General features: G+C 44.6%; 5 protein-coding genes across 10 annotated transcripts in view; 2 read left to right on the top strand and 3 right to left on the bottom strand.

Moving 5' to 3' along the window:
- Nucleotides 1-30,024: 30,024 nt before the first annotated feature.
- SSTR1 (somatostatin receptor 1) lies at nucleotides 30,025-31,839 on the bottom strand. Its single transcript, XM_066605841.1, has one exon. The coding sequence runs from the start codon at nucleotides 31,606-31,608 to the stop codon at nucleotides 30,457-30,459; it is 1,152 nt and encodes a 383-aa protein (XP_066461938.1). The 5' UTR covers nucleotides 31,609-31,839; the 3' UTR covers nucleotides 30,025-30,456.
- A 95,492-nt stretch (nucleotides 31,840-127,331) lies between these two features.
- On the bottom strand, nucleotides 127,332-379,335 carry TTC6 (tetratricopeptide repeat domain 6). 5 transcript variants are annotated; one of them, XR_010793217.1, is made up of 34 exons: nucleotides 379,270-379,335; nucleotides 375,155-376,204; nucleotides 373,632-373,730; nucleotides 372,108-372,305; nucleotides 364,174-364,289; nucleotides 341,447-341,656; nucleotides 331,259-331,418; nucleotides 329,856-329,960; nucleotides 302,135-302,239; nucleotides 301,784-301,858; nucleotides 298,832-299,205; nucleotides 291,348-291,822; nucleotides 289,382-289,511; nucleotides 285,919-286,094; nucleotides 269,861-269,997; nucleotides 266,624-266,793; nucleotides 261,821-261,941; nucleotides 250,070-250,220; nucleotides 247,251-247,333; nucleotides 234,118-234,194; nucleotides 223,952-224,103; nucleotides 221,727-221,858; nucleotides 219,526-219,675; nucleotides 217,636-217,776; nucleotides 206,980-207,093; nucleotides 205,604-205,723; nucleotides 204,353-204,426; nucleotides 201,959-202,169; nucleotides 194,338-194,490; nucleotides 160,758-160,928; nucleotides 158,722-158,947; nucleotides 157,250-157,395; nucleotides 128,368-128,415; nucleotides 127,332-128,110 (listed from the first exon to the last, which is right to left on the bottom strand). XR_010793217.1 is itself a non-coding variant. In XM_066608455.1 (33 exons), exons 2-32 carry the CDS (start codon nucleotides 376,187-376,189, stop codon nucleotides 157,256-157,258), a joined length of 5,781 nt encoding a protein of 1,926 aa, XP_066464552.1. In that variant the 5' UTR covers nucleotides 376,190-376,204; nucleotides 379,270-379,335; the 3' UTR covers nucleotides 151,706-152,045; nucleotides 157,250-157,255. The 5 variants fall into 5 exon arrangements, 4 of the variants coding, with proteins under 4 accessions (XP_066464552.1, XP_066464553.1, XP_066464551.1 ...); XM_066608455.1 differs by lacking the exons at nucleotides 127,332-128,110; nucleotides 128,368-128,415 and adding an exon at nucleotides 151,706-152,045; XM_066608456.1 differs by lacking the exons at nucleotides 127,332-128,110; nucleotides 128,368-128,415 and adding an exon at nucleotides 152,347-152,881.
- On the top strand, nucleotides 148,927-150,445 carry LOC136633042 (speedy protein 1-B-like). The gene is made up of 5 exons (XM_066608458.1): nucleotides 148,927-149,029; nucleotides 149,512-149,570; nucleotides 149,772-149,854; nucleotides 150,078-150,246; nucleotides 150,330-150,445. Exons 1-5 carry the CDS (start codon nucleotides 149,005-149,007, stop codon nucleotides 150,441-150,443), a joined length of 450 nt encoding a protein of 149 aa, XP_066464555.1. The 5' UTR covers nucleotides 148,927-149,004; the 3' UTR covers nucleotides 150,444-150,445.
- A 16,840-nt stretch (nucleotides 379,336-396,175) lies between the features above and the next one.
- Nucleotides 396,176-400,460, top strand: FOXA1 (forkhead box A1). Its single transcript, XM_066608453.1, has 2 exons — nucleotides 396,176-396,578; nucleotides 398,310-400,460. The coding sequence occupies exons 1-2, from the start codon at nucleotides 396,507-396,509 to the stop codon at nucleotides 399,516-399,518; spliced, it is 1,281 nt and encodes a 426-aa protein (XP_066464550.1). The 5' UTR covers nucleotides 396,176-396,506; the 3' UTR covers nucleotides 399,519-400,460.
- Nucleotides 400,461-471,581: 71,121 nt separating this feature from the next.
- Nucleotides 471,582-576,716, bottom strand: part of MIPOL1 (mirror-image polydactyly 1) — a 314,859-nt gene continuing 209,724 nt past the window's right edge. For both annotated transcript variants that reach the window (XM_066608446.1, XM_066608447.1), the window contains 3 exons: nucleotides 553,459-553,553; nucleotides 500,022-500,252; nucleotides 471,582-476,000 (listed from right to left, as the gene is read on the bottom strand). In XM_066608446.1, the coding sequence (XP_066464543.1) occupies nucleotides 475,934-476,000; nucleotides 500,022-500,252; nucleotides 553,459-553,553 (393 nt within the window). In that variant the 3' untranslated portion in view covers nucleotides 471,582-475,933. The remainder of the gene's footprint in view (nucleotides 476,001-500,021; nucleotides 500,253-553,458; nucleotides 553,554-576,716) is intronic.

Raw genomic sequence — 576,716 nt, 5'->3', positions numbered from 1 at the left:
CTATGTCTGCCATATAACTCAGCCTATTAGACTCAACCACTCGTGATGTGCTGTCCTAGCTAAAGAGTGATTGCATCTAAAAGTCGCTTTGAGAGGCTAACAAATAGCATTAAAAGTTTAATGCAGTTTAATTTAAGGAATAAAAATTCAGTTTAAAAAAAATACAATTTTTTCCCCCACGAAACCTCCTTTTTAGAAGGTTAAAATCCAATTTTTTTTAAAAAGCAGCACATAATAGGTGCTATGCTCATCACGATACAGGCTCTGACATATTTTATATATCTTTCATGGTCAACAGCATAAAAATAATTTTATAAAGGGATGCCAGAATAGCTATTATTCTTTTGTTTACCTCCCATAAAACGCAATAAAAAGCAATTCAAAAGTTATATATAACTCAAAATGGTACCAAGAAAAACTACAACTCTTCCTACAAAAAACAAGACCTCATAGAGGTCTGTTGCTGGAAAAATAAAAATGTTATGGGTCTTTACATGCTGCAAAGCAGATTTAATTTTATTCTTTAAAAACTTGTTTTTATTATGCAAAAGTAGTAAAAAGTAAAAAAAATCTATATAAACCTGGTATCGCAGTGATCATACTAATCCAGATAAGAAAATCATCATAGTATTTTTACAGAATGGTGAATGTTGTAAAAACAAAACCCCAAAACAATGGCGGAATTTCTGTATTATTTTCCCACCCTTCCACAAAAAAATAAATAAAAGATGTTTAGGGGTTGGACTTGGGTTAAAATAAAAAAATAATATTTGCTGACATGTGTTCGGCTCAGTGGGGCACCGCTAAGGCTCTATTAATATTTGCGCCAGAGTCTCTATTCCCTAGCACAGATGTGAATTCATCCTAACCGTCTCCACTGCTCTATCCCTGTCCTCCACTACAAGTCAGACAGTATACTTAGATGCCCCCTTTTGGACTGAACCGCTGGTGGTGGTGCACTTAAGGCACTACAGAGATTTTTGAGGTGGGTGGAGGCTTGAAATATAAGCCCCATCCCAAAAATAAACCCTAGCTACACTATGAAAAAAAAAGCAATACTTACCTAGCAGACGCTGTCCAGGTCCTTTCCGCTGCTCTCCGGCATTCCGGCAAGCTTGCTTGCAGTTCTCAGCGCCGACAGAACATTGTTTGCTGGTAACAGGGTTTGTAAACCCCACCTGCAGCACCTGCTCAGATTGGTTCTCGAGTGCCACAGCTCAGCCAATCAGAGCCAGCGTTTGATGAACCAATCACAGCCATTCATTTACAAACCCTGTGTTACGTCTGTGTGGCACAAAAGCATCACACTTAGCATGGACACAGGGCGACGTTCACAACCACTGCAGTTGAACAAACCATGCACTGTAGAACCATGTGCACCACACTATGCTGAACAGTAGCACCACTCCAGGGAGAAGGAAACCTGGCCCTAACCTAATGGGGAGGTGAAGGGTCGCTGCCTATAAGCGGATTAATCGCCTCGATAGAGGCAGCCCCACGGTATTCTTCCTGAGCCCTGACTGTCCCCAGAGAGACCCCTGGAGAGACTAACCGAACAGCTAAGCAAAACAGAAAAGAAAACAGAAATACAACTGAAAGGTAAACCGCAGCAACTTATCTGGACGTAGCAGTACACCCAACACAGAGGAACTCCAAACTCCAATACTCCTCTATGGAGCTGAATAAACAGCACTGAGCACAAGGAGGGGGAAAAATATAAAGCTACTTCACACCTGAGGACTAGCACAGCAATTAGAGAAGGACACCTCCAACCTTCTCCCAGGCATGACTAATCCAGCATACATCATGCAGCAAAGAGAGACAGCCCCAGCAGTCTCTGCACATGGAGCATTAACCCTTGTCCTGCATAACAAGCAGACAAGTCTTAGCCTGCGTCAAAGCCACCATGCCATGATGCTGTCATGACCGACAAGCCGCAACACCCTGTTACCAGCAAGTGATGTTCTGTCAGAGCTGAGAACTGCAAGCAAGCCTGCTGGAACGCTGGTCAGCAGCCAGAGGGACCTGGACGGCGCCTTCTAGATAAGTATAAGACCTCCCCGAAAATAAGACACTGTGTCTTTGGGGCAAAAATTAATATAAGACAGGTTCTTATTTTCGAGGAAACACGGTACTACCACCAGTTCTCCACACCTGCAGCTAGTTCACCACACCTTGCGGTTATACACAACCACACATCTTCTGTCCATTGTTTAATACTGTGGTGCTGCTGATGCAGCTAATTCTACCACCCATGCTACTGCTACTACTAAACCAACACAACCGCAGATCAAGCAGATAATCTCAAAAAAAGGCTAATTTGTTTTGGCTTTTCATTTGCAAAAAAAGCTATTTCTTCTTCACTTTCCAGCATGCCAATCCTGTTGCTATTGCCCAAAATGGGATATTTTTTTTAACAGTTTGCAAGAAGCCATTGTTACATTTTCACTTTGTAGGTGCAAAATATGTTTCTACTCCCAAAAAGGGATAATTTTTGGATCACTTAAAAAAAGCTATTGTTTCTTCCATTACCCCTGTGCATGTATAAACACCGGCAGGCTGCAAAAAAATTGTTAATTTTGTACCTTACCCACAGCCATACATGATGCCGCAACTTTGACATTAACTTTGCCTTAAAAAACAGCTCAAAAGTACTTTGATACACTCCTAGGTGACCCAAGAGTGTTATATAGGCCATTTACTGCTCTTAGACAGTGCTATACACCAGTTTAAGGGTGACTGCCCACTACATTTTTTTTTCACAGCGAAATTCAGTGTTTTTTTTCTGCAGGTGTCTAGGGGGCTTGTAATGCTAAACTTGCGATTTTGCGCTATCGCGATTTTAACATTACAAGTCCCATAGCCACCTGCAGAAAAAAAAAACGCTGTGAATTTCGCAGTGAAAAAAAAACTGTAGTGGGTAGTCACCCTTAGGGGTATTGGTGACTTTCCAGCTCAGTTCGAAGTAATTCGGACTGAGTCAAACTTTTTCCCAAAATTTTGTGAAGCAAATGAACTGAACTTTTGTAAAGTTTGCTCAGAGTCATCACCATTTACACACATAAACTGTCAGGAGAGCACACTGGTCTTCTTTTATGCTATATTTAGGCATCATGTCCACGGGGAAAATCAGGCCCGCTACGGATTCTCCATGGAGAATCCGTAGCGGGTCTCTCCTGCCCCGCGGACATGAGGCATAAAAATAAGAATGAACTCACCTCTCGCCTGCTCCGGATCTTCCCTTTGCCCGGCTTCATCTTCTCTCCGTCGCGACCGGATCTTCTTTCTTCGGCCCGGCGGATGCGTAGGGCACGTCGGTTGCGTGCTCCGTGCATGCGCCGTCCCGAAGAAAAAAGATCCGGCCGCGACGGAGAGAAGATCCGGAGCAGGTGAGTAAATTCCGATTTTGGTCCCCCGTGGATCCGGACGGCTTCCATAGGCTTCAATAGAAGCCTGCGGGAGCCGTCCGCGTGGGAGACCCGCACGAAAATGGAGCATGGTCCAGATTTTTTCATGCTCCATTTTTTTTAAATCACTTTTATTGACCATCCGCGGGTATTTAGCTACCTGCGGGTGGTCAATGCATCCCTATGGGATGCGGATCCGCGGGCAGGAGAAGAGTTAAAATCCGCTGCGGATTTTAATTCTTCTTTTGCCCATGGACATGAGGCCTTAATGTTCATTGAAGAATGTTTCCACTTCTTCTACTCTACTCCAGTGGTGGCAAACCTATGGCACGCGTGCCAGAGGCGGCACACAGAGCCCTCCCTACTGGCACGTGCCGCCATTGGCCGCTCACCACTTGTGAATGCCGGCAGGGGCTGCGGCTCCCGTGCCAGGCATATTAACTTTTTCCACACCACTTCTGCCCTATTCATCAATTCCAGCAACCTGATTGGTTGTTTGGTGAATCAGTCAACCCAAACAACCAATCAGGTTGTTGGAATTGCTGAATAGGGCAGAAGTGGTGTGGAAAAAGTTACTATGCCCTCGGTATTGATGTGCTATGTCGCCACCGGAAGTAAGGGGTGGCGACATAATACACCTGTCACCCAACTGATTCACGCCCCCAGCTTCTGATTGGCTGGGGGTGGAGGAGCGGCGGCAAAGGTACCGGAGAGCCTGCTTAGCAGCCCTGGTATGCAGGACAGCGGCGAGGCTGGGAGTGCTGGGACAGAGGACAGCGCCTACCCTGGGAGCTGTGGCGGCAGAGGCACAGGAGGACCACAACTGGGTTTCGCTATTACACTGGGGGCTGCTGTAGGGTGTCACTATTACACTGGGGGCCGCTGTGGGATGGCAGGGCTGTTTCAAAGTAGACAGGGTGCAGATTTTGACAGCTTTTTGGATGCGGAAATGCTGCAGAATTTTCCACAGAAATTTCTGCTGAACACACGCTGTCAAAAGCTGCACGCTGTCTATTTTTAAGCAGCCCTGTCCTTTTTAGAATGACGGGGGGAAAGTCATACGTCGTGATAAGCCCCGCCCCCTGACATGTTGGCACTTTGATATAAATAAGTGGGTTTTGGGTTGCAGTTTGGGCACTCGGTCTCTAAAAGGTTCGCCATCACTGTCCTATCCTACTCTGTTAAAAACATGAATATTTGGCTTTTATTTACAAGATTTTTGCAAAGCTTTTGGAATGTTGATGATACAAGAAGTAATTTACAGACTCTGGAAGGCGCAGTTCAGTGCCTCTATGATACTTGCCAGGTATGAGCTCATAATATACTGTCTGCTTTATCCTTCTGGGCACATCAGCAGGGAAGTTCAGTATTATCTAAAATCTATGAATAGTTTGATTAAGACAAGAATAAAAATAAACGTTTTCTCCATTCTCATGATATTCAACATCAAATCTATTTCAGATTGAGTCACTATTCTCATTGCAATGCTGAACAGTTGCTGGGCAACTAACAAATGTATGATCTGCTTCACAAGTAAGTGAGAAGAAAGCAATATGTAAATGCTGTCTCTTGCCAAGACTTTTCATTTAACACCGATGTGTGAAGTATGCTATTAGATCCCAAATACTGCACAACCTTTCATTTCTTACATAAAATCTAGCAAATGAAAAAGTCACCCTAGAATTAGGTACATTATTGTAATCATGTATGAAGCCTCTAGATTACAGTTGCCAGAAACTGTAAGTGATCTCTTTGGAATTACCTGTTTTTCACACTTAATAGAAATAAAATGTGCTCTGATTGTCATCTAAGTCACAATAATAGCAAAACATCATATAACTATACTAATAACACACAAATAATCATCCACAGTGCAGTAAGAGAATGCAAGTGAACCTCTGTATTAATGACTTCTCCTTAAGCCAATTGGCAAAATGCATTTGAATTAAGGAGACGGGGAGTCTTCACTTGACAGGTGCTTAACTCATTAAATAAAGGTACACAAACTCTGGTTACTGACAAATTTGTGCTTCCCAAGAAAGATTGGTTAGTGTGAACCATGCTTCAATGCAAACAACTTTCAAAAGATGTATTTTAGAGACACATGAGGCTGGAAAAGGTTACAAAAGCATTACTAAAGACCTAGGTGCAAATTGATCCACAGTTAGACAAATTATCTTCATATGAAGAAATTTCCGGTCTGTTGGTACTTTCCTTAGGAGTAAGCATCCTGTTCAGATTACCCCAAGAGTACAACGACCAATCTTTAAAAAGGTGAGAAAGGACCCAACAGCAAAAGACTTACAGAAGACTCTACAATAATAATCTTCATTAGTATAGCGCCAACATATTCCACAGCGCTTTCATAGACAGGGGATATACAGAAAGACAAAAGTACAAAAATTACAGAACCCCGGTTACATAGTAATCAGTTGATGGAAACAGTAGGGGTGAGGGTCCTGCTCCAACGAGCTTACATACTACAAGTAATAGGGTGATACAGAAGGTAAAGGGGCTAGAGATGTGCACAGTATGGCGAGGTGGAGAGTGAGGGATGCTATATACACACAGAGGTCAGATATTTAGCCGCGTGACGGCAAAATCGTTATGGCTGCAGGGGCAGTTTATGACGGCTAGCAGAGATTGCAGTCCATAACTCAGGGAGCATGCTATCAGGCGGCAGACAGAGGAGTTTGTTTAGGGAATGTGGTATGCCTCCCTGAAGAGGTGCGTTTTTAGAGCACGCCTGAAGTTTTTTGAGTCCTGGATTACCCGGGTAGCCTTTGGTAGTGCGTTCCAGAGGACCGGTGCTGCTCTGGAGAAGTCTTGGAGGCGGGAATAAGAAGTTCGAGTTAGAGGGGCGCGTAGTCTAGTTTCGTTAGCAGAGCGGAAAGCCTGGGCTGGTCTCTGCAAACTAAAAACACCTCTGTTCATGTGTGCACTATTAGAAAAACACTGAGCAAAAATGGTGTTCACGGAATGAAAACATAAATGAAGTTGTTGCTGTCCAAAAAAAAATAAAAAATTTAGGCCTGTCACAAGTTTTCCCAAAATGACATGGGTATTCAGCAAGGCTTCTGGGAAAATGTTCTATAGACAGATGAGACAAAAGTAGATATTTTTATCATTAATGCACAATGCTATGGAGGAAAAAGAACATTGCACACCAACACCAAACTCTAATGCCAACTGTGGAGTAAAGTAGAGGAATTATCATGGTTTGGGGCTGCTATGCTCCTGGATGCCTTGCAATCATTGAGAGGACAATTCATTCTATTATTGAAAAAGACTGTGTGTGATTTTCGAATGGCCAAGTCAGAGCCCTGACCTTAACCCTATAGACATGTTGTGGCACAACCTGAAGAGAGTTGTGTGCGCAAGGCATCCCAGAAATATTGATGAACTGAAACACATTTGCAAGGGGGAATGGTTCAAAATTCCTCCTCAACATTGTGCTAATCTTATTTCATTCTACAAAAACATATTGGTGGAGATAATTGCTGATTAAGAGTTAATCTGCAGGTGATTAAACTCACTTATGCCCCGTTTGCACGGAACGATTATCGTAAAAAATTTGTTTGCTTCTTGTTCGTTGTTCATTTTATGCAGGCATTAAATTATAGTTTGTGTAAACCGCGGTTGTTTACTCATTCACGTTTGCTGTAACGAATACGATTAAACAAGCAAAATCTAAAAGATTCCTCTGCCTATATAAATTGCTTGAACAAGCGAACTCTCCATGTTTGCTCATTCACTAGTGAAATGATCGCTCAAAGTAAAAGGAGACTTAATTTTCCTCTCTGCACTGTTGCTGTTTACACAATGCTCTCAATAAAAGACAAACAAGGGAGATAGAACAATACCTCCACAGTGCCACCTATTGGAAGGCAGCATTCCTTCAAGCCAAAGGTAGACTCATTATACAAGCCTTGCAACAATGACTGGGAATTAAAAGGAAAGACAGACTCCATGCACAGACAGCTGTTTCAGGGTATTTGCCCTTCATCAGTGTACAGTTGGAGTCTGGCTTTGCTAGTGAGAGGCCTGGGACGGGGGTCAGAAATGCTATCTTTTCTCCTAAGGGAGAGTACCTAAAGGGTAAGTGAGGATACTCAAAAGACCATTCATGCTCCCCTGGGTAATATCCAAATAAGGGAGATGGAACAATACCTACACAGTAGCAATCTATTGGAAGGCAACATTACTTTAAGCCAAAGTTAGACTCTTTTTGCAAGCCTTGTAACAATGACTGGGAATTAAAAGCAAAGCCAGACTCCATGCACGGATAGCTGTTTCACGGTATTTGTCCTTTATCAGTGTACAGTAGGAGTCTGGCTTTGCTAGTAAGAGACCAGGGTTTCTGATCCCACTAAAAGACATGCACAGTACAAATGTTTTTGTGTTATTAGCTTAATTAGATTATATTTGTCTATAATTGCATTTAGGTAATCTGAAAAATTTTATTCCAAACGGTTGACTTTTTATTGCAACTGTATTCTACATGATACTTTCCAGAAAATGTAAAATTTTTGGTGTCAGACAGGATTTGCTATCTAGGAGATAAGGGCATGATCTTTGTTTTTCCAACCCATTTACATAACCCTTGAGCCACTTAGTAACAAAGGGAATGGGACCAACCAAGGATAGGCTCTCTCTTTTCAAGGGCCCCATATCATTTATAGAAGTGACAGCTGGGTTGGTTCTTAATACTATTTGGGGCACCACACTGCAAATTACAAGAAAGACGAATGTAACAAAGAAAAGCTGGTGACATTTATAAATCTGCCTGGAGATAATATAGTTAAAGTAAGTTTTCAAAGCTAAACATTGATATACATATTGGAGATGGACATCACACATCTGGATTGATGCCATAATTATTCCAGTCTCCAAGGAAACAGAATTGCCATGCTAATTATTGGTGACATCTGCAATTACATTTTCTCTTCTACAGTGAGTTTACTACTACCTTGTTTTACCCTTATAGCATTTTGTTATATATTAAACTTTCAGAGTATATTCACACCAGGCAGTTTTGCTGCAGAAAATCCACACCATTTTGGTACAGATCCACTTGCGAATTTGTTGCTGCAAATTGGGACAAGGAAGGAAAAAAAAAACATACTTATCTTCTCCCCACTCCTGGCCTCCAGAGATGACAACTTGACCCATGTGAACGCTGCAGCAATCAGGCGTCTAGACAACACCTCATCGCTATCATTTATATAGCTCTCCATAGTTCTATACCAACATGTTGGTACTCCCTCATCTCTGTCTACCACCCTACTTGTGCTTGCTGCTCTGTTTATGATCACAGACTAAAGTTCCTTCACCATCCTATTCTTCCTACTCCCTTCTCTAAGATTTGCCCTGAGCTGCACCAGTTCTCTGGACTGTGCTACCCCGACAATCAGGTTAATTACAAATATCTAGCTTTAAGCGTACCCCGAAAACACATCTGCTTAGGGAGGTCTATCACATTCCTTAAGGGTGCATTTAGAACGATAATATCATTTAAAAAATTGTCCAAACGAACAAAATTGAACGATAATCGTTTGGTCTAAATGTGCGCCAACGACAAACGAGAATCCTTAGTTTTTCGTTTGTTGTTCATTGTATGCAGGCATAAAAACCTTTGTTTGCTCATTCACTTATTGCTCAGTTTAAACAGCAATCATTCAGTCCTTCTCATTTTCTTATACAGGAACTGAATGATTCCAAACGATTCTCATTTGAACGAACGAAAGATGATCTGCCTGCCTAAACAGGCTGCACGAGCATGAATGAGTTAGCGGTGACGTCACTCACTCGTTCAAACAAAAATCAGCTTGTCTAAAAGGAACCCAAGTCTTCTCTGTTAAGACCGCTTTTACATTCTCCTTTTAAAAGCCATTTCAATCATCCATCAGTATCCTCCCGACACTCCATGCACTTCATATCTGTCCATACACATATACTGACCTATGACCAGCTCATGCAGTTTCATGTATGTTAGGGGACGACGGACAGAACGGTATTAAACAAGGAAAAAATGCAGAGGCTAAGCAGCAGCACATGTGAAAAAGACTTGGGTATACTAATAGATCATAGACTGAAAATGAGTCCACAGTGTGATGCAGCAGCCAAAAAGGCAAACACAATTCTGGGATGTATTAAGAGAAGTATAGAGTCTAGATTATGTGAGGCAATTATCCCCCGCTACTCTTCCTTAGTCAGACCTCATCTGGAATACTGTGTCCAGTTCTGGACACCCCACTTTCAAAAAGACAGAGACAAACTGGAGCAAGTTCAGAGAAGAGTTACCAAGATGGTGAGCGGTCTGCAAATCATGTCCTATGAGGAATGGTTAAAGGATTTGGAAATGTTTAGCTTGCAAAAAAGAAGGCTGAGAGGAGACTTAATAGCTGTCTACAAGTATCTGAAGGGTTGTCACAGTGCAGAGGGATCAGCCCTATTCTCATTTGTACAAGAAAAGACTAGAAGCAATGGGGTGAAGCTGAAAGGGAGGAGACATCAATTAAATATTAGAAAAAAACTTTCTGACAGTGAGGTGATCAATGAGTGGAACAGGTTGCCACGGGAGGTGGTGAGTTCTCCTTCAATTTAAGTGTTCAAACAAAGGCTGGACAAATACCTGTCTGGGATTATTTTGTGATCCTGCATTGAGCAGGGGGTTGGACCAGATGACCCTTCTAACTCTACCATTCTATGTATAGTATCATGTTTAATATTTAAAAAATGGCTGGACCATTGTATAGAGCAAGCACTGGTACCTTTTGTGTCTCCCTCATTTACTAATAGATCATATTTGCGCAATGGGCGTTGTGTATTTGTGCGCGCATCTGTGTCTTTTACTATATTATTTGCACTTGCAAATTTTGTGCGCAAATGTGCAGGAAAATAGAGCATGCTGTTTATTTTCTTGCGTGAACGAAATGCATGTGCAAAATACACCTATGTGAAGGAACGCGTTGAAATCAATGTATTCTATTCACTGCAAAACACTTCCTAAATACATTTGTGTGACATGCGCCTACATTTGGTGTTTTTATATTTATATTGACCTGCAGAATTAAAGGTAATTGAAACCCAAAAAACAGCAGATTTGCTGTTTTATAATACTCCCCTATCCCTGAGGGCTTATTCACACGTCGTATATCGGATGGGTTTTCACGCCCAGTCGATATACAGTGTCCCTTTCTGCAGGGGGAGGAGGTGGACCTGGCCAGGAGCAGTGCACTGAGCTCCAACCCCTTCTCCGCCCCTTGCCACTGTTTGCAATAGGGGAGGGCGGGAAGATATACGGACGTGTGAATAAGACCTTAAAATTTTTTTTAGCACACAGCTATTCAGACAACTGTATTATACAACAAGGGCTCAGAGTTCACTAGACCATTACAGAGCAGCCCTCCAGTCCACCTTGTAGAGAAGGGTTCTGAGTGAGGGACTTTGCCTTATGATATTCTTTTACCCACTAGCGTTTATTTGACGCTGTGATATCACTGCGGTTTTTTTAACATCGCACAAAAATCACAAGTTTGCACTTCTGCGATTTTCGTGCTATGCAATTTTAACATTAGAAAGTCCCATTGACATTTGCAGTAAAAAAAAATACAGCGATATAGCAGCGTAAAAAAATGCTAGTGGGTAAATGCCTTAACCCTTTCCAATCCACTGTCTGATGTCTGAAGACATTCTGATTAAAGGCTGTACAGCTCCGATGTCGGAAGACATCCGGCAGGGTATTCTCACCGAATATTGCCGGCCGCTCTGTTGTCGGGGGCCTCTCCAGCATGTCCCATAGCGCAGTACTAGCTCTAGCCAGCAGATGGTGCCATTATATAATGGCAGAAAGAGAAAGCCCCTTAGGAAAACCCTGAATCCAAAATTGGATTGCAAAGGGTTAATAGTGAATAGTGAGTTGTGTTCTTTACACAACCGCTTTAAGTTAAATTACATTAATTAGGGAAATGGCAAATGGAATTAAAGAGGTCGTCCAGGATTAGAAAATACATTTCAATGTATCTGAGCTACAATATCAGACACAATCAATGGACAGGAGTGGTGCAGCCATGTTTTTCTAATCCTGGCCAACCCCTTTAAGTGTTCATCTTCATATGGGTGTGTGCTTTGAACATGTGTGTGTACATAAATTATGCTACGTTCATATTTGGCATAAAGTCCCAGGTGAAACAGCACAGCCTGTTATGCTATTTTGTGTACGAAAGCACCAGAGGGTAGGACAAAAGTCAGACAGATGCCGCTTTAGTCAGCTGGGTCTGTCCCGCGCTGCTTGTTTCTATTATTGAATGGACCCAGCATTCCATTTTCTTGCTTGCAGGATGAAGCAGGAAAACAGAACGCATAATGGTGATGTGAATTGAGGCTTATGCCCAGTTGGTCGAGGTAAATCGCATTAGAAAGTTTAGTATAGAGCTACAGATATTTGTAATTCCCTGAAGAGAAGCCTGCACAAAGGCTAATGCCTCGGTCAGACAAGAATTTTTTTTTTGCGCACCAATAGGCGCGCAAAAGAAGCGCTTATAAAAGAGCCAGTGGGTTCCTTTAGAAGCACTCACATGAGAGAACGTTAGTTGTGCGGAACGGTGCGCTCCTAACAAAGATAGGATCTGACCTATCTCTGGTGGTGCGTGATGTGCTGGAGTTTCCATTGACTCCTATGGGAGCAGGAGTTTATGGAAACTCCTGCGCAGGGAATAGATTCCCTGCTGCTTACAGCAGAACATTTAAAACATGCTGCCCAAAAGCACATTTTAAATGTCCCGCTATAAACTCCTGTTAGTCCCCGTGTGGATAAGGGGACTCCCTGGGGTTCCCTTAATCCCTGCGAGGACTAACAGAAATTTACAGCAGGACATTTAAAATGTACTTCTGGGCAGCAGCTTTTAAATGCCCTGCTGGAAGCAGCAGGGTATTTCTCCTGCCTCCCCAGCAGCAGGGGGCAGTAGGGGACTCGCTCCCTCTCTCTCCACAAGGGATTTCCCTATAGCAGGGAGAGAGAGGGGAGGTGGGGTTACAAGGCTTTCTCTGAGGGCTTCCCTGAGGATCCATTTTCCCTCTATATTTGCTATAGGAATTCTCTGTGAGAACTATAGCCCCGCCCACTCTCTCTGAGCAATGTGGATATACTATAGCCCCGCCCACTCTCTCTGAGCAATGTGGATATACCTCAGGCATCCCCATAGGGAAAGAGAGCTGAGCTTTGGGAGGATTTCCCCATAGTAGGGAAAGAGAGCGGAGCTATGGGGGATTTCCCCATAGCAGGGAGAGAGTGGAGCAATGGGGGATTAACCCGTAGCCCTGCTCCATCTCTCCCTGCTATGGGGAAATCCTGAAGCTCAGTGAGGCTTCAGCGCTCTCGCCTCCTAAAGCAGCTGCGCTTTTTAAAGCACAGCTGCTTCAGTGAATGGACGATTTTCATGCGCATGAAGCTCGGGTCTTCTGTGCATGAAACATTGCCCGTTCACGCGATTTTGACACGTGAGCAACAATTTTTTTGCACGCCTATTGGTGCACAGAAAAACCCTCGTCTGACTGAAGCCTTAAAGTACCTGGTAGTTTTATAGCAATAAAATGTGTTTTTAATAAACTCTATGTTATACGCAGAACATTTTACAAATTGGACCATTTCCTTTTACAACATAATAAAATCGGACTTCCATCCAAGTCTGTCCAGTGCAAACAGTAGGCTAGTAATTGAAGAACCTTTCCTACAAACTGTGTAAAATAATTGTGCCACATTTATTGGTGGCCTCGTGCCAAATGAACTTTTCTGTTCTACTAATAAGCCACTGGAAGGCAATTTTTCATTTGGATAAAATATTAAGTCATCAGTGGGTGTCCGGTATTAGAGAGAAACTAAAATGAGTGCCTAATTACACATCATGGGGTACCGAGTGGTAAATACCATAACTAATGCTCAATCAAAGCAATTTTGTGTCTGGGTAGTGAGGGCAGTGAAATCAATGAACTAGCTTATCATACAGCATTGAATTTACAGTAAGTCATGTGAAAACTTTATACATGTTTATGGAAAATAGGTCTAAAAGTAAATGGTTCTAGATCACAGCAATAGTTGGGGTTAAGTTTCAGGGGTTCATTGAGAATGGCACACAGTTTAGAGGCACTGTTAGGCTGGGTTGCCACAGGGCGGAATCCCGCCAGAAATCTTGCAGTTTGGCTGCAACAAAAAAATTTCTGCCGGGAAAATGCTGCTTCAAAACCCGCGGCTAAGTTGGAGCGTATTGGCCGCATGCTTGCATTTCCGTTGTGGCTGGCGCTCCCATAGAGGAGAACACGGACGCAACGGGAAAAAAATTGACATGCTGTGGCCAGGATTGTTCGTCCCGTGTGGACCAGATTTTTGACAAATCTCATCCACATGGCTGGCTAACCCCTGAGATATGCCACAGCAAAATTCCGGACGGAATTTCTGCGGCAAATCCACTCTGTGTGAACCCAGCCTTAACATGCAGGCCAGCAGATATATTGTCATCTCCCTCACTGCTGGAACTTTTATGCCTCTCATGACACACCAATGCTCCTTTTACCTTCCTTATGGAACATATGGATGTCATATAGGAGGGGCCTGCACTATACATTAGATGGGGGGCTTTACAGAGCTTTATTTTCATTTATTATGTAGGTAGATCCCCACTAATATATATATATATATATATATATATATATATATATATATATATATATAATCGGCTAGTATTACCTTATTTAGTTATGCCTTTCTATCTGAAGCATCCTGGAGTCATTCTACTCAGGCGTGTTATGTTATCTCCTTCTGACCAGCTGAAAATTACTTGCTTTATGTTCTTTCAATAGGTCAGTTTTTCAGTCAGCATAATTCCTGTGCGATGGACCCAAACATACGAGCTTATTAGAGGGAGGCTCTTGTCACACAGTCATAATGAAATACATGATAGTTCATCCTCCTAAATGTATACTGATAGTCTGTTGCTTATTTAGGTGAATAAAGAAGGTAATGATAAATGGTGTCCTTGCAGCAGGCAGAGATGGTACAGGCTCTATGTGCTCATGTGATGTTATTATGCATCATGGGATTGATGGCACAGATTATTATAAAAGAAATTAGAGAGAAATAGAGTGCAATGAGAGTTGTAATGGTCACTGAACTAATCCTGGCTTTGAATTCACTGGGTAGTGTGGGATGTCACTGTTACTACTGGACTGCTGTGGGGTGTCACTATTACTACTGGGGGACGCTGTGGTACGTCACTATTACTACTGGGGGACGCTGTGGTACGTCACTATTACTACTGGGGGACGCTGTGGTGTGTCACTATTATACTGAGAGCCGCTGTGGGGGGTCACTATTACTACTGGGGGCTACTGTGGGATGTCACTATCACTACTGGGGCACACTGTGGGATGTCACTGTACCTACTAAGGGCCGCTGTGGGGAGTCACTATTATTACTGGCGGCCACTGTGGGATGTCACTATTACTGCAGGGGCCGCTGTGGGGGGTCACGGGTCTCTGTAACTGCTGGGGCCGCCTTGAGGGGTCACTGTTACGTCTGGGACCGCTGTGGGAGGGTCACTGTTACCACTGGGGCCACCATGGGGGGTCACTTACCGCTGGGGTCATCGTTGGGGGGGGGCATCGTTACCGCTGGGGCCACCAGGGGGTCACTGTTACGCCTGGGGCCACCGTGGGGGAGGGGGGGGTCACTGTTACCCCTGGGGCCACCGTGGGGGGGGGGGGGCACTATTACAGCTAGGGTATGTTTACATGTGGTATAAATGATGCAGAATGCCCTCAGCGGAAATTTCCGTGGCAAATTCTGCAGCATTTCCACATCCAAAAAGCAGTCAAAATCTGCATGTTGTCTATTTTGAAAAGGCCCTGTCCTTTTTATAATGACGGAGGTAAAAATCATATGGCGTGATAAGTCCCGCCCCCTGATGGGTTGGCACTTTGCATTAAATAAGTGGGTTTTGGGTTGCAGTTTGGGCACTCGGTCTCTAAAAGGTTCGCAATCACTGTTATAGTACCTCTGCACAGTGATCTCGACCTGGTCTCTCCGCTCTCATGCTCTCTCTCTTCCGCGGTTACTAGCATATAGATCCTCAGAAACCGCTCCTCCTCTTCCATTTTTCACCACATGAGGGTTGAAGGTGGCTAGCACTCTCTCTCAGGAACCCAAAAGAAATGGAACTCTCTTTCTAAGGCCACCTGCACACGGGCGGAAATCTCACGGTGGGATTTCCCGCGGGATTTCTGCCGCTGAAAGCCTGCATAGAAGTGCATTACAATACGCACTCCTATGCAGACGGCCGCGGTTTGGCCGCGCAGCAAACAAACCACGGCATGTCCTATTTCTGTGCGGGGCTCGCCGCCGGATCCGACCCGGCCATCTGCAGGCGGCCTAAGGCCGCCTGCACACGAGCGTTCCGGATTACGCCAGTGGATTTTCACGCACGGGAGACCTGCGTATGGAATAAATGTGCTTGCGGATAGGTGCGGATGTGCTGCGGAAAAAAACGCGCGGAAAACCCAGCAGCCTCCTACCATACCTACTTCCTCTAATGTCAAAGCAACCAGTGCCTTCATCTGCAGCTGCACCGCGGATGTACTGCGTAAAAAAATGCATCCATTCACTTGCATTGGAGTCTCCACGCACAGAATCCGACCCAAATTAGGACATGCCGCGTTTTTTTTCTAGCGAGTGAAAATCTGCGATGTAAATCCGTCCGTCTGGGGACAACTGCGGATCCCCATAGAAGTATATTGGCTGTGGTCAGGGGCGGACAATGTGCTTAAAATACCGCAGCACAAATTCCACCCATGTGCAGACACCCTAACCCAAATCACTCATACTTATAATCTCTCTCACTCTCCCCCCCGAATCTGCTCGGACCAGTATGCAGTTACTCGAGAAGAGCGGTGGAATTCCGCAGCATGTACATTAAGCTATTAGGTTCAATAGAACCTAATAACTGCAGTGATATGCAGTGGAAATCCGGCCATGGGCATTAGGCCTTATATAGTCCTTATCTGTGGTGTTTCTGTTCCTCCTCTGTTTGGAATGGTTACCATGTTACAGGAAATCAGATGTAACCTGACATTTTTGCAGAGTATGGTGCTAGTGAATAAGCATGGAAATAAGTAATGGTTTATAAAACTGCTGAGATATGGCATGCGCAGGCATTGAGCGCGGCAGACTGCTTATTAGGCTCTTGTAGAAGTGACTTTTCTATAATTATCTGGACTCTGTAGATGTAAATGTTGTAATGTTAGAGTACTACTTTTCTGTGTGACATTTATATATTTAACATTTGTTTATATTACTTGGAGTTCAATAAAGAGCTGCTGTTTCCAATGCTGCAGTGTTCTGTGTGTATTTGCATTAGGCTGCCTGCCCATGGGCGTTTTAGCATTGCGTTTCCCGCGGCAATAATTCGGCCGCGCGGAACGCAATGCACGCTTTCCATAACGTTGCAATGGATAGTGCAGCCCCCCTGTCCACGAGCAGAGAATCAAAGCTATTCTCCGCTCGCGGACGGTAATTCGCAGCATGGCTGACTGCGGAGATCCATCTGCAGGCTCCTGCTCCTGGGTGGCGGCTCCCGCCGCAAGGATACCGCAATGCCCGTGGACAGGCAGCCTTAGACAGGTACTAACAAATATCTCCAGTAATAAGGTCTATGTACTATAACAGATTCAGGGTAGAATACGGCACATCATGTCTGCAGTGCCACCTACATGAATAAACCACAAGTTACAAAAATTTGATTCAAACTCATCTTAAATGGGTATTCCCATCTTAGAAACTTTCACAGCTATGCTATAAATATCCGATAGATGCGAGTCTATCTTCTTGGACGCGCATCTGTCTCCAGAACAGAGGCCCTTTGCTACTCTGTTTCACCTCGTGAGGCAGCCACTGTCTGCCGCATCCAGGCTGTGGATTGAGTACAGAGGTGGGCGGAATTATGGAAATGGCCAGGCTTGTTGTACTACACCACAGGTGTCAAACACAAGGCCCGCGAGTCGAATCCAGCACGCCACCTCATTTTCTGTGGCACGCCAGCTGTGCACACAGTTCCCTCACCTCCGTGCTGCTGTCAGTAGGCGATCTTTTATCGGCTAGTTCTGTCTAGTGCAGACAGTAATAGAGGAGTGCCGATAGCACACTGACAACGGCCGCGGAGGAGGGAAGAAGACTGCAGAGAACATGATCGTGTGTGTGTGTGTGTGTATATATATATTAAATGTGCACCTGTGAGTTTATGTATAATATATATATATATATATATATATATATAGATATATATATGCGTCTGTGTGCATGCATGTGTTTAATAGTGTGCGTCTGTGTGCATGCATGTGTTTAATAGTGTGCGTCTGTGTGCATGCATGTGTTTAATAGTGTGCGTCTGTGCGCATGCATGTGTTTAATAGTGTGCGTCTGTGCGCATGCATGTGTTTAATAGTGTGCGTCTGTGCGCATGCATGTGTTTAATAGTGTGCGTCTGTGCGCATGCATGTGTTTAATAGTGTGCGTCTGTGCGCATGCATGTGTTTAATAGTGTGCGTCTGTGCGCATGCATGTGTATAATAGTGTGCGTCTGTGCGCATGCATGTGTATAATAGTGTGCGTCTGTGCGCATGCATGTGTATAATAGTGTGCGTCTGTGCGCATGCATGTGTATAATAGTGTGCGTCTGTGCGCATGCATGTGTATAATAGTGTGCGTCTGTGCGCATGCATGTGTATAATAGTGTGCGTCTGTGCGCATGCATGTGTATAATAGTGTGCGTCTGTGCGCGTGTGTATAATAGTGTGCGTCTGTGCGCGTGTGTATAATAGTGTGCGTCTGTGCGCGTGTGTATAATAGTGTGCGTCTGTGCGCGTGTGTATAATAGTGTGCGTCTGTGCGCGTGTGTATAATAGTGTGCGTCTGTGCGCGTGTGTATAATAGTGTGCGTCTGTGCGCGTGTGTATAATAGTGTGCGTCTGTGCGCGTGTGTATAATAGTGTGCGTCTGTGCGCGTGTGTATAATAGTGTGCGTCTGTGCGCGTGTGTATAATAGTGTGCGTCTGTGCGCGTGTGTATAATAGTGTGCGTCTGTGCGCGTGTGTATAATAGTGTGCGTCTGTGCGCGTGTGTATAATAGTGTGTGCGTGTGTATAATAGTGTGCGCCTATGTGTATAATAGTGTGCGTCTGTGCGCCTATGTGTATAATAGTGTGCGTCTGTGCGCCTATGTGTATAATAGTGTGCGTCTGTGCGCCTATGTGTATAATAGTGTGCGTCTGTGCGCCTATGTGTATAATAGTGTGCGTCTGTGCGCCTATGTGTATAATAGTGTGCGTCTGTGCGCCTATGTGTATAATAGTGTGCGTCTGTGCGCCTATGTGTATAATAGTGTGCGTCTGTGCGCCTATGTGTATAATAGTGTGCGTCTGTGCATGTATGTGTATAATAGTGTGCGTCTGTGCATGTATGTGTATAATAGTGTGCGTCTGTGCGCATGTATGTGTATAATAGTGTGCGTCTGTGTGCATGTATGTGTATGATAGTATGCGTCTGTGTGCATGTATGTGTATGATAGTATGCGTCTGTGTGCATGTATGTGTATGATAGTGTGCGTCTGTTTGCATGAATGTATATAATAGTGTGCATGTATGTGTATAATAGTGTGCGTCTGTGTGCATGTATGTGTATAATAGAGTGCATCTGTGTGCATGTATGTGTATAATAGTGTGCGTCTGTGTGCATGTATGTGTATAATAGTGTGCGTGTATGTGTATAATAGTGTGCGTCTGTGCGCCTATGTGTATAATAGTGTGCGTCTGTGCGCCTATGTGTATAATAGTGTGCGTCTGTGCGCCTATGTGTATAATAGTGTGCGTCTGTGCGCCTGTGTATAATAGTGTGCGTCTGTGCGCCTATGTGTATAATAGTGTGCGTCTGTGCGCCTATGTGTATAATAGTGTGCGTCTGTGCGCCTATGTGTATAATAGTGTGCGTCTGTGCGCCTATGTGTATAATAGTGTGCGTCTGTGCGCCTATGTGTATAATAGTGTGCGTCTGTGCGCCTATGTGTATAATAGTGTGCGTCTGTGCGCCTATGTGTATAATAGTGTGCGTCTGTGCGCCTATGTGTATAATAGTGTGCGTCTGTGCGCCTATGTGTATAATAGTGTGCGTCTGTGCGCCTATGTGTATAATAGTGTGCGTCTGTGCGCCTATGTGTATAATAGTGTGCGTCTGTGCGCCTATGTGTATAATAGTGTGCGTCTGTGCGCCTATGTGTATAATAGTGTGCGTCTGTGCGCCTATGTGTATAATAGTGTGCGTCTGTGCGCCTATGTGTATAATAGTGTGCGTCTGTGCGCCTATGTGTATAATAGTGTGCGTCTGTGCGCCTATGTGTATAATAGTGTGCGTCTGTGCGCCTATGTGTATAATAGTGTGCGTCTGTGCGCCTATGTGTATAATAGTGTGCGTCTGTGCGCCTATGTGTATAATAGTGTGCGTCTGTGCGCCTATGTGTATAATAGTGTGCGTCTGTGCGCCTATGTGTATAATAGTGTGCGTCTGTGCGCCTATGTGTATAATAGTGTGCGTCTGTGCATGTATGTGTATAATAGTGTGCGTCTGTGCATGTATGTGTATAATAGTGTGCGTCTGTGCATGTATGTGTATAATAGTGTGCGTCTGTGTGCATGTATGTGTATAATGTGCATCTGTGCATGTATGTGTATGATAGTATGCGTCTGTGTGCATGTATGTGTATAATAGTGTGCGTCTGTTTGCATGAATGTATATAATAGTGTGCATGTATGTGTATAATAGTGTGCGTCTGTGTGCATGTATGTGTATAATAGAGTGCATCTGTGTGCATGTATGTGTATAATAGTGTGCGTCTGTGTGCATGTATGTGTATAATAGTGTGCGTGTATGTGTATAATAGTGTGCGTCTGTGCGCCTATGTGTATAATAGTGTGCGTCTGTGCGCCTATGTGTATAATAGTGTGCGTCTGTGCGCCTATGTGTATAATAGTGTGCGTCTGTGCGCCTGTGTGTATAATAGTGTGCGTCTGTGCGCCTGTGTATAATAGTGTGCGTCTGTGCGCCTGTGTATAATAGTGTGCGTCTGTGCGCCTGTGTATAATAGTGTGCGTCTGTGCGCCTATGTGTATAATAGTGTGCGTCTGTGCGCCTATGTGTATAATAGTGTGCGTCTGTGCGCCTATGTGTATAATAGTGTGCGTCTGTGCGCCTATGTGTATAATAGTGTGCGTCTGTGCGCCTATGTGTATAATAGTGTGCGTCTGTGCGCCTATGTGTATTATAGTGTGCGTCTGTGCGCCTATGTGTATAATAGTGTGCGTCTGTGCATGTATGTGTATAATAGTGTGCGTCTGTGCATGTATGTGTATAATAGTGTGCGTCTGTGTGCATGTATGTGTATAATAGTGTGCGTGTATGTGTATAATAGTGTGCATCTGTGCGCCTATGTGTATAATAGTGTGCGTCTGTGCATGTATGTGTATAATAGTGTGCGTCTGTGCATGTATGTGTATAATAGTGTGCGTCTGTGTGCATGTATGTGTATAATAGTGTGCGTCTGTGTGCATGTATGTGTATAATAGTGTGCGTCTGTGTGCATGTATGTGTATAATGTGCATCTGTGCATGTATGTGTATGATAGTATGCGTCTGTGTGCATGTATGTGTATAATAGTGTGCGTCTGTTTGCATGAATGTATATAATAGTTTGCATGTATGTGTATAATAGTGTGCGTCTGTGCGCATGTATGTGTATAATAGTGTGCGTCTGTGCATGTATGTGTATAATAGTGTGCGTCTGTGCATGTATGTGTATAATAGTGTGCGTCTGTGCATGTATGTGTATAATAGTGTGCGTCTGTGCGCATGTATGTGTATAATAGTGTGCGTCTGTGCGCATGTATGTGTATAATAGTGTGCGTCTGTGCGCATGTATGTGTATAATGTGCATCTGTGCGCATGTATGTGTATAATGTGCATCTGTGCATGTATGTGTATGATAGTATGCGTCTGTGCGCATGTATGTGTATAATAGTGTGCGTCTGTGCGCCTATGTGTATAATAGTGTGCGTCTGTGCGCCTATGTGTATAATAGTGTGCGTCTGTGCGCCTATGTGTATAATAGTGTGCGTCTGTGCGCCTATGTGTATAATAGTGTGCGTCTGTTTGCATGAATGTATATAATAGTGTGCATGTATGTGTATAATAGTGTGCGTCTGTGCGCATGTATGTGTATAATAGTGTGCGTCTGTGCATGTATGTGTATAATAGTGTGCGTCTGTGCATGTATGTGTATAATAGTGTGCGTCTGTGCGCATGTATGTGTATAATAGTGTGCGTCTGTGCGCATGTATGTGTATAATGTGCATCTGTGCGCATGTATGTGTATAATGTGCATCTGTGCATGTATGTGTATGATAGTATGCGTCTGTGTGCATGTATGTGTATAATAGTGTGCGTCTGTGTGCATGTATGTGTATAATAGTGTGCATGTATGTGTATAATAGTGTGTATCTGTGTGCATGTATGTGTATAATAGTGCGCGTCTGTGCGCATGTATGTGTATAATAGTGCGCGTCTGTGCGCATGTATGTGTATAATAGTGCGCGTCTGTGCGCATGTATGTGTATAATAGTGCGCGTCTGTGCGCATGTATGTGTATAATAGTGCGCGTCTGTGCGCATGTATGTGTACAATAGTGTGCGTCTGTGCGCCTATGTGTACAATAGTGTGCGTCTGTGCGCCTATGTGTATAATAGTGTGCGTCTGTGCGCCTATGTGTATAATAGTGTGCGTCTGTGCGCCTATGTGTATAATAGTGTGCGTCTGTGCGCCTATGTGTATAATAGTGTGCGTCTGTGCGCCTATGTGTATAATAGTGTGCGTCTGTGCGCCTATGTGTATAATAGTGTGCGTCTGTGCGCCTATGTGTATAATAGTGTGCGTCTGTGCGCCTATGTGTATAATAGTGTGCGTCTGTGCGCCTATGTGTATAATAGTGTGCGTCTGTGCGCCTATGTGTATAATAGTGTGCGTCTGTGCGCCTATGTGTATAATAGTGTGCGTCTGTGCGCCTATGTGTATAATAGTGTGCGTCTGTGCGCCTATGTGTATAATAGTGTGCGTCTGTGCGCCTATGTGTATAATAGTGTGCGTCTGTGCGCCTATGTGTATAATAGTGTGCGTCTGTGCGCCTATGTGTATAATAGTGTGCGTCTGTGCGCCTATGTGTATAATAGTGTGCGTCTGTGCGCCTATGTGTATAATAGTGTGCGTCTGTGCGCCTATGTGTATAATAGTGTGCGTCTGTGCGCCTATGTGTATAATAGTGTGCGTCTGTGCGCCTATGTGTATAATAGTGTGCGTCTGTGCGCCTATGTGTATAATAGTGTGCGTCTGTGCGCCTATGTGTATAATAGTGTGCGTCTGTGCATGTATGTGTATAATAGTGTGCGTCTGTGCATGTATGTGTATAATAGTGTGCGTCTGTGCATGTATGTGTATAATAGTGTGCGTCTGTGCATGTATGTGTATAATGTGCATCTGTGCATGTATGTGTATAATGTGCATCTGTGCATATATGTGTATGATAGTATGCGTCTGTGTGCATGTATGTGTATAATAGTGTGCGTCTGTTTGCATGAATGTATATAATAGTGTGCATGTATGTGTATAATAGAGTGCATCTGTGTGCATGTATGTGTATAATAGTGTGCGTCTGTGTGCATGTATGTGTATAACAGTGTGCGTCTGTGTATAATAGTGTGCGTCTGTGTGCATGTATGTGTATAATAGTGTGCGTCTGTGCGCATGTATGTGTATAATAGTGTGCGTCTGTGCGCATGTATGTGTTTAATAGTGCGCGTCTGTGCGCATGTATGTGTATAATAGTGCGCGTCTGTGCGCATGTATGTGTATAATAGTGTGCGTCTGTGCGCATGTATGTGTATAATAGTGTGCGTCTGTGCGCATGTAGGTGTATAATAGTGTGCGTCTGTGCGCATGTATGTGTATAATAGTGTGCGTCTGTGCATGTATGTGTATAATAGTGTGCGTCTGTGCATGTATGTGTATAATAGTGTGCGTCTGTGCATGTATGTGTATAATAGTGTGCATCTGTGTGCATGTATGTGTATAATAGTGTGCGTCTGTGCATGTATGTGTATAATAGTGTGCATTGTGCGCATGTATGTGTATAATAGTGTGCGTCTGAGTGCACGTATGTGTATAATAGTGCGCGTCTGTGTGCACGTATGTGTATAATAGTGTGCGTCTGTGTGCACGTATGTGTATAATAGTGTGCGTCTGTGTGCACGTATGTGTATAATAGTGTGCGTCTGTGTGCACGTATGTGTTTAATAGTGTGCGTGTATGTGTATAATAGTGTGCGTCTGTGTGCATGTATGTGCATAATAGTGCGTCTGTGCGCGTATGTGTATAATAGTGTGCGTCTGTGCACGTATGTGTATAATAGTGTGCGTCTGTGCACGTATGTGTATAATAGTGTGCGTCTGTGCACGTATGTGTATAATAGTGTGCGTCTGTGCACGTATGTGTATAATAGTGTGCGTCTGTGCACGTATGTGTATAATAGTGTGCGTCTGTGCACGTATGTGTATAATAGTGTGCGTCTGTGCACGTATGTGTATAATAGTGTGCGTCTGTGCGCCTATGTGTATAATAGTGTGCGTCTGTGCGCCTATGTGTATAATAGTGTGCATCTGTGCATGTATGTGTATAATAGTGTGCGTCTGTGTGCATGTATGTGTATAATAGTGTGCGTCTGTGTGCATGTATAATAGTGTGCGTCTGTGCATGTATGTGTATAATAGTGTGCGTCTGTGTGCATGTATGTGTTTAATAGTGTGCGTCTGTGTGCATGTATGTGTTTAATAGTGTGCATTGTGCGCATGTATGTGTATAATAGTGTGCATTGTGCGCATGTATGTGTATAATAGTGTGCGTCTATGCGCATGTATGTGTATAATAGTGTGCGTCTGTGCGCATGTATGTGTATAATAGTGTGCGTCTGTGCGCATGTATGTGTATAATAGTGTGCGTCTGTGCGCATGTATGTGTATAATAGTGTGCGTCTGTGTGCATGTATGTGTATAATAGTGTGCGTCTGTGTGCATGTATGTGTATAATAGTGTGCATCTGTGTGCATGTATGTGTATAATAGTGTGCGTCAGTGTGCATGTATGTGTATAATAGTGTGCGTCAGTGTGCATGTATGTGTATAATAGTGTGCGTCTGTGCGCCTATGTGTATAATAGTGTGCATCTGTGCATGTCTGTGTATAATAGTGTGCGTCTGTGTGCATGTATGTGTATAATAGTGTGCGTCTGTGCACGTATGCGTATAATAGTGTGCGTCTGTGCACGTATGCGTATAATAGTGTGCGTCTGTGCACGTATGCGTATAATAGTGTGCATCTGTGCATGTATGTGTATAATAGTGTGCGTCTGTGTGCATGCATGTGTATAATAGTGTGCGTCTGTGTGCATGTATGTGTATAATAGTGTGTGTCTGTGTGCATGTATGCGTATAGTAGTGTGCGTCTGTGTGCACACTACTATAGCACACTGACAACGGCCGTGGAGGAGGGAAGAAGACTGCAGAGAACATGATCTCTGCAGCCAGCGAGGAGAGCGACGCTGAGGATAAGCAGCTGCAGAGTGAGAGCCTGGTCAGCGCTGAACCCCTCCCACCGGCCCTAACTCTGTTCATGGCTGCAGGCCTAGGGAGACATCAGGGGCCCAAGTATGCAGGAGGGCCCCAAGAAGAGAGCAGCCAGTATACTTGCCAATGGGACCACATTGGATGCAGGTAAGTTAAAAAATGTGTATACAGAAGTGTCCATGTGTGCATATGTATGTATGTGTGTGTGTATATATATATATTAAATGTGCACCTGTGAATATATATATATAGATAGATAGATATAAATATATATATAAATATAATGTGTCTGTGTGCATGTATAATAGTGTGCGTCTGTGTGCATGCATGTGTATAATAGTGTGCGTCTGTGTGCATGTAGGTGTATAATAGTGTGTGTCTGTGTGCATGTATGTGTATAGTAGTGTGCGTCTGTGTGCATGTATGTGTATAGTAGTGTGTGTCTGTGCGTATATGTGTATAGTAGTGTGTCTGTGTGTATATGTATAATAGTGTGTGTCTGTGCGTATATGTGTATTATACTGTGTGCCTGTGCGTATATGTGTATAATAGAGTGTCTGTGCATATATGTGTATAGTAGCGTGTGTGTCTGTGCGTATATGTGTATAATACTGTGCGTCTGTGCGTATATGTGTATAATAGTGTGCGCCTGTCTATATAAATAAAAATAATAGTGTCCGCCTTTGAAAATGTGTATATATAGATATAGATATATTTATAATAGTGTGCGCCACTGGCCGCTATGGGGGACCTTATTACCAATCGGGCAACTTTTACTATACTGTCTTACAATTAACAATTAGAATCGGCTCTTTGAAGGCAACCATATGGCTGATGTGGCCCTCGGTGAAAATGAGTTTGACACCCCTGTACTACACTGTTTCCTTAGCTCCCAAGCTACTCTGACTTCTTTAAGAGTTTCGGAAAAAGTATAACAGAGCAAGCTCAGCTGCTACGTAATACCAGCCACCACTGCATTCAATTGTGGACTGGATAAGGCAACCACAAAGCACCTCACCAGCAGCCCTCCCAACCATCCTAGATATGGCAGGGCAGTCCCAGGACACACATTGAGGGTCCTGATGTTTTCTTTCTCTGCTCCTGTGACTAGGTCCACCATCTGGTCCAACAGCAAAAGCCAGCCTCCTTCTCCTTTCTGCTCCAAATGCAGGAAACAGGGAGAGGAGGAAATTATTGTAGCGTGCAGCAGTAGTAACATAGTATGTTAGGCTGAATGAAGACAATTTCCATCCAGTTCAGCCTGCTTCAACCCCCCACCCCTCTTGTTGGTCCAGAGGAAGGCAAAAAAAAACAAAACGAAGCAGCCATTTGGCTCATTTGGAGAAAAAAAATCCTTCCTTAGGCCCCCTGCAGACGGGCGGAAATTCCGCAGCAGGTTTTTCCACAGAATTTCTGCCCGTGGAAGCTGCCATAGGCTTGTGTTAGAAAATGCAATCCTAGGCAGACAGCCGCAATTTGTCGGCGCGAAAGCACGCGCAGAAAACAAATCGCGGCATGCTCCATTTCTGTGCGGGGCTCGCAGAGCTCCACACAGAAATGTCACTCCTCGGCCGTCGGCTCTGCTCTGTACATGCGCCGGCTGGAGAGGTGAGTGCCTCGCTGGTCCCTGCAGGGGCTCGGGTCGGGTCCCGCTGCGAGAATTCTCGCAGTGGGAGGGATCTGACCCAGCCGTCTGCAGGCGGCCTAGCTACATGTTGGTTTTATAGGATACAACTTGCTAAATGGATAAAAAGGCAGTTATAAACATAATAATAATTTAGTTATAAACATAATAATGAAACTTTAAATGGTCACTGTGGTCACTGTACTTTGAAAATACCTTCTAAAGTGCTGGCCACTAGGGGTCTCCCTTCCTTTTTAGTTGCTGCCCACTGCTTGTTGTCAAGGGAAGTCTGTCTGTAGTAACTGAGATGAAGAATTGAAGGACAGTGATGACTAATGCTGCCCATAGAAGTCTCTAGAGAGGTGAGGTAAGGGAGGAGGAAGCTGCTGATAGGAGAGAGACTCTGTGCACAGACATGTTTCTGCTAATGCATACCTCCAAACTTTTGATTAATCAAAGGAGACAAGTCTTGTACAGCAAAATGTAGCGATTGTTTTCCGCTAGGCTACGCCCCCTTATACTAAGCCACACCCTCACAAAAACAGTGCCTGTTAGTGACCCTCTCACAGTAATATTGCCCCCACTCAGCAATACCAGTGCCACGTGCCCCTTGTATGGTGAATATAAAAACAATCTTTACTCACCTCTTTTGCTCCCCACTCACTTAAGGGGAGTGTGATCACATGATCCCAAACCTTAGCATTGGTACAGCTGAGGCGAGTAATTGGCTGTAGCAATCACATGTTAGTGCTACCTAAAAGTGAGCAGCAGGAGGATTGTAGTAGTGTGGAAGCAAAAGAGGTGTATGTAGGTGCTTTTTTAAATACATTCTTGGTGCCCCTGTGGGACATGTCTCCTGTCTTCTGTGATAGCAGGACAGACCCAAAATACAGGAGTGTCTCACCAAATCCAGAAGAGTTGGAAAACATACAGCTACAACTCTCAACATGCTCTGATTGTTGCAGACCGATGGCATGTTGGTAATTGTAATAATGGGCTAAACCTGAGTGAGGTAGGGGCAAATAAAGAAGGCATACAGGAGCATGGCACTGGTGCATCCAAATTAATCTACCACATTTGTTGCCATGCCAGTAGTGTCCAGCTAGTGCAGTTGCAACAAATGTTGCAGTGTTATTTGGATAAACCAGCCCTGTCACATCGTCATCTCCACAAAAAGACCCTTTATCAATAAACTTTTATTTTTAATGTCCCTCCCAGTCCTTCTACATCAAGGGTGTCAAACTCATTTTCACCGAGGGCCAAATCAGCCTTATGGCTGCCTTCAAAGGGACAATTAAAGGCTGTGTAGTAACAGTGCCCCCATAGTAGCCCCAGTAGTACTACTGTTCCCCATAGTGATCCCAGTAGTAATAGTGGCCCCCATAGTGACCCCAGTAAAAATAGTGACTCCCACTGTGTCCCCAGTAGTGAATAATCCCTATTGTGGCCCCAGTAGTAATAGTGACACCCATAGTGGCCCCAATAGTGATCCCCCACAGTGGCCTCAGTAACAAGTGACCCCCAAAGTAGCTCCAGTAATCACAATGACACCCCCCCCCATAGATGCCCCAGTATTAAGTGTCCCCTATATTGGTGGCTTCAGTAGTAATATTGGCCCCTATATTGGCCCCAGTAGTAATAAGTGACTCTCATAGTAGTACAAATAGTAATAGCAACCCCCCTATTGGCCTCTGGCCGAGCAGTGTCCCTACAGGCACTCTATTCACCCAGCCTGAAGCTCCAGTACGGCAGCAACCGCTACAGAATCTGTGACTGCTGACTTCTCTCCTTGGCATCTGTGCTGTTTACAGGACAGCACACACAGACACCGCGGAGGAGACATCACAAACTCTGCACTGCTGCCACCGGATTGGAGCTGTAGGCTGGATGAGTGGAATGCCTGTTAGTTTGCTGCATGGCCAGTGGGCAACATAAAATGAGGTGGTGGTCCAAATTTGGCCCACGGGCCTTGTGTTTGACATGTGTGCTCTGCAGGTTTTAATTTTAACATATGTAGAGTAAGACAGACTCACTTTGACAGGCGCAGTGCTGGCAGTCCAGATGGAGATGGAGCCGAGCGGAGGTGGCGCTGCCCCAGGAGAAGAGGGACTGTGGGCAGACTGTGATACTCAGGAGGAATCCAGCAGAATTTTGACACTCTGTGTGGGAAGGAGTCAGTACTGCCATCTGTTATAGCATTGTTGAATGTGGAAAGTTGATCACGCTGAGCACAAGCAGCTGCGGCATTGATGCAGGAAGCTAGGAGCATGGTCACAGAGGTGGATCAGGAGCCAAGATAGAGGGACTGTCTTGCCAGATCTGGAACTGTGGTGGCATATTCCAATGGTGAACAATTTACTGTCAATCAGGTACTGAAATCATATCTACACTGCTCAGTACTTCTGCATAATGTCCTACAAGATGTGGTTATTTATGTGTGTATTACAGAGAGCAAAATCTGCCATTTTCTCCATGGTGCATAATGTATAGAAGACACTACAGCAGATAGTCTCCTCCCACCGCCTCAGAGAGAACTGAGAATTATAGGTACAGCCTGCACAAGGGAAAACAATGTGTAAAATACAGAATGCAGGTGTAGTGTTATTTTTCATGTACGCACACAGAAGCGTATTCTAAAAAAGTCATCTTAAAGTGCAAGTAAACTTTTACAGAAAAATCCAACAGAATAAAGCTTCCAAGAAACATCTTAAAAAGGATGTGTTTTATTAATCTGTAGTTCCTGAAGAATTTGCAATACAATCCAGTGATAAAACTTTTAGCAGGATGTTTGCATAATTAGATATTTCTGGTTTAGACAAAAACACTTGTGGAACAGTTGGTACAGACAGAGGTCAAAACAACCACTGGAGAGAGGGAAACATTGTTTGGCACATTGTAAGAGGCACAATAAAGCACCTACAGTAACTTTACAGACAGAAATACATATTCTCCACGGTCTATAACTAAAGCACCAAAATTAAGCAAATTGCAAAAATTTGCTAAAATAGCAGCAGATTTCAAAGATTGCAGAAGTGTGCGTTTCTAGGTCCCAGTTTTATAAAACAAGCTCATATTATCTTGATAAATAAGGCAAAAACAAGAAACTAAGAACAAAGGACATCCATTGTAGGCTCCAATGAAAATTGTTTAAATTGCAGAAATGTTCAGTATCTGCTCTGACACATAAACAATAGCAATACTGAGGTGCTAAAAATACACAGCAGATGTAACCACGGAGAAAACAAAAGTGGAGAAAAAAGTAACAATGTACTGTAAGTACTACTATGGATGAGGATTTCATTATCTAGATATAATGCAATATAATAGAAACATATGGCTGACCAATGATAAGGCAATACATTCGGTTGAAGTCAATTGGATACTGTCCGTATACAGTGTAACTAAAGGTACAATCAAGCTGAATCTTGCAGGTCAAAGGAACGGGGCTTAGGATAAATGTGTTGACAGAATCGGTCATTATTATCATATCAGACTAGGATACCATACATATAAAAGCTACAGTTATGGGATTTTTCATCCTTTTCAATATCAGTGCATTGTATTAACCACTTTGTAAAATATTTGCATTTTCCCCTCCTTAACCAACGTATACAATTGTCAGTTTCCCACCTGTGTCCATTGTAGGAATCCTGGAAATGCAGTTATTTAGTAGTGAGATGTTTTACTGATAACAGTTTTAGATTTGTCACCGTATAATGTGATTCTAGAGCTGCAGGTTCCATTGAGATAGGTGCTGCCTGCGGTCAATATGCCATTCTGTAGATCTTCAGCACTGTATGCCCTACTTTTTAATGCAGTGGCATAATAGTCCACTGGTTCTTCTGTGGCATTTTCCATCCAGCTGAGACATAAAACTTTCTGGAAAGACCGTCTAAAATTGTCTGAAAGAACACCATACAAGAAGGGGTTGGCACAACTATTGGCATAGCCAAGGGCAACAGAAAGTTGGCTGACTGTCGTGTCCCCCTTTCTGGCAAAGACTCCCACTAGCTGTACAACATAGAATGGCATCCAACAGACCACAAAAACTGTTACCACAACAGTCACCATAAGTGTGAGTTTACGCTCAGACCGGCGGCGTTGCTGCCAGCCAGCTTTGAGTGCTACAACTCTCATTTTTGTGATGATGAGAATATAGCATAAGCAGATGGCAGCCATTGGTAGGAGAAAGCCCATCAGAAAGGTGTAGAGGACAAAGACCACAACCCACCGCTGTGACGGCTCTGGCATATGTACATTGCAAGCCACTGTGCCATCGCTATTCGGTGCAGTGCTGGAGAAAATTACAATAGGTAGGATGATAAGTATGGAGAAGAGCCAGACACCAAGATTCACCATTTTTGCCACACTTGGTCGTCGGTAGCGGGCAGCGCTGATGGGATGTACCACTGCCACATAGCGATCCAGACTGAGAACAGCCAAGCAATAGACACTGGTAAACATGTTCATGGCATCTAAGCTAAGAACCAGCCTACAAAGAAGTGAGCCAAATGGCCAGTGACGAAGAAGAGTAGATGTCACCAGAAAAGGCACACTCAGCATAAGAAGTTCATCAGCAATGGCGAGGTTCAAAATGTAAATATTAGTGGCGGTCTTCATCTTGGCATAACGCAAAATAACATAGATGACCATAGAGTTACCGCACAATCCTACAATGCAAACTAAAGAGTACACAAAGGAAATGAAGATGGCAATGCCAGGGGAGTCAGTAGAAGTGTTATTCCTCGAGTTGTTCACCCAGGTTGGCTCTGCTGTACTCTCAAGGAAGCCCATCTCAGATGTGTCATTTTGCCACATTTTGGCAATTAGCTTGAAGACTTTGGCTCGTCCCAAAAATCCTAGTTTTGTTTCAAAGCCGTAATAAAGTTGCAGATCAACATATTCTGTGCGACCATAAAAGCTGGCATTGCTCCAGATCAGTCACTTACAGCAGAGGAGGGTTAAATCCTGTGAGCAGAGATGTTTAGCTTGGCATCCTGTCATCTCCTTAGACTTTGGTCACCAAGGTGGAAGTGGCCTCAGAGGTTGACACTTGTGTTCCAGCAGGTTCCCTCAGGAATGCATAAGAATGAAGGAGGTCTGCTGCCAGATGCTCACAATCTATTCTCCATCCAGCAGGAAATGTGTGGAGCTGCAATATTTGTTCCAGTCAGTAGCTAGGAAGCAAGTGCTGAAGGAGGAGCGCTGTCTGAGTAATTCACTCATCTAAAAGCAGCTATTACACAGTAGCAAAAACTGAAGGGACAGCATTCAGGACTCCAGCACTGCAGACTGGGAGGATGCAGGGGTGCAACATGCTGGAGGACAAAACAGGGAGGTTCTAGTCCTGTGGAGTTGAGGGGAGAGGGATGAATAGGTTGACATGTTCACTTGGGACTGCCGTCTGCCCTCTCTATCTTTATAGAACCCTTGTCTTGCCTGACATCGACCCAGAGCAATCTGTCACCCAGAAGTTCAGTGACCTGTCCTGCTTGCCTGGTGCTCACTCTTCCTCTGCGTGACTTACAAAATCTTTTCCTCATTAACATTTTCATCTGTGGTCCAGATACCAAGAGGTGCAGATGCCACACAGGCTATCGGTGGATGTCAGAGCATGAACTGCTGGCTCCATTCATAATCAGAGCTGTTTTATATGGAAAATTGGCACACAGCTCAATCTTATTTGTATCGGTTCATGATACAGTGTTTCCTTAGAAATTAGGTTAACCCTTTCTTGTTATCTTTGGATGTGCACAGAGAATAATTGTCTCTTTTTTCAGAAAACCAAAAGTAGTTCTATAAAACTCTAGGATTTGATCAGTGATATTTCTGCATATGCACTGTATAAATGGTGGTTTGCATTGTTTTTCAGCACATTTTTTAATGCTGAAAAAGCCCCACTCGGCTTATACTCGAGTGAGGTAAAAAAAAAAAAAAAAAGCAACAAAAAAAACCTCGCAATACTCACCTCCCAACCGGCATCTTTGTCCTCGGTGCGATGGTCTCCCCGGCGGTGCGGCAAACTGTTTGAGAATTCTCCCCACTGCACTGTGGGCCAGAATTCCTATAACAGTGGTCAAAAGTCCAAAAAATCAAGTTTCATAAATGGCGCTCCTAACTGTGTGTTAATAAAGATGAGGGAACAGTCTGTTACGATGGGTAGAGTCAGGTTTTTTCCGATCACCACTCGTCTGATGCAATCGTTTCAAGTCGCATCTTGTTCTTATATTTCGGATTGTGAATTTGCTGTTTTTATTCTTCGTTTTGCACGATCTCTGTGTAATATGGTTATTTATGTTTTATATAAGAAGTGATTACTGAAAATAGTTAATTAAGGTTTGTATTTCAGAATTCTATTAGTTTGCTATAAAAATTATCCGTTTTTAAAAAATAGGGGTTAAGTGGACCTAAAAATAAAAGCTCTTTTAATATGGATACTTGTTTTTCCACTAGACCTACAAAATTAGTCTGGACCGATCCGGCGTTATATTTTTTATTAAATAACCATTCATATGTATAGAAAAAAATACTGTAATTTATTTTTGCTGATGCTTGCATAATACCGAGTTATAATATACTTTCTCCGATAATGACGAGTGCTCAAATGTACCAAATAATGTACCAAACGCGTATTTGTCTATGCCGGGCAGTACTGAACATTAACATTGTATAATTTTCGTAATATATTTCCATAAGATTATAACATAACTAGATCTGTAAGATTATTTAGTTAATAAGGCATTAACGCTCCAAATCAATTAAAATCCATAAAAAGTTTTAAATACCGTATACACTTGAGTATAAGTCAAGATTTTCAGCCCCAAAAAATGGGCTAAAAATCTCCCCTCGACTTATACTCAAGTCAGTCAGATCTGCCATTGAAATCAATAGCAGCTGTGACGGGAGCCGCGGCTGCATGAATAACAGCAGGTTAACAGGTTAACCTGCTGCTATCTGCTGAGTGCATCCAGCAAGCTGTCATGACTGACAGCTTGCTGGATGCCGAGGGGGACACAGACACACACAGACATACTTACTATAGCATAAAACTTGGCATGCTAGAGGAGCCGACAAACCAAAACTTGAAAAAAGGAAGAGAGATCCAGGATAAATTTAGGAACTCTATTGGCTTGTTGATCGGCAAAGTAAAACCTGGAGGGAGCGGAACAAGCAACGATGGGAACTCTGTCCGTTGATTTTTTTAATGATCCAAAAATGGCAGCAGAAATAACGGGTATCAAAGATGACCTTATTCGACGATGTGGGAATATACTGAAAGCCCTGTCATCTGGCTATTCAATAAATATATAGCCTTTCCGTGAATATACAGAAGAAACGGCGAGGCTTCTCATTGCTGTGTATCCCTGGTTTTATATGTCGGCAAGTGTCCACAAGATACTCCTTCATGGTCCGAAAGTAGTAGCTGCAGCCATCTTGCCTATTGGAGCTTTGTCTGAAGAGCCCCAAGAGACAAGAAACAAGGATTTGAAATCATATAGAGAACGCCATTCACAAAAGATGTCACGCATTAAAACAAATGAAGATTTACTTCATCACCTTTTAATTTCTGTGACCTCTTCCTCAAACAAAAAACTTTCTTCGTTTTCAAGTGATGTTCTGAAATTATTAGCTCCTGAAATGCCTCCACCAGAAGCAGCAGAATTAGAAATAGAAAGAGAGCTCAGATGATGATTAGGCTATATTCATAACGTTCTATATTACATTATTACAGCTATGAACAATACAGAAATTAATTATTACTTGAAATAAAATGCTTATTAAGTTAATTTTGACAATATTTGTTTTTTCACTAAAAGATTATATAGGCTAATAACAAATTAATTATTTTGACCCCGTTTATATAGGAATTCTGTCCGGCCATATTGCCGATTATCGTAACAAACTAATTGGATTCTTATTCGGCATCCCTGAATTAGTAAAACTACCAATTTTCACCATTAAATTCATAAATTTCACTTTTGTTCAACTTTTAAGGTATGCTGGCCCACTGTGCACTGTCAGCTCCCTGCTCAGCTTTGAAATCTCCCACTGTCAGCGCTGTGTAAGTAAGCGCTGTAATTGGATCGAGTGCCAGCCAATCACAGCCGGCGCTCGATCCAATTACAGCGCTTACTTACACAGTGCTGACAGCGGGGGAATTTAAAGCCGAGCAGGGAGATGACAGCGAGGAGTAGTCTGAAGCAGCTTACTGCACCGCCGGCGAGATCATCGCGCCGGGGATACAGACGCCGGCTGGGAGGTGAGTATTGTATTTTTTTACCTAGTACATACTCGAGTATAACTAGGCTTATACTCGAGTCAATAAGTTTTACCATTTTTTTGTGGTAAAACTTATTGACTTAGCTTATACTCGGGTTGGCTAATACTCGAGTATATACGGTATATGCATTTGGTTTAAACTCCCTCCCACTTCCCTCCCCTTCCCTTTTGCCGGCAGCTCCCATAGGCTTCTATGGGAGCTTCTATTGACGCAATTGGCCAGCAAAGGGAGGGAAATGGAGGGAGAGAGAGTTTACTATCGCCAAGCTCTCCCACCCTGGCCAATGGAATTCCTAGCTGCAGCGTACAAATTTGAATGGATGAGGAAACGCAAGATTTAGCCGTGACCTCAAGTTCATGCACGAGGTGGGCGGCTGAAAATCACAACGCCCATGTGAAAGAAGCCTTAGGCTTACCTACACATGGGCGAGCTCGATATCATGCTTGCCAATGTGCGTTTTCACTGCAATGCAAGGCATTTTTATGTCAAAAACACCTCCCATCACTTCTGGGAAGTGGTGTTTCTCCTAGTGGCTTATCTCCCGGAGAAGGGAAAGGATGAAACGTTGAAATACAATCTTTCTTTTCCCTGACATCATCTATTGGGGTAAATTATTTAATACATAAAAGTCTGAATAATAAATCACTGAGTGTGTTAGGATATTAGTTTCTCCTGTACCTGGTATCATCGGCCTTACCAAAGTAATTTGCTGAGACATATACAAGTTGTGTCAGGCAACAGAGTTCGTTAACGGGATATGTGGGTGCACGTTCAACTAGCACTGATCTTCTCCAACCTGAGCAAGGGTAGCCATACCTGAAATATTACACACTAATAAGCATTTGTACACCAGATGTATTAATTTACTTGTGGATCTAATAAAAACATTCCAGCAAATGCAATTTCGGTGCACAGTTCAACCTCTCCTCATCTGCAACTGCTAGGACAAGATACTAGTGAATGGCATGCTGATACATATGTGATCATTCCCTATTGCCAGCTTTTACTACAGGCACAATAGTGTGCATACAATCAATTATGGAGGCATAAACTCAGTCACTTCTAGTATACAGTATATATATTCCTGAAAATCAGACAAGTTTACAGGCCGGATAACATTGTGCTAAATGTCCACAAATGGATATCACTGAAGGTGAACATGAAGACACCTACGGTAGATGTATGACCCTGGCTGTGACTGGAACGTTGGCAAGTGCAGTGTGTGAATTGGAGCAGAACTAATGAGATTTCAGCCTATAATTTAATTAGCCGCAAGTCACATGACTTACCACAGTGACACAATGTAGCTTCACTGATTGTGGGGAATGAACAGCACTCATGTACAGAACATAAAGCATAGGTTTTCCTTATTTAAAAGGAACATAAAATGTATTATAGTAGGGCCGCATTCACATGGCAACATTTTGTTACTTGTGTTTTTTTTTTTTGAGCAACAGGAAGACTTAGTGCATTTTTCTAGTTTTAAGGGCTCCTGCTCACTGGAGAGGGCGATATCACCCTCGAAGTCCTTCCGAAAACCCCTGGATGTTAGGCGTTTTCAAAAGGAATTCCCCATAGTGAGGAAGGAGAGGGAGGTGGACCTACAGGGGATTTCCTAGAAATCTCCACATATTTGGAGAGATAGGCGGCAGGGCTAGAGGGCTCCCTGAGAGCGGGGGCTAGAGGGGCCGGGCTAGAGAGGGTTCTCACAGTGATTCCTCGCAAACCAAGAGAGAGGGCGGGGCTAAAGGGATATCCCCACCCACTCTCTCGGCTAGAGCGGAATCACTATGAGAACCCCCTCTAGCCCCGCTGCTGTCGCCGACCCTATTGAGAATAATGGGGGATATCGCTAAAAGAAAGAACATGCTGCAATTTTTTCTCTGCATAGCATTGCAACGCAGTGCAATGCAGGAAAATATCACAAATGTGAATGAACCCATTAAAAAGAATGGGTTTCATATTTGTGCAAGATTTGTGTCTTGCAACACACAAATCGCGCACATTTCTTTCGCCAGTGTGAAGGAGCCCTTAGTATTGAGCTACAGCTGAAGTTCAAGGCAACTATCTGTATTCTTGCACATTATTACTACGTACAAGAAAGATAAGGCAGACCTATATTCCCGCTTTTTTCGCAAACTACTGTGGAGTTTGAATAGTGCGACAAAAATCCTGATTCATGCGTTAATACACTCTGTAGCGGTGAGCGTATTAGCGCACGCCCCATATGTTTTTGTCCAAAGATGCAAAAAATTCTGCAACAAAATCTGCATGTATGCATTGCAGGCTCTGGAGCAGAAATCTGCAGCAGATTAAGGCCTGTTTCACACAGGCTACAAAATCGCGAGATTTTGTAGAGATGCGACATCACTACAAAACGCATGCATGTGAAGCCCATGGTCACCAATGGGTTCTTTCAGGCTACAAAACATCTCATGTGAAAGAACCCATTGGAAACCATAACGATTTCACTATGTTTGGCCCATGCCCCAGTTCAATGTATTTGTGCTATGAACAGGGCTTTTTTTGTGTAGATTTTGGTGCATTTTACTCATTTTGCACATGCATGGCAAGTTGATTTTTTGTGTGGCAGATAAATATGCCCCGAATTAAATAGCTATTTAGCCTAATGAGCGCCAGACATGGTCTTTTTCATGGCATTGCACAGTGTATTGTGCATCAGTGCACACATTTGCGCATCTCTCATACACTTCTATGGGACCTTTGGTGTGCAAATACGCACAAAAATAGAGAATGTCCTATTTTTTTGCAAATACATTACCGCATGTTCAGTCTTGGAGCATGTTACACGTGCTTTTGTGCCAAGATAGTGTATAAGAATTGGTGTCATGCATGTTATTGTGTACTTGCTGCGTGCTTGCATGAGGCCCGCAGGTAAACACGGTCAGCGAGCTGCTGGCCACCATTTTCAAAGCTTTCACTTTATGGCCCTGATTGGAGATGCTGTGGAACCACATAATACAGTATATTAATGTGCTTCAATGTGCATGCAGCAGAAACTCAACAACAGAATCTCTGAATTAGTGCACATGCCACCTTTCATTTTATTCCAAAATGTTTTTGTGGAAACTCATTACAATGCACACTATGCATTTGTGTGTGTAATCGTGAGGTGCTGCCCTGTGCTCCTCCTTATAGATTGTATCAGCTCAGCTACTCAGAACAGCAACCGCAAGCTCAGACCCCAGGAGAACAAGCCCAAAGGCTCGGGAACTTTCTCAGCACCTCAGGTGCCTGATATAAAAGGCTGTGAGCTGCGTCACAGCTGGGTATAATGCAACTTAACAAGTGGTAGCAGCCTTTAAGTGGTGGAGGTCCTGATACCCGGGGGCTGAAGATGGAGGACTAACAGAATGGAGCCAGAGAGCTTCAGGAACATCTGCAGGAGATAGCTGGACCAGGACTGCAATATGGATCAGCGCACACAGTCGAGGATTATGGTTCCTGGCTGGAGCTTGTTGAGATCATAACTCTTGCTAATGAGATGCAAGTGGGGCCCCGATGTTTAGGTGTACACACTGTATGGTGACCGAGACCCGAGGCAAACGCCGACGAGATGGTGGGGATAAAGCTGGCACTTGTCACGGTGGCTTTACCAAACTCCTCCACAGAGGGGCATGTGCAACCTCAGCAGGGCACCGCTAGGCCTCTTCCAGGCAATGCTGTGACAGCGGTTACCTGAATAAATGCTGTGGTGGGCTTCAATCAAGATGTCACCATTCCATGCTTCGCAGGATATCCGATGGGAAAAGTAAGAAAATCCACACACAGATAGTTAACTTCAGTCACTGGGAACGGTCAGAGACTGGAACTTTACTTTAAGAGGTTATAACTTCACACATCAGTACAGGAGGAACAGGTCAAAGATGTCAGGGAGGAAAACACAAGATGACACCAGGCCTACAGTCTAAGTTATCTGTACGACTTGGCTCCTGGATGCGCACACCAGAGGAGGACACAGCACTCCACTGACACTCACTTTCAGACATTGCATGGTGGGCTCCTTTTCTCTCTCCCCTAGGATAGGGGTCCTGGGGTTAAGTCATTCGGGAACCTCTTTTCCTCTTCCATTCTTCACCACATGTGGCTGGAGCCCTCAATCCACACACTACTGTTGAAGAAAATGGAACCCTTGCAACTACACCTTACACTCCTATTTATACCTTCCATACCCTCATGACAAGACGATTGCTTACAATTTAGAGACATATCCCAGACATTCACAGCCATTAACCTCTTACATGCTGCAGCTATGCAATACACAACTAAAGACAAGACAATCTGCACAGAGCATCTACACTGAAGACATGACATGTATGACAATTATAGAGGGTCTAGATATATGTACTTCAGGCCACTACAACTGATTAAGGACTCATTAGTCACCAGGCCTGCTGTTAGTGTAGGAAGGATGTGAACACAACTTATGCAGACAGTAATAATCTGGGACTCGAACAGTAACGGACTATTGTTGGGATAAAAACTGGAAGAAAGGCTAGACATTTATGGGCAGTGTTGAAAGAGTTTATGCAAACTGGGTTCAGTAAGGTTTATAGCAGTAGTCAAGGGACTGTGATATTTAAGGAGACCTCCTGTCACATTAGACTGAGTGATTAGACTAAGTTACAAACCCAGTGTTATTTTGAGTTATGACATTTAACACAATGTAGTCAGTTATGTAATATATAGGAAGAAAATAGGGTTGTTGATTAATAATGTATGTCTGTAACGGTGTAACAAGGCCTTTGCCGAAGAGACAAAATAATGTAACAGGTTAGGCAGTATTTGCATTTTCATTGTTCGTCCTGGTGTAAGGACGTGGCTCCTACAGGGCATTTATGGTCTAGGTATAGATTGTGAAACAGGTGTTGGGTGCATTTAACCCCTTCCCGCTCCAGGTGTAAGTTTACGTCCTGGCAGCGGGGTACTTCCTGTAAAAGGGCGTAAACTTACTTTCTAGGGATAGAGCGAGATCATAAGCAATCTCGCGCTATCCGGCTTTGGGAGCCGGCTGTCACTGATAGTCGGCCTCCTGCTGCAACAGCAGGGGTGCATCGGAGATGCGCCACCCGCTGTTAACCACTTCCCTGCCGCGATCTATGTAGATCGCAGCATGGGAAGTGTTCACAGGGGGAGTGCGCTTTCTCTGTGACGTTGGTGGGCTCTCGTGATATAATTGCAGAGAGCCTGGCTGAATGACATGGCAACAGAATGCCAGATACCGGTGTCCTGTATTGCCATTGTCTATGATCATTGTAATAAGCGATAAGGCATTGCAGGAGAAAAGTCCTGCAGTGCCTTATCACAGCGATCGTTGGTGGTATGGTGTAAGTCCCCCAGAAGGACACAGATGATGTAAAAAAAAAGATAAAAATAATGTACAAAAAATAAAAATTAAAAAAAGTAAAAAAGCCCCTTTTTAGGTGCTTTTTCTCATATTAGCATAAAAAAAATTAAATTCCACATATATGGTATCGTCACGTCCATAAGAACGTGTACACTAAGTTGCACATAGCCTGCAGGGCAAAAAGTTTTTTTTAAAAAAACGCAAAAAAAATTATGCAAAATGCTATTTCTTACCATTTTGCCTCCCAAAAAAAACGCAATAAAAGTGATCAAAAAAGCCGTATGTACCCCAAAATGATACCAATAAAAACTAAAGCTCGTCTCGCAAAAAATAGTCTATGTCTTTAAGGGGTTAGGGAAAACCTGAGTTGCAGTGGGATGTTTTGCTGCTGTCAAATTTCTTAAGTACTGTAAAGGAGAGTGTTACACCTATTGTGTTATAAAGCTGTGAGATGTTAAAGTGTAACGTTTCAGTACAGCGGCCCTCCTATGGAGTCAAATCATCTATTGATTTTGTCCAATAAAGTTGTTTTTTGAAAAATTGTGCTGCTTCTGCCTCCATCTATCAGCGCTACCCAATAACACACCAGCCACCTGCCTCATAGGAGGCAAACTGCTAGCTGCAAAGTGAATTAGTTTGCAGTCATTGAAACATTGGTGAGTTTTCAACTTCAGATGCCCAAGTGTTATACAGTACTAGACAAAGTAGCTCTCCTTAAATAACACCAAGCATGATGATTATATAATACAGTACTTCTACCTAGTATTTGCATAGCACCCACATATTAACACCATTGCACCAGTTGCAGTGTATATTGTAGATAATACCAGCCCGTTACCATATATTACTACCTACGTCACCCCGTTTCCATAAAATAACACCCTAGTACCATATAATAGCAGCAGCAGTAATACACACATAGTACATAAGTTATAGTAACAGCTGTATTACATAATAGCACCAACCATACCAACTACAGAAACACGCGATGTACAGCCAGCACTTCATAGAAAATTTATTACACCACCCAGGAAAAAAAAACTACCATTAAAACGAACCAGCAGGACGGTATTTTGGATGAAAAGCAGAGCCCTAGCCCAGTCAACAGTTCTATACTTATCAGCGCCACAAGCGAATGGAATACAGTGAATTTGCAATCCTGTCAAAATAGATTAGAAGAGAATTGTCTGGAGAGATGAAAGTGAAAGGTGTTGATTTAACAAGTCATCTGAAAATGAAACGCACCATGTCGGGAACGTGATGGATTAATTAATCCTTCTAACATTTGTCTACAACCCGAGACTTCTCTAACCTGTGATTTAATGTATCATTAGAAACACATTATATTCCATCATCTGAAGCAACATTGTAACCAGAGCTATTAACAGAGACATGAGCTGGAGACAACCGGACCCCACCATCATGCACATACTGTACTTCAGCCGCCAACGCAGCAAGTTGGATGAAAGCACTTGTTTCTGCACTTCACTACACAGGGATCTATTTAACTATATGGTTAAATCACGTTTATTGAGCAACCAAATATAAGATATGACCGTTGCAATTTAAAAAAAAAATACATGTTTCCCCACAAAAAAAACTTTTAAATGGATAATATACCAAAAAAAGGCAACACCCAGTAGATATTACTTCTTTTGTAACAGCCCGGACAATTAAACGGACAAAAGGTTTCAATAATGACTTATGAAAAACCCTATGAACCCTCCATGTAGCTGGCAAATCAAGTTCAAAAGCAAGCGGGTTTACTACCCACGTGATGACAAAGGGACACACGTAACGCGGCACCAGTTTCAAAGACGGAACCTTCAATTTGTGATTTCTAGAAGACAAATATACCTTGTATCCCATCCTGTAAGGTTCAGATACTGACAGACTCCTCCCACTACGCAACTGCATACAAGCCCCCGTTGCTTCCAGGTTCTTATGTACTTCTTTCCATACCCCATTCAGCACATCTGTGGCGACATCAGCTGCAGGACAGGCAGACGGCGCAGAAATAGCTGTAAGGAAGTGAGGATGCTGATCATATACGCACAGGAATGGAGATACCCCAGTGGAAGAACAAGTTGGTTATTTAGTGCAAACTCTGCCAACGGAAGGAATTCTGCCCACTGATGAGCCTTTTCGCTAGCAAACAACCGTAAATATTGAACTAAATCCTGGTTCTTCCACTCCGTCTGACCATTAGTTTGCGGGTGGAATGCTGACAAGAAGGAAAGCAACATTCCCAGGTTTCTACAGAAGGCTGGCCAAACTTGTGCAACAAACTGAACACCGCGATCAGATATGATGTTCTCGGGAACCCCATGTAGACTAATGATTTCTTTTACAAAAATATTGGAAAATTCTATCGCAGAAGGTAGCTTCTTTAACGCCACGAAATGTGCCATCTTTGAGAAACGGTCTACAACAACTAGGATAGTAGTGATGGTGAACCTTCTCAGGTAGATCGATGATAAAATCTACCAATAAATGCGACCACGGACGAAACGGCACCGGTAACAGTCTCAGAGGCCCCTACGGACGACGACGCCATCTTTTACCGCGTGCACAGACATCCCGTAACAAAGTCGCGGCTCTCCCGAAATATGCCTGGTCACCAGTAGTGTATAGTACAAAGATCCAGAGTCTCCTGAGCCCTGGATGGCCTGCGAGAACAGATGAGTGAGACTCTTCAATGACTCTGAGACACAAGGTGTCTGGCACAAACCATCTGCCCTTCGGCACCCCCGAGGGAGCGTCCTGCTGACAATTTTGTAGATGAAGCAAATTAGTAAAGTACAGAAAATTAACCAGCGCTCCAGTGTTTGGAAAGTAACAGGCAAAGGATATAACGATGTATTGTGAGATCTGATTGTGCTATATATGACACTTATTGAAAAGCACCCCTGGGTCCAGGAAAGCAGGTAGAATTCAAAACGATGTAATCGGAAATCTTTATTTGCGACGCGTTTCGGCCGAGCTGTCGGCCTTTCTCAAGCATAAAACACATAGCGCATGCTAGCAATTTATAGTACATACATCTTTGAAGTTAAGAACAATAGGTCATGGCCCCCTTAGATGACGCTGTAGCGTGTGGGCTGGAATACATGGGAAGGATCGTATGCCAGAAATAGAGCTAGGTAGTTTACCAATGTGTGCATTAAATCCGCTACGTGATTTATAGGGTAGCGTTCAGGGAATCCTATAGGGGGGGGGGCGTTGTAATTCGGCATAGTTGCCGTCGCGCCACCAGTGATGCGGCGCAATGGGCATAACTTAACTAAGTAATGCCCTCACATAATTGCGGACGTCAAAGTTGGTAGGCGTGTCTAAAGACGTCAGTTCAGTCAACTTTTCAATAATAGTTTTAATAAACACCAGTTTTATATTGATGGTTATATATATATATATATATATATATATATATATATATATATATATATTGTGAGGGATTAGCGTTTAGGATCAGTAGCAACCTGGGCATAAGCAGTCAGAGACAGTGACACTTGCGATAAAGTCTTTAGTTCAGGCTTTGCCTGGGTTTATTTCCAAGCAAACAACACAAAATACAGGCCTTAACATCAGGCAAACAAAGGAAATCCTGCTCGTCTGAGCACTTACTAAACATGTAGCGTTCCTGTCTACACACTGGTAATCAAAATGGCTCCTGCACACAGCCAGCCAGGACTCTCAGACCTGCAAAGGTCTCAGCTCTCCCTTAGGCCCTGTAGGCCCAGGCTTTATATGGCCTGGTACCAGCCCCACCTGGTACGTGGGAGTGACCATCCCACCCTTCGCTTTGGTCACTCCAGGAAAAGCCGGCCCGGATTATGCGGCTTGGAGCCACCTACTTGCTACAACGTGTCAGTAACTAAATGTTACTGACACTATACTGCCGGCTTCCTCCACCAAGCCCAGGCTGCTCGGTGGCACGTATCTGCCCAAGCGCTCCCCAAGGCAGCATAGGAGAGCATCCTAGGTGACACATACCTGCCCTCCAGCACCTTGCCGGTCACCGTCTCACATACCCTCCCCCTCTGTTCGAGCCGGTGGGGTCGGACACCTTTAGCCGCCATGCAATGCGCCCTTGATAAGGCATCGGCATTGCCCACTAGCTTTCCGGCCCTGTGTTCTACCGAAAAGCTGAAGTTTTGTAGTGTCAGGAACCACCTGGTGACTCTGGCGTTTCTCTCTTTTGCCTGTGACATCCAGGTTAAGGGGGAGTGGTCTGTGATCAGCCTGAAGTGCCGACCTAGCAGGTAGTATTTTAGGGATTCCAGGGCCCACTTGATGGCTAGGCACTCCCGCTCAACGATACTATAATTTTTTCCGGTGCCGTGAGCTTCCTGCTCAGATATATCACGGGATGTTCCTCTCCCTCTACTTCCTGGGACAGAACTGCTCCCAGTCCCACATCGGACGCGTCTGTTTGGACAATAAATTCTCTTTTGAAATTGGGTGTGACTAACACTGGACGTCTACAGAGGGCCCGTTTTAACTCTTGGAACGCCTTTTCTGCGTCAGAGTTCCACTTGACCTTGACTGACTTACTGTTCTTGGTCAAGTCTGTTAGGGGCACTGCTATGCTAGCAAAGTTTTGCACGAACCGCCTATAGTACCCTACAATGCCTAAAAAAGCCCTCACCTGCTTTTTAGTAGTGGGTTGTGGCCAGTCCTGAATGGCTTCAATTTTATTGATCTGGGGTTATAATACCCCTGCCTATTACATACCCCAGGTATCGTGCTTCTTCGAGGCCTATGGCGCACTTCTTTGGTTTGGTGTGAGCCCTGCTTTCCTAAGGGAGTTCAGTACTGCCTGTACCTTGGGTAGATGGCTGTCCCAGTCTTCGCTAAAGATGATGATATCATCTAAATATGCTGACGCATATTGACGATGGGGTTTGAGAATGATATCCATCAATCTTTCGAAGGTTGCTGGGGCTCCATGCAAACCGAAGGGTAGGCAGATGTACTGAAACAACCCTTCTGGTGTGGCAAACGCAGTCTTTTCTTTCGCGCTCTCTGTAAGGGGAACCTGCCAGTAGCCTTTAGTAAGGTCGAGAGTGGAAAAGTACCTGGCATGACCCAGTCTCTCAATTAACTCGTCCACTCTCGGCATCTGGTATGCGTCAAATTTTGACACGTCATTTAGCTTCCGGAAGTCGTTACAGAAGCGCAGAGAGCCATCAGGTTTTGGTATCAGCACGATAGGGCTGGACCATTCGCTTTTCAACTCCTCAATTACTCCGAGGTCTAGCATTTTCTTGACCTCCTCTGAGATGGCTCGTCTGCGGGCTTCTGGAACCCTGTACGGTTTCAACTGAACCTTTACCCCTGGTTCAGTTATAATGTCGTGTTTTATGACACCAGTACGCCCTGGTATATCAGAGAACACATCTGAATTACGTTGTATAAATTCCCTCGACTCTTGTTGTTGGGATTTGGACAGGGACCCTGATACACACACCTCTGGGACCCCACCATGGGGGGTGCTCACTGCAGTCAGGGCTTCTCTGTCCTTCCATGGCTTAATTAGGTTTACATGGTACAACTGTTCTGGTTTCCGCCTACCTGGCTGGTATACCTTATAATTTACCTCTCCGACTTTCTCAATTATTTCATAGGGCCCTTGCCATTTTGCTAGGAATTTAATTTCTAGGGTGGGCACCAACACTAGTACCCAATCCCCAGGGTTGAAGGTTCTCACCTTGGCGGACCGGTTATATACCCGGCTTTGGGCTTCTTGAGCCTGCTGTAAATGTTCTCTAACAATGGGCATGACCGCCGCAATTCGATCTTGCATGAGGGAAATGTGTTCAATAACACTCCTGTAGGGGGTGGACTCGTGCTCCCAGGTCTCCTTAGCTACATCAAGGAGCCCTCGGGGATGTCTACCATAAACTAATTCAAAGGGAGAGAACCCAGTGGAGGATTGTGGGACTTCACGGATTGAGAACATTAAAGATGGCAGCAGACAGTCCCAGTCCTTCCCATCCTTATTGACTACCTTTTTTAGCATGCTTTTTAGGGTCTTATTAAATCTCTCAACCAGACCATCCGTCTGTGGGTGGTACACAGACGTCCGTAAGTGCTTAATATTCAGCAGCTTACACAATTCCTTCATGACCTTTGACATAAAGGGGGTTCCTTGGTCCGTCAGGATCTCTTTTGGTATGCCCGTGCGGGAGAACATGGGAAGTAGTTCCTTTGCAATACCCTTGGATGACGTATTGCGTAAAGGAACGGCTTCGGGGTAACGGGTGGCATAGTCTACAACCACTAATATATGTTGGTGACCCCGGGCAGACTTTACCAAGGGCCCAACTAGGTCCATAGCGATCCGCTCAAACGGCACCTCTATGATGGGCAAGGGCACTAAGGCGCTCCGGTAATGGGGCATAGGAGCTGTTATTTGACACTCCGGGCACGACTCACAGTAACGTTTTACATCACCATGTACCCCCGGCCAGAAAAAACGCTGAAGGATGCGTTCCCTAGTCTTTTCGCTCCCGAGATGACCTCCCAGCACATGCTTGTGCGCCAGGTCTAAGACCATCCTGCAATAAGACTGAGGTTCCACCAGCTGTTCCACAACCTCCCCATGGACCTTGTCAACCTGATACAATAATTCTTGGTTGACTGCAAGGTGTGGAAACACAGTATCAGCCCCTGGAAATTGAGGCTCCCCATTCAGTACTTTAACATTTTCCCTGGCCTTTACTAAGGTGGGGTCTCGGAGCTGCTCAGTTCCGAAATTGGCACGTGAGACCTCTAAGTCAGGCATAGCAACCACTTCGTCCTGTACCTCCGTCTCACCCGCTAGTACTGTTAAGGGAAAGTTATCCCCATTCTCTTGGGTCACCCCTACTGCTGGAACCGTACCCTCAGGGTCAAACGGTTCTGGACACACATCATACACATTTGCATTATCATGAACCTTATTTGCAGACGACCCTCGGTGTCGCCACAAGTCCCAAAATAGGGGAAAGTCTCTCCCGAGGATCACGGTGTGCATTAGGGATTTTACGACGCCCACCTCATGGGTGGCAAGTCCACACGGAGTATCAAGTCGTACAAGGGCAATAGGATACTCCTTGGTGTCCCCATGCACACAAACAACCCCCATGCGACGGCTGGTGAAGGTTGTGGGATCGACCAGGCTGGAGTGCACCAGCGTAACCAAGCTCCCTGAGTCCAGTAGAGCTGTCACCGCAAAGTCATTCACCTTTAGGTGACATAATGGTCGATCAGTCTCTGACGCAGTCTCTGCAGAACATACTGGCCGTGCGAACATGGACCTCCGCCGGGCAGAGTCACAGTCCATGGGTTCCACAGTGAGGGGACAGTTGGCAGCAAGATGCCCGGGCTCATGACAGCGCCAACATCGTATGGGGGCCCGGTCTCCTTGGGGTTCTACCCGGGACCCGAATGTCCATTTGGGGCTCCTCCTCTGCCCCAAACGATCCCCCTCTGAGCCGCCTCCCCTGGGGACACTTTTGACACCCCTTACATATGGAACAGTCTTACCAGGTGCTCCGGCCGACTTGCTGTTCCCGGGGTTGGAACGTCGAGGAGGCACGGCTTGCAGTAAGTCCTCCGTGGCTTTATACCTCTCGACGAGGCTCACGAGTTGGCCCACATCCTGGGGACCCCCTTGTCCCACCCAGCGCTGAATTGCAGGGGGCAACGGGCGGATGAACTTGTCCAGAACCACTTTTTGTACGATCTCCGCCGGGGACGCCTCCTCCGGCTGCAGCCACTTTCTCACCAGGTGGAGCAGGTCGTACATCTGGGAGCGAGCTGGTAGGTCGTCTGCGAAAGTCCAGGCGTGTACTCGTCGGGCCCGCACATGGGTGTCCACGCCCAAGCGTGCCAGGATCTCCCCTTTGAGCTTGATATAGTCCTTGGCATCCTGCTCACCGAGGTCAAAGTAGGCCTTTTGGGGTTCTCCTGTCAGGAAAGCCGCTACTACCTCCGCCCACTGAGGCGCTGGTAATTTCTCCCTCTCGGCCACTCTCTCAAAGACCGCGAGATAGGCCTCGATGTCATCGGTGGCCGTCATCTTTTGTAGGGCCGCCTGTACCACGGTACGGGTGGTCGGGAGCGAACCAGACGACCTCTGCACACTTTGCGCCAGGAGAGCATTAGTCTCGGCCTGAGCTCTCATGGCCTCCTCATGGATCTTTTGCTGGGTCGCCGCCACTTGTTGCTGCTGGGCCAACGCTTGCTGTTGCTGCACGTTCATTTGTACTAGCTGCGTTATCAGTTCCTCCATCTTGGTAGTATCTGATGGCTGTGCCGCTGCAGCTTTCACCCAGGACCTGGGGGTTACAGCACTCTCCAGTCAATCTCTCTTGGGCGGTTGCCCTTAGCAACGGTTCACCAGCTGCTGCAGCAAAATGTCCATTAATTGGTGTATGTCTCTTCAAGACCGCTGCCCGCATCCTCCACCATATGTGAGGGATTAGCGTTTAGGATCAGTAGCAACCTGGGCATAAGCAGTCAGAGACAGTGACACTTGCGATAAAGTCTTTAGTCCAGGCTTTGCCTGGGTTTATTTCCAAGCAAACAACACAAAATACAGGCCTTAACATCAAGCAAACATAAAGGAAATCCTGCTTGTCTGAGCACTTACTAAACATGTAGCGTTCCTGTCTACACACTAGTAATCAAAATGGCTCCTGCACACAGCCAGCCAGGACTCTCAGACCTGCAAAGGTCTCAGCTCTCCCTTAGGCCCTGTAGGCCCAGGCTTTATATGGCCTGGTACCAGCCCCACCTGGTACGTGGGAGTGACCATCCCACCCTTCGCTTTGGTCACTCCAGGAAAAGCCGGCCCGGATTATGCGGCTTGGAGCCACCTACTTGCTACAACGTGTCAGTAACTTAATGTTACTGACACCATACTGCCGGCTTCCTCCACCGAGCCCAGGCTGCTCGGTGGCACGTATCTGCCCAAGCGCTCCCCAAGGCAGCATAGGAGAGCATCCTAGGCGACACATACCTGCCCTCCAGCACCTTGCCGGTCACCGTCTCACAATATATATATGCGCTTTTAGATACAATAGGATATGCAGATTAGGAATATGAAATTATATATATTTGTTTATTTATATGCATATATTTGCTCATGCCTATATATATATATATATATATCTTTTATACGTTATTTATATATATCACATAATTCTTAATGTGTGTTTTATTAGACAGTTATTCATATATAACCATAGTTACAATGAACAATCATGTAGTATACATCTATCTTTTCTGTACTTTACTTATTTGCTTTGTCTATCCCGTGGTGTATATTTTTTCGCCTCTGGGATTAACCATGACGCTCTCTTCGAGATGACTCCTATGACCAGTGCATGGAAGCTTTTCCATATTGTGGGTTGATGCGCAATTCCGGATCTTGACGTACTGGAGCCCATCACATGGGCCCGGCGTCACGGGGTGAGTCTTCTCTCCACAGCTTTCTATACCTTTTATTTAATACCATACTCTCTATCCATTTCTTGGAGCGCTACCCATTTTATCCTTTCTCTAATTTTGTAGATGAGGAACAAGATCAGATTCTACAGCTGCCACCAGCACCCCAGGGGCCAAGATATTCTCAAGAGCCACTGTCTCACTTTCCAGCGAAACTCCGTGAGAGGGAGTCTGCCTTCACGTTCTTCTCCCCTGGAACATATGTAACGACGAGGTTAAACCTGGCAAAAAACAAAGCCCACCTTGCCTGACGAGCCATAAGTCTCTTAGCATTAGTGAGATATACCAAGTTTTTATGATCAGTATACATGGTAATGGGATGCCTTACCCCCTCAAGATGGTGATGCCACTCTTCTAGAGACCACTTAAATTGCCAATAACTCACAATTACCCATGTCGTAGTTATGTACCACTGAACTTCCGCGAGAAGAACACACATGGACTATACCCAGGTCTCCCGCTGACTTCCTGAGACAATACAGCCCCCGCTCCCACCTCAGACGCATTGACTTCAATGAAGAACGGTCGCCGCACGTCCGGTTGTACTAGCACTGGGGCAGCAGTAAACGTCCTTTTGAGATGACCAAAAGCCTCTAGGGCCTCAGGCGACAATCTTACCAAGTCAGCACCCTTCTTGGTAAGATCGGTCAGGGGTTGAGCAATGACAAAATGATTCTTAATGAACCTACAGTAGAAATTTGCGAAACGTAAAAACCGCTGGAGAGCTTTCAGTTTATCTGGTGTGACCTATTGGGAGATTGCTGCCACTTTATCAGACTCCATTTGAATCTCCGTGGGTGAAATCACATAACCAAGGAAAGACACTTGTTTAGTACCAAAAATGCATTCCTCCAACTTGACAAAAAGTTGGTACTCACACAAACGGGTCAGAACCAGCCTCAGGTGCTGCACATGTGAGTCCCAGTCTGGTGAGTACACCAGAATGTGATCGAGATATATGACCAAAAATACCCCCGGGAAGTCGTGGAAGACCGTGTTCATAAATCCCTGGAACACAGTGAGGGGCATTACAAAGTCCGAAGAGCATGACTAGACATTCAAAATGTCGAACGAGGTGTTGAACGCGGTCTTCCACTCATCTCCCTTTCGGATGCGAATTAAATTGTAAGCCCCCCTCAAGTCCAATTTGGAAAACCAGTGGGCCCCTACCACCTGATTCATTAAGTCAGGAATCAGGGCCAAGGAGCACTGGCTTTTCACTGTAATTGTCATAGTAATCTACCCTGGATATGCCAGCCCAGGTTGCCCTGGGTCTTACCCGCACCCCCTGTTCCTGCCTATTTGCCTCCACTCCTGGCTAACCCCAGGCGGGCAACTGGATGGTGGACCCTACGCTATCTAGAGAACAAGTCAGAGTGCTGGCGTACCTAGATGAACTTGGTAGACTACTGACAGGACAGGCAGATGTAAAAGAATCAAACACGAACAAATACTGATAGTACCGAGGCAGATGGTAACAAAATAGCAGACAAGCTGACAGAGCAGGAGACCTACAGATGCAGACTAGCTAGCAACCTGAGGGAAACCGAATGGATAAAAGGTTTCAATAAAGACTTATGAAAGACCCTGTGCACCCTCCATGTAGCTGGCAAGTCCAGTTCATAGGCGAGAGGACTACTACGCAACTGCATACTAGCCCCCGTTGCTTCCAAGTTTTCCTGTTCTTCTTTCCATACTCCTTGCAGCGTATCTGTGGCGACATCAGCTGCAGGGCAGACAGACGGTGTAGGAATCACTGTAAGAAAGCGAGAATGCTGCCCGTATACACAAAAAAATGGAGACACCCCAGTGCAAGAACAAGTGCAGTTGTTCAGCGCAAACTCTGCCAACAGCAGGAACTCTGCCCACTGATGAGCCCTCTCGCTAGCAAACAACCTAGATATTGCACCAAATCTTGGTTCTTCCTCTTAGTCTGACCATTGGTTTGCGGGTGGAATGCTAACGAGAAGGAAAGCGACGTTACTAAGTTTCTGCAGAAGGCTCGCCAAAATTGCGCAACAAACTGAACCCCGTGATCAGATACAATGTAGTTTCTTTAACGCCACAAAATGTGCTATCTTCGAGAACCGATCGACAACCACTAAAATAGTGGTTAACTTCTGAGATTCCAGTAGGTCAGTGATAAAATCTACCGATACCTGCCACCATGGGTGCGAAGGTACCGGTAACGATCGCAGAGGTCCCTCTGGAGGACGCCGACGACTTTTATTGCGTGAACATACAGAGCATCTCTTAACAAAGTCGCGGATCTCCATGGGGAATGAAGTTGGTTTCTACAGCTGCCACTACCACCCAGATATTCTCAGAAGCAGCTCTCTTACTTTCCGGCGACCCGAAACTCCGTCACATTTTTTTCTCCCGGAATATAAGTCATGATGAAATTAAACCTGGCAAAAAACAACGCTCACCTGGCTTGACGAGCGGTGAGTCGTTTAGCATTGGCAAAATATACCATGTTTTTGTGATCGGTATACACGATAATTGGGTGTCTAGCTCCCTCAAGATGATGCCGCCACTCTTCAAGGACCCATTTGATCGCCAGTAACTCACGGTTACCCACGTCATAGTTACGCTCTGCCGAGCTAAACTTCCGTGAAAAGAACGCACATGGGCAATACCCGAATCTCCCACTGACTTCCCAAGACAACACAGCTCCTGCTCCCACCTCAGACGCATCTACCTCTACGAAAAATGGCCGCCGCGCATCTGGCTGTACTAACACCAGGGCAGTAGTAAATGCTCTTTTCAGATGACTAAAAGCCTCTAGGGCCTCAGGCGACCATCTCACCAAGTCAGCCCCTTTCTTAGTAAGATCGGTCAAGGATTGAGCAATAACTGAGTAATTCTTAATGAACTTTCGGTAAAAATTTGTAAAACCCAAAAACCACTGGAGAGCCTTAAAGGGGTTGTCCCGTGAAAGCAAGTGGGGTTATACACTTCTGTATGGCCATATTAATGCACTTTGTAATATACATCGTGCATTAAATATATGAGCCATACAGAAGTTATACACTTACCTGCTCCGGTGCTGGCGTCTTCGTCTCCATGGCACCGACTAACGCTGTCTTCTCCTTCCTTTAGACGTGCTTGCGCTGTGCGGTCTTCTGCTTTGTTCAATGGAGCCGCTCTGGTGTTCTCGCGCCGGAGAGCTGGTCTGCGCATGCGCTGAAGACATGTGCGGCGCGAGCACGCTGGAGCGGCTCCATTGAACAAAGCAGAAGACCGCACAGCCCAAGCACGTCTAAAGGAAGGAGAAGACAGCGTTAGTCGGCGCCATGGAGACGAGGACGCCAGCACCGGAGCAGGTAAGTGTATAACTTCTGTATGGCTCATATTTAATGCACGATGTATATCACAAAGTGCATTAATATGGCCATACAGAAGTGTATAACCCCACTTGCTTTCACGGGACAACCCCTTTAAGGTTATCTGGTCTGATCCATTGAGAGATTGTAGCTACTTTATCAGACTCCATCTAAATCTCCGGGAAATCACATAGCCCAGGAAAGATACTTGTTTTGTACCAAATATACATTTCTCTAGCTTGACAAACAGTTGGTACTCGCGCAAACGGGTCAAAAGCAACCTCGAGTGCCGCACATGTGAATCCCAGTCTGGGGAATACACCAGAATGTCATCAGGATATATGACCAGAAACACCCCGAAGAAGTCATGGAAGACCGCGTTTATAAAACCCTGAAACACAGCGGGGGCGTTACAGAGTCCGAAGGGCATAACCAGACATTCAAAATGTCCTAATGAGGTGTTGAACAAGGTCTTCCATTCATCTCCTTCTCGAATGCGAATTAAATTGTAAGCCCCCCCTTAAGTCTAGTTTGGAAAACCAGTGGGCCCCCACCACCTGACCCAGCAAGTCCGGAATCAGAGGTAAGGAGCACTGGTTCTTCACTGTAATTTTATCCAGAGCCCGATAATCCACACAAGGCCTCAATGTCCCATCCTTCTTCTCCACAAAGAAGAGACCTGCCCCGGCACGGGAACAGGATGGCCTGATATGTCATTTGGGCAGAGACTCTGAGATATAGGACTTAAGGGCTTCGTGCGCACGCCCAGACAAATTGAAAATGGCTCCCTTAGGGATGGGACTGTCGGGAATCAAATCAATACCACAGTCCCACTCCCTATGGGGAGGCAGGGTCTCAGACAGTTTCTTGGAAAATACATCATGAAAATGGGACAAATACTCAGGAATAAATATGGTATCTGCTAAACACATGGATATAGTAGCTAAGTGACTATGACAGGAGAACCCCCAATGTGTCAATTCCTGGGTGGATCAATCAAATCGGGGATTGTGCAGTGCCAACCAGGGCATACCAAGCACTACATCAACAGACATCCTTTCCATTACCAAGAACGACAGATTCTCGGAATGGAGAATACCCAAACGGATGTTTGTCTGACTATGTGAAGCACTATTTAATAAAAGCAAAGAATACATTCTTCATGTGTCCACATTCCCGTATGTCTACATTCATGAAAATATACAATTCATCCCAAAAAAACAAGCCCTCATATGGATATTTCAACAAGTTATGGCTCTCACAATGCACCAATATAAATCACTTCGCTCTTGAGGCACAAAATAGGATCGTCATTAAAAAAAAGAGTTAACAATGTAAAATAAATTTGGGCAAAAGGAGGGCATGTCTTGAAGACGGTATACTGACAAGATACACTCTTCTCAAAACTAAGCATTTTCCTCCCAAGAGATACTCTTCTTCTGATACTTACCATAATCAGAAATCATATCCTTCAATCTTAACATGTCAATTTCTGTGTTTAAAAAACAAAGGTTTAATACTTTTCTCGAGGCGATCAAGACGTTTCATGGCAAACATTTAAGGTTCTGCTGCATTTGATGGATTCTGATTACGTCTACTCAGCCATGATTTGTCCAGCAGTTAAAAACCAATTTCCTGTCAGTGCAATGCAATAGAGCGTAGTGTACGGCAATGAATAATGGGGAGATTGTTCTACTCTAGTGAAGGTCTTTTATTCCATGAAATTATTATAGATAATGTACTTTATCTACCTTCACCTTTACTATCAGGGGGCCGAGGATCAGAAGCACTCAGTAATTAAACAATCGAGAATGTAATTTGTGTCTGCAAGAATATGAGGTTAAAGGGAACCTGTCATCAAGGTTTTACAATGCAATCCACCATAAATCTTTAACAGCACTGCTAATGAGATTTCCTTATCGCTCTTTGGTTTTGTAATCCTTGCCCCGCTACCGTTATAATCTGCTTTTGAAGTTTTCCCGCTCTGTATTCTAATAAACTGAAAAGAATCTAATTTTGCAAAAAAGAGTCAGATTTTTCCCTCAGTGCAGCATAGGCACACCCCTGTTTTTGATGGCCATGCATGCGGATTTCTCCTGTAATTCCGCACAGGCACCGTAGCAATCCCTACCCATATCTGCGCACCTGGACTCTTCTTTACTTGCTGTGACTTTAGCGGCGCGCATGCTTCTTTAGGATCGCTACTCCCACTTTGTTCGAGGTCAGGTGACCATGGGAGTGAAGATCCTCAAGGCGCATGCGCAGTATGCCGCTAGAGTTTCAGCAAGTAAGGGAGAGCCGAGGTGCACAGGCATGGGCAGGGTTTGCTATGGCGCCTGCACAGGATTACAGCAAAGAGAGATCAGTATGCATGCCAATCAAGATCAAGGCCGAGCCTGATGCTACACTGAGGGAAAAACCTAACTCTTTTCAACACATATTAATACAGCATGGGAAAACTTCAGAAACAGATTGTAAAGGTACCGGGGAACGTATTACAAAACCAAATAGCGATAAGGAAATCTCATTAGCAGCGCTGTTATAGATTTATTGTAGATTGCATTGTAAAACCTTGACGACAGGTTCCCTTTAAATATGCAATGATGTAGGCCAGCTTTACACAACCGGATTTTTACTGTGGAATCCATGGCTGGTGGTATGTAAAATTGCTTTTTCCTTCACACTGGTGAAAACGAATTGCGTATTCCACAAGCACAGGAAAAATCGCAGCATGCGCTATTTTGCTGAGGATTCCACATGGACAGCCTTCATTGAAGTCAATGGAAGCTGCCCAATGCACGGGCCATCCGTAATTAATACTGCATTTCGGCTGCGGGTACCGGTGGCATTGACTGGAGATTGTGCATGAAATATAAACATTTTAAAAAATTAATCTGTACTGCTCATGACCAGCGGCAAGCATCTGCGGTCATCCACAATGCAGAGTTTGCAGTTTTGTGGGGTCACCAGCCAGATTCCGCTGCGGGTTGTCTTTAGCAACAAATCCAGGTTTAGTTTGGACACTGATGACAGCCATGTTCGTGTCTGGAGACCTAGGGTTGAGCGCCTAAATCCTGCCTTTGCTGTGAAGCGACACACTGCTCCCACTGCTGGTGTGATGGTTTGGGGGGGCATGGCAGTCTGTCACCGCAGGTAGTGGTACGAGGGACAATGACAGCTCAGCGATATGTTCAGGACATCCTGCAACCACATGTGTTCCTCTCATGGTGGCTTCCAAGAGACATTTTCCAGCAGGATAATGCTTGGTCGCAGACAGCAAAGGTGTGACAGTAATGTTACCACAACATTATCACACTTTCATGGCCTGCCCGGTCACCAGATTTATCGCCAATGGAACATGTATAGAACCATCTGGGACACCAACTTCAACAGCCTACTAGAGTCTCCATGCACCACGTATCACAACTTGTATCCATACTAGAGGCGGCCCAACAGGGTACTAGAGCCTGCATGCCTGCCTGTATCATATCATATATCTAAGCTAGAGGCGGTACAACAGGGTGCTAGAGCCTCCTTGCCTACCCATATCACATCTTGTACCCAAGCTAGAGGCTGACCAACAGGGTACTTGAGCCTCTTTGCTGTCCCATATCACATCTTGTATTTAAGCTAGAGGCGGTACAACAGGGCACTAAAGCCTCCATGCCCGCCTGTATCACATCTTGTATTTAAGCTAGAGGTGATACAACAGGGTACTAGAGCCACCATGCCTGCCTGTATTACATCTTGTATCCAAGCTAGAGGCAGTACAACAGAGTACTAGAGCCTCCATGGCTGCCCGTATCACACCTTGTATCCAAGCTAAAGGCAGCACAACAGAGTACTAGAGCCTCCCTTCAAGGGCTTGCTGCAATAAGTTCTCCTTTTGCTCTGATATGTAATCACTTACTTACATCAACGTTACCATCACACAGAGAAAGTTTCTTTCAATTCTGACAACTCCTGCTAGGTTCTTGATTTCTTTTTAAGAGTGCATTTTATAAAATGCTGACATACTAACTGTTGTTTACAGGTCTTACTATGATACCTCTGGCATTATATCCCCATATTGGGGCTACATGGTGCCTATAAATAATGCTCATGTAGAGAATATTACAGTATTATACAGTACATTATACCCTATACAGGATTACTCAAGACCATATTCAATTGTCTGTGTGAAATGCAACAATTCCCTATTCCAAACACCCACACTTTCTCCCTTTGAAAGCATTCAGAATTTTATAGTAATTGTTAAGAAAAATTCAAGCACCTAGAAGGAGTTGTTGGAATCGAATTAAACTTTACATGTATGATTCTAACTTTGATATAAGTTAGTGTTTGTAGATGTTATATTTCTGCTATGCTTGTTTGTACAGTACGGTTGTCTGCAAACAGCAGAGGCGGATTCTGCATATGTCTGATGTTTATAATGAGGCAACAAGCAGTCTGACGTAGGGCAGCGGTGCAGTTCTGAAAATATGTGTGTCAGTTGAAAATGATGTCTAAGCCATTGAGCGTTCTTTATGGAAAAGATGCAGCTCCTACAGAGTGACAGGGATTAGTCTGGAAATAGTGAAACAGGTGTCGGACACAATTAGAGAAGACCCATGGTTTGTATGCCTTTCTGCTGCCAATTCAGGGGCAATTTACTGTACAATGGTAACCTATCCTCAGGATAGGTCATCAATAGTTAATCACTGATGTGCTGATTGCCCAGCCCACTGTCAATGCAGCAAGCTGGACAAGCATCACAGGGGACAACACAGGACGTATAGTAGCCGCTTAGACTCACATTGATTTCTAGAGAACTTCTGCTGCTGTCCTGTGACATGTCCAGCCTGCTGCACTGCCAACTCATCGCCAGGGATGCCAAGCAGCAGGTTCACGACAATTACCTCTTGAGGACGTATCCTGAGGATAGGTCATCAATAGTCTTTGCCTGGTAAACCCCTTTAAAGGGGTTGTCCCGCGAAAGCAAGTGGGGGTATACACTTCTGTATGGCCATATTAATGCACTTTGTAATGTACATTGTGCATTAATTATGAGCCATACAGAAGTTATTCACTTACCTGTTCCGTTGCTAGCGTCCTCGTCTCCATGGTGCCGTCTAATTTTCAGCGTCTAATCGCCGGATTAGACGCGCTTGTGCAGTCCGGTCTTCTTCTTTTCTGAATGGGGCCGCTCGTGCCGGAGAGCGGCTCCTCGTAGCTCCGCCCCGTCACGTGCCGATTCCAGCCAATCAGGAGGCTGGAATCTGCAATGGACCGCACAGAAGACCTGCGGTCCACCGAGGGTGAAGATCCCGGCGGCCATCTTCACCAGGTAAGTAAGAAGTCACCGGAGCGCGGGGATTCAGATAAGCACTATCCGGTTTTCTTTTTTAACCCCTGCATCGGGTGTGTCTCGCGCCGAACGGGGGGGCTATTGAAAAAAAAAAAAAAAACCGTTTCGGCGCGGGACAACCCCTTTAAATATGAGCCATACAGAAGTTATTCACTTACCTGCTCCGTTGCTGGCGTCCCCGTCTCCATGGCTCCGTCTAATTTCGGTGTCTTCTTGCTTTTTTAGACGCGCTTGCGCAGATGGGTCTTCTCCCTTCGGCTCGGCTCGGCAGCAGCAGCGTTTTGGCTCCGCCCCTTGAATGCGTCATCGCGTAGCTCCGCCCCGTCACATGTGCCGATTCCAGCCAATCAGGAGGCTGGAATCGGCACATGTGATGGGGCGGAGCTACGCGATGAAGCGTTCAAGGGGCGGAGCCAAAACGCTGCTGCTGCCGAGCCGAAGGGAGAAGACCCATCTGCGCAAGCGCATCTAAAAAAGCGAGAAGACACTGAAATTAGACAGAGCCATGGAGACGGGGACGCCAGCAACGGAGCAGGTAAGTGAATAACTTCTGTATGGCTCATATTTAATGCACGATGTATATTACAAAGTGCATTAATATGGCCATACAGAAGTACTTAACCCCACACTTGCTTTCGCGAGACAACCCCTTTAAGTACAAGAATCCTCCTATGGAGCGAAATTATGTTTATACTGTTGTTGCTCAGTAAATTTATTTTTTGTTTTAATAAAAACAGTGCTGTGGTTATAACACCATCCCTCCCTTCTTCAGCAACAGCATAGCTTCTGCTACTTATACTTGAGGTCACAAAATTAGGATTCTGTATTGAAAGTTCTTGTTCACTTTATGAGCAGGTCCATACTGAAAAGTCTACCCAAATTTGTCAAAGACGCCTAGATGACCAAGTCAGAGATTCTCCAAAATGCAGGTTTTGTTGGGTGTTCTTGGTATATAGTGGTAAATATACACCAAAATTGATCCCAAGAAGGACAACCAGTGAACCAGCACAAGGGTCATGGGCCGCCAAAGATCATTGATACGTGTGGAAAGCGAAAGTTAGCCTGTCTGGTCTAATCCGACAGAAGAATTACTAAAGGACAAAGTGTCAAAATACACAGTGCAAAAAATGTTCAGAAATGGTGTGAGAAATATGTCGAGTTCAAGGTGATCTCAGTCCCATTCAGTATCTGTAAGATGCACCAGACAAAAAAGTCCAATCTTTGGAAGCCGTACCTCACCACTTATAACACTGAGGGCCTGTGCTAAGATCTTGGTGGCAGACATCACCGGACACCTTCAGGTGTCTTCTGGAGTCCATGCCTTAGTAGGTAAAAGTTGTTTTGATGGCACAAAGGGAACCTACTGTACACAGCATTAAGCAGATGGTTTTACTGTTATGACTACTAATTATGATTAATTTATGCCCAAATCTATTTATCAAAATTAAAGAAAGTAAATATGAGATACATTCAGACAAGGTATTTCAACACAAGAAGCTCCCAAGGAGATAAAGTGTAATATAAGCAAAAGTAGGAGTGTAGATGTGTGTGCTAGCAGTCTGAACCAATGTCTTCTATATAGCTTCTTCCTAAGGCTGCATGCACACAGCAGATCCGGATTCTGCATGCGGAATCTGGCCCTGGCAGCAGCAGCTTCTGTGTGTACCTGCTAGCTTGAATCTTCCTCTGTACTGCAGATGGTCTGCAAGGCTCGCCGTCAGACATGCATAGTACATTTAGTTTGTTTTTTTAACTCCTGCTTTACCCACAGAATCCGCGGCCCATCCGCAGTGACGGGCCGCAGGTTGGACGACTTCCATTGACTTCAATGGAAGCTGTCCTTGTGGAGACCGCAGCAAAATGGAGCATGCTGCGATTTTTCATCCGTGAGCGGGAACCGCAATTGGTTTCCATTCGTGTGCATGTAAAATCACTTTTCCATAGCATGCTCTATTGTTCTCTATGGATGCGTAATATACACAACATTGTTAAGTGTCTGAGCGGGAAATTTAAAAAAAAATAAACAAGTCAGACTGCGCATGACAGCGTGCGTGAGATACACTGTCATTCGCAGTTAAAATCACTGCCATATGCGGCAATAGGCTGGCTCAAACAGCAGTAAAACGCTGCATTATACAATCACAACTGCAGTCTCTCAGTGGGAGGAATCCGCGCCTGGGAGTCTGCAGCCTGCTCCCCTGGTAATGGCCCTCCCCGTATAGAGTGTAGGCCCACGTGCCACGGCGGTCAGACTGTGGCTGATAGGTGGCCCACCGGCCGCAGCAGTGAAGCAGCACCTGGCAGGGGGCCCATGGGCCCCAATTTGCTGAGGGGCCCAGTTGCCATTGCAACCTCTCATGGTACGCCAGTGTTGGCCGCACACACAAGGGGTTCACAGGAATACCTCCAGAACATTGTCACACTTCCGTGGCTGCCCGGTCACCAGATTCATCACCAATAGAACATATATATGACCATTTGGGACGGCTACTCCCACAGCCTACGAGTTTGCATGACCTAGAGGCTCAGTTACAGCAAATGTGGACACATAATAGCATATGGAACCTGTATGCCTCGATCGCCCCCAATATCACATCTTGTATACAATCCAGAGGCGGTACAACAGGGTACTAGAGCCTCCATGCCTCTGCATCATATATTGTATCCAAGCTAGAGGCGGTACAACAGGATAGTAGAGCCTCCATGCCCATCCGTATTACACATCTTGTATCCAAGCTAGAGGTGGTACAACAGGTTACTAGAGCCTCCATATCACATCTTGTACCCAAGCTAGAGGTGGTACAACAGGATACTAGAGCCTCCATTACCATCCATATTACACATCTTGCATCTAAGCTAGCGGCGGTACAACAGGATACTAGAGCCTCCATGCCTGCCCGTATCACATCTTGTATTCAAGCTAGAGGCGGTACAACAGGGTACTAGAGCCTCCATGCCTGCCCGTATCAAATCTTGTATTCAAGCTAGAGGCGGTACAACAGGGTACTAGAGCCTCCATGCCTGCCCGTATCACATCTTGTACCGAAGCTAGAGGCGGTACAACCGGGTACTAGAGCCTCCATTACCATCCATATTACACATCTTGTATCCAAGCTAGAGGCGGTACAACAGGATACTAGAGCCTCTATTACCATCCATATTACACATCTTGTATCCAAGCTAGAGGCGATACAACAGGGTACTAGAGCCTCCATTTTCATCTCCATTTTTCAAAATCTATAACTATTTTTCCTTGACGCGGCCGTATAAGCGCATTTTTTTTTGCGTAGCAAACTGTATTTTTTAACAGTGCAATTTCTGTGTGCATAGATTTTTTATGATCGCAGGGAGAGAAAACGCATCAATTCTGCCATAGATTTTTTTTTTGTTTGTTTTTTTAAAGCGTTAATTATGCAGCATAAACGACAATACATTTTTTTCTGCGGGACGATATAATTACAACGATACCAAAATTCTTATATTTTTTTTAGGTTTTTCTACAATAAAAAACCCTTTTTTGGAAATTATTTTTTTTTCTAAAATTGCTGCATTCAAGGTCCTATAACTTTTTAATTTTTCCATGGACGGAGCTCTATGAGGGCTTTTTTGTGAGACGAGCTGTGGTTTTTATTGGTACCATTTTGGGGTACATACGTTTTTTTTAATCACTTTTATTGCATTTTTTGGGAGGCAAAATGCTACAAATTAGCATTTGGTCTCAGTTTTTTAGTGTTTTTTTTAACGCTTTTTGCTGTGTCGGATACAAAGCGTGTTTGATTTATTGTATGGGTCTTTACGGACACAATGATACCAAATATGTGGTATTTTTTTATGCTAATATGAGAAAAAGCATTAAAAAAGTGTTTCTTTAACATTTTTTTTAGATTTTTATTTTTTGTACATTATAGTTATTTATTTATTTTTTTACACCATCTGTGTCCCTCTGAGAGACTTACACTGCAGCACTGATGATTGCTACGATAAGGTATTGCAGGACTTCTCTCCTGCCATGCCTTATCGCTTATTACAGTGATCTTTAGGCAATGGCAATACAGGACGCTGGTATCTGGTGTCCTGTTGCTATAGCAACCAGATGGTCTCTGTGATAACATTGCGAGAGTCGGCTGAAGTCACAGAGGGAGCGCGCTCCCTCTGTGAACCCTTTCCCTGCTGCGATCTATCACCGTTGCACCCCCACTGTTGCAGCGGGAGGCCGGCTACTAGTGACAGTATACATGCAACATTTTACAACACGCTCATGTGAGCCAGCCTTTCTGGGAAGCAACTCAGTTAGGGTGAATGCACACAAGCAGATCTGAATTGTGGAATCTGTCACAGAAGGGGAAATATACAAACAATCACAGAAAATGGCCCTATACTTACTGACTAAGGCGGGCAGATAGCTGCATCCTCTCATCATGCAGGTGGCAGACTACCAAATGAGAGAGCTAATTACACCTGTGAGGGACACCGATGAGACAACCACTCACACTGCCTCTTGATATAGAGGGGCGTAGCTGCTTGGTGTATACTCCCACACAGAATACATGCAGTGTGGCAGACCATTTTGATACATGTGGTGCATCATGCATATCAACAAGCTATTAATGATATCATAATAGTTCCGCGGGTTGCCCTGCACCTCAAAAAGTGAACCACTTTGGTATTGCCACCCTGGGCTTCCCCTGGTGTTTTAAAGCCACACTGTATGTGAATAATAGATAATAAATGCAAGGCATTGGTTTTAATTATCTCCCTCATTTGGTAGTTTGCTACCTGCATGTTGAGGGGATGCAGTTATCTTCCCTCCTTAGAGCTCCCACACACATGCGTTTGCGTGTTTTATTAACGTGATTGTCAATGGGACTTTCTAATGTTAAAAACACAACGCAACGCAGCATAACTTGCATTTTTGGTGCACTGCGTTGCGTTTTTAACATTAGAAAGTCCCATTGACAATCACGTGAAAAAAAATGCAGCGATAAAAAAAGGCTAGTGGAAAGGCACCCTTAGGGCTCCTTTCCACTGGCGAGGTAATCACACATTTTCAGTGCGTTGCGAGAGTGTGAGCTCTCGCAAGAATGTCCCGCACATGTTGTTCTAGGACAAACTTTCCACTAGCGATGTTTAAGGGCAAGCTGCGATGCGAGGATTAAAAATCGCAGCAGGAGGATTGTTTCAGCGTTTTGCATTTTTCTGCCGCCCATAACGTGCAATGGCAATACAGATTGTCGCATCGCAATGCGAAAGCTTGCGATTTTGCAGCGTTGCGATGCGATTTTAACATTACAATTTTCTCGCAGCGATATCGCTATCGCCAGTGGAAAGGAGCCCTAAGTTAGTAAGTATATGGCCATTTTCTGTGATTGAATTGTGGAATCCGGAGCAAGCGACTGCCTTCAGATTCCACAGCAAATACCACCATAGCATGCACTGCAAAAGTGATTCTTTATGCACACGAGCAGAAACCAATTGCGGTTTCCGCACGCGGAAGAACAAAATCTCAGAATGCTCCATTTTCCTGTGGCAGTCAATGGAAGCTGTCCAAGCCATGACCCGTCCGCAGAAGTTTAAAAAAATATATGTACTGCGCATTTCCGACGGCTAGCTATGTGGACCATCTGCAGTGCAGAGACAAAAAAAGCAAGCAGGTACGTGTGAATGCCACTGCTGCCAGGGCCGGATTCTGCTGTGGAATTCTGACTCACCCGTGTGCATTCGGCCTTACTGACAGGTACATTACCCAGTGAGAGGAGGGCTTTCTCTTTAGTAACAAAAGCACTAAATCCTTTGCATAGATGGAGACCTACTGGTTTAACAATTGTAGTCCCAGAAAACTCCCCCAGCTCACATGAGTGCCTGGTCTCAGCATATTATGCACGCGCAAACCTCCCGTAGGCTACTATGTGGCATTTCACATGAATTGCACAAACTATGTGCACAAGAAAAATTGCAGCATGTATTACACTATCTTGGCATGTATTACACGCACATACACGCCAAAATAGTGCATGGCAATTGGCGGCACACAACAAGTACACAATGTCCTGGCATACTTACTGCATGGAGGGCTCGTGACTCTTACGCGTGGCACTTCCTAGCCTTTAGCAGACCATGCAAACAGCAGTGCCTGCAGGGTCTGTGAAATACTCAAGAGGTTGATGTACAATGAGTATTCAGTGGATTGTAATATCACCAGAATCCTATAGAGCTACATCACATGAGGATATGTGGTAGTAAATTGAAGGCATATCTTCTGTCAGGACTAAACATAAGCAAACAACCTTTAACATAAAATGATACACAGAAAAATTCTGCCCATCTGATATTTCTCCACAGGCAATGGACCAGGCACTGCAGTCTTATATACCAAAGTATGAAAAACCATGCTTTCCAAGTCAAAGGACCCACTGCCAGCCTCAGGTCACATGGCAACCTGTGTGCAATATGTTTTTTGTGCACACATATATATCAATGATAGGTAGTGTTCCGTCAATATCCTGTGAGGCTCCAAATCATAGGTGGTTATGGCGGCCACCGTGAGAAAGCAGTGACACAGACAGGTCTATGTGCAAAGCAATCAACTTATATTACATATGTCACAACTTATATAGTAACATGACGCAGCACAGGCTTTATGCCCGATGAACTTGTTTCTACAAAAGCATACATTGTCGGTTAGAGATGTTATTTTAGATTGAACAGTAACTTGTGCTTTCACATTCCAATGTTACTTTACGTTGTTGCTTCCAGCTAAACAGGATATGCGATTAGTAAATTTAGCTGAGTTGTACTGCTAGCAGTATTCCCAGAAAATCCTGTTAAGCTGTGTCAAGAAGTGGTAGACAAGACAAAATCATAATTAGGCCTGAGACCTTCACATAGGCCACCTGCAGATGGGCAGAAATTCCGTGGCGGGATTTCTCGCGGAATTTCCACCCCTGGAAGCTGCCATAGGATTGCGTTAACAAACGCAATCATATACAGATGGCCGCGATTTGGCCGTGTGAAATCTCGCGTGGCAAACAAATCGCGGCATGCTCTATTTCGAGCCCCGCACAGAAACGTCATTTACCGGACGCCAGCCCCGCTCTGCGCATGCGTCGGCTGCTGGCACATGAAAGAGCCAGGGCCGCGGAAGAGGTGAGTGCCCACGCTGCTCTCTGCAGACGCTCAGGTCGGGTCCCGCTGCGAGAATTCTCGTAGCTGGATCCGACCTTGCTGTCTGCAGGCAGCCATAGACAAGACAAAATCATATTCAGGCCTGAGACCTTCACAGTAGTCTGACTGTAATCTGCCTGTGCAGAGAGCAGCAAGATAGCAGCATACCCAGACAAGAACAGCTCAGGGAATAAATGCCGTACCAGAACTAAGCTCATAACATTAATACAGCACCAGAACCAAGGCAATAATGAATAGAGCACCAGAACCAAACTCATAACATAAATACAGCACAAACCAATCTCAGTATACAGACACAATGCCAGAACCAAGTTAATAACCTAAATACAGTGGCAGAAATAAAAGACTGTGTTGTGGGGGCACTGATGGGCTGACTACCAGAATACTAGAGGAAAGGAGACAGAGCCAGGAGGAGGATGATTCATATGGCTCCACAACACACTGATGCACAGATTATATCTGCCTGGTGACTGACAACTGCACAGGTTACCTATAGTTAAGGTTGGCTACACTCCCTGTCCCAGCAGGGCACCCACCCCAACAGGTCGCCTTTTCCTTTATAACCCTAGCTTTACAACAGATGACAAAATAAATAATATAGTTACTACTTCCCTTGCAACAATCGGACAATAAAGTCACCCAAGTATTTCTAAGTGCCAAACACATTTCCCCTAATAGTCCAGTTATTGTGCATCAGGGGATCTAAAATTAAACGACACCATGGGCTCTCAGTTAGTCTTAGAGCATAAAGCTTAGAAATATTAAGTCAGCAGGGGCCATAAACCAAGGAACGCTAACAGTGAATACAGAAGCTAAAGAGCAGGCAAGGAAAGCTTACTCAGCAGTAAGAGACAGATCACATCATGATCTACTAAACATAGGAGCACATTACAGATTTACTGCCATCGATAAGCTTAACCTGCTTGTACATTTCATCTAAAACTGCAGCTCCCTCACCTTATCAATCATAAAAGATCTGATTTTATTATTTGTTATCCTCTATCTGGGATCTTCATTTCCTAACACACAAGCAGCAATTTCCTCCACCAAAATAAATTATTCACTCAGTATTAATCTAATGCTTGGTTACACATTTTAAGAACACATATTTGTTTAGCTTGTATTGACATTGTGTGGACTACATTCGGCAGGAAGAGTAGGGAGCGAGGATATCAGTCTCTGGGACATGGAAGTGGCCATTAGCTAGTGTTTTTGCTTTTCCTGTTCTCATTTAAGCCACACACCCATTTCTTTACATGTAATGAGCTTATACTCTACCTGGTAAAAGTAAAGTCTCTTAGTACAAGCACAAAGCCATGACTGACTCCTAGGGTGACGTGACATCGTGACGTTTTCTTGGCAGCCTGTTTTTGCGGGTGGCTTTGCCATTGCCTTTCCCAGTCATCTTTTACCACCACCAAACTGCGTACTCCTTCTACCGACCTCCGAAGGATGGAAGGCTGAGTCAACCTTGAACCGGCTACCTGGGCCAACTGGCAACCTTCAGGTCGCGAGTGAGAGTTTAGGACTGTATTTCTGCTGCACTAACACTTGTACCCTTCTACCTGCTTAGACCTCAATAAATGTCCTAATTTGACCAAACTCTGCCTAATTGACCTCCTCCAAACTATTGCCCACTATCAGCTCGCCCTACATGAACACTCTCTCGACTAAGCATATTATTGCCTAATGACTTGACACCACATTAGATTAGATGCAACACCAATCCACAACTACAGCATGTTCTATTGCAGCCCAGCTTGCTTGTCTGTAAAAAAAAAAGCCTCCCGCGTCCTCATAACAGACCGTTAAGAGCTTTTACTTAAACTATTCTAAGCCACCACCTCAGAACATCACAGTTCCTGCTTTCCCAAAACTTTTATGTTTGTAGGTCTAGACGAAATTGGAAAAACATGAACCTTAAAAGATAAGTCCTTGATTCATTAAACTATGCAGATTTTGGCTTTGATTATTATAATACCAGGTTTTTGTCTCTTTTAACCTAGTGTAGTCTTCCTTAACACATTATACGTCATACACCATTACTGGCAAAGTCTTAGGAAGTTTTAGCAATCCTACACTACTACTTACCATATACTGCGCCTCAAAATCCAAGTGATCACGCATTTTTTTCCACACCCAAATTCAAATTATTATTAATATCCACACCCAAATGTGTCCTTCACCGTTCAACAGTTCTACTCCCAGCTTCACAGTCAGATGCCTTAAAGGGGTTTTCTAGGAACATGCTATTAATGACCTATCCTCAGGGGAGGTCATCAATAGCAGAGTTCCAGATTTCTTCCACAGCTATTTACTTGTATGGCTGCAGTTCTGCATGAGGATTTAGCCATTTTCAATAGAAAAATCCATGTGCAGATTTCCCAATGCAGTTCCACGCACAATTGTCATCAAGAAATGACATTTTACTTCTTTTTTTCCCTCACCCATGAAAAAAATCCAAATCTGCCCCATATATACTGTGTGGCCTTGAATTTATTCAGTTGTGCTCTAAAAGCAAATGGGTGTTTCCTCCATTACAGGCCTAGCCATGTGTCCTGTAAGCAGATTGGGGGTATTACTGAACACAAAATTTGTGCTATAAAATTTAGGGTGCATCTCCCCAGTTTTACCTGCTTGAAAGAAAAAACGGCCATGAAAGTGACATATTTGTGAAACAAAATAATTTTATTTTCCACCTGTTTTATAATAATTTTTACAAAAAAATGTGAAACCAGGATGCTCAGTACAAACCTAGATAAATGGGCTTAGGGGGCTAGATTTCAAAATGGGGTCATTTGTTGGCGGAATTCTATCGTTTTAGCAGCTTGATGGCTCTATAAGTAAGCAGTGGTGGCTGCAATTTATTCACTTGCGCCCTCAAAGCCAAAGGGTGTTCCCTACACTGCAGGCCTAGCCATTAGAGATGAGCGAGCATACTCGCTAAGGCTAACTACTGAAGCGAGTAGTGCCTTAGTCGAGTATCTCCCTGCTCGTCTCTAAAGGTTCGGCTGCCGGTGCGGGTGACAGGTGAGTTGCGGCAGTGAGCAGGCGGAGAGAGGGAGATAGAGATCTCCCCTCCGTTCCTCCCCGCTCTCCCCCGCCGCTCCCCGGCCGCCGCATCTTCGCTCCCGAGCTGGCAGGTACTCGCTAAGGGCAATGCTCGATCGAGCAATTGCCCTTAGTGAGCATGCTCGCTCATCTCTACTAGCCATGTGTCCAGTATGTATGTTTCTGAACAGAAGACAAAGAGGGCTATCCATTTTGTTGTGCAAATCTTCATGCATATGTGTGCTGGACAAAAAAAGCACTGTTTTTAAAATGACACAATTTCCAAAACAATTTAAAATCTAACTTTTTTCTTGTGCTTTGCTTAAAGATAAAGTCCCCTGGTGCAAGCACCGAATCATGACTGACTTCTAGGGTGATGTGAAATTGTGACATTTTCTTGGCAGACTGTTTTTGCAGGGTGGTTTGCCATTGCCTTCCCCAGTCATCTTTTACTCACCAGCAAGCTGGGTACTCGTTCACCGGCCTCTGAAGTAGGGGCGTACCTAAAGGTTCAGGGGCCCGGGTGCAATATTTACCACCTCCTCCGGTCTCCTACGCTCCCCGACACTGTCAGTGCACTACTATCTGTACCAATTCTGTGTCCACCAGATTCATCACCAATAGAACATATATATGACCATTTGGGACGGCTACTCCCACAGCCTACGAGTTTGCATGATCTAGAGGCTCAGTTACAGCAAATGTGGACACATAATACCATATGGAACCTGTATGCCTCCATTGCCCCCCATATCACATCTTGTATACAATCTAGAGGCGGTACAACAGGATACTAGAGCCTCCATGCCCACCCCTACCACATCTTGTATCCAAGCTAGAGGTGGTACAACAGGATACTAGAGCCTCCATGCCCATCCATATTACACATCTTGAATACAAGCTAGATGCGGTACAACAGGGTACTGGAGCCTCCATGCCCACTGTATCATATCCTGGATCCCAGCTAGAGGCAGCACAAAAGGATACTAGAGCCTCCATGCCCACTGTATCACATCCTGGATCCCAGCTAGAGGCGGTACAACAGGGTACTAGAGCCTCCATGCCCACTGTATCACATCCTGGATCCCAGCTAGAGGCAGTACAACAGGGTACTAGAGCCTCCATGCCCATCTGTATTACATCTTGTATTCAAGCTGGAGGTGGTACAACAGGATACTAGAGTTCATCCCGCAAAAAAACAAAAAAAACAAAAAAGAAAAACAAGCACTAAGAGGATCAATTGATGGAAAAATAAAAACCATAATGTCTCCTGGAATGCAGCGACTGAAGAGCAAATCTATAAAAAATACAAATTTTAAAAAATGGGTGTTTAGTGTATTAAAAAAAAAGTGAAAACATAAAAAAAAAGAAATACTGTATAAACTTAACCCCTTAAGGACATGGCCTATTTTGGGCATAGTCCTTTTGGGCAACGATTTTTGGCAGATTTTCATCTCCATTTTTCAAAACCTATACCTTTATTTTTCCGTTGATGCGGCCGTATAAGGGCCTTTTTTTTGCGTAGCGAACTGTATTTTTTAACAGTGCAATTTTTGGGTACATAGACTATATTGTAAAACTTTCAGTATTTTTTTATGATCACAGGGAGAGAAAACGCATTCTGCCATAGAATTTTTTTTTATTTTTTTAAAGCATTAATTATGCAGCATAAATCACATAATACATTTTTTTCTGCGGGCCAGTACGATTACAACGATACCAAAATTCTTATATTTTTTTTAGGTTTTTCCACTTTTCCATAATAAAAACCCTTTTTCTGGAAATTATTTTTTTTCTAAAATCGCTGCATTCAAAGTGCTATAACTTTTTTATTTTTCCATGAACTGAGCTCTATGAGGGCTTATTTTTTGCGAGACGAGCTGTAGTTTTTATTGGTAACATTTTGGGGTACATATGTTTTTTTATCACTTTTATTGCGTTTTTTGGTAGGCAAAATGCTAAAAATTAGCATTTTGTCTCAGTTTTTTAGCGTTTTTTTTAAACGCTTTTTGCCGTGCAGGATACAAAGCATGTTTGATTTATTGTACGGGTCTTTATGGACACGATACCAAATATGTGGGATTTTTTATGCTTATATGAGAAAAAGCATAAAAAAAGGGTTTAACATTTTTTTTACATTTTTATTTTTTGTTCATTATTAGAGATGAGCGAGTGTACTCGTCCGAGCTTGATACTCGTTCGAGTATTAGGCTGTTCGAGATGCTCGTTACTCGAAACGAGTACCACGCGATGTTCGAGTTACTTTCACTTTCATCTCTGAGACGTTAGCGCGCTTTTCTAGCCAATAGAAAGACAGGGAAGGCATTACAACTTCCCCCTGCGACGTTCAAGCCCTATACCACTCCCCTGCAGTGAGTGGCTGGCGAGATCAGGTGTCACCCAAGTATTAAAATCTGCCCGACCGCAGCTCGCCACAGATGCATTCTGACATAGATCAGGGAAAGTGCTGTTGATGCCGTAGCTGCTATAGGGAGAGTGTTAGGAGTGATTTTAGGCTTCAAGAACCCCAACGGTCCTTCTTAGGCCATAGAAATCGCAGATCGCACCTATCTGCGATCTGCGATTCCTGTTCTCTTCTCTATATGCGCTCAATGGGGCCGGCGGTAGCAGCGCCGACCCCATTGAGAACATATAGAAGACAAATCATTCTTCTCTGCCACAGCTGTAACAGCTGTGGCAGAGAAGAACGATGTTTGCCTATTGAATTCAATGGAGCCGGCAATACAGCAGGTTCCACTGAAAGCAATGGGATGCCGGCGAGCGCAGGATGAATTGTCGGGAAGGGCTTAAATATATAAGCCCTTCCCTGCAATTCATCCAGAAATGTGTTAAAATAAAAATATACATATATATATATATACTATTACTTACCTTGTCCCGGCAGACGGAGTTCAGCCGCGGCGGCCGGCAGTGGGTGTGAAGGGGGTGTGAGTCAGACTCAGCGCTGAGCCAATCAGGGGGCAGGTCTGACTCACACCCCCTTCACACCCACTGTAGGCCGGCCGCGCTGAACTCCGTCTGCCGGGACAAGGTAAGTATATACCGTATATACTGGCGTATAAGACGACTTTTGAACCCCGAAAAATCTGCTCTGAAGTCGGGGGTCGTCTTATACGCCGGTAATACAAAAAATGTCAAAAAAAAAATTCATTACTCACATCCCCCGGCGTTCTGCGGCGCTGCTGCAGGCTGTCGCTCCCTCCTGGTCCCTGGCAGAGCATTGCTTTCTGGACGCAGGGCTTGAAATCCCCGCCTCCAGAAAGCTACTGTGATTAGCTAACACACGCCGTCAACCAATCACAGCCATTCAATGACATCATTGTCATTGGCTGTGATTGGCTGAAGGCACGTGTGTTTTCTGGAGGCGGGGATTTCAAGCCCTGCGTCCAGAAAGCAATGCTCTGCCGGGGACCAGGAGGGAGCGATATCCTGCAGCAGCGCCGCAGAACGTCGGGGGAAGTGAGTAATGATTTTTATTTTTTGCTCCTCTGTATTCCCGGCGTATAAGGTGACAGTTGGGGGGGTCGTCTTATACGCCCCGTCGCCTTATACGCCGGTATATACGGTATATTTTTTTTATTTTTACACATTTCTGGATGAATTGCAGGGAAGGGCTTCTATATTTAAGCCCTTCCCGACAATTCATCCCGCGCACGCCGGCAGCCCATTGCTTTCAGTGGAACCTGCTGTATTGCCGGCTCCATTGAATTCAATGGGCTAACATCGTTCTTCTCTGCCACAGCTGTTACTGCTGTGGCAGAGGAGAACGATCTTTATGCTGACAGTGCGGGGGGGGGGGCACTCTTGCCGCTATTGTGGCTTAATAGTGGGACCTGGGAACTTGAGATGCAGCCCAACATGTAGCCCCTCGCCTGCCCTATCCGTTGCTGTGTCGTTCCCATCACTTTCTTGAATTGCCCCGATTTTCACAAATGAAAACCTTAGCGAGCATCGGCGATATACAAAAATGCTCGGGTCGCCCATTGACTTCAATGGGGTTCGTTACTCGAAACGAACCCTCGAGCATCACGAAAATTTCGTCCCGAGTAATGAGCACCCGAGCATTTTGGTGCTCGCTCATCTCTATTCATTATTTTTATTTTTTTTACACCATCTGTGTCCCTCTGAGGGACTTACACTGCAGCACTGATGATTGCTATGATAACGCATTGCAGGACTTCTCTCCTGCCATGCCTTATCGCTTATTACAGCGATCTTTAGGCAATGGCAATACTAGACCCTGGTATCTGGTGTCCTGTTGCCATGGCAACCAGCCGGTCTCAGTGATAACATCGCAAGTCACAGAGGGAGCGCGCTCCCTTCGTGAACCCTTTCCCTGTCGCGATCTATCACTGTTGCACCCCCGCAGTTGCAGCGGGAGGCCGGCTACTAGTGACAGCCGGCTCCCGCTGCGGGACAGTGCGAGATCAAGTTGCGGGACGTACACCACTTCCATGACATACCCTTATGTCATGGGGAGGGAAGGGGTTAAATAAACAACTTGTCAAGCAAAAACAAGTCCTCAAAGCAAACATGTCAATGAGAAAAAAAAAGTTCTGACCCTAGGAATGCACAAAAACAAAGACTCAAAAATTGGTTGCTCATTAGTTCTTAAAACAGGGCAGTCATGAAGGAGTTAACTGCGGGCATTCACTGCTGGTCAGTGAGGTTAGACCTAGAGGGTTATTGGATGAACTCCATGTAAATCTGCTCACCTCAGTAACTTCACTAGTTTGTGTGTGACTCCCAGCAGACTCTCAGCAGACGGAGGCGTTTTCCTCCCGGGAGCCGGCAGCACATGGTTAACTACCTAAGCCCGGTGGGTCTGCTGTCTCTGTCAAGGACGTCTAATGATTTTACACTCATGTGGCCAGTCATGTGACCAGCCGGTGGGAGGAGCCAATCACAAGTTTACTACAGCAAAGAATGTTTATGGAACCAGAGACGTCTCACTGGTGGCTGCCCACATGCTGCTTTGGGAAGGGAAGGAGCCACAGCTGCAGTGTTCTCTGCGTGGGTATGTCAGCATCACCTCCCCTCTGGCAGCCACACACCCCAGCCACACCAATCATGCAGCTGCCAGTGTAATGCCAGTCGCACTGCTCCACTTTCTACAGAATGCACAAGTGTGCATTTTGAATATGGCGGGGCTTCTGGGCCCCCGCAGAGCAAGGGCCGGGTCGCAACAGCGACCCCTACCCCTCACGATACGCCTATGCTCTGAAGGATGGAAGGCAACCTTAAGCCGGCTACGTGAACCATGCGGGGATTGAGCCCACAGCCTTCAGGTCATAAGCAAGAGCTTAGGACTGCATTTCTGCTGCCTTAACATTCTGCACCACACAAGGCTCATCTGCTTCACTTAGATTCATTCAGAAACTGTGGGGTGAAAATACACAGTACACCATAGATGAATTCGTTAAGGGGTCTAACTTTCAAAATAGTGTCATTTGTGTCGTTTTGGCCGCTCAAGGGGTTTACAAGTGAGAAATGGGGCCTAAAACACCTTTAAGTAAAATGTCTGCCCTGAAAACCACTGGCTGCTCCTTTCGGTTTGGACCCCATTGTGCATACAGACAGAAGATTAGGGCCTAGCTCTAATAACATTGCAGGCCTAGCCATGTGTCCAGTAAGACGATTGGGGCTACAATGGGTGTGTTTCTGAATACAGGACAAACAGGAAAATCCATTTTGGGGTGTAAATCCTCATTTTTATGTGCACTATAGAAAAAAACTTGCTTTAAAATGACATAATTGCAAATATATGAAATTTTATTTTTTCTTCTCTAAATTGCATTAGCTCCTGAAAAAAAAACTGTGGGGTCAAAATACTCAGGACCCCCTCAGTGAATATATTAAGGGGTATATTTTTTTACAATGGGGTGATTTGTGGAGGTATCTATCATTCTGACACCTATGAGCCTTTGCAATTTTGGTCAGCGTGGGAAAACTACATTTTCCTCAAAATGGTTAAAAATGGTTAAAAAAAACTAGTCTTTCAAATGTGTTTCCAGAACAACATAAACAGGTGGAAATATGTCTCATCAAAAATTTGTACAGTATGTTTGCACATATTTGTCATATTGCAGTTAAAGTGAAAAAAGACAATGTTTTCAAAATATTCCCAATTTTAGGTCTTAATAAATATACACAAATTCTATCATTTGTCTGTTTTTACTACCTAAGGCCGCCTGCACACGGGCGGAAATCCCGCGGCGGTATTTCCCACGGGATTTCTGCCACTGAAAGTTTGCATAGGAGTGCATTACAATACGCACTCCTATGCAGACGGCCGCGGTTTGGCCGCGCGAAATCTCACGCGGCAAACTAACCGCGGCATGTCCTATTTTTGTGCGGGGCTCGCACTCACCCGGCCGCCGGCTCCGGTCTGCGCATGCACCGGCTGCGCCGCAGCCGGCACATGAAAGAGCCGGGGCCACCAGGCGCGGGTGAGTAAGCGCTTGTCTCTGCAGGCTCTCGGGTCGGGTCCCGCGGCGAGAATTCTCGCTGCCGGATCCGATCCGCTCGTCTGCAGGCGGCCTAAATGAAGTACAACATGTGTCAAAAAGACAATGTCAGAATCACTTGGATATGCAAAACCTTTACAGAGTTATTCTATGTTAAAGTGTCAGATTTCCAACATTTGGCCTGGTCATTAAGGCGCAAACAGGTTCGTTCACTAAGAGGTTAAAGAGGATATTTAGACAGCTTTAGCAAACTTAATCCAGCTAAGCAAACATTTAGAAGATTTTTGCAGCTGGTCACCATCCAAGATGAAAGGTAACATAAAGGGCTTCAATTGCTTCAGCTCATTTACAGTATGATCCCAGGAGAAACATAGCACGAGCACCTTCCAGTTTGTACAGGTATAAACTGCTTATTATAATCAAGTATTCTTAAACTTGTGCATCCCAACCCTGGATTTCTCTTTTATGGCTTTTTCCTGAAATTTACAATATTGTAAAACATGGTGAAGCAGTGGTATAGATAGGCCTTGATCAAAGTGACCCATAGAATGTTCTCAGCACTTATCTAATCACCAGATGGGAATTCGAAGAATTTTCTGAACTTTCCAATCAGTCTCCTCAATGTTTTCATGTCATGTGATCATACACATAAGATACCTGCTAGTCTATTAACCACCCCATGAGCATGAGCACTTGTATTGGCCAAGCATGCATGCTTACTCTGAGTTCGTTTGAGGAGCGTAGTGCAGCGTTCCTACAAATGGTGTGGGCTGCATGTTTGCCCAACATCAGCCTAATAAAGCATTTATGGGATGTGCTAGAGAGGCCTATTTGAACCTGACCTCCTGCATCTACAAATACCATGGAGCTGTGGGTGGCTATCCAAACAGCACAGCTCAACATCCCTCCGGACATCATCTGTCCACTTGTAGAATTGATGCTACATCAAGTTGCTGAACTTCACTGGACTAGAGGCATCCTACATTTTTATTCTTGTTCCATGATTTTTTGAATGTTAGTGCATAGTTTATATTTAGACATAATAGAGAGCATTTACTAAGTTCGGCATTTGCGACTCTGGGATTCGTATGATTACTCCTGGCACACCAAATATATGAAGAGGCGCGGGTCTCTCTTCATCCTGGCAGCTCCACGCGCCTTTTCAGAAATGTATGCCAGGTCCGACCTGTTGTACATTTCTAGTATAATTTACGCCACATTCTGGCATAATACATAAATCTGTTGGCTCGTGCAGGCCCCCCCCCCCCCCCCCCCAAGCTTTACACAGTTTTTGAAAAAAGTTTCTGGACCAGTGCAAAAAGGGGGATTTGTGACTTTATGCAAAAAAAAGCTTAAAACCTTTTGTAAATGACCCCAATATGTATAAAAATCTGCTATATAAGTAGACTGATAGTATAGTTGCTCTGTAGACCATTGGGTAGTAGTGCGCTGCAGGAGTGTGATTGGCCATTGATCTCCTTATTACCCAAGAATGGTTACTATTGTCACCGCCAGTATTCTTTCTCCATTGACCTATTTTCTACTGCTTTGTGTCAAGCTGGTCAGATTCGTTTTATATGCTCTAATCTGTCTCTCTTGATTTCCCTTGCTGCGTAGCGCATGCGGGGGCAGCGGTGAACTGAGTAAACACAGAGCACAGTACATCTTATCAGGTTTGTTGAGAGCAAAATTGTGCTAATGACTAATGATTTCCCATTCTAGGTGCTGGTACTTTGTGGTCTCTCACATAACACCTGTAATTGCAGGGACAGTTCAACTACCCTAATATATTATAATGGCCGTTCCATCATCATTTTGCTTATTTTCATTCTGAACCAGTGCAAAACACTTTGTACCCACTGCACCTGTTGATTCAGATGGAAAGGGAACAGTGCTATTCAAGCCATATACATACTGCGACCCCATCACTACCAAAAGCTCTATGTATACAGTGTGGAATCAGTACTGTTCTTTGCACCACCAGATCTGTGAGCAATACAAGATAAATCAACTTTTATGCCAAGGTGCAGATAGGTTTTACCACAACATGGTACTGAAAGACCACCTGTACTTTCACTTTGGAGCGCTCCTGCTCTGTCAGTTGCAGCTCCTTCTGACAGCTGAAGAGATCCGATATAGCACTGTATGGAGCAATCTGTAGCTGCCGGAAGGAGCCGAAAAGAGCCAATGGAACAGGAGCGCTCCAAAGTGATAGTGCAGTTACTCTTTCAATGCACAAAAGTAGTTCATCCAAAAATATCCAGTCTATATCACTCTAACGTATGTTTTAGGTATCTCCATACCCATTCTTTGCCCTCAATGCAATGTCAATTCTGCCTTGTGTTAAACACTAAAGTAATCAGACTGGTTTCTTTAGATGCACTCTTGGGATATAACTGTAGCAAAATCTCCACTTTCTGACTAATGATTTTCCTCTTTTGTCATGGGAGCTGGAAAATGGAACACCGGATCAATCCAATGACAAAAACAAGCAGTGCCGGACAGATCCCATTGGCATTTTCCCTCTGCTGTTTTTTTTCTGCATTTTATGTCAGAACTACAATGGAGGCTCCAAACCTAATCTTAGCTCTACAGTGTTTTTTTTTTTACTGTTTGGATTTAGACTAGAACGGGGAAAATTTAGTAAGCTAAATGATACCAACCTGCAAGGGTGTGAGCCTTTCTGTCTGCAGTATACCAAGAGACTATTGACTACTGTAGGGCCACCATCAGAAATATTTGGGCCACAAATATGCAAATAGTCATTTTCCCTGATCCCCCTATTATGTCCGTAAATATCCAGCATATTCCCTATTGGGGACATGAGGAAGACGGATATATTTCTATAAGAGAACAGTTATCCAAAAATTCTAAAATTAAAAAACATATGATCCTTATGTAGCCTCCCGTGGAAGGTATCAAATGAAGAAAGAAAACCATGCTAGTGTAAGGGGTTAAATACCCATGCATATATAGCTATGTATATTATTGCTGGACTTTATATATGTTACTTTTAGAACCTTCAGAAAGGTCACATGACTGTTTTTTAAATCTAACTTGGCTAGTATAGATTAACAGGACACTAGCTACCCGTTGGTATAAGCGGCAGGTTTTGGGTGGGGACTCAGCAGAGAGCTTTGTGGAGTGAGATGTCAAAGTACTATGATAGAGCTGGGTTCTCTATCGTACCTTCATTAAAGCACTGTTTGTTCACCTGAACTCATATAATGGCTTTCCAGAGCAAAGTTTCAATTCGGTGCCCCTTCATTTGAAGTTTAATTCCACTTGCTGTGTCCTCTACCTCCTATAAGAAAGCTTAATAAAATGTGCATAAATCTAAAAATTAAAAAAAAACAACGAATAAATGCTTAAAACAAAACCCTTTTCCCATTTATTATGTAAGAAAGTATAAGCAATGAGAAAAACAAAAACATAATTGGTAATGCCATGTCTGTAACAACCCAAACTATTAAAATATCATGTTATCAAACAGGTGAGCTCCATTAAAAAATTGCTGGAAAATGGAATTTAAAAAAAAAGTTGTTATGGTGGTCAAAGATGGAGACAGAAAGCATTTCTTTTTAAAGGCTTTTTTTTTTATTTTAGGTTGTACTTCATTAGAAAAAATTATATAAATGTGGTATTACTGTAATCCAACTAACCCACAGAATAAAGATAACATGTCATTATAACTGCATCATGATTGCCATAAAAGCAAATGCTTGCCAAAAATTGCCCCATTGCATTTCTTCCCATTTCTCGATTCACTGAGTGATTATCGCTGGGACAACTGTTGGGCACGAAGCATTAGGGGTTCAGTCATAATTCGATTACTTTTTGGAGCAGAGCAACAGATTTAAAAATGGAACACGTTCACCCCTTCCCCTCTATTTATTTCAATAGGTTTTTTTTTTAAATGGAAAGAAAATAAAAAGCATTCTGTTTGCTCCCATCCAGTTTTTTTAAACAAATAGCTCTGCAGGATACATTATTTGTTCCGGCAAACTGAAAGGTTTATGTTTTTGAAAACCCCATTGAAATCAATGGTGGGGAAAAAAATGATCCTTTTATTGGACAAACTTCCCTGGCCATCAAATAACATAGGTTATCTCGCACTAGCTATATCAGAACTAGTACCTCAAACTCAAACTTCATCACTTTTGTTACCCTATCATCATCCTAGGGGCCATCAACCCCTGTCATGATTGTGACTTCAAGCCACCATTAGCTTGTCTCACAGGTATCTCCCTGGGACCTCACAGCAACCTGTCCCAGGTAGTAGTCTCTCTCAGAGACTCCAACTCTTTTATCACAGGTCCTAACCCTCTGGGGTTAAAGCTCCACTCTCGGGGATCTCTACATGTCAGGCTAGCTCTACAACTTTCTTCATGTTCTACGAAACTGAGCACCCCCTCACTAACTTGCACTACTCAATGGTCTTCATAACATTTTCTTCAGTGTATACATTACACACAGTAGGAACTTCTTCAATATGTTCCTTGCTCATTTTCTGGTTTAGTGCTTCCTGTTCTACAGATAAAGTTCTCACTCTTGGGTTGCTCTCAGCGAAGAGATTTTCCATTTCTTGCAGTCATCCAATATACTTTTCCTTCAGCTTTCTCATTTTGGTTAACAACTCCCTTTCCTTTTGGCTGAACTCGTCTTTTTGGCCTATTTCTTCCAGCTCTTTCTGCTTCAGACATTCTTTGGCTTGGTCCACAAGCCATTTGTAATTTCCAGCTTGCAAAATGGCATCTCTTATCTACTTTAGAGTGGCAGCCACTTTCTTCTCGCCCTCTGTAAAATTACTCATGTCATTTCTGCATGCCTTCAAGGCCATTTACACAGGACGATTATCACGCAAATTTGTTCAAATTAACTAAAATGCGTGATAATCATTACATCTAAATGTGAAAATATTGTTTACTGTTCATTTACTTTACATTATAACTCACTTTCAACCAGTATGAAAATTGTCACTGCATCGATGACTTCTCGCTGTGTTTAAATGCTCTCCTCTCAGAGCTTCACACTTCAGGACCTGGGTTCAGGCCTCTCGGGGGGAGTTATGGAAAAAGGCGTACGTCATGACACATAAGATGAATATATCCAGCAGGATGCAGGAACTTACCTATAAAATCTTGACACGATGGTATAGGACGCCCGAACGAATGGTATCCGGATCTGTGCTGGAGGTGCCTTAGAGAGAGAGGGACTTTAGTACAGTTGTGGTGGTTCTGCGCACTAATATCGCCACTCAGGCAGGAGGTAGGAGCACTGTACACAGCGGTCTGCAAACAGGTGATCAATAGAGATGAGCGAGCACCAAAATGCTCGGGTGCTCGTTACTCGAGACGAACTTTTCGCGATGCTCGAGGGTTCGTTTCGAGTAACGAACCCCATTGAAGTCAATGGGCGACCCGACCATTTTTGTATATCGCCGATGCTCGCTAAGGCTTTCATTTGTGAAAATCTGGGAAATTCAAGAAAGTGATGGGAACGACACAGAAACGGATAGGGCAGGCGAGGGGCTACATGTTGGGCTGCATCTCAAGTTCCCAGGTCCCACTATTAAGCCACAATAGCGGCAAGAGCGCCGACCCCCACAACAATTTTTACTTCTGAAAAACCCTCATTAGCAATGCATACCTTAGCTAAGCACCACACTACCTCCAACAAAGCACAACCACTGCCTGCATGACACTCCGCTGCCACTTCTCCTGGGTTACATGCTGCTCAACCCCCCCCCCCCCCCCCGTACCACCCAGTGTCCACAGCGCACACCAAAGTGTCCCTGCGCAGCCTTCAGCTGCCCTCATGCCACACACTGGCCTCATAGCCACACCACCCTCATGTCTATTTATAAGTGTGTCTGCCATGAGGAGGAACCGGAGGCACACACTGCAGAGGGTTGGCAGGGCCAGGCAGCGACCCTCTTTCAAAGGGGCGGGGCGATAGCCCACAATGCTGTACAGAAGCAATGAGAAATCCAATCCTGTGCCACCTCCATCAGGAGCTGCACATGTGGGCATAGCAATGGGGAACCCATGTGCCACACACCATTCTGTCAAGGTGTCTACATGCCCCAGTTAGACCGGAGTTTTTTATAAATAGTCACAGGCAGGTACAACTCCGCAATGGGAATTCCGTGTGCACCCACAGCATGGGTGGCTCCCTGGAACCCACCGGCTGTACATAAATGTATCCCATTGCAGTGCCCTGGACAACAGAGCTAACATCAGATTTAATGCAGGTGGGCTGCGGCCCACACTGCATGCCCCAGTCACACTGGGGTTTTTTATAAGTAGACACAGGCAGGTACAACTCCTTATTGTGAAGTCCCTGTGGACCCACAGCATGGGTGGCTCCCTGGAACCCACCGGCGGTACATAAATAAATCCCATTGCAGTGACCAGCACAGCTGAGGTAACGTCAGGTTTAATGCAGGTGGGCTTCGGCCCACACTGCATGCCCCAGTCAGACTGGGGTTTTTTAGAAGTGGACACATGCAGTTACAACTCCGTGTGTACCGACAGCATGGGTGGGTCCCAGGAAGCCACCGGCGGTGCATAAATATATCCCATTGCAGTGCCCTGGACAGCAAATCTAATGTCAGATTACATGCAGGTGGGCCCCGGCCCACACTGCATGCCCCAACCTGACCGGGGTTTTTAATTCATAGACACAGGCAGGTACAACTCCCTATTGTGAAGTCTGTGTGGACCCACAGCATGGGTGGCTCCCTGGAACCCACCGGCGGTACATAAATAAATCCTATTGCAGTGCCCAGCACAGCTGAGGTAACGTCAGGTTTAATGCAGGTGGGCTTCGGCCCACAGTGCGTGCCCCAGTCAGACTGGGGTTCTTTATAAGTAGACACATGCAGTTACAACTCCGTGTGGACCGACAGCATGGGTGGGTCCCAGGAAGCCACCGGCGGTACATAAATATATCCCATTGCATTGCCCATCACACTGCATGCCCCAGTCTGATCGGGGTTTTTAATACATAGACACTGGCAGGTACAAATCCCTAATGTGAAGTCCCTGTGGACCCACAGCATGGGTGGCTCCCTGGAACCCATCGGCGGTACATAAATGTATCCCATTGCAGTGCCCTGCTCAGCAGAGCTAACGTCACATACAATACAGGTGTGCTTCGGCCCACAGTGCATGCCCCGGTCAGACTGGTAATATGTACCTCAACAGTAACCGCGTTGGTGGGAATGTGGTGGCGACTGCGGACCTAGTAGCCCGGTTTTATTTAGTTGGTTTTCCGAATGTGGGCAGGATTAAGTGGGCCGTGGCGGGGGGATGGTGGGGGGCTCTCTTGTTGTGTCGGTAAAGGTGAAATTCTTGGACTGCCACCAGACGGACCAATGCAAAGGTATTTGCCAAGAATGTTTTCATTGTTGGAGGAGGCGGGGGATGTTTTTGAGGCACTACGTGTCTTCTCCACGTGTCCGTGGTTATATGCACCTTAACAGTAACCGCGTTGGTGGGAAATGGCCTCGCCACCATCATGTCTTTGGGAAGCCTCCGTTTCCACACCCCAGTGACATAGCATTAGCAGCGGTATAGGTAGAGCCCAGAATTAGTAACATTTCAGCGGTAGCATTAGGGACAGGCCCCAGTAACATATCACTAGCAGCATTATAGGGGGAGCACAGTCTTAGTTCCATTTCAGTAAAAGTAGCGTCAGTGGTGCAAAACGGAGGCGGTGAACGGCCTTCGTCCCACCTTGTGGGGTGCTTGGCCATCATATGCCTGCGCATGCTGGTGGTGGTGGCTCCCCGGCTGATCTTGGCGCGACAAACCTTGCACACCACAGTTCGTCGGTCATCTGCACTCTCAGTGAAAAACTGCCACACCTTTGACCACCTTGGCCTCTGCAGGGTGGCATGGCGCGAGGGGGCGCTTTGGGAAACAGTTGGTGGATTATTCGGTCTGGCCCTGCCTCTACCCCTGGCCAGCGCACTGCCTCTTTCAACCTGCCCTGCTGCTGCACTTGCCTCCCCCTCTGAAGACCTGTCCTCAGTAGGCTTAGCAAACCAGTTGGGGTCAGTCACCTCATCGTCCAGCTGCTCTTCCTCCAAATCCTCTGTGCGCTCCTCCCTCGGACTTGACTGCCCTTATTACTACCTCACTGATAGACAACTGTGTCTCATCGTCATCATCCTCCTCACCCACTGAAAGGTCTTGAGACAGTTGCCGGAAGTCCCCAGCCTCATCCCTGGGACCCTGGGAACTTTCCAAAGGTTGGGCATCGATCACGATAAATTCCTCTGGTGGGAGAGGAACCATTGCTGCCCAATCTGGGCAGGGGCCCGGGAACAGTTTCTGGGAGTCTGCCTGCTCCTCAGAATGTGTCATTTTCATGGAGTGAGGAGGCTGGGAGGAAGGAGGAGCAGCAGCTAGAGGATTCAGAGTTGCAGCTGTGGACGGCGTAGAAGACTGGGTGGTCGATAGATTGCTGGATGCACTTTCTGCCACCCACGACAGGACCTGCTCACACTGCTTATTTTCTAATAAAGGTCTACCGCGTGGACCCATTAATTGTGAGATGAATGTGGGGACCCCTGAAACTTGCCTCTCTCCTAATCCCGCAGCAGTCGGCTGCGATACACCTGGATCAGGAGCTCGGCCTGTGCCCACACTCTGACTTGGGCCTCCGCGTCCTCGCCCGTGTCCCCATCCTCTAGGCCTACCCCTACCCCTCAGCATGGTGTATTACGAGTAGAGCAGAAACAGAACGCTGTAATTAAATGTGCCGCTTATTGGCCTGTGGTTGGAGGCTGACTTCGCTTACGGAACGCACAGCAGAGCCAGGAAACAATTTTGCGCACGCCTGTAGTGAGACGTAGGTGCGTATGACTGACCTAGTGGAATTCACAGCGCAGAAGCAGTCAAGTGGCCAAAGGGCAGTGGTAGGCCTTAAGTATTTTGCTTCAATTTGTTTAAATGGTGAGCTGAAACACCAGACAGATACTGTATGCAGCGTATATTATGTATACTGTTTCCCTCTGGCGCTATGACGGCGGTGATGTAACGGGCATAGCAGAGCCAGGAAACAATTTTGCGCACGCCTGTAGTGAGACATAGGTGCGTATGACTGACCTAGTGGAATTCACAGCGCAGAAGCAGTCAAGTGGCCAAAGGGCAGTGGTAGGCCTTAAGTATTTTGCTTCAATTTGTTTAAATGGTGAGCTGAAACACCAGACAGATACTGTATGCAGCGTATATTATGTATACGCTTTCCCTCTGGCGCTATGACGGTGGTGATGTAACGGAGACAGCAGAGCCAGGAAACAATTTTGCGCAAGCCTGCTGTAACGCTTAGCTGCGTATTAATTAGGACTACCACCCCCAGCAGACACGCAGTACACTGAAGACTGTCAAGGGCAGCCCAAATATAGTATTTTTCCCCAATTTTTTTTTTAAAAAGCCCACTGCCTATATAGACAGTATATCTCTTTCACCTTTCCCACTGTCCCTGCCTCACCAGTACTGCCCCTATACTCTGTACAATGACTGCAGACTGAGGACGCAATGGTCTGCATGCCCGATATACAAAAAAAAAAAATTGTGCAACACTGCTAAAAGCAGCCTCAACAGTACTGCACACGGTCAGATGTGGCCCTAAGAAGGACCGATGGGGTTCTTCAAGACGAATATAACACCTAACACTGTCCCTATAGCAGCAGCAGCAGCATCACCAGCACTTTCCCTGATCTATGTCAGAATGCATCTGTGGCGAGCCGCGGGCGGGGCAGATTTTAATACTCGGGTGTCACCTGATCTCCCCAGCCACTCACTGCAGGGGGGTGTTATAGGGCTGGAATGTCACAGAAGGAAGTTGTAATGCCTTCCATGTCTTTCTATTGGCTAGAAAAGCACGCAAATGTCTCAGAGATGAAAGTGAAAGTAACTCGAACATCGCGTGGTGCTCGTCTCGAGTAACGAGCATCTCAAACACCCTAATACTCGAACGAGCATCAGGCTCAGATGAGTACGCTCGCTCATCTCTAGTGATCAACCTTACCCCTAAAATCGCCATGTTATCCATGATCCTGGGTCGATATCCCACATAAAAGGCTCCTTGTTGCAATTTTTCTTGCTAGCCATGATACAAATCATTCCTAGGAAATGGAAGTCTACGACTCCCCCCACGAGATTGATGTGGTTAGAGTCCCTAGACAATCTAAAATACATGAAGGAGCTGTGTGCCAAGGATGAGATGCGTTTCACCAAATTTTACTCAGTATGGGCGGTGTGGCTTCAGTTCCGTTCCTCCCCAGAACTGAACACCTGGTCAGATAATGGTGCAGTTATTCCCTGATTGGCTTGAGATACCCCTTGCTAAATGTACTAGACAATAAATAGACACAGTACAAACTGGAACCATGGTCAATGTGGACAGATTATCCCTATCCCCTTCCCTTACCCCACCCTACCCTACCCTACCCTACGTTTTTCCCTTCCTTCTCTTTCTTTCCTGTCTCTGTCTATTGTTTTTGTCGTTTTTACTTTTCTCTTTATTTTCCCAAGGCGGTTGGTTCTTTAGGAGGAAGTTGTACTGGAGAACTATATTATAAATGCTGCCTAAAATGAAGGGGGGGTAGCTGAATAGCAAAACAGAATGGGAATTGTGTTGATATTTCTTTATTGTTATCATATTTTCATTCTGTGTGCTTCGATATTAATGTGGCAGTGAAAAAAATATTTTTGAACCACAAATATAGCCCCCAGGTTATCTTCTAAGCACAATTTGGCGTACTTTGTTGACTGTAACTCATTTTTAAGATCCTCCTATGGGGTCTTAATTTCTTTTACTGGCTGTTTCGACACACTCTTGGAATCTTCCAATTCCAAAACTCTCTGTTTAGCATCCTTCTTGGGGCTAACCAAGTCTTGCATTTCTGTGCACAATCGCTTGCTGATCTTTTCTTATTCAGCCTTAATTTCAGTGGCCTCTTCCCGGGTGCATGCCAAGGAAAGCACTTTGTTTTTTTTCACGAGCCTGTATTTCATTATGGTCACGTTTGTTGGTATATTTAGCAGAAATGGTTTTCTCCTCCCCAAGCAACTAATCAAACATCTTCTGCTTCTTCTCCAAGTTGGACAGAATCTGACATTGATGATCAAGATCCACACTAATATCTTCTAATTCCAGCTGAAGTCTAGCTTTAGTCTTCTCTAGTTTGTCATAAGCAGCTGCTTTTTCTCCATACTATAGATTTGTAGCTTCTAATTCCTTTTTTAATTCTTCTCTTTTGCTCTTCAATAGAGTTCAATGATGCAATATTCTCCTCCATTTTCTTTTTCATATCTGCCACCTGAGCCTGAAGTATTGAAATCTGCTTTGATATTTTTTTTTCATTTCTTCCATTGCCTTCATCCTCCACCCCAAGCTATAACCCCGCTTTCATTTAGTAAATGAATCTTTGCAAGTCCCCTGCAATGAGTTGTATGTAGTGGGTGGATGGCAGCTCACAAATGAGCGTGGGCCCCTCTCAGCATTACCACTTGTAGTGCCCTGATGTCAACTGTAAGCTGCTATAAACAGCAGTCTTTATTCGGCTAATGTCTCTTTCAAGGCTTAAGAAAGATTGAATTTTCCTGCAACCCATGAGTTCCGCTTTTTTGTGCAACCAAAATACAGAAATGCGAACAAACCCATTGAAATCAATGGGCTCTATTCTCTGTGTATTACGCATGAGAATTTTATGCACGCAAATATGCTCCATATGAGGTCATCCTAAATGTGATATATTAAATGGCTCTAACTTGTAGCTGTCCAGAACCCTACCGCTCACCTTGTATAATATGATTCCTGCATAACGTAATATTCCAGCCTAATACCTTCCGCAGCATTTTTGAGGTGATGTGCAATATACTAATAATAGACTACAGAACATTTTGCTGGATGGAAATGTCTTCATAACTGTATATCACCTCGGTAAATTAATTTGCTGGAATTATCTGCTGTTTATTAATAAATAATTTCTCATGATAGCATCTTGCTGCCAGCTCAGGTTATTTTCTTTGACATATTAATAAAATGCAGGCACAAATATTAAACATGAGTGAGAAGGTTATTACTGTGTGCAACAGATTCACAAACCTGGGATGTGCCTAAGGCGGCATAGAACTATTATATTTTTGGTAGATTGATCGGAAATGACGGGTGCATTATGGAAGAAGTAGTTTTCTCTTATATCATTTTGTGACTATACCATCTCCACTTTAGAATAAACAGAGCATGGAGAATGACAAAAGTAAAACATAAACGCTTATTTAGAGTTTATGGTGAGAATGGAAAATTGTGGTAAAAAAGTAGCAATTTTTGGCACAAGCTTGACATGCGCAAAATCTTGCAACTTTTTGAATTTCCACCACTTTAGAAAAAAAAATTAATGTGGTCTCCCTGGCACGATAGATTTAAGTATAATTTACACCAGAATGTGGCAAAAATACTAGAAATTTACTCCAGCTCATAGCTGGGGTAAATTTCTGTGTAGGCGCAAGGACAATCTGAGATGCATCTAATGTGTTGGGAGGCTTGCACCTCTTCTTATAGTAGTCACATCTTAGGCCAGCAGGGTTTATATTAAGATAGGTATATGAATTCCCCTCTATGTTCACCTTGTAGCTAGGTGCACTCAAAACAGAAAGGAATAGGATATGTCATGGCCTTTTTCCAGTGGACCATTGCTCCATGTGAAAAATCATCCATGTGTGTAGACAAAGTCTGTGTGCTCTCTGATATACACGGACACCGTACATTCACATGCATTGGCATCTCCAATGTCTTGTTCATGAAATGGATATGCCATGAGTTTTTTCATGTGGATCATGGGTCCATGTAAAAAAACATCCATGTGTGTAGCCCATAGGCTATAATAGGGCCATGTGCTATCTGTGGAAGTACATGGATAGCACACCTCCTCAAAATACACTAGTGTGCACTAAATAACATTTTATAGTTTGCATATGGAGTAACTGTACAAATGCGCTGCTTTACACATCGTGAAAAATAAGTAAATCTCTGGTCTGGAAAGGATTCAATTTTTAGCATGCCCTTGCTGTAATCAGCTGATCAGAGTAGGTCAAGATCCAGGAACCTCTGGCGAAAGATGTTGCTAACTATTTTTGTATTCTGACCATGACAATGAGTCAACTATGTAATATTTGTGTCCCTCAACAAGGATGTCTGCATGCCTGTATAAAGCCTTAGGACTGTGTCTGTCTATACGAGACAACACTTTTCATAATTAACAAAATTTGCCGGAAATACAGTCACCCAGCTCTACTGCCGAGATCTACCAAAATAACAACAAGCTCCCTCTAAATATATGTTTTCTCTAAATAATGTAGTAAGAAACTAAAACACTAGAACAAGGGGGCACAATAAAGATTAATTGGGGAAAAAGCAGAAACAGTGTCAGAAAATACTTCACTGAAAGAGCAGTAGATGCTTAGAACAAACTTCCAGCAGACGCAGTTGGAGCACCAACGATAAAAGAAGTGAAGCTGCCTGGGATGAGCATAGATCTATCCTAAGAGAGAGAGAAAAAGGAAATAATATAAGGGCAGACTAAATGGACTGCGTGCTTTTTTTCTGCCGTCTAACCATTTTCTATTCCTATCTAATGTTGTTATCTGGGTTATGATATAAAAGGTAATACAGTCTACCTGTTGCTAAGTTGTTATGCCAGCTGGCTAAATGATTAACCCTTTCACTTTTGGCTGTGTTTGCACAAGCTGTGCAAGCTTACATTCTACATGTCAGATATCTGGCTGCCATGGTGATCGGACATTAGGTGCTGACATCACCTTGATGCTCCAACCCATTAAACAAATACAACACAAATTAAATTTACAGATTTATCGTGCAATTACATAATATTTCTTTACTTATCTCTTATTTTATCTGTAGAAGCCCTGTACAGTTAAGCCTACTTTCACATCTGCATTGGAGGCTCCGTTTGAATCTATTTATTCGAGGAAAATTATGTCAAGCCGGAAGGTTGAGAGACCCAGATATAGTAAATGGTGTCCATCTGGTGCTGCTCATTAGCCAGATCCAGCCGGTGTTGTATGGCTCAAGGGGAAGAAGACAAACAAGAGAAATGGGCCAGAAATCATAGGCGTAAGTGTGGATGTGCCATAAAGCAGCTACATTTTTAATATCATTTAGCCATGGGAATTCCCCTTTCCTGCTCCCCGAATAGAGGAGGAAAGCAGAATCCCCAATGTAGATGTGAAACCACCCTTAATCTATTTCTTTTATCCGAAAGACATAATCTATAACAAGGGCATAACATAAAACGCTCCCCTTATCAAGTCAACAGTGTATATAGCAGGGCCAGTGTGTGTGAATATGGGTGGTTTCACATTTGTACTCGAGGTTCCGCTATCCTGCTCTGTGCCAAATTGCACCAACGATTTTGCCAACATTTTAGCGCAATTTTTGGCATAAACTAATTAGGTGCCAACTATCAGGTGGTATAAAGTTAGACTAGAGAGTCTTAGAATTTGACGAATTCAGCAGAGTTACTGCGATAAATTAGGTGCACTAATAGATTGTCTAGTCTATGTTTGCACTGTCTATTAGACAGTATTAGTAAATCTGCCCCAATGCCTTTGTTACCCTTCTTTTGAGAGAAAATTTATAAAACACACTGGGACAGATTTACTAATCCTGTTTAATAGTTGGACAGTCTAAACGTATACCAGACTGTCTAAAAATTACCCAAACGTATCACAGTGGTTAATGCTGGTTAATAAATTTAGTGCATCTTTAGATAACCCTTTTCCAATAAGTCATACACACTTGTTAAGCGAGCCTCATAAGTGTCAATAACACAAAAGAATATGGTGCATGGTATGCAATCCAGTTTTTTGCCCAAATTGACTCATAATTTTTAAGCAAATTTCTTGTTTTTATATTATAGAAATCTCCTATATTATGCTAGCCCAAACAACCACATACCGGCTGCTATAATGTCTATTCAGAAGCTGTAACATTTAATGAACATGCCTCCTCATATTAAAAAAGGGTACTAAACTTTTAAAAATACATCTTGCTGTATGAACGAACCAATAATAGATCTATGGAAAATAATGATCGAACATTCCCATACAGCTAATCATTTGCTATGTGTGAAGATTAGTGAATGAGCAGCACCAATGGACACGCTTTGTTGATCAGCGCTCATCACAGTGGCCCAATGCGCGATCTGTGTAAATAGACGCTTAGTTCTAGTACCTTGAACTGTACACCTGTAGATAGAGATAGTTGGAACGTTTCTGCTCGCCTAACCATGTCATGCACTGTGCGAAAATGCGGTCTGTATATATAATCAAGGCAGCAGTACATCTCGACTGACCTCTGCTCACACACAGACAAAACCTTTGTACAGCGATGGAACAGGCTCAGGAGGCTTTGGAGGACTACAGTAATGTTCAGGATTGCAGTAAATTCTGATGCTGGTCACTAAGCCCACTAGAAGACAAAATTAATGGCAACTGTGGCAATGGAGGGTATAAAAAAAGGAAGTTGTTGCGATTGTGGGTTGCAAATTGTTTTCTTGGCTCAACGGCTGCTGTTATTTAGTTCCTATAAAGCATCATCGTTTACAAGTAAAAATATTTAAAGGGACACTCCGGCAATAACACATTTTTTCATACCTCACCTGATTGTCTGTCACACTTTGGATGTCTCCTATGCATATTACATTCACTTCCATACAGTGCAGCCTCTTGTCTCATGCTTATCAAGCACCATCTTGACGTTGAGATTTCTCTCTGCTCTGCTAACAATCCCATGGTACATCAGTGCAGTATTACATCACTAGCTAGAGCCAGTATCATCTCTGCCTGCTGAAAGGACACTGCCATTACCTTCTGTATTCTATAATCACCCACATAAATTATAGACCATACGTATATAGTCAGGAGAATAAGCTGTGATTCTCTCTATTATAACTGTGTGACAGGAGCAAAAAAATCACTTTGGGCAGCGGGACAACCCCTTTTATATAAGACAGTGTCTTTTTTGGGGAGAAACACGGTAATTAGCTACTTAAGAGTTAAATGCAGGCAGAGCAAGACACCACTGATAACTCAGAGAACAGTAGCTGCTTTGTATATGCAAATAGCTGCTTTTTTCTTGGAGCTGTCAACTGGTATCCCACTGAGCTGTTAGCGCCAAGAAGAGCAGGAGCTACTTTGTTCTCTGAGCTATCGCTGAAAGCTCTAGTGGGATACCAGCTGAAAGAATGCTATCAGCTTATATCCCGCAGAGAACTCAGTGCACGGTGCTGATAAAGCTTATCACTGATTTTTAGCTTGCTAAAAATCAGCGATGAACGAACAGTGCACGAAAAGTGCACAATGGCCGCACATTTAGGCACAACAATTATTGCTCAAAAAATGGCTTTTGAGCAAAGTTTGAGTGATAATCATTATGTCTACATGGACCTTTACTAGAGATGAGCGAACGTATTCGTCCGAGCTTGATATTCGTGCGAATATTAGGGTGTTCGGGATGTTCGTTATTCGTAACGAACACCATGCGGTGTTCCGGTTACTTTCACTTCCTTCCCTGAGACGTTAGCGCGCTTTTCTGGCCAATTGAAAGACAGGGAAGGCATTACAACTTCCCCCTGTGACGTTCAAGCCCTATACCACCCCCCTGCTGTGAGTGGCTGGGAAGATCAGATGTCACCCGAATATAAAAGTCGGCCTCTCCCGCGGCTCGCCTCAGATGCCTTGTGAGTTAGATGAGGGACAGTGCTGCTGGTACCGGAGCTGCTGTAGGGAGAGAAATAGCAGTTAGTGTAGGCTTCAAGAACCCCAAAGGTCCTTATTAGGGCCAGTAATACCTGTGTGTTGGCTGCTGTTAGCAGTGCCTTTTTTTTTTTTTTCTCAAAATCGCCTCTGCAGAGCGTTGCACCCGGCATTAGGGACAGAAGTGTTGGATAGGCAGGGAGAGTGTTAGGAGTGAGTGTAGCCTTCAAGAACCTCAACGGTCCTTTCTAGGGCCATATTTAACCGTGTGCAGTACTGTGCTGGCTGCTGTTAGCTGTGCTGCATATTTTTTTTTCTCTCAAAATCGCCTCTGCAGAGCATTGCACCCTCCATTGATACTACAGGGAAAGAATTGTGTAGGCAGGGCCACAACACAGTTATTATTCATTGAATATACGCAGTGGGTCCTTTTGGTGTAAAAAAAGGGAAACGAAATCTATTTGTCCTGCCTCTGTCCGTCCTAAGGGCTGTGGCCACGTGTGAGCTGCGTGTACAACATTAAAAAATCAGACGCACCCAGCTACGGTTTACTGCTGGCTTCGCCATTTGCTTTCCTTAATTGGGAAAAAAATACCTGCTCTGCCAGAGTTAATAACTCTGCTACCCTCAAGTTCTGTGACACATTAGCAGGGACACAGCACAGTTATTAAACTTAGATTATTCATTGAATATACGCAGTGGGTCCTTTTGGTGTAAAAAAAGGGAAAGGAAATCTATTTGTCCTGCCTCTGTCCGTCCTAAGGGCTGTGGACACGTGTGAGCTGCGTGTACAACGTTAAAAAATCAGACGCACCCAGCTACGGTTTACTGTTGGCTTCGCCATTTGCCTTCCTTAATTGGGAAAAAAATACCTGCTCTGCCAGAGTTAATAACTCTGCTACCCTCAAGTTCTGTGACACATTAGCAGGGACACAGCACAGTTATTAAACTTAGATTATTCATTCACTAGAGGCAGTGGGGCGTTTCGTTTTCAAAAAAGGGAAAAAATTATATTTGGCCTGCAGTCTTGCGCCAATTTATTTCCTGCCTGTGAAATCAAATCACTGGTAATACAGCATGCTGAGGGGTAGGGGTAGGCCTAGAGGACGTGAACGCGGCCGAGGACGCGGAGGGCCAAGTCAGGGTGTGGGCACAGGCCGAGCTCCTGATCCAGGTGTGTCGCAGCCGACTGCTGCGCGATTAGGAGAGAGGCACGTTTCTGGCGTCCCCACATTCATCGCCCAATTAATGGGTCCACGCGGGAGACGGTTATTAGAAAATGAGCAGTGTGAGCAGGTCCTGTCCTGGATGGCAGAAAGTGCTTCGAGCAACCTATCGTCCACCCGCAGTTCTGCGCCGTCCACTGCTGCAAATCAGAATCCTCTGTCTGCTGCTCCTCCTTCCTCCCAGCCTCCTCACTCCACTACAATGACACCTGCTCAGGAGCGGGAACACTCCCAGGAACTGTTCTCGGGCCCCTGCTTAGATTGGGCAGGAGTGGTTCCTCTCCCACCAGAGGAGTTTATCGTCACTGATGCCCAACCATTCGAAAGTTCCCGGGGTCCGGGGGAAGAGGCTGGGGACTTCCGCCAACTGTCTCAAGAACTTTCTGTGTGTGAGGAGGACGATGACGATGAGACACAGTTGTCTTGCAGTGAGGTAGTAGTAAGGGCAGTAAGTCTGAGGGAGCAGCGCACAGAGGATTCGGAGGAAGAGCAGCAGGACGATGAGGTGACTGACCCCACCTGGTGTGCAACGCCTACACAGGACAGGTCTTCAGAGGGGGAGGCACGGGCAGCAGCAGGGCAGGTTGCAAGAGGCAGTGCGGTGGCCAGGGGTAGAGGCAGGGCCAGACCGAATAATCCACCAACTGTTTCCCAAAGCGCACCCTAGCGCCATGCCACCCTGCAGAGGCCGAGGTGCTCTAAGGTCTGGCAGTTTTTCACAGAGACGCCTGACGACCGACGAACAGTGGTGTGCAACCTTTGTCGCGCAAAGCTCAGCCGGGGAGCCAACACCAACAGCCTCACCACCACCAGCATGCGCAGACATATGATGGCCTAGCACCCCACAAGGTGGGACGAAGGCCGTTCACCGCCTCCGGTTTGCACCCCTGCCTCTCCCCCTGTGCCCCAACCTGCCACTGAGATGCAACCCCCCTCTCAGGACACGGGCACTACCGCCTCATGGCCTGCACCCACACCCTCACCTCCGCTGTCCTCGGCCCCATCCACCAGTGTAGTTCAGCGCACCGTCCAGCCGTCGCTTGCGCAACTGTTGGAGCGCAAGCGCAAGTACGCCGCCACGCACCCGCACGCTCAAACGTTAACCGTCCGCATAGCAAAATTCATCAGCCTTGAGATGCTGCCGTATAGGGTTGTGGAAACGGAGTCCTTCAAAAGTATCATGGAGGCGGCGGCCCCGCGCTACTCAGTTCCCAGTCGCCACTACTTTTCCCGATGTGCCGTCCCAGCCCTGCACGACCACGTCTCCCGCAACATTGTGTTAAGAAAATTGTAGATCAATGTATCAGTTAATTATTCTATATTGCCTTGTAGAGCATGATACTGGTATGAGTAGTGAAAGGGTTAAAATATAACCCTTCTTTAGGCCTCCATGTCTTCTCAGGAAAGATGATAGTCTACTAGACCCCCCATGTATGCATATCTATAGACAGGAAGCTACACACTACAGGGGGTAAGTCTGTAAAGTATTACATGCATTCCTTTCTCCTGAATTCATAGTGGTCTCATTGTATGTAATAGATACACCCTAGAAGGTGTAACTTATGTTAATCACTTTTATTTTAAGCCTATCATATATCCTTATTCACCTTGGAGGTATAAACTTTTGCTGTGATGTCATTTATAATATATAATCTTTGACCACCTTAAAATTAAAGCAGAAATCATCTGATATAGCTCAGGCTAGTGTGATGTGTTTCTCCTGGGCCCAGACTTCTGCACGGGATCTGGGACCGTCTTCTCTTTGATAAACACATAAATTCTCCTTACACATTGTACGCGCCCTCACCAACGCGGTTACTGCCACGGTCCACTTAACAACGGACACGTGGACAAGCACAGGCGGGCAGGGCCACTACATCTCCCTGACGGCACATTGGGTGAATTTAGTGGAGGCTGGGACAGAGTCAGAGCCTGGGACCGCTCACGTCCTACCCACCCCCAGAATTGCGGGCCCCAGCTCGGTGGTGGTATCTGCGGAGGTGTATGCTTCCTCCCCTAAAGCACCCTCCTCCTCCTCCGCAACCTCTGTCTCGCAATCAAGATGTGTTAGCAGCAGCATGTCGCCAGCAGTCGGTGTCGCGCGGTGTGGCAGCACAGCGGTGGGCAAGCGTCAGCAGGCCATGCTGAAACTACTCAGCTTAGGAGATAAGAGGCACACGGCCCACGAACTGCTGCAGGGTCTGACACAGCAGACCGACCGCTGGCTTGCGCCGCTGAGCCTCCAACCGGGCATGGTCGTGTGTGACAACGGCCGTAACCTGGTGGCGGCTCTGCAGCTCGGCAGCCTCACGCACGTGCCATGCCTGGCCCACGTCTTTAATTTGGTGGTTCAGCGCTTTCTGAAAAGCTACCCACGCTTGTCAGACCTGCTCGTAAAGGCGCGCCGCCTCTGCGCACATTTCCGCAAGTCCCACACGGACGCTGCCACCCTGCGCACCCTGCAACATCGCTTTAAGCTGCCAGTGCACCGACTGCTGTGCGACGTGCCCACACGGTGGAACTCTACGCTCCACATGTTGGCCAGGCTCTATGAACAGCGTAGAGCTATAGTCGAATTCCAACTCCAACATGGGCGGCGCAGTGGGAGTCAGCCTCCTCAATTCTTTTCAGAAGAGTGGGCCTGGTTGGCAGACATCTGCCATGTCCTTGGTAATTCTGAGGAGTCTACCCAGGTGGTGAGCGGCGATGCTGCAATCATTAGCGTCACCATTCCTCTGCTATGCATCTTGAGAAATTCCCTGCAAAGCATAAAGGCAGCTGCTTTGCGCTCGGAAACGGGGGCGGTGGAAGACAGTATGTCGCTGGATAGTCAGAGCACCCTCCTGTCTATTTCTCAGCGCGTACAGGAGGAGGAGGAGGAGCATGAGGAGGATGAGGAGGAGGGGGAAGAGACAGCTTGGCCCGCTGCTGACGGTACACCGGCTGATTGCCTGTCATCCTTTCAGCGTGTATGGCCTGAGGAGGAGGAGGAGGAGGAGGATCCTGAAAGTGATCTTCCTAGTGAAGACAGCCATGTGTTGCGTACAGGTACCCTGGCACATATGGCTGACTTCATGTTAGGATGCCTTTCTCGTGACCCTCGCGTTGCACGCATTCTGGGCACAACGGATTACTGGGTGTACACACTGCTCGACCCACGCTATAAGGAGAACCTGCCCACTCTCATTCCCGAAGAGGAAAGGGGTTCGAGAGTGTTGCTATACCACAGGACCCTTGCGGACAAGCTGATGGTAAAATTCCCAGCCGACAGCGCTAGTGGCAGAAGGCGCAGTACCGAGGGCAAGGTAGCAGGGGAGGTGCGGAGATCGAGCAGCATGTACATCCCAGGCAGTGCAACAGTCTTTAAGGGCCTGGACAGTTTTATGGCTCCCCACCAAGACTGTGTCACCGCTCCCCAGTCAAGGCTGAGTCGGCGGGAGCACTGTAAAAGGATGGTGAGGGAGTACGTAGCCGATAGCACGACCGTCCTCCGTGACGCCTCTGCCACCTACAACTACTGGGTGTCGAAGCTGGACACGTGGCCTGAACTCGCGCTGTATGACCTGGAGGTGCTTGCTTGTCCTGCGGCTAGCGTCTTGTCGGAGAGGGTGTTTAGTGCAGCTGGGGGAATCATCACAGATAAGCGTAGCCGCTTGTCAACCGACAGTGCCGACAGGCTAACACTCATCAAGATGAACAAAGCCTGGATTTCGCCAGACTTCTCTTCTCCACCAGCGGACAGCAAGGATACGTAAGCAATACGTAGGCTGCACCCGCGGATGGAAGCTACGTTCTCTCTCACCATCCAAAACGGGGACATTTCTGCTTCATCAATCTGTGTCTAATATTCCTCCTCCTCCTGCTGCTCCTCCTCCTGAAACCTCACGTAATCACGCTGAACGGGCAATTTTTCTTAGGGCCACAAGGTTCACTCAAATAATTTTTCTGAACAATTTTTAAAAGTTTCAATGCGCTTAAAAGCGTTGGAACTTTAACTTGAACCAATTTTTCGTTACACTGGGCTGCCTCCAGGCCTAGTTACCACTTAAGCCACATTAACCAAAGCGATTAATGGGTTTCACCTGCCCTCTTGGCTGGCCATGGCCAATTTTTTGGATGTACATTAGTACTGTTGATACAGCACTTTTTGTGGGCCCTCGCCTACAGTGTAATCAAATGAATTTTTAGCCCACCTGCATTACAGCTGACGTTACCTCAGCTGTGTTGGGCAATGCAATGGGATATTTCTATGTACCGCCGGTGGCTTCCTGGCACCCACCCATGCTGTAGGTGCACACGGAGTTTTTACTACATCTGTACACTTGAAAAGAACCCCAGTCTGACTGGGGCATGCAGTGTGGGCCGAAGCCCACCTGCATTAAGCACGACATTACTACCTCAGCTGTGTTGGGCAATGCAATGGGATATTTTTGTGTACCGCCGGTGGGTTCCAGGGAGCCACCCATGCTGTAGGTGCACACAGAGTTTTTACTACATCTGTACACTTGAAAAGAACCCCAGTCTGACTGGGGCATGCAGTGTGGGTCGAAGCCCACCTGCATTAAGCACGACATTACTACCTCAGCTGTGTTGGGCAATGCAATGGGATATTTCTATGTACCGCCGGTGGCTTCCTGGCACCCACCCATGCTGTAGGTGCACACAGAGTTTTTACTACATCTGTACACTTGAAAAGAACCCCAGTCAGACTGGGGCATGCAGTGTGGGCCGAAGCCCACCTGCATTAAGCACGACATTACTACCTCAGCTGTGTTGGGCAATGCAATGGGATATTTCTGTGTACCGCCGGTGGCTTCCTGGCACCCACCCATGCTGTGGGTCCACAGGGAATTATAAATGCATCTGTTTCCACTTGTAAAGAACCCCAGTCTGACTGGGGCATACAGTGTGGGCCGAAGCCCACCTGTATTATGCACGACATTACTACCTCAGCTGTGTTGGGCAATGCAATGGGATATTTTTGTGTACCGCCGGTGGGTTCCAGGGAGCCACCCATGCTGTGGGTCCACAGGGACTTCACAATAGGGAGTTGTACCTGCCTGTGTCTATGAATTAAAAACCGCGGTCTGACTGGGGCATGCAGACACCTTGACAGAATGAATAGTGTGTGGCACATAGGTTCCCCATTGCTATGCCCACGTGTGCAGCTCCTGATGGCGGTGGCACAGGATTCTATTTCTCATTGCTTCTGTACAGCATTGTGGGCTATCGCCCCGCCACTTTTAAAGAGGGTCGCTGCCTAGCCGTGCCAACCTCTGCAGTGTGTGCCTGCGGTCCCTCGTCATGGCAGACGCAATTCTAAATAGACATGAGCGTGGTGTGGCATGAGGGCAGCTGAAGGCTGCGCAGGGACACTTTGGTGTGCGCTGTGGGGGTGGAGGGGGGGCGGTTGGGCAGCATGTAACCCAGGAGAAGTGTCAGTGGAGTGTCATGCAGGCAGTGATTGTGCTTTGTTGGAGGTAGTGTGGTGCTTAGCAAAGGTATGCCATGCTAATGAGGGCTTTTCAGAAGTAAAAGTTGTTGGGAGGGGGGGGGGGCCACTCTTGCCGGTATTGTGGCTTAATAGTGGGACCTGTGAACTTGAGATGCAGCCCAACATGTAGCCCCTCGCCTGCCCTATCCGTTGCTGTGTCGTTCCCATCACTTTCTTGAATTGCCCAGATTTTCACACATGAAAACCTTAGCGAGCATCGGCGAAATAGAAAAATGCTCCGGTCGCCCATTGACTTCAATGGGGTTCGTTATTCGAAACGAACCCTCGAACATCGCGGGAAGTTCGTTTCGAATAACGAACACCCGAGCATTTTGTTGTTCGCTCATCTCTAACCTTTACTTATTCTGCACAGTCAATAGCTTCAAAAGATACAAGTAGAACTGCTTTTTTCATTTTATGAGTTAAATGCTAAATTCTATGCATTGAATTTTAGAAATTGTGTCCTTAAAAGGTTATATTTTACAGTTCATTTCATGAGCTGCTTACCTAGACAGTAGCTCAGGAAATTTCCACTAGAACTGGTAATATGTTGGACAAATAAATCAGCAGAGACACCGAGCACTTCAGTATTTTATTACTTTGAATATTGAAATGCCAACTGTAAGTAAAGAAGATGAACTCAAGGGGAGCAAGGAAGAGAGGGCAAGACATTAAAGGTTAGGAAGCGTCTACTCAAAGATATGAGTAATATATTCAACTTCTCGAAAAGGGAGAGTTTTCTTATATATAAAAGGTGTGGACACGTGACTATTAGTTTTTAAACTTTAGCAGGGGTTTTGCTAAGAAATTATTTAGAATTGCCTTATGGAACATTTACACGTAACGATTACCGCTCAAAATTTGTGCAAATGTGAAAAAAAAAATCGCTCATTATTCATTCGCGGTTGATTAAAAGTCAGTAAAAAAAACATTTCTGGCTCCTCATTGCGTGTAAACTCTTCTTCTCTGAACTTCACATAGTAGGTGAAGCACTGAGCGAGAAGCCAGTGATGTCTCTCAGTCTAAACGCTCTGCATGAGCGCTGACGACCTTAGTGGGGATGTCAGTGCTCATATAGTTGTTTATTTACACAGGCAGAGAGTCGTTTAAACAGTCTTGTGCCATTGCCAACTTATATTAATAGATGACTGTGGAGATGACATGGAGACAGCATTATCTTTATCTATTTGCTCTTGCCTAGAGTGAGGCAAAGAGTTCCACTGTGCTAAAAACCTATCCATACCCAAACTTTCCATCTGTTATGCTGTCCTGGTTCCAGAATGCAGGGGAAATGCAAATATAATATAGAAATTAGCTGTAACATCTGGTTACCCTCTCCTGATATCCTGGCATTTAAGCCACTGTCTCATTTCATTTTGAACATGGTGAATTTCCCTACAACGTTCTTAAAACTAATTTGCGTTTGATAATTATCCTCTGCAATTGGAAACAGACTCAAGCAAATTAGTCCGCTTTATATAAAAGTGTCCTTCGTTTGGTTCGGTTACTTAGGAGATGTCATGTAGTTTGCAGTGAAAGAGATGATTTTACCCATGCATCCTGAGTGAAGTCAAAAGGTGATCAGTGGTGATTAACATGTACCCAGGTGGCCGCAGAAGACATGGTCCCAGCTGCAATTTCTATATTGTCATTCTCTGAAATGGTCGTATTCTATATAGAACATTTTGTTCTGTCTTTATGAAGACGTCCTTCACCACAATATATGCAAGAACACTCTGAAATCTCTGTGTGCCGCAGGAGTTCAGTCACGTATTCCCCCATGTCCTTACTGCCCTGTGTATGTCTGTTAGACAGCTGACTGCAGCAGGAGCCTCCCCATCTGTCCTGTCTGCAGTAAGACAAAAAGATGGTAAAGCTCCACCCCATGACTAAGTCCCACCCCTTCAGTCTCCAACACAAAATCAAATTGGCAAAAAAGAAATCAGCACAAGACAAAGGCCCCCTGCACACGGGCAGAAATTCTGCAGCGGGATTTCCCGCAGAATTTCCGCCCGTGCCTGCCTTCATAGGATTGCATTGCAAAACGCAATCTTGTGCACACAGCCGTGATTTGTCCGCATGAAAACACACACGGAAAACAAATTGCGGCATGTTCTATTTTGCAGAAGTGTCAGTAGCGACGGGCCGGCTCCTCTCTGCGCATGCGCCGGCTGGGCGGCAGCCGGCGCATAGCAGACACGAAGAACACCGGTAGCAGGTGAGCGGCAGGCCTCTGCAAGGGGAAGAGGTCCGCATCCCGCTGCGAGACTTTTCCCAGCGGGATCCGACCCGGACGTCTGCAGGCGGCCTAAACCTTATGTTTTGTGCAGAATTTCTTCAAGACTCTGTTTCAGCAACATGCAGAAAAATCTGCAGGCTGTCAACCAATGATGTATCTCAAATCTACTGCTATCACTTATTTCTAGATTTTGTGTTCCTTTAACTGCTTCAGGCAAAAGGACACATATGTACTCCTTCTGGTGGCAGAGGACATATAGGGTGGACTCGAGAACCGAGCCGACTCCATATGCGATGGGTGTCAGGTGTCTGGCAGCGGATGTGATCAGACATAACTCAGATTGCAGCTATAAGCATTTAGATGCTATGGTCAATACTTACAGCAGCATTTAAATGTCCCTACAGAGGGAGCAAGCTCCTCTGTCTCCTGTAAAGAAAAGTAATAATGGGTAAGGGTTAGAGATGAGCGAGCACTAGAGATGAGCGAGCACCAAAATGCTCGGGTGCTCGTTACTCGGGACAAAATTATTGCGATGCGCGAGGGTTCGTTTCGAGTAACGAACCCCATTGAAGTCAATGGGCGACCCGAGCATTTTTGTATTTCGCCGATGCTCGCTAAGGTTTTCATGTGTGAAAATCTGGGCAATTCAAGAAAGTGATGGGAACGACACAGCAACGGATAGGGCAGGCGAGGGGCTACATGTTGGGCTGCATCTCAAGTTCACAGGTCCCACTATTAAGCCACAATACCGGCAAGAGTGCCCCCCCCCCTCCCAACAACTTTTACTTCTGAAAAGCCCTCATTAGCAATGCATACCTTAGCTAAGCACCACACTACCTCCAACAAAGCACAATCACTGCCTGCATGACACTCCGCTGCCACTTCTCCTGGGTTAGATGCTGCCCAACCCCCCCGCACGACGCAGTGTCCACAGCGCACACCAAAGTGTCCCTGCGAGGCCTTCAGCTGCCCTCATACCACACCACCCTCATGTCTATTTATAAGTGCGTCTGCCATGAGGAGGAACCGCAGGCACACACTGCAGAGGGTTGGCACGGCTAGGCAGCGACCCTCTTTAAAAGGGGCGGGGTGATAGCCCACAATGCTGTACAGAAGCAATGAGAAGTATAAACCTGTGCCACCGCCATCAGGAGCTGCACACGTGGGCATAGCAATGGGGAACCTATGTGCCACACACTATTCATTCTGTCAAGGTGTCTGCATGCCCCAGTCAGACCGCGGTTTTTTATAAATAGTCACAGGCAGGTACAACTCCGCAATGGGAATTCCGTGTGCACCCACAGCATGGGTGGCTCCCTGGAACCCACCGGTTGTACATAAATGTATCCCATTGCAGTGCCCTGGACAGCAGAGCTAACGTCAGATTAAATGCAGGTGGGCTTCGGCCCACACTGCATGCCCCAACCTGACCGGGGTTTTTAATTCATAGACACAGGCAGTTACAACTCCCTATTGTGAAGTCCGTATGGACCGACAGCATGGGAGGGTCCCAGGAAGCCACAGGCGGTACATAAATAAATCCCATTGCATTGCCCAGCACAGCTGAGGTAATGTCATGTTTAATGCAGGTGGGCTTCGGTCCACACTGCATGCCCAAGTCAGACTGGGGTTCTTTAGAAGTGGACACATGCAGTTACAACTCCGTGTGGACCGACAGCATGGGTGGCTCCCTGGAAACCAACGGCGGTACATAAATATATCCCATTGCATTGCCCATCACAGCTGAGGTAATGTCATGTTTAATGCAGGTGGGCTTCGGCCCACACTGCATGCCCCAGTCAGACTGGGGTTCTTTAGAAGTGGACACATGCAGTTACAACTCCATGTGGACCGACAGCATGGGTGGCTCCCTGGAACCCACCGGCGGTACATTAATATATATCACATTGCATTGCCCATCACAGCTGAGGTAATGTCATGTTTAATGCAGGTGGGCTTCGGCCCACACTGCATGCCCCAGTCAGACTGGGGTTCTTTAGAAGTGGACACATGCAGTTACAACTCCCTGTGGACCGACAGCATGGGTGGCTCCCTGGAACCCACCGACGGTACATAAATATATCCCATTGCAGTGCCCATCACAGCTGAGGTAATGTCATGTTTAATGCAGGTGGGCTTCGGCCCACACTGCATGCCCCAGTCAGACTGGGGTTCTTTAGAAGTGGACACATGCAGTTACAACTCCCTGTGGACCGACAGCATGGGTGGCTCCCTGGAACCCACCAACGGTACATAAATATATCCCATTGCATTGCCCATCATAGCTGAGGTAATGTCCTGTTTAATGCAGGGGGGCTTCGGCCCACACTGCATGCCCCAGTCAGACTGGGGTTCTTTAGAAATGGACACATGCAGTTACAACTCCCTGTGGACCGACAGCATGGGTGGCTCCCTGGAACCCACCGACGGTACATAAATATATCCCATTGCAGTGCCCAGCACAGCTGAGGTAATGTCATGTTTAATGCTGGTGGGCTTCGGCCCACACTGCATGCCCCAGTCAGACTGGGGTTCTTTAGAAGTGGACACATGCAGTTACAACTCTGTGTGGACCGACAGCATGGGTGGGTGCCAGGAAGCCACCAGCGGTACATAAATATATCCCATTGCATTGCCCAGCACAGCTGATGTAACGTCAGCTTTAATTGCAAGTGGGCAAAAAATTAATTGGATTACACTGTAGGCGAGGGCCCCAAAAAATTGGTGTACCAACAGTACTAATGTACGTCAGAAAAATTGCCCATGCCCAACCAAGAGGGCAGGTGAAACCCATTAATCGCTTTGATTAATGTGGCTTAATTTGTAACTAGGCCTGGAGGCAGCCCAGTGAAAATAAAAATTGGTTCAGGTGCAAGTTTCAACCCTTTAACCCCTTCCCACTCCTGGACGTACCTGGTACGTCATGGTAGCGGGATACTTCCCGCAACATGACGTACCTGGTACGTCATGTCATTAAAGTGTCGCCGCGGTGACAATCGCGGCGACACAGCAGTTATGTCTGCTGACATAGTCAGCAGACAAGTGCTGCGTCCGGGCTGGGGACCAATCAGAGCGGTCCCTCCCCCACGATCGCTGTGATTGGTCAGGGAAAAACTCCCTGACCAATCACAGCGCAGCAGCGGACTTCGCGCTGTTTACAGTAGGGGCTCCATGTGCAAGCACCGCAGTGTGTTTCCGGTGCTTGTAGAGAGAGCCCCTACTGTGTATTCTGTGAATATAAAGTGCGATTAGAGTGTAGATTAGGCAGGGAGTGAGTGTAGTGTAGTGTAGTGTAGTGGAGTGGAGTTAGTCATCAGTGTGGTGTAGAGGAGTTAGTCATCAGTGTGGTGTAGTGGAGTGAGTGTTAGTGATCAGTGTGGTGTAGTGTAGTGAGTGTAGTGAGTGATTGATCAGGCAGTGTAGTGTAGTGAGTGATTGATCAGGCAGTGTAGTGTAGCAGAGTGGAGTGAGTGATCAGAAGTGCAGTGTAGTGTAGTGAGTGAGGGATCTGTAGTGTGTGATCAGAAGTGTAGTGAGTGAGCTGTAGCGTGCGATCAGCAGTGTAGTGTAGCGCAGCGTTTTTTGTAAAAAAAAAAAAGTTCCTGTTGTTCCCATTTCGTTACCTGTCCCGTCACCCGTTATTAGTTAGTGTAGCATTTAGTTAGTCCGTCTAGTGTGTAGCGTGTCGTTAGTCCGTGTACTGTCAGTGTATTCGTCTGTATAAAAAAAAAAAAAAAAAAAAAGTTCCTGTTGTTCCCATTTCGTTACCTGTCCCGTCACCCGTTATTAGTTAGTGTAGCGTTTAGTTAGTCCGTCTAGTGTGTAGCGTGTCGTTAGTCCGTGTACTGTCAGTGTATTCGTCTGTGTAAAAAAAAAACCAAAAAACAAAAAAAGTTCCTGTTGTTCCCATTTCGTTACCTGTCCCGTCACCCGTCATTAGTTAGGGTAGCGTGTCGTTAGTCCGTCTAGTGTGTAGTGTGTTGTTAGTCCGTGTTGTGTCAGTGTATTCGTCTGTGTAAAAAAAAAAAAAAAAAAACACTTACGTGAATACACCACATAAGTTTTCGCGTTCTTTCCGACCCCCGTCCCGTGGTCACCCCATCCCGCAGTGTCCCATCTAATAAAACTTTTTCCCCGTGTGCCCCATTTTATATAAATATGGCCCGCAGGAGGTACACTTCAGAGGAACTGTATGCAATCATTGCATCAGACTCGGACTCAGGTAGTGGTGATGACGACCCCACTTTTTTGGCATTCTCCGACTCCTCATCCTCATCCTCATCCAGCGAGTCTGAGCTCCCTGCACCCCCGAGAAGGCGTCCAAGGACCGCCACTGACCCCAATGCATCAGATGCTCACTGGAGTACCCCGGAAGATTACAGACCCCAGATCCCTGATTTTATTGGGAACCCAGGGATTCAATTTGACACGGAAGGGCTCAGAGGGAAGGACTTCTTCAAGTTTTTTTTTTCTGAAGAGTTCATTGCCCATATTGTTACCCAGACGAATTTGTACGCCCAGAATTTTATAGAAGAAAATCCCACCTCCAGCTATGCCAGACCCGATAAGTGGACCCCTGTGGATGCACCAGAGATAAAAAAAATTTGGGGGGCTTATACTAACCATGGGGCTAATAAAGAAGCCAACAATCAGGGCGTACTGATCTACCGATATTTTGTACCACACCCCAATGTTCCGCATGGCGATGTCGAGGACGCGCTTTGAGTGTATTTTAAAATTTCTGCACTACAATGACAACCAGCTGTGCCCCCCCAGCGATCACTCCAATTACGATCGGTTGTATAAGATCAGGCCCGTAATAGACCATTTTAACGCCAAGTTTGCCCAGGCGTATGCCCCACAGATAAACATTGCAGTAGATGAGTCCCTGGTACACTTCAAGGGGAGGCTAAAATTCCGCCAGTACCTGCCCAGTAAGCGGGCACGGTATGGTGTGAAGTTGTACAAGCTGTGCGAAAGTACATCAGGGTACACCCACAAGTTCCGTATTTACGAGGGGAAGGACACTAAAATTGACCCCCCAGAATGCCCCCCCGTGCTGGGAGTAACAGGGAAAATAGTGTGGGAACTGGTGCACCCACTATTAGACCAGGGTTACCATCTGTACCTGGATAACTTTTATACCAGTGTCCCCCTGTTTCAGTGCCTCGCTTCCAGAGGAACAGTGGCATGTGGCACTGTTCGGAAAAATCAAAAAAGCCTCCCTAAGACGCTGCTTGGGCAACTGCTCAGAAGGGGTGAGAGCCGGGCCCAATGCAGCGACAATGTATTGTGCGTTAAATATAAGGACAAGAGGGATGTCCTTATGTTGACGACAATACACGGCCACAGCAGTACCCCCTGCCCAGTACGAGGTACCAGTGCAGAGACCCCCAAACCAGACTGCGTCCTCGACTATAATAAGTACATGGGAGGGGTCGATCTATCAGACCAGGTACTGGAGCCCTATAGAGCCATGCGGAAAACACGGGTGTGGTACAAAAAACTGGCCGTGCACCTCGTACAGATGGCACTGTATAATGCCTACGTGCTGTTCCGAGGTGCAGGCCACAGGGGGACATTCCTTGAATTTCAAGAGGAAGTTATCAAGGACCTAATATTTGGGGACCAGGAGGTGGGGGAGAGGCCCAGTACTTCTGGAAGCGAGGCCACAAGAATTGTACCAGGGCAGCATTTTCTCAGTGAAATTCCCTCCACTGCGACGAAGGGAAGGACCCAAAAGAGGTGCAGAGTGTGCTACAAACAGGGGATAAGAAAAGACACCATATACCAGTGTGAAACGTGCCCCACACAACCCGGCCTCTGTATAAATGAGTGTTTTAAGATCTACCACACGTCCCTGAAATTTAAATTTTTTTATTGCCCTGACGTTTTACCCTGATGTACTTCGCACAGCTTGTACATAAAGCCACATGCTAAGTCCTTCCCTTCTGAGCCCTGCGCCCTAAAAACAGTTTAGATTCACATATGGGGCATTTCCCTGTTGGGTAACATCATGGGTTACGTTTTCTCCTTCTGCCCCTGGTAAAAAATAAAAATCTGGGCTTAAACTGAGCATTATTGGAAAAATGTGAATTTTTCGTTCTCAACTCAAATTGTTAAAAAAAATTCCTCAAATACCTGTGGGTTCAAACCGCTCACTACACCCCTTAAAAAATTCCCTGAGGGGTGTAGTTTCCAAAATGGGGTCAGTTGTTGGGGGTCTCAAATGCACTGGTACCTCAGGGGCACTGCAAACATTACACGGTGTCTGAAAATTATTCCAGCAAAATCTGCATTCAAAAAAAGCGCTCCTTTCTTTCTGAGCCCTGCCATGTGCCCAAACAACAGTTTACATCCACATATGGGGCATTTCCGTGCTCGAGAGTAATTGGGTAATGCATTATGGACTATGTTTTCTCCTTCTGCCCCTGGTGAAAAATGAAAATCTGGGCCTAAAGCTGAACATTATTGGAAAAATGTGAATTTTTCGTTCTCAACTCAAATTGTTAAAAAAAATTCCTCAAATACCTGTGGGTTCAAACCGCTCACTACACCCCTTAAAAAATTCCCTGAGGGGTGTAGTTTCCAAAATGGGGTCAGTTGTTGGGGGTTTCAAATGCACTGGTACCTCAGGGGCACTGCAAACACTACACGGTGTCTGAAAATTATTCCAGCAAAATCTGCATTCAAAAAAAGCGCTCCTTTCTTTCTGAGCCCTGCCATGTGCCCAAACAACAGTTTACATCCACATATGGGGCATTTCCGTGCTCGAGAGTAATTGGGTAATGCATTATGGACTATGTTTTCTCCTTCTGCCCCTGGTGAAAAATGAAAATCTGGGCCTAAAGCTGAACATTATTGGAAAAATGTGAATTTTTCGTTCTCAACTCAAATTGTTAAAAAAAATTCCTCAAATACCTGTGGGTTCAAACCGCTCACTACACCCCTTAAAAAATTCCCTGAGGGGTGTAGTTTCCAAAATGGGGTCAGTTGTTGGGGGTCTCAAATGCACTGGTACCTCAGGGGCACTGCAAACACTACACGATGTCTGAAAATTATTCCAGCAAAATCTGCATTCAAAAAAAGCGCTCCTTTCTTTCTGAGCCCTGCCATGTGCCCAAACAACAGTTTACATCCACATATGGGGCATTTCCGTGCTCGAGAGTAATTGGGTAATGCATTATGGACTATGTTTTCTCCTTCTGCCCCTGGTGAAAAATGAAAATCTGGGCCTAAAGCTGAACATTATTGGAAAAATGTGAATTTTTCGTTCTCAACTCAAATTGTTAAAAAAAATTCCTCAAATACCTGTGGGTTCAAACCGCTCACTACACCCCTTAAAAAATTCCCTGAGGGGTGTAGTTTCCAAAATGGGGTCAGTTGTTGGGGGTTTCAAATGCACTGGTACCTCAGGGGCACTGTAAACAGTACATGGGGTCTGAAAATTATTCCAGCAAAATCTGCATTCAAAAAGCCAAGAAGCGCTCCTATCCTTCTGAGTCCTGCCATGTGCCCATACAACAGGCTACGTCCACAAATGGGGCATTTCCGTGTTCGAGAGCAACTGGGTAACGCATCATGGGGTATGTTTTTTCCTTCTGCCACTGGTAAAAAATATAAATCTGGGCCTAAAGCTGAACATTATGTGAAAAATGTGATTTTTTTGTATTGAACTCAAACTGTTAAAAAAATTCCTCAAATACCTGTGGGTTCAAACCGCTCACTACACCCCTTAATAAATTCCCTGAGGGGTGTAGTTTCCAAAATGGGGTCAGTTGTTGGGGGTTTCAAATGCACTGGTACCTCAGGGGCACTGTAAACACTACATGGGGTCTGAAAATTATTCTAGCAAAATCTGCATTCAAAAAGCCAAGAAGCGCTCCTATCCTTCTGAGTCCTGCCATGTGCCCATACAACAGGCTACGTCCACATATGGGGCATTTCTAAAAACTGCGGAATCTGGGTAACACATTCCAAGTTTTGTTTCTTTGCTAACTCCTACTGTTTTATATAAAAAAAAGGTTTTATATTGAAAATCAGTAGAAAAAAGGAACTGTTCTAATTTTTGATGCACTTTCCTTTAATTCCTGTAAAACATCTAAAGGGTTAATAAACTTTCTAAATGCCATTTTGAATACTTTGAAGGGTGCTGATTTTAAAATGGGGCAATTCATGGGGGATTCTGATATACAGGCTCGGCAAAACTATGTCTGAACTGCATTGGTCCTTTAGATTTTGAAATTTGCTAGTAAATGTGAAAAATTACTGCTAAATTTATATACTTTGTGGAGTCTGCAAAAAGTACAATAACACTTAAAAAATGATTGCTGTGTAAAGTAGGCCTATGGGAAATGTTAATTAATAACTATGTTGTGGTGTTTGACTTTCTATCTTACAAAGAAAACAATTCAAAGTTTGAAAATTGTGAATTTTTCCAAATTTTCAGTAAATTTGGATTTTTTTTCCTAATAAGGACAAAATTTATTGATGAAATTTTTACACTAACATAAAGTACAATATGTCACGAAAAAACAATCTCAGAATCACCTTGATAAGTAAAAGCATTCAAAAGTTATTAGCACAGAAAGTGACAGATGTCAGATTTGAAAAATAAGGCTTGGTCCTTAAGCTCAAAATAGGCCATGTCATTAAGGGGTTAATGAACATTGAAACGTATAAAAATTGTTTGCAAAAATTATATGACTGAGCCTTGTGGGCCTAAGAAAAATTGCCCGTTCGGCGTGATTACGTCAGGTTTCAGGAGGAGGAGCAGGAAGAGGAGGATGAATATTATACACATATTGATGAAGCTAAAAGGTCCACGTTTTTGATGGTGATAGAGAACAATGCTTCCATCCGCGGGTGCAGCCTACATATTGTTTAGATATCGCTGCTGTCCGCTGGTGGAGAAGAGAAGTCTGGAGAAATCCAGGCTTTGTTCATCTTGATGAGTGTAAGCCTGTCGGCACTGTCGGTTGACAGGCGGGTACGCTTATCTGTGATGATTCCCCCAGCCGCACTAAACACCCTCTCTGACAAGACGCTAGCCGCAGGACAAGCAAGCACCTCCAGGGCATACAGCGTGAGTTCAGGCCACGTGTCCAGCTTCGACACCCAGTAGTTGTAGGTGGCAGAGGTGTCACGGAGGACGGTCGTGCGATCGGCTACGTACTCCCTCACCATCCTTTTACAGTGCTCCCGCCGACTCAGCCTTGACTGGGGAGCGGTGACACAGTCTTGGTGGGGAGCCATAAAGCTGTCAAAGGCCTTAGAGAGTGTTCCCCTGCCTGTGCTGTACATGCTGCCTGATCTCCGCGCCTCCCCTGCTACCTGGCCCTCGGAACTGCGCCTTCGGCCACTAGCGCTGTCGGATGGGAATTTTACCATCAGTTTGTCCGCCAGGGTCCTGTGGCATAGCATCACTCTCGAACTCCTTTCCTCTTTGGGTATGAGAGTGGAAAGGTTCTCCTTATACCGTGGGTCGAGCAGTGTGTACACCCAGTAATCCGTAGTGGCCAGAATGCGTGTAACGCGAGGGTCACGAGAAAGGCATCCTAACATGAAGTCAGCCATGTGTGCCAGGGTACCTGTACGCAACACATGGCTGTCCTCACTAGGAAGATCACTTTCAGAATCCTCCTCCTCCTCAGGCCATACACGCTGAAAGGATGACAGGCAAGCAGCATGGGTACCCTCAGCAGTGGGCCAAGCTGTCTCTTCCCCCTCCTCCTCCTCAACGCGCTGAGATATAGACAGGAGGGTGCTCTGACTATCCAGCAACATACTGTCTTCCCCTGCCTCTGTTTCCGAGCGCAAAGCGTCTGCCTTTGTGCTTTGCAGGGAACTTTTCAAGAGGCATAGCAGAGGAATGGTGACGCTAATGATTGCAGCATCGCCGCTCACCATCTGGGTAGACTCCTCAAAGTTTCCAAGGACCTGGCAGATGTCTGCCAACCAGGCCCACTCTTCTGTAAAGAATTGAGGAGGCTGACTCCCACTGCGCCACCCATGTTGGAGTTGGTATTCCACTATAGCTCTACGCTGCTCATAGAGCCTGGCCAACATGTGGAGCATAGAGTTCCACCGTGTGGGCACGTCGCACAGCAGTCGGTGCACTGGCAGATGAAACCGATGTTGCAGGGTGCGCAGGGTGGCAGCGTCCGTGTGGGACTTGCGGAAATGTGCGCAGAGCCGGCACACCTTTCCGAGCAGGTCTGACAAGCGTGGGTAGCTTTTCAGAAAGCACTGAACCACCAAATTAAAGACGTGGGCCAGGCATGGCACATGTGTGAGGCTGCCGAGCTGCAGAGCCGCCACCAGGTTACGGCCGTTGTCACTCACGACCATGCCCGGTTGGAGGCTCAGCGGCGCAAGCCAGCGGTCGGTCTGCTCTGTCAGACCCTGCAGCAGTTCGTGGGCCGTGTGCCTCTTCTCTCCTAAGCTGAGTAGTTTCAGCACGGCCTGCTAACGCTTGCCCACCGCTGTGCTGCCACGACGCGCGACACCGACTGCTAGCGACGTGCTGCTGCTGACACATCTTGATTGCGAGGTTGCGTAGGAGGAGGAGGAGGAGGGTGGTTGAGTGGAGGAAACATACACCGCCGCAGATACCACCACCGAGCTGGGGCCCGCAATTCTGGGGGTGGGTAGGACGTGAGCGGTCCCAGGCTCTGACTCTGTCCCAGCCTCCACTAAATTCACCCAATGTGCCGTCAGGGAGATATAGTGGCCCTGCCCGCCTATGCTTGTCCACGTGTCCGTTGTTAAGTGGACCTTGGCAGTAACCGCATTGGTGAGGGCGCGTACAATGTTGCGGGAGACGTGGTCGTGCAGGGCTGGGAAAAGTAGTGGCGACTGGGAACTGAGTAGCGCGGGGCCGCCGCCGCCATCATACCTTTGAAAGCCTCCGTTTCCACAACCCTATATGGCAGCATCTCCAGGCTGATAAATTTGGCTATGTGCACGTTTAACGCTTGAGCGTGCGGGTGCGTGGCGGCGTACTTGCGCTTGCGCTCCAACACTTGCGCTAGCAACGGCTGGACGGTGCGCTGAGAGACATTGGTGGATGGGGCCGAGGTCAGCGGAGTTGAGGGTGTGGGTGCAGGCCAGGAGACGGTAGTGCCTGTGTCCTGAGAGGGGGGTTGGATCTCAGTGGCAGGTTGGGGCACAGCGGGAGAGGCAGCGGTGCAAACCGGAGGCGGTGAACGGCCTTCGTCCCACCTTGTGGGGTGCTTGGCCATCATGTGTCTGCGCATGCTGGTGGTGGTGAGGCTGGTGGTGGTGGCTCCCCGGCTGATCTTGCCGCGACAAAGGTTGCACACCACTGTTCGTCGGTCGTCTGCACTCTCAGTGAAAAACTGCCAGACCTTTGAGCACCTCGGCTTCTGCAGGGTGGCATGGTGCGAGGGGGCGCTTTGGGAAACAGTTGGTGGATTATTCGGTCTGGCCCTGCCTCTACCACTGGCCACCGCACTGCCTCTTCCAACCTGCCCTGCTGCTGCCCTTGCCTCCCCCTCTGAAGACCCGTCCTCAGTAGGCGTAGCAAACCAGGTGGGGTCAGTCACCTCATCGTCCTGCTGCTCTTCCTCCGAATCCTCTGTGCGCTCCTCCCTCGGACTTACTCCAATTACTACTACCTGAGTGATAGACAACTGTGTCTCATCGTCATCGTCCTCCTCACCCACTGAAAGCTCTTGAGACAGTTGCCGGAAGTCCCCAGCCTCATCCCCCGGACCCCGGGAACTTTCCAAAGGTTGGGCATCGGTCACGACAAACTCCTCCAGTGGGAGAGGATTCAGAACCATTGCTGCCCATTCTGGGCAGGGGCCCGAGAACAGTTCCTGGGAGTCTGCCTGCTCCTCAGAATGTGTCATTGTAATGGAGTGAGGAGGCTGGGAGGAAGGAGGAGCAGCAGCCAGAGGATTCAGAGTTGCAGCAGTGGACGGCGCAGAACTCTGGGTGGTCGATAGATTGCTGGATGCACTTTCTGCCATCCACGACAGGACCTGCTCCCACTGCTCATTTTCTAATAAAGGTCTACCGCGTGGACCCATTAATTGTGAGATGAATGTGGGGACGCCAGAAACGTGCCTCTTTCCTAATCCCGCAGCAGTCGGCTGCGATACACCTGGATCAGGAGCTCGGCCTGTGCCCACACCCTGACTTGGGCCTCCGCGTCCTCGTCCGCGTCCACGACTTCTAGGCCTACCCCTACCCCTCAGCATGCTGTATTACCAGTAGTGCAGAAACAGAACGCTGTAATTAAATGTGCCGCTTATTGGCCTGTGGTTGGAGGCTGACTTCGCTTACGGAATGCACAACAGAGGCAGGAAAGAATTTTGCGCAAGCCTGCTGTAACACTTAGCTGGCTGCGTATGAATTAGGACAACTACCCCCAGCAGAGACGCAGTACAGTCAGGAAGGTCACAGGCAGCCCAAATAGATTTTTTTTCCCAAATTTTTTTGGAAAAACCCACTGCCTATATAGACTGGATATGTCTTTCACTGTCCCTGCCTCACCACCACTACTGGCCGTGGACTATGTAAAATTACTGCAGACTGTTTCACTCTGGACAGGATGACAGCGGTGATGTAAGAGGCAACGCAGAGCCAGGAAAGAATTTTTCGCAAGCCTGCTGTAACACTTAGCTGGCTGCGTATGAATTAGGACAACTACCCCAGCAGAGACGCAGTACAGTCAGGACGGTCACAGGCAGCCCGAATAGATTTTTTTTCCCAAATTTTTTTGGAAAAGTCCACTGCCTATATAGACTGGATATGTCTTTCACTGTCCCTGCCTCACCACCACTACTGGCCGTGGACTATGTAAAATTACTGCAGGACGCAATGCTCTGCACGGCCGATATACGAAAAAAAATAAATAAAGTGCAACACTGCAAAAAGCAGCCTCAACAGTACTGCACACGGTCAGATGTGTCCCTAAGAAGGACCGTTGGGGTTCTTGAAGCCTAAAATCAATCCTAACACTCTCCCTATAGCAGCTCCGGCATCAGCAGCACTTTCCCTGATCTCTGTCAGAATGCATCTGTGGCGAGCCGCGGGAGGGGCCGATTTATATACTCGGGTGACACCTGATCTCACCAGCCACTCACTGCAGGGGGGTGGTATAGGGCTTGAACGTCACAGGGGGAAGTTGTAATGCCTTCCCTGTCTTTCTATTGGCCAGAAAAGCGCGCTAACGTCTCAGAGATAAAAGTGAAAGTAACTCGAACATCGCCTGGTGCTCGCCTCTAGTAACGAGCATCTCGAACACGCTAATACTTGAACGAGTATCAAGCTCGGACGAGTACGTTCGCTCATCTCTAGTAAGGGTTTTTTATTACAAAAATAAAAAAATTTAAAAGTTTGAAATCCCCCCTTCACATTTTTAACTTAAAAAAAAAAAAAAAAACATATTTGTTATCACAAGTATGTAGAATTCACATCTATTAAAATAACGTATTTATCCTGCTTTGTGAACGCCGTCAGAAACACCTATAAAAGTTGGCTATCGCCGTAATTATACTGATCGACAGAATAAAGTTCACATTGACACACCATATATGCTGTAAAGACCCCATTAAATGGCAAATTACTCGGTGGGGTCAAATGTGGTCAAAAAAGCAAAGTTTTTCAGTACATTCAATGATACAGTAAATGTTAACATTGAAAAATACAACTCTTCCAGCATTAAACGCGACTCCCGTTTTCTGTGAATGGTGGCCGGAATAATCCCTGGCTGCTCTGCCTCCAGTCACTTGAAGGTATATAGCTCTTGTATAGTGATGACTGTCGGGGATTTATGTGCCTGACAGTCGTCCTGTGGAGAGTTACCCTAACTCTACATCTCCCAATGAGTAGATTTTTTAAAAGTAGTGCATGCAAAATATGTGTTCCCATTTGTGAGATTACAGTTCTCATTTTTCTAAAGAAGATTAGAAATTAAAGTGGTGACCTGACAGGTTATCATGAACGCCTCCAAAACTAAAATTTACAATAATTCTCTAGTGATTGATTTCTTTTGTTAAAAGTAGACATAATAGCATTTCAGAACTACTGCAGTGCTTATCTGTACTGAAATCTGACATCGTAGAGTCCCCTTTTGTGGTCTTACTTCCCAGATGTCAGATGAACAGTAATGAAAAAGCTATTAAAAATCTCTGTAGGTCTAACGATCTTTTCAGTCAGGCAGATGCTACAGTCTTATTAACTTCAATCAAATAGAAAACCTTTCCTGTGGCAAGCAGTGTTCCAAAAAATGCCCCCAGGTATAAAGCATTTCCAAATATATATTTATATAGTAATTTTTCTTATGTCTTGAAATATGAAACTATTATCCATAAAAAGTTTTAAAGTTAGTTTAACACAGACGTAACCAATAGCGAAATAATTTCTTACTTCTCTAATTTCCAAATAATGAACCCAAGATATTTACTATACACTGCAGCACTGAGGTCACAGCACAATAGAATAGTATACAGCTTATATATTCATTAGTAGTGATGAGCGAACGTACTCGTCCGAGCTTGATGCTCGGGCGAATATTAGGGTGTTCGGGATGCTCGTTACTCTTAACGAGCACCACGCGGTGTTCGGGTTACTTTCACTTTCCTCTGTGAGACGTTAGCGAGCTTTTCTGGCCAATTGAAAGACAGGGAAGGCATTACAACTTCCCCCTGTGACGTTCAAGCCCTATACCACCCCCCTGCTGTGAGTGGCTGGGGAGATCAGATGTCACCCGAGTATAAAAGTCGGCCCCTCCCGCGGCTCGCCTCAGATGCCTTGTGAGTTAGCTGAGGGAAAGTGCTGCTGCTGCTGGTGCTGCTGTAGGGAGAGTGTTAGGAGTGAGTGTAGGCTTCAAGAACCCCAACGGTCCTTCTCAGGGCCACATCTATCCGTGTGCAGTACTGTGGAGGGTGCTGTTAGCAGTGTTGCACATTTTTTTTTTTTCAAAATCGGCTGTCTGCAGAGCATTGCGCCCTGCAGTAATACTACAGGGAGAGAATTGTGTAGGCAGGGCCAGAAGACATATATTATTGATTGAATATAGTCAGTGGGCCTTCCCTTTAAAAAAAAAGGGAAAAATTCTATTTGGCCTGCCTCTGTCAGTCCTCAGCATTCTGTGTACGTGTGTGGTGGGTGGAGATAGTAAAAAAATCATACGCAGCCAGCTACGTTTAACAGCAGTCTTGCGCCGATTTATTTCCTGCCTGCCTGGGAAAAATCACCGCTCTGCTGCACTTCATATAATTGCATTTCTGTGGAACAGATTTCTTATCTGATTGAATATAGTCAGTGGGCCTTCCCTTTAAAAAAAAAGGGAAAAATTCTATTTGGCCTGCCTCTGTCAGTCCTCAGCGTTCTGTGTACGTGTGTGGTGGGTGGAGATAGTAAAAAAATCATACGCAGCCAGCTACGTTTAACAGCAGTCTTGCGCCAATTTATTTCCTGCCTGCCTGGGAAAAATCACCGCTCTGCTGCACTTCATATAACTGCATTTCTGTGGAACAGATTTCTTATCTGATTGAATATAGTCAGTGGGCCTTCCCTTTAAAAAAAAAGGGAAAAATTCTATTTGGCCTGCCTCTGTCAGTCCTCAGCGTTCTGTGTACGTGTGTGGTGGGTGGAGATATTAAAAAAATCATACGCAGCCAGCTACGTTTAACAGCAGTCTTGCGCCAATTTATTTCCTGCCTGCCTGGGAAAAATCACCGCTCTGCTGCACTTCATATAACTGCATTTCTGTGAAACAGATTTCTTATCTGATTGAATATAGTCAGTGGGCCTTCCCTTTAAAAAAAAGGGAAAAATTCTATTTGGCCTGCCTCTGTCAGTCCTCAGCGTTCTGTGTACATGTGTGGTGGGTGGAGATAGTAAAAAAATCATACGCAGCCAGCTACGTTTAACAGCAGTCTTGCGCCAATGTATTTCCTGCCTGGGAAAAATCACCGCTCTGCTGCACTTCATATAACTGCATTTCTGTGAAACACATTTCTTATCTGATTGAATATAGTCAGTGGGCCTTCCCTTTAAAAAAAAGGGAAAAATTCTATTTGTCCTGCAGGCTTGCGCCAATTTATTTCCTGCCTGGGAAATCACTGGTAATACAGCAGGCTGAGGGGTAGGGGTAGGCCTAGAGGACGTGGACGTGGCCGAGGACGCGTAGGCCCAAGTGAGGGTGTGGGCACAGGCCGAGCTCCTGATCCAGGTGTATCGCAGCCGACTGCTGCGCGATTAGGAGAGAGGCACGTTTCTGGCGTCCCCACATTCATCGCCCAATTAATGGGTCCACGCGGGAGACCTTTATTAGAAAATGAGCAGTGTGAGCAGGTCCTGTCGTGGATGGCAGAAAGTGCTTCGAGCAAGCTATCATCCACCCACAGTTCTGCGCCGTCCAGTGCTGCAAATCCGAATCCTCTGGCTGCTGCTCCTCCTTCCTCCCAGCCTCCTCACTCCACTACAATGACACATGCTCAGGAGCGGGAAGACTCCCAGGAACTGTTCTCGGGCCCCTGCTCAGATTGGGCAGCAGTGGTTCCTCTCCCACCAGAGGAGTTTATCGTGACTGATGCCCAACCATTCGAAAGTTCCCGGGGTCCGGGGGATGAGGCTGGGGACTTCCGGCAACTGTCTCAAGACCTTTCAGTGGGTGAGGAGGACGATGACGATGAGACACAGTTGTCTTGCAGTGAGGTAGTAGTAAGGGCAGTAAGTGCGATGGAAGAGCGCACAGAGGATTCGGAGGAAGAGCAGCAGGACGATGAGGTGACTGACCCCACCTGGTGTGCAACGCCTACTCAGGACAGGTCTTCAGAGGGGGAGGCAAGGGCAGCAGCAGGGCAGGTTGCAAGAGGCAGTGCGGTGTCCAGGGGTAGAGGCAGGGCCAGACCGAATAATCCACCAAGTGTTTCCCAAAGCGCACCCTCGCGCCATGCCACCCTGCAGAGGTCGAGGTGCTCTAAGGTCTGGCAGTTTTCCACTGAGACGCCTGACGACCGACAAACAGTGGTGTGCAACGTTTGTCGCGCCAAGATCAGCCGGGGAGCCACCACCACCAGCCTCACCACCACCAGCATGCGCAGACATATGATGGCCAAGCACCCCACAAGGTGGGACGAAGGCCGTTCACCGTCTCCGGTTTGCACCGCTGCCTCTCCCGCTGTGCCCCAACCTGCCACTGAGATCCAACCCCCCTCTCAGGACACAGGCACTACCGTCTCCTGGCCTGCACCCACACCCTCACCTCCGGTGTCCTCGGCCCCATCCAGCAATGTCTCGCACCGCACCGTCCAGCCGTCGCTAGCGCAAGTCTTTGAGCGGAAGCGCAAGTACGCCGCCACGCACCCGCACGCTCAAGCGTTAACCGTCCACATAGTGAAATTTATCAACCTTGAGATGCTGCCGTATAGGGTTGTGGAAACGGAGTCCTTCAAAAGTATGATGGCGGCGGCGGCCCCGCGCTACTCAGTTCCCAGTCGCCACTACTTTTCCCGATGTGCCATCCCAGCCCTGCACGACCACGTCTCCCGCAACATTGTACGCGCCCTCACCAAGGCGGTTAGTGGCAAGGTCCACTTAACAACGGACACGTGGACAAGCACAGGCGGGCAGGGCCACTACATCTCCCTGACGGCACATTGGGTGAATTTAGTGGAGGCTGGGACAGAGTCAGAGCCTGGGACCGCTCACGTCCTACCCACCCCCAGAATTGCGGGCCCCAGCTCGGTGGTGGTATGTTCGGCGGTGTATGCTTCCTCCACTAAAGCACCCTCCTCCTCCTCCTCCTCCTCAACCTCTGTCTTGCAATCTAGATGTGTCAGCAGCAGCAGGACGTCGCCAGCAGTCGGTGTCGCGCGGCGTGGCAGCACAGCGGTGGGCAAGCGTCAGCAGGCCGTGCTGAAACTACTCAGCTTAGGAGAGAAGAGGCACACGGCCCACGAACTGCTGCGGGGTCTAACAGAGCAGACCGACCGTTGGCTTGCGCCGCTGAGCCTCCAACCGGGCATGGTCGTGTGTGACAACGGCCGTAACCTGGTGGCGGCTCTGCAGCTCGGCAGCCTCACGCACGTGCCATGCCTGGCCCACGTCTTTAATTTGGTGGTTCAGCGCTTTCTGAAAAGCTACCCACACTTGTCAGACCTGCTCGTAAAGGTGCGCCGGCTCTGCGCACATTTCCGCAAGTCCCACACGGACGCTGCCACCCTGCGGACCCTGCAACATCGGTTTAATCTGCCAGTGCACCGACTGCTGTGCGACGTGCCCACACGGTGGAACTCTACGCTCCACATGTTGGCCAGGCTCTATGAGCAGCATAGAGCTATAGTGGAATACCAACTCCAACATGGGCGGCGCAGTGGGAGTCAGCCTCCTCAATTATTTTCAGAAGAGTGGGCCTGGTTGGCAGACATCTGCCAGGTCCTTGGAAAGTTTGAGGAGTCTACCCAGGTGGTGAGCGGCGATGCTGAAATCATTAGCGTCACCATTCCTCTGCTATGTCTCTTGAGAAGTTCCCTGCAAAGCATAAAGGCAAATGCTTTGCGCTCGGAAACGGAGGCGGGGGAAGACAGTATGTCGCTGGATAGTCAGAGCACCCTCCTGTCTATATCTCAGCGCTTTGAGGAGGAGGAGGAGGAGTAGCATGAGCAGGATGAGGAGGAGGGGGAAGAGACAGCTTGGCCCACTGCTGAGGGTACCCATGCTGCTTGCCTGTCATCGTTTCAGCGTGTATGGCCTGAGGAGGAGGAGGCGGAGGAGGAGGAGGAGGAGGATCCTGAAAGTGATCTTCCTAGTGAAGACAGCCATGTGTTGCGTACAGGTACCCTGGCACACATGGCTGACTTCATGTTAGGATGCCTTTCTCGTGACCCTCGTGTTGCACGCATTCTGGCCACTACGGATTACTGGGTGTACACACTGCTCGACCCACGGTATAAGGAGAACCTTTCCACTCTCATTCCCGAAGAGGAAAGGGGTTCGAGAGTGTTGCTATACCACAGGACCCTGGCGGACAAGCTGATGGTAAAATTCCTCTCCAACAGCGCTAGTGGTAGAAGGCGCAGTTCCGAGGGCCAGGTAGCAGGGGAGGTGCGGAGATCGAGCAGCATGTTCAGCACAGGCAGTGCAACACTCTTTAAGGCCCTGGACAGCTTTATGGCTCCCCACCAAGACTGTGTCACCGGTCCCCAGTCAAGGCTGAGTCGGCGGGAGCACTGTAAAAGGATGGTGAGGGAGTACATAGCCGATCGCACGACCGTCCTCCGTGACGCCTCTGCCCCCTACAACTACTGGGTGTCGAAGCTGGACACGTGGCCTGAACTCGCACTGTATGCCCTGGAGGTGCTTGCTTGTCCTGCGGCTAGCGTCTTGTCAGAGAGGGTGTTTAGTGCAGCTGGGGGAATCATCACGGATAAGCGTACCCGCCTGTAAACTGACAGTGCCGACAGGCTTACACTCATCAAGATGAACAAAGCCTGGATTTCCCCAGACTTCTCTTCTCCACCAGCGGACAGCAGCGATACTTAAGCAATACGTAGGCTGCACCCGCGGATGGAAGCATCGTTCTGTATCACCATCCAAAACGGTGACATTTCTGCTTCAGCAATCTGTGTCTAATATTCCTCCTCCTGCTCCTCCTCCTGAAACCTCACGTAATCACGCCGAACGGGCAATCTTTCTTTGGGCCACAAGGCTCACTCATATAATTTTTCCAAACAATTTTTATACATTTCAATGCTCTTACAAGCGATGAAACTTTAGCTTGAACCAATTTTTCGTTAAACTGGGCTGCCTCCAGGCCTAGTTACCACTTAAGCCACATTAACCAAAGCGATTAATGGGTTTCACCTGCCATCTTGGTTGGGCATGGCCAATTTTTTATGAGGTACATTAGTACTGTTGCTACACAAATTTTTTTGGGCCCTCACCTACAGTGTAATCATTGTAATTTCTATGTTCTTCGCCTGGACTCATGGTACAGAAAGGTGTGTGGGGTTGGCCTACACTTTTGCTACATAAATGTAACTGGGGCATTGTCTATACTGCAGCTACTGAAATGTGAAAGAGACTGTTATCTCCCTAAACTGCTGCTTCGGAATTGTTACTGGGGCTTGTCTTGAGTGCTACTATTACTGAAATGGAACTAAGACTGCGCTCCCCCTATACTGCTGCTAGTGATATGTTAGTGGGGCCTGTCCCTAATACTACCGCTAAAATGTGAATAATTCTGGGCTCTGCCTATACCGCAGCTAATGGTATGTCACTGGGGTGTGGAAACAGAGGCTTCACAAAGACATGATGGCGGCGATTCCATTTCCCACCAACGCTGTTACTGTTAAGGTGCATATAACCACGGACACGTGGAGAGGACACATAGTGCCTCCAAAACATCCCCCTCCTCCTCCAACAATGAAAACATTCTTGGCAAATACCTTTGCATTGGTCCGTCTGGTGGCAGTCCAAGAATTTCACCTTTAACGACACTACAAGAGAGCACCACCACCATCCCCCCGCCACGGCCCACTTAATCATGGCCACATTCTGAAAACCAACTACATAAAACCGCGCTACTAGGTCCGCAGTCACCACCACATTACCACCAACGAGGTTACTGTTAAGGTACATATTACCAGTCTGACTGGGGCATGCAGTGTGGGCCAAAGCCCACCTGTATTGTATCTGACGTTAGCTCTGCTGAGTAGGGACCTGCAATGGGATATATTTATGTACCACCAGTGGGTTCCAGGGAGCCACCCATGCTGTAGGTGCACACTGAGTTTAACCTACATCTGTCCACTTCTAAAGAACCCCAGTCTGACTGGGGCATGCAGTGTGGGCCGAAGCCCACCTGCATTAAGCACGACATTACTACCTCAGCTGTGTTGGGCAATGCAATGGGATATTTTTATGTACCGCCGGTGGGTTCCAGGGAGCCACCCATGCTGTGGGTGCACATGGAATTCCCATTGCGGAGTTGTACCTGCCTGTGACTATTTATAAAAAACCGCGGTCTGACTGGGGCGTGCAGACACCTTGACAGAATGAATAGTGTGTGGCACATAGGTTCCCCATTGCTATGCGCACGTGTGCAGCTCCAGATGGAGGTGGCACAGGATTGGATTTCTGATTGCTTCTGTACAGCATTGTGGACTATCGGCCCGCCCCTTTTATGGGGGGGTCGCTGCCTAGCCATGCCAACCCTCTGCAGTGTGTGCCTGCTTTTCCTGTGGCAGACGCACTTATAAATAGACATGAGGGTGGCGTGGCATGAGGGCAGCTGAAGGCTGGGCAGGGACAATTTGGTGTACGCTGTGGACACTGTCGTGCGAGGGGGGGGGGGTTGGGCAGCATGTAACCCAGGAGAAGTGGCAGCGGAGTGTCATGCAGGCAGTGATTGTGCTTTGTTGGAGGTAGTGTGGTGCTTAGCTAAGGTATGCCATGCTAATGAGGGCTTTTCAGAAGTAAAAGTTGTTGGGAGGGGGGGGCCCCACTCTTGCCGGTATTGTGGCTTAATAGTGGGACCTGTGAACTTGAGATGCATCCCAACATGTAGCCCCTCGCCTGCCCTATCCGTTGCTGTGTCGTTCCCATCACTTTCTTGAATTGCCCAGATTTTCACACATGAAAACCTTAGCGAGCATCGGCGAAATACAAAAATGCTCGGGTCGCCCATTGACTTCAATGGGGTTCGTTATTCGAAACGAACCCTCGAGCATCGCGAAAAGTTCGTCCCGAGTAACGAGCACCCGAGCATTTTGGTGCTCGCTCATCTCTATTCATTAGTTAGCACATTGTGCCAGGATCATACTTTTTAATCTTTAGAAAAAAGAATAGCAACAAGGGGCCCTTTTCTCGCATCCAGCTAGAATCTGAGCGATATAGTTCAATGTAAATGCATTCCTCGACTGAGTGACAAACGAGTATTCATTTGCTTCTTGTTCGTGCCTACAGAAATTGAATGACGGATTGGTCCATTTAAACGACTGCCTGTTTACTGTGAATTGAGACAGGCGGGCTGGAATGATCCCTGACCTGCTTCGCCTCCATTCACTGAGAAATTATCGTTTCTGTGTAAAAGGGCCCTAAGAGTACAAAAGAAATAAAGAGAAGTATACACAATGAGGTTATTAGACTGAAAGTTTGAAGACGGAAGGGGTTGGAAGCAAGACGTCTGGTCTATGAGACCCTAGGTATTTCACACCATCTAGTATAGCTTGGAGGACAGGTTCTGACCGGCTAAATCTATGAGAATCCGCCTTTTTCTCACCATGGACACGCTAAAAATGCTCACTGTTGCCCTCATCCACTCTGGGCTTGATTACTGCAACTCGCTTCTGATCAGTCTTCCCCGCACCCAACTCTCCCCTCTCCAATCCAGCCTGAATGCTGCTCATCTTCCTGTCCGGCCGCTACTTGGGTGCCTCTTCCCTGTGCCTGTCACTGCACTGGCTGCCCGTCAAATACAGAATACAATTTAAACTCGCCACCCTCATCGACAAAGCTCTCAACAGCACCGCGCTGCCCTACATTGCTTCCCTCATTCCAATTCACTGCCCAGCCCACGCCCTCCGCTAATGAAATCAGATTAGGTGCCCCTTTAATTTGAACCTCTTATTCCCACCTCCAAGACTTCTCCAGAGCAGCACCAGTCCTCTAGAAAGCACTACCAAAAGCTATCCAGGCAATCACTGACACTAAACTTCAGACGTGCTCTAAAAGCACCTCTTCAGGGAGGCATACCAAATCCCCTAAACCACAGGTGTCAAACACAAGGCTCTCTGCGTCATTTTATGTGGCCCACGGTGTGCCGACGGCCACTCACCACTGTAGCTCCCCGCTGGTAATCACGCCTGCAGCGCTGATCCCGGCGCACACTGTGACTTCAGTATGCAGCCGGGATCCTCCTCCCCTGAGTCTCCTGCTCCTCAGTTCCGCAGCAGAGGACTCAGGGAGGAAGCATGCTGGGCGCACACACTGATGTCAGTGTGCATCCGGGCTCAGTGCGAACAGAGGGTAAGCGGTGCTGACAGTAAGGAGGAGGTAAGTATATGGGTTGGGGGGGGAACAATTATTACTGAGGAGGGTTAAAATAACTATTGAGGGTTAATATTACTGAGGGGTGGTTAATATTACTGAAGGGGGTTAATATTACTTTGGAGGTTAATATTACTGTGGGGGGTTAATACTACAGAGGGTGGTTAATATTACTGATGGGGTTAATATTACTGTGGAGGTTAATATTACTGAGGGGGTTAATATTGCTATGGGAGTATTACTACTGACGGGGATATTATTACTGAGGGGAGGTTAATATTACTATGGGGGGTTACTACTACTGAGGGGGTTAATAGTATTACTGTGGGGGTTGCTATTACTACTGGGGCCACTGTGGGGGTTGCTATTACTAATTTGGCCACTGTGGGGATCACTATTACCAATTTGGCCACTGTGGGGGTAGCTATTACTAATTTGGCCACTGTGGGGATTGCTATTACTAATTTGGCCACTGTGGGGATTGCTATTACTAATTTGGCCACTGTGTGGTACCCTGTTACTACTGGGACCACTGTGGGGCTCGTGGTTACTACTGTGACCACTGTGGTGCTCGCTGTTACTACTGGGGCCACTGTGGGGGTCGCTGTTACTAATTGGCCTACTACAGGGGGTCAATATTATTACTGGGGCCACTATGAGGATCACTGTTTTCCTGGGGCCACTATGAGAGTCACTATTTTTACTGGCGCCACTATCACTGTCACTATTTTTACTGGGGTCTCTATGAGAGTCACTATGACTACTGCGACCACTATAGGGGTCACTATTACTACTGTGACCACTATAGGGGTCACTATTAGGGCTCGTTCACATGGGCGTAATCGTATTTCGGTCGCACAAATACGCTGCGTATTTGCGCAATCGAAAAAAATCGCTTATGCCTACATGTTTGGGCACGAAAAAAAGGGAACGCAGATGGGCCCACTGAAATGGTACGCAAATATGCAGTAAATACACAGGTTTCCTGTGCATTCATCACGTATTTGCGTGGTCCATTCACTTCAATGTCCTATCGGGGTGCGTAGTACGCAACAAAATAGGTCATGCTGTGTGAAAATATACATCATGTGAATGAACTCATTGAAATCAATGGCTTCTATTTACTGCATATTATGTACGCAAATACACTTGTATGAACAGGCCCTTACTGTACTGTCTTACAATCGGCCCTTTGAAGGTGACCATAAGGCTGATGTGGCCCTCGGTGAAAATGAGTTTGACACTGCTGCCTTAAACCCATCAAGGTTTTACTCAGTCATTGCTATGCTCCTTTGTGATCTCCTCTATTATAATTGTGTCACACGAGCTTTGTGATGATCATCAGTAATTGTGATAGGAGTGTCTGTGTCACTCTATAGCCAGTTTCTGTGGTAGATCCATGTAACTGTAGCTGTTTCAGGCACTGGGTTGGAGTCTCGGGTGTAATAGCCGCAAGTCTGGAGAGTAGTCAGGGAAAAGCCAAGAGTCAGCAATGAGAGGTCTCAGTTTGCAGTACAGATGGATGAGGCGAGTAGCATAGTCAGAGGGCAAGTCACAGTACTATGGGGGGCGATCACAGAGGGCCACAAATACTATACGGAGGGGACACTAGTACTAGGGTAGTGGCAGAGTGGTAAGAGTGTGCAAAGATGAGTCCTGACTGGAGGAAATCTTCATGGTCATCTAGGCCCAGATAAAGAACAAAAATGGGCTTTAACAATCAAAAAAATTTCACTTGTGATCACCGGAGGTAACAGCACTGTAATCACTATCAATGTGTAGAAGTGGTTTCTGACGGTGACTGCATTATTTAGACATATTCTAGAGCTAAGCCATTGTTCTCTATGTATGCCCTGCGTTGCAATATTCAGAAATCCCATCATTTTATAACGCACTACTCTACCAAAAATGTAACTGTTGTAAACAAGAAAAATGGATTGCTGTGCAATTTATCTCAACTCTATGTTCTCTAAAAGGGAGTTACTATTTCCCAGTACTATCCACTGACATTTACTACCAAGATAGGACAGGGTAATTTTGATAATAACATTATATTAGATAATTGCTGTGGCAGAAGTCCGCGATATACTCCCTATGTTTTCAATGGAGTTAGCGCTGCTACAGCTGGCCCCATTGCACACACTGAGCGATATCGCAGATGATTTCTTCTCTGTGATGAGAAGCTCTACTGAAACATCACAAATGAGTATGAAACCATTGAAAATCATTGGTTTCATAGTCATCGTTGTCTCATCGCAGGGAAAAAACAATCGCAAGTGAGTGTCCAACCTAAGGTTCATTCTCCGTCACGTTGTAAGTGAAAGCATCTTTTGTACTGGACAAACATAAGATTTTTGGAGAACCAAATACTATAATTTATTTTTTAATATTAACTCTCTCCAATCCATTAATTTTTTTCTCATCCTTTCTCCCCAGTTCCAAATAAATTGGAGCTGGGAAGAATGGATGAGAAAAAAATACATTTTCCCTGCACCCTCCTGAACTGACAGAGTTCAGGAGGGTGCAGGTGCTCACTGCACCATGGTGGGACCTGTTTACCTGTCCAGCGTCTTCTGCATTCTCCCTTCTGCCTCCCGGCTCAACGATCATGTGACCGCTGGGGTCAGGTGGCACTTGGCGGTCACGCCGGACAGGTAAGCAGGTCCCACCACGGTGCAGGCTCCCAGCTCGGCGTGCATGTGACCGCTAGGGGTCAGGTAACACCGGCGGTCACATGATTGCCGGCCGGAATCTCTGTGCATTACATAGCGCTAGTTGAGCGCTATGTAATGTGTAACGGAGAAGGCAGAATGGATTAAAAACCTTTTCTGCCTTCTCCTCGGGGGTCCTTGATGAGGATCAGTGCAGGAGTGTATCTGCACCCGATGTGTCTGATGATCGGGTGCAGATGCACTCCTGCACTGCAGTGTCGGGCCTGCCCCGACTTCGGAGCTGTGGAGGAAAATGATGATGGCCCGACATTGGATTGGAAAGGGTTAAAGTGCTATTGAGAGTGGAGCCAAGTAGTCCATTGAGGTATGCTGCTACATTGCAAGTAGGTAGATTGCTGTGTGTGTATCCCATAGCCATGGAGAACTTGGAGGTCACGTAAAGCAGACCTTCCTCTCTACAATGTAACACAAAGTTAAAGCAAATCCGTCTTCAAATCCTAAGTGTCACAAGTGAATCAAAGGTCTATTCTTGGTAAGTACAACAGGCATGAAACATGAGTGCAAACTGGTTGCAAAAAGTGTAAATTTTAATATGTACAGCACAGACTTCGAAAACACCAAGAGATACCATTGTACAGTAGCTGCAGTTTTTAAACCGTATCAATCGCCACATTGGTTTACTTGTGTGACTGAGGCTGCCTATCCACGGGCGGGTGTTCATTGCGTTCTCTGCGGCAAACTAGCATTGCTATGGAGAGCGCTTCCCCCCTGTCGACGAGCGGAGAATCATTGCGATTTTTCGCTTGCAGCCGGCAAATTGCAGCATGCTGCGATTTGCCGTGATCCTCTGCGGTCCTCCGCGGTCAGTCTTTCTGTCAGCCTATCTGACCGGCAGAGATCCGTCTGCAGGCTCCTGCTCTCGAGCGGCGTCTCCCGTGGCGGAGATCCGCCGTGGGATACCGCAACTCCCATGGACAGGCAGCCTAAATACTAGGGTGATGATCTCTAAGAGTTTAATAGCTAAAAAATTACTATTAATGGGGAAAAAGAATGAAATAAAATCACATTGTCTACACAAAAGTCCAGATCTTCCATGTGTCTGAGGGCTGTGGAATTATGGAAAACTTTGCAGGAATCTGGGGCTGCAACATTCTGTTCCTTACCGCTTTAGTGGCCCTACTGACAGATTTAATGGCGCCATATGTTTTTTTTTTCTTAATTAAACCAATGTGCTTTATTTCACAGGACCAATTTTCTTTGCTTCTGTTTCATATATTAGTAGCCTTCACATTTTTACTATGAATGCTTCTGCTTCTTCATCCAGCACCTGTGGGACAGAAAAAAGGACTTATGTCAAGCTTAAAATGAAAAAAATTAACATATAGCATATTCGGATTTTAGCATTTATATGAAGAGCCTGCCAGAAAGGGTCATACGAAAATACGAGGCTATAAATTGGCTTCTGTATTTCTCTACCACTGTGGCCACTTATTTCTAATGTCATTCTACTGTCATGCTATATTAAATACTCTAACAGCCCTGCAAAAATGAATGAACATATGCTTGGGGCATGATAAAACTCACCATGGCACCATCATCTAAAATGCTTTGAAGTTAACTGTGAGCCATAACCTAGCATGGGGAAGAAAAAAAAGACATTAGTTATTTGAGGTATATTATTCACTCACCCATTTGACTTGTCTCATTTAAATGTCGATTTAGTCCTTTAGGTATGAACACAGACTGCAAGGTTTTGCTGTGTTTCTGCATCAAAATCTGCATGCGATTTAAGCAGATTTACAGCAGAATCTACTAGGGATTTTCACCTTGCTCACTGAATAAGGCCTCCTTCCCACAGACGGATTTCCGTTGCGTAATACGCGGCGAAAATCCGCCGCGTTGCCCGCAGCTATTAGGTTCTATTGAACCTAATAGCTCAATGCTCACGGTGCGGAACTCCATCGCGGAGTGAAATCACCCGTCCTCACCCACGGCATGCTCTATTTGCCGCGGGTGTACACGCGGACGGCTTCCATTGCAGTCAATGGAAGCTGTTCGTCACGCTATCTTCCGCTGAAGCACAGCGGAAGATAGCGTGAAACCGCTTCCCCGCCCACCGCCAGCCGCGTCATGTGACGCTGTGGGCGTGTCATATGACGAGGCCGGCGCATCACATGGCGCTGCGGCGCGTCACACGCTCTATTGCGCATACACGCCGAAGCGTCATGCGGGATGGAAGACGCTGCATCCGGAGGTAAGTATTGGGGTCTCTGGGGGGCGCCGTGACGGGCTCCGCCGCGGAATTCCGCGGCGGAGCCCGTCACGGCCGTCGGAAGCCGGCCTAAGGGGAAGTCCACATCACAGGCTGAAATGCTGCACATCTTCTAACCAATGTGTGGTTGAGATTGGGTAACGTCTCACACAATTTGCAGATACGGTTGTAAGCGGTATCTGTGGTGGGTGCATTGTGGTCATAGTCCAAGCTAAATTTGGGGGGCAGAGGGGGGGCGGGTGGTTACAGGGGTTATCCGGGAATGGGAGATAAAGGTATTAAATTATGAAAAAACGCAGTACATAGTACTATAAGTAGATACCTAAATACATTTAGTCATTTCAAACTGCTCATTTTATCTAAGGGGCAATCAGTGGAGAATGAAGATGGCCAGCATCAGATAAACACTTACTCCTGAAGGAGGATGGCTTGCATCAAGACAGGGAGCTGAAAACCTGTAAGCTGTCCTCCCAGCTCTGCTGATTACTAAATCCTTTCCTGTACAAACCAGCATGACAGAGAACAACATCTTAGCTGTGTGAACCTGTGAGGAACGGAGCTTCCACACTCACAGATGACGGGGCAGGGAGCACAGACGAGATGCAGGCTGTTGTGGGGCATGCGGTTTTCTAAGACTGCACAGGAACAGCATCACTGGCATGCTCTGTTAGAAGTGTGCATCCTCCAAAACAGTGTGTGCCTCCATCAGTACTCCTGCACCCCTTCAAGGCTCCAACTTCAATGAAAACTGTGCTCAATAATATTCACTACTACTTTATAGGACATGATATGATTGGCAAATCAGCTGTTAGCGATGTACAAAAAAAAGGCTGCATTAGGCAAAACGTTCTCCAACTCGCTACATTCCAACCTCCATATTATAGTTAAAGGGGTTCTGTCATTAAAATATTCAATAGTTACCTTTTCCTATTACCGATTACACCGGATTAAACACACTATTTATTCTGCACAGCAAAAACCGTAAAAAAGAAACAAAACTTTAAAATTGGGGCAAAATGTTTACTTTGTTAACTTTACCTCCCAAAAAAATGCTGTGAGGTCTTTTAGCGTATGAATAGGCGTGCTTAAAAAGTGACTCAATTAGAACCAATACTTTCCAATGGAAGCGTTCACATGTCCTTTTTTTAGCGGTCCTAAATAATCGCACCAGCAAAAGATAGGACATGCAAGTGCAAATTTACCCGTTCACACGATTTTTCTACAAACGATGTGTGATTTTTTTTTTAGCGCGGGTATTCATGCACTAAAAAAATTGCTTGTCTGACCGAGGCCTAAAAGTGATCAAAAAAGCAGTATGTACCTTAAAATGTTAAAAATACAGATCATCACACAAAAAAGCCCTTGCAGAGCTACGTCCATGACAAATAAGGTTAAGGGACTTTGAATGCAACGCTGTAAAAGAAATTCCCAAAAAAGTGTTTTTATTGAGCATAATTAGAAAAACCTAAGTAAAAAGTAATAATTTTGGTATTGCAATAACTGTACCTGCCTGATTAACGCTGTAAAAAAAGACAATGTTAGAATTGATGTATTTTCTCACCCAGCCCACCAAAAAATGATAAAACTCTTACAATACATTATATGTACCTAGAAATGGTACCAATAAAAACTACAGTTTGCCATGTAAAAAACAAGCCCTCATACGGCCACGCCGACGGAAAAAAATTAAACAAAAATATGGCTTTTGAAAAGTGGAGATGAAAATCCAAAAACAATTATCAAGTCCTTTTGGCTAAAATAGGCGGTGCCCTGAAGGGGTTAAAGCTCTCTGGGTCATATTGTCAGTCCTTCAGACCTGCTATATATAAATCAGAAGGTGAAATCTGCAACAAAACTGAGAAAAAAGCCAAAAAAACCAGATTAATAGAAAACACAAAGGTTAAAAAACTTGTTTTCTTCATTCACTGAAACATCTGGAAGCTGCAGGAAAAACGCACTAAAGATAAAATATGTGAATAAGATTGTTTTATACCCAAGTTCAGGAATATTCAGTATTACAGATTGTATCTCCGACAAGAGAACAACATGGCGGCTTCCAGAAAGGCCCCTACATAGGAAAAGGATGACAGATAGAAGGCAGGCAAAGGTCTAAGCAGCCTCTGTAAACCATAATATCCGAGCGTGGAAGGTAATATGGTGAGCGGCGGCTTCCCTTTACATCTACTGCTGTGTGAACCATTGTGACAGGTGGCACCAGCAGCAACCAATAGGATCGCAGGATTTGCTTTCAAGCCGAGCAGGAAAACGGCAGTTGGTGCCAGTCAGCGATTGCTCTGCTAGAGTTCAGATTGGCTCCTTATTGCTCTTATTAAAGCAAATTCACAAACTTTCTTCTGTGACTGAAACCCAAATCTACATCACCTACATCATCGTGATGGAGAAATCACCGCCCGCCGTCCGTGAGGAGGGGTAAGAACTAGAGATGAGCGAACGTACTCGTCCGAGCTTGATACTCGTTCGAGTATTAGCATGTTCGAGATGCTCGTTACTCGAGACGAGTACCACGCGATGTTCGGGTTACTTTCACTTTCATCTCTGAGACGTTAGCGCGCTTTTCTGGCCAATAGAAAGACAGGGAAAGCATTACAACTTCCCCCTGCGACGTTCAAGCCCTATACCACCCCCCTGCAGTGAGTGGCTGGCGAGATCAGGTGTCACCCGAGTATATAAATCGGCCCCTCCCGCGGCTCGCCACAGATGCATTCTGACAGAGATCAGGGAAAGTGCTGTTGGTGCCGGAGCTGCTATAGGGAGAGCGTTAGGAGTTATTTTAGGCTTCAAGAACCCCAACGGTCCTTCTTACAGCCACATCTGACCGTGTGCGGTACTGTTGAGGCTGCTTTTAGCAGTGTTCCACAATTTTTTTTTTGTATATCGGGCGTGCAGAGCATTGCATCCGCAGTCTGCAGTCATTGTACAGAGTATAGGGCCACTACTGGTGAGGCAGGGAAAGAGATATTCAGGCTATATAGGCAGTGGGCTTTTTCCAAAAAATTGGGGAAAAATACTATATTTGGGCTGCCTGTGACCGTCGTCAGTTTATTGCGTGTCTGCTGGGGGTAGTAGTCCTAATTAATACGCAGCTAAGCGTTACAGCAGGCTTGCGCAAAATTGTTTCCTGGATCTGCTGTCTCTGTTACATCAGCGCCGTCATCCCTCCAGAGGGAAAGAGTATACATAATATTATACGCTGCCTACAGTATCTATCTGCTGGGGGTAGTAGTCCTAATTAATACGCAGCTAAGCGTTACAGCAGGCTTGCGCAAAATTGTTTCCTGGATCTGCTGTCTCTGTTACATCAGCGCCGTCATCCCGCCAGAGGGAAAGAGTATACATAATATTATACGCTTCCTACAGTATCTATCTGCTGGGGGTAGTAGTCCTAATTAATACGCAGCTAAGCGTTACAGCAGGCTTGCGCAAAATTGTTTCCTGGATCTGCTGTCTCTGTTACATCAGCGCCGTCATCCCGCCAGAGGGAAAGAGTATACATAATATTATACGCTGCCTACAGTATCTATCTGCTGGGGGTAGTAGTCCTAATTAATACGCAGCTAAGCGTTACAGCAGGCTTGCGCAAAATTGTTTCCTGGATCTGCTGTCTCTGTTACATGATCGCCGTCATCCCGCCAGAGGGAAAGAGTATACATAATATTATACGCTGCCTACAGTATCTATCTGCTGGGGGTAGTAGTCCTAATTAATACGCAGCTAAGCGTTACAGCAGGCTTGCGCAAAATTGTTTCCTGGATCTGCTGTCTCTGTTACATGATCGCCGTCATCCCACCAGAGGGAAAGAGTATACATAATATTATACGCTGCCTACAGTATCTATCTGCTGGGGGGTAGTAGTCCTAATTAATACGCAGCTAAGCGTTACAGCAGGCTTGCGCAAAATTGTTTCCTGGATCTGCTGTCTCTGTTACATGATCGCCGTCATCCCGCCAGAGGGAAAGAGTATACATAATATTATACGCTGCCTACAGTATCTATCTGCTGGGGGTAGTAGTCCTAATTAATACGCAGCTAAGCGTTACAGCAGGCTTGCGCAAAATTGTTTCCTGGATCTGCTGTCTCTGTTACATCAGCGCCGTCATCCCGCCAGAGGGAAAGAGTATACATAATATTATACGCTGCCTACAGTATCTATCTGCTGGGGGGTAGTAGTCCTAATTAATACGCAGCTAAGCGTTACAGCAGGCTTGCGCAAAATTGTTTCCTGGATCTGCTGTCTCTGTTACATCAGAGCCGTCATTCCGCCAGAGGGAAAGAGTATACATAATATTATACGCTGCCTACAGTATCTATCTGCTGGGGGTAGTAGTCCTAATTAATACGCAGCAAAGCGTTACAGCAGGCTTGCGCAAAATTGTTTCCTGGATCTGCTGTCTCTGTTACATCAGCGCCGTCATCCCGCCAGAGGGAAAGAGTATACATAATATTATACGCTGCCTACAGTATCTATCTGCTGGGAGTAGTAGTCCTAATTAATACGCAGCTAAGCGTTACAGCAGGCTTGCGCAAAATTGTTTCCTGGATCTGCTATCTCTGTTACTTCAGCGCTGTCATCCCGCCAGAGGGAAACAGTATACATAATATTATACGCTGCCTACAGTATCTATCTGCTGGGAGTAGTAGTCCTAATTAATATGCAGCTAAGCGTTACAGCAGGCTTGCGCAAAATTGTTTCCTGGATCTGCTGTCTCTGTTACATGATCGCCGTCATCCCGCCAGAGGAAAAGAGTATACATAATATTATATGCTGCCTACAGTATTTATCTGCTGGGGGGTAGTAGTCCTAATTAATACGCAGCTAAGCGTTACAGCAGGCTTGCGCAAAATTGTTTCCTGGATCTGCTATCTCTGTTACTTCAGCGCTGTCATCCCGCCAGAGGGAAACAGTATACATAATATTATACGCTGCCTACAGTATCTATCTGCTGGGAGTAGTAGTCCTAATTAATATGCAGCTAAGCGTTACAGCAGGCTTGCGCAAAATTGTTTCCTGGAGGCCCAAGTCAGGGTGTGGGCACAGGCCGAGCTCCTGATCCAGGTGTATCGCAGCCGACTGCTGCGGGATTAGGAGAGAGGCACGTTTCTGGCGTCCCCACATTCATCTCACAATTAATAGGTCCACGCGGTAGACCTTTATTAGAAAATGAGCAGTGTGAGCAGGTCCTGTCGTGGATGGCAGAAAGTGCATCCAGCAATCTATCGACCACCCAGAATTCTGCGCAGTCCACTGCTGCAACTCTGAATCCTCTGGCTGCTGCTCCTCCTTCCTCCCAGCCTCCTCACTCCATTACAATGACACATTCTGAGGAGCAGACAGACTCCCAGGAACTGTTCTCGGGCCCCTGCCCAGAATTGGCAGCAATGGTTCTGAATCCTCTCCCACTGGAGGAGTTTGTCCTGACCGATGCCCAACCTTTGGAAAGTTCCCGGGTTCCGGGAGATGAGGCTGGGGACTTCCGGCAACTGTCTCAAGAGCTTTCAGTGGGTGAGGAGGACAATGACAATGAGACACAGTTGTCTATCACTCAGGTAGTAGTAATTGGAGTAAGTCCGAGGAAGGAGCGCACAGAGGATTCGGAGGAAGAGCAGCAGGACGATGAGGTGACTGACCCCACCTGGTTTGCTATGCCTACTGAGGGCAGGTCTTCAGAGGGGGAGGCAAGTGCAGCAGCAGGGCAGGTTGGAAGAGACAGTGCGGTGGCCAGGGGTAGAGGCAGGGCCAGACCAAATAATCCACCAACTGTTTCCCAAAGCGCCCCCTCGCGCCATGCCACCCTGCAGAGGCCGAGGTGCTCAATGGTCTGGCAGTTTTTCACTGAGAGTGCAGACGACCGACGAACAGTGGTGTGCAACCTTTGTCGCGCCAAGATCAACCGGGGAGCCACCACCACCAGCCTCACCACCACCAGCATGCGCAGACATATGATGGCCAAGCACCCCACAAGGTGGGACGAAGGCCGTTCACCGCCTCCGGTTTGCACCGCTGCCTCTCCTCCTGTGCCCCAACCTGCCACTGAGATCCAACCCCCCTCTCAGGACACAGGCACTACCGTCTCCTGGCCTGCACCCACACCCTCACCTCCGCTGTGCTCGGCCCCATCCACCAATGTCTCTCAGCGCACCGTACAGCCGTCGCTAGCGCAAGTGTTGGAGCGCAAGCGCAAGTACGCCGCCACGCACCCGCACACTGAAGCGTTAAACGTGCACATAACCAAATTTATCAGCTTGGAGATGCTGCCGTATAGGGTTGTGGAAACTGAGTCTTTCAAAGCATGATGGCGGCGGCGGCCCCACGCTACTTAGTTCCCAGTCGCCACTACTTTTCCCGATGTGCCGTCCCAGCCCTGCACGACCACGTCTCCCGCAACATTGTACGCGCCCTCACCAACACGGTTACTGCCAAGGTCCACTTAACAACGGACACGTGGACAAGCACAGGCGGGCAGGGCCACCATATCTCCCTGACGGCACATTGGGTGAATTTAGTGGAGGCTGGGACAGAGTCAGAGCCTGGGACCGCTCACGTCCTACCCACCCCCAGAATTGCGGGCCCCAGCTCGGTGGTGGTATCTGCGGCGGTGTATGCTTCCTCCACTCAACCACCCTCCTACGCAACCTCTGTCTCGCAATCAAGATGTGTCAGCAGCAGCACGTTGCCAGCAGTCGGTGTCGCGCATCGTGGCAGCACAGCGGTGGGCAAGCGTCAGCAGGCCGTGCTGAAACTACTCAGCTTAGGAGAGAAGAGGCACACGGCCCACGAACTGCTGCAGGGTCTGACAGAGCAGACCGACCGCTGGCTTGCGCCGCTGAGCCTCCAACCGGGCATGGTCGTGTGTGACAACGGCCGTAACCTGGTGGCGGCTCTGCAGGTCGGCAGCCTCACGTACGTGCCATGCCTGGCCCATGTCTTTAATTTGGTGGTTCAGCGCTTTCTGAAAAGCTACCCACGCTTGTCAGACCTGCTCGGAAAGGTACGCCGGCTCTGCGCACATTTCCGCAAGTCCCACACGGACGCTGCCACCCTGCGCACCCTGCAACATCGGTTTCATCTGCCAGTGCACCGACTGCTGTGCGACGTGCCCACACGGTGGAACTCTGCGCTCCACATGTTGGCCAGGCTCTATGAGCAGCATAGAGCTATAGTGGAATACCAACTCCAACATGGGCGGCGCAGTGGGAGTCAGCCTCCTCAATTCTTTACAGAAGAGTGGGCCTGGTTGGCAGACATCTGCCAGGTCCTTGGAAACTTTGAGGAGTCTACCCAGATGGTGAGCGGCGATGCTGCAATCATTAGCGTCACCATTCCTCTGCTATGCCTCTTGAGAAGTTCCCTGCAAAGCATAAGGGCAGACGCTTTGCGCTCGGAAACAGAGGCGGGGGAAGACAGTATGTCGCTGGATAGTCAGAGCACCCTCCTGTCTATATCTCAGCGCGTTGAGGAGGAGAAGGAGGAGCATGAGGAGGATGAGGAGGAGGGGGAAGAGACAGCTTGGCCCACTGCTGAGGGTACCCATGCTGCTTGCCTGTCATCCTTTCAGCATGTATGGCCGGAGGAGGAGGAGGAGGAGGATCCTGAAAGTGATCTTCCTAGTGAGGACAGCCATGTGTTGCGTACAGGTACCCTGGCACACATGGCTGACTTCATGTTAGGATGCCTTTCTCGTGACCCTCGCGTTACACGCATTCTGGCCACTACGGATTACTGGGTGTACACACTGCTCGACCCACGGTATAAGGAGAACCTTTCCACTCTCATACCCGAAGAGGAAAGGGGTTCGAGAGTGATGCTGTACCACAGGACCATGGCGGACAAACTGATGGTAAAATTCCCATCCGACAGCGCTAGTGGCCGAAGGCGCAGTTCCAAGGGCCAGGTAGCAAGGGAGGCGCAGAGATCAGGCAGCATGTACAGCACAGGCAGGGGAACACTCTCTAAGGCCTTTGACAGCTTTCTGGCTCCCCAGCCAGACTGTGTCACCGCTCCCCAGTAAAGGCTGAGTCGGCGGGAGCACTGTAAAAGGATGGTGAGGGAGTACGTAGCCGATCGCACGATCGTCCTCCGTGATGCCTCTGCCCCCTACAACTACTGGGTGTCGAAGCTGGACACGTGGCCTGAACTCGCGCTGTATGCCCTGGAGGTGCTTGCTTGTCCTGCGGCTAGCGTCTTGTCAGAGAGGGTGTTTAGTGCGGCTGGGGGAATCATCACAGATAAGCGTACCCGCCTGTCAACCGACAGTGCCGACAGGCTTACACTCATCAAGATGAACAAAGCCTGACTTCCCAGACTTCTCTTCTCCACCAGCGAACAGCAGCGATACCTAAACCATACGTAGGCTGCACCCGCGGATTGAAGCATTGTTCTCTATCACCATCAAAAACGTGGACCTTTTAGCTTCATCAATCTGTGTATAATATTCCTCCTCCTCCTCCTGCTCCTCCTCCTGAAACCTGACGTAATCACACCGAACGGGCAATTTTTCTTAGGCCCACAAGGCTCAGTCATATAATTTTTGTAAACAATTTTTATACGTTTCAATGCTCATTAAAGCGTTGAAACTTGCACCTGAACCAATTTTTATTTTAACTGGGCTGCCTCCAGGCCTAGTTACAAATTAAGCCACATCAACCAAAGCGATTAATGGGTTTCACCTGCCCTTTTGGTTGGGCATGGGCAATTTTTCTGACGTACATTAGTACTGTTGGTACACCAATTTTTTGGGGCCCTCGCCTACAGTGTAATGCAATTAATTTTTTGCCCACCTGCATTAAAGCTGACGTTACATCACCTGTGCTGGGCACTGCAATGGGATATATTTATGTACCGCCGGTGGGTTCCAGGGAGCCATACATGCTGTGGGTCCACAGGGAGTTGTAACTGCATGTGTCCACTTCTAAAGAACCCCAGTCTGACTGGCGCATGCAGCGTGGGCCGAAGCCCACCTGCATTTAATCGGACGTTACCTCAGCTGTGATGGGCACTGCAATGGGATACATTTATGTACCGTCGGTGGGTTCCAGGGAGCCACCCATGCTGTGGGTCCACAGGGAGTTGTAACAGCATGTGTCCACTTCTAAAGAACCCCAGTCTGACTGGGGCATGCAGTGTGGGCCGAAGCCCACCTGCATTTAATCGGACGTTACCTCAGCTGTGATGGGCACTGCAATGGGATACATTTATGTACAGCCGGTGGGTTCCAGGGAGCCACCCATGCTGTGGGTGCACACGAAATTCCTATTGCGGAGTTGTACCTGCCTGTGACTATTTATAAAAAACCGCGGTCTGACTGGGGCATGCAGACACCTTGACAGCATGAATAGTGTGTGGCACATAGGTTCCCCATTGCTATGCCCAGGTTTGCAGCTCCTGATGGCGGTGGCACAGGATTATATTTCTCATTGCTTCTGTACAGCATTGTGGGCTATCGCCCCGCCCCTTTTAAAGAGGGTCGCTGCCTAGCTGTGCCAACCCTCTGCAGTGTGTGCCTGCGGTTCCTCCTCATGGCAGACGCACTTATAAATAGACAGGAGGGTGGTGTGGCATGAGTGTAGCTGAAGGCTGTGCAGGGACACTTTGGTGTGCGCTGTGGACACTGCGTCGTGCGGGGGGGGGGGGTGTTGGGCAGCATGTAACCCAGGAGAAGTGGCAGCGGAGTGTCATGCAGGCAGTAGAGATGAGCGAACGTACTCGTCCGAGCTTGATACTCGTTCGAGTATTAGCGTGTTCGAGATGCTCGTTACTCGTAACGAGTACCACGCGATGTTCGGGTTACTTTCAATTTCATCTCTGAGACGTTATCGCGCTTTTCTGGCCAATTGAAAGACAGGGAAGGCATTACAACTCCCCCCTGCGACGTTCAAGCCCTATACCACCCCCCTGCAGTGAGTGGCTGGCGACATCTGGTGTCACCCGAGTATAAAAATCGGCCCCTCCCGCGGCTCGACTCAGATGCGTTGTGACATAGCTGAGGGACAGTGCTATCGTGTTGGAGCTGCTGTAGGGAGAGTGTTAGGAGTTAGTGTAGGCTTCAAGAACCCCAACGGTCCTTCTTAGGGCCACATCTAACCGTGTGCAGTACTGTGGAGGCTGCTTTTTGCAGTGTTGCACTTTTTTTTTTTTTTGGTATATCGGCCGTGCAGAGCATTGCGCCCTGCAGTAATACTACAGGGACAGAAGTGGTGATTAGGCAGGGAGAGTGTTAGGAGTGATTGTAGGCTTCAAGAACCCCAACGGTCCTTCTTAGGGCCACATCTAACCGTGTGCAGTACTGTGGAGGCTGCTTTTTGCAGTGTTGCACATTTTTTATTTTTTGGTATATCGGCCGTGCAGAGCATTGCGCCCTGCAGTAATACTACAGGGACAGAATTGTGTAGGCAGGGCCAGAAGACATATATTATTGATTGAATATACGCAGTTGGCCTTTTCCAAAAAATATTGGGCAAAAAATCTATTTGGCCTGCCTGTCACTGTGCTCAGTGTTCTGGGTCCGTGTGTGCTGGGGGTAGTAGTTCTACAAATAAATACACAGGCAGCTAAGTGTTACAGCAGGCGTGCGCCAAATTATTTCCTGGCTCAGAAATCACCGCTCTGTTGCAGTTAATAACAGTGCGACACTCTGCAGTTCTGTGACGCACTCCAGGGACAGAATTGTGGAGGCAGGGACAGAAGACATATATTATTCCTTGAATATACGCAGTGGTCCTTTTCTAAAAAATATTGGGCAAAAAATCTATTTGGCCTGCCTCTCACTGTGCTGCTCAGTGTTCTGTGTCCGTGTGTGCTGGGTGTAGTAGTTCTACAAATAAATACGCAGGCAGCTAAGTGTTACAGCAGGCGTGCGCCAAATTATTTCCTGGCGTTCCGTAAACGAAGTCAGCCTCCAAGCACAGGCCAATAAGCGGCACATTTAATTACAGCGTTCTGTTTCTGCACTACTGCTAATACACCATGCTGAGGGGTAGGGGTAGGCCTATGGCACGTGGACGCGGGCGAGGACGCGGAGGCCCAAGTCAGGGTGTGGGCCCAGGCCGATCCAGTGCGGTGGCCAGGGGTAGAGGCAGGGCCAGACTGAATAATCCACCAACTGTTTCCCAAAGCGCCCCTTCGCGCCATGCCACCCTGCAGAGGTCAAGGTGCTCTACGGTGTGGCAGTTTTTCACAGAGACGCCTGACGACCGACGAACAGTGGTGTGCAACCTATGTCGCGCCAAGATCAGCTGGGGAGGCACCACCACCAGCATGCGCAGGCATATGATGGCCAAGCACCCCACAAGGTGGGACGATGCCCGTTCACCGCCTCCGGTTTGCACCACTGCCTCTCCCCCTGTGCCCCAACCTGCCACTGAGATCCAACCCCCCTCTGAGGACACAGGCAGTACCGTCTCCTGGCCTGCACCCACACCCTCACCTCCGCTGTCCTCGGCCCCATCCAGCAATGTCTCTCAGCGCAGCGTCCAGACGTCGCTAGCGCCACTGTTTGAGCGCAAGCGCAAGTACGACGCCACGCACCCACACGCTCAAGCGTTAAACGTGCACATTGCAAAATTGATCAGCCTAGAGATGCTGCCGTATAGGCTTGTGGAAACGGAGGCTTTCAAAAGCATGATGGCGGCGGCGGCCCCGCGCTACTCGGTTCCCAGTCGGCACTACTTTTCCCGATGTGCCGTCCCAGGCCTGCACGACCACGTCTCCCGCAACATTGTACGCGCACTCACCAACGCGGTTACTGCCAAGGTCCACTTAACAACAGACACGTGGACAAGCACAGGCGGGCAGGGCCACTATATCTCCCTGACGGCACATTGGGTGAATTTAGTGGAGGCTGGGACAGAGTCAGAGCCTGGGACCGCTCACGTCCTACCCACCCCCAGAATTGTGTGCCCCAGCTCGGTGGTGGTATCTGCGGGGGTGTATGCTTCCTCCACTAAACCACCCTCCTCCTCCTCCTACGCAACCTCTGTCTCGCAATCAAGATGTGTCAGCAGCAGCACATCGCCAGCAGTCGGTGTCACGCGGCGTGGCAGCACAGCGGTGGGCAAGCGTCAGCAGGCCATGCTGAAACTACTCAGCTTAGGAGAGAAGAGCCACACGGCCCACGAACTGCTGCAGGGTCTGACAGAGCAGACGGACCGCTGGCTTGCGCCGCTGAGCCTCCAACCGGGCATGGTCGTGTGTGACAACGGCCGTAACCTGGTGGCGGCTCTGCAGCTCGGCAGCCTCACGCACGTGCCATGCCTGGCCCATGTCTTTAATTTGGTGGTTCAGCGCTTTCTGAAAAGCTACCCCCACTTGTCATACCTGCTCGGAAAGGTGCGCCAGCTCTGCGCACATTTCCGCAAATCCCACACGCACGCTGCCACCCTGCGGACACTGCAACATCGGTTTAATCTGCCAGTGCACCGACTGCTGTGCGACGTGCCCACACAGTGGAACTCTACGCTCCACATGTTGGCCAGACTCTATGAGCAGCGTAGAGCTATAGTGGAATACCAACTCCAACATGGGCGGCGCAGTGGGAGTCAGCCTCCTCAATTATTTACAGAAGAGTGGGCCTGGTTGGCAGCCATCTGCCAGGTCCTTGGAAACTTTGAGGAGTCTACCCAGATGGTGAGCAGGGATGCTGCAATCATTAGCGTCACCATTCCTCTGCTATGCCTCTTGAGAAGTTCCCTGAAAAGCATAAGGGCAGACGCTTTGGAATCAGAAACGGAGGCGGGGGAAGACAGTATGTCGCTGGATAGTCAGAGCAACCTCATGTCTATATCTCAGCGCGTTGAGGAGGAGGGGGAGGAGCATGAGGAGGAGGGGGAAGAGACAGCTTGGCCCACTGCTGAGGGGACAGATGCTGCTTGCCTGTCATCCTTTCAGCGTGTATGGCCAGAGGAGGGGGAGGAGCATGAGGAGGAGGGGGAAGAGACAGCTTGGCCCACTGCTGAGGGTACAGACGCAGCTTGCCTGTCAACCTTTCAGCGTGTATGGCCGGAGGAGGAGGATCCTGAAAGTGATCTTCCTAGTGAGGACAGCCATGTGTTGCATACAGGTACCCTGGCACACATGTCTGACTTCATGTTAGGATGCCTTTCTCGTGACCCTCGCGTTACACGCATTCTGGCCACTACGGATTACTGGGTGTACACACTGCTCGACCCACGGTATAAGGAGAGCCTTTCCACTCTCATTCCCAAAGAGGAAAGGGGTTCGAGAGTGATGCTATACCACAGGGCGCTGGTGGACAAACTGATGGTAAACTTCCCATCCGACAGCGCTAGTGGCCGAAGGCGCATTTCCGCGGCCCAGGTAGCAGGGGAGGCGCAGAGATCAGGCAGCATGTACAGCGCAGGCAGGGGAACACTCTCTAAGGCCTTTGACAGCTTTATGGCTCCCCAGCAAGACTGTGTCACCGGTCCCCAGTCAAGGCTGAGTTGGCGGGAGCACTGTAAAAGGATGGTGAGGGAGTACGTAGCCGATTGCACGACCGTCCTCGGTGACGCCTCTGCCCCCTACAACTACTGGGTCTTGAAGCTGGACACGTGGCCTGAACTCGCGCTGTATGCCCTGGAGGTGCTTGCTTGTCCTGCGGCTAGCGTCTTCTCAGAGAGTGTGTTTAGTGTGGCTGGGGGAATCATCACGGATAAGCGTACCCGCCTGTCAACCGACTGTGCCGACAGGCTTACACTCATCAAGATGAACAAAGCCTGGATTTCCCCAGACCTCTCTTCTCCACCAGCGGACAGCAGCGATACATAAACAATACGTAGGCTGCACCCGCGGATGGAAGCATCGTTCTCTATCACCATCCAAAACGAGGGCCCTTTTTGCTTCATCTATCTGTGTATAATATTCCTCCTCCTCCTCCTGCTCCTCCTCCTGAAACCTCACATAATCACGCCGAACTGGCAATTTTTCTTAGGCCCACAAGGCTCAGTCATATAATTTTTGTAAACAATTTTTATACGTTTCAATGCTCATTAAAGCGTTGAAACTTTCACCTCAACCAATTTTTATTTTAACTGGGCTGCCTCCTGGCCTAGTTACCAATTAAGCCACATTAACCAAAGCGATTGATGGGTTTCACCTGCCCTCTTGGTTGGGCATGGGCAATTTTTCAGAGGTACATTAGTACTGTTGATACACCAATTTTTGGGGGCCCTCGCCTACAGTGTAATCAAATTAATTTTTAGCCCACCTGCATTACAGCTGACGTTACATCAGCTGTGTTGGGCACTGCAATGGGATATATTTATGTACCGCCGGTGGGTTCCAGGGAGCCACCCATGCTGTGGGTCCACAGGGAGTTGTAAATGCATCTGTTTCCACTTCTAAAGAACCCCAGTCTGACTGGGGCATGCAGTGTGGGCCGAAGCCCACCTGCATTAAACATGACATTACTACCTCAGCTGTGTTGGGCAATGCAATGGGATATATTTATGTACCACCGGTGGCTTCCTGGCACCCACCCATGCTGTGGGTCCACAGGGAGTTGTAAATGCATCTGTTTCCACTTCTAAAGAACCCCAGTCTGACTGGGGCATGCAGTGTGGGCCAAAGCCCACCTGCATTAAACATGACATTACTACCTCAGCTGTGTTGGGCAATGCAATGGGATATATTTATGTACCACCGGTGGCTTCCTGGCACCCACCCATGCTGTGGGTCCACAGGGAGTTGTAAATGCATCTGTTTCCACTTCTAAAGAACCCCAGTTTGACTGGGGCATGCAGTGTGGGCCGAAGCCCATCTGCATTAAACATGACATTACTACCTCAGCTGTGTTGGGCAATGCAATGGGATATATTTATGTACCGCCGGTGGCTTCCTGGCACCCACCCATGCTGTGGGTCCACAGGGAGTTGTAAATGCATCTGTTTCCACTTCTAAAGAACCCCAGTCTGACTAGGGCATGCAGTATGGGCCGAAGCCCACCTGCATTAAGCACGACATTACATCAGCTGTGATGGGCACTGCAATGGGATATATTTATGTACCGCCGGTGGGTTCCAGGGAGCCACCCATGCTGTGGGTGCACACGGAATTTCTATTGCGGAGTTGTACCTGCCTGTGACTATATATAAAAAAACGCGGTCTGACTGGGGCATGCAGACACCTTGACAGAATGAATAGTGTGTGGCACATAGGTTCCCCATTGCTATGCCCACGTGTGCAGCTCCAGATGGAGGTGGCACAGGATTGGATTTCTCATTGCTTCTGTACAGCATTGTGGGCTATCGCCCGCCCCTTTTAAAGAGGGTCGCTGCCTAGCCGTGCCAACCCTCTGCAGTGTGTGCCTGCTTTTCCTGTGGCAGACGCACTTATAAATAGACATGAGGGTGGCGTGGCATGAGGGCAGCTGAAGGCTGGGCAGGGACAGTTTGGTGTGCGCTGTGGACACTGGGTCGTGGGGGGGGGGATTTGGCAGCATGTAACCCAGGAGAAGTGGCAGCGGAGTGTCATGCAGGCAGTGATTGTGCTTTGTTGGAGGTAGTGTGGTGCTTAGCTAAGGTATGCATTGCTAATGAGGGCTTTTCAGATGTTAAAGTTGTTGGGGGGGGGCCCACTCTTGCTGCTATTGTGGCTTAATAGTGGGACCTGGGAACTTGAGATGCAGCCCAACATGTAGCCCCTCGCCTGCCCTATCCGTTTCTGTGTTGTTCCCATCACTTTCTTGAATTGCCCCGATTTTCACAAATGAAAACCTTAGCGAGCATCGGCGATATACAAAAATGCTCGAGTCGCCCATTGACTTCAATGGGGTTCGTTACTCGAAACGAACCCTCGAGCATCGTGAAAATTTGTCTCGAGTAACGAGCACCCGAGCATTTTGGTGCTTGCTCGCTCATCTCTAGCAGGCAGTGATTGTGCTTTGTTGGAGGTTGTGTGGTGCTTAGCTAAGGTATGCATTGCTAATGAGAGCTTTTCAGAAGTAAAAGTTGTTGGGAGGGGGGGGGCACTCTTGCCGCTATTGTGGCTTAATAGTGGGACCTGGGAACTTGAGATGCAGCCCAACATGTAGCCACTCGCCTGCCCTATCCGTTGCTGTGTCGTTCCCATCACTTTCTTGAATTGCCCAGATTTTCACAAATGGAAACCTTAGCGAGCATCGGCGATCTACAAAAATGCTCGAGTCGCCCATTGACTTCAATGGGGTTCGTTACTCGAAACGAACCCTCGAGCATCGTGAAAATTTCGTCCCGAGTAACGAGCACCCGAGCATTTTGGTGCTTGCTCATCTCTAGTAAGAACCAAATCTAATATAGGGAATTGCTGGTTTATGTTATCCCATATAGTCATAATAGGTCAATGCATATTAGTAGCTAATTATGTCCGTGGGTTTAATCAGAATTTGGATTATTAATAAGTATAGATGGTTTTAATTAATGAGAAGATATTTGGGTTAGTGAATATATGAGAAGATATAATGGGGATTCTGAATTAACTTGGGGATGTTGATGATGAGGAATAAATATGGCCGTGAGTTTGTATTTATCAGGTTTTTCTATGCAATGTATTCTATATGTACAGTTTATTTGTATTATATGTATATAATTATGATTAAAAATAGAATGTATATTATAATAATTGAATTATGCAATGTGATCTATGTGATCAATATATGCAATGTGATCTATGTGATGGATATATACAATGTGATCTATGTGATGGATATATGCAATGTGATCTATGTGATCAATATATGCAATGTGATCTATGTGATGGATATATGCAATGTGATCTATGTGATGGATATATGCAATGTGATCTATGTGATGGATATATGCAATGTGATCTACGTGATGAATATATACAATGTGATCTATGTGATGGATATATGCAATGTGATCTATGTGATGGATATATGCAATGTGATCTATGTGATGGATATATGCAATGTGATCTATGTGATGGATATATACAATGTGATCTATGTGATGGATATATACAATGTGATCTATGTGATGGATATATGCGATGTGATCTATGTGATGAATATATGCAGTGTGATCTATGTGATGGACATATGCAATGTGTTCTATGTGATGAATATATGCAATGTGATCTATGTGATGGATATATGCCATGTTATCTATGTGATGGATATATGCAGTGTGATCTATGTGATGGATATATGCAATGTGATCTATGTGATGGATATATGCAATGTGATCTATGTGATGGATATATGCAGTGTGATCTATGTGATCAATATATGATGTGATCTATGTGATGGATATATACAATGTGATCTATGTGATGGATATATGCAATGTGATCTATGTTATGAATATATACAATGTGATCTATATGATGGATATATGCAATGTGATCTATATGATGGATATATGCAATGTGATCTATGTGATGGATATATGCAATGTGATCTATGTGATGGATGCATACAATGTGATCTATGTGATGGATATATGCAGTGTGATCTATGTGATGGATATATACAATGTGATCTATGTGATGAATATATACAATGTGATCTATATGATGGATATATGCAATGTGATCTATATGATGGATATATGCAATGTGATCTATGTGATGGATATATGCAATGTGATCTATGTGATGGATGTATACAATGTGATCTATGTGATGGATATATGCAGTGTGATCTATGTGATGGATATATACAATGTGATCTATGTGATGGATATATGCAATGTGATCTATGTGATGAATATATACAATGTGATCTATATGATGGATATATGCAATGTGATCTATATGATGGATATATGCAATGTGATCTATGTGATGGATATATGCAATGTGATCTATGTGATGGATGTATACAATGTGATCTATGTGATGGATATATGCAGTGTGATCTATGTGATGGATATATACAATGTGATCTATGTGATGGATATATGCAATGTCATCTGTGTGATGGATATATACAATGTGATCTATGTGATGGATATATACAATGTGATGAATATATACAATGTGATCTATGTGATGTAAATAAATAAATATACTTTACTACTATGATGAATTATTTATATGGCTTAACTTTTATTAATGTTAATTAAATGAATTGTTCAAGTTAAAACTTTTATGTGAAAAGGGGTCCCAAGTGTGGAAAATATAATAAACAGTTCTCACTCCCTTCTCCCCACTAATCACCGGCGGCTCGGGGTCTCCTCGCTGACATAATATGTACAGGCTGAGCTCTGCCATTGGCTGCAGCAGCGGGTTTACGGGTCGTCACTGCAGCTTGTAAACGTTATGTGAGTGAGGAGACTTGGAGCCGCTGGGAGTGGGGAGACACGAGTATGAGCTCTTTACTAGGTTTTTCACATGGGGACTCCTTTTTGCATAAAAGTTTAACCTTGTACAACCCCTTTAAGCGATTTACTGAAACTTTTTTAAGTATTTAGTATCAGCGCTGATTCATTATTTGCCAAAAGTGCCTCTAAGAGGAAAGAAATGTAACTTTTTGGGCAAATAATCACCATTGCACCTGATCTATTTGGGAATACTGCATATTTTTCAAGATTATATATTGTATGTATGAATAAATATGGAGATATTTGGGTGACGAGGAATAAATATGGCGCTGTGTTAATTTTTTTTATTGTATTTAGATAAATCTTTATTGGCATTTTTTTTATTTCTTCTTTTCTGTATAAAAGAGCTGATGTGACCTCCAGGTAAGCTATGAAATTATAGTGTTCAGTTACTATACAGGGAGGGACGGGACATATACACATAATGTAAAGATAGATCTATAGGGACATATACACATAATGTAATAACAGGTCTATAGGGACATTTACACATATGTACTGATACATCTATGGGGACATATACACATAATGTAAAGACAGGTCTATAGGGACATATACACATAATGTAATGACAGGTCTATAGGGACATTTACACATAATGTACTGACAGGTCTATAGGGACATTTACACATAATGTACTGACAGGTCTATAGGGACATATACACATAATGTACTGAAAGATCTATAGGGACATATACACATAATGTAGAGACAGGTCTTTAGGGGCATATACACATAATGTAGAGACATGTCTATAGGGACATATACACATAATGTACTGACAGGTCTATAGGGACATTTACACAGAATGTACTGACTGGTCTATAGGGACATATACACATAATGTACTGACTGGTCTATAGGGACATATACACATAATGTAGAGACAGGTCTATAGGGACATATACACATAATGTACTGACAGGTCTATAGGGGCATTTACACATAATGTAGAAACAGGTCTATAGGGACATATACACATAATGTACTGACAGGTCTATAGGGACATATACACATAATGTAATGAGAGGTCTATAGGGACATATACACATAATGTAATGAGAGGTCTATAGGGACATATACACATAATGTACTGACAGGTCTATAGGGACATTTACACATAATGTACTGACAGGTCTATAGGGACATTTACACATAATGTACTGACTGGTCTATAGGGACATATACACATAATATACTGACAGGTCTATAGGGACATATACACATAATGTACTGACAGGTCTATAGGGACATATACACATAATGTAATAAGAGGTCTATAGGGACATATACACATAATGTACTGACAGGTCTATAGGGACATATACACATAATGTAATGACAGGTCTATAGGGACATTTACACATAATGTACTGACTGGTCTATAGGGACTGCACTGGGATCTACATGTTTAATGCAGCTACCATGGAAGTGTTTGTCCTAATAATAATCCCTTTTTATTTCCCCTGTTAAGGATCATGGACGCCGTAGTTGGCATATTACAAACCTTGTTCAGAAGAGGCGACAGAGGACGGAAGAGGAAGAGGGATCCCAGTCCATGTGAGGAAGACCCTCAGAAAAGGAGGAGGGATGACCAGTCCCAACCACAGGAGGAGATGGCAGCGTTCTTCCGTGTCCTTGGTAAGACACATTGGGCCTTTCCAATGGTTGTAGTGTTGAACCAGGTACACATTATCCAATATGAAGCTGTCAGACTGCATTATGTCACTGATATTTTTTATATATTACAACAACTTTTGGTTTTTTGGCTTCAGTTTACACACAGTAGATTTCCTGCAGAATTGGTTGGGGATGCAAATTGCTGTTTTGCAGCAATGTACAGTACAATGTAAGTGAATGAGGTTTTCACGAACCCCATTCACTTGGTGCAGAAGAAATCATCCGTGGAGGAAAGTCGTGCTACAGATCTTCAAATCCACAGCTGCTCTATTTATTGCTGAAATGCTGCAGATTTCATCCCAGAATTAATTCACTGCAATGTAACAATTCCACCGCTGCTGCTTATTTCAGTGTTATGTGCCAGAGGAAGTCATGTAACTTTACTGGATTCACTACACAAATTGATACATTTATTGATGAAATCTTGATTTATTTTTTTCTAGAGGAAAAATACTTCTGGATGTTCCTCGCCTGTGATGGCTGCATGAAGATATCAGACAAGGTAATATCACAGAATATGCACCATACATACATATAGGGACTTAGGCTAATGTTATAGGCCTAGAGATACACCGCACTGTATAACCTGGTGACATAATAGTCATTATTAGATGTAACTATGAGATTTAACCATCCAGAGTAGGTATTATATTCTTTACTTGTTAGCAGTCGTAGCCTCTAACCGTCTTTCTTCTCCCACCAGTACCTCCTGGTGATGGTCCTCGTGTACTTCAGAAGAGCCGGACTAAGTACCGAGGAATATCGAAAGAACTTCTTCCCAGCTCTGTGAGTTTTTATTATAACATATATTTATATACATGCTGATGTATAAATATAAGTCATAAAGAAGGAAAGTGATATACTGAGAAGATTCCAGGATCCGGCAACATTACTTCTACTAGTGTTCATTAGCTCTCCCCTTTTCTCCAGGTCTTTCCTTCTTATATAGGAAATCCGCTCTACACTGTTCTGACTCGTTCTATCATCTTGTTTAATTTTTTTCTACCAGGTTCTTAGCCAACCAGATGGAAGAAGAACTCCCCTTTCGGTGGCAGATATACCCCTGGGCCTTAGGAGACACCTGGATGGAGAACACAGACCTTCTCTTCCAGCAACGGGACCAGCTGCTCTGCCGAATGGGATTTAGAGCTTGGGTGGACCGAACCACATGTGATCTGGTTAGTAGAAATAATATAAATTACTCCAGTCTTTGATGAAGAGTCAGTGGTGCTAATGATATTCATACACTGTTTAATTCTAGGTCATGGCAGAAGCCCCTTCCCATTGGGCATGGACAAGAGAGCGGCAGATGGATCACAGCTTGGCTATCCCCCTATTCAGGATGGACGAGGAAGACTTCATCATCAGGCCTTAGTCAGACGGGCGCTTTTTCGCGCGATTTGCGGATCGCATGACCGGTGCGCGCAAGTCGCCCGCAAATCGCCCGAAAATCTGCTCCTAGCCGCGTTTCATTAGAAACGGGCCGGAGCTGTCCAGCGCATTGCATTCAATGGAGACGGCAATACAGCCGTCTCCATTGAAAGCAATGCGCTGCGGGCGAGCCCGGGATGAATTGTCGGTAAGGGCTTAAATATATAAGCCCTTACCTGCAATTCATCCTAAAATGTGTAAAAATAAAAAAAAATTGTATACTCACCTGCCGGCAGCCGGAGCTCCGAGCGGCCGTCCTGCAGTGGGTGTGAAGGGGGTGTGAGTCAGACCTGCCCCCTGATTGGCTCAGCGCTGAGCCAATCAGAGGCATGCCTCACTCACACCCATTCATGAATGGATGTGAGTCAGACCTGCCCCTGATTGGCTCAGCGCTGAGAGGCAGCAGTCACTCACCCATTCATGAATTCATGAATGGGTGTGTGAGTGAAACCGGCCTCTGATTGGTCAGGCTGTGACCAATCAGAGGCAGATCATTCAGCAGGCGGGGATTTTAAAGCCCCGCCGGCTGAATAGTGCCGAGAAGCAGTTCAGGAGAACTGACAGCGGCCGCGGCTGGACTCCGGCTGCGGCGGAAAGGTGAGTATACAATTTTTTTTTATTTTAACACATTTTAGGATGAATTGCAGGGAAGGGTTTATATATTTAACCCCTTCCCGACAATTCACCCCGCGCACGCCGGCAGCCCATTGCTTTCAATGGAGCGGCTGTATTGCCGCTCCATTGAATTCAATGGGCAAACATCGTTCTTCTCTGCCACAGCTGTTACAGCTGTGGCAGAGAAGAATGATTTGTCTTCTATATGTTCTCAATGGGGTTGGCGCTGCTGCCGCCGGCCCCATTGAACGCATATAGAGAAAAGAACAGGAATCACAGATCGCAGATAGGTGCGATCTGCGATTTTTTGTTCTATAATTTATCGGACGAGCGCATAAAAAGCGCTCATGTGTCCGATACCATTGCAAAGCAATGGTTTTAAAAAATCGCCGGACGCATGCGCAAATCGCGGCTAAAAACGCCCGTCTGACTGAGCCCTCAGCGAGAAACGATTCAAGCATCCGTACTGCCTGCTCTGCAAGACCCTCCGCCGGTATCCATCGTTGAAGAAATTCTGCCAAGCAGAGGAGGATCCCGACACCAGCCTCGTCTGATGAAGACCGGTATCATTTTTATAATCACACACATACAAACACGGCTTATACTCATACATGTTCACACACACACATACACACACCGTACAGCCATAAACACATTCAATAAACACACCACAGATAGTCACATGCAGTCACCGTAGATAGTCACATGCAGTCACCGTAGATAGTCCCATGCAGTCACCGTAGATAGTCACACGCAGTCACCGTAGATAGTCACACGCAGTCACCGTAGATAGTCACACACCTTCACATTGCACACATTTTATAGTGTTACCTCCCTTAGTATGCCTGGAGGAAGGGCAGTACAGCAGCCATGGTTTCCCTGCAGGTTTCCTCCACTGGGGTTTTTCCTGTCCTGCGTGTTGCTGTACGCTCTTCGTGAGTGATGGGAGGCAACAACCAAAACATAAAAAATAAAAATAAATTTTACATTATTTAACTTACTATACTTGGTCTGAGTCATTTTTTTCTTTGTCTGTGTGTGTTAGTAGTAAAATCTAGTTTACAGGGGTCTGGTGTAATAATACTCCTATAGCCGGCTCAAGGTTGACTCATCCTTCCGAGGTTGGTAAAAGGAGTACCCAGCTTGGTGGGGGGGTAATAAATTACCTGAAAGCGCTGCGGAATAAGTTGATGCTATACAAAGAACAAGATTTATTTGATTTATTTCGACATGCTGAGGATTCGTTTTTCTAATTTCTAGCATTTGTACAGCTGAAAAAATTTCGCTACATATGAAGGAGATTTGCTAAATCTTATTCACTTGGCTTGTACTGTAAACGCTGTGGTATTTCCATAAGGACTACTGCAAGCCGAAATTCCGCAGCCGATTCTGCATGTGTGAAGGCAGCCTAATACTTTTGTATTTTTAGACCAAAAACATTGTAATAGAAGATTGATCCTCATTACATAACTACTCTCAAAGATTGACAAAATTAATAAGATAAGGCCGGTGTCACTCCTGCGTTAGAACCTCCTGGTCCCGTTGTAGATCCAGCTCAAAATACCAGAAGAAAAAGCTCTGCATACAGCACTTTTCCTCCATTCAGCAGCCGGGCAGCTTGGCGGAAACTAACGGGCTCCATTATAGTTAATGGGGACCATTCTGCGTTGTTCGGTTCCATCCCAAGATAACCGCTTGGCTGTGAGGATTCCCCTTTCCTGCTCAGTGCTGGCAAGCAGAACCCCCGAGTGCAGATGCCAATCCACCCTTACAGATACAAACATGACATGTATGTTAGTGCCGTGTATGATTGCAGTCTTGTTATGTAAGGAGGTAGTTAAAGTTAGGGCAGTAACTAGGATCAAACAGTTAGACATTAAATATAGTCAAAATCTTGTACTTAAAGGGGTTGTCCCGAGGCAGCAAGTGGGTCTATACACTTCTGTATGGCCATAATAATGCACTTTGTAATGTACATTGTGCATTAATTATGAGCCATACAGAAGTTATAAAAAGTTTTTTACTTACCTGCTCCGTTGCTAGCGTCCTCGTTCCCATGGAGCCGACTAATTTTTGGCCTCCGATGGCCAAATTAGCCGCGCTTGCGCAGTCCGGGTCTTCAGCAGTCTTCTATGGAGCCGCTCGTGCCAGAGAGCGGCTCCGTGTAGCTCCGCCCCGTCACGTGCCGATTCCAGCCAATCAGGAGGCTGGAATCGGCAGTGGACCGCACAGAAGAGCTGCGGTCCACGAAGACGGAGGATCCCGGCGGCCATCTTCAGCGGTAAGTATTGAAGTCACCGGACCGCCGGGATTCAGGTAAGCGCTGTGCGGGTGGTTTTTTTAACCCCTGCATCGGGGTTGTCTCGCGCCGAACGGGGGGGGGGTTTAAAAAAAAAAAAACCCGTTTCGGCGCGGGACATCTCCTTTAAAGCTATGCAAAACTTTTTTAAACAGTGCATTTTTTGCTATGAAAGCATGTTTATTTATGACTTTATTCATTTAGTTGCCTTTTTTTAATATTAGATTATTCGGATTTTTTGCATGCCTTAAACCACAGGTGTCAAACACAAGACCCGTGGGCCAAATCCGGCCCGCTGCTTCATTTTACATGGCTGTAGCAATTACCAGCTGGGGTGCCACAGCTTCCCGCTGGTAATCATGCCGGCAGCGCTGCTCCTCCTTCCGAGTCCCCTGCTCCTCAGTTCCACAGGAGAGGACTCAGGGAGGAAGCTTGCCGGGTGCACATACTGATGTCATTGTGCATCTGGGCTCAGCGCAAGCAGAGGGGGAGCGGCGCTGACAGCAAGGAGGTGGTAAGTATATGGGTTGGGGAGGGAACTATTATTACTGAGGGAGGTTAATATTACTGAGGGAGGTTAATATTACTGAAGGGGGTTAACATTACTGAAGGGGGTTAACATTACTGAAGGGGGTTAACATTACTGAAGGGGGTTAACATTACTGAGGAGTGTTAACATTACTGAGGAGTGTTAATATTACTGAGGGGGTTAATATTACTGAGGGGGTTAATATTACTGAGGGGGTTAATATTACTGAGGGGGGTTAATATTACTGACCGGGGTTAATATTACTGACCGGGATAATTTTATAACCGAGGGGGGCTAATATTGCTGAGGGAGATAATATTGCTGAGGGGGATAATATTACTGTGGGGTTATTAGTACTGAGGGGGGCTAATATTATTACTGTGGGGGTCGCTATTACTACTGGCACCACTGTGGGGTACCCTGTTACTACTGAGGCCACTGTTGGGCTCACTATTACTACTGGGGCCACTGTGGGGCTCGCTATTACTACTGGGGCCACTGTGGGGCTCGCTATTACTACTGGGGCCACTGTGGGGGTAGTTATTACTAATCTGGCCACTGTGGGGGTCACTATTACTAATTGGGCCACGGTTGGGTCGCTATTACTAATTGGGACATTATGGGGGTCAATATTATTACTGGGGCCACTATGAGAATCACTATTTTTACTGGGGCCACTATCAGAGTCACTATTTTTACTGGGCAATATATAGAATAGGTATCTAGCAGCACAAAATGAAACAAAATCCACACCTGTAGTTGGATCTCTTGTTGATGCAGCAGCCACAAACGGATCAGACCATTTCCGTGAAGATTAGCAATAAACGATGAGATATGGCGGCATCCAGGTATATTGAAAAACACAATCCTTTATTCTCCCATGATAAAAACAGCAACGTTTCGGTCCCGAACCAGGACCTTTGTCAAGCTTGCTGTTTTTATCATGGGAGAATAAAGGATTGTGTTTTTCAATATACCTGGATGCCGTCATATCTCATCGTTTATCACTATTTTTACTGGGGTCACTATCACTGTCACTTTGACTACTGCGACCACTATAAGGGTCACTATTAGGGCTCGTTCACACAGACGTAATCGTATTTCGGTCGTTCAAATACGCTGCGTATTTGCGCAATTGAAAATTGCTTATGCCTGCATATTTGGGCACGCAAGAAAGAACGCAGATGGGCCCACTGAAATGGTGTGCAAATATGCAGTGTATACACAGGTTTACTGCGCATTCACCACTTATTTGCGTGGTCCATTCACTTCAATGTCCTATCGGGGTGCGTAGTAACAAAATAGGTCATGCTGTATGAAAATATACATCATGTGAATAAACTCATTGAAATCAATGGCTTCTATTTACTGCATATTATGCATGCAAATACGCTTGTGTGAACAGGCCCTCACTATACTGTCTTACAATCGGCCCTTTGAAGGTGACCATAAGGCTGATGTGGCCCTCGGTGAAAAGGAGTTTGACACCCCTGCCCTAAACCAAACCCTCTTTACTCCACCTGATAACATGGTCCCTGTCCTCGCTGACTGCAGTTCCTGCTAGCCGTAATCAACTGGCAGCTGCAGTCATCCCGATTCAGCGACCACATGACCATTGTCAATGTGTATAGCATCCCTCACTCTCCACCTCGCTATACCGTGCACATCTCCAGCCCCTTTACCTTCTGTATCACCCCATTACTTGTAGTATGTAAGCTCGTTGGAGCAGGACCCTCACCGCTACTGTTTCCATCAATGGATTACTTCATGTAACTGTGGTTTTGTTTTTATTCCCCCTGTCCTGTAAGCGCTGCGGAATATGTTGGCGCTATAGAAATAAAGATTATTATTATTAAGTAGATTGTAACATATTGTGTTTTTCCATTGACGTATTGGAGATGGATATTTTCCACATGTACATACGTCTGCTTTATGACTGATTGTATAAATATGAATGCTCGGTTTATGTTTCTGTTCTGTGTGTATTGTATCATTGGTGGTGTCTATTGGTATTTGATGAAGACTTGGAACTTGCAAGAAATTTAAATAGCAAGAAACAAAAGCCATGTAATGTTACAATTCTTGTTCATTCCCTTGCACTCCAGTGCAATGACAAGGATGCCACAACATTTGACTACAATGACTGGTTATGGAAAGAGCAAAACTGGCTCTTCTATGTTTGGACCACAGTGTCAAAGTCCTGCGGCAGCCACTGGACAAAGTACAGTGTACCATCACTATGGATGCAATGTGACTGCAATCTGAATGCAGCGGCCAGGTTATGGAAAGAGCAAAACTGTCTGTTCTATGTTTCCATAACACACAGCGCTGTGGAATATGTTGGCGCTATACAAATAACAAGATATATTTTATTTATAACACTCGTAAAAGAAAATGGGAATTAAGGAAACAGTGTAACACAGCAATCTATGCTGTTTCCATGACTTCTGAGATGCGCAAACTGTGTAGATTACTGTGACATGCTTTTTACACAACTCCTGTTCACTTTAATGGGGCCTTATGGAAGCTGTGTAAAATAACCAGTTTGGCTGTTTTTGTAATCCCAGTCACCTCAGACATATCCTGTGGATATGCCATAAATGTCTGAGATGGAAATATCCATCCGAGCCAAATTGTACGAGTATACACGACATGCCAAAAGTCATGGGACAGGAACGAATATTGTGTAGGACTCCCTCTAGCTCTGTGGTATTTATAGGGATCTGACTGCAAATATGCGGCTTTACAACATCCCAAAAATGCTTGATTGAGCTCATATTGGGTGAACATGCAGACAACGCCATTTGTAGAAACTCTCCAGAATGCTTGTCAAACTAATTCTGGATAACTTGGACCCCATACAATAGAGCATTATCTTGCTGGAACATTCCATCATTCTGGGGGTACGTGAAATCCATGAAGGGCTGCAAATTGTCACCAAGCAGTGAATTGAAGCGGGCACTTCTAGACATGTTTAAGCAGACCAGTAGAACTCATCCCATTCAATGAGAACACACCCCACACCAGTATAAAACCATGGCTTAATAGCGTCTGTGCCACACACGAACTCTAACAGCAGCAAAATAATTGATAGTGTGACACATCGGATCACACACCGATTTGGTGTTAAAGGCACTCTGGTGGGTCTTCTGCTCTTATACCCATGGATCCCGTCACTTCATCATCAATTTACATATGGCTATCCCATGCCTTTTTGACATGTGAGTGCACAAAGAACAGTTCAAGACAAGTGTACTGAAATGCCGCCACCAATACATTGTCAATGATGTCACTGATGCCTTCTCACTTGAAGTCACTGAATCTGGGAAGACTGCTGCAGTATTGCTATAGCTAGTTCATAGTCCTCAATGGCTTCTTTAGCGAGTCCCATTTTTCCTCTTATGTCCGCTCTTAGCTTGTACATCAAGGGATCTCCAGGTTGAAGAATCAAAGCTGTAAAAAAACAAAGCATGGTGAGGTCCCCATTAACCCTGTACTACTGTTGGTTGGCACCAACGTATACCAATTTCGTATATAGGTGCCTTCCTTTTGTTACATGAGCTATCCACTCATATGGGGCTTTTTTTCCTAGCATCTTTTATTACTAGCTCAATATAGAGCTGCCCTTGTATGTGTATGTTTGTCTATGTTACGTCGTGTCTTTAAGGCACCCTGAGGTTTTAAAATACTATTTAATAAAAGTTACGTTTTAGGAATACATTCAGTGAATATTTCCAAAAAAGTCTTTCTCGGTATTCCACTGCCTCTGTGAGTTCTACCATGATGACCAAAGAGTCTATTTACTAAATTTCCCTAGCAGGTATAGTCTCATTTCTACATTAAGCATGAATTAAAGTGAAAGACATCTTAAGCAAATCCATAATATAATTTAGTATTTCTAGCTGTCTGTTTAGTTTGTATGGAGCAGAAAACCAGTTTTGGAAGACATCCTATGCATGCAGACAGGGAAGATGGAGGAATGTGAATTAGGGAATTGTTCAGCCTTTCTTTGTTATATCTTTGATAGTTGATGGAATGTAAATCCACACTTCAGTTTAAGCTAGTAGTATAGGATTATAGTTAGAGGGCTATTCCATTTTATAAAGTGATGGCATATCCCTAGGATATCCCTACCTCTGGGACCTCCACCGATCATGACAATGAAGAGGTCATAGAGCTAGTGTAGTGCTGTCTCCCATTCCCTTTTTTCCTGCCTTGCCGGGTGGCTGGTAAAGCTGCTATGCAAGAAAAACTTAGTAAGACACACAGCACTAAATCGAAGTTACTGCCTATCATTCTCTGAATTGGTGGGAGTCCAAGAAGTCAGACACTCACAGACCATACAGTGATGGCACTTCCTAAAGATATGGCATTATGGCTTGATCGGATAAGATAGAAATAACCCTACGGATACCACAAAATGTATGGTCTCAAAATAAATTCCATATCTGAAAGTCACTTCAAGGGCTCAGTCACACAGGCGCATCCGGGCGCCAGTGTTACTGCACGAAGAAGACGGCTGCACTGCAGGTGCTAACGACTCTCCGCACCGCTGGAAGAAAGAACACATGACCGGCAATGGAGCCGGTTACATGTTCTTTCTTCCGGCAGTGCAGAGAGTCGTCTGCACCTGCAGTGCGGCCCTCTTATCCTGCAGGAATACGGGTGCATCGGCGCCTGGATGCGCCCGTGTGCCGGAGCCCTAAAATAAAGACATTACTTGAAATCTTGAAAAATGTGCTTTTTCTTAATTAGGGTAGAAGAGATGAGTTCTGTTACCTTGAGATATGTCACTTTCAGCTTGCTGGTATTCACACACAGTGTTATGCAAAGTAGCACGATTGAAATATGCAGCAGAAGATACTGGACAGAGGTCTATGACCTTCTGAAAATCCTCCAGTGCTCCTTGCACATGTTTTAAAAGCATATTTGTGATCCCACGGTTCAAGACAGCTGATTCATTCTCAGGATCCAATTCTATGGCTTGAGAGTAGTAGTGTTTAGCCTGAAAAGTATACAAATTAGTTTGTGAAGTGCATTAATGATGTGTGATCAGCATCTTCAGCTGAAACAAGGTAATGATTAAAATGACTCCGTGAAGCTGAACAAAGCAGATGTGGGAAAAGTCACAATTACATAATAAATGTATGACACAATATGAAAATATTTGGGGGAATTGTGCCTGCAAATGCAATGCATAACAGCAGAAATGTATTGTAGGGATGGGCTGTGTACCAGGAAAGCTTCATCTTACTCATTTTACCCATTTCAGGTAAAAACAAAAAGGTCCAGTATCCAGAGGTAGAAAAAGAAAAACGTCTGGTTTATTGAAAAATTAAAAATAAAAAAAACACACGATGAACGTCATAAGAAAGGAAAGGTGTACAAGCTTCTTTCTTGCCATTTCAGGTAAGGAGCTCCCCTCAAGGTTCTCAAGCCCAGGTTCTCAGATGGCCTTGTTATGGACAGCTGCTACATTACATTGTTACCATATTTCTAGCATAACAAACAGGACAGATTAGTTATCATTCGAGAAATATAAAGTAGTAAGAAGAGGTTTTTATTTTGGTCTAAGTAGCTAAAGGTAAGAAGAGGAAGATCTAGAATTTGCACTTCATAATTAGAGTCTTGGAAGTGCGCAATAAGGGGAAGCTCAGGCAATGCCATTGGGGTGAGCTTCATAGTAGGCAGGGCACAGGATCTTGTCAAAAAGAGCAGTGGACATGTGCATTTGTTAATATATTATGAAGTGGCCTGAGTGTGTCTTGTTTCTACGGTGTACAGGCAGTAACACAAATGATATGATAACTTCATTCTATGGGTCAGTACGATTACTAACACAAACAGATGGTTTTTTTGCTGCACAACTGTTATTCTTTTTCAAAGAAATTTCATTTTGTTAAATTATTTTCTGCCACCGTATTCTGACCACAATAACATTTTTATTTTTCCATCGACGTAGTAGCGCGAGGGCTGATTGTGTGCAGGACATCCTGTAGTTTCTGTTATTATTATTTTTGAATACATGTGACTTTTTGGTCGCTTTTTATTACCCTTTTTTTTAGAGACCGGGTGACTAAAAAAGCACGATTCTGGCTTCTTTCTGTATTTTTTTTCTGATGACATTCACCGTGTGAAGTAAATGATGAATTACTAGGATAGATCAGAGTTTTACAGACACAGCGATACCAAATATGTATTTTTGTTTTATTTTTTAGATTATTTAATTATGAATATGGCAAAAGGTTGTTTTTTTAACTTTTATGACTTTTTAAAAAAAAAAAAAAATCTATATTTATAACGATTACTTATTCTGCAGCGCTATACAATCTACTAATTAGTAAAAATGTTCAAACTTAGCTTTAAATTTTTTTAACACCCCTGCGGTCTGACAGGCATTCTATCAATGACAGGAACTCTGCAATGACAGTCCTGGCGCCTTTCAGAAGGCCCCTGGCTGCCATGACACCCACATGGCAACTCACGATCTCATCGCAGAGGGGATGTACAGGAACCCCAGACATCGGTCAGGGCATTTAAATGCCACTCTCAGAATTCAGAGCGGCATGTAAAGATTTAACAGCGCCAATGAACGGCGCGGCTTATAAGAGCTGTTGTGGGCGAGTGCCAGCTGTAAGAAACCATGTTGCATGGAGCTGTACGTCCTGTAGTGTTAAGGGGTTACAGAACAATGCATTTGTGCCTGCGGACTCCTGAGACGTATAACCTGTACTGAATGATTATAATAAGTGTCCTTCCTATCTGATACCTGCTGGCAGACATTGGGTACAGAATTTTAGCATTTTATGAATTACCTGTAAGAACTGACGGTTATGGAGATATAGGTTTGCTGCATTGAAGTAAGCGAGTGAATACTTGGGATTGGCTGCAATTGCTGACTGGTAATCCCGCATTGCATTGTGTAACTTCCCCATGAACTGGTGGATGACTCCTCTATTTGTCAGAAGTTGTGCTGTAACACCAAGCTGTGCGGAAAAGTAAAGGATAATGGCATAAAATAACATATCATTGTCTGAAGAACAAGCACTTCATGGCTTTGAAATGGTTAGGATGTCATGCCCAATTTGCATTGTGAGCAATCCCCTACATTGTGAGAAATTCTATACCTAGAGTACATCCATGTATCATTCAGTATAGAGCACTAGGGTGTGTATGGCAACGTCCTACATTCCCCTCTTTTGTCACTGTGGGCTCACTGCACCCACCTGCAGAGACATCAGATTGAATGAAGCGGCGATCGCTCATCAGCAATGCCAATGTCCATTCATTTCAGAGGGGTTGATGGGAATAGTTGAGTACAAGTGATCGTCTATCTCTACTAGTCCCGTGGAAAATGAATAAAGTGCCGTGTGTGCCCAGTGACTACTCTGTTCAATCTCCTCCTCTCTGAGAAGGGTGCAACGAGCCCACAGAAAGGAGGAAGGGGGACCCAGGACCCCAGTTCTTGGGATCAGTGGGGGTCTCACATCCACCAATCAGATTTTTTATCACTTATCCACAGGATGAATGAGTTCTCTCCTCTCTTTCAACAGTGCCACACCAATCCACAGGCCATGTCAGATATTTTTGCTCAGTCCCATTCACTTTAAAAGGAGCTGAGCTGCAATAATAGACACAACCCATGAATTGGTGTGTGCCGTTTTTGCAAGAAAGACGACATGTTTTTGTAATCCTGGACAATCCTTTATGTGTCCTACATAATACACTGACAGTAAAATGCATTTTATTTCATCTCACCTGAGTAAATGTAGCAATTCTAATCAGTGAATTTAATAAAAATACATCATATTTGACCCTTCCAGTCTATACTAAGCAAAAACTGTAATTTATGCAGTTCAACCGTTTTCCAACTTATGTGAAAGGAAAAAGTAATTTCCATGTCATAGTTTGCTCTGCATAAATCTTAAATGCGCTTAGAGGATTATTATTTCATTCATGCGCCTTTTGGCTCTCCCTCAGGTAGTTCACCTTGAACAAAAATAATATTTTCACTTACAAATTAGATTACCAAGAGGTTATTATAATTCATGCCCATAACACGTTCGTCACACACTCCTCTGCAAGGGTAATCAAATGTGAAGGCAAATATGCTTTATAAGGAACGCATATGTGAAGGAAAAGCTGAAGATATAGTAGAGCAAGATATTTGAATTATGTCTTTAAGATGTTTAAAAGAGGCCGTTCAGCAGTTAATCAAGCAAAACAAGTAGTCTTTTGGCAAACTGCAATAAAAGAAGGGCTTGTAAATGGGTATTCCCATCATTAAATGTTATATATTGATAGTATATGCCATAATATTCTGATTTCTGGGGTCCAACATCAAGGTACTCCACTGATCCTGAGAACAAAGATCTAGGCGTTCTCTACTGGAGATCGTACGTGGCTCCTGGGCACCTGTTGCACAGAATATTGCCCCTACGTGGCTGTGTTGCAGTTTCCTATACAGCGGCTGACCAGGAACATCAGCACATGCAGTGAAATGCTAAAAAGGAGGAATGTTAGCAGTATGTCCCCGCCATTCTAAAGACTAGCGAAGGCCAAGACAGTTGTACCCATTGATCAATTTATGATGACCTATCCTGGTAATATGCCGTCACTCAATATGATGGGAATGGGAAGATGGAACAATGACTCTACAGTGCCACCTATTTGAAGGCAGCATGCCTAGAAATCAATGTCAAACCATTAAAAAAGCCTTGTAACATAGTGTCCTGGAGTGGTACATTACATAGTCTATGTGGTTACTTCCTGAATGTAGGTATATGCCTTTAAATATTCATGTTTGATATGTTTAGCACTCATATTCTATTTGACAATCCACCACTGTGCCCTATTTGCTGACTGGTCCCCCATTATCATTGGGTCTTTCATCACCTAGCAACAGCTTGGGGAGTGGCTAGCCAGTTGTGGGGTGGAGTTGAAGTTGTTACAGTTGGAAAGAAGCTTGCAGAAGCAGGAGCTAGGGAGAAAATCCAGTGCGGTGGGGAGGAGAAAGTGTGAGTACAAAAGCCAGAAAGTGTGGAGAAGAGAGAGAGCGTAAGAGAGAATTCATGTAGACAGAAAGTTAGATAATGAAAAGATGAACTGACAGTCAGAAACAGAAGAAAGAGAGAACACGTGTAACCGGATCTATACAGATTAAAGATAAATAAAAGACAAAGCATAGTGTATAAAAGCGGGTCCTTCATTTACCCCCTCGTTTTCCTGAGCGGGAGTAGCGGAGCTCCCACTGCCGCCATTATTGCCACCTACCCCTCCGCGGTTTGGCACGCTAAAGTAACCGTGACTGGGAATTAGTCTAGGACAGCTGTTTCAGGGTGATTGCCCCTCATCAGTGAGCAGTAGGTTTCTGGCTTTGCTAGTGAGAGGCCGATAGACGTAGGTCGGGAAGGGTATTGTATCACCTTAAGGAGAGCACCTAGAAGGTATGTGAAGAAACTTATAATACCATCCATGCTCTTCTGGGAAATATAAAAATAAAAGATGTAACAATGCCTCTGCAGTAGGGCAAACAGTCTATCTGTACATGGTTATTCTTTCCTCCTGAAGATTATTATGGCTTTGGCTCAAATTTCCTGTCATTGGTAAAAGGCTTGTTAAAAGGTCTGACATTGATTTGCAGGAATGCTGCCTTCCAATAGGTGGTGCTGTAGATGCATTGCTCCATCTTGCCATTGCATATTTCTTAGAAGAGCATCGATGGTCTTATAAGTCTCCTCACAGCTTCTAGGTGCTCTTCCCCAATGAGAAGCTCAATATGATGGGAAAATCCAATTTAAGTAAAAATATATTAGAGCTTATTTACTATTGAAAATTATCGAACATAGTTTGCGCCACTTTTACTGTGTATTTTAGGCACACTTGGATAGTTTTTACACAATTTTTGGAATAAACTATGCCGACTAACAGGTGGTATAAAGTTAGACCAGACAGCATAAAGATTTAACATTTTATCAATCAGCAGAGCCACTGGGATACATCTGGTGCATTTTAAGACCGACTAGCACTATTAGATAGAATTAGTAAATCTGGCAGAGATTGGCAACAGGGCAACTGATAGTTGTGCAGTTATCCCATGCTCCTGTACGAGGGGATCGTTACTCCTAGCCAGGAACTATAAAACGTGATTGTCAATATGTTTGTGTCTGCAAAAAAGATATTTTACAATCCTGATGGATGTCTGCAAACATACAATCCACATGTACACACAATAGACAGATGACTATCAAGATGTCTTTGTCCATGAACAATCATGAATGTTTCTTACTAGAGATGAGCGAGTATACTCGCTAAAGGCAATTGCTCGAGCGAGCATTGCCTTTAGCGAGTATCTCCCCCGCTCAAGACTGCAGGTTCGGGTGCCGGCGCGAGGGAGCGGTGAGTAGCGGCTGTCAGCGGGGGAGCGGTGAGTAGCGGCTGTCAGCAGGAGGGAGCAGGGGGAGAGAGGAAGAGAGAGATCTCCCCTCCGTTCCGCCCCGCTCTCCCTCGCAGCTCCGTGCCCGCTGCTGGCACCCGAACCTGCAGTCTCAAGCGGGGGAGATACTCGCTAAAGGCAATGCTCGCTCGAGCAATTGCCTTTAGCGAGTATACTCGCTCATCTATATTTCTCACATATCAGAAAACAATATTGTTTATATCTATTGAAGCAACAACATGGAGCAGTTGTAGTGAAGATCAGGAACACAATGTGTGTAATTAGGTTTTCTTTTACCTTTATGACTTATGTTTATTAACCCTTTAGGGACACATTTTAGGAATTTTACCCATGTGGTGGTTTTTCTGCCCTTTTTTTTCTCTTCCGTTACCAAAATTATCTTTGCTGCGTTTTTTTTCCTGGAGACTTATAGGGCTATTTTATAAACCTTTTTTCCCCAGTTCTTAGTTTTATTAAGGGTAAAAAGCTTTAAAAAATGACATTTTTTAAAAACTTATAGAAGCTCTGTTTATTTTTAAAATTTGTATATTTACCCTAAAATAAAGTATGGGAATAGGTCTCTCATTTTGTTTTGGACATTATTTTTCAAATATTTTTATTTAATTCTGAATTATTATTTTTTACTTATTTTGTGACTATCTTTTTTAACATCTATGTCCTCCATTGATGTCATATGAAACCTTATGGGGGTCATTTACATTTTTTTTTTAATCCCATACTTTTCCACTATAGCTGGGGCATTCACAGAATAGTGTCATTAGTCACTAACAGAGCTGAGCAGGGTCTGCTAGGACCCTGCAGCTCTGCCATAACACAAAGCACCTGGTGGTCATGTGATCGCCGGGTTGCATAGCGGAAGTAACACTTACTTTTCAGTACATAGTGCTCATTGAGCGTTATGTCAACTTGAAAAGGAGAAGGCAGAGGAAGTTATAAAACACTTCTTCCTTCTTTTTTGTGTCCTCGGCTGTGTCTGGCTTAATTGCACGAGCAAAGGCTTCAATCCTGTGTCATTGTTTTGTTATTGGTCAGGATTAAAGCCCAGGACCAAGTGCGATAAATTTACAGTGCTTGGTCCTTAAGGGGTTAAACTTTTCCCCCTAAAGCCCAGAGAACACCTTTATACGCTTTATGGATGTATGAGAAATAGCATGCATTATTTTCAATGGTACATTCTGAATGCATACATTTATTACTGTATTTTTCGCTCTATAAGGGCGCCTACCCACTTGCGTTGCCGATTTTCGCGCGTGAAAAACGCGGCGTTTTCATGCGTTTTTTGCACGTTTTTCACTGCGTTTTTTGCAGCCCTCCATTGACAATCATGGGTGCATTAAGAGAAAAATAAGGAGACATATGCAACTGACAGTTCCTATGTGAAAAAACCCCACGAAACGGAAAAAAAACCCAGATGGACAAGAACACATTCTATACTAATTGCTCTTGAGAAAAAACGCAAAACATCACAGGAAAAAAAAATCGCAAGTGGGTAGGCACCCTTAGACGCACTTTTTTTCTCTTCAAAGTTGGGTGAAAAAGTCAGTGCGTCTTATAGAGCGAACGTGCCGAGATCAGACCCGTCCATTTGCATACAAAGCAGCCACAGCAGTAGAGCAGAGCGGCCGCACAACAGCTGATTGCTGGGGGTGGGGGGAGGAGCAGGGAACAGAGCGGCCCATACAACAGCTGATTGCTGGGGGCGGGGGAGGAGCAGGGAGCAGAGCGGCCCGTACAACAGCTGATTGCTGGGGGTGGGGGAGGAGCAGGGAGCAGAGCGGCCCTTACAACAGCTGATTGCTGGGGGCGGGGGAGGAGCAGGGAGCAGAGCGGCCCTTACAACAGCTGATTGCTGGGGGCGGGGGAGGAGCAGGGAGCAGAGCGGCCTGGCCCATACAGCAGCTGATTTCTGGTGGCAGGGGAGGAGCAGGAAGCTATTGTACAGACAGGCGGCTCCTGCTATATTGCTGACAGTGTGATAAAGATAGCAGGTCCGCTCCACACCAGCACCCATACAACAGCTGATTAGTGAGAGGGAGCTGCTGCTCCCCCCTGCCTCAGCAGTCAGCTGTATGTACAGACACTCTCACATCTGCAAGCTACATAGGAGAGGGAGGGGCAGAGGGAGAAAGGCCTGGGGGCATCAGCCTGACTGACGCTCCCTTAACCATATAACAAAAACTTACCCAACGACTTCTTGTTGTGTCAATGTGGGGTAGGCCACAGCTTTATTAAAAGATTTAACCTCTACTACCTCTTAACTATTTCTAACTCCATAACCCTTCCCATGCTACAACCCGCTTAACTTTAACTGATTTTAACTTTAACAGTTCCACTGGACGTTTGTAAGCCCACTTTCCTTGGGCTTGTACACCTTCCTCCTAGCCAGCATGGAAAGTTCAGGCCACGCGGCATGCGCCGTATTGCCTACGGCGCATTCCGCCCCACCCCACGGACCCGAGCTAAAGCAGCTTCAACGCCATCCTGCAGTCCTGACAAGAAAGTGTCCAATCCGACGTCATTCAGGTGTACCCCGTCATCCCTCAGTGCACCTCTCTCTCTGTCCTCCAACTCCCAATGGCGTATAGCAATCCCTCCCAGGGAATGTACGAACTTCGAAATCCTCTGGTTGACCACCTTTCGCACATTCTCGATCGCTTTGGGGTTTTTAGCCCCCCTCCAACATCTCCTGGCGATAATATCCGACCACACCAGCACGGATTCTCGAAAGCACTCCCTAAAACGGAGCATGTCCTGTTTTATTAGGACGAGTAAATCGCCCATCTTCACTTTTCCTAGGTCGTTCCCCCCGGCGTGCACGACCAAAATGACTCTCCGGGGGGTCCACCTGCTGATTTCCGTAACGATCTGCAGCAACCTAGGCCACTGCAGGCCTCGAATTCCATGCCAGTTTACCACCGTGTCCGTCATTCCTAAGCTCCTTCCTAATGGCCGAGTTGCTGCCCTCTTTTCCGCCCAATACACGAAGGAATGGCCGATAATCCACACTTTCCACGGTTCCGCAGCTGAAACATAGAAACAAAGAAAACAGAACCCGTACCAGCCAACCGAAAAACGCCATTAACCAAACCATACTAATCACACCTTCACGTTCTTATAATACTAAATCCGGTCTAATGTATGATTTATAGGCCTGCGACTTCCATCTACCCAACCGTTTTAAATCCTCTTCCTGCATACCATGTGCGTCTGCCATGGTTGCCGCACCTATTCTGAACGAATGCGTACCAAACTTGGACGCATTCAGACCTGCTGCGCGAAAGACCGCCGAAAACTGGAACCGAGTGAGGGGGGCGCCCGCCGAATGTACAAAGAATTGGTCACAGATATTACGCGAGCTCATATATTCCCGAACTGTGCTTACTGGGCACCACTTGGAGCCAAGGCTCGCCTCTGCCATACATGTCCGTTTGGACTTTCTGATACATACCCGTAACGACTCTCCTGAGCAAATTACGTCGTTGTGTAGCAGGCCGCCAGGCTTATTTTTACTTGTTGGAACCAGCTCACCAATCCGCAATGCCGCGAAAAAAGCCACCAAAAAGGCCGCTTTGAATAGCAACGCTTCTGAACTATTAACCCAAACGCTTTCCAACAGCTCTAATAGCTTAATTAACAGGGAAAACGTAATCGGCCGTCGTCTATCAATGCGCGTCTTCTCTTTTTTCCAGCCGCGTATTATCTGACGAAAAATAAACTCCTTCGTGACGTCCGCCTTGCCATGTAATTTTAACAAAAAGGCTACTCCCGCTAAATGTTTTTTAGCTGCTCCGACCGACCGACGCTTGACCCGCAACGCTAACAACATATCTAGCGTGGCCGCCCGCGCCTTTTCGCCGTTGACGACGCAACCGCCTGCCAATGATAGCCAATGTAACCAAATGGAATTGTAACTCTTCCAAGTCGCGCACGTGACCGATGCCTCCACCAGCTTCAGCAATTCTGCTCTGCCAGATTCCATAAGTGAGGAGGGCATCGTGCCCCCTCGGCCTCTGCCTGAGGGTGCCGCTCTCTGAACGCCTCCATCTGTGAACGAGAGAGTGCGTCAGCCGCTCCATTGTCACAACCCGGAACATGCCTGGCTCGCAAGTAAATATTGTTTTGCAGGCATTTCAAAACCACATGTCTCAACAACGCCAATACGGGTGGAGAAGCCGAGGTCTGCTTATTGATCACATGAACCACCGCCACATTATCTGACCAGAAACAAACCTTGCGGTCCTGAAGCTCTGCGGTCCATAATTCCAACGCTACCACCAAAGGAAAGAATTCCAACAGTGTAACATTTTTGGTCCATTTTCTATCCAACCAACTCTGAGGCCAGGGCTCCCGGCACCAATGGTTATTAAAGATGACACCAAAACCTCCTGATCCCGCCACATCCGCGAACAGGCATATGTCGCTACCCGTCACCTCCTCCTTTGGGCACATCACTTGCCCGTTGAAGGATTGCAAAAACACCTTCCAGATATGTAAGTCTGCTCTCATCCCTTGTGTCACCCACACGAAATGATGGGGTTCCCGTACCCCCGCCATGGCTAAAGTCAGTCTTCTCGAGAAGACCCGCCCCATGGGGATAACTTTACACGCGAAATTAAGCAGGCCTGCCAGCCTCTGAATCTGACGCAGGATGACCTTCCTGCAGCTGGCCACCTCATTGACCACCTGATGTAGCCTCGCCACTTTTTCAACTGGTAGCCTAAACATCATATCCTCATAGTCGATCTCGATCCCGAGGAAGGTGATCCGGGTTAAGGGGCCCACAGTTTTCTCTTCTGATAACGGGACCCCCACCCGTCGCATGAGGGACTGGAAAGTTTTAAGCAAAAATACGCAATCGCCCGAGTTCACCGAGCCCACGAACAAAAAATCATCTAGATAATGTATCACTGATGAAATGCCCGTCTCATACTTGAGTAACCACTCCAGAAAAGAACTAAACAATTAGAAATAATAGCATGAAATTGAGCATCCCATCGGCAGACACATGTCTATAAAAAATTGATTGTCAACCCGGCACCCCAGGAGGTGGAAACAATCGGGGTGCACTGGTAACAAGCGAAAGGCGGAGTCAATGTCCGTCTTTGCCAGCTGAGCTCTCTTACCCGCCGCCCTGACCAAACGAACCGCGCAATCAAACGACATGTTCTTTTGATATTCCGTCGTTAACTGAATCTCCGGCTGGGAAAGAAAGGTGATGAATTAAACGGAATTTTCCGGTTTCCTTCTTGGGTACTAAACCCAAGGGGGACACCCGCAAATTCGTAAAAGGCGGTACTTCAAAAGGGCCGGCCATGCGGCCCAGCTCCAATTCCTTAATCAATTTTTCTTTAACTAACTGGATGTTATCTAACGCCGATTTTAAGTTAGGGGCAAACATAGACGTGGGGGAAAAAGCGAACGGAATAACGAAACCTTCCGAAAAACCATCCTTAAGAATTTTTGCCGCCTGCTTCATGTGGTATCTGTCTAACCACCGATCCAGGACCCGGCTTTCCACTGGGGTTCGGTGCTCCACCGGCACCACCCACTGTGGCAAACGCTCTTTGTTTCTTGAAGCAGCGAACTGCTGCATGCTGGCCCCCGCAAACTGAGCATCCATGTCGGAATTTGCAGGTGGCATAAAACCTGCAATGGCCCTCGTTGTAGAGCCAACATGAGCCATTGGGTCTCTGAGCTGCCGCGGGGGGCTGTTGCCCGCCTCCCGCGGCTCCCGTAGGAAAGGACGCTCTGGTGGGCCGTTGTGCCAGGATCAGCTGGATCCACACATCAGTTGCTTTTGTGGCCCAGCTTATGTGGCTCATTCCCGATACCCGCCATCGGAAGTCTTCATCATAGCGCCACCAAGCTGACCCACCGTGCAGCTTGTAGGCACTGTAGATGGTATTTAAATAAACCATCAACTCCGGTCCTTTACTCGGCTGATGCTGACACACTATATGACCCAAAACCAAATAAGCTTGAAGCCAATTGCCGAACGTCTTAGTGATCTTTGGCTTCTTCTCCGCTCTACGTTCGGACAAACGTTCTTTGTCTACCATAATGTGGTCCACCGACAGTAAGGACCAAATATCCACATATAGACCTTTTTTGATCCTTTCCGTAACATCATCAGCCAAACCTACCCCTAGAGGGGCAACACCGCAAAACATCGAATCGGCATATCTTAAACCTTCCGTTGGGTCACCATCTGTACACAACGTTGAGCTTCCAGACACATTACTCACAGGCGGGCCTCTGCCCCCTGGTGAACCACAGGACACTAAAAGCCCTTCTTGCGGATCCACCTTGCTCAACAATGACTAACACCGTGACCAAATCCTGTTTATCCGCGCCCTTTGCGGGATCCATCACATTACACCAAGCATTATGCAATGATAACTCACCAGCTCGACCGACTTCCGGCAATGCCAAGGGCGATGTCCTAGCTGTCTCCCTCCTCTGGATCCTGTGCTCGGGCGTGGGCTGCCGACTGACCCTTCCCGTAGCCTCCTGCGCCTTTTGCTGTTGAGCCAAACCAGGCTGGTGTCTGCTTGACCGTCCCTGCGAATGGCCTTGACTCCTGTTGCTCCTGTTGTTTTTTTGCATGTTGCATAGCTTGTGAGTTGAGCGGCTGACGCTGGTCTTCTGCACACCGTGTCTCTTCTTCTGAGCTGCTCCTATCTGCCCTGCTGGCTCCTCACTCCCTGCAGCTACTGCTACTCGAAGTTCTGCTTGCCTGCTCTAACTGCCTGGAACGCCTGGCCTCCTGTCTTAGCGCTCTGGTTCTATCCTTCTGCCTGCGCCTGGCGCCCTGACCTTGGCGGTGATAAGGGCCAATGGGGGCTGTAAAGAAATTAATAAATGTCGCTTATCAAAAATAGTATATATGCTTATCAATCTATTTTAGCAAAAAGAATATTTTAGCAATATATTGTATGTGTAACAGAAGTCATGACTGTTTTTAAGGAAGTACGTCTGATCTAAGTGGAATCAGGAAGTTCACCATAGCAGATGGCTTGACCACAGAGAGTCATCAGTTCTTTAAAAATTAATATGTTGTCTGAAAGTCATGTGAAATCAGCTATTTCTTAAAAGTCATATATCAAGCCTAAATGTCATAAGTTTATTGTCAGATATGGAAATCATGAGGTTATTCCTTGTATTACCAGAGGTCGCATCCCTGCGTGGGCGATCTTCTATATAAACTGAGACTATGCCAATAAAGACTTAGAGTTCATTGTTTCACCATATACATTGTGTACTTTGACTCTCAAGGAGCGCTCCTCCTGCTTAGGTCAATTTGGAACCGACAACATAACTGACCAGTCTGTTTGAACAAATTAACCCTCGACAGTTCTTGGCGTCCAACTAGGGGGCGGGGCTTACCTTTACGGGACATCGCAACCAGTAGACTGAAACAAACTCCTGGCCCGTTGACGTGGATACTGGATTCGGAGACTCCAGACTAAAACACCGGTGTACAGGTAAGAGCTTATCTTACTATTATACAGTCTGGATTCTTTTGATCTGTGTGTCTCTAACGGACTAGAGGTATGTTGTTGCCTGTTTCCTATATTTTCTGCCCCGTCCATATTTTAGAGTGAATAAGTTCATTTAACTGTCCTAGACGGAAGAACTCACTCATTGGGACTTAAAGAGTCATGTTGTCTGTATTGGAGATTGAAATAATTGTTATTGTTATAGTCTCATTTCTGGCAGTCATATTGTTACTCTGGATCTGTTATAATATTACTAAAAGTTCCCTAAGAGGCGAAGTCTGGTCTCCCCTGAATCCTAGTGTTTGAAGTTGACCACGTTTTAGTTCTGTAAATCTATTCCGGGACAGGGAACTGTGTGTTCCCAGATAGTCTCAGTGATTATCTTAGTTTACTGTGTGAAATATACGTCCTGTATACTTAGTGAAGAATAGTCGGAAGTGGTCAAGATGGGGTCTGAACAATCTAAGATATATCAGACTCCTATTGAGATAATTAAAGATAGAGAAGGGGAGGACATTTGCAGACAAGCCTATAAAGTTTACAAACGTATAGGCCTTAAGAAGGCGGGAACATTCAATTATGAATTTTGGTCACAATATGAGGATAAGCATAGAAAGGAAATAAGAAATAAGGGTTTGGAAAAAGGCATGAAGGCTATTCTGGACTGCTCTAAAACAGCAGAAGACGAACACTGGGACTCCGAGTCCCGAGGCGAGGGCATTTTAGTTTATTGTCCTATGCCCCGGCCACCAATAGACGTTCCCATGGAAACCCCTACGGTTCCATTAGTCTCTCCTGTCGTCCCGGCCGCTCCACCAATGTCTCCTAATAATCCCTTTAATTCTCTGTATCCCAATTTGCCACCCTTGCCTCCTACGTATCCACAGGCTACTGCCCAGATGGATACACCTCCCTACAGCCCTCAATCAGGATCCCCGGGCCCTGAAGTAAATAGAGGTCCGGCTTGGGATTGTCCACGTTGTGGTCAACAGAATGCCTGTTTTAAAGAACTCTGTACAGTATGTGGGACTCCACGTCCCAGGGATCAGTGTAGACAACCGATTCCCTTATTCCCAGTTACAACCTCCACTACCCATTATAGAGAACCAAACAGACCAAGTCCACCATTGGGCACGGTCAGACAAGAGGACACTGACAGACCATCGTCTTCTAATGACAGACCTACGGACGCACATAGACCAACTCCCGGGTCTACAGTCACTACATGGCGACCCTGGAGCGCCACAGACCAGATGGCACTGTGTCAGCAACTGCCCGATCCCCAGACAGAGCCAGCAGCTTTCCATAGAAAGTTGGAAGTCATACAGAAAAACTATTCTGCCACTTGGACAGATATGGAATGTCTTGAATGTAAAATGTCCTCTGGGCCTTTACAATAGTATTGCTCAATTTTGTGGTCTTGAAGATCGCCCAGATGACCCCCAGACATTACTTAGTGGTACTCAATATGTTGACAAGGTTAAAGCCTGGTTTAAGGACAAAGCCCAAGAGAGACGTACAGCCCTAACCCAGTGTAGACAGAACAAGGGCGAGTCTATTGAATGTTACTTTGGCCGTTTAGAGGAAGTTGGCAGAGATCTGGGTTTATATGATTGTCCAAAAGCAATATGTAATGCTGCTTTTTGTGAAGCCTTTATGCAAGGAATAGATAAGCGCCTGTCTGAACGCGTTAAAGCATGTACCCCCGATTGGCGACAGGCCAGACCGCGTGATCTATATAAGAAAGCTGTAGGATTTGTCATGGATACAGAAGACCACACAAAGGGTGTTATGGTTAAACATTACACCATGGAGGGGGACACAGTCCGACTTAACGACCCCAGGCGGGAGACCCGTAAGTGTTATAACTGCGGGAAGACTGGACACTTGGCCCGTAATTGTAGAGCCCCTAAACGCCCTAGACAGAACATGTCAGACGAAAGGGGGCAACAGGGAAGTACGGCCAATACCACATCATCCCGCCCACAGGGAAACAACGGGTATACCAATTACCAATGAAGGTCTGGCACTCCTTCCCCCGTGTCCCTTATAGTTACTGACGCACGTGGGCCACAAATTTTTCAGCCTCTAAAAATCCAGGGGAAGGAGGTGCCCTTTTTAATTGACACAGGGGCTACTAAATCATGTGTCAGTACCTCACAAGTCAATGACCTTAGTATTCCCCTCTCAGACTCCATAGCCATAGCCGTTGGAGTGTCCGGTGAACCAACACCCATGCGTGAGACCGAGCCCATAGAAGTCTCTTTTCAAGGGTCACGAGTCCTCACTCGCTTCCTGGTGTCACCCGCTGGGGATTGCATCATGGGAACCGATGTGATGGGACCCCTGGGGTGCTGTATTCAGCTCCATCCTTCCGGTGAGGCTCATGTCAGTACCTCTGCGGCCGACCACCAAGTATTCTGTCTCATGGCAGCAGACTTGGTCACTCCGCCTCCTTCTTGTACTGTATATGTGTTGACCCCAGAAGATACACAGGTTCTCTCAGCAGTGCCAGAGACCCTTTGGGCAAAAGGGAAGACAGACTTGGGCCATCTCCACGTACCCCCAGTCATGGTATATCTCAAAGATGGGGAAAAAGCCCCCATGATTCGCCAGTATCCCCTAGCCATGGCACAGGAAGACGCAATAGCCTCCACTATTACAGAGTTATGTGCCCTGAATGCTTTAAAACCTTGCGTCTCACCCGCTAACACGCCACTCTTCCCGGTTAAAAAGAAAGGGAAGAAAGGTGAACCTGATACCTACCGGATGGTTCACGATCTAAGAGAAATCAATAAGGTGACCATCCTAGAAACACCTTTGGTCCCCAACCCTTACACTCTGTTGTCCACCATACCTTCCGGAACCTGTTGGTACACTCTGATCGATTTAGCCAATGCATTTATGTCCGTCCCGATCCACCCCGATTGCCAGTACCTGTTCGCCTTCACGTTCCGAGGAAAACAGTACTGCTGGACTGTCCTACCACAAGGGGCACAAAACAGCCCAAATCAATTCACCCGATGTATGAGGCTTGTACTTGATGCATGGACGGTCCCACCAGGTGTGGCCCTGCTTCAGTATGTTGATGATCTCCTACTCTGTGCACCGGACAGACCTACCTGTGTTGCGGCCTCACTCAGCCTCCTTTGTTTTCTTGCAGACAGTGGGTGTAAAGCCAGTAAAGACAAATTACAGTTTTGCAAATCTCATGTTGTGTTTCTTGGTCACTGCCTAGGTCCTGGTACAAAACACCTCACGCCAGAACGTACCAAGGTGGTGGAGGACATGCCACTCCCTACCTCCCATGCTCAGTTGCGGACATTTCTGGGGTTAGTTTCATATTGTCGGCCGTGGATTCGCTCTGCCTCCATGACCATGCAGCCTCTGTACGACTGCCTGAGTTCCAAGCCATTTGCTTTGTCTCCGGAAGCCGAGTCAGCTTTTCACCAGCTGAAAATACAGATTACCAGTGCTCCAGCACTGGGTCTGCCAGACTATGATAAACCCTTCCAGATGTTCGTGACTGAGATGGCGGGACATGCTACTGCCGTCCTCACACAAGAGCATGGTGACAAAAAGCGCCCTGTAGCATACTACAGTGCACATCTTGATGCAGTAGCCAGGGGTTCACCCTCCTGTGTAAGAGCAGTTCTGGCTGTACAAGCACTACTTGAGAAAGCTTCTGAGGTGGTCCTAGACTACCCTCTTGTGGTCCTCACGCCCCATGACGTACATGGAATTCTGACACAGGTGAGCCGTAGACATCTTTCTCTTGCTAGACAGGTCAAAATGGAACTTGCAGTACACTCTTCATCCAATGTCTCATTTCAACGTTGCACAACTTTGAATCCGGCCACCTTATTACCATTAGGTGACACTGATTCAAAAGGGGGAGTAAGCACAGGGGATCAACTTTTTGTCAATTCCCTAGGCGAAGAGGAAGCTTTTGACGCCGAGCACCAGCATGACTGTGCTGCTCTGATGGAGCAGGAGACAGCTGGATTTGCTCATGTCACAGATAAGCCTCTCCTGAACCCCCACCTTGAAATGTTTGTGGATGGATCACGATACCAGAATGAGATGGGCAGATTTGTGACAGGGTTTGCTGTAGTATCAATGAATGAAGTACTGATAGGCCGCGCCATGCCCCCACATATGTCAGCACAGGAAGCGGAGCTGTGCGCTCTGACCGAGGCCTGCAAGTTAGCCCGGGGAGTCACTGCTAATATCTACACGGACTCCAGGTACGCGTTTGGCGTTGCGCATGACTATGGGCCGATTTGGCGCGCGCGGAGCTTCCTAACAGCTCAAGGCAGACCGATAAAGAATGGTGAGGCAGTAAGTAGTTTAATGTCAGCTATCATGCTCCCGAAGCAGGTAGCCATAATAAAGGTAAAGGCACACACCCAAGGGGACTCCTTGGAAAGCAGAGGCAACGAGAAGGCAGACGGAGCAGGTAAGGCTGCAGCCCTGCTGGACTGGAGGGCACCCGTGTGCAGAGTTCAGACCAGGTCCTGCCCAGCGGAGGAGGATCCTGATCCCCCTGCCAAGGACCAGACCCTCTCTGTCCCACCACAGAAGGAGGTGGACCTACTCCCCTCAGGGCAAGAGCAGGAGCGCTGGGCAAGTGCAGGGGCAGTAAAAGGAAATGAAGGTTGGATGATGGGTTTCCGTATGTGTTTACCTGCGGCTGCCTATCCTAGTATGGCCCTTTTGGCTCATGGAAAGGTGCACGCTTCTCGTAATGCCATGGTAGCCCTGGTGGAGAAAATGTGGTACGCTCCGGGATTTGACAGGATGGCAAAGGCATACGTCAAGGCTTGTGAAATCTGTGCACTACACAACCCCGGTCGAGTAGTAAAGACCCCTCGGAAGTGCACTCCGCGACCTTTGTACCCCTTCCAGAGACTACAGATAGATTACATCCAGCTGCCCAGGTCAGGAAGGTATGAGTATGTCCTGGTATGCATTGACCTCTTTTCTGGGTGGGCTGAGGCCTACCCGGTCACGAAGGCCACTGCCCAGGCCACTGCAAAGAAACTTGTGTCAGAGTTAGTGTGCAGATTTGGGGTACCAGAGACCATTGAGAGCGACCGTGGTACTCACTTCACTGGTGAGGTAATGAAGGAAGTCATGTCCGCCTTAGGAGTAGAACAGGCCTTTCACACCCCCTATCATCCGCAGAGCTCCGGAAAAGTAGAAAGGCTCAATGGCACCCTCAAACTTAAGATACAGAAAGCCATGGTTGAAACAGGAAAACCTTGGCCCGAGTGCCTACCTCTGGCACTCTACTCAGTACGAACCACGCCAAATAGGAAAACAGGACTGTCTCCTTATGAGATTCTCTTTGGCTCCGTGCCCAGGTTAGGACTGTATCACCCCCAAGCTCTATCCCTGGGTCATGATAAAGTTACTTCCTTTGTGCAGGATTTATGCCAAAAGCTAAAAATAACACACGACCTAGTCTTCTCTTCTATTCCAGACCCTGATAGTTTGGAAGGATCCCACTCTCTGAATCCCGGAGATTGGGTGGTGGTAAAGAGACACGTCAGAAAGACTTTGGAACCTCGCTTTGACGGACCATACCAAGTGCTGTTAACCACTCCCACCTCGGTCAAGCTAGAAGGCAAACCCACTTGGATCCATGCCTCACACTGCAAGAAAGTTCCAACGCCTCAGCACCACGAGGGGGGTGGAGAGTAAGCCCAACCCAGGGTGGGAGAGGGGGATGGCAACCTGGACACCAGCATTGATAGTCTGGATAGGTGTATTATTTACCCTTTGTTTTCTTGGACTACTCTCTTTTCGGGACAATTCTTCATCAACTGTCGATGTAAGAAGAAGATGGACTGTTTGGGTGGAAGGACACCCCAACATGTGGGAATACTTTGCAAAAGACGTACTGAATATTTCCCATATGTGCATGCCCAACCTTCGGAGTGGGGAAGATATTTTACGGACTTGCTTACTGTCTATCCCCACTCCAATAAAGACACTTCGCGATATATATTCAATAGTGCATAACGATAGTGATGTGGAGGAGAGCAATGTTATTCAGGAAAATACCTTTCTTAATGTATATGAATATTGTTCCATTGTGATGCGGTCAAACATACACTTTATGTTCCACATAAATGATAAGAGATTTCTTTAGATTCATGAAAACAATAATGCATTTTAAAAAGTCAGATGTCGGCTGTGATCTTGGGACTTGTTCCGATCGCCATATTTGGGGTCAGGAAGGAATTTTTCCCTTTTTATACAAGGATAATTGGCTTTTTCCTAAAAGGGTTTTCGCCTTCCTCTGGATCAACTCAGCCTCAAAATTCCCCATAATTGTCATTCCTGTGTGTGACTTCCTGATGTCCAAAATGGGGGAATGATAAGGGCCAATGGGGGCTGTAAAGAAATTAATAAATGTCGCTTATCAAAAAATAGTATATATGCTTATCAATCTATTTTAGCAAAAAGAATATTTTAGCAATATATTGTATGTGTAACAGAAGTCATGACTGTTTTTAAGGAAGTACGTCTGATCTAAGTGGAATCAGGAAGTTCACCATAGCAGATGGCTTGACCACAGAGAGTCATCAGTTCTTTAAAAATTAATATGTTGTCTGAAAGTCATGTGAAATCAGCTATTTCTTAAAAGTCATATATCAAGCCTAAATGTCATAAGTTTATTGTCAGATATGGAAATCATGAGGTTATTCCTTGTATTACCAGAGGTCGCATCCCTGCGTGGGCGATCTTCTATATAAACTGAGACTATGCCAATAAAGACTTAGAGTTCATTGTTTCACCATATACATTGTGTACTTTGACTCTCAAGGAGCGCTCCTCCTGCTTAGGTCAATTTGGAACCGACAACATAACTGACCAGTCTGTTTGAACAAATTAACCCTCGACAGTGGCTACTGCTAGCGTGATTGTCAGACGTTTGGGACGAATAACCCAGTGTTTCTTGCAGCAGTGAGTCAAGGTATCATGGGTTAACGAAACACCAGCGCTGCATGACCGCAGTGGGTGGCGGCAATTGTGACACGTGTCCGCTTGGCATTTGGGTGGGGTATACCGCCTCCTGCTGCCCCCGGTACAGGGAAGCCTCAGCTCTATTCCCGTAATGGTAAGCTGCTCTGTTGTGCCTATGGCCCGTGTGGCTAGATGCGTGGCGCTCAGGGGTCGGGCTACGTGACCCCGAAAATGAGCTACCCCCCCTTCGTTGTCCCCTCCATGCGGGTAAAGTGGCGGGGCCTGGGCTGCTTGCTGCGCTGCTGGTGGGGGTGCTAAGGGGGGCCGCTGCCTGTGGAATGTTCCCCCCTTTACTTGTACCCCCCCCCCCGTCGCCTAGCCTGTGCTGCGTTCTGGTTGTGGTGCTCTGCCATCTTGGTGGGGTACGCGCCCTCCCCGCGTGCCCCCCTCTCTTCTGCCTCTCTCCTCGGTTCACCTCTCCCTCTCTGCGATGTCCTGCGCCGAGACGCGCGCTGCTCTGTCGCTGCGGAGCTCACTGCTGCTGCTGATGCCTGCCGCATGTCTTCTCTTCTGCTCCCGCTTGCCGGCGGTGAGCGCTGCCTCGTGGCGGGCCGCTTTCCCGCCACCCGATTTGGGCGCCATCTTGCTTCCGGTGCTCGCGGCTCCTGACGCTCTTTCTTCTCCCCGGCTATTTCGCCGTCCGCGGCGTTTGTTCGCTGGGCTTGGGCTGAGCCTCGCTGGCGGCTGCTTCCTTCGTTGCGGTCTTCCCCGCAACTGCTCTTCTGCTTCCGGCGGTGCTTCGCTGGCTCCACTCTGCTGCATCCCGGATCCCTCCGGCTCCGCCGCTCCCGCGGCCGTCCTGCAGCTCGACAGCAGCTCTTCCAGCCAGCCGGTGCCATCCTGCATGACCGCCGCCTGGATCCACGCCCTCTGGTCCTCCATCTTGCCTTTCTTCTTCGCTTTCCCGCCGTCTCCCTTCTTCTTATCTTCTCCCGACGTCTCCCGACCTCCGCTGTTCAGTCGCCTGCTTCTCTCTTCTCCTCCACTCTGCTTTCTCTGCTTTCAGTTTTAGTCTTCTGTCTCTTCTTGCGTCTTGCCCGGCTCTGTCTTCTCTCTTCCACGCTTCTTCTCTTTCTGCTCTTCTTCCTGTCTTCTTCCTTCTCCTTCCGTTCTTAACTCCCCCCCCCCATCTAGCTCGCTATTACCATTTTAAGCTCCGCCCCCAGTCCCATGCCGCTGCGTTACGCACTGTGCTGCATAAGAAGCTGCCTGTATTGTGTATATATTTGTGCCTAGTTATGCATAACCATAATGATACATGCCATGCAGGGTTCCTGGAAAGTTGGGTGACAACTAATGGAATCATTACATTGTCACTCAGCTCTTCCAGGATCCTGAATGCCAACTGCAGAGTTATGCAAGCATGCATACCACATGCATTGTCATAACTATTCAACGTGGGATTTAGGGCTCCTGGAAAGCTGGATGACAAGTAATGAGATCACCATTACATTTATACTCAGCTTTCCTGGATCCTGAATGACAGGTTGACCTAGTGGTATATACTTCATTCCAAGGCGGTACTACTGCTGTTTATTTCTCCTGTAATACCTCCCTCACTGCCTAGTCTGGGGAGTTCAAAATATTTTTCTCCTATTTTCCTCCTCTAAAACCCAGGTGCGTCTTATCATCCGATGCGTCTTATAAAGCGAAAAATACGGTATATGCTCTCTATTTCCCAGCATAGTACATAGTGACATAGCTGTCACCCAACTTTGAAATAGCTGTAGATTTAAAGGGGTTGTCCAAAATGAAATATTTTTCTAAAAATGGATCCCCCATGGCAAAAGAGCAAAGGAATTTACACTCGCCTTTCCCTTTTTCCTGCATGAACCCTGCTGGGAACTATGGGTGTCTGCTCTGATGTATTGTTTACAGCTGCTGCAGGTAATCACAGGGCTGCTGCAACCTGTAAACAATACATCAGAGAAGAGATCTGGAGTTGCCAGTAGGGAAGGTAGGGGAGCGAGGAGAGGCAAGTATGAGTTCCTTTGTGATTTTTTTGCCAACCCCTTTAAGGAATGCCTGAATAGAAGTACAGCTCAAGGCCTTATATTTACTGGTGATCAGAGGTCACTATCATGCCAGTACAGGCATTGTAGACACCTGTAGGCAAATTTAGGAATAGCATTATGCTTACTTATACACAAGGAACTGACACACAGCAGGGGTGTAGCTGCTGCAACAAGGCTCACATCTGGGGATGGGGAGTGGGGCTGCCCAGCTTTCCTGAGAATGTGATTATAAGTAGGGGAAGGCAAAGAAAGAAAGAGAGAGAGAGAAAGAGAGAATTCTACCTATACACTTACCTCTTAGAATCCTTCTGGTTAGGGGGCATGGCCTAGGGCATGAAGAGATAGGAGGAACAGGCTGAGGGCTCCTGCTGAACCCCGGCTAAACATCAGCATCCCCGGCACTCACGGACACCAAAAGCACACCATGGGACGTCTGAAGAAGGCAGGAGACAAGGGGGAGCCCGCAGGAGAAGAAACGGGGCCCCTGGATGCTTTCCTAGACCATATACCGCGGCAGCCGGCGACCCAGGAGAAATCCAAGATGGCGCCGCCGCTCCGGAAAGGGGGCGGAGCTACACCACTGCACGGCACCGGAGCCACAGGAACCACCGCTCAGCAACCCAGGACATTCCAGACTGCAGGAGGCTATCAGGCAGACCCCAAGGACCAAAGGTACCTGGCCCCACAGCCACAAAGGCAGCCCAAACAGACAAAAGAGGCGCCGAGGCAAGCCCCGCCCACCGCTACCGGCGCCATGCTAAAGAACAAGCTCCCTTCCAGGAGCTTGAGAGGTACCTCCCCAGATCCCCCAGGGCGAAAAACGGCCCGCAGCCCAACTGACACAGGGCCAGGGATGGCAACCAGGCTGCAAGGGGCACTACTGCAGGCAGCAGGCACAAACGCAGAGAGAGAAGACAGGCGCTTAAACAGTAAGGAGGGAGAGGGGTTAGAGCATGATCCCCATGACCTGCAGGACTCAAAAGAAGAGGCTCCCCCCTCCCCCCACACAAGCGAGCCGTGGTAGCGAGACCCCACATGAAACCGCACTAAACTACAGGGACACCCCATGAGAGAGCCCAAGTAATACTCTGAACCAAGCCGCAACTAAACTCAAAAAGGGGCATACTCTACAAACACATGCACACCATGCTCCTGCCCCAGACCCAGAGGAAGATGAAGAGGAAGACGACGATGCATGGGATTGGAAAGTCCACCTAAAAAGCATTCCCACCAGAAGTGAAATAGACGCCTTACTGACAAAAGCGACGAGCTCACAAATGCAAGCCATAGAAGCATTGCAAACTGAAATAAAGCATATTGGTCACAGAGTTGCCGATTCTGAAGAAGCTCAGACCGAGTTACAGGCGCAGATCACCGAACATCATAACATCCTGCTAGACCACTCCTCGCAGATCACGAGCATACTTACCCATCTGGACAACATTGAAAATCGTAACAGAAGGAACAACATACGCATACGCGGCTTAAGCGAGGAAGTGGAACCGGCACGCTTAGAAAAGTGGGCAACTAAAAGCTTTGGCGAAAAACTCAATAGGCAAGAAGACAACCCGATCGAGTTAGATAGGATCCACAGAGTCTTGGGCCCTAAAAGCACAGATCCGGCCAGGCCACGTGACGTCATCTGTAGGATTCACTTCTATAGAGAAAAAGAGGAACTCCTTCGGAAACTCAGAGAGACAGGTCTGATCACCTACAAGGGCAGCTCACTCTTGGTACTACAAGACCTATCAAGACGAACACTTCAACTAAGGAGGGCCCTACGACCAGTAACAAACGCACTCAAGGAAAAAAACATCCCATATCGCTGGGGATATCCCTTCCAGTTACAAGCCGGAAAAGAAGGAAGCACAGCTATCTTCAGGGGCCTCGGGGACCTCCCGAGGTTTCTAGCCAAATTTGAACTCCCCATGACAGCACTTCCAGACTGGCCAAAAGTCGGAGCCCCGGACCCGATACCCCCCCAAAGAAGCCTGGCACCGAGTCGGCCCTTCAGGGAAACATTGACCAAAGAATAGATGACATCCAATATCGCGTGGGCACTTCCCCACATGCCAAATACTTAGCCGTCACTGACGGAACTACCTTTGCCACTGTCCGTGGTTGCCAAATTGAAACAAAACCCAAGAAAGGGTTCAGATATTGAAGTCAGGGTTTGGGGGACCCTGCAAGCCATGCCCTGGTTCAGGCTTCCCCAACCTAGGCCAGCAGCACAAGTTGCTGCACTAAAATTATTATATCAGTAGCCTTATTTGCTACGTGAAATTACACAGGAGGCGGGGCCTTCTTGGCCTAAGACCCCACCTCAACATGTTATTTGTGTTTTGCTTAACTTTTCTTCTCTTTTTCTTCCTTTTTTCTTCTCCTCTTCTCTTTACCCCGGATGCCTCGCATCTCACCCTTACCTCCCCATCCATCACCCCCCCAAGGTCTCCTTCTACCAACACCAGGGGTCTACCACCCGTGGATCCCGGCGATGTCCCCCCTAATTCTGTAAGATGGCATCATTGACCGTGAGTTCATATAACGTCAGAGGCTTGAACAACCCTAGTAAGAGAAACCAAATCCTATACAGCCTTCACAAAAAGAGAGTAATGATAAATTTTTTTCAGAAAACTCACTTCACTACTGCAAACACCCCCAGCTGCCACAACCGATACTACCCGTATTGGTATCATGCCCCGCACCCAGACCGCAAAATAGGAGGGGTCTCCATAGCATTTCACAGGCTCTTAAAGCTGCAAGTCCTGGAAATAGAGAGCGACGACAAAGGGAGATATATATTCCTGAAATTAAAACTGCTAAATGACACGTATACGCTAGCTATTTTTTATTTTCCCAACCAGGGACAGGCGGCTTTCGGCTCCAGAGCTCTTCGGAGACTATCGGACTTCGCAGAAAACTCAATGATCGTAGCAGGAGGGGACTTCAATATTCCCCTGGATCCGCTCCTGGACACCACCTCGGGGTGTTCCTCGGTCTCCCACTCGGCCGTACGCAGACTCAAGAGGATGTTGGTGAGTTTACACCTAGTCGATCTGTGGAGAACCCTCCATCCGGCCGACAGGGATTACAGCTGCCATTCGCGGGTACACAATACATACAGCAGGATCGACTATATCTTTGTATCACACAGACTGCTAGATGGCTTCCCTAAGTGCTCCATAGGTCAATACGTCTGGTCAGATCATGCAACTATACTAGGGGAACTCAAACCCTCCCGACAAGATTACAAAGGGTTCAATTGGAAACTTAATGACAACCTCCTTAAGGACCCCAATTGCTTAACCGACATAAAAAAGACAAGAGGTTTTCTTAGAGGCCCATAAAACCGACTCGACCTCCGCACCAATTAAGTGGGAGGCCCTGAAGTGCACCCTGAGAGGGGTGTTTATGGCCCACGGAGCGAGACTTAAAAAAGCAAGATCCCATAACCTCAAGCAGCTATTCCGGGAATTAGAAACCCGCGAGACGGCCAACAAAGCTCAGAAATCAGAGACTCTCCTGACAGAAATCATAGACATCAAACACAAAATTCTCACCATATTGGAACAGAACTCCCTGCACATTAGAGACAGATTTAGAGCAGGATGCTATGAGTACGGCAACAAGAGCGGGAGATGGCTCGCAAGGGCCCTGAGACCTCGGGCCCCTCAGACGAATATCATGTCCATCTGGAACTCCTCCGGGAGCGAGGTACATGCACCAAGTGAGATTCTAGAAGTCCTTAGGACTTACTACTCAGACCTTTACAATATCCCTAGCCCCGTAGATACGGAGGGGCCCACGCAAAAAGAACGAATAGCACACTATCTCCAACAAAACACCCATAGAACTATCTCCCACACAGAGGCTGAGGCCCTAGAGGCGGACCTCTCTCCCGGGGAACTAGGTCGGGTCATACGAGATCTAAAAGTAGGGAAGAGCCCCGGCCCTGACGGCTTCACACCGAGATTTTATAAAACCTTCGGGGACCAGCTAGCAGAAAGCATGCTGGCCGCGTTTAACGTGGTATCACGGGGATATCCATTCCCTCCTCAGGCGCTACAGGCCAACATTGCGGTAATACTGAAGCCAGGAAAGGATCCTCGGTCATGCAAAAGCTACAGACCCATCTCCCTCATAAATAGTGACCTGAAAATTTTCTCGAAAATCCTGGCAAATAGACTTAACCCCCTTATACCGGCCCTCATACACGTGGATCAAGTGGGGTTCGACCCTGGCAGGGAAGCCAGTGACAATACCATTAAAACTATTTCCTTGATTAATAAAGCTCGAAATACCAATACACCAATGTGCCTTCTAGCGCTGGACGCGGAGAAGGCCTTTGACAGGGTGAAATGGACCTTCCTAGAGTCGGTATTGAGGGAGGTGGGTCTCGGTCAGAGGGCCCTTTCCTGGATCATGTCCCTCTACAGTACTCCTTCAGCTAGAATCAGGGTCAATGGCCTTTTATCAACTCCCCTCATGATACGGAATGGCACCAGGCAGGGCTGCCCCCTCTCCCCTCTCTTATACGTCCTAGCGATGGAACCCCTGGCGGAGGCCCTGAGAAGGAACCCTGAAATTAAAGGGATAGTGGGTGGAGGCAGAGAACACAAATTATCCATTTTTGCGGATGATCTACTGTTATACGTGTCGAGCCCTAGCACATCGATCCCTGAGATCGAAAAGGAACTCGCTAGATATGGGAGCCTCAGCAACCTCAAAATCAATTCCCAAAAATCTGAAATATTAAATATCTCCTTACCAATCAGATGAGCAGGTCCCTCCCATATACCTGGAGAAACGACGCTATAAAATACCTGGGCATACACATTCCTGCCAACCCACAAGAAATCTTCAATCTGAATTACAGGCCGCTCCTCTCGGTATTTGAATCCGAGACGGATGGCTGGTCTAAGTTGAATCTGTTGTGGTTCGGCAGGATTAATTCTCTTAAAATGAATCTGTTACCCAGGATTTTGTACGTCTTCCAGACCGCACCATACGACATACCTAGGAGCTTCTTCTGCACATTACAAAAGGCACTAGTAAAATTTGTGTGGAAAAAACAAAAATCTAGAATCAGCCACAAGACCTTAACTCGATCTAGGGCATCCGGGGGAGCACGTCTGCCAGACCTCGAACTCTATCACAAGGCAGCGATAGGAAAATGCATATCAGACATATTTCACCACTCAGATAGAAAAACGTGGGTAAAGTTGGAATTAGAACAAAACGACCTGAACCTGGGGGGAGCCTTCTGGATCCCAGGAAGGGTGGACTGGAAGGGCCAGAGGACATCCCCATTGGCGGTACACCTAATAAGAGCGTGGAGGCGAGTAACTAGTCACAGTAAGATAGCGAACATACCTGGCCCCCTCACACCTCTAATCGGAAATCCTCAACTTACAGCTACACTAACGGCTAAAACACTACACATCCTCCCAGACAACACTAAATATATTACACGAGAGGTATGGGGAATGGGGGGCATGCGCCCTCTAAATGACATCTTAGGGAACCATAGAGCCAAACCGGGAGCCTGGATGCAATACTTGCAAATCAGGAACTACCTGGGCTCGCTGAGGGCTCCAAGACAGTTAAACTCAAATCTAACTCCATTTGAGGAAATCTGCATGGCCTCTAACGCCCCGACACACACGATATCCCTGCTGTATGGGTTGTTGCTCAATAGTAGGCAGAAGGAGTCACGGCCGCAGTGGGAGGCAAGATGGGAGGAAACAATCGGGAAGCAGTTCTCCGAGGAGCTCTGGGGCAGAGCATACAAGCTCTCACACAAGATGTCCATCTCCACTAAAGTCCAGGAACTCAACTATAAGATCATCTCGCAATGGTACAGGACCCCAGAGAGACTCCATAGAATCTTTCCCGATGTACCAGAGAATTGCTGGAGATGCGGTCTGGAGGTAGGCTCCATGATACACATATGGTGGCTGTGCCCATTGGTCGCCCCATTATGGGGGGACATCACCGGGTTATATAACAAAATAAGTAGGTCTAATATAGCCTTAACCACAGAAATTGCCCTTCTATCCATGATACCTGGCACCATATCAAGAATCAAAAAAGGTCTCTTAAGACATTTTATAGTGGCTATGCGCCTCATTATATCTCAGCATTGGAGACAAAGAGGCAAACTCCGTAGATCGGCCTGGATAGAGGCAATGGAACACACCAAGCACATAGAAGTACTCAGGAGCTCAGATTCAGTATCTGGAACCACGCTAGAGAGTGCAGTTGATGTTTGGACTGCCTGGATAGACTTTAAAGAGTCACCCATTTATCAGGCGTGGCTTCTCAATGGCTCACTATGAGCATAAAAGTACTAGAGGACTTGAGACAACAAGAAGAATCTGATCCGGACATTGCCCGCTCTAGGTCATGCCCTATTCGTTGGGCATACATGTGTAATGTTGTTAAGCGGTGGTAGAGGACCTAACCCCCCCCCCCTTCTCTTCCCCATCTCCCCTTCCTCCCCTTCCCTCCCCCCCCCCCCACATTTCTGTTTTGTTTATCTCTTCTATCCGCCACCTATCACCCCTGCCCTACCCTACCGTGTTCGTCCTGGCACCCTCGCTAGGACTATAGCTTTAGTTAAAACTTGTATTTGTTAGTAAAATCGTATATTCTGCATTGCTATCTTTGCTTGGCTTGGCTTGAAGCATGTAAAAGGCTTCACCAGAGGCCGGGGGGCGGGGGACGCCGGGAGCCCCCAGTAACAATTAACAGCACCGGTAGAAAAGGGGGAACCCTCTAAGCACTGGTGGGAGGAACCAGGATGGGCGACTGAATCAGGAAATTGGAAACTCTCACTTAGATCAAACGGCACATACCCTCTGAACAACACCCCTAACTGGACGTGTTCTTGGTGTCCCCCCCGTGCCTCCATTGGAAGCCAAGACTGTTAAGTTAATTCATTTTCCTTGAGACATTCATCAATGCAATGTTGCATATGTGTGTGTAAACCAATAAACATATTTTGAAAGAATCCTTCTGGTTAGCATGATCATGTGCTAGATAGCATGTGTCCACACTATGCAGAAAGGAGGAAGGACTGAAGCAGTGGGGAAACAGATATTTTTGGTATAACTTACCGTAAAATCTCTTTCTCGTCGCGTTCATTGGGGGCCACAGCCTAGACCATGGGATATAGCCACTGCCCTAGGAGGCGACACTAAGCAAAAAAGTGTTAGCTCCTCCCCACCTGGCTATATCCCCCCTGCAGGCACTCAGCTAATTAGTCTGTCTGCAAGCAGTAGGAAGCCAGTGGGAGTAAAATTATACATACTATGTTTTATACATACCAAAACAAACCTTTTGGCACAATTTTCTGCCGAACCATGATCGAAGAACAGAAAGTTCCAGCAACCGCCTAAATAAATAAGGGGTGGGTGCTGTGGCCCCCAATGAACGCGACGAGAAAGAGATTTTACGGTAAGTTATACCAAAAATATCTGTTTCTCGTCCGTATCATTGGGGGCCACAGCCTAGACCATGGGACGTCCACAAGCAGTCCCGAAACAATATATTGGGTGGGCATTCAAAGTTCGGCTGTGCGGTCAACGACCGCCGCCTGCAAGATCTTCCGGCCAAGAGCGGCGTCAGATGATGCAGCTGTGTGGACCTTATAAAATTTTGAGAACGTATGTAAGGAAGTCCAGGTGGCTGCCTTACACACCTGAAGGGCTGAGGCTCCGTCCCGGACTGCCCCGGAAGCCCCTACCGCCCGTGTGGAGTGGGCCGTAACCCGAAATGGCGGCGAGCGCCCTGAGGTACGCTACGTCTCTGTTATCAGGGACCTTATCCATTTGGATAGGGTGACTTTTGAGGCTGCCACTTTGTCCTGGTGGAAGGTCATATATGGCACCTGTATAGACAAAAGCCGCCAGCTCCGAGACCCTACGGATTGACGTAATGGCGACGGGGAATACCACATTCCAGGTCAGTAGTCGCATAGAAAACTCCTTCAGCGGCTCAAACGGCTGGCCCGTCATAGAGTCCAAACACGAGATTAAGGTCCCAAGTTTGGCCCGGGGGTTTAACGGGGGTGTCGTATGGGCGACTCCTCGCAGGAATGTACGTACTGCCATCCTATTTGCGATTGGCTTTTGGAACAGTACCGTTAATGCCGACACCTGTCCCCTTAACGAACCTACCCTAAATCCTACTTCGAGGCCTGATTGTAGGAATGCAAGAATTCTGGCCACCGAAAATTGCATCGGTTGTACCCGTCTCTCCTCACACCAGGTGAAGAAGCGCTTCCAGACTCTATAATAAATTGCAGATGAGGCTGGTCTTCTGGCCCGTATCATAGTCTGGATAACCTTCTCCGAATAACCTTTTCTCTTCAACACCTCGGTCTCAACGGCCAAGCCGTCAAATGTAGAGACTTGGAATTCGGGTGTAGAAAAGGCCCCTGGGATAGCAGGTCTCTTTGCTCTGGAAGATGCCACGGTGTGTCGAACAGCATTTCTATGATGGTCAGCTTCTTCTCGGCCAGTCTGGTGCTGTTAATATCGCTGGTCGCCCTTCCTGCTTGACTTTCCCTAGGATCCTCGGTATGAGAGGGATTGGTGGAAATACGTATAGGAGCTTGTACTCCCCCCACGAAATGGTCAGCGCATCTGTTGCCGCTGCTTGTGGATCCCGCTCGGGACACAGACGGGCGTAGTTTGTAATTTAGTTGGGACGCCATGAGGTCCACGTCTAGCGTGCCCCACTTCCGGCGTATCATCCGAAATACTTCTGGGTGCAGCCCCCATTCGCCGGGATCCACTGTTTCCCGGCTTGGGTAATCCGCCACCCAGTTTTCTATTCCGGGAATGTAGACTGCGGAAATCGAGCTCAGATGCTTCTCCGCCCACGTTAGTATGCCTGCTACCTCGCTCATTACCGACACGCTCTGTGTTCCTCCTTGTCGGTTGACATAGGCCACCGCTGTGATGTTGTCCGTCTGAACGCGTACATTTTTTCTCTTGAGATTGGGCCCGAAGTGTCGGAGAGTCAGGTAGATGGCCCGCAACTCTAGGATGTTTATATGTAGCCTTGTCTCTTTTTGAGACCACACTCCTTGAACAGACCGGTCCCCTAGTGTTCCGCCCCAACCTGAAAGGCTGGCGTACGTCGTCACTACTGTCCAGCGACTTGGGCCCAAAGGCCGTCCCGCCTGAAGCCTCCCAGGTTCCAGCCACCACTTCAGTGACCTTTAGACTTGAGGGGTTATCTGGATTCGCTGTTCCAGGGTCATCCGGGACCCCTTCCAGCGTGACAATATCAAGTGTTGTAGTTTCCTTGACCGGAACTGGGCGAACGGAACCGCCTCGAATGCTGCCACCATCTGGCCCAGGATAGCCATGCAGTGTCTGAGGGTTAACGGTTTCCCCTGTATTAGGGACCGAACCCCCTGCCGGAGCTTGTCTACCTTTGCTTGGGGTAGCAGGACCCGGTGCTGGCTGGTATCGAATATCATGCCCAAAAACTCCAAGCGTGTCGGTATTAGGCATGATTTTTCGCGGTTCACTATCCAGCCGAATTCTTCTAGAATCTTCATCGTGACGTGTAGGCTTTTGATGTTGCCGTCCCACGACGGTGCCCTTATTAGTATATCGTCCAGGTATGGAATGGCTGATATACCTTCCGTGTGGAGTAGCGCCATCCCTGCTGCTAGTACCTTCGTAAAGACCCTTGGAGAGGTAGACAGGTTGAATGGCAGCGCCGTAAACTGAAAATGCCTTCCCTGTGTTTCGAAACGAAGGAATTTTTGATGTGTTTCCCGAGTCGGGATATGGAGATAAGCGTCCTTGATATCTATTGAGGACAGAAATTCGCCCGGTTGCATAGAGGTTATCACGGACTTGATTGACTCCATCCGGAAATGTTTTGTTCTGATGAATTGGTTCAACCTCCTTAAATCCAGCACCGGCCTCACTCTGTCGTCCTTTTTGGGTACAAGACAGAGATTCGAATAGAACCCTTGCCTCTCTTGTGCCCCCGGTACCGGTTTCACAACCACCTGTGCCAGAAGGTTCCGCACTGCCTGCTGTAGGTTGGCTATTCCTTCCGGGGTGGTAGGCACTCTGGACCTGCGGAATGAATTCCGTGGGAGTCGTGAATTCGATTGCGTAACCGGATGTCACAATTTCCTGCACCCACTTGTCGCTCACGTGCCTCCCCCATGTCTCCCGAAATTGGGAGAGCCTGCCCCCCACCCTGGTGACACTGGATGGGGGCAGCATCTCATGCCGCGCTCTTTGATCCCGCCGTTTTAGATGTTCCGGGTCGGGATCGCTATGTCTGCCTTGTTTTGAAAGAGGGGCCCCTCTTTGCGTCCGTCGGGGTTCCTGTAGACTGGAACCACTGCCCTGACCCTGGACGGGAAAAAACCGCCGAAAGGATCTAAAAAACGGTTTCCTTTTTAGTGGAACCTTCTCCTTTCTTGCCGGCATTTGTGGTAACGACGTGCTCTTGCCGCCTGTAGCGTCCTTTATCATGTCATCCAGTTTAGGTCCAAACAGCCTGTTTCCTTCGAATGGCAATTTTGTTAGGGCCATCTTGGATGCTGTATCTGCTGACCAGCTTTTCAGCCAGAGTGTTCTCCTTGCCGCAACCGGTGCAGCGGATGCCCGGGCAACGAACTTGGCTGCGTCTAGTTCTGCTGCGCATACAAATTTGTTTGTCTGTATGACGCTGTCTGTCAGTTTGAGCAACTCACTTGGTGGAGCGCCTGCTACAATGTCTCTCCGTAGCTGCTTGGCCCAGGCTATGGATGCCTTGCTGACCATGCGGCCGCAAAAATCGGCTGTAAGGCGGTGCCTGTGGCTTGAAACACGGTTTTTGCCAACGTATCCAGCTTCCTGTCTTGAGGATTAGCCAGCATTGCTACCTCGGCTGTTGGCCGTGCTGTGCTTCTAGACAGTCGCGACACTGGCGGGTCAACTACCGGAGGTACCGCCCAACCCTTTTTCAGGCCCCCAGGGAATGGATATGTAATTTCCCAAGTCTTCCCGGGTTGCCTAAATTTCTTATCCGGGTTCTGCCATTCCTTGTTAAGGACCTCCGAAACATCCGGCTGGTCTGGGAAGACCGGTCGTGATCTCTTCTGCCGTCTAAATGACACCGCGGAAGAAGGCGTCTCCACTGGTTCCTCCATTACTTGGAGGGTTTCTCTTATGGATACTACCAGGCCGTCCATTAGGCTGGCTAGATGCGACACCTGTTCCTCGTCTAGTTCCGAAACTGACGAGCCTGCAGAGTGGTCGTAGTCTTCAGACCCACTGCCCTCGCCTGCCGTTTGGGCCGTGTCCTGGGACGCCCATGAGCAAGATGCTCGAGGGGACTCATGGCGAGCCCGGGCTGTTCTCGCAGAATACCGGGACCGTGAAGAGTGCCTTAATCTATGGTAAGTATGCACGGACTCCCTGGACCCATGAGAGTCCCTGGATCGTCTGGACTTTGAGGGTCTAGACGACCTCCCGGTGTGGCGCGATCTATGGGGAGTGTCCTCGCTGCTACGGGACCTCCTCCTCTTGTGTGCCCTCCCTCGTGCATATTCCGAGGCGGACGCGACTGAGCTGGGCTCTAACCGGCGTAAAATCGCCGCAGAGGATGTGGCCAAGCCAGAAACGGCAGCGGCCGGGGACCTCGCCCATTGGGGTTCGGGCCCTGGCTCCACAGGGGCGGCGGGGGGCACCGGGGTCCCTGGAGCTGCGTGCACCGCGGCACATCTAGCGCAGCGGGGGTCGACTTGACCGCAAGCGAACTTAACGCTGCAGGTAGTGCAAGCGTAATGCTTCACCCTCCCCTTGGCCGGGCTGGAACCCTCTGATCTAGGGTCAGACATGGCAACAGAAAACAATTCCCAGGTAGCGGGTAAGCTACGTACCGTTACAGGAATGCCTGCAGGGGGGACGGGGAGGGCGAGGGGAGAACACCGCAAAGTGCTGCCTTGGGCAGGGCTTACCCGGTCTAGCAGCTGTTTCTGCGGTTCCCCCGGTCCAGCTGGAGCCTCTGGTCCTGACGCTTGGATGCTGTCGGAAGTCGACGCTGGTGTACCACACGATCTCGCGGCGTTGGTGACCCGGCAGGTGCTGTGGCAGGGACTGCTGCGGAGTTGTTACTGCTGCTGGTGCCCGAGACAGGAGGTGCTGCTGCTGTCCGGGTGCTTTCTCCGTAGCAGAAGGAAACTGCAGAAGGAAACTGCAGGACTGCAGGGCTGAACGGCTGGAAGGCTGCTGTGTGCTCAAAGAGCTGCAGGTGCTGGGCTCAGAGGTGCAGACAAACGCAAGTGTCCCAGAGAGCGGCCATTGCTCTGTCCGGCGGTCCCTTTTAAACTCGCCGCGGTCGGAGGGGGCGTGGCCTGCCCCGGAAGCGTCCCTGCGACCCGGAGTGACGCTTTCCGGCCGTGACGACGGCGCTCCGCCCCCCGGAGCGCCGTGCCCGGAAGTGGCCTGCCGGCCGGCACCCCGGCGTCCTGCAACACGCAAGCTTCTATCCCTGGCCGGGAGAGCCGCCGCTGCCGCCGCCGCTGCCTTCGCCGCTGCCATCACCGCTGCCGCCGTCCTGATGCTCCTTAAGGTATGCGCCGTCCGTGTGGCGCCGGAATGTTTGCCGCGCTGTCCATAGTCCCAAGCAGGGTGTCTTTTGTCCTGGGAGCCACAGCCTGCCCCGTGCGTCGACTGCTCCAGCAGTGCTGCCCCTTACGCGTCACCGTCAGACAGTGCGCTACTCCAGGGAGGGGGAGCCCTATGGCTGGCGGGTAACCGACTCAGATGCGCATTGCATGGTCGGGCCCCTTTTTCTTCTCTGGGTGAGACGCCGCAGTAGTGGTGGAGACACCCCCTGCCTGCGTCTCCCCTGGGAGGCCAGTAGAGCCAGGGAAAAGCCCCGACTCCCCGGATTCCCGTGAATAGCTCTTTCCACGTCTGCCTCCTAGCAGACACTAAGCTAAAGACTAATTAGCTGAGTGCCTGCAGGGGGGATATAGCCAGGTGGGGAGGAGCTAACACTTTTTTGCTTAGTGTCGCCTCCTAGGGCAGTGGCTATATCCCATGGTCTAGGCTGTGGCCCCCAATGATACGGACGAGAAAGTAAGAGAGATGAGTATATTGTGTTCTTGTGGCATAAAGGGGCATTTTTACTAATAGGGTTGAAAAGGGGGGCATTATTACTCTAGGCAAAAAGGGGGAAATGACAGATTTACACAATTAGAAAAATTTTATTTAGAAACTTTTGAATCTTTCCATTCCCAGTGTGTTAGACTCATTTAAAATTATAGGGTCATAAAAGTACTATGGTCAGTGGATAAACCTTACATGACTAATATATGCTTATAATACACAGACTTGTGATGTGCCATTAACAAGATCACCTTCAATGCAGCATTCATGTCCTGCAGAGCAGCAAATGTATCTCCCATCTGCAAATTTACAATAGCACGACCCTCAAATCCTAACATGCTTCTTGCATCGATATCCAGGGTCACAGTAAACTGATTCCAAGCTTGCTGAAGTCGTCCTTGGGCCTGCAAAATGTAGAAAGAGCAGCTGAGTACATAGTATACGCTGCATATGCGCCAATCAACTATAACATCAAAACCACTGATAAGTGAAGCAATACTGATTATCTCGGGACAATGGCTAGGTAAGACCACGAGTGAACAATGGGTTCTTGAAGTTGATGTGTTGGAAGCAGAAAATATGGACAAGTGTAAAGATAGAAGGCACCACTGTTCACTGCTAAAGTGCCTACAATGATGGTGTTAGCTTCAGAACTGGAACATGGAGCAATGAAAGGTAGTGGTCTGATGTACCACTTTCTTTTACATCATGTGGAAGTCTGTGTATGTGCAGCTTGCCTAGGGAACAGCTAGGAGCAAGATGCATTACGGGAAGAAGTTGGCGGAGGCAGGTTGATGTCCTGGGCAATGTTCTGCTGGGAAAACCTTGGGTCTTGGCATTCACGTGGATGTTATTCTACCTGAACATTGTCATAGTACTAAGTATTCCCCTTCATGGCACCGGTATTCACTAATGACAGTGGTCTTTTTCTGTGGGATAATTCCTCCTACCACAGTACAAAAGTTGTTCAGGAATGATTTGAGGGACATGACTGAGTTCAAGGGGATGATTTGACCTCTAATTTCCCAGATCTGAGTCCAACTGAATATCTGTAGGATGTGCTGGAAACACAAGTCTAATCCATGGAGGCCCCAACAGACAACTTACAGGATTTAAAGGATCTGCTGCGAACACCTTTAGGCCTCATGTCCATGGGGAAAAAAGAATTAAAATCCGCAGCGTTTTTCCCGCACACGGATCCGCGCCCCATAGGAATGCATTGACCACCCGCGGGTAGATAAATACCTGTGGATGGTATTTAAAAGTGAATTACAAAGTTTCTGGAGCATGAAAAAAAATGGACATGCTCCATTTTAGTGTGGATCACACGTGCGGGAGCTCATAGAGCACATAGCTCAATTCATCTCCCGCATGAAAAATAAAAGACAATTACATTGCATCCGCAGCCCAAATCCGCGTTACAAATCCGCAGCAGATCTGATTTTCCCCGTGGACATGAGGCCTTAGAGAGCTTTTAAAATCCATGTCTTAGGGTGACTAGCGTTTTTTTTTTCTGCTGCAAATTTGCTCCAATTGTCAATGTGACTTCCTAATGTTAAAACCGCAACGCAATGCATCGCAACTTTGCGTTTTTAACATTAGAAAGTCCCATTGACAATTGGAAGAAAAAATAGGAGCAAATTCACAGCAGAAAAAAACGCTAGTGGGTAGTCACCCTTAATGGGTCAGAGCTGTTTTTATAATATTAGGCAGGGGATTTTAATGCTATGGCTGTTAGGTGTATTTGTACTCTATAGTGATGATTAAACATTTGAAAAATTTGGTGCAGCCGGTTTGACGAATTTTGCAAAAAGTTCGGTTCTAATTCATTTGAACCAAAACCCTAAGGCCTCATGTCCACGGGGAAAATCAGGCCCGCTACGGATTCTCCATGGAGAATCTGTAGCGGGTCCCTCCTGCCCCGCGGACATGAGCGCTTAAAATAGGAATTTAACAGAATTAACTCACCCGCAGCGGGCCGGGAGGGTCTTCTCTTCCTCACGGCCGGATCTTTTTTTTCGGTCGGCAGATGAACTCGGCACGCCGCGCGCATGTGCCGGACACATCCGCCGAGCCGAAGCAAGAAAGACCCGGCCGTGAGGAAGAGAAGACCCTCCTGGCCCGCTGCGGGTGAGTTAATTCTTATTGAAGCCTATGGAAGCCGTCCAGATCCGCGGGAGACCCGCACGAAAATGGAGCATGGTCCAGATTTTTTCATGCTCCATTTTTTTTAAAATCACTTTTATTGACCCTATGGGGTGCGGATCTGCGGGCAGGAGAAGAGTTAAAATCCGCAGCGGATTTTAATTCTTCTTTTGCCCGTGGACATGAGGCCTTAAAATCCGCAGCGTTTTTCCCGCACACGGATCTGCGCCCCATAGGGATGCATTGACCACCCGCGGGTAGATAAATACCCGCAGATGGTATTTAAAAGTGAATTTAAAAATTTCTGGAGCATGAAAAAAAATGGACATGCTTCATTTTAGTGCGGATCACGCGTGCGGGAGCTCATACAGCACATAGCTCAATTCATCTCCCGCATGAAAAATAAAAGACAATTACAGTGCATCCGCAGCCCAAATCCGCAGCGGATCTGATTTTCCCCATGGACATGAGGCCTTAAACTGGTGTATTGCACTCTCTAAGAGCCATAAAAGCTCTGTATAACACTAGGCTATTTTGGCTCTTAGACAGTGTTATACACCAGTGTGCAGTACTAGTGTTGAGCGAATTGAACCAGTAGAACTCCGTTTCGGGTAGAACTTTGCCAAAAACCCGGTTTGGTTTTGTGCCAAACCGAATTTTTAGTAAAGTTCAACCCCAAACAGGGTTCTACTGCTTCGGTTCACTCAACACCAGTACTGTATATACAGTGAAGATATGTAAACTGTAAAGTATCCACGACCAACAAGCTTCAAACCATAATGTTTAACCCTTGTGTGGTAAAAGTTTAATAGTGTAGGACAGCAATGAATAAGGCTAGAGTCAACTAGACCCCATGGTACCACATGAGAGACCCCCATGGTACCACAACAAAATCAATTAGCACTTTTATGTTCACATGAGTGGTGTTTTACAGACTGAAATTGACAATGATATAGGTAGTTTCTGTATAGCGTATCTTATCATAGTTGATGATCCGCTAGTAGATTTTTGTGGCATAAAGCATCATCATGGAGGAAGAGACCAAATCTTTAGTAGAGTGCTACTGTATAACATTGTTCATGGATGGCATAGATATAACATACACTCCAGTGTTCCACCTTACAATGATATATTACAGTTGGATAGTAGTCTCAATCACACTATATGAAACTGAAAATGTTCTACATTTCCCTGGCAGGTCAGTACAATCTACATTTCAGGATGAAGAGAAGATTGCTTTAATGTTCTTCCATGGGATTACTGACAAAAACTGTCCATTAGCATCAGTGTAATATGATAGGAATGAAAGGAAAATTAGGGAACATTTACTTTAAATCGAGGGATATTTTTCTAAATAAATTACTTTACATGCACTGATGGAAAATACATTATCCCTGGCTAGTGAAGGGCTTTTAAAGACATTCATAGTCAATTTATGAAACATTAACATCAGTAATATTGTGTACTATGCAGAGAAGGCGAGGAAATGGTGCTTATCTAAAGTCATTCAGATTCTATGAAAAGCTTGTCAACAATCGCTATGTAATGTAATGAAATCTATGAAGCAAAAGGTGGTTTAAATGATGTGGAAATATAAACCTGTTAAGGGAACAATACCCTGGAGCTATTCATCACCACAAATGCAAGTTTGTGCGGTACTCTTCATACTGAATTTTAAAATGATACACTGGTACATGTGTTTATAACGAATCTACTGCATTTGCTTTGACTTATCACGATGGAGTAGGCATCCTCCTCTTGCCGAACAGTAGCTTCCAGGTCATTTCCTCAGCTCCCTCGCTCACCTTCCAGACATTCGAAGTCCCCACCCTACGACTCTTCCGCCCACTGTCCCTGTGTGTCACAGTTATCTAGCGGCCCCCAGGTCCCACCCACCTGTTCCTAGACCACTTTGCTGCCTGGCTCCCCCACTTCCTTTTCTGTGAAATCCTAACCATCATCCTTGCTGATTTCAACATCCCTACTAACGACCCCAGCATCTCATCTGCCTCCCGGCTTTTAACACGTACCTCCTTCCTCGGCCTACCACATATCTCAGACTCCCCCACTCACAGAGACGGCAAAACTCTTGATTTAATCTTCCTCCATCTCTGTTCTGCCTATCACTTTACTAACTCCCCCTTCCACTATCAGATTACAACCTCCTCTCTTTCTCCATCAGGCACCCTAGCATCTCCCGTGACCCTTCTATCTATTGCACCTCTAGGAACCTCCAGTCCGTCCGCACTCAACTGTTCACCGAGACCATCCAGTCCTCCGTGTCCCCTATCTCTCTTCTCCTCTGCCCTAACCTAGCAGCCAAACACTACCACACCACCCTCAGACCTGCCCTGGACAAAGCGGCCCCACCCATGACCCAAGCAGTCAACCGCAGACCACGGCAACCTCGGCTTACGTCCCAAACGCGCTTCATCCGGCGGTGCTCTAGGTGCGCCGAGCGACTGTGGAGAAAATCAAAGCTGCCCACAGACTTCCTCCACTTCAAATTCATAAAACTTATTACCTAACCCTTCACCACGCCAAACAGGTTTATTTCACCTCTCTTGTCTCCTCACTATCCCACAACCCCAAACGACTCTTGAACACCTTCCACTCCCTCCTCAGCCCTAAAGAATAGGCCCCCATGACGGATTTCAGTGCTGGAGAACTAGCTGCCTATTTCAAAGAAAAAATTTACAACATCCAAAAAGAAATCTTCAAAAACTGCATGGCTAACCCCAATCCCAGTCTCCTCAGCACTGCATCCAGCACCCACTCACTTTCTATGTTAGAACCAACGACAGAGGAAGAAGCATCCAGGCTGCTTTCCACTGCTTGCCCCACCACCTGCGCTAGCGACCCTCTCACCTCCTCCAGTCCCTTTCCCGAGCTCTCATTGCGCACATCACCACCATCTGCAACCTCTCCCTAACTTCTGGCACCTTTCCCTCATTTAAACACTCCATCATATCCCCTCTGCTTAAAAAACTAACCCTTGACCTGACTGATGCCACCAACTATAGACCCGTCTCAAACCTCCCCTTCATCTCCAAATTACTAGAACACCTGGTTTACTCCACCTCACATGCTTTCTCTCTGACAACCCTCTCCTCGACACCCTGCAGTTTGGTTTCCGCTCTCTACACTCAACTGAAACCACCCTCACAAAATTATCAAATGACCTGATGACGGCGAAGTCGAAAGGCGACTACTCCCTACTAATCCTCCTTGACCTCTCTGCTGCATATGACACCATTGACCATGACCTTCTTCTCACTATGCTCCGCTCTATCGGCCTAAAGGACACTGCTCACTCCTGGTTCTCCTCCTACCTCTCTGACTGTTCTTTCAGCATCTCCTTCATTGGCTCTATCTCCTCTCCACTTCCTCTCACTGTTGAGGTACCCCAGGGCTCGGCCCTCCGTCCCCTTCTCTATATATACAGCCTCAATTGGAGAAACTATCCTCACGTTCGGCTTCCAATACCATCTTTATGCTGATGACACCCAACTGTACACCTCTTCCCATGAGATCTCCGAACCATTCCTCCAAAATATCACTGACTGTCTGTCCGCTGTCTCCTGTACTATGTCCTCCCTTCTTCTCAAACTTAACCTCTTTAAAACTTACCTTCTCATCTTTCTGCTTTCCAACCGGCACCATCATAACCCCCAGACAGCATGCCCGCTGCCTTGGGATCACGCTGGACTCTGACCTCTCCTTTACCCCCCCCACATCCAATCTCTGGCCAAACATGCCACATGCACCTCTGAAATATTGCTAAAATCTGGCTGTTCCTCACCACGGACATGCTAAAGACACTCGTTGTCGCCCTCATCCACTCTCGACTCGACGACTGCCACTCGCTATTCATTGGCACCAGACTCGCTCCACTCCAATCCATACTAAATTCGGCAACTAGGCTCATTTTTCTATCCAACCGTTATTCAGATGCCTATCCACTGCAGAACTAAAGTTAAACTCCTCAGCCACAAAGCTCTCCATGGCGCCGTGCCACCATACATCGCCTCCCTCCTGTCCGTACACCACCCAGCCCGCACACTCTGATCAACTAACACACTCAGACTAAACACCCCTCTAGCAAGACCCTCTTATGCTTGCCTACAGAACTTCACCAGAGCAGCACCCATCCACTGGAACGCTCTACCCCAAGGCATCTGGACAAGTCCCGATGCACAAAATTTCAGATGCGCCTTAAAAACTCACCTCTTCAGGGAGGCATACCAAATCTCCTGACCTAGTCCCCCTGCCCCTCCCTATGCCTCCCCACACCTTCCAACCTGCTTATCGCATTTGACTTCTACCCCTTCACCTCCATACTGCCACCACGTTTACTTTCTAATATCCGATTTCCACATGTAATTCCCATACTTCCTGTGTTCCTCCATGCTTCATCCCTCCCATTGTAACTCCTGTACCACCCCTACCCTGTTTATTTCAAACTGATTGTATATCACATGTAATTGTTGTATTGTCTGTGTTTCTCCTATGTTTGAAAGCGCTGCGGAATACGTTGGCGCTATACAATGATTATTATTATTATTACCCTGATCCAGTCATTTAAAACAAAAAGTTTTGGTCAAGTTAAGGATAAATGAACAAACAGTCCAGCATGCTTGCAGTGGATTCATGCAGACAGAGCAGGTACTCACGCATTTTAGACCTAGTGTAGGGTTTTAGTCATAGAACAAAACCTTCTTGAGACTTGAAACACGTGAATAATTTACTTAACCTGTCTGTATGGATTCTTCTTCACAACATGAATAAAGCCTTTATTCCACTGCAAGACTGTTTGTTCTGCTTTTTACGTTCCATGGTGTGGCTCTACACCCCATTGCATCTTATGGTTGGCCTATAAGAGTGTAACTAGGGCTTATATTGCAAGCCTCCCTGAAAATCGCCCAAAAATCAGGTTATGGCATGGGTTATTTTAGGTAGGTCTTATTTTTGGAGAAACACAGTATGCACTTCTGTCTTGTTGCACTTATGTCGTGATGCACTCGCAAGTAGTATACTCACATCCTGCTTGTCAGAAGAGGTGATTGGATCCTCTTTAAGCTGTTTATGACATGCATCATACCTGTATAATTATAACAGCAGTATTTAAATAACACTGCAGACTGCTAAAAAAAAATGACTGACTGGAAGCAAAAGGGAAGCCTTTCTGTTTGCTTCCCAAATGTTTTAAACCTCACTGAAATCAATGGGGAAAAAACTGATCCTTTTCTTTTCAGTTTCTCTCCTCTAAAAACAAAGCAGAGAGACGGAAACCCTAAATTGAGCCCTAACATAGGTGTGAAAGCAGCAGAAAATACAGAATATTTGGGGAATAGATTATAATAATGACATAAAACTATGAAAATAAAATATTATACATTTACAACCCTCTCCCGTCAATTTTTGCTATAAAACTATCCCTGAAGCAATTCCTATATAAAAAGTAACCATTATTCTATGCTGTAGAGCGTCTAGGACTACAAGAAAAATAGACTATAATTTTAAAAAGTACAATTTTTTTAATGTCTTATATCTAGAAAAGCAAACTCTAGATGCATTAACATGATAAATAGCTATACTCGTGAAAAAAAACACATTTATAGAAACATCAAGTGATTAGAGCTAGTTAATGAATGCATATATCAGTTTTATATTACATGTAGCTACAGACTAATACAATATAGTCCATTAAAAACAGATATTTCCCACCTGTAAATTATATCCTAGGCAGATTCTGGCATCAATACATGAGGGTTTCAGGTGAAGGGCCTTCACGAAGTCCTCCTGGGCACATTTAATGCCCTCTACATGCCCATATTCCATGTATGCATTTCCACGGCCAATGTAGCCCTCAGGAATCAGAGGATTTATTTGCAACACTTGGCTAAATGCCCGCACTGCTTCTGCATACTGCTGTAACCTGACAAAGGGAAAGTGTATGGATCTCTACACCTTAACACATAGAAGGAAATATAATAGTTCTTCAACATACAATATTAATTGGTTCTGGCACGACCGTTGTATGTTGAAATTATTATATGTTGAAACCATAACTATATGGAAAAGTAGTAATTTGTTCTGAAGACACCAAAACGTCACCCAGAAGTATTATAAAATGGGGTGTAAAGAAAAGTACAGGGGTTTTCCAGGCTATTTCTATTGATGACCTATGCTCAGGATTAGAGATGAGCGAGCGTACTCGCTAAGGCAAACTACTCGAGCGAGTAGTGCCTTATGCGAGTACCTGCCCGCTCGTCTCAAAAGATTCGGGTGCTGGCGGGGGTCGGGGAGTGGGGAGGAACGGGGAGGGGTGGGGGATATCTCTCTCTCACTCTCTCCCCTCCGCCACTCACCGCTCTCCCCTGCAGGCACCCGAATCTTTTGAGATGACCGGGCAGGTACTCGCGTAAGGCACTACTCGCTCGAGTAGCTTGCCTTAGCGAGTACGCTCGCTCATCTCTACTCAGGATATGTCATCAATAGTTGATTGGCTGGGGTCCTTCACTTGCGATACCGATCTATCAGCTGTTTAGCGCCAAAGCAATGTAATGAGCGGAAGTAGATCACACTAGCCCCTGTATAGTGGGCGGTGCTGGTAAGTTATGTCAAAGCACCCCTTAAAATCAACACACAGTTCATCTGAAAAATATAATGTATCCTTTCCTGCTATCCAGTGGAGCAACTCATCCTGGAACAGCTAAAGAGCAGTATGGCTCATGTACTACCACACTGTACTGTAGAGAGGTGCTATTAGACAGCCAGTCAGTGCATGCACTTCAGTAATATGGGAATTTGATCAGTCAATTCCCATTCTGATGGGTTGGAGTTTCAAATAAAGTGCTGGTGTGGCAGATTCGGACTCTCTGAGGCATTCTATGTTGAGTCTGGATTCATGGAACAATGGCTCAGGAAAAACCATTGTATCTTGAAAATATTGTATCATGAGGCCGTTGTAACTCGCAGTACAATTAAAATGAATTAACCTTTTTTCTGCCAATGTTCCAATATTGGAACAGTGGATTCACACAGTTGCTGCCTTGCTTTGGATTTGACAGGGAAAAGGTTAATATGTTCTTCTACACTTTTTTTCTAAGTACTTTCGCAGCAAATACTCACTTTTTTTTCTGTCAATATTTGCTCAATAAACATAGAGTAGCATTAATATTACTATACAATTCTCTTTCTCTTCAAGTCTTTAAAAAATTGAGTCTGTCCAGCAAGGACGTAGACATGGAACCTTGTAAGTCAGCAATTGACACAGAATTTTTGGACTATCTGATAACACTTGGGATTGTTGATTTTCTGTCTTTTGTAGAAGTATTACTGGTGTTAGGGCATGATTTATATTCAGCAATAGAAGCAACTTAGCAAAGAGAGCAGCAAAGGTATACTACTGCATAAAAAAATCAATTATGTATATAACAGCGCCTTAAGAAATCCACAATACTGACAGGCTAAAAAAACATCAAACTAACCAGTTAAATAATATTCAATATATCCAGGTATACACAAAATTTAAAAATGCTAGCAGATGCCTATGTTATTTGATATTAAAATGACAGACACTGAGCATCTGAGGGTCATTTATATGCAGAATGGGAAATTACCAATTAACCGGGAAAAAAAAGGCATAACAGGGCCGAAAATGGTAGAGGATTACATTACCTTTAATTCAATATTCAAGTTCACCTAATGTCAGTGCTCAGGCACTAGGCACAATTGGATATCCCCACCAGACCTCCTTCTTAGGTTAACCTTCTACCCTCAGTTAACCCAGCCAGGCTTTGCAATTGACATAGTCAGTTTAAGCAAGTGCATCCAACAGAAAGTCAAGGCAGTATCTCAGCCCCCAAGCCTGGCATTACTATGCCTACATTTCCCTCTATTCCAAAACCCAATCCCAACGTTGCACAGCAATGCCCTGTATAAAATCAATGTCTGTGCAACAATCCTAGTGAATTCAGAAACAAGATGTATTATAGGCAGCGACATGCAATTGTAGCGACATATGTAAATTAGACTAGCTAACCATTACTAGAAAACAATTTACAATGCTATAACTTTCTAACTCTCATCATCCAACTTGTAGCATTGAATAAGTACCTGTGATGACAGTTCCCTATAACCTGATGGATCTTCACATCGCCCGGAGTTTTCATAGCCACAGCTTTAAAATCCTGTTAAAATATCACCCATGTAATAAATACCAGTTTAAAGAGCCTCAAATACATAGGCAAACCTAAAGTGTGTCAATATTAAAGTTTTTAGTTGTTAAAAATGGCACAGAATTTACCAGATATGCACTAAATCGGCTCAACCATATATATGGCAATTTGGTAGCAGTCCTATATGTTGGAGCATGCTCACTTAAAAACTTGAAAATGTTGGAAAATTCATCAAATACTGTTACACTACATGTGTAATAGCATTGACTGCATAGTGACTTCTGGGTTGTGATGCATATGCAGGTTTCATTCGGCCCTTGGCAGCCAAGGGCTTCCCTTCTGCTATTTAGCTGCTGGACTGGCTGAAATGATTGATAACTTAGACAGTCAGTAACTTTATTAATTTGATTTGCCTACTGGGCTGCCTGGGATGATTGTCAGCTCAGCCAATTAGGTACTTTCTAGTGTTATTAATGCCACCTCCTCTGAACACAGTATTTGCTATGCTGTACCAGAGATCTCCGACTGAAGTTCCTAGTAGATTAGAGCTTTTTTTCTTAGGGTTTTAGTCAGCTTTGTATCTTAGATTAGTCAGCTTATTAGATTCAGTGTACTTGATGCAGTAATCTCAGTCTCCGGTCTCTCTTCCGCCGTGGGGGTCGCCATTTTTGAGGCAGGTGCTCCGCTTGAAGAACTGGTCTGGTTTGAGTGGTTCTGGCCATTTAGGCTGTGAAATGCTTCATATTTTTGTATACTTAGTTCTGCTATATTACTTTGTCTTGTAGACCCATATTACCACTCACTGGTTACACGTCATCTTTGAATCCTACATTTGTGCAAACTAGTAGTGTCAGACGTGACAGTAGGTCTGGTCTTACTCAGCATTGATTGCACATACTTGTTACACCTCCAAAATGAAATATATAACTTTGACGCTCCTGCTAACTCCATTTCTCCCTCTGTATCTACTAGTAGCCTATCATTTCTACTATTTTTTTTTATATTTTATAAAATATTTACTAGTAATTAGTACTATAGTTACACTCTTATTATCAGTGAAGATGTCTGGCACACTCATGTGTATAACAAGTATCTAGAGAGCAATGTACATCTGACCAAAAAAGCAGACTATATGTGACTAGACTAATAAATTTCTTGCATGTTTAATGGACGATGTATGATTTGATACCTCTAGTGCATTGGCGTAGTCATGCAGTTCAAGGTACAGTAATCCACGATTCACAAGAACCTTAACATCTACTTCCTTCCACCCTCCAAGGATCAGAACAATACCATAATCCTTCAGTGCCTGCAAAATTATACAGAAAGTGTAAAACACATTACAGTATTCCATACTGTACCTCATCAAAAAACATAAAATAAGCTCATTTATTGAAGTATTCAAAACATTTTTGGAGCTTTAGTGGATAATGGGCTTACTGAAAGGGGTTTTATAATTACTATAAACATTTTTCCAACAGCTAGGCCCATTATAAAATTAAAAAAAATAGAAAATGCTCAACCCTTCTCGAAACCCTGAAGCGGAGTCGAATGGCTCACACTGTCCCAGCGTCGGTTTCCAAGTAGAAGCACGTGACCGCTGCGGCCAATCAAAGGCCACATCATCACAGTCGGCGCTCCTTGCATCAGCGCTCATATCCTAGGCACCATGATGCCAGAAGTTCAGGGACATGACGCTGTGGCCTCTAATTGGCCGCAGTGGTTACTTGCTTCTGCCCGGCAATCTGCCCATAAGCCAGCGCCGGAACAGTGTTAGTCCTCCACTTCCTTTGTTCCGTCTTGGCGTTCCAGAGACAAACCTCACTTGACAACAGGCAGTGGTCAGCAAATAAAAGGGAGACTTCTAGTGACCGGCACTTTAGAGGGTTTTTTCAGCACAAAAGCATGATTTTAGGTAAAAAAAAAAAAAAAAAAGGATTTAGATTTTTGGTGGTTATGACATTGGCTATAATATTAACACAAGTAGTCTCAAAGTGCAGTGATCATTAAAAGGAAAATTCCAATGAGGGACGTTTATGGCATAATTATGCAGTTGTCTATATCTACCACTAATTCCCATTGCGAATGTATACCAACATATGCAGGTCAAATGTATGCCAAAAGGAAATTATATTGGTGGATATTTGGTGTCTATGGGGATATAAACACAGTAGATGTTAAGAAGTGCTTCTCGAATAAATACACATGAAAGACATTATAGCCTACCAACCAAATGAGTGAGCGTTTCGTGGACAATCTAGAAAGTTCTAAATATGGGCAGAGGATATTAAGTCATTGAGGAAAACTGTGGTTGTAAGGCACTCCAGCGAACCAGCTAAAATGGCTTTATCTTCTCAAGCTAGCCAAAGCCACATCATGTGAAGCTTTATATCTGCTTCCTATACTGTTATTGTAGCTCCTATATCATTGTAAATGAGTGTCTTCATACTTCCTGCAGCTGCTGCTCAAACACCTATTTTAGTCCTCCTGAGGCTGCTTCCCATCAAATATGCCTTTGCTTGCTTAACAGCTCTATAATCCAGGCCCTTATTCATCATTTCCCACCTCTTCATAAATCTTCATCTGATGGTAGCACACTCCTCTGTTGTAATACACAAGAGAGCAAGACGGATCCAACTCTGTGGCTTTCGTTAAATCTTGAATTGCCAATTTATACGCCTGGAATGAACAAAATATCGATTATATCTTGTATAATGATAGTCTACACAGTTGTACCTCTGGTGAAATAGGTCACTGTACTCTAAAGGATTTTTTGAATGAAAAACAATTGTATATGTAAATACTGGATACGGAGTTAATAGATTCTGTGCAGAACGACTGATTGCACAATTTTATTTTTTTTGGGGGGGGGGGGGGGTGAAAATAGTCCAAATGGCATCCCATTTAGCAGTTACCAAGCCAGCCAGCTATAAGCCTGGAGTAAATATGACACCATTTCAAATATGGGCTAAAAAAATGAAAAGTCAGGGGCGTGGCTAGACATGGGAGAGTGAGGACGCACACCTCAGAGTTCCGCTGCCACTTACCCATCAGTCGACCGGGAAAACTGCCGAGAGACACAGCCACAGATGATGACAACGGTGGGGAAACGCTGGACAGAACAGCCACAGACCCTTGGCTCCCCGCTGAGCAGATTCCTGCAGGGGACGGGAACTGGAGGCACAGGCAGGAGACTCTCCAACATGGCGCAGAGCGCGCACAAGACCCCAGCGGCGCGCTCCTCCGCAGACTCTTCACCCCTACCTCCGGACAGAGAGGAGTCTCCACTAGTAGAAGGAGCCGTAAAACAAAAGGGGAAGCCAGCGGAGCGCCGCAACAGAGAAGTGGGCGCCCCACACCAGCGATCTAGGAGTGCAGGGAAGAGCACCTACAGCATGGCGCCGGAACCAGGTGCAGAGCCCGCGCAGGGACCACGTGCAGAGCCAGCAGCTCACAGTCGGCACCCCAATGAACCAGAAGACACCCCTGCCAACAAGACGCCGACAAGGAACAAGCGGCTCACTTCCCCGCAGCCCTACAATACCGAAGCTCAAGCTACAGGGAGACAACTTGCCGGTTCAGAGCTGGAGAACAGAGAGATGCTGGGACAGCTGCTGACCGAGACCGCAGACAGTCCACCTCGGAGGGGACCTCACGCACAGGACATGGTCAGTAAAAGGACAGTAACAAACAACCGAGGGTCCCCCATGACACCCCCTGCCCACTTAACCCCTTCCCTAAAGGACAAAGAGCCACAAAAAAACCCAGACAGAGCCATGTCCCTAACAACACAGTCAGTCAGGAGGCAAACCATGACACATACTGGGAGGACATGGCAAACACGGAGGAAGTGAGGCTGGAGGGTACAATAACCCCACTTATACTCTCTGCAACCCCTAAAGGTGCACACTCAGAGACCAACCATGCGGTCCCAAACACCCGCGCCACACAACATCCCGACACGACGGCAGCAGCCTATCTAACAGCACCACCAGCAGATGACTCCCAAACGTTACAGGCACTATGGATCATGATCCGTGCTCTACCTACTAAAGCAGACCTAGAGACGCATCTGCAGCGCATGGAAGAAAAACATGATAGGGCTATCGCCACAGTTAGTCAGTACAGGCCCTCACAGAACGGGTTACGGCCCTAGAAGAGAAACCTGAGACCTTATCTACGGACTTTCAACAGCTCTCAACTATCGTCAAATTCAACGGAACAGAGATCTCCATTCTACCTGACATCTCAAGACTGACCCTCAACTGTAGGAGGCAGATCCGCCCGCTATTAAAGGCCGCACGTCAAGCAGAAGCGACCTACAAGTGAGGCCACCCATTCCATCTGATCCTCAGAAAGCGGGGTCTCCTATACACAGTCAGAACACTGGCGGACCTTGAGGGAGCATTTAAGTTTCTTGAAGTCCCGGCAGTCCCAGTCCCGGACTGGACAGAATCCATGGACACCACCTCAACAAGCCTTTAAACCACAATCCCTCCCAGAACGAGCCCCTCTAAGTACAAGGAAAAAGAATGCGGTCTCCTATCTCCTGACCAGGGCCTTACGAGAAGGATAAGGGGGAAAAAAATGTTCCCCCCCACTAGACTCGCTCTACAAGAAGGTCGCACACGACCCATCCATCCCCCCCCCCCCCCCCCCCCTCAGCTTGCTGGACAGAGCCGATCCATCTCACCCTCGGCAAGTTTCCCACAATACGAACTGCAATACAAGCAGTATACCGGAGTGACACACTGAAGAGCTACATAAAACCGCGAAAGGACCTAAAAACAGACTCTCTCCGATTTCCACGATCTAGCAACCAGCGGAGCCCGACCGCGGACCCTCCGACCCGGTGCACTTCCGCACACCCCACTTTAGGGTATCAGGGAATCGAGTTCCACCAACCCCCCCCCCCAGCGTCGGGGGAACAGGCGCCCTGATTAATAGTATAGCATAGCAGCTAGCCTAACAAGTAGCCTTAAGTTCTGACTGTTATTGTTTTTGCCCCCCCCCCCCCTAGTGTGTTATTTGTCTATCTCCAAAACCCCCTCCCTCCCAAATTTTTTTTTCTTTCTTCCCTCCTTCTCCCTCTATATCCCCTCTCCCCCCCCCCCAGCTCCCATCCACTCACGCCTCGCCCTTGCTCTCCTCCCCCATACCCACTTACATATTCCAACTTTCCAACCCTCAGCTCCGTGACTCACGATGTCGGCAGACCTAGCTAACCTCTCTATAACCTCAAATCAACGCACAGGGCCTGAACATCCCGGAGAAACGGTCCTCCATCCTCCATCTTCTATGGAAAAGGAAAGCACAAGTGGCCTTCGTCCAGGAGACCCACTTCCACACAAACGCATGTCCCAGATTCTCGGATGCCAGATATCCAAACGCCTACCACAGCACGAACGCAGACTCCAAATCCAAGGAGGTCTCGACCCCGGAGGTAGATACCTGTTCCTCAAAGGTAAGCTCGCTTGCACAGCGGTCACACTCACAGCAGTATACGCCCCCAACTCCAATCAGGTGACCTTCATTGAGGGAATCCTGGAGGAGCTGGAGGAATTCAAGGAGGGCACTCTGATACTCGGAGGAGACTTCAACACCACCCTAGACCCAAGGATAGATACATCCAGAGGGAGCGATAGCCTCTCCACAGCAGCACACCGTAGGATTAGAAGAACACTTTACAAATACCAAATGGTCGACGCCTGGAGAATCCTGCACCCCATGACTAAGGACTACACATTTTACTCCCAACCATACAACACATACTCCAGAATCGACTATTTCCTCCTCCAGCATTCGTCACTGCAGACGCTAGCCGAGGCATCCATAGACAATATCACACTCTCAGGCCACGCCCTGATCGCAATAAAACTAAAACTTCCCACCCTGCACAGAAGAGAGTGGCATTGGAGGCTTAATGAATCACTAGTCCAGGACCCGATAACATCAGAAGAACTACACAAAGCGCTAAAAGAATACTTTGAACAAAACGACACTCCTGAGGTAGACCCACTAACTGTCTGGGAGGCCCATAAATGCGTAATCCGAGGACGGTGTGTGGAGCTTGGCTCCCGCATCAAAAAAGAACGGGGCACACACCTAAAAGGGCTGCTAGACCAAATCCAAGCGCTAGAAGCAACACACAAAACCACCCAAGACAATACAAGAGGAGCTGAACTGCTCCAACTAAGAGAGAAAGTACGCGCATACTGTCTGGGACAAGCCAAGGGAAATATTGTAAAGTGCAGGCGACACTTTTATGAATTCGGCGACAAACCTAGCCGCGCGTTGGCTCGGGCACTACGCACCACAAGAGCCAAAACCTATGTCCCACACATCTACGCCCTCAATGGCCAGACGCTACACCTACCGCAACAAATAACAGAGGCATTCCGAGAGTACTATAAAACCCTCTACAACCTTACCTCACCACAGACAGAACAGGAAAAGACACGTAGGAGAGCCCTAATCAGAGATTACTTACATCAAGCCAATTCCAGCAAATTTACCCAAGAAGCGATTGACTCAATGGAAGAGCCAATATCCCCGACGGAATTAGCAAACGCGCTAACAGACTCTCAGACAGGGGAAGCGCCAGGCCCGGACGGTCTCACCTTAACCTATTACAAGAAATATGCAAAGACCCTCTCCCCCATATTCATAAAAGCCTTTAACTCCATAACATAAGGGAAAAAAATACCAAGGGACACGTTAACAGCACATATAACAGTCATCCATAAAGAGGAGAAAGACCCAGCGCAATGCCAGAGCTACCGCCCAATCTCCCTATTAAACACAGACCTGAAACGGTTTGCCAAAATCCTCGCGAACAGAATTTCCCCCTACTTGCAAACTACAATTCACAAAGATCAAGTAGGATTTGTCCCGCTAACAGAAGCGAGAGACAATACAACAAAAGCCATCAACTTAATGCATCTAGCAAGAAAAATGTCCTTACCGACATGCCTCTTATCTACAGACGCGAACAAGGCATTTGATAGAGTAGAGTGGGACTTCCTGTTCGCGACTATGGAACACATGGGAATAGGAACTAACATGTCACAATGGACCACAAGTCTGTACTCAGACCCAACGGCATCAGTCAGGGCAAACGGCCAGTTCTCAACACGATTTAGGATTTCAAACGGTACAAGACAAGGTTGCCCCCTATCCCCCTTGATATTAATTCTATGCCTAGAGCCCCTGCTAACACAGATTAGATCCAATCCAAACATCCAAACATCCAGGAGATACAGAACACAAGATCGCGGCATAAGCGGATGATCTTCTATTCTTTATCGCTAAGCCACGAATCTCACTACCAAACCTAATGATGAAAATAAATAAATACACTACTCTATCCAACTTCAAGATACTCTACCACAAATCAGCGGCATTGAACATCTCCCTTCCACAACACATGGTAGAGGAGCTAAAAGACCACTTTTCGTACTCATGGGCAAGAGACCACATACAATACCTGGGGATCCATTTAACACCAAATGTGGAAGATCTGTATGCAGCCAACTACCCAATATTACTAAGCAAGATCAGACAGGACCTTAATACATGGACGAAGAGTACTTTCTCCTGGTTTGGCAGAGGAGCAATCATTAAAATGAATGTCCTTCCCAGACTCATATACGTACTCCAGGCCCTTCCTATCCACATACTGAAACAATTTTTCAGGACGCTACAATCACAGATAACAACCTTTATCTGGGCGGGTAGGGCCCCGCGGATAGCTAGGAGCACTTTGTCCAGACCAAAAAGCGAGGGGGGAATAGGACTACCAGATTTCGGGAAATACCACAAGGCAGTCCACCTAGTGAGGATCATCGACTGGCGCAGTCACTCAGAGCTTAAACAGTGGATCACTATAGAACAGACTACATCTTCCATACCACTAATAGTCCTCCCCTGGATAGACAATCCAACCGCCACAGACCTCACACAACACCCTACTATCGGACCTACTCTGAAGGTATACACCAAAGTATCAAACAGAGCAGACATATTCCCCAGACCCTCACCTATGTTACCAATACTGAACAACCCAAGATTCCCACTGGGTTGTGAAAACAAGGTATTCCGGACCTGGTTCATTGTAGGCAAATATAGGGCAGAGCACTTCATACAAGACGGACAATGGCCCCCAATGGAAACGCTAAGAGGAAATGGGGACTCAGCTCCATTACCAATATGGCAGACACTACAGCTAAGACATTTCCTCCGTTCACTACCACACCCTAGTGAATTTAGGAAACACAAAACACAATTCGAACTCACATGTAGCGCAGTAGGCCCTTCCAGACATACACTATCTAGAATGTACAACATCCTCAACACACAGGCGGAGACATCAATACCAAAATACATAGTGAAATGGGAGGAGGAGCTAAGAATCCAACTAACCCCAGAAGACAGAAACAGAATATTCATCATGACACACTCCTCCTCAATCTCGACCAGAATACAAGAATCGGGATACAAGATACTCACCAGATGGTACAGAGTGCCCTCACACCTGCACAAACTATTCCCATCAGTCTCCCCAACATGCTGGAGATGCGGAATAGACCAAGGGACTATGCTGCACATATTCTGGGACTGCCCTGTGCTGGCGAGCTTCTGGTCAGAGGTTTGGCGGATCACCTCGAAATTCACCCAATACTCTCTACCAAAAACGCCATCCTTCTTCCTCCTACACCACTGCGATATACCACTAACGGTTTATAAAAAAATCGATGGTATGCTTCCTGGTGGGCGCGGCGAGATCATGCATTGCCAAGCTTTGGAGAAAACCAAACCCGCCTTCAATGGCGATGTGGTTTAACAAAATAGGATGGATTATGGAGATGGAGGACCTTTCCGCAACACTAAAGGGCACACAGGAAAAGTTTAGGAAAAAATGGTACCACTGGATAGAATTCCAAGACGCAGAAGAATACCGTTCGCTACTCAGTTCCCAACCTACCTGAACTAACTACAAGTTAACCAGCACATCTCACCCCCCTGCCCCCCTCTCACAATAACCTTTTTTTTTTTCTCTCTTTCTTCTCTACCACGCTTTCTTCTTCTCCTCCCCTCCCCCCCCCCCCGCATACATACCCCAAGTGTCTAACCCATATGTGTCCTGTAAGTCTATTAGTTAACGCAGTTAAAATAGTTCAATACAAAACAACACAATGGTACCTACATAGAGACGCCACAGATGACCACCCAAGAAGACTATAAGCCTGGTCTCATGTGCTCCAGATTTGACATATTTCGAAAAAGTAGCTTGACATATTCAGAATGTTGAAAATGACAAAATGATTGTTGATGTATATGTCTATGCAATAAAGAAAGAATTTATAAAAAATGAAAAGTCTCAGTATCAAAATTTTACATACTGGTAATTTTTTTTTAATGCAAAACCAGTGAGTCTTTATGAATGTGCCTCCTAACCTTCGCCCCTCCACCATGGATGGCAAAATTGCCTTGAGAAAAAATATACACGTATATAATGTTATTTTTATACTCCAAATATAATGGAAAGGGAGCGTTCTCAGTGTTTTGTTTTTTTTACTACTCACTGGATTTCCATCTGGGGAGTTCCATCACTGCTAAAGGCCCATTTAGACGCAACGATTATCGCTCAAAATTCGCTCAAAAGCCGTCCTTTCAGCGATAATCGTTGTGTGTAACTGCACTGACATCATGCAGTTTTCGTTAAGCCGTCGCTCATCATTGTCTTTCAGAGTGCGGAAAGACGAAGATGAGCCTTATCAGGGATTCACAGCGGGATACAGCTGATACTATTGTTTCAGCTGTATCCTGTCCCTGATGACAGGCGGAGTATGAAGAACAGAGCGGTCCAGCCCTGTTCTCCATACCCGGCATGGAGCGCTCGGCTGCATAACAGCTGGGCGCTCTGTGCAGAAAACATCTGGAAGCAGAAGGCAAGCGGGGACACCCCGCTTGTCTTCTGCATCCTCCGCTCCGAGTGCACGGCTGTATAACAGCTGGGCACTCGGAGCGGGGAACAGCTGGATGCAGATGACAAGTAGGGACACCCAGCTTGTCTTCTGCATCCTCTGCTCCGAGTGCTCAGCTGTATAACAGCTGGGCACTCGGAGCGGGGAACAGCTGGATGCAGAAGACAAGCAGGGACTTCCCGCTTGTCTTCTGCAATCTCCGCTGGCAGTGCAAGGTGATCGCTCATCTTGAGCGATCATCTTGCGCTGTGAACGACACAACGATTATCGCTCAAAAGTCGCTTGAGCAACATCTTTTGAGCGATAATCGTTGTGATGGACACCTCAGACAAATTCCTACAGCATAGTAAAAAATGCTGCGAGTATGCTCTGTGCCTCTGCAGTGTTTGTGTGGGCTGAGCTCACTTACACAGATGTCTGCTGCTAGTAACACTGCCTCCATGCTCCTGCTGTACTCAAACTCACTGGGTCGACTCCACACAACCTGGCCCGTGTGCTTGGCTTAGACTGGAGTTCCTTGCCTTCCTCTCTCCAACAGACCAATTGTGCCACCGAGACTCCTCAAGTCTTTGCCTCCACCTGATGCTTGGTAGCATGAGTGTTCGGGGGAGGACAGGAAGGTCTAGGGGACACATCTGCGGTGAGCCGGTCAACCCTTTCCCCCACTCCTTCATGCTGTGGCCTGGGCACAGAGAATCATCCTGTGCAGTGGAGTGCATGACGGGGGAGTGTGGAAAGGTCATTGATGACATGCCTGCCTAGGACTGGGCTGTGAGCCTTGTAGCAGCTGCTATGGTGGTAGTTTTGCCCCTGTTCAACATGTTAAGATAAGTTTTGGTGTCAATGTTTGTTTTCTCTTTCAATAGCTTTTGTGGTGAGACGATAACAGTGTTTTTTTCAATGGCCTAAAATTATTTGTCACTGAAAGATATCACAGTCAAGAAAAAGCCATGCAATATAACAAAACGTTTCCGGCTGTGCAACATAACTTACCACTTAGGGAGTTGTCTGCTTTACACAACATATTTGTTATATAGGCATATAGAGGTAAAAAGTTATTTTTTAAAAGACTTTATTTAACATTATCTTTGTCATGGAGCTATCACATGTGACCTTGCAGGGAGGCACTTCAGTAGATATATGTCCTTGCTACAAATGCTCTCAGGCTGTATGGCAGTTAAGAGTTGCAATCTTGACCTTGGCTTTAAAACAAAACAGTCGCATCTCTAGCTGCAATACAGAACACTCTTGAGATAGAGCCAGTTGAAGTGGGAACTCCAAACACCTGAAGCTTTCTCTGCCTCCTGTGTTTCTAAAGGCTCCGTCTTAGGCTAAATTGCAGGCGGAGTTGCAATCTTGGTCTTGTTTTAAAGCCAGCCCAGGCGAAGATCACAGTTCTAGCTATAACCTAGCCTGATGGAAAGCAAGTTGAAGTTTCCCCTATTCAGCCAGCGTGAAGGATGGAGCAGCAGGGGGATAGGCTGTAGGGAGAGGAATATATCTTACTGTCTCCCTGTTTAACAATAGAGAACCACAGTGGAAGGGTTAACATGGACCTTTGCTCTCAGTCACATATGGATGTCTTTTTTTCCAGAAAGGTGATGAAAAAATGAGCACCTCTGCTCCTAATTAGGCTATTTATTGACTCCATGACCCAGAGTGTTAGCAGCTTCCAGATTGCAGTGTGAAATAAGTCACACAAACACTCACACTACACACAAATATTAAAGTTTAAATGTATTATATTATCCATTCAGTCCATAACCAATTTCTAGTGTGAAATATGCTTACCACTTCTCTAGCTATACTCGTCACTACAGAGGAATGTCGAATGCATTTTTGACAGGTGAAAAAGATTTTCGCCATTCAGAAAAATACATTATTTATGGTGACAGTCAGTGGACGACAATCGCTTTTAACTAGCTCCACAAAAATTGATCAGTGCTTGGCCACTTTCAGATTAGCATAAATATGGGTCTTTTTTGTACTTGGATTACAGGCAACACCAGATCCTCTCACGGTTCATCAGAACCAAAGTTCTGGTGCTGTAATTTTCTCTAAATTTTATGCCAGTCTGAAAACATCTTAGTTAAGATATTACATTAGGTTTATAATTAGGCTATATAATACCCAATTTTATTTTCATGTGAAAATTGGTTGATGCATTTCTGTGGTTTTGGCATTTCTTTTACAAACGTGTATGTATGAACATCTTAGTTTGTTCACATGGAGAGCTGTGAAGCCAACCAGCAAGCATTTTTATACTTGCAGAAAATCAACAATCAGTCGAACAATTATCGGCTAATTCCTTTTACACAGCCCAATGATTAGGCATACATTTGTGTCCAGTAATCAGGCTGAGTAAGGTGGGTTCACACAGGGCGGAATTCCTGTGGAATTTCCGTGCGGAATGTCCGTATGGCAATTCGCCCGCAGCTCCTTCTCCTGGGATTAGCCAGCAAAGTGGAAGAGATTTTGTAAAAATCTTGTCCACATGCTGCAGCCAATCCATTGTGGCCAAGCCGCATGAAAACTGACATGGGGCACAGAATTCAATTCTGCAGCATGTAAATTCTTTTCTCGTTTCCACAAGTGCCTCTCTACTCTCTATGGGGAGAGAAAGCCACAGCGAAATGCCGCGGCCGCGCTTATTCTGCGGAAATCTCATGTTTCTTTGGTGTGGTCATTCCGCAAGAATTACGTCTCGTGTGACCCCAGCCTAAAAGGGCCTTAAGCCTTAGTATGATTAGGTCCCAACAATGCTTACATACTTATTTACATTATGATGATATCATAGTAATAACCGTATACGGCTTGTGGTTTTGGTTTTAGCAATTGTTGTAGAGATTTCCAAAAACAAAAAAAATTACAAAAGGTCTGTGCCGGAGAGAATTTTGGATAATACATTTGTATCAGTGCACTTGAGGGGGATTAGTTTGTAAATCATGCAGTAGCTTTGAGTAACAAAGTTTATGGTTTTGTAGATATTATCAGCAATATTATGGGGTCTTGTTTTCCTGTAATTTATGACATCACTGCTATTGAAAGTATGTAAATTTCACTTCATTAGAATAGAATCAGTAGATTGATCGTGGTACACAAGCCAGATTCATAAAATCATTTCTTAAAGAGGAGAGTCCATGGAATGAAAATCCCTTTTGAGTGATAATTACAGAGACAAGCTACAAGGCTTTTAGAGTAGTTAAAAGGATGTTCCGGCGTTCTGGCATCTCACCTTAATGTAGTACTTCAGTGCTCCTCTGTAAAGATAAGCTCTTACGCTGCGTGGTTGTACTTTGATTGCAGCATTGCAATTCATGATGGCTTTGGAATATCTCTTTCTAAATCCATAGAAAGCTGCTCGGCACAAGTAGGCCTGCATAAAAAACAAATCATTAGGGTAGGAAGTACAGGCTGAACAGGAACAGATGAGTCATCACATATTAGCAGGTGAACACAATGTATAGTAACCATTTAGAGAAATCAGTGGATAAACCCCACACACAACATATAGATACAAGATAAATACAGCCTGTCTGATACCAAAGAGGATGTGCTCCATTCCTATAACTGAATTGTGAGAAGAGCTCTTCACAAATGGACATTTCTAAAGCAAGAAAACATTCATCTTATATTTCTGACAAAGTCATCGGATAATACAATAGGAATAGTCGTGTGCATTTTAAATGTATCTTCTAAAGTAGATTATTATAGGGGTAATCTGAGGCATCTGAGACCCAATGCAAAATCTACAGAGCCAAGACAGGTGTCGTTTCTAGTTAAGGAGAGCACCCAAAAAGTTTGTGGAGACACCTAGAGGGTGAGCAGGTCAGGGTATGGCATTGTGTCTTACCAAGGAGAGCACCCACAAGGGGGTGTGAGAAGACAACTCTGAGGTGTATGAGGAGTCTTATATGGCCATGCATGCTCCTCTGGGTAATTTATGCAAATAAGAAATATGAAACAATACCTCTGTAGCACCACCTATTGGATTACAGCATTCCTTCAAATCAATGTCAGACCCTTTATACAGGTCCCAATCATTGTTATAAAGACCTGTATAAAGGGTCAAGCATTGATTTGAAGGAATGCTGCCATCCAATAGGTGGCGCTGCAAAGGTATTGCTTCATATTTCTACAGAACATTACTGCAGCCTTCAGCTGTAGCTGGTGGGTGGGATTTCATACACATGCAGTTACTGCAATGTGGAAAACCAGCATAAGGCTGCCTTCACAAATTGCAGCATGTCCTATCTATCTGTGAGATAGCCTATTGTTTTCAATGGGGCTGGCGGCAGCAGTGCCAGCCCCATTGAAAGCAATGGGAGAACTTTGTGATCCTGTGCCACGGCTGTGACAGCCGCGGCAGAGATTCCCTTCCTCTTCGAAGTGATATGAGGTTGTATTTACATAAAAACGCCTCGCATCCACGGTGAGTGTGATATCTGGCCGTTATTCACGAGCCGAGGTCGCACTTGCCATTGTGATGGAGCCCTAAGGATATATTCACATGGGCAGGGTTTTTTACAGTCCTGAAAAATGCATGATGGGCCAAATGATATCATTAAAGTGTCTGCACAATTATTTTATGGCTACTATGGTTATATGTAAAAACAAATTGATCGCAATCACATCAGACGAGTGCTATCCTTTTTTACTTTAATCACACCCATAGACTTGAATGGACGATTTTCACCTGAAAATCGCAACAACATAGGACATGCTGAGATTTTTATTGTTGCTCTAACTGTTCATCCAATTGAAAGGAAAAAAAAAAATCACATTTGAATAAAACCATTTCAGATATATGCTTTGTTTCCATCCTATTTCGGTCTAATTTTCTTGGTCGACAAGTCAGACATAAAAAGTGTTCGTGTGAATACTCTAATAGGGCGCATATTTATCTTTTGCTTTACACAACTAGACTCTTTATATAGGGCACAGAGCTTTTTGCACCTCCTGAGACTCCTAATATATGCACACATACATGAGATCATATATTATCACATATTGATCATTGTAGTTCTGTCCTATGCAGTTTAGAAGACGTTAACCTTGAAAAGAACCAGTAAACATGAAATGAAGGAACCTAAGATATTCTTAGCTTAAATCTATAGATTTTCACCTGGAGATGTTTTGGATTTATCTGCAGGGCTTTGTTGAAATCCTGCACACACTTTGATTGCTGGAGACGCATGCGGCACAGTCCACGCTGATAGTAAGCATCACCATAACCAGAACGATTCTTCACTGCACTGGTCAGAGCCTCAAAAGCCTGGAAAATATATATATACCGTATTCATTGCAACTGATCCCCTCATGGAGAAAATGTACATAAGTCTCTTTTACAACATACACATTAGGTGCACTAATGAACCAACAGTCATAACATGCGTTATGTGATAATATGAAAATAAGAGGGTACCACGTGCAATATATCACATGAACAAAAGCACGCAGTAAGAAACATTTACATATTCTGTGCAACTCATGAAGTTCTACAGCTTGCAGTTCCTCACATAACCTGATGGGTGGCTCAATTCTGCCACAGGTTACACAGCTCTGAGAATCACAATCACTAATGGCAAAAATGATTTCCATTTGCATTTCACTCTGCCATCATTCTGGCATCCCCATTATGGATGTTTCAGAGGCACTCTAGAAGCACTAGGCGTGCTCTCCGGCTGATGCTGTTTATAGAAGAACTCTGCCAGTGTGCCCGCATATACCGTACCATTCAGTCACCTGCAACACCATTTTGCATATATCATTCCAACAGACTAACGAAGCTACCATCATCATGTGTAATGCACTGCAGGAAAATACAATTAGTAAATTAATATACTAATTTTAAAATTAAAAAGCACTTTTTTGCTTATCAATAGGGCAAGTTATTTGGAGGGTTAAATTTTACTTATTTTTTTAGATCTATTTTAAAAATGTATTAAAAAAATGTTTTTTGATGCCAGGAATTCAAATCTGCTGTTATTTTCTGTATTACAAAACATTTAGCTCAGTAAATCAACACTTGAACAAAAGGAATAGTCGGTACTGGTGTATCTTGTCTCCACCATAAGTATGGGTGGAGACCTAGTGATGGGCTGTAGTCGCCCAGTGTACGCCCAGAAGTGACTGATTGGCTGGTTGTAGCAAGGTCCTAGTAGCCTGGGGACTGAGGTTTGCCTTTGCAGGGTTAGGGTTAGTTTATGTGTTAGGCGTACATTATTAGCGGTTTACACCTAATAATGTAAGGCTAACATTTAAACTAACCCTAACCCTGCATCCAAGGCAACCTGTCCCCAGCAGCCTACCATCATCTCGGCCGACAGCTCTTGTCCTGTCTGCTGCAGCGGCGGCAGAGGTAACCACAGCGTACATGCCTGTGCGGTGTGGAGAGGAGCGTGGACCATACTGACAGCGGTCCCGGCCGCAGGGGGACCAGTCACAGAGATGACAGTCTGGCGGGGAGAGGAGCAAGGAACCCCAATGACAGCGCTCTAGGCTGCAGCCGGCACAGGGGGAACGGGAGGCCACATTTGCAGCAGGCGACCGGGGGGACGGGAGTGGAGGTGGCAGTCTGCTGAAGAGAGCAGCAGGGAGCTGAGTGACAGCAGTCCCAGCTTGAGCAGTGGCTGCAGGCTGCACAGGAGCAGAGATGTCGGCCAAAGGTATGAGTTCGGCATCAGGGGGGAAACAAGCTGACAAGTTGACCCCACTGTCAGTGTTCCCTGCTGTCGCTACAACACCTCAGCTCTCAGTGTCCTCCCTGCTGCAGTACTACCCAACCGGAAGCTAGGGGTCTGACAGGGGCATTCCCTCCTGCTAAGTGCTGTCACACCCCTAGCTTCTGGTGTCGACAAAGACCACTTGTGTCAAAACGTTGCATTTTTTTGGAGTTACAATAAACCTGATGGGTTCTTCTTTTTAAACTTTCTGCTATCAGCCATAGTCGTCAACTTCTGTATGACCGCAGTGTTTATTCTGCTATCGAACTCTTGCCTATTAAATCAGTTTGATAGTATTAGTACTATATGTACCACCTAACTGGGACTGCTGGTATGTTAGCCAAAATAGTCCGCAGTGAAGCAGCATGTGAGCATAACTGGCTACCTGGTCTTTATAGTCCATTACACTCATACCATGTTTACACACATAAACCCACACCCAATAATCTACCTAAAAACCAACAATCAAAAGATTAAAAGTGTCAAATTAGTTTTTAACAACTGTGCACTGTTGATGTGTTATACTTCACAGTAGAAGTGTGATTTAAGCAGCTATACAAGTTCAGTGCAAGCAGAATACACAAAGTGTTTTATAACTCACCGGTAAAAACTTAAACTGCTCCATATAGCACAAGCCCAGCAAATAGAAAACTTCAGCTTTGTCAGAGGTGGATGACCTCTCCTCTAATTGGCTCAGTAGGTCAAGTGCCATTCTGAAGCTTTCGCTTGCTTCCTATTAGAAATATGCAAATATTGTTTTATTAAAAACAGAAAAAAAGACAAAATCTTATTTTAGTGGCTGAGATTTTGATTCTCCCTGAGGTACGAATCTCTACAACAATGTGCAGACCATTATTATCCCTGTCAACACGGCTTGTAAGAATTCCAATAGGAAAAATGCATAGTAATAATTTAGGCATAATTAAAGGGGATGCACATCTTCACATGAAAAACAAAGCTTATGCTTTTCAATAAAAATCTCCTACCATTGTGTATCTACCATTACTATGCAGTGTGTCCACAGTTACAGACTACAAACAACTCTTGTATAGTATGTTCCTGCAGTCACACTCCTATTCATCTGTGTCATGCTTCTTGTTAACCTGAACTCAGTAGGTTCAAAGTAGCGTACAAACACAGGATCAGACTACATAGTTTGTTTGTAGTCTGGAGACACTCATGCCTGTATAGAAAATGGTGTGAAATGTACAAACAAAGACCTGATGCTAATTCTAAACATTTTCTACCAGAACACAATATATCACACTGATAAACACAAGACAAAAATATGCAAAAAACAACCATCTCCTACTCTCTCCCCCCAAAAGTGTTAGAACAATCACATATGCAAAATTTTCTAAAATTGTGGAACAGTCTAAAAAAACAAAATCAAGAATTTCAAAATGCTACTACACGTAAAAGCACCAATCTTCTCAGCAAACCTAATAAGATTTACTTTATTCATAAATATACCCAAACCTAAATAAGTTCTCTAATTCTGGGCTAGACACACCCTGGTCACTGCCAGGAGATGCTGCAAAAGCCTGTGCAAAAAAGGGGTACATTTATTTTTGTAACCAAAAAGTTAAAAGGGGTTATCTCAGCAGCACCTGCTGGGAAACATCGGGGTCAGAGCGGAAGCGCTGCTCCGACCCCTGTGTAGTGGCCGGTGCTCCTAATTGCAGGCACAGCTCACTTGCAATTATGAGCGCCATCCCCTACACAGGGGTTGGAGCAGCGCTTCTGCTATGACCCCAGTGTATCTCGACAGGCACTGCCTGGATAACACCTTTACAAAAGGTGTTCCCAGAATCAATATGTTTTACCTATCCACAGGATAAGTGATAACTATCTGACCGGTGGAGGTCCAACCACTTGAACACCTACAGTAAAAAGTAGCTGTAATAAGGCAGTGGCCAAGCATGTGCTCTGCCACTACATTCAACTCTATGGGGCTTCCAGAGATAGCCAAGCACCTGTACTCCTCTATTTCCCACAATCCAACTGAAACGCATGCTGCTCTTCCAGCTACTCGTTGTGGGAAAGAGTTCAGCAAATGGAAAGGGGTAAAACGGGGCTCACTTCTTGTGGTAGGTGGGGATCGGGATCTCAACAATAGATAGGTGGTAAATGTGGATTCTGGGAATACCCCAATTAAAAGGTGAGAATACATATCATCTTCCATATGCATGAAAATTTAGATTATCGATATTACACCTAAATCTTTCTATCAACCCACATTTTCACTACATGTGCACCATCATCCCATCACATAAACTGAAAGACTTCATATTTGAATTTTAAAAAATTTAATTTCAATAGAGATTTTGCAATTGGAGACTCCTTTAAATGTTACATAAGTCTATAAAGACATTGTTGGTATTGCAGCTCAGCCCATTCACCAGAATAGTGCTAAAATGTAATAGGAGATCCAGCCTGCAGACGAGTGGTGCTGTTTCTAGAAGAAAAAAGGTAGTATTTTCCTAATCTCTGACCACCCCATTAAATTCACAGATACTACTAGAAGATTTCCAAGCAGCATCAAAGCTACCTAAAAACAGTAAAAAAAAAAATAGAGAATGTTAAAATTCTAATTTTTGAAACTAAACTAGTTACCTGTTTTATTCCGTTCAGTGCATTTATTACTTTACCATTGGAAGGATCACAGCTTTCTCATGTTGGGTTTTATTTTTTAGCATTCTTTACATAAATGTGGCATGACATATCTTTGTAAAATATTATCTGATGCTCTATAAATAATTTGACAGATGCTTTCATGAAGTTCTTTGAACTTTGTGGAATGTGATTTTACTTTAAGCCCGTTACCTTGTTCTTCTTGGCCTTCATTTGAATTTTGCCTAAAAGTATTATCAGAGCTGGCACTGGCTTATTGTTGATGGCAGAAACCAAGCAGTCTATAGCACTGCTGTTTTGCTGGAGGAAGGACTGGACAAGAGCTTGCTGCACTGGTGAGGAACCTGGTGAGAACACAGTCATTAGAAAGCATTAGGAAAGGAAAATTCATCAATAAGCATGGGTTGACTTGTTTTTCACTCTTCTAAAGAGCCACGATATAGGCAGTACAAAAGGGTCAATTACTCGGGAGCCCTCACATCCGAATTTCGGCAAATACTTCTAAGATAGTCAGTGCAGCAAGACGTAGCATTTTGAAGTGGGTTTTTATTTTCACTCAGAGCATCAATGGCTTATCTTTCTACAATGACATCTAGAATCAGTACAATAGCTGAGAACTGACATTTATTGCTACTGTGACATATCCGGCTCTATTTCTGGGAAAATTAAGGATTGGGTATGTGTCATGGCTTGTCAGAAAGTGTCGGATCAGATCCGGGGTGACGTCATGGTGTCAGCCCAAGCCCACATCATCCATATGTCGGCCTATGTCTGCGTAATTGTGGTGCTGAATGCTGACATTAACACTTCTCTGCAGGTGTATGGATGGACTAGTTGACTGGGAGGCGTGTGTCCCGGCCAGCCAATCGGTGCCTGTCTGTACACATTCATCCCAGCTCATCCTCATGGAGGATGCCAGCTATACTTCCACTTGATGGTGTGTCTTGTCATATCAGCGGCTCTAATGTCACATAAGTCAGCTTAGTGTAAAGGGTATTCTGGAGTGCTTTGTCATCTAATTCCTGACTATACTGCTATGTCATCTGGTTCCTTGTGTGCTAGCCTCTATCTAAATGGCATTGATTGTTGCTCTCTGCAGCTTATATATTCCCATATTCCAACTAGGGAAAGTCATGGTTGCCTTCATCAGGGTAAGTGTTCTGCTTTTAGGTAAGGTCTCATTGCACTGGTAGTTTGGGTCAGAGTTCCCAGTCCACTATTTTTTCTTGTCATTCACATTTTGTGTTCTTCACCTATATATATAATATATATATATATATATATATATATATATATATCCATCCTTTTTGGACAACTAATTACGTCTGATCCAGGCAAAGTGTTTAATGTTCAACTCGAAAGTAACAGTATGTTAAGACAAAACACATGCCCAATCCTTCTCCCAAACAGCAGACATTGGGGACTCTTGGGGTGACTCATACATATCAGATTGTTGAAGATCCTGTAAACATCTGCTGACAATTATCTAACATGTTTTCTTTTTAGCAGGACATAATCTAAAACTATATGGCAAGGCTTGATATGCCACTTTGGATCAATTACAGTTAAAATCTTGTTGCATTGTTGGTAAGTAAACTGTACTTGAGTACTCAGGTCCAAGTCAACTGGTTTGGGCTTTGTATACATCTGTATTGCTGCCTCTGGGGAAGATCCGATACAAAATGCTGGACAAAATAGCACAGCATGCTGAGATATTTTGTCCGGTACAATGTCAGGGGCATGATGGTAACCTAACGAACACCTTAATGGTCAATGGAATCTGTTAGGTGTCATTAGTGTCCATGACATGCTGGCTTCAAAACGTCACTTTTTTTTGTTGCTCGGCTCCTACAACAAAATTCCTAATTCATGTGTATACAAAGAGGTTTTTTTGTTGTTGTTTCTTTATGTGCTGGTAAGCACAGAAAATTGACAGCAGAATACGACCACGTGGTGAACCGAGTCTGTCCTTCTATTATTTTGTTTTTATTTCTCTTAGGGTACATAGATGTTTATCCTAGGCATGCTTGAATTCATTTACTATCGATTTTCCTACCTAGTCTGCTGGAAGTTTGTTCCAAGCATCTACTACTCTTTTATTAAGAAATCATTTCCCGATATTGCTTCTAATTTTTTCCCAAATTATCTCAGACTGGCATAAATAAAGTTGGCAAAAGCCATTTCTTAAATTGGGGTCACATATATCTATTACCGGTTCTAACTGTATTGGCTTTCATAAAGTGTGCTAGAAGACAAGAAATGTACCATACAATGATAAATTAGATAGAGGGCTGCTGTGGACACATACACATTGCAAGCCTTGGAGATTCAGGCCTTTGTATTTAAGGAGATGCTGACTACATAATGACTCAGCTAAACAAAAAACAGCCCTAGTTTTTTTTTAGCTTAATTATAGAGTTTATTTTCTTATTTGCTCTCATCTGAAATGCTGACAGCAAGGACGCCAAATGCGCCAATCATATACTTTGTGGGAAATACAATTTAGCAAACATTGTTTATACAAAGCCAATTGTAAAATGCAAGGCAAGCATCTTTGATTCATTCTTAATTTTGGCTGGAAATAAAACAGAAAAAGCACACTCCATAAAGTTGTAAAAAAGTATTTGCCCCCACTTCCTTTCTTTTTGCATATTTTCCGCTTTAGTTTCACATCGTCTCATGAAATGTTTTACATACAAACTGAATTTAAACAAAGAAAAAAAGTTCCAGCACTCTAGAGGTTACATAGATGTCATACGTGTATCCAAAAAAAGGCGGTATGCAAAGAAAGGCAATGACACTTACATTTTGGGGGGGGTTCAAAGATCAAGAACCCCTTTAAATCCCAGATGCACTTTTAAACTGGTCACTAGAAGGATGAAGTCTACGATCCCAATTTCTGATTTAACACTACTTTTATTGCTAGAGTATACATACAGGAATACAAATTGTGCAATGCGTTTCAAAGGAAGTTCCCTCTTTATCAAGAACAGAAGGAGAGAAAAAAAAACACTAATTATAAGATACAATGTCTACTGATTAGTGAATATATGGGGAGTGGTTATAGTCTCCTGTCAAAACACTTGATTGGGCGAGCAATAGCCAGCCAATTTGGGCATAGGTAGACGCCGGCAATAGTGATGCTTAATTACATCGCAGAGGTGCATGAAAATATGTGCTTCATTGCCTGGAAGTTCGAAAGATCGTCCGAATTCTTCTGCCAAAGCAGCGCATGGTTTTTCCACCATCTCTGTGTTGCTAACACCAGAAAGGTTGACACTAAAGATGAGCGAACACCAAAATGTTCGGGTTCGCGTTATTCGAAACGAACTTCCCGCGATGTTCGGGTGTTCGTTTCGAATAACGAACCCCATTGAAGTCAATGGGCGACCGGAACATTTTTGTATTTCGCCGATGCTCGCTAAGGTTTTCATGTGTGAAAATCTTGGCAATTCAAGAAAATGATGGGAACGACACAGCAAGTTCTCCTCTGCCACAGCTGTAACAGCTGTGGCAGAGAAGAACGATGTTAGCCCATTGAATTCAATGGAGCCGTCAATACAGCCGACTCCACTGAATGCAATGGGTGTGAGTGAGGGCTGGCCTCTGATTGGTCAGGCTGTGACCAATCAGAGGCCTCTCATTCAGCAGGCGGGGATTTTAAATCCCCGGCTGCTGAATACTACTCACAGCTGTTCAGAGCAGTTCAGGAGAACTGCAGCCTGCCGCGCTGAACTCCGTCTGCCGGCACCAGGTGAGTATATATATATTTTTTATTTTTACACATTTCTGGATGAATTGCAGGAAAGGGCTTATATATTTAACCCCTTTCCGACAATTCATCCCGCGATCGCCGGCAGCCCATTGCATTCAGTGGAGTCGGCTGTATTGCCGGTTCCATTGAATTCAATGGGCAAACATCGTTCTTCTCTGTCACAGCTGTTACAGCTGTGGCAGAGAAGAAGGATTTGTCTTCTATATGTTCTCAATGGGGTTGGCGCTGCTGCCGCCGGCCCCATTGAGCGCATATAGAAAAGATTTCTCAGGGAAGAAAGTTAAAGTAACCCGAACATCCGAACATCGTGTGGTGTTCGTTACGAATAACGAACATCCCGAACACCCTAATATTCGCCCGAGCATCAAGCTCGGACGAGTACGTTCGCTCATCTCTAGTTGACACCCATCTGCATCGCTCTAGTGACCAAAAATGGTTGGCAGATCAATAATATTATGCTGCCCAGAAAGGTTTTTTATATATAATGCACTGTTAAGTTTAAAAACTAAATTAGAAAAAAAAAAGTATGTTTGAAAGCATTGGTCCAAATTCAACATAGGTGGACAATACATAAAGAGGAAAAAAGGAGACATTTATGTATTGTCCACCTATGTTGGATTTAGTCCAATTCTTCCAAACATATTATGTCACATGCTGTCCATTCACACTGAACTACTGAGGACAGTGATTGGCTGCACCAGTTATATGAATGATAGAAGGAACGTGACAACTGCAAGTGCTTCTGGGAACGGAGCAGTGGGGCATTTAAGGGGCAAATCGTGCTTTTTCTTTGCCTCACAGATATCTGCCCTCTCATCCTTTTTCTTTAATCTTGGGTAAAAAAAAATTCAGTCAATGAAAGCAGAGTTCTTCTTGGCTGCTCTGGGAAACATGGCTAGATTTTCTATAAGACAGTTTTGATAAATGAGAATTACTAGGGATTTTAACGGGGCGATTGTAAAACATCATGTCTTAATAAAAATTAAAAGATACATTTTGTCTAACTGCATTTTTCCACATTACCAATTTGCACGTTGAATGTTTATGTTTAGAGATGAGTGAGCACGCTCGGATAAGGCAGTTACTCGAGCGAGCATCACTCTTCTCGAGTAACTGCATTCTCGTCCAAGCAGGCTCGGGGGGTGGCAGGGGGTAGCGTGAGAGAGATCTCTCTCTCTCCTCCCCCCCGCTACTCCCCACCGCCCCCCGCAGCCCCCGCGCCCCCAGCCTGCTCGGATGAGAATGCAGTTCCTAAAGCGATGCTCGCTCGAGTAACTGCCTTATCCAAGCGTGCTCGCTCATCTCTATTTATGTTGATTGGCCTTTATGATTAGCAGATCAATAGCTATAAGCTACTATGCTATTCTCAATTGTCAATAAGGTCCCAGAATTTAACCCTGGAAATATCCCCCATTACCCACCACTGACAAGCTGAAAGAATACAGTTCCAATTTTACTATAGATTGAATGCTATTCTTTCTGTTATCCTCCTGGCTTCATACATTAATCATTAAAGAGAAGCATGAACAATATAGTCAAAAAGTGACACAATGAGGACTGTAACACTCCAATGCCAACCGATACATTATGACATGTGGCATGATTAGAAGGACCATCTCAGCACCAAAGTGTCCCAAGGGATTATGTTACAGTTTTGATTGTCTTCCCACAAAAGATGCTCCATAATGGCAGCGGACTCTCCCCTCATTACTAGCATTACGCTTTCCTACTCTGAGTATATAGAGTGCACTTAGGTCCAGTCCTGTATACTTCTAAAGAAAAGCAGCAAAACTGAACAAATGGTCACATTGTGTATTTGAATTACTTTTGCCTAGATGGGTTCAGATGAAACAGATTGGAAATGTAATTCAACCAGCATCAAGGTGGTAAAATTGCAGATTCTTTGTGAAACGGTAATTCAGGAGCACGTTGTGTATCCTAAATCTGCATTTTGTTTGTGGCACTGAGAGCCAGACATTGAAACACACTGGCAGGTTGAATGCAGCAGTAGAGTACAAGATAAATGCTACAGGTTTCTAGCCAGATAATGGAAAAAACAGAATATAAAAGAGCCAAGGGAGGAATCACAACAAAAACATACAAGTCTAGAGCCAGCTTAACTGCTATGTGTATAGACTCAATCTTATGACGCATTCCGGTTGTACAGTGTTGATTACATTGTAACATTTGTAGTGGATTTTAGGGCACTCTTTGGTACATAAAGCCCTCCTAAGCAATGCACTTTACCTCCAGCTGACAGAGAAATGCAGATTTGCCATTAGATAACATACTGGAAATATTCCCAAATTGCCATGCCTTTCGAATTTCAATTATTTGTTCACTTGACGCTTATATGTATATATAGCACTAACAAGTGGGAAAGACGGAACAATGCCTCTATAGCGCCACCTATTAAAAGACAGGATTCCTGCAAGTCAAAGTCAGACATTTTAACAAGCCTTGTAACATTGACTGGAAATAGAAGCCAAAGCCAGAATCTTTTCCAAAAAGAAGAAGTAACCATCTACAGACAGACTATCTGGGGATTTTTGCCCCTCATCAGTGTAGAGTTGGTTGCTGGCTTGGCTGGGTGAATGGCCTATAATGTGGGTCAGGAAGGGTATATATATATATATATATATATATATATATATATATATATATATATATATATATAGATATTTAGTTAGTTAGTTTCTATTCCCAGTCATTGTTACAAGGCTTGCTAAAAGGTCTAACATTCACTTGCAGGAATGCTGTCTTCCAGAGGAGTAGTTTTTTTTAATCAAGCTATACCCACTCTGAGTGATTGGGTCAATCATGTATCGACCATCACTCTCGGCTATTATATCTGGCAGAGCTTTGATCAATCTCTGCACTGATACTGACAGTTCCAATCAGACCCTCTCATATACTCATAATGGACATCACTCCTATTTAAAAACTGTTCACCTCATGCGCTTGGACGAATTATATCTGAAATCGGTCCAAGACTCCTTGAGATATCAATTTAACCATTGGGGAATGAGAGATTTCTTTTCTTCTTTGTGTGATATATGTGAGTCTGTTTGTGTAGGCCCATAAGATTTTAACCATTATTAATAAAGTATTGCAGTTTTAGTTTGTCTATTACTGTGAAGGGCTGCCTTCCAATAGGTGGCGCTGTTGAGGCATTGCTCCATCTTTGCATTTGCATATTTCCCAGAATGGCTTCATAATTCTCCTCACACCTTCTAGGTTCTCTCCCTAAAAAACTATACCCTTCGTGACCTATAGCACTCACATATTTAGTAGTGAAGTACGTTCCCTAGTTTCAACATGCCTACACAGACACCACTGACAGTTTACCTATTTTGCTATGTAGAGTGAAGCCAAAATACCTGGAGAAAACCCACATATATATATGGGCAGAGTATAGAAACTTTATGTAGATGTTCTCCTTCAAAGCCAGGATTCCAGTGCTGAAAAGCACCCACTCCAAAAAGTAAGGTAGGTTATGTACATTAGATGTAGATCAACCAATATGTATGAGGACCTCAAAACTCCTTCCTAATGGCAGATATTGGGAAAGATAAGTATAAGGTAGATGGTCAATAGCTCTCACTGCATACAAGATGCAGGCACGCTCAGCTGAAGTGCATGTTTATCGGGGCATTGGGCGACATACTGTATTGGTGGTTGAACGAAGACTTGTCTCATGTATAGTGGCCTAACTACCTGGGACACCCGATATCTACATACTGTAGAAATACATATCAGCTAAAGCAAATAGAAAATAGAAATATGAGTTGTGTTTCACTGAGGGCTCATCTTGTGCCTCTGTGATAATCCCAGCCGTCCCAGTGCCATAGCAGTATGAGATACAAAGATTAACTGTACTTGGGTTCCAGGCTTGCAACAAAAGAAAACAGAGGAACTTTAAATGGTCACTGCACTTTGAATAAACTTGCGCTTATGTGACAGCCAATGTAATAACTAGAAAACATGCAAATCTTTTACCCAAAATGACATTTTTGTGCTGCAAGGTCCCTATAAAATGCTGACCACTAGGGGGGAAAAAATTTCGTTCAAATTTGGTATCCACTGCTTGTTATCATGTAAAGACCATCTCTGGTAACAGATATAAGATTAATTACAGATAGGGGTAGGTGAAGGGTCTTTGATTGCTGTTCATAGAAGTCTATGAAGAGGAGAATAAGGAGGAAGCTGCTGGAAAGAGGCAGAAGTAAAGACTTAAACAGACATGTTGCTAATAATAAGTGTTTGCTATGTCACAGCTACTGAAATCACATCTGCACTGCTGTACAAGATTCTCCATAATGCTGTTAATTGTGAAGGTGTGCTACAAACAGATAGAGAAGACGATATACTGTTCTCCTTTGTGTGCAGTGTATGGAGTCACCATAGCAGCTGGTCTCCATCCACCAGCTCTAGGGAAACCAAGAATTAAAGACACAGTCTGCAGAGGCAAAAGTTGGTGAAAAATACTATATACGAGGAGCTGCTTATAAGTCTTTGGCTTTCAGTTCTTTTTTTGTTTCTATGGTGACGAATGTTACATCACATGAAAGCCTTATGTGTCTAATATATGTTTTCAAAATGTTGTGTTTGTAGCTTATGGCAACAGTGATCTAGGCATGCGGGAAAACAAAATGGTGGAGTAAATGAGAGCTGAGGAATGATAAAATTGTTGTCTCAGCAAGGAAAGTCGGAGAAGGATATTCATGGTGATATATTGCAGACATTGGGGGATCAATGCCCTTCATATTCTACAGTTAAGAATTGGGTTGCCAAATTTAAAACGGGCCACTTCAGCACCAATGATGAGGAACGTCCTGGACGACCGAGAGAGGTTGTTGTTCCGGAGATCATCGATGCTGTGCACAACCTCATACTGGAGAATCGGCCAACTTCAGCTAAAGGAATAGTGGACATCATGGGGATTTCTCGTGAACGTGTTTGCAGATAGCTTCTTCATGTTCAAATATTAATGGAGAATGACACAAAGTGGGTCCCCAAATGTTTGGCAACAGATTAGAAAACCATGCGAGTGAAAACTTCCCAGTCCATTTGTCACCGTTTCCGGACTGATAAGAACTTCCTGGATCGACTGGTCACTATGGATGAGACCTGGATTTATTTGTATGACTCTGAAACCAAGGAGCAGTCAAAAGAGTGGAGGCACAATGGTTCTCCTCGTCCAAAGAAGTTCAGGGTGCAAAAATCAGCCATCAAGGTGGTGGCGTCTGTGTTCTGGGATAAGGAGGGCATGCTGCTAGTGGACTACTTTCAAAATGGTTCCACCATCAATGTAAGGTACTACATTGAACTTTTGGACCAATTGAAGGCAGCTCTGAAGGCCAAAAGGCGCGACAAGCTGTACAAAGGAATCTTGTTCCTGCGAGACAACACCTCCGCTCACACTGCATAAGCGACCACGGCAAAACTGGTGGAACTAGGCTTCCAGCTGGTTGACCACCCACCTTATTCACCAGATCTCGCTCCCTCCGACTATCATCTGTTTACAAACCTGAAAAAACACCTCAAGGGTACCAAATTTCACACCATTTCTGATGCCATGGCTGCTACGTATGACTGGTTTGAGGCACAACCGAAATCCTTCTTTTTGCAAGGCTTAAAGAACTTGGAATACTGATGTAAAAAGTAAAATGAAAGCAAAGATCTGGTACCATGTTAGCCAGTAGAGCAAAATGTGATTGTTCCCAGCAAGAGAAACCACGTAATCTTGTAGATATGATACCTTTTAATGGCTTAAGAGAAAAAAGGAGGACCAGCAGCACTGTGCAAAATACTTAATGTAAGGAGGAGATCCACCACAGAGTAGAAAAGTAGAAAAAAGGCGCACCTTTATTAAATATCCCAGACCAAAAAAATGGACAGCAACGTTTCAGCTATATTAAGTATTTTGCACAGTGCTGCTGCTCCTCCTTTTTTCTCTTATACCTATATTTGTTGAGCCCATTGAAAGGTCTGGGCTCAGACGCAGCGTGCACGACACTATTGCTTTTTGCATTCCCACCCCTGACCACGGGTTTTAAGGGGTGCTGTTGCAAACTTTGACCTTTTAATGGCTAACAAAAATACATGATGTAACAATAGCGAGCTTCCGAACCAACGTAGGGTTCTTCTTCAGGCTTAAATGGATTGGGTCTGAAGAGTCATGGATATTTATACACACTTATAATGTAAAATGTAAAAAGTGTGTTGGCATCAGTGGAGAGTATGTGGAATTAATGTAAAGTTTCATCTTCTTATCTCGTTTCTTTCTGGGTAAAGCCAAAGACTTATCAGCAGCCCCTTGTACTAGTCATATAATATCCAGAAATGGTATTATTGCTCAAATACACACACACACGAACGACAGCTTGTTCTGAAAAGTTACCTGAAGGTATGGGTACACTTGAAAATAAAGACACAATGACTTATTGTATAATTCTCATTCTAAGCCATTCTGTGACTTATTTTTGGTGTTTAACTTTAGATTCCTGAAGTAATTGAAGTTTTTTGCATTATCAATCTTTGAGTCTATTACATGATTGACTACTGAAGACATGCTGCTTACCTTCAGTCATCTCAGCTGTATAGTGAATGCAGAAGCTAGCAAGGTCATACTTCTTCATCTCATAGAGATACTGTCCCCTGCAGGAGACAGACAATGTAAATCACTAATGACCAACATGACCTTTATCAGTGAACAACAACACAGTCATTATGAAGTGTGACCTTTAAGAACCTATTATATTGGCTGAACCCTGTGGCTCTCATTATAAGGAAATATATGTATGCAGCAGCTTATAATGATGTTTTACACATTCTGCAGCATATCTATGTTATTCCAGTTCTCAATTCAGCTTAGTGTCTATGAGAAGATTTCAATCTTGAACCAATATTTTAAAATATGTAATTAATAGTGCATCCTCAGCTTTCATCATTGCATATCAAGATGGGCCCCAGAGTGAGACTAAGTGTGCCCAACCCACCCCACAGACTTTTAATGGAGGTTCCAAAGAGGCCTCCAATGTATATGTGAACAGAGCCTTACAGGAAGGAAGAGCTGCATATAAGAGGCACGTCCAGTAGGCCCATTTAGACACAACGATTATCGCTCAAAATTTGCTCAAAGGCCGTCTTTGTCTAAACACACGGTTCATCACTCACTTCTAGCAAGCTAGAAATGAGGGATGACCTCTTATCAGCGCCCCACGCTGATATCTCAGCGGGCAGGGCTGATAGTATTCTCTCAGCTGGTATCTCACTGGCAAAAATTCTACTTTTAATGACTACAACAGTCTCAGAATTATTCTACTCCTTCATGACAAGTGTCTAGTACTTAGCAGGTAAATGAATGCTGCAAATGAATATGCATAGCCAGACACCAGCTTGACAGCGTTCCTGAGGAATTTTAGCCCGTTCCCCAGGGGCAGTTCACTAATATTTTCTATGGGATTCAATTCAGGTGACTGTGACAACCACATCAAAATCCTCCAGAACTACTTCTGAAACCAAATGCTGTAGGGACCCCCAATCACAGGGTTTCCTGCAGCATGGGATAAGTCTGACCTGAACCCACTAGCACAGAAGCGCTGCTTCCTCATTCAGGAGGTTGCTAGGGAATCCCTGTGACATGTGGGAAGTAAAAAAATAAAAAGCCATCTACATAAGCGTGCACCTCTCCAATCTCATATACTAATAATATTTCTGTATGATTATTATACCACATCCATAAGCTGTGACTAATGTTAAGGGAGGAAGCTATATGTATGTGGTGTAGTTATACACAAGAGAACTAGAGCATTCATTTTTGGGATAGATAATTTACCAAAAATAACCTTTCAGTACATACGGTTCTTCATTCTTCCTCCTCTAGGCACAGGCCTGAAAAGCCACCATATTTTGCTGCAGGTCTTTTGCGGTCACTCGAGGGTTTTTACTTTCCAATGATTTTTATTGGTATTTTCAATAACATAACATACAGGTATAATTATGGTTGTGGACATCAGTATTAATTACAAAGGATAGATTATACATTCTTGTAAAGCAAAGGGTCCGGGTATGCCGATTTTTTACATAAGTTTTACAGTCGCCTGTAATATTCTGATTATTTTAATAAAAACATTGTTAACATTTGAAACAAGAAATAACACTTAACCAGTGTGTACCATTTTGATAGTTATTGAGCCTAGGGGTATTGATGGCTGGGGGTAAAAGGGGAGCGGTTGAGTTTTTAGATTAACGGAGGATAATGGTTAAACCATATATTCCATTTGTCCTTGAAAGTGTCTAGCTTCCCACCCTGGACTGCTAGCATTTTCAAGAGTTTTTGACCACCTGTCTCCTTATGAATCTGGTGTCAGCCAGTGATAACTTCCCCTTTCTGCCACGCCTGTTCCAACTGTTTATCTAAGAACATTCTCCGCCTTTGTTATATTTTTGACAGCCATATTTTTAACATGCAATCAAATATCACAGTCCACAAAGCGCTAGCTAGTCAAAGTATTTGATGTGTTTTATCTCGAACACACCTGATACAACTAATGAAGCCCATGAATAGTTGCATCAGGTGTGCTTAAGACAATACCTGATCTGCAAATGTGTGATTTTATGAAGCATTGTGGGTTGAGTGGGTTGAATAATTCTGAGACTATTGGCCCTTTAAAAAAATAATTTAGGTAAAATTTTAGAGGGTGAGGAGGAGAAAGCAAATCTATTATATAGCTTTATCTTCGGTGTATCCAAAAGGAAAATGAAATGTCAGATGAGATGTAGAATGATAATTTAAACTCTCCACTAAATGTCACCAGTTTAATCCAAGAAGAAGTGGAGAGCCATCTTAAAAAGATTAGAATAGACAAATCGTCGAGACCTGATAGCATACAACTCCAGGTTCTAATCACAATGTGATTGACAGACCTTCGTTTCTTATATGTAAGGACTCTATAGTGATGGAGTCTGTTCCACTGGATTGGCACATAGCCAATGTGGTGCCGATACAAAACGGGATCAAAATGTGAACCTAGAAACTATAGGCTAGTAAGTCTTATTTCCATTGTGGGTAAAATGTTGAAGGGTTTCTAAGAGATGCTATCCTGGAGTACCTCAAGCAAAATAGCTATATAACTCCATATCAGCATGGGTTTATGAGAGATCACCCCTGTCAAACCAACCTGATCAGCTTCTACGTGGAGATAAGTTCTAGACTGGACTGGGAATCATTAGATATTGTGTATTTGGACTTTTCCAAAGCCATTGATACTGTGCCACATAAAACGTTGGTATATAAAATGAGAATGCTTGGTCTGGGCGAGAATGTGAGTAAGAGGGTAAGTAACTGGCTCAGGGATAAATGTAAGGTTCTGCACATGGGCAGAGGAAATACATGTCGCCATTACACACTAAATGGAAAAGGACTTGGGTATTTTAGTTAACTGTAAACATAACTGCAGCAATCAGTGTCAGGCAGCTGCTACCAAGGTAAATAGGATTATGAGGTGCATCAAAAGAGGTCCATGGGCACATGACAAGAACATTATTCTTCCTCCTTACAAGTCACTGGTCAGAACACACATGGAATATTGTGTACAGGCTTGGGCGGCGATACTCAAGAAGGACATATCAGAGCTTGGGCGGGTTCAAAGGTGAGCAACTAAAGTAATAAATGGAATGGATGGACTACAATACCCAGAGAGGTTACCAAAATTAAGATTATATAGTTTAGAATAAAATTGGCTGAGGGGTGACCTAATAAATATGCATAACATATCAGGGGACGTAACAGAGATCTCTCCCATAATCTACTTCTACCCGGATTTGCGACTATAAGAAGGGGGCATCCTCTAGTCTAGAGGAAAGAAGGTTTTCCCACCATCATAGAAGGGGGTTCTTTACTGTAAGAGCAGCAAGACTATGGAACTCTCTGCCTGAGGACGTGGCGATGGCGAACTCAGTAAAAGGACACCTTTCTTGAGCGATACTTTATATCTTATAATCACTTATGACTTCAGAAGGGTTGTTGATCCAGGGATTATTCCGATTGCCAGATTGGAGTCGGGAAGGGGCATCAGACAGAAAGGGAGAGAAACCCTGTAATGGCAAACAAAATAAATGTATGGCCGCTCGAGACCAACAGGCGAATAATCCAGGTAGCAGGCCTGCACCATGACTTCATGAAAACCCTGATACGAACCGCCTCTTTCACCACCCCGACAGTCTGAAACTCAGAAGAGTCACAAAATTCGTTCTATATTGACCAGGCGCGTCTGCTCGAGCTCACAACACCAGAGCCCTCATCCCCCAACTCCTCCATATACATTACTATGTTAGTATGTTATTATGCAGTAGTCATTAAAAGTGTCCTATTGTGGTGCATTTGGAGAAACCACATGTTATATTAGTTGTGTGGAACTATTTAAATTATTTTTAGTTGATTGTTTTTTTGCAAACAGCTGAAAGTTTGTAACTTTGTAAAGAAACCTAATTTACAATGGGGGCTGAATAGTTTTGATTGCAAAACAGAAGAAGCAGCCTTTACCCTTCCTACAAAAGAGAGCGAGCCCTGGTAAACTAAATTACTTACAACTTCCAATATAATGGTCATGCACAAAGATTATTGCAGACAATTATAAAATGAGACGCTGAACAAGCACAACTAGTGGATGGCAGATATATAGCCGCTCAGATGATGTAAGCCTCTCAGTTGTGTTACAGCTCTTGTGGCTGCACTCCAGGCCATGAGCACCGCCAAGTGGGTTCAATTGTAGACAAAAGCTGGATACAGCTAACAGCGCTCTGCTCACAGCCAAGACCAGAATACAGCGGACACCTAGTGCTGCTCACAGCCTGATAGGGTCCCAGAGGCCCAAGCTCAATTATGAGACACAATCGGGGAGATTTATTAAAGCAATTGTGCTAGAATTCTGGCCCCAATTGTACCAAACATTGGAGATTTATTATGTGTTTTAGAAACCTTTTACACCGCACTAGACACTTTTAAAAGTCTTAAAATGCACCAGATTTATTAATGGAATTTGCCAGCATTTTTGCGCAAAATACGCATAACTGGCATAAAGTAAGCCAAGCAGAGGTGGCATAAGGAAAAGTATCAAACATGTCTAGCCAAATGTGCCAAATCTATGTGCCTCAGTGATACATTTGGTGCAGCTTCTGTCCACCTGGTATTAGTTTAAGATGTCTAAATTTAAGACTGTATGAATAAATCCCTCATTGCGTTTACCCACCAACCCCATTTTAGCAACCTAGTTTTAAATGACTCGCGCTTATGACATGATTACTAGAGATGAGCGAGCACCAAAATGCTCGGGTGCCCGTTACTCGGGACGAAATTTTGGCGGTGCTCGAGGGTTCGTTTCGAATAACGAACCCCATTGAAGTCAATGGGTGACTCGAGCATTTTTGTATTTCGCCGATGCTCGCTAAGGTTTCCATTTGTGAAAATCTGGGCAATTCAAGAAAGTGATAGGAACGACACAGCAACGAATAGGGCAGGCGAGGGGCTACATGTTGGGCTGCATCTCAAGTTCCCAGGTCCCACTATTAAGCCACAATAGTGGCAAGAGTGCCCCCCCAACAATTTTTACTTCTAAAAAGCCCTCATTAGCAATGCATACCTTAGCTAAGCACCACACTACCTCCAACAAAGCACAATCACTGCCTGCATGACACTCCGCTGCAACTTCTCCTGGGTTACATGCTGCCCAACCCCCCACTGCACGACCCAGTGTCCACAGCGCACACCAAATTGTCCCTGCGCAGCCTTCAGCTGCCCTCATGCCACACCACCCTCATGTCTATTTATAAGTGCGTCTGCCATGAGGAGGAACCACAGGCACACACTGCAGAGGGTTGGCACAGCCAGACAATGACCCTCTTTAAAAGGGGCGGGGCGATAGCCCACAATGCTGTACAGAAGCAATGAGAAATTTAATCCTGTGCCACCTCCATCAGGAGCTGCACACGTGGGCATAGCAATGGGGAACCTATGTGCCACACACTATTCATTCTGTCAAGGTGTCTGCATGCCCCAGTCAGACCGCGGTTTTTTATAAATAGTCACAGGCAGCTACAACTCCGCAATCGGAATTCCGTGTGCACCCACAGCATGGGTGGCTCCCTGGAATCCACCGGCTGTACATAAATGTATCCCATTGCAGTGCCCTGGACAGCAGAGCTAACGTCAGATTAAATGCAGGTGGGCTTCGGCCCACACTGCATGCCCCAACCTGACCGGGGTTTTTAATTCATAGACACAGGCAGGTACAACTCCCTATTGTGAAGTCCCTGTGGACCGACAGCATGGGTGGGTGCCAGTAAGCCACCGGCGGTACATAAATATATCCCATTGCAGTGCCCAGCACAGCTGAGGTAATGTCATGTTTAATGCAGGTGGGCTTCGGCCCACACTGCTTGCCCCAGTCAGACTGGGGTTCTTTAGAAGTGGACACATGCAGTTACAACTCCGTGTGGACCGACAGCATGGGTGGGTGCCAGGAAGCCACCGGTGGTACATAAATATATCCCATTGCAGTGCCCAGCACAGTTGAGGTAATGTCATGTTTAATGCAGGTGGGGTTCGGCCCACACTGCATGCCCCAGTCAGACTGGGGTTCTTTAGAAGTGGACACATGCAGTTACAACTCCGTGTGGACCGACAGCATGGGTGGGTGCCAGGAAGCCACCAGCGGTACATAAATATATCCCATTGCATTGCCCTGCACAGCTGAGGTAACGTCAGATAAAATACAGGTGGGCTTTGGCCCACACTGCATGCCCCAGTCAGACCGGGGTTTTTAATACATAGACACAGGCAGGTACAACTCCCTAATGTAAAGTCCGTGTGGACCGATACCATGGGTGGCTCCCTGGAACCCACGGGCGGTACAAAAATATATCCCATTGCAGTGCCCTGGACAGCAGAGCTAACGTCTGATTAAATACAGGTGGGCTTCGGCCCAAACTGCATGCCCCAGTCAGACTCGAGTTTACACAGGCAGGTACATCTCCCTAATGGGAAGTCCATGTGGACCGACAGCATGGGTGGGTGCCAGGAAGCCACCGGCGGTACATAAATATATCCCATTGCAGTGCCCAGCACAGCTGATGTAGCGTCAGCTTTAATGCAGGTGGGCAAAAAATTAATTGGATTACACTGTAGGCGAGGGCCCCAAAAAATTGGTGTACCAGCAGTACTAATGTACCTCAGAAAAATTGCCCATGCCCAACCAAGAGGGCAGGTGAAACCCATTAATCGCTTTGGCTAATGTGGCTTAATTTGTAACTAGGCCTGGAGGCAGCCCAGTTAAAATAAAAATTGGTTCAGGTGCAAGTTTCAACGCTTTAATGAGCATTGAAACGTCTAAAAATTGTTTACAAAAATTATATGACTGAGCCTTGTGGGCCTAAGAAAAATTGCCCGTTCGGCATGATTACGTGAGGTTTCAGGAGGAGGATGAATATAATACACAGATTGATGAAGCTAAAAGGTCCCCGTTTTTTATGGTGATAGAGAACGATGCTTCCATCCGCGGGTGCAGCCTACGTATTGTTTAGGTATCGCTGCTGTCCGCTGGTGGAGAAGAAAAGTCTGGGGAAATCCAGGCTTTGTTCATCTTTATGAGTGTAAGCCTGTCGGCACTGTTGGTTGACAGGCGGGTACGCTTATCCGTGATGATTCCCCCAGCTAGCCGCAGGACAAGCAAGCACCTCCAGGGCATACAGCACGAGTTCAGGCCACGTGTCCAGCTTCGACACCCAGTAGTTGTAGGGGGCAGAGGCGTCACGGAGGACGGTCGTGCGATCGGCTACGTACTCCCTCACCATCCTTTTACAGTGCTCCCGCCGACTCAGCCTTCACTGGGGAGCGGTGACACAGTCTTGCTGGGGAGCCAGAAAGCTGTCAAAGGCCTTAGAGAGTCTTCCCCTGCCTGTGCTGTGCATGCTGCCTGATCTCCGCACCTCCCCTGCTACCTGGCCCTCGGAACTGCGCCTTCTGCCACTAGCGCTGTCGGATGGGAATTTTACCATCAGCTTGTCCGCCAGGGTCCTGTGGTATAGCATCACTCTCGAACCCCTTTCCTCTTCGGGTATGAGAGTGGAAAGGTTCTCCTTATACCGTGGGTCGAGCAGTGTGTACACCCAGTAATCCGTAGTGGCCAGAATGCGTGTAACGCGAGGGTCACGAGAAAGGCATCCTAACATGAAGTCAGCCATGTGTGCCAGGGTACCTGTACGCAACACATGGCTGTCCTCACTAGGAAGATCACTTTCAGGATCCTCCTCCTCCTCCTCCTCCTCAGGCCATACACGCTGAAAGGATGACAGGCAAGCAGCATGGGTACCCTCAGCAGTGGGCCAAGCTGTCTCTTCCCCCTCCTCCTCATGCTCCTCCACCTCCTCCTCCTCAACGCGCTGAGATATAGACAGGAGGGTGCTCTGACTATCCAGCGACATACTGTCTTCCCCCGCCTCCGTATCCGAGCATAAAGCGTCTGCCTTTATGCTTTGCAGGGAACTTCTCAAGAGGCATAGCAGAGGAATGGTGACGCTAATGATTGCAGCATTGCCGCTCACCATCTGGGTAGACTCCTCAAAGTTTCCAAGGACCTGGCAGATGTCTGCCAACCAGGCCCACTCTTCTGTAAAGAATTGAGGAGGCTGACTCCCACTGCGCCGCCCATGTTAGAGTTGGTATTACACTATAGCTCTACGCTGCTCATAGAGTCTGGCCAACATGTGGAGCGTAGAGTTCCACCGTGTGGGCACGTCGCACAGCCGTCGGTGCACTGGCAGATTAAACCGATGTTGCAGGGTCCGCAGGGTGGCAGCGTCCGTCTTGGAGTTGCGGAAATGTGCGCTGACCCGGCGCACCTTTCCAAGCAGGTCTGACAAGTGTGGGTAGCTTTTCAGAAAGCACTGAACCACCAAATTAAAGACGTGGGCCAGGCATGGCACGTGCGTGAGGCTGCCGAGCTGCAGAGCCGCCACCAGGTTACGGCCGTTGTCACACACGACCATGCCCGGTTGGAGGCTCAGCGGCAAAAGCCAGCGGTCGGTCTGCTCTGTCAGACCCTGCAGCAGTTCGTGGGCCATGTGCCTCTTCTCTCCTAAGCTGAGTAGTTTCAGCACGGCCTGCTGACGCTTGCCCACCGCTGTGCTGCCGCACCGCGCGACAGCGACTGCTGGCGACGTGCTGCTGCTGCTGACACATCTTGATTGCGAGACAGAGGTTGCGTTGGAGGAGGAGGAGGGTGGTTTAGTGGAGGAAGCATACACCGCCGCAGATACCAGCACCGAGCTGGGGCCCGCAATTCTGGGGGTGGGTAGGACGTGAGCGGTCCCAGGCTCTGACTCGGTCCCAGCCTCCACTAAATTCACCCAATGTGCCGTCAGGGAGATATAGTGGCCCTGCCCGCCTGTGCTTGTCCACGTGTCCGTTGTTAAGTGGACCTTGGCAGTAACCGCGTTGATGAGGGCGCGTACAATGTTGCGGGAGACGTGGTCGTGCAGGGCTGGGACGGCACATCGGGAAAAGTAGTGGCAACTGGGAACTGAGTAGCGCGGGGCCGCCACCGCCATCATGCTTTTGAAAGCCTCCGTTTCCACAAGCCTATACGGCAGCATCTCCAGGCTGATCAATTTGGCAATGTGCACGTTTAACGCTTGAGCGTGCGGGTGCGTGGCGGCGTACTTGCGCTTGCGCTCAAACAGTGGCGCTAGCGATGTCTGGGCGCTGCGCTGAGAGACATTGCTGGATGGGGCCGAGGACAGCGGAGGTGAGGGTGTGGGTGCAGGCCAGGAGACGGTAGTGCCTGTGTCCTCAGAGGGGGGTTGGATCTCAGTGGCAGGTTGGGGCACAGGGGGAGAGGCAGTGGTGCAAACCGGAGGCGGTGAACGGCCTTCGTCCCACCTTGTGGGGTGCTTGGCCATCATATGCCTGCGCATGCTGGTGGTGGTGGCTCCCCAGCTGATCTTGGCGCGACAAAGGTTGCACACCACTGTTCGTCGGTCGTCAGGCGTCTCTGTGAAAAACTGCCACACCGTAGAGCACATTGACCTCTGCAGGGTGGCATGGCGCGAGGGGGCACTTTGGGAAACAGTTGGTGGATTATTCGGTCTGGCCCTGCCTCTACCCCTGGCCACCGCACTGGCTCGGCCTGTGCCCACACCCCGACTTGGGCCTCCGCGTCCTCGCCCGCGTCCACGTCCTCTAGGCCTACCCCTACCCCTCAGCATGGTGTATTACCAGTAGTGCAGAAACAGAACGCTGTAATTAAATGTGCCGCTTATTGGCCTGTGGTTGGAGGCTGACTTCACTTACGGAACGCACAGCAGAGCCAGGAAATAATTTTGCGCAAGCCTGCTGTAACACTTAGCTGGCTGCGTATGAATTAGGACAACTACCCCCAGCACAGACCCAGTACACTGAGGACAGTCATAGGCAGCCCAAATAGATTTTTTTTGCCAAATGTTTTTGGAAAGGCCCACTGCCTATATACACTGTATATGTCTTCTCTCTCTGCGTCACCACTACTGGCCCTGGAGTATGTAAAATAACTGCAGACTGTTGCACTGTGGACTGGAATACAGCGGTGATGTAACAGCCAACACAGAGCCAGGAAATAATTTTGCGCAAGCCTGCTCTAACACTTAGCTGGCTACGTATGAATTAGGACAACTACCCCCAGCACAGACCCAGTACACTGAGGACAGTCACAGGCAGCCCAAATAGATTTTTTTCCCCAAATGTTTTTGGAAAGGCCCACTGCCTATATTCAATAAATATGTCTTCTGTCCCTGCCTCACCACCACTACTGGCCCTGGACTATGTATAATTACTGCAGGGCGCAATGCTCTGCACGGCCGATATACAAAAAAAAAAAAAAGTGCAACACTGCAAAAAGCAGCCTCCACACTACTGCACACGGTTAGATGTGGCCCTAAGAAGGACCGTTGGGGTTCTTGAAGCCTAAAATACTCCTAACACTCTCCCTATAGCAACTCCAGCAAGACAGCACTTTCCCTGATCTCTGTCAGAACGCATCTGTGGCGAGCCGCGGGAGGGGCCGATTTATATACTTGGGTGACACCTGATCTCGCCAGCCACTCACTGCAGGGGGGTGGTATAGGGCTTGAACGTCGGAGGGGGAAGTTGTAACGCCTTCCCTGTCTTTCTATTGGCCAGAAAAGCGCGCTAACGTCTCAGAGATGAAAGTGAAAGTAACTCGAACATCGCATGGTGCTCGTTTTGAATAACGAGCATCTCGAACACGCTAATACTCGAACGAGTATCAAGCTCGGACGAGTACATTCGCTCATCTCTAATAAGGACTATTACCCCAAGCAGAGACGCAGTACACTGAGGACGGTCATAGGCAGCCGAAATAGATTTTTTTCCCCAAATTTTTTGGAAAAAGCCCACTGCCTATATAGACAGTATATCTCTTTCACCTTTTTCACTGTCCCTGCCTCAGCACTACTGGCCCTATACTATGTAAAATTACTGCAGACTGTTTCCCTCTGGACAGGATGACAGCGGTGATGTAATGGGCAATGCAGAGCCAGGAAAGAATTTTGCGCAAGCCTGCTGTAATACTTAGCTGGCTGCGTATTAATTAGGACTACTACCCCCAGCAGAGACGCAGTACACTGAGGACGGTCACAGGCAGCCCAAATAGATTTTTTTTCCCAAATTTTTTGGAAAAAGCCCACTGCCTATATAGACAGTATATCTCACCTTTTTCACTGTCCCTGCCTCACCACTACTGGCCCTACACTATGTAAAATTACTGCAGACTGAGGACGCAATGCTTTGCACGGCCGATATACAAAAAAAAAAAAAAATGTGCAACACTGCTAAAAGCAGCCTCAACAGTACTGCACACGGTCAGATGTGGCCCTAAGAAGGACCGTTGGGGTTCTTGAAGCCTAAAATCACTCCTAACACTCTCCCTATAGCAGCTCCGGCATCAGCAGCACTTTCCCTGATCTCTGTCAGAATGCATCTGTGGCGAGCCGCGGGAGGGGCCGATTTTTATACTCGGGTGACACCTGATCTCGCCAGCCACTCACTGCAGGGGGGTGGTATAGGGCTTGAACGTCGCAGGGGGAAGTTGTATTGCCTTCCCTGTCTTTCTATTGGCCAGAAAAGCGCGCTAACGTCTCAGAGATGAAAGTGAAAGTAACTCGAACATCGCGTGGTACTCGTCTCTAGTAACGAGCATCTCGAACACACTAATACTCGAACGAGTATCAAGCTCGGACGAGTACGTTCGCTCATCTCTAATGATTACCTTAACAGCTACACGTTGGTTTGGAAAATACTCCAAATTTTGAGCCTTCTTGAGATAACATGACAATACCCTGACAGAGGATTTAGAAATCTATAATGCATTTCTATTCTGCCCAGCATTTAGTGTAGAAATGGTTTATCCTGTGGCTAAAATCTCCAATAATCTGTAAATATATTCTAGATTATCACTGAACACCAGCTCCATCCTGAGCTGGACTGCAGATAATGGACTTGTGTCATTTCTATGTATATCTAAATGGTTATGTGTATACAAAGCTTTCAGCGCTTTCACCTTCTATAAAGCTAATGTATTTGCTTTACCTAAAATTTCAATAAGACAATTATACTTCAGTAAAAATAAAAGCTTGGTAGCCAGTACACAAGAAAAAGTGTTATTTCTCTCAATACGTAGCCATTACAAGGTATCCTATCTATAAGAATACTTTGATTTTCTTTCTGAGAGCAACACGATCATCACATTTCAGGATAGCTTTTTGTCACCACCTAGTGGTTATTTTCCATAACTTCTAACATAGTCAAACTACACACGATCTTTCCCACGCATTCTATACTTTGTTTGCGAGATTTGTAATTAAAATATCAGAACGATGGCTTAGGTGTCTGCAAAATCATACATGGATCTTCCATTTTAGATGAGGACTGTCTTATCATACCACATTCACCATCATATACGATATGATTAGAGTTGAGCAAACATACTTTGCCGAGCTTGAGTATTAGCGTACTCGATGGTGCTCGTTGCCTGAACGAGTATCACGCCATGTTCGACCCCGCCCCAGTTTTTGGCTCCTCCCTGCTGTGACATGTTTGTTTTGGCCCCTCCCCACCGCAGCGTGCGTCATTGGAAAAATTTTTGTCTGGCAGGAGAGAGAGAGAGAGAGAAACGAACCTAGCAAAAAAAAGCTCGGCACCCGGCATCCCACATACAAAAATGCTCCAGTCTCCCATTGTAGTCAATGGGGTTCGTTACTCGATTAGAGCTCTTGAATTTTACGAAAAGCTCGACTCAAATAACGCGGACCCAAGCATTTGGGTGCTCGCTCATCTCTATATATGTCATCATATCATATACATCATATCGTATAATCCTAATATCCCACTGTCTTCCCTGCCTAGGTGGCAACTCTTCTAAGCTGTAATAGCCAACAGACATCTAATACACTTATCATAAAGGAACACAATGAGCAGCCATGTAGTACAAAGTTATGGTCCCATTTTTATGGTGCTCCACCACAGATTGGGTGGTCACTAAGGGGCTAACAAACTGCTGAACAGAGTGTTTAACAACTTGAAAGATGACAAGAAGAGAACATGATGTTAAAGGGAAAAGGCTCAATGAATTTATATCCAGTATTTGTTTAAAAGTTACCCACCGGATTATATAAGGTTCAGGCGAGTCTGGGCGCAGATGAATGGCACACGTTATATCCTTCAGGGCACTGGACAAGTCCTTCATCTGTGAGATGTGGAACACAAAAGCTTATAAATACAATTATTTCACTTGGTAACAGGGAGTTTACAGGCTTTAATAGGCCTACAGCAATGGCAGGGTATAGGATTTTCTTAGATCGCCCACCAGCAGTACCATATATTACATTTAGGGCATTGTGCGGGCACTACTATCCTCCTGCACTGAAAATTGATGGCACATTAGGGAATGAGGTTAACGAACATTTCACCTAAAATCACCATTATATACAATATAAGCCCTTTAGTTGTCTCCTCTATCGAGCAGTTTCATAGTTACATCTAATATTCCCTCTAAGCATTTGTAGCTAGTGAACAGGGCAGTTAGGGCATTGCTCCTTCTAAACTGAGCGATCCAAAAGTAATGTTGCTGTTCTAGTGTCAAATACATTGACATAAGCTAGGTCTTACATTCATGTAGGATGCAAGTACGGCGCACCTCACAGATGTTACTAACACGTCGGTCCATGGCACAATTAATGTGTCTCTGTCCTGGGCCCAGTGTTGTTCAACATTTTTATAAATGATCTGGAGGAAATTGAGGGGAAACTGATAAAATTTGCCAACGACACAAAATCAGGAGGGATAGCTAACACTAGGGAAGAGAGAGTATTCAAAAAGATCTAGAAAAGCTTGAACAGAATGGTATTTAACAAGGAGAAATGCAAAGTCCTACATCTGGGCAAGAAAAATTAAAAGAGCACATACAGAATGGGGGGAATTGGGCTAAGCAGCACATGTGAAAAAGACTTGTGTATACTAATAGATCACAGACAGACTGAACCCGAGTCAACAATGTGATGCAGAAGCAAATAATGCTTCTAACACGTTTTCTAATGGCGCGATTGAGCTCATGACTGCTGGCCCCATTGAATTCAATAGGAGTGTTATACAGCGGCATTCAAATCGCCGTGGTAAAAAGCGCATGTGTGAGAGTGGCCTACGACTGATCTAGGGGGTGCTACGGCTGGTAATGGGCATGTTTTAACATGATGTAATGGTTCTCTTTCCGAAAGACAAATCGCAGGCAATTCTCAAAATAATCAGATGGGTGAGAATTTTCTACTTTTTCAGTCATGCATTATTCTGTTGTAGCCCATTTTCTAAGTAGTCAGCTTTAGCATATAATTCTGATAGGGACCAATTATGACGTTGAACATGTCTTTGCAGTGGGGACACCTTTTCCTCCCGATCACTAATGCATCCTACTGCTATACGTTCAAAGACTTTTTGCATCCCCTGTTTCAGAAAGTTATCATCCTTACACATCCTCACTTGCACAGATAGAGAGGAAATAGCAGATATACACCGTTTTACAGCGACCAGTACAACTTTAAGTGTGAGTTGTTTGGTCAGGTGTAAGAGGCTCACTATTAGAGATTGGTGCCATATGGCGTGACAGAGGTGAGGTGGCAGATGGGGAGGCAGCCATCTGAGTTGGGCTATCACACGAGGTCTAGCCTGTAGCTTAACCGCACTCCCCCCTCCAGCAGTATATCCTCCGCAATGTAACTTCCCTCCTTCCCACCAACCTGCACTACAGTGTTGCGACTGCTCTCAGAGTCCATGCGAGTAGCCTTTGCAAACTGCTCCAGGCAGGAAGTGAAATCCCATCCTTTCTGCTGACTGCATATGCTGTACAGCATCAGCATGAGTTCCAGTGCAATGCTGTCTACACCATCGGCAGGGTTCTTCTTCTAGGTCATGATGCGAGAAAGACTACACAATCCTCAGGATCGCCCCATATAGTGAGTACAGCAAGGAGGAAGTCAGCTTCCTGTTTCCTCAATACACCGTTCGTAAAGAGCAGTTCAGGGAGAGGCTATAAGGGAATGTGCTGCTGTAAATGTAAAGCTGCAGGGTTCTCACTATGATCAGGCAGAGCAATTTAGCAGCACTCTGCCCAATCATTAACAGCATTGCTTACACTCATAGGCTCAAAACCTGTTCAGACTCATGCTGCAGTTAGACTGAACAATTACCGTTTAGAAACTCGCTCAAGAGAGTGAAACTGAACGATGATCATTCAGTTTAACCCTTTCTAATCCACTGTCTGACCTCTAAAGACATTATAATTTAAGGGCTGTATAGCTCCGATGTTAGAAGATGTCCATCGGGGTTCTCTTACTGTATATTGCCAGCCTCTCTGCTGTTGGAGCCTATCCAACGTGTCACCTCATGCAGTACTGGCTTTAGCCAGCAGATAGCACCATTGTAGAACGGCAGAAAAAGAGTAAGTCCCCTAGGAAAACGAGGATACAAATTGGATTGGAAAGGGTTAAAAGCGATTCAACAACTGAAACGCAAATGACAATCATGTGGTTCTCGTTCATCGTTCAGTTTCAGCCATCATAAAAATTAGCGCTGGCTAATAGAAATGTGAAACACTAATTGATCAGTGAACAAGAACTACACAATTCGCAATGAGAATTGTGCAATTTAAACAGGCGGACTGAACACCAACAAGCTGGTGATGACGTCACCGGCTCGTTTGTATGAGCAAACAAGACTTGTGAGATTCTCGGCCTCTGTAAAAGGGCCATTGGTCCTGCTCATACAGCTGAGATTTTCTTTTAATTGTATCCAGTCTAGACATACCTGTATGTCAGCAGCACATATCTCCCTCCTGACCTTAGCTTCTAATTAAAATAATTTATCTCAGCTTTCTGACGTCGTTTTTTTTAGGTTACATTAGATCCACAGACGTATGGTAAAGACAATATACCTGTCTGTAGGCCTGTGCCCTGCAGAGATATGCTCGAATACAGAGGGGATCGACTTTTATTGCTGCAGAGAAGTGGCGCACCGCTTGAGAATACTGATCTCGATGAAGCAGGCAAATCAGGCCCAAATTCACATGCGCTGTGGGCATAGCTCTGTAAAAAAATAGGAGATAAAACAGTATAAATGATATAATCTCTAACAGGTTATGTGTAGGAGTTTGACATATTGATTGCACTTTTAAGGAAATTCGTTCAGAATACAGAAAGAAATTTAAAAGGGTAAGTTCCATCACTTTGAGCACAATTTTGCAATTTGGGCACAAAATGAATCTACATAAAATGAGGAGTAACTTTGTGAATACATTGTATCACTTATGTTGTTCTACAGCTACAGCCTGTATTATTGCCCAAAACTGCATTCACAATCCCAGGGCCGGCTCCAGGTTTATTTGGGCCCTTGGGATGTGGTGTGTGACACATGGCATTAAACTGCATATATTGTTGCTATGGCTGAAGATTTTAACTAGTTATTAAATAAGTGAAAACCACTGAAAATCAGACAGAGCATGCTACAGGGTGAATTTATGTAAAACAACATTTATGACAGCCATAACTTTTTTATTTTTCTGTCAATATAGTTTTGTGAGGGTTCATTTTTTTGCGGGACGTCCTGTAGTTTCTATTGTTACAATTTTGAAGAACATATGGCTTTTTGATAGCTTTTTATTACATTTTTTTCTTGGTGACAGGGTGACCAAAAAAGTGCAATTTCGGCTATGTTTTTTTTCCCGACAATGTTCACCGTGCGGGATAAATAATGTGTTAATTTGATAGAGATTGTACTTTTATGGACACCATGGCAACCGACAGCACCCGACAATCTTATCGCGGGGGGCCGTTCGGGACCAACAAACATCGATTGGGCCTTTAAATGCCAATGTCAGAATTGACGGCGCTATTTAGTGAGTTAACAGTTATTTGGGTTCTGTGCTGTAAAAAAAAAAATTAATTTCTCCCTTCATGTGCCCTTTCAGAGTAAGATTGGAGGAGGGAGCTTTAACACAGCATACACATACACTTGAGTTAAATTAATTAGCTTTTAAAAAGGTGTAGTCTGGGTTTGTTTTGATTGATGATTTCTCTTCGGGACCACCGTCCATCAGCTGATCGTCCAGCCTGCTGTCCAGGGTAGTGGGTGGGAAGTTGCAATCAGTGGACAGGGAAGGAAGTGCAAATATAGCGAACAGTTTGTCAGCTGCACTCACCAGTCTTCCACACGCGGATAGAGTGAAATGGATGGATGATTTCAAAAAGGCACAGGACATTTCCAATCTGAATTTCTTTTTTCTTTTTCTTCCATGGTCATAACAACAACAACATTTCAATCCGGCATATGGGTCTTTTTCAGCTTGGGGATTCCAAGGCTATTTTGTGATCTTCTTCCATTGATTTCAAAGGGGCCCCGGGCCCATTGAAAATATTGGGCGATATCACAGATTTTTTCTTATCGCAGCGAGGCTTGAGTGAACACATTGGAAATGAGAATGAAACCATTAAAAAGCATTGGTTTCGTAATCCTGCTTTCTCTCACTCTCGCATCGCAAAAAAAACCTATCGCCAGGGCGTGGCTTAGCAGCCAAAAAAGGGGGTCCAGAGCTCCATCGGTCCTACGATTTATGCCAAGAAACGGACTTTCTTATACATCTGCTGACCCTGGGAGACCTCATTGCAGATTGTTGCATCCCTGTTCCAATCGGTGAGCAATTGTGCTGCTTTGCCTCCTACCGTCCGGTGTCTTCAGCCTGCGACTTCGTCCGGCCCGCCGCTCCCCTGGAGCCCTTGGCCGGAATCTACCACTCTCCTCCGTCAGCCGACATATCTCTGCCCCGTCGGGGGCTCCTGCTCCCCTGCACCGCTGACACCGACAGGGAGGCCCCCCCACGCTGCTCTCCGCTACTGAATGCGCCCGCCGGACACAGGACCGCGCTCGACGGTCCCCAAGACCTGCTCCCACATACCATCCCCGTGGAGCGCTGCTCCTTCCCATCTCGGTGTTGTGTTCCCCAGCATCGCCTGAGGACTCAGCTACATCCGTGTCTGCGGCCCGCGACACCGCTGATTGAGGCTGTGCTGAAGAGAAGGCTCCCTACCATCAAAAGCATCCTTGGGGACGCCGGGGTCCGCGGTCACAAACTACAGATTTATACCCACCCCGTATACTAGTGGCCTAGGCTCTGCAGCCCCCTGAAACTGCTACAGACGACATTTGGCCACATGGGTGACAACGTAACCCCAATGTAGCTTAACTCGCGCCTGGTGCCTAGCGGAGCCTACCTCACTCCTACTATCTATTTGCCTCCTCGTGAGATTTCACTAAAACTATGCGTCCTACCGCTACGAAACAAGGGAGGAACAGCCAACCCCAGGCCATGGCCAAGCGATCTTGCAAACCGCCGCCGCCTATCGCCACTTCAGACGTATCCTCTCATTCGTCAATAGACGACACCTCAACCGCCCAGATTTCCACACCTATGGGCCCAACTAACCTAGAAGCTCTCACATCCTCTATATTAGATTCTCTTCTGCCTCAAATACACCTTATACTAAAAAATGAGCTTGCACAGATTTCAGATGACATTACGTCCAAGCTCACTAAGGAGATCCGGGACCTCGGTTGTCGAACGGCAGCATTGGAAGAATGCATGGACAATGCAACGACAGTCCTCGAGTCCCATGAAAAGGAGGTGGAGCAGCTGCACGAGGAAATCCTGACCCTCCATGACAAACTAGAAGACTCCGAAAATAGAGCCCGAAGGGACAAACTACGGATGAATCCATCCAGGACCTCCAGTCAACCACAACGGCCCTGTTCCAGGAACTCTGCCCTAACATCCCTATAGAGAGACTGGAGATGGACAGAGTCCCCAGGGCACTGCGAGCCCGTAAACCAGGACGTCCCCCGAGGGACATAGTCCTCAAAATGCACTTTCATCGCTCCAAAGAACAACTTCTGCGGGCGGCTCGTTCCACCTCAAAATGAATTTTCCAAGAACACGAATACCAAATCTTTCCTGATCTAGCACCCTCTACGCTAGCAAAAAGAAGAGCCCTCAAGCCTTATCTAGAAATTTTACAGCAGAAGAGAATGCAATATAGGTGGGGATTCCCATTCCGACTAACATTCTCCTACCATGACAGATCTCACACCATTTTATCCACGAAAGGAGTGAGACGCTGCTTTGAAGACCTGCCGTTTCAACAACCTGCCCAAGCATCGGACTCTCCAACTAATTCACAGTCCTCTAGATCGCCCAGGAGACTCAATGGGAACGACAAGGAGCCATGAATATACCCACAAAAATACCACAATTAAGGACGCGCTATCCATTATCCCAAACCACTTCCCTTCTGAATCCAGCTCCCCGATAAGCTCTCGCCTAAAAGCAAGAAATGCCTAATCTCTCTTCTTTTACAGAGATTCTTAGCAGGATGTTGGCATTAAATACATCCTTTCTTTAGTTAGGGACAGTAGTCTCTACTTGAGACATAACGACTTTAATAAAAATCACCCATTGACCTGCAGAGCTCCTCTGCTCAACTATGAGCCGCGAATAAAAACATGAATTTACTCTTACTCAGGACGTACTACACCTTCTCCCTTACAACTCTCCTGAAACTCCCCTCGTGAAAACGGTGGCAGTCTTAGGTTTTCTAACAACTCATTGGGAGAATGTATGTAATGCTTAATCTTCCTTTCTTTACAGAGACACGTAGCGGGACTAGGACATTAAACATGTATGGGGTCTTCCCATTAGCCCGTCATAACGCCACACTGGGAGTGGTACATGACGTCTCTTCTTTTTTCAGGACAATCACCATTACGAGGATCAAATCGACTTTTGGGAAATTTATCTACTGTCCTGCAAGTATATTCTGTTACAGTTTTTATTCTTTCATTTTCTGTATTTGACCTATTTAAGGTTCGATAATGGATTTTATGTGACAGAAGTTTATTTTTCAACCTTAGTTACAAGTCTACGTTGCAGAGAGTTGGATGTTATCTCCATTAATTGTTAATTATCATATGTTTAACACTACTGAGACAGTAAATTTTTCTCCCTCCTCCTTTTTTTTTTTTTTTCTTCTCTCTCTTCTCTTTTTTTTCTCTCAACTTGTCTTTCCCTTTTAATACCTTCTTTCCTTTCTCTTGTGCCTTCCACCTAAAAGTAGGGGTCTCCTTACCTCAACCTTCCTATCAGAATTCTCAGTTACTCTGTGGCACCTTCGCAGTGTGCCGTGACTGTTAGCAGTTGCTGCCATGTTTACTACGGCAGCCTCTCTTGTACAAGTTATTTGTCTTATTGACAATACTATCTTACTTGGTTGGCCATCCCTTTTACCCCACCCTACCCTCCGCCCCCCTTCCTTCCCTCTCTCTCAGGACTGGAGTTCCAGAAGATTCTTCAATTTCCATAATTTTTCTAACACGCCCCCATGGATTTAAAAATCGCTTCACACAACGTGCAGGCCTTTAACTCCCCCAATAAACGATCCAAAGCCTTCCGCTATTATAAAAGTATCCACGCAGATATCATATGCTTACAGGAGACCCACTTCTCTGACCACTCCTCCCCACGTTATCTCTCTCCTCATTACCCCACCTTCTTCTCGGCAACGGGACCATCTAAAACAAAAGGAGTAACTATTTGTTTTGGTCGCTCTGTTCCTTTTACCCACACATCAACTATTACAGATCCTGAAGGTCGCTTCCTAATTCTCACAGGTGTAATTCAAGACATCCCGGTTACCCTTGTAGCATACTACGCCCCAAATTCCAGACAAATTAATTTCCTTACAAAGCTACTTGAAACTGTAGAAGCTAATAGAAGTGGTACAGTCTCTAACAAACCCTTTCTCGTTTTGTAATGTGGAAAATATTTCTGTGTTTTAAATAAAACGAATTAAAAAAAAGAAGTGGTACAGTTATCCTGTGTGGAGATTCTAACTGCATCTTAGACCCGAGCCTGGACAGAAACGCGATTTCCCTCCCAACCCCCCCATATACAACCACAACATTCACACAACTTTAAAAGACTTCTCTCACAATACCATCTTGTTGATTCCTGGCAGGAGGTTAATCCCACTGTCAAGGACTTCACACACTTCTCTGCTCCACACTGATTATACCGGAGAATAGACCACATACTAGTACCGGCTGCATTTCTGCCACAAATTTCATGTTCGAAAATCCTCTCTGTTCCCTGGTCCGACCATAGTCCAGTATCCATAATTTGTGACTCTTTAATGTCAAAACCTACCAATACTTCTTGGACCATTAACGATTCTTTACTAGCGCTCCCTGATATAGTGTCTTCATTAACACCTCAAATTGAAGAATATTTTGCTATCAACAGCCCTTCTGCCTCATCCCCTATCTCCTTATGGGAAGCCCACAAAGTGGTACTTCGTGGTATCCTGATCCAAACATCTTCTAGGAAAAAAAGGGAACGCTTGCAAAGACAATTAGATTTAGAGCAGAAAGTTCTACAGTTAGAAGAAGCTGCTAAAAATGCCCATCTCGTGAAAATATAAAGGTGCTTACACAAGCTAAGACGGAGCTAGATTTATATATTACAGATACAGTCGAAAGAAAATTACGTTGGTCCGGCCAGCGATATTACATACTGAATAATAAACTGACAATGCCACTAGCTCGCAGACTCCTTCTTTAGGCTCCGTACAAAGCACAGCACAATCACAGCAAACCCATTGACTATAACAGCCTAATTCAGACAGTTCTTAGTCAAATTATATTCCCAACCACAAAACACACCAACAGACTTACAGAATGCATACCTCCGAGACACCACACTCCCCGAGGCATTCCTGGAACAATTGGCAGCAAAAATGACTCCAGATGAGGTTAAAGAAGCAATAAAAACACTGAAAGTGAATAAGCGCCCGAGGCCGGATGGCTTTTCTGCCACTTATTATAAAAAAATTGTCCCCATTACTTCATACCCACCTTGCTAATTACTATAACGCGATGCGGGATGGTCAGCAAGTAGGACAAACATCGCTTACGGCAGCCATTTCCATGATCCCCAAGCCTGAGAGAGATCAACTAGACAAACAAAGTTACCGGCCCATCTCTCTAATCAATATCGATATGAAACTCCTCACTAAAATTGTAGCCTCGCGGTTAAATGTATCCTTAACATCTATAATTTGAAAGGACCAAGTAGAATTTGTCCCAGGCCGCCAAGCTCCAGATAGCATCCGTCAGATAACACACCTCACACATATCTGTCAAACTAGGGGCATCCCTGCAATGCTGCTCTCCCTGGACGTCTATAAAGCCTTTGAAACCTTGAGCTGGTCATACCTGTTCTCGGTGTTAGAGCATTGAAAGTTTCCTACCGAGTTCCTAACTTGGTTGCGAATTTTATATAATTTCCCTAAAGCCTTTGTTCGGTACAAGGGTTTTTGCTTTGATAACTTCACGATCCGGCGGGGCACAAGGCAGGGCTGCCCACTCTCTCCACTCCTCTTCATTTTGGCCTTAGAACCCCTAGCTATAAAAATCCGTAATAATCCTGACATCAGAGGAATTGAAATTGCTGGGGTTCACCACAAAATCAGCATGTTCGCAGACGACATACTTGCTATAATTTCATCCCCCCACACTACAATCCCAAATCTCATGGCGGAGCTGTCCAGGTTCGGGTCAATCTCTGGCCTGAAAATTAACGAAACAAAATCAAAAGCTTTTAATCTTACCCTGCCCTCTCACATACTTTCTTTGCTACAATCCAACTTCCCGTTTCAATGGTTGACAGGGTCACTTGGCTACCTGGGGATGAGTCTGACAAACTCCTATGATACATTATACACACAAAACTATATACCACTCCTCTGTAAATTCCGCCTACTGTTAGAAAGTTGGGACCGATACCACATATCGTGGATTGGGAGAGTAAACTCCTTAAAGATGTCATTCCTCCCTAAACTTCTCTACTTTTTCAGAGCTCTTCCAGTTCAGGTTCCTGGGCATTTTTTGAACACCCTTTAACAGATGACGCTCCGTTTTATCTGGAATAACTCTATCCCTAGTGTATCTCGTTCCACTCTGTAGATACAGGCGGCAAGGAGGGTTTGGAACCCAACAGCTTACAAAATACTACCAGGCGGCCCAGATTGCCCAGCTGGCCTCCCTGCATTCAACCATAAACGCCCCCTTTGGCTTTCGATAGAGGCCATGGAAATCCACCCCCTCACAGTAGATTCACTACTGTGGATCCCCCCGACTCGTAGGCCTGCAATATCTAACCCAATCATAAAACATTCCCTTAGAGTCTGGGACTCCATAAAATACTCCAGGAACTTGCTCTCCCCTCATCTACCCCTACTACCACTCTTACATAATCCGTTATTTCCACCAGGTCATGACTCCCCTTTAGTAATGCCTCTTTTTGTCCAGACTTGAAATGTTAAAGTTCACCACTTACTCTCTCGGGAAGGTGTGATTGCATTCCCTATCTTACAGAAAAATAAGGACATATCATCCTCGGAATATTCCGCTATTTACAAATAAAAAACTGGCTGTCATCCCTATTGAAAAATACAGATTCTCCACACACCCTCACCCTCTTTGAATCCTTTTGCCTTGCCACAGGCAAGGGGCCTCATCTCCCAAGTATACTCCAACCTTGTTCACACTACTTACCGCACACAGCTATCATATGTAACCAGGTGGGAGCGGGACTTGGGGGACGTTCTAAGTGAGGAGGAGTGGTCTCATATTTGAAGTTCTACCAATCAAGGGGTCCGTAACATACTAATGTTGGAGACTTCATATAAAATCCTTCTTCATTGGTATTTGGTCCCCATTAGAATTGCACACGTGGTTCCTGGCTATCCTAAAGAATGTTTCAGAGGTTGTTCCTCCCCTGGAGACATGCTCCACATATGGTGGTCCTGCCCCAGAGTCAAAAGACTTTGGATAAGAACATACTCCCTAATTTACTCAGTAACATACCACAACCTGCTCAAAGATCCATGGGAAGCTTTGTTGAACAGAAAGATCAAGGACAAATCCCCAAATTCTAGAAAATTTCTTTCCTCTTCTTAGCCACAATACAAACTATTGCCCATTCCTGGCGTAAAGCTTCTCTGGACTTCTCTGAAGTTAAATGCCGCATGAACTGGTATCTGATAAATGAAAGGCTAACCTCTATAGCAGAAGATAGAAATGATACATTTCTTAGTATATGGACCCCATGGATAAATTATGCCCTTCCTACAACAGGGGATGATTAACCTAAACATAATTACCTGATGCCTCTGCCCTTAGGGGCAGCGGTCCTGAGAGAGAGGGAATACCCCACCCCCACCCCCACCCCATCCCAACCCACCATTCAACCCTGTTTTCCCCCCTTTGAAATACTAATTGGCCCTGGCCAGGCCATTGTTGTTCATTTTATAATGTTTTTCCTGAAAATAGCACTGAAAGCTGTGAATTAAAATAACAATGGAATGCTATTATTTCGTTTATATTCCCTTTCAGAAGATACAAGGCTTGTGACTACATTCTTGTATTAGAACCGGAAACCTTTCCATACTGCTGTGCCTTTATATGTATAAATGAAAACTCAATAAAAATTATTGTTAAAAAAAAAACTAATCGCCAGTGTGTAAGAGCCCTAAACAAAAGAATTAAAGGATTGATTTTTGGGTTAAATATTACTGATTGAATCAACTACTTTAGAAAAGAACATGAAAATAATGAGGAAAAAGGCGCCCCCCCCGATTGTGCCCATTTATCACTACATAAGACCTATCAAAGAAGATGAAGTCACTCCAATTTGTTAGAATTAGAAAGCTCTATAAAAAACCCACAACTATTTGGGAGCACCATGGAACAATATTAAGGATTCCCTTTAAAATTCAGCAATCCGGTATGTGAAATTCTGCTCTGGTCGTCAAGATACAAACCCTCCTGATGGTGAAAGGGTTAATATCAGAACACTTGTTCTTCAACATGTACTCTAGCATAAGACAGCTTTCATCATGAAAACATAGCTAGTTAACAATCATACCTTTGTTGTGGTGACAATCATAAAATGACTAAGAAGCAAGAAGGTAGTATATGAAAAGAAAGATCATCATCTTCCTCCTACACATTTACGAGACATAATGTATGTAAGTGGCAGCTTAATTCAGCACAGACAGGTGAATGATCTGTCTATAGTAGTGTTCTCCAACCAGTGACTGCGGAGGGTCACAAGTAGTTCGTGTGACCCCCCTTGCTTGTGGCTTCCCAATAGCTGGCAGCTGCAAGTACGTTTATAGCATTACTGAAACGTGGTACCAGGGTTAGAGCTATGTAACGGACACCATCTATATTTTCTATTTTGCTTTCTAGTAAAATACGGTATTGTAAATTGGTACTAAATGTAACATTTATTTGATATATTAGATTTGGCTGGTTTGCTTTGACTGTAAAAACTGAACAGAGTGTAATCCATTGGAGGTCATAGGCCCTTGACCAATCAAGTATAAGTTCTGTAAATTATTATGTATTGCAGAAAGGGAAATATAAAAACAATCACTGAAAACAGTCATATACTTACTGATACAGGAGGGCAAATATGTGCAGCACTTCAGCATGCAGGCAGCCAAATGAGGGAGCCAGTTACACCTGTGGAGGACACCGATGAGACAGCCACTCACACAGTTTCTTAATATAGAGGGGGTGGCTGCTTGGTGTATAATCCCACACAGAGTAGATACAAAGTGTCAGACCATTCTGATACATGTTGTGCACCATGCAGACTAGCAACCTATTAATGATGCAATTATAGTTCGGCGGGTTGCCCTGCACCTCAAAAAGTGAACATTGGTACTGTCACCCTAGGCTTCCCCGGCGTTTAAAAACCACATATGTGCCCTCATGTATCTGTAAATTATTATAAAGCGACTCTGTCATCATTTTTTTGCATCCCTATAGGAGGGCAGCACACGGCAGCAATAGGTATACAGATTACAGTGATATGTCTGCTGTACGTATCTGTGCAGTAGTTTGGGAGAAACTCACATTTTATCACTATCAGCACATGCATAAAAGGACTACTTTAAGCTGTCCTGGCTATTCATGAGCAGCAAACTAGTCCTACCCAATCCAACCTCCATTTACTGATTGACCACTGTCTGCCTATTATGTTGCAAAGAGAGATAGCTGTGAATCATTGGCTGGATGACAAGTGGGCATGGCCAGTCTGCAACTCATGAATATGGAAAAGTTCTCTGCTTCTGGCTTCTACTAACAAAATACAAGTTTTCTATACTTAATTTTAAAAAAAAACACGCACAGTGAACATCGCCCAGAGCTTTTTTTGGCCACCCCGCCTCCAAGAAAAAAAGTCAAATAAAAAGCAATCAATATGTATTCCAATAGAAACTACAGGACATACACAAAAAATGAACCCTCACACAACTATGTCAACAGAAAAATAAAAAAGTTGTGGCTGTCAGGAGATGGTGGCAGAAAATGAAATATCTTTGGAAATACATAAAATAATTTTTTTAAGTAGTACAGATACAGATAAATTTGGTAATGTCCCTCAGAATAAAGTTGTCATGTCATTTTTGTCGCAGTCTGTGGACCCTAAAAACAAGAATCACCGCTTTTCTGGTTGAATCTGTTTTTTTTTTCATTTCACTTTTTAAAAAATTTTAAAAAGTTTTTCAGTACATTATATTCTACGTGAAATAGTATTTGTGAAAAAAATACAACTCACCCCACAAAAAAAGCTCTCTGACAGGTACATCAAAAGATAAATTAAAGAGAGTTATAAGTTTTTGAAAATGGGGAGAAAAAAAAAACGAAAATTTAAAAAAAATGGCTCTGTACTTAAAGTAGTAGAGATTCTGCCATCAAAAAAAAAAAATTATATACTTTACTTACCTATTCCTCCCCAGTCAGTCTTCTTACCAAATCTTCACCTCACCGATCTTCTCTTGGCTCCATCAGTCCCCCGAGTCACCTCACCTCCAGCTGGCCGGATCGTCTTCTTCCTGTGATGAAGCATACATTGCTGGCATTCTGCTTCCTTCAGGTTAATGTACGCTACATCACTGGTGACGTAGGGTTCACTGCCTAGCAGGGAATGAAGAAGCACTAGTGGCGAGATATCGTCCATGCGTGTGAAAGCAGGCTGACGATGTTTCAGCATTCCCTGCTAGGCAGTGAACACTACGTTACTAGTAGCATACATTACCCTGCAGGAAGTGAACTGTAGCTAATGTACGCTTCGTCATAGGAGGATTCGGCTGGCTGGTGGTGACGTGACCAGGGGACTGCAAGAGCCATGAGAAGATGCGCTAAGGAGACTGCCTGGGGTGGAATAGGTAAGTATTGATTTTTTTTCTAATGCCAAAACCCCTTTAAGGAGTTAAAGCATAATATCCGTAAGTGTTGCATAGAAATACCTTCAGTCTATATACTATCAGTGTTTGATATAATATGACCAATGCATATGTCCCTAAAACAATACTTTTTGTACTTTAGAAGTTCTGCTCTGTGAAAATTGTACTGTGTAGATCTAAGTTTCCATTCACATCAATGCTTAGAGTCTAGTCATATAAGTTGTGAATATGGATGCGGATGGGGATTTGGTGACGCACTGCACTTTGTAAAATTGTTCGGGAAGTCTTAAGTGTATGTCAGCTTTACAGCTCCACTTGCTACATACTTATCTAAGGCAAGGACGTGTTCAAAATCAAATGCAGCCTCAGACCACAAGCCCAGGTCTGTATAGAGAACTCCACGATTAATGAAGGTATTGAGGTTCTCAAATTCATCATAAAGCAGCACTGCAGCAGAGTAAAAGGAATAGAATTACAAGCGAATATATTCTGTATATGCATGAAAAATATTTATAAACAAAAACGAAACACTGTTGCCATTCTTCAAAAGTATTGACCAAAATTTGATTAATATCCATAATCATCTTTACAATGTATGCATCTTACCAATTTTGCACCTATCCTGTCCTGCCTGTCTGCTCAGCCTCCACAGGCAGAGGGTGACAGGGGACCGAGATGGGAAAGATGCAAAATCAGTAATGTCAGGACTTTGAAAGTAGGAAGTCATCAGCTGGGACCAACACAAACGTATGCTGGGTGACTGAGGGGAGAGATGGCTCAACAAATTGTATTTTATAAAAGTTTTGAACCCGATCGTTAGTTTCAAAAGAGGTTCATTTTGTACATAAAAGATACAGTAAACAAAAGTAATTATATGCCAAAAAAATCATTGAGTTTTATAAAAAAACAATAAGGAACATAGAGACAACACACTGATGTGTACTATACTGAATATTTGGAAAACAAAAGAGGAAAAATTAAAAAATCTTAATAAGGTGACAACAGAAATAGCAAAATGTATTGAGAAAAATACAGGGCTAGAAAGCTAAGAAATGAAGAGATCCCTATGGGAGCCATTCTGCCTTCTCATTCCAGGCTATATACTGCTCAATGAACGTTATGAACTAAAAAGTGAAAGCGGAATTGTTAGTTCCGCTATGCTTCCTAGCGATCAGGTGACCGCCGGGTGCCCGCTGTCATGGCAGAGCCTGATCAGCTGTAAAACTGTCAGTGACTGATGTCACCACGGGGGAATGTATTCCCTGTAGCTGGGGTTCCTATGAATGCCCTGGCTATAGTGGAAAAGTGTGAAATGTAAAGAAAAGAAAAAAAAGACCATGTGAATGACTCCCAAAGGTCTTATTTGACATCATGGAAAACATAGATGCGGAAAAAAAAAAATAGTTGTGACTAGAGATGAGCGAGTATACTCGCTAAGGCACTTTACTCGAGCGAGTAGTGCCTTAGCCGAGCATCTCCCCGCTCGCCTCTAAAGATTCGGGGGCCGGCAATGGCTTGATAAAGACCGGATTTTCTCCGGTTGAAACGTTGCCTTGGTTTTATGCAAGATGAAATAAAAGTTGGAGTTTTATAACCTTAGAAGATGTTGTTCTGATTTACACCCCTGATGCTGCTGCTCTGGTACGTTCTGCAGTTTGAAACATATATACTGCTTCATCAGGATGAATCAAGCATCAAGAATAAAGAAGGGAGCGGCCGTGATATCTGGCGGCATCCCGTTAGTTTAGTGACACGGCATGCAGTTAGTTTAGTGATACCATCTGTCGGGTAGCTACAGCGATGCCGATCTAGCCAGCTATGAATCACAGCGGTTAGAGGCAGCAGGGTTTTTCACACAATCAGCTTGATATACCCTAAAAGAGGTCAATGCTTGGTCACTGCTCTTTTACAGTACACAGTGAGCATTAACTGTAGGCGCGCCGGCCCCCTGCAGCTGATACTGTGCGATTGTCATAAACACTTGGTCTCTGGACTATGAAAACATAAATAATGGAGCCTTAAATGGGGTATTTATGTGTGTGCTCAGCGGTCCATTACTACACAATTAACCCCTTCCTCTTTCCCTCTGTTTTTTTATTATTTTGGTGAAAAAGGGGGGAATTTTTGACCAGTTTCTTCGGGAACCAGCGCTTTTCATCAATATCGCTGGTCTTCAATTTTCCTGAACGCATGGGGAATCTTTAACCCCTTATGCACTGGGCTTTATTACCTCTGATTGCACAACTATCAGATTGACAGTGTGGGGACATATAGAATCTACAGTATTTTTCGCTTTATAAGATGCACTTTCCTTCCCCCCAAAGTGGGGGAGAAAAGTCAGTGCGCCTTATAGAGCGAACGCACCGCTTGTTCGCGCGACCGTGAGTTTATCGCGCAAACATGCGAACATTCGGCCAAAGAATCAGTTCTCTCTCCTTTGCACTGCTGCCCGCTGATTGGTGGTGAGCACCGGCGGGAACAACTGTTGCTCCCCTTCCTCCACCAATCAGCTTGACCTGTTCCTCCTATGAGGAAGTGCTTACAGTTCTTTCATTATTGCATGACAAAGCTACCTTAGTCTCCTGCTGCATCCATCCAATTTTAGAAAGATGTCAAAGCAGAAACGACTACCATATAAAATCCCTTTTAAACTTGAGGTAGTGAAATACGCCAAAGAACATGGGAACAGAGCAGCTGAGAGACATTTTGGGCCGCCTCCAACAGAAAAAATGATACGTGAATGGAGGAAACAGGAGGACGAGCTGCAAAAAGCAGATAAAAGTAAGCACACTTTGTGTGGGCGTACTGCAAAATGGCCACAGATAGACGTGGAAATGAAAGAGTGGATAATACGTCACAGGAACAACGGATTTTCAGTTTCTACAAAAATGATCATCTTTGAAGCCAAGCGTCTTGCTGCAGAGAAAGACATTAAGGACTTCACTGGATCCGCATCGTGGTGCTACAGGTTCATGAGGAGATGTGGCCTTGCTATGCGCACCAAAACTAGGATTGCGCAAAAAATGCCTAAAGAATATGAAGCCAAGATTGTGTCTTTTCATAAATTTGTAATTGATGCAAGAAAGAAAAATGGCTTTGAAATAGGCCAGATTGGAAATATGGATGAAGTCCAGGTAACTTTTGACGTTCCATCAAACAGGACTGTTGACTTGAAAGGTGCAAAATCCATAACTGTGAAAACCTCAGGACATGAGAAAACGCATTACACGGTTGTGTTGTCCTGCTGTGCAGATGGCACCCAACTTCCACCAATGCTAATCTTCAAAAGAAAAAGCATGCCAAAAGAGGCGATCCCACGAGGGGTTATTGTCCATGTTCATGAGAAAGGATGGATGGATGAAGGTGGAATGAAAATATGGATCGAAAAAGTGTGGCCCCAACACCCTGGAGGGCTTCTGAAGAAACCTGCCCTGCTACTACTTGACCAGTTTAGGGCACATATTAGTGAAAACACAAAAAAAATATTTAAAGAAGCAAAGACCCATCTAGCTGTAATTCCTGGGGGGCTTACCAGCCAGTTGCAGCCTCTGGATGTTTCTATTAACAAGCCATTTAAAGTTTTCATGCGAGAGGAGTGGAACAAGTGGATGGCTGCTGGGAGTCATGACCTGACACCCACTGGACACATGAAAAGGCCCACTATCACTCAGGTTTGTGAGTGGGTGAAAACATTGTGGCTGGCTGTGAAGGAGGAAATTGTCGTAGGATCCTTCAAAAAATGTGGCATCAGTAATGTCTTGGACAGTTCTGAGGGTGGAATCCTTTATGAAGATGCTGACACCAGTGATAGTGAGTCACTGAGCTTGATAAGTTCGGACAGCAGTGAGGAGTTTTGGGGGTTTCCTGATGACTAGAGGTGTATTGTTCTAAAATAAAAATCTCTGCTCATCTGTTAATTACAGTAATAATAGTTCTTAATGCGGCTGTTGACTGACTGCTGTTCATGTTTACATATTATTCTGTTATTTTATTAAATATTTAAGCCCACTTTTTGGTTCAAAACATTTTTTTCCTACTTTCCTCTCTCTAAAACCTAGGTGCGTCTTATCATCAGGTGCGTCACATAAAGCGAAAAATACGGTATATCCCTTAAGTGTTGAATTCTGCACTAACACTTGCAGTCTCGACCATGTATTAAACCCCCCCCCCCTCCCCCCTCTCCATTATGTTTTTCTCAGGATTGGGGATTGCTTATGGCATTTGATATAAGCCAAGGGTGCTCATCTGTTTTTTTTTTGTAATGAATATAATAAATTTAAAGTGCTAACACAGCGTACCCGGTCCCCCATATTAAAATCATGAATGGGGAACAATAAATATTACAAGGGGACTTAAATATGTGCAATTGAAGCACATGCAGTATACTATCCTCTGACCCTTTGAACAAAGTGTATGTACTTTGGGGCCCTCTTACTAGGGGGACCCATTAGTGAAATTAAAAAGGCACTTGCCTTCCCGCTTTAGTGGCCGTGTCTGATCAGCGGTTGTAGGACATCATGCCACACACTGTATGAACATCTACTTAGTGGATAGTATGCACAGTATCCGTTGGATGCCATGGTCATTATTAAACGGGTTTTACTCTGTTAAACTAAAGGATATCCTCCTCATAAATTAAATCTCAAAAGGCTCTTTTTTGTTACATATGTTTTGTTCTGTCCACCCAAGATTTTAATTAATTTTTCTCAATAAAGTTAGTAAGTTTTAATTTATTCCTCTTCGGTGATTGATCTGTAATCCCAAACTATACAAATTATATAACAAAACGTCCGAAACAAAATGAGGAACCCATTCCCATACTGTATTTTAGTACAAAGATACTAATTTTAAAAATAAATACAACTCTAAATTAAAAAATATCCTTTTTTAGCTTTTTAGCCCTCATAAAAAAGTTTAAAAAAAAACAAACATCTGTGAAAAAAATGTATAAAGATATAACCTTATAGATCACAGGATAAAAAATTTTTTTAGCTGAAGAAAAAAAATGCATTAGTAAAACCACCACATGGGTAAAATTCCTAAAAAGTATCTGGTCCTTTAGGACTAAAACACCCTGGCCCTTAAGGGGTTAAAAGATCAAAATGCTTGAAAAATCTCAGTTACGTTACCAGAGATGCTGAAGTCTTGGAGTGCGAGTTTTGGATAGCATTTACGCAGCAGGCATCCCCGATAATAAAAAGCCATCCAATTTCGTGGATCCAAATGAATGACAGCTGAAAAATCTTCTGCTGCCTCACTGTAGCGGGCAAGGCGAGTGTAAGCTCTTCCACGATACATTCTGCTTCACAAGTAAATTAAAATCAGGTTATCTAATTTTACCTAATTTCTATGATCAAGGATGTACTTACTATATATTGGGGGGTGCACAACCTTTTATAGTGCGAGGGCTGCATTACCATATTGTTTTACTTTAGGGGCCACAATAGTTTTAAGCTGCCCGGAACATAAGGCAATCCCCTGCCTCACAGATCAACATCCTCCCTCACAGCATAATATCCACGACACAAATCCACATCTCCCCTCACATCACAGTCTCCCCCACAGAACCACATCTCCCCTCACATCACAGTCTCCTCCACAGAACCACATCTCCCCTCACATCACAGTCTCCCCCAGAGAACCACATCTCCCCTCATATCACAGTCTCCCCCACAGAACCACATCTCCCCTCACATCACAGTCTACCCCACATAACCACGTCTCCCCTCACAGCAAACTATCTACCCCACAATATCTCTTCTTATATCACAAATCCCTTCAGCGTAAAAACATCCCCACCTCACATCAGTCTCCCCTCACATCAGCGTCTCCCCTCACGTCAGCGTCTCCCCTCATGTCACCGTCTCCCCTCACAGAACCACATCTCCCCACACAGAACCACGTCACCCCCTCAAATCACTGTCTCTCCCACAGAACCACATCTCCCCTCACATCACCGTCTCTCCCACAGAACCACATCTCCACCTCAAACAGCAGCAGGTCTCCTTTGTTGGAGGGATTATATCACAAATCCCTCCAACGAAAAAACATTCCCTCCTCACATCACAACTCTCCACTCAAACAGAATGTTTCTATTCACAATAAATCCCCCCTAGGAAGCATGTCTTGTCTCACAGTACAATCACCCAGGATGCATTTACATGTGGCAGATTTGGGTGTTTCTATTCAGCAGGGTAATGGCAGCTACCTGGGGTGTGCACCCCTGCAACAAAGTCAGCCCATTTGGTTGCTACAGGGCCCTTGGAGAGAGATGTACTGCCCTAATACTGACTGGTTCTCTCCCCTTTGTTACTCGGGGTGAAAACCTATGCAGATTCCCCTCTGGGCTAGGAAATATGAACTGGGCTAGGAAATATGAAAATGGGGGAGAGGGAAACAAACACCAGGCCTTTTGCTATAAGCCTCCTTCTTCTATGGATTTCTCTGCCGTTACCGAAGCATGGGCAGCATGAGATACAGACAAGCTCTCTCATTACAAAGAACTAAATTATACCCTCAAGCATCATGGCATATCACAGAAACCAGTCTTAGGTCGGTTTCATATGAGTGCATAGTTACAAGTTCATAATATGGAAAGGTTACATTTGACCATACAACCATATGTCATCAGTATTTTATCCTTTAACCCCTTCCCGACCCATGACGTAAGGATACGTCATGGGAGCGGGGTACTTCCCGCAAAATGACGTACCCCTTATGTCATAGGGATAGCGCGAGATCATAGCAGATCTCGCGCTATCCCGCAGCGGGAGCCGGCTGTCACTAGTAGCCGGCGTCCCGCTGCGACAGAGGGGGGCATCGGAGATGTGCCCCCCCCCCCGCTGTTAACCCCTTCCCTGCTGCGATCTAAGTAGATCGCAGCAGGGAAAGGGTTCACAGAGGGAGCGCGCTCTCTCTGTGACTCGCGATAACATCGCGAGAGCCGGCTGGTTGCTATGGCAACAGGACACCAGATTCCATTTTTAACCCTTTTTTTATGCTTTTTCTCATATTAGCATAAAAATTTTTTTTAAAAATTAAAAATCCCACATATTTCAAATCGACACGTCCTTAACGACGTGTACAATAAATTGAATGTGCTTTTTATCCTGCACGGCAAAAAGCGTTAAAAAAAATGCTAAAAAACTGAGGAAAAATCCTAATTTTTAGCATTTTGCCTCCCAAAAAACGCAATAAAAGTGATAAAAAAAAGTGTGTACCCCAAAATGGTACCAATAAAAACTACAGCTCGTCTTGCAAAAAATAAGCCCTCAGAGAGCTCAGTCCATGGAAAAATAATAAAGTTATAGGACTTTGTATGCAGTGAGTTTAGAAAAAAATAATAATTTCCAAAAAAAGGGGTTTTAATGTGGAAAAGTGGAAAAACCTAAAAAAATATAAGACTTTTGGTATCGTTGTAACCGTACCGACCCGCAGAAAAAGATAGAGTGTGTCGTTTATGCTGCATAATTAACGCTTTTAAAAAAAAATAAAAAATCTATGGCAGAATTGATGTGTTTTCTCTCCCTATAAATCATAAAAAAAAATAATAAAAGTTTTACAATATAGTCTATGTAACCAAAAATGGTACCAATAAAAACTACAGTTCGCCACGCAAAAAACAAGCCCTTATACGGCCGCGCCGACGGAAAAATAAAAAAGTTATGGCTTTTGAAAAATGGAGATGAAAAACTAACAAAAATCGTTTGGTCCTCAACGCCAAAATAGGCCATGTCATTAAGGGATTAATCAGTATTTGTCTCCATAGTCACTGTTTTTGGTTTTACTATCTACTGGGTAAATACTGATTGCATTTGCCCAATTGAAAAGAATACGATTACGGAGGCTAAAACTAAAATAATAAGTCATGCTGTGTTTAGTTTTGTTTTTTTTTAAATCTGTGTGAAAAATACGACAAGTGAATAGATACATAGATTTACATTAGCTCCCCAAAACACCGACCAAATATAGAGTTAAAATACACTCATCTGAAAGAGATCTTAGGAAGATCCTGACACAAAGAGGAGTGTCTGCTGGGCAGCTCCCCTCCGCCATCATTGACACAGCTCTGCTTGATGGGTCTCTCCATACATGTAAATAGGGAGAAACCGGTTTCCCCTTTGTAATGTGGGAACCTGTCAGAATCTCCTGTTTCCCCAATTATGGCAGCATGATTTACTGTCAGGTTCCCTTTAACTACACAAAGGGTGAAGCTCACTGTAGAAGATACTGTGCAAGTTAGAAATACATTAATGGAGTAGCACCATCAAACTTGATTGGAAACTAGTATTTCTATGTATAGATGACTATAGATAAAATATAAAAAGTATAGGAGTAAATGAAGTACTAAAAGCACAGTATGTGACCTGGCCTCTACGTTGTCAAAGTCCTGTGTGATGACTGCAGTGAAGTCCTGCACAGAGACATTCCAGTTGCTGTGTTCGAAATAGTACAATCCATGCTTCATGAGGGCATCGGTGCGGCTGGGGTTATGGTAGAAGCACTTTAAGAGAAGAAAAGTCAATTACAGAAGTTCAAATGACAGGCAGGCAAGATTGTATTTACAGATGTAGCAAAGTTTAACTGAATGTGGATAACTTGCGTCAGACAGACAGATGTGGATCTGCCTTGCCACGCACTGGTTCGACTTTGTGGTATCTGGGGAGGCAGCACCTGGGGTAACCCGGTTTACAACCTTGGCCCCTCTAAGTGGGATATGGCCTTTGCTATGGGGTCTCCAAGCGGTTACTTGCACAGATAGTCCCGGTACTTTGCGGCTTTTGATGCTAGACAGGGTCGAGGCATGCCACCCGAAGGTCTGAACAGGAGTCTTGTAGGAATACAGGCTATGGCCAGGGCTGGTGGCACAGGTGCATTACCGAAGTCAGCGCAGGCAGCAAGCAATAACGAAGTCCAGGAATCACAGAAGTCAGGATAGTTAAAGTCATGGGATCTTGCGCTTTATTCAAACCTTACCAAACTCATTATAAATAACCAACACAGACACCAATATTGGATAAAGAAGGCCACAGTGTTTATTAACGGGGTTACAAACATTTGGGGAGAAATGTAACCAATAATAACCATAACACTTTCTGTAAACTTCGTTTTACAGGCCCAAGTTTATTAACCAATCAATAACCATAACAGTTCATGTAAACTCTGTCTAAGGCCGCCTGCACACGAGCAGAAATTCCGCCGCTGGAAGCCTGCATAGGATTGCGTTAACAAACGCAATCCTACACAGACGGCCGCGATTTGGCCGCGCGAAATCTCGTGCGGCAAACAAATCGTGGCATGCTCTATTTCTGTGCGGGGCTTGCAGAGCCCCGCACAGAAACATCACTGCCCCGCCGCCGGCTCCGGTCTGCGCATGCGCCGGCTGACCGGCAAGCCGGCACATCAAACATCCAGAACCGCGAGCGCGGGCGAGTACGCGCTGCTCTCTGCAGGCGCTCGGGTCGGGTCCCGCGGCGAGAATCCTCACCGCCGGATCCGACCCGTCCGTCTGCAGGCGGCCTTACAGTCACGAGTTTACCACCACCAAACTCTCCCCAAGTTTACCTGCCCACCCGCCTAATGCGGGCGACAATCCCCCACCAGGCCATGGCATCCACTAATGACATGGCCCCCCCAACACCCGCAGCATCCTCAATCATCTACACAAATCCATATTAAAAATATCCAACGCAATCTCTGACAAGTATACTATAACATTCCTATGGAAGCCTGGAACAAAACCTTCCAAAGCAGCATATCTAAAAAGAAAGAATCCACTCCTGGCATGAGCTCTACCACCGGGTTAACCCTTCTCCAAATTCTCACGCTATATACAGACCTCGGCAATGACCATATTAATCGAGGAACAATATCTGAAAAAACCATCACTGTATCTGGAACCTTGTTTAATGTTACACATCTCCCTTTCAATGTCCCATGACACATCAATGTGTTCTCTTCTGTGTCATTAACCCCCAAGTGTAAAATTAAAACATCTGAATAGGGCCCACGTGACTCTATATGCCCACGTGACTCTCTAAGACTCTTTATACATCAGTTCAGCCATTAATCCACTCCCCCTCATACATCTATTACCGCACCAAAAAATTTCAAACTGTGATCTGTACAATCCCACATTTTCGGAATAACAGCGCTCTGCTGTCGTTCTCCAAGCCCAGTACACGAAGGAGTGTCCAACAAACCACACAATACTTTTCTTAATTCCTAAAATGAAAAAAGAATTAGTACACCATATTATTTGGGCGCATGTACAACTTAAACCGAGATGAACCCCATCGGTCTACTTTTCTTCAATAAAACCACACCTGTAAACAGTTTTAAGCACCATTATACATTAAAAGCAAGATAATGACTGTCCATCATCCCTGTCTCCCAAAAACAAGACAGGGTCTTCAACTAATTGCTCCATAAGATCTTACCTTTGCCATGTATAGCTGCCTGGACACTATTTACATTGACTTTCTTTTATTAACTGCAACTAGGGCTTATTTTTGGAATAGGGCTTAAAGTTCAAGCATCCTGAAAAATCCTGCTAGGCTTTATTTCCGGGGTAGGTTTTATCTCCAGGGAAACAGGGTACATGGATCAACAAAGAACCTAGTGCTTGCGGGCATAGACACATAAACGCCTGCAAATTCCTAACCAGGCACATATTCTCATGAAAATGAGCAAACAAGCGAATCCACGCCCCTTTACCCATTTTGTCTTTAATTATTATAAAGCTCCCATGGTTTGACACATCCGTAAGGCCCCAAAGTCACATCTAAACAGCTGTACCTCATATGCTGATCTAATTCCACCAGAAAGTAGATGACAGCAGCACACGCCAAACCTCAGTATAGAGAGGGAGGAAGTCGCTGGGCAAGATAATGCGCGCTCCTTTGCCAGTCCTGGATCCACTAGAACCGGAAGTAGCAAGAACCAATGTAACGGAAGAGAAGCAGCATCCACGGAGAATACTCGCATTCCCTTTGTATCTACGTTCGATACATACAGCAAGCGCATTAAACGCATCATCTGTAAACATTGGCACATGTTGTCAGCGTGTCACCCGGACATTAGCGAGTTCACTCTTCCACCACTAATGTCTTATAGACGAGGCCGCAACCTGAAAGACCAACTGGTGCGAACTAGAGAGCAGGCAAACAAGGTGGGCCAGCAGCAAACATTAATGCCGGTGAAGAATGGCAACTTTCCCTGTCTTGGCTGTGCGGCTTGTGGCAATGTAGTCAAGGGCAGCCATTTCACCCATCCTCGAACAGGCAAACGCTATCCAATCAAAGGATGGTTTAGCTGCTGGTCCACCTATGTAGTCTATATCATCACTTGCCCTTGCGGTCTGGTATATGTGGGAGAAACAATTAATGAAATACGTAAGCGGATAGCCAGCCACAAGAGCACTATACAAACTAGGAAATTAGATCTTCCACTCCCGAGACACTTTGATGAGTTTGGACACGCGGTGAACCAACTACGATATAGGGTTATTGATACAGTGAGCCTAAACAGTAAGGGGGGTGATCGGGAACGACAGCTGAAACTTTTGGAGGCTAGGTGGATACACGAGCTTAACTCATTGACCCCTGATGGGTTAAATATAGAATATAACCCTCTGTTGTACACTCTGGGATAAAATATTGTCACATTAAAATACTGTCATATTATAATGGAATGTTGCTTGGTCTCTATATGCATTGGAATTTGCGTTAGTAGTGATAATGATTTTAACAGATATCTTTTTTGTATATATTAGATGTTGGACCCAAGGACGGACCGTGGAATTGGATGATGGATGTGTCATTTTCAGCTCCTTCAAGTTTCATCGATTCTTTGTCCTCTCCCTTCATGCATTTATTTTTATGGCTATTTTTTTTATTGGAAATCGATGCAAAAAGAAAGAACTCTTTTCAAAAAAAATTTTTTTTTAAATTTTTTTTCAAAAAATTGTTTCTCAAAAAAATTTTTTCATTGATTGAACAAGTCATTATAGTTCAATAATAGTAAACAGTTAAATATAATAAAGCATGTAAAAAATACATTTATTTGGGTATGGCTCATTATATTTTATTTCCATCTAAAGTTTTTATGGGCCATGGACACATGATGGGAGTTTCTATTTGATAACATGGGATTAATTGAGGATAATTTCTGGGTAAATGTGACATGGTTTGACATATAAGCACCCTAGAAACATTTGGTATTGGCCGATGGATAGGTGACAGTACTTGTCACCCCAGATGATGTGAAGTAGATAACACAATTTTGGGGCAAACGAAAAGTGGGTTGAGGTATAAATATTCTATAAAGGTTCTATTGCCCAACATCAATGTGCCCTTCAATATTTCCTCCATGTAGTCATAATATTAATGCTGGCGCAAGATGAGGGGTTGTCATAAGGTTATCAATATTATAACGTACAGGCATGAACCTTTGAGACATAGCAGGTATGCCTGTGAGCTGCATGCATAGTATATAGCGACAAGCGTCGTCAGTCACCTAGGCAACGTACGGAGCGTCCGAGTTGGAGCCCGGAGATTCGCACTATATGCGCATGCGTGAAGCACACGCCTCCGGCCGGTCGACCCTTGCCTTCCAGCCTCGCGTTGTTTTGTTCAGAGCGGAGCGTGGATCCCTGCGCTGACGTGTGGAGGAGTGGGGAGATGGCCCCGCCCCCCTCCGCATAGCGGGGACAACTAGAGAGAGCGGAGCACACCTCCACAGTGACGCAATCCAAAGGGGACGACGCAGCGCTGAATCAGGACATGATGAGAAGCGGCTGACATTTCAATCTACCCTATCCGGTCCATCCATTCAGTGGGTCTGTTTTATGTGTATTTGTATATTCACTTTTAAGTCGGGTGTCTGTATTGGTCAAGGGGAGTGGCTTGTTTTTATATATAAGTATGTGTCTGTGCATTGTGTCATTTGAACTTGACAAAGACCATGTTATGGTTGAAACGTTGTTTTATGCTGGATGAATTAGCGTTAGATAAATATCCGTGGATGCTGCTTCTCTTCCGTTACATTGGTTCATATGCTGATCTACACTCTTCAGGCAATACTTTTACCAACTTCCCAGGTAAGCTAAATGTGATATCAGAGCGTTGATCAGCAGCGTACACCACTGCCTTACAGCCCCTGATCACCTGCTCTACCTGAAAAACAGAATTAATAGGTACGAGGTTATACCATCTTTGAAAGAAAGCAATACCCGACAATACCTTCCAAACTGAGCTATATGAGCCGCATCCTAAATGCTGGACTCTTCTTCCCTGAATTGCTGCATCAGCAAACAAGACTATTATATAGCAGCCGCATTAATCTCACACCGACCATCTCTAACCCTCAATAGGAGGTTATATCTTAGACATAATCTGACTAGCACACGAACTAACTCCTGCCGACCAGCTCTTACCAACAATCATTCCATAACCATTACCCACTGATGTCAGCACCTAATGATAACTCCTGCCGACCGGCTCTTACCAACAATCACTCCATAACCATTATCCACTGATGTCAGCACCTCATGATAACTCCTCCGCTTCCACAAGCTCCCATCACCAAGCTGAATGACCATTAAAGTCAAAGATACCAACCATACCACTAGATCCTGCTTTAGCTCCCTTGACATCTGTGCATGCGATGTATGGGCCTTCCAACCGCACATCACCACACATGACCTGCGGGAATACCTGCAACCAATAATTTTCACCTGTGAAGCCAAACAGGACAGACCTGCTAACCGCTGCAACTCCCTCCATGTAATCGTCCTTCATACATAATGTCTGACTAATTAAACCCATAAACTATACACCCCTGACATTGACAATTAGAAAAACCATCGCAATGCTATCACTTGAATACTTAAAAACTTCAACAGCAATCAAATATAGCAACACCGATCACAGCACACACTTCACCTTCAGATATACAGGGAAGACAATCCTCACCAGCTGGTGCACGCTCATCAGAGATCCTGGATCCTGGATCGCAATTTCAACAGCAAAGTATGTGTGAGAGCAGCACTCCAGGGGTTAAGTAAAAGATAAAATCTTTATTGTGCCCACACAACGTTTCAACCCTCCATCCGAGGGTCTTTATCAAGTTCTAAATAACATACACAGACTCCAACATTAAATAGCCCCCATAGCTCCACCTACACCAATCATAGACAACACAACACATATTACAATTAAAACAGATCAAATGTCATTGGGTGAAACAGTCAATCATAGCCAGGTGCAACATACATAATACAATCACATGTTTAAAGGTGTCATACCCAGCGCTGTGTTCAGGCTGCCGCCGGTGCAGACGCATATCTCTGACGTGGATCACTTCCTAGATTAGTGATGAAGTTCTCGCGAGACCAACAAGGTTCCTCTGCCCCACGTCATCATCAACAGCCGTCTATTGGTATTCACAGCGCATGCGCAAGGTTCCGATGCCTACAGCACATCGCCATAGCAACCAGGCCCCTATTATCAGAGATAGCATAATGCATACATCGCCCCTGCGCAGACTCGCGGAGCACCTGAATGCCCAAATACAGTGCTCCCTCAATCATGCAGTCCCCGTATAGTCAAAAGACCTCTATTAGTACAATCAGACAGTGCTAGAGCACCATTATTACTGTTCAGGAATACAATCCAGTCATCACTAACCAGATAATTATAAAACTGGAATACTTATGTTCATTTAATTACATACTGATGTTGCTCATTAGTATAGACCAACAGCGATGTTGCTATACTAAGACTCATCTCTTCTATCGACAACACTGTCACTAATAATATTCAATATAACGTTGTACTGATGCGCAACCAAATTCTTCTTATAGTAAGCTCACCACCACGTGTTCTTCACCATATGCAGGCTTGTAGATAGATGGTATCTACACAGCAATGCAGCCTAAACCAGTTGCAAAAAGTATGACATCCAAACGTGATTAAATATGTATCAATCATAATTTTATTCAAACAATTTGTATGGCACAGGCACAAAAACTTCAACAGAGTACATGGCCATACCATTTTTTCCGTTCGCCAGCGGCACCTCAAAATCCTCCATCCTGACCACATGCCCTCTAAAACTTGTGCATACCCTCATTACCCTGATGCCCCATAAACAACAATCATTTAAGTAGTGTATTATACCAACATCAGGGGATTCCTTCCTCCCACCTACTCTAAAAATGAGGATAGTTCTAAATAATAATAGGATGCTTTAGATCCCATCGGTAACGCCAAACTGGAAACCCAAAGAATTAACACCCCAACCAATAAGAAGTTATCCGAATACTGCATCACATGACCCAAGTGGCATATCAAAGCCAATGTAGTCACATGATGCATAACTTAATGCCAGCAGCTCAGGAGCGCCTCAGCATTCAGAGACAACTGCTTGGGGTAAGATAAATGATAAATACCTAGGAGGAGATAGACTCCGTCTGTGGCATCACCCTTAAAGGGGACAACCTCAAATTGAAAAAAGGGGGGTATCAAAATCATCAGCAACTCTGCCCTCATCTATGTGCTTAGCAATTTAACTACCTCAGGATCATAAACAACTGAAATTAACTTATTAACCCCTTCACAGCTGAGTCCCTTTAACTCATGCACATATAGGCTGTACTGAGAGCCTTCTTTAACCCCTTCATGACATGGCCTATTTTGAGCTTAAAGGGGTTGTCCCGCGCCGAAACGGGTTTTTTTTTTTTTCAACCCCCCCCCCCGGTCGGCGCGAGACAACCCCGATGCAGGGAGGTAAAGAAAGCTTACCGGAGCGCTTACCTTAATCCCCGCGCTCCGGTGACTTCAATACTTACCGCTGAAGATGGCCGCCGGGATCCTCTGTCTCCGTGGACCGCAGCTCTTCTGTGCGGTCCATTGCCGATTCCAGCCTCCTGATTGGCTGGAATCGGCACGTGACGGGGCGGAGCTACACGGAGCCTGCATTCTGCACGAGCGGCTCCATAGAAGACTGCAGAAGACCCGGACTGCGCAAGCGCGGCTAATTTGGCCATCGGAGGGCGAAAATTAGTCGGCACCATGGAGACGAGGACGCCAGCAACGGAGCAGGTAAGTATAAAACTTTTTATAACTTCTGTATGGCTCATAATTAATGCACAATGTATATTACAAAGTGCATTATTATGGCCATACAGAAGTGTATAGACCCACTTGCTGCCGCGGGACAACCCCTTTAAGGACGCAACAATTTTTGGCGGATTTTCTTCTCCGTTTATCAAAAGTCATAACTTTTTTATTTTTCCGTCGATGCGGCCGTATGAGGGCTTGTTTTTTGCGTGGCGAACTGTAGTTTTTATCTGTGCCACTTTTCGGTACATAGACTATATTGTAAAACTTTTTTTTTTTTTTTTAATGATAGCAGGGAGAGAAAACGCATCAATTCTGCCATAGATGTTTTTTTGTTTTTTTTTTTACAGCGTTAATCATGCAGCATAAATGAGACATTCCATTTTTTCTGCGGGTCGGTACGGTTACAACGATACCAAAATTCTTACATTTTTTTTAGGTTTTCCCACTTTTCTGCAATAAAAACCCTTTTTCTTGGAAATCTTTTTTTTTTCTAAATCGCTGCATTCAAAGTCCTGTAACTTTTTTATTTTTTGATGTACGGCACTCTATGAGGGCTTATTTTTTGCGAGACAAGCTGTAGATTTTATTGGTACCATTTTGGGGTACATATGGCTTTTTTGATCACTTTTATTGCGTTTTTAGTGAGGCAAAATGCTAAGAATTAGCATTTTGCCTCAGTTTTTTAGTGTTTTTTTTAGCGTTTTTTTCCGTGCACAGTCAAAAGCATGTGCAACTTATTGTACGCATCGTTACGGACACGACAATACCAAATATGTGGGATTTTATTTTTTTTTTTACCTTTTTTTATGCTAATCTGAGAAAAAGCATAAGAAAATGTTTTTTTTTACTCTTTTTTTACATTTTTTTAATTCATTTCTTTAATCTTTGTTTTTTTTACACTATTTGAGTCCCTCTGAGGGACTTTAATCACTGCCCTGATGATCGCTGTTATAAGGCATGGCAGAGCTACTGCTCTCCCATGCCTTATCGCTTATACAGCGATCCTAGGCATAGGCAATACAGGACGCCAGTGTCTGGCGTCCTGTTGCCATGGTGACAGGCCGGGCTCTCGCGATGACATCGCGAGTTCCGGCCGGAGACACAGAGGGAGCCGCGCTCCCTCTGTGAACTCTTTCCCTGCCGTGATCTACTTAGATCGCGGCAGGGAAGGGGTTAACAGCGGGGGCGCAACTCCGATGCCCCCCCGCTGTAGCAGCGGGACGCCGGCTGCGACTGACAGCCGGCTCCGGCTGCGGGATAGCACGAGATCATATGTGATCCCGTGCTATCTCCAGGACGTAAGTTTACGCCCTGTTGCGGGAAGTACCAGGCTGCCAGGACGTAAACTTACGCCCTGCAGCGGGAAGGGGTTAATGAGCCGGGCCTACTTCCAATATGAGAGCCTCACTGGAGTCTTGCCCTATTGCAGGAAATCCTCTATTTCCTGGATGCAAAGAATTTGTACTGATTTCTGACTAAAACAACAATAAATGGATGAGACCGGTACAATATGAGCCCTCATGGCAGTACCCCATCTTTCCATTTCCTCGATCCCATAACTAACGAGTTACACCCACCTAACTAGTTACACCGAGGTAGTGAGGGGCCCCAAGGATGTCTAACAACCACCTAACTAGTTACACCGAGGTAGTGAGGCGCCCCAAGGATGTCTAAGACCACCTAACTAGTTACACCGAGGTAGTGAGGCACCCCATGGATGTCTAACAACCACCTAACTAGTCACACCAAGGTAGTAAGGGGCCCCAAGGATGTCTAACAACCACCTAACTAGTTACATCGAGGCAGTGAGGCGCCCCAAGGATGTCTAACAACGACCTAACTAGTTACATCGAGGCAGTGAGGCGCCCCAAGGATGTCTAACAACCACCTAACTAGTTACATCGAGGCAGTGAGGCGCCCCAAGGATGTCTAACAACCACCTAACTAGTTACACCGAGGTAGTGAGGGGCCCCAAGGATGTCTAACAACCACCTAACTAGTTACACCGAGGTAGTGAGGCGCCCCAAGGATGTCTAAGACCACCTAACTAGTTACACCGAGGTAGTGAGGCACCCCATGGATGTCTAACAACCACCTAACTAGTCACACCAAGGTAGTAAGGGGCCCCAAGGATGTCTAACAACCACCTAACTAGTTACACCGAGGTAGTGCGGCACCCCAAGGATGTCTAACAACCACCTAACTAGTTACACAGAGGTAGTGAGGCGCCCCAAGGATGTCTAACAACAACCTAACTAGTTACACCGAGGTAGTGAGGCACCCCAAGGATGTCTAACAACCACCTAACTAGTTACACCGAGGTAGTGAGGCGCCCCAAGGATGTCTAACAACCACCTAACTAGTCACACCAAGGTAGTAAGGGGCCCCAAGGATGTCTAACAACCACGTAACTAGTTACACCGAGGTAGTGAGGCGCCCCAAGGATGTCTAACAACCACCTAACTAGTTACACTGAGGCAACACTAACATCCCGGTAACCATTATTAACCATCTCTGTTCCTCCGGTCATCATTAGATTCTGCTTCTTTATATGAAAGTAACCGTTATAAAGTAACAAGTAATTATAAACCAAATCTGATTAAAGGGGTTGTCCCGCGAAACAAAGTGGGGGTATACACTTCTGTATGGCCATATTAATGCACTTTGTAATGTACATTGTGCATTAATTATGAGCCATACAGAAGTTATCAGAAGTTATTCACTTACCTGTTCCGTTGCTAGCGTCCTCGTCTCCATGGTGCCGTCTAATTTTCAGCGTCTAATCGCCGGATTAGACGCGCTTGCGCAGTCCGGTCTTCTTCTTTTCTGAATGGGGCCGCTCGTGCCGGAGAGCGGCTCCTTGTAGCTCCGCCCCGTCACGTGCCGATTCCAGCCAATCAGGAGGCTGGAATCGGCAATGGACCGCACAGAAGCCCTGCGGTCCACCGAGGGTGAAGATCCCGGCGGTCATCTTCACCAGGTAAGTAAGAAGTCACCAGAGCGCGGGGATTCAGGTAAGCACTGCCCGGTTTTCTTTTTTAACCCCTGCATCGGGTTTGTCTCGCGACGAACGGGGGGGCTATTGAAAAAAAAAAAACGTTTCGGCGCGGGACAACCCCTTTAACAGCAGCAGCCGCCTCAATCACAGACTGCCTGCAGTACTTACCTCACAGCTGACAGTCTGCATACAGCGGTTACCTCACAGCTGACTGCCTGCATACAGTGGTTACCTCACAGCTGACAGTCTGTATACAGTGGTTACCTCACAGCTGACTGCCTGCATACAGTGGTTACCTCACAGCTGACTGCCTGCATACAGAGGTTACCTCACAGCTGAATGCCTGCATACAGAGCTTACCCCACAGCTGACTGCCTGCATACAGAGCTTACCCCACATCTGACTGCCTGCATACAGTAGTTACCTCACAGCTGACTGCCTGCATACAATAGTTACCTCACAGCTGACAGTCTGCATACAGTGGTTACCTCACAGCTGATAAGTCTGCATACAGTGGTTACCTCACAGCTGACTGCCTGCATACAGTAGTTACCTCACAGCTGACTGCCTGCATACAGTAGTTACCTCACAGCTGACTGCCTGCATACAGTGGTTACCTCAGAGCTAACAGTCTGCATACAGCGGTTACCTCAGAGCTGACAGTCTGCATACAGCAGTTACCTCAGAGCTGACAGTCTGCATACAGTGGTTACCTCACAGCTGACAGTCTGTATACAGTGGTTACCTCACAGCTGACTGCCTGCATACAGTAGTTACGTCACAGCTGACTGCCTGCATACAGTGGTTACCTCACAGCTGACTGCCTGCATACAGAGCTTACCCCACAGCTGACTGCCTGCATACAGTAGTTACCTCACAGCTGACAGTCTGCATACAGTGGTTACCTCACAGCTGACAGTCTGCATACAGTGGTTACCTCACAGCTGACAGCCTGCATACAGTGGTTACCTCGCAGCTGACTGCCTGCATACAGCGGTTACCTCAGAGCTGACTGCCAGCATACAGCGGTTACCTCAGAACTGACTGCCTGCATACAGCGGTTACCTCAGAGCTGACAGTCTGCATACAGCGGTTACCTCAGAGCTGACTGCCTGCATACAGCGGTTACCTCAGAGCTGACTGCCTGCATACAGCGGTTACCTCAGAGCTGACAGTCTGCATACAGTGGTTACCTCACAGCTGACAGTCTGCATACAGTGGTTACCTCACAGCTGACAGTCTGTATATAGTGGTTACCTCACAGCTGACTGCCTGCATACAGTGGTTACCTCACAGCTGACAGTCTGCATACAGTGGTTACCTCACAGCTGACAGTCTGCATACAGTGGTTACCTCACAGCTGACTGCCTGCATACAGTGGTTACCTCACAGCTGACAGTCTGCATACAGTGGTTACCTCACAGCTGACAGTCTGCATACAGTGGTTACCTCACAGCTGACAGTCTGCATACAGTGGTTACCTCACAGCTGACTGCCTGCATACAGTAGTTACCTCACAGCTGACTGCCTGCATACAGAGCTTACCTCACAGCTGACTGCCTACATACAGAGGTTACCTCACAGCTGACTGCCTGCATACAGTGGTTACCTCACAGCTGACTGCCTGCATACAGTGCTTACCTCACAGCTGACTGCCTGCATACAGTGGTTACCTCACAGCTGACTGCCTGCATACAGTGGTTACCTCACAGCTGACTGCCTGCATACAGCGTTACCTCAGAGCTGACAGTCTGCATACAATGGTTACCTCACAGCTGACAGTCTGCATACAGCGGTTACCTCAGAGCTGATAGTCTGCATACAGCGGTTACCTCAGAGCTGACAGTCTACATACAGTGGTTACCTCACAGCTGACTGCCTGCATACAGTGGTTACCTCACAGCTGACAGTCTGCATACAGTGGTTACCTCACAGCTGACAGTCTGCATACAGTGGTTACCTCACAGCTGACTGCCTGCATACAGTGGTTACCTCACAGCTGACAGTCTGCATACAGTGGTTACCTCACAGCTGACAGTCTGCATACAGTGGTTACCTCACAGCTGACAGTCTGCATACAGTGGTTACCTCACAGCTGACTGCCTGCATACAGTAGTTACCTCACAGCTGACTGCCTGCATACAGAGCTTACCTCACAGCTGACTGCCTACATACAGAGGTTACCTCACAGCTGACTGCCTGCATACAGTGGTTACCTCACAGCTGACTGCCTGCATACAGTGCTTTCCTCACAGCTGACTGCCTGCATACAGTGGTTACCTCACAGCTGACTGCCTGCATACAGTGGTTACCTCACAGCTGACTGCCTGCATACAGTGGTTACCTCACAGCTGACTGCCTGCATACAGCGTTACCTCAGAGCTGACAGTCTGCATACAATGGTTACCTCACAGCTGACAGTCTGCATACAGCGGTTACCTCAGAGCTGATAGTCTGCATACAGCGGTTACCTCAGAGCTGACAGTCTACATACAGTGGTTACCTCACAGCTGACAGTCTGCATACAGTAGTTACCTCACAGCTGACTGCCTGCATACAGTGGTTACCTCACAGCTGACAGTCTGCATACAGTGGTTACCTCACAGCTGACAGTCTGCATACAATGGTTACCTCCCAGCTGACAGTCTGCATACAGTGGTTACCTCACAGGTCACTGCCTGCATACAGTGGTTACCTCACAGCTGACTGCCGGCATACAGCGGTTACCTCACAGCTGACTGCCGGCATACAGCGGTTACCTCACAGCTGACTGCCGGCATACAGTGGTTACCTCACAGCTGACTGCCGGCATACAGTGGTTACCTCACAGCTGACTGCCTGCATACAGTGGTTACCTCACAGCTGACTGCCTGCATACAGTTGTTACCTCACAGCTGACAGTCTGCATACAGTGGTTACCTCACAGCTGACAGTCTGCATACAGTGGTTACCTCACAGCTGACAGTCTGCATATAGTGGTTACCTCACAGCTGACAGTCTGCATACAACAGTGGTCAGTCACCTCAGTGTCGCGTTTATTCACCTCAGGGCAGCGCTCAGTCACCTCAGTGCTCAGTCACCTCAGCCCAGAGATGATACCATTAATAAAACAATTGTTTAGCAGACATACATTCCCCATCATCACCCTGACCAGCCCTTTCTTTACAGCCTAGTAAGGGTTAACACTAACACATTTAAAACTGAGCAGTCTACCTTAGGAGGAGCCAAAGCCAGGAGCAGAGAGAAAGCATAATGGAAAGATTTGCATGTCTTCCCTATAACAAACCCACTCCTGGCTCCGGCCCGCCAAAAAACCGAACACAAAATCCGCCGTGCGAAATCGCTCCCAACTGGTACACAAGCTAAATCCTTCTATACACAGGTGCCAGTAACCAGGGGTACCACCTGGTTAACGGGGGTCTCACCACTTGTAGAGCTTCACTTGCACCCTGCAAATGCAGCAGCACGGGACTTGGCAGAGGTGCCGTCGCCATCTTGTAGAGCTTCACCCGTGCCCTGCACGTGCAGCAGCGCAGGACTTGGTGTTATCATCTGCTGGGCACTGTTCCTGCTGTCAAGTTTCAGTCACCTCCGATCAAATGAAGGTAAAGGCAGCCTCTGCATTTGCTTCACTGGTGGTTCTCTACCGACAAGTCCTCCTCAGATACAAGTGTTCACACGATGTCCTCTGCCTGTTCTGCTCCTCCTGGGCTGCACTTCTGACAAGTCCTAAGCTGAAGCGCAGGGGATTTCAGACATCTGTGAAACTATTCCTCACCGTCCGCTTCATCCTCGCTGACAATCAGCCGCTGCAGAAGGTCCACCATCTTCACAGAGGATCTGAAGCTGTGACAGGAATTGTGAGGGGAGCTGACAGGAACAGGGAAATGTCACCTGGATGCTGCTTGCTGCTTCCTTTCCAGATGCTGATGGCCCACATCTCTGCACCTCCATATCTCACTGCTGCTCCTCTCAGCTTGTTCCTCTGGACCAATCACCAGCCACTGTCAGGCCACCAGATTCTGCCTGACAACGACAGGCATTTCCCACCATTTCTCTTCAGCCAATCATTTGCTGCGGCCAACCAGTCCATCACTGGGCAGAACTCACTCTCTTCCATCTCATCTGACCCAGCAATGACCTTTGTAACATATCTTGGTTAACCAGAAAACCTCCTCCATAGAGGGTGACATATCATCCATCCATCATGTACATAAAGCTCCCATATCCCATGAGGCTTTCCCTCCTAACTGTCCCTCAAGCCTTACAGGTGAGGGTTAGAATGAGAATATACACTAGGGCCAGCTACACACAAGCATAAGCGCAATTGCACATGCCTTAGCGGAACTTTTTTGCATTACGAACAAGGCTTTTTTGTGTGTGTATTTCATTGTACTTTTTCTGCCTGCATGACATATTCAAATGAGTGCGGCAAACAAGCACACCAATTGAAATGGCTAATTAGTTCCAGATGTGTTCTTTTTCCTGTGGAATTACACAGTGTTTCACATATCTCCTTGCATATTGCACGTGCACTCCCCAATTGACCTCTATGGGGACCTTTGGAGCGTAAATGCGCAGAAAGATAGTGCATGTTCTATATTTTTCTGCACGCCCAAAAATTTGCACGCAAAATCCGCATATGTGAACAAGCCTGTTAAAATCAATTGGTTTTATTCACTGTGCATTGTGCACACAAATACATCCATGTGAAGTAGCCCTAACAGAGGCTTTGGCACAATCGGCAGTATGAGACCAAATTGCTTAGTCATCCTCTATGAGGGTAGGATACCCAACATAGTAGGGAATGGCTGATGATTGGTGGAGTACTGGATTAAGAAATGCACACTGGCTGTTTAAGAAAGGGGACAGAAACACACGTGGCCCTATTGGCAGACGATTGTGAATGAGCAGGAGCCGAGTTCCAGTGTGCAGCATTTGACAGGAGGCGGTGGCCGACCACAACCATAGGAGCAGGTGAGCAGCAGCGAGTCACGTGAAACTTTGGCCTATATGCTACAAATAGAGAAATAAAAAAAATCCTAAGATAGGCAGCAAATATTATTACATGTATGGCTATGGAACAAATGGATGTTCTTCCAATGTGTTAAAGTCAGGGGCCAAAAAGTGTTCTATCGACATTACTAGACCCTGAAGAGTCTAAAGCTTCGTCCCCTTTTAGGTGGAGGAAAGTCACCCTAAAAACAATGGTTCCAATCACCGAACTTCCCATATAGGTAATATTTTCATTCAATGACAAGAGGCAGAACCTGGCTTCTAGCGACCACAAAGCTAGTAATACCTGTGCATAGTCATCCATAGCGATTAGGAGTTCATCCTGAGCCTCATACATTTGTGCACGCCGGTAATAAGTATCATGATCATTAGGTCTACATTTAAGAGCTTGTGTGTAATTCACAATGGACATAGTATAGTCTTTCTTCTCCTTGTAGATCTCAGCTTTGGACAAGTAGGCATCTGTATTATATAGAACATAAAAGCTAACTGAATTAGTGACTTATATAATGCCATCCACATACATCAAATCTTACATATTGCTTTAAGGCACCTTTACACGGGGTGATTATCGCCCAATAAATTGCTGCCACCGACAGGGCCCTGAGCGAGAAATTGCTCACTTGTCGGTGTCGCTTGGTTTTTAGCTCACCTAAAGGTAAGCAACTAGCAGTAGGTTAATAAAATGCGCATCTCAATTTAAACATTTGGGTATTGATGTTTCTGCCTCCTTGTTGCCCTAATTATTACATGTTCTGCATAATTTCCTACTCTGCATTCCACTGGACAGATTCTATCATATTAACTTTTTGTTTCGGGACTTTGTGAGGAGGAAGGAACAACCATAAATCAGATTAGGGTTGTTAGAGGGCCAAGGACAAAGATGGCCTGGTGCTCCAAAACCCCTGGCTATATTTTTGGCTTCCCAATATCAACACTTCATTGGGTGGGGAATCTGACAGACCCCTGGATATATAGAGATGACTTTGCATCAGGTAGTTGGGTCTGGTTCCCTTTTGTTGGCCTGAGAAGTGAGGAAGTTCCAGACCCTGGAATATGGGAGAAGTTCAAATACTTGCAGAAAATTGTAGGGTGTACTAAATATTCCCCCATTTGGCATAACCCTAAATGCCTGGCATTTCAGTCGTTATGGGGGTTTCAGTTGTGGCATTATATTATCTATCCAGTGCTGCTTCTTCTCACAGAGAACATATCAACACTGTAAATCATGTTCTCCAACTGGAAAAGAACACGTACCTTAAGAGGAAATCTCCCTTGTGCTTTGAGATGCTGTACGCACTATGGCTAGATGCCCCTAGGCTGGTTTCTGAATCTCTGGCTTTTAGTCAGGTTATGGGAAATGTGTTGATGTCCAGGGCATCATGAGAGGTTTGGTTGTACGGTATGTATATCTTCGGACTATGTAATATGTTGTGGGTCGTATGTCTTTTTGTGGGATATTCTCCCCCTGGTCTGCCTGCAGTATATACCGGAGTGCTCTCGTTATTCTTGCTTGTTGTTGGGGGGGCGGGAGAGTTACGTTGTAAGGTTTGTTTCTATGCAAAAAGTTTAATAAAAAAATATCCGATATGAACGCCCGTTTGTAGTGAAGGAAGGCAGGCGGGTGGGCGGAAGAGATCCGTAGTGCACTCAGCATCCATCCACCAAAGAACTCTCTCTCCTGGAAGTAGGCCCATGTTAAAGTACCCTTGGAGAAGTATAGAACGGACCTCACTACTAATTGAGCCAGCCAGTTCTGCAGGGATCCAGAAAACTGGACCATTGGGCAATTTTACCATCGTAATCCTTCCATGTGACAAGCCTAGTTTTTGCATTACGGACCAAGCAATTTTAATTGTCGCTTTGCAAAAGCCATAACTCATAGAGGACTTGTATTTTTTGGGATGAGTTGTATTTTCCTACTGGCTCCACTAATGGGCACATATAATGTGTTATATAACTTTTATAAAAGTATTTTTAGAGCGGGAAGTTGGGGGGAAAAAACAAACACAAATTTGGCCATTGTTTTTGGGTTTTGTTTTAACAGCATTCTCCATTCAGTAAAAATAACATGATCATTTTCTCTAAATAAGCACGATTACTGCGATACGAAGTTTATATAGATTTTTTATATTTTTTTACTACTTTTGCACAAGAAATACAATTGAACCTGCAGTGCCACATTCTAAAAACCATAACATTTTCATTTTGACGGCAATGGAAGCTATGTGAAGTCTTGGTTTTTGTGGGAAGAGTGGTAGTTTGTATTGATCCTATTTTGCGGTACATGTGACTTTTGGATTGCTTTTTATTGCGCTTTTAGGGATGCGAACAAAGAAAAATAGCAATTCTGGCATTACTTTTTAAAATGATTTTTAATTACTTTATTTTACAGCATTTACCATGCACGACAGTTAACAAAATATTTTCATTCTCTGGGTCGTTATGAATGCAGTAATACCTATTATGTGTTGCTTTTTCAAAATTTCTTTTGGTATTTTATCCATTTAAAAAGGGATTTTGTGAGGAAAAGTTTGACTTTTTTAACTGGATTCTTTTTCTTTGAAATAAAATTTTGTTGAACTTTTTTGACGCTACTTTTTAGTCCCACAAGAAGACTTGACTATGCGATCTTTCAATCGTTAGGATAGTACACTGGATTACTAATGTAGCGCATTTTACTAAGCCTATGACAGCAGCCTATTAGACTCTATTAGGGGTCTAATAGGTTGAATTACATGGCAGGCATGGAGGCTTTTGTTAGGCTTCCTGCTGCCATGGGAATCCATTGATACCTTGCAAATACACTGCAGGGTGACAGAAGAAGCCCTATCCCAGTACTGAACGGCCGCTATGTAAACTCAATGGAGAGGGGCGGGGGAGCGCGAGGAGAGAAATCTCCTGCAACCTACCCGCTGTGAGCCAGCGATACTAGCTCCCATGCATGTGCACGGGATCTAGTATGTGCCGGGATGAGTGTCGGGATTGTTTGTCCGACACTTGTCCCATCTAAACGGGCCTTAAGGGATTAAAGCACAGGGCAGACAAGTTGCACGAATGTCCACAGCCAATGTGATTGTAAACAGCACTGTCCTAGCAGCTATCACTGCAGATCTGCCCTCAGGTCTCCATTAGTGGAGAATCTATATTAAAATAACCTATAACCTGATTTTTCACTTAAGAACTTAGCACTTAAAGAATATGAGCAAATACACTATTCTATATCACATTAGAGCACAAACCCAGAGCTTAAGGCCCATTTGCACACAACGATTATCGCTCAAAATTCGTTCAAACTATGTCTTTTGAGCCATAATCGTTGCATGTAAATGCTACCATCGTTAGCTTTTTGGTTGAATGATGATTTTTAGTTCAGCATAAAAACCTTTCAGCCGGCCAGCTGATAGCAGGGACCGAACGATGTGATTCTCCGCAGGAGAATCAGCTGCTGTCTTAACAGGAGAACAATGCTGTTATCTGCATACAGAGGGAGCTTCATTTAAATGCAAAAGAAGCTAACAAGCTACTTATAGGCATTAGTGCCCATTAGTAGCTATGCAAAATCATCACTCAAACTGTGTTTTGAGCGCATTTTGAGCGATTACCTTTGCGTGTAAATGGGGCTTTAGAAACAGACAATGTTCAATAGACTCTTGCACAGCCATGTGCTTTCTGGTCTTATCTGAACCGCTCAGTATTAAATGCTGACCTGTGGGGTTAGGATTTATAGCAAGTCTCCTATTTCTTACCTCCATGAGCTTTATTATATTTAATAATAAAGTTCAGGTCATCCAAAGCTTCGCTTGTCTTGCCTTGCAGAAGATAAATTAAATGTCTGTGCCAATATGCATCTAGAAGTTGTGGTTCAAGTCCTATAACCTGCAGGGAAGAGCCAGAAATGAATATAACAGACAATGCAAGTACCATTTAAAGGAAGAGCAAAACTAAAGAAAAAAAAGATTTTCTGTATGATCCTAAAACTAAAAGTCTTGTAGAAATCTTGCAGAGAACAGAGGTGATAACTTCCTCCTACCATTTTAGCACAAAGATGACTGAGCAGGTGGGGTTTGGAATGGCTAGTATGTTACTAAAGAAAATGCAGTGGGGGCAGGGTTCCTGCTACAGCTAATAGCCTTACAGCCCTCAGCTGGTCTGATCCAAAGTTTGTGAGTAGGGGAGAAATGGATGATCTCCTGAGAGTATATGCTCTCTAATAAAATTAAAACCATTGAGTAAAAAGAAAACAACCCTTAAAGGCTATTCTTAGGATAGGTCATCAGTAGTTGATCGGCAGGGGTCTACTGCTCGAGATCCCCATTGATTCTCCGGCCCACTGCCCGTGCAGAGGTACCAGACATCTGAATTGGTGGTCAGAATCGGTAGTGTAATAGAAAGGCTTCGCACTCATTGAAATCATTGGATCAGCTGATCCGCAGGGATCCTGAGCAGTGAACCCCTACCGCTCAACTACTGATGACCTGTCCTGAGGATAGGTCATCAATAGTAGATGCCCGGAATGCCCCTTTAACACCAGGCTGACCCTATGAATAATTTATAATCTGAACTTTTCACTATCAAATAATATAAGAAATTATGTAATTCCGTAATACAGATTACTATTACGTTTTATGGCTTTCATTAAAAAAATTAATTCTAATGTATTTTCTATACTTACGCTGGTATTACGTCTTTGGGGTATATATTTGTGTATTACTACATTGTACTGCAAATCACAATGGCCCCCACTATATACAAACTATAAAGTGTATTCTTTCATGATACTATCAATGGTTATAATGTATGGTTCATTAATAGGGATGAGTGAGCGTACTCGGAAAAGCACTACTCGCTCGAGTAATTTGCTTTATCCGAGTATCGCTGTGCTCGTCCCTGAAGATTCTGGTGCCGGCACGGAGCGGGGAGCTGCAGGGGAGAGCGGGGAGGAACGGAGGGGAGATCTTTCTCTCCCTCTCTCCCGCCCGCTCTCCCCTGCTCCCCGCTGCGACTCACCTGTCAGCCGCAGTGGCACCCGAATCTACAGGGACGAGCACAGCCATACTCGGATAAAGCAAATTACTCGAGCGAGTAGTGCTTTTTCGAGTACGCTCGCTCATCTCTATTCATTAATTCAAACACAACCAATACCAAGGACTCTTAGCAGAATCTGTTGGACTAGGGTTCCTTGGGAACTGACTCTGATGGCTCATTTTCCATAAGAAATAGACCGTAGTTGCAAGTAATTGGCTACAGAGTCAGCTCAAAGTGGAGTTGTCTTCTGCTGGACCTTTAGAGCCATTAGTTATGTAGATGCCTGGATCCAGCTTAGGATGGCCTGGTAAACCAATTTCAGCCTGCTTGTAAACAGAAAATTCATCTAGTGCACAGTGGACGCAAAGCCCAAAGACATCTCAGAGCTTTTTATATACTCTACAGCAGTGCTTCCCAACCAGTGACTCAGGAGCCACGTGTCAGAGGCACAACTCTTTGCTGTGTGGTTCACCATAAAGTTTCTGAGTTATGGCCATTTGCAATAAAAACTGAGATTATTGCAGAGATTTCCTAACCATGAACAGTGTCAATGTGGATAGTACTGGTATATTACCAATGTCAAATTTACAGTGAAATATATTTTTTCAAATTTGTGATTTATCCCATTGTCATATTTAATATGTTTCTTCTTCACTTTTAGTTTGGACCTCTTCTATATAGTCTTACCAAGTCTAGATCTTGAAGTGCCAGTGCTAAATTCCCAAGCTTTCTATTGAGTGCGCCTCTTCTACAGTAGTGAAACATGGAAGGTGTCTTCTGTTGTTCTATTAGTTTGGTCAAATCGATAATATCTTTCATGACATCTTGCGCTGATGCCGTTGGGTCTTCCATTAGAAGAGGAGGTATTGAATCCAGTCCTATGGCCCATGATACTTGCTCCTTTGTAACTTGCTCAGTATGAATGACACCAGTCATGTCAAAGTACTTATGCTCATCCTCAACCGATGCCCGACTTGGTGGAAAAACCTCATCAAACCAATTATTCCAGATATCTCTCACCCACTCACGAACATCATGACCAGTCTGAAGGCCACCATGTGTCTTCAAGAAGCAAGAAAAATCAAGCTGGCATGGAAGACTCATGCTCCGAGGACGCCGAGATGGGTTTGGTCGGACAGGTGTTCTAACAAGGGAAACAGATCTATAAATGAATGAAAATGATATATTTAATAATAGGTTCAAATTCCTATTATACTAGAAACTAATGTGCTGTTACATATTCTTCTATAAAAAGACAAATTGCTATCGGCTAATCAGAAAAACTATACTTGCAAGTTTTAGGAGCTCAGACGCCCTTTCATCAGTCATTAGCAAATGAAAAATTGAGAAAAAAGAACAATAATTTAAAATGACAATATTATCATGTATAGGCACAAGTCTGAATGGCAATTGACCACTGCATTAGGAATGGAGATTTCGGTTTCCTGCAGAAAACAGCTCAGTGCACATGCACACTGGCCACACTAGCAGGGATTCCGAGCATCAGACCCCACTGATCTCCTATTAAATGATGATATTACATCCAGACCCTATATGGGGTAATACATCAAAATAAGCCAGAGCAGTAAAACCAAGGTTTGTTTAGAAGGTGAAGTGGGAAAAAGGCGATGACTTATGAGGTCATAGATCTGATATGTGTAAAGTGTCCATGTAATGGGTCATAAATAGAGATAAGCGAGTATACTCACTAAGGCACATTACTCGAGCGAGTAGTGCCTTAGCCGAGTATCTCCCCGCTTGTCTCCAAAGATTCGGGGACCGGCGGTGGGCGGCACGGAGGGGAGATCTCCCTCTCTCCCCCCGCAACTCACCTGTCACCCGCACCGGCCTCCGAATCCATAGAGACGAGCGGTGAGATACTCGGCTAAGGCACTACTCGCTCGAGTAATGTGCCTTAGCGAGTATACTCGCTCATCTCTAGTCATAAATCCAGGCATTAACCCCTTAGTGACCAAGCCTGTTTGCGCCTTAATGACCAGGCCAAATTTTGCAAATCTGACATGTGTCACTTTAACATGGAAAAACACCAGAAAGGTTTTGCATAGCCAAGCGATTCTGACATTGTTTTTTCGCCACATGTTGTACTTCATTTAGGCGGAAAAAATTGACCAATAGAATTTGTGTTTATTTATTAAAAGCGCCAAAATAGGGAAAATTTTGAAAAAATCGTCATTTTTTCACATTTCCAACTGCAATATCTCAAAAATGTGCAAACATAATATAGAAATTTTTGCTAAGATATATATTTCCATCAGTTTACTTTATTTTGGGTGCACATTGGAAAAACTTTTGTTTTTTTTTAACCATTTAGGAGACGTACAAATTTAACATTACTTTTCAGCATTTTGAGGAACACTTTGTTTTCCTACACCAAGCCAAGATTGGAAAGGTTCATAGGAGTCAAAATGATAGATACCCCCACAAGTGACCCCATTTTAAAAACTACACCCCTTAACGTATTCACTGAGGGGTGCCATGAGTATTTTAACCCCACAGTTTTTTTTCAGGAGTCAATGCAATTTAGAAGAGAAAAACTAAAATTTCATATTTTTGCAAATATGTCATTTTAAAGACAGGACTTTTTTCTATAGTACACATGAAAATTAGGATTTGCACCCCAGAATGGATACCCCTGTTTGTCCCGTGCTCAGAAACATACCCATTGTGGTCCTAGTATTACGTCTGTATGCACAATGGGGCCCAAAATGAAAGGAGCAATTGGTGACTTTTCGAAAAGAAATTTTGCTTGAAGTAGATTTAGTCCCCATTGCCCACTCGTAGAGCATTTGAGTGACCAAAACGATGGAGAACCCCCACAAATGACACTATTTTGAAAACTAGACCCCTTAACGAATTTATCTAGGGGTACAATGTCTTTTTTGACTTCACGGTTTTTGAATGAATCTAAGCCAAGCAGAAGGAAAAAATTCCGATTTTCATTTTTTTGGTAATTTTGTCATTTTAAAAGCAGTTTTTTTTTGTACAGCACATATATGAATGAAGACTTGCACCCCAAAATGGATACCCCTGTTTGTCCTGTTTTCAGAAATATACCCATTGTGGCCCTAATCTTACGTCTGTATGCACAATGGGGCCCAAAATGAAAGGAGCAACCAGTGACTTTTGGAACAGAAATTTTGCTTGGAGGAGATTTAGGCCCTATTGTATGCTTGTAGAGCCATTGAGTGACCAAAACGATGGAAAACCCCCACAAGTGACCCCATTTTGAAAACTAGACCCCTTAACGAATTTATCTAGGGGTACGATGTCTTTCTTGACTTCACGGTTTTTGAATAAATCTAAGCCAAGCAGAAGGAAAAAATTTCAATTTTCATTTTTTTGGTAATTCTGTCATTTTAAAAGCGATTTTTTTTTTTGTACAGCACATATATGAATAAAGACTTGCACCCCAAAATGGATACCCCTGTTTGTCCTGTTTTCAGAAATATACCCATTGTGGCCCTGATCTTATGTCTGAATGCACAATGGGGCCAAAAATGAAAAGAGCAACCGGTGACTTTTGGAACAGAAATTTTGCTTGAAGGAGACTTAGGCCCTATTGTACACTTGTAGAGCCCTTGAGTGACCAAACCGATAGAGAACCCCCACAAGTGACCCCATTTTGAAAAGTAGACCCCTTAAAGAATTTATCTAGGGGTACAATGTCTTTTTTGACTTCACGGTTTTTGAATGAATGTAAGCCAAGCATAAGGAAAACAATTACGATTTTCATTTTTTGGGTAATTCTGTCATTTTAAAAGCGTTTTCTTTGTACAGCACATATATGAATAAAGACTTGCACCCCAAAATGCATACCCCTGTTTGTCCTGTTTTCAGAAATATACCCATTGTGGCCCTAATCTTATGTCTGAATGCACAATGGGGCCCAAAATGAAAAGAGCAACCGGTGACTTTTCGAACAGAAAATTTGCTTGAATGAGATTTAGGCCCTATTGTACACTTGTAGAGCCCTTGAGTGACCAAAACGATGGAGAACGCCCACAAGTGACCCCATTTTGAAAACTAGACCCCTTAACGAATTTATCTAGGGGTACAATGTCTTTTTTGACTTCATGGTTTTTGTATGAATCTAAGCCAAGCAGAAGAAAAAAATTACGATTTTCATTTTTTTGGTAATTCTGTCATTTTAAAAGCGAATTTTTTTTGTACAGCACATATATGAATAAAGACCTGCACCCCAAAATGGGTACCCCTGTTTGTCCTTTGCTCAGAAACATACCCATTGTAGCCCCAATTTTCTTAGAGGGCGCATGGCTAGGCCTATAGTGTATGGAGCACCCGTTTGATTTTAGGGCGCAACTGAATAATTTACAGGGCCCATTGCACACTAGTAGAGATAGTAAACTGCCAAAATAATAAAATGCCCCTCACTAGTGACCCAATTTTGACATCAAGACCCCTTAGTTAATTTATCTAGGGGTGTACTGGGCATTCTGACGCTACATTTTTATTTTTTAAAATAATTATAATGTGAGTGAAATATAAATGTGATTTCATTTTTTTCACCAAATTTGACACTTTTAGGACCGTTTTTTTTGTTTCAAGCAGGAAAAACTGGGGAGACGGACTAATAATAAAAGTAAAACTGATTCCCTAAAAAGACCCCCACCCCACCCACACACCCTTTTGGCGTTTTTATATGTGAAATAAAATTAATAATGTAAAACTGTATGGTAAATTTCAAAGCAGGGGTAATTACAAAGGCCTGGGTGGGATGGGCACGTGGGACAATAAAAACGCGTATCTCTCCTCCTCCCTTGCTTAGTGCAGACGCGACACTTTTTTTGGGGGTATTTTTTGCTCGCAGTCTCGGGGATGGGATTCATAAAATGACGCTCCGTTAGCCTCCGCACCTCCTCCGATTGCAATGCGTCTTGTGGTGCGGTGGTCCCAAATAAAAGATTTTCTACGAGCTCCTCCTGAAATTGGAGGAAGCTCAGCGTGCCCCCAGACGATTTATAAATCACGTGAGCGTTATATGTAGCCATCTGTATAAGGTAGATGGCTACCTTCTTGTACCACGCTCGCGTTTTACGTTTTACAAGGTAGGGCTGTAGCGCCTGGTCTGACAGATCGACGCCCCCCATGAATTTATTATAATCTGTGACGCAGACCGGTTTAATTTTCTCCGCTGCAGCCCCCCTCTCCCTAACTGTAACGGAGGTGTCTGCGTGCACAGTGGACAGCATAAAGACGTCCTTTCTGTCACGCCATTTAACTGCCAGCAAGGGGTCATAGGCCAGTGCGTAAGACGCGCCTTTGTCGACACGCCTGGAAACAAGGGGCTGTGGGAATCCTACCCTATTTTTACGGATAGTTCCGCAGGCCCCTGTACCTGCGGCGTGTAACGCTTTAAAAAGGGGGACGCTCGTATAATAGTTGTCAGTATATATGTGGTACCCCTTATTTAAAAAAGGGCCCACGAGCTCCCACACAATTTTCCCGTTGATGCCAATGTCTTCAGGGCAGTTGGGGGGGTTTAATTGGCGATCCCTGCCCTCGTAAATAAAAAAGTCGCAAGTATAACCTGTGGCGCTCTCACAGATTTTGTACAGCTTGACGCCGTATCTTGCACGCTTTGAGGGAATAAACTGGCGGAAAGATAAACGCCCTTTGAAACTCATCAGAGATTCATCCACCGCCAGATTTTTTTGGGGGGTATAAATGTTTTTAAAGGCGTCCCTTAATAGCGATATAAGGGGCCTTAATTTGCCCAGTCTATCGTATGCTGGGTCACTTCTTGGGGGGATTTGCGTATTATTCGCAAAATGAAGAAAACGCAGAATGTTTTCGTATCTGCGTCGGGGCATTATCGACGCAAATACGGGCGTCGCGTGAATGGCGCTCGTGGACCAATAGGACCGTATTGATGACTTTTTTACGAGTCCCATTAGTAAAATAAGTCCCAAAAATTTTTTTAGCTCAGGGACATCTACGGCGGTCCACATCACGGAATAAACCGACGTGGGGTGCGCGGTCATGTATTGTCCAGCGTATATATTTGTCTGCTGGACAATTAACTGCAGCACATCGTCAGTAATGAATAAATTAAAAAAATGATACGGGGTGAAATTTGCGACGTCCAGATTAACGCCTGGAGCCGCTAAAAATTCTGGGATGCGGGGCGCAAACAAACTTGCGGCACTCCACACAGTGGTGGGCGCCGCATAACTTGGCCCCGCTGCCCCAACGACTTCCTCTACCTCCATAGCGCTGGAGGCAGAGTTGTCACTCTCAAAAAAAACCTCCTCCGACTCGCTGGTAGCATCGCTACCGGAGCTTGAAGCGATGAGCAGCGCGTACGCTTGCTCGGTGGTGTAGCGCCTACGCTCCATTTTATTAAAAAAAAATTTAATGGGGGTAAAAAAAAAAAAATAGCCCCCAAAAAAGTGGACAGGGATAAAATAGGGTAATTGGGGTATAAGGGAAGGTGAAGGCGGGTAATAACGGGTTTTTTTTTTCTTTTTTTAACTCTCTATATGGCACACGATTTTTCTCAGCTATCTCTCTCCTGTCACAAATCACTCTCAGTGACAGGGGAGAGATACCAGGACTAACTGTGTGCCATATTTATTAAACAAAAGACATGGGTGGCTGTGATAGGTTTATCACAGCCACCCATGTCAGCAGGGACCAATTACTTTGGTCCCTGCAAGTAACTATGCCTAAGGCAATTTTTGCCTTAGGCTCTACTGCGCATGCGCAGTAGAGGGTAATGCCCTGTGCTTTGGGGGGGCTTTTGGGGACCTTGGGGGAGCATTTTCATCTCCCCCCATGGATCGGATCCATGAGGGGAGATGAAACTACAACTTTTTTCAACTTTTTTTTGATCGCCGGTATCCGTTGGATACCGGCGATCGCGTGCTCGGGAACCGCACTCCGCGGTCCCCGGTGACATCTCCTGTCTCCCGGCTACTGAAGGTAGCCAGGAGACAGGGGATTTTAAAATTTCGCGCCGCTTCGGCGCTTCTGCGCATGCGCCGCCATTTCCCCCTCGGCGCGCATGCGCAGAAGCCCGTGGCGGCTCCAGATCACCGGAGACATCGTGGAGGATGGAGGTGAGTATTTTCAGCTGCCCTCATGGATCCGATCCATGATGGCAGCTGAAACATTTACTTTTTTTAAACTTTTTTTAACTTTTTCGCGATCGCCATTATCCATTGGATAATGGCGATCGCGGTACCGGGGACCGCTCACCGCAGTCCCCGCTGACATCTCCTGCCTCCCGGCTACCTACAGGAGCCGGGAGCCAGGAGATTTTAAATTTCCCGCGCCGCCGGGCCTTCTGCGCATGCGGCTGACGTAATGCCGCCTGGCGCGCATGCGCAGAAGGACGGCTGCGGGGCCCGGAGCATCGGGACAGCGGGGAGCCGTGCGGTGGACCTCGGTAAGTAGTTTCAGCTGCTCCGATGGATCCGATCCATCAGAGCAGCTGAATATGTCACTTTTTTTGCAGTTTTGTTTACTTTTTTGCGATCGGCGCTATACATTGCATAGCGCCGATCGCAATGCCGGGGGGGGCTCCGAACAGCCCGGGATGACAGCTCCATGCTGTCAGCTACCTGCGGACACCGACAACATGGAGCTGTCACGTCCACAGCCCGAGGGGCACTATTCTCTGCAGGAAGCATGTTTTTACGTCCTCAGAGAATAGAGCCCACTTCGGGAGGACGTAAAAACACTATGGGCTGGTCGTTAAGGGGTTAAAATTTAGTCCTTATGTCAGTGACTAGAAAGTTCTTATCAGTTTGAATTTCCAAACTTTTCTCTCCGTTGTTATTTCACTATTAAGACTTTTAAATCCATCATACTGTATTCAAGTTCAGAAGAAATGGTTCCCCACGGGTGTATAAAGTTTCTTCACTATTGTATGTCTGTGCAAATTCATACTAGACTGTAGTTTCTGAGGAAGGGGGGCGAGAAATGGGAAATTAAAACTGATAAGAGCTTTCCAGTCATTGACACAAGGGCTCAATTTAATACCCATTTTTCTGCCCCATTACATAGAAACTTCACACCTATTAGATCTGTGAACTAATGGCCCATTTACAAGTAATGATTATCGCTCAAAATTTGTTAAAATAAACAAGTAAACAATCCCATGAACAAAAAAAATTAAATTCCCTAACCTTTGTATGAAGCAGGGAGGTTGGTTCAGCGTTTGTAAAACTTCCTGCAACTTTGATGGATCTAGACGTCTTTTCTTTTTCTTTGACTTCTTCTTAACAGGTACAACACGTTTCAAGATGCGGGTTGTGACAACTTCAGGGGCAGATGAAATTAATTCATTGCCTTTCTGTCCAAGCAAACAAGGCTTTAGTGTCCCATCTGGCAGTGCTTCTGCAGTTTGTGCTTTTTCTACATCATTGACACAAAGACTAACTGATGGAGGTTTTGTGGACTGTTTCCACATTTCAAGCTCTTTCATACTTGTCAGAAAGTCAGCCGAAAGATGAAACATACCTTCCCTATGTACTAATAGATCTGGAGTAGATGTCGATTTCTAGGTAGAGAAAACAAAACATAGAAAGTGTGACTGTACCAAGCTACTTCAATTTAGAAAAATCCCATCAAAATTTACCCTAATAAAGATATATTCTCAACTGAAACAGAAACTTTTAGCATAAACACAGTCACTCTTGTAGAATAATAACCTAGATTATACTCACCTATTTTGTCACTCCAAGCGCTCTAATCCTCCCTAGTCTCTACTGACTTTTAGGAAGCTCTGTCACAAGGCCACCTAAGCAGCTGCTGCTAGTCCCTAGCCTCAGCATTAGCACAGTTGAGGCTAGTGATTGGCCAAAGCGGTCATGCGCTTAGGCCGCTCTGTGTCTACCGTCCAAGGGCTCCTTCGTAAATGTCAGATGAAATAGCACGTTCCAGAGATTTGTGCTAAAATGGGGATGAATAGGTCCAAACGAGTTCTTGTTTCAATTATAGTCCATCTTTTAAGGCCCATTTACACCAACAGAGGACAGTTTGAGGGTGCATTCAGACGAACGTATATCGGCTCGTTTTTCACGCCGAGCCGATATACATTGTCCTCGTGTGCAGGGGGGGCAGGATGGAAGAGCCAAGAGCAGGAACTGAGCTCCCACCCCCTCTCTGCCTCCTCTCTGCCCCTCTGCACTATTTGCAATGGGGAGAGGCGGGCTGGGGGCGGGGCTAATTCTCAAAACTTAGCCCCGCCCCTGGTCCGCCTCTCCCCATTGCAAATACTGCAGAGGGGCGGAGAGGGGGTGGAGAGGAGGCAGAGAGGGGGCGGGAGCTCAGTTCCTGCTCCTGGCTCTTCCATCCTCCCCCCCTGCACACGAGGACAACGTATATCGGCTCGGCGTGAAAACTGAGCCGATATACGTTCGTCTGAATGCACCCTGAGTGAGAGATCATTTTGCATAAACTTTTAAGTAGCTACTCAGCTACTTAAGTAGCAATTATGTATGCAAATGAAGCCTTAGCTGAATGCAGTTAATAGTCCAAGGCTATTATCTGTGCTCAGATCCTTTGTTCTCCACAGGGAAACAATGCTATCAGCACTCCCCTGTGGAGAACTTCTGATAAGGCTGAAGGACAATTTTTAGGTAAGGGCGCCCACCCACTGGTGTTTGTGATTTTCGTGCGTGAAAAACGCAGCGTTTTCGGCGCGTTTTTGGCGGCATTTTCGCAGCTTTTTCGCAGCTTTTTCCGTTAATTTACATTGACATTCATGGGTGCATTAAGAGAAAAATAAGGACACATATGCAACTGACAGTTCCTATGTTAAAAATTGCAACGGACTGAAAAAAAAAACGCCAGTGGACAGGAGTACATTCAAAACTAATTGCTCTTGAGAAAAAACGCAAAACGCAAAGGAAAAAAAATCGCCAGTGGGTGGGCGCCCTAAGACTGAATTTAACAATCAGCTAGCAGTGCCTGAAAAGCGGACGATGATCGCTAAACGATCGCCGATTTGTCTTTTTTTTTTAGCGTTTGTAACAACTTTTTTATAGGTTTGTAACAACTTTCTGTATCTAACAATAACACTTATAGAAGATGACAATACAGATTGTAGCAAGATGCTCTCATTTAGTTTATACAGTTCCTACAATACAGGTCACGGGACAACTATAATGTATTAATGTATGATACATTTGTCATTGTGGTGCCAATTATCAGCAACTGATGTATAAAAATATTTTAGGACAGTAACACATTAGTTGCGCTGCTGAACTGGATCTATAGCAAGTATATCCCGTCGTCCATGTACACAATTATTATAGTGCTGAACACTGAAGTACAGGAGATTTTTGACAGGTGGAGAATAAAATGCTGCAAAGGAAGTTTTTTTTTCCTCAAAAATAGAAAGCACCTGATTGGCTCCAAATTTATTCTGCAGCAGCACAACAATCGCAAACATACAACCAATGTCATTAAGAACTATCTCTAGTGTAAAGAAGAACAAGGAGCCCTGGAAGTGATGATAAGTGATCTCATTATCATCCAGTCAATTTACAGAAAAAAAAGCCAGATACAAGCTATATACTACAGGGAAGGCTCAATCGCCATGTATCCTAATAGCATGGGGCAAGCAAGATAGCAAAAGTGTTCATGTGCAGACTAATAAGCAGACACTCAACTCAAACCAAGGTAGGGGAGGGGTGACTGCTGACAAACCTAATCTGCACAATATGAACTGATAGCATCATCCAGTCTGTCTGGGATTACATGAAGAGACAGAAGGATTTGAGCAAGCCATGTCCACAGTAGATCTGTACTTAGATGTTTGAAGACACTGCCCTGTACTGTCAAAAACGGTGTGCATGTGTACCTTGAAGAATTGATTATGTTGTGAAGGCAAAGAGTGGTCACACCGAATATTGATACGATTTAGATTACTCTTTTGTTCATTCACTTTGTGTCTTGTTAATTGACAAAAAACAAAACTATTAACCCTTCTATTTTTGAAAGCATTCTTACTTTGCAGCATTATTTCACACCTGTCTAAAACTTTTGCACAGTACTGTAGCACTGCTCCTTCTTGTGTCTGCCATATTTTTTTTACTTCAAATAAGCCATTGGATATTAATATATTCACTTACCATCAATGATCCAGCAGATGAAGTTGACAAATTAATATCTGGCAATGATTTGTGTCTGCGAGATAAAATTCTGTCCTATGAACACAAAGCAGTATAAAAAAAATATACCTATGAAAATAGAGGATTGGGTCCTATAAATGGATATTACACTAATAAATATATATATTACATTCCATAAGTGGACACATGACTATTTCCCTATAGCTAACATGCAATAAATTGTACTTCTGAAGTTACTCTCATCCATAAATGTATTACTTATTTTCCAGACAGTCATATTAGACAAATTATCGTGGGCATCTACATTTAAACATATACAGTATGCCCACATCACAAACATTCAGCATTTACCAACATCGCCAGGTCTTCTGGGTCTACGTTCTCCTCATCTGATGACTCACTGTCTGCCTGCATTGATGCAAATTCTTCCATTTCATCTTGTTCACCCAACGAGCTCTAAAAGACGGTAAAATATGTTCTGACATATTTTTGCAGGAATGTCAAAATAAAATTAAGCAGTACAGATACTCCCCGACTTGCGAACGGGTTCCGTTCCGGGAGCCCGTTCGCAAGTCCGTTTTGTTCGCAAGTCGAACAAGTAGTAGTATGGAGCGGGATCGCGGGTGGATCCCGCTCCATACAACGTCGGGTGCCGGCTGTTCTTACAGCGGACACCCGGCGGCAGCAGTTCCGACGAGCCGCGCCGCTTGTCGGAACTGTTAACACTTTAAATACCGCTCTGACAGCGGTATTTAAAGTGTTAACAGTTCTGACGAGCGGCGCGGCTCGTCGGAACTGCTGCCGCCGGGTGCCCGCTGTAAGAAACAGCCTGCACCCGACATTCAGGGGGCCCGTACAGCGTCCCATGATGAGATCGCGGGACGCTGTGTGGTTGCTAGGCAGCCGGGGACCTCCTGAAAGGCCCCAGGGCTGTCTATGCAGAGTGCCCATCAAGCGCACGGCTTGCTAGGCGCTCTGCATAGACAGCCCTAGGGCCTTTCAGAAGGCCCCCGGCTGCCTAGCAACCGCGATGTGACCGGACAGGCTTCTATCAGGCTTGATAGAAGCCTGCCCGGTCCCTGCACAGTATGATGTAATGCCATAGCATTACATCATACTGTGCAGGACAGATAGTTCGTATCTAGCGAAATTCGCAAGTCGGGGACTATCTGTATTGTAAAAAAATAACAAAACAAAGAATAAATAGCAAATAGGGAATATGCCATGAATTTAATAACCAGTAAAATATTGAAATATCAGGATGTCTCAGTAAACCTGGCAGGGTATTATAAAGGGAAGGGGTATCAAGGTGCAATATGGTTAAATGGCAAATTGAACTTGTGGAAAAAAGACCCAAATAAAAATCTATTTTATTTTTTTGTGAGCTAAGATTCAAGAAAGAAAAATGTTTTTGTGTAAAGTTCAGCTTCTCTTTGAGCAAAGGGAAAGATCAGGGACTACATCTTGATAACATGACTCACTTCAAGGGCTCACACCCACTAGCAATACGATATCCTTGCGATGTGAGAGCGAGTGAAAAAACGCAGGATAATGAAACCAATGATTTTCAATGGTTTCATTCTCATTAGCGATGTTTTCACTGTAACCTCCCATCGCAAAGAAGAATCTGCGATATTGCCCATTGTTTTCAATGGGGCTGGCGGCAGCAGCACCAGTCCCATTGAAAACATAGGGAGTATATTGCGCTCCCCTGACACAGCTGTGACAGCTATGGCAGGGGATTCATTCGTCCCCACGAGGATCAATGGGATGAAGAAATGCCCCCTCACAGCTGTGGCGAGGTCCACGATGCTATCCCATTGCTTTCAATGGGGTTGGCGCTGCTGCAGCCCCATTGAAAGCAATGGAATGAAGGTTACCACCGCGGAAATGATTTTCGGGGAAGGGCTTGAAATATAAGCCCTTTCCTGAAAATCATGGCAAGCTGTAAAAAAAAAAAAAAAAAGAAGAAGATTAACTCATCTAGAAGAGCCGTCCGGCTCTTCTCTCCAGGCTTGACAGTTACCTTCTGTGTTCTGGAAGCCGAGGATTGAAAAATCTCCACCTCCAGAAAGTGCTGCCTCTGATTGGCTGAGCACTGTGGCCAATCAGAGGCAGCACTGAGCTCTCATATGAAAGAAAACATTGGAAACCATGGTCTTCACATACATGCGTTTTGTAGCCATGATTTTGTAGCAAAATTTTGCAGCCCGTGTGAAAAAAGCCTATGGCCGCATCCACAATAGCAATTTTCTCGTGTGATTTTGTCGCAATGCGACAGTACTACAAATCGCATTTATGTAGACCCCATGCTTTCCTATGGGTTCTTCCACACGAGAGATGTTTTGTAGCTAATGACATTGCAAGACTACAAAATTACGGCATGCTCTATAGGTTACCATTTTTCAGGAACTAGGAGGTATTTTTGATGAGCCGGACCGGGCGGGATTAGCCGTATCTCACCTCATGGCTTTGCATCAGGGGCAGCAGTGTGTGCTCTAAGTTTAGACAGTATGCCAGTGAAACCTCCTGGAACGATGGTGCCCTCAAATATGTGTTTTTATTGGGTCTTTCTGATGCTGTTAAGGATCTTATTATTTCCCAACACTTAAAGAGGCAATGGAATTGGCAGTAAAGGCTGACAGGAGACTGAGATCTAGAGAAAAGGAACGTCAGGCCTGTAAAACTAGCGAGTCCTGTAGATCCGTTCCCATCTCTCCCATGCCAGCTCCTAGGGCCGATCCAATGGAAGTGGACCAGCTAAGTCCCGGGGAACGGCGATGGTTCCAGATGACTCACCATCTTTGCCTCTACTGTGGGGAAGCCGGACATCGGGTAGCAACCTGTCCACAGAGGCAACGGCAACATTAGTCTGTTTCGGCGGAAAAACTACAGATCCTAGGAAGGGTCGCCTAGGATCACAGGTACTGTCAGGTTGGCTTCCGGAATTTTATTCGGTCCGGTCAAGCCTATATTGATTCGGGTGCTGCCGCCAATCTGATAAATTTAAATTTTGTCAGACCTCTGATGACCAAATTTTCCATGCTAAAGCCCCCCTTCCCACCCCCATACGCTTCATCGGTATTTATTCGAGCACCCTCTCCGCGGGTGTTGTTAAACAGAGGACTCCCATTCTGCAGTTCACTGTGGGTGTTCTCCATTCTGAGAATCTGTCTTTCCTGGTTATGGAAAAGATGTCTGTTGATGTGGTGCTTGGTATGCCCTGGTTGGCACTGCACAACCTCCAATTTGATTGGTCCACCCCGGAATTGACTCATTGGGGGTCATCCTGTCATAATCATGTGCTCAGCAGATACTGTGCTTGTACTGGAGTATTTGTCGGATTTTCAGGACATATTCTCCGAAAAACTGTCTGAGACTTTGCCTCCCCATAGGGAGTGGGACTGTGGTATTGATCTGATTCCTGACAGTCCCATCCCTAAGGGAGCCATTTTCAAATTGTCAGGGCGTGAGCGCGAAGCCCTTAAGTCCTATATCTCAGAGTCTCTGGACAAACGACATATCCGGCCATCCAGGTCCCCTGCCGAGGCAGGTCTCTTCTTTGTTGAGAAGAAGGATGGGACATTGAGGCCTTGTGTGGATTATCAGTCCTTGAATAAAATCACAGTGAAGAATGTGGGAGATATCCTATATATATTTTATGTATTTTTGTAAACTGTGAAGATGCTATCTTGTGTTTCCAGTCTGAACCACTGGGGGAAGGGAACATCGTCCCCCCACCTCCACAAGAATTTAAGGATTGTCCATAAAACTGGTCAAACCGGTTCTAACTGGCAAAAACCTATCTAGGAATGCTTTGTCTTGGTTAAGCAGAGAGGAGAAACAGGATGTTCTTCTCATGAGACCAAATTCAAGAATGAACTGAGCGTGCTCACCGAAGTTCCTCCCAGATGGATGACATCACAAGAAACCTCACAAATACCTCCCTCTGAGAACGACCAATCAGCATGCTAAATAATGTAACTGTGTCCTAAATTGCCTGACTTCCTGTGTTGAAACTTATTTAAGTTTTACCCGCGCTTAATAAAGCTAGAGACTCTTTTGGGGCACATGATGTAGATGTGTGGTCTTTGAAAGGCTCTCCAGGCCTGTACATATTATCTAAATTTGAAACACACAGTATATCTGAAATAGCGGATTTTGCGCTAACAAATTTGGAGGCACCGCTGAGATAATGAAGATACAGAGATATGAAGATATTTCATCATTATCCGGACACAAGGGGACTTCGAAGCAGAGACGGACAGATAATGAGCTCAAACAAGGTAATAAGTTATTCTTGTACCTGTACCATCTCTCCCTCTCTGCTATGATCCGCCCCAGGCTGGGTGAGTTGAAATATGATAAGTCTGTATCAAAAGAACTATGAAGTAGATATACTGTGTGGTTTTTATGTTGTCTGTGAAGTAATGTCCTGAGTGTAAGAAGGTGTGAGCTATGGCGGGTTTATATTGTCTCTGTAGTAGTGAATGGTGTGAACAGACTGTGCAGGTTAATAGGGAACAAAGAATGTGTAGGAGAACTTGTTAAAAGAAAGTAAAAAGGAAAAATGATGTAAGCAATTTTAGCTGAAGGTTATATTAGTGATAAAAGTTGCTGGTTAAAAACAGAGTAGTGTGTCCATGCGGTGAGCAACATGTGGCTGATGAGGTCTCCCTTTGTTATGTGGGGGGAGGGGTGCACATGGAATGCTTTCATTTGCCATGCTAGTAGACATCAACTCAAAGGATTTTGGCTTGGAGTAATTGGTACCAGACAGCAGAGAGGCCTGTCTGATGGAAGAGTGAGCCGGCCGAGATACCTATCCAATTGTAGTGGGCCCAACAAATTTTTAGAGGACTAGTGCCAAAAGTAAAAGTTTGTGCTACGAGTTGTGGGATGAGAGAATCTCAATAATAATAGGATTTTTTCAATTATGACATAAAAGAGCAGGGTCGAAACTGTAAGTGCTTATTAGTGAGGTAAGCCAAACCTGCGTCATGAGGTGTGGGAAAAATCAAAGACTCGCAAGCAAATTCAATGAGATGATGTTTGTAAAAAAACAACTGGACACACAAAGAAAAAAAAAGCAAGTCAATGAGTTAAAAAAAGGTAGAAGGTTTAACAATGAACAGTGATAATAGTTGCTATCTGAAGTGGTGAATATAAGTATGTGGGTGGAAATGGGCATAAGTTGTATTGTGTTTGTCATTGGATAGCCTATTCTGAACAAAATATGTAAATACCGCGGTACATAAGAGTTATTCATATATATATATATATATATATACTTTGTTCAATATGGGAAGTTCTATGTACAGTAAATACAATCCCAGTTTCTACTTCACATGAGATACTTATCAGTCTGTGTATGAGTGAATGAAAATCCCAGTGTGTGTGAATTTGTGTGTACAAATGAAGGGCCTGTATGAGAGTTAGATTGTGTTATATGGTGTGTATACTGTCCGGTGGCTAGAAACTAAATGAGGCAAGAATGACCAAACGCTGAGTCAGGCCACAGGGGGTGGCGCTAGGTGATGTAAGCAGATGGGAGGGAAGAACAATAGGAAGAGGTCTTGCTCCACCCTCAACATAGACCATCCTAGGAGAGAAGTGTGTCTCCATTTAAGTGGATGTTGGTATAGATATGTATATTGTGGTAATGTATAGAGGGAAGGTCACTCTTAGACTCCATGTTAAGTCTCCCACTTGAACAAATGTAGGTGACAAAAGGAGGGGCATCTAATTTTATTCCTGAGAGTTGTTGTGTGAGATAATAGTCCAGGATTACCACAGTATATATATATATATATATATATATATATATATATATATATGTTCTTGGAGTATGTGGAGATTTAAAAATATTGAGTTGTATTTATTTTGAATATCATTGAATTAAGATACTAAAATGAGATAATTGTGTACTTGAGACATCTGATAAGTACTTTAGTCAAATTTCAATTAACAACAGTATTTTACGTGAAGAGCCTTACATTTGAAGGAAAAATAAGTAGATTTTTGATGCAAGAAATTGAGTATATCCCACATGGCATCAGGGATACTAGTCCCTTAGTAAACCAGTAGTTAACCATCATTTGTGCAGTTGTTATAGTTGCAGATTGTAATAATATTTCCTCTCCGGTTTGCAGTACGTTTTTGTGCAGGTACCAGAGATGGTGTGGGGCCCCTTAATATCATGCTTCCTCAAGGGGTCATAAAATACTGCATAGAGTGCAAACTAAGCATCTTTCAGCTTCCAGACTAGCTACGTATGAGACTGCCCTGCTAGCACCCTCACATATCGCAATCAAGTGGGTATAGTTCCAAATGCCGTTTCATGTCTTTTACTGAATTTAGAAGGTTGAGAGGAGGAGCAGCAGGCACAGACCATGACATTAAATAGCAAGCACATGAGTGTATGATTGTCGGAAGATTAATGAAAAGAGAAACTAGGGGTCCTAACAATAATGTTGTAACTGCCATGGTTAATGTAAATCTTGAGTTTTACCCATAGATGGTTCCAAATATCGGCGAAATGGACAAGCAAAACAGGCTATGCAGTGGTAACCGACAGAAAGGGGTAATTATACAAAAACCACTCATTTCCTCCTGAGACACTCAGTTACTCAGGAAATAAAGGTGATGGCGCTCACTGAAATATGTAAGCTGGCTGCAGGTAAGACTGTTTATGTCTGCACCGACTTAAGGTACACATTGGGAATCGTACACGATTCACATCCTTTGTGGCACAGTGGAAGTTCCATGGGGTCCTCGAGTAAGCCAATCCAGAACGCAGAAGCAGTGTTTTTGCTCTACAAGGTTTTAGCTCTTTCCGCACAGGTGACTTCTCATCAGAGTCCAGGCTTATGCCAAAGACACCACTACTGAGGCTGGAAGGAACCACAGAGCAGGCACCGCAGCAGCCTGACTTCCCTTGAATGAGGTAACGGCTGGTAACCTGCTTGCACCTGAAACAGGTGTAGATATTTCTCTGTTGCTTGAATTACAGGAACAGGCCTCAAAAGAAGAAAAAGGAGGAGTGGAAAAGCGAACAGAATGCTACAGGGGTCTGGCAGAAAGGTAAAAGCCTGTGCCTCCCCTGCACGCTGTACTCCATGATGTCACACCTGATCTATGAGCTAACCCATTCATCCAAGGAGGTAATGTGTGGTATGGTGTCTTCTGCTTGGCTTACCCCAGGGTTCAACACTGCTGCAATAGGGTTTGTACAGGGATGCATAATATGCGCCCGTTACAATCCAGGCCAATTGGTCAAGGTACCTTCTCGATGTGAGCGAGACTATCTGTATCAGTGACTGCAGGATGATAGCATACAGCTACCACAGGTAGGTGTTTGGAGTTGTTGGTTTGCATAGACCTCTTTTCATGTTATTTGGAGGCGTGGCTTGAGAAATAAAAAAAAATAAAATGAAAATAATTTTTAACACGCCAAAAATATGACCTAAGAATATGTTTTATGAAAGTAACTTTGAATATTTGGATACACCAGAAGTAATAATAAATAATGGAGGTAAACATTTTATTAGTCATCTACTTGGTCAGAACCACGCCTAAATATAAGACTAAGTTGAGTCCCTATGAAGGTTTTGTTTAATAATGCTGCTGTAATAGGCCTACGCTTATTCCAGGCCAAAAAGGAGGGCCTCGTCTCCCATGTGAGTGCCTTACATCAGGAGTTATATCAACTGTCACTTATAAATGTGTATTCCCCTTGTTTCCAGATCAAGAGTCGCATAGTTTGTTTCAGGTGGTTGGGTTGTCCTAAAAAGGCGCAAGGAAGAGCTTGGACTCAAGAACAATGAATCCTTTCAAGTGTTGTTAACTAGAGATGAGTGAGCACCAAAATGCTCGGGTGCTCGTTACTCGGGACGAAATTATCGCGATGCTCGAGGGTTCGTTTCGAGTAACGAACCCCATTGAAGTCAATGGGCGACCCGAGCATTTTTGTATGCTCCGCTAAGGTTTTCATTTGTGAAAATCTGGGCAATTCAAGAAAGTGATGGGAACGACACAGCAACGGATAGGGCAGGTGAGGGGCTACATGTTGGGCTGCATCTCAAGTTCCCAGGTCCCACTATTAAGCCACAATAGCGGCAAGAGTGCCCCCCCCCCTCCCAACAACTTTTACTTCTGAAAAGCCCTCATTAGCAATGTATACCTTAGCTAAGCACCACACTACCTCCAACAAAGCACAATCACTGCCTGCATGACACTCTGCTGCCACTTCTCCTGGGTTACATGCTGACCAACCCCCCCCCCCCCCCCGCACAACGCAGTGTCCACAGCGCACACCAAAGTGTCCCTGCGCAGCCTTCAGCTGCACTCATCCCACACCACCCTCATGTCTATTTATAAGTGCGTCTGCCATGAGGAGGAACCGCAGGCACACACTGCAGAGGGTTGGCACGGCTAGGCAGCGACCCTCTTTAAAAGGGGCGGGGCGATAGCCCACAATGCTGTACAGAAGCAATGAGAAATATAATCCTGTGCCACCGCCATCAGGAGCTGCACACGTGGGCATAGCAATGGGGAACCTATGTGCCACACACTATTCATTCTGTCAAGGTGTCTGCATGCCCCAGTCAGACCGCGGTTTTTTATAAATAGTCACAGGCAGGTACAACTCCGCAATGGGAATTCCATGTGCACCCACAGCATGGGTGGCTCCCTGGAGCCCACCGGCTGTACATAAATATATCCCATTGCAGTGCCCATCACAGCTGAGGTAATGTCCGATTAAATGCAGGTGGGCTTCGACCCACACTGCATGCCCCAGTCACACTGGGGTTCTTTAGAAGTGGACACATGCAGTTACAACTCCCTGTGGACCCACAGCATGGGTGGGTGCCTGGAAGCCACCGGTGGTACATAAATATATCCCATTGCATTGCCCATCACAGCTGAGGTAATGTCATGTTTAATGCAGGTGGGCTTCGGGCCACACTGCTTGCCCCAGTCAGACTGGGGTTCTTTAGAAGTGGACACATGCAGTTACAACTCCCTGTGGACCCACAGCATAGATGGGTGCCAGGAAGCCACTGGCGGTACATAAATATATCCCATTGCATTGCCCATCACAGCTGAGGTAATGTGATGTTAAATGCAGGTGGGCTTCGGCCCACACTGCATGCCCCAGTCAGACTGGGGTTCTTTAGAAGTAGACATATGCAGTTACAACTCCCTGTGGACCCACAGCATGGGTGGCTCCCTGGAACCCACCGGCGGTACATAAATATATCCCATTGCAGTGCCCAGCACAGCTGATGTAACATCAGCTTTAATGCAGGTGGGCAAAAAATTAATTGGATTACACTGTAGGCGAGGGCCCCAAAAAATTGGTGTTCCAACAGTACTAATGTACGTCAGAAAAATTGCCCATGCCCAACCAAGAGGGCAGGTGAAACCCATTAATCGCTTTGGTTAATGTGGCTTAATTTGTAACTAGGCCTGGAGGCAGCCCAGTTAAAATAAAAATTGGTTCAGGTGAAAGTTTCAACGCTTTAATGAGCATTGAAACGTATAAAAATTGTTTACAAAAATTATATGACTGAGCCTTGTGGGCCTAAGAAAAATTGCCCGTTCAGCGTGATTACGTCAGGTTTCAGGAGGAGGAGCAGGAGGAGGAGGATGAATATTATACACAGATTGATGAAGCTAAAAGGTCCACGTTTTTGATGGTGATAGAGAACAATGCTTCCATCTGCGGGTGCAGCCTACGTATTGTTTAGGTATTGCTGCTGTCCGCTGGTGGAGAAGAGAAGTCTGGTGAAATCCAGGCTTTGTTCATCTTGATGAGTGTAAGCCTGTCGGCACTGTCGGTTGACAGGCGGGTACGCTTATCTGTGAGGATTCCCCCAGCCGCACTAAACACCCTCTCTGACAAGACGCTAGCCGCAGGACAAGCAAGCACCTCCAGGGCATACAGCGCGAGTTCAGGCCACGTGTCCAGCTTCGACACCCAGTAGTTGTAGGGGGCAGAGGCGTCACGGAGGACGGTCGTGCGATCGGCTACGTACTCCCTCACCATCCTTTTACAGTGCTCCCGCCGACTCAGCCTTGACTGAGAAGCGGTGACACAGTCTTGCTGGGGAGCCAGAAAGCTGTCAAAGGCCTTAGAGAGTGTTCCCCTGCCTGTGCTGTACATGCTGCCTGTTCTCTGCACCTCCCCTGCTACCTGGCTCTCGGAACTGCGCCTTCGGCCACTAGCGCTGTCGGATGGGAATTTTACCATCAGTTTGTCCGCCAGGGTCCTGTGGTATAGCATCACTCTCGAACCCCTTTCCTCTTCGGGTATGAGAGTGGAAAGGTTTTCCTTATACCGTGGGTCGAGCAGTGTGTACACCCAGTGAACCGTAGTGGCCAGAATGTGTGTAACGCGAGGGTCACGAGAAAGGCATCCTAACATGAAGTCAGCCATGTGTGCCAGGGTACCTGTACGCAACACATGGCTGTCCTCACTAGGAAGATCACTTTCAGGATCCTCCTCCTCCTCAGGCCATACACGCTGAAAGGATGACAGGCAAGCAGCATGGGTACCCTCAGCAGTGGGTCAAGCTGTCTCTTCCCCCTCCTCCTCATGCTCCTCCTCCTCAACGCGCTGAGATATAGACAGGAGGGTGCTCTGACTATCCAGCGACAAACTGTCTTCCCCCGCCTCTGTTTCCGAGCGCAAAGCGTCTGCTTATATGCTTTGCAGGGAACTTCTCAAGAGGCATAGCAGAGGAATGGTGACGCTAATGATTGCAGCATCGCCGCTCACCATCTGGGTAGACTCCTCAAAGTTTCCAAGGACCTGGCAGATGTCTGCCAACCAGGCCCACTCTTCTGTAAAGAATTGAGGAGGCTGACTCCCACTGCGCCGCCCATGTTGGAGTTGGTATTCCACTATAACTCTACGCTGCTCATAGAGCCTGGCCAACATGTGGAGCGTAGAGTTCCACCGTGTGGGCACGTCGCACAGCAGTCGGTGCACTGGCAGATGAAACCGATGTTGCAGGGTGCGCAGGGTGGCAGCGTCCATGTGGGACTTGCGGAAATGTGCGCAGAGCTGGTGCACCTTTCCGAGCAGGTCTGACAAGCGTGGGTAGCTTTTCAGAAAGCGCTGAACCACCAAATTAAAGACGTGGGCCAGGCATGGCACGTGCGTGAGGCTGCCGAGCTGCAGAGCCGCCACCAGGTTACGGCCGTTGTCACACACGACCATGCCCGGTTGGAGGCTCAGCGGCGCAAGCCAGCGGTCGGTCTGCTCTGTCAGACCCTGCAGCAGTTCGTGGGCCGTGTGCCTCTTCTCTCCTAAGCTGAGTAGTTTCAGCACGGCCTGCTGACGCTTGCCCACCGCTGTGCTGCCACACCGCGCGACACCGACTGCTGGCGACGTGCTGCTGCTGACACATCTTGATTGCGAGACAGAGGTTGCGTAGGAGGAGGAGGGTGGTTTAGTGGAGGAAGCATACACCGCCGCAGATACCACCACCGAGCTGGGGCCCGCAATTCTGTGGGTGGGTAGGACGTGAGCGGTCCCAGGCTCTGACTCTGTCCCAGCCTCCACTAAATTCACCCAATGTGTTGTCAGGGAGATATAGTGGCCCTGCCCGCCTGTGCTTGTCCACGTGTCCGTTGTTAAGTGGACCTTGGCAGTAACAGCGTTGGTGAGGGCGCGTACAATGTTGCGGGAGACGTGGTCGTGCAGGGCTGGGACGGCACATCGGGAAAAGTAGTGGCGACTGGGAACTGAGTAGCGTGGGGCCGCCGCCGCCATCATACCTTTGAAAGCCTCTGTTTCCACAACCCTATACGGCAGCATCTCCAGGCTGATAAATTTGGCTATGTGCACGTTTAACGCTTGAGCGTGCGGGTGCATGGCAGCGTACTTGCGCTTGCGCTCCAACACTTGCGCTAGCGACGGCTGGACGGTGCGCTGAGAGACATTGCTGGATGGGGCCGAGCATAGCGGAGGTGAGGGTGTGGGTGCAGGCCAGGAGACGGTAGTGCCTGTGTCCTGAGAGGGGGGTTGGATCTCAGTGGCAGGTTGGGGCACAGGGGGAGAGGCAGCGGTGCAAACCGGAGGCGGCGAACGGCCTTCGTCCCACCTTGTGGGGTGCTTGGCCATCATATGTCTGCGCATGCTGGTGGTGGTGAGGCTGGTGGTGGTGGCTCCCCGGCTGATCTTGGCGCGACAAAGGTTGCACACCACTGTTCGTCGGTCATCTGCACTTTCAGTGAAAAACTGCCAGACCTTTGAGCACCTCGGCCTCTGCAGGGTGGCATGGCGCGAGGGGGCGCTTTGGGAAACAGTTGGTGGATTATTCGGTCTGGCCCTGCCTCTACCCCTGGCCACCGCACTGCCTCTTCCAACCTGCCCTGCTGCTGCACTTGCCTCCCCCTCTGAAGACCTGTCCTCAGTAGGTGTAGCAAACCAGGTGGGGTCAGTCACCTCATCGTCCTGCTGCTCTTCCTCCGAATCCTCTGTGCGCTCCTCCCTCGGACTTACTCCAATTACTACTACCTGAGTGATAGACAACTGTGTCTCATCGTCATCGTCCTCCTCACCCACTGAAAGCTCTTGAGACAGTTGCCGGAAGTCCCCAGCCTCATCCCCCGGACCCCGGGAACTTTCCAAAGGTTGGGCATCGGTCACGACAAACTCCTCCGGTGGGAGAGGAACCATTGCTGCCCATTCTGGGCAGGGGCCCAGGAACAGTTCCTGGGAGTCTGCCTGCTCCTCAGAATGTGTCATTGTAATAGAGTGAGAAGGCTGGGAGGAAGGAGGAGCAGCAGCCAGAGGATTCAGAGTTGCAGCAGTGTACGGCGCAGAACTCTGGGTGGTCGATAGATTGCTGGATGCACTTTCTGCCATCCACGACAGGACCTGCTCACACTGCTCATTTTCTAATAAAGGTCTACCGCGTGGACCCATTAATTGTGAGATGAATGTGGGGACGCCAGAAACGTGCCTCTCTCCTAATCCCGCAGCAGTCGGCTGCGATACACCTGGATCAGGAGCTCGGCCTGTGCTCACACCCTGACTTGGGCCTCCGCGTCCTCGCCCGCGTCCACGTCCTCTAGGCCTACCCCTACCCCTCAGCATGCTGTATTACCAGTAGTGCAAAAACAGAACGCTGTAATTAAATGTGCCGCTTATTGGCCTGTGGTTGGAGGCTGACTTCCCTTACGGAACGCACAGCAGAGCCAGGAAACAATTTTGCGCACGCCTGTAGTGAGACGTAGGTGCGTATGACTGAGCTAGTGGAATTCACAGCGCAGAAGCAGTCAAGTGGCCAAAGGCCAGTAGTAGGCCTTAAGTATTTTGCTTCTATTTTTTTAAAATGCTGAGCTGATACAGCAGACAGATACTGTAGGCAGCGTATAATATTATGTATACTGTTTCCCTCTGGCGGGATGACGGCGATCATGTAACAGAGACGGCAGATCCAGGAAACAATTTTGCGCAAGCCTCCTGTAACGCTTAGCTGCGTATTAATTAGGACTACAACCCCCAGCAGATAGATACTGTAGGCAGCGTATAATATTATGTATACTGTTTCCCTCTGGCGGGATGACAGTGCTGATGTAACAGAGACAGCAGATCCAGGAAACAATTTTGCGCAAGCCTGCTGTAACGCTTAGCTGCGTGTTAATTAGGACTACAACCCCCAGCAGATAGATACTGTAGGCAGCGTATAATATTATGTATACTGTTTCCCTCTGGCGGGATGACAGCGCTGATGTAACAGAGACAGCAGATCCAGGAAACAATTTTGCGCAAGCCTGCTGTAACGCTTAGCTGCGTATTAATTAGGACTACAACCCCCAGCAGATAGATACTGTAGGCAGCGTATAATATTATGTATACTGTTTCCCTCTGGCGGGATGACAGTGCTGATGTAACAGAGACAGCAGATCCAGGAAACAATTTTGCGCAAGCCTGCTGTAACGCTTAGCTGCGTGTTAATTAGGACTACAACCCCCAGCAGATAGATACTGTAGGCAGCGTATAATATTATGTATACTGTTTCCCTCTGGCGGGATGACAGCGCTGATGTAACAGAGACAGCAGATCCAGGAAACAATTTTGCGCAAGCCTGCTGTAACGCTTAGCTGCGTATTAATTAGGACTACAACCCCCAGCAGATAGATACTGTAGGCAGCGTATAATATTATGTATACTGTTTCCCTCTGGCGGGATGACAGCGATCATGTAACAGAGACAGCAGATCCAGGAAACAATTTTGCGCAAGCCTGCTGTAACGCTTAGCTGCGTATTAATTAGGACTACAACCCCCAGCAGATAGATACTGTAGGCAGCGTATAATATTATGTATACTGTTTCCCTCTGGCGGGATGACAGCGCTGATGTAACAGAGACAGCAGATCCAGGAAACAATTTTGCGCAAGCCTGCTGTAACGCTTAGCTGCGTATTAATTAGGACTACAACCCCCAGCAGATAGATACTGTAGGCAGCGTATAATATTATGTATACTGTTTCCCTCTGGCGGGATGACGGCGATCAATTTTTTGGAAAAAGCCCACTGCGTATATAGCCTGAATATCTCTTTCCCTGCCTCACCAGTACTGCCCCTATACTCTGTACAATGACTGCAGACTGCGGACGCAATGCTCTGCACGGCCGATATACAAAAAAAAATAATTGTGCAACACTGCTAAAAGCAGCCTCAACAGTACTGCACACGGTCAGATGTGGCCCTAAGAAGGACCGTTGGGGTTCTTGAAACCTAAATCACTCCTAACGCTCTCCCTATAGCAGCTCCGGCATCAGCAGCACTTTCCCTGATCTCTGTCAGAATGCATCTGTGGCGAGCCGCGGGAGGGGCCGATTTATATACTCGGGTGACACCTGATCTCGCCAGCCACTCACTGCAGGGGGGTGGTATAGGGCTTGAACGTCGCAGGGGGAAGTTGTAATGCCTTCCCTGTCTTTCTATTGGCCAGAAAAGTGCGGTAACGTCTCAGAGATGAAAGTGAAAGTTACTCGAACATCGCGTGGTACTCGTCTCGAGTAATGAGCATCTCGAACACGCTAATACTCGAACGAGTATCAAGCTCGGACGAGTACGTTCGCTCATCTCTATTGTTAACCCCTACGATCAGTGAAACTTCAAGAAAAGCTAATTTGGGTTCATGTCAGACATTGAATAAAGATTATCAAGGGAGGAGACATATGTGGCCCATAATCCTTTGTTATATGTAGGACCCTTGCGGTCATTGGGCTGTCATTTCTCTTCTTCCTCATAAAGGTAATAGAAGACGTACATCCTATAAAGAGGGTTATTACTGTTTCATATGTAATGTGTAGAGGCGTAACTTGAAGCTCCCCGCCCCCGATGCAAAACTTGGAACAGGGCCCTGAACTATAATGTTTTACTTATAGTACTGGGTTCCCTATATGAAGAAGAGAGGCCTTATGGGCCCCCAAAATGCTCCTGGGCCCGGGTGCAACCGCATCCCCTGTATCCTCTATAGTTACGCCCCTGGTAATGTGTCAGAGATCGGAGAAAATGGCAATAGATACAATGAGGTAGCAGTAAGTGTACCAATGTTTCAGCCATAGTGTGTAATCAGACAAATGTTAACATGTAACAAATAATGTAACCTGAAGTCACACCTTGGAAAGCCAGTCACATTCAACATGTTGTATCATCTAAACTATGAACAAGGTGGCTTATGCAGAAAATGTGAAAAAGATAAATCTTTCAGGAGCCATCTACCTAGAATACCGTTGGGAAACTGTAACGTGTTGTGAGGTATTTTCCTTATCCTGGATATCACCCAGCAGTAGGAAGGGATAAGGCAGGAGGCATTTCCCATGGCAGAGGTGACAGCTAGGGTCCCCTGTAGGAGGTAGGGAAAGGCCCGAGAACACAAATAGGAAGGAAAAACTATCCAGGAGAATGAAAATACACACAACAAAGGAGGGAATTGTGGGAGATATCCTATATGTATTTTATGTATTTTTGTAAACTGTGAAGATGCTATGTTGTGCTTCCAGTCTGAACCACTGGGGAAGGGAACATCACCCCCCCCCCCCCACCCCCCACCTCCACAAGAATTTAAGGATTGTCCATAAAACTGGTCAAACCGGTTCTAACTGGCAAAAACCTATCTAGGAATGCTTTGTCTTGGTCAAGCAGAGAGGAGAAACAGGATGTTCTTCTCATGAGACCAAATTCAAGAATGAACTGAGCGTGCTCACCGAAGTTCCTCCCAGATGGATGACATCACAAGCTACCTCACAAATACCTCCCTCTGAGAACAACCAATCAGCACGCTAAATAATGTAACTGTGTCCTAAATTGCCTGACTTCCTGTGTTGAAACTTATTTAAGTTTTACCCGCACTTAATAAAGCTAGAGACTCTTTTGGGGCACATGATGTAGACGTGTGGTCTTTGAAAGGCTCTCCAGGCCTGTACATATTATCTAAATTTGAAACACACAATATATCTGAAATAGCGGATTTTGCGCTAACAAGAACCAGTGCTCCTTGCCCCTGATTCCTGACTTGTTGAATTAGGTGGTAGGGGCCCACTGGTTTTCCAAACTGGACTTAAGGGGGCTTACAATTTAATTCGCATTCGAGAGAGAGATGAATGGAAGATGGCGTTCAACACCCCGTTAGGACATTTCGAATATCTGGTCATGCACTGAATGGCTACTTTATTAGAGACACCTGCCCTTTCACTACTGGAGCTTCCTAGTATGAAAATTAGACCAATGACCCCTGACAAGTGACAAGTTTTCCATGGATCAATTTCAATGTGATTTCATATTAAACTGGGGGGAAAAATAAATAAATAAATAAAAAATCTATCAATCTACGCAACTTCGAACAAGACATGGTTATCGCTGCTAGACTAGCTGGAGCAGCTATGGATTTACAGCACAAACATTGAACAGAACCTGCACAGAAAAAGCAGATGTAAATTTTGCTATCTGCACATAGTCTTAAAAGTCTCATGTAAAAGTTCATGCAATGCTGTATTTACATGGAGGAGTACAATCCAAGAAACTTAGATTGATATTGCACTTTTAAGGGCGGTTTCACATGGCCGAGAAACTCGCGTGAGATTTGTGTATTTTGAGACTTACAAATCCTGCACGAATATGAACCCCATTCTTTTAAATGGAGCCATATAAATGAGCGATGGTATTCCGCACCGCGGTAAAAAAAAAAAACAACTGCTGCATGTCCTATCTTTTCATGCTTCTCAGAAAGTATCACCCATTGTTTTCAATGGGACAGTAAAACGCAAGCGCTATGTGAGGTTTCCCACTGAAAACAATGGGAAACACTTGCCTTTTCTCTAACACAGCTGAAAGCCGCGCCAGAGGATCGCTACTTCACAGAAGTGATGGGAGGAGTTTTTGCCAAAAAAAAAAAAAAACTTTCATCAGCATGAAAACACACGCTGGCAAGTGCGATATCACTCCAAGTTTCTCGGCCGGACATCGCACTAGCCCATATGTAGATAGCCTAAACCTGTAATTTTTCCTGTAAGGGAAATGCTTTTTGAGAAAAACACATAATTGCACATGTGATTTTTCTGTGCGTGAAAATTGCATGTTGTTTCAATAGTAAAAAGAGGCATTTGCATACAAGTACGATGCACATTTTTTGCCTCCCATAGGATACAGTGGACAACTCCTGAACAGAATTACCCAAAAATAGAATATGCTACAATTTTCCAGCTTGCAGCCTCGCTGAGAGAGAAAAATCGCCTGTGAAATGCAAGCATATAAAATAATGGATTCTCTTTATTTGCAGTTTCTATGTATCTCGCAATGTACAGAAATTGCATGGAGAAAAAAAATGGCTCCTGTAAATGCATCCTTAGAACACACTCGTGAAAGATTTTACAGTTTTCTGATCATAAAGTCAATTTCACCAAAATGGAACTTTACTTTAACATTGTTGGTTTAGCAAACTATAAACAAATGTTAAAGGGGGGTTTCCCATCTTATAATGTGTTTGCAGATTCTAGCGATACGCCATCGCTTTATAAGATGGGGAAACCCCTTCAAGTTTTGTTGTTCAGTTCCAAGAAAACTAAAGTTTAATGCAGTGATGACACCATCTGGTCATTAGTGGTACTGCATTAAAAGAGACCCGCACACGTACAAAGGAGAAGTAAAATAAAGCCCTATAGAATTATTTCAGGTATAACATTGCAGAAAATCTACTTTCATACAATATACTGCATATCATTCATCAGCATAACTGAATCATAGCTGTCAAAGGGAAAGATTTGTGTATAAAGTGGTATTTCCGCATGAAATCCGAAAACAAGAAAGACCTGCATGTGTTGTCTGAGGAATAAGGTCAGAAAGGGTAGAAGGTAAGTGAGGAGACTTGTAAGGTCATCGATGCTCCTCTGCAAATGCGAAGGTGGAACAATACCTCTGCAGCGCCACCTACTGGAAGGCAGCATTCCTTCAAGTCAATGTTAAACTTTAAGTCTTGTAACAATGACTTGGGATTGTAAGCCAATGCCAGAATAATCATACAGAGACAGCTGTTTCGGGGTGATTGCCCCTCAAAGGTCTAACACTGACTTGCAGGAATGCTGCCTGGTGCTGCAGAGGTATTGTTCCATCCTTCCATTTTGTTTGAGGAATAGGTCACATACACCACATCATGTGGCTGCAAGAATATCTCGGGAATAAATGTAGGGCACTGCGGCAGTGAAAAGAAGGCAAACGTTTTCCATAGGTTGATGAGAGTAAGGCATCCTGGACGGCTGGACTTCTCTGACTATCTGATGTACACTATGTATTAATATGAATCATTAGTAGAGATGAGCGAGTACCCAAATGCTCAGGTCCTCGTTATTCGAATCGAGCTTTTCGTAAAATTCAAGAGCTCTATTTGAGTAACGAACCCCATTGACTTCAATGGGAGACTCGAGCTTTTTTGTATGGGACCCACCGGTTGCCAAGCTTTTTTTTTTAATCAATCTCTCTCTCCCTCTGCCCTAGGTGTTCTCCTTAAGGAGAGACAATCGTCTTCCTGATCCAGGCCCAAAGGGCTTTAAGAACTTAAGGCTCTTCTATACACAACAATTATCGCTCAAAAGCCATCTTTTGAGCGATAATCGTTGCGTGTAAATGTGCCCATCTTTCACTTTTCTGCCGAACGATGATTTTATATTCGGCATGAAATCCATCGTTCCGCAGAAGAGCTGAGGATTTCCAGCTGTGTTCTCCGCGGGGAGCGCTGATAACATTGTCTCAGTTCGCTGTGTGTATATATATATATATATATACACACACACATACACATACAGCTGCCATAACTTATAGAAGCTATAGATATATCATTACAATTCCTCCTCTACTCACCTCTGCAGCCTGGACAGCCTGTACATGAAAGTCCAGAGCTTTTGATCACATGACCAGCTCATGCGATCTGCAGCCACAGGTCCTCCTGCACTTTCATGTACAGGCTCTGCATGGATCGCTCCGGAGGTGATTAGAGCCGCAACAGCCACTCCCCCTGGTAATCGCTGGCCGGCAGTGACTGATAGACTGCAGCTGTGACCACTCACAGCTGCAGCCTATCAGTGGGAGGGCCGCACGCCTTGGGAGTCTGCAGCCTGTAATTGGCTGCCGACTCCACGTGTAACAACCCTCCCCTCTGTGAGTGCTGACCTGCGGCGCTGCCTCCCACCGCCTCCCGCTACAACCACACTGTCGGCTGCAGCAATCATGCAGCGGACAGCACTGGTAATACACGCTCTGTGCATGTTGAATATGGTGGGGCCCCTGGGCCCCCTCAGCGCAAGGACCGGGTCGCCGTTGCGACCCCTGCTTCCCCTCACGGTACGCCAATGGTCCTTACCTCAGGAGCTCAGGTGGTTGTGTCTGAAGTCCCTATTACTTTAGGACATCTGCATTTGTTTAGGGGTCTGAATTTATTGTGGCTTCTCTGTTAGTTTTGTGGGTCTGGTCTGGGGTTTATATTCATTTTGAGGGGCTTATATGCCCTTTTGTGATTCAAATGCTACAGGTTGGGGGTCTCCTATATAAATGGGTAGCGCACAAGGTAAAATATATTGTGCAGTATACTTAATGCTTCACTTCATAGTAACACCCATAGTAATTGTAAAAAAGACATTGGGGGAGATTTATCATATACGACTTATGTGTGACTTTTGGTATAAGTACTGATTTACTTTCATGAAAAAGTTGCACACTGTATGATAAATTAGGCACAAATACCTTCTTTCTCTGTGGTGCGAATGTTTACATCCTCAGCACTGGAGTAGCTGTGAGATGTTTTAATCTCTTAAGGAGCAGGCTATTTTGGATTTTTCAAGACCAGACAGTTTTTAGGGATTTTACCCATGTGGTAGTTTTACTGCCCAAAATTATTTTTGCTGCCGTTTTTTTCCTGTGACATATAGGGCTATTTTTTAATGTTTTTTGCTGTCTTTTTTTCTTTTTTTTTTTTAGTGGGGGTAAAAAGCGAAAAAAAAAGATTTTCCTCATTTTGTTTCGGACGTTTTGATAGATAATATGTATGGTTTTAGATTACAGGGCGCATACAGCGATGGTTTTGATTGGTGTCGGCTTTGGGGTATTTTCTTTCTAATGTTAAGGGCTTATTTACACAAGCATATATCAGCCGGCATTTTCACATCCAGCCGATATATGCTTCCATCTGAGCAGTTCCCCCTTTCCTCCCCCTGACCGGCTCTCTGCGGCTCTCCTCCACTCCGGCATTTGTTATGGGAGAAGGTGGGACAGGGACGGAGCCAAGCTCCACTCTGTCCCACTCACTCCCATTGCTGACTATGGACAAGGGTCGGAAAAGGGGCGTAAGCTTAGCTCCGCCCCGCCTACTCCCATTGCAAACCGCTTGGAGGGGAGGAGAGAAGCAGAGAGTCGGTGAAGGGGGAACTGCGCAGATGGAAGCGTATATCGGTTGACCGTGAAAACCAGACCAATATACGCTCGTGTTAATAAGCCCTTATATTGTTTTATTCTGTAATTTTTTTTACTTATGTATGTAATTATTATTTTTACTATCTATGTCCCCCATGACATCATGTAACACCTCTGGGGTCATTCACGTTTTTTCCACTGTAGCTGGGGCATCCATAGGAGCCCCAGTTACAGGGGAAAACAACCCCTGTAGTGACATTAGTCACTGGCAGAGCTAATAAGGGTCTTTTGTGACCCTGTAGCTCTGCTGTTCCAGAGGTCACCCGGCGGTCACTAACTGTTGGCTCACATAGTGGAAATTATACTTCCACTTTCACTTGTTAGTACATCATGCTCATTGGGCGATGTGTACTAAATAAAGAAGGAGGCAGAAAGGGTTCAAAACTACTTCTCTTTCCTCTGGGTTATCAGCTGACAACCCGTCCTGCTTCTGATTGATTGCAGTAGCTTTAATCCCCACCGTAATTATACATACAGTTGGACTTTAAGCCCAGGACCAAGCGCCGTAAATTTACAGTGCTTGGTCCTTAATGGGTTAATGCAACTTTTTTTAAAATTCTGCATGTTATAAATTAGCTCTAGACCATTGTACCACCTAAATCATGCCCACAAATTCAAAATAAAATTAAACTTACGTGACTAGCCGTAAATAATGAAAAATAGTTGCACAGCTTTCATAAATCTGGCACACATCACTTAGACTGAAAGAAGTTGAAATAAAAACCAAAATCTAGGCGCTTTTATAAATCTCCCCAATGTGTCCATCTCGTTCAGCCTATTACCCCACAATGTTGATCCAGAGGAAGGCAAAAAAAAAAAAACCTTAAAGGGGTTGTCTCGCGAAAGCAAGTGGGTCTATACACTTCTGTATGGCCATATTAATGCACTTTGTAATATACATCGTGCATTAAATATGAGCCATACAGAAGTTATTCACTTACCTGCTCCGTTGCTAGCGTCCCCGTTGCCATGGTTCCGTCTAACTTCGGTGTCTTCTTGCTTTTTTAGACGCGCTTGTGCAGATGCATCTTCTCCCTTCGGCTGGTCTTGGAAGCATCGGCGTTTTGGCTCCGCCCCCTTGTACGCATCATCGCGTAGCTCCGCCCATGACGTGTGCCGGTTCCAGCCTCCTGATTGGCTGGAATCGGCACGTGATGGGGGCGGAGCTACGCGATGATGCGTACAAGGGGGCGGAGCCAAAACGCCGATGCTTCCAAGACCAGCCGAAGGGAGAAGATGCATCTGCGCAAGCGCGTCTAAAAAAGCAAGAAGACACCGAAGTTAGACGGAACCATGGCAACGGGGACGCTAGCAACGGAGCAGGTAAGTGAATAACTTCTGTATGGCTCATATTTAATGCACGATGTATATTACAAAGTGCATTAATATGGCCATACAGAAGTGTATAGCCCCACTTGCTGCCGCGAGACAACCCCTTTAAGGTAGAAGCCAATTTTCCTAATTTTAGGGAAAATATTCCCCCTAGAGAACTGGTGCCCAATACTGCACACAATTTTCTATGTGTGATCTGACCAGTCATATGAATCCTTTCAGAATCTCCCTGATGTCCAGAAGATGGCCAGTATGCGCCACCATGATTGTACAATTGGACCAGGTATCCAGGCAAGAGTAGTAGAGCAAACTCATCTCTTTACATAAAAGGAGCACCTCTGGGCATTTTATACCTTTTTAGCCATTACTATTACCCACTGTACATTTCCAAAACATTAGTGTTTTTTGAGCATTAGTTTTTTTTTATTGAAGTAGATTTTCAATACTACAAAGGTGTGGAAAGTAACAAACGAGTACAAAATCATAGGTAATAATAGGTGAAGAATTGCAATCAAAACTTCATAACTAATCAAGTAAGTATGAAACTAAGAATTGGTCATTTTAAAAGGAACATTACCCCCATAAGTAAAAGATGAAAGGTAAACTGTCACACAGGAGCAATAGTCGTTCAGTGAATGGAGGCGGAACGCACTGGAGATCCCTTCCAGCCGCCCATACCATTTACAGTGAACAGGCAGTCGTAGATCTATGAAGGACTGCCTGTTTGCACTGAGCAAGAGGTTGTTTCAGTTAGCTGAAACAATATGACTGGCATCTAATAAGTGATTACTTGCTTAGTACCTTGTTGGGTTTCGCTTTTACATGGGAGTACTGTCTGTTAGAAAAAATGGCTTTTTTTGGTTGGTCCATGTCAAATTACCATTACCCACAGTTTTAATGAAACTGTGAAAAATCGGTCTTTGTTGCCCATAGCAACGAATCACAGCACAGCTTTCATTTTACCTCAACAGTACAAGAAATGATTAACCCCTCAACGACCAGCCCATAGTGTTTTTACGTCCTCCCGAAGTGGGCTTTATTCTCTGAGGACGTAAAAACATGTGTCCTGCAGAGAATAAAGCCCCTCGGGCTCTGGACGTGACAGCTCCATGCTGTCGGTGTCCGCAGGTAGCTGACAGCATGGAGCTGTCATCCCAGGCTGTTCGGACCCCCCCCCCCCCCCCCGGCATTGCGATCGGAGCTATCCAATCGATAGCGCCGATCGCAAAAAAATAAATAAAACTGCAATAAAAGTTAAAGATTTAGCTGCTCTGATGGATCGGATCCATCGGAGCAGCTGAAATTACTCACCGAGGTCCCGATGCTTCGGGCCCCGTAGCCGTCCTTCTGCGCATGCGCGCCAGGCGGCATTACGTCAGCCGCATGCGCAGAAGGCCCGGCGGTGCGGGAAATTTAAAATCTCCTGGCTCCCGGCTCCTGTAGGTAACCGGGAGGCAGGAGATGTCAGCAGGGACCGCGGTGAGCGGTCCCCGGTACCACGATCGTCATTATCCAATGGATAACGGCGATCGCGGAAAAGTGAAAAAAAGTGTAAAAAAAGAAAAGTTTCACCTCCCCTCATGGATCGGATCCATGAGGGGAGGTGAAAATACTCACCTCAGGTCCGCCGATGTCCTCCGGCTGGTGTCGGGACCCCCCGCTGGCTTCTGCGATGTGCCGATGTGGCGCGCATGCGCAGAAGCCGGCGAGTCCGGCAAATTCAAAATCTCCCTGCACCCGGCTGTCACAGATAGCCGAGTGCAGGGAGATATGACTGGGGACCGCTGTATGCGGTTTCCAGTCATATGATCACCGTTATCCATCAGATAACGGTGATCATATAAAGTTAAAAAGTAAAAAAAAGTTAAAGTTTCATCTTCCCTTACGGAAGGTCCCGGATTTGTTCCCTGGTGGGATGTTGATCCGTGGACCTTACCCCAGCTTCGGCGCATGCGCCCGTCAGCATGATGGCGGACGCATGCGCAAAAGTGAAAGATTGCCCAAGAAATTTAAAATCTCCCTGCTGCTGACTACCAAAGGTAGCCAAGAGTCTGGAGATGTCACGGGAAGCCGCGGTATGCGGTTACTGGTCACGTGATCGCCGTTATCCAATGCATAATGGCGATCACGTAAAAGTTCTTTAAAAAGTGGCAGTTTTATCTCCCCTCACCGATGCGATCAGTGGGGGGAGATGAAACATCTTCTCGGAGGTTTCCGCATTTGAATCCAGATGCGATTATCCTCCATGGATCCTGCCAGCTACTGGGTATGTGCCCGCCGGCAAAATGCCGGACACATTCGCAGGAGACGGGGAGCCCAGGAAATTTTAAATCTCCTTGCTCCCAGCGACTAACGGTCGCTGAGTGCTTGGAGCAGTCACCGGCGGCCTCGTTGAGTGGTCCCCGGTCACGTGATAAAGCAGCGAACTAACATTAGGCCGGTCACGCATGACCGGAGAGGAATTACAGGTTCTGCATGCGCTTGATCAACGGTAATCCACGGATCAATCGCATGCATTGGATTACACAATTCCCCCCAATTAGCGGGTCGGAATTACGTAATCCACTCGCAGAAACAGAACACGACATGCTATATTTTACCGCGAATATCCGCGACCTAGAGCCCATTGTGCTCTATGACCGCGGATATACCTGCAGCCCATATGCAAACACATTGTGTACGGGCTGCGGGTACCCGGGTCATCTCTAAGCGACGGCACGGGAAATATAAACAAAAAACCGCCTGTGTGAGTAGGCTGTTATGCACAGTACATTACGCGGCCGTACGCAGGGTCACAGCCAGGCTCACAGCTGGAATCCGCTGCGGGCCTCCGCAAGCAGATTTCACCTACGGCTGCGTGAGCCCGGCGTTATTCAGACCGCTACCTGTAATACGTAATTTACAAGAAGCCCCGGGAACGCTCGCCTTCATGCAGTTCCAGGAGAACCTTGTTGAGCGCCTTCTGTGTGAGACCGCCGCACCGCAGCAAAATTACAAAGCCTCACAATGCGCCACTTTTTACACCCCATACCCGCCGCTAAGGTTACAAAATACATGAGAGAAGGGGGGGGGATACCCGGTTTTCTTGCCCCATGTGCCCATCCCGAGCAGCCTCCGTAATTACCCCTGTCTTCGGACATAAAACGCAGTTTATATTATTACCTTTATCTAATATTTAGGGAATGCCAAAAAAATGGGGATGGCGGAGTGTGGGGAGGGGGGAGGGATTATTTTTAGGAAGTCAATTTTTTTTCTGTATAAGTGGGCAATGGGGCCTGGAATTTATTCAGTTCTGCCCTGAAATCCAGCGGGCATTCCCTCCATTATGGGCCTAGCCATGTGTCCTGTAAGTAGATTAGGGCCACAATGGGTATGTTTCTGAACACGGGACAAATGGGGGTATCCATTTTGGGGTGAACGTCTTCATTCCTATGTACACTAGACAAAAAAAAACAGTTTTTAAATTGACAAAATTGCCAAACAAATGAAAATCGTAATTTTTTCCTTTTGCTTTGCTTAGATTCATTCAAATATTTTGGGGTCAAAATATGCAGTACACTCCTAGATGAATTTGTTAAGGGGTCTAGTTTTCAAAATGGGGTCATTTGTGGGGGTTCTCTATCGTTTGGCCGCTCAATGGCTCTACAAGTGGGCAATGGAGACTGGAATTTATTCCGTTGTACCCTGAAATCCAATGGGTGCTCCTTCCATTATAGGCCTAGCTATGTTTCCTTTAAGTAGATTAGGGCCACAATGGGTATGTTTCTGAACACGGGACAAACGGGGGTATCCATTTTGGGGTGAACGTCTTCATTCCTATGTACACTGTACAAAAAAACCCTGTTTTTACATTGACACAATTGCCAAAAAAATGAAAATCATAATTTTTTCCTTCTGCTTGGCTTAGATTCATTCAAAAACTGTGAAGTCAAAAAAGTCATCATACCCCTAGATAAATTAGGGGGTCTACTTTTCAAAATGGGGTCACTTGTGGGGGTTCTCCATCGTTTTGGTCACTCAATGGCTCTACAAGTGGGCAATGGGGACTAAATCTCCTTCAAGCAAAATTTCTGTTCCGAAAGCCACTGGTTGCTCCTTTCATTTTGGGCCCCATTGTGCATATAGACGTAATACTAGGGCCACAATGGGTATGTTTCTGAGCACAGGACAAACAGGGGTATCCATTTTGGGGTGCACGTCTTCATTCATATATGTGCGGTACAAAAAAAACTGCTTTTGAAATGACAGAATTACCAAAAAAATGAAAATCGTATTTTTTTTCCTTCGGCTTGGCTTAGAATCATTCAAAAACTGTGAAGTCAAAAAAGTCATCATATCCCTGGATAAATTCGTTAGGGGGTCTACTTTTCAAAATGGGGTCACTTGTGGGCATTCTCCATCGTTTTGGTCACTCAAGGACTCTACAAGTGGGCAATGGGGACTAAATCTCCTTCAAGCAAAATTTCTGTTCCGAAAGCCACCAGTTGCTCCTTTCATTTTGGGCCCCATTGTGCATCCAGACATACGATTAGGGCCACAATGGGTATGTTTCTGAGCACGGGAGAAACAGGGGTATCCATTTTGGGGTGCAAGTCTTCATTCATATATGTGCTGTACAAAAAAACTGCTTTTAAAATGACAGAATTACCAAAAAAATGAAAATCGTAATTTTTTTCCTTCGGCTTGGCTTAGATTCATTCAAAAACTGTGAAGTCAAAAAAGTCATCGTACCCCTAGATAAATTCGTTAAGGGGTCTACTTTTCAAAATGGGGTCACTTGTGGGCGTTCTCCATCGTTTTAGTCACTCAATGGCTCTACAAGTGTGCAATAGGGCCTAAATCTCCTTCAAGCAAAATTTCTGTTCCGAAAGCCACCGGTTGCTCCTTTCATTTTGGGCCCCATTGTGCATCCAGACGTACGATTAGGGCCACAATGGGTATGTTTCTGAGCACGGGACAAACAGGGGTATCCATTTTGGGGTGCAAATCCTAATTTTCATGTGTACTATAGAAAAAAGTCCTGTCTTTAAAATGACATATTTGCAAAAATATGAAATTTTAGTTTTTCTCTTCTAAATTGCATTGACTCCTGAAAAAAAACTGTGGGGTTAAAATACTCATGACACCCCTCAGTGAATACGTTAAAGGGTGTAGTTTTTAAAATGGGGTCACTTGTGGGGGTATCTATCATTTTGACTCCTATGAGCCTTTCCAATCTTGGATTGGTGTAGGAAAACAAAGTGTTCGTCAAAATGCTGAAAAGTAATGTTACATTTGTACGTCTCCTAAATGGTTAAAAAAAACGAAAGTTTTTCCAATGTGCGCCCAAAATAAAGTAAACGGGTGGAAATATAAATCTTAGCAAAAATTTCTATATTATGTTTGCACATATTTGAGATATTGCAGTTGGAAATGTGAAAAAATGACGATTTTTTCAAAATTTTCCCAATTTTGGCGCTTTTAATAAATAAACACAAATTCTATCGGTCTTTTTTTTCCACCTAAATGAAGTACAACATGTGGCGAAAAAACAATGTCAGAATCGCTTGGGTATGCAAAACCTTTCTGGTGTTTTTCCATGCTAAAGTGACACGTGTCAGATTTGCAAAATTTGGCCTGGTCATTAAGGCGTAAACAGGCTTGGTCACTAAGGGGTTAACCAACATTCCCCTCCACTGACCCTTTTAGTATATAAACCCAACCGCATAGACAAAGGAAAAAAATATATATATATCTCAATGCTGCGGTCAGTTACCTCAAACTTAGAGAATAGGATCTTCTGCATAACAGACAGAGGAGCCGAGAATTTAGGAGGAGCTGGAGCCCAGAACATCTTCATGGCTCCTGGGCTCAGAAAAGCCTATATATTAACAGAGATATACAGCAGTTAATGCTTTCCACATAATACATTTAAATGCTGTACATTTTATACAGATCAGGAACCAAAAAGTTTCAAATTTATGCATTATATATCTTACAAATCATCACGTTATCAGCATTACAGAAGAACTGTGCACACAGGTCAGGTCCCAGACTGTCTAAAAGGACCAGTACAGCAGAGATACAGAGGGTATATTCATGAAACAGTCTATGCCACAGATTTTTGTGCCACCTGTGCTAAAGATTTAGCAATTTTTCTATATCTTTTATCACCCTCACAACTTCTGTAAAAAGTAGGCAGGGCTTGCCGGCAGGGGATGGGGCAACTCATGGCCCGTCAAACTCAATATAATTTACACCAGAAACTGACATAAATTATAGCTGAAAATTGTGACAGGTTTGGCCTACAGATCCAACACCGATAGGCTGGCTGGGGTGACAGACAGCCCAACTAGCCTATCAATGTTTTTGTTCAGCCTACTCCTTTTGGTAATGAATGTCGGTTATACAATTGTGTTCCTTGGTATGTCAGATCTGCTTAGTGATGGAGTGCTTACTGTTTGGGCAGTTTACAGTTCCGTCTGTAGTTCTGCATCCATTTATACCCCTATCTTCTTGAGCGGTTGTGCTCTTATTTAGGCACTTGGTAAGGTGTTCTCAGTGCTTTCTGGGTTTATTCTCTCCCTGGTGCTTGCCTCTCTCCCTTAGTCCATATAGGGTCTTTCAGGGAAGGGTTGCGCTTTTCAGGGTGGGTACTCTGCTCATTAAGCAGGTTCAGACATATCAACCCGTCTTCAGACATTCTGATTGAAGGCTGTACAGCTCCAATATCGGAAGACATCCGGCTGGGTATTCTTACTGTATATTACTGTCCGCTCTGTTGTCAGGGGCCTCTCCAGCATGTCCCATACCACAGTACTGCCTCTAGCCAGCAGATGGCGCAACTGTATAATGGCAGAAAGAGAAAAACCCCTAGGAAACCCTGAATCCAAAATTGGATTGCAAAGGGTTAATATCGGGGATAGGCCCCTCCAACCCTTCCCCGTCCTTACCTTGATGAGTATCTTATCTCCCTGACCCCATCTGTCCTCAGGCTTCCTATTCGATCCCTGTTGGAGGTGACAGCTAAACGTGTGTTGGGAATTGCCTTTTATGTTAACTGTATAAGGCAGCACCAGAATAAGTCCACACCAAGCCTTATAATGGTCAGCTTTATTATTGTTGTATACGTCTGTTAAATCCATTACACCCCACCACTGCTCCTGGAAGCCATGTTACCTGTTGTCCAACCAGCTGCATTCGTGGTCCTTCCACATAATATTCAGCAATTCTCTGCCACTGTTGAAGGCTTTGTGGGCTTCGAGGTGGCAGGGTATCAACACCACCCTTCTGCTTCCGAAAATAAGGTGAAGAGGCTGGAATTCCATCTTGAAGAAGTCTGCAAGAAGATGAACAGCGATGGTTTCCTGCTATTCATGAACTAAAGCCTAACTATACTATTTTGTCAGTGAATACCATCAGTTTCAAAGTGATCAGCCGCCGACAATATATGTCTATAGTGCCTGGCAGGCCGACGGTGGATAGCTCTCAGGGGAGGATAAAATATAATGGGATAGATTCTTCCTATCTGATCCTTTTGTTTCTCCTGAAATGAGCCAAGGTATCTGAAAGCCACTTATCCTCTCTGCCTACTCAACAAGGGCCCTCATATTTGTTCAGTGTAAATGCTGGCAGCGACTGGACAAGGTTCAGTTTCTGCAGGCATAAAAATCTGCCTCCATCCACCGAGCGATCCGTGCTCCTGCGTGAAAGCATGGGAGCGATTATCATTGGGAGAACTGTTGGCGCTAATTAGAAGGACCCTAAAACATGGGCTACGCTGTGAGCTTTTATTAGTGCTACATATTGATTTTAACGATCCAATTACAGCTGCAGCCCAAAGGAATCCCTTAATTCTGTAGACGGCAGCTGTTACTCAATAGTTAAAAGCAATAAGCAGCAGTATGAAAAGTCACAGTCTAAGGATACTTTTACACAACGACTCTCAGAAGTCGTCCCAAAGACTATCTCTCCTGTGATTTCACACATGAGCGATAGTTGTTCAGTGATTGGAAGTGGAGCGCGCCGGAGATCTCTTCCAGCCGCCCTCCTCCTTTCACAGTGAACAGGTAGTCGTTCGTACATGAATGACTGCCTGTTTAATTGGAGCGAGAAGTCGCTTCGTAACCTAGACTAAGTATGCACATTGTGACGAGCCAAATGTACATGTTATATTCACATCTGTGCAAATAAGAAAGATGGAAAAATACCTCTACAGCGCCATCTATTGGATGGCAGCATTCCTTCAATTAATTAGGTTTCCCTACACCCTTTCTGGATGCTCTCCTTAAGGAGAGACTATACCATCCCCCAATCCACTCACCTCCTAGGTGTCTCCATACACCTCTTTGGGTGGTCTCCTTGAGGAGACACGACACCGCTGCTGATTCACATCTGTGTTATGGGATTCTGTTTTCCTGCTCGATTATGAAAGCAGGAATATGGAATACCCTGTTTGGACGGATCTGTCTTATGACAGAACCAAATGGCACTAAACGGACCCCAATGTCTATAATGGGGTCAATTCAGTTCCTGTCACCCTGTCCGACTTTTTTCTTGGATGAAAAATTCCTGCATGCAGGACTCTTTCATCAGTTGTTTCACGCCAGATCTGCACCGGAAGCTCAGAACAAACTCTTCAATGCAGATGTTAACACAGCTTTAAGGCCCTTTTACATGGAATGATTATCATTCACAAAAATCGTTCAAACGAGTGAAAATGAACAATAATTGATCATTGTAAACGCAACCAACAATCCAACAACCAATCGTTTGCTTTTCTTTCATTTTATGCAGGCATAAAAATCTTTGCCGGCTCGTTCACTCATCATTCAGTTTAAATAACGATTTCTCGCTTGAACGAGCCAAGGATGCATCTTCCTGTATAAACAGGCTGCACAAGTAAACAAGCCAACTCAGATATCATTTGCTAGTTCAAATGACAAATCGGCAGGTCGAATCGGACCCTTAAGCCTGATTTAGACACAATAATTATTGCTCAAAAGAGGTCTTTTGAGCAGTAATCATTGGGTGCATTTACAGGGCAAGGTGATCACTCAAACGTTGCGCTCCGTGCGGAGTATGAAGAACACAGCTGGACCATTGTGTTCTTCATACCACAGCTGTGTTCAAGGAGTGGGATACAGCTGAAACAATAGTATTAGCTGTATCCTGCTGTTAATTCCTGATAAGACTCAGCGTTGTCTTTCAGCACGCTGACAATGAGGAGTGACGGCTTAACGAAAACTGCACAATGTCACATTGATTATCGCTCAAAAGATGGCTCTGAGCGATTTTTGAGCGAGAATTATTGTGTCTAAATCAGCCTTTAGTGGGGAAATCAGGACAATAACTGTTGGCTGAAGTCTGTATAAATGTAGCAAAATTTGACTTGATACTTAACACATTAGTTAAAAAAGTTTAGTGTCACCATTTGCATTTTCAATAGCTTTTAATGTGTTTTTTTTGGGTTGAGATGAGATAACTTGTTGCAGCAAGTTCTCACAGTTAAAGGGAACCTGTTTGGTCCCCTACAATGCACAGCCTGTAAGCAGCACAGTATATTAATGGTCCTTTTACATGGGCCAACAGTCGGGTAAACGACTGCACGAGCGCTAATGTCACTGCTAAGGCCATTAGCGCTTGTGCAGAGTGTTTAGACATGCAGACTTCACCGCTGGATCACAGGCTTCTCGCTCAGCGCTTCACCTTCTATGAGAAGCGCTGAGCGGGTAGCGTTTATACAGAACGATAAACCTGCGATCCAGCAATGGTTCCTGAGTGTGAATTCTGAGCAATAATCGTCCTGTGTAAGGGGCCCATAACACACCAATTTCATCAATCTGCCACCTATATCAATCTGCTTAATGGTTTGGCAAGTAAAATGTGTCCAATGAAGCTCTTGTTTAGCCATATATGCACACTCCCTCCGCTTTTGTCCTCCCTCCAGTTGCGGAAAGGGTGCATATGAAAATGCATGGGCTTCATTGGTCATATCTCCAGTCTACTCCTGCAAAGTTTTCAAACCACTAAGGCTGGGTTCCCATGGGACAGAATCCGGTGGAAATCTCGTGGTTTGGCCGCACAGAAAAAAACGTGAGATTTTCGCAGGATAAGCGCTGCTACAAACTGCTGCGGGTTTTGGAGCGTTTCGGCCGCCAGCATTCCATTGCAGCTTTCTCTTCCCTTAGAGAGGAAAGAGGCTGCAACAGAAAAAAATGGTACAAATGCACCACACAAAAAAGTTTGTTCTTTGCGATTTTTGTGCGATGCTTTAACATTCGAAAGTCCTATTGACAACCGCGTTAAAACAAGGCAGCGATATTGCGTCTGCAAGTGTGAAGGCACCCTAAAACCTCGTTCACACAAGCGCTGTTTTCACGCAATAGAGGAGTATGAAAAGCTTGCGTCTAAATAGAACCAATGATTGTCTATAGAAGCGCTCACACAAAGGAAGTTTAGACATGCAAAAAGCTTGCACCAATCAGGCACAGGACATGGACTGCAAACTCGCAGCTAACGTCCGTGGTATGAGAAAGGATAGGACCTGACCTATCTTTGGTGTGTGATGTGTAGGAGTTTCCATAGCCTCCTGTGGGAGCTGGAAAACACGCACCACGCAGCTCCCGATCACAGGCTAATTCAAATAGCTGAATGCACCCGTTCACGCGATCTTTAGTGTAGGATAGCCACAATCTTTTCATGTGCCTCTAATGTGCTAAAACAGCGCTCATCTGAACAAGGACTAATACTGCTTTTAGGCATAACGATTATGGTTAAAAGAAATTGTTCAGACGAGCGGTTTAAATGTGAGCCAACGACTGAATGACGAATGAGAATTGTGCACTTTTCCCCGCTTAGCGTTGTACATAGGAATGCTAAACACTGAAAAGAGAAGAGAATGATTCTCACCAAAATCTGCCTGTCTAAAGCGAGTGTGAATACATTAGCGGTGACGCAATTGTTTGAAGGAGAATCGGCTTGTCTAAAAAGGGGGCATTAGTCTGATCTTTTACTGAGGTCTGTAACTGCAAACCATTGTCCTGGAAGTTTTGAGAATATCCATAGATAAGGAAACCAGTGTCAGTCATTGGTATTGTTCCTTATTAGAATGGTGAAACCAATTTAAGCATCACTGGGGATGGTAATTGGAAACCATTGTTCAAGCAGTTTACACAGTGGACACAGACACTATGGCTGATCTGCAAACACAAGTGTAATTAAAACTTGCCCTTTCTGCCATACTAAGGACCTTGGATGATAGGTGAGCAATGTTCCAGCTCTGCAGAGTATTCAAGCTGCTTCATTTATTTAATATAAGTAATCATTGCACCAATGACATTTCAATTCAATGCCCCCAAAAAGCTTCCCTTGAGATGGCATATACATTTTTTTCTGGGGTTTTCCAGGCAGCGCCGGCTGTCAGTGCCGAGCTACACCAGGGTCGGAGTGGAAGCTGATGCTCCAACTGCTGTGTAGTGGCCGGCACTCGAAGGCGCAGCTCCCAAAGAAATCAATGGGAGATGCGCTTGTAACTGCAGGCTGGGGTCCTATTGACTCCAATGAGAGCTTGGCCGGCAGTTATGAGTTCCAGATCATAAAATTCAATCATTACTGAATTAAAAGGGGAAAACATATGAGAATAGGAACCAAAACATAACAGAATAAAAATTTAAGGTACGCAGTTCTCGAAAAGTTGCTTCCAAGAAGGCAAAACAAAAAAATCGACTAGGAGTAAAATATGACGTCCAACACTGACATAGTGAAAAACACAGGCTTAATTAGTCCTCAGTGTGGGACAAGACCAAGCCTAAAGGATCCCACCATTCTTGAATTGCTGGTGGTCTCTGTTTCATCAAAAGTAAATACTCATATAAACAAACGAGTTGAAATGGAATGAATTATATGGATAGCTGGGGAAGGGAGTGACCTCCAGTTCTTATGCTTCATTTACACGGGATGACTGGCAGCTCAATGACTGCACGAGCGGGTGACGTCACCACTAGTAGAGACTTCAGACTGGCAAATTACCGATGAAGTATCGCTCACTTTTCGCTGAGCGGGGAACATTTATATGCAGCAACAAGTGAGTGATTCAGCGATGATTTTTATCGCACATTGAAATCCAATGTAAGTGGCCCTTTAGCCATCAACAATATAGCATATGACAAACTAGTCTTCTCAGACTGACCAGGATTCTCTCTATTCCTAAAGCAAATAACGCTAAGAAACAGTAATATAAAGCTTGGAGATATATTATAGCCACCAAGCATGAATAATAGGACATTCCAAAAATATTGTATGTGAATTTAGGTGCCCACATTGACACTTATAAGTGTTTGCAATATCGGGGAACAATTTGGACAATTTTGAGGGGTGATAATACCACCTCATCATGAGTTTATGATATGGGTTTGCACATACAGAAGCTCCAAGAGACCATTTAATGGCCGTAAACCACTGGTCTAGAGAGAATGTTGTGCTAAACTCAGTCTCCCCAATTAAGCAAATGGCTCTTCTTAGGGGTTTCCAGTTCCGGCTTGGGATATAGATTTTAAAGATTGTCCAGCACTGCACTGAGTGAGTTGAGACAGCATTATTTCCATATAGTGGGTTCTTGAATATTTTGTAATGAGTGAATATTTTGGAAGGGTGGAAGGCCAAATCCACCTAAAGCTTCACTATGGAATCGAGGCATCAAACAAGTCAAATGAGCCATTCCATGAAAATGTATTGATGACAAGATGGCCAACTAGATTTAATCAAAAACGTTTTTTTATTTATGATAAAAAATACTAATAGTTCTAGGCTGAACACAAGAGCTGGTGAAAGTAAACACATCCCTACTCACTGGCTGGGCGATGAGTGAGGGCCAGCACGCCAAAGACGGATGGCAGCTCTTGACATAATGCGAATCAAGTATCCCCAGCACACGCTTGCTGTAATGGGGTCTTTGTGTGAATGGGAGGGACACTCATGGATAAGAGATTTACTAAGAGCGACCACATTCCAAAAAGAGAGATAATGACTGTCAACCAATTACACCTGTCTTCAGCCCTGATGCAAAACTACTCCTGGTGAACAAAGCCAATGTAGACCGACATTGTGTGTGGTGAAAAACACATTTTTGTATCCTGCAGAAATAGACAGGTAAAGAAATGAACGGGGAACTAAAGTGTGCCCTCCAAGCTGCAGGTATAGAGCAACATAAATCAGTCCTTCAGTGCAAGAACCTCGCAATTGAGTGTCCAGAGAGCAAGACGAAGTCGTAGTGCCAGACCTGTAAACACTAGAATGTCATAAAAAGAACAAATACCCATACTATACATAATAGATTTACAAAGCATGGTGCACAAATCACAGCACCAAGTACAGTTGCAAATTGAACAATGAATCAGATGTCCATCCATCCCTTTGACCATCCCTCAGCCCGTCTGTCTATCTATCATAAATAATATACTGACCAGTGCCTAAATAGCAAACAAGTAAATCTATATATATAAAATAGAATGTATGTCTGCGTGTCTGTCTGTCTGTTTGTCCTTTATGCGCTACTACACCATTTATCCAATCGCCATGAAACTTTGGGAAGTTGTTGAGTACACTCCTGGGAAGATTTTAGGCATAGTACATTTATGCTATGATAAATGGCGCGTGTGCGAGCGTCGTCGACAGTTACGCCCCCCCATGTAGATCGTTCGATTTCCATCATTGCCACTAATTCTCTGACTTCCTGATGTCGTAGAAGCATGAAATTTGGCACGAGCATTGATTATGTCATAAATAGGAAAAGTTAATAGGTCCCAACTCGATTATTCAATTCTAAGCGCCAAAGAATTAGCATCCAAATTTTACGTACGGAATCTAATTTTCTCGCTCCCCAATATCATAGAAACATGAAATTTGGCATAAGCATTGATTATGTCATAAATAGGAAAAGTTAATAGGTCCCAACTCGATTATTCAATTCTAAGTGCAAAAGAATTAGCGTCCAAATTTTAGGTACGGAATCTAATTCTCTCACTTTCCAATGTCATAGAAACATGAAATTTGGCACGAGCATTGATTATGTCATAAATAGGAAAAGTTAATGGGTCCCAACTCAATTATTCAATTCTAAGCGCAAAAGAATTAGCGTCCAAATTTTAGGTATGGAATCTAATTCTCCCACTTCCCGATGTAATTTGGCACGAGCATTGATTATGTCATAAATAGGAAAAGTTAAAAGGTCCCAATTCAATTATTCAATTCTAAGCGCAAAAAAATTAGCGTCCAAATTTTACGTACGAAATCTAATTCTCTCACTTCCCAATGTAATAGAAACTTGAAATTTGGCACGAGTATTCATTATGTCATAAATAGGAAAAGCTAATGGGTCCCAACTCAATTATTCAATTCTAAGCGCTAATCAATTAGCGTCCAAATTTTACATATTGAATCTAATTCTCTCACTTCCTGCTGTCATCTCTCTCTCCCTATATATATATATATATATATATGAATCACTGTCTGTCTGTTCTTTATGCATTACTACACCATTCATCCAATCACCATGAAACTTTGGGAAGTTGTTGAGTACACTCCTGGGAAGATTACTGGCATAGTACATCTATACTACGATAGGTGGCGCGCGTGCGAGCATCGTCGACAGTTATGGACCCCAGACAAAGATCGTTTGATTTCCATCTCAAGCACAAAAGCAAAAGGCATTATGAGCAAGCGTGTTCAACTACAAAATGATGCATCCGCCGAACGTTTCGCAAGACAATTGCTGGATATTGAGAATCCTGGGGTAAAATGAAAGCTGTGCTGTGATTGGTTGCTATTTCCTATCCTGCTGAGGTAACATGAAAGCTGTGCTGTGATTGGTTGCTATATATTATACTGCTGAGGTAACATTAAAGCTGTGCTGTGATTGGTTGTTATATATTATACTGAGGTAACATAAAAGCTGCACTATGATTGGTTGTTATATATTATACTGCTGAGGTAACATGAAAGCTGCGCTGTGATTGGTTGTTATATATTATACTGCTGAGGTAACATGAAAGCTGCACTATGATTGGTTGTTATATATTATACCGTTGAGGTAACTTGAAAGCTGTGCTGTGATTGGTTGTTATATATTATACTATTGAGGTAACATGAAAGCTGTGCTGTGATTGGTTGTTATATATTATACTGAGGTAACATGAAAGCTGTGCTGTGATTGGTTGTTATATATTATACTGAGGTACCATGAAAGCTGTGCTGTGATTGGTTGTTATATATTATACTGAGGTAACATGAAAGCTGTGCTGTGATTGGTTGTTATATATTATACTGAGGTAACATGAAAGCTGCGCTGTGATTGGTTGTTATATATTATACTGAGGTAACATGAAAGCTATGCTGTGATTGGTTGTTATATATTATACTGAGGTAACATGAAAGCTGCACTGTGATTGGTTGTTATATATTATACTGAGGTAACATGAAAGCTGCGCTGTGATTGGTTGCTATATATTATACTGCTGAGGTAACATGAAAGCTGCGCTGTGATTGGTTGTTATATATTATACTGCTGAGGTAACATGAAAGCTGCGCTGTGATTGGTTGTTATATATTATACTGAGGTAACATGAAAGCTGCGCTGTGATTAGTTGTTATATATTATACTGCTGAGGTAACATGAAAGCTGTGCTGTGATTGGTTGTTATCTAGATATATAAAAACGAATGTATGTATGTCTGTCTTTGCAGCAACGCGCGACGGGTAAGCTAGTACATATATAAATAGCATAATAAGTATATTGCAATGTCTAATTAATACATAGTAGGTTAAGCTGAAGGGAGACAATGTCCATCTAGCTCAGCCTGTTTCCACCGCCCCTTGTTGATCCAGAGCAAGGAAAGAAAAAAAAACAATGAGGCAGAATACAATTTAGCCCATTTTGGGGAAAAAAATTCCTTCCCGACTCCATAATGGCAGTCATAATACTCCCTGAATCAACGTTTGAAAGTCCCTACCTGACTCTAAGACCCAGATTAACAACTCTGCTGGTTATATAATACGTATATACAATTAACGGACAGAGATGGGAGCAGAAACCCATTTCCCAAAGCCAGAAGTGTCTTGGATAACAGAAGCAGCCGAACTGACAGCTCTGTGCCATTTCCATAATTCCCATAGAAGTGAATGGAAGTGAGGGAAACCACGTAGTACACAAAGCCAAGCGATTTAGGTAACTGCCGTGAACGGGTTAGTGGCAGTGAGCAGGCACAGGGAACACCAGTTCTGGAGACAGTGCTGGTCCCAGAGGAGGAACCTGCATCTACCAGACATTTATGGCATACCCTGTGGTTATGTGATAAAATGTCCGAGATAGTAATACCACTTTAACCCCTTAAGAACACGGCTCATTTTAGACGCGGCAATTTTTGGGGGATTTTCATCTCCATCTTTCAAAAGCTGTAATTTTTTTCTATCGACATGGCCATATGAGGGTTCATATTTTGTGTGGCAAGCTATAGTTTTTTTAATATAATTTATTGCATAACTTTTATTAATTTTTTTTGGAGGGCAGGGAGAAAAAACACATCAATTCTGCCTGTATTTTTTTTACAGTGTTGATCATGCAGGATTAATGAAGGGATACATTTTTTCTGCAGGTTTGTACAATTACAACAATAACAAAATTTTTGAACTTGCCGTAAAATCTCTTTCTCTTCTCATTCTTTGGAGGGGTTCCAGCCTAGAACCATGGGTATAGCTATTGTCACAAGGAGGCGGACACTAGGCAAAGAAGTGTTAGCTCCCCCTACCAGCTAAACCCTTCCTGCAGGCAACAAGATAACCAGTTTTATGCGAGCAGTCAATTCCGCTAAGCCACACGCACTCAGAACCGCAGTTTCAATCGCCATGCTGCCATCAGGTTGACATCTGGATGACCACACTTCTGACATAGATTTCACCGATCCCTACTTTTGCCACAGGAGGCCAACAGTCACAGTCCGCTCCCTCTTTTTGGTGCCCCCTCAGCAAGTACAAGTGATTGCACAGATCAATACTGAAAAGGACACACGTAGCAGTGGCCACATTTGACTAAAAACCTTTACAGTAGGTTTGCAAAGTAAAATTAATGGCTGCAGGATGTTGCAGGTACTGCTGCAATTTTATCCAAAAACATGCATGGCTGTTAATGACCAATTAGCGGCCACATGGTTCTGAGGGTAAAACTATGGTACAGTATTACCTGAAACATTATGCAGCCATTAGCTGTCATGCTTGTGGGCCTAGTTTTCAGCCACCGCTACATGTGTCTTATAAAGACTGGGGGAATCATAGATGATCTAGTACTAAAAATCAAGATGTTTAAGACATTATTACCCCATGTGTTCTTCACAGCCATTCAGTAGTAAGCCGTGTTTGGAATCAATTACTGGGTTTCCTTCGGACGTGACAGTAACATTCGACTCAGTATTATGGCCTTTCCTGTCCAGTGTGTGATGCACCCTTGATGACACTTGTAGGTTGCTTGGTAAAACATGGTTGGGTGACAATGTGCAGAAGTGATGGATTGTCTGATGTTCCTCAAATCTGAAAAGTAAAGACAAAGTAGAATTTGGTTACTGCTGGCAGCTGGGGGTGTAGAAATTAGGTTACTCTGCGATATTTCCTAAATAGATTTAAAAAAAAACAAAACATAACTTTTGAGTTTCACCATTATTAGTTTATTTAACATGAACGTTTATATTTTAATGTTAGTTTATGGAATGCTAACTTCCTAAAATAAAGTGGAAGCTTCAGAAATAATCCATTCATAATGCAAATGGATTCAATGTTGGAAAAGTTCATTCTAAAAAATAGTATGAAAATAAACAGGAAAATGATACGCTACAATACAACTTTATAAGTGATACTTTAAGCGCACGAGGAAGGTCACGGAACTTGGAATGCAGTGAAAGGCTCTAAAGATACAGAAAAATAGACCCTTCTTAGAAAAAGAGAACACTGTCATTCTCATGAGAAATAGTGAGAGGATTAGTGAAATTGAATTTGTTCATCTGACGCTTTGAATGAAAGGCATTAGGATGGTTCACTGAGCCTGCAACTGGCAGTGGAGTAGCTGAATACAGAGGCAGCACCCATGCCTTGTGCAATGACTGAACCCACAGACTCTTTCATCACAAAGGACTGCAGTACCAGAAGGCTGGAGACTCACTTGCAGTTTCTGATACAGTTGTTTGAGCCAAAGTCATAAGTTGAAGTCCTTCTTTTATGGTTCATTCTTTTTGCATCTACTTCTTAGGTTGCCTGCGTATGGCTAGATTTGCATTGCGGGAGCCGGAGCGGGCATCCGCCTCCAGGTTCCGCAGCAAATTCCTTCCATGGCGAGTGGAAATAAATGGCGTTTTTCTGCTCGTGGGAGAAAAATAAATAAATCGCAGCACGCTCTATTTTTAGGTGGATTCCGTGCAGACAAGTTTGCATTGAAGGCAATGGAAGCTGTTCGAGCAGTGGCCCTTTGCAATCATCATTGTGGAAAAGTCGCAGGATCTGTGTCATCGCGGCATAATTTATACCGCGCATGTGCACTGGAGCGACGCCCAACACATTCACAGTACAGATTAAGAAGAATCCAGACAGGTACACGGGGTCACCAACCGGGCACAGGCCCGAATTCCGCTGCAGGATCTCGCATGCAGAATCCGACCCGGCCATGTGCAGTCGGCCCTATTTTGGTTCAAGACACTGCATGCGCGATTCCAGCCTAACATGGCACATGGTGTTTGGGAGAGCTCCATAAGACATTTTATATTGGGACTTAGGAGCATCGAGTTACACTAGACAATAAGGCTACCTACACACGGAGAAACTCAGCTTGATATGGCACTTTGCAACCTGTGATTTACTCGTGGATGTGAGGCAATTTTCAGGAAAAACACCTTGCATTGGTGAAATTCCGATCCTCTTGTGCGAGTTTCAGGCGTGGAAGAGAATCAGAAGTGTTTACCATTGATTTCAATGGGAAACCTTGCATTGCAATCACATGCACATTGCACGACATGTGAGAGCCATGCGATGCATTAAAGGTCCAATTGAAATTGATGGGCAATGAATTGCGAAAAACGTGAAAAGAGAGCATGCCATGTGTATATGACTCTATTCAAAAGAATGGGGTTCATATTTGCACGTCCCACAATGCACAAATCTTGTGCGAGTTACTGAGCCGTGTAAAAGCGGCCTAACCGAGTTATATAGCTCAATCTTTACACCAGAGGAATAGTGGAACAAGCCACACTGAGCCAGTTTCATATATAATCACTTCTACTTACCTCCATCTGTGGTAGAAGAGTAGTGCTTAAAACCCTACAGGAGGCACACAAGATCTTCTGAGGTTTGTGGTTCCCCTGGACACAGTACTCAACCCCTCCTGGGGGTCTAAATAAGTGTAGCACAGGCGTTCAAAGAATATCTTAGAAACAAAGTTGGCCACACTGCTTCTCTGACTACCTGATGCGCACTGTGCATTAGTATGCATCGGTAGTCTGAAACACTACATGCTGATGTGACTGTCACCACTGCTCATGTGGACAGCACTAGTTAACTAAAGCAGGTGTAGTGTCTTAAGGCCCTTTTACACACAATGATTATCGCTTAAAATTCGCTCAAAAGCCATCTTTTGAGTGATAATCGCTGCATGTAAACATGCCCATCTTTCACTTTTCTGCTGAATGATGATTTTATGCTCAGCATAAAATCCAACGTTCAGCAGAAGAGCAGTTAGCAGGCACTTCAGGCTGTGCTCTCTGTGGGGAGCACTGATAACATTGTCTAAGCTGTCAGCCAGCAGCAGAACAAAGGGAATGTATTCAGAGAACAGACCACCCACTGTTCTCTGAATAAAGCTCCACGCAGTTCACATGCTTTAATAAGCTACTAATTGGCATTAGTACCAATTAGTAGTTTATGCAAAATGATCGCTCAAAAGCCATCTTTTGAGCGATCATCTTTGTGTGTAAAAGTGCCTTTAGACTAATGATACATACTAAAGGGAGGCCGGAACCGGGGCCCGCAGGGCCGTAGGTGAAGGCGATCATGACGGGGTTAACGGGGAGGAAAGGGTTAATATTTTAAATGAAAATAAGGTGAGGTGGAGGTTAAAAGGGAGGGGGTGTAATGAGGGGGAGCAAAGGTTTATGGGATAGAAAGAGCGGGAAGAAAAGGGGGAGGAGTCATTCCGGGAGCAGCAGAGGAAGAAGAAGGACCTGGAACCTGGACGGGGAGAAGAGTGAAGACCGAAGAAAAAAAGACAGCAGGATAAGAATTTAAGCGTGGCAGCTGAGGAGGATCGGGAGGACCTGAAGCAGAGGACGATCGGGTGAAGACAGAAGAAATTAGAAGACCTACCTGAAGACCGGAGCAGGAAGACCGCTGGTGAGAAGATCGGAGCAAGAAGACCGCTGGTGAGAAGACCAGAGCAGGAAGACCGCTGGTGAGGAGATCGGAGCAAGAAGACAGTTAGTGAGAAGACCGGAGCAGGAAGATCGCTGTTCAGAAGACCGGAGCACAAAACACCGTTGGTGACAGGACCTGAGCAGGAAGATTGCCCCCGGTGGAGATCGGAGGTACTGCAGTTCAAGAAGAGCCTGAAGAGATGGAAGCGCTGATGGAGAGGATCCGGGCAGCGGCAGCTGAGCGAGGAATCGGGTGGCTCGAAAGACTGGCAAGTGAGGGAGAGGGGGGAGCGGCGGCAGTTCCAGAGAGGGAGAGGAGGCCGCGTCGGGCGCGTGCGCCGGAGAGGCTTAGCCCCGAGCACGCGCCTGTGCGCCGGCGCCGCACAGGGAGCCCATCTGTGGAACCTCCAGCCGGGCCAGCCCCCGCAGCGGCAGGGGGGGGGGCCAGGGCTGGGAGGAATCCTAATCGGCGGCGTGGTGCTGCGTGCAGCGCAGGTACCCGGGCTGCGAGGGGGCCGGGACCTGCGACTGCACAGTCGGCTCCAGGAGCAGTTAGAGGGGGGGGGCGCTCCAGCGGTGAGGGTAGCAGAGAGGAGCGCCCTTGTCCCAGTTCGGCGAGAGGATCCGTGTCAGGACAGAGCAGAGGGTCCAGAGCTGCTGGAGGGGAGCAGTGTGGACCCAGCGGGAGGGTTAGCCGGGGGACCAGGGGAGGGGAGCTGGAGCAGGTGTTCGGCGGAAGAAGGGGACAGCAGCAGGCTGGTCCGGAGGATTTTATTAATGCCGGTTTTTTGAGTTCCAGCGGGGCGGCTGCGCGCGCAGCGGAGAGGCGGCAGTCGGCGGAGGAATCAGACGGATCGGGCGGGACATGGACGGATCCCAGGATGAGACGCCAGGAAGACGGAGCGGCGGCTGGTGGGCCCACAGCACCTGCGCAGCCCGGTGAGTCTACCACACAAAACACTGTAAATGTTATTGCTAGATCTGTGCCTGTAGGGGGGGGTATAGGTAGTGGTGCGGTCAGTTTTGCTGGTGCGCATGGGGGGGGATAACGATTTGAGGGCACTTATGGGTTGTATGTGGGAATTCCTGCGGAGGCAGGAAATGGGGTCGGTCGGTTTGCCTGGAACGGCGTTTAACACGCCGGGTAGTGTGTCGTCTGGCGGGGAGGGCTTCCCCGCTGGGGCGACTGGGGGAGTCCAGGCAGGGGGAACGGGAGGGCCGGACGTGGGGCCATCGCCGGTGGCTGCATGGAGTACTTCAATGGCAACCCCTTCCAGTAGGGTAAGTACTCTAGGGGTCAGCTCGGGGGGGGCAGATGAAACGGCGTCAGGGGTGACGGTTGCCGTACAAACGGAAAGGGACGGGGAAGCAGTGCGGTTGGACGATAGGGCAAAAGGGGAGGTATACGTGTGTTTCGAGGGCCCGTTAGGAGCACATCTTAAGAAGGAAACGAGGGAGAAGATATGGCGGGACGAATTTGTAGAGATATTCTCCCTCTTGCCTTTGGAGAAATTTAATTTGGACAAAGGCAAAAGGACCGAATACAAGAAGGAGGAGGAAGAAAAACGCAGATGGCGTTTAATTCCTCAAACATTTAATAATTGGTTGCAGGCGTTCGCTATATTGGCCAGCGTAATTGGGGAGAAGGCGCCGGAGAACTGTTCCGGCCTCTTCTGTTATCTAGATTCGATAGGCGAGGCGTATCGGGTTTACGGGGGTCAAACCTGGTTAAGGTACGACGAACAGTTTAGGCAACGTAAGGCGGTGAGGCCGTCAATCCGTTGGGACCAAAAAGATATTGGTCTGTGGCTTCGGGTCATGGCACCTAGTCGATTTGGGCAGCCTTTTCACGGGGGAGCCGGGCCATCAGGCCTGGCTTCAACCTCACAGGGGGGAAACCAGGGGGGTCAGTCAGGGGGTAATAGAGTCGGTTTGTGTTGGCAATTTAATGAGGGCCAATGCAAATTCGGAGCAGGCTGCAGATTTAAGCATGTCTGCTCACACTGCAATGGCGGGTCACATGGAGCATCAAAATGCTTTAAGAAAGGAAAAGGAAAGGCCGCAGGAGGGGGTGGAAAAAGGGAGGACGCCGGTGAGGCTGGAAGAGATGGTCAGGTTTCTAAATAGGTATCCTGACAGGGAAAAGGCGAAATTGTTGGAAGAAGGTTTTCGGGGGGGTTTCACATCCCTCCCCCAAAACATGAGATTCCGTTATCAACAAAAAACCTACTCTCGGCCATGAGGAATCCGGAAGTGGTTTCGGAGAAACTGGCAAAAGAAATTAGCTTAGGGCGGATGGCAGGCCCCTTTCAGGAGCCTCCCCTCCGGAACTTCGTAGTGTCTCCCCTGGGAGTAGTACCTAAGAGGGAACCGAATAAGTTTCGGTTAATACACCATCTTTCTTATCCGAAAGGGGCATCAGTGAACGATGGTATAGACCCTGAGCTCTGTTCGGTGGTTTATACATCTTTTGATGCGGCACTAAAATGGGTAAGAAGGTATGGGAGGGGGGCGCTGTTAGCGAAAGCCGACATTGAGTCGGCGTTCCGCCTTTTGCCGGTTTCTCCAGATAGTATTCGCTTACTTGGTTGTTTTTGGGGAGGTAAGTATTTCGCCGATCGGTGTCTGCCCATGGGATGTTCAATCTCATGTGCATACTTCGAAGCCTTCAGCACTTTCTTGGAATGGGTAGTGAAAGACACTGCAAAGCAGCAGTCAGTAATTCACTACCTTGACGATTTTTTGTGTATTGGCCCAGCGGAATCGCCGATGTGTGCGACTCTGCTGGGAACGTTACAGTGGGTGGCGGATCGGTTCGGGGTGCCTTTGGCTCCCGACAAGACAGAGGGCCCTGCAACTTCTCTTCAGTTTTTGGGCATCTGGATTGATACGGAGGCGATGGTATGTCAATTGCCGGAAGATAAGTTGCGGGATTTAAAATGCGAGGTAGAAAAGACACGGAAAGTCAAGAAAGTCACGCTGAAGGGGCTTCAGTCATTATTGGGCAAGTTGAATTTCGCTTGCAGAATAATGCCTATGGGGCGAATATTTTGTCGAAGAATGGCGTCGGCCACGGCGGGAATTCGAGCACCGCATCACTACATCAGAGTGGGGAGGAGTTTAAAAGGGGACCTAGCAGTCTGGGCTTCCTTTTTAAACAAATACAATGGGAGGTCCATGATAATCTCGGAAGTGAGTGAGAATGTGGACTACGAGTTGTTTACAGACGCGGCAGGGAGTGCGGGATTTGGGGCATTTTGCCAGGGGCAATGGTGTGTTGGGGAATGGCCGGTCAGATGGCGGGAGGAAGGTTTGACGAAGAATCTGGTATTGTTGGAACTGTTTCCAATAGTGGTGGCCGTGGCGCTTTGGGGCGATCGCCTTCAGAACAAGAAGGTGAGGTTCCATTGCGACAATATGGGGGTGGTGCAGGTGATCAATGCTTTGACCGCCTCATCACCCCCGGTGGTGAATTTGTTGCGCCACCTGGTATTGGAAACATTGAAGATGAATATTTGGATAGTGGCGGTGCACGTGCCGGGGATTGAGAATTCAATCGCGGATGCTCTTTCTCGGTTTCAGTGGGAGCGATTCAGGACCCTGGCCCCTCAGGCGGAGGACCGAGGGAGGACGTGCCCGTCTCATCTTTGGAGTGTGGTAAGAGAGCAGTGGGGCATCTAATCGAGAGGTCACTGGCTCAGGGTACTAGAGCTGCGTATATAGCAGCGTGGCAGGAGTGGGAAGGCTGGGTAGGTCAGCTTGGGATAGGAGAGGCGGAGGAAGATAGAGTGGGGGCGCTGTTAAGTTGGTTGGGTAAGGCAGAGCAGGATAATGTTTCGGTGTCACGAGCGAACAGGTTCATGGCAGGGGTAGCATTTGGGTGTAAGTTAAGGGGGGTGGGGGATATAACGAAGAATTTCCTAGTGAGACAAGCGTTGAAGGGTTTTAGAAAAGGTAAAGGCAGTGTGGACTTACGTAGACCAGTTTCGTTTGAGTTGTTAGAAAAGTTAGGGGGGGTACTGGAAGGCCTCTGCGATACGTTGTTCGAAAGATCGTTATTCAGGTTAGCGTTTTCACTGGCATTTTTTGGGGCATTTAGGGTTGGGGAGTTGGTGTCCCCTAGTAAATCAGTTGGGGGAGGTTTACAGGGGGGGGATGTTAGAAAAGTTGATGACCATTTAGAGTTGGTCATACGCCGATCAAAAACAGATCAGGCTGGGCGGGGACATTTGATTAGATTGGGTAGGGTTCACGGGTCAATAATGTGCCCCGTGTCGGCATGGGTTAGCTATACTGAGGTAGCGGGTAAGAGATTAGGCCCTTTATTGCAGCATGAGGGGGGCCAGTTTTTGTCACGCTTCCAGTTTACAGCGATCTTTAGGAAGGCGCTGAGGGAGCTCGGTTTAGATGAGTCGCAATTTGGGACACACTCGTTTAGGGTGGGGGCGGCTACAGAGGCACAGGTGCAAGGTTTGTCGGGCGAGTCGATTAGAAAAATCGGTAGGTGGCAATCTGGGAGATATAAATTGTATGTTCGTCCCCAGTTGCTGTAACAGTGTTAGGGGGGTAGGGGGTATAATGATAATCAAGGGGTGTTGGTCAATTTTGTTTTCTCCTTTTTGTTTCAGGTCCACAATCGGCGCTTGTGTGGATTATGGGCCACTCATATGTTTATTGGGGGGCGGAGAGGGCTAGTGTGAGGCAGGACGGGAGACAGTTGAGGTTTCCTAGGTCAGAGGCGGTCCTGAGATGGATGGGAGTTAGAGGGATGTCGTGGTGCAAAGTGTTGGAGGAGTTTGAGAGGATGGTGGGTTTAGACAGGGCCCCGGACATAGTTGTTATACATGCAGGGGGGAATGATTTGGGGAAAAGGCCCTTCAGGGATCTATCGAGGGATATCAGGTATGATATCCTGAGATTGTTAGCGGCGCATAAGAAGATGGTGGTGGTCTGGTCAGAGATCGTGCCTAGGCAGGTATGGAAGTTTGTGCGGACTGCAAGAGGATTAGACAAAGCGAGAATAAAGCTTAATAGGGAAGTATCTCGCTTTGTGGGAAGGAATGGGGGGGTCGCGGTGCGACACATAGACCTAGAGTCTGGCAGGGGGAATTATTGGAGACAAGATGGGGTGCATTTAAATGAGATAGGTTTGGACTTGTGGTTAGAGGCAGTTCAGGAGGGAGTGGAGCGCGCCTTGTTGTTGTGGAGGGCGGCGCAGGCTTGAGGTTTCAAGCCGTGCTGGCTGTGGCGGTTAGGGAGGGGTCCTTGGAGTCAATATAAGAGGGGGTAAGGGGGGAGGCAGGGGTTAGTAGAGTTACCTCCTCCCCCCTCTGGTTAGTTTTAAATTGTAGGTGGGTCTGTCGCCTCTTGTTTGGCAGGGGGTTACCTGCTAAAGTTGTGGTTGTTAATAGCCGGGGTATGGCTAGATAGCCTCGGGGTCGGGAGGTTGGTGACTCGAGGTAAATGGCGAGTCTCCTGAGTCAGGTGATTGGAGACGGGAGGCGTAGTTTGGAAGATAGGGTTTCCCGAGTCAGGATTTTTAGGAGACGGGAGACAGTTACACCTATCTTCCTTGTTTTTTGGGTGAGGCGACAGATAATTTTGTGGGGAACTCCAAGGATCTCTCCATAGTAGTTAGGATCAGGGTTAAAAAAGTGTTATTCAGGATTTATTGTTGTATGTTATAATAAAATTGGCTGCTGTGGCCAAATTTAATCCAAAAAGAAGTTGTCGGTGTTTATTTTAGATAAGCTAGGTTAAAAGGGGTAATGGGGGGGTAAGTGGTCACAGCGACGACTCCGTTGTACCTAGTCATGGACAGTGTGTATCAGATGGTCAGAGAAGCTGGTACAGCCATCTTTGTTTGTCGCTTTAACAATTAGGCTACATCATCATATGGCACTTTCATAGTGTCCCTTTAGCATTTTTTATTTTGCTGGTTAATTGCACATCAAAAATGCTGCTGAAAACCACGTGTTTTATCACAAAATGCCACAGTTTTGCAATGCAGTTTTCAGCCAATGAGCTGTAAAATTCAAGTGGCAGCTATGTTTTTGTGAGAAGAAGCAGCGCTGACGGCTCCTGCACCACTGGCGATTGCAATCTCAGGCTGCATTCAGACGAACGTATATCGGCTCGGTTTTCACGCCGAGCCGATATACGTTGTCCTCGTGTGCAGGGGGGGGGTGGAAGAGCCAGGAGCAGGAACTGAGCTCCCGCCCCCTCTCCGCCCCTCTGCACTATTTGCAATGGGGAGAGGTGGGTCGGGGGCTGGGCTAAGGTTCTCGAATTAGCCCCGCCCCCGGCCCGCCTCTCCCCATTGCAGACAGTGCAGAGGGGCGGAGAGGAGGCAGAGAGGGGGCGGGAGCTCAGTTCCTGCCCCTGGCTCTTCCATCCTCCCCCCCCCCCTGCATACGAGGACAACGTATATCGGCTCGGCGTGAAAACCGAGCCGATATACGTTCGTCTGAATGTAGCCTCACTGCGAGAAAAATCGCTCCAAAATTGCGACTTTTTTGCTTCGAGAAAAAGTGTCAGTGTTGCTTTTTCTTGCAAAAACATTGCCGCCACTTGCGAGTTTCTCACGTGCTTTTTTCACACGATTTTGTTGTGTTTTTTTAGCGGGAAAGTCAATAGGACGTTCTAATGTTAAAAACACACTGCACAAAAATTGCAAGTTTGTGCTGTGCGATGCGATAAAAATGAGGCTCCATAGGGAAACATGGGAGATTTTTAAAAAACGCAAAATGCAGAGAGATAGGACATACCACCTTTTTTTTCTGGCAACATGAGTGAAAACATTGCAAATGTGAGGCAAACCATTGAAAATCCTTGGTTTCATAATTCTGCGTTTTCACTCTCTCTCACATCGCTTAAAAAACGTGCGATTTTCTCACAAGTGTGAAAGCACCGTAACGCTCAAGGATCGCAAGAAAAAAGTCGCTATTTTGCTGTGATTTTCTCGCGCGATTCTCGCCAGTGTAAAGGAGCCTTGAGGGTGTATTCCAAAAAGTGGAAGTGAGGCTGCACCAAAAGCCACGTGTGTTTTTGCCACTGTTCTCAATTAGATTGCGGATTTAACCACAATGAAACGCCTCAAATCGTGCGTGCGATTTATGTCTGGAATACCTGCTAAGGCGCCATTTTCAGGTGCAATGTAGGTGATTATGTGTATTTTGGGCTGAAGATACACTACAGCTTTGGTAGCGGACAATGATAGAGTAGTTCTTACAATCAGAGTGCAGTCACTTCTCTTTGTCCCTAGCAGCAAATACAATGGATTTGAGTACATTCAGCATCCACCAAGCAGATATAAGATGGAATATGTCAGGGCTTTATATTCAGCCAGGAGATTTCCGAAACCTATACATGAAAGGTAGGCTAACATATCCAGCATCAAGGAGAGGGGAGCTGCTGCACAGATATAAACACCATGGTATTTGCATACACTGATTCCAATATTAAATCCATTCTCATACAATACGAAGGTCAGCCGCACAGTAAAGCCATAGGCATCTTCTTGACTCTGCTGAATAGGAAAGCTGTTTCTATGGATGAAGCTCTCAAGGGAAACACATTATGTCCTATGTTCTTCACATAGAGGGAAGGAGAAGTTAAAGGGGTAGTATTGATTAGGAAAACATGGCCGCTTTCTTACAAGAACAACTCCACTCCTGTCCACAGACTTTATCTTGTACTGCAGCTCAGCCCCATTCAAATGAATGAGCCTGAGCTGCAGTACTGTATCTAACCTGTGGACAAGAGTGGTGTCGTTTTTGGAAGAAAACAGCATTTTTTTCCTAATCTTACAGTAAACCTCTGGCTGCAGGGGAAAAAAAAGCAAAAAGCGCCTGAAAGAACCTCACTAAAAACATGTTTTTTAAAATGCTGTGTGAAGCCACTCTTAAAGGGGTTGCCCACCTTATTTATTCTTTATAGTCAAACTACCCAAAACTATGTTTCCTCAACACACTCAATGCAGCGCCAGAGCACCCTTTTTGGCGCTCTGGTGCCACAACATCTGACCTGTGACATCACCAAGTTTTTGGGCCTAGTGACGTCCCATAAACAGGTCACATGGGCTTCTAATGTAGAAGCCCCAGATTGTTTATGAAATGTCACTGATGAGGTAACTGATCACGTGACCTCATCAGTCCTGACTCCTATTGGCTGCAACAGTCATGTGGGCAAAAACACGTGATCACTGAAGCCAAAGTAAACCAGCTAATCCAGCAGAAGCACGGAAGCAGTGCATCGACGGAAGTCCTTGTCATAAAATGAGCTTGAGCATAATAAGTAGTACTCAGTTCTGTGATCACACTATGTAGTCCCCAACCCCCACACAAATAATTGACAACTTTCTTCCAAAACTGTGTATAGGAAAAATGCTGAAGCTCACAAGCATTAGGCTGGTGCAGTCGGAGTTCATGAATACCCTTTATCACTGTATGGCAGGAATTTTCCCTACAATGTACTGAATAATTTTAGTCCTCATTATTAATAAAAATTGAATGCTCTCTTGGTGCTACATCATTTATACAAACAATAAAGGAATATTAGATATCTTTCTAACGCTTACTGTTTTATTTGATACAATGTATTTATTTTAACCTGCTGTATGCATTCAAGGTGTTATGTCCGAGCTGGACGCAAAACACCCCGTCCGGATCAGATGCAATATACACACAATATACTAACTTGGAGGATAACAAAAGATATGAATAAAGGAACAAAAAGTGGGGGAACGGGAAATCTAACCCTATCAAACTAACGACCTTACCTAAAATTGGAGCACTTGCCCTGATGAGGACAACCCCACGTCAGGATCCTGAGGTGATCCCGTCTTTCTATAGTTCGTAGAAAGTAAAGATAATGGTTGCTACAGAAGATATCACAACATCACAGATATCCTTTACACCAAACAGACTTATCTGAAAATGGAGCAGGACAGGAACCGCCAACTTGACCAAAAACACCTACACACTAGAAGTATAACCGGCGAGCTCCATGAGGCCGATCCAGTATAAATGTGTACAGACGGGTGCTGATTGGCCAGCTGGGATACAAGCCTGCCAGCCGGCCAATCCATCCACACACCCACACAGAAGTGCTCATGTTGGTGCCCGGTGCTGAAATAACACTGAGTTTGCGTCAGCATGTGAATCCTATTGACTGGAATGGACACCGTGACACCACCCCGATGCCGATCAAGCCGTGACACAAGGGAATGTGGAAAAACTATTTGGCCTTGGGAATCCAATACCCAAAATCCTGTCTAGTCTTTATTACTAGCACTCTGTGATGCTCCAAAAATAATGAGAATAGCTCATCACATCACCATAGAGTCAATACAATTTTAATTCTGTCGATACTGAGGTAGCAACGAAAATTAGACTTTCACCATGTGCATTTTTGTAAGCAAATATATTTTGATGGATTTTCACAAGCTCAGCATCCTGTAGGCCACCACTTTCAAGCAAGAACCATTGCTAGTAGATAGCTAGTAGTGATCACTTCCACATAAACAAATACACTTTTAAGAGACTCTATAGGCTCTTAAGCTTTCTTCTGTTGTCTGGAGCTTTCACATTCCTACAAAACACATCCCTGACCTCTCCATGATGTCAACTCAGCCCTTTCTCTCATGTTTGGCACCACCATTCTGATAGCTGTCTCAGGAACTTTCCTCACTGGCAAACATTCCCAGAAGTCTATCAGCAAAAAGAAGTTGTTTTTGGCTTGCTGCAGGTAAAAAGGTGCATGTTTGTTTAGCCTTGCATCTCCCTACCCCAACTATCCATCATTCTTTATGCTGGGAGACAGAGAAATGTTGTAGCTCGGTGGGTGGCCAATGTCTACCTAATGCACAGTGAAAACTAGTTTCTGAGTGGAGGAGGAGAATATGTTAGTGCATTGTGGGCTTGGGAATAATGGCAAATGAGGTTCAATGTTGATAAATGTAAGGTTATGCACATGGGCAGGAGAAACGGATGTTACCAATATACACTAAATGGGGTACTGCTAGGGAAAAGTGATATGGAAAAAAAATGGGGGTACTAGTGGATTGTAGACTAAGCTGGAGTAACCAATGCCAGTCAGCTGCTGCAAAAGCTAATAAAGTCTTGGGGTGCATTAAAAGAGGTATAGGGGTGAAGGATGAGAACATTATTCTACCACTATATAAGGCACTTGTCAGGCCCCACATGGAATATTGCATACAATTCTGAACACCAGTGCTGAAGAAATATGTTACAGTTCTTGAGGGGGTCCAAAGAAGGGCAACTAAACTAATACATGGAATGAGGGGACTTGAATACCCAAATTAGAATTATTCACCCTGGAAAAAAGACGGCTAAGGGGTGATCAAATAACTATTAGAGATGAGCGAGCACCAAAATGCTCGGGTGCTCGTTACTCGAGACGAAATTTTCGCGATGCTCGAGGGTTCGTTTCGAGTAACGAACCCCATTGAAGTCAATGGGCGACTCGAGCATTTTTGTATATCGCCGATGCTCGCTAAGGTTTTCATTTGTGAAAATCTGGGCAATTCAAGAAAGTAATAGGAACGACACAGCAACGGATAGGGCAGGCGAGGGGCTACATGGTGGGCTGCATCTCAAGTTCCCAGGTCCCACTATTAAGCCACAATAGCGGCAAGAGTGGGCCCCCCCCCCTCCCAACAATTTTTACTGCAAGGCATACCTTAGCTAAGCACCACACTACCTCCAACAAAGCACAATCACTGCCTGCATGACACTCCGCTGCCACTTCTCCTGGGTTACATGCTGCCCAACCCCCCCGCACGACCCAGTGTCCACAGCGCACACCAAAGTGTCCCTACGCAGCCTTCAGCTGCCCTCATGCCACACGCTGGCCTCATAGCCACACCACCCTCATGTCTATTTATAAGTGCGTCTGCCATGAGGAGGAACCGCAGGCACACACTGCAGAAGGTTGGCATGGCCAGGCAGCGACCCTCTTTAAAAGGGGCTGGGCGATAGCCCATAATGCTGTACAGAAGCAATGAGAAATCCAATCCTGTGCCACCTCCATCAGGAGCTGCAAACGTGGGCATAGCAATGGGGAACCCATGTGCCACACACTATTCATTCTGTCAAGGTGTCTGCATGCCCTCCCTGGAACCCACCAGCTGTACATAAATGTATCCCATTGCAGTGCCTATCACAGCTGAGGTAACGTCAGGTTTAATGCAGGTTGTCTTCGGCCCACACTGCATGCCCCAGTCAGACTGGGGTTCTTTGGAAGTGGACACATGGAGTTACAACTCCGTGTGGACCGACAGCATGGGTGGGTCCCAGGAAGCCACCGGCGGTACATAAATATATCCAATTGCATTGCCCATCACAGCTGAGGTAACGTCCGATTAAATGCAGGTGGTCTTCGGCCCACACTGCATGCCCCAGTCTGACCGGGGTTTTTAATACATAGACACTGGCAGGTACAAATCCCTAATGTGAAGTCCCTGTGGACCCACAGCATGGGTGGCTCCCTGGAACCCACCAGCGGTACATAAATATATCCCATTGCATTGCCCATCACAGCTGAGGTAACATCAGGTTTAATGCAGGTGGGCAAAAAATTAATTGGATTACACTGTAGGCGAGGGCCCCAAAAAATTGGTGTTCCAACAGTACTAATGTACGTCAGAAAAATTGCCCATGCCCGTCAGGTTTAATGCAGGTGGGCTTCGGCCCACACTGCATGCCCCAGTCAGACTGGGGTTCTTTAGAAGTGGACACATGGAGTTACAACTCCGTGTGGATCGACAGCATGGGTGGGTCCATGGAACCCACCGGCGGTACATAAATATATCCCATTGCAGTGCCCAGCACAGCTGAGGTAACGTCAGCTTTAATGCAGGTGGGCTAAAAATTACTAGGATTACAATGTAGGCGAGGGCCCAAAAAAATTGGTGTACCAACAGTACAAATGTACTTCAGAAAAATTGCCCATGCCCAACAAAGAGGGCAGGTGAAACCCATTAATTGCTTTGGTTAATGTGGCTTAATTTGTAACTAGGCCTGTAGGACGCGCAGTTAAAATAAAAGTTGGTTCAGGTGCAAGTTTCAACGCTTTATTGAATTGAGAATTGAAACGTATAAACATTGTTTACAAAAATTATATGACTGAGCCTTGTGGGCCTAAGAAAAATTGCCCGTTCGGCGTGATTACGTGAGGTTTCAGGAGGAGGAGCAGGATGAATATAATACACAGATTGATGAAGCTAAAAGGTCCCCGTTTTTTATGGTGATAGAGAACGATGCTTCCATCTGCGGGTGCAGCCTACGTATTGTTTAGGTATCGCTGCTGTCCGCTGGTGGAGAAGAGAAGTCTGGGGAAATCCAGGCTTTGTTCATCTTTATGATTGTAAGCCTGTCGGCACTGTCGGTTGACAGGCGGGTACGCTTATCCGTGATGATTCCCCCAGCCGCACTAAACACCCTCTCTGACAAGACGCTAGCCGCAGGACAAGCAAGCACCTCCAGGGCATACAGCACGAGTTCAGGCCACGTGTCCAGCTTCGACACCCAGTAGTTGTAGGGGGCAAAGGCGTCACCGAGGACGGTCGTGCGATCGGCTACGTACTCCCTCACCATCCTTTTACAGTGCTCCCACCGACTCAGCCTTGACTGGGGAGCGGTGACACAGTCTTGCTGGGGAGCCATAAAGCTGTCAAAGGCCTTGGATAGTGTTCCCCTGCCTGTGCTGTACATGCTGCCTGATCTCCGCGCCTCCCCTGCTACCTGGCCCTCGGAACTGCGCCTTCTGCCACTAGCGCTGTCGGATGGAAATTTTACCATCAGTTTGTCCACCAGGGTCCTGTGGTATAGCATCACTCTCGAACCCCTTTCCTCTTCAGGTATGAGAGTGGAAAGGTTCTCCTTATACCGTGGGTCGAGCAGTGTGTACACCCAGTAATCCGTAGTGGCCAGAATGCGTGTAACGCGAGGGTCACGAGAAAGGCATCCTAACATGAAGTCAGGCATGTGTGCCAGGGTACCTGTACGCAACACATGGCTGTCCTCACTAGGAAGATCACTTTCAGGATCCTCCTCCTCCTCCTCACACACCCTCCTCCTTCTCCTCCTCCTCACACACGACCATGCCCGGTTGGAGGCTCAGCGGCGCAAGCCAGCGGTCGGTCTGCTCTGTCAGACCCTGCAGCAGTTCGTGGGCCGTGTGCCTCTTCTCTCCTAAGCTGAGTAGTTTCAGCACGGCCTGCTGATGCTTGCCCACCGCTGTGCTGCCACGACGCGCGACACCGACTGCTGGCAACGTGCTGCTGCTGACACATCTTGATTGCGAGACAGAGGTTGCGTAGGAGGAGGAGGAGGAGGGTGGTTGAGTGGAGGAAGCATACACCGCTGCAGATACCACCACCGAGCTGGGGCCCGCAATTCTGGGGGTGGGTAGGACGTGAGCGGTCCCAGGCTCTGACTCTGTCCCAGCCTCCACTAAATTCACTCAATGTGCCGTCAGGGAGATATAGTGGCCCTGCCCGCCTGTGCTTGTCCACGTGTCCGTTGTTAAGTGGACCTTGGCAGTAACCGCGTTGGTGAGGGAGACGTGGTCGTGCAGGGCTGGGACGGCACATCAGGAAAAGTAGTGGCAACTGGGAACCGAGTAGCGCGGGGCCGCCACCGCCATCATGTTTTTGAATGCCTCCGTTTCCACAAGCCTATACGGCAGCATCTCCGGGCTGATCAATTTGGCTATGTTCACGTTTAATGCTTGAGCGTGCGGGCGCGTGGCTGCGTACTTGCGCTTGTGCTCCAACACTTGCGCTAGCGACAGCTGGACGGTGCGCTGAGAGACATTGCTGGATGGGGCTGAGGACAGCGGAGGTGAGGGTGTGGGTGCAGGCCGGGAGACGGTAGTGCCTGTGTCCTGAGAGGGGGGTTGGATCTCAGTGGCAGGTTGGGGCACAGGGGGAGAGGCAGTGGTGCAAACCGGAGGCGGTGAACGGCCTTCGTCCCACCTTGTGGGGTGCTTGGCCATCATATGTCTGCGCATGCTGGTGGTGGTGAGGCTGATGGTGGTGGCTCCACGGCTGATCTTGGCGCGACAAACCTTGCACACCACAGTTCGTCGGTCGTCTGCACTCTCAGTGAAAAACTGCCACACCTTTGAGCACCTCGGCCTCTGCAGGGTGGCATGGCGCGAGGGGGCGCTTTGGGAAACAGTTGGTGGATTATTTGGTCTGGCCCTGCTTCTACCCCTGGCCACCGCACTCTTCCAACCTGCCCTGCTGCTGCACTTGCCTCCCCCTCTGAAGACCTGTCCTCAGTAGGCTTAGCAAACCAGGTGGGGTCAGTCACCTCATCGTCCTGCTGCTCTTCCTCCAAATCCTCTGTGCGCTCCTCCCTCGGACTTACTGCAATTACTACTACCTGAGTGATAGACAACTGTGTCTCATCGTCGTCCTCCTCACCCACTGAAAGCTCTTGAGACAGTTGCCGGAAGTCCCCAGCCTCATCCCCCGGACCCCGGGAACTTTCCAAAGGTTGGGCATCGGTCACGACAAACTCCTCCGGTGGGAGAGGAACCATTGCTGCCCATTCTGGGCAGGGACCCGAGAAAAGTTCCTGGGAGTCTGCCTGCTCCTCAGAATGTGTCATTGTAATGGAGTGAGGAGGCTGGGAGGAAGGAGGAGCAGCAGCCAGAGGATTCAGAGTTGCAGCAGTGGACGGCGTAGAACTCTGGGTGGTCGATAGATTGCTGGATGCACTTTCTGCCATCCACGACAGGACCTGCTCACACTGCTCATTTTCTAATAAAGGTCTACCGCGTGGACCCATTAATTGTGAGATGAATGTGGGGACGCCAGAAACATGCCTCTCTCCTAATCCCGCAGCAGTCGGCTGCGATACACCTGGATCAGGAGCTCGGCCTGTGCCCACACCCTGACTTGGGCCTCCGCGTCCTCGCCTGCGTCCACGTCCTCTAGGCCTACCCCTACCCCTCAGCATAGTGTATTACCAGTAGTGCAGAAACAGAACGCTGTAATTAAATGTGCCGCTTATTGGCCTGTGGTTGGAGGCTGACTTCGCTTACGGAACGCACAGCAGAGCCAGGAAAGAATTTTGCGCAAGCCTGTAGTGAGACGTAGGTGCGTATGACTGAGCTAGTGGAATTCACAGCGCAGAAGCAGTCAAGTATCCAAAGGCCACTTGTAGGCCTTAAGTATTTTGCTTCTATTTTTTTAAAGGCTGAGCTGAGACAGCAGACAGATACTGTAGGCAGCGTATATATGTATACTGTTTCCCTCTGGACGGGATGACGGCGGTGATGTAGCGGGCAACGCAGAGCCAGGAAACAATTTTGCGCAAGCCTGCTGTAACACTTAGCTGCGTATTAATTAGGACTACTACTCCCAGCAGAGACGCAGTACACTGAAGACGGTCACAGACAGCCCAAAGATAGTATTTTTCCCAAATTTGTTTGAAAAAGCCCACTGCCTATATAGACAGTATATCTCTTTCACCTTCCCCACTGTCCCTGCCTCTCCAGTACTGGCCCTATACTATGTAAAATTACTGCAGACTGTTTCCCTCTGGACGGGATGACGGCGGTGATGTAACGGGCAACACAGAGCCAGGAAACAATTTTGCGCAAGCCTGCTGTAACACTTAGCTGCGTAATAATTAGGACTACTACCCCCAGCAGAGACGCAGTACACTCAAGACGGTCACAGGCAGCCCAAAGATAGTATTTTTCCCAAATTTGTTTGAAAAAGCCCACTGCCTATATAGACAGTATATCTCTTTCACCTTTCCCACTGTCCCTGCCTCACCAGTACTGGCCCAATACTATGTAAAATTACTGCAGACTGAGGACGCAATGCTCTGCACGCCCGATATACAAAAAAAAATAAATGTGCAACACTGCTAAAAGCAGCCTCAACAGTACTGCACACGGTCAGATGTGGCCCTAAGAAGGACCGTTGGGGTTCTTGAAGCCTAATATTACACCTAACACTCTCCCTATAGCAGCAGCATCAGCAGCACTTTCCCTGATCTATGTCAGAATGCATCTGTGGCGAGCCGCGGGCGGGGCAGATTTAAATACTCAGGTGACACCTGATCTCCCCAGCCACTCACTGCAGGGGGGTGGGATAGGGCTGGAACATCACAGGAGGAAGTTGTAATGCCTTCCCTGTCTTTCTATTGGCCAGAAAAGCGCGCAAATGTCTCAGAGATGAAAGTGAAAGTAACTCGAACATCGCGTGGTGCTCGTCTCGAGTAACGAGCATCTCGAACACCCTAATACTCGAATGAGCATCAAGCTCGGACGAGTACGTTCGCTCATCTCTAATAACTATGTATAAATACATGAGGGGACAATACACGGATCTCTCCCATGATCTGTTTATACCCAGAACTGCAACGGTAACAAGAGGGCATCCGCTACGTCTAGAAGAAAGCAGGTTTCATCACCAACACATAAGGGGGTTCTTTACTGTAAGAGCAGTGAGACTGTGGAACTCTCTGCCTGAGGACGTGGTGATGGCAAAATCCATAGAGGAGTTTAAGAGGGGACTAGATGTCTTTCTAGCAAGCTATGATATTACAGGATATAGACATTAAGTGACCAGCAGGGTTGTTGATCTCAAACGTTGATCCAGGGATACACTGGCTGCCATTATGGAGTCAGGAAGGAATTTTTTTCTGCCAAATTGACTCATTTGGGGTTTTTTTTACCTTGTTCTGGACCAATAAAGGGGGGGGGGGGGGGGTTGAAACAGGCTGAACTAGATGGACATAGTCTACATTCAGCCGAACATACTATGTTGTTTCCTTGGCATTGATATAATCTGACAGTACTTACTGAAGGGTAGGAGTTCCTTCTGTCGTTTACTTTTATTTTTTCTCATGCATAATCTGGCCTGGGTGGAGAAGCATTGAGGGATAGTGGATAAGTAAGGGCATGCATGGGGTCACCAAAATGCCAAGGTGATTGCTTTGGAAGATCAGGGCTCTCTTTATGAAGCCGTCTTGAAATGAAATGATGGAAGCAGTTTATGAGTTTATAAAGGTCAACAAAATATGGTTCAGACCTATTCTTCTTCTTCAGTTGCAGGTGATGTTACCAGGTGATGATATGAGAACAGACGGAGTTGGGGGGGGAGGAGTGAAAAGGTGAATTTAGGTTTTCCATTTTCCTCTTTTGCCAAGCGCCTTGATTTACAACTTGAGTAATACTACAACATTGCTGACTGGCACATATGGAATTGCCTCTTGGGCCTTTGATTTTCTATTCTGTACAAGAATACAGTATTCTTATACAGCTTTCGGACATTTAGGGTGCATTCACACCGTCGAGTTTCACCCTCGCGTTTTGCCTTATAGCGATACTAAAGCGTGTTAAAGGGGTTGTCTCGCGAAAGCAAGTGGGTCTATACACTTCTGTATGGCCATATTAATGCACTTTGTAATATACATCGTGCATTAAATATGAGCCATACAGAAGTTATTCACTTACCTGCTCCGTTGCTAGCGTCCCCGTTGCCATGGTTCCGTCTAACTTCGGTGTCTTCTTGCTTTTTTAGACGCGCTTGCGCAGATGCATCTTCTCCCTTCGGCTGGTCTTGGAAGCATCGGCGTTTTGGCTCCGCCCCCTTTTCGCGTCATCGCGTAGCTCCGCCCCCGTCATGTGCCGATTCCAGCCAATCAGGAGGCTGGAACCGGCACACGTCATGGGGCGGAGCTACGCGATGATGCGTACAAGGGGGCGGAGCCAAAATGCCGATGCTGCCGAGCGGAGCCGAAGGGAGAAGACTGATCTGCGCAAGCGCGTCTAAAAAGGCAAGAAGACACCGAAATTAGACGGAACCATGGCGACGGGGACGCTAGCAACGGAGCAGGTAAGTGAATAACTTCTGTATGGCTCATATTTAATGCACGATGTATATTACAAAGTGCATTAATATGGCCATACAGAAGTGTATAGACCCACTTGCTTTCGTGAGACCACCCCTTTAATAACACACTGACTGCCATGTGTTTATTCAAATGAGCAATTTTTTCTCTTGCAGCAATGCTGCTAGCTTGAAAAAAAGCTGCATATCCTATTGTTGGGCGATTTGCCTATTATTTCCTGTGGGATCTTTAAAAAAAAAAAAAAAAAAACTATTGCACTCGCATGTCAATGCAATTTTTACCATTGAAAACGTGCGTGAAAACCGCAACTATACAGATGCGAGGCAATTACTTTTTTTTAAAGAAAAACACATCATGCTGATCCATAATTGTCCAATAGAGAGTAATAGGTAAAAAAATAGGACATGCTGTGCTTTTAGAGGAGGAGTAGGAAAAATACAGCTAAGTGAATATATTTGCTCGGTCTGAAAGCAGCCTTATATAGGAAATCTGCGTGGGTCATACAGCACTGCCTTCAGTACTGGGCTCACAAATGGCTTTGTATAGGGCATTTTCTTATGTGCGTTTTTCTAAGGCTATATTCACAGAGGGCAGTTAAAATCACATCCAAACCACAAACATTTTTTCGGTTGCAGTTTTTGATGTGGTTTTAAATGACACTCAACCACCCCGTGTCAATGAAGGCCGATTTCAGGCGAGCGTAATGTAACGTATCTGTTATACGGCTCCCTGGTACAGATGTGTTACGGATGGCATTACAACCGTATACCATTAGTCAAAACAGCCTCACATCACTGCGAGGCTGAAGGAATCCCTCTCCGTGGCTGTAACAACCACGACAGAGGATCGCAGAGTTCTCACATTGTTTTCAATGAGGCCGGCGGTACATACGCAAAACACTATGAAACCGAGGGAGGAATTACACAGTCATGCACAGTATACTCACTGCCACATGTAAAATGCTACACAACCCACATAGCGTTTTACGCACACGGTCATCTGAATAAGCGCCATTAAAAGGGGAAAAAAAATATCACTGTAATTTTGCAAGAAGCTGTTGTACATAGACTCAAAAAACAATGTAGACTAATGCCCATTTACACGGGAAGGGCTGTCAGGAGCGAGTATCGCTGCTGGAATGGCAGTGGAGCGGGCCGAGAAGCGGCCCGAGGAGCGGACGGTTATCGTTTATAATTGTTCAGATTCGCAGGAATTTGAATGATAATCGTCCCGTGTAACAAGAATTGTTCAGTCTTTACCCATTCTGCATGCAGAAAACTAAATCACAAGCTGTAAATGGAGGCAGGCGGGGAGAAGATGCTCCTCGGCCCGCTCCCCTGCCATTCCAGCAGTGACTTAAGCGTCCTTTTACACAGCAAGATAAATAGGAACAAGCATGCAACCAGCGGTGACGCAGTAATCGGATAGCATTCGCTTGGCATGCATTTACCCTGGGGAGTTTTGATCGTTTGCTCAAACACAACCAACTTCTAGTCACCCTCCTGCCACTGCTTTCTAGTCAGCAAATCCTTACAACGCCTGTTTACATAAAAGTATTTACAGCAGACAAACAATGAAAGATCCAATCAGCAATAATCCAACAATTTTTCGCTGATCTTTACTCGCGTTCGCACCCAACAATTATCATGCAAATGACTCAACCTAACGATTATTCGCACAATGATCGTGCCGTGTAAAAGGGTCCTATAGGATACACTATGTATCACTTGGTCCTAAACACCCCTGTAGTAATTACTTGGTCATGGGCTTCCAGGTGGCAAGTAGAGCTGCAGAAGGCCAAGTCTTTGCTGTATCACGTCTTCTCAGAAGCGACGCATCTCCTTTCACGGAAATGATATCTGAGACAGAGATCTGAAGAGAAAAAAAAGAAACATCTAAGGGGTTTGAAAGGGACCTTTCACACGCGCAGAGCGTATTCACACAACAGTATTCTTCATCAGTATTTTGTAAGCTATAATTAGAAAAGGCTCCAAAATACGGAATAAACGCAAATCTTTCCATTATAATTCTCTCTGTAGGTTCCACTTCTAATTTTGGTAAAACAGTCTTGCACCACTTCAAGAATGTAGGAATCTTTTGCCGCGGTGCGATTCAGGGAAACATCGCTCATGTGAATTACCCCATTCATAAGAACGGGGTTCATATTTGTGCGTCAACACACAAACTGATGTGATTTTCTCGCCCTTGTGAAGGCAGCCTCAGGTGAGTGCGATATGAGGCTGTCAATTCCACCCCCAGATCATGCTTGCCATCCATGTGAAATGCCTGAAGATGTGGGGCGGTTTCAAGTGAAAACAGCCTCACGTCATTCCCGAAACGCAAAGATTTTCAATAGGAGACCTTGAATTGCTTGCGCCTTGCACATGGTGCGCTGCTGCCGCCGGTCCCATTACAAACCAATGCAGGAGCATGCACAAGATAGAACATGCTGTGATTTGATTCACACATTGCCATGCGTGAAAACAATCACTCAAGTGTATGATCCCATTCAGAAGAATGGGGTTCATGTTTGTGCGAGATTTTCTCACCCGTGTGAAGCCGGCCTTAGGGTACGTACACGCAGCCTCTTTTTCCTTCCGATTTTTGGATGAAAATAGCACCCCATCATTTGAATGGGTGTATGCACATAGCAGACAAATAGTCCGAGTAAAAAAAAAACAAAAATACAACAACAAAAAACAGCATGTCCTATTCTTCTTCAATATTTGGAGGCATGTATGCAATTGCGCACGCCTCAGCCCATCTTACTTGCACTGTGAACAAGTCTTTTTTGCACGCACGTCGGCATATTTTACTGTCCCGTACGCATGCCTTGCGCAAGGAACCCAAGACACCCTGATTTGAATGGCTAATTTGTCTAAGGAGTTCCAGATGTGTTCTTTTCTCAGCAGAACTGTGCTATTTTTCATGCATCTGCTTGCATATTGCGTGGGGATTTTTGCACCCCCTATAGACTTCTAGGAGGAACTTTGGTGCACAAATGTATACAAAAAGTAGAGGATCCAGCGGGTTTTTTTTCATGCACACAAAATACTAAGATGTGAGTGAATCCCATGAAATCAATGCTTATTGCGCACACAAATATGCCAGCGTGGAGCGCTAAGCTGAGGCTTACAGAACTATTCTGCACGTGTGAAAGGTCACAAAAGTAAAACTAGAGTTCTTCAATCAGTGAAAACAGAAAACACTTGTTCTGTCAACACCTAGTGATTTCTAACCACCCCCCTCCCTCTGAACACAGCCAGGGAGTCGCCACCGCTCACAAAAGGCAGGCGCTCAGATCCAGGATAGCAAACATTCCAGGTATCTGGGGCTATAAGTAAACTGGTAAGTGTATTCAGCCCTGTCACACTGTCAGGATTACCAGACTATTACCGGCATCATCTGATCCAAACTCTCTGATTAAAGATCGTTTCTAATTTTTTTTTTTTCTTTATTGATCTCCTCGGAAAATATAATGAGTAAAAACTTGTTGGAGGTCCGATGCCCCCACTGTTCAGGTATTGCCTGTGTGCCGGAATCAGCACCTCTGTATGCTGTGCAGAGGCTTGAGGTGATCCTGCAGGCTCTCTCCCATCGGTTTTGAATTAAAAAAAAAACAAGAAAACTTTTAATATATTTGTTGAAAACAAACAAATATATTCTCACTGAGGTGCATTGTAAAATATGTAGAGAATGAATGAGAGATAAAACGTAACGGAGAGTGTGTGAACTCGCACGTAGCACCCTATGGGCACTGGCTTATTCTATACCATCCATACTGGTCATAAAATCACATGATGCGAGAGTGAGTGAAAGTGCAGAATTATGAAACCCATGCTTTTCAATGGTTTCATTCAATCTGCAATGTTTTCGTTCATGTGATCTTGCAATATTTGAAAATCACTGCCTGCTCCCATTTTTATTTTTTATTTTTTCCTCCCACAAAAATGCAACGTTTGCACCAATTTTTTTTGTGGCAATATCACCAGTGTGAAGGAGCCCTAAGGCTTCTTTCACACGGGCTACAAAATTGCGAGATTTTGTAGCAATGCAACATCGCTACAAAACGCATGTATATGAAGCCCCAGGTTTCCAATAAGTTCTTTCACATGAGAGATGTTTTATAGCTTGAAAGAACCCATTGGAAACCATGGGCTTCAGATTGTAGCAATGATTTTGTAGCCCGTGTGGATGCAGCCTGAGGCTGGATTCACACGAACATATATTGGCTCTGTTTTCACGCCGAGCCGATATACGTAGTCCTCATCTGCAGAGGGGTGAGTATGGAAGAGCCAGGAGCAGGAACTGAGCTCCCGCCCCCTCTCTGCCTCCTCTCCGCCCCTCTGCAATGAAAGGAGGTGGGACTGGTGTGGTGCTAAATTCTGCAAATTAGCCCCGCCTCTCCCCAACCTGAGGCTGGATTCAGACGACCGTATATCGGCTGGGTTTCACGCCCAGCCGATAGACGTCGTCTTTCTCTGCAGGTGGGGAGCCTGGAAGAGCCAGGAGCAGGAACTGAGCTCCCGCCCCCTCTCTGCCTCCTGTCTGCCCCTCTGCACTATTTGCAATGGGGAGAGGCGGGACGGGTGTGGGGCTAATTCTTCGAAACTTGGCCCCGCCCTGTCCCGCCTCCTTTTATTGCAAATGGGGCAGAGACGGGGTGGAGAGGAGGCAGAGAGGGGGAGGGAGCTCAGTTCCTTCTCCTGGCTCTTCCATCCTCCACCACCGCCACCCCGCAGATGAGGACACCGTATACCGGCTCGGCGTGAAAACCCAGCTGATATACGATCGTCTGAATGCATCCTTAAGGCTTATTTAGACGGCTGGGTATTCACGCCGTCCGATATATGGCGTCTCTCTGTGCAGGGGGAGGAGGCTGGAAGAGCTGGGAGCAGTGCTCTGAGCTCCCGCCCCCTCTCTGCCTCCTCTCCACCCCCTCTCTGCCCCTGTGCACTACTTGGAATGAGAGGAGATGGGACGGGGGTGGCGCTAAATTCCAGGAATTGGCTCCGCCCCTGTCCCACCTCCCCTTATTGCAAATAGTGCAGAGAGGAGGCAGAGAGAGGGCGGGAGCTCAGAGCACTGTTCCCGTCTCTTCCAGCCTCCTCCCCCTGCAGAGCAGGACGCCCTATATCGGTCAGGTTTTCACACCCGGCCGATATACGCTAACCCTCTCTGCAGGGAGAGGAGGTGGGACGGGAGCAAAGCACGGAGTTCCTGTCCCCTCTGTGCCCCGCGCCACTATTTGCAATGGGAGGTGGTGGGACGGGGCAGAGCTAAGTTCTGCCCCATCCCACCCCCTCCCATTGCAAATAGTGGTGGGGGGGTGAAGATAGGGCCGGAGCTCAGTGCACTGCTCCTAGCCCAGCCCACCTTGCCTCCTCCCCCTACAGAGAGGGACAGCGTATATCCGCCAGGCATGAAAACCCAGCCAATATACGCCCATGTAAATAAGCCCTTAGGCTAGATTTACACGAGCGTATATTGGACGCAGTTTCAGACCCGCCCAATGTACACTGCCCCTCTGATGCATTGGTTTACAATGCATCAGTTCACATGGGCGTATTTCCGTGGCGTCAAAGCGTCCGATTAGCCAAGATTTCGGTGCATTTCGGCCGGGCACTTTTGCGGTGGCTGCATAGACTCCTATGAGAGCTTATGACAGCTGCTGGAGAAGCAAGGTGGTAGGGAGTTTAGGAGGGGGGGCAGAAGCTTAGCACACTAGCTCCTGCCCTGTCCCACCTCCTCCCCTTGCCGAGAGTTGTCGAGGGGGAGGGAATGGGGAGACAGTTTAGCAGTCTGGCCCCGCCCGACGGCATTGCAGGCTTGGCGTATACGCGCTGGGCCGTCTGGGCACACAAACATTAGATTTAAACTTAAATTTGCTGCCACAAAAAATAGGATGATTTTGATGATGCTTGAGGTTTTTGTTTTATTATTTTTTATTTTTTTTCTTACTTCTCCCATTGAGAAGTGCATGGTAAAATGCCAGAGCATGCTGAGATTTAAAAAAAAACAAAAAACCAGGGCATCAGTGATTGAAATTCAGCAACTGAAAATATAGGTCTTGACTAGAGATGAGCGAGCATACTCACTAAGGGCATTTACTCGTATAACGAGTATTGTCCGTAGCGAGTACCTGCCCACTCGGAAGAAAAGATGCTGGTGAGAGGTAAGTTGCGGGAGTGAGCAGGAGGGGCGGGGGGAGAGAAGGAGAGAGAAATCTCCCCGCCCCCTGCCGACACCCGAACCTTTTCTTCCGAGCGGGCAGGTACTCGCTAAGGACAATACTCGCTTGAGTAATTGCCCTTAGCGAGTATGCTCGCTCATCTCTAGTCTTGACCTACCTTTGGTGCACACAACACAGGAGTGTTCATAGACTCCTACGGAAGACTATGCGAGCGGATGTGAATGAGTCCATAGGGTGCGTTCACACAACACTGATCAGCTGCGGATTTTGGTGCAGATCTGCACCAATAAAAAAATCTGCAAAAATAATTTTGGTAGCTGAAGGAAAAACAATAGGGCAGAAAAACCACCACATGGGTAAAATCCCTAAAAAGCGGACTCTGTTTAGGTGAGCTGAAACAAAGCGACTATAGAAACACGTTGAGCTGATCTAGAAATCTAGATTCGCTCGTTCAAATAGTACATGGTCATCAGAATGGTACTGAGCTAGTGTACTGACTTGGCTTATGGACTTTGAGAAGAGCTTAGCTACACTAGTTGTAGTGGTGAATCATCTGAGCAGGACTGATGACTTAGATATGTCTAGCTTAGCTAGGTCAGAGTACATGGTCATCCGAATTGTGCTGAGATAGTTGTGTGATCCCACTTACAGCCTTTGGGGAAGCCAGGTGTGATATTACCAGCTAGTAGAGCTATTTGTATCACTACTGGCACCCATCATCAGGCTTAAGCTACATTTACAAGGGCCAGCGCCATATCGGACTGAGATAGCCTGCTTGCCAACATGCATTTTCCACAGCAAAGCATTTTTGTTAAAAAATTGCACCGCTTCTGTGAAGTGGCGATCCTCGCACCCGTGTGCGAATCACAAGTGTTTCCATTCAGTTGGAAACCCTGCATGCACATCGCACAGCATGTGAGTTCCATGCGATGGCTTTTAAGCTCCTATTGAAAGCAATGGTCAAAGCATTCTTGTTTTTTCATCTCCTCACTGCATCACTCATGTGAATGAATCCATTCAAAAGAATACATTTCATATTCATGTGTGTTGTGGTGTGTGCTTTTTTTTTTTTTTTTTTTTTTTTTTTTTTTTTTTGTCCCCTCCAACAAACTGTGCAGTGGAGGAACAGAGGACTGAAGGGTGCGGTCCGGTAATTTTTACTCTGCCACGGGGTTTTGAGACATGAACACATGTCTAATCACTCCTCCTCCGATTTAAATCCATACTATGCAACGTCATTATTGGTCGCGTGGCTGGATGAAGATGCATTAAGCCTCTTTCACAGGGGTGACAGCGATATCGCCACAAGGATATCGCATTGGTGTTCTCTGCAATATCGCTCGTTTTCTCGTGGCGATATTGCTATTTATTTTTTATTTTTTTGTAGCGCTCTTTTGCGGGGTTTCCAGGGGGTGCTTAAATATACCTATACCCCAAAAATAAGCCCTAGCTGCATAAAAAAACAGCACCTAAAAGGTGCTGTCAGGTCTGCCGGGCAGACTTGCTTGTAGCTTTCCCTCAGCGATTCCTGGTTAGTAGTTTAAAAAACCCCACCTCCAGGATGTGCTGGCTATAATTGGTTCTTGAGTGCCGCGGCTGAACCAATCACAGCCAAGACATTAGGTGATGTGGGGTTTTTTGGTTTGTTTTTTTGCAGCTAGGGCTTATTTTAGGGCTCTGACATTAGGATTTCCAACACCTAGGAAGGTTCCATAGGGAAACATGGGCTAGAAATCGCAGCAATAGAAACCCGCAGTTTTTTTGTTTCTTTTTTTTCTTGCAATGTCGCAGGCTCAAAAAATTGCTAGAAGGAACTCATTGGAAAGCATGGGTTTCACATATATGTGATTTTTAGCTATGGCGCATCGTGAGAAAATAGTGTGTTGTTTTGTTGTTTTGTTTTTTTTTGTCGCCCATGAGAAACCAGCCTTAAAGTTATTCACTATAAGATATCGGCTTTAGATTTAAACGTTTAATAACAAAAGTAACGTTTTAGTATTCTTACAGTGATTCCTCTAAAGGGAGAATCTTGATTCTGCTTTTCAGTGATTGGTTGCCCAGAGTGTCAGTTTAATTTGAGTATCTTCTTTTAGGGATCTGTATAGTGGCAGATTCTCCAATTCATAGATTAATTTCAGAATACAGACGTGTTCTCTGTTGCCCTATAGAAATTTTTTTTCTAAAACCAAATTTGTACAAGTACCACAACTTAGTTTATAAGATAGATCCCACTGGGTCCATGGAGGTTCTAGCACCTTATTGGGTCGCCTCTAGCTTGGATGCAAGATGTGACGCAGGCGAGCATGGAGGCTTTAGTTCCATTGGCCCACCCCTAGCTTGGATGCAGGATGTGATACGGGCAGGCATCAAGGCTCTAATACCCTTTTGTACCACCTCTAGCTTGGATGCAGGATGTGATACAGGGCAGGCATGGAGGCTCTAGTACCCTGTTGTACCACCTCTAGCTTGGATACAAGATGTGATACAGGGCAGGCATGGAGGCTCTAGTACCCTGTTGTACCGCCTCTAGCTTGGATACGGGATGTGATAGTCAGGCATGGAGGCTCTAGTACCCTGTTGTACCACCTCTAGCTTGGATACAAGATGTGATACAGGGCAGGCATGGAGGCTCTAGTACCCTGTTGTACCACCTCTAGCTTGGATACGGGATGTGATAGTCAGGCATGGAGGCTCTAGTACCCTGTTGTACCACCTCTAGCTTGGATACAAGATGTGATACAGGGCAGGCATGGAGGCTCTGGTACCCTGTTGTACCACCTCTAGCTTGGATACGGGATGTGATACAGGCAGGCATGGAGGCTCTAGTACCCTGTTGTACCGCCTATAGCTTGGATGTAAGATGTGATACGGGCAGGCATGGAGGCTCTAGTACCCTGTTGTACCACCTCTAGCTTGGATACGGGATGTGATACAGGCAGGCATGGAGGCTCTAGTACCCTGTTGTACCGCCTATAGCTTGGATGTAAGATGTGATACGGGCGGGCATGGAGGCTCTAGTACCCCATTGTACCGCCTCTAGCTTGGATACAAGATGTGATACGGGCAGGCATGGAGGCTCTAGTACCCTGTTGTACTGCCTCTAGCTTGGATGCAGGATGTGATACAGGCAGGCATGGAGGCTCTAGTACCCTGTTGGCCCGCCTCTAGGTTGGATGCAAAATGTTATATGGGTGAGTATTGAGGGTCTAGTACTTTGTTAAGCTGTCTCTAGCTTGGATGCAAAATGTGATACAGGCAGGTATTGAAGTTCTATTACCCTATTGGGCTGCCATTAGTTTGGATGCAAGATGTTATACAGGTGGGCATGGAGGCATACAGGTTCCGTATGGTATCCTGCAGCATATCGCTGCACATTTGCTGTAACTGAGCCTCTTTTTGCAGCAGCAGCTTTTATTTCTGCTGGGCAAAAAGGGTTCTTTTCCCTAACATTTACAGCCGGGGGCACTGTTGGGCCCTTACTAAGATCAAATGTGTACCTTTGCAGATGATTTAAGGATTTCTTTGGCTGCTGCTTCTGTCATTTCTTCCACCTTTAATGATAATATGGATGTCTCCCCAGATGACATGAATCTTTGACTCGTTTCTTCCTCGTCTTTATCCATGGGAAGAGAGGACTGAGTGGAAAGCTTGTCATCCGTCAGTACGACATCTGCCTCAGGAACCAGGAGCTCAGACTGAATGTAATACAGAAAATGACTTCACGGACCTTGTAGTCTAATAACACGGGTAAGGTAGGACTTAAGTGGAACATACTAAATATGCATTATGTCATCTTTGTTTCTTTATTAAAAACTGAATATCTCTAAATTGGAGGATTGTGACCGAGGGTAAAAAACACAGGTTTATTGTATTGTTCTGTTCAAGCTGAAGTGAAGAACTCTTTCATCAACACATTGCTCCCCATATATCATAAGCTGCTTCTGAACATGCAAAGATTGTTATTTCTTAAAGAGGTATTGTCATCTATTCATGGTATATCCACCAGATATGCCATAAATGTCTACTAGATATACAGTAGGTTTCGCTTTAGAGAACGGCAGCTATCTCAAAAACAAGGGTCCCCAATGATTGTGGCTGGGAGTGCAAAAAACATCTGAATTGGCTGTTCTACGTTGTTTCTGTAAGTGCCATAGAACTGAATATCTGGCGTTGTGGGGAATATCATATAACAGTGCTGTGATTTTACTTTCTCTTTCAGAGTCAGCGTTCCTGCCTCTGCCAGCGGCTTTAGTACTACCTATCATTTGAGGTGCGCTAAAAGCAAAAAAATAGAAGAAACAGCGCTCAAAAATCATGTTCGAGCGCATGTCTGCAAGGCTCCCATTGAAATCAATGGGAGCGTTATACCACGATTACCACAAGGTTCAAAACAATAGTAAAAGGTCTGTGGGCTACTTGCCTAGCACGGTCCGGGTCCCTCCCGCTTGTCTGTGGAGTTCCGGCAGATTGTTTGCAGTCACTAACCGCAGGGTTTGTATAACCTGCCTCTAGGAATTGATGCCGCTGATTGATTCATCGAGCGCTACATTGATTGGCTCAGTCGCGGCACTCGATAACCAATCAGAGCCATCGCTTCCTGGAGGCAGGGTATACAAACCCTGTTACCAGGAAGCAATGTTCTGTCGGCTGCTGTTTTGTTTTTCATGTAGTGTGGTTAGGCCTTATTTTTGGGGTAGGGCTTATATTTCATGCACCGCGCCTCCCCCTTTTCACAGTGATGAAAAGCATTTTTGATTCAAAATTGCATTACTTCTGTAAAAATTCCGATCCTCATGCATGTGTTTGGATGGAAAGTGTTTTGTTTTGTTTTTTTCCCACTGACTTCCATTGGAAACATTTGCATCGTACAGCATGCGAGTGCCATGCTATGGCTTTTAAGTTTCCATTCAAAACAATGGATGAAGCGTTCTGAGGGGAACACCCAAAGATAGAACAATGAGTAAATCCATTCAAAAGAAAAACTCGCATTGGACCTCCCTTTCAAAGCAATCGAATCCTACCTGCTCTAGGGGCTGAGCTTCTACAAATGTTTCTGTTCTCTCCAGCTGTGGCAGCTTGGCCTCTCTTTCCTGGACATCGGTTTCTTCTTCTGTAATTTCCTGCAATCATAAGTTACTAATTTAGCATGTACGAGACCCCCTCAGTTTCTTCAACATACTGTCAAAGTATAGTATACAGTAGGTGTTTGTGAGTTCTCTGCAGGTACTCTAGTTTCTCCTCATAGTCCAAAAACATACTGATAGCTTAAAGGGGTTGTACCGCACCCTTCGTTTCTGTGGGGCTGACAGAAATAACCAAGTATAAGTACTCTATCTATGTCATCTCCAGCAGTCCCACTGAGAATGAATGGAAAGGCACCATGAATGCACAACCACTGCTTCACTCAACCCCCACCTCACTGTGGGGGATTCAGTAAGCCCACTGTGAAGAGAAGGTGGGAAATGGGACTGTTCTTGAGATCAGTGGGGGCCTCGGCAGTAAGGTCTCCACTGATCAGACTTTTATCACCTATCCCATGGATAGGTGATGTGTTTTCTGGGCTCTAGTTACATATAATTGTCTCATCCTATTCCTGAAATGTTGCTCACTTTTGTCCAAGAAATGCTCTTGGGGAACTGTCTACAGCATTTTTGTTTTTCTGTTTTGTTTTGTTTTTGTTTTTTTTTAAAGATGTCCATTCTTACAGATGGCTCAATAGACACTATAAAGTCTGTACGCAAAATGTACAGCAAAAGAATAACCATTGACCATATGATGCTGACAAGCAAAGATACTCTTTCAAACGAGCGAAAAGATTGAAGGATTTTGCGATCTATTTGCATAAAGTGTCAATGGCCAGTAACACTTTATCATCTTCATTTGCATGTAAAATGGCCTCCAAGAGCTGTTTGCAGAGCCCAGCGTGTGATTAATCACACACCCAGCTGTGCAAACAGCTGCATTGTTCTTTGTGGCTGCTGGCAGAATACAATGTTACCTGCGGACTCCTGTGGAGATAACAACAGCCTGTGGTCTGTTGAGAGATACTTTTATCTCTCACCAGCTGATCAATCGATTTTTAAATTCACCGTAGAACAATCATTTAAGCGAAAACTGCATGATTCCTTCATTTACATGTAACAATTATTGCTCACTTTTGGTCATTTGAACAAATTTTGAGTGACTGTTGTTATGTGTAAATGGGCCTTAAGAAGTGATAACTGTATTCTTATCATGGGCTTCATCCTGTCCATGTATCTTTCGATTTCTTGGTATTGCCCTTTTCTCTTCCATTATCCCTCCTTTTACAAAGCTCATTATCTGACCCTTAAATTAGTTTGTGTATTTGTGTAACCTTGGTGTTGGGCCACTTGCAGACCCTATGCTGCCTACCCTCATGGTTACGACCACAGAAAAGCTATTGGTACAGTATAAGAATTTAAAATATCTGTTGTTATCAAGGATCTGAGTCTTCTGATAGTACTGCAATAGGTTTCACATACATCATACCACCCATGAGAGGATCCAACAACGAAACACTTACCGGAGATGCTACGTTATAGTCCACTCCTAGTACACTCTCCATTAACTGTTTTATCATCAGGTCTGAAGCTGTATATGACTGAGGAGACCGCAGCGAGGCAATTATTTCATCTACCGACCTGGCTTTTGTTTTAACTGATGACACTACACTTTCGATACCCTTTGTGTCGTTTTGGTCAACATTCGAGTGAGTAAGGGTTGCTTCTACCACATGAGGTAACTCATCCACTATGGGATCACCAACTTGAGCTTGGTCTGATGTCGCCAAGGTCTGTAATTTTAGTCTATGAATTTCCTTTTCCTTCTTGCCACTTGTTATTCTACTCTCTGAGTCCTCACTGTTCTGGGAATCTGAACTTGAAGAGGTGCTAGTGTCATCAGTGTCCTTGGCTGGCCTAACTTCAACTGCTTTCTTCATCTTTGAGGAAGTTAATGGTGCCACTTTTTGCTTTTTTGACACCACTTTCTCTTTGACCGGAGCCTTTCTAACAATACGACACTTGACTGAATCTTGCAGCATGTAAGATCTAGGCTTTGATGGTGGTTCTGGTCGTGTGGAAACTATAATGGGTTTGGTTGTCCCAACTAACGATGCAATAGAAGGTCTCATCACATTGTGCTCAGTCCCCAGAACATATAACTGGCTGTGTTGCGGTTGCGTCTGGTCTTTTGGTTCTTGAGTAACCTCTCCATACGTAGAACCACAGACTTCCTCATCCTCATGCCGTATCTCTACAGTGTTGGAAACAGCATCTATTCTTGATGCAGCTGAAGTTGGCGCAGATTGACAGGCAGCTGAAGACTGCTTGCCTCTAACCTCAGATCTTGGACGTGAGAGAGAATTAAATTGATTTGACTGCAAGATAGAAGGGTCCTTCATCCGAGATAGGGGTGAGCTGCTTTTGGGCCTGAGTTCCACCATATCATGTCTGATAGCCCTATGAGGAGGCTTAAGCAATCTTTCCAGCTCTTTCTTGATTCTCAACTCCTCTGCATAATTGAGTCTAAAATGCAAATGGCCCCTTCTGTCTGACATCTCTTCTGTGGTTGCCTGTATAATAAATTAACAAGAGCATTAGCTTTTTTTCCTCCAGCACTGCTTTTCATTTTCAGAAGCATGACTCGGTATTTGGAAATAATCTAGTGGTCGATGCTTCCTAAATATGCAATTTAATGCACTGTTAAATCTAATTTTCCTTGCAGTTACTGCTGATCATCTCATAGAAACTTGCCCTGATGGGATAATCCTATTCATCACACATTAATTCCAGTCACAGATTTCTCAATTTAGCAGGTCAATCTTATTTCACTGTTTGTGAATTATTTTAACTGCCTTATCCCTCATGCGGGTGGGCTTGGAAATGTGCTTTATCCCGGAGACGCAGCATTGCTGTATGTCTGCATAACTTCGCTGTACGACGCTCCAAGAACTGGGACTTGCAAGCCCAGAAATGGCCCGTTTCCTCTGTAAAAACTGACTACGTGTGTTAGCGAACGTGAACGCCCTGTATACGTACTATAGGGGAGCTAAAGCAAAGCGCAAAAATAGTGTAAGGATTTAGGGCTCATTCACATTGGTGGATCTTCTGTCCACGTTTTCTACTGACTGGTGAAGGAAGCCATACACTCTGTACATGGACTACAACTAAGTGTTTAAAAAAAAATTGAAAAAAATTGACGGTAGCATCCATGTTCACTTTTGGTGTCTTTGGTGCACCTGGTTTTCTAGGGTCGCGACAAAGCATCCTGTGTGCATTCGTTGTGTTTTTTTGTTTGGTTTTTTTTTTATTTCCTATGTGGAAAAACAGAACATATGGATGTGACATTGACCTAAAAACCAGCACATTCGCACCAAAAACACACACACGCAGTGAAGGCACATTTTTCACGGCTGAGAATTGCATATGCCTGTATGAATGAGCCCCTAGTCAAATGTCAAAGTTATGCTGCGGGTTTCCACAAACTGCACTGAAAAAGGTGGTTACATAATTGGGGGGGGGGAATCGTTTTTTGTTTTTTATTTTATTTTTTTGATTCACTGTGCCTTTATATGCTTAATTATAAACCTGAGGCTAATTTCACATGTGCGAGTGCAATTTCAAGCTGTGAAACTGTGCCCGATTTATTGCGCTCGCCAACTTGCCCTTTTTTTTTTCTTTTCCCACGGATGCGAGGCATTAAAATCAAACGTCTCACTTCACTTCGGGTAAGTAGTGATCCTACCTATGTGTATGTCCCCATTCAAAAGAATTTAGAATTTTATTATAAGGGTTCCTTCACACTGGCAACCAGATATTGCCACCAGAAAATTGTGCCTTTTTTTTTTTTTCCCCCGTGTTTTTTTTTGTTTTTTTTAGCGTCGGCACAGCTTTTGCTTGCAAAAACCTCGCTTGCAAAAACCTCACTGCCGCTTGCGAATTTTTTTTTTTCCTCCCCCTCTCATGTGATTGATTTTTAATTCCCCCCCCCCCCCCCCAGTTTTTTTTTTTATGTGGAAGTCAATAGGGCTTTCTAATGTTAAAAATGCATCGCATGAAAAAAGCAAGTTCGTGCTTTGTAATGTGATAAAAAGGAGGCTCCATAGGGAAACATGGGCGATAAGAGAAAACGCAAAAAGATAGGACATGCTGATATATATATATTCTCAGCGCATGAGTGAAAACATCTCAAATGTGCAGGAAACCATTGAAAATCATTGGTTTCTTAATTCACTCACTCTCGCGTTGCACAAAATTGCGCAAATTTTAGCGCCAGTTTGAAGGCGCCCTTAAAGTACAAGAAAAGAGTGCAGCATAAAACTAGTCCTCCAAGCAACCGCTGCTGCTGGGCCACGTGGACTCCAGACTGGAGTGAGTGCTTGCAGCCTGGGCGCAGAAACCTGTCCAGGCTCATGTGCAGTTGGCGGCCATGGTCCCAGGGGAGGGGCACACAAGACTGGCTGGTCATGATGAGACCACAGTCTCTCGTCCTCGCCTCCATACTGGTTAAGGGGTGGTCAGGACTAGGGGGGGGCAGGAAAGAGAATCTCTGCCACAGACTGCCCGTAAGACTAATTTCACAGAGCTGCAAGTGCTACCCACTTGCCAGAAGCTCCCAGCCCGCTGCTGCCAGGGACCGCCTGCAATTTTTATCCACTCCCAATTCAGCCTCCAAGCTTGGTCGCAATCGTGGCGCCCCTGCCTTTAATAATCCCATAAGAATGCATACCTGCCTCAAGGTCCGGTCTCACGCAACCAGATTTTTGGTAATACGCGGATCAATCAGATGCACTGAATTACACAGTTCCGCTCACATTAGCGTGTTCGAATTGTGCAATCCACTTGCGGAAAACGCAGCATGTTCTATTTTTATCGCGCATGTTTGCAATCTAGAACCCATCGCTCTCTATGGTCGTGGAAATGTCAGCAGTCCATACGAACTACATTGGGTGGAAGGGATCCGCTAAGCGACGCGCAGGAAATATAAACAAAAAAAGTGTACTGCGCATGATTGCCTGTGAGTTTGCTGTCACGCGCAGTACAATTATGTGGTTGTACGCAGGGTCACTGCCTGGCCTCCCGCTAATAGCCATGTGAGCTCGGCCTAAGTCACCATGAGCACTTGTAACGTCTGTTTTATTAAGGCGGTCCTGCAATATACAAAGCGGGCTATAAAAATGAGCTGAACGGTACAGGTTTATGGAAGCTGTCCAAAAATCTGTGTTGCCATAGCAACCAATCACAGCGCAGCTTTTATTTTACCTCAGCAGTATAAGAAATGAGAGCTGAGCAGTGATTGGTTGCTATGGACAACAACAATTACAGGGGAAGTTGGCGAATTTTTGATTCGTAATTCCGCCAGTATTGGTCGCCTGGTGCTGAGGAATGCTCATTTCACTCAAATCAGACCAGAACTGTGCATTTGTATGTGACAGACAGATTTAGCTTTTTATATATAAGATGAAAGAGCTGCAGAAGTGTCTGCACCCAGTCCGTCCTGCAGGACCCCCACCCCCCACCCACGCACACAACTGTTCCCCCCGCAACTAACTATACAAGTAGAAGAGAAGTGATGTCTAATGCACACCGCAGGCTGTAAGATGCTTACACGGGGCTCCCTGGCTCGTTCTACACCCACCTAGATCTCCGGTTCCGGTGTCCCGGGTCACATTCTGCCCTCTAGAGAAGCGGCCCCGTTACCAAGCAACGCCCGGGGACGCGGCCCCAAACTTCTCCCCATAGTAACAGAGCCGAAACTTTCCAGACCCCGCCCACAGTTCTGAAGGTTCACTGACTGCTCTCTGCTCCACCCTAGTGGCTGACTGTGGAACTACAAGATCGTAGCGCTCAGCACCAGTCCATAGTGGGGGAGGATATAGAGACTCTCTGTGAAACAATGGCGTCCACTACACCTCGTTCTATGAAGGCTAAAACCTGCAGCTGCTCAGAGTCCACCAGATTCATAAACTGAGGGGTGGGAACTTGGAGAATTTAACAAACCGTCTGTAAGATCTTGCTGTCTGTGAATGGAACATGCTGAAGAAAAACCTCTGTTGCCCGTGTTCATGCATTAGTTGATCAGGGGGTTGTCAATCTGCTTTTGAACTAAACACCCCTCCAGCAGCGCTACCTGCCCTCCATTATACTGCGACAAACTGCAGCGGACGCTATTCATCATGCGTCTGCCTGCCTTCACATGTAGCGGAGTTAGTGCCGATTTTCCAAAGCAGAAAACCTTACCATCCACAGTGTAAAATATGCTATGCAAGCATCTGGCAAAATACACTACCTGTAAAAGTAGTTTCCCATACAGCATTTAGGCTGGGTTCACACGGGACTAAAATCTCGCAGAATGTCCGCAGTGGAAATATCTCCCCATAGAGAGAAGAGAGTCCACAGCAGAAACGGCGCTGAAATTCACATGTAGCGGATTTCAATTCTGCACCGCATGGCAGTTTCCGCACGTTTTTGTTTTTTAGTAACGTTCCATGTTTCTTGCCACAAAATATTATTGCAGCCAGATGCAGAATATAATGTGGGAAGTTGGGAAAAACTGATCAATATACTTTTTTGGGAAATAAGTGTGACAATTGCCAGTCTAATAAGGAAGATGGAACAACACCTCTGCAGCGCCACCTACTGGATGGCAGCATTCCTTCAAATCAATGCTTGACCCTTTTATACAGGTCTGTGGAGTGATGATTGGGAATTGGGGTATTCAATTCACAATCATTGCTCTACAGACCTGTATAAAGGGTCAAGCATTGATTTGAAGGAATGCTGCTATCCAGTAGATGGCGCTGCAGAGGTATTGTTCCATCTTCCTTATCTGCATATTACCCAGAGGAGCATGGTTGGCCTTATAAGTCCCCCTCACTCGCCTTCTTGGTGCTGCTCTCCCTAAGGAGAGATGTTGCTAGATCTCTTACTGAACTCTGATGGCTCCTGAGACAGCTCTAATATTATCAGATTCAATAGCCCCAGCCCTATAATCAAGTGTTGGATGCGGTCAAATATATGTTCAAGCAGCAGAATGTTCTGTTCTGGGGACGTTCGGTTTCCAATCTTTTATTTGCCCCTGATTTCGTCTGAGCATCTGAAGGCATCCTTCCTCTAGAATGAAAGTCTTCTATTACAGATGCAGTAAAACTAAGACGTTTGCATTAAGAAGATCTCTCCACCTGGAAGACTTGTATGATGATTAGAGTCAGTATGTAGAAGAGGAATTTGCAGGCTTATGAGAAATACTATTTTTATGATTTCTGGCTCTTTAGATATTGAATAGGATCATTGTGTTCTTGTATTCAGTAGGCAGAGGGAAACATTATGAAATGACAGGATCAGGTTTACTGTTTCCACCTGGCTGCAAATAAACAGAACTACTTCAGCCAAGCCGGGCTTTTAAAATTGGGTAGCAAGATTTAAAATTATAAACAGACGGAGCCTCTCCTTGAAGTACCATTTATAGTATAAGGAGGGGTCTGGGGAGGTAAGTCTGTCATTTTTCAGAAACCTGCAGGCAGCTGGCATCATCAGACTTAAATCAATATCTTATTTTTATAAAGCTAGAATGTGTCCTTGACTCAATGAAAGAGGTTAATATTTGTATCGTTTGGGGTCCAGGAACTTCAAGCAATGGAAGTCTGTTACTGCCACACCCCCCTCCCTACTTGCCATGTTCCATTTATAATACTGGCATCCTCATATTGGTCGAATAGCTCATTTTCTTCCAGAGCAGCACCACACCTAAGGATGGGACTGGGCTGCAATACAACATACAACCTGTGGAGACAGGAGTGGCGCTGTTTTGGGAGTTAAAATACATAATTTTTTTTGTTTGTTTTGTTTTTTTTTGTTCTGGACAACTTTTTCCCAACTCTGTGTATCAAGGGGAATTGGAGCTCTGTATCAGGAAAAATGATTTCTGGCTGCAATAAAGAGATATAACAGAAACTAGGCACAGAATTTTGGCCTTTTTTTTTTTGTTGAAAATTCAAAATGGTGGTGAACAATGAACTTTCACTTTAAATGAGTTGTCTGCAAAAAAAAAAAAAAAAAACTGGAAGTGACACAGCTCTGTACACTGGGCAGTAGCCTGGGTTGGTATTGCACGCTAAGTCCCATTCGCTTCAGTAGGACTCAGCCTGCAGTACCAACCTGGGCCACTGTGCAATGTACAGAGCTATCTGCTTCCTCTACTAAAATAGCTAGAAGTGGGACAACCACTTTAAGCAGGCCATAGAACTTTTCAGAATCATGAAACCTCTTTCCAAGGATCTAAAAACCATTAAAGCATTGCTGTTGATGTAAAAATCACTCTTCTAATCAGGTGCCCAGCATTATCTTCATGTCCATAGGCCCTGAAAATATGCAGTCAAAAATCAAAACTGATAGCACTTATGTGTTGGGTATATGTACTTGCAGGCAACATGCATTTAGATCATGTTGCATGCTGTTAATAAACACTGTACATTGCTCTCTGGATGAATGTGTGGTGATGTGCTATATATAAGCCTAATATATCCTGGCTCCATGGGCTGTTAGAGGTCCTCGTATCCTATTGTTCCAGGTCAGTGTTATATTCACAATTAACTTGAACAGTGAGACCGCTGTTGAATCAATTCAATCCTCCCGTACTAAATCTGGACTTCTGACTGCTTCTGGTTCCTGATTTCTCCTACTTTGTGCCCGTGAACAGCACTTTTAGTGGTTTGAGGGCAGTTGGTTCAAGACTTTCTTGTCCTTTTCATGTTTGTCCAAGAAAAGTCATCTGGGCGGACAATTCATCAAATCTCAATTTGTTCTATATATCACTATGTCCAACCTAGATTTTATCCACTTGGCATTGGAAACGCAAAAGTGTTTTTGATTTTTGAGCCACTTGTTGTAACCCCTTAGTGATCAGGGCTGTTTGCGCCTTATTGACCAGGACAACTTTTAGAAATCTGACATGTCAATTTAATAAATTTAATTTAATTCTGACATTGTGTTTTTTTTTCACCACATATTGTATTTCATTTAGGTGGTATAATTTGTATGATGAATCCACCTCCCCACCCCTTCCAATGCATTGGCATTGAGGGAGAGGGGATTCTGCTACGGTCTTCCATGCCTCTACTTCCGCACCATGTAGTGTGGACTCGGGACAAGGAATTTCTGCTGCGGTCATTCTGACAAAAATCTGCTCTGTGTGGCTCTAGCCTGACTGCCCTTGTGCCCCCATTTTGCCCCTGTGGGGGACACTTTGGTAGTGGGAAACATCGGGGTGGGACCCCCTTATGCACTTTATCTCCCTATGATCAGTTAAAAATTTTTGGAATTGCAAAGTTTTACTACAGTATTTAAGAGGTGGCGACGTCCTCATCCTTCGGACAGTGATTTTGTGTAGACTATATGTTTGAGAGAACACATTTCGCCATTGATACTTTATCCCATACCTAAGAAAAGAGACTGTCAAATGTCTTACTGGACGAGGAAAGCGATTGGATAAAAGAAATTGGACGAAATATCCTAGTGATTGTGGAAACCAATGGACAAAATCTATGGATTGGGCAAGATTTGGATTGGACAAAATGTCCGGAAACCCTTTTAGCTCCCCCTTTTTTTTTGCCTTATTTATGCCAATGTTTTTGCTGTAGCCTCTGTCACAGCCCATTGATTGATTGTGTGTGTGTGTATGTGTATATGTGTGTGTGTGTGTGTATATGTATGTATGTATGTATATATATATATATATATATATATATATTAGTATGTATAGGCTTTCCTTCACTTGTAGCAAAAATCTCACTCACTGCCATATTTTTGTATTTACACACCCCTCCATGTAGTGATGGCATGTAGAGGTTGTGTCCACATGATGCTAATCCCAATCTGCTGCAAAATTCATTTTCACAGGATAACCGTTCCTAATAGCAGGTAATTTCTCACCTGCGTCACAGTTCTGTTTCCAGAGCCAGGATGCGTCAGAGCCAGCAGCATTCCAGTTTGCATGCTCAGCGTTCTGAGAGGAGTGGATAGTTCCTCTCGGAGGTTCCAGTTTCCTCTTTATTTCAGCAGGACTCTGCATGTATATCACCGAGCAGAGTACCTGCGTTTCTGTTCCTATCTCAATCTGCACATCTTCCTTTGCACACATTTAGGCCCGCCCTAGGATGTATATATCCTACCTTCACAATCTTACAATAGGAATGCTTCCCAGCTCTGACCCCTTGCCCATTTTTTTTCAAAATAACATAAGAAAATAATAGTTATAATAAAAAAACAAGGCCCTTAACGCAGCTGTGGTAATGGGAAGTGAGAGCACCCCGTTATACGGTGATGCAGGTTATATAGTACGGTATAAGAAATTGCAACGGTCTTGAAAATATTGCATGATTCATACAACATGGATTTTATCAAGGAGCATGGATAAAGTTGTACTTTTTCCACATGATGTCATTGCAGTGATACCAATCGCATTTCAATTGCAGGAAGTCACTTGAAACAGCAATTATGTGAAATCTCCCATAAAACAACTGAAAAGAGAACATGAAAATTCCCTTGTTTTGTTACTTTATTATGCATTTGAACAGGTTTCTAGTAAATCTATGTGCTCAATAAAATGTGTCTCCTGTCAGCAATTAAACAGATCTGAGACTAAAAGCCATTTCAGTCTTATCTGATCTCACCTGTTGAGGACCTGGCCATGAACCCATTACTAATTGCTAAAGTAGATGTTTTACCTCCTCCACCTCCATATCTGTTAATTTTTTGAAAGAATTCGAGAGGACATGGCCCAAAGTCACTAAGTGGGTAAGGACACATGGAACTCTTAGTACACAGCAGCTTTTTGATCCAAAAACTTTAGGGCTGTGAAATGACAATTTGTGGCATTCTACTCCATCAGTCTGATTTCAATATATTACTACAAGGGACACTCAAGTCATCCTGTTTAAAAGGGCCCAGATGCCCAGCCGGTTGTTCCAGCAGACTCCCTGTTCCCTCACCTCTGAGCCCTAGTTTATGAGGCTTACATGTGAGGACCGTGTCCCTTTAAGAACTCAGAAGTGAAGATAAATAATAAAAAAATAATGATTAAGCAGTTGAACTTTTCCCATCTATTACCTAGGTGATATCTACTGCTAGTAAAATGTAGGAATAGTAACACCTTAATCCATAGTCGCAGTAATACCAGTGAGCAATATAAGGCCAGTCTCACATGATCGGCTTTGAATTTCAGATTCAACAATCGGCAGACAATCCTTGGTAAAACATGGGCAATAAAAGCATGAATTTTCCTTCACACTCGCGAATACGAATTGCGTATTTTGCAGTGTACAGTGTAGTTGCTTCTATATGCTCCAGTGAACTGCAGCACAGCAAGTAGTTTACTGTCATACAATTAGCTCTCCTAGGTAACTACTGTAATGTTTTTTTTCCCCCTAAACTGTTAGACTTTTTTTTTATAGGTTTTAAGCATCTATTTTCTGTATTACTACAGATATCTAGTATGCTATTCATTATTCCTTGTTGGAATCTACATGATAATGTTTGGAATACTGGTGAACAATTTCCCCTTTTTTTTCCCCTTAAATCTAGGAAGCATATTTAACATTAAGGAGCGAACTCTAGTTCATCAGGTTCACAAACTTTTGCAAAAAGTTTTTTGGTTTAATCCAAATTAGTTCTAATTAAACCAGATGTTCACCAAAATCTCAAAATCTGGTGTGTAACAGGATCTTAAAGCCATAAAAGCTCTGTATAACACTCTGAGCGTGTTATTCATTGTTTTTATGGCTCTTGGTGTTAAACACCAGTGTTCAGGATTAGTGTTGAGCAAAACAAACTTGTAGAAGTTTGCTAAAAGCTCAGGTCAGGATCATACCCAACCTAACTTTTAGCAAACTTCGACCTGAAACGGGGTTCTACTGGTTTGGTTCGCTCAACACTCTTTAACATGATAGCAGCCATATTTTTTACTTAGTTTTTAAATTCAAAACCTGGCAAAATGAACATCAGCCAGCAATGGATGCATTCCATGGGAAGAATGATGAATTCTTTTAAATGGATTAGATCACACAAGACACTCCTCATCCATATTATCTGGTGATGGCACAGAGCCAGAAGTAGGTTTTCCTTCACCTGGAGCAAAGATTAATTTTGCAGCCTTAGTCCTTTTACCTAATCATTGTGACTTGTTAACATCCCTCTATCATCCAAACAAATATGATAGATGGACCTTTCCTTGCTAGAACACATTAAGTACAGAGGCAAAGACTGTTAATGTTTTAGAGACACACGTGTCTAATGCCCCTTTTACACGGGACAACTGTTGGGCATTTCAGCATCTGACAGCTATCCCAAATCCTGTGCTTTAACAGAGAAGTGACCATCGCTTAGTGAATGGAGGTGGAATGGGCCAGAGATCGTTCTTGCCTTCCCTCCTTCATTCACAGTATACAGGCAATCATTCATAGATGTCATAGATGATGACGCAAGATTTTTAGGTCTGCATGAAAGATCTGATTGGCAATTTACGGCAGATCAGTCTTTCACTGGATGCGATTACAATGCACAATTCTCATACAAACCAATCAATCTAACAAGCGGTTTACACAATTATCGTACAGTACAAAAGGGGCTTTAAATGTTAGCAAGTCTACCTATCTCTAGAGTCTTGCTTCATCTTCTGAAAATAAACTATGTAGGCAGGGTTCACACAGCATATGTGTGCATCCGATCTTTACATGCCGAGGATCCATCAGCTGGCAAAAATGGTATTCAGACGGAGCCTTGACAGTACCATTAGCTTTCATGACTAAAACGGATACTGATGTCAAATCTGGTTTTACTATAAAGTTATTTCTATCCTGTCCTAGATTTAGATCAGTGAGGATCCGACCACTGGGACCTCCACTGATCCAGACAACAAGGATTCTGATAAACAAAGCGGAGGATGCCAGTGCTGGGGATTTCCATTCACCTGTATGTAGTAATTTCCATAATCCTGTCATTGCTGGGAATCCACTTCCTCTGCTCCATTCAGGTGGGGACTATTGGGACCACTATTCTCTGAATTGGAGGGGGTCCCAGTAGTTCATTCCCCACCAATAATTAGCTTATCCCCTATCCTGTAGACAGGGAATAACTTTTTATATCTTGGAATAACCTCTTTAAACCCTTATTGCCAAGTTTCCCAAAAGATTATAAGAGGTTGCTGGGGTTCCCTACACCAACATAGAAGGGGGTTCTTTACTGTAAGAGCAGTGAGACTATTGAGTCTTTTTTTTTTTTTTTTCTTTCCAATTTTAAATTAGGAAAATTGTCTTCTAATTTTTTTTTGCCTTCCTTTCCATTGGGATAGGGGAAGAGGGGTAGTAATAGGCTGAACTTGATGGACATATGTCTTTTTTCCGTGTAACATACTATGTTACTTCTAGAGATCAGTGACAATAAAGTTTTGTTTATTCACATAGGTTTCTGGTGATCTGTGTACTCTGATTTTTGTGTATCCTAGGGTTAAAGGGAACCTGTTAGCCCTATAAACTATGTTATGGGCTCAAAGGTGAAGGAATGGGAGTTCCAGGGAGCTGCTTACTGTACTCACCAGGTCCCCTGTTTCAGCGCTGTACCCCAAGAATTCAGTGTATGCACACAGCTAGAGGCTGTGTATCCGAACTCTCCCATAGAGATGATTTGGAGAGTGCATACGCTGGCTTGTGAAAAGAGTCAAGCTGTGTGCGAACACTGATTTCTCGGGGGCACTGGAATGGTAAGTATAACAAAGCAGCTCCCTGAACCCCCATCACCTCCCCTTTTGAGCACCATAATGTAGTTTATGCGGCTCAAAGCTGCATAAATACCTATATTATGCTTTAAAACTGGTACTTGCCCTGCTATTAAGGGGGCTGTTGGCAGAACGTAAGGTTCTTGTGGGATGTAATGTATATAGAGGAAAGGGGCCCTCGTGGCAAAAACAATACCTTAGAGCCCCTTTCATGAACCAATCTGTGATTTCGCATGACCCATTTCTAGATTAGTTGGACCTGATGCTCCACTATTTTCTTACCATATGTTGAGAGAAGGTTGCTGCAACCCCAATGGTCTGGTCCCTTCATCCTTTGTTAATGTAAACTGTGCAGAGTATTCGGTCCCTCCATAGATTGCAGAATGGTCTAGGGCAAACCTAGACAACTACTCTCTATGGACTCCCATATCATTTGCGTGAGCTACCATTTATGGCACATACTGTATGTCCTTGCTAGCACATTTAAACTTGCCTTATGTGCCCCTTCTAAAGCCAATAAATACCTGAAGAAATTCTGCTTCTTAATCCATCATTTCATTAGAAAATGTTCACCTTGAAATCTGATATTTTTTTTTCTTGCTTCTGGACTTTGTATTTGCAAGTATGTCCAAATTATACTTTACAAGGAATGCTCCCCTTGCCCAATGTAAGCCACTGCAAATATTACCATGTTGGCTACTAATCAATAGCCTTTCATGTGTAACTAAGTGCACTTTTGCAGATGTAGCCTTGTATAGCCATAGAAGAACATTTTGTGTTTAGTCTCTGTCATCAGTCTAATGACTAGACACAGGGCCACAATTATGTATTTGATGCTTTATAGTATTTTGTGCAGAAACCTTATAAATACAGTCGAGGCTCAATTCACACTAGTTTTATTTAGGGGTTGCTTTCGAATAGTGATGAACCCAAAATTATGTAAAAAAGAACTGTTTGTGTCGGTGTTTTATGCAGTTTTTTTTTTTTTTTGCAATCACTTAAAAAATGATTTCCCTCCCTAAACATACTTTTTCTGTCTCATTAAAGTAATTGAGGGAACAACGTACGACTACGTATTGAGCACATTGAGCCATGATCATTGATATCGATGAAGGGCAACTTTAATATGTGCTTTGCATTTTGTTCCCATCCTGTGCATGCCATACATTGAATTATGCACTGCGCAGTACCTTCTAATTGTCCCACCTACCCCCATATGGTGAACTATCATGCAGTATCCAAATGGCCTAATTACAAAGGCCTAATTGAAATTCTCATGAAAGGCCGTTGACACACAAGTGTATTCTGACCACGTTTTGTAAATCTGTAATACAGATAAGTTTCCCAGCCTCACCACAGGTATCCTAACTAGAGATGAGCGAACGTACTCGTTTCGAGTAATTACTCGATCGAGCACCGCGATTTTCAAGTACTTCACTACTCGGGTGAAGTCACCGCATGGCGTGGTTGAGCGGGGGGTAGCAGCACGGAACAGGGGGGAGCTCTCTCTCTCCCTAACCCCCCCGCTCACCCACGGCGGCCCCCGAATCTTTTCACCAGGCCAGGACAATTGCTGTTATTAGTTGTATGAATGTGGCCGGAAAGAACCTAATGGGAAGTAGGCTGAAATCTGGGAATTTGCAGTGTAGTCTTTAATGGTTGCGGAAACTGGCTGGTCAACCATAACTGATAAACAGTCGTTGAAGGGGCTGGAAGGCCAAAAATGGGGTAGCAATGATATCTTCACTTTGGGGTAGTATCAGCAGCCACTAAGTAGGTTGAGGTCAGTTATGCTGGTGGGCCCTAAATGTCACGTACTAACTTTGGTACTACCCACTCTCACAAGCTGGATCCTGGCATTCTTCAGCATCTTCCAGCACACCTCTCTGAGATCAGGACTACTCCCATAGCCAACTCGGACAAAGTCATCTTAACTGCAACCCCCTCCATACTGTTTCAGCAGAATTCCGTACTGGATACTCCAATGCTACTCCGTCTGTGTTAAGCAGACCCCAAATACAGACTCTTCCAGTGATCCATAGATAAAGTGACATCTTAAAGGAAATCTGTCAACACCTTTCAGCCCCATAAACTGTTATGGAGCTCAAAGGTGCGGAAATGGGGGTTGTGGGGAGCTGCTTTTTATACTGCATAAGTCCCCAGTTCCAGTGCTGTACCTCCTAGAAATCCACGTGGGCGCTCATAGCGCGGCACTTTTGAGAAGACCACATGCGCACCAGTTACGCTGTGCGTCCACCGAGATTCCTAGGGGGCACTATCGTAGAACAGGGGACCCAGTGAGTATAAAAAGCAGTTCCCTTACCTTTTGAGCCCCACAATGTAAATTACGGGGCTCAAAGGTGCTGACAGGCTCCATTTTTAACGTGCCTACATCACCAAGCTACCCTATGATTTTGGTGTCCCCCTGCAGTCGGGCTATGCCTTTCCCTATGCTCTACAATGCCATAATACAGAAAATAATGTATATCTGCACATCTACATTTAGCTACTCAAACTGTTTTATTATATGGGTTCTGCAGACTCGCAACTTTTAACAAGTACTACTCACTACCTTACAACCACATGGTATGGTGCCTTGATAACTACTTCGTACATCAGCAGCATAATAATCTTTATTTGTATAGCGCCAACTTATTCCGCAGTGCTTTGAGGCATGGGAGAAATGAAACAATACAACAATTATAATGTGAGATACAATCCATTTGAAACAAATGGGGGTGGGGTGGTACAGGAGGACTTTCATATAGTTGCCTAAATAATACTAGACAGTACTGACACCATATCGTGCAAAACTCTTATGCAGAACCTGAGTTTCGGTGTAACACAATATTGCCAAGTAATGCTCAGATAATATCAAATAGCTGAAGTGACCAAATAAAAATCTGTATGAATGTAACCTAAAGAGAAACCCTCGTGCGAGCCATATAGCTATGACACTAGATTGATGTTGATCAGCAGGAGGCGCTGGGACTTTGCAGATATTTTATGCACACAAAAAGATTTCTCGTACTGCCAAGAGTCAACAGTTCTTCAATTATATTACAGCTGAAGGGGGAAAATAACCTCAGGATCTTGTAACCTCTGAGCCAGCAGTTCGATAACTGTCAGCATTGTTTGAGGGGCTTGTTTGCATTGTTTTGCATTGCAGTTTACTTTAGCCTTGGGGACACTGGCTTGCTCACATTCCAGCCCCCCCAATTACTTCCCATTATTTACATTCTGAGTTTCTTTGGCTGCATCTATCTGGAGTCTTTAACCCTCTTCTATTCTAAAGCCCACTTCCATTTTGTTTGCTCTCCTGTGTGGAACAGAGTGACCTTTTCTATACATGACGGTGGCTGCAGTAGTAAGTTATTGGAATTTCCCGGATTGCGAACTTTTAACCCATTCATGGACTCATTGGAAACACCTGCTGTAGTCCTTGCCTAGGAATTCAAAGGGTTAAACTACAGCATATACTGTAATAAACAATCGATCTAGAGTTTTGATGGGACAATATAAGATAATGCAACAATTAGGGCATGTTCCTGGATACTGTGTGTGAGGGAGTTTCTGAAAGTCTCTTTTTGCCTTGATTTGGGTATTTAGATATAGTACTATATGCATGCAGGGCATTTTCTTATTGATTTTTACATGGTTTTGCTTATAATTTTTAATTGCACAAGACACGGTGGTGACTAGCTATATCGAAAAATAGGTGAAAGTGAATGTGTAGAGTTCTTATTTTACATTACTTATGTAGAACCATCATATTCCACATATGTCATCAGTCCCCATCCCTAATGAAACTCACAATGTTGGAAGAAATTCGTACAAACGTGTATAATACTTTAAACTGATGCGGGTCATACGTGTAACAATGTATCATACTACATATGTATGTGGAAACCTAAGGGGAAGACATTTCACCATGTGCAAATACAGAGAATTAAATTTTCATTGGCTGAAGAGAAATGGAAGCTTAGATTGAAAATGCGCAAAGTAAATCGGATCGTTCATGGTTTTCCATTTTATTGTTTAAAGCAATATTTTCTGCCTTAGCAAAAGCACATAACAAAAATCTTATGAAACTTTATCAGGAAATATAATCTAAGGTTGTATTCACACGGACAAGTGCGATGTGTTTTTTTTGTTGTTTTTTTTTGATCAGTGATAAAACAGTTTTTATCCATGCTTCTGCATCTTTTTTATTCATGTGGTCGCCATAGTAACCTGGATTAAAAAACACATTGCACTTGCATGCACATCACATGGCATGTGATTGCAATGTGTTTTTTGTTTTTGTTTTTTCCTTTGGGGGGGGGGTTGTTTTGTATTTTTTTTTTTTGTTTGTTTGTTTGTTTTTTTTTGCTTTTAACGCTCCCGTAGAAAATAATGGGTAATTCCTGCAGAAGCCTCACGCAAAATAGGACATGAAGTGATTTTACTAACTTGCACTATTTTTGTTCTAGAGAAAATTTGCTTATGTGAATTAGCCCATCATTCAAATTAATGGGCTCTTTTCCCGTGCAAGTTCTATCCATTTTGGAATCTGACAGAGCTTTCATTAAAAAATTGTCAGTGTGAATACAGCCTAAGGAATTCAATTAGAATCCTGTTTTCTTAGGGTGCTGTCACATGCAAGTTTTGCTCAAGTTTATCGATACAGTTTTTGAAGCCAAAATCAGATGTGGATCATAAAAGGAATGAAACTATAATGGCCAGATACTACCTTTTAATTTTTTAAAATTTGTATCCACTTCTGGATTTGGCTTCAAAAACTGCATCAAAGAACCTGAGCAAAATCTCCACATGTGACCGCAGCCTCAAGGATTACAATCCTGCAACTCCACAGCCAGTTGGTTTCGTTTGATAATAAACCTGTTTACACGGTGAAAACAACCAAAAGTGTAGAGCGGCTGTGCAGGTAACAAACAAAGCTCCTGGAACATGTGTGTTACGTCTATGCCTCAGTGTATATCAATAAATACTTGCAGGATATGCCGATATGGATATACATATCAACATAGAAGCTGGCTGCACAAACGAAGAGAAGTCTGTACAAATGACAAGGCCAGACTATGAAATATCTGCATGATGTTGTTTTTGATACTTTCCATGAACTCCTCCTGGTCATAAAAAGGAAATATTTAATTTAAAAAACTGATTGTTCTTACAATGTGTCACCTAGAGATAAATATTTGCTAACTGCTGTCCATTCTTGAGGTGGGTAACACCTACAGGCAGTGGGAGTTATTGCATCTAGGGAATAATTATAAAGTTTGGTTTTACAAGGTTTAGACTAAAGGTTTAGTTTAATCACATAGTAGTCTACACTTTAGAGTATATTCACAGGGCACTGATTTGCTGCAGATTTTGGTGCGAGTCTTCAGCAGATTTCACCCGTCCAATTGAATCTGCAGATCTGCACCAAAATCCATGGCAAAATCTGCAACAAACGAGCAAGATGTGAACGCAGCCTAAAACTTTTATGGAATATAACGTTGATAACAGGACTTTAAAGCCATATGCTTGATTGATAGCTAGTCCCTCCCTATCTCTATCTGTCATATTTTGTATTAATAATCGCCATATAACTATGTAACATATAATAAATCTAAAATGTATATAAAAGGTAAAATACAACCTAGACCTATTCTCTCTTGCACGACACTAGAAGTACACAGGTTAAGAAATTGTTCAGAAACTAGCCATAGAAGCTGTATTGACCTAGTTCTCTTAGACATGAAATACTTTAAGTATTTCCAAGTTATGTTTGCATTAACCTATTGTGTACCAGAGCTGTGCTATGAACTTAAGTGCTCCACATGTCACTTTTTGTTCAAAGGTTTGGTGCTGACAGATGAGCACAGAAGGCTCCATCATGTCTTGCAAGCCCCTTTACTACTAAGTCTGTGATAACAAGACCTGCCCAATATTCACTATTAACCCAGAAACCAGAATCTATACTATTATGTGCCTATAGATAGAAAGCATTGGATATGTATCTAAACAAAAAATGTATTCTTACTCCTTGAGAAGGTAAGGCGAGAATGGGTTAAGGGATTTATGATGTTATCCAGTTAACATTTAACTAGGGCTTTTGCAGGCTTCTCTGATTTTAAATGCTTATTCTTAAGATCACGATCAGATTCTTCTCTTCTGGCTCCCCGGGGAGAGGAATATTACTGAGAATTCACAATTCTATTATGCACAACACTCTATAGCAACGTTTTGCCAGTGGTGAAACAAATAAAAGGGCAGAAAGGGTTAAAACTACCTGTTGGACATACCGTCTTTGGCTGTATGATGCCTTTAGTGTAGATGTGTGTCTGTTTAAAAACATCAGCCTTTGTGTCAACTCTTTGTTTCACCTGAGTCAACAAACCATCAAGTGTTAGCCAATTTCTTTAAAACAGAATTTTAAATAATTCTTATTCCAATTGGAAAATATTTCAGATCAATAAATTTAATTGTATTATACCAACATAGTTACAAATTTATTACGCAAGAGCCAATAAAAATGGATTTAAAATCAAATGATATAAACATTAACATTAATTTAGTACTAATACAGAAAATTAGGTCCCAACCACGTGAGAAAATACATGAACCTTCAGTTGAAACCTCTGCAATATCTTATTTGTTTTGCTGCAAAATAGTTTTGTGTTCTTTGGGGTTTTTGGTATGTTTGTTTTTTTTCTTAAATTTTTTATTATTATTATTATATTATTTTTTAGATATATATATATACACACACACTTTTAAATTGTGTTGCTGGGGACAACTTTTTTTCTTTTCTTACGATATTGTGGATGTACGTGGGTATATGGTGATAGAAATGTATATATTTTATGAAGATTTACTTTTCCCTTCCAATATTTAAGATGAATGGAAATAAATATAATGCTTCTATAATGCATTTAACATGTAACAGATGTTATTAAACCCCCCGCAGCTGAGACCTTCAAAATTGCAACAAAAATATGCAAATCTCATGATGTAAGAGCTGACCTTTCCTTTTAATAAATAATGAATTTGCATTTATTTGCATGCAATCGCTATTTAGTGTGAATTGTGCGCCTGTGCAGATAATGGGTGACCGACTGTGTATTTGCGGTCATATCTGTGTTGTCAGTTTTTACCTTTTTTGTTTACATGCAAGAACAGTTGCAGACAGTTGTGTGCATTCACTAGTACTGCACTGCTGAAGAGCGCTTTTTATTAACAGCTGTCTTGGGAGGAAAAAAACCTCCCAGGAATATTGTTTGAGACTTGTAGTTCTACAACCACCGATGGATATTAAACCACATGTTTTGATTCCTGTAAAATACGCAAAAAATGAATACAATTATTCATTTATAATGTATAAAATGTGTATATCTGTTCAGAGATAAATGCATATAAAATGTTGCTTGCAAATATGCTACAAAATTATCAAATAAAATCTTCTACATAATGCAAATAGAACAATAATACAGATGCCTACATAAAAACATATGGTTAAATCAATTTACCTTGGCAAAGAAAAATAAACATTGCTGTAATTTTATTATTTGCTTCATCATTAATGCCATTTATTTATTATTATTGAAACAATTTTTTAATAACTGACATACAGAATTCATACATTCAATTTTGCATTAAAAGTGTGTTGTGTGCGTTTCCCTGCACAACTTGAGGACTTGTCATGCAGCAGGAGGAGGGTGTTCTTTCTGACGTCTTACCATTGGTTTGCTATTAGTAGTGGGGTGGGTCACCTGAATACATGTCTCCATACCTGCGCCTGTGCAGATAATGGGCGACTAACTCTCTGCTTGCGGTCATATCTGTGTTTGTCTGTTTTTACATTTGTTTACATATGAGACAGTTGTGTGCATTCACTATGGTTCTGCCTTTGTAATAGTACAATATTCCAGAAAATCTCTGTGCTTTATTAACAGCTGTCTTTAGAATTAAACTTCCAGGAGTGCTTTCTGAGACTTGTAGTTCTACAACCACTGATGGACATTAAACCGTAAATTTGAATCCCTGTAAAATATAAAAATAATATATGCATAGAAATGTTACTTGCAAATATGCTATAAAATGGCATAAAACGTAATACAAATAGAACAATAATACAGACAACCTATGTATAAACATATGGCCAAATCAGTTTAATTTAGCAATGGAAAATTATTAATTAAACTTTATTTTATTTCGTTTATTATTATTATTACTATTTATTTATTTTAAACAACTTTAAATAACCTACAAATGCAGATTTTTTAAGTTTAACTTTCCATTAAGAGTGTGCTTTGATTGCTGTAAAATATAAAAAATAGCTTAACATTACATAGATATGAGAAGATATAATTATATACACCTATAAAATGTTACTTGCAAATATGCTATAAATCTAAAATAAAATGGCATGATGCAAATCAATTAATCCAGATAACCTACATATAAACATATGGGTGAATCCGTTTAATTTAACGATTGAAAATAAACTTTATTATTTTACTGTGATTTGACTATTCACTCAATCATTATTATAGCCTTTGTTTCTAAAATTATTCGAACAATTTAAATAACAGAATTTATAGATTTTAATTTCTATTAAAAGTGTATTCTTCTCCGCAGCTTGAGGACTAGTCATTTACCAGGAGGAGGGTGTTCTTTACCTCTCCTTACCATTGGTTTGCTATTAGTAGTGGGGTGGGTCACCTGAATATACTTCTCTATACCTGGAGCCTCTCTTTCAGAGAACTTTGCTCAGTGTGCTCTCCCATGGGTGCAAAACAGGTGTAGCTCTCTATGCTGTGTGTTCTAAGGTGCAGCTAGCTCATGGAGAGACGTGTGTAAGGAAGGAGGGAGTGAGGAAAGAGGAGGAGGAGAGACGAGGAAGAGGGAAGGACTTTCTTCAATGTAAGATCCACATCAGCTCACTCTGCACTTTCGCAGTTCCCCTCCTGCTGCCATTTGATTTAGGGGACACAGAGCAGAGCAGCCTGTCAATCTGCTCATCACCCACCTTTTCTGGTCATCTACCTTACAGATTTTCCCCCTCCACTTCTTGGACTAGTGGGCTGAATGTTTCACTTAGGTACTTGGGATCCAGGATGTTAGGAATTGTAAAAATGGAAGGACATGAAACTACAGACTGGAGCAACTACTACTCAGACACTCAAGAGGTAAGAGCATAATTCCTTATATTTACTGCTATACTTCTCCACTGACCTATAAAGAAAGGTAGATCTACTGCTCAGACTTCTTGTTCACAGTAAACTTCAACTACAGATCGCAATAGTTTGTACTGCTTTAGTATAAGTAGGTGGAACCAGTTACTCTAGACAGTAACTGCATCTCAAAGTTCGTTCCCTAAGGGATCTTTTTTTTAAGAAGTGTATAGATGCCCAAAAATTTAAGTTCTTTGCTGGTTCAGCTACTTGCAGCCAGGTTCTTCAATCATATAGTAGACCCTCATCTAATATGAAGGTTGTTTTTTATTAGATTAAGGTCTGCTGGATCATAAGATTCCTTGTAGTAATTACTGTAGGTTGAGATATACAGTAGGTACGAGTTTGCTAAACGCTGACATCTTCCTCCTACCTTACGGTTCGGTACAGTCAACCCTCCTGTACAGGGGTAGGGTTCACACAATAGTTTCTAATTTTATGCCCAGCAATAATCCCATTAATCACAAAGTATAACCCAACGTTCTTATGGTGATCATAATTCAGGTATAATCTAATTTAGTGCATTTGATATACTACAAGAGCCATAATCGTGACAGTTCAATAGAACGGCGTGGAGAGAACGGATAATACTGCAGGACAGTCTTAAAATGCCAAACTGTTTTGGAGAACCTTCAGGCCTATGTCTTGCGTCTTGTCCGTATCTACAATTAGTAACAATACTAATAATTAGTTGATACATTGTTGCATCCTCATCACTGAAAGTCTAGAACCTTCATGAATGTTTTCTTTATGGAGCACAATGTCCATGTATTAACCTGTAAAGAGATCCAGGTAATTACCTCTATCAATAATGAGAACTCATTGTCACCTAGAAGTGATGTTAAGCCCCAAACAGTATTGTTTAGGTGAAATACAATAGGATATTCAGTGTAATGGCAGAACTGAACAATGTCTAATAAACATTTATCTAGTTAGAAGAATACATTATATACCTGGGAATTAGTTAACAATGAAACTTTATATGCCTAGAGGTAACACACAAGCAGGTCAAAAACTGAGCAACTGGGGTGGAGGGGTCATCATTTATTTGTAATGAAAACCAAAAATAATTAAAGCGATTTTCTTCTTAGAGGCCCCATGTTCTATAAATGTATATATGTATGAAATGTATGTGTCAAATATATATATATATATATATATATATATATATATATATTTCTATTATAACTTGTATGTAGTACACATACAGAGTTGAACAGATTGAGGTCAACAGTTAATTTTAAAGTGTGTATAAAAAAAGGAGTGTGTGTGTATATAATTTTGCATATTATTTACAGATGGGAGATTAATACTAATAAAGTATGGAATCTAATTTGAATTAGTGTTAGCCCTTAAATATAATTATAGATCTATCTCATGGAATTAATAGTGGTAATATGACAGTATTTTCATTTTTGATCATAGACCTTGAAAGTATCTGAATGAACTTGGTTATTTTTAATAGTATGACAATGCTGTGTATAATAAGAATACATGAGTTAACGAAAACCAGGCATCTTGTAGATCTATAACTTTCAGATACTATATTATGGGTATGTGATCTATATAAGGATACTAGATAATAGAACATCGGACGGTTTGGGTGTAATGCATTGATATATTGATGCCTTGTTATAATGTATATTGTTGTGTTTTTGACTGCTTGTCTTGCTGTTATACCACCAGGCTTATTCTTCAGTCCCGGTTAACAACATGACTCAAGGATTGGCACCTATGAACACTTACATGCCCATGAATAACATGAGCTCCAGCAACAACATAACACCCGGATCTTTTAACATGTCCTATGCCAACTCAGGGCTTGCACCAGGCTTGAGTCCGAGCGGCATGTCAGGAATGGGTGCTGGATCCTCTGCCGCTATGAATGGCATGGCATCTGGAGTGCCAACAATGGGCACCGCTCTGAGCCCTACCAGTATGAATGCAATGTCGGCCCAACAAGCCTCCATGAACAGTCTAAGCCCTTATTCCAGCATGAACTCTGGGATGAGCCCCATGGCTTATGCCCCTTCCAACATAAACAGGACCAGAGAGAATAAAACTTTTCGGAGAAGTTACCCTCATGCTAAGCCACCCTACTCCTACATCTCACTAATCACCATGGCCATTCAACAGGCCCCCAGCAAAATGCTGACCCTTAGTGAGATCTACCAGTGGATCATGGACCTCTTCCCTTATTACAGACAGAACCAGCAGAGATGGCAGAACTCTATCAGACACTCTCTATCTTTTAATGATTGCTTTGTCAAGGTAGCAAGGTCACCAGATAAACCTGGTAAAGGCTCTTACTGGACACTACACCCTGACTCCGGGAACATGTTTGAGAATGGCTGCTATCTCCGCAGGCAGAAGAGGTTTAAATGCGAAAAGCAACAGGCTGGCAAAGGGGCACAAGATGGGAGGAAGGACCAGTCAGGTTCTTCATCTCCCTTACATCGGGTACACGGCAAGTCCAGTCAAATGGACAGTAATTCTTCCATGTCTAACCCATCCAGTAGTCCACAGTCTCTGGAGCATGGTGGTTCTAATGGAGACATGAAGCCACAGGTGGCAGGAGGTCCATCACCTATACCTTCCCACACATCTCACTCTTTAATTCACGAATCCCACCTCCACCTTAAAGGAGACCCCCATTACTCCTTCAATCACCCCTTCTCCATTAACAACCTGATGTCGTCTTCTGAACAACAACACAAACTGGACTACAAAGCTTATGAGCAGGCTCTGCAGCAGTATTCCTCCTATGGTGGGGGTCTGCCAGCTATGTCCCTTGGTGGGCCATCTATGTCTGGAAGAGGGACTATAGAACCATCAGCACTGGAGCCTACATACTATCAAGGGGTCTATACCAGGCCAGTCCTTAATACATCCTAATCATCTCTGACTGTGACGGAAAGTGCTTCCCCCCCTTCCCCCCACCACCACCACACACATACACACATGCACATTTGTATAACTGACTGTTACTTCATTAACCTATTGCTTCACAATGTTATTTGAAAGAGAAGAATTGCAGTTTTTGGAGATCGGCCCATGTAATATAGGGCACAGAGATCAACTAAGCTGCATCTGGGTGTATTTAAAGAAACTGTTTATCTTGTATATATTGCTAAATGTCTATCTGTTTCTAGACAAGTTTACACATGAGGGTTTCTGGGGCAGTAATAATTGGAAGAGAAAATCACAATGATTTTTTTATATATATTTACTCCAAAATTGTGAAGGACATATGTGCTGTGAAAAAGTTACATTTCTCTACTTTGCTTTGTCTTTGTCATTTGTGTGACCCGGGCGAAGATTTCATTTTGTTACTGGGAAGAATAACTGGATATTTAGGCAGTAAGATGTCCCACTGATGGTTTTAGCGTTGCTATAAATTTTTTTTCCTCTTTATGGTATTTTGTTTGCATTTTATTTCTTATAGTGTTATTCAAAGAAACATAGGTCACTTAATGAGCAAATATTAAAGTCTCTTCTGGGGTCATCCCGCACCCTATCTGGCTGTTCCCATATCTAAAAATACATACAGGTTTTAAAGCCCCGAGGGACAGGCAACAACAGGTCTTTTCTTTATTGTTTTTATCTGGTTATTTTTTTTTTTTTATGGAGATGATTATTCGTTCTTCCTGGATATTCGTAATTTATTGCATGTATTTTTTTTTCCCCTGCTTTTGAATTTCTTATGAAATGGTTTAAATAATAATGGTTCAATATAAAAGCAAATTGTTGGAAATAAGTTTTAATTTTATAAATGTAATTGTAATTAAGATATTTTGATTTTTAAAAAGAAAGAGGCAAACAAAAATAATAAAAAAAAGATATTAAATACGGACAGAAGTATGAGTCTGTGTTCCTGACCATGAAAAAGGTTTCTTGCAATGTGGATTTAATTTCTATAAACGGCTATATGCATGCATGCATAGACGCACACATATATATAACTAGGCAGAATTCTGTTTAGCAGTAGCATGTGAATAAAACATCAGTGCTAGAACGGGTTGTAATCTTATGTCATATAATAGGGATTTATGTATATATGAATAATAATATATATTTATATAGAATATATATAAAATAGCTTCTCTTAATATCTTACACTGTATATGATTGTTCTTTTTTTGTTTTTGTTTTTTTTCCCCTCTTCTTTTTTTTTTTTTTTTTTTTTCCTTTTTTCAATCTCCTGAATTTCCTTTTTTATTTATTTTAATGTATTATAATTATTATCTTGCTTGGAGATTGCCAAAAAAGTATTTTTCATTAAGCTTTAATTGTTTTATTATGCCAGTTTACATTCACATTCCAAATTCTTTCATTAATTTCTACTAGCCCAAGTTTTATTTGCAATAAAAAAACCTAAAAATTTAGTTGTTCACTTCCCTCCATAGCAAAGTCATGCTATGATCTCTAGTCTCACATCCTAGCCAGCCTGTCCTCAACCTTTTTAGCGTCCAGAATAAAAAGCTAATTTAATTGTGTTTAACTAGAAAATAGAAAATTATACAAAACCCTAAAACCTCTGAAGAGGAAGAACCAAAAAAAAGTTTCTTCTCATGAGTTCAATATGTGAATCGTTGCAACTAACTTTCCTTCTCATTGTAATGTTACTCCCAAGAAATGCAAGAATGTTTGAGATTTAATTTTTTAATTACTGAATTTAGGATAATGCAGTAAATTCTGATGTAGTCCTATGTACACCAGATAAATTCCATGAACTGACAAACTCCTCTCGACTAAACCAAAAGGAACACTATTCATTAGAATACACACAAGGCATTCTGCGTTAGGACACAGCAGTGCGGAGGTTTCATTCACTGCAGTTGCACAAGGACAACAAGGGAAGTGTAGGCGAGAAGGTGGAAATCTGATCATTGAGCCCCCAGTGTCGGGTGGTGTTCTTTCACATTAGTGCATTAGTCAATGACAATACAGCCGAAGAATACAGTTGCTGAGGAAGGGGAATACACTGGATAACAGATTGGGGTGGGGGTAATAATATAGACACCTTTCTATAGTGTGAATATATCAATGTTTCTATTTAGTGTTAGACTTCTGTAAAAGTTTCTAGTGTTTTTGTTGTAATACAGAATGGCACTGGGGACTGTTGTATCACTGCTCTGAGGGTGAGCCAGGTGAGGGGTGATGTGGCCTAGGTGTACTGTACAGCCAATCTACGGCTAGGAGCTAAAATTCCCCGTGTGTAACCTCTCCGCAATGCAGCAACCCAGATATATTCTTTCACCTAGCCACTCTGTACTACTAGATGTTGAGTCAAACCTAAATAGAAAGGTAGCTATAGCTAAGGTATAGCTATACGGATATTTAGTACATACTTGGATCTGATATTCTAAAGCGTGCTAGATGATCCAGCACTGAAATGGTGAAATCCATATTTTTATTCATAAATGAACTAAAAACAGTTTGTCCTTTTTTTTTATGCGTCTTTGTGCAGCAGGGCATATTACCAAAATGCAAAATTGCGTGCTTTGTGCTACGACTTTTTTTTTCTTAGGTTTTGGCTGCAAGGTTCCTACAGTTGAATATGAAAGCACTTGTTTCACCTGCAGCAGTCGTGTGGCCAACTACTGCATTCAAAGATCATGGCTGTAAAAATACTAGGGTTTGCATGCAGTCATTTGCCGCAAAACACAAGGATGATGCTATGTGGCATATGTGAAAGCGTCCAGAGTACTGAAGTTTAAGGGAATACATTGGGAGAATTTATCAAGCCACTTGCTTGATAAAGTCACAAATTGTTATGCATGCCATTTTTTTTATTTATTTATTTATTTTTTAAGCCCTTTTTTTTCCAAAGTGGATGGGGTCTCCCATGGCGCATTTCTGGTGTACATTTAGTTTTCTAAACAGTGGACAATCAATTATGTGCCAAATGTATTAAGTGGTGTGCTATGCTGAATAAATTTGGTGCAACTTTCACCAGCACATTGGCATATGAAACACCAGTTTGCATACAGCCCTAGGAGGAAATTTATTAATCAGTAGTGCTGCAAAGTGCCTGTTTAGTTCTAGCTTTAATCATTGCATAATTAGTAGTATGATGTTGTGGCAGTGAAGAAGGGTAGTGGTGGCTCCACTTTGGTTGTCCAGAGTTAGGACAAATGCTTTCTTCTGAACACAGTGCTACCCTTATCCATGGGTTGTCTTGAGCAGAGCTGCAATACCACCTTATAGACAAGGGTGGTGCTGTGTTTGGAAGAAAGCAGCCATGTTTTTTCTAACCCTGGACTACCCCTTTAATGACCACAGAGTTTTCAGGGAAATATGCAGCCATTAACAATCTGAAAATAGTACTGACTGCATGTTGGCGCAGTTTTTGGCTGCATATGGCAACAACTATGTGGACCCATTCCATGCAATGATTCAAGGCAGTTGTGACTGAAACATGTTAGTAGTTACCTGGTTTTAGTTCCTCTTTTCTGAATAAAGATATAGGGAGATTTATTCATATAGCCTTATATTTAGAAAAAATGGCCTCCTCTTTGCAGAAACAGTGCCACATCTGTACCTGGGCTATGTCTGGTATTGCAGGTCAGCTCCATTCACTTAAATGTTGATAAGATGGCATACCAGCAGAACCCATTGACAGACATGGTGCTGTTTCTTTAAGGAGGTACCATCTTTTTCAATCCCAGAAAAACACCTGTAAGCTCTTCCCATTGGCCAATTTCACATGGACGAGAAAATCACCCGCGATTTGTGTATTGCGAGACACAAATCTCACACGAATACAACCCCATTCTTTTGAATGGAGTCATACACATACATGATGGCGTGGGAGGTGCACGCGAGTGAAATGCAAGGCTTCCCATTGAAAACAAACAGAAACGCTCTACAATCCTCTTACCTAGTCCCAAAAGTGATGTGAGGCGGTTTTTTATTTTTTTTCTTCTCCACTCTTTCAAAAAATCATGCAAATAAAAAGAGCAGTGCTCAGGGGACAGTGACTACTACTGTAATCAAAGGAAAGATGAAACCACTGACTTAAACTCTCCTCCAGTTGGGTGAACTGAAGGGGGAAAAAATGTATCTTTATTCTGTAAGTTAGTACAATTATAGGAATATCAAATTTAGAGGTTGTGTGTTTTTTTTTTTTTTTTTTTTTTTTTTTTTCTTCTCTCTTTTTGCACGGTTTTAAATATATGCCTTTTAATCTCCCTTAAAAATTGCTTTCCTGCCATCTTTTGACCCCCATCATCTTTATTTTTTTAAATACTAATAATGAAAAACACTCGACTCTTCATCATTTTTTTTTCTTCTAGTCCCCACAGTCTATTTGAAATGGCAAACATTTGAATGCTTATACACTATACTGCAATTCTTCAGTATTGCAGTATTTCATACTTTTGCAGGCATTGTATTCACAAAGCCCTGGACTGCTAAGGTAACCAAATAGCAGCCTGTTTTTTCATTGCAGGTGGTGAGCTGTTCAGCTAACAGAGCTCCTTCCGTCAGGCCATTTAATCAAAGACAGCCAATGCTTGCTACGTATGGTGTGGACTCTGCTACCGGGTCTGCTCCATACAATAACACCAGATGGGAAAGGATTAATAAATCTGGTGCATTTTACAACTCTACTTAGCTGCGTGCTCTGTTCTAGGTCTTTTTTCTAAACTGGCTAATGAGGTGCAAAAAAGTGTATAAAACCTTTCACTTTGGTACAAGCCTGTTTTATGGCGCATTTGGCTTAGTAAATCTTTCCGCGTGCATTTTACCATCTCGGTGCTAGATCACCACGCATCCGTTTGATTTTCTACTGGGCTTCATGGTACCAAAACACTTGTGAGCTAGACGGGGGTTGCTTGGATGGATAATTCAGTTTAGTATGGTGAGCTGGTTTATTTTGCGCTTCATTGGCTTTCACACGGCAGTATTCAGTATTTTTACATAAGTTGTAAATGAGAAACCTGGAATGGCATGAATCTTTCCACTTATACTTATTTCTTAGCTTTATCTCTCTTTATGTTCTGCTGTTTTTTCCAAATACTGGTGCAGAAACTGTTGTGTGAAAGTACCTTTAGGCTACTTTCACACGGGCGAGCGCGATATCTGGCCTTGAAACTGCCTGATATCCATTCGGGAATGTGCAATTTTCCTGCGGAGGCCAGGCGTTTTTGTGTCAAGAAGGAGAAGTAGCAATCAAGATGCGATGCAATGCGATTAAAAAAAAATTGCTCATGTATATGACCCCACTCGACAGAATGGGGTTCATATTTGTGCAAGATTTGCATGATTTTCGTAGTCTTATGAAAGCGGCCTTAGACTAGTGGCACTCTAGTGTAACGGCAAGTTGTGCCCGAGACACCAGTCCGCGCAGTATCTAATATACAAGGACACAGCACATTGACAGACCTCAAGCTGTTCTATTTCTTGTTCTTGCAATGAAGAGTACTAGGGCATGCCATGAGTTTGCGCGTGTTTTTGTGTGTTTTTTTATGATGGTCCTGGTTCCATGTGGTCAAGGAAAAAAACCTCCATATGTAAAGCCTCACTGGCTACAATGGGTTCATTCTCACTTTTGTTTTTGTACGCGTGAAAAGTAAAACGCAGCACGCTTTCAAGACCCCATAGAGGTCTAAAAGGAGTGCACAAAACGCCCAAAACCCGCATAATTGCGCATTACATGGTGCAGTTCCGTGGGAAACAGAACGCATCTGGAACTAATTAAGCTACATAGTCTTTTAAATCACGGCACAAGTGTGTCCCGTGCCCATGGGAATGGTCCCTGTCAGTGCAAAAAGTACAGTAAAATGTGCAAAAAATGCACTCAAAATTACAGTGTTTACGCCGCAAATATGTTGCCTGCCCTAATGCATGTTTGTTTGGGTTTTTTTTTGTGTGAAGCCACTCTAAGGGCGGCTTCAGACGACCGTATATCAGCCGGGTTTTCACGCCCAGCCAATACATGGTGTCCCTCTCTGCAGGGGGAGGAGGCTGGAAGAGCCAGGAGCAATGCACTGAGCTCCCACCCCATCTCCGCCCCTCGCCACTATTTAACAGTTGTACTGGGATCAGAAATAGCGCTCCTTCAGTGTTAAATGGATTGTTAGCAAATAAATAATATAAAATTAGGGACTTACCCGGCACTAAGTGAGGATCCCAATGCTTGGGATAACTCACTAGTACCTCCAAATCCTGGATAGCATATAGAGTAGTTTTAACCTTCTTCCCAATCCTGGCTGGAGAGCTGCTCGGATATCTGGGGTCCCTTATGATAGGGAACCCAGTGTAGGTATAAATCCAAGGTATAGAAAGGGTATCCAAAATAGCGCTTCACGGGATGAAGGAAAAAATATATATCTCTTTTTTTCACCAAATAGGTGAGGTTTATTGCGTGAAACCTCACCTATTTGGTGAAAAAAAGAGATATATTTTTTCCTTCATCCCGTGAAGCGCTATTTTGGATACCTTTTCTATACCTTGGATTTATCCTCGCCACTATTTGTAATGGGAGGGATGGGGTGGAGCTAAGTTCTAAGACTTGGCTCCCCCCCTCCCATTGCAAACAATGGCGAAGGGCGGAGAGGGGGCGGGAGCTAAGTGCACTGCTTCCTGCTCTTCCAGCCTCCTCCCCTTGCAGAGAGGGACACTGTATAGTGGCTGGGCGTGAAAACCCAACAAATATACGGTCGTCTGAATAAGCCCTCAGTCTAGATTCACATACAGCATTGCCATGGCCATTTTTTACTTTAAGTCTGTAGCAAATTACTGAAAAGTCTATATATAAAGCGGTTTGGGCAGTTTTATGATGTTTTTAGTTATTTGTGTAATCTTTCCAAATGTCTTGTAGTGTACTTTTTATTTTTTTTATTAATTTTTTTCTTCCAGAATTTACTCTAGTATGCCATAAAAAAATCTGTATCTTTAGAAAATAATGGTAAATTCCCATTGCATCTGCAAGGTTCACTTCCTGTACGCACTGGGAAAACTCCTACTGTGTACGTCAAACATGCATAGGCTGTCATTCACCCAGTTAGTTCCATTTTTGGCCTCTGTTGGTCTGGTATGGGTAAGTATACATTTTTCTCTGTTGTATGGAATAGTGCTGCCTGCTATGCGATTTATATACAGAATTATCCAGAAACACTTATGCAGTATGTTTGTTTTTGTTTTTTTTTAACACATTGGCATACGACGGATAGATGGATGTTATGACTTTGTCAACCCTAATGTCTCAGTATTACATTATAATTTTCTTTACGGTTAGTAGATTCAGAACGTGCTGAGAGATTTGGTGCTAAGCAGTGCAATGTTGTGGAAAAGTGACATTTATATTCCATCTATGAAAGGTAATGCTGATCTAAACCTATACTCCTCACCAAGATATTGATAATGCTATATAACGCAAAACCTATATGTATAAGTTGAAAAATATAATCAGGACCATATAGTGCACCCCAAGGTAAACCCCTATACTTCTGGCAGTGTGGACTACCAATCTGCACCCTTGCAAGCCCTTAACATATATTCACATGGCCAAACCGCTTCTCCAACTACTTGATGCACACTGTGTATTCGTATTCCTCATTAGACTAAGACTCTACACCTGCTTTGTTTGACCAGTGCTGTCTATGTAAGCAGCAGTAGCCAGTTAGATCAGCACATAGTGTCTTAGATTACGAATGCATACTGATGCACAGTGTATATTAGGTAGTCTGAGAAATGGTTGAGCCATCTTTGTCTGTCCAGGTCTGGAGGGCTGCTTTAAAGAGAAGACAAGTGAGATAGTAGGAGGAAAAAAAAAACAAAAAAAACAACAAATCAAAACTTAGGACTTCTAGTTTGGTATTCATTGTATATGCATTCCACAAAAACCAGGTGCTGTAGAATTTTTGTATCCTGTTATGGATCGGGGAGGTAAGCTATTCCATTGAGTGATGGATCTTCATACTCTGATTAAAGACAAAGAAAGAGGGCGGTACTATAGGCTTCGAGAATAGTGCTATAAAATATATACAGTTAGGATGTGAAGGGGCAGCCTGGCACTACATTTAGACAAAGCCTTTGTAGGGACGCTTAGTATGTAGGTCAGTGGGTACAAGGGAAGATCTGTAGAATAGATCAGTGGGTACAAGGGAAGATCTGTAGAATAGATCAGTGGGTACAAGGGAAGATCTGTAGAATAGATCAGTGGGTACAAGGGAAGATCTGTAGAATAGATCAGTGGGTACAAGGGAAGATCTGTAGAATAGACCTGTCTCAGGAGCGAATGCACTAATGGCCAAAAAGTAACATATTATGTGTCCATCCAGTTCAGCCTATTGCCCTGATGTTGATACAGAGGATGGCGAAAAACCCCAATTAGGTTTCCCAAAAAATTCCTTCCTGACTCCATCGGAATAATCCCCTTATCACCAACCCACCGGAAGTAATCAGTGACTATAATATGTAATATTGTTACACTCAGAGGCATCCAGGCCCCTCTTGTACTCTTTTAGTGAGTTCACCATCAGCATGTCCTCAGGCAGAGAATTTACTGCTCTTACAGTAAGGCCTCCTTCCCACGAACGGATTTCCGCTGCGTAATTCGCGGCAAAAATCCGCTGCGTTGCCCGCAGCTATTAGGTTCTATTGAACCTAATAGCTCAGGGCACACGGTGCGGAATTCCGCACTGTGAAATCTCCCGTCCTCACCTGCGGCATGCTCTATTTGCCGCGGGTGTACGCGTAGACGGCTTCCATTGCAGTCAATGGAAGCCGTCCGTTCACGCGATCTCCAGCTGTAGCACAGCGGAAGATAGCGTGAAAACGCTTCCCCGTCATATAACGCGGTGGGCGTGTCATGTGACGTGGCCGGCGTGTCATATGACGCGGCAGCGGTGGGCAGGTAAGCGTCATGCGGGACCCAGAACGCCGGATCCGCTGGTAAGTATGGGGTCTCTGGGGGGCGCCGTGACGGGCTTCGCCGTGTGCAGCCGGCCTAAAGCCTTTTTTTATTTTTTTGTCTGTGTAGAAAAAGGCTAAATGAGACAACAGCCACAGAAGAGGTGTTCAAGAGTACCCCACTGAGATGGGCACCTCCATCAAGAATCTGGAAAGTTAGGTTATGAAGAAAAGAAAGCGTATTACACCAAGCCATGAAAGTTTTTATATTCATTGTCTTTATACGAGAGAACTTGGGAGGAATCTTTCCCTAGCCATCTTTCCTATTTGTTCATATAAGAATGCCTATAGGGAGGGACAGTAGCCGTTTTTTTTTTCTTAATGCTATATCTATATATATAAGGGCGCCTACCCACTGGCGTTGCCGATTTTCGTGCGTGAAAAACGCCGCGTTATCCGCGCGTTTTCCGTTAATTTCCATTGACATTCATGGGTGCATTAAGAGAAAAATAAGGACACATATGCAACTGACAGTTCCTATGTGAAAAATTGCAACGGACCAAAAAAAAAAAACCGCGAGTGGACAAGAACACATTCTATACTAATTGCTCTTCAGAAAAAACGCAAAGGAAAAAAAAATCGCCAGTGGGTAGGCGCCCTAAAGACGAAAGCCCTCACTGACTCACTGACTGACTGACTGGCCAAAAGTTCTCCAACTTCCCGATGTCGTAGAAACATGAATTTTGGTGCAAGCATAGATTATATCCAAAATAGGAAAAGTAATTCGGTCCCAACTCGATGATTCAATTCTAGCGCAAAAGAATTGGCGTCGAAATTTAACGTACATAATCTAAATCTCTCAGTTCCCAATGTCATGTCATAAAAACTTCAAATTTGGCACGCGCATTGAATATGTCATAAATAGGAAAAGTGAATAGGTCCCAACATGATTATTCAATTCTATGCGCAAAAGAATTAGCGTCCAAATTTTACGTACGGAATCTAATTTTCTCACTTTCCGGTGTCATAGAAATGTGAAATTTGGCAGGAGCATTGATTATGTCATAAATAGGAAAAGCTAATAGGTCCCAACTCCATTATTCAATTCTAGCGCAAAAGAATTAGCGTCCAAATTTTACGTGCGGAATGTAATTTTCTCACTTTCCGGTGTCATAGAAACGTGAAATTTGGCACGAGCATTGATTGTCATAAATAGGAAAAGCTAATGGGTCCCAACTCTATTATTCAATTCTAGCGCAAAAGAATTAGCGTCCAAATTTTACGTGCGGAATGTAATTTTTTCACTTTCTGGTGTCATAGAAACGTGAAATTTGGCACTAGCAATGATTGTCATAAATAGGAAAAGTTCATAGGTCCCAACTCGATTATTCAATTCTAGCGCAAAAGAATTGGCATCGAAATTTTACGTGCGGAATGTAATTTTTTCACTTTCCGGTGTCAACGAAACGTGAAATTTGGCACGAGCATTGATTGTCATAAATAGGAAAAGCTAATGGGTCCCAACTCCATTATTCAATTCTAGCGCAAAAGAATTAGCGTCCAAATTTTACGTGCAGAATATAATTTTCTCACTTTCCGGTGTCATAGAAACGGGAAATTTGGCACGAGCATTGATTATGTCATAAATAGGAAAAGCTAATGGGTCCCAACTCCATTATTCAATTCTATGCGCAAAAGAATTAGCGTCCAAATTTTACGTACATAATCTAAATCTCTCACTTCCCAATGTCATAGAAACATGAAATTTGGCACAAGCATTGATTATGTCATAAATAGGAAAAGCTAATGGGTCCCAACTCGATTATTCAATTCTAAGCGCAAAAGAATTAGTGTCCAAATTTTATGTATGTAATCTAATTCTCTCACTTCCTGATGTCATTTTAGATAAAGGAAGTGTCGCATGGTTACCTCCACGTGGTGTTTTCTGGGTAACGCAGAGAACTATGCAAAATGGTGAACATATCTTTTTCCTCAGTATCTCTAAAGTAACCACGACTTCATAAGATTTTCCATGTGAACACCACATAAACACCAGTACCAAATTAACTTGGGCGAAGTCGGGTATATCAGCTAGTATATAATATAGACGAAAGCCCTCACTGACTGACTCACTCACTGATTGACTGACTGACTCGCCAAAAGTTCTTCAACTTCCCGATGTCGAAGAAACATAAATTTTGGCGCAAGCATAGATTATCTCCAAAATAGGAAAAGTAATTGGGTCCCAACTCGATTATTCAATTCTAGCGCAAAAGAATTGGCATCAAAATTTTACGTACATAATCTAAATCTCTCACTTCCTAATGTCATAGAAACTTAAAATTTGGTACGTGCATTAAATATGCCATACATAGGAAAAGTTAATAGGTCCCAACTTGTTCAATTCTAAGCGCAAAAGAATTAGCGTCCAAATTGTACGTACCAAATCTAATTCTCTCACTTCCCAATGTCATAGAAACGTGAAATTTGGCACTAGCATTGACTATGTCATAAATAGGAAAAGCTTATGGGTCCCAACTCAATTATTCAATTCTATGCGCAAAAGAATTAGCATCCAAATTTTACATACGGAATCTAATTTTCTCACTTTCCGGTGTCATAGAAACAGGAAATTTGCCATAAGCATTGAATATGTCATAAATAGGAAAAGTTAATGGGTCCCACCTCGATTGTTCAATTCTAAGCGCAAAAGAATTAGGTCCACATTTTACGTACGAAATCTAATTCTCTCACTTCCCGATGTCATAGAAACTTGAAATTTGGCACGGGCATTGATTATGTCATAAATAGGAAAAGTTAATGGATCCCAACTTGATTATTCAATTCTAAGTGCAAAAGAATTAGTGTCCAAATTTTACGTATGGCATCTAATTCTCCCACTTTCTGATGTCATTTTATATAAAGGAAATGTCGCATGGTTACCTCCCCATGGTGTTTCCTGGGTAACGCAAAGAACCATGCAAAATAGTGAACATATGTTTTTCCCGGTATCTCTAAAGTAACCACGACTTCATAAGATTTTCCGTGTGAACACCAGATAAACACCAGTACCAAATTAACTCGGGCGAAGCTGGGTATATCAGCTAGTAGAGAATATAATTCCTTTCTGGAGGCAGGTCCATAAATGCACACTTGTTCAAATGGGATTAAGGTAGAAAAGGAGCTTGAAATTTAATTAGTAGAAGTAGCGAATTTGGAGATAGCCAAAGCCAGTAGGGTTGAGGAGCGTATTTCTCAAAGTGAGCACCGTAAAGTACCATAGGGTCGCTAAATCAAAACAAACTGGTAGCATACTACGGTCTTGACATACTATGGGTAAGGCTGTCTAGGAGAAGGGAAGTGTAAAGAAGGAGTGTCAGTGGAGAGCAAAGAGTGGTATGCTGAAACTGAAACCTGTAACCGTGCCACACTACCCTAGTGAAACTGATGGGGGTCCCAAAAGGGAATTTGGGGGTACTGACAGAACTGGTCCCCAAGTTAGCTCACCAGGGTGAATGAGTTCAGCCATACTTTTCTATGCACTTATTGAAGCATGGTAGCGTGAACCAGAATACTATAGGTCTAAGATGAACAGCCTTGTAGTACAGGACTATGTCAGGAAGAGCTAGACCACCATGCAAAATAACAGCTGTCAAAAGTGATTTAGGAATACACTGACTCTTGTAATTCCAGACAGAATGGATTTTTAAAAAAAATTTCTGCAACAAATCAGCCCTATCTCATGATGCCGCTAAATCTTACTTTTTTTTTCTTGCCATGCTTACGGCAAAACCGCAGTAGAATGTGTGTTATTTAAAATTGTGGCCAACTTTCTGCATCTTGTACTATTTGGCAGCACTCTGTGAACCAATCCTTTTTGTCATCTTCACTTTTTGCAAATTCTGGAGTCTACCATGAAGCGTCCAAAGGCTAAGCATCTGAACATTATGCAGATGAAATTCCTTAACATTCCCATCCTTAGCTCTATTCACATAGTAGTATTTTGCTTCAGTGTTTGTAAGGCTGCCTTCAAACTGACATTCAAATCGCATGAGATTTGTGCATTGCGAGACGCATAAATATGAATCCCATTCTTTATAAGGAGTGTATTCACATTAGCAATGTTTTTCTGCATGGTACTGCGATGCAATGCTACGCAGTAAAAACATTGCAGCATGTCCTATCTAGCTGCGAGATCTCCCATTTCTTTCAATGGGGCTGACTGCAGCAGCGCCAACCCCATTGAAAGCAATGGGAGAAATCTGCGATTCTCTACTACGCTGGAGTTCACATCCACGGAGCTTTCCCATGGTGGCAAGTGCAATATCGGACCATGGGTTCTATTCACTGCATATTGTGCATGCAAATTTTGCATGTGCAAATATGTGTACAAATACGGCAGCGTGAAGAAGCACTTAGGCACTTAAGCACTTTCAACTGTAAAGGAGTTCTCCTCAGACCCTCTTAAACGAGGGCCAGTCAAACTATGCCCGACACTTGTCCTTGTGATGCTCGCTCTGCACAGGAGCAAGTATCGCTGGATCACTCACAGAGCAGGCAGCAGGGAGGCGAGGCGGCTCCAGGAGAATTCTCTCCCCCACCCCTCTCAATTCACTCTAAGTAGTAGCCGCTCAAAACTGAATGGCCGTTGTTTACACCGAACAAAAGTCTCATCTTTTAAGCGTTTTTTTTTTTTTTAAGTGAATGACTAGATATTTCTCGTCCAGTCATTCACTTTCTGTAGGCTGTTACACGGGCCAATGAGCGAAACCGCGCAGGAGAACGATAATTGTCATGTGACAGAATTGAAATTTCCATTCATCAGAATGCGGTTGTTGCTGCAACAAGCACAAAGTTTTTATTTTTTGTGTGTGTGTGTGTTGTTTTTTTTTTGCAAGTTTCACTTTAGCTAGTCTCTTTATAACTCTTCAGCAGCTTCCCATATAATCACTCACTGGCCCAAAATGGGATGTTTATAGCTCGCTGCCTAGGGTTAGGACTTGTAGTTTAGCTTGAGGGTCGAGCATGCTCAGTTCCAGCAATAGAAGTTATAGGAGGTAGAACTGGGAGCTAATGGGAAAGGCTCAGCAGTGAGGGACCACAATATGAGATGCACAAGGTGTAGGAGACTTGCCCTTCTTCAGCCAGGGGAATATAGGGGAGGAGAACAATCTGATCTATATTTCAGCAATAGTCCGCTGTCTACATGAGTTGTTGCTGGAGCTGGGCCTGCTCTCTCTGCACTGAGGAGGAACACCAAGGGAGCAGATTGGTCAAGTCACCTAGATTTCCTGGGAGACATCTCGGTTTTGGTCACCCAGTCTCCTTCCTTGATCATGTAGTCAGTGGCCCAAAATAAAAAATGTATTATACTCACTGCCTTCACCCCTCTCTATTGCAGTCACTGTTCTGCCAGTCTCTGATCACTTTTCTGGACGTGCGATCACGTGATCTGAGCATGTGACCGCTGAGGCCTGTGATTGGATTGGCTGCAGTGGTCACAGGCTCAGATAATGCTTCCAGGAAGTAACTAGAAATTAGCAGGGCAGCAATAGCAGTGGATGGCAGGAGCAAAAGCGGGTGGTATGGTACTTTTTTGTAGTGCATTTAGCTACCAAAGAGGGTAAAGGACAGTGGGCAGGGTCCTAGATCCTGAAGTCACTGCTCATGGTAATACTTATATAGTAGCAACAACATATTCTGCAGCACTGTCTACACTTGCTCAAGTACCAATAATGTTATACTAGAACACTATGGAAGAAAATTTCTAAAAATTGATCTTATGCCACTCTGTAGTAGCAGTGCGCTGGCATAGGTTGCATGAACACATCTTTATGCACTCCATGTGCCAAAAAGGGAAATCTATACTAGCTATGAGCTGATGTAGCCCATGGACAAAGGTGGCACTGTTTCTGGAGCAAAAGAAATCCACTAAGTATAATGCAAATTCCATATATCACATTATCATAATGATCTCCAGTGAACTATGGCAACAAAGTGGATGAAAGTCCAATTGTCCATCTGTGTATGTCAATCTGTCGGTGGAATTTTGCAGTGTTTCTGATATTTGCCATCTGTCTATACCTGGCTGTCAGTACAGCATATGGAAATGCATGCACTGTATGTTTTCCCCTTTCTCTGTTGGCTCACTTAAGTCAGGGAGAGTTCACAGCTCCGAACTTTGCTCAGATGAAGGTCCCAGCCCTCTTTGTCACAAAGCTTTAATCAAACAGTTCCCTAAAACATCCATCCATAAACCTTAGAAAGAAAAAAACCCTTCTCTGCGGCCTCGGAGTGCATTGGTGGGAAGAGGGTGTGTGTGGATTAGGTCCGGACATATACACAAGGTTTCTTGACTTCACTAGAGAAGAAAATTATTCTCATGGCTGCAGCAGGGTCTCTTGTATTGGAGAGTCACATAGAATGCACCTATCATTATGTAAAACCACCAGTACAGGTTATTATGTGGCAGCAATGCTGTAAAGTTGGGTTTCTACGTGGCAGGTTCAGCATTTTATTGCAGTTTTGCAGCATTTTATGTGCTTTGTATTTGCTATCAAAGTGGATATTAAAAAGTATGTGTTTTACTGCAAATTCCTAGGGTTTGCAATACAGTTTTCAGCCATGCGACATTTAGAGGTCAAGCACACGTCTTCAATGTGCTTCACCTGTAAGGGCCACACAGTCCAAAACTGCATCACAAAACTGTAGTGATTCACGTTAAATGTATGTGATGTTACAGTGCATTTTTGACAGCAGTTAAAAAGCACTGCAAAACTGCAAGAAAAATGTGGGGGGAAAAAACTATGGAAACCTAACCTAATAGAGAAGCATAGTGGCATTGTAATCACTATATTTGCTCTTCACCAGCAAAGTAGAAACAGGCGGTCATAAATAGAGCTAATTCCAGTAATGGAAGTTTAATAGGAAAATCTGTGTACACACACATGTATATATTGTGATAGCTTGGGAGTCAATCACAGTCAGATTTCCATCTTGTTGTCCTAAAATGGGTAGCAACTAGGGCCAATGCCACTGGGGGAGGGGGGGGGGGTTAACAAAATGCAATATCAGCCCTCACTAACATGCCCAATGCTACAGTTTTACAACAGCAGCACATAGTCCATACCAACAAAGGTATCAGCATAGGAGCACCATTGCCCTCTCATGCTACTTGGCAGGCACAGCCTGTCTCTCTCAATCACAGCATCACCATGGACGCAGAACTAAGGGGTACTGGTGCATCTTGTCTCCACCGGAACTAGGGATGGAGACCTGGGTTGGCCAGGTACATTAGTAGGGAAGGTCCAGGCTGAGAGCTGTACACGCCCCTCTGGCATGTATGCTCCTCTCTGGACTACAATCTCCGCTTCTAGTGTCTGCTGTTTCACAGTTCCCAACTGCAGCATCCCGTCTCCACTCCTGGCAACCCTGTCACTCTTCCCCACGCTAGCGTGCCATCTCCCCTCACCGTGACTTTCCCTGCCAGTCTCCCATTATTCTCTTGCCGGCTGCAACTCTCCACGGAGGTCTCCCTTCTCGCATGTTGCCTCTGGTGCTGTGACTCTCCCCGGCGCCCTCCCATGTGTGGTGCAATTTGTAATGCTGTTCTCCTTCCCCGCTAAAGCCGTCCTTTCTCTCACATGGCTGCATGGACAGAGGCGCCGACTGCTGCCACTCCTCCATGTGGCGTTCTGCTGCCTCCTTTCCCATAACACTGCTGGTCAGGACCCTGCTGTGCTGCCTCCTCCGTGCAGATAGGTTTTGTAGTAGAGCTGAGATGGCAACCCGGCGCGTGGCCTCAATGACTACGACGCTAGCAACAATGAGTCTAGAAGTCGCCAAAGGAGCCCTAGGGGAAGCTTACATGGCAGAAGGCTGACGGCGCCGCTAGCAAGCACGCCGCTTGCAGCAGAGAAAGGAGGGCATCAGGGAGGTTACATGCCTGAAGGAAGACAGCAGAGAAAGCAGCCAGCCAAGACATGAGCCCAGCCAAGAAGCAGCTGTGGGCATACCCTATACGTTCCCCAGGAGAATCCTAGGTCTCCACTTATTTTTCTGGTGGAGACCAGATGTACCAGTTCCGAACTGAGGTCAGCAGCTTTTCCACTCTAAGACTGCATTCCCACGAACGTATATCGGCTCGGTTTTCACGCCGAGCCGATATACGTCGTCCTCGTGCAGGGGGGGGAGGATGGAAGAGCCAGGAGCAGGAACTGAGCTCCCGCCCCCTCTCTGCCTCCTCTCCCCCCCCTCTGCACTATTTGCAAAGAAAGGAAGCAGAACGGGGCGGGGCTAAGTTCTGCAAATTAGCCCCGCCCCCATCCTGCCTCTCCCCATTGCAAATAGTGCAGAGGGGCGGAGAGGAGGCAGAGAGGGGGTGGGAGCTCAGTTTCTGCTCCTGGTTCTTCCATCCCCCCCTTCCCTGCAGATGAGGGCGACGTATATCGGTTCGGCGTGAAAACCGAGCCGATATACGTTCGTGTGAATGCAGCCTTAGAGACAGATGCTCAGGTGTCCCCGAATTAATGGGCCAATACACCTTTTCTCTGCCAAATAATACTTTAAGCAATTTGGCCACAAGACCCTTTCATTTATATATAATATACACATGCTGATCGTCTGGTCACACAATGTCGCTTGTCAATAGGTTGGTTAAACAGCGAGTGAAGTGTCAGTTCTTGGGAACTGATGTGTTAGAAGCAGAAAAAATGGGCACGTGTAAAGTTCTGAGCAAATTTGACAAGGTCCCAATTGATGACTAGGCCAGATCATCTCCAATAATAGCTGATCTGGAAACTTGTTCTTCACAATAGAATGATCCCAATATTGACATGTGAGCATCATAACTGGACCATGGAACAATGGAAGAAGGCCTGATCTGATGAATCATGTTTTCTTTCACATCATGTGGATGGTTGGGTGTTTGTGCTTCACTTACTGGGGAGAGAAGTGGTACCAGGATGCACTATGACAAGAAGAGAAGCCAGCGGAGGCAGTGTGATGCTTTAGGCAATGTTCTCCTAGGAAACCTTGGGTCCTGGAATTCATGTGGATGTGATAGATACCACCTACATAAATAGTTACAGACCAAGTACACCCGTTAAAGGGGTTGTCTCGCGAAAGCAAGTGGGGTTAGGCACTTCTGTATGGCCATATTAATGCACTTTGTAATATACATCGTGCATTATATATGAGCCATACAGAAGATATTCACTTACCTTCCCTGCGCTGGCGTCCCCGTCTCCATGGCTCCGTCTAACTTCAGTGTCTAATCGCCCGATTAGATGCGCTTGCGCAGAAGGGTCTTCTGCCTTCGGGTCTGTTCGGCAGCAGCAGCGTTCTGGCTCCGCCCCTTCTACGCGTCATCGCGTAGCTCCGCCCCGTCATGTGTGCCGATTCCAGCCAATCAGGAGGCTGGAATCGGCACACGCGAGGGGGCGGAGCCACGCGATGACGCGTAGAAGGGGCGGAGCCAGAACGTCGCTGCTGCCGAGCCGAAGGCAGAAGACCCTTCTGCGCAAGCGCGTCTAATCGGGCGATTAGACGCTGAAGTTAGACGGAGCCATGGAGACGGGGACGCCAGCGCAGGGAAGGTAAGTGAATAACTTCTGTATGGCTCATATTTAATGCACGATGTATATTACAAAGTGCATTAATATGGCCATACAGAAGTGTATAACCCCACTTGCTTTCGCGAGACAACCCCTTTAATGGCAGTGATCTTCCCTAATGGCAGTGCCCTCTTTCAGTAGGATAATGTTCCCTATCATACTGCAACAATTGTTCAGGAATGGATAATAAACATGTCAAGGAGTCTAGGTTGATGACTTGGCCTCTAGATTCCTCAAATCTCAATCTGAATGTCTTGGGTAAACAAGTGCAATCCATGCAATATTTATTGTCAGTTGTCACTTGCTTATAGTCTATAGGCCAACAATGAGTCTTGAGGATAAGCCAATAGGAGCTGAAAGGTAAAAATTCCATAAATTTAGATGTGGAAAAAACCTTTTAAGACTTTATGTATGTACAGGATTATATATTTTAATTTGCAATTCATCAATGTAAAGTAATACTGTACTTCTATTTAAAGGGACTCTCCAGTCTGCTCTGTTCAGGTTTTGTTATGCAGACCAATATTTACAGTAAAAAAGCACCTGCATAATAAATGCAGCACTTTCCGTGCGGTGGAGACACGTGGCAGCCTGAGGACCTGTCAGTTATCAGTTTGTGTTACCATTGTAACATCTTATACCCTGTTACCTTCCCCCTGAGATCCGCTTTAATGCTGATGATGGTGTGACTGTGTATTTGTCTGTAAATATGCACATGACACTTTCTTGTCACATGCTCACTGACGAACTCAGAGGTGTTTAAAAAAATCACAGTTCAGATACACGAAGCAAATCTTTACTCTGTGTCTGTGAGACTGGACCGGGTACATTATTAAAAGTTAGTTGTTGTACTGATAGCACCAAATCTATTATTGGAGTTGAACACACACAAGCTGATCAGGGGTGAAGAAATATTGGGTGAAGGTAGAGAATGATCCACCTGTCTCCATTCCTCCCTCATGCTACCGGTATTAGAATTTCATCCCTGAGTTCTAGTTTCTAATCTTCCATAGACTTTAAAGGGTGCCTAACTTTTCAAGTGATTTTTCACAATAAGCTGTTGTATGTGTTCATGAGGAATAACACTATTTCTGGCCATTTTATGTCTTATCTCCTGTATTTTTCCTCAATTTTCCCCTCTGCAGGATGTATATCTGATACACAGTCCACTCAGGACTAGTGAGAGGAGACTGGCTGCTGTGCTTTATTTCAACTGCGCACAGAAAACTGTAAATTCTGCTCTCTAACAGCTCGTAACACCTACAAAGACATAACATGATAATGTAGGATACTGTACAGACGTACCGAACAGTACAGCTGTGAATAAAAAGCAGATAACTCGCCTCCCATCTGCTCCCATAGGTTTTGTGCTCACTGAAGTCTATCCTCCACTTCAACTCACTCTAAAGTGCTGGACACTAGGAGTCCCCCCCCCCCCCCCCGACCCCTCCTACATTTCTTGTTCTGCCATGGTGCAGTCTCCCGTAGGCAGTGGAGGGTAAGGCCCAATGTCCACGAGCCGGTTTGATTTGTGGAATCATCACGGGTCACCTGCACGGAAGACCAGCAATTCATAGTGCCTATAGGGAAGCATTTGCATCCGCAACTGGATTTAAGCATGCAGATTTGATTTGCGGACAGTTTGGGGCGGAAAACAAACTGCAGCATGCTTTATTTCAGTGCGGATTCCGTGTGGACGAGCTCAATAGAAGTCAATGGGTGCGGGTGATCCGCAGTGCATCCGCAAATACAATTGTGGATGCACTGCGGATTTGAAGGTTAAAATCAATTAGAGAGGTGGGGAAAGGCTGGGATTTGGGGTTGCGGATATTTTTTCCACGCGGATGATCCGCAGTGCATCTGCGCAGAAAAACCATTACATTTGTGATCTCCCGTAAATGGCTTCCACAGGTCTCCCGCTGCGGAAATCCGCATGCAGAGTCCGATCCACCCATGGATATGAGGCCTAAGTTCGGAGGAAGGGATACCCCTAGTGGCCATCACCTTGGAGTGAGTTGAATGATCTGGTAATTTAACTATGAGACCACCTTTCGCTAATTGGGTTTTACTGTTAATTTCTTACAGGGGCCACAACCTAAAATTGAAATGCATGTTCCAGGGCCCCCAGGGGTGCATATGTTATAGGGTTGTGGAGGGCATCAATGCCTTCCTAATTAAGTAAGCTATTGTTATGTTAATATAGGACGTGGCCTCATGTCCACGGCATAATTCTAATTTAAAATGTGCAGCGTTTTTCCCGCACGCGGATCCGCGCCCCATAGGGATGCATTGGACACCCGCAAGTAGTTAAATACCTGCGGATGTCATTTTTCCCTTCAGGCGCGAATCCGCGTGCGGGAAAAAAAAGCGACATGCTCCATTAGGCCTCATGTCCACGGGGAAAATAAGAATTAAAATCCGCAGCGTTTTTCCCGCACGCGGATCCGCGCCCCATAGGAATGCATTGACCACCCGCGGGTAGATAAAGACCCGCGGATGGTATTTAAAAGTGAATTTAAAAATTTCTGGAGCATGAAAAAAAATGGACATGCTCCATTTTAGTGCGGATCACCCGTGCGGGAGCTAATAGAGCACATAGCTCAATTGATATCCCACATGAAAAATAAAAGACAATTACAGTGCATCCGCAGCCCAAATCTGCAGCGGATCTGATTTTCCCCGTGGACATGAGGCCTTAGTGCAGGTCTCCCGTACCAGAATTAAACTCACCTCTCCGGACGCTGCGGTTCTTCCTTCCTTCGCGGCCGGATCTTCTTTCTTCGGCCCGGCGGATGTGCCTGGCACATGCACGCGGCACGCTACCGGAGTGCCGAGCACATCCGCCGGGCTGAAGAAAGAAGATCCGGCCGCAACAGAGGGAAGATCCGCAGCGTCCGGAGAGGTGAGTTTATTCTTATTTTTATGCCTCATGTCCGCGGGGCAGGAGGGACCCACTATAGATTCTCCATGAAGAATCCGCGGCGGGCCTGATTTTGCCCGTGGACATGAGGCTGCTAGTGCTGTATTTCTAGCAACTGATTCTGTAGAACACTGTGCAGAGGTATTAACAAAGTTGCAGTTGTAAAAAATCAGGTAAGGTCCAGTGCATTAGTGATGTCATAAATAGTTGTCACACTTTGTCATACTTGTTAATAAGTTACAAGTAGGAGACTGAATCAATCTTCAGAAAGAAAACCCTATTTGATTGGAGAGTGGAAATGAAAAAGTGAGGAGTCAGTGGCTGTCAATGCTAACTGCCCTGCCACACAGACAGGATGACATGAATTGTCTAACATCACTTGCATTTAATATAAGGAAGAACAAGGCAGGGATAAGTCCAGTATCACTTGTTAACACATGGGTGATAAGGAAGTGGCACATAAGCAGATCAATAAATAGTTACCACAAATGGCAGTATTTACCCACATAATTACATACAATAAGTATCAGTGTTGTTTGTCATTGTTTCTTATGGTTACTTTTTGCTCCATTGGGTGTCATTTCACTTCCTTTTGTAATTGCATTTCCATCCCAAAGCTGATGAAGCATTGAGTACAGGTTTCAGCAATCTTCCATAACATAAGGTTTAGCTTCTCTGTAGCCTGCTGAGATGGGCATAAATATTAAGGTACATACGTGGGCGATCTCTGCATGCATCTCAGTGGTCAGAAGGCCTTAAAGGTGTTGTCTGGTAATGCAAATTCAAATAAGTGAATGGTGCTGAGCTGTAATACCAAATGTTTGCCGTGTTTCCCTGCACAGTCTCAAGAGCATGAAACAGATACCAGGACATCACCCAAGGAGTGCTGAATAGGACCATAGATGGGCATCCATCCAGCATTAGGACCGGTATCTACAACTTTTTGTGGGGAGGAACACTGCCAGTGCCCTACAGAATGACTAACTTCCAGTGGGATACTAGTCTACATGATTCTTACCAGACTGTCAGAAAACAACTCCATGCTGTTGACATGGGGGTCCGACATTCTGTAGTGGGACCAGAGCTCACAACCCAGTACCATGCCACTCAATTGGAATTTGTCAGACAACACCAGAATTGGCAGGTCTACCATTAGTGCCCCGTTCTCTTTACAGATGAGCAGGTTCCCACTGAGCACATGTGGCAGATGTGAAAGAGTTGGAGATGATAAAGATCATTGATACCTAATTTGTGATTTAAGTGTTCCCTTAATTTTTTTAAGCAACGTATTTGCCAAATTGAAATCCGATGAAATTACAATAATCTATGGAGCTTAAAAAATCCCTTGCATTGGTGTGAAAATGTATGTCATCGAGTGTGATATCAGGCCGAGCTTTTCAGCCAGATATTGCGCTCACCCGTGTGAATGTAGCCTTACTATGAGATTTTTGCACCACTGAGTTTAAATTAAAGCAAGAAAATATTTCCTATATGAGTTATTAGATTCCAGGCAATACTGACAATTCCTGCAAACCTGGGCTGGGGGGAACCATGGAGAATTATGCTGTCTATACCTGTCCAGGATGGAATAGGTGGGGGAGCTCATTGTAACTCTGTCCCCATATGCACCTGGCGCTGGCAATTATTACTTAAGGGGATTGTTTGGATTAGAAAACCTATTTTCATATCTCCCCTACTAGGGAATGTTGAGTTAGCAGAGTGGGGTTGTGGGGGGGTCCACCATGGAAACTCGCATAAAAATCCACATATCTAATATGCAGATTTGCAGCAGAATTAAGCCATTTTCAAATCCACATTTCAGATTTGCAGATTTTTCCACACTGAGAAATATGTCGGTATGTGTCCAAGCATTCTTGGGCCTCATTCAGACAAGCATGTTCAATGAACGACTGAGTGCTGCCTCTGGTCACAGCGCTCAGCCAATCAGAGGCAGCTTTTTCTGGAGGCGGGGATTTTTCAATCCCTGGCCAGCAGAATACAGAAGAAAACTGCTGGGAATGGGGAGAAGAGCCGGACAGCGCTTCTATGTGGCTTAACTTTTTTTTTTTTAGAGCCAAGGATGATTTTCTGGGTGTGGCTTGTATTTCAAGACCACCCTGAATATCATCGCTGCAGCGATTGCCTTCATCCCATTGTTTACAATGAGGCAACAGCAGAGCCGGCCCCAATGAGAGCAATGGGGTTGCATCGGGGTCCTCTGCCACAACTGTGGCAGGGGATTCTTTCATCTCCACTGCAGTTCCCTCATCACTGAACACTGTGACAGTGCTGTCACAGTGTTCAGTGATAAGAGGACTCCCCGTGGGCATTAACAGAACCTTCCAAGAGTCAACTCATCCCCGCAGGGATTAAGGGGTTAACAGTGAGACATTTAAAAGGCGTTTCTGTAAGTAGTAGCGAATCTATTCCCTGCGCAGGAGTTTCCATTAACTGCTGCTCCCATAGGAGTCAACAGAAACTTCTGCAAAACACACACCAACAGCGTGCACCATGTCCTATCTTTTTTAGGTGTACGCTATTTTGCGCTTCAAATTACGTGCATGTGCACACTTCTGTAGAAACTAGAGATGAGCGAGTATACTCGGTAAAGGCAATTGCTCGAGCGAGCATTGCCTTTATCGAGTACCTGCCCGCTCAAGATGAAAGGTTCGGTTGCCGGCGCGGGGGAGCGGTGAGTAGCGGCTGTCAGCAGGAGGGAGCGGGGGGGGGGGGGAGAGAGGAAGAGAAAGATCTCCCCTCCGTTCTGCCCGCTCTCCCCCGCAGCTCCCTGCCCGCCGCCGGCACCCAAACCTTTCGTCTCGAGCGGGTAGGTACTCGCTAAAGGCAATGCTCGCTCGAGCAATTGCCTTTAGCGAATATACCCGCTCATCTCTAGTAGGAACCCATTAATTCTTTTCAAAGCATGCATTATGCTTGCGCAAAACACATGCTCGTCTCAATGAGACCATAGGGTGCGCTTATGCTGATCAAATTCTTGGTTGCGGCAATAAACAACTATGTAAATGAGCAGTGGTGTAGCAATAGCAGCTGCAGGTTTCGCAGTTAAGATTGGGCCCCCCCCCCACTAACATTGTTGGGCTCATAGTTTGCTCCTAAGCATCAGGAGAAGGGGGAGGAGTTATCCTTCTCCGCTATACCTAAGCCGTTGTGTCATAAAGGTTCTCTTATAGATATGCTGTCTGTTATTATATATATTATATGTGTGTTTGTATATAAGTGCTATATGGGTCTGTCTTCAGCTTCCAGAAGGAGGTACTTTTTAAAGTCTCACCAATAGCAGAGGTGAAAGAATAACACCAGCCGCAACAATTTTCCAACACTTTGTTATAATATAAAGAAATGTTTTCAAGGCGTATTCCCTTTTCATAATTATATGGCATAAGGCTGGGATGTACTATAGCATTAAAATTGGTGGAGCTCTTACCTGGGACCAAGAATGAGGGGGCAGAAGCCCTTTTGGCTTTTTTCCTGCTGAGTTGTCATGATTCACCCATGAAATATTCTTTTTGTTTCATTTCTTAATGATAAACTTGTACAGCGGAACATGACTGCATTATGAAATATCTGACTTTGGCCCTCGCTGGTCATTTCCAGCATCTCTGATGACGAAAGAAGCCGTACATTAAGGTGATGATATTTCACAGTTGAAGCAATCTGTCATGGAAGATTAGCTAAGAATCCAGGTGAACAGGAAGCTGCTATAAAACCGGATTCATAGCACCGAATAATAAGAAAGTGAATTTTATAATACATAAAATAATTAATAGGCCAACAATAGTGAAAGGACATACAGTCTAAAGGCAATAGAGTCACGTGGTAAGGTAGATGATACAATATGTCCTCCTTATCTTCTCCTGGCCACCGAAGGTGCCCAGTGCATTAAAATTTGTTGATGCAACAAGTCAAGTTGTTGAGGCCTGCCAGCAAATTCCTATAAAGGCCTGATAGAGCCTTGTCTATGGTCAGTGTCACATGAGTGTAAGCGCATTTGCACTGCATATTTGCATGCGCTTGCACATGTTTTACTCTACTTTTCGCATGCACGTAAAAAAAAACAAACAACCATGTTCCCATTAATTGGAATGGGCAATTAGTGTAATTTAGTAAAGTTTGTGCTATTTACGTGTGCAAATACGGAAGAAAATGGAGCATGCTGCATATTTTATGGCTCCAACAAAATACGCATATGACATATATGCTTATGTGAACTAACCTATTGAAATCAATAGGTTCTATTTACTGCTTATTGCACATGCAAATTCATTTGTATGACACGGGCCTAAGAGCTGCCGTCAGTAGAAACATAGATTCAAACAAGAAAAATCCATCCCCATTCTCTGTGGAATATAAGAGGTGTCCATAACGTCTGGCAACCAATTATTGCTCCGCGTTGTTGGAATAACATGCGTTGTTTGGCCAGGCCAACAACACACATTATTGTTGCTTTCAAGGCTTGTAACTGAGGCTACATGATAACACCTTATGTGTATGGGGCCTGGGGAACTTGTCTCTTCTTCGCCTTATTCCCCTTTTACACAAGCAGATTCTCGTTTGAACGAGCATATGAAAGAATGACATTGCTAATTTGTTCACAGTTGTTCGCACTCATTTAGACAGGCAGATCATCATTAAGAATTGTTCATTTCTCACATTCCTATGTGAAACACTGAGGGTGGTTCGACACGGGCGTGATTTTTGGGATATCTACTACTCATTGTTTATGTAACTACAACTTTATGGTATGTTGGCTTCATTCTTTTGTCTGGGAGCTGGATTGAGATATAATATATTTTGCTACCCACCATAACTATTGTTGGATTGAGTGTCCAGTGATACGGGGCATCCTCTTTACATTAGGGGAGTCTGTGAATCCATCCCTTTCAGATTTGCTACTTTGGGCGTGTGGTTTCAATTGTTTTCTTATTTTTTTTAAAGAAAGTCAGATGAAAACTAATATGGCTAGCATTTAGTGGAGCAGCACCCAGTCACACCTGGACCCTATTGTTTGAAGGGGCCCAAAAGCCCCTCTGACAGATAAATCACTATGTCAGGCAGACCAATGAGGATCCACCTTGCCAAAAACTGGTTTCGCTTAGGACTATTTGTGGAGGCAGCACCTGGGAAACCCTGGTTTTCACCCTTGCTTCTCTCCAAGTTGGATACAGCCTTTTCCACAGGATCCCCATTACTTACAGAGATAGTCCTGACTGTGTGGCTGCTGATGCTACAGCGGGCCGAGGCGTGGTACCTGATGGTGTGAACAGGTGTGCATCCAGAGGATAGGTTATGGTAAAAGACTGGCGGCACAGGTGCAATGATTTGGTCCAGGCAGATGGTCAGGGTGGGCAGTAAACCATTACAATGCCCAGTATACGGAAGTGAGAATCGTCAAACTCAGGCAAGGGTCAGAACCGGAATACAAATAGAGTCTTTAGCACAACAGCTAAAGCAGACTGATTGTTTAGGCATTTTCCATATGGAAGAAAATCTAATATAGCGGGCCCTGGATACAGATGAGCAGGTGGCATGTTTAGGGATATATGCATTGGCCCTTTAAGAGAAGCATGCATACACCCTATAGGCAGACACAAAGGAGACAGAGGAGGACCGGGCACAGAATGCAAGGTGGTGGCACTCGACCGTTGCCCCGCTAGCAGGGGAGCCAGAGATGCAGCAGTGATGTGTCGTGACACAGTTTTATGAATTGAACATAGGGGGCTGATATAGATTTTAAATTGGGGTCCAGGAGCTTCAAGTTATGCAGTGATGCAAGAGCAATGTAGCACAGCCAACAGGAGAAGTGGGACCATTAGGTTGCTAACAGACTTTACTTTGGACTGAATCAAAGAGATGAGTCTAAGGGATTTCCCATTGGAAATCTTCAGGTTGCTACATCCTTAAAGGGGTTGTCTCGCGAAAGCAAGTGGGGTTAAGTACTTCTGTATGGCCATATTAATGCACTTTGTAATATACATCGTGCATTAATTATGAGCCATACAGAAGTTATTCACTTACCTGCTCCGTTGCTGGCGTCCCCGTCTCCATGGCTCCGTCTAATTTCGGTGTCTTCTTGCTTTTTTAGACGCGCTTGCGCAGATGGGTCTTCTCCCTTCGGCTCGGCTCGGCACCATCGGCGTTTTGGCTCTGCCCCCTTGCACGCGTCATCGCGTAGCTCCGCCCCCGTCGCATGTGCCGATTCCAGCCTCCTGATTGGCTGGAATCGGCACATGTGACGGGGGCGGAGCTACGTGATGACGCGTACAAGGGGGCGGAGCCAAAACGCTGATGGTGCCGAGCCGAGCCGAAGGGAGAAGACCCATCTGCGCAAGCGCGTCTAAAAAAGCAAGAAGACCCCGAAATTAGACGGAGCCATGGAGATGGGGACGCCAGCAACGGAGCAGGTAAGTGAATAACTGCTGTATGGCTCATAATTAATGCACGATGTATATTACAAAGTGCATTAATATGGCCATACAGAAGTACTTAACCCCACTTGCTTTCGCGAGACAACCCCTTTAATATTCTTTAGCAACAGCTAGCGTGTAGGTGGACAGTAGACACAAAGTCGCGGTACTAACACAGCTTCAGGAAATCATAGTTGTATAGTCCATGGGTTGAAACAGACAGAGTTTGGTTGTAAGCTTTAGAGGAGCAGAGCTACAAAATTCTTTCCTAGGACAGAAGGAGGAGGAGGGGGATTAATTTACCTGCAGTTGTTCTTCTCTGCCACCCCTTCATTCCTCTTGTATTGGGCCCTGTTTTCGTCCGTCCAATGTTCTATGTACCTAAGGCACACTGTGCAATGCTCTCCGGTTGGCCAGTACTAATCATGTGAGCAACTCTGGCCAATCGGAGAGCTGGCATAGTGGATTAGTTATCAAACACTTCCTATACACTGTAGGGATTAGGTAGTCTGCAGACTGTGTCAGCTATCTCGGACAACTGGAAACGGGACCTGAAACCAGCAGATTGGAGGAACAACAGAGAACAACTGCAAGTAATATAACCCCTCTACCCTCTGGTCCTGGGACAGAATTTTGTCCTGAAACTGGATGGTCTCTTTAATTTGCCTGTGGCACTTGAGCATTAGCTGAAGTCAAAAACGATTTGCACATACTGACCCCTTAATGCTACAGGACATACATTTATGTCATAGAGGTACAGAGTTTGTATGGAGGGGGATCGGGGATTGATCCTGCTCTATACAATGTGGGTGTCGGCTGTTTCATACAGCCAACACCTGCCCATGACATCTCAGATCAGTAGTGCACCGATCGGAGCTCTTAAGCTTTTAAATGCTACTGTGAATTTGAACAGCAGCATTTAAATGCCGTGATTGATGTTTGAGGGTCCCGTACAGCCCCTATGATAAGATCGCGGGGTGCTGTGTGGTTGCCATGGCAGTCAGCGGCCTTCTGAAAGCTCCCCAGGGCTGCTATTGTAGATTGCCTGTCAACCATGCCTGTGGGGTGGCTTGATAGCGTGCCTGTCAGATCACGGTATAATGTAATGCTATGACATTACATCATAGAGTCGGAAAGGATCTCCAGGGTCATTGGGTCCAGCTCCCTGCTCAATGCAGGATTCACTAAATCATCCCAAACAGATGTTTGTCCAGCCTTTGTTTGAACACTTCCATTGAAGGAGAACTCACCACCTCCCGTGGTAACCTGTTCAACTCATTGATTACCCTCACCATCAAAAAGTTTTTTTCTAATATCTGATTCTCCTCCCTTTCAGTTTCATCCCATTGCTTCTAGTCTTTTCTTGTGCAAATGAGAATAGGGCTGATCCCTCTGCACTCTGACCACCCTTCAGATGTTCGTAGACGGCTATTAAATCTCCTCTCGGCCTTCTTTTTTGCAAGCTGAGCCTTCCCAGATTCTTTAACCATTCTTCATAGGACATGATTTGCAGACTGCTCACCATCTTGGTAGCTCTTCTCTGAACTTGCTTCAGTTTGTTTATGTCTTTTTTTAAATTGTGATGCCCAGAACTGGACACAGTATTCCAGATGAGGTCTGACTAAGGAAGAGTAGAGGGGGATAATTACCTCACGTGATCTTCACGCTATACTTCTCCTAATACATCCCAGAATTGTGTTTGTCTTTTTGGCTGCTGCATCACACTGTTGACTCTTGTTCAGTCTGTGATCTATTAGTATACCCAAGTCTTTTTCACATGTGCTGCTGCTTAGCCCAATTCCTCCCATCCTGTATGTGTTTTTTTTTTTTTTTTTCTTGCCCAGATGTAGTTAAATACCATTCTGTTAGTCGCTGCACACTGTTCATTTTTTTTAGATCTTTTTGAATCCTCTCTCTCTGCAAGAGTGATCAAGCCATTGCAAATTCATGTCTCCTATGGGGACTAAAGACAAATGTATAAATTAGTTTTGAAAAGTTAACAATAAAATAAAAGGTAATGAGTTTAAAACAAAACCCTTTTGCCATACTTTTATATATAAAAAAATCTAAATAAAAAACATTTTTGGTATCGCTGTATCCATAAAAGTTCAATTTTTCAAAGCAACGCATTATTTACCCCGCACGGTGAACGTCGTCAGACAAAATAAACAAAAAAGTTACGTCTGTCAGAAGATGGCGGCAGAAAGTAATAAAAAAAATATATATATATCTTTGGAAAAAAATAATAGTACAGCAAAAAAAAAGTATATCCATTTTGGTATGATAGTAATTGTACTGACCCATAGAACAAAGTCATCATGGAATTTTTGCTGCAGTGTATAAACTGTAGAAACAAGACCACACTTCCCCCCCCCCCCCCCTCCCACAAAAGATGGCAGACTATTTATTTTTTTCTATTTACAATTTTTTAAATGTTTTTCAGTACATCATATGGTACACATTTGAAAACTACAACTCAGACAGCTATGTTGATAGATAAATATAAGCGTTATCATTTTAAAAGTGGGGTGGAAAAACTGAAAATGGGAAAGAAAAAAAGGGCAGCATCCTTAAAGGGGTTGTCTCGCGGCAAGCATCAAAATTTTACATTACCCCATTCCCCCTGTCACCCCCCTGGCATAAAATAGCAAATTAAAGCGGTTTTTAAACCGCTTGCTACTCACCGATCCGACGAAATAAGGAGTTTAAAAAATCTTCTCCCTAAGATGGCCGCCAGTCCTTTCCCAGGGATGCACTGCGGTTTTCTCCCATGGTGCACCGCGCGTCTTCTCCCATGGTGTACCATGGGCTCTGTGCGTTCCATTGCCGATTCCAGCCTCCTGATTGGCTGGAATTGGCACACGTGACGGGGGCGGAGCTACGATGACGACGCGGTGACCAGCTCTCCGGCACGAGCGGCCCCATTCACCAGGCAGAATACCGCACAGCGCAAGCGCGTCTAAAGATGGCCGCCGGTCCTTTCCCAATGATGCACCGCAGTTTTCTCCCATGGTGCACCGTGGGTCTTCTCCCATGGTGCACCATGGATTGTCTTCTCCTTCCTTGCGTTCCACTGCCGATACAGCCACCTAATTGGCTGATCGGCACCACGTGACGGGGCAGAGCTACGATGACGACGCGCAGACCAGCTCTCCGGCGCGAGTACACAGCAGAAGACCGGACTGCGCAAGCGCGTCTAAAGAAGCAAGAAGCCAGCGAAATTAGACGGAGCCATGGAGACGTGGACGCTAGCAACGGAGCAGGTAAGTGAATAACTTCTGTATGGCTCATATTTAATGCACGATGTACATTACAAAGTGCATTAATATGGCCATACAGAAGTGTATAACCCCACTTGCTTTCGCGAGACAACCCCTTTAAGCAATTAAAATACCCGTCATATGCTCGAAACTCCGAGCCAGAGTGGCACAATACATCAGCATAGTGGATGCCAGGAGCAGAAATTCAGTGCTTCGATACGTACTTCAGGAGTCTGAGAAAACTGGAAAAGTTATACTTGCTGCCATACTCGTAATCCCCAAGCTTTCCCAGAAATACATCTAACCTATATGATAACTTGACACAAGCGGTCAAATCAGAAGCTTGTATGTACCGCCTAATATTAGAGGGAAACAAAGAAGTAAATGTTGACATCAGCATGAACATGTAATTATCTTTAATGATATTAATAGCCACAATACAGATTTCTTATATAGAAATATCACGTGTTGTGTTTGTGCCGAATATGACCGTTCCTTGAGTAGTTGCTGAGGGGCTCCCCGCTGCTCTCTCAACATGATGATTTCAAGGTTACTTCATTCAGAGGTTCTCCTCTTTTAGCCTCTGAATTGCTCCAGTTTGTCTGATCCTTGTTTTATTGCCTTGTCTGAGAGGAGGATATTCAACATAGTGCGTTAGACGTACTCCCCACCTCCTGCAAAATGACTGAGCAGCTTTGGTTTAATATCTCTTGGATTTCAAGATAGGCTCCAGCACCCAGGGGAGACAGCAGGAAGATCGGCGGAGATCACTGTATATATATTAGTGTTTGGGTACGAATAGCGACATCTCCTCCTTATAATGCAGAAAATATGGACCTTGCATTGTCTGATGATGTCACCTGGTTATAAAGAGTATGATAATTAGTAATAATAATGTGCATGTAATAATATTGACATAAACACAATAAATCTATATATTCACCCAAATAGCAGTCATAATGCAAATATCATTATAGCATTTAGGGAATACCAAGCACTAAATAAATAGAATGATAATAATGCTATGTCAATTGACAAATGTAGAAAACACACACAGATATACACGTAAAGGTATTGTTATATGATTGCACATATTGTCCTCTAATTTAGCTGCCAGACTAAATCCCAGATATATACCTATATAATATGCAATATAAAAAGCATCATGACAAGTCAGTATTTATTTTGATTATCAGAGCTAATATTAGCTTTAATGAATAATCATACGCAATAGCTTCGAGACAAACAGTATCTTACTAGGTTGCTAAGAAACATTCCCCATGTGACCCGGCATAAATCCAGTGCAAAATTGCTGCACTTAAGCTTTGACATAGTTTTAATGGTGTTTTGTGGTGCAGATGTACTGTATGTACTGGAGAACCTGGGGCCAAAACTGCAGCGAAAAAGCCTGATTTGAAATGTACGTTTCATGGCGTTCAGTAGAGTTGACATCAGATGTTGAGATGGTGATAACTGCAGGCCAACAATTGTGTATCAGATTTTTTTAGTAAGGGCAAAAATGTAATCTTTTCTGGTATACATCGGCTTCAGGTTGAAGCAACCATTTTTGTAACTCCTTCTGCTGCATTGTATCCTAAATCTGTGTTGCAAACCCCCCCTTACCCCACTCATGGCATATAGAAGCTGCATGTATGGACATATCCCCGCTTTAATATAAAAGAGATAAGAGGATGTCTTATTAACCATAGATGCTGGACATATCTCGCAGTTTGAGTGTCCTCTTCATTTCTGAATTTACTGTGAATCAATAGGTGAGGTACACTAAGGAGACATCACACTTAGAAGTAAATGGTCAATTTGTTCTGTAAGCTGCAAAACTATATACAGATAGTCCCCTACTTGCGAACATTCGACTTACGAATTTCGCAAGATACGAACTATCTGTCCTGCACAGTATGATGTAATGCTCAAGCCTGATAGAAGCCTGTCTGGTCAGATCGCGGTTGCTAGGCAGCCGGGGGCCTTCTGAAAGGCCTTAGGGCTGTCTATGCAGAGCGCCTATCAAGCCGTGCGCCCTGGGGCCTTTCAGGAGGTCCCGGCTGCCTAGCAACCACACAGCGTCCCGCGATCTCATCGTGGGACGCTGTACGGGCCCCCCTGAACGTCAGGTGCAAGCTGTTTCTTACAGCGGGCACCCGGCAGCAGCAGTTCCGGCTGTCAGAGCGGTATTTAAAGTGTCAACAGTTCCGACAAGTGGCGCGGCTCATCGGAACTGCTGCCGCCGGGTGCCCGCTGTAAGAACAGCTGGCACCCGACGTTGTATGGAGCGGGATCCACCCGCGATCCGGCTCCATACTACCATTTGTTCGACTTGCGAACAAAATGGACTTGCGAACAGGCTCCTGGAACGGAACCTGTTCGCAAGTCGGAGACCACCTGTATATTGCATTGCTAGGCATTCTGCCTGTATTCCACTTGAGCAGGAAACCGTAAGATAGCAGCATACCAACACCAAAATAGCTCAGTGAATAAGGCCTAATGCCCACGGACGGATTTCTGCCGCGTTTCACACAGCGTTATAAAAGAGAACATCAGCAGAATCAGTATGATGCTGATGTTCTCTTTTGTGATGATTCTACTTGGACGAAGGGTCTACGTCTAATTTCAGCTCTGCATCTAAAGCCTACCTACAAGCGCTAGTGAGTATTGTCTCTCCTATTTGTAGACGTGCTGCAACTCCCTCGTATCTTTGGACTGTGTGTCACACAGCGTTATCCCGCAGCTATTAGGTTCTATTGAACCTAATAGCTTAATGTTCACGCTGCGGAATTCTGCAGCATGAAAGAAATCGCGGCATCTTCTAATTGCCACAGAAAAAACGCACGGCCGGCTTCTATTGTAGTCAATGGAAGCTGTCTGTCACGTGATACTTCCACTGTGAGCACAGCGGAAGTATCACATGATTACGCGTCACTGCCCACCGCTGGTGCGTCATGCGCTGCACTTTGCGTGCGCACTGGCTCGCTGGACGGGAGAGGTGAGTATCGGCTCTTGTGGGGCGCTGTGTCGGACTCCGCTGTGATTTTCCACTGGCGGAGTCCGCCACGTCTGTGGGCATGAGGCCTTATTACCGTACCAGAACCAAGCTCATTGCATAAATACAACAGTAGAACCAACCTCATAACAGAAATACAGAACCAAGCTCAGTGCAAAAGTACAGAACCAAGCTCAGTACAGACATACAGCACAAACCAACCTCAGTACATATATACAGTACCATAACCAAACTTCTAACATAAATACAGCACCAGAACCAAGCTCACAACGTAAATGCAGTCACAGAGCTAAGTGATTGTGTTGCAGGAAGCACTGATGGACTGAAAGAGGCACTTCAGAATACCGGGGGGGGGGGGGGGGGGGGGCAGGAGGAAGATATTTATGTATCTTCACAAAACAATGCTACACAGAGGAAGAATATCATCTGGTCAGGCCGACCTAATGGAGGCCCCCCCAAACACACACACACAAGCTGGTGGCCAGTGCTCTGTGCAAGCAAACAGGCTGCACATGGCTAAGGCCAGCCATGCACACATCCCTTAAGCTGGACATGGACCTTGATAGTTGCTGGCTGAGAATAGCTGCTGGCTGACAGCTATTCCATCTATCCCCTTACACACATGCATATTCGGATATTGAGGGAGAGATGGAAAGCCTCCAAAAATTCTCCATAGTCCTACCAAAGTAAGCAGCTTTGGCTGATGTTTATCTAATATGTATGGACACCTTAGAGTGCATTTACATACATCAAGTGGGCGATCAGTTCTTTTTGCCTTTAAAAAAAGTCTGGAGGCTTGGACTGATCACTATTAATTAAAATTCCTGAGGATCCAGTTAAAGCAAGGCATTTTAATAAGTTTAGCATGGCTATACTACCTAAAGGGGTCAAAAATGTCTGAGAGCACACATCTCTGTCTACCCTCGGTTAAAACAGGCTTGCTTGTGTTATTAATGCTGTCATCCCGCATTAACGCTGGACTTTTTAAAATTTTGCTATAATGGGTACATTTGAAAATAATGGAAGTTCATCTGTGTATTGGATCGCCTAGAGTACTATGAAAAACAATAAGTGAGAGGTGTCCTAGTGGTGATGTCTAGCAAGACCTAGAGATCATCTCTGAGGAGCAGATGATGAGTTGATGTAGGGGAAGTGTAGCTGCTTCAGAGTGTTTGGTTGAGAGTACATTCACTTGTGAAAGAAGACCACTTGCAGAGCTCTGCGTGGGCTGTCGTTAGGGTGGTCTGGGCTGAGAAGTATCAGCCCAAGGAGAAGTCCGTTCAGAGAAGTCTTTGGGAACTGAGAGAGATGTCAGCCCGGAGAGGAGTCAAAGTAGTTAGGGTTGTGAGAGGCTTTAACTATGCACCATAGCTGGATTTAGGAGGGGCTGTGTGAAACCTCAGCCTGGGAAGCATTGGTGACCTGTGCATGGCAGGAGATGGCTGTCCTGTGGCCTAGGTAGCTTATTCCTGTAATGCAATGGGCTGAACATAAGTATTTGAGTGCTTAGCTTGAGAAAGGTTCTCAGGAATAGAGCCGGAGTGGTTAATGACCCTTCTACTGCTAAGAAGAGTAGCAGTGTCCACCAAGTTGTACTCAGTATTTCCATTTCAAAACGACCTGTCATATCCTCATGTCAGCAGGATCAGCGGCAAAGCTTTGATGCCACAGCCCCACTGACTCCAACAATGTCGTTATTTTGTTCATACTTGCCATGTTACTCCATATGGGCTCTTCTTAGATTCAAATCCAAGCACTGTGAATGTGTCAAGTAGGTGGTTTCCACCACTCCCTATCAATGGGTGACATCAGACTTGATTGGCACTAAGTGGTGGGGAACACCTACTTGACTCATTCACAACTCTGGAAGCCAAATCTAAAAAGTGCCCTATAAGGGAATAGGGGTGAGTATAAGCAAAAGAGACCTTTTTCCCTGGCGGCAATAAAACAAAGGCACATCAGAGCTAAAATGCGATAATGAAAATTAATGGTAACATAATCTGATGAGCATTCAGACACATAAAGGTACTTTTTTGTATTTTATAAACTTGGAAACTCTTTTAATACATATGACACACAACAGGAACAATCTTAACCCTGAGGGTTTCAGAGGAGCCTCCTCGTGAGGTATTGCAGGTCTTCAATGATCCCTTGGTCTTCTGAATAAATTCTGTAAATTGTTGAAAAAATATATACCTGCTTATTCTTAATGCTAAACCAAACATGTTAGCATTAAAATAGTCACAGCTGTAAATTCACACTAATCTTGTTAATCCCCATATATTAGGAGAGACAATAGGTAGCAGGAGAAGAATATTTTCATTTCAAAGCACAGTTATTGTTCTATGAAACTATTAGATTAGAAAGCAGGCACAAGAAAAACCGCTTGCGTCAAATTATTCCTCCTCTATCCCTTCTCTCCAGTCATAGTGCTATTATACACGGCATCAGCTTGTATATTTTTTAACAAACAGTGCGCTGTTATACCTGGCACCAGTGTTTTTGAATGTGTCATCAGCACTTTTATATATGCCATCTAACAAACCCCTGTCATACATTGTACCAGCACTTCTATGTTTTGCATAGAATGAACACTTGCAGAAATGGCATCAGTTATGACTCTATTATGTATAGCGTCAGCCATCCCCCGAACCAATAACCCCCCCTAGGTGTCTCCACACACTTTTTGGATGCTTTCCTTTAGGAGAGATGGCATTCCTTTTGACCCAAATCATAGGCCTCTCACCAGCTAAGCCAGAAACCTACTGCACACTGATGAGGGGCAAACATCTTGAAACGGCTGTCTGTGTATGGTTGTCTGGCTTGGTTTCCTATTCCCAACCATTGCTTTACAGACTTGTTAAAAAGTTGTACATCGATTTGAAGAAATGCTGCCATCTAATAGGTGATGCTGCAGAAGTATTGCTTTATCTTCCTTATTAGCATCAGCATTCTAACTCATTTCCCTTTAGCGTTGTGTAATTGACATTTTGCAATACTTAACACCGCAATTAGATCAAGTTTGACCCTGAAAAATCAATGTGTAGGGTACACATTTCATTTTTTCAAAAGGAGAGCACAGCTTAAAAAACTTGGGCTAATAACAAGACTAGTGTCAAACTTTGCTAAAAGTTCGCTTTGTCACAAACCCCAACTGAGCTTTTAGCAGAGTTCTACCCGAAACAAGGGGTTTACTGGCTTGGTTTGCTCAACACTAGTCCTGAACACTGGTCTATAACAGTAAGAGCCATAAAATCACTTCACAAAACTCTCAGAGCATTATACAGTGCTGTTGCGGCTCTAAAACAGCGTTATACACGAGCTTTAGGGGCGTTTGTGAACTTTTGGTTTTGTTCAAACTAATTTGGACCACACAAACTTTTTGCAAGAGTTCACTAAACCAGCCAAACCAAATTCTTCAAAAGTTCGCTCATCACTAAACAGTACATACAATTTTAAAACTATAACACTACAACACCATCATACAACATGCGATTAACTGTTCTATACATATAATAAACTAGCTGATATACCCGGCTTCGCCCGCGGTAATTTGGTACTGGTGTTTATCTGGTGTTCACACGGAAAATCTTATGAAGTCGTGGTTACTAAAGAGATACTGAGGAAAAACATATGTTCACCATTTTGCATAGTTCTCTGCGTTACCCAGGAAACACCACGTGGAGGTAACCATGCGACGTTTCCTTCATATAAAATGACATCAGGAAGTGAGAGAATTAGATTACGTACATAAAATTTGGACACTAATTCTTTTGCGCTTAGAATTGAATAATCGAGTTGGGACCTATTAACTTTTCATATTTATGACACAATCAATGCTTGTGCCAAATTTCATGTTTCTATGACATTGGGAAGTGAGAGATTTGGATTATGTACGTAAAATTTGGACGCTAATTCTTTTGCGCATAGAATTGAATAATGGAGTTGGGACCCATTAGCTTTTCCTATTTATAACATAATCAATGCTCGTGCCAAATTTCCCGTTTCTATGACACCGGAAAGTGCGAAAATTACATTCCGCACGTAAAATTTGGACGCTAATTCTTTTGCGCATAGAATTGAATAATGGAGTTGGGACCCATTAGCTTTTACTATTTATAACATAATCAATGCTCGTGCCAAATTTCCCATTTCTATGACACCGGAAAGTGAGAAAATTACATTCCGCACGTAAAATTTGGACGCTAATTCTTTTGCGCATAGAATTGAATAATCGAGTTAGGACCCATTAGCTTTTCCTATTTATGACATAATCAATGCTCGTGCCAAATTTCCCGTTTCTATGACACCGGAAAGTGCGAAAATTACATTCCGCACGTAAAATTTGGACGCTAATTATTTTGCGCATAGAATTGAATAATGGAGTTGGGACCCATTAGCTTTTACTATTTATGACATAATCAATGCTTGTGCCAAATTTCCTGTTTCTATGACACCGGAAAGTGAAAAAATTACATTCCGCACGTAAAATTTCGACGCCAATTCTTTTGCACTAGAACTGAATAATGGAATTGGGACCTATTAACTTTTCCTATTTATGACATAATCCATGCTCGTGCCAAATTTCCCATGTCTATGACACCGGAAAGTGAGAAAATTACATTCCGCACTTAAAATTTGGACGCTAATTCTTTTGCGCATAGAATTGAATAATCGAGTTGGGACCCATTAGCTTTTCCTATTTATGACATAATCAATGCTCGTGCCAAATTTCCCGTTTCTATGACACCGGAATGTGAGAAAATTAGATTCCGTACGTAAAATTTGGACGCTAATTCTTTTGCGCATAGAATTGAATAATGGAGTTGGGACCCATTAGCTTTTACTATTTATGACATAATCAATGCTTGTGCCAAATTTCCTGTTTCTATGACACTGGAAAGTGAAGAAATTACATTCCGCACGTAAAATTTCGACTCCAATTCTTTTGCGCTAGAATTGAATAATGGAGTTGGGACCTATTAACTTTTCCTATTTATGACATAATCAATGCTCGTGCCAAATTTCATGTTTCTATGACACCAGAAAGTGAGAAAATTAGATTCCGTATGTAAAATTTGGACGCTAATTCTTTTGCGCTAGAATTGAATAATCAAGTTGGGACCCATTCGCTTTTCCTATTTATGACATAATCAATGCTCGTGCCAAATTTCACGTTTCTATGACACTGGAAAGTGAGAAAATTACATTCCGCACGTAAAATTTGGACGCTAATTCTTTTGCACATAGAATTGAATAATCGAGTTGGGACCTATTAACTTTTCCTTTTTATGACATAATCAATGCTCGTGCCAAATTTCACGTTTCTATGACATTGGGAAGTGAGAGATTTAGATAATGTACGTAAAATTTTGACGCCAATTCTTTTGCGCATAGATTTGAACAATCGAGTTGGGACCTATTAACTTTTCCTATGTATGACATAATCAATGCTCGTGCCAAATTTCCTGTTTCTATGACATTGGGAAGTGAGTGATTTAGATTATGTACGTTAAATTTCGACGCCAATTCTTTTGCGCTAGAATTGAATAATCGAGTTGGGACCCAATTTCTTTTCCTATTTTGGAGATAATCTATGCTTGCGCCTAATTTCATGTTTCTACGACATCGGGAAGTTGGAGAACTTTTGGCGAGTCAGTCAGTCAGTCAGTGAGTCAGTGAGTCAGCGAGGGCTTTCAGCTTTATATATATAGATATACCACCATACAGTGTCCAAATACTGTAATAGCAGTACACTGTCACTATCTAGCACCACCTGTTGTAGTTCACTATTTTGACTGTTCTTCTACCTGCAGGTCCCAACTGCACCTAAATTTATAAAGCGGTTGGGGAGGGTTTTGGTAGACTGCACCTCTTTGTAGCCAGCACATTCTCTTGATTCTGGATAGCTGGTGGCGGCCCAGTAATCTGACACTTCTGGTAGCACTTCTCAGATACTATGTGGTCAATGGACATTGCTCATACTATCTCACATCATCATGAAATTTCCAATTTAAAGGGGTTGTCTCGTGAAATCAAGTGGGGTTATACACTTCTGTATGGCCATATTAATGCACTTTGTAATATACATCGTGCATTAAATATGAGCCATACAGAAGTTATTCACTTACCTGCTCCGTTGCTAGCGTCCTCGTCGTCATGGCTCCGTCTAATTTCGGGGTCTTCTTGCTTTTTTAGACGCGCTTGCGCTGTGCGGTCTTCTCCCTTCGGCTCTGCTCGGCAGCATTGGCGTTTTGGCTCCGCCCCCTTGTATGCGTCATCGCGTAGCTCCGCCCCATGACGTATGTACCGGTTCCAGCCTCCTGATTGGCTGGAATCGGCACGTGACGGAATCGGCAGCGCAAGCGCGTCTAAAAAAGCAAGAAGACCCCCGAAATTAGACGGAGCCATGGCGACGAGGACGCTAGCAACGGAGCAGGTAAGTGAATAACTTCTGTATGGCTCATATTTAATGCACGATGTACATTACAAAGTGCATTAATATGGCCATACAGAAGTGTATAACCCCACTTGCTGCCGCGAGACAACCCCTTTAATGACACGACAGATAGTTAATGTCAATTATAATATTATTTTAGGATTTAGTTTAACTGTATCTGTACTTTTCTTACCCTCACTGCCAACCTGACATTGAGATGATGAAGACTGCAGTGTTCTGGGAATGACAAGTTGGCCAACAACTTCACATAAAGGCTGTAATTGTCAAATTGTACAACATTACTTACCAGTCTAAAGGCCCTTATACACAGAACGATTATCATTCAAAAAATCGTTCAAATGATCGTTCAGTGTAAATGCCGACAGCAATTAAACAACGAATGATAAATCAATCACTTATCATTCATTTTATGCAGACCTAAAAATCATCGTTGGCTCGTTCACTAATCAGTCGGTTTAAACAGTGCTCATTCCGTCGTTCTCAGTCACTTATACGGCGAATGTGAAGGACTAGACGATTTCTCGTCTTAACGAGCCAACGATGTATCTGACTGTATAAACTGGCTGCTTGTAAGAACTCTGACTAGAGATGAGGGAGCACACTTCTTTAAGACTGTTGCTCAAGCGAGCATCGGTCTTCTCGAGTAACTTTTTACTCATCCTAGCAAATGCAGGGTGGGCCCCCCCCCCCCCCCCCCCCCTCCCCCCCCCCCCGCATTTGCTCGGACGAGTAATCAGTTACTCGAGAAGACCGATGTTCGAGCATCAGCCTTAAATGAGCGTGCTCGCTCATCTCTAACTCTGACATTCAAAATCGGCTCATCTAAACGGATCCTTACACAAATGACTCAGCTACTCAATATAAAGCATTAGCAATATACTGACTGTAAAGGAAAGTAGAAACTGCTTGACAGGAGACAGTCACCCCCCCCATCTCAGACTGACAATCAGAGTTTGTAGCAATTATTTTCAGTGTAGAAACTCTTTATTTGCGCAGTATTTCATTTAAATAGTACATATATTTACTATTACTGTCCTTTGTATTTTATTTGTTCTTCACATCATTTAAAGGAGATGTCTCGAGGAAGCAGTGATTTTTTTTTTTTGCCCAGTCCCCCTAATTAAACATACATTACTAATTACCCCTGTAAATGACTTTCCTAGCTGGTTTGTACTTACCGTTCCAGTGTTTCAGCAACTTATAAAAGTTTCCCCAAGATGGCCGCCGCCTCTTTCCCCGTCGCTCGCTGCAGCCCGACGTGCGCGCTCCCGAGACGCTGCCAGCTGTGTCTCCATGGCAACCGGACGCCCCGCAGCCGCCGACCAGACGCCCCGCAGCCGCCGACCAGACGCCCCGCAGCCGCCGACCAGTCACCCACCGCCAGGCAGCAGGTAACCGGCGCTAGCCCCCGGCTCCCCAGCGCTACGCTCCCGGCTCCCCAGCGCTAGACCCTCAGCCCAGGTGAAGGCCCCGGAGCCCAGGTGAAGGCCCCGGAGCCCAGCGCTAGGTTCCGGAGCCCAGCGCTAGGTTCCGGGGCCTTCACCTGTCAGTGAACATCACCCCCGACCCATCACTTACCCCCCTGGCCCAGCGACAGCCCCCCCATCGCAGCGGCAGCCCCCCCCCCCGGCCTAGCGACAGCCCCCCCATCGCAGCGGCAGCCCCCCCGGCCTAGCGACAGCCCCCCCCATCGCAGCGGCAGCCCCCCCCCATCGCAGCGGCAGCCCCCCCCGTCCCATCACTTACCTGGACGGCAGGACAGCTGGACGGCAGGACAGCTGGGCGGCTTCTCCGGACAGCTGGGCAGCTCTGCACCTTCCTCTAACAGAGGATGGTACAGAATGGCCGCTCCAGCGCGCTCCCGAGCAGTGACAGCTCATCTGCGCATGCGCAGAAGAGCTGTAGCGGGGAGCACACTGAAGCGGCTCGTGCTGAAAGGAGAAGACCGGACTGCGCAAGCGCGTCTAAAAAAGCAAGCTGCCAGCGAATTTAGACGGAACCATGGAGACGAGGACGCTAGCAACGGAGCAGGTAAGTGGAATAACTTCTGTATGGCTCATATTTAATGCACAATGTATATTACAAAGTGCATTAATATGGCCATACGGAAGTGTATAACCCCACTTGGTTTCGCGAGACCACCCCTTTAAGTCTACGTTCCCACTAGCGTTTTTTGTTTCCATCTAGCTGTTCCATAGTGGGAGCAGCTAATCGGGAAAAAATGGAAATGAAAAACAGAAGTAAACAGATAACTTTCCGTTTGCTTCAGTTTTCCATTGACAACAATGTTAATAAAACAGAAACCTTGCAATCCATTTTGGTTCAGTTTTTTGAACTGGAAACAAAAGTGTAGCGTGCGCTCTTTTGCTTCACGTTAAAAATGGAATGGCGACAGAAAAACGGCAAATGGATTGAAACGGAGGGTCTTCTGTTAAAATCTCATAATATGGGCACAAAAACGAAAGCAATTTTTTTCCTTTTAGTTGTCCCCATAACGGAAGAGGCAGAAACAAAAACCATGTAAAAATGTAGCCTGACTTACTCTCATCATAGATTTAGTATGAAATATATTTATTTAGAAAGTAAAATATATCTTAAAAAATTGAAAGTATAAATTGTTTCTTACTGTAAATATCCGTTGAATGTTTCCCTGTTCGGAAGGTTTTTCCATGCCATTCTCAGAATGATATAAGATGGGATGATAAAGGATTATTAATGTTTTTACATCATACAAAGTAATAATAATGTCTTGTAACTGTTCATGAAAAACATTATCAATAGTAACAAAAAGTAACAAATGTAGAAAAGTAAATAAGTAGAAAACTCGGTGTATTAAAGGGGTTGTCTGCCCATTTTTCAGTGATGACTTATCCTCTGGATGGGTCATCAGTGGTTGGACAGTGGACCAGTGTTAAGGATCCTCATTTATCAGCTGATAAGCCGGCCTGCTGTCCGATACAGCAGGGCAGATGTTGTCATAAGTGGGCGGGGTGGAAGTGCAAGCGCCGGCTTTACTCCCACTGATATCAATGGGAGAGCTGCTATGGCACTTTCTGCTTCTGTGCTGGTTAGGGCATCTCATCCAGTCTTGTCCAGGAGAGGAGCAAGAAGTCGAGCAGTTAATGAAGTAAATATCTGCAATGTGATATTATTACATATTGGTTTACATAGACAGTATATAGATGGGATGATAGTCCCAGAAAGTAGATCAATTATGTGGGATTTTCTGCCAATCAATGTCAGTAGATAATTTTTTATTTATAACTAAGCATCTCTTTGGGAATTTGGAATTACCAAAAATATAGGAATATTTGTTGTTTTTAACAACAACAAAGAAAATGAAATATCGTCATTATATCACACAACAATAGACTAAATATGTCAAAATATTACGCATCATTCTGAACTCTCTTACATATTGAAATACTTTTTACCTCAGAAAGCAACAGCGCAGAAAGCGCCAAGATACGGGCGATCATTAAGTAGTTCCTATGCTTGTATATAAGTATGGAAGATTCTTTTCAACAAGATACATATATACATCTACAAATGGCCAGAGCTGCCGCTCAGACTTTCCTTCACTTCAGTATGTAAGACATTTGTGAACTGTGCGGGTTTTTTGGTGTTTTTTTTTAATATTTATATTTTTATATAATATAGATTTTTAAGCATCCCAAATAAAACTAATGTGTTACATGTGGAAGGTACAGTGCATTGCAAACTACACTGATGACTTCAATCAACCTTTGTTTGCCTTGGCAGAAAACAAGCTATCATTTTTTTGTCTAAAAAGGAATTTGCAAAACAATTTATTTAACGAATAACTTATCTGAAGGTAGAGGCCAAAATTAGCTCCTTAAAGACCAGAAAATGTGCTTTAGAATGCGCCTCGCTAGCAGTTTCAGGTGCTTTTATAGCTAAAAAAAGAAAAAAAGAGAGAAGTGGACTTACCCGGTGCGAGAAGGGTTAATCCGGTGGTAAGGAAATAACCCCTCTGCACCTGTTGTCCACGTTTGCCTTCAGCAGGTTTCTTGCTTCTCCGTCTGTCCTTTTGGAGCGGCGTCCGGGGAAATCCTTTCACCGTGTTTGCAATCACGGTCTGGTTCGATAATAAAGTTTAAAATAAAAAACAAAAATATCCCGCGCCTTGAAAGAAACCAATCTTTTTTTATATATTTTTTTTTATTTATTTTGTTTAAAACAAAATAAAAAAAAGATTGGTTTCTTTCAAGGCGCGGGATATTTTTGTTTTTTATTTTAAACTTCCTTAAAGACCAGGATATTTTGGTCCTAAAGGAGTTGAAACACCCTTCTGCCTTCTCCTCCAGGTCCCGGGCTGTCACTAATAGCTGAAGACCCCACCTGCTCCTGCTACATTACAGGAGCTTTAATCCTGCACCGTATTTTTGCTATTAGCCGGAATTAAAGCCCAGGACCAAGCACTGTGAATTTACTGTGCAAGGTCCTTTAAAGGGTTAAAATTAGCAAACCTCTTGGGTTCGCAGATAGGTTTTTAGCGGCTTACTAACTAAAAAGCTATCTATTCTACAGTTTAATGATTAAACTTTGTTGAATTATCATGAAAGGATGATAATTTAAATTATGCTTTATGGCAAAGACAGAGGGAAACAAAAGCTTTTTTAGGCTGGCTTCACAAGGGGTGGATTTGTAGTTGAAAGCCTGCCTTATAACCCGTACAAATTGGTGCAGAATTAGACACCGGTTTATTTGTTGAGACGCCGAAACATGCGTCAGGACTTTTGGCCATACGGATTATTTACACCTTTTATGGTTTAAGCATATTCAATATATTTTTTAGTATTCGCACTTTATAATCGATGGTTACAATTTTTACAATGTTTTAAATTTGTTAAATTAAGAATGATACATTTTTTAATATAAATTTTGAATTTTTTGCACACTTTTTTTTGGGGGTACTTTAAAAAAAAGGTGTAAATTTCATATGTAGAGTTCACTTTGTTTTATAACCAAACAGAGCAAATACAAAAAAAAGTATTTTCAGTATACTGAGGGCCCTTTTACATGGAACAGTTATCATTCAAATAATCACTGGATTGTGCAAACCTGAACAATAGTCATTCAGAGTAAACACAGCCAATGATGGAACGATGAATGACAGTTCATTCGCTCATCATTCGTCATTCATTGTAAGCAGATATTAAAAAAAACATACTACTATCGGCCTGTGTAAACAGGCAGTCGTTAATCTTTATATGATTGCCTGCTTACTCTGAAGGGAGGTTGGTGGCCAGAAGAGAACTTCCGCATGCTCCGTCTCCATTCACTAGGCAATTATTGCGTCTGTGTGAAAGCACCGCAGCAATAATCTTTGGGATGACTGTTTTTCGCTTAAGTGATAAACAGTCGCCCTGTGTAGAACAACTCTTTATCATTCCTTTTGAAGCTGCTCTTGGGTATTTGTTGAGACTCTGCAGGGTTAAAGCTAATTCACACCAAGAAATCACCTGCATAGAAAAACTTGCGGCTATCAGAACCAATAGTTTCCTATGGGAATGTTTTGCGCCTCTAAAATTCCTTCATCTTAGCCTTTCTAATAGGAAACTATTGGTTTAATAGACGTGAGTTTTTTACGCGTGTGACTTTTGCACGCGTAGGTCCCTGCGTGAATGAGCCCTCAAGTAGACATTGAAAAACTACTACTCTGCCAAGTCTGTATATGTCTCATGTGCAACATAATGTTCATAGATGATGAGACCTTTTTGTGATATGTGGCTGAGATTAATCGGTTTCCAAATTTGATGTGAGATCTGGGTGATAATGTTTCTCCTTGTGGAGAGCACCGCAAGAGTGTAGGGAGTCTTGTAGGCTTTGCAATGCTCTCTGGGAAAAAGTTATGCAAATGATTGATGCTTCCACAGAGCCACCTATTGGAAGGCAGCTACCCTACCTTTTAATAGGTCTTACTACATGAAGGATATGAGCCAAACCAGAATGCCCGTGTACAATTTCTGCCAGTCATCAAATATAACAACTCAGATTAGATCAGCCTTACTGTAACCTGAGTGTAGTGGTTAGCACCAAAATTAGAGGAAAGTAAATATTTATTGACTGGCAGAATATCTATTTATCTAGCTTTAGAAAGTGAGAGATACATTTTATAAAAAAAGATATATAATTAAACAAAAATGAACGGAAAAAATCACAGTTTTCTGCAGGAGATACAACTGTGGCTTATGGCGTAACCCCCTATAAACTAGCCCTTCGTACAGGGATTCTGTTTTTGGTCTCTGTGGCTCCTTTCATTCTGGAGGAGAGCGGCACAATACAGGGATAAAAACCCTGCAAGATAAACAAAGATATAACTATAGAACAGACTATAATCATACAGCAAGTGGAGGATAATGGGAATGAGCCCGGGAGAGAGAACATTGTCCCAAGTATCAGTGACAAGGCAGACGGGAGGAGTGGATTAACAAGAAAAGGCCTGAAAGATTTGGTGTTGTTATAGCAACTCCCTCCAATAGCCCTTTTCTGCCCGGCTGCAGAAACACGACTTTAATTAAAGTACAGAACAGGGGGTTTTGTATTCAGCTCCCCAGCCATTTGGTTTAAAAAGGGGTTAATACGTTTCCTACTCCCTTTGATGCATAGAAAAGCATTCGGACACAATACGGGGATTTCCACGCCAAGAACAGCCTAAGTTACCTCTCTATCAAATGTAGCATGAAATCACTGGCAGGCATTTCTTGTCAAGGCAGCAGGATCACACATCCTATTACCGCTAATAATTACTAATGACTCATTAATGACAGCATGGCTGAAGCTAGCTGTGAGGAACGGCAGCCATTGAACTTCAATCACTGGAAGCAAAGGACTCGGTAATAGAAAATCCCCGTCTAATGACTGAAAGAGGAGAAAGTCCGAAAAACTGTATGCAAACAATCTGCCATGGAAAGTTGTGCTAAAGTTTTATACATTGCTCTTACTTCCCCACTAAACCACCTCCGTAACGTTATCGTGTGCATTCATTTGGTTTTTTTCACAGCCACCCCTCTGATCCACTTAAAATTCTTTGTGAACTCCTACATTAGGGACTCAATAGAGAACCTCTTGAGCAATCGCTCAGATCGGGATACCTTAATATCATGTTATTTTTGTATTAATTCCCTTTCAGATTCAAACAATAAATTACAGGCTGCCATTTACATCACTTTTAGCAATGAAAAAATGGTGCACACACTTGTGAATCAGATGCAAGAATAAGGTGGTTTATTAGATGCCTCCCAGATGCAAGATTGTAGATTTGCAATGTTTTGAAGGCCCTTTCTGAAGCAATAAGAGGAGTAGGAACAGGGACCATTGGCCAACTTTAGAATAGGTGATTTGTATAGTTTGGCAATGGATTATTCTGATTGCCAGATTGGAGTCGGGGAGGATTTTTTTCCATTAAATGGTGAAAATTGGCTTCTACCTCATTGGTGTTTTTTTGCCGTCCTCTGGATCACCATTATAATGAGCTGAACTGGATGGGCATATGTATTTTATTGGCCTTACATACTATGTTACTATGACTCCAGATCAGTGTTGCCTGCTATCCATAAAATCAGATGGTGTGTAATAAATGATGAACATTTTGGCCAGTGTCAAATATTAAAGCTATCTGCCTAATATTTTGTAGTTCCCTCTCATGCTGCCAGAACAGCTTTGACCCATAGAGACATGACATCTACATGACTTCTAAAGGTGTCCTGTGGTATCCAGCACCAAGACATTAATTAGCGGCAGGTCCTTTTAAATCCTGAAAGTTGCAAGGTGGGGCGTCTATAGGTCTTATGTTTCCTGCATATCCGAAAGATATTCGATTAGACTGATATCTGGGGGAATTTGGAGGGTAAGTCATCTTCTTGAGCTGTTTGTCATGTTCCTCAAACCATTCCTGAACCCCTTCTGCAATGTGGTAGAAGGGATTATCCTGAAGGTAGAGGTCACTGCCATTAGGGAGTACCAATGCTATAAAGGGGCCGCAATGTTTAGGTAGATGGTTATGTGTCAAAGCAACAGCCACAGGAATGTTCCCAGCAGAACATTGCTTAGTGCATGACAGTGCCTATGATGGCTTATCTCGTTATCGGGATGTATCCTTGTGTCATCTCTTTCCTAGATAAATGATACACATGCACCAGTCCGTTCACATGATGTAAAGAAAATATTATTTATTAGACCAGGCCACCTGATAGAGGGGCTGCACAGTAAAATATCAATGTTTGCAGACGATACAAAATTATACAAGGTGATTAATACAATGGAGGACAAGGTACAGCTGCAAACGGACCTAAATGAGTTCAATGTTGATAAATGTAAGGTTATGCACATGGGCAGGAGAAACGGATGTCACCAATATACACTAAATGGGGTACAGCTAGGGAAAAGTGATATGGAAAAAGACCTGGGGGTTACTAGTGGATTGTAGACTTAACTGGAGCAATCAATGCCAGTCAGCTGCTGCAAAAGCAAATAAAGTCTTGGGGTGCATTAAAAGAGGTATAGGGGCGAAGGAAAAGAACATTATTCTACCACTATATAAGGCACTTGTCAGTCCTCACATGGAATACTGCGTACAATTCTGGTCACCGGTGCTCAGGAAAGATGTTGCAGTGCTTAGGGGCTTCAAAGAAGGGCAAGTAAACTAATACATGAAATGGGACTGGAATACCCAGGGAGGCTATCCAAATTGGGATTATTTATCCTGAAAAAAACGGCTTAGGAGTGATCAAATAACTATGTATAAATACATGAGGGGACGATACAAGGATCTCTCCCATGATCTGTTTATACCCAGGACTGCGACGGTAACAAGAGGGCATCCGCTATGACTAGAAGAAAGCAGGTTTCATCACCAACATATAAGGGGGTTCTTTACTGTAAGAGAAGTGAGACTGTGGAACTCTCTGCCTGAGGACGTGGTTATGGCAAAATTGATAGAGGAGTTTAGGAGGGGACTAGATGTCTTTCTAGAACTCTATGACATTACAGGATATAGACATTAAATAACAAGTTGGGTTGTTAATCCAGGTCTTGGAGTCAGGTGAGAACCTCAAAACGTTGGGATTATTCTTACTGCCACTATGGAATTGGGAAGGAATTTTCCCCCCCAAATGGGCTAATTGGCTTCTGCCTCATTGTTTTTTTGTCTTCCCCTGGATTAACAAGGGGGGGGGGGGGTGTAAACAGGCTGTTCTAGATGGACCTTGTCTCCCTTCAGCCTAGCATACTATGTTACCTTGTTCCATTGCTTCATGTTCCACTTTTGATGCTCCCTTGCCCATTGTAGGCGCTTTTGGCAATGGACAGAGATCAGCAGTCTGACCAGTCTGTGGTTACACAGCCCCACACACAGCAAATTAAAGTGCTGTCTTGTCTGACACCTTTCTGTTGTAACCAGCAGTAATGTTTTCAGCTATTTCTAGGTCTTCTGTGGGGTTGGACCAAACAGGCTAGCTTTTGCTTCCCATATGTACCTTTTGGTAGGTACTAACTGCTACATAACGGGAACACCCTACAAGACCTGCCATTCTAGAAGTGCTCTGACCCGTTGTGGAACTATCACAATTTGCCCTCATCAAAGTCCCTCAGATACTCACATTTGCCCATTTTTCTTGCTTCCAACACATCGACTTCAAGAACTGACTCTTCACTTGCTGCCTAATATATCCCGCTCCTTCACAGCTGCCATTGTAATAAATCAATGTTATTCTCTTCATCGCCTGTCACTGATTTTAATGCTATGACTGCTCGAGGTGTATATTATAATATATATGATAAAATTTATCATTCATTTGGCTTCTCCAATTTACCCATAGAAGTTTTAGCTGTATGTGATGTTTGTCCAGAAAAAAAAGTAAAACCACACATATTCTGTGGTCAGTACCTACGTATCTAGAGGTATACATTTTTGGTTACTCTCTGGTCACCTAATAGTGTGAGGCAGCCGCTCCCAATTGTCTTTTCACTCCGAGGAAACCTGAAAACGCAGAATTACCTCATATATGTAACCACTTGTCTGTTAAAATGAACAATTTTTGGACAAAGTCCATTAGGCTAGCGGAGGTTTAAGCCGCATACACACAGGAGCCCACAGCGGAATTCACCCCTCTGCCCAACCGCCATTCGTACGTACCTGTATTTTCTTCTTTTCTGTATTGCGAATGGTACACATCGCTCACCGTTGCACATGTGGAGTACAGATTTTTTTCTAAACTCCTGCTTTCCCCGCGGGTCGGAATGATTCCATTGACTTCAATGGAAGTCGTCCGTGCAGAATCCGCAGGAAAATGGAGCATGCTGCGATTTTTCATCCGCAAGCAGAAACCACAATTGGTTTCCGCTTGTGTGCATGAAGAATCATTTTTGCATTGCATGCTATGGGTGGTATTTGCTGCGGAATCCAGCTCCAGATTCCACAATTCAAATCTGCCCATGTGAACCCACCCTTAAACTGCCAGATTTCAACAGCTAGGACTTGTTCCAAATGTGTATTCTAAGGATGCTTTCACATGGGTGGAATTATTCCACCAGGACGCAGCACAAGACGCAGCGTAAGCAGCCTATCATGCAATTCTGCACCAAAATCTGCAGGACCGAGGGTACGTTCACACCGTGAAATCACTATAGAACTTTCCACTGTGATTTCCGCCTCTAAAATCCACAACAAAATTTGCAGCTTTCTGCCACAGTTTTTGGCGCAGATCTATCATCTGTCATATCTCTCTCCATGGTTCAACCAAGTCTTTGCACATTCTTGATACCGTTGTTCGGGAACAGCCAACAATTGCAACTGTTTCAGAAATACTGGCATCACCACCCCAGGCACCAAAAATCTCCCAACAATCAAAGTCATTCAGGTCATTATGTTTACCCCTGACTACCAAATGTTGCACAAAGTAGAGGTCAGAACATTATCTGAGAGTAGATTATGACACAGCCATCACGCAATATGTCATGCGCCAGCTGTTCCTAATGCAGCTACTGATCGCTCAGTGTATATAAAACACTATCTCTGATCACTAAAAGTAATAAGCATGAATTAAAATGTATCAACCCTGGCGCAAAGCAAAAATAGAGTAGCTGCCCATGGCAAGCGGTCATTTATCTGCATTCATTTTGCAAGGCCAGTTTGATACATAGTCCCCATAGAATTCCCCAAAACAACAAAAATACAAAAAAAATCTATAAATACACAACGCCATGTAGTAACCCTCTATCAGTTCATTACCATAAGGTCGCTATATTCTGTATTAAGATTAAAAGTTACCAGTAATGATGACACTGTAATTTATACCTTTTCTTGAGTTGTAATTATTTAGTAATTGATTTCTTCCGTTCTTTATACAATGAGTCCTCCTTGCATCTCCCAGAAACAGCAGTTTTACTCATTGACTTGTTAAAACTACCTTGGTGACTTGCATCGTTCATCCCCATTGAGGATGCCTTTTATGGGCAAATTAATGAGCGGGAAAGCTTGAGCTTATGACTGATAGTAGTTGATATACATGAGGCCTGCAGATCACAGCCGTTCCTCCTTTAGAAGTGCTAATTTATTTAACAGTATCTCCAAGCATTGGCCTAACCGCAGGAATCCATTTGTAAAACGTGTTTATTTGTCAGTCTCTTGGGACCCTCTCTCCCTTGTGTCCTCTCTCGGGCTCGGCCATTCCACTCTCACATATATTAGCAGCCGGCCCTTTTTATCCTGGGGGAACAGATGGAACAATATGTTGGGGAGGTAGGAGTGGGATTAGCCGGCTACGATTTAGTCCTGAGATTCAGCAGTGGATTTTCTAGAGCAGGACACCCAGGTTGTTTTGTATTTGGGGCATTGATTTGGGGGGTGGATCTGACAAGCAGGCGACTTTGGTAATCTCTAGCCTAACCAGAGCTCCTGCCTTGCCCTGCGGTCTATTGAATGGGACGAGTCTGTATTACAGAAAAAGCTGCAGGAGGTACAAGATGAAACTGAGCCTACTCATTACATGCCGCTGTGATCCCTAATTTCCAGCAGTAATCTGTACAAAAGGGAATTATGGATTACAGAATAGGCTAAATCCACTGGCTGCATTACACACATGAAATACTTCCAAGCTCATACACGTCCGACTTCCTTATTTCATTAACTCTTGTAGTTTTCCAAATGATTGAGTTGATAATATGGCACAAGCCGTTACCAAGGAGCGAGCAGAATATAATCCACATTCTTAGTTTTCTTAAGAGTAGATGCACACTAACGGTTTGTCCATCCAATTTTTGGACCAACAGATCGGTCTGAAATTTGGATGAAAATAGGACAAATTTATTTGAATGGGTGGATGCCCACAGGATTTTTTTTCACTTGGACTGATAGAGAACAAAAATTGCAGCATGTCCTAGTTTTGTCCGATTTTCAGATGAGAATGACACCTGTCAATGTGCCGTATTCAGCACATTAGACAGCACATGAGGGGATGTCGGAGTTCTGTCTGATATGAGTTGAACTTCAGAATCTCGGGCTCAACTTTTTTTAACTTTCTACTTGGCCTGTAGTGTAGTATTGGTGACTCTAGTGGATATTTGTAGCAGTGGGATTATATATAACAATCCAGATAGAGATCCTGATGAACCACACTATACAGGGTGCAGTCCAAAATCCTTATCCAGCGCTATATCTCAATACTGGTGTCCTACATTTAAATATCAGTAGTGTCGTTGAATAGGAAGGCATGGATGGACTTTCGGGCCTGGTAAAATGGGTTTTAATTTGGGTGTTTTGTTGCCCCTGTAAGAGATTAGAGAATAAACCCCAATTGTAAAGTGAGAAGCAGAAATCCACTTTCCAGATCTCTCTGAGTCCTGTGGGACCGCTGCTATAACTAAAGTAAGGAAAGCGTGCTCTATGTGTCCGCATTCAGCTACAATACATGCATTGAGCCAATGAACAGTGCGGTCCAGTGCTGATACTATCATTGCGGGACCGTGTTAGTGAATGGCGAAGTGCTGATTCAGTGCAAATTACCAGTAAGAGCATGACCTAATCAGTCAACAATGCAAATTTCAGCGTAAACGTGTGGGTTGGAATTTTGAACATTTGCCTCTTTGGACTTGTGTTCATTCCAGAGACTCTTAACATGGATCATACCTGAATGTCCTGCAGACAACGGTGGATGACTTCCTGGATGTTCTACCCCTATTGTAGTAGAAGGAGGCCACTTTTGGGTCCACTTACCTTACTTCAGTCATAGCAGTGGTCCCACGGGACTTAGATGACACGGACAGTGTTTTTCCACTTCTCACTTTACAATTGGGTTTTGCGCTCAGTCATAGGGATGTAGAGAGACCCGGAAAGTCAATTTCTGCTTCTCTCACGTTGGTCTTCAACTCTGTGATTGGGTTTTAGGGTGACTACCCACTAGTGTTTTTTTTTTTCCAATTATCAATGGGACTTTCTAATGTTAAAAATGCAATGTACCAAAAACGTAAGTTGCGTTGCATTTTTAACATTAGAAAGTCCCATTACCAATTGGAAAAAAAAACGCAGCGAAGTCGCAGCAGAAAAAAAAGCTAGTGGGTAGTCACCCTTACTCTCCATCTCTTACAGAAGCCACAACTCAAAATTGAAATTCATGTTCCGTGGCTCCCAGGGGCTCGTGTGCCATCGTGTAGCACATCCATGACTTCCTATTTAAGTACACTGTTGATATATCAATATAGGACACCAATATTGCGCTAACACGCTGCAACTGTCATTTTGAGTGTGTTTAGAAGTAGGTAGCTGCATAGATGGAAGCTTCTAGTGCGTATGTCTACAGCCCACCAACCGCTGTATGGATGTGTGTGTGTAAATACACATCCCTATAAATGGCAGATCTCGGACTCTATTGCAGCAGGATGTATTTAGAAAGTGAAAAGGCCCGTTCACGTAGGTGTATTCTCTGTCCGTAATTTTTACTGACTGAATATGGATACAACAGGGACCCATTCAAATAAATTGGTGTATTCACTTATGTGTTTTATTTTGTGGACTCATGGTCTGCGTAAATAAAATTGCAGCAGGTCCTATTTTGGTCCATATTTACAGACCAAAATCGCCCATTGAAGCTCATCAAAAATGCAGTGAACAAGCATTAGCATTCGTGTTCCATGCAATTTTTTTGCACATTCTGTTTTCTGTGGGTTGTGACAAAACGGACATTACTTGGACCCTCTTGTGTTTTTTGTGGATATGAAAAACAGTTTACACATGCATGCAGCATACGTAAAAACGCACATAAACTGCAAAATGCATCTAACATGCATATATACATACAGTGAAAAAAGTGCGTTTTTTAAGGAGTGAAATTGCATACACCATGTGAATGACCCTAAGGTGCGCTTGTTACACCCCAAACAATTCCCCCAATATTACTAACTAAATAAACACACAAGACTAAAATTATGGCAAACATTGTGGTGCAAGCCATATTATGTGACTAATAGGTGGCTGTACTATTATATGTCATAAAGTGCCAACACCTACGTCTCCAGCACCCTAGTAGTGTTTTCGTCCGATTAAACAGTAGACTTTGCATGGACAACGTACATGTTATTCTATGTGGCAGCACGCAGCGCAGAGTTTTTTCATGTAGACACAAACTATGTGAAAAAAATGAATTGCATGCACTATTCTAATCTGTTTTGCGGATGAGATTTGCCCATTAACCCCTTAAGGACATGGCCTATATTGAGCTTAAGGACGCAACGATTTTTGGCGGATTTTCTTCTCCATTTATCAAAAGTCGTAATTTTTTTAATTTTTCCATCGACGCAGCCGTATAAGGGCTTGTTTTTTGCGTGGCGAACTGTAGTTTTTTATCGGTGCCACTTTTGGGTACATTTGACTATATTGTAAAACTTTTATTTTTTTTTATGATAGCAGGGAGGGAAAACGCATCAATTCTGCCATAGCTTTTTTTTTTTTTACAGTGTTAATCATGCAGCATAAATGACACAATCCATTTTTTCTGCGGGTCGGTGCTGTTACAACGATACCAAAATTCTTACATTTTTTAGGTTTTTCCACTTTTCTGCAATACAAACCCTTTTTTTGGAAATCTTTTTTTTTTTCTAAATCGCTACATTCAGAGTCCTGTAACTTTTTTATTTTTTGATGTACGGAGCTCCCTCTGTGAACTCTTTCCCTGCCGCAATCCGTGATCTACTTAGATCACGGCAGGGAAGGGGTTAACAGCGGGGGGGGGGGGGGGCGCATCTCCGATGCACCCACCGCTATTGCAGGGGGAGGCCCGGCAGTGACTGACAGCCGGCTCCCGCTGCGGGATAGCGCGGGATCATATACGATCTCGCGCTATCCCCAGGACGTAAGTTTACGCCCTGTTGCGGGAAGGGGTTAAAGTCGATAGCCATCCGTGTGCTGTCTGTTTTTCTTGAGAGATGCAGAAAAAAAGAATTTGGTCTGTTTCCATTTTTCTTCACAGATATGAAAAATGGATGGCATGCAGAAGTAAACCAACGGACACACAGACTGCACACGTATGAAAAAATGTCCATTTTTTGCAGACTTAACACGGATGATTTTTTTTTAATACAAGTGTACCCCAAGTCTAAGCGCCCTTTTACACTGAATGATTCATTCAGATTCTCACTGGATCACAGGAATCTGTTAATCGTTTAATGCAATTGCCGGCACAATCTGAATGACGAACGGTAATTTGTTCATCGTTGGCATCGTGCAGGCATAAAAATCAGATAATCTATGAAGGGCGGACTAGTTACTGTGAATGCAAGCAGTGGGCTCGAATTATCTCCAGCCTGCTCCATCTCCATTCACTGAGCGATCCTCGCTTTGGTGGGAAAGCATGATTATCGCTGGAATGATTGTCAGGCGCTTCTGCACCCAACAGTCCCCCACGTGTAAAAGGACCCTACTTACTATAAATTGTGTTAAAAATCTGCATCTGCAAACTGCTACAACTTGAGCTCTTAAGGCGGTTGAACGTTTGTCCTTTTGAGCCGCTGCACAGATGAGTTGGCTATGTATGTAGCAGGTCATGAGAACAAGCCTGCAATGGCTCCAACTGCTCCTCTGCACGTTGTAGGCTTGCAGGGGTAACATTTCAACACAACACATTTTTTAAGGAGTTCTGCTCTGCCATGTGCAGGAGGCCTGATTCAGAGTGCGGAATCTCGCTGCGGAATCCGGCTCTGGCAGTATCTGCGCTTACCTGCTCTCTCAATGTCTTTTCTGTACTATGGATTTTTTCCCCCGCGCCGTCGCTAGGCTACACCGCGGAATCTGCGGCCCGTCCACAAGGATCATTATCGACAGGCCGCAAGTTAGATGGCTTCCATTGACTTCAGTAAAAGTAGTCCGTGTGGAATCTGCATGAAAATGGAGCATGCCACGATTTTTCTTCCACGAGTGGAAATTGCAATTGATTTCCGCTCATGTGTACGAAGCAGCGGATCTGCATAGGAAGTAATGGGTGGTATTTGCTGCGGACGCTGACAACGGATTCCGCAGCAAATATCCGCCCGTGAGCAGGAGGCCTTAACGTGATCTGTTGACGCTTTGTTCAGCTATGTTCACACTTACATTTCAGCATTCTGTCTTCCACATGTGGCTGCAGTAACATCTCTGTTAGGGGCCTCCTGTGAAAGAGACCACAGTATAGACTCAACCTGCTCGTATATATTAGATTTCTGCTGATTTATGTTAGGAGAGACGTCCATGTGCTTAATTTATCAGCATGACAAAATGAAAGGAAACCCTGTAAATAAATCTAAATAAATATTTTCCCTCCAAATGGATATAATTGACCGACCGCTCGATTCTGATGCTTTCTTTCTAGAATCGTCAGTCCCCCATTAGCTGTTTGCTTTGTGAATCATTGAGCGGCCTTGGTGTTACTGGGGCCAGTGACATGTCTGCACTAACCTTGCCCTGTGGAACATTGTACAACATGTCCAGCGAGGCTGCAGGTCAGTTCAGGGACTCATTCTGCTCTTCTGTTCTGCTTCATTAAATGCTGCTGAAATATTTTGGGTGTTTTACAATGTACTTGGCTCCTATAGCAACATATATTGGAGCTTGCTGTATAGGGCACTGCTCAATATTTCAACAGTCTACAGATATTTCTAGCTCCCTTCACCTTGCCTTAACCTTTTGTGTGTCTCCAATTTCTATATAGTACAAAAAAACCCCACACACCTAAGGTAGGTTTGGTGGATTCCAGTAGCAGGCCACCAGCTTGTGTGTGTGGTGGACCACCAGATGGATGTAGGTTGGGAGCAATTGCCCCCCCCCCCTTCCCCGTTAGCTCTGCCAAGCCAGATGATCTTCCTCCTCCGTGCGACAGTATCTTGCGGAGCTACAGGAGTCATCTTCTTCCTGGCTCTGTCTCCTCACATTTGATGTTCAGTTAGTTCTGCTACTGTGTCTTATGAGCTTGGTTCTGGTACAGTATTTATGTTATAAGCTTAGTTCTGGTATTACATATATTACTGAGGTTAGTTCTGCTATTGTATTTATGTTATGAGCTTGGTGCTGGTACAGTATTTAATGAACTGTTCACGTGTGGGTATGTTGCCATCTTGCTCCTTTCTGTACATGCAATAAATATCATCGGTGCAATAAATATAGTTTTTTTTTCTCACGACAGGGATTGCCAAAAAACATTCTACACAGGGTGACATCTAACCTAAGGCCAGCATTGCCCAATTGAAATAGTGATTTGCAGACAGATGTGGCCACACGCTGGTTCGACTTTGTGGTATCTGGGGAGGCAGCACCTGGGTAACCCGGTTTTCACCCTTGGCCCCTTTAAGTGGGATATAGTCTTTGCTGTGGGATCTCCAAGCTGTTACTTGCACAGATAGTCCCGGTACTTTGTGGCTGGTGATGCTAGACAGGGCCGAAGCATGCCACCCGAAGGTCTGAACAGGAGTCTTGCAGGGGTCTTACAGGCTATGGCCAGGGCTGGTGGCACAGGTGCATTAACGAGGTCAGCGCAGGCTGCAAGCAATAACGTAGTCTAGAGTACGGAGCTGAGGTCAGGGATCATAGATGTCAGTCAGGTAAGGGTCAGAACCAGAATATAGACTAAAGGCCCATTTGGACGGGATGAATGTCGGGCAAACGATGCCCGACACTCGTCCCTAAAAGTACCGCTCACGTGCTTTTGCACAGGAGCGGGTATGCTTGCTTCACAGCGGGGTGGCTGCAGGAGATTTCTTTCTTCGCGCTCCCCCGCCCCTCTCCATTGACTTAAAATAGCGGCCGTTTAATACTGAAGGCTGCTATTTACACTGAGTGATGAGTGATCTGCTCATCGTCCATGCAGCATAAACGATGGAGAGCATCGGGGGAGCGAGAAGAGAGATATCTCCTGCAGCTGCCCCGCTGTGAGGCAATGATACCTGCTCCTGTGCAAAAGCACGTGAGTGGGTACTCGTGGGGACGAATGTCAGGCATCGTTTGCCCAACAGTTGTCCCGTCTAAATGGGCCTTGACAGACGCTTTAGCATAATCGGCAGTATGAGGCGAAACTGCTTAGGCATCCTCCATAAGGGAAAGATACCTAATAGAGCAGGGAATGGCTGGTGATTGGGGGGTTGATGTATAGTTGCCTCTTTACACAGGATGATTGTCATTTGATTTTTATGATGAATGATAAGCAAACAAATTGTCGCCCAGGATTCAGTTGCTGGCAGCGTTTACACTAAACAATTATATTCAGATTTGCACAATGTGGCAAGAATTTAAACAATAATCATTCCATGTAAAAGGCCCTTGTCTCTTCCTGGGGAGGGTCACTCAGTACAGAAATCAGCATTGCAGTCAATACTGCACTGTACCGCGCTGAGTACCGGGAAGCCTCACTAGTAAACTCGATGAAGTTGTTTAACCCCTTAGTGACGGCGCTATCGTAAAACTACGTCCTGCTGTTGCAGGACGTGTATGGAGGGAGGTAGCGCCGCTATCTCCCTCCATACAGCACGGGCGTCAGCTGTTTATTACAACTGACACCCGCGGCCAATTGCCGCGCTCGGCCGTTCGGCTGATCGCGGCTATTAACCCTTTAAATGCCCCGAACGCTGGGTGAGATCGGGGGAGCTGTGCAGGTGTCATGGCAACCGGGGGCCTTTAGAAAGTGGGGTGGCTTGATAGACTGCCTATGAAAAAGCAGTATGATGTAATGCTATAGCTATAGGATGCTATAGGACTTCAAAGTAAAGTAAAAAAAAAAATCAATAAAGTTTTTTTAATTGTAAAAAAAAAAGAAGTTATAAAAGTTTAAATCACCCCCTTTTGCCATATCTATTATTAAAAAAATCTAAATCATAAAATAAAAATATGTATTTGGTATCACCGCGTCCGTAAAAGTCCGATCTATCAAAGTAGTGCATTATTTTTCCTGCACAGTGAATGTCGTCCGAAAAAGAAAGGAAGAATGCCAGAAATACACTTTTTTAGTTACCCTGTCCCTCAGAAAAAACGCAATAAAAAGCGATCAAAAAGTCGTATTTATTTCAAATTGATACTATCGTAAACTACAGGACATCCCGCAAAAATGAGTCCTTTCTCAAATACGTCAACGAAAAAATAAAAAAGGTATTGCGCGCACAAAATGACCGCAGAAAATAATTGAAAAAAATTAAATTTTTTTTTTTTAAAAATTCAAGTACTACAGCAAAAAAAATACTATACAAGTTTGGTATCGTAGTAATCATACTGACCCATAGAATAAAAATATCAGGTTGTTTTTGTTGCAGTTTGTGCGCCGTAGAAACAGGAAGCACTGAAAGATGGTAGAATGTCGTTTTTTTTTTCATTTCTCTTAGCTTAGAATTTTTTAAAAGTTTTTCAGTACATTATGAGGTACAATAAATAGTGCCATTGAAAAATACAACTCATCCCGCAAAAAACAAGCCCACATACAGCTACGTCGATGGATAAATAAAGGAACTATGATTTTTTAAAAGGGAGTAGGAAAAAACAAAAATGGAAAAAAGCAAAAAAGCTCCGTCACTAAGGGGTTAAAGAGACAAGAACATTTAATAATACTCCGGTACCTCCAGCGCAGTGCTACCATCTAGAAGAATAGTGCACCATTTTCTCCAACATACCACATGCTAAGGATCAATGCCGGGTTTGTAAAGTTATGGTCTTTATACATGCACCAAATTCTCATTCCAATGTAATCAGCGCCGATTGACATGCATGTTGATCGGCACTCATTTTTAATTTTACATGGCCGAGAGTTGCTCATGTTAACAAACAAGCGTTAATGCAATCGTTCATTCCCATAAGTTGGCTGTACATCCTCCCATTCACATGGGGAGATGTACAACAGAATGGAGAGCAGATCATGCTCATATAAACGAGCTGATCATTAGTCCCTTTATATGCTCTGATTGTTGGGTGACCCAAGTGTTCGGAGGAACTCAGGCCTTATAGTCGTCCTGCATTACAAGATCATAAGTCATAATGGTCTGCTTGATTTATCTTATGATGGATCCAACTGGCATCCAACAGCTCTCATTGACTAATATGATGGGGTCCGTCAGGATTCCTTCGAGGTTTCTGTCATTTTGATGGCAAGTATAGCGATACATGCTGCACTAGTATTGCCATCCAAAGTGATAGAAACTTGGATGCAACTGCAATGGAAGGGTACAATGCAGATGTGAACAGAGCCTTAGTTAATCAAACTGTGAAGTTCAATCCACTTTTCCTACACATCATAAAAAGTCGTGCATGGGCTTCAAAAACATGGACTTTGAGCCAAACACCACATTTGTTAATGCAATTAAACGAGAAAATGCAGTGTCTGGTCCCAGGAAGGTGGTTGTAAATGGAAAAGGGGCCAATTCTATTCACAGATATCACAGCAGGCGACCATACGTACTGATAGAAGGGCAGGTAAAACACTTCCCAGCAGCATGCAGAACAGACAAATGTTATATGGGGGAAATTGTAAAGGTGCAAAATGCTAATGAACAACCGCTCACACCTGCTGTACCTGCAGATAGATAAAGGATACAAAGGGTGTCAGTCACACAGGTACATGTAGTGAATAGTAGATTAAGGGGATCAAAGGCCTGGTTGAATATTCTTGGTCTCAGCTCCTGTCTTGTTCACATTACTCTACCAGCCAATCACTGGCCTTAGCAATCCTGTCCGCATGAATGGCATGTGACCGCTGAAACCAATGACTGCCTACAGCTATCACATGAATGATAACAGTCCTGTCATGATCCAGGAGTGGTGGCACTGGATCTGAAGGGCATTTAAAAGGCAAGTATAGTTTTTGCTCTATTTTATACTCTAAGGCCTCATGTCCATGGCTAAAATAAAATTTAAAATCCGGCGTGATTCGCGCCCCATAGGGATGCATTGGACACCCGCAGGTAATTTAATACCTGCGGATGGCATTTTTCCCTGAGGCGCGGATTGCGTGTGCGAAAAATCACCCGTAGCATGCTCCATTTTAGTGCGGGTCTCCGCAGGCTTCTATTGAAGCCTATGAAAGCAGTCCGGATTCGTGGCACACCCGCAGCGTCCGCACAGGTAAGTTATTCTTCTTTTTAGGCCTTAAGTTCGCGGGAAAGGAGAGACCCGCTCTTCGGGATTCTGCATGAAGAATCCGCGGCGGGCCTGATTTTCCCCGTGGACATGAGGCCTTAGGGTACGTTCACATGTGGCAGAATTTGATGTGGATCTACAACAGATTTCACCTTAACTGGAAGGGTGAAGTATGATGCAGATCTGTGTCAAAATCTACACCCAAATCTACATGTGAACGCACCCATGAATTCCGCTTCTAAAATTGCTGCAAAACCCATGTTTTTCTGCCACAGTTGCTGCTAAGGATCCAGGTCAAAATTGGCACCAATTAGTGACACCACTATTAAATCCAACTGATAAGTGAACCACACTAGTACAGATATCCCGGGCTCCCCCAAAGCCAGACTGCTTCCTGCAAAAGTAATGAATACTAAAAATATGAGGGTCCTCATTGTCTTGTGAGTCCCCTGCGTGGTACACTGCTTGGATCTGTTGGACTGGCACCCTTTGTATGCTTTTATGTATGTGTACATATAATACTAAGTGGTCACCCCTCTAACCCCCAAATATGTTGTAGGTGTGTGTGAGTGGCGGTTCATCACTATTTTGCATTTGTGCAAGCTGGTCTGTACAGCATTATGCCTGTTCGGCATGCTGCTGGGAAGCAGCATTTATACCGGCCCGGTATCTCTGCATCAGTATATCAGTAAAGGACCTTTACACTGGACAACTGTTGGGTGCATAAGGGCCCGACAGTGGTCACAAAGACTATTGCTCCTCCATTCACTGAAACAGGCAGTTGTTCAAAGATGACTCAAGAAGTTGCTCGCTATTTGCTTCGTTTCAGACTATTGAGTAATTTCTCAAACAGTGCCCTATCGGTGGCTGTGTACACAGTACAACGATCGCCGAAAATCACTGTTTCCAGCCGTTTCCCCATGTAAAGGTACCTTAAATATGGCCGGCAGCTGTGATTTGTTGTAAGTGGAACCAAGTTTGTTACAATAGAACCTTTATTATCAATCAGTTTACATTGTACCTGCCTATACCAAATATGGCCTCTACAGATGCAACAAAGTTAAATTTGATTCTGGGAACTTTCTGCAGCAAGTTATCTTATCTGAATCCATTAAAAAGCTATTTTACTATTATCTTAATCCAACAAAACCCATTGTAATGCAATTAAAAGTGTCAATAAACTGGAAAGTTATCATAACGTGTTAAAAGCCATGTTAAGCTTTGATGCATCTGTACATAGTATAGCAGGAGTTTCTTGGGGATATTGGGGATCCACAAAAACAAGGAAAGCAAATGGACATCCCTGCCATCGTGTATGTGGACCTATAAATCTTCATTCTCTTTGTCTATTACCAAACACTCTATATAGATTCTACAAACTGCTGGCACCGCAGGGAATCTAGTAGAAGAGCTCATGTCTTCAGGTTGTAGTAAATTCTTGTAGGTCTGGACGGGCAGCTGTCTTGTAGGTAACATCAGATTCTATAGCCATGTTGAATGCACGTGTCTTGTGCAGGTTCAGAATAAATACCTGAGATGTTTGAAGGGTATTCAGTGCCAGAGAGGAACATAATACATCGTCTTTAGAAAAGAGTTGGTTTGTTTTGGCTCAGTCTAAAAAGCTGAAATATTTTAAACATTTGTTAAGTTGAAGCTTGCACATTTGAACTAATTGTACTATTCGTAAATCCCTTCTTGGGTTCCCGTGCACACTCAGTGATACACACACATGCACAGACAGCACACGGCTCTTGTGTACACATTGATTTATCTACACTAATTTTCAATGTGCAAACTAATAGTCAAAACAGCAAACTGATAGAGTCTGTGACCTTTGTGCATCAATGCGAGGATTCATGAGATGTTCCATGTTGTGATTACCAATATTAGATTGAGGTAGAAATCCAGGACAACCAATCGGCAATTATCTTCTGATTACTACAGTCTACAGTTACCACCTTATCTTCTGATTACTACAGCCTTTGTCTAATGTTTAGTATGAAGTGACTTCACTACTATACAATCTGTAAGGTTTGGAGAAGCTTTCAAACCTGTTCCACAAGTCCACACCCTCTCTATGACATTGATATGCCCTAATTGGGTATGTGGGCAAAGCTTGTCCTGAGCACACAACTTTTAGATAACCTATATTATCCCTTCCTTCCTAAAACTCAACATGGAAAATACAAATTCATAATCTTTTCCCCACCCCATTCGACCACCAGCTACAAACATTCCCCAGTCTTACCTGAGACTGAGTAATTAGTCAAAAAAGCAATTAGAGGTGACTGTTATCCAATGTAAATGTGGCACCCAACAGGGCAAGTGAGTGAGAGGCACTCACTTGTCGGGAGTCCCTTGGCTTTTAGCTCACCTAAAAATCAAGCAAAAATTGGTCCATGTAAACAGGCAGTCATTTATCTACGAACGACTACTTGTTTACTCTGAATAAATGCAGGCGGCTGGAAGCGATCTCAGGTGCATTCCACCTCCATTCAGTAAGCAATGATCACTCCTGTGTTTTAAGTTGTCCCATATAAAGCCACCCTTAGATTTGTAGTAATTTGTCACTGTTTGCACTGTTTTTTATATTTCTAAGTTCTAATGTTCAGGAGGTCTTCCCCCATTTTTGTGCTGCCATGCTGTTTACAATCCACTTTCAAGCAAGAGGGCATGTCATAAATCTAGCATTCTGCCAGTAGTTCACTCTCCTGTACTCCATTCCTTCACTTCCGATGCTGCATTGCTCTGTCTCTAGTTCAGTTTGCTGGTAGACAGTATCTGAATGCCCACTCAACTGCTTTCACTGTGTAAACAGATCTTTCAGCCTGTGAGTGTAGGGAACAACCTGTGAGCATAGCCCCTCCCCCACAGCTAAAGAAAACATCCCATAATCCTAGTAACTAAAGAAGCTCAAGACCTAATAACAGGCAGTGGATTGCATAGGAGCTGGAAGGAAGACCTCTAGTGGCAGCCACTTTAGCCTTGATTTACAGTGAAAAAATAACATTTACAATAAAATTTATTGCAAGATTTCAAAGTTAGTGCCCCTTTAACCAAAATGCTCATATCATTATCATCCAGTCTTGGCTACTTGAATATTTTCCACTGTGGCTTTCCTTCTAATATTCTTCCACCCATCTAGTTTACCCTCAACTTTATTGCCTGCTTAATTTACCTCTTTTCGCCTTTCTTTTCTTCCATTGCCTTTACTGAATAAAGAAACAAAGCTGGACCGGCCATCTGGCAATTCTGCCAAATGTAAGGTGGACTTGTGTCTGCAGTAGGCTGTCCACTATACTCTTCCTTCCCAGGCCCTTCTCAGGCTTCAAATGACGGTGACACATTCACCATGAGGGGCGCACACAGTACTCTCCCACTAGTGACCACTGTGCTGCAAACAACATATTGTAACTGCAGTCATTATTAACAGTTTGATAGGTGCAGTGCTAAAATACTATGGATCTTGGTGTAGTAGATGCAGCAGTGGAACAGTTCTAGCCCTGCACGTTCAACCCTTTCCTATTTCTTGCGCTCCATGTTCTGCATGAGGAAAGTTTGTCAGCTGCCCACCCACATCCTTTATTTTCAGTAACTGTGCGGTGGTCTGATCATGACTCACAGAGCTGAGCTGAAAACAAGGCCAACCAGGAGCAAGGCAGACAATAAAATAGTGTTTCCTGACATTGGCTATCCCTGATGTCTTTGTTGTCTATGCTCCTGATCTTGGCTTATAACTGTGACTACGCTTCTGTCCACTGCCTGCCCTGACCTCTGGCCTGAATCACCATATTGAACCTGTTTTCTATGACTCGATCTTTGGATTTGTTCCTTTTGTTGAAGTGTGCCACCTGCCCCGACCCAAACTGTCTGACTACATTCCTCAGGTACAGTGCCTAGAATTTTAATGGGATTAGCTGTCTCTATACTGGGACCATTTCCTGAGTAATGGCCTGGGGATCCTACAACAAAGGCCATATACCAACTGGTGGTGTTAAAAGCTGAAGACCGGGATACCTCAGGTGTTGCCTCGGGATTTGGCTCAAATCAAACCAATCTGTGGTTAAGTGGATCCACATCTGCTGATCCTGACAATACAAGGGTTCTACCCTCACCTACTGCCTCTTTCCTTTGTGGACCTCGTAGGCGTGGCCTTCTAGATGAGTCTATCACTCTGTAGACACATTTACAGCACTTGCTTGTTTTATTCATATTCTGCATTGGTACTGCTCTGTATTTTATATGTACAGCACCCTGGAAGTTAATGAAACTATAAAGTAATTATATATTGATCCTGTAGTCTTCTTGGTGGATGGATAGCCAATCTTTAATGAGAGTTCAGTTAAAAGGAACCTAGCAGCAGAATCATGGTGTTAAAATCACGGGCAGCAGGAAATACTGACTGTCTCACTCATGATAGTGAACTATATGCTACTTTTAGACTCTTTGGTGTTTTAAATAAAATGTACTTTTACCAAGTACCACGATCTGAGGAGAAGTAACGGCCCTTCTCCTTTGCTTGACTGATAGTTCTTTACCTACCTGTGTATAGTTAGAGACCTGTAAATCTAGCTAAGCCTGGCCCTTTTTGAAATGATTTATTAAGGCATCAGTTCCAGATTTTTGCGGTAAGAAAAAAAGTTGCAAATTTTAGTGCACCATTTTTGTTCAAAAATGTGTTACATTTCAGTTCATTTTTTATCCCATGCTCGCCACTTCCAAAAGTGAGTGGAGCACAAGATGTCAGGACATGGTCTCCTGCAGCCCAACCCATTTAGTGTAATTTATGCCAGAAGCTTCTCTCTGGCGTAGATTTGATTTCCTGCGGCACGGACTACTGTCAAATGGCAACCTAGTTTTGTAGACTGGTGCTGGTCCAATCAGGTGATCCTTGGATCACGCTTGTAGAACATTTCTGCTCATTACGTCGTAGAAGTATCTTTACCGACAATCATGAAGTCTCAAAGGGCTAAGAAATGAGTCGCAGGGAGTGAATCTTTGAAATTCTGCTATAGTCTGCATCATTATACCAGGCTCATCCAGTCAACCAAATTTTTGCCAACTGAATCACAAACACAACACAAACTCTATGTATGCATTCACACTTACAAACTTTTTTTTGGTCAGTTCATCAACTATATCCAAAAATCCCCTCACCACCCACCAAATTGGTAAAAATTAGTTTTAATTGACTCTTACACACCACAAAAAAGCCAATGCGTCACTTAATGAACAGCAATATAGTGTCGTGCAATGATAGTTATTAATGGTTAAACACAAAACTCCAATGAAGTACTTGGAGATAAAGTGAAGTGCACGTGAGATTTGTTGCTCCCCTCCTATTGTGCCGTCAGTAAATGATTTCTAGAACTGATAGGCAACGAACAAGGTCACATGTGATAATGCTTTTTCAACAAAAGAGGATAAGAGGCACCTAAATAGTTAAGTGTCCTGTAAGGAATTTTTATGATCTAGTACTACCTTTAGTGGTATATAATATTGCCAGACTCACTATCCTCATGTATCATTTATATAAAGTTAATGGTGTATCCCAAGTACCACACTGGTGACTATACAGGTCAACTGAAGACCACAACAAGGCAAAGTACCTACAGTAGGACATAAAGATGAGTGGCTTAAATAATCACTTAAAAATATTCTGAAAAAACATCATGTAGAGCCTATTTGCGTCCTTATACACATATTGTAAGGGCTTGGTGCTCGATGTGTTGGATGCCACAGTATTGGCTTCACTTTAGCAGCTCAGGGATGTTCTCTCTACGAATATATGTTTTTCAAGTCAGACTCTACACAATTTCATTTTTCCTACACATTGCTGGGACAACTAAAAATACAAAAATGGCATCTAAACAGAGAAGGTATTTTTACAATTATCAACCTAATCCTCAACTAATGGCCATCAGTATAAAGTTATGTGAGAACGAGGGGAACTATGAATAAGTAGGAACCAATTAGAGCCAAAGTCATATTACTTAAATAACCCGGCTTTTGCAAACGTTCCAATTTTGACTAATGTAGCAGGCAATGTTTGTGTAAGTTCAGGCAACGTTTTCTATAACAGATACAACTACTACTGTAATCACACAAGTTCTGCTTCCTGCAGGAAAAATGCATCTTCTGCTTATTTTAGTGCATTTCAGCTAATTTTGAAGCACCTCCTCACCCATTGCAATGATGGGGTGCGTTAAAAAAGTCAGTCGAACATGTTTGAAAAGACTGTAGAAAGCGGTGTTTAAAACTCATTGTTTTACAGATGCCTGTGTGAGAGCAGTCTAAGGCCAGCTGTCCACGGGCGGTGCGGTATCCTGCGCCGAATCTCCGCCGGTCAGCCCTATCTAATAGATAGGCTGACCGCGGAGAATCGGGGCAATTCGCAGCATGCTGCGAATTGCCTGCAGCGAGTGGAGAATCGCAATGATTCTCCGCTCGTGGACAGGTACCGACACTTTCCATAGCAATGCTATGGGAAGCGTAGGCGGTTTACCACCAGCGAATACACTGCCATGGACAGAGGGCCTAAGCCTTCAGCTGACCCAGGGAAGGGGGTAATATAGATTTTTCTAAAGTAATCAAAAATTCATAATGTCCAAATGGTAACAGTAAAAACTACAAGTCAACAAGTGAAAGAAAAGACCTTAAACAGCTACATAAGCGGAAAAGTAAAAATGCTATAGGTCTTGGAATGTAGCATCACAGAAAGAAGTCATATGGTAAAAAAAAGTGTTTTTATTGTGCAAAAGTAGTAAAACATAAGAAAAAATATTTAAATTCAGTATCCGCTTAATCATAACAACCCATAGAATAAAGTCAAGTTATTAATTATTCCACAAAGTAAACACTGTAAAAATAAATCCGAAAAACTATGATGAAATAACTGGATTTCTTGCATGCCCTCCTAGAGAAAATGAATAAAAGTTATTCAATACTTCATATGTACCCCAAAATGGATCTTATTAAGTAAAACTTGTCATGCAAAATACCACGTCTTATACAGCTACATTGAATAAAGGGGGTTGTTCAGGCGTTAACAATTGATGAAATACTGTAAGTCATCAAGTTGATTTGCAGGGATCTGCCGCTCAGGATCCTCAGTGATCGACTGATCACCTGGCTTGCAGTGTATGACCACAGATGGCCAAAAATGTTGCAGGTAATGTTTGGCCAAGATGAGAACACCCGTTTAACCCCTTAGTGACGAAGCCTGTTTGCGCCTTAGTGACGGAGCCAAATTTTGGAAATCTGACATGCGTCGTTCAACGTAGCATAACTCCGTAAAGGCTTAACATATCCAAGTGATTCTGACATTGTTTTTTCACCACATGTTGTACTTCATTTTGGTTGTAAAAAGAGACCGATATAATTTGTGTATATTTATTAAAAGTACCAATATTGGAAAAATTTTGAAAAAATTGTAATTTTTTCACATTTTCAACTGTAATCTCAAATATGTCCAAACATACTGTACAAATTTTTGATAAGATATATATTTCCATCTGTTTACTTTATTCTGAATGCACACTTGAAAAACTTTTGTGTTTTTTTTTTTTAACCATTTATTGGGCGTACAAATTTAACATTACTTTTCAGCATTTTGAGGAACACTTTGCTTTCCTGCACCAAGCCAAGTTTGCAAAGGCTCATGAGTGTCAGAATAATAGATACCCCCCCAAATGACCCCATTTTAAAAACTACACCCCTTAAAGGGGTTGTCCCGCGCCGAACCGGGTTTTTTTTTTTTTAAACCCCCCCCCCCCGTTCGGCGCGAGACAACCCCGATGCAGGGGTTAAAAAAACCACCCGCACAGCGCTTACCTGAATCCCGGCGGTCCGGCGTCTTCATACTCACCTGCTGAAGATGGCCGCCGGGATCCTCTGTCTTCATGGACCGCAGGGCTTCTGTGCGGTCCATTGCCGATTCCAGCCTCCTGATTGGCTGGAATCGGCACGTGACGGGGCGGAGCTACACGGAGCTACACGGAGCCCCATTCAGAAAAGAAGAAGACCCGGACTGCGCAAGCGCGGCTAATTTGGCCATCGGAGGGCGAAAATTAGTCGGCACCATGGAGACGAGGACGCCAGCAACGGAGCAGGTAAGTATAAAACTTTTTATAACTTCTGTATGGCTCATAATTAATGCACAATGTACATTACAAAGTGCATTATTATGGCCATGCAGAAGTGTATAGACCCACTTGCTGCCTCGGGACAACCCCTTTAATGTATTCACTGAGTGGTGTCATGAGTATTTTGACCCTACCAGTTTTTTTCAGGAATTAATTCAATTTAGAGGCGAAAAAATAAAATTTCATATTTTTGCAAATATGTCATTTTAAAGACATATTTTTTTCCTATAGTGCCCATGAAAATGAGGATTTACACTCCAAAATGGATACCCCCTTTTCTCTCGTGTTTAGAAACATACCCATTGTGGCCCTAATCTTATGTCTGGATGCACAACGGGACCCAAAATGAAAGGAGCAGCCAGTGGCTTTCAGAACATAAATTTTGCTTGAAGGCGTTTTAGGCCCATAGCACTTTTGTAGAGCTCTTGAGCAGCCAAAACCAAAGAGAACCCCCACAAGTGACCCCATTTTGAAAACTAGACCCCTTAATAATTTTATCTAGGGGTGTACTGCCCATTTTGACCCCACAGTTTTTGAATGAATTCAAGCAAAACAAAAGGGAAAAAATGTGATTTTCGTTTTTTTGGCAATTCTGTCGTTTTAAAAACTGCTTTTTTTGTACAGCACACACATGAATGAAGACTTGCACCCCAAAATGGATACCCCTGTTTGTCCCGTGTTCAGAGACATACCCATTGTGGCCCTAATCTTTTGTCTGGATGCACAACGGGGCGCAAAATGAAAGAAGTAGTCGGTGGCTTTCAGAACAGAAATTTAGCATGAAAGTGATTTAGGCCCCATTGCCCACTTGTAGAGCCCTTGAGCGGCCAAAACGACAGAGAACCCCCACAAATGACCCCATTTTGAAAACTAGACCCCTTAACGAATTCATCTAGGGGTGTACTGTGTATTTTTACCCTACAATTTTTGAATAAATCTAAGCAAAGCAGTAGGACAAAAATTACAATTTTTATTTTTTGGGCAGTAGTGTCAATTTAAAAACAGTTTTTTTTGTACAATGTACATAGGAATGAAGACTTTAACCCCAAAATGGATACCCCTGTTTGTCCTGTGTTCAGATACCTACCCCTTGTGGCCCTAATCTACTTAAAGGACACATGGCTAGGCCTATAATGGAAGGAGCACCCGTTTGATTTCAGGGTACAGCGGAATAAATTCCAGTCCCCATTGCCCACTTGTAGAGCCATTGAGCGTCCAAAACGATAGAGAACCCCCACAAATGACCCTATTTTAAAAACTAGACCCCTTAATGAATTAATCTAGGGGTGTATTGTGTACTTTGACCCCACAGTATTTGAATAAATCTAAGCAAAGCAGAAGGAAAAAATTACGATTTTCATTTTTTTGGCAATTTTGTCAATTTAAAAACTGTTTTTTTTGTACAGTGTACATAGGAATGAAGACTTTCACCCCCAAATGGATCACCCCGTTTGTCCCGTGTTCAAAAACATACCCATTGTGGCCCTAATCTACTTATAGGACACATGGTTAGGCCCATAATGGAGGGAACACCCGTTGGATTGCAGGGCACAACTGAATAAATCCCAGGCCCCATTGTTCATTTGTATGGAATAAAAATGGACTCCCTAAAAATATCCCCCCCCCCCCCCCCCCCCCCACACACACACACCCCTAGCCCTCCGCGCCCTTTTCGGCGTTCCCCAAATCTTAGATAAAAGTAATAATGTGAACTGTGTGGTATTTCCGAAGTCAGGGGTAATTACGGAGGCTGGTTGGGATGGGTACAAGGGGCAATAAAACCGGGTATCCCCCCCTCCTCTCATGCTTTTTTGGGGGTATTTCGTGACCTCAGTGGTGGGTATGGGGTGTAAAAAGTGGCGCTCTGTGAGTCTCCGTAAGCTTAATGAGGTGCGGCGGTCTCGCACAGAAGGCGCTCAACAAGCTGCTCCTGGAACTGCATGAAGGCGAGCGTTCCCCGGGCTTCTTGTAAATTACGGATTAGAGGTAGCGGTCTGAATAACGCCGGGCTCACGCAGCCGTAGGTGGAATCCGCTTGCGGAGGCCCGCAGCGGATCCCAGCTGTGAGCCCGTCTGTGACCCTGTGTACGGCCGCGTAATGCACTGCGCATAACTGCATACTCACACAGACGGTCATGCGCAATACCTTTTTTGTTGTTTGTATTTCCTGCACCGTCGCTTAGCGATGACGCGGGTACCCGCAGCCCGTATACAACGTAGTTGCGTATGGGCAGCGGGTATATCCACGACCATGGAGCACAATAGGCTCTATGTTGCGGATATCCGCGGTAAAATAGAACCTGCTGCGTTCTCTTTTCTGCGAGTGGATTACACAATTCCGACTCGCTAATGTGAGCGGAATTGTGTAATCCAATACGATTGATCTGCGTAATACCGTGGATCAGAAGCATGCAGAATCCGTAATTCGTATCCGGTCATGTGAGACCGGCCAAAGGTAGATAGCTACCTTTTTATCACGTGACCGGGGACCACTCAACGAGGCCACCCGTCACTGCTCCGGGCTCTAGGCGACCATTGGTCGCTGAGAGCAAGGAGATTTTAAATTTCCTGGGCTCCCCGACTCCTGCGCATGTGTCCGGTGTTTTGCCGGCGGTCGCATGCCCAGGATCCGGGAAAGTTCACGGGAGAAGATCGCATCGGGGTGCAAATACGGAGGCCTCCGGTAAAAAGTTTCATCTCCTCTCACACTTTTACGTGTTTGCCATTATCTATTGGATAACGGCGAACACGTGACGAGGAACCGCTCACCGCGGCCCCCCGTGAAATCTTCAGGCTCTCGGCTAAGTTTTGTAGCCAGGAGCAGGGAGATTTTCAATTATCTTGGCAATCCAGGGCTTTTGCGCATGCGTCCGCCATTTTGGCAACGGGCGCGTGCGCAGAAGCTGGGGTAAGGTCCGCGGATAAATCCGCGGGCCTTAGGTACGTCATTTCATCCTCCCTCACGGATATGATCCGTGGGGGGAGATGAAACGCAAGCTTTTTTAACTTTTTTTAAACTTTTTTTAAACTTTTTTTTTTTTACTTTTACACTTTTTTTTAACTTTTTACAGTTTTTTTTTAACTTTACGTGATCACTGTCATCCATTGGATAACAGTGATCATGTCCCCGGTATAATCTCTCTGCTCCGGGCTACACATGGCAGCCAAGAGCAGAGGGATTTTAAATTTCCCGAGGCTCGAGCCCGTCTGTGCACGAGCCCGACATCGGGGAGGACTTAGGTAAGTATTTTCACCTCCCGTCGTGGATCCGATCCATGAGGGGAGGTGAAACTGACTTTTTTTAAAACTTTTTCGCGATCGCCGCTATCCAATGCATAGCAGCGACCACGTGCCCGGGGTCCCCGGTAACACCTCCTGGTTCCCGGCTACCTTCAGGAGCCGGGAGCCAGGAGATTTAAAATTTGCCGGGGGCTCCCGGGCTTCTGCGCATGCGCCTGACGTCATCGGCTGGCGCGCATGCGCAGAAGACCGCCGGTGGGTCCGGGGGACACCGGGGACAAGCCGCGTGAATATTTTCAGCTGCTCTGATGGATCCGATCCATCAGGGCAGCTGAATCTTTACTTTTTTTCACTGTTTTATTTACTTTTTTGCGATCGGCGCTATGCATTGGATAGCGCTGATCGCAATGCCGGTGGGGACTGCCCGCATCCTGGGATGACAGCTCCATGCTGTCAGCTACCTGCGGGCACCAACAGCATGGAGCTGTCACGTCCTCAGGCAAGTGGGCATCAATCCAAAGAGGATGCATAAAACTACGTCCTCTAGGATTAAAGCCCACTTTCTGAGGACGTAGTTTCCCGATGGGGCCGTCGTTAAGGGGTTAATACACAGTATGGGCTACCAAGCCAATAGCCCTGCTCTTAGGACATGGCTACAAAGTAACCTCTTTAAGGCTGGCTAATGGTCAGGACTTACCTTTTTAGATTTGTTTCTGGGATACATGTAATCCAGGTATCAGAAGGTTAGAGGGTTAAGGTCAGAACTCAAGGAGCCATAAATCTCCTAAGTATATGAAGGATTTAAAAGAAAAGCTAATATAAAAGGTCAACACCTCATATACCCAAGCCCATAACAAGGACAATGAGCAACCTAAAAGAGTTGTTTGCACACTTAAAAACGTCTTTAAGGCTTTTATTGGTGGAGGTATTTCTAAACCTACGATATACAGCACTGAGAGTTCACCATTGTCCTCTGACAGGTCGTAACACCAGTATAGGCCACATCTATACTTGGAGGTATAACAAAACACATACGGCAAATGACAAAACACAATAAAAGAGAAATGTTAGACAACTGGCAGAAAATACATAACTTCAACATTTAAAGTAATATTTGAACGGAGTAGCAATAAATACATGAAATGATTTATCAACTTCGGCAGTAATTCACTATTTTCTATATCGTACAAGTGATATAAAATGACAATGCAATAAGACTGGATTCACAATGACCATCTCTAGACAATAGACTCATACAATCTTCTGTCCATCCTTTCTAGTGTGCAGTATGAGGTTCACACATAGAATAGTCAAATGTGATTGTAATACAATTGAAAATATATAAGGTTTTGTATGTAACAGGAAAACTGGCTCATCCTAAAGGTACCTCTACAATGGGTGACCATCTGTCGTGTAATCACTTGAAAGAGAGAATTCAAACGATAGTCGCTTAATGTAAAAATGGCCATTGACAAGCAAAAGACTCACGGATCAATTGTTGTCTGGTGTAAAGTCACTGTTGTTCGTTTTTGAATGACTTGTTACCGAATTTGCATGGAGATCCCCTATATGAACAATATCTTGCCAAGCTACTAATGAACAATCATCACTCTGTGTAAAAGGAAACGAATGACAGTCATTTGTACGCTTCAATGACTTTTCAGAGCGATTATCCAAACAGTTGCTCAGTGTAAAGGTACCTTATTACTATGCGCTCATTTAGAGCTATAGTAAGAGGCGTAACCATATCCTACTGATTCATTGGTGTGCGGATATATTAGCAGTTACATCTACGGCATATTTTCTTGGCCTTTTATTAGGCAGGGAGGGGAGGCCTGACCTGGGATCCAGATGTTGGAGGAAGCAGGCACCAAAAACATATTAGGTCTATTCCAGGGTATTTAGATACATGAATAGATTAAATAAATACAGGCTAAAGGCCCATTTAGACACAACGATTATCGCTCAAAAGCCGTCTTTTGAGCAATAATTGTTGTGTGTAACTGCTCTGACATCGTGGCATTTTCGTTATGCCATCGCTCATCAGCGTGCTGAAAGACAACGATGAGCCTTATCAGGGATTCACAGCGGGATACAGCTGATACTATTGATTCAGTTGTATCCTGCTCCCTGGTGACAGGCTGGGTATGAAGAACAGAGCAGTCCAGCTCTGTTCTGCATCCCCCGCTTGGAGCGCTCGGCTGTATAACAGCCGGGCGCTCCGTGCAGAAGACAGCTGATGCAGAGAAGGCAAGCGGGGACACCCCGCTTGTCTTTTGCATCCTCCGCTCAGAGCGCTCATCTGTATAACAGCCGGGCGCTGGAGCGGTGGAACAGCTGTATGCAGAAGACACGCAGGGACACCCCACTTGTCTTCTGCATCCTCCGCTAGCAGAGCAAAATGATCGCTCAAAATTATCGTTGTGTCTAAATAGGCGCTAATACAAGACTTCATTAAGTCTAATAATACGGGTTATCATTTTTAGCCGAGATGCCAGATTCCCACCAAGCTCTAAATATCTATATGAAAATAGAAGATGAAAAGAACTGAGTAGATCATGGCCTGGATGTGGTGTCCAGGGTCATCTTAGAGAAGGCTCATTTTCCTGAGATGTACAGTTCTCCAAAGCTATCTGGACCACACCGACAAGAAATGCATCCTTGGTATAGAATTGTAGGATCTAAGTTAGGTCAATAAACTCAATAGGTATGAAGTTGTTTTGCCAGGTCTTTGGTCCATACTTTGATGTGTAAAAACCGGTCCACTGATGGCAGCATCAAATCATTGTTCGAACCGATCCAGCTCCAACCTTTTTCCTTAGGACATCAACCAGACGCTCCAGTCTGTTAAGGAAAAGAGAAAACAAATATGATAATATGGGAAACTTAGCTATATTAAAAATATGAGGCTGCTGCGGATAGAGAACATAATGACCATGAGAGAACCAAAGAATATAGAACTCTACACAATTTACAAGCTATAGTTTATCAGGTGTGGTGATCAGTAGAAGGTGATATTGCAGTATCATAAAACACTATTTTCTGGGGTTCTGATACGCCCTTCCCCAAAAGATGGTCAATCTATGTCATATTTGGCCCCTTAATAATTGCTTAATCTTGTTCCTGCTATTCACAGTCCTTTAGAGCATGTGCACATGATGTCCTCCAGGTCTGCTCACAATTCCTTGGGGAATGTTCTCCCTTCTGTAGCGACCAGACCCTTATTTTTATTTTAAAAAACACAGGACTTAAAGGGGTATTCCGGTAACATCAAGTTGTTTCCTGTCAACAGATATAGGAAAACTAGCGAGTCGGGGTCCAATAGCTGGGACCCCCACTGTTTACCAGAACAGGGGTCACATGTTTAAGGAAAGACTGGGAGAATGAATAGTGGCAGTGTACATGCTTGATCACTGCTCCAAACATTTTAATGACAGTGCCAGACTCGGCTATTTTTGGCTTGAACTTGGCTATTTTCGGCACTCCCATTGAAATCAATGGAGCTGTGGCCAAGTACGTGGCTGCTGCTCCATTCATTTTGCGAGTCTCTCAGGGTACATGGGACCCTAGTTCTCGTGATCTATGGGGGTCCCAGCATTCGGACACTCACCAATCAGCTACTTATCCCCTATACTCACCAGAATGTCTCTTTAGGGTGGCTCAACACGTGAATATTGGTTACTCCCCTCAATTTTGTTGGGATCAATCAACAACCTTATGTATATAGGGGTGACCAGACTCTTTGCAATGGCAGATGTTGGAGATAAAGGATTTCAAAATGTCCATTTTTTTGGTCCTACAGGGACAAAAGCCACCACCAGCTTATTTTCCTCTCTCTATTGAGAATGCATACATGTTTGCCTGAGATGGGTGCATGTGTATAGAAGGAAAGTCAGAAGCAATAGTTGTTGGCCAAACAAGCTTTAAGCCAACAGCTATCTAATGCGTATAGTCCAGCCTTATCCAAGAGCAGAGAGCTCCCATACATGATGTATATGTGGCCTAACCCGGTGTTTGGATCTTGTGCCCTGGACAGAACTCATTAGAATGAGCCTTATCAGTTCAGCTTGTCGTCTTTCCTTTACCTGTTCCTGGGTTATTAGAAGACGTTTCTATTACTGCTGCCATGGTAGCAAGAAAAATCAAGACCTATTTTTTGAGTGATTCTTGTAGTTAAAATTGACAAGTATCTAGAGACTCATTGTCTTTCAAAATCAAAGTTCATATGAGAAAACCAGAGAGATAACAAAAAATTTAAAATGCCATTAAAATTGAATTGGAATGAAATTGTCACAAAAAATAGTAATATCCTATAGTTGGAATTAGTTCCGAGGCAAAAAGTGAAATTCACTATTCATCTCCATATAATGTTTTTATTGCCATTCAGGCAAAAGGTTAATGTCTAATTCTGAAAACATATTTGAGCAGTAAACTGTCCTACTGTCTCTAACCGTCCAACAGAAGTTATTTGTTAATAGATGCAGCCAATTTTGATGGGATCTGCAAGCAATCTATTGTCCCTGGCCTACAGTAGATATTAGATTGTCTGTAAATCATGCCAAAATGTTTGGATGTGCCAACTAATATTTCAAGTTTATGTGTAACTTTTAGCATATCTCTTCATTTTCCACTTTAAACATGCCCATTTAGGTTGGTTAAATGGGTAATTTCAATGCTGTAAGCAGGATTATGTGGCAGTCAGATACTAATGAATACTTTGTTTTCCCTGTCTAACTCTGGATTAACCCTTTGCAATCCAATTTTGGATTTGGGGTTTCCTAGTGGGCTTCCTCTTTCTGCCACTATACAATGTTGCCATCTGCTGGCTAGAGCCAGTACTGCAGTATGGGACATGCCAGAGAGGCCCCCCGACAACACAGCGGCCAGTAATATATAGTAAGAATACCCTGCCAGACGTCTTCTGACATCAGAGCTGTATAGCCTTCAATCAGAATGTCTGAAGACATCAGACAGTGGATTGGAAAGGGTTAAGATTCTGGTCACTGTAGTCATAAGATTTCCAAATGAATCTGGTAAATAAAAAAAATAACTCCTCATGTCTAAGGCAAAAAAAAAATGCTTTCAAGGAAAACATGTATATAAAAAAGGGTTTGGATCTATACTACTGTGTTTCCCCCAAAATAAGCCTTACCCCAATTTTCAAGGGAGACATGAAATAGAAGCCACCCCGAAAATAAGCCCTAGCTAAACTACATGAAAAAAAGCCAGCAATACTCACCTAGCCGGCGGCATCTGGGTCCCTTGCACAGGTCTCCAGTGCTTTGCTGTCTGCCATGTCCTCAGCGTTGACGCAGCACTCGCTTTCTGGTGATGGGGCTTTGAACACCTCGCCTCTAGCAAGCAAGTGCTGCGATTGGATCACAAGCGCCGCTGGCTCAGCCAATCAGAGCTGGCACTCGATCATTTACAGCCCTTCTTTGAATGACATCACTGAATAGCCATGATTGGATCATCGACCGCCAGCTCTGATTGGCTGAGCAACGGCGCTTGTGATCCAATCACAGCACTCGCTTGCTGTAGGCGGGGTATGCACAGCCTTTTGGGGCAAAAATGAATATAAGACAATGTCTTATTTTCAAGAAAACATTATTAGAGCCAATAGGTACACAAAGCTGTGCTAAATCCAGTATCTTAAAGGAGTTGTGTAAGATTAGAAAAACATGGGTGATTACTTTGAAAAATAGAAAGGCACTTACAGCTTGTGAGAGGTATTACACCTCGGTCTCATTCACTCAATGCAACTAATCTGCAATATCAGTGAGAACCCATGTAAAATTAGCATGCATTACAATAATACTACTTATGAGGTCATCAGAAAATCTTTTTAGCTTATCGGCCCTGTAATATCAAGCGATCATAGTCCATCATAGAAGATGTTGATAAAAAAAACTAGTCACATATGGAAAGTACTATAATGGGCTTCTTTCAAAGGGTTTACATCACCACATTTTTTCCTTATGTTTCTCTATCTGGTTTTAATTAATATTACATTTATCTAATTTTTTTTAATTTTATGATTGTAGAATTTTTTTATTCTTTTGTCTATACGTGACTATGGGGACGGCCATCTTGCCTGAGTTACATTTAACAGCGTTTAGAGAGACCCTTTACAGCAGCTGAACTATTGAAGAGGAGCTAAACTATTGACTTGTATGGGAGACTGTTTTAGACATGCTCTGCGGAAGGTCACAGCTGATCATCTATTGTGAATTGTTATCACTCCATGTTAAAGGAGCCTTACATGGGATCCAAAGAGTTTGCTTATTCAGGCAGTTTATACAAGCTGATACATTTTCTACCTTTCCTTTGCTCCCTTGTTTAGTCATTCACATTCACTGTACTAGTGAATGACTAAATGATCGCTGTGTTTACACTGAACGATATTGTTCAAAATCACACGATCCAACGATTTTTGATAACTTATAGATGTTACCTCTCAGTGTAATCCTGCCTGTGATGTTAGTGGGATGACTGCTGCAAAACATTCTCTACAGATCAGGAAGGGACAGTCTAGTATTAGGTTCAGTGGTGAGTGTGAAAAATGCAGGATTTTAAAATAAAAAAAAAAATGCAGACTGTAGCCAAAAATTAGAAAACAATTCTATGCCAGGAAATTTTCTGATGACACATTCCCTTTAATTCTCTTCTGTTGGTGTCCATTCATCTGAGACACGTGTGCCCAAAGCGATACGAATCGAAACATCACTTTTCCATGACAAGTGGCATGCATTAGAAATTATACGAGACATATGGAAGATGTGCACTTGGGCATGGCATTTCTCTAAAACCGGTCGAGTCACTTTCGCTGCGGTTAATGGAAAGACATAGCAGTGCCTGAAGCCATTCAGATGAGTCCGGGTTACAGGGAGGATATACGCAAAGCCGGCAGCAATATTCAGATATGCTTCTGCACATAATGCCATTTGCTAAGACAATGCCAGGGGGAAACCAAATGATGAACAGAGTCTAGTATTTGCCAAGCGTTGGAAACTGAGATGAGCCACCTATCTTTACGTTTACCTAAAATGTACATTTGTTTGAGAATAATATAATGGGGTTTATGTAAATAAAATGAATTTGTCCAGGAATGGAAAGTTCTGCCACTTTCTAATACATTTAGTTTCAATTGCTTCACATTTTCTCAGACAGTGAATGCAACACTCTTATTAACATTCAGAGGCTAATATCTCATTCTGGTCATGTCCAAATGATACTTTTTGGCTTTGTGACTGGTTATGGACAACATGGTTTACATTAATCAATTTGTGATGCAACTACAATAGGCTCTTTCCATGTGTTGCTTAATGCAGGGGTCCCCAACTCCAGTCCTCAGGGACCACCAACAGGTCATGTTTTCAGGATTTCCTATGGTAAGAACACCTGTGGCAATGCCTGAGGCACCGTCAATAATTACATCACCTGTGCAATACTGAGGAAATCCTGAAAACATGACCTGTTGGGAGTCTCTGAGGACTGGAGTTGGGGAACACTGGCTTAATGCGCCTTGTATTTTTCCTCCTCGGCAACTACTTAGATGGAGGTCACATGCCAGAATATTGATCCTACACGTGTTGGAGACAGAGGTGTAACTTGATGCTCCTGGGCCCCAATGCAAAACTTGTAACAGGGCCCCCAACTATAATGCTTTATTCATAGTACTGGGCTCCCTATATGGAGAAGAGAGGCCTTATGGGCCCCCTATGGCACAAATTAATTTCACCAGTGCTTTGCTTGGTATGTTTGAATGGGCACGGCTTTAACAGTAATTCCTCAGCGTTTCATTTCTCCATGCAAATGTGTTTCAGTTCATTAATATTTCTGGGATGCCTTGTATATATAGTCTTATTCAGGTCAATCACAGCATCTTAGTAGAGTTAAGGTCAGGACTTTGACTTGGCCATTCCAAACCACAAAATTTGTATGTTTTGGGTCAATGTCTGGTCGCTTTAGCTTGAGGTCATGGATCTTTGCCCTTACTTCCTTGTTAGATGTTCTGCTACACCTTAGAATTTGATGTTCCTTGAATAATCACAAGGAATCCAAGCCCTTAGGGCTCATGTCCACGACTGTGTTTTCACCGCATATAATGGACTTTCATTGATCTATGCACATGTGCGTGTGGACACTGCGTGTTGATATGCATGAGAAATAGATTGTAGCATACTCTATCTCTCTGCGTACCCACAAAACGGGAGCCCTATACTTTTGTATAGGCTGCGTATGAAATGCTGTCCATATGCAATAGATTGCATATGGGAAGGGTTTTCATACTCATCCCCGCTTTGAAACTGTGCATGTCAATGTGATATACGCAGCCATACGCGGTCTCTGTCGGCAAAGTGTATGTTTGTAAAATGGGTAAAACACTTCGGGGAGACCCGCAGCATTTTAAGCATACGCCTGTAGGCACGAGCCTTTAGGCAGCAAAACTGCCCCAAACCGTTATGTTCCCCCTACCATGATTCACAGTTTTGGTGTTGGTGTTCATTTACCTCCAAACATAACATTTTGCATTTGTACTATAAAGTTCCACTTATGTCTCATGTAAATAGAAAATTTTTCCATAAACATTTTGGAAAATCAGGGCTGTGTTGGGCAAACTTGAGATGGGTTGCAATGTTTTTTCCTTTTTTGGACAGCTGCAGCTTCCTTTATGGTGTCCTTCCATTCTTGTACAGTGTGTTTATGAGAATGGACACATGAACAAAGGTTTTTGAAGTTTGTAGACCTTTCTATAGTTTTTTTCCTGTTCTCTCTTACCTCCTCTTTGCTTGCGTTCTCTTACCTCCTTCATAATTGCCTGTTGTGCTTGAAGTGATCTTAACAAGATGTCCACTTTTAGGGAAAGTATTAACAGTCCTGAATTTTCCCCATTTGTAGATAATTTGTCCAACTGTGGATAACTATACATTAAGGTCTGTAGAAAAGCTTTTGCTGCCATTCCTAGCTCTTGTGTTTCTATAATATGTCTTCTGAGGGCTTCTGAATGCTCTTTGCATTGAGGCATGGTTCACACTAACCAACCTTTCTTGTGAAGAACTGAATTGTCGGTAAGCAGAATTTGTGTACCTTTACTTAAAGGGCAAAGCACCTGTAAAAGCCACACATCCAATCTTATCTCTTAATTGAATTACCTATTGCCAGTTAGCTCTATGAATAGTCATTAACACAGAGGTTCACTTAATTTTCTCCCTGCACTTTGGATGTTTACTCCATGCCCTAATCAAAAGACATAAATGGTACAACAGTTTGTGTGCTCTTACAGTAGTATGGCCAAACCCCCATATAGCTTCAATAATTGGATGTTAGATGAGTGATTGTTTCCCCTCGCTCTGTCATAAACCTGAACATCTCAGAGCCAAAGATGGGTCAGCGCACACTTTGGTGGATTTTTTGAAACAGTGTTATAGTTTTATTGTCAATTTCCAGACGTACACAAATAAAGAACTGCAACATTTTGAGCAGAAGACCTTCTTCAGAAAATCAGGACAGTACTGGAATCTTGAATTTTGTAGCCGTATAAATTGTACAAAAGGATTGACGCAAATATTAAAAAAGTAGAGTGCGCCCAGCAGTGAATGGTGAGAACAGACTAAAGGTCGCTATCCACTGCTGGACGCACATCGCCATTTGATATACGGGTCAATCCTTATGTACAATTTATACATCTTCAAAATCCAAGGTTCAAAATTATTTTAATTGCCTGAAAAAGGGATTATGCCTGAAACGTTGCAGTTCTGTATTTGTGTATGTCTGGAAATTGACAATAAAACTATAACAGCATTTTAAAAATCTACTAAAGTGTGTGCTGAACCATCTTTGGCTTTGAGTATAAACAGTCCTTGACGGTGGGATTCCAGGATATTGTACCACCTCCCGCACCAAGGAAGGTGTTCTGCCATCCATCTGTACTGCTAAGCCTGAATGTCAGTCTCAGCCACATGCGCATGTGTTTAGGGAGGTAAGCTGCAGACGGACAGCCCTGGTGCCGACTTGTTTCCTGGGGAACAAAAAGGACCGGTTGTTGAATTCAACATCCCAAATCCTTCTTTCCCATGACCTCATCTGTTGGGGGAAAGTTGAGCCACCCTAATACATATTCTGGAGTTATCCAGCCCCATCGTTACTGGCAGGTTCAGATGATCTAAATTAGATTATTTGTCTGGAACTGTGACTTAGATCACAATCAGACAAATTTTATTAGTAATCAATACAAAAATCCAGGTATTGCTTACTTTTTCTTGCAACTGTACAATAGCTATTCCCTGACACCTTGATACAGTGCCCATTGGTGAATGTAGAATATACCCAAGTGATCAGTAGTATGTACAGTCCCCAATATTGGTATTCTCTAGTGTCTATCTTCAGCCACATCACATTTACCTTCCTTTTCCTACAAGGATCTCCAAGGTCATAGGACTGCACTGTGTAGATTGGGACATGAGGGAAAAGAGAGGTCACCTCTCTATGAGAACACAAAGAACATGTCCAATGCCAACAGCACAAATCCTAGATTCCATTATAACATGGGCTTCAGTCGTCGGGGTAAAGGACTGAACATACTGATTTGTGATCATCCTGAGAATGATACCTCTGCTGACAAAATGGACTGTAGTTATGTTAATTAGCAGCCATAGGGCAAATGAATGACTAAACTTAAGATCTAACTTATTTCCATAGAAATTAAACTGGAGAAGCCTGTAGCAGTAACAGTTTATACAAATACTTAGCGCATGCAAATGATGTGACATCACTGGCTCAGTGACAGAAGCAGTCTGCCCTGGGTCTAATAAGACAGCCTGGAAGAAATAATACACCATCTCAGACCCCCCCCCCCCCCCCCCCCCACACACACACACAGTGCAACAGCTGAACCATTGTTTCACTTCTGTCATGAATAGGACTTTACAAAAAATTGCTCTTTGACCCTTTGTCCCATATGATGAATGTAGGGAGGCAAATGAAAAAAAAAGCTATAGACCACAGCCAACATATTGGTGAACCTATAGATAGAGACCAAGGCTCCAAAAGGCTAAGTGCAAACAAATATAAGTGGTCATATGCTACTCTGATGGATAAGTAATGGCAAAATTGAAAAAATTTGCTTGGATAGGGCAGAAAGTTCGAAAGCATCATTGGCGCTAGGTCATTGTGTGAAAAAGAAGAAGCGCAAGTATGGTAGCATTCAATTTTTCTCATCTGCATATAGACATACTGAGCAAAGAAGCGGCTCCTCATTGCATCTGCTTAAGGATGTGTTCACATGTAGCAGATCTGCAGCAGATTTCCTCCCTTCAACATTAATTCAATTAAAAGGCTGACATTTGCTGCACCTAAATCCACACCAAATTGGCTATGTGTGAATGTACTTTAAAATAGTGTTCCGGTTTTATGTGAATACATCTTATTCCTAATACAATGATGCTTTTTAAAATCATCTAATATACTTGGAGTTTCAAGAAGTCACCATTTGCAAAGTCTCTGCTTGTAAATGAATGGAAACATTCATTTTTTGCTGAACAGGCTGAAAACCTGTCCTGATTATATCCCATTGACACTGGGGCTTTTCACTGTATTGAGCTGGTCACTTGTGTTGCATCGCCATGTATTAGGGTTTATTCACATCACAGTCATGCCATGAAAAAACTAGAATATGATTGTGACTTATGATTAAATGTTTACACACTGATCAATGGCTGCATGAAGAGCAGCCGGCACGGGACATCTTGTGATCAGTAACGTGGTACCCCGTGACGGCCGCGTCATGATCCACTCTCAGATAACGTGCTGACTTCTCTTCTGTGCAGCAGAAACCAACAATTTGGCAGTCATGGGTGAATGTTGTGGCTTGAGAGATTGTGACTGCAAGCAGATTATTGTTGCCCGGAGGTGTGGTGCCAGTATGTCTGAAGCAGTCGCATGTATTGGCTGTTCCTGAACCATGGTATCAAGTGTACCAAAACTGGTTGAACGATGGACAGACATCTGTCAGAAGATCACACAGTGGCAGGTTATGTGTGGTTGATCCTAAAGGCAAGTGTTGGGTGGCATGTCTGGTATCTCAGCAACGACATGCCACAGTGCACCAACTAATCCAGCAGTACAAAAGCCGTGTGCCCTGTGTTGACTGGGGTTCAATAGCTAAAGACTGATAAGGGTGTCCCTGATGACCCTGTGTCATTGCCAACAACACCTAATATGGGTCCAGGAAAGACGTCAATGGACCTTGGATACTTAGCAGAAGATTGATGGGAGTGATGAATCCCATTTCCTGCTGAACTGATTGTGAGGTCCACATCTGGCGTAAATGGCATGAAGCCGTATTCCATGGGTACACTGTTGGGGTTGAGCAGGCTGGTGCTGGTGGTGACATTGTTTCGGAAGTGTTTTCTTGGCATGGCCTAGGACCATTGGTCATATTACCAATATCCTGGAATAATGAACGCTATAGGAAACTAATAGCGGACTATCTGCACCTACATCTTTAGAAAGTCCTCCCGGACCACAGTACCAACTTTCAACAGGACAACTCTCTGTGTCATCAAGCTCAGATCACTAGGTAGTAGTTGGATGAACATGACATTGAATTCTCCATACTGCCTTGGTGCCCCAACACAGCAGTCTATAACCCCATTGAACATTTGGAACATGCTGGAAAGAACTTTGTGAAAGCTGTCACTGCCCAAACGGATGGACCAACCCATTATTGAGTAGGTGTTCCGAATTCAGTAATTGTTCATTGTATGATTCAGGGAAAGCTGTCTGATACAAAGTACGGCTGCAGTTCCAACCACCAAAGACATTCTGACCTTACTTTCCCAGATTCCAGAATGGCCAATTGGCTCAAATCTATGTTGCTACCTTTTACATGAAGGTATAAAAAAGGCCAATACAAAAACTGATATTTACTCGGGAATTTCTGACTTTGCAGGTACATCCTCCGCTTGTTTGTTCACAGTGATTGACAAGTCTCTGCAGACTCTGACCATAAATAGCTGTAATCTGAGGTTGTTAGCAGCCAAAATCCAACTCTCATAATACAAAAAAAAAGGTATCAGAAATTTCCATTTTTTATCATTCTGTAAAAAAAAAAAAAGAAACCTATATGACAGCTAAAGGATCTTGACATTTAGCAATAAGGTTAAATTACATTTAACAAATACAAATGCAGCAAAGATCACAGCCATCTGAGACTCCGGAGAAGTCTGCCAAGTTTTACAAACTTCCCTTCTACTTTGAGCAGATTAGTTTTCTTAAAGTCAAACTCCTATTGAAAGTCGACCAGGGGCCGCATGCCTCTGCATGTACCTGTGTTTCTTGTAAAGAAATAAAATAAAAAAAGTACAAACCATTAAACGTCATTACAGCGCTCAGCCCAAAAAATGTCACATTTTTTTCTTTTGGCTTTTGCTGTTTCTTAATCTCTGTTATGCTTCACTGCAAATTCCATCAGTGCTTTTTCTATCCCTGTGTGTTTAATCCATTTTTTCAACAAGTGAGTTTTCCTATAAATTATTTATTTCTTCAAGCTTTATGTGATCTCAGTTTAGTTCTAAGATATTGTTCAGTGTGTATTTTTGCTACCATATGTTTGCTTTTGCTAGCATTCAATTAAAGTTAAAGGAATAGTCCTTAAAGTGACGTATGAGAGATTAAATAATCCCTATGTTATATATTAAACAGAATTTCACCTAAATCCCTGGTTAATACAGGTCCTTAAGCCTTCCATTTCTGGCAAAATCTATAAAGCCATTTCTTAGTTATATGTGGTTCTGGGGAAGCTTGGTGACAACCAATATGGTCTCTCTTAAATATCCCATCTCCTCTATACTCTTATATTTACGCCCTTGGTAATCACATTTTTATTGTCATATGCATCTAAAAGAAAAAGTGAAGAAACTCTGCAAGAGGTCCTTCTAGCAGTTTTGTGCATACAGTGCCTATGCAGACCTATAAGTTTCCATGGTAACATACTACAAACAAATTCTATGTAGTCTCATTCTGCAGTCATACTCCAAGGGCAGGCTGGGCTTGGGAGGCAAAAGGGCATGCACCCTTCAGGCCAGTAAATCGGTACATATTTAGAGTCACCTGTTTTCCTTATCTTCTCTTAGCCTGTCATGGCCATGGATCTCCGCAGTGATGCATAGACCCATTCCTCTGTCAGTGGAAGGGTAGGACTTCCATTGTCAGGGTTCTGCCGGCTTGGTTGCTGCTGCTGCAGCTGTGTGTCTATGAAAGGTCCTGGGTGATAAACTTCTGACTGAGGATGACAGCAGGCACAGACCTCCTATTCTCCTGCCTGGGCTGCCAAAGCCCTATCAGGTCCATTGCTTCTCCAGATATGCAGAATGATAGCGAAGAGTGCCGTATATGGCCAGCAGGTGGGTGAAGCGAGTGCAGAAAATAATCTCTTAGAAAGAAGCTCAGACTGGACCTCAACAAGAGTGAGTCACCTACACATGCTGATAATATATGCTAATATACTGTACTACCAAATACCGTATAGTAATATACTGATCACATGATCACGTCCACTAGTCGGACTGAAAAAAGTGTGTGAAAAAAAAGGTATCCATTAACAATATTTTTGAACGATAAACATTCCATGTGAAAGGACCTTAACTGGAGGAAACTCCTTGGAAAGTTCACTGGTGACTATGTGAGTAGGGTGTAGGTGAGAGCCATCAGGGCGGGGACATCCTTATCAGGACGATCGCCCCACAGTCAAGCAGGAAGCGTGCAGTGGAGAATGCAGGGGAAGTTATTATCTATCAGAACTCCTGGGTACACCACTGAGAATAAAGATATGAGGAGAATACATTATTAGAGATGAGTGAGTATACTCGCTAAGGCACTACTCGCTCGAGTATCCGAGTATCTCCCCGCTCGTCCCTAAAGATTCGGGGGCCGGCAGGGGGCGGGGAGCGGCGGGGGAGAGCGGGGAGGAACAAAGGGCAGATCTCTCCCTCTCTCTCCCCCCTGCTCCCCGCCGTAACTCACCTGTCAGCCGCGGCGGCCCCCGAATCTTTAGGGACGAGAGGGAAGATACTCGGCTAAGGCAGATTACTTGAGCGAGTAGTGCCTTAGTGAGTATACTCGCTCATCTCTATACATTATTAATACTATATGTCAAATGATGGTTTTAAAAGAAATACTTGTATACAGTGAATTTGCTGAATTTTGTTGTATGTTCCACCTGTCCATTATTATTTGCAGTCAATTGTAATACAATATTATACAAACAGAGGTGCCCAAGGCATTTGGTTAATTTGCCAAGAAAAAGCATAAAGCTCTCTTGTATGTCATATTAACACTGAAATACATTTCCCAATGCCACATAAGAAAGATTTACCACCCAGGGACAGCAGTGTGACAACTACTATGGAAATCAGATATACCTCAAACAGTTCATTAGAAGACAGATCGAAGGAAATCTTAGTTCACTCTGATGTCATTGGTTCCATATCCATGATGGATCTCATTTGATCAGTCCTGTAATGGATCCGCTAGGTTTCCATTTTCTTAATGAACACTACTATCAAAGCAATGAAATCTGACGCAAAAGAATTACCTGAAGAGTGAAGAAGTCTATCAAGAAGCCTGCAAGGGATAGAAATTCCCCATAATAATCCAAAATTATAAGCCAACAAACTAGCCACAGAGGGAAGGAAGCCAGCTATACAGTTGGAATCCTCTCACTGAGGTCCACACGGAAACTGCACCAACAGCGGTAAACCAATGCAATAGTAAAGGTAATCCAGCACACCATGGAGGTAGAAAAAAAACCTCCAAAATGCACTAAAGCATTAAAAGCAGAACCAAACAAAATAATCCAAGGGACAGCAGTCACTGAGATTATTTTACTTGGTTCTGTTTTTAACGCTTTAATAACTTTTGGACTTTTTATCTATCTCTGTGGTGTGCTGGATTACCTTTACGCTATTGTAAACTGCACCATGCATGAGCCCTGAAACCAGTACAACTTATAAGATCTGACTTTCACACGATTCAAGTAGTTGAACAGCGTCCTTAATACGAAGAGTCAATATATTATTGACTTTTTGTCATAACGAAAAGCACCTCCAGATTTGCTACTGATTTCTGCCATAGCGTACTGTAAATGACTCACATAGGAATGATGCGGAGGAACTTCTGCTGGCAGTCCCTTCAGGTTTGCCTTAGGTTGCATGGACGCAATAAATAAATACGAAAGCTTTATATTGCAGCGTAGCCTATAATTGAAGAAATACTCTATAGAAAAAATTGGTTGTGCAATCTTTCCATAAATGGGGCCAGGGGCATCTTCTAACATAGAGATGAACAGGACTAAAATATAGCGTGCATAGCTAATAGCAAGTGCCTGTGTTTCCTTAATGTGTTATATAGGATCTAATGGATTGGTATCTGTGGCATACATAGAAGAGAGAAGATCCCATAGCAAAGATCAAAATGGGACTCCAATTATGATGTTGGGTTTTAGTGGAGAAGAATAGCCACTTTATTAGAGATGCCTGCACTTTCTTAACCGGAGCTACCTTGTATGGAAATTAAGACAAGTGACTGTCTCACATAAGATCTAGTCAGCAAATTTCCTGTGGATCAGTTTCAGTGTGAATCCACATCAGCATGAAAAATCTGAGCGTTTTGAGCAACTTCAAATAAGGCCTGGTCATTGGTGCGAGACTAGCCAGGGACAGTATTTATGAAACTGCCAACCCAGTGTCGCTTTCTCTTGCAGCCATCTTGAAAGTATATAGAGAATAGTGTGATCAAGGAAAAACATCCAGCAAAAGGGGATCCTGTGCACATAAATAACTTGTTGATGAAAGGCGTCAGAGGAGGATATTAAGAATGACTATGCACCTTCCTGATGAACAGGAGGTGCATAGTCAAGCAAAACTGCACATGAATACATTAGTGCTCCAACTAACAATTTGTTGCTACGTAGCACAGATAAGCTGTAGCAGAAAATGACCGGTTTAAGTGTCACTGTTGTTTAGAATCAGGAATGCTATATTTTCTCCTTAGGGAGAGCACCTAGAAGGTGAATGATTGAGGAGACTTATAAGGCCATTCGTGCTCCTCTGTGTAATATGCAAATACCACTGCAGCGTCACCTATTGGAAGACAGCATTTTTGCAAGTCAATGTTAGACTCTTTATACAAACTTTGTAACAATGACTGGGCATCAGGTAGGGGGATAGCCCACCAGTCGGCAGTTAGAACCATTCTATTCAAAGTTAGAGACGGCCAGGCAGATTTTTATTTGTGTATCTATTACCTAAAGTGGCCGGTGTCTGTATAGATGCACCTCCAGAAAATAAATGTCCTTTTAAGTTTTTAGAGGCTGCCTTCATTGAAGGTTTGACTGGTGGTGCCTATCTCAGGCGACCCCAGCTATTCCCTTCATCGGTGGTATAGTAAAGGAATGGAACATGCCAGCAAGTTTTCATAGGTTTCCAGATCTTGAGTATCTTTAGGACGAGGTAGATCGGGCTGTTTAGGGCATGTCATGTGATTTGCATGGGCCAATATACTTGCAGAATCATTTCGACACCTCGTGGAATCAATGCCAATCGTGAATGGCTGCCAAGGGAGGCCCAACATGCTACTAGTTGAGTTTCTATAATAAAGGGGCCAGTGTAATGTACAATATATGTCCATCTCTCAGATGCAATTAGCATAAATAAATGTTGGATAGACCTGGCGCATGTGCCAGTCCTATATCTGGCAGCTAGATTGCCCTACAGTCTGCACACTTCACTCCACTAAACTGACACCTACAGACTGGATGTAGAACAAGCGGTGTGTTTTATAAGCCAACAGGATCAGGGGTGACAAGTTAGACCGTGGTTAGAGTTTGCTTATAAGTCGTTTACAGCTGGAAGTTTACACATTACAACACAGTACTATTGATTTATCAGTAGCAAAATATACGGAGCATACTTGGGTAAACTCCGCAGAGGGGAACGGGCGGAAGGCGATTGTTGTGGAGCATTTCAGACACAAAGCGAGTGTCTGGCAGCGGGAAATAGCTGTAAAGTCAAGACTAATATTTAGTAAGACCGAAAGCACAAACAAATTAGGTCTAGCGATCGTAGGCTTCATCCAGAATTAAAAAAGTATATTTACATAGTATTTCAAAGTATACAACAGCCTCTCTACTGCAAACTGCTCACTTACAGATTAAAAAAAGGAATATGTATTCATAAAAAGCAGAAAGACTCTGCCGGGCTCCTTGGCTTAAAGAAACAACAGCTCATTCTCTGCCATGTTTACCCAGCAAATGGAGCCGCGGTGACAGATTTTGTTAAAAAGAAGTTACGGCACATAATAGATTCTGTAATTTCCTCGCTCTGTATATTAGGCAGCGCTACTGCTGCAATGTTGTTTTATGCTCCTTAAGCGTTAAATGCACTGGATAGATAAATCCGTGTCAGACGGGGTTTCCTCGTGCCCAAGTTGTGTTCTCCTATGAAAAGGAACCTGCCTAAAGTACCATAAGGGTGCTTCCACACAAGTGACTCGATATCACCGTTGTGCTATCGCATTGCTGCGTTTTCTCGTGGCAATATCACAATTTTGTGTCGCTACAAAGTCGCTTGACTTTCCTAAATCCTAGCATCAAGTGCAAGGATTTTCGAGGGGGGGGGTTGAAATATAAGCCCTATCCCGAAAATAAACCCCAGCTGCATTAAAAAAACAAAACAAAAAAAAAACCATACATTACCTAAGAAGCACTGTCCGCTCCACCACGTCTTCTCTCCAGTCCCAGGCACTGGTGTTCCGCCATCTCTTCTGGTCAGGGATTGGAAATTCCTGCCTCCAGGAAGGGAGAGCCAGCGCTCGATGAGCCAATCGCAACCATTTATTCATTCATTGAATGCATGTGATTGGTTCATTGAGCGCTGCCTCTTATTGGCTGAGCCGCGGTGCTTGAAAACCAATCACAGCCAGACCTTCCTCTAGGCGGGCATTTTGATCCTCCAATCCAGGAAGGGCTGGCAGAAGAATAAAGACAAGTGCCAGAGGTGATGTATTATTATTACTATTTTATGCAGCTAGCGCTCAATTTAGGGCTTTTACAGTAAGATTTCCTACTGTACAAGTTGCATTGCATCGCACAAAAACTGCATTTTCATACGATATAACAGAAAGGAATGCTCCATAGGAAAACATGGGCTACAAAACATCGCAAGTCGGGGATGTATAGAGCATGCCGCAATTTGGTAGTCTCTAGAGATGAGCGAACGTACTCGGATAAGCACTACTCGTCCGAGTAATGTGCTTTATCCGAGTACCGCTGTACTCGTCTTGAAAGATTCGGGGCGCTCCGCTGCTGACAGGTGAGTCGCAGCGGGGAGCGGGGCAGAGCGGGCGGGAGAGAAGGAGAGAAAGATCTCCCCTCCGTTCCTCCCCGCTCTCCCCTGCAGCTCCCCGCTCCGCAGCGCGTCCCGAATCTTTCAGGACGAGCAGAGAGGTACTCAGATAAAGCACATTACTCGGATGAGTAGTGCTTATCCGAGTACGTTCGCTCATCTCTAGTAGTCTCACAATGTTGCAGGCTACAAAATATCGCTTGTGTGGATGAACCGATAGGAAAGCATGCGCTCCACATACATGCGATCTGTAGCACCATCGCATTGCGACAAAATCGTGTGATGAAGTAGCCCGTGTTTTAGTGGCCTAAACTACCTTATGTGGTGTTAGGCAAGGTGATAGGAAGCCGGGTGATGTATTTATTTTATACTCAACCGCTTCCTGGTTCCCACCTGTGAAGTCCACACAATCTGACTCCTTTCAGAGTCCCATGTGCGCACTCTCCTATAGAAGTCTATGGGAAAGTTCCCGCATAGGATTCTGAAGAGAGTCAGATTTTCGGACGACATACACTTTGGTAAAGGAACTAGAAAGCAGGTGAGTGTAGGAAGCAGGCGAGTATAAAAAATACAGCCCCTGGCTCCTTTAACAGCACCATAACTTAGTTTATGGTAATTTGGGCAAAGAGGTCGCGTCCAATTTTACACTTGTCCCCTATCCACAGGAAAGGGAATAAGAGTGTGATCAGTGAGGGTCCCACAAGTGGGACTCTCACTGACCACGAGAACAGAAGTCCTGTGTTTCAGCACCTGGTGGTGGTGCGTGCGCTCTTGACGCTCCATTCATCTCTATGGGACTTATTGAGATAGCAAAGTGCTGTACTCTGTACTGCCAGCAACCTCCTAACATCCTGCATGGGTGACCACCATTTCATTACATGTAGCTACTGCAAGAATACTTTACAGCTCTGTAGTCTACAATGAATGGCCACTTCATTAAGAGACCAGCCATCTGGAAGCAGGTGGGATCTCCTTTGGCTTTCAGATCCGCAGCAATTCATCATTGCGGCATAGATTGCACTATTTCAGAAACTTTGGGGCGTAGGAAGATGTGCGAGGTGTCATTCTCTTCATAATAATAGGTAGATTTATAAACTGTTTTTCCTAACACTGGATTTCCAATAAAATTTAAAGTAAAATTGGAATAAAAATGTAAATTCTTTTAAAAGTCACTCCAGAGAGAAAGCTGAGAAAATGTATATATACGCCCTATACAATGAAGTTTCTTGCACCCGAATTTCAGGAAAGCATTCTTTGTAGTTTCTGAGATAATTGGAGGCATGAAGTTTGTTGTACAGGGTGGGCCACGAATAGTGGCCGGTGCCACACTGTTATGAAATCTTTGTTCGCCGTAGCAACCAATCACAGCACAGCTTTCATTTTACCTCAGGAGTTGCTATGTGCAACAAAGACAGATTTTCCTCTAGACAGCTTTCATAAGAGTGTGATATCAGGCTACTTTTCCATGGCCCACTCGGTAGATGCTATGGTGATGATGATTGAATGTGAGGCATACTGTGTAGTTACATAACACATACACATGGGGGCAGAGTTGTTTTAATAACAAACTACACCACATCAGGCCAAGGTGTGTGTATGTATGTGTGTGTGTTTATATACTATATTATTTATACCAATCTCTTTACTTACAGTTAGCACAGATTCCATCCAGAGAGACGTGGCCAAACCATTTCACCTACACACTAGTTTTTTAAGGACCATAACTTGGTGCTCTATAGACCCTTCAGGTATACGGAGGTCCCACAGTTCATCTTAGTTATCCGTCTTCTCATAAATGGACAAGAGGCACTTTCTGTGCTCTAAGTGGGCACATTGTTCCCTTCATGCCATATTCAAGAGAGATTGATGAAGGACGAGGCAAAATGTGACTTCGCTGACTGCCGGGTGAGCTGAAAAGAGTTTTGTGTACTCTCTGCTCGGTTCTACGATAATCCCGCTACTTCACAGACCCCTCATTCCTCTTGCACCCCAGTGCTAAATTCTTTGTGTTTTCTCTGAGTTTCCTACAGGGATTCTTCTCAGCAGCAGCATACTTGTCACAGCTGTGTTAGGGGAAGGTAACCAGGCTTTAACCTGCCTCCCCTTCTGGATGTGCACTTCACACTCAGCTGACGCGTCTCGCACTCGCTATTCTTCTGGCCTGTGTATAAGGAGCCCCCTTGAAACAGATGTTTCTGTGTGTTTGTGCATCCCCAGTCTACAGGCAGGAGCTTGGTGTATAAAGGACCGCGACTCTTGTGTGTATTACTGTCATTGTGTAACTTTGACGGTGGGTGGGCTTTTTTTTTTTTTACTGTTTGTGTTTTAAGTCCTGTGGAGCTTATATAGCCTACAAGAGAAGGCACTGCGCTCAATACCCGGCAGACCACAGACTGGAAGTACAAGGACTGTCTTCCTTAAATAGCTTCAATTTGGGAAATAGAACTATTTAGAAGCCGTTATTTTTTAGCATTTCTACTAGAAACAGATTTTAGTGAAATCCTCAAAATGTCACGCTTTTGTCAACCATGTTGTTTAGTTTTTCTGGCGTACACACTATGGCAAAAATGACATGCTAACTTTATTTTGTGTTTCAGCTGGTATCCTGCTTTGAGAGCACAGCAGGAGTATGCGGAAGACAGCGCTCCAGCTGTGTCATGCATACCCCCCTTGGAGTGCTCAGCAAAATACCAGCTGAGCGCTCCATGAACACAGCAGCAGTGTGCAGAAGACAGCACTCCAGCTGTGTCCTGCATACCCCGCTTGGAGCGCTCAGCGGGATACCAGCTGAGTGCTCTGTGAACACAGCAGGAGTACGCAGAAGACAGCGCTCCAGCTGTATTCTGTATACCCCGCTCACAGCGCTCAGCTGTATACCTGCTGAGCGTTCCGTGAAAACAGCAGGAGTATTCAGAAGACAGCGCTGCAGCTGTGTTCTGTATACAGTGGGAGCCTTCATTTACACACTAATAAGCTCTTAAGTAGCTAATTAGCTACTTAAGTGCTCATGCAAAGTAAACGCTCAAAACTGTCACACAAACTGCCGTTTGAGCGAATTTTGAGCAATCATCTTGCCGTGTAAATACACACAATCATTATCGCCTTTGAGCAAATTTTGAGTGATAATCGTTGTGTCTAAATGGGCCTTAAGGTGTTACTTTGACAGATCACATTTTTATGGATGCGGTGATACCAAACAGTTTTTGTTATTATAAATATGGGCAAAAGTTTTTTTAAATGTTTAATATCGTTCCTTTTCAACAATAATAAAAAATACTTTTTTCCACTTATTTTTATTTTTTTTAAAAAAACAACTTATTATTCTATGATCATTTGTACCATTTATACTGAATGGAAACCATTGGGCAAAACTGTCATGGAAAAGGACTTGCGGATTTTAGTTAACTGTGAACTTAACTGGAGCAACCATTGTCCTGCAGCTGCTGCCAAGGTAAATAGAATCATGGGGCACATGATGATGTCCTTCCTCTTTACAAGTCACTGGTCAGGCCACACATGGAATATTGTGTACAGTTTTGGGCACCGGTACTCAGGAAGGACATATTAGTGCTTAAGCGGGTTCAAAGGAGGGCAACTAAAGTAATAAATTGAATGGGCGGACTACGGATTTTTGATCCAAACAAGGAGTGGATATGATGGGTTTTAATACTTTTCCCCTCTTCTTCGAAAACTGCACGTGTGATTCCAGCCTCAAAGTCTAGAATCATTTTTAGATTAATCTCTGCCATAGATACAAGAAGACTTGTTTTTGCAGAACAAAATTGTGATGTTCATTTAAATTAGCATTTACAGTCATTTATATGAATTTAAAGGGCTCATTCACATCTGTGTTTTCTGCGACCGACTAACCGTTTTGTCGTGCTCTGCAGCTATACAGTTTTTGATCCCCTTTCAGGTCAACTGAAGACCTTTATAGTTGCATATACCCTTTTATTTATTTCTACCACCCCCCAAAGAACAGAACCCAAGATTCCCAACCTGGGAAATTGTAGTAACTAAACTTAAAAACAAATTTTTTTACCCACGACAGGACTGTTATCACAATAAGCATTCAGTATCCTCGCGTACAGTGCGGAGTAAGAAAGGAGAGACCTTCAAACTTCCCCCTGGCTGAGAAGTTAGGCCTCATGTCCACAGGGACAGATCCGCTGCGAGTCACCCTCATGCGTGATCCGCGCCCCATAGGGATGCATTGGACACCCGCAGGTAATTAAATATCTGCGGATGTCATTTTCCCCTGAGGCGCGGATTGCGTGTGCGGGAAAACACCCGCAGCATGCTCCATTTTAGTGTGGGTCTCCCGCGGGGACAGCTCCCGCCGGCTTCTATTAAAGCCTATGGAAGCCGTCTGGATCCGCGGCACACCCGCAGCCGAATTTCTGCTCTCCTGCGCGGGAGAGCAGGAGTTAAAAAAAAAATAAAAGAGTGCACGGCTCATGGGCCGAGCACATCCGCCTGGCCAAAGAAAGATCTGGTCGCGACGGAGGAAAGATCCGCAGCGTCCGGACAGGTAAGTAAATTCTTATTTTTAGGCCTCATGTCCGTGGGAAAGGAGGGACCCGCTGCGGGATTCTGCATGAAGAATCCGCGGCGGACCTGATTTTCCCCGTGGACATGAGGCCTTAGTCAGGTATGCCTGATGCGGTGTTAGGGCAGTCAACCCATCGGCCCCATATTCTAGTAAATTTGGCGGGACAAGCTCATTCCATACATGGCAGTTTATATAGAGCGATGACCCCATTTACTTCACATTGCCAAGCAGCCCTAGTAGGCTTTTTTGGGTGCTTCCAGTTGAGGAATACCACTTTTTTAGCATACAAGAACAGCAATTTGTATAGAGTACGTGTTACTATGTCAACCGGAATGTCTTCCCCCTCGATTTGTTTATACCCCTTAGGTACTGTTAGTAGTATTGATTAGGGGAATTGAAGGTGTTAAACACCTGGACCAAAGGTTACTTCAATCCCAGCCACTACACAGCCAGACTTGCTCAGTACCCACACATTCACTGGCCTGTGTTCTATAAGGGTATCTTCCACAATGGAAAACTCGTGCAAATGGTGCAGATTTTAATGCAGTTTTTAGGCAGGGGTCACACAGGGCGGATTTGCCGCGGTTCTGCCGCAGCAGATCCGCTCGCGGCAAAACCGCCTGCGGCCGCTAATCTCGGGATTAGCCAGCCATGTGGACGAGGTTTCCCCGAAACCTCGTCCACACGGGACGGCTAATCCGCTGCGGTAAATCCGGTTGAAACCGCGGCTGCAGCCGCCAGAGCAGCCGCGGTTTCAAAAGAAGCAGCATGTCTGTTTACAGTCGGTTTTTTGTTTATTTATGTTACGGCTGCGCTCTCCTCTATGGGAGAGCCGTCCGCAACGGAAAAGCATGCGGCCGGACCGCTTCAAAGCCGCCGCGGCTTAAACCGCGGCGGTTCTCCCGGCGGAAATCTCGCGTTTTTTGCTGCGGCCAAACCGCGAGATTTCCGACGAAAATCCGCCCCGTGTGAACCCAGCCTTAATGTGAATCCGCAGCAGATTTCTCCCTTTCAAATTCTGCTGTGGTTCTACATAAAAACGATGTCAAAATTTGCACCAATGGTGCGGTTTTTGACACAGATTTTCCACTGCAGAAAATGTGCACCATTTCTGCTATATCTGAATGTACCCTTAGGACGTAATGTTAAGTCTAAATGGTGGAAGGGTCAAAAGTGATGCTCCCTTTGGTCCTTACTTTTCTATTAGAAGGGTTGTCCACTGTTGGGACTCTCTGTGTTTAGCTATAACAAGTATTCGACTTGCCTGAAGCACCACCACAGGGGAAATAAGGTATTACATGTTGCATAGAAGTATAGGTGTGTTGGGTCATCCAGAGCTTGAGACTCTCTTTGTAGGCGTTCTCTGCTTCAGCTAAGTAATGTAGAGTTGGAATAAGGAATTCCAGTTTATAAACTCAGAATATCTACCTGGGTTTTCTAAACCAGGGACCTTCTTTAACTTCAGCGAAACACTTCAAGCACTGACATGACAAGCAGGGGATTACCAGATGAATGAGTGAGAACAGTTCATAATTGTTTTATTGCTTGATAAAGAGCAGGAATACAACTCTCAAAAATTGAGTTACGTTTATTTAACTATCAACAATTTCTGCTCCTGTTTCAAGGCCATGCAAAACTAAGGTCCACCCTACGGGGATTGCTAATAATACTGATGATTTGAGGAGAATCATCCTGCTGAGAAATAACTAATAAAACATGTTACTTTGTTTAAGTCAGTAAGAATGATTGATACCTGGAGGACTGTGCATTAAAGCACATGATGTAATATATACACAGCAGCAAGTAGAGCTAGAGGCCCATTTAGACACAACGATTATTGCTCAAAATTTGCTCAAAAGCCATCCTTTGAGCGATAATCATTGTGTGTAAATGTGCCCATCTTTCATTTTTCTGCCGAACGATGAATTTCAGTTCGGCATGATATCCATCGTTCAGCAGGACAGCTGATAAGATGGACCGCACGCTGTGTTCTGCCTAGGGAGCGCTGATTACATTGTTTGAGCTCACACACAATTAATTGGTATTAGTACCAAATAGTAGTTTATGCAAAAATGATTGCTCAAAAGCCATCTTTTGAGTGATCCTCTTTGTGTGCAAATGCACCTTAACTCTACCGGTAAATGGGGTAAGCTTATCAAATGTGTCAGACAGTGGCATAATGTGCTATAGAAAAACACTGCAAAAATAGTAGTGTGACAAGGCATCTCAGAATGGTTGCACCAAAATTAATATGGACTACTAAACATGACCAGTTGGGGGGTGGAGCCTCTCTCCTGTTGGTCCTCCTTCTGGCTTAACTGACATCCCACAGGCTGGGTATGTGATCACAGGTCTGTTCCAGTTACAGCGGTATTCTGCATATGCGCAGTGAAGCAAGGTGTACTGGCTTAGGCTTCATCTGCACATGAGCTAATTCTGCTAGGAAGTGGAATTTGTGAATTAAACACGTAGTATCATGAACAAATAAATGTACTGAAACACACCAATCCTTCTGTAAAGGGTTCCCACACTATTAGAAAATGGTATAACCTTGGCCTACATGCACAGAGTGGAATGTCTCCTGGAAGAGATCTCCCTTCCATATAAGTCCCCATTCACAAAACTTTCCAGAAATACCTATTTTATGTATACTTGCATAAGCACTGCCCCTGCATGTTCTATTTTCGTGTACAATTGGGAGGTATCATTGGTTATTTTGGGTATCTCTTGACAGGCATGCCCACAGACACCAAGAAACTTTTCTGGAAGGACATATGATCTTATATAGCATGAGTTATTCTGTAGTAGGCCCTGCTAAGTTTCTCAAAATCAAGGACCTTGTGAGATTCGCCTGTGAAGGACTAGTATCTTTTTGAAGGAATGTTATGAATTAAAGGTAATCTGACTTACTTGTGTGCCTTGTCTTCCACTTCCTTTTGACAGGCAGTTGCCTTGCGCAAGGATTCCTTTAGTTCTTCATTCTGATATTGGGTTTCCCGCAGTTGACGTCTCAACTCTTCATTCTGCTGCTGGGTCACCCTAAGAAGCTCTCCTCGGTTTTTTAAGGCATCATCATACAGGCTGATCGCCCTGGTGAACTGCTCCTTCAGGTTTACTTCTTGAGATAAGGACTGGTGCAAACTGAACAAACACAAAGCAAAATGTGAGCACTGAAGGAGAAACGTCCTATTTTTTTTATTATTTATCTTAATACATAAATCTTGAAAAATGTAAATGAAGTGTTCTGCTTGGTTCTTACCGAACTGGCACTGTGTATATCAGTGATGGCGGAGGTAAGACTTTTCTCGCTCGTTGTCGGCTCTTGTGCCTTATTCAAGATTGCATGTTCACATATATTATAGGCGAACCAAGTGTTTGTTGAACCACATTACCATTATTTTATTTTACATTTTACTAACAGTATACAGTATCTAAATAAGAAGTGACCAAGGCTCAAAACCGATGGCCATTAGCATTACATAATTCCTATCAGACGGCCATTCCTGTGAGTGGAATGCCGTTCATCTTTATCTGTTGTTGGGATGTCATGGCCGCTGCACCAGGAAGTAGAGAGTGGTGGTAGTGGATTGGGGAAGGTGAAGATACCTTCTTTTATGTTTTTCCAAAAGGTATACATTTCCAAAAATGTATTTTGCCTGGACAACCACTTTAAAGCTCCTGGGCCAATATAAAACCTGTAAGAGAACACCCAATATGTCACAAGTCATATAGTACTGGTTGCCTCATATGGGGCAGAGGGGACCCACAGGCTCCAGAGTACCAATATGACCACAGTCTCTGCATTCCCTATAGTTACACCCTTTTTGACATGGCTTTACAGTTATCTTTGATATTAAAAGGGTTGTACCAGAAAATACGTTTATCACCTATCCATTGGATAGGTGAAAAAAGTGGTGATCTGTGCGGGTCTCACCACTGAGATCCCCACCAATTATAAGAAGGGGGTCTTGTGTCCCCCATCTGCAGTGATATCAGATTGAATGGAGTGGTAGCCAAGCATGAATTTCAGACTCTGCGTTTATTTCAATGAGGCTCACAGAAGCCCTCGTCTATCTCTGGCAATCCATTTAAATTTCCTCTTCACGGCAAGGGGTGCGGCAAGCCTACAGGGAGAAGGGGACATGGGACATTCCCTTCTGGGATTGTTTTTGGGACCCTCACCGATCACTCTTTTTATCACCTATCCTATGGAAAGGTGATAAGTGTTTTCTGGTACAACCTCTTCAACATAATTTGCTAAAACAGTAACCACCATCTTCCCTTTAACTTTTAGGTTTTTTTCAGAGGGTGTTAACTATGAAAAAATAACTGTCTATGGCCAAGTCTGTCCACAGCATCTTCAAATCATCGGGCTGCCCTACATCTACACTTGAAATGGTGTAAACAAGTCTTACAAGCTTTTACCAGTGAATGAATACCAAAAGCATTTATACCCAACTAAAATGATACTGTAGTCATTTTTAAATACTTAAAGGGATAGGGGATAACTACTGGGACTCCATGATTCCAACACCACAGCCCCGGGGCGTCCTGATTTTGGGTAGCGGAGGACGCACATGCACATCTGCGCTCCATTCACTTCAATAGGACTGCTGGAGGCAGGCAAGTGCTAGAACTCTGCCATCTCCGGCGATTCCATTGCACATGCTTCTCCACCCTATTCCCTTCAATCGGTGGTGGATATCGAGGGGATCCTGCTGATCAGCAGATTATTCCTTATCCTGTGCATAGGGAGCAACTTGCAATAATGGGAGTACCGCTATAACTTCATGTCTGGCCCACAGCAAAAAAAAAAGATGATGATCAAGTCAAAAGGTACACAGGGGTCTCTGACCTTATTCAGTAATATTTGCCTTCTCCCCTTCCTGAATGTATTGTATCTTGTGTAAATTTTGATACATATTATTCCACTTTGTGTACATTTTATTTTCAGGTTGCAGGAATGTAAGATTTGCAGAATAGACGTGAGCAGGAAAAATGCTGGTCTGCTTCATAAGTCAATCATATTCTTAATTCTAAATTAAAGGGGACCCGACACCGCTCATGACACATCTGTTTTTAGTAAATACTTGCATTTTTTAACATTTTCTAGAAGGAGTAAAATAGGAATTGCACAATACAGAGTTATAAGAAAAGATATTCCAGGAATTGTCATTCTATGATGAATGCAAGTAGTTACTAAAGCAAACATGTCAGGACAGGTGACAGGTCCTCCTTAAAGTGGCTGTATGACATGAAAAAGTCTGCTTCTTTCAAGAAAGAGTGCCACTTTTATCCACAGGATGTATCTGGTATTGCAGCTCAGTTTACAATTCCAGAATATAAAAAGCACTCACTGCAGTATATTTTTGTTTGCACGGGAAATACTTCTTTTCGGCATACTTGGTAGCACCTATCCATGGACCAGAATAAAGGTGGACAGCACAGGTGTAACACTTCTATGTACAAAGATTCTAAGAGAACTGGTTTCAAAAAGTGACTTCCCTGAACTAGTAAGGACATAAGAGAATACCAGGGCAGCAGAAAATATATGTTTCCCCATCTTTCTCAACTATCATTACAACATAGTCCATTGTCCAAATCTGCAGGTTTAATCATAAACTGGCATCATGTTTTCATCCGCAGACTCCTCGTTGCTTAAGTGTTTCACTCCCCTCCCAAATAAAGATTATAGCACTATGCAGATTATAAATCCTGTATATTCCGTACAACAGGATGTGTTACCAAGCTTTCCGGGTGACTCATGGGATCAACATGACGAGGAAAGTCTGCCATATAAATGCATTGTTTTATTCCTAGGAGTCATTGGTAGGAATGTATTGACGTGCACTAAACTGCAAAAGGGTGCAGAAAACTAACCAGTAAAGGTCCGATGTTCTCTACCCAGTGATGAAGATTAGAGATGAGCGAACGTACTCGTCCGAGCTTGATATTCGTGCGAATATTAGGGTGTTCGGGATGCTCGTTACTCGTAACGACTACCACGCAGTGTTCTGGTTACTTTCAGTTTCCTCTCTGAGACGTTAGCGCGCTTTTCTGGCCAATTGAAAGACAGGGAAGGCATTACAACTTCCCCCTGTGACGTTCAAGCCCTATACCACCCCCCTGCTGTGAGTGGCTGGGGCGATCTGATGTCACCCGAGTATAAAAGTCGGCCCCTCCCGCGGCTCGCCACACATGCCTTGTGACTTAGCTGAGGGAAAGTACTATCGTGCTGGTGCTGCTGTAGGGAGAGCGTTAGGAGTCACTGTAGGCTTCAAGAACCCCAAAGGTCCTTCTTAGGGCCACATCTACCTGTGTGCAGGCTGCTGCTAGCAGTGTTTTTTTTTTTTTTTTCTCAAAATCGGCAGTGCAGAGCATTGCACCCGGCATTAGGGACAGAAGTGGTGCATAGGCAGGGAGAGTGTTAGGAGTGAGTGTAGCCTTCAAGAACCTCAACGGTCCTTTCTAGGGCCAAATTTAAGCGTGTGCAGTACTGTGCTGGCTGCTGTTAGCAGTGTTGCATTTTTTTTTTTCTAAAAATCATCTGTGCAGAGCATTGCACCCTCCATTGATACTACAGGGACAGAATTGTGTAGGCAGGGCCACAACACAGTTATTGTTCATTGAATATACGCAGTGGGTCCTTCCCTTTGCTAAAAAGGAAAAGAAATTATATTTGGCCTGCCTGTGTCAGTCCTAAGGTCTCCGTGTACGTGTGTGCTGCGTGGACAACGTACAAAAATCAGACGCAACCAGCTACGGTTTACTGCAGGCTTGCGCCATTGTCTTTCCTGACTGGCAAATACCTGCTCTGCTAGAGTTAATAACTCTGCTACACTAAAGTTGTGTGTCACTTTTTCAGGGCCACACTACAGTTCTAAAAGTTATTGTTCATTGAATATACGCAGTGGGTCCTTCCCTTTGCAAAAAAGGAAAAGAAATTATATTTGGCCTGCCTGTGTCAGTCCTAAGGTCTCCGTGTACGTGTGTGCTGCGTGGAGAACGTACAAAAATCAGATGCAACCAGCTACGGTTTACTGCAGGCTTGCGCCATTGTCTTTCCTGATTGGCAAATACCTGCTCTGCCAGAGTTAATAACTCTGCTACACTAAAGTTGTGTGACACTTTTTCAGGGCCACACCACAGTTATAAAAGTTATTGTTCATTGAATACACGCAGTAGGGACCTCCCTTTGCAAAAAAGCAGCGAAAAAATTATATTTGGCCTGCCTGTGTCAGTCCTAAGGTCTCCGTATACGTGTGTGCTGCGTGGAGAACGTACAAAAATCAAACGCAACCAGCTACGGTTTACTGCAGGCTTGCGCCATTGTCTTTCCTGACTGGCAAATACCTGCTCTGCCAGAGTTAATAACTCTGCTACACTAAAGTTGTGTGACACTTTTTCAGGGCCACACCACAGTTATAAAAGTTATTGTTCATTGAATATACGCAGTAGGGACCTCCCTTTGCAAAAAAGCAGCGAAAAAATTATATTTGGCCTGCCTGTGTCAGTCCTAAGGTCTCCGTGTACGTGTGTGCTGCGTGGAGAACGTACAAAAATCAAACGCAACCAGCTACGGTTTACTGCAGGCTTGCGCCATTGTCTTTCCTGACTGGCAAATACCTGCTCTGCCAGAGTTAATAACTCTGCTACACTAAAGTTGTGTGACACTTTTTCAGGGCCACACCACAGTTATAAAAGTTATTGTTCATTGAATACACGCAGTAGGGACCTCCCTTTGCAAAAAAGCAGCGAAAAAATTATATTTGGCCTGCCTGTGTCAGTCCTAAGGTCTCCGTATACGTGTGTGCTGCGTGGAGAACGTAAAATAATCAAACGCAACCAGCTACGGTTTACTGCAGGCTTGCGCCATTGTCTTTCCTGACTGGCAAATACCTGCTCTGCCAGAGTTAATAACTCTGCTACACTAAAGTTGTGTGACACTTTTTCAGGGCCACACCACAGTTATAAAAGTTATTGTTCATTGAATATACGCAGTAGGGACCTCCCTTTGCAAAAAAGCAGCGAAAAAATTATATTTGGCCTGCCTGTGTCAGTCCTAAGGTCTCCGTGTACGTGTGTGCTGCGTGGAGAACGTACAAAAATCAAACGCAACCAGCTACGGTTTACTGCAGGCTTGCGCCATTGTCTTTCCTGACTGGCAAATACCTGCTCTGCCAGAGTTAATAACTCTGCTACACTAAAGTTGTGTGACACTTTTTCAGGGCCACACCACAGTTATAAAAGTTATTGTTCATTGAATATACGCAGTAGGGACCTCCCTTTGCAAAAAAGCAGCGAAAAAATTATATTTGGCCTGCCTGTGTCAGTCCTAAGGTCTCCGTGTACGTGTGTGCTGCGTGAAGAACGTACAAAAATCAAACGCAACCAGCTACGGTTTACTGCAGGCTTGCGCCATTGTCTTTCCTGACTGGCAAATACCTGCTCTGCCAGAGTTAATAACTCTGCTACACTAAAGTTGTGTGACACTTTTTCAGGGCCACACCACAGTTATAAAAGTTATTGTTCATTGAATATACGCAGTAGGGACCTCCTTTTGCAAAAAAGCAGCGAAAAAATTATATTTGGCCTGCCTGTGTCAGTCCTAAGGTCTCCGTGTACGTGTGTGCTGCGTGGAGAATGTACAAAAATCAAACGCAACCAGCTACGGTTTACTGCAGGCTTGCGCCAATTTCTTTCCTGCCTGGGAAATCAAATCACTGGTAATACAGCATGCTAAGGGGTAGGGGTAGGCCTAGAGGATGTGGACGCGGCCGAGGACGCGGAGGGCCAAGTGAGGGTGTGGGCACAGGCCGAGCCAGTGCGGTGGCCAGGGGTAGAGGCAGGGCCAGACCGAATAATCCACCAACTGTTTCCCAAAGCGCCCCCTCGCGCCATGCCACCCTGCACAGGTCAAGGTGCTCTACGGTGTGGCAGTTTTTCACAGAGACGCCTGACGACCGACGAACAGTGGTGTGCAACCTTTGTCGCACCAAGATCAGCTGGGGAGGCACCACCAACAGCATGCGCAGGCATATGATGGCCAAGCACCCCACAAGGTGGGACGATGCCCGTTCACCGCCTCCGGTTTGCACCACTGCCTCTCCCCCTGTGCCCCAACCTGCCACTGAGATCCAACCCCCCTCTGAGGACACAGGCACTACCGTCTCCTGGCCTGCACCCACACCCTCACCTCCGCTGTCCTCGGCCCCATCCACCAATGTCTGTCAGCGCAGCGTCCAGACGTCGCTAGTGCCACAGTTTGAGCGCAAGCGCAACTACGACGCCACGCACCCGCACGCTCAAGCGTTAAACGTGCACATTGCAAAATTGATCAGCCTAAAGATGCTGCCGTATAGGCTTGTGGAAACGGAGGCTTTCAAAAGCATGATGGCGGCGGCGGCCCCGCGCTACTCGGTTCCCAGTCGCCACTACTTTTCCCGATGTGCCGTCCCAGGCCTGCACGACCACGTCTCCCACAACATTGTACACGCCCTCACCAACGCGGTTACTGCCAAGGTCCACTTAACAACGGACACGTGGACAAGCACAGGCGGGCAGGGCCACTACATCTCCCTGACGGCACATTGGGTGAATTTAGTGGAGGCTGGGACAGAGTCAGAGCCTGGGACCGCTCACGTCCTACCCACCCCCAGAATTGCGGGCCACAGCTCGGTGGTGGTATCTGCGGCGGTGTATGCTTCCTCCACTAAAGCACCTTCCTCCTCCTCCTCCTCCTCCAACGCAACCTCTGTCTCGCAATCAAGATGTGTCAGCAGCACGTCGCCAGCAGTCGGTGTCACGCGGCGTGGCAGCACAGCGGTGGGCAAGCGTCAGCAGGCTGTGCTGAAACTACTCAGCTTAGGAGAGAAGAGGCACACGGCCCACGAACTGCTGCAGGGTCTGACAGAGCAGACCGACCACTGGCTTGCGCCGCTGAGCCTCCAACCGGGCATGGTCGTGTGTGACAACGGCCGTAAGCTGGTGGCGGCTCTGCAGCTCGGCAGCCTCACGCACCTGCCATGCCTGGCCCATGTCTTTAATTTGGTGGTTCAGCGCTTTCTGAAAAGCTACCCCCACTTGTCATACCTGCTCGGAAAGGTGCGCCAGCTCTGCGCACATTTCCGCAAATCCCACACGCACGCTGCCACCCTGCGGACACTGCAACATACGTTTAATCTGCTAGTGCACCGACTGCTGTGCGACGTGCCCACACAGTGGAACTCTACGCTCCACATGTTGGCCAGACTCTATGAGCAGCGTAGAGCTATAGTGGAATACCAACTCCAACCTGCGCGGCGCAGTGGGAGTCAGCCTCCTCAATTATTTACAGAAGAGTGGCCCTGGTTGGCAGCCATCTGCCAGGTCCTTGGAAAATTTGAGGAGTCTACCCAGGTGGTGAGCGGCGATGCTGCAATCATTAGCGTCACCATTCCTCTGCTATGCATCTTGAGAAGTTCCCTGCAAAGCATAAAGGCAGACGCTTTGCGCTCGGAAACAGAGCCGGGGGAAGACAGTATGTCGCTGGATAGTCAGAGCACCCGCCTGTCTATATCTCAGCGCGTTGAGGAGGAGGAGGAGCATGAGGAGGATGAGGAGGAGGGGGAAGAGACAGCTTGGCCCACTGGTGAGGGTACACATGCTGCTGGGCTGTCATCCTTTCAGTGTGTATGGCCTGAGGAGGAGGAAGAGGAGGAGGAGGAGGATCCTGAAAGTGATCTTCCTAGTGAAGACAGCCATGTGTTGCGTACAGGTACCCTGGCACACATGGCTGACTTCATGTTAGGATGCCTTTCTCGTGACCCTCGCGTTACACGCATTCTGGCCACTACGGATTACTGGGTGTACACACTGCTCGATCCACGGTATAAGGAGAGCCTTTGCGCTCTCATTCCCGAAGAGGAAAGGGGTTCGAGAATGATGCTATACCACAAGCCGCTGGTGGACAAACTGATGGTAAACTTCCCATCCGACAGCGCTAGTGGCAGAAGGCGCAGTTCCGAGGGCCAGGTAGCAGGGGAGGCGCAGAGATCAGGCAGCATGTACAGCGCAGGCAGGGGAACATTCTCCAAGGCCTTTGCCAGCTTTATGGCTCCCCAGCAAGACTGTGTCACCGCTCCCCAGTCAAGGCTGAGTCGGCGGGAGCACTGTAAAAGGATGGTGAGGGAGTACGTAGCCGATCGCACGACCGTCCTCCGTGACGCCTCTGCCCCCTACAACTACTGGGTGTCGAAGCTGGACACGTGGCCTGAACTCGCGCTGTATGCCCTGGAGGTGCTTGCTTGTCCTGCGGCTAGCGTCTTGTCAGAGAGTGTGTTTAGTGTGGCTGGGGGAATCATCACGGATAAGCGTACCCGCCTGTCAACCGACAGTGCCGACAGGCTTACACTCATCAAGATGAACAAAGCCTGGATTTCCCCAGACTTCTCTTCTCCACCAGCGGACAGCAGCGATACGTAAGCAATACGTAGGCTGCACCCGCGGATGGAAGCTACGTTCTCTCTCACCATCCAAAACGGGGACATTTCTGCTTCATCAATCTGTGTCTAATATTCCTCCTCCTGCTCCTCCTCCTGAAACCTCACGTAATCACGCTGAACGGGCAATTTTTCTTAGGGCCACAAGGCTCACTCATCTAATTTTTCTAAACAATTTTTATATGTTTCAATGCTCTTAAAAGCGTTGAAACTTTAACTTGAACCAATTTTTCCTTAAACTGGGCTGCCTCCAGGCCTAGTTACCACTTAAGCCACATTAACCAAAGCGATTAATGGGTTTCACCTGCCCTCTTGGTTGGCCATGGCCAATTTTTTGGATGTACATTAGTACTGTTGATACAGCAATTTTTGTGGGCCCTCGCCTACAGTGTAATCAAATGAATTTTTAGCCCACCTGCATTACAGCTGACGTTACATCCGCTGTGTTGGGCAATGCAACGGGATATTTTTGTGTATCGCCGGTGGGTTCCAGGGAGCCACCCATGCTGTAGGTGCACACGGAGTTTAACCTACATCTGTTCACTTGTAAAGAACCCCAGTCTGACTGGGGCATGCAGTGAGAGCCGAAGCGCAACTGCATTAAGCACGACATTACTACCTCAGCTGTGATGGGCACTGCAATGGGATATTTTTATGTACCGCCGGTGGGTTCCAGGGAGCCACCCATGCTGTCGGTCCACAGGGACTTCACAATAGGGAGTTGTACCTGCCTGTGTCTATGAATTAAAAACCGCGGTCTGACTGGGGCATGCAGACACCTTGACAGAATGAATAGTGTGTGGCACATAGGTTCCCCATTGCTATGCCCACGTGTGCAGCTCCTGATGGCGGTGGCACAGGATTCTATTTCTCATTGCTTCTGTACAGCATTGTGGGCTATCGCCCCGCCCCTTTTAAAGAGGGTCGCTGCCTAGCCGTGCCAACCCTCTGCAGTGTGTGCCTGCGGTTCCTCCTCATGGCAGACGCACTTCTAAATAGACATGAGTGTGGCGTGGCATGAGGGCAGCTGAAGGCTGCGCAGGGACACTTTGGTGTGCGCTGTGGGGGGGAGGGGGGGCGGTTGGGCAGCATGTAAGCCAGGAGAAGTGGCAGTGGAGTGTCATGCAGGCAGTGATTGTGCTTTGTTGGAGGTAGTGTGGTGCTTAGCTAAGGTATGCATTGCTAATGAGGGCTTTTCAGAAGTAAAAGTTTTTGGGAGGGGGGGGGGCCCCACTCTTGCCGCTATTGTGGCTTAATAGTGGGACCTGTGAACTTGAGATGCAGCCCAACATGTAGCCCCTCGCCTGCCCTATCCGTTGCTGTGTCGTTCCCATCACTTTCTTGAATTGCCCAGATTTTCACACATGAAAACCTTAGCGAGCATCGGCGAAATACAAAAATGCTCGGGTCGCCCATTGACTTCAATGGGGTTCGTTACTCGAAACGAACCCTCGAGCATCGCGATAATTTCGTCCCGAGTAACGAGCACCCGAGCATTTTGGTGCTCGCTCATCTCTAATGAAGATGTATTACGGCATGGTGAATGAAAACGGTGGTCTATGGTTTATAGGGGGTTCTAAGGCAAACCGAAGAAATTGACTAGTTTCTTTCTTAGGCTATCTTTCTTAGGCCAGGATCAAATGAACAAGTTGGATTCCTGCCGTTGACCCTGCGTACCTGCTTGAACTGTATTGCGGATGACCGTGGCGGATCGCCAGGAGTCATGCGCAGTACCGTTTTTTTTTCTCTTCTTTGTTTGTATTTCCCGCACCGCTGCATAGTGATGACGCGGCTACCCCCAGCCCATTCACAATGTTAATTGCATATGGGCTGTGGGTCGGGCGCCTCCATTTGACTTCAATGGAGGCCGTCCACGGCAAAATACAGCATGCTGTGATTTTTCTTCCGTTCGCGAAATGTGTAATTCATATCTGTGAGTGTAAAGAAAAAAAACGAAACGACATGCCTTTCAATGCCAGAATTTTGCCACAGATCCTCAGCACGGACGGCAATCGCGGATTCCGAAATTAGAATCCGTTCATGTAAGACCCCCCTTAATGTTTGGATATTCCTGTAGCTCTGAAAAAGCAGTGAGCCTACTTAGGCGGTTACATAAGCATTTCACTAATATACACCTAGTATTAAAACTGTTGTTATAAACTTCATGGGAAATCAAATCCCCTGCAACTTCCCTGCTGGTTTGTTAGCAGACGCCTGTTAGCCCATAGGCAGAATGCAGACTGCTGTAAAGAATATCCTGACAACAATATAAAGAAGGGGTCGGAAGAGATTTTCCTGTCTAATGTTTAACATGGTTATTACAAAAAAATAATGTAAAAACATCTGTGTCAGAGGTTCCGTTCGTAGTCTCCATCGCAGATTGGCACTTCTAATTTTACTGTTTTTTTACTCCTAGGGTGGAACTGAACATAAGAAATATTTAGCGTCAGTGTGAACAAGCCCTAGTTCTGTTTTATTCTAGTGTTACCGGCTTGTCCCCAGTCCCTTTTATTACCCGTAGTGATTTGCCATCAATGAGATCCAGTATAACCCCATTTGGCGCCATGATGAGTACCACCACTGTGGGAATGGTATGTTTATTGCAATTTGGTTTATTTTCAAGTTCAATGCAGTTTAACCCCTTAGTGACGGCCCTATCGTAAAACTACGTCCTGCTGTTGCAGGACGTGTATGGAGGGAGGTAGCAGCGCTATGTCCCTCCATACAGCGCGGGCATCAGCTGTTTATTACAGCTGACACCCGCGGGCAATAGCTGCGCTCGGCCGTTCGGGGCTATTAACCCTTTAAATGCCACTGTCAATTCTGACAGCGGCATTTAAATCCCCCGAACGCTGTTCGGGGGTCCCGCACGGCCCCCTCGGGGGGAGATCGGGGGAGCCGTGCAGGTGTTATGGCTGCCTTAGCAGACTGCCTATCAAGCCATCCACACAGGGTGGCTTGAAAGACTGCCTGTAAAAAAGCAGTATGACGTAATGCTATAGCATTACGTCATACTGCAAGAGCGATCAAAGCATCGCATGTTAAAGTCCCCAAGGGGGACTTCTAAGTAATGTAAAAAAAAAATCAATAAAGTTTTTTTAATTGTTAAAAAAAAAAAGTTATAAAAGTTTAAATCACCCCCCTTTTGCCATATCCATTATTAAAAAATCAAAATCATAAAATAAAATATGTATTTGATATCGCCACGTCCGTAAAAGTCCGATCTATCAAAGTAGTGCTTTATTTTTCCCGCACGGTGAACGTCGTCTGAAAAAAAAAATAAAGAACACCAGAAATACACTTTTTTAGTTACCCTGTCTCCCAGAAAAAACGCAATAAAAAGCGATCAAAAAGTTGTATGTATTCCAAATTGATACTATCGGAAACTTCAGGACATCCCGCAAAAAATGAGCCCTTGCTCAACTACGTCGACGAAAAAATAAAAAAGGTATTGCGCGCACAAAATGACCGCAGAAAATAATTGAAAAAAATTAAATATCTTAAAAAAAAAAAATAAAAGTACTACAGCAAAAAAAATACTATACAAGTTTGGTATCGTAGCAATCGTACTGACCCATAGAATAAAAATATCAGGCCGTTTTTGTTGCAATTTGTGTGCTGTAGAAACAGGACGCACCGAAAGATGGTGGAATGTCGTTTTTTTTCCATTTCTCTCCGCTAAGAATTTTTAGAAGGTTATTCAGTAAATTATATGGTACAATAAATAGTGCCATTGAAAAATACAACTCATCCCGCAAAAAACAAGCTCACATACAGCGACGTCGATGGATAAATTAAGGATCTACGATTTTTTAAAAGGGAGTAGGAAAAAACAAAAATGGAAAAAAGCAAAAAAGCTCCGTCACTAAGGGGTTAAATGTATTTGTTGGAAAACCACATTAAAAAAACACAAGACTAAAAATGTGAAGGGAATGTCCGCTTCATTATCGTTTGCAACAGTACAGCATATGAATGTCCTAGTGGGAAGCCCCTTGCTTCGGACCTCGTCTTTCAGCTAGACCGCAGTCTTCAGTAAGACATATTGGAGGCAAATCTGTTTATTGCTAATTACTAGTAGACAGTGAAGTAATGTCCCTAGGTCTCCCACTGCAGGACCCAGGTTCTAGTTGTTCTACACAAGAGGACCACTACCACTAATTAATGGGTGAGAAGGTTCTCTTCTGTCCATGATATTTTTTCCTTGTGACCGCCATCTGTTCTTATCACAACTAGTTGGCACTAAACATTCAGTTTTTAATGTATCAATACAAGCTCCCTTTTAGGTGAATGGAGTTTTAGGAGTGCAACAGTGGTTTTGGCACACTTCTTTGCACTCTTGCTGTAAGAACATGCATTATATGGATAGCCCACTGCTTGGTGTAGTGCAAAGCTTCAGCTCATTGCATGTTCCCTGCTTGATAACTGCTCCCGGGAGTTCCCGCCAGAGAGAACATTGGAGATATCCTCTCCATGCTTCTTTAATGATCCCAAGACCATGATGGTTTTTATAGCCAACAACCAATTTTATACTTTTTCTATTTAAGCACATTATCTGCCAAGGCTGAGGCAAATTTTCTCTCATTCCTGTGCTGGAAATAGTACTAACAACTTATTTGAGAGCCATGCAATGGTGGCAATACAGGACAGACAAAACTTGGTGCAGCCTGCAAATTAAGTCCTGCTATACCAACCCAGCACCCTAACATTCTTAATTGCTAACATTACCAGCAGCCATGATGATATGAAGTTAACACTTGGTGGTACTACACTACACACGGACAGCATTATATTTGGCATTTGCTTTATCTTCATTGTACACAGGAAATATTACGCACATACACATGGATAATATGTTTCCTGCAGCAAGCCTTAATATTTTTGCCCAGGTCTATGCTTTGTGATATGCTGGCACCTACAAAATGTTATGTAAGAGTTTTTGGTTTTTAGATGATTTTCCCAACATAACATAGCAAATGTCACGAAATAGTGCAGTATGAGCAGAGGGTCCTGTGTAATCTCTCCTTATCAGTCCCTGATTCTAGGACATGAGTGGGCGTCCATAAATCTGATTACCTTATCACTGACTGGAGCAAACAAAACCAAGTCCAAAGTATCATTTCTAGCTTAAAAACAACCTTAATTTTTAGGCATGTGGTTTACTGAGAGAAATCGTTTATTTCCAATGTGATCTTTTCTTCTACTCGGCTTAGAGCTTAAGAGCCTTTTGCACCACCCGATTATCGCCTGAATTGTCGTTGAAAACAGTGAAATTGGGCGATAATTGTTCCGTGTATACACAGTCGCTAATAGGAAACTGAACGAGAAATCGCTCATTTGTTGGAGTTGCTTGGTTTTAAGCAGAAGTTAATTGCAAGTGACTGTTGGTCCATCATCAAGCCTGCTGCAGCCCCATTTACCTACTCCTCAAGCATATAGAGAAGAATTCAAGTGGGCTTAAACTTAGTAGGTTTAACTCACTTAAAGGGCTTTTTTCCACTTTAGAAATGAACGGAATATTCACAGGAAGTGCCATGAGTATCTGATGAGTAGGAATCCCAAAGCTGGGATTCCTACTCATCAGATATTCACCTATTGAGAGCAGTGGCCAAATCCAAGCAGAGAGCGACTGGAAAAATGGCTGAAAATGTAATTGCTCAGCTGGTTACATGACTGACTTCTCTACATGGGTGCAGATTTATCTGCTTGCAAGAATGGAGTCAGGAGATCTCTGCGGGTTCTAGAGATGCAGATGAAGATACCCCATCTGAGAATATGCAATACATGTCCTGCCAAACCATCCTGTCCTTTTTCTGTCCTTAGATTACTGCTATTTCTCCTTGGAACTGCACAACTGCCTTACAGTAACCCTGAAACATCTATAGTTATAAGTAGTGATTAGCGAATTTTTAAAAGGTTCCATTAGGTAAGTTTGGCGAACTTTTGCAAAAAGTTAAGTTTGATCTGAATTATTTCAAAGCGAACTTGGAAGTTCACCAAAACCCCAAGAACTGGTGTATAACACTGTCTTAGAGCCATAAAGGCCCTGTATAACAATCTTAGACTGTATTATACATCAGGGTTCAGGACTAGTGTTCAGTGAACCAAACCCTGTGTTCAGGTAAAACCCTTGCTTAAACCCAAAACTGGTTCATTTGATTTGGTTCGCTCAACACTAGTGATAAGGAAGTGTAAGCCTGGGTTCACACAGGGCGGATTTGCTGCGGTTTTGCCGCGGATTCCCGTTGCATTTCCGCACTGCGGCAAAACGCTGCGTTTGCAGTGCAATGCAGTACAAATGAGTTTTGGCAAAAAGCTGTTCTCACAGGGCGGATTTTTGCCGCACAGCCACAGTGCGGAAATGCAACTGCGGCGCAGTTTTCAAAGATGCAGCACGTCCATTCTTCTGTCTTTTCCGCAGCGCTTTTTTGTCCATAGACCTCTATGGAAGCAGCAAGATCCGCACCAAAATACGCGTCAAAAAGTAAAAAACGGTGCGGAAAAAAACGCTTGCGGATTTTTCCACAAGAAAATCCGCAGGAAAATCCACAAGCCAAAATGACCCTTTGAAGCAGTTTTGCCACAGAAGCATTTCGAAAAACGGTGGCAAAACCGCAGCAAATCCGCCCTGTGTGAACCCAGCCTAATGTACTAACCAATGTAGGTTATGAAATTCTACAGTGCGCCGGATGTCGTCTTCAGTGGTCAGAGGAGGAAGCCAGAGTGTTGGCTTCTCTCCCACTGACAAGAATGAGAGAGCAGTGACATCCTGACCTTGGCTACTGAATAGGAAGTGAGGGAGCAGTGTGGTGCTCCCATTCATTTCAATGGGAGCGAATTCCTCCTCTGACCACTGATTGTGACGTTCAGCCTGAGCGGCGGTGCCTTGTACATCAACTAATAATGACCTATCTGAGGGATAGGTCAAAAATTAAAAAACCTCTGAATGTTGGTTGTTCGAGTCACATTTAAAAAAAAAACAAAAAAAACTTATATATATATATATATATTGGCTACAGTATTACAGATGTAAATTCCCCTTGAAGTCGGATTCTAAGGAAAAATAAATAAATCTTATTTGTATAGCGCCAACTTATTCTGCAGTGCTTTCAAGTAATAATAGCCCCATAATACGGCTCTATATTGAGCATCATATGGAGACAAGAGGCATACAGTACTGATGGCCATTTAGTAGGGAGCCACAATGACCCCGTATGTCATTGTACTGCCTTTTGATTTTGCAAGAATAAAAGTTACTTGTGTCAAGCCAAGACTCAATGAGCCCTTAAGGTGGCTTTTACACACTTTGATAATGTATACCATTTTGCGATTTATCACTTGCTCAACTATAGATCTCATTCATGGAGGAAGTGAACCACATATCGTTATAGTCTAAGAGCTCACTCACATAGGCATATGCAATTTTGGTCTGTGAAAAACGAAACAATTTCACTGCATGTGTTTTTGCTGCACATGTGCAATCACAAGCAGGCCCTTGTGGTATGTCTTCAAACATTAGGTCAGACTTGTCCAGGATGTGTTGTCCTTAATCATAAAACAAACACAGTCATCCCATTCCATAAACAGCACTCCTACGGGAGAACCAGCAGCTCAGACAAAAAAAAACCTTGGACAGGGCATAGCTATAGTGGTTGCAGAGGTAGCACTCACTACCAGGCCCTAGAGCAGTGGTGGTGAACCTATAGCACGCGTGCCAGAGGCGGCACGCAGAGCCCTCCCTGCTGGCACGCTTCGCCATCGGCCGCTCACCACCTTAGTGAATGCCTGCAGAGGCCGCAGCTCCCCTGCTGACATTCACTCAGCGCTGCTATCTGTGCTGATCCCGATGCACACTGTGAGTCAGTGTGCAACCAGGATCCTCCTCCCCCGTCCCCCGATGTCTCCTACTTTGGTTCCGCAAGAGCAGGGGGAGAAGGCATCCAACAGAAGCACACTGCCTTCAGTGTACACCTGAGATCAGGTAGGAGAGGAGCGGCGCTCCCACGAGGAGGAGGGGTAAGTATGTGGGGCAGGGGGCGGGTATTCTGACTGCTGGGAGAATCAACGGCAGTGGGAGACATTCTGACTGCTGGGAGTATCGCTGGGGGGTGGGAGACATTATGACTGCTGGGGGAACTGCTGGGGGGGAAGGGGGAGCGGGCATTATTACTGCTGGGGGACCGCTGGGGTATGTCACTCTTATTACTAATGGGGGGGTGTCACTATTATTACTGCTGGGGGACCGCTGGGGGATGTCACTATTATCGCTGGGGTATGTTTACATGCGGCAGAAATGGGCAGGGTTATTTCAAAATAGACAGCATGCAGATTTTGACTGCTTTTTAGATGCAGAAATACTGCATAATTTTCCACCGAAATTTTCGCTGAGGACATTCTGCAGCATTTCCGTGTCCAAAAGCAGTCAGAATCTGCTCCTGGTCTATTTTGAAGCGGCCCTGTCCCTTTTAGAACGACGGGGGTAAAATCATACGTCGTGATAAGCCCCGCCCCCTGACGTGTTGGCACTTTTCGATACGCAAGTGGGTTTTGGATTATAGTTTGGGCACTCGGTCTCTAAAAGGTTCGCCATCACTGCCCTAGAGCTTTGGAGGTCCAAAGGTTCCTCCATCACATAAGAAGACACTGGTATTAAAAAATGGTACGTAGGGGGCCCTGTTACAGATTTCCCATTGGGGCCCAAGAGCTCCTATTTATACTTTTGCCTGCACCAAAAAATGAGCTGAATTATTATTTGAACATATCTAGAATGGAAATGATCTGTCAATGGATAAGTTCTTAAACGTTAGTATTCAAAAAAGTATCGAGGATTGTGCCACCATGAGAGAAAGACCTCAGTTGTGCGATGCAAATGCATAGTGCGCTTGCAGTTTGCCTCTGGTTGCCTATTCAGAGTATTTACCTCTACTAACAGAAAAAAGTTTGACCTGAGCTATGAAATGAAACATGCCGTTTACCCATCATCATGAAATGTCAGCGGCAGCTGCGTCCGGTGCCGGGGGAGATTAATATGCACGCGAGCAGTACAGCACACAATATTAGAAAGTAATATTCCTGTAGAATGTCACTGAATACATTACTGCCTGTAATTGCCGAGAGCACGGAGAGTAATAACCCGGCTCCTTGTTGCTACACAAACATATAAAAGGGGTTTTCAGTAATATATTTAAAGGTGCCATCCAAAAAGTCAATGACTGGAGCTAGAATGGTGCAGCGGCGGATAGGTACACGGGTGGGTGACACTAGTCAGTCCGATGTCTGCATTCAGTACTCTATAGAAAGCAGTTTAGCATTAACAATCTATTCATGTGCAACTGCACTTAAAGCGACCCTATGGGCCTGGAAAACTAAAGATGGCTGGCCGCACCCGCTTCTCTGGCTACCTGATGTACACTGTAGTATAAGACGCTACACCTGATTAGATTGGCCAGTGCTGCCCATGTGAGCAGTGCTGGCTAGTAAGAGCAGCACGAAGCGTTTTAGACTACCGATGCATACTATGCACAGTGTAGTGCTCGACCATCTTTGTTTGTCCAGGCCCAGGGGTTGAGTGACTTTAAAATTTTTACGTAAAAAAGTACAAGAATGTGGTTTACCAAAAACCATTGCAATAACCATGTCAATCCTGCAACAAGACAACTTTGAAAGAGCAAAAAAAATGCTTGGAAAGTTTTCGACCAATTAATTAAATGGGGGGGGGGGGGGATAAATGAATAAAAAAAACATTCCTGGATTCTTAGAACTGCTTCCTCTGGTCAAAAACTAGGCATTAACCTTCAGTCTGAGGTTTATGCACATAAAGGTGCCCTATACATTAGATAGAAGTGGGTTGGTGGGTGCACAACTGCTGAATGAAGAATCATCTGATAAACAATCATTTTGTAGATGAAGCTATAGACATTTTGGTCCATATTGACCAATTGTTCAAACTGGCCAAATATGTTCAAAGAAAAGTTTAAACGCAAGGGCCCTTTGGCGCATGCAGATCACGACCCGTAGTCACACCCTACAGAGGGATGAACAACTATTCATCTAGCATAGAGAATCATTGCTGTCGGCAGCACATCTGCCGTTCACACAGCGAGAGGTGCGGTCAACAACAATGATTTCTTTTTGGCTGCACAAGAGATGCGATCAGCCAATGAATGAGAGTTCCCTGTTTATTGGCTTAATGGGTGCAGCTTTACATGGGCAAACAGTTGGGCAAGTAAGTGTTTATTGCCTAATAGTCAACCCATGTAAAAGGGTTTTAAAATGATCGTTCATTGTTCTACTTCACCCAATGAATAATCGTTTTGGTTGAAATAATCCATTTTCATCAACTTTGGGCTGGTAACACACCAGAGTATTTTGCCCACATTTTTGCGTCCTTAATACAGATGTGAATACACCTAACTGTGGGTCTCCTGACCTGAACTCCGAACGTCATCGGAATTTATGATGCTTAGGCCTCCTGTCCACGGGCAAATTGGATTCTGCATGCAGGAACCCACAGCGGAATCCGACCTTGCTCGTGGCAGAGGACTCTATGGGTTCTCTACTTGCCTGTCCGCGTCATCATTTTCTCCTCTGCAAATGTGTGGGGGTGCCGATGCGCTGCCGCACATGCGCAGTGGAGTTTTTTTAATAAGAAAACTTCTTGCTTTCCTGCGGAATGCGCATCCCATCCGCAAACCGGACAGCTTCCGTTGACGTCAATGGAAGCAGTCCATGCGTAAATCACAGCAAACTGGAGCATGCTGCAATTTGTTTTATGGACCAGAAGGTCCACAAAACAAATTCGTATGCTTTAATTAAACTGCAGACACTCATGTCTCCCTATGGGCGGCTTGAATTGTGGATCTTCCGCACGAATTCCGCAATTGGAATCTGCCCATGGACATGAGGCCTTAGAGATCGGGTTAGGAGACCTGCGGTCAGGTATATTCACATCTGTATTAAGGACGCAAATATGTGGGCAAAATACGCTGGTGTGTTTCTGGCCTAAACGGCCATTTACACGGGATGCTTATCGTGCAAAATTCATTTAAACAAACACATTTGCCCGATAATTGTTGTGTCTAAATGCGCAGCCATCGTGAACTACTTTTTTGAAGTTCGCTGGTCGTTCACTTTCAACCAGTATAAAAATCATCGCTGGCTTCTCGCTGAGTGTAAATGTTCCCTGCTCAGCGCTTGACATAGAATGCCAGCGAGAATCCAGTGGTGATCTGCCTGTCTAAGTTCTCTGCACAAGCGCCAACAACCTAGCGGTGACGTCAGCACTGGTGCAGTGGTTTAGTCGACTGTCGTGTAAATAGGACATTAGTCTAATGTGTATGGGCACCTTGACATTAGGCCTGGAAGACTTGGTGCTTGTTTGCCACACCTGTTCTTTCCATAGTCCTTGAGTTAAAGAGATGGTCTCATTAGGACAACCATTGTCCATGTCGCCAGCTTCTGTGGCAGGTTTGTAGCCCTTATCTACAGCTTACATACAATTAGTTTCAACACTATCAAAGACAATGCCTCCTGCAATAATAAAATAATAACCCGCCTGTAGGATGAAGCATATGGATACATGTCCTAAAGCACAGCAACAGTACATGTGATTAATGACATTCATGATAGTAACTTTGTCCTTGGTGTCATAGAGGGAACATTTGTATAATAAGCCTAAACAAAAGCTAAGTGCAAACATGTACAACGTTACACAAACAGCTACCAATAATCCAACAATTCCAGAACTGCATTCATTTGATAAATATTAGAGATGAGCGAGCACCAAAATGCTCGGGTGCTCGTTACTCAGGACGAAAATTTCGCGATGCTCGAGGGTTAGTTTCGAATAACGAACCCCATTGAAGTCAATGGGCGACCCGAGCATTTTTGTATATAGCCGATGCTCGCTAAGGTTTCCATTTGTGAAAATCTGGGCAATTCAAGAAAGTGATGGGAACGACACAGCAATGGATAGGGCAGGCGAGGGGCTACATCTCAAGTTCCCAGGTCCTCATTAGCAATGCATACCTTAGCTAAGCACCACACTACCTCCAACAAAGCACAATCACTGCCTGCATGACACTCCGCTGCCACTTCTCCTGGGTTACATGCTACCCAACCCCCCCCCCCCCCCCCCGCCGCACGACCCAGTGTCCACAGCACACACCAAAATGTCTCTGCGCAGCCTTCAGCTGCCCTCATGCCACACCACCCTCATGTCTATTTATAAGTGCGTCTGCCATGAGGAGGAACCGCAGGAATACACTGCAGAGGGTTGGCACGGCTAGGCAGCGACCCTCTTTAAAAGGGGCGGGGCGATAGCCCACAATGCTGTACAGAAGCAATGAGAAATCCAATCCTGTGCCACCTTCATCTGGAGCTGCACACGTGGGCATAGCAATGGGGAACCTATGTGCCACACACTATTCATTCTGTCAAGGTGTCTGCATGCCCCAGTTAGACTGCGTTTTTTTATAAATAGTCACAGGCAGGTACAACTCCGCAATGGGAATTCCGTGTGCACCCACAGCATGGGTGGCTCCCTGGAACCCACCGGCGGTACATAAATATATCCCATTGCATTGCCCATCATAGCTGAGGTAATGTCATGTTAAATGCAGGTGGGCTTCGGCCCACACTGCATGCCCCAGTCAGACTGGGGTTCTTTAGAAATGGACACATGCAGTTACAACTCCGTGTGGACCGACAGCATGGGTGGGTCCCAGGAAGCCGCCGGCGGTACATAAATATATCCCATTGCATTGCCCATCACAGCTGAGGTAATGTCATGTTAAATGCAGGTGGGCTTCGGCCCACACTGCATGCCCCAGTCAGACTGGGGTTCTTTAGAAGTAGACACATGCAGTTACAACTCCCTGTGGACCCACAGCATGGGTGGCTCCCTGGAACCCACCGGCGGTACATAAATATATCCCATTGCAGTGCCCAGCACAGCTGATGTAATGTCATGTTAAATGCAGGTGGGCTTCGGCCCACACTGCATGCCCCAGTCAGACTGGGGTTCTTTAGAAGTGGACACATGCAGTTACAACTCCCTGTGGACCCACAGCATGGGTGGCTCCCTGCAACCCACCGGCGGTACATAAATATATCCCATTGCATTGCCCATAACAGCTGAGGTAATGTCATGTTAAATGCTGGTGGGCTTCGGCCCACACTGCATGCCCCAGTCAGACTGGGGTTCTTTAGAAGTGGACACATGCAGTTACAACTCCGTGTGGACCGACAGCATGGGTGGGTGCCAGGAAGCCACCGGCAGTACATAAATATATCCCATTGCATTGCTCTGCACAGCTGAAGTAACGTCAGATAAAATACAGGTGGGCTTCGGCCCACACTGCATGCCCCAGTCAGACCGGGGTTTTTAATACATAGACACAGACAGGTACAACTCCCTAATGTGAGGTCCATGTGGACCGACAGCATGGGTGGCTCCCTGGAACCCACTGGCGGTACAAAAATATATCCCATTGCAGTGCCCTGGACAGCAGAGCTAACGTCTGATTAAATACAGGTGGGCTTCAGACCAAACTGCATGCCCCAGTCAGGCTCGAGTTTTTTATAAGTATACACAGGCACGTACATCTCCCTAATGGGAAGTCCATGTGGACCGACAGCATGGGTGGGTCCCAGGAAGCCACCAGCGGTACATAAATATATCCCATTGCAGTGCCCAGCACAGCTGATGTAACGTCAGCTTTAATGCAGGTGGGCAAAAAATTAATTGGATTACACTGTAGGCGAGGGCCCCAAAAAATTGGTGTACCAACAGTACTAATGTACCTCAGAAAAATTGCCCATGCCCAACCAAGAGGGCAGGTGAAACCCATTAATCGCTTTGGTTAATGTGGCTTAATTGGTAACTAGGCCTGGAGGCAGCCCAGTTAAAATAAAAATTGGTTCAGGTGCAAGTTTCAACGCTTTAAGGAGCATTGAAACGTATAAAAATTGTTTACAAAAATTATATGACTGAGCCTTGTGGGCCTAAGAAAAATTGCCCGTTCGGCGTGATTACGTGAGGTTTCAAAAGGAGGAGCAGGAGGAGGAGGATGAATATAATACACAGATTGATGAAGCTAAAAGGTCCCCGTTTTTGATGGTGATAGAGAACGATGCTTCCATCCGCGGGTGCAGCCTAGTAGCCTACGTATTGTTTAGGTATCGCTGCTGTCCGCTGGTGGAGAAGAAAAGTCTGGGGAAATCCAGGCTTTGTTCATCTTTATGAGTGTAAGCCTGTCGGCACTGTCGGTTGACAGGCGGGTACGCTTATCTGTGATGATTCCCCCAGCCGCACTAAACACCCTCTCTGACAAGACGCTAGCCGCAGGACAAGCAAGCACCTCCAGGGCATAGAGCGCGAGTTCAGGCCACGTGTCCAGCTTCGACACCCAGTAGTTGTAGGGGGCAGAGGCGTCACGGAGGACGGTCGTGCGATCGGCTACGTACTCCCTCACCATCCTTTTACAGTGCTCCCGCCGACTCAGCCTTGACTGGGGAGCAGTGACACAGTCTTGCTGGGGAGCCAGAAAGCTGTCAAAGGCCTTAGAGAGTGTTCCCCTGCCTGTGCTGGACATGCTGCCTGATCTCTGCGCCTCCCCTGCTACCTGGCCCTCGGAACTGCGCCTTCGGCCACTAGCGCTGTCGGATGGGAATTTTACCATCAGTTTGTCCGCCAGGGTCCTGTGGTATAGCATCACTCTCGAACCCCTTTCCTCTTCGGGTATGAGAGTGGAAAGGTTCTCCTTATACCGTGGGTCGAGCAGTGTGTACACCCAGTAATCCGTAGTGGCCAGAATGCGTGTAACGCGAGGGTCACGAGAAAGGCATCCTAACTAGAGATGAGCGAACGTGCTCAGCCACGCCCCTTTTTCGCCCGAATACCGCGATTTTCGAGTACTTCCGTACTCGGGTGAAAAAATACGGGGGTCGCCGTGGCGGCGCGGGGGGTTGCAGCGGGGAGTGGGGGGGAGAGGGAGAGAGAGAGGGCTCCCCCCTGTTCCCCCCTGCTACCCCCCGCGCTGCTACGCCTCTCCCCGCCCCCCCGGCGCACCCGAGTACTTTTCACCCGAGTAGTGAAGTACTCGAAAATCGCGGTGCTCGATTGCGAAATCGCCCTTACCGGGTACGTTCGCTCATCTCTAATCCTAACATGAAGTCAGCCATGTGTGCCAGGGTACCTGTACGCAACACATGGCTGTCCTCACTAGGAAGATCACTTTCAGGATCCTCCTCCTCCTCCTCCTCATCCTGCCATACACGCTGAAAGGATGACAGGCAAGCAGCATGGGTACCCTCAGCAGTGGGCCAAGCTGTCTCTTCCCCCTCCTCCTCATGCTCCTCCTCCTCAACGCGCTGAGATATAGACAGGAGGGTGCTCTGACTATCCAGCGACATACTGTCTTCCCCCGGCTCTGTTTCCGAGTGCAAAGCGTCTGCCTTTATGCTTTGCAGGGAACTTCTCAAGAGGCATAGCAGAGGAATGGTGACGCTAATGATTGCAGCATCGCCGCTCACCATCTGGGTAGACTCCTCAAAGTTTCCAAGGACCTGGCAGATGTCTGCCAACCAGGCCCACTCTTCTGTAAAGAATTGAGGAGGCTGACTCCCACTGCGTCGCCCATGTTGGAGTTGGTATTCCACTATAGCTCTACGCTGCTCATAGAGCCTGGCCAACATGTGGAGCGTAGAGTTCCACCCTGTGGGCACGTCGCACAGCAGTCGGTGCACTGGCAGATTAAACCGATGTTGCAGGGTGCGCAGGGTGGCAGCGTCCGTGTGGGACTTGCGGAAATGTGCGCAGAGCCGGCGCACCTTTCCGAGCAGGTCTGACAAGCGTGGGTAGCTTTTCAGAAAGCGCTGAACCACCAAATTAAAGACGTGGGCCAGGCATGGCACGTGCGTGAGGCTGCCGAGCTGCAGAGCCGCCACCAGGTTACGGCCGTTGTCACACACGATCATGCCTGGTTGGAGGCTCAGCGGTGCAAGCCAGCGGTCGGTCTGCTCTGTCAGACCCTGCAGCAGTTCATGGGCCATGTGCGTCTTCTCTCCTAAGCTGAGTAGTTTCAGCACGGCCTGCTGACGCTTGCCCATCGCTGTGCTGCCGTGCCGCGCGACACCGACTGCTGGCGACATGCTGCTGCTGACACATCTTGATTGCGAGACAGAGGTTGCGTAGGAGCAGGAGGAGGGTGGTTTAGTCGAAGAAGCATACACCGCCGCAGATACCAGCACCGAGCTGGGGCCCGCAATTCTGGGGGTGGGTAGGACGTGAGCGGTCCCAGGCTCTGACTCTGTCCCAGCCTCCACTAAATTCACCCAATGTGCAGTCAGGGAGATATAGTGGCCCTGCCCGCCTGTGTTTGTCCACGTGTCCGTTGTTAAGTGGACCTTGGCAGTAACCGCGTTGGTGAGGGCGCGTACAATGTTGCGGGAGACGGGGTCGTGCAGGGCTGGAACGGCACATCGGGAAAAGTAGTGGCGACTGGGAACTGAGTAGCGCGGGGCTGCTGCCATCATACCTTTAAAAGCCTCTGTTTCCACAACCCTATACGGCAGCATCTCCAGGCTGATGAATTTGGCTATGTGCACGTTTAACGCTTGAGCGTGCGGGTGCGTGGCAGCGTACTTACGCTTGCGCTCCAACACTTGTGCTAGCGACGGCTGGACGGTGCGCTGAGAGACATTGGTGGATGGGGCCGAGGACAGCGGAGGTGAGGGTGTGGGTGCAGGCCAGGAGACGGTAGTGCCTGTGTCCTGAGAGGGGGGTTGGATCTCAGTGGCAGGTTGGGGCACAGGGGGAGAGGCAGCGGTGCAAACCGGAGGCGGTGAACGGCCTTCGTCCCACCTTGTGGGGTGCTTGGCCATCATATGTCTGCGCATGCTGGTGGTGGTGAGGCTGGTGGTGGTGGCTCCCCGGCTGATCTTGGCATGACAAAGGTTGCACACCACTGTTCGTTGGTCGTCTGCACTCTCAGTAAAAACTGCCAGACTTTTGAGCACCTCGGCCTCTGCAGGGTGGCATGGCGCGAGGGGGCGCTTTGGGAAACAGTTGATGGATTATTCGGTCTGGCCCTGCCTCTACCCCTGTCACCGCACTGCCTCTTCCAACCTGCCCTGCTGCTGCACTTGCCTCCCCCTCTGAAGACCTGTCCTCAGTAGGCGTAGCAAACCAGGTGGGGTCAGTCACCTCATCGTCCTGCTGCTCTTCCTCCGAATCCTCTGTGCGCTCCTGCCTCGGACTTACTCCAATTACTACTACCTGAGTGATAGACAACTGTGTCTCATCGTCATCGTCCTCCTCACCCACTGAAAGCTCTTGAGACAGTTGCCAGAAGTCCCCAGCCTCATCCCCCGGACCCCGGGAACTTTCCAAAGGTTGGGCATCGGTCACAACAAACTCCTCCAGTGGGAGAGTATTCGGAACCATTGCTGCCCATTCTGGGCAGGGGCCCGAGAACAGTTCCTGGGAGTCTGCCTGCTCCTCAGAATGTGTCATTGTAATGGAGTGAGGAGGCTGGGCGGAAGGAGGAGCAGCAGCCAGAGGATTCAGAGTTGCAGCAGTGGACGGCGCAGAACTCTGGGTGGTCGATAGATTGCTGGATGCACTTTCTGCCATCCACGACAGGACCTGCTCACACTGCTCATTTTCTAATAAAGGTCTACCGCGTGGACCCATTAATTGTGAGATGAATGTGGGGACGCCAGAAACGTGCCTCTCTCCTAATCCCGCAGCAGTCGGCTGCGATACACCTGGATCAGGAGCTCGGCCTGTGCCCACAGCCTGACTTGGGCCTCCACGTCCTCGCCCGCGTCCGCGTCCTCTAGGCCTACCCCTACCCCTCAGCATGGTGTATTACCAGTAGTGCAGAAACAGAACGCTGTAATTAAATGTGCCGCTTATTGGCCTGTGGTTGGAGGCTGACTTCGCTTACGGAACGCACAGCAGAGCCAGGAAAGAATTTTGCGCAAGCCTGCTGTAACACTTAGCTGGCTGCGTATTAATTAGGACTACTACCCCCAGCACAGACGCAGTACACTGAGGACGGTCACAGGCAGCCCAAATATAAAGTTTTTTCCCAAATTTTTTGGAAAAGCCCACTGCCTATATAGACAGTATATCTCTTTCACTGTCCCTGCCTCTGCACTACTGGCCCTGGACTATGTAAAATTACTGCAGACTGTTTCCCTCTGGACAGGATGACAGCGTTGATGTAACGGCCAACGCAGAGCCAGGAAAGAATTTTGCGCAAGCCTGCTGTAACACTTAGCTGGCTGCGTATTAATTAGGACTACTACCCCCAGCAGAGACGCAGTACACTCAGGACGGTCACAGGCAGCCCAAATAGAATGTTTTTTCAAAAATTTTTTGGGAAAAGCCCACTGCCTATATAGACAGTATATGTCTTTCACCTTTTTCACTGTCCCTGCCTCTGCACTACTGGCCCTATACTATGTAAAATTACTGCAGACTGAGGACGCAATGCTCTGCACGGCCGATATACAAAAAAAAAAAAAGTGCAACACTGCAAAAAGCAGCCTCAACAGTACTGCACACGGTCAGATGTGGCCCTAAGAAGGACCGTTGGGGTTCTTGAAGCCTAAAATAACTCCTAACACTCTCCCTATAGCAACTCCAGCAAGACAGCACTTTCCCTGAACTATGTCAGAATGCATCTGTGGCGAGCCGCGGGCGGGGCCGATTTATATACTCGGGTGACACCTGATCTCGCCAGCCACTCACTGCAGGGGGGTGGTATAGGGCTTGAACGTCGCAGGGGGAAGTTGTAATGCCTTCCCTGTCTTTCTATTGGCCAGAAAAGCGCGCTAACGTCTCAGAGATGAAAGTGAAAGTAACTCGAACATCGTGTGGTGCTCGCCTCTAGTAACGAGCATCTCGAACACGCTAATACTCGAACGAGTATCAAGCTCGGACGAGTACGTTCGCTCATCTCTAATAAATATCTTTTATACATGCATTCTCTCTGTAAATAACATCTGCTGTAACCTAGTGTATTCTCCATGGGTAATACTGCAATTATATTATAGGGGGATAGTGCCTGGCCTGTTATACCCCTCTTATCAAAATAGCTACAATCACAAGTCCAGTAAGCAGTAACATGGGGCAAATAAAAACTTGTGGCTATCACAATGCCATACTACCAGTATGTCTAAGGGCCCTTATATTGGGGCCAATTTTCATTCAGATTCTTGCTGGGTTCAGTGTAAATGCATGCACCGACTGAACGACGAATGATAATGCGTTGTTCAGTTTCTGCATGCATAAAACCTAAGTGATGATCAGCCCATCTAAACAGGCATTCATCCATCTATGAACGACTGCCTGTTTGATGTGAATCGAGGTGGACGAGCCAGAACAACCTCCAGCGCGCTTTGTGCACAGAGATGATTTCTGCAGTAAGCAGACAGCTCTGTCCTCATTGCAGTGGCCAGGCTTGGTATTGCAGGCAAAGTTCCTATTCACTGCAGTGGGAACTATGCTTGTAATGCCAAACCTGACTATTGCAGTGTAAATTAAGCTGTCTGCAGAAATCAGCTCAGTGATTGAGTGTAAACTCATCAAAGTGGGTCCTGTGTGGTGGACCCTTTCTGGTCTACTACTGATGGGCTATCATGTGGACAGGTCATCAATAGCTTACAACTGGACAACCCCTTTAAGGTCTTGAAAAACCCCTTTAAAGAGCAATGCCAAATATATAAGTATAATATTGAATTGCCGGCTTGTATTATGTTTACATTATACTGTACTTAACATAAATGTTCCAATTCGAACAGAATTTTACAGTTCATATATGGATATAATTTAGTTATTACTTATTTTATACTAATCTGGATTTATAGCCTATATTATTGTTCACAGCTGCATTTACACTTCTGCCCTATGCTATTGGAAATAACTGGTAAGCTTCTTGTCAGCAGAGGAACCACACACAGCCCACTACAGAGTAGTATTGTGTACAGGGGTGAGCACACAGACCAAATGGCACACCTGTAGGAGTTGTGCAAATGTAGGCACCACTCTAGAAAAGCTGTGGGTGATTATGGTTTCATGCCGGCTGCTGGGTCCCCCAATTCTTCCACAGAACAGAAATTCCAGTAGGAAAGGTAAAGATGGGTGCAAGAAGTGCTTAAAGGGCAGGTAGAAGGACTTAGTCATATGTAGAGCTTCAGTGGCACTTTATTAAAGAGACTAGACATTTCGGGGTAAATGGTTATCTCTACCATTCTTCCCCACACCCATCCACATGAATGTTCGTGTGTGTGTGTGTGTGTGTGTGTGTGTGTGTGTGTTTAGGGAGGTAAGCCACATCCAGACAGTTCTTATCTCCTGAGGAACAATAGGATTGGTTGTTGAAATTCAACGTCCTTGACTATTATTTCCCACATCCTAATTTGTCGGAGAAGAGTTGCGCCATCCCCATACACGTTAGACAGTTGCCCAGACCCTCTGTTATCAACGGGTTTGGATGACTAAAGTCTAATGTGTATGGAGTCTCTTAGTCCTACTATCTGCTTTTAGTCAGACATACCCCATAATCATCCTATTAAACAGGCTGACTATCAGGACTAAGCGTTCCTTAGAATGGGACCAACGATCAGACGGTGAACAAAAGCAAATGTTTGTTTATTGGCTGATAAACTCATTTATATGAGCATAAAAAAGCTAACTCATCAGCTGTACATCTCTCCATGTGAACAGGGCCGGCCTATGGATCGAATGATTAGCAATCATTAGTCCCCATAAGCCAATACTCAGGCCATGTAAAAAGAAAATGAAACGAGCACCAATCGGATGCTTTGCTACATCAGATTACTGTGCAGGGTCGAACGTGAATGCTAAGCATCCCAAATGCTAATTTACAGCAGGAGCTCTGTGCAGACACTGAATCAGCAAGGAATGCTGGGGAATTTCAGCTCTGCAGTCTGCACAATTTTGAATTCAGCTTTAGACTATAATCCAGGCTGTAATTTAGGAGCATTTCATTGCATTTGTAGAGTTGTTGTATACGAAATACACAGAGATAAATAATACCACTGACTATGTTTTGTCCAGCGCTGCACAATATTACATGGCTTTAATCTAATGCAGATGGATTGGAAATCAATCCCGGAGTCAGTATTGATGGTCTGTCTCAATGAGTCCTGTCTAATGAAATGTAAACACTGTACAAGGTATCAAAGTCCAAGTATCTGACGGGAGCATACGTGCACCCCACCTCTTTTATATCTCCTCTCTCTTGCTCAACCATCTCCTGCTCTTTTTGACTTTTATGATGCTATCCCTCCTATTTGGCACACATTGCTCCACTCGAACGTTGCTCATTCTCCATATGTTTTCTTATCCTCATTGAAAGGTAGTTACTTCAGCTGATGAACCATTACTGACGCCACAAGATTATAAAAACACAGGTAAAGGGTTATAGGAAATTAGAAAAATAGGGTCTACTTTATTTTTCCCAAAGAAACAGCACCACTCTTGTCCACAGGCTACACCTGGTATTGCAAGTAGAGCTGATATTCTAATTTCTCAAGACCCCATAAAAATACCCTGATTTGCTACTAATTCTGAATAAATATGGCCAAAGTAATAAATATTTTCTTACATTTTCATATGGAATAACACTCTACTATAATATTCCACACTGTAAAAAAGAAAAAATAATGGCGACAAATACCGGCCTGGCCCACACTTGTTTTAAATACATTGAGTAACGGCAATTAATGGGGCTCATGAAAGGAGCTTTTTATGTATAACTAAAGATGTATTTGAGGCATTTAACCCACTGCAGTACTGATGACATCCTCAGCCCCTACAATCACTGCAGCAGGCTGAATGTTGATAGCTCTGTCCACATTGGGGTCTGAGTTGGAAGTGAATATCTGGCACTGCGGCAGTGCGAGTAGGGCTAAAGGTCCATTTAGACACAAAGATAATCGCTCAAAAGATGTCTTTTGAGCGACTTTTGATCGATAGTCATTGTGTCATTTACAGCGCAAGATGATCGCTTAAACATTGAGCGATCACCTTGCGCTCCAGCTGTTCCCCGCTCCGAGTGCCCGGCTGTTAGACAGCCGGGCGCCTTGAGCAGAGGATGCAGAAGACAAGCGGGATGTCCCTGCTTGTCTTCTGCATTCAGCTGTTCCCTGCTCCGAGCGCCTGGCTGTTATACAGCCGAGCGCTCTGAGGGGAGGATGCAGAAGACAAGTGGGGGGATGCAGAAGACCGCACTTTGTCTTCTGTATCCAGCTGTTTTCTGCACAGAGCGCCCCGCCCGGCTGTTATACAGCCGGGTGCTCCGAGCGGGGTAGGGAGAACAGAGCCGGACCAGTCTGTTCTTCATACCTAGCCGGTCATCAGGGAGCGGGATACAACTGAAACAACAGTATCAGCTGTATCCCTCTGTGAATCCCTGATAAGGCTCATCGTTGTCTTTCAGCATGCTGAAAGGCAACAATGAGCAACGGGATAACGAAAACTGCACAATGTCAGTGCAGAAACACACAACAATTATCACTCAAAAGACGGCTTTTGAGCGAAATTTGAGCGATAAGCGTTGTGTCTAAATGGGCCTTAAGATCAACCGATTACCAGAGGTCCCGAGCGGCAGACCTCTGCCAATCAACTAATGATGCCCTATCCTAGCATACGTCATCAATGTTGCAAGGGAATAAATGCGTGGAATACGCCTTTAACATAGTGATATATTATACAGTGACATTTCTATAGTATTTCTTTTTTGTGCACAGGTACTTTTAGACGTGTCGTCCTGGCTTCATTAAAAAGTTATCTTTCAAGTCACTTATTGAATTCTCTAGGTCACTTTTGGTGATTACATCACATGTGTATGACCAGAGTCCCCTTGCAGCTAGCACTCTTCTCTGGCCATTCTTGTGAAACGAGGAGAGATATGTATTCCCGGCAGACTTATTTCAGGTCATTTTCAGGGGAGAGGAGAGACTTAAAAGGAATGTGCGCCCTGGGAGGTTACTCATTAACTCAGCCCCTCTCTGATAGCTTATCAATGGCTCCACACTCATAGCTGGCAGCACCCGCCCTATAGCCAAGTCTTAGTAAATATTTAATGGCAGTAAAGGTGTTTTACCTGTTATCACACAGATAGCCAGAGAACTATTTTTTTTAAAAGCAGCTTTATCTTTCCTCTCTCCTTGTGTGCCTGTTACTAAAAGATCTCAATTGCCAATGCACCAACTGTTGCAGGTTTTTATGCCTGGTTCCCATATCAAAGCCAGTGACTTATGATACAGTAGAGTAGCTATGTTAACCTGCAATCTGTCCAGATCTACCTTCCACACGATGCTGGGAACGGGTATCGCAAAAACATTTCAAGATGCCAAAATTTTAATACATAACTCCACTCAAAACCAAAAATATAAAAATTGGTTGTAACTGCGGTTTATATTGTGTTGCTTATATGACAGCATCAACATATTCCGCAGAGCTGTACAGATATCAGTGTCATCAGTTATATCAGTGTATGTCTATTTCAAATGTAAGGGAGCACAGCTTATCACTGTTTAATGAGAGCACCATTAAAAAAACAACATTATGCTGTCTCTTTAAGAGGGGAAGAAACAGAGGAACAGAGCTGAGCAGAAAGAAGAGGCAGGAAGTAGTTGGAAGAGGTGCTTGGTGCTGGACAGAGGTTGAAGCAGGAATCTCTCCTAGTGTACCACAGTGATGCAGATACAATTCTAAGGATGGTTCCTTTCAGGAGAAAAAGATATAGCCACTGAGAAGCTAGCAGTGTGTGCCGAGAGAAGCTAAGGTGTAGACTGGAGGAAAAGAAGTCTCTCCTAGTTTGTGCTGTGGTGTAGTAGTCACAGTCCTACAGACAGTGTCCTCTGGAAAAAGAGTAACAAGCTGGTCAGAGAAAGTCAAGATGCCTGAAAGGCAGAAGGTGCAGCTCCTCTGTTGCCTCCTCTCCGATGATTCTGAAGTCGCACCAACAGGCCTGGAAGAGAGTCATCCCTTGTCATCTAGGTGTAGAGTTCTCACAGGCACCCTGTGCTAGCGGACCTAAAGACTGTTTAACACAACAATTATCATTTACTGTTGATCCCAGTCACTTGGGCTAGGACTCTGATTAACAACCATTCATACACACTCTTCTGAACGTGCTTGAGATACCCTAGAATACTAGGTCACAAATTACTATTTTCCTGTTTTACAGTTAATAAAGCATTGTTTGTTCAGTAATGGCGACTCCTGCTCCCTATGTCCATCAGTCTGACATCGACCTGGAAAACCAGGAAAGCCACACACTGCTTGCGGTCCCTTACATAAACACACACTAGGAACAATTTCATAGGAAGCCAATTAACTTACCAGTAAGTCTTTGGAATGCGGGAATTAACTGGAAAGACCAAAGAAAACCAAAACAAATATGAGAAGAACATACAAACTTCAAAATGATCCTTGGCTTGGTCAAATTCAAACTCAGGACTCTCATCTTATGCACAGGTTTCTGAACATCTGTAGTGCTGTTTAGGCGGGGTTCACACGGGGCGGATTGCCGCGGAAATTCCGTGCGGAATTTCGTTGCGGTAAATCCGCATATGGCCGCAAATCCCGGGATAAACCAGCCATGTGGACGAGATTTCTCAGAAATCTCGTCCACACGGGACGGCAAATCCGCTGCGGCTAAGCCGGCAGAAGCCGCTGCAGCAGCGCAGCTTTGCCGGCCACAGCATGTTCATTTTTTTTTCCCGCTCCGGACGCACTCTCCTCTATGGGAGCACCGGCCGCAGCGGGTTTTGCAGCGGCGGTTCTCCCAGGGGAAATCTCGCGGTGTTTCGTTGCAGCCAAACCGCGAGATTTCCGCCGAGAATCCGCACTGTGAGAAACCAGCCTTAACGTTAAAGAGGACCGGCCATCTCCCCTAACATGTTTATTCTAGTAAATAATTGTATTACCCATAATATAACAATTCAGTAGCATCTTTTCGGTTATGCCATTACTCTGATAGAGATTTATGAATAAAATAACATCTGGGTGTTTCCAGTTGGGGCGTGTCCCTACACTGTCCAATCAGTGCTGCCAGTATGAGACACGCCCCTTTCAGAATGGGAAAGGTAACACCCAGCTGTTATTTATTAATATCTTTCTATGAGGAATAACAGAGGAACAGCAAAATGCAAAGTTCTAAGAAAAGATCCAGAAGTGTTATTTAAAGGGATTCTGTCACCAGGTTCATGCTGTTTGATTTGGATCTGAGCTCCGAGTCATGGAGGCAGGCTGCACCGGCCTATCCCCGGCTACAGCATACAGACGGACAGCTCTCTCTATACACAAAAGTGGAGATAGCGGTCAGTCTGCATGATATGGGCGGGGAGAAGCCGGCATGGTCCGCCTCTGGAACTCAGCTCCGAGTCAAACTTCATGAACCTGGTAACAGAATCCCTCTAATAGGGAATTCAAATATTTACTGCTGAGAGGTCTTCTTTAATGGGTCCTCACACTGTTAAAGCAGCTATACCTGTACCTGTGCTGCCTGTGACATGAACAGAGTGATAAATAAGGATTTTATTTATCTTTACACTTAAGAATTAATATATGCCAGAGGTTATACCCATACATACTCAACATAGAACCAGAGGTTATACCTATACATACCCAACATAGAACCAGAGGTTATACCTATACATACCCAACATAGAACCAGAGGTTATACCTATACATAACCAACATAGAACCAGAGGTTAAACCGATACATAACCAACATAGAACCAGAGGTTATACCTATACTTAACGAACATAGAACCAGAGGTTATTCCTATACATAACCAACATCAAACCAGTGGTTATTCCTATACATAACCAACATCAAACCAGCGGTTATACCTATACATAACCAACATAGAACCAGAGGTTATACCTATACATAACAAACATAGAACCAGAGGTTATACCTATACTTAACCAACGTAGAACCAGAGGTTATTCCTATACATAACCAACATCAAACCAGGGGTTATACCTATTCATAACCAAAATAGAACCAGAGGTTATACCCATACATAACCAACATAGAACCAGAGGTTATACCAATACATAACCAACATAGAACCAGAGGTTATACCGATACATAACCAACATAGAACCAGAGGTTATACAGATACATAACCAACATAGAACAGTGGGTTATCCCTATACTTAACCAACATAGAACCAGAGGTTATTCCTATACATAACCAACATCAAACCAGGGGTTATTCCTATATCTAACCAACATAGAACCAGAGGTTATACCTATACATAGCCAACATAGAAACAGAGGTTATACCTATACATAACAAACATAGAAACAGAGGTTATACCGATACATAACCAACATAGAACCAGAGGTTATACCGATACATAACCAACATAGAACCAGAGGTTATACCTATACATAACCAACATAGAACCACAGGTTATACCGATACAAAACCAACATAGAACCAGAGGTTATACCTAAACTTAACCAACATAGAACCAGAGGTTATACCTATACATAACCAACATAGAACCAGAGGTTATACCTATACATAACCAACATAGAACCAGAGGTTATACCAATACATAACCAACATAGAACCAGAGGTTATACCGATACATAACCAACATAGAACCAGAGGTTATACCTATACTTAACTAACATCAAACCAGGGGTTTTACCTATACATAACTAACATCAAACCAGGGGTTATTCCTATACATAACCAACATCAAACCAGGGGTTATACCTATACATAACCAACATAGAAACAGAGGTTATACCGATACATAACCAACATCGAACCAGAGGTTATACCGATACATAACCAACATAGAAACAGAGGTTATACCTATACTTAACCAACATAGAACCAGAGGTTATTCCTATACATGACCAACATCAAACCAGGGGTTATTCCTATACATAACCAACATCAAACCAGGGGTTATACCTATACATAACCAACATAGAACCAGAGGTTATACCTATACATAACCAACATAGAACCAGAGGTTATACCGATACATAACCAACACAGAATCAGAGGCTATACCGATACATAACAAACATAGAACCAGAGGTTATACCGATACATAACCAAAATAGAACCAGAGGTTATACCGATACATAACCAAAATAGAACCAGAGGTTATACCTAAACTTAAACCAGGGGTTATTCCTATACATAACCAACATCAAACCAGGGGTTATGCCTATACATAACCAACATAGAACCAGAGGTTATACCGATACATAATCAACATAGAAACAGAGGTTATACCTATATACCAACATAGAACCAGAGGTTATACCTATACATAACAAACATAGAAACAGAGGTTATACCGATACATAACGAACATAGAACCAGAGGTTATACCGATACATAACCAACATAGAACCAGAGGTTATACCGATACATAACCAACATAGAACCAGAGGTTATACCGATACATAACCAACATAGAACCAGAGGTTATACCTAAACTTAACCAACATAGAACCAGAGGTTATTCCTATACATAACCAACATCAAACCAGGGGTTATTCCTATACATAACCAACATCAAACCAGGGGTTATACCTATACATAACCTACATAGAACCAGAGGTTATACCGATACATAACCAACATTGAACCAGAGGTTATACCTATACATAACCAACATAGAACCAGAGGTTATACCTATACATAACCAACATAGAACCACAGGTTATACCAATACATAACCAACATAGAACCAGAGGTTATACCGATACATAACCAACATAGAACCAGAGGTTATACCTATACATAACTAACATCAAACCAGGGGTTATTCCTATACATAACCAACATCAAACCAGGGGTTATACCTATACATAACCAACATAGAACCAGAGGTTATACCCATACATAACCAACATAGAAAAAGAGGTTATACCGATACATAACCAACATTGAACAAGAGGTTATACCGATACATAACCAACATAGAACCAGAGGTTGTACCGATACATGACCAACATAGAACCAGAGGTTATACTGATACATAACCAACATAGAACCAGAGGTTATATCTATACTTAACCAACATAGAACCAGAGGTTATTCCTATACATAACCAACATCAAACCAGGGGTTATTCCTATACATAACCAACATCAAACCAGGGGTTATACCTATACATAACCAACATAGAACCAGAGGTTATACCGATACATAACCAACATAGAACCAGAGGTTATACCGATACATAACCAACATAGAACCAGATGTTATACCGATACATAACCAACATAGAACCAGAGGTTATACCAATACATAACCAACATAGAACCAGAGGTTATATCTATACTTAACCAACATACAACCAGAGGTTATTCCTACACATAACCAACATCAAACCAGGGGTTATTCCTATACATAACCACCATCAAACCAGAGGTTATACCTGTACATTACCAACATAGTACCAGAGGTTATACCGATACATAACCAACATAGAACCAGAGGTTATACCGATACATAACCAACATAGAACCAGAGGTTATACCGATACATAACCAACATAGAACCAGAGGTTATACTTATACATAACCAACATAGAACAAGGGGTTATACCTAAATATAACCAACATAGAACCAGAGTTTATACCGATACATAACCAACATAGAACCAGAGGTTATACCTATACATAACCAACATAGAACCAGAGGTTATACCTATACATAACCAACATAGAACAAGAGGTTATACCGATACATAACCAACATAGAATCAGAGGCTATACCGACACATAACCAACATAGAACCAGAGGTTATACCGATACATAACCAACATAGAACCAGAGGTTATACCTAAACTTAACCAACATAGAACCAGAGGTTATTCCTATACATAACCAACATCAAACCAGGGGTTATTCCTATACATAACCAACATCAAACCAGGGGTTATACCTATACATAACCAACATAGAAGCAGAGGTTATACCGATACATAACCAACATAGAACCAGAGGCTATACCTATACATAACCAACATAGAACCAGAGGTTATACCGATACATAACCAACATAGAACCAGAGGTTATACCTAAACTTAACCAACATAGAACCAGAGGTTAATCCTATACATAACCAACATCAAACCAGGGGTTATTCCTATACATAATTAACATCAAACCAGGGGTTATTCCTATACATAACCAACATCAAACCAGGGGTTATACCTATACATAACCAACATAGAACCAGAGGTTATACCTATACATAACCAACATAGAAACAGAGGTTATACCTATACATAACAAACATAGAAACAGAGGTTATACCGATACATAACGAACATAGAACCAGAGGTTATACCGATACTTAACCAACATAGAACCAGAGGTTATACCTATACATAACCAACATAGAACCAGAGGTTATACCGATAATAACCAACATAGCACCAGAGGTTATACCTAAACTTAACCAACATAGAACCAGAGGTTATTCCTATACATAACCAACATCAAACCAGGGGTTATTCCTATACATAACCAACATCAAACCAGAGGTTATACCGATACATAACCAACATAGAACCAGAGGTTATACCTATACATAACCAAAATAGAAACAGAGGTTATACCGATACATAACCAACATCGAACCAGAGGTTATACCGATACATAACCAACATAGAACCAGAGGTTATACCTATACTTAACCAACATAGAACCAGAGGTTATTCCTATACATAACGAACATCAAACCAGGGGTTATACCTATACATAACCAACATAGAATCAGAGGTTATACCGATACATAACCAACATAGAACCAGAGGCTATACCTATACATAACCAACATAGAACCAGAGGTTATACCGATACATAACCAACATAGAACCAGAGGTTATACCTAAACTTAACCAACATAGAACCAGAGGTTAATCCTATACATAACCAACATCAAACCAGGGGTTATTCCTATACATAACCAACATCAAACCAGGGGTTATACCTATACATAACCAACATAGAACCAGAGGTTATACCTATACATAACCAACATAGAAACAGAGGTTATACCTATACATAACAAACATAGAAACAGAGGTTATACCGATATATAATGAACATAGAACCAGAGGTTATACCGATACTTAACCAACATAGAACCAGAGGTTATACCTATACATAACCAACATAGAACCAGAGGTTATACCGATAATAACCAACATAGCACCAGAGGTTATACCTAAACTTAACCAACATAGAACCAGAGGTTATTCCTATACATAACCAACATCAAACCAGGGGTTATTCCTATACATAACCAACATCAAAGCAGAGGTTATACCGATACATAACCAACATAGAACCAGAGGTTATACCTATACATAACCAACATAGAACCAGAGGTTATACCTATACATAACCAACATAGAACCACAGGTTATACCAATATATAACCAACATAGAACCAGAGGTTATACCTATACATAACTAACATCAAACCAGGGGTTATTGCTATACATAACCAACATCAAACCAGGGGTTATACCTATACATAACCAACATAGAACCAGAGGTTATACCCATACATAACCAACATAGTACCAGAGGTTATACCTATACATAACCAACATAGAAACAGAGGTTATACCGATACATAACCAACATCGAACCAGAGGTTATACCGATACATAACCAACATAGAACCAGAGGTTATACCTATACTTAACCAACATAGAACCAGAGGTTATTCCTATACATAACCAACATCAAACCAGGGGTTATTCCTATACATAACCAACATCAAACCAGGGGTTATACCTATACATAACCAACATAGAACCAGAGGTTATACCTATACATAACCAACATAGAACCAGAGGTTATACCTAAACTTAACCAACATAGAACCAGAGGTTATTCCTATACATAACCAACATAGAACCAGAGGTTATACCTATACATAACCAACATAGAAACAGAGGTTATACCTATACATAACAAACATAGAAACAGAGGTTATACCGATACATAACGAACATAGAACCAGAGGTTATACCGATACTTAACCAACATAGAACCAGAGGTTATACCTATACATAACCAACATAGAACCAGAGGTTATACCGATAATAACCAACATAGCACCAGAGGTTATACCTAAACTTAACCAACATAGAACCAGAGGTTATTCCTATACATAACCAACATCAAACCAGGGGTTATTCCTATACATAACCAACATCAAACCAGAGGTTATACCGATACATAACCAACATAGAACCAGAGGTTATACCTATACATAGCCAACATAGAAACAGAGGTTATACCGATACATAACCAACATCGAACCAGAGGTTATACCGATACATAACCAACATAGAACCAGAGGTTATACCTATACTTAACCAACATAGAACCAGAGGTTATTCCTATACATAACGAACATCAAACCAGGGGTTATACCTATACATAACCAACATAGAATCAGAGGTTATACCGATACATAACCAACATAGAACCAGAGGCTATACCTATACATAACCAACATAGAACCAGAGGTTATACCGATACATAACCAACATAGAACCAGAGGTTATACCTAAACTTAACCAACATAGAACCAGAGGTTAATCCTATACATAACCAACATCAAACCAGGGGTTATTCCTATACATAATCAACATCAAACTAGGGGTTATTCCTATACATAACCAACATCAAACCAGGGGTTATACCTATACATAACCAACATAGAACCACAGGTTATACCTATACATAACCAACATAGAAACAGAGGTTATACCTATACATAACAAACATAGAAACAGAGGTTATACCGATATATAATGAACATAGAACCAGAGGTTATACCGATACTTAACCAACATAGAACCAGAGGTTATACCTATACATAACCAACATAGAACCAGAGGTTATACCGATAATAACCAACATAGCACCAGAGGTTATACCTAAACTTAACCAACATAGAACCAGAGGTTATTCCTATACATAACCAACATCAAACCAGGGGTTATTCCTATACATAACCAACATCAAAGCAGAGGTTATACCGATACATAACCAACATAGAACCAGAGGTTATACCTATACATAACCAACATAGAACCAGAGGTTATACCTATACATAACCAACATAGAACCACAGGTTATACCAATACATAACCAACATAGAACCAGAGATTATACCTATACATAACTAACATCAAACCAGGGGTTATTCCTATACATAACCAACATCAAACCAGGGGTTATACCTATACATAACCAACATAGAACCAGAGGTTATACCCATACATAACCAACATAGTACCAGAGGTTATACCTATACATAACCAACATAGAAACAGAGGTTATACCGATACATAACCAACATCGAACCAGAGGTTATACCGATACATAACCAACATAGAACCAGAGGTTATACCTATACTTAACCAACATAGAACCAGAGGTTATTCCTATACATAACCAAAATCAAACCAGGGGTTATTCCTATACATAACCAACATCAAACCAGGGGTTATACCTATACATAACCAACATAGAACCAGAGGTTATACCTATACATAACCAACATAGAACCAGAGGTTATACCTAAACTTAACCAACATAGAACCAGAGGTTATTCCTATACATAACCAACATCAAACCAGGGGTTATTCCTATACATAACCAACATAGAATCAGAGGCTATACCGATACATAACCAACATAGAACCAGAGGTTATACCGATACATAACCAACATAGAACCAGAGGTTATACCTAAACTTAACCAACATAGAACCAGAGGTTATTCCTATACATAACCAACATCAAACCAGGGGTTATTCCTATACATAATCAACATCAAACCAGGGGTTATTCCAATACATAACCAACATCAAACCAGGGGTTATACCTATACATAACCAACATAGGTCCAGAGGTTATACCTATACATAACCAACATAGAAACAGAGGTTATACCTATACATAACAAACATAGAAACAAAGGTTATACCGATACATAACGAACATAGAACCAGAGGTTATACCGATACATAACCAACATAGAACCAGAGTTTATACCTAAACTTAACCAACATAGAACCAGAGGTTATTCCTATACATAACCAACATCAAACTAGGGGTTATTCCTATACATAACCAACATCAAACCAGGGGTTATACCTATACATAATCAACATAGAACCAGAGGTTATACCGATACATAACCAACATAGAACCAGAGGTTATACCTATACATAACCAACATAGAACCAGAGGTTATACCTATACATAACCAACATAGAACCAGAGGTTATACCTATACATAACCAACATAGAACCAGAGGTTATACCTATACATAACCAACATAGAATCACAGGTTATACCTATACTTAACCAACATAGAACCAGAGGTTATTCCTATACATAACCAAAATCAAACCAGGGGTTATTCCTATACATAACCAACATCAAACCAGGGGTTATACCTATACATAACCAACATAGAACCAGAGGTTATACCTATACATAACCAACATAGAACCAGAGGTTATACCTAAACTTAACCAACATAGAACCAGAGGTTATTCCTATACATAACCAACATCAAACCAGGGGTTATTCCTATACATAACCAACATAGAACCAGAGGTTATACCCATACATAACCAACATCAAACCAGGGGTTATTCCTATACATAACCAACATCAAACCAGGGGTTATACCTATACATAACCAACATAGAACCAGAGGTTATACCTATACATAACCAACATAGAACCAGAGGTTATACCTATACTTAACCAACATAGAACCAGAGGTTATTCCTATACATAACCAAAATCAAACCAGGGGTTATTCCTATACATAACCAACATCAAACCAGGGGTTATACCTATACATAACCAACATAGAACCAGAGGTTATACCTATACATAACCAACATAGAACCAGAGGTTATACCTAAACTTAACCAACATAGAACCAGAGGTTATTCCTATACATAACCAACATCAAACCAGGGGTTATTCCTATACATAACCAACATAGAACCAGAGGTTATACCCATACATAACCAACATCAAACCAGGGGTTATTCCTATACATAACCAACATCAAACCAGGGGTTATACCTATACATAACCAACATAGAACCAGAGATTATACCGATACATAACCAACATAGAACCAGAGGGTATACCTATACATAACCAACATCGAACCAGAGGTTATACCGATACATAACCAACATAGAACCAGAGGTTATACCTATACTTAACCAACATAGAACCAGAGGTTATTCCTATACATAACCAACATCAAACCAGGGGTTATTCCTATACATAACCAACATCAAACCAGGGGTTATACCTATACATAACCAACATAGAACCAGAGGTTATACCTATACATAACCAACATAGAACCAGAGGTTATACCGATACATAACCAACATAGAATCAGAGGCTATACCGATACATAACCAACATAGAACCAGAGGTTATACCGATACATAACCAACATAGAACCAGAGGTTATACCTAAACTTAACCAACATAGAACCAGAGGTTATTCCTATACATAACCAACATCAAACCAGGGGTTATTCCTATACATAACCAACATCAAACCAGGGGTTATACCTATACATAACCAACATAGAACCAGAGATTATACCGATACATAACCAACATAGAACCAGAGGGTATACCTATACATAACCAACATAGAACCAGAGGTTATACCGATACATAACCAACATAGAACCAGAGGTTATACCGATACATGACCAACATAGAACCAGAGGTTATACTGATACATAACCAACATAGAACCAGAGGTTATATCTATACTTAACCAACATAGAACCAGAGGTTATATCTATACTTAACCAACATAGAACCAGAGGTTATTCCTATACATAACCAACATCAAACCAGGGGTTATATCTATACATAACCAACATAGAACCAGAGGTTATACCGATACATAACCAACATAGAACCAGAGGTTATACCGATACATAACCAACATAGAACCAGAGGTTATACCAATACATAACCAACATAGAACCAGAGGTTATTTCTATACTTAACCAACATACAACCAGAGGTTATTCCTACACATAACCAACATCAAACCAGGGGTTATTCCTATACATAACCACCATCAAACCAGAGGTTATACCTATACATTACCAACATAGTGCCAGAGGTTATACCGATACATAACCAACATAGAACCAGAGGTTATACCGATACATAACCAATATAGAACCAGAGGTTATACTTATAAACAACATAGAACCAGAGGTTATACTTATAACCAACATAGAACCAGAGTTTGTACCGATACATAAGCAACATAGAACCAGAGGTTATACCGATACATAACCAACATAGAACCAGAGGTTATACCGATACATAACCAACATAGAACCAGAGGTTATACCTATACATAACCAACATAGAGCCAGAGGTTATACCTTTACATAACCAACATAGAACCAGAGGTTATACCTATACATAACCAAAATAGAGCCAGAGGTTATACCTTTACATAACCAACATAGAACCAGAGGTTATACCTATACATAACCAACATAGAACCAGAGGTTATACCTATACATAACCAACATAAAACCAGAGGTTATACCTATACATAATCAATATAGAGCCAGAGGTTATACCTATACATGATTAACATAGAACCAGAGGTTATACCTATACATAACCAACATAGAGCCAGAGGTTATACCGATACATAACCAACATAGAGCCAGAGGTTATACCTATACATAACCAACATAGAGTCAGAGGTTATACCTTTACATAACCAACATAGAACCAGAGGTTATACCTATACATAACCAACATAGAGCCAGAGGTTATACCTATACATAACCAACATAGAGCCAGAGGTTATTGCTATACATAACCAACCTAGAGACAGAGGTTATACCTATTGTAGGCAGTTAAAGGGTGAAGTTGTGGATGACGTATATCTCCCTCCCAGGCTCTTAGTCTGGACAGTGTGGCGGTCCGGTCCACAACTTCACCCTAGCCCTTAGGAAGCTCAGATATAGGCAATGACCCAGTTACTGGGGCATAAAAGGCTGCAGCTCCCAAGGAGTCAGTGTCTGTCAAGCTGAGGAGGGAGAAACACCTCAGTGCATGGACCTGAGCGCCCTGCGTGGTGCACCTGTTGTTTTAAAGGGACTTTTCTGTTTTGCTTTGCTTGGAATTTACCTTAAAATAAAACTAAAGCAAGTTTTGTTCACTTTCTGGTCCAGTGTGTCTTTCCCGTCCCCACCCCCTGGAGGACTTTCTTACATTATACATAAATCAACATAGAACCAGAGGTTATACCTATACATAATCAACATAGAGCCAGAGGTTACACCTATACATAATCAATATAGCGCCAGAGGTTATACCTATACATGACCAACATAGAACCAGAGGTTATACCTATACATAACCAACATAGCACCAGAGGTTATACCTATACATAACCAACATAGAACCAGAGGTTATACCTATACATAACCAACATAGAGCCAGAGGTTATACCTATACATAACCAACCTAGAGACAGAGGTTATACCTATTGTAGGCAGTTAAAGGGTGAAGTTGTGGATGGAGTATATCTCCCTCCCAGGCTCTTAGTCTGGACAGTGTGGCAGTCCGGTCCACAACTTCACCCTAGCCCTTAGGAAGCTCAGATATAGGCAATGACCCAGTTACTGGGGCATAAAAGGCTGCAGCTCCCAAGGAGTCAGTGTCTGTCAAGCTGAGGTGGGAGCAACACCTCAGTGCATGGACCTGAGCGCTCTGCGTGGTGCACCTGTTGTTTTAAAGGGACTTTTCTGTTTTGTTTTGCTTGGAATTTACCTTAAAATAAAACTAAAGCAAGTTTTGTTCACTTTCTGGTCCAGTGTGTCTTTCCTGCTCCCACCCCCTGGAGGACTTTCTTACATTATACATAAATCAACATAGAACCAGAGGTTATACCTATACATAATCAACATAGAGCCAGAGGTTACACCTATACATAATCAATATAGAGCCAGAGGTTATACCTATACATGACCAACATAGAACTAGAGGTTATACCTATACATAACCAACATAGAGCCAGAGGTTATACCGATACATAACCAACATAGAACCAGAGGTTATACCGATACATAACCAACATAGAGCCAGAGGTTATACCTTTACATAACCAACATAGAACCAGAGGTTATACCTATACATAACCAACATACAACCAGAGGTTATACCTATACATAACCAACATAGAAGCAGAGGTTATACCTATACATAACCAACATAGAACCAGGGGTTATACCTATACATAACCAACATAGAACCAGAGGTTATACCGATACTTAACCAACATAGAAGCAGAGGTTATACCTATACATAACCAACATAGCACCAGAGGTTATACCTATACATAACCAACATAGAACCAGAGGTTATACCGATACATAACCAACATAGAGCCAGAGGTTATACCTTTACATAACCAACATAGAACCAGAGGTTATACCTATACATAACCAACATACAACCAGAGGTTATACCTATACATAACCAACATAGAAGCAGAGGTTATACCTATACATAACCAACATAGAACCAGGGGTTATACCTATACATAACCAACATAGAACCAGAGGTTATACCGATACTTAACCAACATAGAAGCAGAGGTTATACCTATACATAACCAACATAGCACCAGAGGTTATACCTATACATAACCAACATAGAACCAGAGGTTATACCTATACATACCTAACATAGAACCAGAGGTTATACCTATACATAACCAACATAGAACCAAAGGTTATACCTATACATAACCAACATAGAACCAGAGGTAATACCTATACATAACCAACATAGAACCAGAGGTTATACCTATACATAACCAACATAGAACCAGAGGTTAAACCTATACATAACCAACATAGAGCCAGAGGTTATACCTATACATACACGAAGTACATATTGTATATAGCAGTATACTAATAGGTTTTGTCGGCATATTAATTGGTAAACGGATATGGGAGCTTTCATATTCAGGTGCGAACATGCCATGCTTATTTGTGTACCAGATTTATGCAAATATCTCATCCACACACTGCGGACAGTCCACTGCGGCTAAATCGCGCTGAAACTGACATGCTGCGTGCAATTCAAATCCATTGTATCACCGTTTTCGCTGCCGTCTCTCTCCTCTCTATGGGGAGAGGTTCCTGTAGCCGCTTCAAACGCACGTTTTGGTACTGCCTTTCTGCTGTGGAAAATGCACGGAATTTGCGTGCGGTCCAGCTGTGGACATTCCACAAGACTTCCACCCCATGGGAACCCAGCCTAAATGTACGTACCCCTGTCCACCAGGTACTAAACGCTGACTATGAAGTAGAGTGTACAATAAATAGAAGTGGGTCAGGGAAAATCTTTACTGAACGCCCCTCATACATGCTTTCCTGACTTGCAGGTATAAAATTACTAAAGGTATCACTGACCACCAGGGACCATAAGCTAAATATACCTTCAGGCAATGGACAACAAATGCATAGATATCACTAGTCCATTACATGGCAGACATCATGTTATAGGGGGTAACACGATTCTTCTAAATTATTATTTTTATATCCACCATTAAAATGAAGCAAGCAATATCCTTTATATTATGTGACTACAGGAGCTGCGCCTGCTGGAAGACGCCTTATAACTGTGTTCCGGTTATATTATAGCAGGAAGCAGGTGGAACAGTGACGATTCCTGTGACGCTTTCTCCACATAGTGACAGTCTGGCTGAAACCCGCTCATCTTACCTACTGATTACAGCCTCCTCTAATCTCTAGGGCTGGAAGTGAGCACAATTAACTCTTCATTTGCCATCTATGCAAATCGCACAATTGAAGGAATGTAGTTTTATGGGATGAGGTGTAAATATGAAGTAAAGGTCCTTTTACATGGAGAAATATCATATAATCGACCAAATTCCGCCGGGAGAGCAGGAATTTGAACAATAGTCTTCCCGTGTAGATGCATGCAGCCACTGAATGAGAATTGTTCAGCCGTTCAGTTTCCACATGCAGAAAACGGAACAATGCGTCATTTAAGTGTATAACATATAATGTTGTATAGCAGTTTAGTGTGTAAAATTTGTGTACCTTTTATTTAAACGGGGATGTGGCCGCTGAGGTAGCGAAAGCGGAAGGGCATCGGCGCCATAATGTGCGGGGCAGTTAGAGTGAGGAAGTGATGCAGAGCAGTTGTGTGAGGAAGTTTCTCCCGACTGGTTGTGCAGAAGAGGTTGAGGACCATTGATTTGTGGGTTGCATATGGCCATGCAGAATCGGATTACACTGCACCAGAGATGCTGATCCTGATTTAGTTAGAGCTGCTGAAGCTTCCTCTACCTCAACTCCTCACTCCTGAGACTAGCCTGCCTTGTTCACCTTCCACAGGAAAGGCATCATGTATCAAGCTGGGCGCTCGTATGTAGTGATATATAACCATAATTGTTCTACTTTGAATAAAGATGATTCCAGTTTGTGAATCATGTAAAATAGACATTTTTTGCCACATCCATCTGAGCTAGACATACAGGGTACAGTAGACGTTTCTTGAACAGTCTGCTGGTGATTCACCGGACTTAAGACCTGAAGACGCTCTAGATCCCCACCAATACCGGAGGTAAGACTCCAGATCCCCAGTGGTTTATGCTGCAGGAGGGGAGGGAGGTTGTAAGCTCTTGACCTGCCTTAGATAAGAGCCGTACATGGAAAGAGAGACCCAATAGTAAAAAAAATAAATTGCCTAAAGTCCTCTCCCAGGTCAAGGGTTTAGCTTTAAGAGGTGCAGAGGTAGCAGTTGCACCTGGGTTCTGGTGCTAAGAGGGCCATGGCACCCTGATGTCTGAGATCACCCAAAGTATACATGGACCTGATATAGCTATGGAGCCAATGAGCTTGAATTACTTTTATTGCCACCAGACAAGAGGGCCCAAGTGCTCATTTCATTTTCCCTTCCAATCTCTTGTAAAAAGAAAGGGCAGGATGACCCACAAGCCAATTTATTCCTTTAATTGTTAATGGAAAATTATGGTTCCCACCACTCATATAGAAAGCAGATGGACACAACTTGGCCTGTCTCCCGTAGAAGATGCTGCCCCTGCCCGTAGCTCCGTCCTACCTTAGTGTTTTGTAAGAATGTACAAAAGCGTCTGTACAGCTGCACAAAACATTTGTATCAGAATAATTACAATGTAGTATTAACGCTATATATTAAACTAAAGAAGGCACAGCAACACTAACTGTATGCGGAGGAAGAGGAACTGCACCTGGTGACAGATATAAATCCACTAACAGGATAAACCAGAATGTCAGGTTGTAGTTATACAGAAGAGGAGATATATATTCATTCACAGGGTTATGAGTAATAAAAAAAGACTATTGAGAAGTCCTGCCTGGTTCTTACCATAGGTGCAGTGAGCTGAACTCTATATGACCTGTCTGCCACATGCAGTGGTTTCTCAATCTGGATGTGCGCCCGTCCTCATTTTTTGAACACCATTCTTTTAATTTTCATTTAGCGTGGGCAGACATCCCAGGCAGCATTGAAGAGACGTCACGCTCCTTTACCCCCTATAACATAATCACTGAAACAGGTAACCCCAATACATAATACAGTGCAACTTTTACGCTAAGGCCGGCTTCACTATTTGCACATGCCTGAGCACTGCGTTTTTGCGGAATGAGCTATGTTTTTTTGTGCGCACTTTGGCGTATTTTACTATACTTTTTGCACCTGCAAGGCATGGTCATTTGCATGTGGTAAACAAAGACTCATCAATTTAAATGGCTAATTAGTCTTAATGAAATGCAAACCAAAGACCAGCTCCTCTGCAGTCGCTCCCACGCAAGGAATGGATGGAAACCACAACAGCTGCACAGGAAAACGGAGTAAGTCCAGCGTAGGGTAAAGACTCTCTTTATTGAAAAATCCAGGCTGACATAGAGGAACAAGAAGAATGTGCTGTCTTACATGTTTCGAGCGAGCATGTTGCCCTTTATCATAGACATGCTTTTCAAAAACATGTAGGACGGCACATGCTTCTTGTTCCTCTATGTCTGTCTGGATTTTTCCATAAAAAGAAAGAATTTTTTACCCTACGCTGGACTTACTGCTTTTTCCTGTGCATTAGTCTAAATGAGTTCCAAGTGTGTTCTTTTTTTCATTAAAATTATGCAGTGTTTCAGGCATATCCTTACGTATTGAATGTGCGCATTTGTGCACCCCTCCCTATTGACTTCTATGGGGAGCTTTGTTGCGCAAATACGTAGAAAAATAGAGTATGTTCTTTTTTTTTGGCGCTACTGAAATGCGCAAGCAAAGTACAGAAATGTGATGGGTTCTATTCTCTGTCTATTGCACACGCAAATACGCCTGTGTAAAGATGGCCATAAAGGGGTTTTATGGTTACACAAAGTTGCTATCAAATGAATGATGATCAAAAATGATAAATGTTTGCAATGTGGTTCTGCTCTGGATTTTGTGTCTGCATCTCTATAAAATATCACCTTCTCCTGGCACTTCAGTAGTGTTTGTTCACAGGCTGCCGTGGATCATCCTGTAGGCATTCCAGCGCTACAGCTTGATCAATAGGAAAGACCAGGGACAGCTTTCTTTCTCTTCGGCTCTCGGGACCGGAATGTTGATCTACAGCAGGGCAGCACTTAATGGGGATGTACACAGGAAGAAAGGAAAGAGTGGGAAATTGTGCAAAATGCACTTTCAAACTGCATATGCGTAGGGAGGCGGTGGCCATCTTGGAAAATAGCAATTTGGGGAATCGTCTAAATTGGAGGACAGAATAAGAAACTAATGGCTGCTTGATTTATACCCATAACCAGCTGTGCATAAATATGGTGCAAACACCTTTCATATACTGTATGTAATTTTTGAAAATTTCCTTTAAAACTGAAATTCCCGTATTAAATACAAAGTTTTGTGTTTGCACAACATCCTCCACATTCTAAAAAGTTTTTCCAAAACTGGAGGCTATTACTTATACAAGGTAACATTGCTGGAGTCCAGTAAGACCCTTCCCTGATAGAGGGGTACTACTGCAATTGGGAAACAGAATACAACAAGTGTACTTACAGGATCCTAAATGCAAAAAGGCTCATCACTGTGGAGGGAGACACTCAGGTCCTCATCATCTAATTACCTAATAATCTTTATTTGTATTCTCTCGTTATGGAAAAGCAGTTCACAGATCACAAAATAAGCAATGAGAAACTTTGGTGACCCCCATTCTGAATAGCATTTTCCATTTTGGATCTTGTCGAATGTACTTATGTTTTTTTTAATTTCCCCATTATAAAAGTATCAGGCAGGGACCTCTCTTCTTTTTCATGTTTTTCTTTTTTGGCTAAGATTATACTGACAAACTGAATTGTCAGGACCGCGGTCACGTGTGACTGTTGAGAATGAACAAATACCTCACTCTGGCGGTAGTATATGCTACTAGATTAAAGGGGTTTAATATTGATGACTAGAGATGAGCGAGTATACTCGCTAAAGCTAACAAGCTAACTACTCAAGCGAGTAGTGCCTTAGCCGAGTATCCTCCCGCTCGACTATAAAGATTCGGCTGCCGTCGCGGGTGACAGGTGAGTTGCGGCGGTGAGCAGGGGGAGCGGAGGAGAGAGAGATCTCCCCTCCGTTCCTCCCCGCTCTCCCCCGCCGCTCCCCGAATCTTTAGAGACGAGCGGGAGGATACTCGGCTAAGGCACTACTCGCTCAAGTAGTTAGCCTTAGCGAGTATACTCGCTCATCTCTATTGATGACTTATTCTTAGTATAGGCCATCAATATCTAATCAGTGGGGATCTGCTGCTCAGGCCCACGCCAATCAATTGTCTGAACTGGTCAGGGAGCTCGAGAGAGCACCGCTGTTACTTCACAGCATGCCAGGCACAGCCATGTATATTTCATAGTGACAATACCTGGTATACATTTTTGCCATCGGTGATCCCAAATATTCAGCCATCAAATTATGCAAATACTATATTCACAGGAACAGCAGTAACTGAGATGTACAAATGGTAAGAATAGGACAGCTGTGACAAGTCCACATCTGAACACTCCAGCATAAATGACAAGAATGCAGCCATCTAGTATTATCATAGGAGTGCACAAATATGAGCCTGCCCTTTGTAACAATATGACAGCATGGCACAACCATGAGGAAGACAGGAACACTTCTTGCTATTGCTGCTGGTTTTGAAACTGACCGAAGATCAGTGGATCCCCCTGTATACATTACACCTGGAGGGGCGCAAGTACCCAGCAAACCAGGGCAGGTGAGGAGGGCACTCAGGAGGGATCAATCCAGTCCTCGTTCTTTGAAATTAATTCTATCCACATCTTAAAGATGTGGATACAATTTACTATGATAGTGATATTGCAGGAAGCCAAGCACTTTCTGCTCTGCTGCCTTCTCTGTCATGCCGGCGATGTGATGATGTCATCATACCGCCTGTGCCATTCTGCATGATCTGAGCTCAAAAACGCCAAGGGTGGATGAAGGGTACCGTGGGAACGTGACGTAGGTGAGTGAGTTTATTTTAGTGCCAGGGCACAGTGGGACCTTAATAATGACTCAGGGAGCATTGCGGGGGCCTTATTAATTACCAAGGGGGCACGAAGGGGGGCCATGAATTACTGTGACTCTATCGTCCAGAACCCATGTAACCGCAAGCTCTGCATTACACTCTTATTACTTTAGAGACTCAAAGAGCACAAATTTTTGTATCCATCTTAAGCTGGGCATGCAATCATTTGGACAACAACTAATCATCCTGACTCCATGATGGAGAATGGAATACGTTGCTACTAGAGATGAGCGAGTATACTCGCTAAGGCACATTACTCGAGCGAGTAGTGCCTTAGCCGAGTGTCTCCCCGCTAGTTTCTAAAGATTCGGGGGACGGCCCCAGTGACAGGTGAGTTGCGGAGGGGAGCAGGGGGGAGAGAGAGATCTCCCCTCTGTTCCTCCCCGCCGGCCCCCGAAACTTTAGAGACGAGCGGAGAGATACTCAGCTAAGGCACTACTCGCTCGAGTAATGTGCCTTAGTGAGTATACTCGCTCATCTCTAGTTGGTACCAGATGCCTCCGGCAGTGGCTTTACTCCTGCAGGAACAAATGATCTGTTTTTTTTTAATTTACCATGGCCAAACCTTCTTTCCCCCAACATCTGTGGTCGGGGAAGAGTCTAGTGACCCCCATACACAATGGATAAACAATAGAGATGAGCGAGCGTACTCGGAAAAGCACTACTCGCTCGAGTAATTTGCTTTATCCGAGTATCGCTGTGCTCGTCCCTGAAGATTCGGGTGCCGCTGCGGCTGACAGGTGAGTCGCAGCGGGGAGCAGGGGAGAGCAGGCGGGAGAGAGGGAGAGAAAGACCTCCCCTCCGTTCCTCCCCGCTCTCCCCTGCAGCTCCCCGCTCCGTGCCGGCACCCGAATCTTTAGGGACGAGCACAGCGATACTCGGATAAAGCAAATTACTCGAGCGAGTAGTGCTTTTCTGAGTACGCTCGCTCATCTCTAATAAACAATCAATCTATGAAAAAATTGACATTTTTGCATGACTTTCATCTAATGTGTATGGGAAGCTGTAAGTTATGGCCAAAATAATCTCATTACAGTGTATATTTTATTTCAAGGGAAGGTCAGGACTTGTATGTTTGCCTATAACTGAGTGGAGTTCTACATTGGTTGATGCATACCTGTAATATATATGTAGGGTCTGGATCTCTTCTTCGAGCTTTTTATAGTCCTCGATTAACGTGTCCTGATTATGTTGAAGAAAACTGTCTGGAGCCTGGAAACAACAAAGATAGTAATAAGTAAACTACCCAAGGACTGCAGGGCCCAACTTCAGAAACTGCCTAAGATGCATCATTTAGAGGGCATGTACCATCTGCGCTTGTAGAGTTTTTCACATCAAAGTGTCCGTCAATCAAAAGCCACATGACAATACAAACAATGACCGCCTTTAATTTGTACAGGCAACTTCACAATTGAAGCATTTTGCTGTCCCTCTGTTATTCCTCTTGGAAATTACCATTACAATTTTCTTTGTCAGTATGGCATCCCTACAAAGTTTGACACTCTCAGAACTAATTACCGTAAAGTGTGTTACAATCTGTAGCAACAATTCCCTTTAAGGAGAATTATCAAGAAGAATAACAGAGGAACAGCACAATATAGTATTCTAACAAAAAAGATGTTTCAGAATTATTTAGATGAGGACTACAGGTATTTACTAAAATGGACATGTCAAGAGAGCTACAGAACCCCAGGCATTGTCAGAGTGATTAAAGGGGTTTTCTGGTTGGAAAATGAGCTTTTAAAATTCGATCCAAATCAGCTAAAACAAAACCGTTGTTATCCATGGTTAGAAACAAAATGTCTGCCTTCTTCCAAACACAGTGCCACCCTTGTCCATGGGTTATATATGGTATTGCAGCTCAGTTCCCGAGCTGTGTTTGGAAGTAAAGCAGCTATGTTTTTCTAATCTTGCACATCCCCTTTAATCGTCCTGAGCCCTGTTGATCCAGCGCTGCAGCCCTGCAGTCCTCCCAGTCTTTTTTGTGGAACGAACCCCATGAGACCACTGCAGCCAATCAGATGCCACAGTGGTCAGATGGCATTCGCCTGGCATAATTGCTCAGATGCTGTGAACAGAAATTCAGGAAAACGACGCCTGACCACTGTGGATGCCGATTGGCTATAGCAGTCACGTGGTGTCCATTCCACAACCAGCACCAGGAGGACCGCTGGGCTGCAGCGTTGGATGACCGTGGCAGAGTTGGTGTAAGTACTGTTGCTCTTATTGTTTTAACTGATTTGGATTAAATTTTAAAAATTCATTTTTTAACCAGACGACTCTTTTAAACGACACCTTGAATCCCCTTTCTGAAATCTGGGCAGTATTCTCATCATCCTAGGGTAATAACTTTTCATATATTTTGTCATTGTCTGTCTAGTGTCTTTGTACATATATGCCATAAAGTACTTTGCTGAACTTTCAATGATTGAGTCATGTTCCCCTCTAAACTTACACTATGGTGCCTTTAATAAGTTATTGACCATACATATAAGACAGAAGAAAGTAGCCATGTTTCAATATGGAGGGTTACTGGTAAAGTAATTCTAGGAACAAAAGTAGAACAAAACCTTACAATGGAAATCCTATATGAAATACTACCGCCATCCGTGATGAGCGTCCTTCAGCGACAGACAAGGAAATATGGATTTAAAATGTTTTTTTGCAGGATTAATAATAGCAGCGCCTCATTTTCTAATGCACTTCAGAACTAGTTGAGCAGGTATGGAATAGGGTTGAAAGTATCACCCGCTTTAGTTTGGTGCCGGTGACATTTCCACAGACAGCAATGTTCCATCCGGCTGCAATTATTTCTCTTCACAGTTTGTACCTAATAACTCTTTCCCTAAGTAAACACTACGAGGCACTAACGACAAAATGCCTTCACTCCAAAAAAAGGCTTTTGTTTTTGGATTTGTATGGCCAATTTTAAAATGTATAATCAATATTGTACTGTCTAATGTGCGGAACGGATTCTATGGTTTTATACTCTTATCTGAATAATGAATATTACACTTTTATACTGTTACAATATTTAAAGTTTTTATTTGTTCCAATACATCTAAAGCAAATAGTCTTTAATAAGTCTACAGCTCCTATGCAAGCACATGTGTCTCCATGGTTACAGCCTACAAACAAATCCTGGGTAGTCTGATCCTGCAGCCACACCTTCCATGTGTCACTACTTTTCATTAACATACATTAGGTAGCTAAAGACAAAGTTTTGTGCTTGGACTCTGGCAGTCAGCAGTCATAACCCTTTAAAGAGCACCAGTCACCTCTCCTAACATGCCTATTGTAGTTAATATTAGTATTCCCTATGAAAAAAACTATTTGAGAGAATCTTTTCTAACAACTCCTGGAAAATTAGGAATAAGTAGAGAACTGTGTGATTCCAGTTGGGGGTATGTCACTGCGCAATCTCCACTGTCCAATCAGTGCTGATTGTGTAAGGACACACCCCTTTGACAAGAGGGAATGGTAATGCCCAGCTGTTAATTTATTTATAAATGTTCTAAAGTTGTAATTGAGGAATTGCACTATTTCATGGGAATGCAAGAATATACTAAAAGAAAATGTGATTTTTCTCAGCAAGAGGAACTAAGTAATCTTGTATCTATGTTACCTTTTAATGGCTAACAAAAATACATGAGGTTAGAGCATGCTTTCAAACCTAGTGAGTGACACAGATAACACGCTGGCCTGGTGACACCCTAACACCAATTCAGAGACCATAAAACTTTCACATACCCTATCAGTGGACTAATTAAGTCTTTACTTCTCTACTCATCCTGTTCTGGTATTTTTTAAGTGCAAATTAATCACACCATGTCTGTGTCTTTTCATATGTATATATAAATGCTTGTTTCTTCATGTCTATTCCATAGGCCTGAAGAAGGTTTGAAAGCTCATTATAACATCATGTATTTTTGTTAGCCATTAACAGGTATCATATCTACAAGATTACTTGGTTTCTCTTATGGAGAACAATCACATTTTGCTCTACTGGCTTACATGGTACCAATTTTTTTTCATTTTACAAAAACAGACATGTCAGGAGTGACAACAGGTGACTACAGACTGCCTGAAGGGGATAGGCAATTTTTGCATTGTTAAAGTATATTTGTTAATGTTTATATGGGTGTCCAAAACCAATTTTATTGTTCATATAACTAATTGTTCAAAAACTAGTAAGGAGAAAAGAAGAAAGAGCTGAAAAAAATGTTAATGAATGAACTGTAAACATAGGAAAACTGAAGACTTAAAGGAACACTCTGGGCAAAACTGACATATTGTATTATCCCAAGCGCTGGGCCTGAGGCAGTGGTGCATGACATGGGGATACAAAGAACAGATCAGTAAGTACTCCTGTGCCTCGCACTGCCTGCTCAGACCCAGCACTAGACATAACACAGTATCAAGATTTCCCCGTGTGTTTGAGACCTCTATTAATAAATCTATTGGGGAATTGCACATCTAACAGTTTCTTAATATAATTGTATATACAGTAAGAATGATTTCCTTTACAATGTAATAGGCGCATAGAACCTGCACGGTGGCAGATTATGGATGGTGCAGCGATGACAAACGGAATCAGAGGTGGCACATTTTTATTAAAAATAAGGTTACTGAATGATAGCATTATTTACAGTGTCGCTCCATAGAAGGATTCAGATACTTAAAAGTTACGACATAACTTATCATAACAACATGTCTACGTATTTTCTTAAAGTGATAGTAACTCAATGATCTGGTGTAAACCTGCCGATGCGTTCATCTTTTCTGCTGTATCTTACTTTTTTCTTGCAGCAGCATGGCGCATGTCTTGTAGTTTCCTTAATCATGCTCGATCCCTTTCTCAACAACTGCAGCCCCATAGCAACTGCATCCTTTCCATAGAGGATGCCCTACGTCGTAGATGTAATTTTTCTGAAGTTTCTCATATAATAACTGCAACTAGAGATGAGCGAGCATAATCGCTAAGGGCAATTACTCGATCGAGCATTGCCCTAAGCAAGTACCTGTGTGCTCGGGAGCAAAGATTCGTCTGCCGGCGGCGGGCGGGGAGCAGCTGGGGAGAGTGGGTAGGAACAGAGGGGAGATCTCTCTCTCCCTCTCTCCCCTCAGCTCCCCCCTGCTCACTGCCGCAACTCACCTCTCACGCGCGCCGGCAGCCGAACCTTTTCTTCTGAGCAGGAAGATACTCGCTAAGGACAATGCTTAATCGAGTAATTGTCCTTAGTGAGTATGCTCACTCATCTCTAACTGCAACCTTTTTCCAATGTCATATCCATCTATAATTACAGTCTGTTGATTGGTATTATTATATCTGGTCACCACCGGAAGCTAGGAGTTTGATACGGCTTGCATGGAGGAACGCCCCTGTCACACCCCTAGCTCCCGATAGGCTGACTTTTGTAAGGCAGCAGCATCAGTATTGATTTTGTTCCCGTGCTATAGGGTTAGGGATTATTTTCTGGTTAGGTTTACATTATAAGTTGTAATTACTTGCATGTTACAGCTGTAACATGGAAGCATTTACAGTTAATAATCTAAGGCTAACAGCAAAACAATCCCTAACCCTTTAGGGCAGCCGAAAACCAATACACATGATGCAGCAATCAGTTTCCCCGAAGCAGCCGTCCCCCTTCCATCTTCCCTGCCCAACCGGTAGCCATCATCTCAGCTGACTGTGTGATGCTGGCAGCGCTGCAGGAATCCCCCTGCAGTGAGGCAGTCCCTCCGCTCCCTCACTGCTCTGGTTGTGTATCTGCTGCCGCCGCCACTGCAGGTGGCAGCGCTCCTAGCCTTGCCGCTGTGGTCCTTAAGGGACTGCAGTCTCCTGCCGCTGCTGCCTCACTATAGTGCGGATCTCCCGCTGCTGCCGCCCCAGAGAGAAGGGAAACAGACAGCAGGGAGCAGCAACAGCGGGAGGTAACATCAGCCCTGGGGAAGAGACACCAGCAGCGGGGAGCTAACATAACGGCCGGGGAAGAGTCGGGGAACACACAGCGGAGAGCCAGAGACAATGACACTAGCAGTGGTGAGGTTAAATCAGAGCTGGAACAGGAGAATAGAACTGGCCTGCCAGGACCTGCAGGGGAGGCATCTCTGCAGCCAATGAGGTACAGGGGGCGTTACCGGCCCGTCACTCTTGTTTCCAGCACTACTTCCTGGTGGTGACAAGATACAATAATACCCTGTTGATTTACCTTAACAGGTGCTCTGCTATGCCATTACATAAACATTTGATAGCGTCAAACACACTACATCCTAAACACAAAACATAACGACTAAACTACCAGACCTTGCACTACTCTAAACCTTTGGTGACAAAACTTTAATTATGCACACTTGCATCCTGCAAGCAAGTCAGCTACCCCCTGGTCAGGGATTTAACAAAACACAGTCCCAGGGAAGTTAGTGTACTCAAACAAGTCTTACCCCGGATGTGTGGCACAGTCATCTTCTTCGGCCCTCAGGTCATCGGGGATCAAGACCCTATGGTCTGGTGCAATCATCTCCTTCAGTTCCCCATCATCAGGGCTCACAGATCTGGTCTCTCCTGGCAGCTCCCGAGCATGGGGAAGCTGCCTGCTGCACTGTCCTGGAGTAGGCCTCTGCCACTCCAAGGCCTACCAGTGCGCATATATCTATATTACACTCAAGTTCAGCACTAACAAACAATCAGGTTGAATCAGGGAACCCAAACAACCAATGAGGTTGAGTCAGACAAGCCAAACAACCAATGAGGTTGGTGCTGACTCGCTTTGTGTGCTGCTGCTCTCTCCTGTCTGGGCTGCTGCTCTGCTCAGGAGCTGTGATGCAGCCCCTTCCCTTATACAGCGGGTGCCTGAAAATCTTCCTGATGATTCTAGAAGGTTGGATAGACGGTGAAGGCAGCACTCCGCACAGCGATAAATAATCAATATCTGACCTTTATTAAGTCCATGGTCCTAAGTGTCAGCAACGTTTCAACCCTGACCGGGTCTTTTTCAAGATTCTAGAAGGTTGTTGAAACCTAGCGTTCCAGTATTCCTTGTTGTGTGGGGAGGTGTTCAGAGCAGTGATGTCACCCCTTACATCATAGGGGGCGGAACCTCCTTTAAAGCACTTCCTAAGCCTCTCAAGTTTGTCTCCTCCCCAGCTTTGGCACTGGCAGAGGGCCCTTCCACACAGCACATTAGGCGCTTTCCTTCAGATGTCTGCAGAACCTATCTGCTCTAAACTCTCTGCTGCATCTCAGACCGGGAGGGGACGGGATTTAGGCACCTGGAACCACTGTCAGTGGGGTGTAGGAACCGGTCTACACCCCTTTACAATAAGAATGAAGATTCTAATAGTAACTCAAAGGAAGTATCACTTTCTCTGCACTGTCTTGCAGACCTATTAGCAACATGCAGGAGCCAATTACATTAAACTGTATATTGTGCACACTACGTCAAAAGGTTAAATGTTTTTTATTACTCCTGATTACACAGGGAGGAGATCCTTTTAATAAGTTTGTATTAGGAATTTACCATTCATAAAATCCCCTTGTAAATCATATAAAGGCCAATGACTCCAAGCTGAAGCTTCACTTTAAAAGGGTTTTCGGGGACTAAAATGTTGATAGGTGGGAGTCCACCACTCTGACGCCCTGCTGATCAGCTGGTTAAAGAGGCGAGTGCCGTAGCCTCTTCTCAGGCACAGTTGCTACGAAATATACAGCGCAGTACCTGAAATGCAGTGTAGTGGCTACTGCAGGCAAATGATCGTTGTGGATCCCGAGCGATGGATCCCATCACCAATTTGATATTGATGACCCAAAGTATCCTGAATATCTTATGCTAACTTCACACGGCTGCGCTGTACTGGGCCTATATCGCGTTTGATAATATACGATTTCTCTGGGAATGTGAGGCGTTTTAAGCACGTGGTGCAATGCTGCAGCCAGCCCCATTGTAAATAATGGTTGATGCGAGGGCACGCCAAAAGATAGGACGTGCTGTTACTTGTTTCCTGCTTTGGGGTGTGAAGTGATGCAGGGAACAAAAATCGCTCATGTGTATGACCCCATTCAAAAGAATGGGCTTTTTAGTTGTGCATCTGGCAACACACAAATCTTGCTCGATTTTCTTGCCCGTGTGAAACCAACCGTAGTCCCTGAAAGCGCTGTTAAAGCCACAAACTCTACAGAGTACCTGTCAACTCTGCTGACATCTATTTTAGTTTATTCTTGTTCATAATTCCTATGAAATATCAATTTTAGAGCATCTTTTCTTAGAACTCTTCTTTGTGACATTTCTCTGTTAGTGATCCTGAAAACGAATGTATATATTTTGCCAACTGGGTGTTACCATTTCCCTCCTCAACAGAGTGTGTCACTTCTCAGTTTAACATTGTCATCACTGGTTGGACTGTGTCATAGTGTGTAGGGACATTCTCTACTGAGAAAGGGACTGCTTATGCCTCGCTGTCCATTCATTCATACATTCCCATGGGGAATAACGGAGAAATAAGAATGTTTCAGTTTTTTGCTGCCTTTTAATTTCATCCAATAAAAAACTCTTCTTACTTAACCCATTCTTCAATAAGTTTTTGGAGGGTTGCGCCCCAATCCAGCAGTTTCTTCTATGTCTCTCTACCTGTTTCATGCCCTAGCCATACAGGCACAACTGTGGTTGGCAGCACCTCCACTCGAATTTCTGGATATAGGCACTCATTAAAGGCCCATTTAAACTTAACGATTCTCGCTCGAAAATCGCTAAAAGCCATCTTTTGAGCGAGAATTGTTGGGTCTAACTGCACTGAAATCGTGCAGTTTTCGTTAACGAGTCGTTCATTGTTCTCTTTCAGCTAGCTGAAAGAGGACGATGAGCCTTATGAGTGCTGCACGCAGAGTTCTCAGCGGGATACCGCTGATACTACTGTTTCAGCTGGTATCCCGCTCGGAGAACACAGCCGGAGTATGAAGAAGACAGCACCCCAGCTGTCTTCTGTATATCCCGCTTGGAGCGCTCAGCTGTATACTAGCTGTGTGCTCCATGAACACAGTAGGAGTGTGCAGAAGGCAGCGGTCCAGCTGTGTTCTGTATACTCCGCTCAGAGTGCTTAGCTGTATACCAACTGAGCGCTCCGAGAAGCAAACAGCTGTATACAGAAGACAACTGGCCCGCTTGTCTTCTGCATACAGCGTGAGCCATTATTTACACACTTATGCAAAGTGAACGCTCAAAACGGTCACTGAAACTGCAGTTGGAGCGAATTTTGAGCGATCATCTTGCAGTGTAAATGCACACAATGATTATCGTTTAAAAGATGGCTTTTGAGCAAGAATCGTTGGGTCTGAATGGCCCTTAAGAACCTGCATGGGACTCCATTGATAATATCTAGTCTACATACCCCGCCACAGGGTTGCTCCATCTTCTTTTTTACTTCAGTCGTACATAAATCATGGCTATCAAGAGGAGTCTGAGAAACATCTGGGGTTCTGTAAGTTGTAGGAGTTTTAGAGTCTGAACATATTCTGTAACCTGCTGCATGTATAAAATGAGCAGAAAGCTACAAGAAAATGTGTCTTTTGATATTTTCATACTCTGACAATTAAGCCCCAACATTCTGTATAGGACTCACGCACTTGCTGCTTGCATCGCATTTCTTTGCCAAGTTAGCAGACTGTTTGAAAGAAAGAAAATCACATCCTGTTAAGCCCAAACAGCAAACATTCTCCATATGTCAAAATGAAGATCTCCAACTGGGACAAAAGCCAAGAGAGTCCGTCCCCCCCCCCCCCCCCCCCTCCTTCTCAACCTTTATGGTTATAGTACAGTCTACTAGTAGGATGCCTTACGTCCTCCATGCCTCAGTCCCAGACACCTGCTGGCTCACAGCTCCCTGCCAATAAAATAATAAAATGCATACACCTAACAGAACTCTGGAATGATGCAACTGCTGTTAAGAAGGAAGGGTTGGGTTACCTGCGAAACTTACAAAGTGGGGAAGGTACTGAGTGTTCATGAGTCTCTGCCAACTGAAACGGTACTGAAGCAAAGGGTAATTATCAGCATTTGGCTTAGTGTGCAGCTCTGTGCCCTAAAGGTCTTGGAAATATTCTTACAATTTCCTAGTTCCAGAATAGTCTTCAAGAGAATCTAAGACCAAAATACCGCTTTTCAATTAGGGCACCTATAAGATGCTCCACCAGATTAAAGTAGGCAGTTGCAACCAGTTAATGTCTCACTCCAACAGTGTGATTAGTCAATTCCAATTTAGCAAGCTAGTTGTACACAATATGCTTCTACTAAGGAGCTTTCTGCTAGTCAAAAACCACAAGGGCTCACATAATGCTGTTTCTAAACTGATGCAGAAATTGTTCCAGAAAAGACAGGGAATTACCAGAGCCATCCCGGTACAATCGTAACCGTTACTGTATATAGGTGCTCTAATTTTTAGGGCCTGACTGGTAACTAAAGATAAGTGAAGAACTAGAGAAAACTCCTAAAAAGATGTTTTCACCAAGTAAAAGCTACACAAGATTACTTTTGGATAACCAGAATATTTCTGGACGTTGTATATTAAAACATAAACTTTAAAAAATATATTAAAAAATTAGTATCTAATCCCTACCTAAAACAGAACCCTCACCCTGATAAGAGTGATCCTGGGCTGGAAATGTTATATATAAAAGGCAAAATCTGTTTGTTTGTGTTGCATACAAATCCACAGTTCTGGTCTGATTTGAGCGAAATTTTGCATGAGCGGTCTTCAGCACCAGGCGACGAATACTGGAGTAATTAAAAATCGAAAACTCATTGATTTCCCCAGTAATTTTTGTTTCTAATAGCAACCAATCACAGCTCAGCTTTAATTTCTTATACAGCTGAGGTAAAATGAAAGCTGTGCTGTGATTGGTTGCTATTTCTTATACTGCTGACGTAAAATGAAAGCTGCGCTGTCATTGGTTGCTATGGACAACACAGAATTTTTTTTGGACGGCTTTCATAAGATTGCGGTTCTTGGCACATTTTTGTGGCCCACTTTGTATATTCCAAGACTGCTATTCATAAAATCGCTGTGCAACACACTGGTCTATCACCTAGTTATATATATAAACCCTAACTGTGCCCTACAAGATAGCACATATAGCATAAATCAAAACCAAAAACTGTACTTATAATCGGGATAGACTGAGGATTTACAACATTCACAAAAACATTTGCATAAAAAACGCACATAAGATATTTATTTCCTCACTAATGTAAGTGCAAGAATAGATTATGAAAGGGCTGACAAGCCTGTGGAGCGTTACACTAAGGTAGGATAACTTGATTTATCAGGGAGGTAGAACAATAGCATCCAATAAATAGAATATCAGCATTAAAGAACATGCTACAACATCGAAACAATATACAGTAGTATACAAAAGTGCAATGAATAGATTTTGCTACACAGGAAAATATTCACGTGTCCCAGGGATTACTTATAGATATTTAGTGATCCTGCACTGGGCAGGGGGGTTGGACCCGATGACCCTGGAGGTCCCTTCCAACTCTACCATTCTATGATCCATGGCTTAGATGAGATAAACAGCTTGCCGATGTAGAAGACGGCATCTACAGTACGCACCAAGACGTTCTCTATTATGTTTAGCACAAATGCTGGAAAGGAACAGAAACCTGCTCAAATGGAGACCTTATTGTTCTTTGTTTGATTAATAAAAGCCCAAGGTTCCATGCTAGGGTTTTGTCTGTACCCAGATAGATCCCCTTGACGTAGAGTGAAACACGGTTTGAACAGAGCTAAAAGGGAACCTGTCATCACCTTTGAGCCCTATAAACTGAATTATAGGAGAGGGAACAGGGAGACAGCGAGCAGTGTTTCATATTCAACTGGTGCCCTATTCCTATACTGTGTCCCTGCAAACTTGGTGCATGCACACAGCTTGACTCTTTTCAGATGGCTCTGTGCATGCGCTCTCCCATTCATATGGAGAGCACCCAGTGAGTATGAAAACCAACTTCCTGTTTCCTCACTTTTGAACCTCATAATGTAGTTTATGGGGCTCAAAGGTTATGTCAGAGGCCCTTTAATAGCCATGAAATGTTTCTATAGAGCAGTGGCTATATTTTTCTCTCCCTGGTGTTGGAGGGAAAGTCTATATAATGGGAAACTCCATTACTTACTGACTAGACATATAGCAATGTGATATGTGTAACTTGTATGCTTCGAGTTGTATAAAGATTTTAGGCTAAAATGATACAGTAATCCAGATCACTGTAAAGGGTTCACATACTTTTCATCATAAGTGCTTCTAAGACACCTGTGTTTTTTTTTTTTTAATTAATGTCATGTTACCCTTAATTTTCCTTTTTACTCTGTTAGCTTTTACCCAGACTTTGTACACATGCAAACATGAGCGGGAGCATCAATTCTTATATATTTACTTATTATCTGTAGTAATATTTCTTTATGCTTGTCTTATGGTAATAAGGAGTTAGGGATATGTTTTCCCATGCAGATGCTTTGTACGCTTCTTTAAAAGCTCCTCGTACACCTTCCTTCAGTTTATTTTTTCAATGTAGATAAATATTTGCTACCTGGAAATCAACATCCACCTGCCGACTGATATTTCCCATACATGTCTCTGAAGTGTGCTACTTTATGTGCGCAACGATATCCTCCCGTCATGAGTGGATCGGCTTCTTAGCAGATCAATGACGTCTGTAGATCTGCTCACTAATGGGAAGCTCGACTATCCATCTATGAATTGAACTGTATAGATATGTCCACCAGGAATAAGTAAAAGTAATATTTTTTTCTGCACTATAAACACTAAAAGCAAACAAACACAAGTTTAAAAAAAGTTATATTTCACATTTGCTGACTAAATAGTAATAAAATAGGGGATATGGGGGGCTTCACATGTGGAGAAGTTGAGTCCAGCTTGAATTCAGTTTTTTGTAGCTGCCATTGTTTTAGAAAAACCCCACAGAGAAAACAATCACTGCAGTTCCGCAATGCAAATGGCATCATTTGATTAAATCAACATTTCAAATTCGATCTGTGGTCATTATAATGTGGTCATTATTGCATACAGTGTATATATGTATAGATATATGGATAATAAAGCAAGTCCTTACATCTAAAAGTCAGAAAGAGCTGCTGCAAGCTGTAAATCACTTTCTATGTCGAGGAGCGGAGCCTCTTCAGACCACCCAAAAGCTGCCCTCACCAGGTGTCCAAAAGGGCAACTTACCATGGCATAGGTATATAGTGAGGGGTCTAGATCACCCTAACTTTTACTAGAGTGTTTAGAAAAAGGGCTAGGATAACAAGTTGACTATTTGTCGCAGGTGAAAGAAAGACTGGTTATACCTCTGTGAAGAGCAGAACGGAACATGTAGTACCTAATTATACTGTACAGAGGCGCTACTAGACCGCCAGTCTGTGCATGCACTTCAGTAAGGGTCCTTTTAGACGAGCAAATGACGTCACCGCTAGCTTACTCGCTCCGGCAGTCTGTTTACAGAGGCAGATACATTGTTAGCTTATTCAAACGAGAAACTGTTAGGCCTCATGTCCACTGGATAATTGTATTTGCAAAATCCGCACGGGTGTCCCGCATACGTGATCTGTGCCCATAGAGATGCATTAGACACCCGCTGGTAAGTAAATATCTGCGGATGTAATTTTTCCCTGCCGCGTGGATCGCACGTGCGAGAAATCACCCACAGCATACTCCATTTTCTGGGGGTTTCTCGCACGGACGGCTCCCGTAGGCTTCTATTGAGGCCTATGGAAGCAGCCCCGATCCGCGGCACACTGGCAGCTGAATTTCTGCTCTGCCTCGGGAGTTAAAAAAAAAGAAAGAAAAGAGTGCACGGCACATGCGCGCGGCACGCTGCCGGCGTGACAAGCATATCCACCGGGCAGAAAAAAAGAAGATCCGGCTGCTACGGACGGGAACCCACAGCGCCCAGAGAGGTGAGTAAAATCTATTTTCAGGCCTCATGTCTGCGGGAAAGGAGAGACACGCTGTGGGATTCTGCATGGAGAATCCGCGCGGGCCCGAATTTCCCAGTGGACATGAGGCCTAAAGCCTTTCACATTCGCTGTATAAGTGAATGAGGGGGACTGAACGATTGCAGTTTAAATTGAACGATAAGCGAATGAGACGATGATTTTTATGCCTGCAGAAAATGAATGAAGAGCACAAAGGTAAACAATTCAGTCGTTGGCGTTCATTTAGACTGAACGATTATAGTCCACTTTTCTAGTTGAAACGATTTTTTGAAGGTAATCATTCAGTCTAAAAGCACCTCCTTAATACAGAGGTTTCACCAGTAAACGCCTATGCTGATGGGCTGGAAGTTTCAGCACATGTTGCAGTTCTGGATTGTCTCAGACATTCTATATTGGGACTGGTTTCAAGTTATAATGGCCCCAGAAAGACCATTATATGCTTAAAATATTGTATCCTGAGGCCACTGTGCTTGAGGGACCGCTGTATACTCATATTTTATTAGTATAGAGTAAAGGTCCACAACTTCATCTAGCTCATAAGTGACAGCACTTTTAAATGTGACAAATGCTGTTGAACCACATTCAATACTAAGAGAGACAAAGTCTATGACATATATATAGCTCTCAGATTTGAGTTATTGCCTAGCAATGTCTCCAAGTTATGACATCCTAGGATATCATAGTATTTACCAGCGGCAATGCTGGCACCAGGAAATGTCCTACAGAACACCCATTGCCACCATATTCAATTATAATTGCAGTCTTCCCCTTACACAAGTGCCATCACGATTTGCTTATTTAAGACTTAAGCAGGCTGTTAAAATACAGTATAATGCAATACCATAGCATTGCATTATACTGTCTAAGCGATCAATCACATATATAAAAAAGTTAAAATACGTAAAATAAAGATTTTTAAATTATTGTGAAAATAAAAAATATTAAAAAGGTTAAAAAAAAAAAAAAAAAAACCTTTTCCAAAACATTGCATGAAAAAAAAATTTTAAAAATGTATTTTTCTATCCATAATGGTTCAGTTTATTAAAATATCACATTATTAATCCAGCATGATTAACTCCATCAGAAAAAAAAACACAATAACAGAATGTGCTTTTTCTGTCGCTCCATCTCCAAGGTAAAAAAAGAATCAAAAGCTATCTTACAAAATCTTATTTTCCCCACAGTGGTACCATTACAAACTACAAGTTACGCCATAAGAAACGAGACCTCACACAGCCCTACCAATAGAAAAATCAGAAAGGTATGGAGGTTAAATGATGGCAACAGAAGGTAATTCTTTTTTTTTTTTTAAAGGTATTTAAAAAAAAAAACACAATACATTGATTTAATATCGCTGTACTCGTACTGAAACACAGAATAAAGACAATTATCATTTTTACTGCACCATGAATACCGTCAAAGTAAACCCGCAAATGGTGCACTTCACCGCACTTAGAAATTACTAAAAGTCTTTCAATACATTATATGGTACATTAAATGGTGCCATTCAGAAATACAACTCGTATAGCAAAGAACAAGCACTTCATGTAAACATGTCACCTGAAAAATAAAAAAATTATGAATTTTTAAACAGGTCATTTCTTGAGGACTTCCTTAAAGTGGTTGTGAAGAGCAGCCAATTGCTGAGGGTAACCTATTATGGCTTCTTGAGGGCTATTGAAAAACACCATACTAATCTGTTCATTGAGTTAAGTAACTATACAGGAAAGAAGGTTTCTACATCAACATTGAAGGGGGGTTCTTTACTGTAAGAGCAGTGAGACTACGGAACTCTGTCCAAGAACGTGGAGATAATGAACTGGATAAAAGAGTTCAAGGCATGGACGCCTTTGAGTGTTACAGAAAAGTCATTGGCAAGTACTGGCATGTTTTCCAGGCCCCCATGCTCTTGGACTGGAAGATGCTGGTGAACTCCATGCCAACCCATATCACACTAGAAACCATCCCAAAAAATCCTACAAGATTTGGGATAAGTTGCTTCAAACATTCACTTTTGTGGGTACTCCCCGTTCCAGGTCTTATGACTCCTTACGTATTATGCAAATATAGCAGATGGATAATGTAGGTTTGTTCTACGGTAAATACCGCTATCTGATCAGTCAGGTCCAACACTTGTGAGCTCTTTAGAACTTTCGATGTATCTGCAGGACTATAGTGTTGCTTCTTTTTTGTTGGTGTGCCATTTCTTGCAGACTAATTTTTCCTAATACTTACTTGACGACATTTGTACATAGTGTTAATTAGGGCTTGTATAGGCTCGCTCCTGTTCCCCATTTTCATCTTTAGGTATTCTTATAAGATAGCCATCTTCAGATGTTGAACTGGCCTTTTGAAAAACCACCTGAAGGTGCTTTGGAGTCTTGGCTTGCCAGGTCTGTCAAATCAGGACTGGGGTGACAGCACAGCGTCAGCCCTGACACATGTGATCCAAACGTTGGCGAATACTCAGGGTCATTTATGCGTTGGACCTTGAAACTAGACCCTCTCTACTGGTGTGTTCCAGCCATTCAATCAGTACCTGTCTGTACACATTTATTGTGGGTCCTCCTCATCGAGGACACCATTTACACTTCTCGTATTTAATTGTTTCTGGTCATCAGTGGTTCCTGTCCTGTTCCACTGTCAGATAAGTATGTTTTGTGTTAGGGATATTTGAGGTATTGAAACATCTATCTCCTGACTAGTTGTTATTTCTGCACTGGTTTTCATCTGGTTCTTGTTTAAGATCTATGCAGTATATATTGTTATTTATTGTAGTAACAGTATCCCGGTTGCCCAACTAGGGGGAGTCAAGGTCACTCCAGGTTCCTGATGTTGCGCCGCCCTCATCAGCCTGAAAGTTTCGCTTTTAGGTAGGGTCTCATCGCAGTAGTAGGTTAGGGTCAGATTTCTCATTCTCCCATTTCTTGTTTCGGTTATAAATATTTAGTGTTTTCCATCCTTTTAAGACAATAAATTATGTCCAATCTAGACAAGGTATATTGTGTCCAGCTCGGACGTAACACTGATGATCTGCGCACTGTTGTGTAATTTTATTTTGGACCTGTCAAGGTTTGCTATCTCATGTACAAGTGTTCATTTCTATGATAAAGTTTACTGCAAGTTAAAAAAATATTTTTCATAAGAAAATAAAAAATGCTAATTCTCCAACCGTCTGCAATATATGTGGGCGGTATGTACCGTATGTAGCGTGGAATATGTTATATGAAGTTCCTATTTGTGTGAGGATCACGATCCATCGTGCGGCAGCTCAGAATTTTCCCCTCGTTCTCCTGAACAAGAAGCCAGTGTTGTGACGGTGAGTAACTCCTGGGTATGAGTCACCCAGTGACAACTATGGCTTTGCTTTTTCTCTGAGTCCTATAACTGTGATACGTTTGGGAATGTAAAATGTCTTTGACTTCCTCGTTGGAAATTGACGTAAATGTGTTCAGCAGAATGAAATAGAAGCTGTTTTCTTCTGGTGTGGAGTGAGACATGGCTGCTTTCAGCACCGGGAATAAGTGACATCAGCCTGATTACATTATAGCATTTCAGTGCACAAGGAATTTGGAAAGTATCATTTATTATGCTATATGTGATGTTCTTAGTTTATTATGCTATATGTGATGTTCTTAGTTTATTATGTTATATACATTGCACATAAATCTACACCACAGAATATACTGCTGCTAGAGATGAGCGAGCACCCACATGCTCGTGTCCGCGTCATTCGAGTCGAGCTTTTTGTAAAATTCGAGAGCTCTACTCGAGTAACGAACCCCGTTGACTACAATGGTAGACTCGAGCATTTTTGTATGTGGGACGCCGGGTGCCAAGCTTTTTTTTTTTCAAAACAGGCACGTGACAGCAGGGAGGAGCCAAAAACTGGGGCGGGGTCGAACACGGCTTGATGCTCGTTCGAGTAATGAGCACCATCGAGTACGCTAATACTCGAACGAGCATCAAGCTCGGCAAAGTATGTTCGCTCAACTTTAACTGCTGCTACTACTACTGCTATTTTTAATGGATATCTTATGAAAATATTGAACAATTATTGATATTTTAAAGGGGTTGTTCATTTGTAAACTGGGCCGTGGAGTCGGTAAGCCAAACCCCGACTCCTCAATTTTCCCAGACTCCCACTCTGACTCTTTTATATGTGACTCATGTTTTTCAAGTGATAAATTTACTGTATTAAAATGGTAACATCAGGCTTACTTGCCTTAATACTGTCTTCTTGTTCTCTTTAGCAGTTATGAGATGAGTGTAGACATGCCTGCTGCCCAGCGTCTTCTTCCTCTGTCTGTAGAGGAGGAGCTTCACGACTGAGCATGTGCAGATGGTGCAGCACAGATTCATCTCAACTAAAAGCCTTGAAGAAGCAGCATAAGAATACTAAATCTAATGGAGGGGAAAGGCAATAACTGATTTTCCATTGCTGTTCCCACATCCTAGTTATCAATGTTTTTGATCAATAGGGGCTTAGATGACTAAAAATATATTTATAGAACATCTCAAGACGTTCCTAAATTCCTATGAAAAGAAATATGCTCCAAATTCTGCATGAAATTAATTATTGCAAACGCATGTGCTGGATCTTTTTTACCAAACTGCACAATGGCTCCTCTTACAACAGAGATGTCAGTCTGCTGGTTCTCTGTGGTGCAGGTAAGTTGGTATCTTCTGTCAGGACCGCTGAGTTGTGTCTGAGATAATAACGGCTTAGTTGTATTCTCATTTTGTTATTTTTGTCCTTCTCTTTTCCAAAGCCCTAACTGTGTTGTTCTTCTGTCGGTCAGGCTGTGTTTTATATATGTTGTAGGACCTTCAATGACGTCACCAGGGGGTGGAGCGATGACGTTACCACGGGCGGAGCATCAGAAGCACTCACATACTAACTGACAAGTGGTCATTAGTAGTTTGATTGCTGCTGACAAGGACATGTGACTGCTGCAGACAATCATTAGCCACAGCAGTGACCTTCTATAGCCAGTGATTGGCTGCAGCAGTCACATGTCCTGTTCAGTAGAAATCAGTAAGTACAAAGTGGTTGTGAAGCATTTTAAAGTTGTGGGGGAACTTCTTTAAGTGGAAGAAAACAATGTATATATGAATGAATGCATGAAGTCATTAAATTGCAAAAAAAAGTGGTTGCATAATGAATAAAACAAAGAGTGGGTGGCTGAAATAATTACACATTTGACTGGCACGTGTGTAAGATAAATTATTGAGATGAAGGAAAAGAATGCACAATACTAGACACAATGTCAACATGAAGTGCAATAACTGTGTTTTTACAGGAGCATAATAATGCCCTTTTAATGTCAATATATAAATATTGCCAGTGCTATCTAAGTGAGATGACAGTGCCAAAAGCACTAGATACAGCTACTGGAGGCTCTGTTGACACATATATGAAAAAAGAGGACTTATCAGCAGATCTATATACATATTAAAAGTGAGCTGTGTAAAGTCAACAGTGTGAGCCGTGTCTGTCTAAGCAGACCAGCATGGGTACTGCCAACCTGCTTGGAATGAGACAGGACGGTACAGTTTGTGTACTGGCGGGATACACCGAAATAAACCGATCATGTTGTCTTTGCACAGAACGCTGCTGGTCTGTTGCTCTCATAACCTTTCTTACTATATCTTTGGCAAACATGTTATTTGCCTAACTGCAGGAACTACTTGAGTCACGGATGTCTTATGGGGAAGCCTTGAGCAATGAACTGAAAGCTAGCCATATTTCCTGCTTATAAAGATCCTAAATAAGTTATCGTAAGTCATCATTACATAAGTTCTGTCTATGTGGAGGTAAGTTCACCACACTGAACTCCATAGATTAAAGTGAGCAAATCTTAACTCTTATTCCCAATGATGAAGACAGAAATAGAGACACAACCTTCATGCCAACATTCCAGCATGGAAATAGCAAAAATGGAAAAGTTAATATTTCAGAGCTATCCTAATAGGCATAAGTTTAAGTGTTGGCAGATCTCTTCATTTTTAGTAGGGTTTATCGACAATATAATATCTGTGTAAGCTCTACCAGCTGTTCATAAAAGAAGGTCTGCATACAGTTGCAAGAACAAGAAAGTGAACCCTTTGAAATTACCTGAATTTCTATATTGATTACTAATAAAATGTGGTCCGATTGTAATCTAAGTGACAATTATAGACCAGAACAATCTAAGTAAACTGATTACACACAGTTGCACTGTTCAGGTCTTTATTAAACACACTGAGTTAACATCCAAAGTACACAAAGAAAATGTACGTGAACCCTTGAATTTAATAACCTGTAGATAACTGTTTCCTATAGCTGAGGAGTTGAGGAGTAATTTTGCACCATTACTCCTTGCAAACATGTTTCATTTCATCAATATTTCTGGGGTGCCTTGTAGTGACAACCCTGTTCAGGCCATGCCACGGCATCTCATAGGGGTTCAGGTCAGGACTCAGACATGGCCATTCGAAAGCACCATTTTGTTTTTCTTTTCAATAATTTTTATTTGGTTTTCTACTGTGCTTTGGATCATTAACATTGAAGAAATGCATCACTATGCTAAAAAATTATTATTTTTTGAGGAGTTTCAGGGAAAGGTTAAAAATAGAAAGATAAGCCATGTTGCTCTCTCCTGTGGCGTCCAGGTTCAGTGTAGAAGCTCCGGTCCCCATCATTCTGATCCTGGAATGGTCACTTTGTGGGATATGTGAATGCTCAGCCAATCACTGGCTTCAGTGGTGATCCTGTCATGAATGGTACATGACTGGCTGAGCGGATACAAGCACGATGAATGGCACCCCTTAGTTTTTCCTAGGAACGAAGCCGGGGGGAACCAGGGCTTCTGCACTAAACCGGATCACCATAAGACAGGGGAGTATGCCTTGTTTGTCTATTTTTTTTTAAACTTTTTCCTGCTTCTATCATTTTTTCCCTCTAAGAAAACTCCTTTATCTTGGCCCTGGGCCCAGCATCTCATAATGTGCAGCTAACGTACGCTGCACATAAGCATTAGATACTTGTGGGCAGGTCCAAACGAAATCAACATGATCCACTGACATCCGAATGACTCGCAGTTAGCAGTGTGGTTGAACAAAGGGTTTGGATGGTGGAGGCCTCTGGGTAAGTACCCATTGTGCCTTCCCTATAATGCGACCCTGAGCATAGTGCAGTTTCCTAAAGTAATATTCACAATGCCTTGAAAATGAAAATTTCATTATAAAAAACAGAACCATGGAAAAAGGAGATTCTACATGTCTATATATGTACAACATTAGGATAAAATACAGCATTTAAACGGTCATTCCTCTACATGGTCTCTCCTAGCTTACTGACTACATGATTTAGTAAATAAACTGAATACAGTGAATTTCTCTTACTTATACGACTGGAATAAATGAATTTCCAACACTGATCCGCTCTATCTTGTCTCTCACAAAGTCCCTATTTAAAGTTGCACCTTCCTAACTTTCCTTCCCTCCCCGGACTTGGCAGGAGGCTCAGCAGACAGAGTCTGGTGAGAGCCACAAAAAGTGAGAAAGAGCAAGTAGCAGACTAACAAGTGTGTAGAAAGCTGGAGGAGGAAGGATTTGCCAGCAGCCCAGTGTATGATATATACTCACATGTATCGCCGAGACAAACATAATAATTAGTAATAATGCAGTCTTCAGCCAGCATGCGAGTTAGACGAGCGCACATATAGGGGTCACGTATATGATATACCCAGTATTTACTGAGTGCATCACCAAACTCTGCTTTAATGTTGGGTGAAGACTAGATAATAGGTAAAGGAGACTGTAAGAAACAGGATGAAGAAAGGAGGAGTTACACTCAACTTCTTCTAGCAAATATCATTTGAACTGTCTTGCGAATACAAATAAGATCCGCATTGTTTTCGCTCTTAAAATATAACAAGCATCACACTTTTTTATAGGATAGTCATCTACAATATACCATCATATACGGTGGACCTTGTGACTAGAGCCAAGATTCCAGCACATGAGGGTTGGTCTAGAAGGGGTTAACACGAGCAGCGACTGGGCTTTGTTTAATTAGCAGCTAAAGGAACAGATGTATTGACTGTCCTTCCTACACAGCATCTGGCAAAGGAGAACAATTGATGCATCTTAAAGCCTCTGTCCAGCTGCTGTGCTGTAATTACCTGCTGTACAGGGATCACAGGTGATGTGGGTGTACGGCGCAGCCGGGCGCAACCACAATGCTGCAAATACAAATAGGATTACATTTAACTCATTAAAAGCATTCTTTCACATACCCTGCAAACTTCTGAAAGAGAGCAAACTGGTGAGGTGACCAATGATGGAGAAGAGAGGATACACAATGGGAGGGGGTGCAATAATGGAGAAGACTGGGGATACAGCTGTATCTCAGCTACACTCAGTCCTGTATTGGAATGTATCTGTCTACTAGTATGTAGCCTCACACTCTTGAAAGAGAAGAGAGTACAAAATACACTCATTATAGAAAAAAAATCCTCTAGTACTCTGTTGTACCGCCTCTAGCTTAGATACAAGATGATATACGGCGGTCATGGAGGCATTCAGCTTCTGTATGGTATCCTGTGGCATATTGCTCCACATTTGCTGTAATTGAGCCTCTAGATTGCGCAAACCCGTAGGCTGTCTAAACTGGCGTCCCAGATGGTCCCATATCTATTGGTGATAAATCTGGTGCCCGGGCAGCCACAGAAGTGTGACAATGTTGTGGGGACATTCCTGTGACCCCCTTGTGCGTGCGGCCGAGCAATATCCTGCTGGAAGCCGCCATGAGAGGAACACATGTGGCTGCAGGCTGTCCTGAACCTATCGCTGTGCTGTCATTGCCCCTTATGTGATGGCCCCCCCAGACCGTCACACAGTGGGGGCAGGGTGCCGCTCGAAAGCAAAGGCAGGGTTGAGGTGCTCACCCATAAGTCTTAAGAACACGGCCATCATCAGCGCCGAAACCAAACCTGGATTTGTTGCTGTAGACAACCCAGTTCCACCTGGTAGCAGTCCAGTTTTGTTACTCACAACACTGCTACAAAGGTGACGGTAGGTGCGTGTAAAAAGCAGTACATGTAATAGGTGCCGTGAGATCAAATGTCCTTCAAGCCAAGCACCTAAAAATGGTTCTGACAGACACAGGGGTGTAACGATGGCGCCACCTGTCTCTGGAAGGCAGACAATAAAACAGTTGGAGCTGCTCATGCTTCTTGTGCGATCAGACAATCCTGTCTACTGGTGTCTGTCGTGGACATCCTTAGCCCGGTCACCTTGTGCCCTCACACATCCATAGGTCCCAACACCTCCTAACAGTCTGGTCAGAAGAGCCCCCGTGGTGGGCAATTTGTCAATACGACCATCCAATTTCTTGCACCCTCTTAAAACTCTAGGTAAAATCTCTTCTCTGCATTGTAGAAACATGTCTAGTGGTCAACAAGTTCTACACAAATGGAAAAAGAGGTCCAAAACACACAAGTAGTTTCTGAGAACCAAGGGTGGAACCACTTTTAGGACCTCAGGTTGCAAGACCGTTCATCTAATCACACCACAACTCCAATCATTTACATATCTGCCTGAGATGTAACTGATTGCCGAGTTTTAGGGTGCCTACCCACTAGCAAAAAATCTTTCCTGCACTGCGAGAGCGAGTGCCTCGCAACGCAGGGAATACTCTGCTATATCGCGCACTGTTTTCCATAAGGGCCGGTGGCAGCAGCACAAGCCCCATTGGAAACATAGGGAATACATCGCGACTTCTGCAACAGCTGTGACAGCTATGGCAGGGGATTCCTTCATCCACGCGGGGACCGCAAGAATGAAGGGATTCTCTGCCACAGCTGTCACAGCTGTGGCAGAAGTCCGTGATGCTACTCCATTGCTTTCAATGGGGTCGGCACTGCTGCAGCCCCGTTGAAAGCAGTGGGTTGCAGGCAACCCCCGCAGTGATGATTTTCGGGAAAGGCTTGAAATATATATATCCCAGTGTGGATGAAGGAATTCCGTGCCATAGCTGTCACAGATGTGACAGAAGTCCGCGATGTATTCCTTATGTTTTCAATGGGGCTGTCGCAGCTGCCACTGGCCCCATTGAAAACACTGAGCGATATTGCAGATTTTTTCTCTGCGCTGTGAGACTTAAAATTAAAAATCACAAATGAGTATGGAATAGAGATGAGCGAGTATACTCGCTAAGGCACATTACTCGATCGAGTAGTGCCTTAGCCGAGTATCTCCCCGCTCGTCTCTAAAGATTCGGGGGCCGGTGGGGGGCAGGGAGTGGCAGGGGAGAGCGGGGAGGAAAGGAGGGGAGATCTCCCTCCCTCCCGCCCGCTCCCTCGAGCTCCCCGCCGCAACTCACCT

The sequence above is a fragment of the Eleutherodactylus coqui genome, chromosome 6, assembly GCF_035609145.1.
Source record: "Eleutherodactylus coqui strain aEleCoq1 chromosome 6, aEleCoq1.hap1, whole genome shotgun sequence".
Lineage (NCBI taxonomy): Eukaryota > Metazoa > Chordata > Amphibia > Anura > Eleutherodactylidae > Eleutherodactylus > Eleutherodactylus coqui.
The sequence above is the reverse complement of the archived record's forward strand: the minus strand, read 5'-3'. Positions and strand labels throughout refer to the sequence as shown.

Coding starts and splice junctions, on each gene's coding strand:
- LOC136633042 (XM_066608458.1), top strand. CDS start 149,005: ATGGCAGCGTTCTTCCGTGTCCTTG. Junction 149,030..149,511: donor AGCGTTCTTCCGTGTCCTTG/GTAAGACACATT, acceptor ATTTTTTTCTAG/AGGAAAAATACTTCTGGATG. Junction 150,247..150,329: donor ACCGAACCACATGTGATCTG/GTTAGTAGAAAT, acceptor GTTTAATTCTAG/GTCATGGCAGAAGCCCCTTC.
- FOXA1 (XM_066608453.1), top strand. CDS start 396,507: ATGTTAGGAATTGTAAAAATGGAAGGACATGAAACTACAGACTGGAGC. Junction 396,579..398,309: donor ACTACTCAGACACTCAAGAG/GTAAGAGCATAA, acceptor TTATACCACCAG/GCTTATTCTTCAGTCCCGGT.
- TTC6 (XM_066608455.1), bottom strand. CDS start 376,189: ATGTCAGACAGAAGGGGCCATTTGCATTTTAGACTCAATTATGCAGAG. Junction 301,859..302,134: donor CAGAAGACCTGGCGATGTTG/GTAAATGCTGAA, acceptor TTGTGTTCATAG/GACAGAATTTTATCTCGCAG. Junction 158,948..160,757: donor ATAACCGTCAGTTCTTACAG/GTAATTCATAAA, acceptor TATACTTTTCAG/GCTAAACACTACTACTCTCA.
- SSTR1 (XM_066605841.1), bottom strand. CDS start 31,608: ATGTGGCAAAATGACACATCTGAGATGGGCTTCCTTGAGAGTACAGCA.